We start from the raw sequence: 576,716 nt of genomic DNA, 5'->3' as shown, positions 1-576,716 counted from the left end.
CTCTATCTCTTTTGGGATATACGGGAGGAGTTGGGGCCTCCCTGCCCGGAGGTCTACGGACGGCCCGGCCGACCCCGACAGAATTTCCCCCCGACAATACATTCAGGAATACCCATCCCAACTAGTTGTAGTTGCCCAATGCACAATCACACACCATTACATACATCATTATCATCTTACTCAGACACTCATGCACACAGCACACATACATTAAGAACACCCCAACCCATACCTTCTGTATTTTTTTCAACAGACCCTAAATAATGCCTACCAAAAATCAAGTCCGTAGAAAGCAACAGAGAAGGAGAGCTGTTAGGCGGAAACCTGTGCAGTTCCCTCTGGGACCACTGCAAAAGATTTAGTACTACAGGCGTTTGGCAGTAAACCCACTTGGTAGCAGTCTGCACCACACAGATTCACTGTTGGTAGCTGTGGCTGAGCAGTCAGACTTCTCTCAAGAAGAGTTAAGCAGTATGTGGAGTATACAAGATAGGGCAATTCTTCACAGTAAGACAAGCAAACACGCAACAAGGCTCAATGTAAAGATATTAAGGTATTTATTTATAACGAAACATCTATCAAAAACACTATAGCAATATCACGGCAAACAAATCAAACACAATTACTCTACGAAGAAGAAACGATCAATCCCCCTAACAATATTTCGACAAGTCTAGGTTCTACCGGCACCACTTATTTGCAGACAGAGGTGTATGCCTCAACCTAGATGGCAATCTGATATTAGTTAGGACGGGAGAGGAAAATAAGCAGGTTATGAAATCAACACAGTTCAATACTTCACGGGAAAAATGCAAGGCAAGAAGGCAAGAACCACAATAGATCATAAAGTTCAGAGGCCAGGCCCACTCGTAGAGAGGCAAGGCGATATGTCCCAAAAGTCTCTAGTGGAAATGCGTTCGAGTCCTTGTAGCAAATTGTTATCGGCAGATTGAACCAGTTCAGAAAAATAGGTGAGAAAGCTTGGAGGCTACCCAACGGAAAGGAGAGGATTAAGACACCTCACTCGAACCGATCGAAAGGGAAGCCAGGCGGACACGGTACCTTGTTGTGGAGGGCAGCTCCGGCGGGGGCAGTTGTTCCTGGTGGTGGATGCACGTCGGGTCTTTGCCAAGAGTAGAGATGATCTTGTCGTCGAAAAAAAGTGAAGTCCGGTGCACCACCAGGGAAGAGACCAGCCGCAGAGTGCTCCAGCACAAGGCACCACCTTTTGGTCGCGGTACAGGGGTAGTGGCTATCCGGTTGCCGAGGTGCTCTGCACGGGCAATTCGACCACTGCGTCCTGAGGCGAATAAAAAGCAAAGGGGACTGGTTGTTCCCACCAGCCAGGGGAAGAGACTCTCTGGCAGGGAGATCTCCTCTGTCGTCGGGAAGTGGTGAGTCGGTTCCGCAGGGCTCCACCGGAGGTGTCGTCGTGCAAGTCGGCTCAGCGTTACACTCGTCAGATTCTTAGGTCCTGTGGCGACTTCTGAAGATCCAGTCCGAAAAGCCCTGCTTTTATGCAGAAAACCCCCATTCATTCAGCCTAGCTGTCAATCAACACATGCTAAGTGGTGAGCGGGGAGGCTCACCACTTGGGCCAATCACTCCAGAGTGCGACCGGAGTTGGCAAGGCAACTCGGTCCACGGTGCCTAAACCCCCTCTCACACCCCTGTGGTAACCCAGACAGAATGGCACCACTTTGGAGGGTCTCTGTACAGAGCCTGCCAAAAGTGGAACAAAGGGCTCGACCTTTGGTTTAGGAGTCACAGAGACAAACACAGACGCCATTTTACAAACCGAGTTCTGGCAGAAAATACTCTCCGATAAACTTATTTAAGATAAGTAGATCGGTGGTACGTTAGAGATTAACGAGAAAAAGTATCAATCTCCAACAATGGGACGAATCCCATAGGGTTATGTTCGGGGTCGAACATAACAAGTAGTTTCCACTGCCACCAGCCAAAACTCGACGAGGGGGGACGGGACAGTGCCCCCTCGAGTAACAGATCCAGGAGTAGTCGAATTACCCCTACTAGTATGTCCACAATAAGATGGTTTGTACTAGTTCTGTTAGTAAATGTAGGTCTAGCAAAGCCAATGGTGACTTTACATGCCCGGGGAGACAGTAGTCAGTCCCCGGGTATGGAGTCTATGGTGGGGGTCCACTAGGGCGCCCCAGTGCTACGGCACATAGGGTGCAGTGTAACACACATAGAAAAACATATGAGACCCTATGGAGTAAAAGACCCCATAGCCCATAGAACACATTGACATTCCAAGGAATTACACACATACATGTCCAAGAGTGGGGGAAAAAGAGTCTCACTCTTGGCAGGATGGAAAAAAACAAACGCCCGAAATCCAGCAAAGCTGCTGGGGGACTCACTAGGTTAGGAAATTCAGCCTAAACAGAGAATTCTCACTAACAATAGCAAATTAAAATAGAAGTGTCCAAAACAAGCATCCATCTCTAGCAGAATTTGTAAAAAAAAGTTAAAACAAAACAGCTAATACAGTCATTTAGTGAAACAAAACAAGCTTCAACTACAGAAACTTTGCCTCCTCTATCAAAATGTAAAACAAACCTCAAAACAATGAACAGAAAATCACCTACCACTACAGATAAAACTGCTCCTATAAATCTTGATATAGTGCAAACTAAGCATACCAAAAAATGTATTTTAGCAAAAATGTTCCATCACAGAGTCCTTCAAAATCTTATAAAAACAGGAGAGAAATCAAGCTCAACCCTTAAAACCTATCATAGGAAATTAATCTTAGAAGCGTTGATAGACAGTGTAATCCTTCTCAAAAGAAAGGTATTTGTTTTAGTGTTAAACAAAATGAAACCACTAACAAAACTAATGACTAAATTACAAAAAAGACTTCTCAATAAACAAAATGTCAACAGAAACAACTTCTTAAGTATCTGTGGAGGTGAATGGAGTCATACTACAAGCACAGAACCATACTTTAATGAAGAAGCATAAAAACAAAAGCAAACAAATACAATTGTCATAAATAGCAGTGGATGAGGTTATGAAAAAGTTAATAATCCCATAATGGAACAAGAAACACTGCTTACAAAAATATCCCCAGAAAACTCAGAATTACCTCTCCAATCAACTGAATCTGAGGAATTGGCGTAAAGACTTGAAAGATTCTTTGGGAATGTTAAACATTGACATGCATGGCCTTTTGTACACTAGACGTTCTATCAATATGTGAAAGGCAAAGACAAAATCAAAATTAAACTACTGCAAAATATGGATACCTGTCCAGTGTGCAAGTACACAGGACTACAAGGAAATTCATTGGCCTGCATTTCAGGAAATACTTGCAAAACCACCTTCCATTATATCAAAATGATATCAACACTTCATTCAACTATAGGAAATCTAGTCTATAAACGGTACTATGTTAAAAGTCCTGCTTTAGTACTAGCCAATTTAAATAACATTCTTCTACATTGTACAGCAAAAGACCTACTTGAAGAAATCGACTATATCCAGAAAGAATATTTTGGAAGTGAAATCCACTTACAGAATAAAGTAGCTTTAAAGCAAATTGGCAACAATTCTATGCATGGCAACGTTCTACTACACACATACAAAAATGAAATACTGAAATGTAAAAGTACATCTGCTGAAATACAAAACCATGTGTGTGTATGTTGCCGTAGAACTTTTTATAAAAGTAACACAAAAACTGTAGACCCAACATACAAAATAGAAGACAATCAAGATTCTAAATAGTTGAAGTTAGCTCTCTACCTTATAGCAGAAAACAAATACAAAATAACTGACCCCTTAATACTTTGCAGTTACTGCACTACAAAACTTGACAACAACCAAACTCCTTCACATGCTATCACAAATAATTTGAAATTATTTCCACTACCAAAACCCTTACAACAACTGAATTTATATGAGAGCATCATAATTCAAACAGTGCACCCATTTCAAGCAATAATACGCCTTCAACCAAAAACAGTTCAATTACCTCACTCTGAATTAGTGAAAGGTATTCGGGGAAAAGTAGTGTATTTACCATTATATCTAAAAGAAAATGTGCACACTCTGGGAGTGCAACGTCTCTGGGAGAGCAATCTTTAATTATCTTAGTAAATGGTGTACCTACAAAAGACAAAATAATCTGGCAACAACTGGTAGATTTACATAAAGTTAGACAAGCCTTGCAATATCTAAAAGACAATAATGAATACTACAAAGAAATTATTATTGAAGAAAACTTGAAGGATACCACTGAAATAATTCAAGAGACACGAAGCTGGTCAATTTGAGCTCCTAGATCCTGCTACAATATCCAATACTTTAGACTATTATACAATTCACCCATTTCACTCTAATGACACCATAGAAGATGCACTAGAAACGTACCAAATGGGTCAAACAAAAGGATTGCCAATTAGCATATGGGAAAAAAGTATAGAAGCACATGCTTTTCCTCTACTTTTTCCTACTGCCAAATGAGGAAGGTACGATGGTAGACCTATTCAAATAACAGCATCAGAATACCGCTCATTACGGATGTATTCTGAAGATCCATCTGGGAATACATATTCCACCTACTCTTTGAAAGTGAACTAGCAACTTTATGTTACGGAGTTGCACACACATTCAAATCAGGATCCCACTTTCAAAATATGTCAGCTACACAATTATTACAAAAAGTGCAACAAAAAGATGAGGTTTTACAATCAAATATTACAAATCTATTACCAAATATGCGTGGTACTAAAGAGAACTGGTTTCAACGTCATGGAGATGTACGTTGTATGATAAGAAACCTTGGCCCACCCACTTGGTCTGTTACATTAAGTTGTGCAGAATATTCATGGAAAGATTTGCATGATTTCCCACAAATATCAAACAAAAACAAATCAAACAGATATACTAACACCTGGAGAACTTTGTTCTCTAGATCCTGTTAATGTTTCAAGATATTTTCACCATCGCTTCATTGCTATGCTACGCTTTATTTGTAATAAAACTGCTCCTCCCCTCGGAGAAGTGAAACACTTCTTTTGGAGAAAAGAATACCAAGCCAGAAGAGAACCACATCTCCACATGCTTTTATGGATTAAAGATGCTCCTAAATTTGGTCAAGACAGTGCCGCCACCATTTTACAGTTTACTGAAAAATATGTCACTTGTGAAATTCCATCAGAAGAAAGAAATAGTGATCTTCATGCACATATTTTACAATTTCAAAGACAAAAATGTGGCAAATATTGTCGTCGCAAATACAAAAACAAAGGGAAATACTACACCAGATGCCGCTTTGGTTTCCCTAGACCGGTTACAAAAACAGGTCAAGTGAACAACTTCATGTCTTCAGTTAGACATAGTGTTAAAGGTAAGTCACCTAAAAATCCATATTGCATAAAAAGAACAGAAGAAGAAAAATATATCAATGATTACAATGCAATCATTGCCCACTTATGGAATGCAAACATAGATGTGCAGTACATTGCAGACAATTTCACTGCAGTTGCACGATATGTTACAGCATACTTAACCAAAGCAGAAAAAACAGAGCTCCAAGACATCTGGAATGACCTGTCATCAGACAAAACACAGTCTCAGAAATTATACAGCTTGGGCATAAAAATGCTCTTCCATAGAGAATGTGGCTCCTATGAAGCAGCAGATCGTTTAACTGGTACTGCTTTGTATGTAAAATCTGAAAATATAGTATGGCTAAGTCTTGGTCCTGCTAAATCTAGAAAAAAGAGTTCTAAAATCATGTGAAGATATAGAAATAATAGCCAAACATGATCCCAACAGCCAAGACAGTTTAAAAAACAATTTATTGGACACATACTACCAAAACAGTAAAAGAAGTACCACTTTGGAAACCATGTGTCTATACCACATAGCCCAAAACTTCACATACAAAAATAATATAAAACCCGATGAAAAAAAAGGTAAATACAGAGTGACAAATTGTGAAGGCAGCTTAGTAAAACTCACCAAACCAAATTTAATTAATCATATCAAATTGTCATTAAAGACTCCTCAACATAAAGAACTATATTACATGTCCCTGCTACAACTCTTTAAACCATGGAGAAAAGAAGAAGAAAGCCAAGAACCACTGGCAGAGACAATAATAACAAATGAGGCAGAATTAGCTATGACAAAAGTAGAAAACACCATGTGTCAGTATGAAGATAAAGAAGACTTAACTATGTTACAATCAAAACTAAACAATGAGCAACATAGCATTTTTGAAGAAGTAAGAAAAGAAATTGCACATGGTGTACAACATGAAAACAAAAAATCCACCTGCCAAAATTACAAACCTATACTACTGTACATCAGTGGTGAAGCTGGTTCTGGCAAAACATTCTTAATCAAAATCATCAGTAAATTCCTTCAACAATTGACAAACAACAAACTGTCAGCTGTTGTCACTGCCCCCACAGGTTTAGCTGCCTACAACATAGGCGGTGTCACTTTACACCGATTACTACTCCTGCCAGTAGAACACCAAAACAAATGAGACTATTACAAACTTTCTACAGAAGCTGCAATGGAACTACGCAGAGTATTAAAACAAATGAAAATGCTACTAACAGATGAAGTGAGCATGGTCTCCAACCTAATGCTGGCCTTGATTCTCCTCAGATTACAAGAAGTACTCAAAACAAACTACGAAGAGCTCTTTGGAGGAAAACACATTATTGTTTTCGGAGATCTTCTTCAATTGACACCAGTGAAAGGTGAGCCTATTTTTAAAACCTTAGGACACAAACTCTGCCGTAAAAATGTTGGCAGCATTGGAAATGTCAACCTTTGGCAACATTTCCAATACAGAGAATTAACAGAAAACATGCAGCAATCTGCAGATCTCACTTATGCCAACATCTTTAAAAGTATTAGAGTTGGTATACTTTCTAAAGAAGCAGAAGCAATATTGAAAACCCGGCCATTCATGCACTTTATGGCGATAATGCATGTGCTATGGATGTTATGGAACAATTAGCCCACAAAAATGTCAGTTGTATGGCCTTAATGCCAACTCTTGCAAGCTGTTTCAAATTCAATGAAACAAGTTAAAAAAAGAAATGCAACCAATAATTGAAATTAGCACCACGGACAAACTATACATACATGGTATGACACTACCCATTTGTAAACAAGCCACGACGAGACTAAATAGTTTAGAAAATTAATTCTCCAACACAGCTGGATTGGAAAAAATATTAAAATGATCCTTAAATTGCAGAGTAATGTTTAAACGTAACCTTGACGTGAATCAAGGACTAGTTAATGGAGCACTGGGTACAGTTGTTGGCTTTCAAACATACCCACGTGACAACAACATTCAGTTTGTCAATATTCTCTTCAACAAACTTTCAGAAGTGAAAAGGATAGGACGCTCAACAGCTCGATTCCTTCTCTTCAAAGACATGTATGTACGCAGAGAACAATTTTCTCTAACTCTTGACTACGCAGTCACCATTCATAAATCACAAGTTCTTACCCTAGACAAAGCATTGATAGACATTGGTAACAGTCTTTAAAGAAGGCATGAGCTATGTAGCACTATCACGCTTATGTACACTTGACGGTCTATTTCTAATCAACTTTGATGCAAGTAAAGTAAACGCTGATATTCCTTGCATTTCAGAATACAATAGACTTCGTTCACTATACACCCCTATATAAAAACATATCCTATTCCTCAAAAAGTAAAATGTTCTAAAAGAAAACTAATTCAAACAGAAATGCAACAGATGTCACTGCAAATCCTCCAAAGAGATTAAAAGAAACTAATACACCATCAAGTACCACAATCAAAAAAGAACCTATTAGGGAAAGTAAACCAGGTACTACTTCAAAGAAGGAAGACAAACTCCAAAAAAACACTCAGATACAGAACTACCTGGTCCATTTAAACTTTCAAATGTAATTGGTGCAAGTTGCTACGCAAATGTAGCAATGAATATTCTATTTCAATTACCACCAATAGTTGACAACATTTACTTACACAGTACAGACCAATTGTGTTTGCAAATGTTAGTGTGACAACACGTAAAGTGTTTATGGAATAAGACAACAATTGGACTACTGTGCTGGAATGGTGAAATTCACTATAAACTCACAGGAAGATCCACAAGAATTTCTAATGTACTTACTACAAGTACTGGAAAACAAAAACATACCTATAAATTAAATCTTCGAGATTTCACACATGTGGAAACATACATGCACTCTGTGCAACAATATGACACAAGAACAAATCCCCAATGAGCGCTTTGTGTATGTATCAATACCTAATTGTGAATCCGTTCCATTTCAGCAACTTCTACAAAATGCAAACCTTGGTAGATTATGTACTACCTGCAATTCGGATAAACACTCCACCTTACTAATACAAACACATAGTAGATACGTAATACTAATGCTTCTACGTTACAATGCATATGGTACCAAAAACAACTGCAAGCTGACTGGATTCACACATGGTCAAGTATCAATTGGTAAAAAAACCTTCACAACAATAGGTATAATCTACCACACAGGAGCCAACCAATACTGCATATATAAAAAAGAAAATGTGGATGGTTCGAATGTAATGATATTACCATTACTCTAAAGCAGAGATTACCTGCAAATCTTACAAACACTTATTTAATGTTCTTAAAACCAAAAATTATTAACTAAACTGTACTTAAACATTTACTAAACTTCTATTAAAAAACTATAAACTGTTACAACATGCCAACAGCTACATAACTGCCCCAAGATTCTACAACAACTAAACAGATAAATGAATACCACTAAATTATATCAAACAATAAACAGTTAGAATATGCCAACTAGTATCTAACTACCCCAAGATTTTCAATAACCAAACAGATAAATCAATACCACTACATTATAACAAACAATAGACTGTTCGAATATGTCAACAGGTATCTAACTGCTCCAAAAATCTGCAACAAGCCAATATATAGAGCATTAGCCAGAAACAACAAGTGAACACTGAAAACAAACAAATGGACTGTAGCATAACAAAAAAAGTTTTTTTTTTAATCCAACATGGCTTTTTTTTCTGCCACAGACCCAATGATTTTAGAAACAAATAAAGAAACTGAGCAAATTGCACAGTACACTGGTTTGTAATATACTAAATTGGAGGGTAAAAAACAAAATGTTGATTATTCAATGTTATAAGTCATTACAAAATACCTATACTAACATTATCTTTTCTTTTATCACAGAAATAAACAAGAAATACATGTACTCCAGTTACTAAACCAAACAGTAAGTATATTATATTAAGTACAACCATCACACCAAATCACACCCTTAGTGGTATATAACTTCGTTACTTATAAATTTGTTCTTCAATCCCAAAGTTATAAGCCACTATGGGTATGATATGCTGCGGTGGTTGTGGCCAGGGCATAGAGTCTTGGGAGCATGGCCATATGGACATATGGCCATGCTCCCAAGACTCTATGTCCTGGCCACAACCACCGCAGCATATCACACCCATAGAGTCAAACATTTTAACTATGCAATATTGGCACTTTTAATGTCCGCGAACATGAGTGTTCTTAGAACAGTTTCAACTTGCCTACGAACAGTATGGACAGGCATAGCGTCCTCAGGACACCTCCATTTTGTTTATTTACGAACATCCCAGGACACATCATGTGTTCTAAGAACACTTTCATCTTGCCAGCGAACAATACGGACAGCGTCCTCGGGACACCCCCATTTCGTACATTGACGAACATTTCAGGACACTGCATGTGTTATTAGAACAGTTTCAACTTGCCTGCAAACAAACACACCCATTTAGTTTATTTTCGAACATTTCAGGACACTGCGAGTGTTCTTAGAACAGTTTCAACTTGCTTGCGAACAATACGTGCAGGCGTAGTGTCCTCAGAACACCCCCATTTCACTTATTTACAAACATCCCAGGAAACTTCATGTGTTCTTAGAACAATTTGAACTTGCTTGCGAACATGTGTTCTTAGAACAATTTGAACTTGCTTGCGAACAGTACGGACAGGCATACCGTCCTTAGGACACCCCCATTGTGTTTACTGAGGAACATCCCAGGACACATGATGTGTTCTTAGAGCAAATTCAACTTGCCTGCAAACAAAACGGACAGGCTTACTGTCCTCAGAACACACCCATTTCGTTTATTTTCGAACATTTCAGGACACTGCGAGTGTTCCTAGAACACTTTCAGCTTGCGTGCAAACAATACGCACAGGCGTAGTGTCTTCAGAACACCCCCATTTCGTCTATTTACAAACATCCCAGGACACCTCATGTGTTCTCAGAACAATTTGAACTTGCTTGCGAACAATACGTACAGGTGTAGTGTCCTCAGAACACCCCCATTTCGTTTATTTTGAACTTTCAGAACATCCGTGTTGTCAGCGGACAAAGCAAACACAACAGGGGGGTCTACCACCTGAATAAATACAACATTTAACCCATCTCTTACTCCCCCACCCTCCCCAAACACTTTTACACACCAAAACACTCTACTAAATAGTATTTTTTCGACCAAGTTTCACCGTGCTGTCCGCGAATCCAAGATGGCGGGCGTTCCCAAAAATCTGACACGCTTCACGCTCTTCACCATCCAATCAGCGAACACGTTGCATGTCCGTGCACATGACGCAAGCCGGTTGGACAATCAGGACACTGTCCGCGGAGCGAACAGGGAAATGTGTCCACGGACCGAACATAGATATCACTAATTTTTTGTGACCTACGTTTTGGTCATTTAAAAAAAAAACTACTGGACGGATTTTCACCAAATTTGCAAAAGCACGCTTTCGGGACCAAGCCACTGCCTGCTCCTGGTCCAAATTTGGTGAAAATCCATCCAGCGGTTTGGGCTGCAGGCGTGAGCAAAGTTTTTTCCCCATTCAGTCTATAGGAAAAAAAGAAGTTTTGGGACCCCCCGTATAACTTTGCCCCCCCTGGACCAAACCTCACCAAACTTTGCAAAAAAATTCAGAGTGACCCATATACTTTTTTGCAAAGTTTGGTGAGGATTCGTCCAGGTGGAGCGAAGTTATAAGCCACCCATAAAGGGCTCTTCCTATGGAAACAGAAACTTAACCATAACTACACAGCCACTATTGTGGCTGTGTAATTAATATATATATATATATATATATATATATATATATATATATATATATATACATACATATACACACAGTGATTTGTGCAGTTACTTTTTCTACGAGTAGCACTCCCAGTCAGCCAAATTCGTCATGCAGCCAAGCATTGATATATAAGTCTGGTTGCTGGAAACAATCCTTGTAGGCATACCAAGTCAGTTTTTATTTGAGAACCTAAGTCTTCTGTATCCCAAATATTTGTCACCAGTGTGTATCAAAATTATATCTGTTATTGTGCCACTGTCATTAAACAGAACATTATACAGCACAATCATATCTATTGTCTTTCCATTTTGCACCGCAATAGTCATGCCATTCCAAATTCACATTTCCAAATGGTAGGAGATTGAGCACTGCGGTTATCAACACGCTATTTCACAAAATATTATGAAAAAATCCAAATATATTATGACTAAGATATTTCACACACATACATAGATGGGAAACAAACAACCTCTTTTACAACACTCAATTGGTGTTCCATTAATACAAATGTATAATTGCACACACACACACAAAAAATACATTTACAAGCACATGCATGATGGGAAATGCGTACATAACAATATACATATGCACATACACAACAAACTAAAATAAATTTGCTTTAAATGCATACAGTACATTATCTAAAAACACTTTATGTACACACATAGCAAACATACAATATTCAGAATTTGGTATGAAAACATTGTGCACATGAATACTCTAATAACGCTACACCAATACTTACACACACGACTGAAATCATGCTACACCACTATTCAAACATGCATGTGAAATGAAAAACATATTTATATTGCAGAGGAATAATTATTTACCTACAAAACATTTCAAAGTTAATATATATTTATGTATAAACAACTACAAATATTTCATGCACACCACATTTGCTTGTACACTTACCTGGTGTACCATTTTAATAAACCTGTAACGCCAACTTCTTTAAAAAAACAAAGTACTATCAGCCACATTTTCATTTGCAGACACACATGCTAACACTTCCTAACAATGCATGCATAATGTAAACTACTTCTATGTTGCTATATTAATCACCATATAGAAACACTCAGCTGAACATCTTTAACAAAAAACTCACGCCGTCACAGAGCCTTTCCAACTACCCTAATAAAAATGTTGAACACTTCAATTGAAGACAGTGACAGTGACTAATGGGGAGGCAAAGTAAGTACCCTTTACAAACCTTTCTCAATTGTTCAGAAATATAACCACTAGTACTATAAATAATGTTAAACATGTAGAAATTCTAATTTCACTCTTAGACACTTCTACGTAACCAGGTTAGTAAAATGGTTATTATAAAATCTACATTTACCAATCAATGCAACAATTACTTTCCTATTTAATAATGCTGCATCGCGATAAACATGAACTAAAAATAAAACTGTATGCTGTAGCGTACTATTTAGCTGTTCAATGAGTTCATACGCTTTATAGCTTCAACTGTTATATATGCTTAATAACCAAATATTAGGGGCACTATGGGCCTCATTACGAGGAAGGTGGTAGGGGGTTAACGGGGCCGGTAGAGCTGCCAGCCCCGTTAACCCCTACTGCCTCATTACAAGGTCCGCTCGTAGACCGGTTAAGGATGTCTGGTCTTACCAGACGTCCTTAGCGGGTCCCACGAGTGGTCCAGCATGCTAACAATGGGGCTGTCATTAATGGGCCCATTGCTAGCATGCCCCCCATTCCCATTGAGCCCTATGGGGGCTCAAATGGGAATGGGGATGGACTGGGTCCGGATTCCCTGAATGGGGAAGTACCGGGCCCTCCAAGGTCGGAATGGCCCGGTATTTCCCCATTCAGGGATCCCGGTACCCTGAATGGGGATGGCCATGCCGCAAAAAGCGTAATGAGCCCCTATATTTATAGCAAGTGTCTTGGCAATTCAGTTACTTCATTTATAATACTTTACAGCACTAAATATTAACTGAAAATATGAAATTATTCAGCGGCATACTATATAATTTACATGCTTCAGACACCCATAGCTTCTACGGTGTCTATACTAAATAGCTATCCATTAGGCATATTTATCCTTTAGCAAGTGTCTTACAAATTCCAATGTACGTTTGGTCCCACCTAGTGTATGTACAACATTCCAAATGGTCAATTATGTACATCTACATGAAGTGGGTTCAAAAACTTTCTATGCTTTACAGACAAATTGGTCAAATAGAATGCAAGCAATAATGTACTGTTTACGGGATCAGGCATTTTGTATGCTTTATACGCTTCACAGCTTTAACAGGTTTGTACACTGAACAGTACACACATATTGTTAACTTACAATAAACAAATCATGTACCCAACATTACACATAATATACAGCTCAATAAAATTTACACTTCACATCATTAGCATGTTCTTAGATTCATTATATTACTTTAAAATGCATCCTCATTGGGCACTTCAGCTTAATGTAATATTTGTAGCACTTTGTACATTTCATACACTTTACACTTCCAACAGGTGTGCATACTAAATGGTACGTATAAAATCATCAGCATAAATTGACAAAACATTGTACCCACATTAAAAATAATGTACAGATTGAAAAACTGTACGCATAACCTAATACACACAGTAATTGCAACATTATCATGTCATTTATCACTTGTTAATTTAAACATTTAACATTACATTTTTACACTAATAAATACATGTATTTAATTATTACTGCATTTTCATTAACATACACATGTTTTACTATTACAACATGTTTCATTTTGTATAGGTGAAACATTAACTTTAATATCAACCAAATATTGAGAAAAAATCAACAACATAAACATCATCATACATCTTGTAAGTGTAATTTATTGTAAAACCAAATATTTACAACTGAAATCTCAAAATCAACAAATATAAAATCAAATGGTCTTTTGTCCTATACAATTATTACAACACATTTATAATAATACAATACAAGTAACATATCATTCTCCTTTATATATTAAGAATGCCCCTTTGTTATCTAAACATGTGTAATTGCAACAAAGGTCTAACAAAATTGGGGTTTCCCACAAAAAACAAAAACACAATTGCCTTTAAAAAACATCCATAAAAGAGGATTCTGGTGGTAAAGCTGACAAAACACCACTTAACTCAATTACCATTACTGCCGCTAGGTCCCATGGAGTTACCACAGGATTATAAGTGGTGGTGCGTACACATGTTTGGAGTCCATAGCACTCCATGGGGATTGTTGGTGGATATACCACTGGCAGAATGAACACATGGTAAATCTGCCAAAAACTTTGATTTGCGGTGTGGGGAAAGTGGCGGTAATGGAAAAACCACCACTTTTTTCCAGCACCGCTAAACTTGTAATGAGACCCGGGGTTCCAAAATTGTCCTTTAGTATTTAATTCAGCTGAAAGCAAAAGCATGAAAAAATCTGTAAAAAACATAAGGAAAAGACCACAAACATTCCCTCAGAAAGGAACACCAAAGCAAACACAACATTAGCGAACAGGAAGTTGAAACAAAATGTCTTCACAATACACCAATGGCATTACAACTGTACCTACTATTGGTAATGTTACAGGAGAAATAGTAGAAGATTGTTGAGGGTCAGATGAACATGTAATTTATAGCTATGGCCCCTGCACCTGTCCAATACCACAAAGGTGAAAAGCGTTATTCACTGAGGCACCATACCATCCAAATCCATATGATAAACACAATGTGAGCTAAAGATGGCGAGAATGGCCAGACAGATGATAGAAAGATACTTATGTATCCAATAGATATAAAGCACATGCACTCAACACAAAGAAAATGCACTAGATCAGATATGCATTTATACAAGAAGAATACTAAAATTGCAACTATAAAGACATGAAGAGCATTACAAAAGAAATATATAAACTGAATACAACACTAATGACATGCGAATATAGCTCACTAACATAGAATTTCAAGAGTAACGGGCAGCCATCTTTTCCGAAATGAAAGTCACAGTAAGCCTTTTAAATACATAAATGCCTCAAGACTTTCAGAGAGCACAGAATGCTGAAAATACAGAAATAACAAATGTGTGCAGGGTTCAGACAGTAGCTCAGAGTCTAAGCCAAGGTTTTGAGGAATTTAAGGAGGGTCTGCACTTCCAGAAAAGGCAAATTACTCCCAAATGAATTAAAGTCTAGAAAAGTAAAATTGACTGTTATGAGCTAGGTGCAGGATAATTATAAGTTAGAAGACTTTATGAAGAATGAGCTCAAGAGTGCCTCCAGAGGTAAAAGAAACTGTAACACTCACACCAATTTTAGCTAAAATAGTCATAAATGCAGGGTGAAAGAAATCCAAACGCGTTCCTTTGACAAGTGAACCACAAGAACATTGTCTATTTATTAGTACAGACACTGATAAGACACCTGCAATCCAAGACTGCTAATTTCTGACACTTAATTCAACGCTTCCTCCAAGCAGACTATCACTGAAATTCTCTTTACGGTCCCCCTTCCTGAACTTTGGACTCCCAATATGGTCTCTATCCTTTCCCCTTTTTCCATCTCACCCATTGATGGAGGAACCAGGTGGGAAGTTCTCTTGGCACACTTCCTATCTTCTAGATGCATCATTAATGTCTACCAAAATGGCACTATCATTGCCCAGGGCTCTCAGCCCAACCTTCTTCTTGACAGGTGTCTTCCATCTCTCATTAAATTCCTCCCCTCTCCTGCCACTCTACCAACTGCCACCCCTCTGGCCTCATTGCCCCCACTGACAGGTGTACCCTGCTCCTTTAAAGGTGGAAACCGGATTCACTTAGCTACTCTTAACTCTCGCTCAGCTGTCAAACATTGTTCTGATATCTGTCTCCTCCTTGAAAACATTGACCTCAACGTCCCTGTTTTAGCTGTGACCTGGTTCAATGCCAGCTCTGTCACTGCTTTTGACACTCTCCTTCCTGAGGACTACAATATCCTCTCCAAGCCCAGGTCTAACCGGTCTGGAGGCAAAGTGGCTCTTGTCTACCCTGAAAGGCTCCCTGCTTCCATCATACCCACTCAATCCTACTCCTCCTTTGAATCTCGTCTGCAAGCTTTGTTTGTCTCCTAGCCTCTCTCTCACTCTCACTAAAATCTAAAGACCTCCTGGCCCTATCTCCCCCTTCCTCTCTGAATGGGCTGACCTTAGCTTCTCCTCCTTGTAGATGTCAATATCCACCTGGGTCTCTTGATGTGGCACTCTACCTTTTCACAACCTCTGTGACTCTCTCTCACTCATCATCCTTCCCTCTGGCCCAACCCATTAAGCTGGACACACCCTGGATGTGCTCATCTCAGCTGATGTCACTATCTCTAAACCTCTCACTACTCCTCTCTCCTGGTCTGACCATTCTGTCCTCTCCTCCCACCTGGAGCTTCAGAGCCCCCCCACACTAAGCCTCTTCCCACATTGCTGGTCTCCTTCTCTGTAATTTGACCTATAAAGTGAGTGTCGGTAGCTGGTTTTGCCAACTCCTTTGCACCCCCACTCCCACATTTCATTCTCACACTGACTTTGCTCTTGCTAACCTTTCCATCTCCAACACACTGGACATTCTTGCCCCTGTCATGAGGATTTGCATGAAGCAGACTTCCAAGTGCAATAGTTGGTACGATTCCAACTTAGCCTAGTTGAAACGCAAGTACAAAGTTGTGTAACGGAGGTGGCTGGATTCCAGCGTATCTTCCGACAAACTGGCCTGTTGCCTGCTCCAAAAGCAATACTGGCTCTATATCCACTGCAAGAAATGGGACCATATCCAAACCCTTATCTCTGGAGCCACAAATAATACGGCTGAACTTTTCAAAATCTGCAAGGAACTTGCCAATCCTACTGCAGTCTCCACCTCTCCTATTCCTTCTCAGGCCCTCTGCATCATGTTTGCCACCGATTTCACAACCAAGACTCAGTACATCCTGTCCTCTCTCCCCTCTACACTCCTCCTTCCCCTGCCTGCATGCAGGCATCCCCGTCCCCCCTCTCCTTTCCCCCTATTCTACTCCTTCTCACCCATAGCACTGGCCGAGATCACCAAGACAGTCTGCTCTATTAAATCTCCTCAAAACAGGTGCTTCTCTAGAACTATCAAGGACAACATTGCCTCTCTTGCACTCTCTTTGGCTGAGTTCTGTAACCACTCCTTTTCCATTGGCTACTTCCCTTCACCCCTCACGCACTCCCTTGAGCACAAACTCCCAAAAAAGCCATCTGCAGACCCTTCCTGACCAAGTAACTACTGCCCTATCTCCACTACTGTCTTTGTGGGAAAACCTCTGGAGAAGTTGTTATCTACTAACTAATTCATTGCACTGAATCTGGTGGCTGCCTTCATGACCATGAGTCTAGCTTCATAGCAGCCAGAGGCATAGAAACTGCTCTCCTGAACAACCGTGATGACCTGCTTGCAAATCTTGACTCCAACTCTCCCTCTGCCCTTATTCTCCTTGATGTTTGCTCTGCCTTTGAAACTGTCAATCACTCCATCCTCATAAATAAGCCCTGTGATTCCCTTGGTATAAGGTACCGGGCACTGGATTGGTTAGCTACCTTCCTCTTCAATTGACTATCACAAGACCAACTGGGCCCCTTTCTCTTCTCTGCCGCACTCTCAACCTGTGGTGTCCCTCAGGGCCCTATCCTCTCGCTGTCATCTTCACCTTCTCTCCTACTTTGCAGTGTTATGCTGATGACCCTCAGCTTTCCATCAAGCTCTCCTCCACTTCCCCCTCTCTCCCCTCTCTCATCCCTGAATGTCTGACTGCTTTTCAGCCATGGTGTGCTGCTAATGATAGTTGCCTTAACACCAGTAAGACTGAGATCCTTCTCATCTTTAGAGCTCTTGTTCTCTTAAGGCCAAGTTATTTTAATAGCCTCTTCCTTAATCTGCCGGCTTCCTACTCCACCCTCTTCAAGTAATACAGAATAGGACTGCAAGACTTATCCTTGGCCTCAATCCCCGGGGCAGCATCTCTCCAGCCCTAAAATCCCTCCACTGGATCCCTGTGTTTGCAAGTATCAAATTCAAGACTATCTGCATCATCCACAAGGCTGGGGGCTGGGAGCTCGCTACATTCAACTCTTTCTCCTGAAATACCTCCCTACTAGAGTCGTCCGGTCCTCTAGGTCCAACTCTCAGCATATCAGATGTTTCTCCAAGCAGAGAGTGGAAGGTAGATCTCTCTCTTTGGCAGGAGCATCCCTCCCTCCCTCCCTCTAGAATGGCATCCCTGCCCCTCTCTATCTTGAGCTGGATCTCCTTAAGTTTCGGGAAGCTCCTCAATATCTTCCTTTTCTCCTCTGTCTCTCTCCCTCTCCCCTGCTATTCTCCTCCTGCCACCACAACTGGATGCCTGTGTTCCTTATGAGTCTCACTGAGGTCAGGCCATCCCTCGTCCAGTCTCCTCTCTGTACACCGCCATCAGCACTTACTCTTGGAATCCCTTCCCTGATTGTCTTCCAGGCTGACCCTCTCCCTCTTCACACCATCACCCTACCCCTTGCTTTCCCCTAGCACTAGCACACTTGGGCACCTTATAGAACTTACCCAGCCTCCCTCTGGGCCCCTCCTTTCAGCACATCTCCCTTCCCCCTGCTCCCAACCCATCACCCTACCTTCCTCCTCCCCCTGCACTTTTTGATTCTTGATACTGCACTTGGATGATCCGAATGTCACAAGGCCTAGTAGGACCATTAATATTTATTTCTCCTATGCCCCCCCTTTCCATTTGTATTGTGGCACCTGGAATCACTTTCAGCTGTATAGGCACCATAGAAATACTCAATAAATACATAAGAATGACTCCTAATGCATATTCCCAGACATGAGGCACCTTGAAAGATTAACTACAAAGCTAATCACTCTGGCTCATGGCCTAGGAGACGAAGGATGGTATTTTTCTTGACATGAAACAAGCGGCCCATGTACCTCACTTCTCCTACTCCCATTTAGCTCATGTTTTGATGGCCTGTCAGTTGCCCAAGGTTGGTCAGTGCAATGCCAACCAATCAAAACTCTTGATGGTACGCCACCTAGTAGGTATCGTGCCAACCAATAGTCAATCATATAAATGATGTATCTTTGTTATTATCAATTTCGAAGTGGTCTCAGGAGGAGCTTTCAGTTAAGAGCTACCCAATTACAGGTTTAATACTTATATACTGCATCTATAGTTACTATTCTTGTCCTATCCCCTCACCCCATAGATTTTGTATTACAATGTCATCATAATGATGCAAGATTTGATGCTTGTAAGCTGTCCCTGCGTTATTTTGTATGTGAATAAAGCTGTGTTTTGCCTTTCACTTTGTCGGCTTCCATTGTCGAGTGTGGGATTTCCCAGCCTCACATCCTATGGCCGGACTACTGCTAGTACTGGTGAGATGAAGGGTTGCCGCGGCCTAGCGTAGGGGGACACCCCCAACAAGCAAAGATGGCTACACGACGGAGCATACTGCCACAACGTTGAGGGGAGCCTCATTAAAACTTTGCCCCTGCATGCCGGCCACCTGAAATTTGGGGACCCTACATTAATTATCTGCTATCATCGTCAGACTGAACGTCACCAAACCGCTACTTTGCAAACTCCTGCAGTGTCACGTTGCTGTTCCACATCAACCGCATATGAACTATGCAGTGCTTGCATGCCAGACCAAGAATTCAAAATGCTCTTGGGGTGGGGGGAGGAGCTGTGGTGCAGGGAGAACGGGACAACTGAGTGCAGTTTTCTTTCCTTTTTCTTGGTTTTTTGTAATGTGAAAGTTTGTTTGAAAGACCAAAAAAAAGGTTTTTAAAAATATAGATAGTATATGTCATTGTAAGGCTTGTAAACCATGTAGCCCGGCCAGTCTCCTCGATGTGGGTTGCAGGTCCCTAGTGCAGTCAAACATTGTCACTGTGGGGCAACATTTGAGTTGTTCTCCTATTATTGCAGAGGCTGTGTTCAGCACCTCACCCCAGAATCGCCCGACTGGCGGACCCTCCCAGGCCAGGTGGAGAAAGTCTGCAGGTGCTGTGCCGCATCTCTTGTAGGTTGCCGATATGGTTGGGCAGTGCCGATGGAGTCTGGCAGGCGTATGGTATGCCTGGTGGAGAAAATTGAAGTGAATAAGTGTATTTCATGAGTTTAGAGACACCTTGTGTGTCTGCCACATTATGTATGCCCAGTCTTCTTAATTTATTGTGTCTGCAAGTGTCTTTTCACATCTCAGTTTGGGGGTCGCTGGCTGGTTTGTGGTAGTCAATAGGTCTTTGCATATTCTTGAAATCAGTCTACCCTCTCCTTGTGCCTGGATCACTCTGTGTAGAAGCTGCCATGTGGGTGTTTGGGTGGGAAACAAGGGGAACAGAGACCTGAGAGAGTGCCAGAGTCTGAAGTAAACAGGTATGTCTAGGGGGGAGTCCGTGCCTCATTCCCTGGCCTGTTGGAGTGTCATGAAGTGTCCCTCCATGAACCAGTCGTTTAGGGTGACAATCTTTAGTTTGTCTGCTAACCGGAGATACACTTTCTCGGTTGTCAGTGGCATTCCCGGATTGAATTTCACTGGAAGGCGGGGAGAAAATCTGACAGTCATGTTTTTGTGTGCAATCTTTCTCCAGATTTCATAGGTGGTCAACACCACGTTTAGGGTCTTTGGCGGTACCTGGAGTTCCCCAATGATGTTTGCGCGTCAAAGATTGGGAGGCACCAGGGCCCATTCGATCTGGACATGTGGAAGGACGAATTGGGTGGTGTACCAGTGACTCAGGAATTGAGCCTGGCTGCCCAATAGTAGCGCTCAAATTCGGGAAGTGCAAGGCCGCCTTTCACAATAGGTTGGATAAGAGTTGGTTAGGCAACTCTCATTGGTTTGCATACCCAGATTAATTCAAGAATCAGGCTATGCAGATGTTGGAAAAATCCTTGTGACAGTAGCAGTGGTATATTTACAAATAAATATAGGAGTTAGGGCAATGTGAACATTTTGACAATTGAGGTTCAATCCCATAATGTGAGGTGGAGGCATTTCCACCTTCATATTTTCTCACTGAGCATCGCCATTATCTTTCCATACTTATCACAGAATAGTTTGTCGTAGTTCCTGGACATCATAATTCCTAGGTACCTGACTCCTGATATTTCCCATTTAAAGTTGAAGTCATCGTCAAATTCTACCCTACTCGGGGTAAGTAGGGCGCTGAACTTAAGGACTTCTCTCATTACTGGGTTTAGAATGGTGACCGGATCACTGTCCAGGAGGGCCACGTCATCGGCGTAGAGGGATAGAATCAATTTGTGGGGCCTGATGGTGAGGCCTTCATCCATGAGTTTGGATATAAGATTAGCTGCCAGGAGCTCCATCGTGAGTGTGAACAATAGGGCTGATAAGGGGCAGCCATGCCTGGTTCCTCTGTTTAATTAAATGGGTTCAGGTTTCGTGGTCCCCAGTGTGATGCTAGTTAAGGGGTGTTTGTAAAGGAGCGAGGTTAAGTTGAGGAAGTACCTCCAGAGGCACAGTTTTTGTAGTATTACAAAGAGATACGGCCATTTGATGGAGTCAAATGCCTTCTCCAGATCGAGAAGGACAGCAATTACATGTGCTGCAGGGTCTAGTGCCTTAATAATGCCAAAGAGTCAGTGGATGCCGAATGTTGTGTTACCTCCTGGTATGAAGCCAGCTTGGTCAGCCAGCTCCAGCCCAGGCATTAGGGAGAGTAGCCGGTTAGTCAAGATCTTGGCAAGGATCTAGTTATCTACGTTGATCAATGAGATCGGCCTATATGAGGCGCATTCTTCTGGGCGTTTCCCAGGTTTGTGGAGAAGGATATGGTTGGCTTCCTGGGGGGCAGTAGCGTGGGGGGCAGGCACCAGTTTGTCGGGGCCTCTTCGTATACTGCTAATAGGATTGGTGAAAGGGTAGAGCCTAATGCCTGTCATGCCACCTGGGCCCAGCGATTTAGACCCCAACAATTCTTTTATGGCAGCCAAGATTTCTTCTGTTGTGATTGGTTTGTTTAGGGGCTCTCTCAGGTCTCCTGCCACCCAATAAAGCTCTGTATCATCCAGGTATCCCTGGAGCTTCTCAGGGTTATTCGAGGTTTTGGAGCTATATAGGTCTTGATAGAATTCACAGAATGTTTCTGCTATTTCTCGACTCTGTGTGGACTAGTTTCCCACTTGGGTCGCGGACACAATCGACCTGTGGCAGTCACCTGTCTGGTACTAGCAGTTTTGCTAAGAGGGCGCCAGGCTTCTGGCCCTCGCCGTATTGTCACACCGGATGGCCTTGCGCCAGGAAACAGCACTCATTATCTGCGTTGTTTCTAAATTCGTCCATTTCCTTTATTATTAGGACTAGTTTGTTGGGGTCTCCTAGGGTCATGTAGTTTTGCTCTAGTTCTTTCAAGTGGGTCTCATTTTTCATAAGTTCTATCCTTACGGTCTTAAGTATTCCATTCTCTTTGGGCATACAAATACCTCTGGTGTAGCATTTTAGGGTTTCCCACAGGATCCTGTGTGAGGGGGCCGATTCTTGGTTAGCGGTAAGGAAAGATTTCTTGGGCGAACACAAGGTCTTGAAGTGCCCCAGATTTGAATCGCCATGTGGGGCATTTTGTGCGGTTGTCTGTCGGGATGCATTCTAGGGTAACTGGGGAGTGGTCTGAGAGAGTCCGGGGGAGAATCTGGCACTCGCCCCATTGCAGATTTCCTGTCCTGGACACTAGCAGTTAGTGCAGACATGCGCTAGTCCCATGGACCCGGGATTGAAACATATATTCCTGGGATTCTTTGTGAGTGAGTCTCCATAGGTCTATCAAATCGTAGGTCTCACAGATTTTGTGAACTTGGAGGCTTTCTTTGGTGGCTGTAGTAGTGTATGTGTGTGATTTGTCCCATGCGGGGACAGTGCGGGATTTGTCCCAGTGTGGTGTTCAGGTCACCAGCCAAGATGATAGCGACACTATCCACCCCTGTGAGATGTTGCATCACCCAATCGAATGAGTTAGTGTCGTCGATGTTTGGGCCATATGTGTTTATAAGGACCAGTTGGTGTCTTCTAGTATCCCATGTACAAGCATTGCTCTGCCTTTGGTATCTCCTGATACGGATATCAACCTGAATTTTGTATTCTTGCTAATCAGAATAGCTACTCCTCTGGCATAAGAAGAGAAGGAGGAGTAGTATTTGTGACATCCCCACAGGGGGGGGCCCAACAGCTCTCATAGGACAGAAGAAGGTGAGTTTCTTGTATAAGAGCAAATTCTATGTTGTGCAGTTTAAGGTAATGAGATATCTTTCGTGTTTTATTTGGGTTGTTCCCGTCCATAATATTCCATGTTGCTAACTTGAATGGTCAATGATCGCAACTTGTTTAAATAAATTATTTTGGGACGACTCAGATATTGTTTAGTTTAGTTTAGTTTAGTCTATTTATAATGCGCACCAGACCCAGTGGCATCAGGGCACAACAGATAAGGATATGTTCAGCTTGGTTACAAGGTACAATGTACATGGGTACATGCAATACAAGACCAGATATACAATCGCACAACAATATATACAGTGTAGATTACATGATCATGAGAGAATGCAGTGAAATTACATGGATGCATGATCTGCAGGACGAAGTGAACAATAGCACAACAGTATATACAGTGTAAGTTACATGGTTAGGTAGCATAGAGTTAGTATGATCACAGGGCATAGGAAGGTGGCCCGGTGGACTGGCGCACACATAGTTAACGAATCCGTAGACAGGAGGTAAGCCTAGTTGCAGAACGTCACGAGGGTGTTTAGTCAAGGTGATTATATTTGTCATTTTCTTTTAGCCAGTTGGTCAGATTCTGTCTAAATTTAGTGAAGGGCTGGGGAACTCTAATGCCAGGAGGCAGGGAGTTCCATAGTTGTGCAGCCTTGCCTGGGAAACTGTATCCTCCAATAGTAGAGAGTCTGAATCTTGGTACTTGAAGGCAGTTAGAGTTGGCTGTTCTCGTGGGTCTGGACAATGTTTTTTACAGATTCTGTCCATAAGGTAAGGCGGTGCATTATTATTGAGGCACTTGTTTGTAAGGGGTGTGCATGCCTTTTCCGTGTGTTAAGGTACCATGGGTGGGTGGACAATGGTGACCGGGATCACGTTGGGCGCAGTCTCTGGAACTGTTGAACCTTTCCCTCCCTTGCAGGCAAACCCCAACTCGTCCGTTTCATGTACCCAGCTTGAAACCAAAAACTGTGGAACAGTGCTGTGCTTGGGGTGCTAGAGTCCAGCCAAGCTTGCTGGCTCCTTTGGAAGAATATATTTAGACACGACTGTGGGTGATGATGTCGAGTTATAGTTTAGATAACAGGAAGTAAGAGTGGGCCGATGTTCTTCACCGTTAGGTGATGTTCATTGTGCTTATGGTATAGGGTATATTTTGTGAAGCGTTGGTTCCCCACATACCTTGGAGTCTCAGATCAGATCTCTTCTTCCTCTGTCGACCTCGTCTGGCCTCGGATTGTTGCGAGTGGGTCAACAGCCGATGTCATCTAGGTAGCTGCAGACCGTCTGCAGGAAATTGAAGAATTGTGTTTTGCCTCCATGTTGTACGCATAGTTTGGTGGGAAATAGCATGGAATATTGAATTTGGTTATCTCTGATGCGTCTCTTTACTCAGGTGAAGGTCCTGCACGATGATTGAACTGCTTGCGAGAAATCGGGGAATATTTGTATCTTGTCACAGTCGTAGTAAACCTCTCCTTTTTCCCTTGTGAATTAGAGGATCGTGTCCTGGTCCTTGTAGTTAAGTAACTTTGTGATAATAGGGTGTGGGGGGGGGCACCCGAAACAGGGCGGACTGCAGGTATATGGTGTGCTCTTTCTATCACAAAGAAATGGGATAGAGCGGCTTCCCCAAAGAGCTCTCTGCACACTGTCTCGATGAACACCTCCATTTTCCGTGGGGATTGTGTTTCTCTTATCGCCAACAGTCTTACATTATTGCAGCGGTTCTTTCCCCCCCAAGTCTTCATTTTTTGCTATCACAGCTTTCATTTGGGTTTCCAGCGTGTTCACCTGGTGGTAAGGTCTGTGCTTCCAACTTCCAGGTCTGACACTCTCTGCTCTGCAGTGTCAAGTCTGCCCTCATGCTTGTCCAGCCGATGCTGTAGCTGGTCGACCTTGGATGACAGGGCATCTAGCTTTGAGTCAAGGATGCCAATCCCAGTTTTGAGGTCCAGAAGGATTTCGCGCATGTCGGGTCCTGGGTTTTGAATCGCACCTTAAATTGGATCCATCCTCGGCTCTGGGGGTGCTGGTGGTGTCTTTGACCTGGGGGTTTTTGCCGTGGGGCCGGATATGAAGTTAAGTTTCCTCTGTGATTTGTCTGCTCTCCCCATGTGTGGTGACCGCCACCCTTAGCCTGGTAGGAGTATGGTACTGGGGGTTGCATGCTGTTCTTGTGGGGAGCTGTGAGAAGTTTGGCGACAGTGACGACTAGTGTGTATGGTTGGCAGTTGAGGCTTGATAAGGTTGGAGAGAATCAACTGTACGGGGGTTCTGTTCGGTGGGATCGTTCTCCTGTCTTGGCGTGGTCATGTGGGCACATGGCCCTGGGCGGTCAGAGCAGCCAATAGAGATGGACTGACATGGGCTACTCGGCTGCGGGGGGTGTTTGAGAGCTACCATGCGTTGGCTGAGGTTGAACTTGATTAACTAGGCTTATCAAAGCCTGTGGACATCCAGTGTGGCGGGTCTGGATATTACACTGTCCTTTCTTTGAGACGGTTCGTAAGGAGTGATCCACGTTTGTGATACTTTGGAACGTGGGTTTCTGAGTGTTTGGATAAAGTTGGGTTCTCCCTCTCCTCGCCTTGCGCCTCTATCAGAGGACTGAATTAATTGGCCCGAAGATGTTCAGCCCAGGCGGTGGCAGCTGCTGCTCAATGCGTGGTCCAGGCAGTGGAGTGCTCATGCCCTATGGGCCCACCTGCTGTGGTAAACCGGATCTCGTGTTGTTGGTTCGCTGTTGCCAGATGGGGTGCGTGGCAGGCCGCTGACTGATTTGTGCTCCTTGTCCTTCCCCCCATAGCGGTACATTGTTGCCTGGTCCCCTTGTCAGGGAGCCAGGAGAGTACATGTGCTGCGCTCCTCCTGCTGTTGAAATCTCAAGTCATGCATGTGGAGATCCAGTGAGGGGAAGTAGGCGCCAGTTGTCCCGGACCTTGGGTCTCCTTGTGTGTCACACTGCGGCTGTATCATGCCACCCCCGCTCAGAATTGTTCAGCGTCGGAGGGAGGCAGCTCCAATTGCTGCCAAGAGTCCAGGGTTCTATGAGCAACCAGGGCTGTCTTTGGCACGGTGGTCGCCCCAGTCCCACTGTCATTGCTTGTTTTGGACACCGGGCGAGGTCTACTTGTCATTTCCTTCTCTGGTGCTGGTGGGCTGCTAGCATCTTCCCAAGGGCTCTGGGTCGGGAGGCCGTTAGGTGGTGGTGCAGAGTTCCCGGCACTTATCGCTGTTCTGGTCATGGTTATTGTCATGCCCCGAGTTGTTGGGTAGCCCTGAAGCTTCAGCCGTGTGGGCTCAGGCACCTGTCTTCTTCCACTGTGTGTAAGTTGTTGGTGATGGTAATTTTCTGGGGGCAGAGAAGGTTGAAGTCACCGGACTAGTGGCAGTTCTCCGCGGCCAAGGCTGGAGTCTAGTATCTACCGTCCTGGCCGGCTCCTCTCCAGTAGGTGGTACGCTTCTTGAGGTGAACAGTCAAGGCCACTGGTGATCGCGGCAGTGCCTCTCCTGCGCCCGCCCCCTTCTCGCCTGGATGTAGAGGGGGGATTGTTCCCCTGCTGAGGCGCCGGCCTCCTGGTGTGCTGGGTAATATTGATTGGGCCAGGGTTCAGAGCGGATAGCTCGTGTTCCGCACCAGTGTTGTTACTGGATCGTGCGCTTTGGAGACCCGGTGGCAGGGTGATGTTTGGCACCGCCGGACGGCCTATGCTCGTTGCAGCAGCAGGCACTTGAGGGGTTCCACTGCTTGATTCACGTATTTTGGGGGTTGAGGCTTCAATGCGCACCCACCGGAGGAGTCACGCGTTGTTACCGTGAAGAATGTGAGGGTCCAATATCGTTTTAGCCCCGGCAGACTCTATGGAATGCAGGATTCCAGGAGCTTGGCGAGGATCTCATGGGGGAGCAGCCATCTTGGTTGGCTCTCTAGCACCCTCCGACAATAACGTATACCATGTTCACCACAAGGGAAACAAACAATTTTACTGCATCAGATGAAATCACTTTTCCAGATGATTTTTGCGAGATGGTGCCTGCCGTCCAAGCTGTAAACCAGGTTCATCAGGAAGGGAAACAAAAAATGTTGTTTCTAAACAAGCCTTACAATGAACATGTACTTTAATAATATTGAACTTTAGTGCCATAGTTGTTGTCACCATCTCCATCATGTCACCCATCATGCTGCTCAGGAATCTCCATGTTGTTCTCACGTAATAATAACCCAGGCAACACAAGGTATATCAGTTAGTGTTTACATAACTGTAAACATAAAACAATACTACAAACACAAATACACTTTATACCAATTTAAAAATAACTCCATTAATATAGAAAATACATACAAAACATTGTATGACCAACATCACACATGCCTATAAAACATGGGATCATTAAAATGTATTGTTCTTAATAAATCACACAAACAAAGGTAAATATTCCATTAGCTTTGCTTCACCTTAACTTTGTACATATCACTGTGTAACATCTGTAATTATGTTAATTATCTTGTAAATATCTTTGTCTTTTTGTTCATTTCATGTATGTTCCTGATTAATATGTATGATATGTATGCAGCAATGTAACCAAGTAATGCGCCCAGTTACCTACGTGTTTGGTGCGCTATATAAATAATCAACAAATACATTTACAAAGTTCATACTAATTAAAATAATAAAAAACAAGCAATATTTAAAATGCGTACATTAAAAAATGCAAAATATAAAATGCATATTTAACCTAAAATCAATAGATGCACAATTTAAGTACTACAGAATGTATTTAAATAAATAACCCTACCATAACAATTTAACATAATACTAATATTAAAACATTTGCAACATATAAAAAATAAATTCTCAAAAATAACAAATCTAAAAGTAATTAGATATTTTGCATAGATTTACAAAATCTTAATCCATCCAATACAAAAATGAATAAAAAAAATAAAAGTTCCAAATATATATTATTTTAATATTAATAACATTTAAGTCTACTTTTACATACTTTATAACATTCTGGTGATTTTCATAATGATACACAGAATAATTTTAAGTACATAAAAGTGTTTATATCTTTACTTGGATAACATTGTTTCTTTTTCAAAAAGCTATTATACATAAATGAAATCTAATTCGAATTTTTCTAATTGAAAATTGAATTGATTTTTTAATTTGACTCTTTTTCAAAGGTTCTTCTTGACATTGGAGTTAAGGGACGTCTGTAAGGGGCTGTAAGCACAAAGTGGAGACATCACAAAAATTAATTTACATTTTCACGAATATTAATAATAATATTTGTACACACCTACATAAAAACACAATTACAGCAAACATGGATATAGTTCCATTAAATAAATAATAACGTATAACATATTTATAATAACACAATCATTTACAAAATGTAATCTTTCTTTCAAACCTTTTATAAACAATTACAGAACTGGATTGTAACAAAAGTGTGAGAATTATGCAAATAATTTTTTTTACAAATGTGTTTAGGTCAAACCAACAAAGATCATTAATAATAATAAGGTTAAGATAGCAACATAAACATGTATCATCAATACATTTATAAAAATATTATATTAAAATCAAGTATCATAGTAACCTTACATTTGTAATATTTTGCTTGGGTTGTAAAAAAATGTACAGCCAAGATGATGCAATTTGTTTTATGAATTTTTGTTTGTGTTTGATAAGAATGTGAAACAATTTTTTGTGATTTATGTGTTTAATGTTTATTACATTTGGACTGCGTTTGTCTACAATATATGCCAGTATAAAACATATTCATGCTGGCTGTGCCACTATATTTCTATGCTGTCTGCACCAATACATGGAGGTTTCCCAAATTAAAACATAATCATGTTTGTGCTGCGCATAATAATGTTTCTGACCCCAGGTATCAGTGTTTAATCGGGTCCACTGTCATTATGTTGGGCATTATGGCAGGAATGATAATATAAGAAAAACGTTTCTGCAAACAAATGTCAGTATCCTCATGTAAGAACATACTCCTATTTGCTTTGGACATTAAAGATGCCATACCACAATATGAAAACCTTTTCAATCTGGCTACATCAAAATGCCAATCTAGCCACGTAATAACACATCATTCTTGCTTTAAAATAGATACCTAGTAAAAAACGTTGTCCAAAAGAAATAGCTAGACTGGTGGCACTAAAGTGCCAGTCTAACAACATAATTACACCTAACAAGTTTGTTTTATTATAGATGCCCAGTAAACAATGCCATGCTAAGGAAATAGCTAGAAAGGGTACACCAAAATGTAAGTCTAGCCACATAATAACACTTAACACGCTTGCTTTATCCAATATTTCTAGTAAAAAATGTCATGCCGCAGAATGAAATGGCTACAATGGTTCACCAGAATTCCAGTCTAGCCACAAAACAACACTTATTATTCTTACGTTCATATTTGCGCAGCAAGAAATGATGCACCCTCCCCCCAATATCCACCCCCATAGCTCCCCCACCAGAATCAATGCCCCAGCCAAATGAACTGAATCAGAAGCACACATGTTCACCAACATTCATACAAAGTTCACGTACTCCTTCACATGTGCACCTATACTCCATGCACTTGATCATTCACACGCACACTCATCATCATACTTTCACTCAGTACACAAACAGAAATTCACACATACACATAGATACACATTAAAGTTGGTCGTACCTTCTGCCCCAGTCCTCATCCTCCAAGCGCAGTGCCTCACTGAAAGTGATCTGGCTCCTTCAGCACAAGCAGGTCCAGCATCTGGAGCACTTCTGATGTAGCACCCCAATCTGTTTGGATGGGTGGGAGGTGCAGTAACACCCCTTGCACATTCAAACATGCAGTTCCCAGCGGCATCCTAAATGGGCCGTGCAAGGCTGGGGGAGCAAAAAGCCCCAGCCTTGCATGGTCCATTGGACATGCATGCTGGGGAACTGAAACTGTCGAAGGGAAACTAGGTTGTGGCATGGGTGTATATTTTTGTGAGTTCAGCTGTGGTGTAGGATGAGCCAGTAGGGCTGAGGAGTGTCTTATTGGGAGTTGAAAGATTAGGGAGTGTGTTGGTGGGAATTGGGCTAGAGAGGGTTGCTGAGGGTGTTTGTATATAGGGAAATACCTACCTAATACCTAGCTAATACCCACATTTTATGTTTTCATTCCTGTGATCATATTTTATTTACATTTGCAATATTTCGGTTTCACGTATGAAATATGACATGTGTCAGATATTATAGTTCTTACCTCCAGAACAAAGTGGCCCTCTTGGCAGATAATGAGACCATCAGGTAAACAATTATAGATCTAGCTCAAAGAATGTACAACCATGAACATAGTATAAATGGGCCTCATCATGAGTGTGCCGGTCCGTAACGTCACCCACCCACGTAGTTTCACGGAAGCACCGGCACCATTATTAACAGTGTTGGTGCTTCCGTGTTCCCCACTCCCATGGGAATTACAAAATTACTGGCGCCTTACTTCCCGGCCACTGGACTCGGAATAGCCTGTTGGCACCGGGAAGTCAGGCACCGGTAATTCATTATGGGTCTGGCGGCAACCTGCTGGTTTTACCAGCATGGTTACCGCCAGACTTGTAATGAGGCCCAATGACATTGCCCTTCCTATGTTATTAGCCAAAACTCACACTTGACAAAAGTCAATGAGCACTGACATGAATATTGTGACTCCATAACTTCTTTATTAACCTAAATGTCCGATGCAATCAATATGAAATCATTGATCACAATGATTCCCTCCACTGATAAAACATCATAACCTCATACTATTTTCAGTAACTTTGCACGCAGACAGATCAAACACTCTGTCCAACTCTTCAGCATATATCATACATTTATCAAACAATGCTCCTACAAAGAGATCAACAGAGAGACTAGTGTTAATACGGGAAATTATCCTTTGGTACTAGCTTTGACTAATTTCCATTTGTGGTTGAATCAACCTCAAGCTAGAGGATAAAGAAGCCCTTATTCAGAAATCTGCCCTCTGGATACCCTTAATATTCCATGTTGTTGTATCAAGCCACAAAATATTCTAATTTCAAAATGTGTTTTATTGGTAAGGCACTTTAAAAATCAGTGCAATGGTGAAGTTGTAATTTTGTCATTTAGATCATCCATATAACACATATAAGACAGGTAAAGACCTGCAGAATTATGCCAAAATCGACCTTGATACAAGTTTGGCCTTGGAAAATTCTATGTTAGATATCTTTCCAACCAGGTATCTGTAAACATGTGTCAAGATTGTGAGCATGCGAGAGGACAGACATCAAGGAACTACAAGGGGATAATGAATCATGCCATACCTACAGCTTTTACCCAGGTAGACAATACTAGACCTGTGAAATCCATAGGTTTTCAAAGTGAAAATATGACTAAGTCAATTATTTGATCTTGCCACAGGGTTACGAAGATGGATCCCTGACCAATAGGTATGACATTTTAATCACTGTGGAAGATAGCAATAGACAAACTTAAATTGATCTCTGCAAATCAGGACTCTTCATCCTTTAGAAATCAGTTAGATATATTGGTAGTCAATGGCAACAGAAAGACCTGTAAAATATTGTTCTCAAATATTTTGGGCTTAGGTGTTAAGTTTGGGCATGCAGATGTTAAGGATTATCTCGGCTCACAGAATGCGATTTTCCTGCAAGAGACCTGGTTACATCTTCATATAGTGATAGAAGGGTTTATCCCTAGTAGTTTGACGGAGAGAAAGAACAAGCATTGTTTATCACTAGCAGTATGACGGAAAAAACGAACAAGCATGGCAGGAACTCAGTCTGATGAAACACCTGGGTTTCAGCCCAGTTATTGTGCTCCTTTGAACCAGACTGGGAGTGTTCTAATAATCTAATAATTCGGCTCATCACACCTTGGAACCTGAGGTTTCTGCTGATAAACCGTTAAAAGGCCCCTTCAAGATTTGGTATGCATAGTTTAGCTTGATTGGAGCAGATTTTAGTTAAGCCATTTGCATTTTACAACCTAATGATGTGCTTATTTTAGAGGAGGACTTTAATCTTACATTGGGAGATAATCCACCCACTGGCCTTTTTGGCTCAATGAGGACAATCTCTTAGGCTTCATCACATATGTATGCAAGATCATCACATCGACTAAGCAGTACTCAGATTCCAAAATTTTGTTTATGAGTGGAGCTTAAGATCAATTCATATGAGAGTGTCTCCTGATATCTATGGCAGTGTGACCTTCAGGAGCTATAGATTATCCTCAACAATTGATTATTTTATAATCAGAGTGGTTGATTGGTCTTTGCTTGTATCCTTTGAGGTGAACGTTGCATGTGATAATGGTCATAGTATGTTCTTACTACCTTTAGGTTTGAATATGAATTGTCCCAAGACAAGTCCTAGGACGGTTGGATTGATAGGGAATGATGTGGTCACTAACAACAACAGAACATTAAAAAGGCATGCAATTATTTCATAGAACATTACTGAATGAAATCAGGATATGGTTACAAGATAGAGGGGATCACTTGACAATCATCATGAACTTTAAGGAATTACTTAAGATTGCTGATCAGAAATTACAAGTACCTTCTGGGAAAGCAAAACTGAAAAGACTTCAAAATACTCCAGGTTGGTTCTCAAGTAGGTGGAAGTAAAACAGGATAATGTAAAGATCTTAAAATCACACCCAGCGGATCAGAGACATCAGACTGGGGTGATTAGGTTATAAAGATGCTTGTGAGATGCTAAAAGATATGGGTACTTAATATATGGTCTCAAATTGAAGAGGCCATGTTATTAAAAGGCACACACAAATTCTGGCAATGAATTGCTAGAGGACATGAAAATTCCACCCAAATGAGGAGGCTCCCTGTCTTAGAACATTAAAATGGGATATATAACGATGGATAGGAATTGGCTTCTTGTGCACATGGTAATGTCCTTGACCGCTCCCCATGATACTTTATTTGAGGAATTCTCATAACTGGAAGTAAGAGAGACAATCATGGCCCAGGCTTTGCTAATGAGTGCAGGCCCAGAAGCAATCCTGTAAAACATATTCAAAGCTACAATTGACTTATGAGTCCCTTTTCTTACTATAGTATTTAACATTATTTGGGCCACATTTTGCATTCCTCAAAGCTGAGAGACAGGGTCTCATTGTAAGAAAGGCATTATACAAATCCTAAGTCTTATAGCGCTATCTCTTTACTCGATGTGACAAGCAAGATATTTGGCAGACTAGTATTTTCTAGACTTCTTTTATCTTGGCTAAATCTCACAGTGGGTTTCGTGACAGCATAGGCACAAATGAGCAGGTTTTTAATTGATATATGCTTGTTACAAAACAGCATTATGTATACAAAGCTCCACTACATCTGACCTTCAAGGGCCTCTCCTTTGCCTTTGATCTAGTCAATAGCTAGAAAATATGGGAGGTCCTTGAAAGACTTGCTATTCCTTCTCCCTTGATTACCATAATTCGACTACTTCAAAATCAAACTTAGGCCAATGTGCTCTGCAGTCAGTGAGGTGAACAATACAGGTAACTTCAGAATAACAAGAGGGGTTACACCAAGGTTTTGTCATTGCCCTGTTATTATCAAATGTGTACACCAATGTTTCAAATTTGGCATTAGAGGCAATCTCTGTTGCTATACCAATTGTCAGCAGACCCCTCAAACTAGTGCTACCTATGCAGACAATGCAGTCCTCATTGCTAGAACACAGAGATCACTAAAAGTCCAGATTTATAAATACAGCAACTTCATTCACACTAGAAACCTAGTGGTAAATCCTTTGAAATCAAATGCTGTGAATCCAAAGGTTCTTGTCATACATCGAAAATCCATGTGTACCTGCTCAAACTATCAAACTAATTTAAAAGTAGAATGTGTGCCTAATTTCACCAATTTGGGGATAGATTTTTGCATAACTGGTGAGGGAAAGGGCATACTGATAAAAGCCATGGATGGTATAGGGGTGCGCCTCTATTATTAGTGTGTTGAATATACAGGTTATCAGTCAATCACTACAGTTAAAGCAAATTATCATGTGAAACCTAAAACAATTACTCTTTATGCTTCTGGGCTTTGAGGATATTCATAGTTTTCAACAAAAGGAAGATGGCATTTTGATGTGTGATCTTTTGTTACCCAAGTCGGCCCCACTATTTGCAACTTAGGAAATCATACTCAAGTGATGATATTGTGCTTAGGACAATTTGCATGTGTATATCTGCTTAGCTAAATCTAAAAGCAGAGTTGACCCATAACATTTTGATAGACTTCTTGCCGAAAGGCAATGCAAAATGTATTGCTTGGTTTGGTTTTATTTTTAAGAACTTAATGAGCATTAACGTGGAAGCTCTCTTCAAGAAACCAAATATCACTACAAAGAGAAATCTAGATCTCATTTCTTCTGCTCTAAAATATAAATGACTTCTAAAAGAGAACATCTTAAACAAATTAAATCAAGTCAAAGATTCCATGCCCTAATCACACCATTTGATAGGTCTATATCTTACCTAGGCTACATTTCCAGTATTAAGTATAGATTCTCACTTACCCATACACCAACATTTGGCTGCCCGGGAGAGGTAAAAAAATACTTCTCCAAATTGTCTGCTTGAACACAAAAGATTTATTTTTTAAAATGTTTAGGTCAGCTCTTAATTACACTACATTCCAGGAATGATTTAGCAGGTTGTATCACAGTCTCAAAAATAAAATCCAAATTGAACATCGGATTCCCATGCCAATGTCCATGAAGGTCCCAAATGTGCCACCACTCTGCATCATCGTTTTTCCAATTCCACTCATCAATTCTCGTCCCCCTCATGCCGAACCTTAGACAAGAAAATATACTGAAGAGCGCACCTGCTGCCATGCCAACAGCACATCCCATCATAAACCCGAACTTCACTCTGTCAAAACAGCTCGGCTGTGACTGACCATACGGTCCTACGGCCACTGGCATCTTAATAGCCGGTGTTCCAAAGCAGGCTGGCTGCCCACTCCAAAGGTGTTAAATGTAGCTACTGGTTCCTATTAGAAGAAAGGCCTTCACTAGGCGTCATCATCATGTGAGTTAGACGTTAAGCTGACGCAACGTACGACCTACAAAAACAAAAAGGTTTTGCCCTATATTCCTTTTGACTTTCACGCGGCAACTATTACTATTAGGACTCTATGGAAATGGGAACTTACAAATTGCCAGCGCATGACTTCCCATACCGCCAAGGTCCCTGGTGTTAGCAGGAAGTCAGACTCCGGTAATTATTTACCGTCCGGTGGCAACCCACCGGTATCACTGTTGGGGTTACCATCAGACCCTTAATGAGGCCCAATTTGATTCCCAATGCAAGATTCAGAAGGCATTTTTTTTCTACTATACACAATATTAAATGCCATCTCCAGTCCCACTGCATGGTAACAGATCATCTGGTGTTACATACTGTTAGCTCAAGGCTGTATTATGTATGACCCAGAGAGGCCTGGTTGCCATGGCAAAGGCAGTTGGAGGTTTGAGTAGTAGTGCAAGAAGGACACCGTAGTATCTTCTGGAAGGAAAGTAGTGGTAGTAGTAGTGAGAGGAGAGTTTCAGTAGTATCGAGAAGAGAGTAGTAGTTGCAGTGAGAGGAGAGTAGTGGTAGTAGTGAGAAGAGAGTGGCAATCATAGCAAGAAACTACCCTGTTCTTGGATAATAGTGAGAGGAGAAATGTTGTAGTAGGAGGAGAATAGTAGCGGTAGTGTGGGGTGGAGTTAGCAGTTGTGGAAAAGGAGTAGAAGACTGACAAGCAAGGAAGGAAAAGAGTCAACATCGAAGGGCAGAGGCAGGAAGGCACAGTGAAACATCAGAAGGAAAGAAGGTTGGTGAGGAGACATGCGAGAGGAGGAATATGTAAAAGGGCAAGATGAAAGTGGCTGTGTGTGGAATGAGAAAATTCTTACAGAGCAATTGCAAGGCAAAATCCCATTCCCCATTAGAACACTAACCCATGTCGAGAGTGGGGAAAGTTAGAAAGTCCTTCAGGGTTGAGAGAGCATGCACCTAGGGGAATCACCTGGTGATTAAGAGTAAGAACACAGAGAGCAGGTGTTACCATGCTATAGCATTAACCCAAGGCTATGGATGCTTGGGCTAGGGCAGGAATCCAAGGGGAGCTGAAAGATATAGAGATGGCTTTACCGCCATTCTCCAAACCCCCTTTACCAGCAGCATCCTGGATCAACAAAATGTCTGTCGCTTAGCTTGGTTATCTCTCAAAGTCCATATTTGTGCATTCAATATAATAGACACCCCTGAATCATCTCAAGGGGTGTTTGTTGTGTACACCATCGCATGTGGTGTCAAAAGTGGGATACATCTAGCTCCCAAAGCCACAACAGGACATGGAAACCTGAGAGAAGATGATGGACATCAGGGTGTATCACTATGGGGATCCACCACCAAAAACTCAAATCACCGGACTGGTCTTCCACATGCTGTCAGAGCAAGCATAAATACCCTCACAAAGGTTCCCTTGAGAGAGCTCCTATTAGGTATGGAGAGCATTGGATCCCAGCCAACTAGAAGGTGAAAGTGGAGATGGATCTCTGGCTGGAGGGGCCGAGACTTCAAGACTAGAGAATTCCCATGGGACCAACTGGGATTCCAGTTTTTCAGGCAGAGGGCATTCCAGAAAAAAACAGAGCCAGAACACAGGCCCTTTTTCTGTCACCCAAGATCTTTTCTTAGGAGTGGCAGGGAGACTCCTCTCAGGAAGATATAGACCGCTGCAAGTCATGTTATTACAACAATGGCCCAAAGTCGATGATCTGGAGAGGAGCGAGTACCAGATTATGGAGATGTTGTACATAGTTGATAAAAATAGGGGCCCCGTTAGGAGATGCAGGCATAATCACTGGACATAAGCCATTATATCTTGCACCCCAGGCAAAAAAGCAAGCTCAGAGAAAGAAGGAAAGATACTGAAAAGTGTGCTCTCATTGCCAACAGCGTTATGCCTAAAGTGGCCTCTTGGAAGACATATTCAGGATATTGGTGAGGGCCCATGTGAAGATTGTCCGAGTCCTGCTAGATTCTGGCAGCACTTACAACTGCATTCATCCAGAATGTTTACCACCGACTAACCACTGAAAGGGAAGCCCTATGGTGACCTGCTGCATCCATGGAGGCAGTGTGTCCTACCTGCCAGCAAGAGTCCCTATCCAATTCAATGAAAATGTATGGGCCCCCAAGTCTTGTTAAGGCTAAGCCCCTGGAAGGAGTTGGCATTGGGACAAGAACTCCCAGGGTTTAACTGATGGGTTGAATATGTATGTCAGCAGAAACCAGATGGCAGGAAACTAATATCTGGCAAGATCCAGGTGAATCTAGCAAAACAAAGCATGTGGGGCCCAGGGACATATTTTGTATCACTGTCTGAGAATGTCTCTATAGTCAATTCTGCAAACCAACTGGGAACCTAGAAACCTAGGCAAAATAATAAATCTATCTCACATTTGGGGAAAGCTAGCCAGCCTACAAGGAGAGGGAGCCATGGAGGACTTTAGTTCTCGGACCTTGTCAAGAGGGGAAGATGGACCCATTCCCCATTCTTATGTGCCGGGATACAAGGGGGCAGTAACAATTTGTCTCCAGCCTCACCTTTCCAGGGGAGAAGTCTCCTGAATTGTTTTTGTATGGCTGAGAGTCTTGAGCAGCCATGGAGGGTTGCAATAGTGAAAGTAGCAGTGGCAGTATTAGTGAGAGGAGAGTAGCTATACTAGTAGTGAGAAGAAAGTGTCAGTAGTAGTGAGAAGGTAGTAGTATCAGTGAGAGGAGAGGAGGAGTGAAGGAAGAATGACAGTAATACTAAAGAGAGAGCAGTAGTAGCAATGAGAAGAGAGTAACGGTCGTAGTGAGAGGAGGGTGCAGTAATAATGAGAAAGATGTAGTAGTAGGAGTAGGAGAAGGGCAGTAGCAGTAGTGGGAGGAGAATAGTAGCAGACACAAGGGGAGGAGAAGTTGTGGAAAAGGGGTAGACAAGTGAGAGGCATAGTAGTAGTAGAGGGGATGTAGGCGTTTCAGTAGAGAGTGGGAGGAGGAAAAGAATTAACATCAAAGGTTGGAGGCTGGAAAGCAGAGGGAAAAATAGGAGGTAGAGAAGGTTGGTGAGGAGGATATAGGGGAGAAGATGTAGGTAGCTTGGAAGATTAAGGTGAAAGTGGACATGTGAAAGAAAAAAATCAGACAGCATGCTTGCAAGGCACGATCCTGTTCCCCTTTGGAACACTAAACCATGCGGAGAGAGTAGACAAAGTTAGAATTCCCTGAAGGAGTGAGTGAGCATGCCATTACATGAAGCATCTGGAGACTAAGAGTACAAACTATCAGTAGTTAAAGTTCTATAGCATTAACCCGGGGCTATGGATGTCTGGGCTAAGGTGGGAGTCCCAAGGAAGATAAGAGGGATGGCTTTAGAGCCACTGCCAAAAACCCAGGAATATCCAAGATCACACATATTGTCTGTATTTTATCAACAGTCATATTCTTGTGTTACTTATAATAAACACCCCCGAACCAACCCAAGGAAGCTGAGTGTTGTAGGATATATGTTGGGATTATGTCTAGTATGTCATGGTATTTTTGTGGTATTTTGCTGTAATTTGCTATGGTGATATTTTTATAGTGGTGAGACTAATTTCAGAATCCTGCCTAATAATTATTTCATCATGGTCACTAACAAACAAATAAATACTGGACTTAATACACTCTGAATAAATGGCTCATATTCTCCTGTGAGGCATTATTTAGATCATCACTTGTAAGCCCTTCTGGCTGTACTTCAACAAATGTAAAGCATGCAAATGAAATACAAAGCATTCATTCAGCCTCTCTAAGCAAATCAATTTACTGCGGCTAACTTTGCTTTGAGATATTTCTTACCACACATTTATCACTCGATGCATGACAAATCAAAGCGACTGAATGTAGAAGAAATACAATTTGACTACATTACCTTTTTAAACTGGGTCTTTATGATAAACTAGAATTATGCAAGTTGTAAAGAGTGACACGTTATAATTCACAATGTGAGCGAAATCTTTCTTGCAATACTTTTTGATGCTCTATCTGTGATAATGTCCCAAGCTCTGCCAAATCAACCATGGCGTCGCACAAAACTTTGCAGGAAAAAATACACAGAATAACAGTAAGACTTTGAGAAACATAAACACAGTTTTAAATGCACATTTAAATTTGAATCTCTAATGCAGCACCTACAAATGAACTGAATTATCTAATCTGTGCTACATAGCATCATACACTTCACAAGCACCTCAATTAACAGATAATTACCGAGGTTAAGCTGGCGATATTCCCTGACTCAGCTTGGCAGTGTTCCAGGGTCATTCACAGCTAAGGTTGCTTGAGATTTCAGAGCCCTTCTAAAGATTTGCCATCTTAGGAGAGAGACAGCTTCAGCCTTAGTCGGCCTGCAAGCACTGAACTCAGTATGCTCCTTCGTCAGTCATTGCAAGAAAAAGGAATGACTCACTTACTCTGCCTCAAACCCTTTTCCTCAAACCCCTAGTCTGTCAAGAACACCTCCCTTTGACCAGATCCTCCTACTAAAACATCATGCAATTTCCTCTCTGTGTTTCTCGTTGTGCTAACTGCATTGCTGAATAGAACTTGCTGCATTTTTCTCACGCTTCTTTATCCAATACAATGTACATTTTTCAGCTTACAACACAGACCCAGCCTGCACATTTAAATTCCCATTTTCAGAGCATCATGTATTTTGCTCAATCTGCATCCAGCTTATTTCATGCACTAGTTTGCACTAAATGTTATTATGGGAATCTGTGACATGTTATACGGGGTTGCGTTAATTGGTATTTTAGATTCATGTTAGTGTTATTTTTTAGTGCAACTCAGCCCATTAAAATAGCATCATGGTGCAAAGTAATAATTTTCTATGATGTGTTCTGTGCATTGGCATCTCCTGAGACTCATAACCTTGAGTCCGGCAATGAGTCTCACATCCTTGGCCCTAGTTAAAGTTCAAACCCTTGCTAAAATGTGAATGACGAAATGCAGCATCTAGATGATGACATGCTGAGTCTAGATTCTTCCTAGAGTGTTTTCTATGAACTCCGTCACACAACGTAGGGGCAGTTTATTCTGTTACACATTCTTCCCTTTGAAAGAGAGAGTGCATTCTGATACAGAGCCCACCCTACAAGGAAGAAAACCTTCTCTAACATAGAGCCTTTTCTCTGCAAAGCAGAGAACTATTTCAGCTACAGTTGCTAATTCTGGAACAGAGTTTCCCCATGAAAGGAGAACACATTATTTTCTTATGCACGGTTTTACCCTTTGTGGTGTATAGCTGTTTATATTGAAGTGTATCACAATCAATTTGCATGGTCTATTCTAATATACAGGCTCCACCCATTCAATGGTAAATGTATATTCTCTGACACATAGTATCTCCCTTTCAAAATTACGATTGTGTACTTGAATAGACCCAGAAAGGGGATATATTTAAGAATAACCCTCAGATAGGGGACATAACTAAAATATTGACAGGCTATTCAGTGTACAGCATAGCTAGTCCTTTAACGGGGTCTAGATCAGTGAGCACTTACTGACCGACACTATAAATGGCGTGTGAATTCAAGGCAAGAAAATATTTCCAAAATAGGTATTTCATTGAGGATACCTTCTTTTGGGGAGATTGTTTCAGAACAAAATCTCTGGGACACTTGGTTACTTGCTAGGGTTCATGTTGTGACACTGGCACATCTGGTGTGATCTTGTTATAGCCACCATAGAACGCTGCTGCTTGTGAGTCTCGAGGTGGACAGCACTGGTGCAGAATACAATGTTGTATTTGAGCTACATATGTGTCTGTGCTTCAATGTGCATGTATCTGCCAGTGCCTTGCTTTACGTGTTTTTCCCTTTCTTCTACCTTTCCTCATTATGTCTGCTAAAATGTTTGAATACACTATATTAAACTATAAAATGTATATTGTCAGCAATGTTTGCTGTATCAGTGGATTTTCTTCAGTTATTGAAGCAGTTATTGAAGCAGGAGTGAAGTTTGAGTGTCCTGTGTTGCTGTGCATAGCAAAGACTTTCTGCCTGTGACTTTAATGGGAGTATTGCTTTCCTGGAGCGGCATTTCTGGATTGATTATTTTGGGCTTTTGAATTTGCCGCTCAGCGCTCTGCAAGCTCTGCAAGCTGCCTGCTTGAGCACAGGGACTGGGGCTCAAAACTGGCCAACATGTGCATCAGCACGTTCGCGTCGTGAAGCAGTAGTAAAGTTTGAGTTTCCTGTGTCTTGTGTCGCCTGAGACTGGTTTGCCACCATATCAGGTGGGAATATTTCCAAACCTGATTTTAAATTATCTTGAAAATGAGAGGCAGCGCCGCACGAAAATGTACGTTTCTAAGCGCTGAAACTTGTCCTGTGTTCAGCCTCCAACTAAAACAACCAGATTCACGAGTTCAGAAACCGATACACCAAACAAACCTTGCGTGTCTCAGCCGACCATCATGGGCTATTTTGAATCCAAAACACCAACTATTGAGAGCGAACAACTCTCGGCTTCATTATCTAAAATGGCTGAACAAATGCTCTTCCCTTCCATTGACGCTGCTGGGCGGAGAGAAGGATCTCCCTTTACAAGACAACTACGAAAACGTAATTGACATGGATTAATCAATATGATTCTCAAAACCAATTTTGAGTGCCGCTACCCACCTGTTATACCATGTGGTCCAAAATGAAAACTCTTCGACAATTTAACCAAATTGGGATTACGAGGAGATACTTATCCCACCTGCTCTGAATATGGAGAATATTGATCCAAACATAAAGAGGAAAGCAAAACAGCTAGAATTGTTAAATCAAGAAAGAAGCCTAAAAATCAGCACTCATACACAAGATTTCGATGAGCACCCATTAAATCAACCCCAACCCTCGTTATGCCTAAAAAACAGGATTGATTGTAAAATAAGACACCATTGACTAACACTTCATTATGTGGTACCACGTGGCAAGTCCAACTGAATGGGCCAATGGATCAATGGCTTTGTCCGGCATCTTCTTCTGTAACAGATTCTCATCCTCACAGTGCGTATGTGAAAATCAAAATGTTGACTTTACATGTCACTGTCCTGATGCTATTAGCCATCTTCATTCAGTACAGCTAAGCCAAAACCGACTAGACACTGCAAGCACAACCACACAACTCGTGAGTGTGTCGGAGATGGAAAAAATGCCAATGGAGTCGATAAAATCTTTCTGACATCTAGTGACATACACTACTTGGGTAAATGGATCATTTTGGAAGAGCGCGATCCAACCAGTTATATCCCTTTCTTAAAATGATCAATTTACTATCTATGTTTAAACAACTACCATATCTGAGTCCGATTGACACTACGGATATTGCCCGTATCGAACTGCCTATCATTGGCAGTCAAAAAAAATATGGACACTTATAGAATTGTCTTCACCACTGATGGTAGCTCTGGTAAAAACTCACGCTGCATCCTTAGTTCAACAGGGCCTATTGCTCACCATTTGCTGCAAAAATAAGAAGTACATCCCTTTTCAATCAGACCAGAAAAACAAAAAGAATAATAATATTCATGAGGACAAGCAAAAATAAGAGAGAGACACTCTACGTGCGCTAAAAGCCAATAATGTATGTATTTATTTATTTATTTCATTTGTAGAGCATGCTCAAACCCTCAGGCATCAGGGCGCTGTAGAGCCAGTAACAAGAGCCTAGAGGCGCGGACACATAAGGTTACAGAGGGCCTGAAGGCGAGGCAGAACGCATTCATAATGACCAACTTCTGTCTTATGACCAAGAAATTGAATACTGGTCTCCAGAGCGAATCACCTACGTATCTAATTGACTATATTGCATGCAAAAAAAAAACTTACATTGGCTTTCGAGGAACATGAGTCCCATTGCTCATTCCACATAGACCCTAGAGGTCTAAAGACCATTGAATCAAGTGATATATTTGTTTTGCAGGAAACCTTTTGCACTAAACCCTTCAAAATCGATTGTTATCAAATAGTGTACTCCTTTGCTAGTCCGTCTAACAGAGGACATGGCAGTGGGGGTCTTGCAATAGGTTAAAAAACAATCTTAACCTTGACAAGCTTTCCTAAAATTGTGCAATCACTGTACGTCCTGGCAGTTATACTGAAACTATCACAGACTTATACTATCTTGATAGTTAATGTGTACTACCTTCTTGCACACAGGTGTTGCCTGTTTTGCTTGATTCTTCTACCCTGCACCCCCTCAACCTCCTCCAGCCTATTTTTGCAGGAGTCTGTCCTGATAGATTCTGGTTTCACCATCACCGTCTTGTGGCCAATGTTGGATTTGACTTTTATGGTCTTCATTCATTCACAGTGCGTCACTCTTTATCAACTCTCATGCTGGACTTCCTTTGTATCTTGTACTCATGGTGGTCCTGAATCATGCTGTTCCGATCTTCATCTTGTGTCCTGGCTTGTGACATTATGTGTTACTACTGACTTCTGCAATTGTATTCGCTTTCCACTCTTGCGTCTCCACTCTTTTTGACTGCTTACTCTCTGTTCTCTCCTCCTTCCCCTTCTCTCTTTTCCTATCTCCTCCCCTTACTTTCTTCTATGCACTTACTCTATCAGAATTGACCCTCGACCTAATATGATAGCAACCTCATCTGTTTCCTCCACCCTCCCATTACTGTTTTTTCCTCCCCACGCCCCCTCCCCCTGAAATGTCATCAGGCCTAGTATCATAGCCGCTTGTTTTGTTCCTCCCCTCCCTTTCTGCAGCCCTCTCCCTCACCTTTTGTTTTTCTCCAGCTCTACCAGAAATGTTGTTAGGCCTAGGACGGTAGTCGGCTGTCTGTTTCCATTTCCTTCCCACTCTCTCCCTCCCTTCCTTATCTATGTCTTAGCTCTTGCACTATCTTAAATGTCGTCAGGCCGAGTACGATAGTTTATTTCACATCTTTACTGTTCATGGCCTGTAAGAATGTAATTGTATTTTCCCTTGTTCCCTCCCTCCCTTGCCTTGAAGCGCTTTGAAGCACATTGTGCATAGGCGCGATATAAATAAACTATCATATCTTTCATACTATCCCCCTGCAGCACACACATTAAAGCCATGCAGGCTATGATAAATTATATCATCATGCAATGGTATGAGCTCTCCTCCACTGGCTATACAGTTCTGGCAGGTGAATGTAATGAAAAAACCTACATTCAATGAAGTCATCTCTAGTAGACTCTGACCGTCATTGGGGTCAGTTCGTCAGCTCCCACAATTTGCTATGTTTGCCATTTTCTTCATTGAAAGAAGAAATTTCAGCTATACATGGACAAATGGGGCTGCACGCTGCCACATTGACTATGTAATCACAGACCCTGTTGTCAAAGCTAAATGTGGTCCAGTTGAATTTAACAATCTGAGCGATCAATCTGCGTTGACTTTGTCAGTAGACATTGGCGAGGCATGTCAGAATCTGGAGCGGCAACTTAATGTCGCAACCAATTCTCAGGGCAATCACTTATATTGGACAGAGACAAACAAAGATCCTTAACGACCTATAATGTCAAGATCAAAAACGGACAGAGTCGGCTTTATCACTGTTCGATTGGGATCTTGAATCGAGGATTAGGAATAAAATTAAAACTGGCTCAGTGAATTGTCAAAAAATACATTCAGCCACCTCAATGCCAAAAATAATGGACCATTTGACCCAGCCATTGCTGAATAAAAGCAGCTCTATCCTAGATCATGTGCTTCAATTAAAGCCAGTGATTTGTTAAGTAACAGTAAAAAAGAAGTGGGCATTATACATCTTACCACACAATGTAAAAATTGGCTGGAACAACATAAGCATTCTCTTACTAATGCTAATTGGTTATATTTGTTTTGCTAGCTAGGATCGCATGACACCTGTAAGGGCTGGTCACACTTTAATGATCATATGAAAGCCAAATCCCCCACAGAATTAAACCCTATATCTGAAGCTACATTTTTAGTTATATTGAAGAACTTTATGTTGATCACACTGTCCAGAAGAGAGACTAGAACTTAAAAACCCTATTTCTCGAGTTTGGGAATGGATGAGGACTTACAGGTTTGTATGATCACAAAACTAAAAGGCTCTCGGGCACCTGGCCCAGATGGTATACCAAACACTGTATTTAAGGCCCACCTGGAGTTATGGGCAAAAATATTACTTACTTTATATCAACATATAGAACTTAGTGGAGCTATTCCAGACAGTTGGCGTAAATCTGTACTAGTACCCATCTTTAAAAAAAAAGCCAACAGACTGGATCCTGCCAACTTTCATCTTCTGGCTATGATGGACTCTATTCTGAAGGGACAATTGTACTGTTGCTACGCCGATTTCAGTAAGGTTTTCAATCTTATTTTTCGACCCCTGCATTTGGGGAAAGCTCAAGGCTTGGGGGATGGACCCAATATTACTCTATTATATCCAACACCTGTACACGGCCACCTCAATCACAGTCCGATTAAATTCTGTGGGAGTCAACAGTAATTACAATAGTAAGGCTGCGCGCTGGGGCGCATATTGCACAATTTATATACAGCTGAGTTGTGGTCAGAACTTCGACTGGCACACAACGTTCCCCCAAGAATCAACAGGGAAAATATACCATTGCTTTCATGTGGAAATGATGTAATATTATTTGACCAGACTCCCATCAGTCTCCTGCACACAATGGATACTCTTGTCGCCTATGCTACAAAGAACTTCATGATTATAAATGCTTTAAAACAAATAGCCTGTCCTTAGACTAACATACTACAGATTGTTTACCTGGAAGCTAAACGATAGACACCTGGAAAGGGTCAAAGAGTATGTCTACTTAGGTTTTCCGATCAGATCAAACCCTTCTTTATACTATTATGGGGACAAAGTTATCACCAAGAATTGGAAAAAACGATGCATTATATAGTACACAGCGGGGGTAATAACCTGGTGGGTTTATTGGAATTATATCACACCAGTATTGTACCCAGCCTTTTTATGGACTTCCTGCACTCACATGTCAGTATATATCATGGCTCGATCGTATCGAGGGCAAACTTTTGAGCCTGCCAGTAGTCCCCATCTTCTACCTGTCGAGCAGGAGCTCCAGGTCATGTCCCTGCTGGAGCAGTGGACCTACGAACCACACCTGATGCCCAGCCTTGCTGTCCAAAAATTATGGTAAGCGCTGATGCCCTCCGCTTTACCAGGCAGAAATCATATGCAAAGCCCCCATTCTCCAGCTGATGAGCACGCTTTGTTCCCGATCGCTGAAAAACGAAAATAAAAGCGTTTATTTTCTGAAAAGGCTTCTTAAAGCCCACTGCCGCCATCAAGGTACACGAGGTACCCAACTTTCCAAGATGGCTGATTGCAGTTCGTATCCATCACCTTCTACCTAATCAAGGCCCCTGATGCGAGCTGATTGGTCGCCGGGCCCATAATCAACCTCATTGGCCACCGGCAGGCGAAGCCGGCCCACTCCCTCCAAGGCCCACAGGAGGCAAGGCTAGCTCCCGTTTTCAGCCTGTTTTGCCATGGTTGCCATCTGCCAGCCCCCTGGTCCCTGCACCCGCCCTCTATCAAGGTAACACCACCTCCTTATGCAAGGCCTACTTGATACTTTAATTTGACCACTGTTTGTATTTAAGTGCAAGCAGCCTCGTTAACTTAAAAGATTAACACAGTGAAGCTAATTGCCTCTGCATCTCTGTCTACAAATGAGCCTTCTGTCATTGCACACTCCGTGCTCCTACACTATCCCGTCGACACCTGATTCAAGAAAACTGTGACGACAACAGCTATAAGCACGCTGTTTCTAGTCCCACAAACCTGTCACTAGTTGCTGTATCATGTTTGATTATATACTTACTGCACCTTTCGATTACCACATGTGAGCAGACAACCCTCTTGTCTGGCTACAAAGTAATATTTGCTGATATTGCATTACTCTATATCTAACATGCTCATTAGGCCATGCTGCACCCTCGTTGCTACACGTATGATCTGCTACTTTTCTCTACTGGTGTAACGTGTACCGTGTCACTTGGAATGCTCCTCTGACACCCTGTCATCTGCGTACCTCTTAGCCACCATACCTGTGCCTGCATATTATTCTCCACGTGCATGAACACACCACCTGTGTAATACACTATTACCTGTGCTAAGATAACTATATCATTGCTGACCACAATTTGCCTACACAAGTATGCCATCAATTTGCCTTTAATCTAATCCCATGATTTATGTTGATGTGGCCTTGCCAGTCTCTGTTGGAGGCCGTGCAACACAATGTGTAGTTTTACAGAAAGGGCCGAACACAGGTGCAACGCCTTTTTGACAAACTTCCCCATCCCAAATCTAGATGTCACTAATGCATTCTAGTCACTTTGTCTGATGTCAAATCTAGGTGTCACCCACTGCCATTAGCCATATTGTTTTACCCAATTTAGGTGTTGCCAGTGTATTCTAGTCTTTCTGTCTGATCTCAAATTTAGGTGTCACCTACTGCCTTTAGCCTTACTGCTTTATCTAAATTAGGTGCTACCAGTGCATTCTAGTCATCTTGTCTGACGTCAAATTTGGTGTTACTCAAATCTAGGTGTCTCTAATGCATTCATGCCACACTGTCTGATGCCAATCTAGGTGTTACCTATCGCCTCTAGCCATACCGCCTTATCTCAAATCGGGATACTACTAGTGCATCTTAGCTACACTATCCCATCCAAAGCGAAGTGCCTCTCAATGCTTCAAAGCTAATTCACTTAGCCCTATCTAGATGTCACCTCAATGGAACTTAGCCCATCAGTGCTATCTCAACCGGGTGTCACATTAACGTTTACCGGCCTAACCAGTGTCAACTAAGTCAACTCCTGATCACCTAACATTCCCGCTCCACCACTGAGCATGTGTATATCAACTACCTACTTGCTTGCTTGCACCTTGATCCTCATCAACACTGCATCACGACCTAGTATGGCTCATCAGCCACCGAACGTGCAATACTCATCCACTTCTAACACCAAGTCCTCATACCTAGATATAAATGACCCACAACCATTGCAACGTACCAGTCTCCCTCGCTCTACTACTGATAGGAACCTAGGACTCTGAGCTAGACTAGCCAAAATTAACAAGCCCTTAGCCCGCTCATTACCTAACCTACAGAATTCCAAAATTTTACCTAGGTCCTCCACTAAAAAAAAATCGAACTCGCCCAAAATTTCCAACCTTAAACCCTCATTCAGCTCCCCTATCCAGGCTATCCCTGAGTCCACACAGGACAAGTGCCACATTACCTTCACTAAAAACTTAACCAACCCAAAAATAAAAGGAGCTCTGATCAATGCGAGATCGGTAGTAGTGCACGCCACAGAAATTGCCGATCTAATCCTCAATGAAGACCTTGACATCCTTGCCATTACTGAGACCTGGCTGCATGCAGCAGCAGGCCCCATGCTCATTTTGGCAGTCTCAGATAATTATTCTATCTTGAGACAAGATCGTCCCAATTCCAGAGGAGGAGGTGTTGCCATTATCCACAAATGCAGTCTTACCATGTGACTAGCAACACCTACCATCGTCCCATCTTGCAAAACACTCTCAGTCAAAATCCCACTGACCACCTCCCAAACTCTCAACATCCACCTGATCTACCGCCCGCCAGGCCCCATTGGTACTTTCGATGAGGATATTAATACCATCCTCTCCAGTAACCTCACCAGCTCTACCCAAGTACTCACCCTGGGTGACTTCAACTTGGGCTACAATGATCCTGAAGACCATTCCGCCAGCACCATAGTCAATACTCTCTCAGAACTAGGGTTCACGCAAAAAAGCATGGCACCTACACACGACAAGGGTAGAACACTCGACTGGGTGACTGATTACAACTGTCTAGCGAATATCACAAACACCTCACCCCTAGCCTGGACCGACCACCATCTGGTTTCATTCCTGCTCTCTACTGACAGACCCCCGCCCCCACCTACTATCAGGGCCCTGCCCAACCTCACAAGAAATAAGAAAAATATGACAGCTGAAAGACTCACCCCAAACTTACTCCCTACACTCAATTCACTCCCAGACAACCTAGACCCTGAGACCTTGGTTGAAGAATACAATAAGATCATGGACACCTCGCTGGACCTAATTGCCCCCCTCAAATTGAGACCCAGCAAACCGAATACGCATCTAAACAAATGGTACACCCCATTCCTTAAAAATGTAAGGAAGCAAAAAAGGAATTGCAAGGCCACGTGGAAAGAATCCCCCTCTGCCGTGAATAAACTCAAACTCTCCAAACTAGACACACTCTACAAAAAAGAAATCTACCTGGCTAAACGAACCTCCTTTGACTCTCGCTTATCCCAAGCGAAATCAAACATGAAGGAACTTTTCTCCATCCTTAAAGAAGTTGAAACCCCCATAGTACCTCCTGACACCTGTACTAAAGACAAAAACTGGTGTACAGAAATTCAAAGCGCCTTAGCCAACAAAATCGCAACCCTCCAAAGAAAAATAGCCCACAAAAAAGTGTCCCTCACCGACACTCTTCCCTCCAAAACACCAGACACGTCCACACTCACAGATCTCCCTCGCTTTAACTTCTCTAAAGTCACTATCCTCGAAGTAGAAAAAAATCATCTTGTCTCTGAAACCCTCCAATTTTCAGGTAGACCTGTGCCCATCACAGCTCATTAAAGATGCCACCCGTGACCTCTTCCCCCCTCATCACAAAACTGATTAATGCCACGTTCGCCTCTGGCTCCATCCCCACCAATCTGAAACAATCCTGCGTACTTCCACTACTAAAAAAAACCACACTCGACCCAGCCACACTCACAAACTACAGACCCATAACAACTGTGCCCTTCCTACTAAAAATACTGGACAAGGTCGCCTATGTACAAATACAGAAGCATTTGGAAGAACACCAGCTACTGGACTCTAGACAATCAGAGTTACGCCCTCTACATGGAACAGAAACCGCCCTCATTGACCTGAAAGCTCAGATCGACTTGCTTAGAGACAATGGACAAGCTGCCCTACTCCTCCTCCTTGATCTGTCTGCAGCCTTCGACCTGGTCGATCACTCTGTCCTATGCGCACACCTCCATACATCAGCTCACTTCTCGGCCGAGGCTATCACTTGGATTACCTCTTTTCTTAACGGTAGAACTATGAGGGTCTTCTCACCTACTATGGTGGCATACCCCATACCCATCACCTGTGGCGTCCCACAAGGCTCTTGTGTCTCCCCTACTTTATACAACATATTTACCAAGCCCCTCTTCGATGATTTGGATCATCTCGGTATCACCTACACTAACTATGCAGATGATACCCAGATCCTCCTTCCGCTTTCTGGAGATTATGAAAAGGATTTGGCCTTGCTAAATAGGGTGTACATCATCATCCAGACATGGATGGCCCTACATGGACTATGCCTGAATGATGATAAAACTGAACTCATCATTTTAGGCACCTCATCCAGCCTTAAGAAACTTGGCCCCACCTACAACTCCTTCATGATCGATGGCATCAGCATTAAGGTTGGACAAGAGGTCAAAACTCTGGGCTTTTACCTGGACTCTAACTTCTCCTTCAAAAGACAGGTGAGCTCCCCAGCCTCCTCCACAGCATATACGTGTAAATTAATCCACACAGCAAAACCATGTCTGTCTGATACTAGCTGCCTCACCCTTGCCAGAGCCCTTATTCTGTCCCGCCTAGACTACTGTAACGCCCTCTATCTGGGATCATCCAAAGCCACCACTAGCAAACTACAAACTCTTCAGAATAATGCCCTCAGAGCGGCTCTGGACATCTCCAGAAGAGAACACATCTCAGGATTTAGCGAACAGAACAACTGGCTATCCATCAACGACAGAATTCTCTTAAAAACTGCATTGCTTACCCACAAATCCCTTAATAAGGCTGCCCCTACCTCCCTGATAAATAGATTCCACAGACACCCTTCCCTGAGACCCACCAGAACTGCCTACAAAGACTGCCTTACAGTCCCCAACTTCGAACGAGCCCCCATAGGGGGCAATAGCTTCCCAGTGAAAGCAGCCAAACTGTGGAACTCCTTACCGCCAAATCTCAGAGCGGACTTACCCTATCAGAACTTCCGATCGAAGATAGTTTCCTGGCTAAAAGCGTAGGCCGTCAAAGCCACTCAACTGACCCGCACAGACTGTAACCACGTGCGCCCATTTGTCTATATGTATATATTATCTATGTATCTCATTGTTGATATGTATATAATTTTGGTGTACTTTTCCTGCCTTTCTGTATATTCTATGACTCGATCGATCTGGTAAACGCAGATAACACTTTTATACGCTAAGCTCTTGTGCACTAGAACAAAGTTCAAATGCCCTATAGCACAAAAATGTCGATATTGGTGAAAGAAATGACTTCATAATCAATTTGAAAAAGACGGCTCTAACACACCTCACTGAACTGGGCTTGGACATAACTTTTGCTTTGCCCAATTTTGAGACAATAATAAAACATAAAATTATGAGATGGGATAGGTGTAATAAATTAGATATGGTAGGTAGTAAAAAAAGATAATGAATATGCCCATCAGAGCTTTTTGCCATATACGCCACCTAGTTATTTATCTAAACCATGTGAAATTGGTTTTATTTATTTATTTTTATTTATTTATTTTTTATTTATACACCAATACACAGGTGAAGTGCTTCAAGACGGGAAGGGTTGAAGGCATTACAGTAATCATTCTTAGGCCTTGAATATTCTGAATGATCTGACAGAAAAACTAGCATACTAGGGCTGACAACATTTCTCCTAGTGCAAGTGCAGGAAGTGTTACAGTTGCGACTAAGCTAGGGACTGAAAAACGGTGGGGTGCGAGAGCGTCAGGGACAAAAAAGACAAACAAACTGTTCCTAGTACATTTAGGTCATGCATACGTACAGATGGAAGTGCGGGGAGGAGGTTTGGGGGGTAACAAAATGAATCGGTCCAGGAAGGCCCTGTGTTAAGTGCAGAGAGGTTGCCCCTCTCATGGAGCGTAAAGTTGAAAGTGCAGTATTGCTTTATATTATACTTATGTTATATTATACTTACGTGTATTCACGACAAAACCAAGGGTTGTCCCATGTGAAGTATAAATGAATTAGAACCATTCACCTGGTCCGAGCCCATATAACCACACGGGTTATGAGTGTTACATGTAGTTGTGTGTATTACGACACTCCTTCAAAGATAACATGAAAGATGATTGAAATTTAAATGAAACTTTATATCAAAAAGGTGGTGCATATAGTAAAATCAAACATGTAGAAACATATATAATCAATAACATGATTTACACATTCAAAAATTGAATAAGGATTCCTTCAAAAAATAAAGAACAATACATGAAGGAAAAAAAAAACCATAAAACAAATCTGAGCATTAACAGAAAGTAGTTGTTTGTCACTTTGGTGCTCTATTTAAACCAAAACGAAGAAAAAGGGTTACATTGGAAATCAATTACAATAGTGGTAACAGTGTTCTTGCTAAGAATTCAACAGTTAAGCAAGTATCAAGTATTGTTTTAGAATTATAGTAAGATCCCAAAATCGAAATTATTGTGTATTGGGATTGGGTCTGCCAACGCATCAGGGGGAACAGACAAACGGGTTGAAGGAGCTTCAGGAAGAAGTATCCTTGCCCATCGGTGGATGGTGCCACACAGAGAGAGCGGTCCTAACTTGCAAAATATTCTGTGGAGGACCTCATTCCCCTCTGAAATAACAATGCGTTTCGGCGGAACAAAGTCAGTAGAGAAATACTCTTCACAGATGAGGAAAGTACTCCGCCTTCATCAGGGCAGTAGATAGCAGGACCCTGTGTTTATGAAAGGGGAGAAAAGATTAGATAGAGAGAAAAAGAGAGTAAACAATCAAAGAGATAAAAAGGTGGATTCAACAAGGAGTGAGGAATAATCTATACACTAGAATATGCATGCAAGCAAAGTGCAATAGTCTAGGTGCAGAACACTGAACACGGTCATGTCTGCAATATGTCTCCTGGCCAAGTCAAAATATCCTTAAAGATAGGGAGTCCTCTGGTGCAATGCCGATGGGTCCCCACTGGAAAGTGAAAGATAATAGCATGGGGTCCCCTTTGGGAGAGCAGCGCATGGGTCCCTGTACAGACCCACGGGTCCAAAAACCACAATCAAGTTGAGAGAGGCAGGACAGGCGTGGTAGGCAGGAAATCACTTACTTCTAACAAGTGATATAAAATTGGAGCCGTAAAGGAGTAGGCAGTTTGCAAATGTATCTGAAGTGTTCACTCGTTCCCATGTGTGGGAGTGAGAAAGAGAGCTCGGAAAACTCATGTGGTACAGTTGTCATCATCATCAGACATGCAGGCTGTGTGGAACCTGAAAGAGATGTGACCGTGTATATGTATGGAATTACGGAAAAGCCCCGTGAGGTGGTAGGCTACCACAGGTGAGGGAACAGAATATCAGGGAAATTACCTGAAATGTGTCCTCTCGTGGGTGGACTTGGAGAGGAAGAGCAGGAATCCGTCTGAACAGATAAAGTGACTTCTGTGTCCCAGTAATGTAATATATGGGCTGTGGGAACATCAAGTTGTACGTCCCCACACAGGCGCCCCGGTGAGTGATACTGAAAGGGAAGCCGGCAGAAAAACCAAGGAAAAAGTGAATGACGAGCAGAAATACGTGCACGTATGTAAAACAAATGGTTGATGTGTATGGCTGTACACAGTGTCTGTAGCGTTGGTAACAAGAGCTGCGTAATGTTACCTGTGAGTGCGGAGAATGAAGCTCTGTTCCCAGTGGCTCCGAGTCTGAGCGAGGGGAAGTGGTGTGTCCGCTGTGTTCGTCCCTCGTTGAAAGCTGTGTTGCGAATGCAGGCTGAAGCCTCAGTGAAAGAAAAGCAAGAGGACCGGTTGTTATGGCAACCGTGTTGCGTGTTCAGCTGCAGCACGTAGGGTGGTGCCTGCAGTGTACGAGGTACCCAATGGGATACCTCCAAGTAAAGGAGTGACAGGTGGGTGTGTGTCCCAACCAGCAAATAGTAACAAAGTGAGAAGGGAAGTGAAGGACACGTAGCAATGTCGGTCCTAGATAGTTTCTGACAACCCGTGGAACGGGTGATCGATCGCCTGCCCGAGCGCCTGCTGCTCGCAGTGCAGTTGAGGAAAGCTCTCAACCCGCAGGGAGAGGTCCGGTGTGCCGGAGGAACCAACAGAAACGTCCCATGTAAGAGGGTCATTGGTTCCTAAAAGGTTGAGGTGAAAAAACACTGCGCACCAATAGTCGGTGTATGTGTGTGGCTTCCCTCTAGTAAGTACTTGTCACCTGGTGTTTAACTAGAGGTGGTGAGTGTCGTGGTGTGTAGTAATGTCGTCCATAGTTAAAGGTGTGTGTGGCTGGACGAGTCCAAATGTAAGTGGATATAATAGAGTGTATGAACCCAGAGCTGCGGATAATGTCTGGACAAATACACTGGGCTGCAAGTGTAAAGTGTTGTGCAAGCCTGAGAGGCAGAGGAATGGTAGGCTCCGTTACGACCCTAAGTGAGTCATAGAATAATGTGTGTTGCAGGCCAAAAGTAGAAAGCGGGGTGGGACATGAGTCTGAGTCAGGAAAAACAAGGGACCCTAGTGTGTGAACAAAGAAAGTCCCTGGTCTGGGAGATGCATTATGGTGCAGAGCTCGGGTGGTTCAAAACGTGTACAGATGCATCATTGGAAATTATTTTAAGATGGAGATTGTTCATTAAGTCCGTAGACCCATCTTTTTTCCAACTCCAGGAGTCTATTTTGTATATTCTGACCAGTCTGGATCCCATCAAGGACCCACCAAAAAATATCATCCGGTTATGATGATTGGCCAGAAAATGTGAAACCAATGGGGAGGTAATGTTCTTGCACCGGATCCTGGAGCAGTGCTCTGAGATACGGGTACCTACGCTACGCATGGTTTGTCCCACATAACGAAAGCCACAAGGGCATTCGATACAGTATATGACTTGGCTGCTCTTACAGTTAGATAAGTTATTTAAGACCCACTGTCTGGTGCCGATGTTGAATGTTTGTATTTTCTTGGTGAATTTACACACCGAGCAAGACCTGCAAGGTTAACGGCCAGTGACTTTGCGTAAGTTCCAAAGGCCTGTGCATGGCGGGGCTCTGGTAAATGAAGAGTGAACCAAGTGTTCCCTGATGTTCCTCGCTCTTTTAAAGGCGAATCTGGGTATGAGTTCATCAATCAGTTGTAATCTGACTATAGGCCAGTATTTTTTGATTACTTTTTCAAGATCAAAGGTATTCAGACCATGTGTGACCACACACGTGAGTCTTTCACCTTTGTGTGTGTCCGATTCTGATCTTGGTGTCTCCGTTTGTGAATCTGGCCCTCTTTGTGACTGTATTAACCAATCTTTTGGGATATCCACGTGAACGTAATCGTGTCCCAAGTGCTTTGGCGTTCTCATAAAAGTCATCAAGGTGGGTGCAGTTCCTTCTGATCCTCAAAAGTTGGCCATAAGGAAGGTTTTGTTTTATGTGTTGTGGATTGTCACTCTGAAAATGCAGAAGAGTGTTGCGATCTGTAGATTTCCTAAAAAGGTTGCAAGCAAGTTTATTGTCTAAACATGAGATCTCTAGGTCCAAGAAATGTATCCGTGCTGTACTGTACTCCATTGTGAATTGAATATTGTTGTTGCAAGCATTAAGCCATGTCAGAAACTGTTGAAGGGATGTGGCGTCCCCTGCCCAGATAAAGATAATGTCATCAATATAACAATGCCAATGGGATATATTAGCCTCCCACTGGTTAGTCTGATTGTAGACGTTTTGATCCTCAAATGAGGACATGAATAGGATGGCTAGACTGGGTGCAAACGTTGCACCCATTGCTCTGCCTTTGATTTGAAGATAAAACTGGTTATCAAAGGTGAAGAAATTCTTGTTCAGGGTAAAAGTCAGTAATTCAATGATGAACTCTGGCGGGACTCGGTATGATCCCGGTTGGGCATATTCACAAATTAGGTGTTCATATATACAGTCTATAGCTGTATCCTGTGGTATGGAGGTGTATAATGTCTTGATGTCCATAGTCACAAGAAGTTGTTGTGAGCAGTTGAATGGCAGATTTTCAAAAACCTGGATGGTATGCATCGTATCCCTAAGGTATGGTTTTGTTACTCAGGGGTTTAAGAAAGTAATCAATAAATTGACCCAGTGGTTCCAAGATGGAGCCGCATCCTGAGACGATAGGTCTCCCCGGTGGGTCTTGTAGATTTTTATGAATTTTGGGGAGAGCATATAGACATGGTGTACGATTGGATGATGTGATCAGGAAGTTGGCTTCTTTGTCAGGTATCCAGTCCCTGTCACGGGCATAGGTGACTATTTCAGAGATTCACACCTATTTCCTATCATGGAATACATTGGAGCATAGCAGAAAATTCCACTGCACAAACGATTGTGTTGCCTCTGCCATAGGGAGGTTAAACTTGCCTCCATATACTTACCTCCTGCCCTGTCTTACAACCTCAATACCAGAAATGCTACTGCTGCTTTATTAACAAGATCAATTTTTGTCCACTTTATTTGTGGCCGAATCTTTGGTTATAGTGGTAGCAGCCTACTGCATTTGGAAGGAAGCCCTGAAGGAACTTATATTATTTAATTGGGTCCCTCCATGTGTTTTGAGGAATATCTGGTATTTTTTTTAAACATATAGTGATTTAAATGAGAGTTTTTCTTTTTTACATGATTGTATAATTTTCAATCTATAATATTTCTTCTTATTTTATAAAATTGAAATGTAATGATTAGTGTGATTGATATTGTATTATTGATGGTTTTATATGTGCTTAAGGTTTGTATTAACTAAACTCAAAACTAAACTAAACTAAACTAAAACATATAGGCCCATAACAACTGTCCCCTTCTTACTTAAAATCATCGATAAAGTGGCATACATCCAAATCCAGCAATACTTAGGAGGCTAATAATCTCCTAGGGCTTAGACAATTGGTTTTCAGGCCTCTCCAAAGAACTGAAACTGCATTGATCGATCTGAAAATGCAAATAGATCAATTGAAAGACAATAGACAATGTGCACTACTCCTCTCTTAGACCTCTCAGCCACTTTTGATTTGGTGGACGATAACATACTCTGCGAACACCTATCATCAGCGGCAAACCTCTCACAAGAGGCTGCAGACTGAATTAAATCCTTTCTAAGCAATGGATCGATGAGTTTTCTCGCCTTCTGCCGCTTTGGGCCCAGTCCCCATTACATGCGGAGCGCCACAAGGGTCCTGTGTCCCTCAAACTATGTACAATGTATTTACTAAGCCTCTATTTGACAAATTGGATCACTTGGGTGTCATCTACACTAACTACACAGATGACACCAAGATACTCATACATCTATCGGGGAACTACGACCTGGACCTTGCCCTACTAAATAAAATCTACCTCATCATCCAGGCATGGATGACAGCCCATAGCCTCTGCCTGAATGATGAGAAGACTGCAATTCTAATAATAGGTGCCCCCCACTAACATGAACAAACTAGACGCCCAGTATTCGCCCTTTAACATAGACGGTAAGTAACATCATTAAAACTGTCAAGGAAACTAAAACTCTAGGCTTCTACCTAGATTCCACTTTGAAAACAAGTTAATTTTACTGCCTTGGCTACTGCCCACACATGCAAGTGTGTACATGCATGCCTGTAAACCATACCTTTCTACTAATAGCTGCATCACACTAGCGAGAGCATTTATCTTGTCAAAACTTGATTACTATAACCCACTTTCTGCAGGAGCAAATAAACAAGTACTGAACAAACTCCAAACTCTACAAAATAATGCTCTTAGAACAGCCTTGAGCATCCCAAGGAGAGATCATATCTCTGAAACTAGAATGAATCACAAATGGCTTTCCATCAAGGAGAGGATCTACTACAAATCAGTCGCCATTATGCATAAATGCCTCAAGAATGCTGCACCCCAGTACTTGAGAGAAAAAATCACCAAGAAAGCTTCATCTAGACTGACGAGGTCTTTCAACTCTTTTGCATCTCAGTTCCACAGTTCAACCTGAAAAGAGCTGGTGGCAATAGCTTCCCTGTTCAAGCAGCTTAAACCTAGAATGCTCTCCCCCCTCATCTGCGCACCGAACCATATCTTCCAAAGCTTTAGGTCCAACACTATCCATGAACGCCACTACTTTCCCCGAGCGTTTAGAGTACCCAGAATGTATCCACTTCTTCTCCTGAAAAAGCACTTGTCGCTTGCCCTCTGTAAATCCTTTACTGTATCTGCTGTATCTGCCCCACTGCCATTGTCGTATTGCTTCTGCTGACCTGCCTTTGCGTTTGTATGTATTCATCTTTTGCATTCAGTTTTGTTTTACCTCTACTATGTTGTATGCATCTACTTTGATTATAAGCTGTCTTGTAATGCGCCCAGATACCCTAGGGTGGGGTGCACTTTATAAATCCATAAAACAAACGCACAATAAATTTAATAAAGAATTATGCATTATTACCTTATTGTATGTTCTATATTCTGAGGGGGGGGGAAGAATTTCTTTGTAACACAATAATTCTGATATTAATATGTTGCTTATGCCCCTTTCCCTAGTTGATTAGCTAGAAAGGAGTTCACTGATTTGGATAGAAAGAGCATTTCCTTTACACACGGTTGTCCAACTCCAGGCCTCGAGGGGCAGAATCCTGATGGGTTTTCACAATATCTCTGATTAATATTTATGAGAAACAATTGCGCGGAATCATTGTATGCAAATTTATCTCAGGAATATTAATGTGGGGTATCCTGAAAATCCAACATGCATCTGGCACTCGAGGCATGGCGCTGGACAACGTTACAAGGTAATAAGCCTATTTAGCCAAATTCACATTTCAAATGTAGTTGTTGGCACTGCAAGACACCGGCATTAAATATGTATATCCTGGCAAAATGCCTAATTTATAAACATTCTTGGAATGCACGTCTTGGTTTCAGCCACTGGCCCAATTCTAGTTTTCTGAGCACTCGCTCTGCATCAGAATGCTTTATCGTATCCAACTCATTATTTGAAGATTTGCATTTTGAAAGATGCCCTCCAGTTTCAAATGGACAAAACATGTAAAGCAATCTCACTGTAGCACATGCATTTACAGACTGAAAGGGGCACCACACATATAAAACCCCTGGGGGGTTCATATTGCATTTATTGGAAAGTGTCTTATTTTATTTTAATGACAGAAATCAACATTTCTTTTATCATCTTTAAATTAGTTTGGCAAGTCGAGTGTGCAGAATCGTTTTACCGTGTAATATAATGTCTTAAACGAGTTCTAGTTACTACAATTAAAAAGGTGAAGCCTGCAATCTTTACGTTACAGGTGAGGGGTCTGATTTACAAAGCGCTGTTCAATGGGCTTGAAATGCGCTTTGTAAATCAGGCCAGCTGTATGAAATGAAGTAGTTCTCGAATATAAAGTCTATTCATTACACTACAATTGAAACCAGAACTCACACTACACCACCAGTTTTAACTATTGAATTGATTTAAGCTATGTAATGCTAAGGTAGTTCCACCTCCAAATCATCCCTCAAGTCAGTTAAGTGCGAGCAGCACAGGCCGGTCTTTAAATTGCCAGAAGATCCTACATCACTAGTTCTACATTACCACAAGTTCCACTGGCAATAATTATAAAACTTAAACCCAGGTTCAGTCAGGAAACAGATTGGATCATTCCGAAGAGCGGAAAATGCAGATCAGTATTCTAAACTTCCTAACACAAAACACAGTACAGCATTACCACTTCACAAGCACTGCAGCTGTTTCCATTAAAGAGGGGAAACTGAAGCGACCTTGCATGGCTGCCAACAAAAGTAACTGGATGCATGGTTTTCCATTCATTCGAACGCACATCACATGTTCAGTTGGATCATTCTCACAATCAAGGTTGATCAGACATTTTCTAGAAAAGGAAAGGCTTCCCATGGTTCGACTTTATTCAATACTTTATAACCCTTCGTGACATTGCCGTTTTTTTCTCGAAACGTGAGAGCTTCTGAATGCATGTGAAATGGTGAAGAGAAGAATTCAATTAATTCAAGATTAAGAAATCTGGGCCTAAATTTGATATTGTTTATAAAGCGATTGGATGGATTTTGCGGTCTGAGCCTCATAAACTGTGTTCAACAGATGATCCAATTCGATCCAGATGAATTTCTATCGATCCCAAAATACTGAATTCTTCAGTGGAAGTGCTATAGTGTCATGGTGCTGGAAACATTTTGAACACATTAAGGGATTACGTGCGGCTCACGTGCTTCCTCTTTCTCGTTTGAGGTCGACATTGTTATGTACAGCCAGGATGTTAATGCTTTTTAAGTATAAAACAGTAATCCAGATAAAAACAGGACATTCCAAACAAGGAAACAAGCATCAGAGCAAAGTTTTAGATCTGTTGTCCATGAGATGTTATCTATCTTTTCATTTATGCTTTTTATATCTAGTTTCATCCACTGCCAAACGGCCGCTTCAATGTGTTGTGACAGAAGTCGCCTGCTTGTCAACCATCTGGGGAAGAACTCAGTGACTACTCGTGTGTGTCTCAATTACAAACAAGAACGCAATACCCGAGCAGTTAATGTGCTCAGGGAACCGCACATTGTGACAGAACAATGGGTTTACCTGTTGCTCTGTCACTCTGTATGTGGCTCTGCTCTGCTAAGACATGGCACGCTGTCATTCGGGGTAAGTTACATGAGGAGTGCATTGGAGTCTCGGGAGGATAGCTCAGGGGCAACGTGCTTGCCTTGGAAACAAGACACACAGAGCAACACAGGTTCGATCCCCGGGTCCACTAAATAACTTATCATTTCATATCATATTGCATGGAAGGGCCTGAAAACGTTAGCACTCACTAGCTTTTGGGTTGCCTGCATGAAATGTTCAACATTTTAAAACAGAGTTTAAAAGTGTATAGTAAACCCAGGCGAAATCAGCTTCACTCTTTCTTTTACTCTCTGCTTTGTAAAAATGTAAATGCTGCTTACAAATTATGCTTTGCAGACAACATTTGCAATTAATTCATTTGGAATCAGACTGCTTTTATTAAGGGCTAAATGAAGTTGGATGCCATTTGTTTTGTGACTGCGTGATGAAGTCATAAAGCGAAGTGTACTTTGTAGACAGATGAGAAGAGTACAGTGGAAAGGGTCATTCTTTTGTTCCCCCATGACCTGCTCTCAAAGAGAATGAAAATGGGGTGGAGTTCTAGTCCAAGGCATAAAAGCATTATGCCTTGTTTTGCTGTTTGGTTTATCAAACCACCCTTTACAAAATGACCCCACAATGCAGGTCCACCTAACTCTCCTTTGAAGCAAGGCTACATGGCTCATGTTAAGCATTTGTGGAGCCTTTGTTTGCCCCTTTCGAAGTGCATTGTGTACCTGCTCATTTATATATACAGATGAAGTGGCCTTTGACTCAATGTGTGTGATGCCTTGTTAGGAGATTTGTAGAGAACTCCCTCTGTGAATGTGGGCACCTTAAGCAGTTGACAATGTTCAGTGTTACATATGTATATGGGAAGGTGAAATAGATCTTTCAGAGTGCAGTGCATTGCAGAGCCATGGTTTGTTTCCGACACCCTTGACTATGCATTGTAACTGTCATATCTTTAATTAACAGATAGAGAAATGGGGGTTGGGAATGTGTGTTTTGTCTGCAGGCCATACCTAGGGGCAGGTAAAATGTCCACCTGCGTAGCTAAAAGTGCAGAATTCAAACTGGAATCCGGTTCCGCCCATTCTGAAAAATCAGCATTACGATTCCTACAGCAGTGCAAGTTTGCCCAGTTTTGTGTGGTTTTGCTTGGAGCATGGCGTTTCCTTTCCATGTTGGTTTTGTGTATCAAGATAGGAATTTTCGCACATGCCTTCTTTGCAATCTGTGCTAGTTTCGTGCAGTAGCGCGAGGAACATTGTGCAGGTTTTTCTGAAAATGTGCTAATTTCACGCAGTGCCACGGGAAACGTTGAACAGGGTTTCGATTTCCTGCTAAATTCTCTAAGTGATACTTTGTGCGGGTCCTTTGCAATCCATGCTACTTTTGTGCAGTTTGTGTAGTTCTTTTTTGATCTGTGGTAATTTTGTGTAGCTATAGGAGAAACATTGCATGGTTTTCAACCATCCCTGCTAGCTTCCGCCATTCAGCATAATCAGCATTATGATTCCTCTGCCACTGTAATTTCTGTACGGTTTTGCTTGAAACATGGTGGTTCCTTTCCCTGTTGGTTTTTTGTAGCAAGACGAGAAACTTTGCACAGGTCTTTTGTTCGATCTGTGCTAGTTTTGTGCAGTGGCACGGAAAACTTTCCACTGGGGTTTCGATTCCTGCTAAGTTTTCTCAGTGACACAAGAAACTTGGTGCTGGTCCTTTTTTCGATCCATGATAGTTCAAATAGAAACTTTGCATAGTTTTCCACGATCCCTCCTAGTTTCGCACTGCAGCTTGAGAAACTTCAGTCAGGTTTTGCGATTCAAGCTAGGTTCATGCAGCAGCACGAGAAAATTGGATAGTTTTTGTTTTGATTCACACTAGGTTGGTTCAGCAGTACGAGAAACGCCAAACTACTGTTTTTGATTTGTGCTATGTTCACGCAGTAGCACAAGGACATTTGTGCCGCTCTTTTCGATTCATACTAGGTTCGCTCAGTGGCATGAGAAAATTCATGCAGCTCTTTTCGGTTTGCGCAGCAGCTTTTTCAATACACGGGGGTGGACGAACCACAGATTGCATTAAAGCTGAAGGAAATTGGACATATTTTGTTTCTGTGACTAGCAGAACAGAATCTAACAATTTCTCCCAGCTCTAGTCCAGAGGTCACTGATTTTTCATGAATGGTTAATGATATTTATTGAGAGCACACCTAATTTTGGGAAGCAACAGAGAGCTTTAGAACACAGTCAGGGAAGCATCTTGAAAGAATCTTGTATTCTATCCAAGACATGATCAAGAAGTCACTTGCATGCTTTCCGGCATCGGTGATATGATTCCATTTTACCAGATACTGTCAAATTCTGCAAGCCATGTCCTGAATTCGTTTTCATGTGTGAGTTAGTGACATGTTTGTACAAGGCATAAGGATATACTGAGATCAAGTCAGAGTTCTGCTAAAAGCAGATATGGTATCTTTTAATACATGATTTTAGTGGTTTTAGTGAAATCACTGCATTTAGGTCCTCCCCCCAATCACAGTGTCCAATTATACAGATTTATTTCCAATTTTCCACTTCCAGCTCCTCTCTTTTCATGTGTGCAGCTTTCTCTAAATTTACCACAATCTTTTGGCAATGCCCTCTCAATGTAATTCACACTATGAAAACCTCAGGGGTGGTCACTTTGAACGGTGCAAGTGCAATTAACACTATGGTAAAACGTGTGCTGACTCCTGATACAAACAAAATATTTCAATACATGTTTACCCTGGTGCAAAATACACAAAGTATATTTTTTTGTAAGAGGGCAACTAGTGTTCCTTGCACTTGAAGTTTTCTATGATATGGCCCCAAAGTATAGATATTAACATGTTCTGCCTAACACACTAAAACCCTGACCTCACATTGGCTAAACCAATTACACGCCGTTGCAATGTGTCCTCACCTGGTATGAAACAAGCAAACCTAAATCAGCATTGTTTGCATCTTTACTAAAGAACTCTAATGTTGATCTTTCTATCCCACCCAACTATTGACGTATAACTAACCTCTTCTTTGATGCAACAATCATTGAACTGTTTCAAACAACTACACGTATTTAGTGAAACAAATAATGTGTTGTGTGACGAGCAATCAGTCTCCCACCCGATGAGAAGCACAGCATCTACCATAACTGACACAAGAAGGCATTATGAAAAAAAACTTGAATGACAACGAATAGTCAGCGGTATTCCTCTTTGACGTTTCCGCATTGTTTGCCATGGCGGAACACACTATCCTACTGTCTGCCAGCAATACTGCATGGGAATGGAAGAAACAGTGTCTCACAATCTTTTTGATGATGCACACAGACAAAGCAAGTCACAGCCCAGACCCATAGTGTTCACATGGGATCATCCTTATATATGTATCTATTTATTTTATTGTCATTATTTTCAACAAAACTTTTACAATGCTAAGATCAAAACAAACAACATGTCTTTAGTATCATATAACAGAGGAACAATCATATCAGAATAGCACAAACATACACATATAACAAAAACTTACATTCTCCATTTAACTTCAAATTTCAGTTCAGCATTACCAAAATATGTCTGATCAATACATCGAATCATCGACATAGTGACCTTTTCAAAAGTGGCAAAATATTATTTTTTTTATTCTAACTTCTAAAAATCCTAAAGCATGAGAAATAAAACTATGACAACGGTCCTAAAATAGTTGGCCATCGGCCATTTCCCATTCCCCAGCTCCATTTTCTCTTTCTTCAACTATTGGACATTCTCCTTCAGATACGTTGATACCTTCTGTCAAACCCTATAAAGTGCTATGTGCATTGTATTAGAGTCCGTATTAGTACAGTAGGCCCAAAATTCCAATAATTATATAGATTCATAGTTGTATGTCATTTTCACTAAGGTTGTCATACACACATAGCCTAACCTCAGACATCCAGTTAGAAGGTGCTTTATAGTTTCTGTACCTGACCACATCTTGCAAATTCTACAAAAACGATCTTTAGGGGGCAACTTCCATTGCATCCCATCGGTCGCCCGAACTGGTAACGGATTCTTACAGAGTTACAGAGTAAAGGTCGGAACTTACACACATCTGGATCTGGGCACTTCAGTAGGTAAGTTTGAGGGACAATGTACCTGTGTACCACCTGCGCTATCTGAGGATAATTATGTAATGTTGCCAGGTGGGCATAGTTCTCACTTCAATCCCATATTAAAACCCTTTTTCTGAGTGCCCTCTTTAATATGGCATACTAGTTACATTGCTTGAAATCGGGAGGCCAATTTATTATGTCCCATAACTCTCTCATCAGCGTGATGTATGGGTCACCCTCTTTGCATGAAGCTGCCTGATTGAAATCAACACCTATCATCCCTAAAAGGGGGCATTTCGGGGATGCTGTAGCTTTTATAAAGAATCCACCTCTCCGTTTCAGCAGCTGCGCCTTCAGGGAGAGCAAACCCAGCTCAAAGCGGATGTAATCTAATCTATCGGGGTACTGCTAAGTAATCCCAAAACCGTACACTGAAAAAACCCTCGATAATATTGAGCCATTTCACGTCTTTATAGCCAAGTGCCTCCAAACCGTACAACGCTGGCAGACAAAACCACTGTTGATACAAAACTAGTATGCACCCAAAAGAAAATCCTGAATATTGATTTGCAAACTTCTGCACTAAAAATGTAACCTGTTTAGCCTTCCTTATTTTGTCTTCTTTGTAATCTTGTATCCCAGCCCATTGGACATCTGCAGCTCCATGTACCTGCAGGTATCCGTATAATCAATTGTGCCCCAGGAAATGTTTAACATTGTCCTGTTTATATTTTTGGAGTATACCAGAATACTTATAGTTTTTGACAGAGGTATAGTTAGTCTGTGTTCCTCTCCATTAAAACCCAGTTCCTCTAACTTTTCTTTCATCCCAGTGTATATTTGGTCAAACAAAACCAAGTCATCGGCATAGAGCATCGATGATACTTCTGTCTGGGCAAGCCGAGGCGGACACATAGACTTCATGGCCAGACGTGCCGGCAAGTATGCAACATACAAGTTAAACAACAGAGGTGCAAGTATGCACCCTTGCTTTATACATGTGTTTGTTTTATTGGATTTGAGAGTGTCCCCCCGTCATTCAGACGGATCCTAGCAGTTACGTCTGAATGCATTGCAATAACTATCAGCACCAGGCAATTTGGGCAGCCCATCTTCCTTAGCTTTGACCACAGGATATTCCGATCCATCTGGTCTAAAGCTGCCCTAAAAACGACATAGGTGATATATAGTGATGACCCTTGTCGGTACCTTGCACGTGCGATAAACATATCCAATACTTTTATATTGTGCATGATGTAAGACACTGGGTGAAACCCTGTTTGGAAAGGACAAAGGATGTTATTTTTGGTTTACCCAAGCTTGTAAGTGATCCAAAACACAAGAGGCAAAAACCTTTCCCGTGGTGTCCAAAAGTGACAGTAGTCGCTAATTCTCAGGAGACAGCTGTTTTATACACCGGCATGAATATTGATTGTCTTCATGTTAGCGGCATCTGACCTGTGTCACTTACTTTACTAAACAAGATTACAAGCACTCTAGACCACAGCATTGGGTCCTCTTCCAGTACTGCAGAGGCCACCCCATTTGGCTCGGGCACCCTGGAGTTCTTCAGCTTCATAATCAGAGATCTCACACTCTCTATGCTAAATTCCAAAGGCCATGATTATATGCCCTCAGTTATAGAGGGCTTCTCACCACTTTGCTCGAACATTCTGGACTCAATGTGTGTCACCCAAGACTCCTCTGTGACTGGGTTTAACACCCTCAGGGCTGATTCACCCCTTGCCAGCTTTAACACATAGATCTAGAGTTACCGCTGCTCACAGCATTAAGCATACTTTGACATTTTACATTAATGTCCTACCTATTTCTTCTTTTTCCCCAGTTTTGATATTTATTTTGTATTCTGTTTGCCTCAATTAGTTTTATAGCCACTGACCGTTTTTATCAATACACCTCAGTTCTCTGTGCAGTTTCCACTTTGCCTTTCAGATAACATGGTTATAGTTATGGACAGTCTTTTTATCCTCAGTTACCAGAAAACTGCTCTTGGCAAATCCTGTGCCAATCGGGATAACCATAACTCCAGTTCATCAGCCATTAAAAATTGCATATCATCTATCACATCATCCGCCTTGATGCGCAATTCCCTGCATGCCCTGCGTATGTTAACCGCCGACCACCGAATATGGTTTCCCGCCTGGTTGAAAATCAACATACCAAGACCAATTTTGCCCTTGAACATCCCAGGGATAAATAGTTATAGTTTTAGCTTTATCAAAGAATGGTCACTGAAAACTGTATCTTACACATTTAGATCTTTTACCATCTCCAACAAAGGAAGATTTCCACACAGGTAATTGAGAATGGCTTGCTTTGTCCTAGATTTCCAGGGCAGTGTGCCGGGGTGTCACTCAAAGTTCTCACATTTAGTATTGTCATATCCCACTCTTCTAGAAACTTAGTCCATTGTCTACCCCTGTTGTTCACCTTTTTACTTCAAAAGTGATTTTTACAGAGATAGCTTTGTAGCTTCCCTTAGTGGTTGACTCCCCACATAGAGTATTCAACCCCCCCATCAATACCTTATAATTTCCATTTTTACTAGCTCATGTTGTCAAATAGTGTTCACTGATGGTTAAAAATAGCATCTGTGCAGCGCCCATCTGTGGGATCATGAACGTTTATTAACTAGTGGTGGGCTTTAGCCAATACAGTGACATTTATATCTACTACAAGCACACTTTCACACCTGATAGTGGACAGCCAATCACAATCCAAGTTCCTATGGAATGTGTACTTAGATGTTCCGCTTAAGCCAATCCCGACTTGTAGGTTTTTCATTACTTGCCACCTAGTATAACGTCATCTCTGGCGTATTTTTGACATATCAACTATGTATTGTGAAAAAATGCTGAGAGAACCTGAGCATACGTCCGTTGATGTTCGTTGCAAACGCCCCGTTTTAGATAATTGATAATAAAACAGTACTTTGCCATCTTCCTGAGTTGGTTTGGTTATTTGGACTCAGTTATTCCATGTGATCCCATCCACTGCATGCACGTTCCTGAAGGACCCTAAGCTAACAAACATGTTTCATGCAGCATGAACACAGAGCATTCAGATAACATATTTTGAGAGGGACCCTCAGTTATAAAGTGAGAATGGCCTCGAGTATTCCAAGAGGCCAGTATGAATTCTCACCTTTGCTTACTTTGAATGCTTGGCAATAAACTCTGGAGCCAGTGCAATCCCTTAGCATTTTCAAAGTCCTCAGACATTTCAGGGTCCAGAGTTTGCCCGCTAACCGTGCTCCCTCCATTATTACATTTTTTACAGTGGACAAAATCAACTGGTGCAGTCAAAACAGTGACCACAGGCCTAGCCAAATCGTAACCCATGTAGCTCGGGGGGCGTGGCCTGATCCCATGGCGGTCTGGTCTAGCCGAAGCTGCTGCCGTGATTCTTTCTCTGATCCTCGACCTGGCGGTGCATGAAAAAACGAATGTCAAAAAAATTAAATAAGAACATCCTAAGCGATTCCCTACCCTCGGAGCGCAGAGACTGCAAAGATCAGAACGTTCTCATGCTGAAAACTCCCTCCAAACAGGCTCTCAGTGTGCACAAAGATGGTGGGCGCGGCCGTGATCTCGGAGTGAAGAGGAGGAGGGGCAGATGCCAGTGAGAGGGGGAGAGGAGCCAGCAGAGAAGCGAAGACGACTGCTGGCTGGAAGCTTATTGCTGGCCGGCGAACCCTCAGATCCCGGGATCCTGACTGTCACAAACTGAGAAGAGCAGACGCTGGCACAGACAACCAGCTGGATGAGGCCCCTGGAAGCGCAGCTGCGTGGGACCTGAGCGGTGCTGAGACGGGTCGCGTGGGCGCAGCAGACTACCACACACAGAGGCCCCCATGGAGATGACGGAGCACAAAGGTAACAAGGCATACGGAGCGAACATTGGAAGCCGTGGACAGCACACCCGGAGAAAGCTGAGGCGCACACCTGAACACAACAGCAGCACCAAAGCCCAAAATAATATTCCCCCTGCTGACGCTGACATGGGCTACAGACACGACATGGCAGACCCTTACCACCAAGAGCACTAAGAACATACGCAGGGTGGAGCAGACAAAGGACCGAACGGAACAGAGCCCAACAACGTCTGAAGAGAGGTGCCAGAACCAAAAACTGTGGAGACTAAGGTGAGCCAGCACCTGCACCCCCTACAAAAACAGTAAGGTACACACTAAACACAAAGCGGGGGTGGATGGGACATGAACAACGGTGGTATAGGGTTGCAGCAGCAAACGGCCACACAAGTCTGGGCTAACCAACAGAACTGGCACGCGGCGTAACCCAACAGAAATTCTGCAGACTACACTGCAGAGATAAAGTGCCACTATAGTCTGCTTTAACAATAGTGGGCAACTCGTACAACCAACAAGACTTACGCAGCCCACATAATCACTAACAGTGAAGAAGTGGTGTTGCCTGCTTAGTGACCCCATGGGTCCCTATATATATATTGAGCCAACTGACCAACTAACGGTACTCGGGGGAGGAATCAAATGCAGATAGGGCAGGACTGCCTACCTTGACTATGTGACAAAACAACATAAGGGCCTAAAGAAAGCTTATTCTGCCCACATAACTCGAGGAACTCGAACACCACACTGCAACAAAGAACTCCCCTAGCAACAGGGGGTCCCAAGTGAATTACTGTGCCCAGCATTCAACATCAGCTTACAGGACAGAGCATGGTGATCTAAGGGACTTCAAACCCTGGGTGTGACCCTTGATCAAACTGCGGCACTTGCTGGGAACACAAAAGCAGACATCTAAACAGAACTGGGGGTTCTATTGAAGGAAAGCAGACTCCAGATGCTACTAGGATAGACACAGAAGAGCAATACAACAGTGAGCGAGCAGAGGAACCCAGATCCTAACCAAACACCGCCTGAGAAGGCAGGAAATAAAATGTCCTCAATGAAAGAAAGAAATAAGACCTCCATCATGGCCTCTTTTGCTGTGGCTAAGGCAGAGGATCAACCACCAGGAAACAACGGATCCAGACCGACACAGGAAGCCCCGAGCAGTGATGGCAAAGATAAACAGCTGCGAGACGCAAAAGCAGCACTGCGCACGTTCATAGACACAAAAATAGGAGAAGTCAAGGAGGACATGCAGCTTATGTGGCAGGACATGCGCAACCTGACAGAGCAAGTGACGGCCACTGGAACGGAGCAGAGAGAATCAGCAGAAACACTGAAAAACCAACAGACCAGGGTGCAAGAACTGGAAAGAAGAAACATGATCCTGGAATCGAGAGCGGAGGATGCAGAGCGGCGCACTAGACGCAACAACATGCGCTTACTAAGAATCCCGGAGGGAATGGAAGGGCCCAACCCCAAGAACTTCGTAGAGACACTATTACAACAAGAAATAGGTGCTGGCCGACTCTCCCGGGGCTTTATGGTTGAAAGAGCCCACAGTTCACTACAGAAGAAACCTCCGCTGGGATCACATCCTCGCGCAATAAAAGCTAGGATCCTCAATTTCCAAGACAGAGAAACTATACTGAAATACTCGAGAGAAGGAGGGGGAGATAAAAAGAGATAAGGCTAAGATCGCCATCTATCCGGACTACACACCAGCAGTGCAAAGAGCGAGGAGCTCTTTTGTTCCAATAAAAGCTAAATTGAGGCAACTGAATCTAGTTTACATGTTGATGTACCTGTGGAGACTCAAGGTACTGTACAAAGGCCAGGCGGTGTTTCTGGAGACTCCAGCGGCGGCCACCATGTTGCTGGAGGATAACAACTTGGACACGGGAGAGGAAAATGTGCCATAGCTCATATACCACCACTTGGGAGCAGCAGACTGAAGGACGAGGCGTATTGCAGGAATAAAATGGAAAAGCAGTCTGGCGTTGTAAGCGATAAACTACACGGTCGAAAGGTAGAACTCCTTTTTTATACGGACAGGGGCACGGCTGGGCAATTTGACTTGGGCTGTTAGAAGCACCCCACAAAGGGACTGGTGCTGGCTGCTGCAGTTTTACACGAGCCAGCATGAGAACACTCGTGCTTGATGCCCCGGATGGGACAAGACAGCAGGGGGCACTGCAACGTTGACACAGAAGCTGGGCGCAACGGTTTGGTTTTGGTTTACTGTTTGTATTGTTCCATCTTCAAACTGAAACCGAGCAGAAGCCGCCCCCCTAGCGTTAAATGCCATGATGGCCCATTTAGACCTGGCGGGTGTTTGGAGAGAGCAACACCCCACAGACAGAGCTTATCCATACTTCTCCTCCCCACACAACCTCTACACAAGAATTGATTACATCTTTGTAGACAGGGCACACTCGGCGCAAGTGGATTCAATACAGTACTTGGGCATGTACATTTCGGATCACTCACCCCTACTCATGCACTGGGCAATGATAGGTCCCAGACCCCCCCATCCCACTGTGGCGATTACCTACAGAAGCACTCACTGACCATGTCATCAGAGAAGAGCTTCAGGATAAACTCAAGGGCAGTGTAGACCACTGAAGCACAATATTGGAAACCCTGAAGGTGGTAATTCGGGGTAAGATTATAGCGGGAGCAGGAGACATCAGGAAAATGCTGAAGGGGGAACTGGAGAAGCGGGAGGAGGACATAAAAAGGATGGAAACTAACAATACCGGGACCAGGGCAGAGGAGATGAAACTGACTGAGGCTAGAGGGGAATGCCTGGAAGCATGGGGAGGCTGTCTAAGTTTGATTACATAACGTGCACCTCCAGGGCACATAAAGAAGGGGACAAACCAGGAAGGCTCCTAGCATAGCTGTGCAAGAGAGAGCACCCAAGGCACTTAACCACTACACTTACAGATGGGGACGGGACATTGCAGAGGACACAACTATCGATTAATGAAACTTTCATGATTTACTATTCTAAGCTATACGCCCATGATACCCCAGTACCGCTGCAAGAAATTCACGATACACTAGAAGAGATAGAAATCCCCAAACTGGGCAGAGAACACTGGGAGGCATTACACGAGACAATTACTCTGGACGATGTGACAGAAGCCATCAGATCAATGGCCACCTACAAGACCCCGGGAAGTGATGGACTCGCCGCGGAAGTTCTATAAAGCATATGAGTCCACCCTGACCCCGCTGCTCCATGAAGTGTACAAGGAAGCGTATGAGGTGGGGAACGTGCCGAAAAGCATGAGGGAAACATCGATAGTCCCAAATAAATCCGTGGATGACTGCGACTCATACCGCCCACTGGCAATGCTAAACTACGATGTGAAAATACTGACCACCATATTGGCCAAACGGCTGTCTAGAGTAGGAGGGAGCCTGGTGCACGAGGACCAGAGCGGGTTTGTCCCAGGCTGAAATACAACGACCAACCTATGTAGGCTGCAACATGTATTGGCGTAAACGAAAGCGGAAAAAGAAAACCTAGCGGTGCTATCACTTGATACTGGGAATGGTTGATTGAGGTACTGAGGGAATTTGGGTTCGGGGAAGGTTTTGTGAAGTGGATAAAAGTGCTGTACAACAACCCAACAGTGCGAGTGAAAACGGGTAGAACTGCATCATCGGTTTGGGCCATAAAGAGGGGTACCAGACAGGGCTGCCCACTATCGCCCTGAAAGGTGCCCCTAAGGGACCCTGACGTCTATGGAAACAAGGCGAGTCACCACACACGATAGATACGCCAGACACGAGTTTGTATTCCCAAAGCTAGGGTTTATTGCAAAGCAAAAGTCTCAGTTGGCCAACTCGGTCTCACGCCCCGCGGCGTGTATCTCTAGACCTCGAGGGACGCAAGAGAGTGAATTATGTACATCAGTTACATATATACAAAATGCATATCAAACAATCAGCTATGTCATGTTTAACACCCCCCCTTTATTGGTTTTCTTTGAACTTGGTGTGATGATGGACATCTCCGACTACTATGGCACCTTCAAACATCTATTCTAGTAACAATTTGCAATTTATGAGTGCGAAGGCATCTTTCAGTTGTTGAATAGAACACAGCACTTCTGTTCTTGGAAGCGAGCTACATACGGGGGGGAAGAGTTGCATTCCGGACCTTGCTATCTATTAGGTGCTATTCGTGTCCTGGGAGCCGACACGGTCTAGCGGGCTCAGCAAAGGGGGGCCGTAAGAAAAGCATAATTCAAGCCTTTAGCCGTATTATTCTAACATATTCTACCATATAACGAGACTGGCTGGCAGCTGCGAAATGATTAAATGCCCTGCAGCTCTGCTTCAAGGCTACATTCGGGAGGGAGCCGGGCATTCTTCCTGGCACTGCCTACGTTTGTGTTTCAACGAACTCTTGTTATCCTCTCGGCCCTGCGGCCTTGTCCTTTTCACATGAAGACAACAATGTTTTACAGTCGAGCAGTGTAAGCGGAAAATATACTGCGAAGCAATAGGAACAGAAAGCAATGAGCAATGGTTAGAAAACAAAATGGCGATTCTTGTTACATCAAAATGGCCGTTCATTGGCAAACTTGAAAGCCTATATTCTGTCATATTGTGCATGAGACGGCTGGCCCACGGCCACCAAAATGCGTTTGCGGTCACAAAGTAGAGGTATCCATATTTCTAGACTGAAAGCCCATGCTCTACAGCCTGGGGCTGGAACCAATTGCAATATACTTTAGGAAACAGTTCTGTGATGCAGGGATATGGGTAGGCAGGAGATATTACATAATCTCGCTATACCCAGATGATGTTTTATTATACTTAAGAGACCCACAAATTAATGCCCCAACGGTGTTAGAGGTACTATATAATTATGCACAGTACTATGGGATTCGTAAATCCTGCATATTCCCACTAGAAGGACTAAGAGAAGTGGATGTGAGAGACTTGCCGGAGGTGGGCGTTCAGTGGCAACTGGAAATGTTCAAGTACCTGGGGGTCAAAATTAGGCACAAGCCAGAGCTCACTCACGAAAGCAACACGGTGGCCGTGATAAAGGGCCTACACAACTCCATGAAGTTCTGGTCTTAACTACCATGGTCAATGAAGGGTAGGGCATCGATCACTAAAATGATCATCCTACCGAGGTTCTTGTACTACTTCCAAAATGTCTACTACTACATTAAGTCAGCTTTCTTTAGAACACTAGAGACCCTGATCCGAGAGTTCCTATTTCTGCTACTGTATCCAATGTCCCTTTCCCACCGGACACTGCAGTCACTGTATCACATTTGTCAGACTTGTTGGATTTGAAGTACGCTGTTATCTGGCCTGCATCTGAATGCGGCTGCTGGGGGATTTCAACTGGGGTAATTACCTCCTGCTCATATGCCCCATCTGATTGATTCTCTGCCCGGCCACCACTCAGAGTGGCCCTTCGATATCCATTTGTAATTCCATATGGCTTCTGATTGAGTAGATTACATTTTTGTGCTCTGCGCATAGCTTTTCCTGCCATATTTATATCAGCAAGGTTCCTTTAAGGTCAAATCAGTGCCATTATATATAACAAGGCAGATCTTGCCTTACCTTAAAGTGTAGACGTGAATTCGGTGAAAAAGAAAAGCACTCCCCTCTTGCCACCCACTGCCATGTGTCCAAAGCACTCTTACCAATGCGTGCACGCCAATGCATGTGCACCAGTGGTTTTAAGGGATTTGCGGGGTGGGAGGCGGGATCATCTTCACCAACCAATAAAATGAATGGATGGTGTGAGTTCAGCCAATCATGATGCTTGGAGCCTCTGTTCAAGACTTCAACATTGAAGAACAAGTATATATAATGATACAATCACACTGCACATTTGTACAGAATCCTTTTTTAATGCTGTTCGCACAAGGTAAGTTCAATTTGAACCAGCCGACGCATGTTTCAAGCTCTGTTCTTCTTCTAGGGCTGTGATATTGTGTACCATAATGCATCATTCAAATTAACAAAGAAAAACCAGCACAACAAACCAAGGTTGCATCAGGGAAAATGCCAACAAATTGTCATATCAAAGTATTATGTCCCAAAACAGTTGACAAAGTAAAGGATACATTAGGCATAATCCATTTTGTGTCCGTGCCGGTAACTGTCACAAAAAGTCTGTCATATCCAATATACCGAAAGGCGAATATATACATGAAAGAAGAAATTGCAGTGAAATTAATGATTTCTTGTCAGAGTTTAGCAGTCAAAGATACTTATCCAGTGGCTACCATAAAGGACTACTATAAGGCTAAGAAACAATTAAGCAGTATGGAAAGAGTCAATTTGTTGACACCAAAAGTTAGACTACCAACCAACCAATCAAACAAATTGAGGTTGATAACAAGATATAATGCGGACAGTCACACATTTTACACAGTGCTTAAAGGATAGTTCCGGGACTTTTTTTTTATTGTCCCTACGGTTCGGCCATGTGTTTTTAAGCATAACTCGGTAGATCGTAGAAAACTTTCCTATGGACCTTACCCGACTTTTCGTCCATTAACGCACTCGAAATCAGCCGCCATTTTCTGATAATCCTATCATTTCCCCCCATCGCCCTGGCTCACCTGCTTTTGCGGCACTAAATCAAATCCCCCGCCCCTGAAACAAACTTTATCAAAACATTCATATTCCCCGCCTCTATCCGTGACGTGACTGAGCTGCGTAGGCAAACGCGCCCAGGCGTCTTCTACGCGACTCCACACAGAACCCGGAAATCAACACAGATGAGCTCACACAACACAGCGCGCCACAATTGGGAATATGAAACTGTACTTTTAAATTTAACCGCAAGATTGTAAATTTGGTAAAGTACATTTATTTGACATCAAATGTTTTGAGAATATTCAGCGATTTGCATTTTTATTTGCTCACGTTCCAAAAAGTTCGTTTTGATGGCACGCGATGTTCCTTTGCTGTACACAGGGTCTTAGATCATCTCACAATACAGCGCCACAATTCTGAATATGAAACTGTGGTTTAAAAGCAAACGGCAAGATTGTACATTTGGCAAAGTACATTTATTGGACATCAAATGTTTAGAGAATATTCAGCGATTTGCATTTTTCTTTGCTCTCGATCCAAAATAGTTCGTCTTGAGGCAAGCGATGTTCGTGTGCAGTACACAGGGTGTTGGTTTACGATAAAATAAGCTCTTCGGTCGCACTGATAATCGCATGGCTGTTCCAACAACGAGGCACTAGGCCACCACAACGGTCTGTATGTTGCATCTAGCCGTTAGTACCGCGTAAGGGCATACTTGTACTTGGCGATCGTCCCATAAAATGGTCAGGGTGGTAACGTTGTTCACGCGGAGAAGCAACTGGTGGTTGAAAAACCCATCCGCCGGTGTCTGGTACTCGTGACACATGCAATAATGAAGGATGTACCTGTTTGAAAAACATAAAAATGAAATTAGTCTCACCATCAGATCTTTATTAAAATTATTCATTTTATATATTCGGTCGGGAAATTATTTCATAGCTAGGACAGTGCAATTGGGTATTATACGTCAAGGGGGGGCTGTAGGATACTGAGACAGTCCCCCACTGCAGGGGTTGACAGGGAGGCAGTGCAGGTGGAGAGTGGAAGGGCCCAGGACCGAGGTCGCAGACAGTGGACCAGTTGTAGCAGGGGAGAGGGAGAGAGAAAGCAGAAGCAAAGAGGAAGGTTTTGAGGTGCTTCCGTAAAAGGAGATGGTTCTCCTCAAGATAGTGCGCGGTACAAAACAATATGCCACAAAGAACGAACAAGTTTAAATTGCGGTATAAACTCATCTAAAGAGTTACTTACATTATATTTGCATTTTCCATTGTTTCTGTGCGTAGGGCAGCCCCGAAATACCACTCCTTCTATGCCGACGTTATTTCTTCTAATGAACGAACATTAAATGGCTATCGTTTCTGAAATTTTATTCATTATCGTTTCTTACGTTATTGCACCACACCCCCAAAAAGAAGTCTTTCGGGATGGTCCCGGCCTGTCAAGGTCAAATAACAATAGAACCTTATACTGAGTCGTGGGCCTTTCCGGCACCCGAGCAAAAAATCAAAGCAGCTGACCTTCACTTTGAACGAGCACACATTCCTAGTTAGCTACATTCAGTGTAAGGCCATCTGACAGGACTTGAAATTTACACTCCATCTTTGCATTTTGTATGCGTGCTTTGCAGCACCAGAGAACCATAAATACAGAGACATTCTATATTTTTTGAAAAATGATTTATGTACTGATGTACACTGAGCAATCACTTTTATTTACACAATACATAGCTACACATATTCAATGGGCCTGCGACATGAGGAGACTCGAGAGCAAAGTCACAGGTGACACCCGGGTGGTTCGCACTACTGCACGGTGAAGGGAGGTGCAAGGGTGGAGAAACACATTGCATGTACACTGAGCAATCACTTTTATTTACACATTACATAGAAACACATATTCAATGGGCCTGCGACATGAGGAGACTCGAGAGAACAGACAATCAAATTACAATCATTTAAACCGTGATGTGTATTTCTCAATGAGCTCTTCTTTAGGTGGACATGGAACAGAGGCAATGTTGGGTGGCAATGCAGTTGTCCCCTGCACAGGTTCATTCACAACTCCATGTATGTGCCTATCTAGGACATCAACAATAAGTCTCTCAATAAACTCATATTGCATATCCTCAAACACTGGTTTGATCACCCATTGTTTACTTCTTTTAGTGAAGGCCTTATTGTAGCGAAGCGTCCCTAAAGTTCCGGTCGTCCTACTTTGTTGACGGCCAACATTATGGTTATGTGCCAAGACCGCTAGAAGAGTCCGATTTATCATGCCCTCCATGCCAAAATGCAATCGTTTTGGCCGGTACTTTAGGCACATATTGTGGAACACCTCCAAATCTCCTGTGTGGCAGAATTCCGTGAGTCCCCTCAAATCTCTTGTTATAGTTTTATCAAATACAATCTTTTCAATGGCTTTGTGAGTGGGTGATGAAGGAATCAACCACTTCTTCTTCCGTGCCTCCTCTGTGGACAAATGGCCATGTTCACAATTGTGGAAATGTTGGTTTGTGTTCCAACGGTGAACGTTGGTACAGTGTAGCATTACTGACCGCCATTTTTCCAGTAGAATTTCCAACGACCCTCCACATGTTTTTGAGCTCCACCAAAGATGGTTGCTGATTGACTTGGACCACTGTGAAATACCTTGCATATCTTTTTTTTTACCTGCAGCCGACATTTTTTTATTGATTGTTTTTGCAAGATGCCAAACGTCAAATTGGTGATTTATATTTTTGTACTCTTCTCTCATTGTCTTGGCAATTGAAACGTGTCTGTCCGTGGCTATCAGGTCGATCACCATTCCCCGCGATTGTAGTTCTTGCAATGATGCTACAAAGCCAACTTTCTCCATGGCAACTGAGGATGTACTTTGTGACACCTGCACGACCACCGAACTCACAATTTTCTTACTTTCCATGTCCTGAAAGTGGTAGGTGCAGTACTTGGCTGAAAATCCTGGGCTGTCGCACTGTCCATCACCGGCTAGCCTGAACCGTTTGCCCGTGAATGTACTATCAACAGACATTTTTTCCATTCTCCAAGCTTCGCTAATGGCTGGAAATAGATAATCGGTTTGGTATTTGTAGAACTGAGTTTTCGCAATGAAATGGATTCCCACAAACTGAAAGAAAGACTCTAACTTTTTAAAACTTGAACCACTAAAAAGTGCAGCCGCTGCACAAAGTAGATTGCCTGCTGGCAGTTGCCCCAGCATGGGTTGTGCAGACCATGAGAAAGGATGATATTTTGTACAGGTGGCATGTATTTTAAGGTTAGTGCCTCGAATTGCATGAGTCACATTAATCAATGGCTCCCCACATACTTCCCCACCAACCGAATGCCCACATTTCATCCGAATAATAATATCAATCAAACAACTATCGAATACAATGAATTTGGCCTCTTTCCTTATACTGTCACTCTGCATCCCAGCTGGTTCGGCCTGTAACTTTGAGGACATGTCACTCACATGAAAGGTAGAATCTCTGCTATCGTCTTCCGCTATGTTCAGTGATATTGATGGTGTTTCATTGTCGTCCACTTCATTCTCTTCCATTGCAACATCTGTTCCTCCTCCGGCGATGGGTGAATAAAACAATTTCTTCAACTTTCTCGCGGTCTTAGTTTTTGCGGGTGTGGATTCTGTGAATTGATCTCCGACTGCATCCGAACTACCAGGAGGACATTCACTATCAATGGCTGGTGGTGGTATAGCTCCGTTGTCAATCACTTCATATTCTTCCCATTGGCACGATGCATCTCCAGTCTCAAGTCCCTGCCAAAAGGTTTGACAAGCAACATCTCTCGTTCGCTTCACTGTCTGTGTAGATCTAGTTCGTACACCCACTCGCAACTAGAGGACAGATTGGAAAAGGGATGTTCAGTTTAAACACAATTTATAGTATTGAACTATTAACAGTGAAAAACAACATAATATAGTGACCAGGACACTAACCTTCTTTTGCTTTCTTTTCTTTGAAACTTTCTTGCCTCGAACTTCAACATCAGGACGCTGTTGCTCCGACTCGTGTGTGCATGTCTCCACTTCCTCTTGCGCTGCAACGACTATATTTTCATGATAAGCACATCCATCACGCACTGACGCTCCATCGACTCCCTGAAACATAGAACTTTCATTAGTATGTATAATAATATCGAAAACACAAAATGTACTTGGGGACCAATACCCACGTACATCTCAATAGCAAAACACGAATGAACGCTTTGTGTAGAACATTCAAACGACAATTATTCACGCATTGTTTATCTAGTTAGATGGAACTGTCAAGATCCATACCTCGGGCTCCTCATAGACTTCCATTGATGATATTATTGAAGATGATGCTTCAGTAACTCCCTGAAACACAGTAATTGCATTAGTATGGTTTTCTATTTTGTTAAAAAGAACATAAACTTTGTGCAGGCGTCAACGGTTAATCTAAATAGACCTGTACAAATGATCAGTTGTCTAAAATAAATAATGGATATGTAAATATGATTCAATTTGCTCGATCGTTGGAAGTGTCACCACCCAGAGATCTGCATCAACTACTAGGGGTGATGTTCTTGTAGAAGAAGCTCCGTCATCTCCCTGAAACATAGTACTTGCGTTAATAAAGAAGGAAGTATAGCGGATGTAATCACGTCATATGATTTCGCTTGATCGAACTGTCAGTATCCATACCTCGAAATGCATAAGAACATCAAGGGACGATGTAACTGCGGTGCACACTTCTGCAAGCTGTTGCGCCGACCCGTAACTGCATGCTCCCCCTTCTTCTTGGACTAATGCTCCATCGACTCCCTGAAACATAGGACTTTCGTTAGTAATGAACACAATATTGAAAAAAGAAGAGACATAGGAGGGCGACGACAGAAGGACATATCAATGACTAAAAACGAAAGAAACATTGTGTGTAACAATCACGCTACAAGAATGCAAGATCTGATGATCTCCATCGATGGAACTGTCCGGAAACGTACCTCGAGCATCTGAGTGACATCAACGGTAGTCGTCAATACGTTGGACTCCTCGGCATCTCCCTGAAAGACAGTACTTGCATTATTTTGGATAACAATAATTATAACTGAAAACAAAGACTAGAGGACGAGTACAGTCAGTGGCAGAATAGCCAAGTAAGATTACCCGATAGGCGCTTGAAGTGGCTGATGACTGCAATAACGACACGGATGGAGAATCTTCCGCCTTCATATTGAGTGGATACATAAATGGGGAAATTATTGTTAGCTAATGCTACACACTACCGCAAGGCCGAGAGATAAATACGTAAACTTGACTCACCAGTGGAGGGATGTGGACGAATAGAGTGGGAATAGCGGTTGAGAGCAATTTTCGCCTCGCTCGCGGTGTGTTCTTCTTTATTAGCAATGATGTGGAGTACATGTCAGAGGTAAAGTGCCTGCTGCAGATGCGGTATCGATCACCCCTCTTGTCCGCAAAGACTTCTAGGACTCTACTTTCAAGCTCAGACGGTGGATATCCGCAATATCAGACCCATTCTCGTATCTGATCTATTGTCTTAGGGAAAACATGCATTATAGTACCTTTAGATTTATTATGGGTCTTCGAAGGGCAACCGCCAATGGAACAGGCAGGCATTGTGGAAAGTTCTGAAAAGTAAAGATCAACAATTCTCTATGAATACCAATGTGTTAAAAAATTAAATGACACATAAAAGGTTCAATGCAAGGTTCGTTTTGGTTCTTGTAACTAAACTCAGAACATGTGACTAGTTCCTTGCATGTACTGTCTTGAACGAAAAGAAATTGGACGCAAAATGATTATGGTACATGGCCTTACCTTGACGAACAAACAGTTAGATGCAGGGATCAGAGCAGTTTCTTGTCATAGAACAGGGAGCAGTTCACAGGTTGCAAACTGACGAGTTTCCTCGAAGTGGTCACGGAAGTTCGCAGAGACGAAGAGCAGATAACCAGCACCTTCACGGGTTGACTAGCAAAGCGCAAAGAAGTTCTCATTAGAAATATGAAGTGGGTTATAAAGAATTTGAAACAGGGGTGTGTTTGTGAATGAATGACGTGTATATGTCGTGGCATTATGCGGTTTGCAGGGGGCCGTCCAGCGTGAGGGGGGATGCTTGGCAGGAGACACGGGGTCTGGAGGTAGACATGGGAACAACAACCCATGCTCTATAGACCACTTTGAAGTGTACATGGTCTTTGGCACCTCTTGGCCTTTATCGCTCCCTGACAGCTCCACTTGGCAGCGCAAGTACCCCGGTGCGAACTGCCTTTGATAGGGCGGGTGTGGATTGGGGCGGTGGTCGTGCAGACAAGACACAGGAAGACTCGTGAATGGAGACACACTTATGTGGATTGCAGGGGGCCGTCCAGCGTGAGGGGGGATGCTTGGCAGGAGACACGGGGTCTGGAGGTAGACATGGGAACAACAACCCATGCTCTATAGACCACTTTGAAGTGTACATGGTCTTTGGCACCTCTTGTCCTTTATCGCTCCCTGACAGCTCCACTTGCCAGCGCAAGTACCCCGGTGCGAACTGCCTTTGATAGGGCGGGGGGTGGATTGGGGCGGTGGTCGTGCAGACAAGATACAGGAAGACTCGTGAATGGAGACACACTTATGTGGATTGCAGGGGGCCATCCAGCGTGAGGGGGGATGCTTGGCAGGAGACACGGGGTCTGGAGGTAGACATGGGAACAACAACCCATGCTCTATAGACCACTTTGAAGTGTACATGGTCTTTGGCACCTCTTGGCCTTTATCGCTCCCTGACAGCTCCACTTGCCAGCGCAAGTACCCCGGTGCGAACTGCCTTTGATAGGGCGGGGGGTGGATTGGGGCGGTGGTCGTGCAGACAAGACTCGTTTGCCGCAGGGCCTCACCAAGGAGAGGCCATCTAACTGCATGTAAGAGGCAGGCTGCAGGATCTAGTACATGGAAGGCAGGGGGGTGAGTTTATAAATACCTCACCCTCCCAGGAGAATATATGGGTGAAGTTCACCCTGGAGACCCTGGATGCCTAGGCAGTTAGTCAGCAGCAGGCTGGCCTGTGGTGGCAAGGCGGCACGGGCCAGAGGGGGTCATCTCTGTACCCGGTGCCCAAAAGGATGATTTATTATGATCAACCATATTGATTATTTACCTATAACCATGTTTTGTATCATTAAAATCCAACGGCCTTTTATTGCCAACGCTTGAACAAAGTGGTGTGGTAAGTATTTTTGGGGGAGGAGGCAAGGCCGGGAGGCTTGATGCCAACCCGCAAAATAACATATGTATGTCTGCTGCATATGGGTTCAACGGTTATGTGGATTGAAGGTGGGAGGCCAGCGTGAGGGAGGATGCTGGCCGGAGACATGTGGTGTGACAAGACAAGGCACAGGAAGACTATTCAATGGAGACACACTAGATTCATTTAAAAAATCAAAACAACCATTGTTAAAATATATGTTGGGTTTTATTTTAGATCTTTATTTCAATTGAACATAAATAATAAACATTACACATTGTAAAGTTCCGGTTGCAGCACATCCAGGGAAAATCCGCGGTATTGTCCACTGTCGCTGGGGAAATGTTGTCTAATGGCAAGTACCGCACAGGCAGGTATTACTCTCCGAACGCGGTGTCCGAGCCTCCCGTGAAGCCACCAAGTGAAGCAACGATAGGCCACCAGCCTGTACCACCTGTGAAAATGAAAGATGCAAACTGTATTAAAATGACAAAACTTTCTTATCACTGTCGATTCAGGTAAAAAATGTCATTCTGCTTTGAAAAAAATTCTATCTAGAAAATGCACAATATGGAACCAATTTACATGCGTTCGAATGATATGTAGATGTAATTTTATATGTGGGAGACGACCATGACATAGTAGTGGCATCACTGACATCACAACCAGAGTATACTTACTCGTTACTCGGATTACGCGGACGAACAGTGCCGCGAAGTTCGTGCATAAGCACCATCATCATCCTCAACACGGTCCGTGAGAGGCAGGCTTCCCTGAACTCTGGCAGCTCGGTGATGCATTGCGGACTTGGCTCGCCTTCCGAAATGTAGGCCAAGCACCCGGAATTTTCACGGCAGCAGCAGTTCTCCTCCTCAGTTGGCATTAGCTCGCACCGATTGCACGTGCACCAGGTGGAGACGCCGTCCATGCGACATGGTCCAGGCTCTTCATCCGTTGACTGGTCCTCCCAACTGCCGTCAGAATCCCCATCGTTTTCGCGTGCTTGCCTTTCCAGTAGTTCCTCCTCGGTGTACTCGGGCTCGTACATATACGGCATTATCGTAGCCATTGTGTGGTAAAGAAAGTAAAATAATTTACAGAGATGGTACAGGTGTTCACAAGGCCTAGAAGCGGCGAAGGTAGCTGACCAGAGCACAGAAACGAGTCACAGAATACTCAAAGTAACACACAGAGAGTAATGGAATCGAAAATCTGCTGCTGTGTGTTGTGAAACGGTGTGTTTATACTTATTGAGGAAAGAGGCGTCCTGCCATTTCCATGGCGACACTTCATTAGCTGAGGCGCAGCGATTGTTGACACGAAACGTGCTTTGGCGTTGGGAAATGGGCGGTACGCGTCTGCTGATGTCAGGCTCAGGGGCGGGGGATTTGATTTAGTGCCGCAAAAGCAGGTGAGCCAGGCCGATGGGGGGAAATGATAGGATTATGAGAAAATGGCGGCTGATTTCGAGTGCGTTAATGGACGAAAAGTCGGGTAAGGTCCATAGGAAAGTTTTCTACGATCTACCGAGTTATGCTTAAAAACACATGGCCGAACCGTAGGGACAATAAAAAAAAAGTCCCGGAACTATCCTTTAAGAGACACTGCCACCTGTTACAATTAGACAAAGACTTGCTTAACCATATTGATCCAACACCTAGCATTACATATAGCAAAGCACAAACACTTAGGAACATACTTTGCCCCTCCTTTTTGTGTAATGCCAAGACTAATAAAAATTGGCTACACCGATTGTAAAATAAATGGTTTTACAAATGTGGTCGTTGTTCAATGTGCCTGCACGCCTTAGAAACCAAAATTTTGGATTTTGGAATGACGGGCAAATTCCATATGGAATCATTTATTAATTGTAATTTGAAATATGTTGTGTACTGTATCATTTGTGTATGTGGAGCCTTCTATTTAGGGAGCCCCATTAGGCCCCTTAAGATCAGAATCAGAGAACACCTTTCTATGATCCATTGGCCACTTATTGGCAAAATTCAGACCAAATGGATTATAAAAAAGTGATATGATTTGTAGGCCTGGACAAGGTGACATTACCATAGAGAGGGGGACATCTACAACTGCAATTAGGACAGCTTGAAGCACGGTTAATGTGTCAATACAGAACAGTGTACAATGGCTTAAATACCGACCATTAACTGTCTGTCTTCTTATAAAGGAGGCATAGGATAAGGTAGCAAGTATGATTAAATTAGATGTTCATGTCGGATCACTTAAGTGCAAGGCGACTTCAATGTACTACTAAAACACGGGTTCTTTAGTTCAGTTTATGAATAATACAATGGTCCATGAAATTAGAATATAGTGGAATATCTTGTAAATGTTTGGTTTTATAAAATGTTGGTTAATGTAAACATTGATGATTGCGCGATTCTGGATGAGCAATTTGTTTGCATTGTTCTAGTGTCTGTTTAAGCGATTGTGGTACTGATGTAATTATAACAAATCAATTCAGATCGTTTGAGTCATGTGTGCATCGACGCAGGTTTGCAGCAATATATGGCTAGTGAATTGTGTCACATCAACATTAATGCATTTGAGATGACATCAACATAAATATTGAAGAGCTACCAGGGACTGGCACATTCCCAACACACTTATGTGTGAACATTGCATGAATAGTTGCAGTTCCTATGAGTATAATTGTTTAAGAGTTATCAGGGACTGGTGTTTTTCCAACCATTTATATAAGTGTATGTTGCATTATTTGTTACAGTTTACATGAGCTATCAAGCCAAATATCCGGGACTCAAAAATAATTGGAGCGCAGCCATAAGATGGCAGGATGCATAATGTTGGGCAACAAATGTATACTACCAGTTCCTACAGGCATATATGATATTGTAAAATAGGCAAATTCAATCACATCCACCACATACTTGCAATGCCGTAATTTAGCACCCAGCCCAACCAAGAATGCGGATAGGCAGGGACACAACTAGCTGTCCCATGAATGTGCGAGAGACCGCAAGCCCTACATTGCCTTGGTAACGGCACAAGCCGCTTACTAGCTGAGATTTCAGCACCGAAAGGCCTACGCTTGGGTAGGGAGAAGGTGAACAATTGTGAAAGGAAAATGTTATACAGTATATGTATTTTAATATATTCCTGCTTGCTTAGGATGCTTGTTCGTTTTTGCCAATCAGGCAAGTGATTGTAACTATATCGAATTTTAGCACCTTATCATGACACGCTTAGTGGCAACATAACAGCAAGCCCAACCAAGATGGTGGACATGCTGTTACACTAATCAGTATTTCCCAATAACGTGCAAGAGGCCGTATGGCTTATATTGCCTAGGTAACAGCAGAAGTGACTTACGAGCCCAGATATCATTGCCAAAAGGCTGTCACTCAGGTATGATCCGTCCTGAAGTGGATTAGGTTTGGTGGGGTATAGAGATAAGATAGTGCACTAGGTACAGGAACTAGAAAATAGGGGAGTAGGGAATTGGAGCCACAATACTTACAAGGTTGTCTATTTGTTCAATTTTTCCCTTTCCTTTCACCGATGGGAAACAAACGATGACGGGACCTTTTTGAACTAAACGGCGGTTATCGTACATTTGGATAATAGATAACTGCAATGCTGCAAATGCGAGGCTAGAGAGGTAATGTTGTATAATTTTCTACAATGTCCCCTCAAAGCCAATAGGTAGGAGGATTGGATACAGTTAACAGTCTTCAGATGAAATGTTAGGCTTGGACGGATTTCTGGATCTGGTGTTTGCTCCTGTGAACAAGCCACATGAGTGTCGCGAAATGCGTTAGTTAGCCTCCTTGCCACTGGGAAGCCGTTTTTTACTGCAATATTTCTTAAATAAAACTTTAATTTTTAATGCAAATTTTTGCTGTGCAGTCGTTTGCTGTTTCCCCACGATTGAATTTTTGAGCAAGCAACTACTGCTGGACACTTTTGGATTTCGTTATTTGATGGGAGTGCAGCTTTCAAAGAAACAAGACTCTGCAGTCTTTGTTTGCTTATATATATATATATATATATATATATATATATATATATATATATATATATATATATATATTTATATATATATTTTTTTTCTGCACACAGGAGAGGAGGGAATGTACCTCATTTTCAACCACTTAGGTGAGTGACCTTACATAATTCAGGCTAAGCATGCCATTATATATATATTGTTTCGTTATGTTGGGGCATTATGTTACACGGTTTGCATTATTCATGACAAGGGTTTCAGTTACAAAGGAAAACTTAGTAATTAACATCTCAACATATCAATTGAATCCATTGGAACTGAAGACATTACAAAAGGGTTTGTCCTTTGTCCCCACATACATCAGTAGTCTCTTAAAAGAAAACATAGATTTTTTCAGACTAACCAGATACTTGGAGATCCCACCTAAGAGTTTGTTCTTACCTCAAGTACAGAATCACATATTAAAAGTGTTGCAGAAATAAACTTTAAGAGTCTTCAAGGCTATATTGTTTAAAAGAAAGAACAACAGGGGTAACTTTTCGAAACATGAAAAAAGTACTGGCCAAATTATGGCAAAATGGGGACATAATACTGAAGCCAGCAGATAAGGGCGTAGCCCTGGTTATAATGGATCGAATCAAGTACAAAGCTGAAGTAGAATGTCAATTACGAGATCGAGACACTTACTTAGAAGTACTGTCTGACCCCACAGAAAGAGTGAGAGCACTCATCAACTCATTTTTGGATGAAGCAGAAGCACATGAGTGGATTTCTGAAAAAACTAAATCTTTTTTGAGCAAACATCACCCGGTGATGCCAGTTCTGTATATATTACCCAAAGTCCACAAGAGTTTATCTGATCCCCCTGGAAGGTCAATAATAGCAGCAACTGACAGTCTCCTCAAACCACATGCACAATATATAGACAAAGCAATTCAACCACTTATACACAGAACAGCGACATATCTTAAAGATACCACAGATTTTCTATTGAAGATTAAAGATCTTGATTTTGAGGAAACAACTGACATCATGTTCATCATGGATGTCTGTAGCTTATATACAAACATCACACACGAATCAGGCTTAGAAGCAATGGAGTGGCTGTTACTATCTTCTCAGGACTGTAGTGCTAATAACCTATGCATATTGAGTTTACTGAAAATTGTTCTGAATAACAACTTTTTTCGATTTGAAGACAGATATTTTATACAAATATCAGGCATGTCCATGGGTGCCATCATGGCACCTGGATATTCTAACACCTACATGGCATATTTGGAACAAACATTTGTATGGAACCAAGTGGAATATCAGGATCATCTGAGATGTTTCTTTCGATATATTGACAATTTTATTGGGATATGGAGAGGGTCCCATCAAAGTTTTTCGGAATTTTCTACATATATGAATCAACTGGTACCAAGAATCAAATTAACAACTCAGGTCAATAGGAGCTGCATCCAGTTACTGGACGTGGAGGTGTACATCAAAACAAATCATCTGCACACAACGATATACAACAAACCTACCGACAGAAATAGTATCCTTGTGGCATCCAGCTTTCATTCAAGGTCCACTATACAAAATTTCCCTTACAGCCAACTTCAACATTATAGAAGAATCATTTCGGAACCACTTGAATTTGAGAATCAATCAAAAAACCTCCAAGAGAAATTTGTGAACAGAGGTTATTTACAAGATCAGCTATCCACAGCATTGTCAAAAGCTTCAACAATTCCAAGAGCACAAACTGTGGAGCCGGCTACAGCAGGAGACTCAGAAACTTTGGTATATGTGACCACCTATTCTGAACAGAATCACAAAATCAAGAAACTCATCAAAAGAAACTGGCAAATGCTTAAAATGGATCCTTTATTGGCTCAACTATTTGCATCAGAACCAAAGTTTGCTTATAGGAAAATCAAACGCATTAAAGATTTCCTAGTAAAAGCAGATTATCAACAACATTCATCTCAACAAAACTTGTTCAAAGGGACATTACCATGCAATAATTGTCAACATTGTCACAATGTAATTAGAGGCCCCAGTATTAACCATACATATGCAGGTAAAAGAATATTACTTAAAAATACAAGCAACTGCATCTCAAGTAATGTGATTTATGGAATTAGATGTCCGTGTGGCATATTCTATGTGGGTCTTACATCAAGGAAAGTGAAATTAAGGTGGACTGAGCATACCTCCAACATTCGAGTCAGCTCGGTTCATTCACCAGTGGCACAACACTCCAAAACATTTCAACATACTATAGCACAAATGAAGTTAGTAATCCTTGGACAAGTGAAATGTCCAAAAAGAGAAGGAGATATAAAATTGTTACTGAGACAGAAAGAAATAGAATGGATTGAAAGATTGGTTGCCTTAGAGCCTAAAGGGATCAATAATGATTTTGACCTATCTTGTTATATTTAATTTCCAGGTACATCTTTCTACATTATGGGAAAAGCATTTGCTGAAACTATGTCTTTTGTATTGACTTTGGTGATCCATATCCTAGATGTAATCAGAAAAGGTATCTCTTTAGTTTGGGGCAACATGTTAAATGAATGTTCTTTAGTTACTTAGTGAATTTATTTATTGATCTGTTAATTTACACACCTATAGGTGAACACATGCACTATAGGGTACACCTCACAGAACTCATGGAAATGGCAATTAACAGTGCTGAGTGATATTTATTTACACAAATCATGACCTCTGTATTAATACATGAATGGTGACCCTGGCCATCGCGCTTACCAAATTAAACAGGAGCAGCATCCAAGTAACATGATCACCTGACTGATGTCGGGTAAGCACATAATTGCGTAGCTCTATGATTAAATCATTAGGTGAAATTATCATATTATACTAGGATATTTGATTTCCCGAACATATTTGCTTCAAATTAGCTTGTCTTTATTTGCAGGCGAGTACGAACAAACCCATACGTACATTCGGCGTCGAGCCATGCGATCACTTGATCGTATCCCGATCACGTGAAACAATGCGGAAGTACATTTAACCGAGATGCGGGATGGGAGGCTGTATCTGCAGCCGTGTTCCCGTTCCCGCAACGCGGTGATTTGAAATCACAGAAAGGTTAGTAAAGACTTTGGGAAAGCAAACGCTTAGGGGATACTTTACTGGATTAACCAGTGTGAGTATTTTTGCTCATGGAATCTTTCTTTAATTTAGCCACATGTATGTCTTTCCAGATCTGCTATACAGCATAAGCAGTTCTTGTGACTATCCTTCACGATTGCAATTAAATGGACTATATAATCCTCTAAATCAAGTATGTGACATGAATTTTTACTTAAAACCTTGATTTGACTCACTTTTTACCACCTATACCTGAATATATAGATTAACACATAGACAACATCTGTTATTACTTTCAGACAAAGGAGTCATCTAGTCATAACATTTCTCCGGTTGAGATTTAAAGGAGATGAATCAATTCTGTCCAATGAGGTTAGTCAAAGGAGATCATTACCATGATATGTGCACAGGTGTTCAGTTTAAGGAATATATCATTTAGTTATTTCTGTCTTTTTGTCTTTTTTGACAGTAATGGAATACCAGTAATATCAACACCTGAAGAAGGGGTCAGCGAACCCGGAAACGCGTAGTGTGATGTACTGATACAATTTATAAATACAATTAGGAGATTGTCTTGTAGACCAATGTTTGTCTGAATAGAACACTTTCTCTGTATAAACCTATCAACACTGTGAGCATTTTAATCAGTGAATGAAGCAATTTGATGAGTTTTTCTTTTCATGTTTAAATGCTGAAAGTTCAAGTATAATAACAGCCCTGTTGGCAAAATTATTTTTGTATCCAATTTCATTGAGAATAATTTAAAAAAAAATACATTGAAACTCTAATTGAAGTTCATTGACTTATTTTTGAAGATGCTAACCCCTCAATTTGAGTGGCCAGGGTTTTACCTCAGTGTTGTCTGAGGTTATAGGATAATTAAGGGTTTCAGTTAACCCATACGAACAAAGTCCCCAATGTGTTTTTGTTGTAGATCGGATCCTTTACACAAGGGACCATAAGGTACACAATTAATTGCAAACGTGTGCTTTGATGTGACACACTACATGTCATAGGATTGCAATTAGGAATGTTGACTGAGATATATGTTTTTTTGTTTTCTTCTTTGTATACCACTTCATAGGATTTTTGTTTTCTTTGATGGACATGAAATGGATTATGCCTAATGTATCCTTTACTTTGACAAGTGTTTTGGGACATAATACCTTGATATGACAATGTGTTGGCATTTTCCCTGATGCAACCTTGGTTTGTTGTGCTGGTTTTTCTTTGTTAATTTGAATGATGCATTATGTTACACAATATCACAGCCCTCGAAGAAGAGCAGAGCTGGAAACAGTTTTCAGCTGGTTCAAACTGAACTTACCTTGTGCAAACAGTATTAAAACAGGATTCTGTACAAATGTGCAGTGTGATTGTATCATTATATATAGTTCACATTCTAATAATAATCACTCTAGACCATGCATGTCAGCCTCCTTAAAAAAGAGCTTAGATAACTGCAAGCCATCCAAAACAGAGTGGCATGCATGGTGGTAGGCCTAGCAAAAAGTTAACTCATGATCATCATCACATGGACCATGAGATCACCTGAAGCCCCTGAATTTAGTTGTATCCCCATGCCAAATTGTCAAACATAACACAGAGACAAACAGGATATCATAAATGGTATTATCAATGAAATCACTGATGACATCACATATGCTGGCATTTTGTTTTTGTTTAGCGACAGTAGACTTTTTAAGTACAGGATTTGACCCGGATATATTTCATTGAAAAAATGCTGCAAATACTCTAAAGGCTCTATATATGTAGACCTTAACCTTGCGCAATGTTGTTAACTTTTTTTAGTGTTTGGCCTGAGCTGATAGTGTGCATACATGGAACAATAAGCAGGCCACAGACACATAGTACAATTGCTCTACTTTATATACATGATGACAGACTCTAATCTTAGTTTTATTCTCTGCTGATAGTATTTCTTTCCCTGTATAGCGTTTGCCTGGGAGTGCATCAGTTTTGTATGCACTGATGCTCTAAATATAATCTGTAAATCCACACCTGTCTAGTATTTCTTTTATACTTATCCTTGACTCCACGTTTAACATTAGTCAAGGTTCTGATAGGCTTGGATTTATGATTCAAGTGTCTAACTATACAAGATTAGGAATATTCTACTGCTATAGTCCATGCTGCAGGATTTGCGTATGTTTATGTATTTTAAGATTTCTCGATTAACAGCAGAACTTCAGTAGAACATTTCTCTTTCAATAAGTAAATGTTTTGATACATGGAGCAGTTCATCAAAGGCCTAATTATCACCATTCATATATCGCTACCAATGCCCTAAGGAGAACCCCATCTAAGAACTTTTCAATCAGAATTGTTACATAGTAGTGATGTTATATGTGATGCCATTTGTGGTATCATATTTGATATCCTGGTTGTTAGTCTGAGCAGTGCATGATGGAGGCATATGGTATGGTTGTGTAGCTTACCATAACTGTCAAATTTGTTTTGTTTTTATATTTTGGCTTGCAACAATAAAGTTCCTTTAATAAAGTGTTTTCACTACATTTCATAGGTTTTTATTAGAACAATCTAACCATAACTGCCTAAAACAAAGATTTTCGCTGAATTTCACAGGTTTTTATTAAAGAACCTTAACCATAATGCCCCTTTAACATAGGGGTTCCCCTGAGTGTCATAGTTCATTATTGGATCAACTCAATCACAACGTTTATTTAACAAAGTTTTTTCACTGAGTTTCATAGGTTTTTATTATGAAAACGTATTTTACCCTCAATTTCACAACTTCGCTTGACTACTAATATTTTTAATAGGTACTTTGCATTTAACAATCTTACTCTACACCTTAGAATATGTGAAATGTCAGCGAACAGTCGCACACATTTCAGGACATCTCTCAGGGCAGATGACATCAATAGAATTCAAATATACATGGGGATACAGTATGGCATTTTTTATAAGAAATAATATTTCACTGAAACAAAAGTAATACAAAATACACAAAGTTTATACATGAAATTATTTCTTTTTAAAATGACATGCATGTTTAGGATTGTGTCATAAATTGAATTAAACTGTACACCATTTTGAAACACTTCACTTCAGCAGCTGACATGTTTTGTAAGACAACCTTTTTCTAAGTGGACAAAACTACCCAAGACATTTTCAGTAAGTATGACTTTCTTAAATAAGTCAACAGTCATTTTCCATTTGATTTATAATTATGCATTTAACTTTTCTAAATATATGAATATTGTATATAACGATCATTTAAAGTGTCTATCACTTTCTGTTTTCAAATCACTTCTTGAAAACACCTCAATGCTTTTATTTGTAATAATGCACTACATATTTCTTTGAAATAAATATTCCAAAGCAAATTGCTATGATTGTTTTTTCAAATAATAATATGCATTATTCCAAATCTACACATAAATGTTTTATAAAATAATACTATTTGCAAACACAGATACACAAGAATATATATCATCATAAAGTCATACTTTTTGCATCAATGTATACCTTACACTCTTAGATATGGCATGTGCACTTGAAAGGCTTGAATTAAACTTTCCTAAACAGGACTTCAGGAAAAAAAAGACTCTAGAAATGGTACATAATGTTTTATTTTATTATGTAATTATACACCCTTCCAATTTATAAATAAGTAATATATTTTAATGTACTATATATATTTCATAATTCACAATTTAGAACACAAAACAACAACAGAATTATGAAGACAATATTGAAAATAATCAAGAAAATATCCAGACAAAAGGTTGTTTTTTATTTTTAAAGGTATCAAAAATGTCTTTATTGAGATACATTATTTTCAAAAATGAATTGATCATTAATTAATACACACACATTAAATTACATTTACATTGCAGGGGAGCATAATACACCAGATAATAAAAACCTAACACAACCAACATTCACCAACAGTCAAACCATCATTTACAACTCAAATCAATCAACCTCATTCACTCACAGTAAAACTTGTTTTGACTAAAACTTTTAGTGCAATCCATATGTGGTAGCATTTCATAAATTGGCCCCACATGGTCTTGAATATTTCATTTTATCCACATCAAATGTGTATCAGCACAACCATTAACCAGAAATGTGCTCTACTCCACGGAGTGGGTACGTTCAACAAAAAATGATAAATCTCATCCCCGGATGTACTTCTCTAGCGGTTTCGACGTTTTGGAAAATAATTGGAATAACGTCTTCATCAGGAGAACCACTTGATACAGTATTACCACTATAAAAAACACAAAAATACAACATTTATATATGCAGGAATCTACTGCCTATACTTGCTCCCTTCAGCTACCAACATGCAATTGTTTATACCATTAGTTATATTTAAAAACCATTAGGGAGACCGTGTTGTGACAAATCCCAAGGTGTCCCTGTTGTTCCAGAGTGTCTAAAAAGGAGGGTTTGTGGGACCCTAAACCAAGCCAGACCACTGTGTCTCAAGTGGGATTATACCACCACCATGTGAAGAACCAAAAACACCAGGGACCCAACACAGTAGTCGAAGGGCCAGACTAACCTGACTCCCAATGTCATATGCTCTAAATGATCAGACCCATTAAATCTGACTCAAGGAAATTCCACAGAGTTTCAAAAAATCTGAAATGACATGTTAAACAACAGAAATTGAAAAGCTACCTAAGAACATTGAAATGAACCAAGTACACTTGCGTGTCGGTGACCCGCCACTCACCTCGAGAAACAAAACTAGATTTATTCCAGTGGTCGCACAACTATTGCCGACGTTGATGTTGCCTCAGCACGCGTTAATTGGAATGCATTTGGGTCTATCCAGGAGAAAGCACAAGACAAAAGAGAGGGGTCGGAGGTTGGTGAGTTGAATGTCCTGGAGTCATGCTGTTGTTTAATAATAGGATCCTATATGCATTTGTAAATATTAAATTATACTTATAAGTACTAATGCTCGCATTCAAGTGGGTTAAATTGGGCAAATGTAATTGTTGTGTCCCTTGTACTAAAAAAGTTTTTCACAGTTTGGAAAACAAATTGTCCATTTGTCCATGACCTCAATTGTACTGCTTTTTGGATGCGTTCATCCATATTTGCAATGAAAACCACCTTTCACATTGACGTAAATAACAAAACGTCATTGCGGGCACACACGTTGCAACGGAGAGCGAGTGCTACTAAGGTAACTCGAATAAACTTAATAGGCTCACACTATTTGTATCATGCAGATTCGTGTACTTACAACTGCAGCCTGCTGGAAGTAGCCGTACATGCTGCCAGAAATTACAAAACATGAATGCGAGCACACACGTTACAGCGGAGGGCGAGTGCTGCTAAGGTGACTCGAATAAACCTAATAAGCTCACACTATTTGTATCGCACAGATGAGTGTACTTACCACTACAGCCTGCTGGTGATAGCCGTACATGCAGCCAGGCGCATGTTCTGATCAGAATCAGTCATCAGCAGAAAACGGAACCGAGGACTCGTCAAGAAATTTCCTGAGGCGTTACGTGGGAGTCCAAATTACATTTAAACATTAAATGTGTGACGTGAAAGGAGGCTCCCTCAGTGGTCATGTGATTACTGGGGAAGCCCGTCACGTAGTTCAGAGCCAAACAAATCTTAAAGGGGCCATGTGGATGTAACAGCACATGTGGCTTTTCCAATTTGACTACGTTTGTGAGAACAGGCTCCAATTAGAAGCTCAGAGCGAGTTCACAAGACGTAGTACATGATAATGTTAAGAAAGAACACTATTGATATTAAAGAAACAATGTGCTAAACCGCAATTACTGTATAATGTTAAATTACATGCAGGAAAGTTTTTTGATGATTATAATGTTTTTAAAGGGGGCACTATTAATATTAAAGTGACAAAGTGCTGAACCACAATTACTGTATGTTATCAAGGCGCAAGCAAGAAAGTTTTGGTAAGTGTTAGATATAATTACTGAACCAATGGATGTCATAGTAGACTTAAACAAAATTGTTGCTATAATGCGTTACAAAGGCCAGACAATTATTATTCTTGTGATGTGTACACAAACAGATGTTATGTAGGCTTAAACAAAATTGTTGTTATAATGCGTTCCTCTCATGATGTATACACAAACAGATATGTAGAAAAAAAAAATACCATGGGGAAGCATATTATGTGTGGCATGGCAAGGAAGGGATGGTATCAACGTGAATTGAACTCCCTCATGATGTGTACACAACCAGATAATATATGTTGAAAAAAATACCATGGGGAAGTGGCATAGCAAGGAAGGGATGGTATCAACGTGAATTGAACTCCAAAGGTTCCAACGTGTTAAGTCCTTTATCTAATGTTTTAAGGTTAAAAATCCACAGTTGTTCTTTGTATGACAACTTGTTCTTAATCTGAATAAGTCCACTGGTGGCAATTTTCTCAACACAGAACCACCTTAGGTCTTCTACATTATGGCCAGTCTCCACAAAATGAAGTACCATAGGGGCATTAAGGTTGCGGGTTCGAATTTTTGAACGGTGTTCGTTAATACGAACATGCAACTCTCTTGAGGTTTTTCCTATGTAGAATTTATTACACGGGCATTAAACCGCATATATCACGTTTTTGCTTTTACAAGTGGTAAATGTCCTTAAGTCCCATGTTTTTCCTTCTCCCACAAATGTGGTCATTTTTCTTGAATATTTACAAGCTGTACACGAAGTACAAGGATAGTGTCCTACCACTGGGTTCAAATTAATGTCCCTAATAAGGTGACATTTGTGTGGAAGTCGGTTAGCCCGGGTTAATTTTTGTCTCAAATCTTTTCCTTTTTTAAAGGCAAAAAGTGGTTTTGGCAATTTCATACCCGTCGAATTAAGAATTCTCCAATTTTTCAGGATAATACCTTTGATCGCCTGACTATGCTGGCAAAAAGTAGAAACACATACCAGTTGTTGTTGGTCTGGGGTCCTAGTTTTGGGACTTAGAAGTGCTTCATGATTCGTATATCGTACCCGCTTTCTGGATTGTCTAACCAAGTTCTTGGGGCATCCTCTCTTTCAATAAGCCTAGTTTCAATGACCTCTGCATGTTTATTAAAGTTAGCCAAATTTGAACAATTACGTCAGAGCCGTACGAACATTCCATGTGGAAGATTCTGTAATAGACTTTTAGGATGTTGACTAGAAAATTGCAATGTGGTGTTTCTTTCCGTCAGTTTCCTAAATAGCTCCAGTTGTATATGGCCCGATTCATTGTAAATGGAGAGATCTAAGAACGAGATTCTCGTGGTGGAAAATTTGAAAGTAAAGTGTAAGTCATCATCCATTTGATTAAGCCAATTCACAAATTGTAGAAGTGTATCCGCATTGCCTTCCCAAATTAATAAGATGATATCAATATATCTTCGATATAGCTTAATCTGTTGAAAAAATGGATTACTATCATGTAGCACTTTCTTTTCTTCGAATAAGGCCATGAAAATAATAGTTGGGGGCAAATGTACAGCCCATTGCAGTTCCCTTGCTCTGCAGAAAAAAGGTTTGTTTAAATTTAAAGAAACTATTTGCCAAGACCAAATCAGCAGCCTGATACAAAAATTGAGTTGGCACATTATGTGATAAGGGACGCCTATCCAGCATAATTCGTAGGCTGTTGAACACTTTATCCTGTGAGATGTTAGTGTAAAGTGCTTCTATGTCAAGGGTGACAAGAATTTGTTTGGTAGAATTAAATATCAACCCTTCCAACAAATTGATGACATCCCTAGAATCCAATAGGAATGTTGGTGTTGCCATTGCCAAAGGCTTAATGAAAAAATCAATATATTTTGACAGGGGCTCTAAAATTGAGCCACACCCGGATACAATGGGGTGTCCAGGTGGTTGGTTGATGTTTTTATGGATTTTAGGAATTATGTAGAACAAAGGAATACGCTCATCAGAGTGATTAATGAATTCAAACTCTTTTGTGGAAGGATAACCTTCCCATTGAGCTCTTTCACTGGGAGCCAGTATTTTTCCTTTTATTGCCAATGTGGGGTCTCCACTGATTTTCAGGTAATGACCTGGAATAGCCAACAGTCTTTGTACTTCTTGATCATATAGACTGGCATCCCAAACTACCTTTGATGGCCGCTTTAATTACTATAGATGGATCATTGGACAAAGTATCTATGGCCCGAAATTCGGCCAAACTAAGATTTGGCCCGCCCTTATTTCTTGCAAATTGAATAGATTTTTCAAGTTCTTTAAGAACAATTTGTTATTCCACCAGAATATTTCCTATGGGATTTTCCCATTGATTTTAAACACACCACTTTTTGGTGCAATGTTAAAGATACCGGTGGTTTATTTATTTAATATAAAATCACCGGTTGGGTCTTTTCACCAGAACTCTTTTCTAAAATGGCGTTTGTGTCCGTCTCTGTAACTCCAACCAAGGTCGGGCCCTTTGTTCCACTTTTTGGCGGGCTTCTCCACAGAAGCCCTCCAACTGGTGCCACTCTGTCTGGGTTCCACAGGATGTGTGGGTGGGGGAATTGGCACCCTGGACTGTGTTGCCTTAGCAACACAAGTCGCACTCTGTTCTGATTGGCCCAGTGGTGAGCCGCCTGTCTCACCACTTAGCATGTATGAGTGGCAGCTAGGCTGTTGAATGGGGGTTTTCTGCATAAAAGCAGGGCTGTTGGGACTGGAACTTCAGAAGTCGCCACAGGACCTAAGAAATCCGAAGAGGGGAGAAGCTGAGCCATCTGCAACGACACCACCGGTGGAGCCCTGCTTCAATGACCTCACCACTTTCCCGACGACAAGAGAAGATCTTCTGCTGAAAGAGTCTTCTTCCTCTGAGCTGGTGGGATCAACCAGTTTGCCATTTCGCCTTCCAGGGCGTCTCTTGGTCGAATCACTCGTGCCAAGCACCCCGGCGGCCGGATAGCCAAGCTTCACCACTGTGACCGCGAATAACAGGAACGCACCTTTTAACCGACAAACTCTGCGGCTGGTCTCTTCCCTGGGCAGTGCAACGACTCCAAGTTTCCTCCTCGATGAGATCTTCTCTTCCCCTGGTCAAAACCACGAACTGCACCCACTGCCAGGAACAACTGCCACCACTGGAGATTCCTCAACTTTAAAGGTACTTTGTTCCACCTTTACCTTCTGAATCAACCCAACCTCTTTTGAACATTTTTACAAAGACTTGAATGCATTTCTAAACTGTGTGATCTTGGGCACATTTCACCATGCTCCATTTAAAGTGGGCCTGGCCTATGAACTTTGGCTCTACAGTAGACTCTGCCTTCACTAACTTGTTTTGGTCTTATAAAAGTGTTGGGAATTGTTTTATTTTCATGACCTGCCTTTTTCTCGCCCTTTTACTTAATTATTGGAGTGCCATCTAAGTTACGTGCTCGCACCTGTTTTTACAAATAGTGGTGTTTTGACTTAGACGTGTCTAATAATTCTTAAGGGCGGTGTGTATACTTTTCTGATTGTGTTTGAACTTGCTTTGATTTATAGTGCCAGTGTATTTCATTAAGTGTGTGTTAAATAAATAATTATATACTTTTGATACCAAGCTTTGGTCAGTGGTTGCTTGCTCTACTGTGTTTTTGGCCCTATTTTGTATCCTCTGTATACTGCCCTAAGCTTCTTGAGAGAAGTCTGACTGCTCAGCCACAGCTACCAGGTAAATCTGGGTGGTACAGACTGCTACCAATTGGGTTTACTGCTTACTCATGTGGTCTTAATCTTCTTGCAGTGGTCCCCAAGGGAACTGCACAGGATTCTGCCTAACAACTAGTATAAAGTAATCACACAGGATTCAGAGTAAATTGAGGTATGGTAGGTAGTCCTGCAAACGTGAATACGTGTTGACAATGTCTCTAGCATTCTTCATTGCGCCGTTGGGATGATCCTTGGTGTATATGAGGGTAGGCACAACATGACCCAAGGCACAGCTTTCAGCCCGGTTCTGTGGTAACTCTTTGTATGCATTATTTCCATAGATCAAATGCAGGCCTGGTATGACAATCGGCTAGGCTTAGTCAGGAATGTCCAGTAAGAGCTATGCCTGGTCTTGTGGCAAGGACGAGCTCCTATTATGTGAAAAAATGTTTTACAATGTAACTGTCTCTGAGTGAGGACTCTGCTAGAGATATATGTCATATCAGAGGGTGAGGCAGAATTATGTATGATATTGTATATGACTAACCTGCCTCCCAGGCACACGGTGTCAGACATTCTGTCTGTCCACTGAGCCAAACAATTTGTCACTCCCTTTGCCCACAGAAAATATATGTCCCTTTCATCCCAATATAGTATTGCCTCACAGCCTGCTGTATTGCCCATGCTGGGAGCTCCTACCAGATCCTGTCCTCCTTTCCCTCCTTCTTTTGTTTCCCTCTGGATACAAAGTGGGAACGTAACTATGTTTCCCGTCCTCAGCACTTCCTTATCAGTTGTAATTATGGGTTGGCTAGTAGCGTAGCAACCAGAGGCTCTAATGAAGCTGGGATCACGGTCGGTGTACAATCATCACTGTGATGAGTGGGTAGGTGGGCACATACTCCGCAATCACTGACATTCCATTCTCGAGCAGTCAGGTGGCAAGTCTTGATGAAGGTATTCTCTCTATATCTTCGGTCAGCCAGTGTTATCAAGCAAAAGATGAACACCTTCCCTAGTACTGCCTTTCAGAGTTTTGGGCTCATGGGGACCAGGAAGAATAACAGCAGGATAACAGAATTCATGATTCTTTCAGGTACCAGACAAACAGTCTGGCTTCAAAATGGTCCATGCTAGGCGCAAGTTTGTCTTCCCACAATGTCACCATTCCATTTGCACTTTGGTACTGCAAAACTTATGGCGTTTCTTTTAACTGCCATGCTGCTTCAGGCTATTGACGTCAGCTCAAAGATCTAATGTTTTCTCCCTGCCAGCTTACAGTCGCAAGCATTCATTTCCCAAATTAATGCACTGTGTTTGGCCCCCAATGGGCAGCTGATGGAACTATTTATAAAGCCCTCAGTATTGCAATGTTAACTTATCAAGAATGACTTCCCTACATGTTTCTTAGGGTTGGGATACCTTCAGTCTCTGCCAACGCATCAAAAGAGAGAGTAGGCAATAAACACATGCAGTGGCTTAGCTGCCCTCACTCATCGACATAGTGCTGATTTACTAATGGTGTGTATTTTATTATGTGTTCACTGATTAACCTTCTACCAACCCCTTCCTTATCAAAACATGTACAGGAAAACAAATATGAAGTACTTTATCTAGATGCCCCACACTTAATACACATGCACAAATACTCATGAGTTGATGCTCAATAAAGAACAGTAAATGAATGCTCTCACACTCTCCTGCAAAATGTATGTCTTTGTATTAAGAGGAATAAGTAGTAGAAAAGCATTGCCACTATTATTGCAGTTACACATAACACACTCATAAAATGAAAAGGATTATAAAGGAAAACACTGCTATAATTTTCCAATCCATATCTCTACTCGAAATTTGTTAACTATCTCAAAAACATAAAAGTTCCTTAAAAGTATCATCAATTTTCACTATACGTTCTTTCAATACCTCTCCTATTTCCCAATGTGAAATTAAAAAAATTGCTTAAACTAACTCTCATACTCACTACAGTCTTCCGCAATAGTACAGAGAAGAGAACTGAAAGCTGGATGCCTGGAGCCTGGGTCTGGAGGACGGGCTTGTCTGTACAATCCAAAAAAAAAAAAAAAAAAAAGCAATCCAATGGTAGAAAAATACCTACAAATAATCATGGTCTCCTAATGGCTGTAACAAAGCTTAAAAGATATTTGGTGTCAATTGAATAAGACCATGCTGCAAACGTAAGCCTAATCAGTTCCATGGGTATTGAGCCGACTTCTATGGGTTAGTGTGCTTCCCCATACAGCTCAATTAAAAAGATTAGTTATCTCAGAAAGCAAAAAGAAAAGGCCCCTGGAGCCATAAAATTCAATTTCAATGATTCAGAAATCTAGCAGACAAAAGAAGCAGCATCAGCCCCTACTTTCTCCACAGACCAGAATGGGGAGGGTATTTTCAGACTGTGTCAGATCCTCCAGCTTTGCCTCCAGCCTGACAGCTTTTCCCTAGGATCTCTTGAACAGCCCTTGAGCTTCCCTCCCAGAACTTGGCTTTTTAAATCTCCTGGCTCATTGATCATATTAACTGGCAATATGGTGAACAAAGGTGTGTTCCACATGCGCCAAGGATGGCATAAAAAAAAAAACAAGGCCGAGACGCCCAGCACGTGGGGGTCTCGGCCTTGGGGGCACCCAGCCTGGACCAACACGGACAGGCCACGAACACGTGGCAATACTCAATCCCAATGAGTAGACACAGACACGAGTTGCCACTTCCTGGGGCCCTGCTGCACTGGCTATTGCGTGCCAGCAGAGCCCCTTTTATTAGAGGAGCGTCATGACGTGGTCATGACGCTACCTCGCACAGAACACTAGCCCGCACACACAACATCAACGTTGAGCCACCCATAACAAATCAGGTCTGAATCCAAAACAATGTTCCTGCTAATCTGAACCAACAACACAGATGCAGCAACCACCCTAAATTATGGTGAAAGGGTGGCTGCAACAGGATCTAAGGCGGGGTTGTAATAGGCAAGTGGTCTTAACTTTTTCCCAGGTTCTTGCAGCAACACACCTGTGGCAAACCCGCTCCTTTCACTGCAATAGAGGATGAAGGGGAGGTGTTATGCAGGCAGATCGAGGGGTAGAGCAGAACAGAGGGCCTGCTGAACATTCTGAAAGGCCTGTTGATGTCTTGGAATCCAGGTTATTAACTAACGTGTGTCCCCCAGCAGTGCCTCTTGCAAGGGCTCAACTAAATGTGCTTAATATATCACCCATATTTGGCAGTACCCGCTGGTTCCAAGGAATGCTCTTAGTTCTTTTTTGTGTGGATGGGGGTGGCAGGCCTGCAATGGCTTTTACTCGTTCAGGATAAGCACATTTTGCCCTGCTTTAAGAGTATGCCCCAGGTATTTCACTTCTTCCTTGCAAAACTGTACCTTGTCTTTAGAGACCCTGTGGCAGTTGTATGCCAATCCAGTCAATAGGTGCACAGTGTCAACAATGCAGAGCCTTCTGAAGGGGAGCTCAGCACACTTACAAATCATCCATGTACTGGTCTAGGAATGACGACCAAGGAAGGGCAATGTCAAACAACATCTTGGTGTAGGATTTGAGAAAAGACGGTAGGGGCCTGTATGGGCCCAGGAGTCATTCTTGAACAGTTACATTTTAAGCCTTTGAAGGAAAAGGAAAACAGGCACCAAGAGTCTGAATGCAGGGGAATGCCATACGCTAATGATGGAATAATGGTTGGTATCTGCTGGGATAGAGGAAAGAAGACCAGCTGCTTTGGTGTGACCGGAGACATTCACTCTATAATGATGTTGTTGGGGTAGAGGTCTTTAACTAAATATTTGCCAGAGCTCTGCTTCTTGTCTGCTAAAGTCGGGGTGCTAATGAGCACATCTGCTCCATTGGCTTCCTCTTCCTCGTGCTCCTCCCCTGGTGGAGTGCCATTTGCAGGGTATCTGCCACCTCTAGGGTCTAGACTTGTAGGGGCATGAATTTCTCCCCAATTCCTTCCTTCAGCTTGCTATGTTTCCTAGAATAATGCTGGGTTTGCACAAGTATCCGTTCAAAACCTGAGCTCTCCCATCCCATGAATTTTGTCTTGATATCAGCAGCATCTTTGGAATTGAGGCCTTCCACAAACTGGGTTACTTTATCGGGGCAGGTGTTAGTAATGGGATCTGGGAGCCTTGGATACTGTTTAAAGGAATCCTTCACCCGTTCCGGGAACTCTTCCACTTCTTCAGAGTTATTTATGTGAAAGACTGTTATGTGGTCCCAGTCCACTACGGGTGGCTACAGCGTATATACTTCCTTTACTGTTGCCTCTAGTTGGTTAGATAACATGGGATTGGTTGGAGCCTATTCCTCGTAGGTCCCCAAGATCCTCATCTTCCCTACACTGAGCATTCTGCATTACAGTGGCTAACTGGTCAGAGGAGAGAAGCCTCCCGAGAAGCTGTTGCATGTATGGCATTGAAGCAGTCTACATAGCTATAATGTTCCTTAAGTGGGAGGTAAATTCTATGGGTTGCAGACGGATATTAGGGAACTGAGATTTAAGAGTTAGAATGTCCTGTGGGGTACATGGCTGGTAGACAGTGGCCTGTGTATACTTTTTGGGTGAGGTTACTTCCCACATCAGGGCTATCAGATTGGCAGGGGTGCTGCCAAACTGTGTCTCTTCTTCGTCATCATCTGGTTCTCCACTTCGACCGTCTCACATACATATGCTTCAAGTTCTCCTGGTTTCAACCCCTCACTTGTGGGTTCATGTAATTTTTATGAAATGTAAGTCTTGGCCCTTCTCATTTCCTCCATCCTATTGAAATAAGACTGTAAAATGGGACTACCAGGACTGAACCACTGGGTTTAAGTGCTGATACGTTTAAGGGTAGTGCTCCTGTAAGAGGGTCTGTCAGGTGGTCTGCTAACCTGCGCGAGGACAACTTTTGTTGATTGCCTATTTAATGCTCAATTGCTCCTCCCTAGTCAAGGCAGTGGGACAATATGCATGGTTTTAAGCTGGGCATATTCTGCTTGAAGAGGGGTCACTGGCTGGTGGAGTAGTTGGTGTTTGAGACTCCAGGTGTAAGCAAGGGCATTGCAGGAGGACGGCGCTGGTGTAGCCTGTGCTCTGTGGCAGTGTAGGTAATGCAGGAGTCTGTAGAGGTGGTGGCGGTGGAGGATAGGTGTCAGGAACTGTCTGGGTAGTGAGAGCTGGTACAAGTGGGGGCAAAGGTGGTGCTGGATGAAGCTGGGATGGAACTGGGGGCATATAAAGAGGTGGAGCTGTGCTGAGGTAGACTCGATTATTCTATCAAGGTACTGTGGGTGCTGGGACAAGAGCATTTAATGTGCCACACATGTTGACCTCCTGTTGCCGCTTAACTTTCCATTTCTCTTCATTGTTCTGCTGTAATTTCCTCTCTAACTGCATTTGTTTAAGTGTTGCTTCTGCCTGACAGTTCCCTCCCGGGGCCATTCAGAGCATTCTTTTCATTCTTTGAGAGTAGCTTTGCCGCCTGGCTGGTGGGCAAGCAGGACTCAGGCCACATGTAATGGCCCTCCGTGACTCCATCAAAGCTTCCTGTACCTGACCAGACTCTTGTATCTGCATTTACGGTGGCATTGTGCCATTTATTCAAGCATTCACTTCATCCCCATAAAGGGAAGCCATTTTAGCTGCAGGCAACCCTTCAGCAAATTCAATACATCCTATTAAATGTGACTCGGCTTTGCTCATTGTTATAATTTGTCTTCTGCCAGGCTGCTTAGGATATATATTAGTAAGCACAAAAAGGGGAAACGGGGACAAACGTGCTGGAGGAAAAGAGCAGGCTTGGAGATTAGTCACAGGGAGCCATGCGGCAGGAGCCACGGCCCATGGCACTCAGGATTTCGTTTCAGTGACAGCCCTTCGGAAGGCAGAAACATGCAGGCTTGTGAAAGCAACCTTCTCTTTTCAAACCTCTTCAGTATTTAGATAATAACACCAAGAATTCACACATTCGTTTTTTCTTCCCCGACACTAAACCGTACACCGGCGCCCTGACAATTTGACAGAGTACCCCGAGTTCACTTCTCTTGATGCCGTGCCAGCGGCTTAAACAATTTAATTTCTCCTGGCACTAGCATAAACAGTAAAACAGAGCGCCGTCTGTCTGGCTGACCAGAGAAAACTGGACCCTGAAACAATCAGGGAGACCAGATACAAACCGATACCGGGTACACACTCCAGAATAGATTAAAATAAAAAGACAGATTAACTAGAATAAAGTGACCGTAGAACCAGAAGTCTGTGAAATATTTCATGTAACTATCTTAACAAATGATACTAAATGACATCTCACACGGGCTTTTTAAGTGACAGTAGCAGAGAGGGGTTTTCAAATGACGTCCTAACAGTGCACCATTGTCCTGTCTGTTCAACCGTCCCAAAGGCAGGCAAATTCCTTAGCAGCCACCTACCTCGAGGCCCAGCAACGAACCAGGACCCCGGGTGATGTGCAAAGTATCTTGAGCAACGCTGTGACTTGTGACTTCCCCCTCGAAGCAGAGCCCTCCAACCAGGGTGCTTTCTAGCCAACTTGGTGCCCAGGGCAAAACCGTAAAATGCGCCTCCCTGATTGGCACACATCACTCCCAAACTAACCTTGTGTATCAGGCAACAAAACTCTCCTCAATATCAATAAATTGTTGTTAAACAAATGAAGATGGTTTCATTACATTGTGATTCAAGTACTTCACAGAAGAAATCTAATGTGAAAACACAGCTGTCGATGCCCAAGTAATTGGCTCTTCTGTCACTTGATCTGCCTCAATGCAGTTTCAAATTGCCCGTATTGGCACACTGTGGTGTGACCAGCATGCAGCGGTCTGAGGGCCCACTGACCACTGGCTCTGTGTTGCAGGCGTTCTGTTCTAACCACCTCACTTGTTTTTCAAAAAGAGTAACACTAGACTAACCACATGAATTATTTTTTTGATAGAAGGTTATTATTCCAAGGTGGAAAGTCTGGCACACTTCGACTGTACACTGTCAAAATACCTCTATCAGACAAAGAAATGGGACAAATCGCTGCTGTGAGTGTTCCTGACTGCTTTGCAGTAAATCACAGAGCATTTTGGAAATATAACAATGATCAGAGATCTCTATATTTGATAAACAAGATTGTGAAAAAAGGGATCCATGTGTGAATCAGTAAATAGATAACAGACACATGGTTTCATGCTCACATCATTGTACACAACACTCACCCTAACATAAAAATGTTTGTAACCATTCACCAAACATACTCAGTCGGACATCTTACGTTTTTAGATGTGAGGATAGAATGTCTGCAACATCAGCCACTCAAATGGGTGTTAAGGACTCTTTTGCTTCTTGGTTCTGGAGAATTTTTGATGAGGAGGGGCTGGGTCTCAGCCTGAGCATGCCCAGTCCCCAATACAGAAACATCTTTAGGGAATTATATCTATAGGCCGGAATGGATACCCTACAAGACACATCCAATAAAGAGGGGAACATATACAGAAAGCATGGTATACTTTCTATAGGCCCATGCTTTATCTAACAGAGCTGGCATTAGCATCTGATATTAGTGCTGGCATGCAGATAGTGAAAATCAATGTGTGGCAGTGTAGAAAGTGGATGTGGCCTAGTGAATGTACAATTTGAGGTTACTTACTTTGATTGCTTTATGTGTTTAAGAGTGGGAACAGTATGGCACACTTGTAAGAGCTACATAAACAAACAATTCCAGTGATGTGGTAGATTTGCGGAGTCCTTTAATGAGTATTGCTGCAGCATGAAGAACACATTTCATGCATGCCAGGTTAGTCGCTGGAAGGCCATCCAAAAGGGCATTGCCACCGTTCAGGTGGGAGAGGACGAGTTCTTGTACAGCGGATCTGAAGTTGTTTTCTGGGATGAAGGCTTGATTTTCAACAGGAGAGAAAGCTGGCACTACGCCGTTTGTATCTTCCTTGCTATGTGCTGTTTGAACGTGAGTTGTATGTCGATGTTGAACCACAGAGGCTCAGCACATTTTCTAGCTGGGGTGTGAATCCCTTGAGATTCAGAGCAGATAGCCAGGTCTGGTTGTCAGGGTGTTTGGTATAGTTGGTCGGCAGTAGGAATTCAGTCTTGGAGGGGTTGAGTTGCAGGCAAGCACTGGGCATCCAGGATAGACATCCAGGACTGGATCAATGTAAGGCAGGCCTTGACCTGTGGACGTCTTTGATGTAGGCTATGCTGAGGTAGATCTGCGTATCATCTGCGTATTGGTAAATGTGGATGTTGTGTGGAGTGAGGAGAGCTCAGAGCGGTTCCACGTAATGATTGAAGATCACAGGGGACAGTATGGATTCTTGTGGGTGATGGGTAGAGTTGGTGATCTGGAAGAATCAATTTGTACAAACTGCTGGCTATTCGTGAGGTAGTATTTGAACCAGTTGAGGATGATCTTGCTGATCTCCAAGCGGCGAAGTGGATTGTCTGTGAGTATCTGGTTGTCTACTGTGGCAAATGCTGCTTTGAAGTCAAGGAGAACTAGGAGGCAAGGGTGGGCACAATTGAGGATTTTAAGGGCATCGTCAATCACCGAGATGGAAGCCATTTCTGGGCTGCATCTGGTTTCTGAAGCAGATTGGTAGGACAGAAGGAGGTTATTGGCTTCAGTGTGTTGGAGGAGTTGCATGACTTCTGCTTTCTCAAGGGCCTTACCTAGGAAGGGAAGATGCGTGAAGGGGCAGTATTTTCTGAACTCGTCAGGGTCCAGTGTTGGTTTCTTATGAAGCAGGAGGATTTGTCCAGTCTTGAAGGTCGAGGGGAAGGTCACCCGAGTTAGGGAGCTGTTAACGATTGTCAGTGTGGGGTGCATTTAAAGGCCCCAAACAGAAGTCCCTTTAACATGAAAAGTGAGATTTTAAACACTGAAACAAAAAACGGCCTGGATTTTGTTTTTGTTTTTCAAGTAAAGTTAAAGAGCCATGTGGAAAGGGGCCTAACTATCATTACAATGAACAAACAGCATTTCAATTTACAAAAGAAAGAGGAATCAAAGATTCCTGTCACATGGAAATCAGGATTTTTAAACATTGAAAACCAAAATGACCTGTACATATGTATGCAAAGAATAACTGTTTGGAAAAAATAAAATTGAAAAAAACTATCACTACTCACAGAATGTCAGGAAAACAGAACATTATGTGTGGGTTATGTTTCACCTACAAAGCTCCAATGACATTTGAAGAGCCACTTTGTCTGCATGGAAAATGTCAGCCCAAGGCAGACCCTGTTATTGGCTGTTGGCAAAACTTCACAAAGGAAAACTCCCACTTCCAGCCTGGATGTCATATTTCCCATCTAATGACCACCCACAATAAAAAAAGTACTGCTAAAGGCATCAACATTCAATGTTCTCCACGCCTGCTGGCTATGAAAGAAGGGACTTCAAGGAGAAAATCACCCTTGGCTGGAGCACAACTAATGTGTGTGAAAATGGGGGACTCACTTTAAAGAGCAAACAACCAACTTCAGAGAGACTCATAAAAAAAACTCTGATCACAGGCTGACCCAGTGAAAACAAATGGTCGGAAGGCAGAAACTGCCATTTGTCCCACATGTTCATTCACAATTAAATTAAAAGGACTATTATCATTTAGGCCTTTTTTTCTCAGAAACCATAATGTGGATTGAGTTCGTTGTTTGTACAATCCTTTAAGTAATTTCCAGGCAATTTTGGGGATATAAAATGCCTGTGACACTGGGAACTGTAATGGGAAGTTAAACTAGGTTTCTGGCTGATCTGAACATTTTCCAAATATGAGAGTTGGTGAGAGGGTGGAAAATGAAATTAGGGATATGCTTAATAACTTACATCTTCATAAATGTTGTGCTTTTTATGGAAACGGCAGAAATGTGCCACACGGCAATGCTACATCCTACGGATATGGTGGTCGTCTTATCTAATTCTCCGTGATTAGCTTAATCAGAAAATATATTTAGTATGGCAGTTGCTAGTAAAATTATGAAGTTGTGATACATAACTAGATTTTGCCAAAATGTTGAAAGGAGAACAAAGGGGTGATTACAAATGTGAATTTCCATATGCTGCTCCAGACCCCTAAACCAATACTGACTTGGAAGCTGGGTTGGAAGGAGGGAGAGGGCTAACTGTCCAATCCTAGTGGCAGGGATTATTGCAGGGTACTTCCAAGATTGTGAAAATGGTGATGTCATTGCTGTATATAAGGGGGACCACACTGGGACGGGACACACAAAAGCCTGCGAGACAGAAAAAGGAGAAAGACAGGAGGACAGAGAGACAGACCATCAGGAAGGCTGCTGTAACATACCATCCAACAGTAAGGGGACACCAGAGGAGATTGCTGAGAGTGGATCTGTCCATTTCTAAGAAAACCTCAAAGCTGACTGGGCCCTGTGGTAAAGAGCGGGAAGACATCTTTGCGAGTGGAGTTACTAGACCCCTGCCCTATCTTTGCAGAGTGTCCTGAGATGCTGCAGGCTTTTCTGAACCTTAAACAGAGGCTTGTTATGTACGTAAAACCAAAAGGTGGAGGTGTGTCTGCTTGCTTTGAATTCTTTCCCTTTATAGTGGGGGGGGGAATACTGTGTAGATCCTTAGAATATATAACCAGAAATATTAATTTAATGAATTCCCCATTTGGCAGAACACTACAGGGTGAATTTTGTTAAAATTAGAAATGGACAAAGCTCACTTCCCAATGTGCGCTGAAAACTGTAGCTTATAATTTTATTGGCTAATCCTTGTTGTCCAGCTGACCGTGACTTCTTTAAGGAAGAGGGGCGTCTTTTTTCTTAAATCTGCCCATCCTTTTTATCCAGCTTCAGCAACTCAAGCCTTTCAGTAAGGTGGGGGTCTAAATTCCAAAATTCCCCAAACCATCCAAATTTTTCTGTCTGGCTTCCCAACCTAGACTAAATCAAGAGGAAGGTCTGAAAAACAAAGCAATATATCACCCTGTGTTTGTTTTAAGTCAAAAGTTTAGGCAACATTATACTACTGATCAGTGTGATTACTTTGTAAAGTAAAATCTGCAGCAGGTGTACAATTATGATTGCATTCTTTTTAACTCACTTTTGTGATTTACTTATGCTGGGAGAAGTGGATTGTCTTGGGCCACGGATAAAGTGGTGTCTTCAATATTTTCATGCTAATTTCTATTACTGTTAATTTCAATAAATATTAATATATTTACCGTATACCGGCCTGGTTCTTGGCTCATTGTTAGCTCAGGGGAGCGGGATCTAAGGGGCATGATGTGTGTCTGGGATAGGGCTAAGAAAGAATATGTTCAAAAGTTTGTTGAATAACCACTTGAGTGGCTAGGGAAGGAACTCCCCGTGTTGAGGGTGGCTTCTCAATAAACCGGTACATCGGGTAAGGGATCAGTGCTTCTGTTGGAAGGGTCTTGAGTAGAGAGGCAGGCAGGATGTCGTACGCAGGTGATGTAGCCTTGCAGGATGCTAAGGTGGCAGTGGGGTCTTCCATAGTTAGTGTCTTGAAAGTTGTCCAGGTAGATGTGGTTTTGCAAGATGGGATGTGTAGTGTGCTGTCAGTTGTGGTGTTGGTCTCTATGTGTTGGCGGATCATGTTGATCTTGTTTACGAAGAAAGAGTTGATCAGGGTGGAGTGCGCTACAAGTGTGTCAGGTAGAGGGTTGATGCAGTGCTTGATGTCTTTGAAGAGGGCTCTTCTTTAATTGTTGGCCTTGACCATGGTGATTTGGTAGTAGTTGGCCTTGGTAGTGTTGATGAATCACCTGTGTCTAACATGGAGTTCCGTGAGCAGGGTGAGGTTGGATGCACTGCAGGATTTATGCTAATTCTTTTCTTGTTTCCTGATGGTTCATTTGTTGAGGGCGAGTCCTTGAGTGTACCAAGGTGCTGAAGGTTTAGGCTTCAGCATGTCCTGTTTCACTGGGGTATGAGGGTAGTATTCAGTTCTTGGAGAAGCGAGTTGTAATCCTGGTTCATCAGTGGTACATCAGCTATGGTTTGGTGAGGTCTACTGTGAGAGACTCCACTGGAAACTTCTTGAAGAATTTGAAGGGTTGATTACTTGGTTTGCAATGGCCTTGCTTGAGAGGTGTGGCATGACTGATTTCAAACAGGATTGCCAGATGGTCTGATGAGTTGAGCAGACTAGGAGAGCTGTGATGGAGTGTGGGCAGTGTGTTGATGATGAGGTTGAGGATAAAACTGTTCCTGTTAGTTGGTTCTTTCATGTGCTGTGCGAGGTTCAGTGTGTCAAGTAGACAGTGGATAACTTTCTTAATTGACTTGGTTGCTGGGTTGCTAAGGATGTTGAAGTTGCTGAGGAAGAGGTTGTTGGCATGCTTTCGAAACATAGTGGTAACCAAGTCTGCGAAGTCTTCGATGAAGGAGGTTTGGGCTTGAGTGGTCTGTACATGAGAGGAAAAGTGACTGTGTCTGTTGGGGAGAGCAGGAAGTGTCAGGATAGGTTTTTGAAAGAGCCAGTGGTGGCGACGTCCAGTTGGGAGCATTACCATGATGTCTTGTGAAAGTTGGCAATGCCATCCCCGATCTTTGGATGTTCTCGTAGAATTTTGTGGCAGTTGGGGGTGAGGACATCTAGGATGTGGGTGGAAGGGTGGAGGTGGATGTCATTCAGGTCTCAGTAATGAAGATGGCATCAAAGTCATGTTCGTTGATGAGGTTGGTGATGTCAGTTGCATGGTTGATTGATGAGAGGATGCATGCAAGCATCATTTTTCATGAAATGTTGGATGATGAATGTGTTCCACAAACCCCTTTCGCCCATAATCAGAGTTGGGGATAATCGCGAGTTCTGTGTTTTGATGGTTTACAGCAGGCAGACAGCTTGATAACGTGCCTTCAGTTTTGTCACCTGACTTCTTCAGGGGTCTATTATGCAACCAGCAGAGTGTTTGGTAATATCATTCACCCACATGTTCCCAATGCCAGCAACCAATTTCCTCTCTCTGTATTTAATATAATGGTAGGAACACCCATCCACATAAACTGTGGGTATCCCCCTGAGACAAGTGTTTATAGCATATACTTTGTGCAGAGATGACCTGTACATATGTATGCAAAGAATAACTGTTTGGAAAAAATAAAATTGAAAAAAACTATCACTACTCACAGAATGTCAGGAAAATAGAACATTATGTGTGGGTTATGTTTCACCTACAAAGCTCCAATGACATTTGAAGAGCCACTTTGTCTGCATGGAAAATGTCAGCCCAAGGCAGACCCTGTTATTGGCTGTTGGCAAAACTTCACAAAGGAAAACTCCCACTTCCAGCCTGGATGTCATATTTCCCATCTAATGACCACCCACAATAAAAAAAGTACTGCTAAAGGCATCAACGTTCAATGTTCTCCACGCCTGCTGGCTATGAAAGAAGGGACTTCAAGGAGAAAATCACCCTTGGCTGGAGCACAACTAATGTGTGTGAAAATGGGGGACTCACTTTAAAGAGCAAACAACCAACTTCAGAGAGACTCATAAAAAAAACTCTGATCACAGGCTGACCCAGTGAAAACAAATGGTCGGAAGGCAGAAACTGCCATTTGTCCCACATGTTCATTCACAATTAAATTAAAAGGACTATTATCATTTAGGCCTTTTTTTCTCAGAAACCATAATGTGGATTGAGTTCGTTGTTTGTACAATCCTTTAAGTAATTTCCAGGCAATTTTGGGGATATAAAATGCCTGTGACACTGGGAACTGTAATGGGAAGTTAAACTAGGTTTCTGGCTGATCTGAACATTTTCCAAATATGAGAGTTGGTGAGAGGGTGGAAAATGAAATTAGGGATATGCTTAATAACTTACATCTTCATAAATGTTGTGCTTTTTATGGAAACGGCAGAAATGTGCCACACGGCAATGCTACATCCTACGGATATGGTGGTCGTCTTATCTAATTCTCCGTGATTAGCTTAATCAGAAAATATATTTAGTATGGCAGTTGCTAGTAAAATTATGAAGTTGTGATACATAACTAGATTTTGCCAAAATGTTGAAAGGAGAACAAAGGGGTGATTACAAATGTGAATTTCCATATGCTGCTCCAGACCCCTAAACCAATACTGACTTGGAAGCTGGGTTGGAAGGAGGGAGAGGGCTAACTGTCCAATCCTAGTGGCAGGGATTATTGCAGGGTACTTCCAAGATTGTGAAAATGGTGATGTCATTGCTGTATATAAGGGGGACCACACTGGGACGGGACACACAAAAGCCTGCGAGACAGAAAAAGGAGAAAGACAGGAGGACAGAGAGACAGACCATCAGGAAGGCTGCTGTAACATACCATCCAACAGTAAGGGGACACCAGAGGAGATTGCTGAGAGTGGATCTGTCCATTTCTAAGAAAACCTCAAAGCTGACTGGGCCCTGTGGTAAAGAGCGGGAAGACATCTTTGCGAGTGGAGTTACTAGACCCCTGCCCTATCTTTGCAGAGTGTCCTGAGATGCTGCAGGCTTTTCTGAACCTTAAACAGAGGCTTGTTATGTACGTAAAACCAAAAGGTGGAGGTGTGTCTGCTTGCTTTGAATTCTTTCCCTTTATAGTGGGGGGGGAATACTGTGTAGATCCTTAGAATATATAACCAGAAATATTAATTTAATGAATTCCCCATTTGGCAGAACACTACAGGGTGAATTTTGTTAAAATTAGAAATGGACAAAGCTCACTTCCCAATGTGCGCTGAAAACTGTAGCTTATAATTTTATTGGCTAATCCTTGTTGTCCAGCTGACCGTGACTTCTTTAAGGAAGAGGGGCGTCTTTTTTCTTAAATCTGCCCATCCTTTTTATCCAGCTTCAGCAACTCAAGCCTTTCAGTAAGGTGGGGGTCTAAATTCCAAAATTCCCCAAACCATCCAAATTTTTCTGTCTGGCTTCCCAACCTAGACTAAATCAAGAGGAAGGTCTGAAAAACAAAGCAATATATCACCCTGTGTTTGTTTTAAGTCAAAAGTTTAGGCAACATTATACTACTGATCAGTGTGATTACTTTGTAAAGTAAAATCTGCAGCAGGTGTACAATTATGATTGTATTCTTTTTAACTCACTTTTGTGATTTACTTATGCTGGGAGAAGTGGATTGTCTTGGGCCACGGATAAAGTGGTGTCTTCAATATTTTCATGCTAATTTCTATTACTGTTAATTTCAATAAATATTAATATATTTACCGTATACCGGCCTGGTTCTTGGCTCATTGTTAGCTCAGGGGAGCGGGATCTAAGGGGCATGATGTGTGTCTGGGATAGGGCTAAGAAAGAATCTGTTCAAAAGTTTGTTGAATAACCACTTGAGTGGCTAGGGAAGGAACTCCCCGTGTTGAGGGTGGCTTCTCAATAAACCGGTACATCGGGTAAGGGATCAGTGCTTCTGTTGGAAGGGTCTTGAGTAGAGAGGCAGGCAGGATGTCGTACGCAGGTGATGTAGCCTTGCAGGATGCTAAGGTGGCAGTGGGGTCTTCCATAGTTAGTGTCTTGAAAGTTGTCCAGGTAGATGTGGTTTTGCAAGATGGGATGTGTAGTGTGCTGTCAGTTGTGGTGTTGGTCTCTATGTGTTGGCAGATCATGTTGATCTTGTTTACGAAGAAAGAGTTGATCAGGGTGGAGTGCGCTACAAGTGTGTCAGGTAGAGGGTTGATGCAGTGCTTGATGTCTTTGAAGAGGGCTCTTCTTTAATTGTTGGCCTTGACCATGGTGATTTGGTAGTAGTTGGCCTTGGTAGTGTTGATGAATCACCTGTGTCTAACATGGAGTTCCGTGAGCAGGGTGAGGTTGGATGCACTGCAGGATTTATGCTAATTCTTTTCTTGTTTCCTGATGGTTCATTTGTTGAGGGCGAGTCCTTGAGTGTACCAAGGTGCTGAAGGTTTAGGCTTCAGCATGTCCTGTTTCACTGGGGTATGAGGGTAGTATTCAGTTCTTGGAGAAGCGAGTTGTAATCCTGGTTCATCAGTGGTACATCAGCTATGGTTTGGTGAGGTCTACTGTGAGAGACTCCACTGGAAACTTCTTGAAGAATTTGAAGGGTTGATTACTTGGTTTGCAATGGCCTTGCTTGAGAGGTGTGGCATGACTGATTTCAAACAGGATTGCCAGATGGTCTGATGAGTTGAGCAGACTAGGAGAGCTGTGATGGAGTGTGGGCAGTGTGTTGATGATGAGGTTGAGGATAAAACTGTTCCTGTTAGTTGGTTCTTTCATGTGCTGTGCGAGGTTCAGTGTGTCAAGTAGACAGTGGATAACTTTCTTAATTGACTTGGTTGCTGGGTTGCTAAGGATGTTGAAGTTGCTGAGGAAGAGGTTGTTGGCATGCTTTCGAAACATAGTGGTAACCAAGTCTGCGAAGTCTTCGATGAAGGAGGTTTGGGCTTGAGTGGTCTGTACATGAGAGGAAAAGTGACTGTGTCTGTTGGGGAGAGCAGGAAGTGTCAGGATAGGTTTTTGAAAGAGCCAGTGGTGGCGACGTCCAGTTGGGAGCATTACCATGATGTCTTGTGAAAGTTGGCAATGCCATCCCCGATCTTTGGATGTTCTCGTAGAATTTTGTGGCAGTTGGGGGTGAGGACATCTAGGATGTGGGTGGAAGGGTGGAGGTGGATGTCATTCAGGTCTCAGTAATGAAGATGGCATCAAAGTCATGTTCGTTGATGAGGTTGGTGATGTCAGTTGCATGGTTGATTGATGAGAGGATGCATGCAAGCATCATTTTTCATGAAATGTTGGATGATGAATGTGTTCCACAAACCCCTTTCGCCCATAATCAGAGTTGGGGATAATCGCGAGTTCTGTGTTTTGATGGTTTACAGCAGGCAGACAGCTTGATAACGTGCCTTCAGTTTTGTCACCTGACTTCTTCAGGGGTCTATTATGCAACCAGCAGAGTGTTTGGTAATATCATTCACCCACATGTTCCCAATGCCAGCAACCAATTTCCTCTCTCTGTATTTAATATAATGGTAGGAACACCCATCCACATAAACTGTGGGTATCCCCCTGAGACAAGTGTTTATAGCATATACTTTGTGCAGAGATGCCAGGCATGCCTCCATATTGTTATGAGTTATTACACTTTTGTCCTCAAGACAGTGTTCTTCAACACAAACATGTAGTTCTGCCAACGTTTGAGCTATTGGGCTCTTCTTATTTTGCCCAAACATGACCTCCACAGGAAAGCTCTGCATTGACAGAATCCAAGAAGTACATTAGAGACATTCCCAGCCCATAAATCGTTTTTCTGCCATGCTCTGTCTCACAAAAAAGCATTTTGGTATTCTTTCAAAAGTATCACCTCATCGCGGGACACATGACATGAGGCCATATGAAAATAATGTATTGGATACAGGTATACATCCATACAGAACTCTATTTAACAAGTTTAGACATTTGAAACTTCCAATGACCTGCACAATGCAAATATATTTCACCTAATATTCAGGCAGGCTGGGATGCATTTAGGGGTATTTTCAAAAACACACCTTCCTTCCGTTTCCTATGTGGACATTAACAATTTGTGTAAGGGGCAGAGCGGGAAACCAAGGCATAAAAGCCAAGTGTAAAGCTTTTATCCCTTGGCTTGCCTCTCTGGAACATTTTCTTTCCCTTTGACGGCTGAGAAGGGGCATGAAGAAGAATTAACTTTTCTGCAGTTATTCCCTCCTCCGTCTCCCAAATGCACCTCGTTTTATGCCTGCATGAGATTTTCCTGCAGGAGTAAAAGTAATCCATTCTCTTGGAATCACCCTGCTTTTTAGTACCTGTTAAAAGCAGGCAAAATGCAAAGTAATTTGCAGGTGGAATTTCCATTTTTACAAAATGGAATCTAAAACAAAAGACTAAAGGCTTTTTTTGTCCGTTTTTACTCTTTACTTTTGCACTCTGTTATGAAAAAGTTGAAAATTGCATGCTGGGCACTCATCACTATGTAGGTGCTAATGTTGATGGTCACCTGCATGCCATTTGCACATTTTACAAAGCTACACTCTCATTATGATTTTAAACATCAATTGCTGAAAGTTCTTCTATGCCAGGTCAGAAGTGCCCACCAAATGCTGTTCGCCTTTTCGGTACAGTGGGCGACCCTGGATAAAATGGTGATCGTTTTTCAATGCCCACACCATTGCCAGAAGTGCTTTCTGCAATTGTTAATTTTTTCAACTACAGTGGATCATGTTTATCTTGCATAAGCGATTACTTTTTTGACTTTGTCATCCTTTTGGTATAAGTAACACTGCCGTCAAACAAGTATCAGAGAGTCTCTAAGAAAATCACATTATTCTTGATAGGGTAAGCCAAACACAGAGCTTGCAACATGCTTCTTTTAAATTGCTTTACTGCCTCAGATTGTGCTTTATTTCACTCCCACTTCGCCCTGGCATGCAATAAATGTACCAAAGGAAGAGAGATCTTTGCATAATTCTCAATGAATTGTTGGCTGTAATTAGTTAGTCCAAGGAGGCTTTGTAACTCACAAAGAGTTGTGGGGTTCTATAAATTGAGTAAAACGCTAAGTTTATTTTCTGGGAATTGAGACCCCCAGCTGTGATTTCATGTCCCAGAAAGTTAACTCTGGTTTTACATCATTGTACTTTCTGGAAAGATAGTTTTGCATCAGATTTTTGCAACTGGGCAAGAGCATATATGATTTCTGCCAGACCAAGTGTCTGCCTTCGCGCAATCAGGTATGGCCTTGTGAAGGAAAATGTTGAACTCATATTCTGAATTAATGTATCCGAAAGGACGTATGGGTCCAAGTATATTGTTGCTGCCTGAAGGTAAAGGCAAACTTATACTGGTCTTTCCTATTCACGGGTACTTTCCAATAACTGTTTGTCAAGGACGGAGTATACCTTTGATCTGAGTCAGTCCTTGGTCAATATAGGGAAGAGGCCACCTTGACATGTGGACCCATTTATTCAACTCCCTCAATTCATTCCTCATTATGAATTTGCTGGTAACCCACTGGTGCTACCAGTGGGTTACCGGCAAACTCACCTTACCGTTACCAGTGCCCAATATCCCAATGTTCCTGGGATATTATGGGTGCCGGCAATGGAGGTAAGTTCTCATTCCATGGAGTCTTATGGGACTCCATGGAATCAGCTTGCCCCCATCACCAGCACCGGTAGTAGCATTGCAGGTAAAAGGGACATTTCTTTGCCAGTAGTGGCCTGAACTGCAGGCAGGTCTGGTCCGCTGGTAGTTCATTGCCCCTACTGGCAAACTTTGAGTGTGCCGGTCTGGGAAAATGGCAGATCCGGTACTACCGGCTGTTTTACCAGCATTTTTACCAGACCGGCTGTATTGCTCTTTCCCAAAAAGTGCACGGAACAACCATAAATCACCAATACAATAATAGAGCAAATACTTCAACCCATAAACAGACAGACACAATAACTCACAGCCACACACTCTTTAGAAGATAATCGACTTTTTACGGCTATTTATTCAAAGATTACAAGTACATAGAAATAACTCCTAAAAATAATAAGGACATAGATCACAGAAAAAGCAAAGAAGTCAAAAAGAAATACATCACCGTGAGCGTAACAGAATTCCTCATCTCGTCCAGAAGTGGCTGGAAGACCACGGGAACAGCCAGGCCGAGAGTACCACAGCTCACAGGAAGGCCAGACGTAAACGTCCTTCTCTGACTGAAGTCTCACCTGACCCCCTCCGGGCTTCCGCATATATACACACTCCACAAAGGGGAGTTATTTCTCGAACATTCTGGAAATTGCATTTGCGCAGTTGAGGAACAGCCGTCGGTTGCCAGCTGGATCAATCGAGAGCTCCCCCCAAGAAGCGCAGTGCCTCCCTTCTCTAAAAACACGCTCCACAGAGAACAGTAGCAAACCATAACAATGTTAACTTTCCCAGCAGAAATGGCCTTGACCGCATACCAAGTTTGGAAAAGCATGTTTGTCTCAGCACTGTGAATCTAACACTCAGCAAAATGTATGCAGCGTTTCACTGCGGTATGAAGTAAATATCCAACATGGCTCCGAGCGCTCCCAGAATGCATTGCGCACCCGCGCCATTTTGGATCAAGCATAAAGCAAGCATAACACCGGCACACTCAAAATGAGGGCCATAGCCTCCATTATCAATTTTAATTTAGGAACCCCAGTACTGGGTTGTTAAAGGTACTGTGGATAGGATGAATAACGCATCAGGGTTCAGGATTTCTGATAATATCTGTGATTAACTCCATTGACATGAGAGGCAACCGGTATAGTCTTACAAACAGAGGAGCCATTTCAGGATCCATAGGTACTGTTGCTGAATGAATAGTTGTACGCCCTGTGTACCATCAAGGCAATTTGTCCCTTCTAACGAAGGGGGAGCCTGCCCTGGTAAGGCTATGGAAGTGAGCCTGCTTAGAAATACACTTCTTAGAGGTAGAGACAAATGGGACCTCACCGGGAGAGACTACCTCTTTGGTGACAAGGACTCCCATTTCTGTGATGAACTCCCTCAGACTAAACACACTATGGCCTATATGGGATGTATTACAACACAAGAAGACATGTACTATCATGACTTGGATGAAGAAACTACGAATGGATATCATTATCCTGTTGAAAAGGGTCATATCCCTTGAAATCATGACATCCGAGATACTGGGGTGAGTATGTAAAAAGACATATATCCAGGAGAATAGAGAGAGATTTGCAGATGTAAGCTCGGGGAGTCACTGTGACAGCTGACAAGGGCGAGAACCAGGAAGCCCATGAGTTTCAAACTCGCTTGCAGTGGCATCACAGGAACGCCAGAGAAAGCGGCACAGCAGAAGTCTAACAGGAGGTGGTGGCGAGGCCACAGGAATGAATCCGTGGTGGACAGGCAGTGCCAAGAACGCCAATGATACCACCGGCAACCGAAGATCTCATGGCACCCAGGCGTACAAGGATAGAGAATGAAGAGCCGAACGCCAGAGAGAATATGGTGTTGGCGCTGCATGAAGAGAAAATGAGTCCCAGAGTGAGAAACATCCCAAAAATATCCTCCTTTAGGAACGAAGATAACCGGAAGACCAGAAGATATGGGACAATTCAGGCAATCATTATTCCGCACAGTCGTCATAGTAGAGCATAGTACAGCAGAAGTTTCAAATAAAACAGAAAATGGAGATAAACCAACTGATGGTTACTCTAGAGTGAAACAAACATTGTGGAAATCATAGAAGTGTCCCCCTGAAGAATTTCCAGAATAATTGTTTTTATTATATACGAGAGAGGAATGAAACAAGTTGGGTGATAGTTGAAATATGAAAGAATGATGAATGAGATTTAAGAAGAGATGCTACAGTTAAATTAACTTTAGAAACAAATTAGATGTAGTAAAACCTTGTTTTTATTAAAGAGCGGAGTATATTCATACAATGTATTGAAACAATTGTTATTCATTGAAACAGCTGCTAATACTTGAATGGTACTGCATGAATATGTATTAATTGAATTAAAAAATGCTTTGATAATTTAAACAGATCAGTCTGGAAACAGTCATTCAGTCCATGTGTAGGTTGAAGGTGAATGAGTTATAATTAAAGCCATTAGTTATATTCCCATACAAAAGGACACATGATCACCAGAACATTATAAAGTATTGATTATCTCTAATAATCCAGCATTTGGTCGACAGTTTTATCGCCAATTAGAATTTTTAACATGCAACTACTAAGTAGTACATGTTTTGAATATTGGATTTCCAGAGCAACTTCCCATTTATTTGTCAAATTAAAGCAGGGAATTACCAGATCTTTTTGTAGTCGCCGAAAACGTTCTTTGCTTATGAATATTTTCCCATTGTTTAGACAGGCTCTGACAAGCACAGGATTATTCCCTTGATTCATCTGAATGGGGAAGAATGTGTGTACACACTTTCTCTGGATCTCAACCACATTATGAGTATTTCTTTCTCGACTTCTTTCAGGATCACTTAGGCTTTCTTTGGGGTCCTCCTGAGTGTTGAACTTCAAGGTATCCTCTGCTGACGTGGAAGACCACTTGTTGTTGGGACATAGATTCATTTTCATGAGTTGAGATGATGTCTCACCACTACTCTTTTCTTGTACTGAGATAATGGTGATTTGGGGAACCTGATTAATCTAAAAATGAAATTCTATTTGGTTCGGGTGGCGTTCAATCATGAGACAAGTGCCATTCAAGCTGACATAATTGGTACTCCTCTTCAGCTTTATTTGATTATTTGTTTGGGTCCAGAGAACCTGGTTCATGTAATGAATCAGAGGGGACAGCCGCCAGAGAAAATCATTTCCCAGTAAACAGTGTATGGCCTCTGGAGCCACCATGATCACTGTATGTTTCAGATGGTGTCACACAATTTTGATATCCAGATCCGCAATCCCCTTGACAGATTATTAATTATTATTTCTGCCAATGTTTTGCAATTCTCCTCGAAGAGGTTTGAGATGGATTTTATGATTCTCCCCCCTTCCTAGGTTGATTTGTTTAAAAGTTTGTTTTGAAATCAAGATCGCCTGCGACACTGTTCCTTCCAGAGCTGATAAATCACACTGACTTTGTATCTGAACAGGAGAATAGAATCTACCTTATTCATGCTCTAGTTGACTAAGAAAATTAGTTATCAGACAGTTTGGCATGAATTCTCTTGATGTAATTTATTTCTAGAGTGTGACCTTTGGTTATCACCATACAAACATTTCCTTCTTTGAGATCAAGTTCACATGAGTTGGTTTGGGAATCCATCAGAATAAACACATAATTGAAGATAAGATATGGAGCTGGTGTATCACCCTTTTTTACAGACTTTTTGTTATCTTCTCATTTCAGAATACTACTGTTTGTGCACTTTCTTGGTTAATAATTTCTATTTTATCTGATTAGATTTCGGATTCAAGCTTCTCTGTCTCTGGTTTTATATCATTAGATTCTGGGTCTTCAATTTTAACCCACTTTTATTTAGGAAGTGTCACACCATTCCTGAAAGAGAAATGATATGATATGATATGGCATTTGTAATGCTCCTGTACACAAGTGTTTCAAGGCGCGACGAGGCGGGGGGGAACAAGGGGAGACAGACAACTATCCTACTAGGCCAGGTGTCATTCAGATCGCGCAAGTGCAAGGGTAGAGGGGAAGGGAAAAGTGCAGGGGGGTAAGCTAGAGGGAAAAGTGCAGTACAGGGTTATAGCATACAGGATAAATTACAAAGGCCAGCTGGTGGCAAGTGCGAGGTAAGTGCAGACAAGTGCTGGGAAGGGGGGCTGTAGGGATACAGACATAGTCCAGCAGTGCAGGGGTTGCCAGGGAGGCAGTGCAGGGGAGAGTGGCTCGGCCAAGGACCGAGAACGGTGAGTGGCCCAGTTGCAGATTCAGTGCAGTTTCAGTAATTTTAGCAGGGGAAAGGGGGAGAGAAGGCGGAGGCAAAGAGGAAGGTTTTGAGGTGCTTCCGGAACCGGAGATGGTTCTCCTCAAGTTTCAGGGAGGCAGGAAGGCTGTTCCAGAGGGAGCCCCCTGCAGCGGAGAGAGATCTGCCCCCAACTCGTTGTTTGGAGAAGCGGCTGACCCTGAGGGAGTTGGAGGCGGATGAGCGAAGAGCATGAGAAGGAAGATATTTAGGAAGAGAGAGTTGAAGGTATTTTGGCCCAAGGCCCCAGACGGCCTTGTGGACAATACAAAGGGTTTTGAACTTGATCCTCGCAGTCACTGGGAGCCAGTGTAGTGATTTCAGTCCTGGAGAGATAAGGTACCTGGGCTTGAGGCCAAGGACAAGTCTCTCAGTCCTGTTCTGGATGAGTTGCAAAGGGCGGAGAGTAGAGGCGGGCAGATTTAGGTAGAGGCTGTTACAGTAGTCCAGCTTCGAGTGAACAAGGGCTCTAGAGACAGTGAGCTTCTGGGGGAAAGAGAGGAGTTGGTAGTGTGACTTCTTAGAGACGTCGGATATGTGAGGAGAGCAGGAGAGTGTGGAGTCGAAGATGCCCCGAGGTTTTTTGCCTTGCAGGTAGGAGCAGGAAGAGGGCCAAGAGAGGCCGGTCAGAGAGCTGCAGGAAAGGAGGGAGTGGGTGTGCCGATGAGTAGAATCTCAGTCTTACTGGCATTAAGGCAGAGGTGGTTGGCGGCACACCATTCCTGTATAGCAGAAAGAAAGTCAGAGATGAGGGAAGGAGAAGAGGAGGCCGAGGGTAGCCTGAAAATGAACTGGGTATCATCCGCATAGCACTGAAAGTTGGGGCAGAGAGCAGCGATGCGGTGGGTGAGAAGTGCCAGATACTGGTTGAACAGCCAGGAGAGAGGTTAGAACCCTGGGGGACACCACAGGTAGAGAAAAAGATGTCAGAGAGGAAAGACCCCAGTTGGACCTGGGAGGGTCGATTTGAGAGGAAAGAGGTCAGCCAAGCCAGAGCCTGACCAGTGATACCCCGGTTATCACGGAGACGGTTGAGCAGGATGGTATGGTTGACAGTATCAAAGGCAGAAGAGAGATCAAGCAAAATGAGAGCACATGGAATGTTAGAGTCAAGGTTCGAGAGCAGGTCCTCACGGATGTTCAGGAGAGCAGTTTCCGTGCTTCTGGCAGCTCTGAAGCCAGACTGATGGTCATGAAGGCTACCAACAGATTCAGCATGGAGATTAAGCTGGGAGATGGCCAGTTTCTCCAGGAGCTTGCCCAGGAAGGGAGTGATAGAGATTGGGCGATAGTTAGCTGGGCAGGAAGGGTCGGAAGAGGGTTTCTTAAGAAGGGGGTGCACAAGGGAGTGCTTGAGAGGGGATGGGAAGACTCCAGAGGCGAAGGAGTGATTGCAGAAGTCAGCAAGGGCAGGAGCCAAGGAGTCGATGTGGTCCTTGATAGTTTTGGAGGAACAGGGGTGGACCTGTTTTGACGAGACTTTCATAGATCGGACTTGTCTCGAAACCTCGTCAGCAGAAAAAAGGGGAAAGGCAGAGAAGGAGAGAGGAGAGGTGGCTGCAGAAGGGCCAGAGGAAGGGCAGGGAACAGAGGGGGGGAGGTGATAGGAGGAGAGTGAGGACAGGATGTCTTGAGTTTTTTAAATGAAGTGAGAGGCCAGTGCCGTGCAGAGGGCCTGGGAGGGGACAGGAGAGGTAGAGACTGCAGCAGGGTTGGCCAGCTCCTTGCAGATTTTAAAGAGTTCGGCCGAATTGTTAGATGCCGCAGTGATGTGGGCTTGGATAAGGGCTCTCTTCTTGGTGAGATCGGAGAGCCGGTATTGCCTTTGGAGCAGGCGACAGGCCAGTTTGTTAGAGGATGAACATGAAGCACGCCATTTCCTCTCTGCCACCCTGCACTTGCGTTTAAGGGTGACGAGATCCAAGTCATACCAAGAGTTACATTTGGCTTTGGGCTTCAGGCGGATTCTCATGACAGGGGCAAGGATATCAAGAGTATCAGATATAGCAGAGTAGAGGGTGGAGAGGGGTGTGTCAGGGTGGGAGTCAGCCGAGGGGACGAGAAGGTGGCAGCAAAAGCCTCAACTGACACACGCTTCATGGGTCGGATGACCGAGAAGGAAGATGGCAGTGATGAGGGTGGCTTTGCCTGTGGGGTAGGGAGGGTGAGGTGGGAGGAGAGGAGAAAGTGATCACTCTAGGAGAGAGGAGTGAAGAGAGGGACAGAGAGGGGAAGGTCAGAAGAGATCAGGGCATCTAGAGGGTGCCCTGCAGAATGAGTCGGCACAGACGGGAGAATAGAGAGTGAGAGAGAGTCTCAGAGGTCGCGAAAGAGTCCAGAGGGGGGACAAGAGGCATCCAGGTAGATGTTGAAGTCTCCAAGAAAGAGGAGTTGAGTGGTTGAGGACAGGAGTGAGGAGGAGAGGTCCGCCCACTCGGAGAGGAAGGAGGAAATTTGACCAGGTGGCCGAATGATAGTAGCCACGGTAAGGGAACTGCTAGGAGAGAGAGAGAGTCGGCAGACAAGACATTCAAAAGAGGAGTAGGTCTGCGTGGGAGTAACAGTGGCAGAAATCCACTCAGGGAAGATAAGGGCCACACCCCCCCAGGACGGTTGGGCCTGGGCACGGAGAGGATCTTGTAGCCGTCAAGTAGGAGTGTATCAAAGCTGGTGACAGAGCTGGCCTTCAACCATGTCTCAGTGAGACTGGGTACATAAAAGTCCAGTTCCTCAAGAAGGCGGCAGATATCAGAGGAATGTTTGACGGCAGAGCGAGAGTTAAGAGTGGCAATGTGGAGAAGGTTGCCATCTTTGAAGGACTTCCGGGGAGGGGTACAGATCAGAGGTACGCCCTGCGGAGGTGAAGAAGGAGCACGGGAGGGGCCAGGGAGGGAGGGTAGAGGCAAGGTAGCCGAGGACAGAGGAGGGGGGAAAGCAGGAGAGGAAAGGAAGTTGATGAGGCGCGGGAAGCGTCTATCAAAGAGGTGAAGGTTGGCCTGAGGGCCTTGAACCAAGACGGTCCCATTAGCGTAGACATTAATGATGGCCTTAGAGGAGTGGAAGGAGGCCAAGAGGACATTCCAACGGGTGCCACCATTAATGGGAGAAGAGGAGAAAGGAGAGAGCACAGAGACCATATGAAGGGTCCATAGGTCAGGTGAAGGCACGAAAAAGAGGATGCCAGTGAGAGTTTCCTTAGAGGAGGCAATGGTGTAGGTATCAGCGATAGGGAGGCCTGGGTTGGAGACCAGGATGTCCTTTTTGAACTTTTTCCTACCAGATTTAGTGAGGAGAGCAGGATAGTCAATGGAGAAGCAGTTAGAAAAGATAGGTGAGATAGAGAGCACCATGGGATAGGAGGGTGTGGGGGGGGGACAGGACAAGCACAAGCAGACAGGAAGAGAGCGGCAAGCCCTAGTTTACCACAGATTCAGAACACAGTGAACACAGTAATGCATATCAGGTACCAAGTGGAGAGGCCACCTAAGTTTGAAAATCCTGCGGGGGGAGAAAATCCCTAGCTTACCACAATTTGCAGGGCACATTGAAGTGAGGGCGCCATGCGAATGAAGTGAACAGGTGTAGGTGCGGCGGGCCGAGAGAGCAGGTTGAGCTAACAAGGTGGACCGGCGCTAAGCGTACCCTGCGGACAACTGCAGACACAGTGGGAGCCGCAGCCGTAGGAGCCGCCCTTTGCCTGAGGGGCCCTTAGCCGTGGGGGCTGCCGGGCAGAGGGTCTCCCCCCACAACTAGGGGGAGGGGGAGGGAGAAACACAACCATGCGCTCGGAGCGCTAAACAAAAAAACAAAAACACACAAATCCTCACTTGAGGCCCAGATGGACCGGCAGGATTTCTATCCTGCAACTGGGCTGCCCGGCAAGCTGCTCTCAACCCCAAAGGTTCCGCGCAAAGAGGCGAGCAGGGAGAGCAGCCGTCGGGTAGTCCAGAGGGACACCCGATGGAGCAATCAGAGGGGGGGGGTGGGCAGGGAGGCGGGCTGGAGGAGGGTACCAGGAAGAGGCTGCAAGGGGAGGGGGGAGGGAGAAACACAACCACACGCTCGGAGCACTAAACAAAAAACAAAAAACACACAAATCCTCACTTGAGGCCCAGATGGACCGGCAGGATTTCTTTCCTGCAACTGGGCTGCCCGGCGAGCTGCTCTCAACCCCAAAGGTTCCGCGCAAAAGAAGACTTTCTTTTGTGTTTTTTCTGTGTTCTCTCTCAAAGGTGACTATTGTATGTTTCTCTTCTTGGAATTTCACTATTTTTCTCTGTTGTTTTGGGGTTAGTTCCCAGTCTAAAGTCTATCTCTGCAAAATTTCTTAGATATCTTTATTTATTTTAGGTTTTTTTATGGGTCATAAAGGAGGCTTCAGGTTTGGTATATCCTTGTATGCATATACACTCCTCCAAATACCCTTTCTATACTTCCACCGGGGCATTGTTATTTGGATAGTTTGCCTGTTGTCTTTGGCCCCCTGGTACACCTCACAGAGATGTTGGAGCATTTTGAGGAACATTCTTTGAAACTATCAGTAGTGTCATCATTATTAAAAAAGTCTAATCTTGACCTATCGCCCAATTGCAGGTTTACCATGGTCGGGAAAAGTTCTGGAAAAGGTAGTCACAAGCCGGCTCCAGAACTTCTGTGAAGACCATGACCTTCTCCACCCATTGCAGTCTGGCTTTTGCCCCAAGCATGGGACTGAGTCTGCACTGATGGTGGTATGGGATGAGATGTTGTAGGCCAGGGATGCAGGCAAGCTTTCCCTGCTTGTAATGATCAACCTATCCACCGCGTTTGACACAGTGGACCACAGTAGCCTGTTGGGTCATATAAAGAACTTGGTAAATGCAGCTTCCTGTGCTTTGGATTGGTTTACTTAGTTCCTTATGGGGCATAAACAGTGTGTCCAGGTGGGAGGTTTTCTGTCTGATATTCTACACCGGTGTTGCAGTGTACCTCAGGGATCTGCACTCGCCCCTTTTCTATTCAATATTTACCTTCGGTTATTAATTAACATTCTGGAGAAATACCATCTCAGATTCCATACCTACGCTGGCAAAACATAATTATACATCAGACTGGACGATGTTGAGGATGCCCTTGCTACAGTGGCCAAGTGCATGGAGGAAGTAGGGTCCTGGATGGTGCAAAATTGGTTGCAAATTAATCCTAACAAGACTGAGATTATTTTACTAGGACCAAAACAACTACTTGAAGGAAAGAGCAGTCCTCCATCACCCCGGTTTTTGGGATCTAACCTTAAATACGCTACCAAGGTTAGGAATCTTGGTTGTGTATGGCAGAGTGACATGGTCTGTAGTGGCCAGGTTTTAGCGACAGTACAGTCAGTTTTCTATAATAATTGTCTTCTCCGCCAGGCACTACCATATATACCAGACATGGATCGTGCCTTTGTGGTTGGAGCTCTGGTGAACTCTAAATTAGACTACTGTAATGGACTTTTGGCCAGAGCTCCGGCCAAGCAGATTCACTGCCTACAAAAGGTGCAAAATGCTGGTGTGCTATTGGTGTTTGGGGTATCAAAAAAAAGAAAAACAATCCCAGTCCTGCGTCACTCTTTACTCTGGTTAGCAGTGGAGTACCGCATTAAATTTAAGATTGGGTGTTTAGTATTTAAATGTTTAAATGGATTGGCACCAATTTACTTAGCAAATAAACTAAATAGGTAACACCCTACTCAGGCTTTAAGATCAGAAGATCAATACCAGCTTACTGTTCTAAGGTCGAACTGTGTAACAAGAGGTGACATAGTTTTTCAGTCAACAGATTATGGAACAGCCTGCCTTTGAAACCAAGAAGGGTAACCTCATTACCAACCTTTAGAGCAGGCCTAAAGACCTACTTTAGGTCTTACTCTCTCTCTGCCTCTCTATTGGTAAATTTTGCTGCTGGTTATAAGTATCCAATTAATTCTCTAGTGTGTACTAGTTAAATGTTCCACATGCACCATGATTTGATTCAGTTCGTTGTGCATGCAATATAAATTCTTCCAAATTCAAATTCAAACACTTACAGACTAAAGGTTATGTTTTGCCCTCAAAATATGACCAAAGTTCTCTATTAATTGCTTGACCTGTCACTTAAGTTGAAAGATCTTTTCTCCTCCTTCAAAAATGTATGGAGGTATTTGCTCATACATGTCTCGCTCCCTAGAAAAGCAGCTGTCCCTCATGGCAAGGTAACTCAGAATTGTTCAAAATTACTACTCTAACCTTAATTTCTGTGTCTCCACTCTCCTTGTTTCTGGGCTCTATTGTCCACAAATCTAGCAGGAGGAACAAAGTTTTTTTGTAAATGTTGCTTTGGAGGCAGTGTTGGATTTATTTCCTGTGACAAATTCTGATTAGGATTTCCCAGGAGAACTGTTCCTTGATTTGGATTGCCCCACTGGTACAGAGACATGTATCTGTAACCGAATATGGGCCTAGAATCTATGTACCTTGGACTTATATATGTACTTGTACCAAAAGTGTCTGCATTTTGGAACACGGGATGAACATTGAGAGGGCCTCCTCTGTTCATCATTCTGTTTGGTGGTAGGAGGAGCATATTTTTACCCCCCTGACCGCATATCCAAAGGAGGAGTTCTATTCACCTCCACCACTTTGGCTGTGCTAGGTGTTGTAGACGGTTTGGGAGTTTTGGGATTGTTTTTATTTTCTGTATGCTTCTGTACCTCATAAATCCTTGTAGCTTGAGAAATCACCCATTTGAGACTTCACAAATCATTGAAGTCCCTTATTAATAAGTTAACCATGTATTTTGGAAGAGCGTGAAAAAATGTGGTAAATAACTCCTTACTGTTGGTATTTACACATCAAGAACTCCGAGCGCTTCAACTCTTCGTCAAATTCTCCACATGCCATGTTGTATGCAACTTTGCAGGTTTAGAGGTTTCTGTGTGTAGAATGGTGGTTTAAAATGGACACCTTATAAGTAGAACATTTATGGTGGTTTTGGTCTTCCAGCCTGCAAAGAAGCTAGGAAACTCAGGCAAGAATGTCCATTTTGCATACTCCATGTTATTGAAATCATACCTTATTACAAATGTGGAAATCATTTGTTCAGATAATTCCAGATGGTCCCACACAGAATATTGTTATTTTTGTGATAAGGGGGTCATAAAACATGTGATGGCTTTTATTTGATGTATGGGGTCTTTGATTGAACTCTTTTGGGATCTGCCCTTCTTGCGTCTTTTTTGAGTCCACTCACCCTCAGAGTCAGAGCTATTGCTGGAACCCCATTCCCTGTTGTCATTTGGTACCTCCTGTTAAGGATTTCAAAGGCACGTCACACTCCAGACCAGGACTTTTTCTACTGGCCAGGGATGCAGCGCACAATGAAAACACTTATTTTATTTATCACAAATTCAGTTTGAGGAGGCACCCAACCCGTCTCACACCCACCTTTACAAACACCCCGGGTCTCAATGGACCATGAACCAGGCAAGTATGTAATACAATATTTATTTATTTTTAAATTCCAATGAAAATCACAGACATTTAATACAGGGCAGCAATCACCAGTGTGGTGATAATTACACTGTAAATTGATAGAATACACTTAGTTTAACCCTTTAACATCAGATATACAATGCACAATTGAATAAAGGCAAGATTACTTTTTGGGAGGTGTTGTCTGACAGCACCACAGTTAGTATTTCCCCCTGCAACACTCCCTCAAACCCCTGTTAACCGAACTGTGTGTGTGTAGCAAGGAGTAGCAAGGAGTCAGGTATACTAGGCAACAAACAGAATGCAAATCCCACCTTCCAGCTCTGAAAGGGAGGCAAAAATCGGATTGAAAACCTTTGAAATTGAGCAAAATAGCACTCAGAATGACTAAATACTTGTTTTACATGCACGGTTGAATGAATAAGGCAAACATGAATATAACAGTATCACATATGTCAGAAAAACTAGCAAACTATAAGGCAATGTACTAGCAATTGGCACACAGTTCAGAAAATCGATTTGGAAGGAAAAACAATGCAGCCAAATCACACGTGGAGAAATTGCATTTGCTTAGTTTCACAGGTTAAAAATAGCAAAACGGCTTGGAAAATGGGTTAAACAGACAAAATCGGAAATCAGATTTGATGCTAAGGTACAAAGACACCTCACAGGTAGGATATGAAAGTGAAAGGGTTACTGTATAAAATGACAGGATGGGATTTTTAAAGGGGAAGCAGTTGCACAGGGAAAATCGGCTTCAAAATAAAGGAAAAGGACCAGTTCTACTAAAACTATATTTTCATGACTAGATTATCAAGAAGAGAGATGCTGCCCGTGAAAAGGTTTAAGCTGCAGTTTTAACCCCCTCACGCCGTGTGTCTCTTTATGTGGGAATTAATTAATGCATTCAAAATAGTACTGAGGACATATACCATGGACTAAAAGGATTGGAAAGAATGTCGCTAGCACATGGACAATAAAGGACAGGATAAAAAGAGAATTCTGACAGTTTTAAGGATTTTGCTAGGGCAGTTATAGGATCTGTATAGGATTGGACCCAGTACAAGGTAACAAAGCAAGTGATGCAGTTTGTGGTTACTAGGGAAGGGAAATACTCACAACAAGCACTTGAATGGGGTAGCTTGGACAGCGGACCGGGTTTCTGGACAGCGAGGCAGGATCTGGTCACTGCACACAGTGACGGGCTCTTCTAGAAGGGGACAGCTGGGCATAGTCTGGTCAATGGATAGCGAGGTGCATCAGCTGGGCTCTCCTTGAATTATAGCAGAGGTCTTCAAACTGTGTTTTTTTATTTAGATTGGAGGAAATGGGAAGGGGCAGCTCACATGGTCAGACTGAACCATAAAACGGTCTTAGGCACCAATGAAAAAATGGCCAGCAGTTGCAAATGGATATTCAGTCCTTTAGTCACAGACTGTTTGAATAGTACCCAAGGGGTTGTTTTTTGGTGAATTGTAAACAAGTTGTGATATTTAAAGAATATTTATTCAGCAGCAATGGTTAAAAATACTAGCTGCATAGTTAAGTAACTCCTCAAACTGGCCCACATTGGCCAAATAAGTGGCCCATTTTGACTGGCCTACACTAGCATTTTCCATTTTTGGTATGGTCATCGCCCTATTGCCCTGTAGGCCAGTCCAAGCCTGCCGGCTCATCCATAATGGGTGAGGGGATGTCCACCCACTGGCCACCTCACCCATTATGGAGGAGCCAGCCCAGTGAAACACTGAGCACTCCCTCAGCTGCTTTTTCCAGCTGAGGGAGTGCTCCTGGGCTGGCTGAACTGTCAAAGGGAAACAAGGTTTGCCTTGGACAGTTCATTTCCCCAGCTGCACATGATCACTGAGCCATGCAACACTGGGGGTGTTTTGGTTCGCCAGCCTTGCATAGCTCATTGGAAATGCTGGCTGGGGCACTGCATGTATGTATGTGCGAAGGGGTGCTCCTGCACCGCCTCGCACATACGGGCAGAGCAACCTGGAGCAGGGCATTTTAGCAACCACACACAGGCCCCTGGAGAAGGTACGATTATGGCGATTTATTTTTTATTTAAATGTGTATGGATGTGTGTATGCTTGTGTTATGGGACCGTGGTGGGAGCAGGATGGGCAGCAGCACTGGGATAGTGGTGGGAGTAGGGTGGGGAGAGCCCTGGGTCTGTACTGGTAGTATGGTGCAGCAACAGCGCGCAAAAGTTCATAGCGATTTCTACATACTGTCCATCTGGCACTTTTGGGGGGGCCCACCCTGGCCAGACTTTGCTCAGGGGGTGCCCAGGCCAAAAAAGTTCGAAGACCACTAAATTATGGGGATTTTTGAGGGTTTTTTCTGGATCAGCGGTTCAGGCTGGATAAGATCAGCTACCTCTGTTCTGGCTTCTGGAATTTGGAATCTTGCAGGGTGAATAAGGAATGTCTGGATCTCTGGATGCACTGGAGCTGGAAAAGTCAGAAGAGAGTCTAGAGCTCCCTCTGCCTTCCCTTTATATAAGGAGCATGACATCAGGGGATTTTCTTTTACAATGTGGGCTGAACTATGCTAGACCTACATCTAAATCGGATAGGTCAGCCTATGGAAGTTGCCTCCTCCGTGTAAGCAGATTGGACTGAAGGAGGTGACTCAGATTTATGGTGGGTGTTTTTTACAATGTGCTTTTTTCTACCAAAGTTACTTTTGCCAAAATCAGTTATGGAACAAAACATTAACAAACTCATCATCAGGAAACTTACACGGGCAGACTACATATTTTACAAGACACCGGCTGATCCAAATCCCAAGACAGTGCGATGCGGTTGTATGGGAGGAAAGGTTGTTTAGGCCAACTCCCCTCCATTTTCTCCCCGCATGCACACTATGCTTGTCCCACGACTGCCCATGCGACTGTGGCCAGAGCCTCAGGACGACACATACGAGTGCAACATCCAGAAGAGGACGGATTACTGACCCCATTTGTACTGAATCCCGACTCCATTTTGTATATGCCAAAGCAGGCCTCACGGCAAAGCCAGCCTACAGGGCTGCAGCTCTCCCCTGGCACTGCGCACAGTTAGTCAGCTACTCCCCCCACCTCCTCCCCTCTGGTGTCCCTGCAGCAGCCCTGTTCTCACAGGAGATTGGGCGCGAACAGTTACAAAGTGAACACAATCTCTCGCCTTCCTCCTTCCATCACTGACCTGTGAATGACCGGGCAAGAGCTTGGGCCTGGAAAAAACAATTAATCTCCACAAATATGTCTCATCACTTGCAGACTCTACCCTTAATATATATACTGTGCATAACCCCCCTAACCTCACACCCCTTTAGATGTAGCAGATGCATATCCACGACTGTGTGCCACCCTGGTTTAACCGACAATGCTAACCCCTTCTGTAGAGCTATAAATCCCCTCCTGTGTTTTGAGTATAAGGGGGCTGTCTCTATGAAATGTAACAGAACGATCAATAATTAACATATCTGAATCAATGGCAATGAATAGGATATCATGATGCACATGTCTGTGTCCTATAATGTTGGTTACATATCATTCACTACCAAAGATCCTTGCAAATGTATGAGATGCTAGGTGACTTGTTTGTTATGATACAAAATGTATAGTCTGCATGCTCACTGGTTTCTCAATAGTATGTATACTTGTAAATGTATTCAAATGGTATAAGGTTCTCATGCATACAATATAAATGGTGAAGCCACAATGCTAATGTAAATAGAGCCATTCTGTAGCACGGTGACCATGGTAGATGCGAAGACATAGCCCACAACATAATCAGAACCTGCTTATTACTTGTTGTAAATGAAGTGACAGCAAACATGTTTTAACCCTATTCCAATGGTTTACGTATAATCCCACTAATCGAACTGGGCTAAACTCCACGAGCCACAGGGCCTTCTCTCTCCTCTCCAGCAGTGCCGTGCACAACGCGCACTCAGCCCCCACCATTCTCCCCCTCATGATGGTACTATGGCCAAAGACCCATGTCTCACTGATGCCTTAATGCAACAAATGTAGCCTCTCACCCTTCCGCTGAGCCCGCACAGAGTGTTTGCCCCCTGACACACGATGACCCCCATACCTGTCCCCCCCTTTCAGGTGAATCAGATAAATGTATGTATAGATAAGTGTGAAATATATGATTCCCCCCACCCCCAACTGTCAGGATGCCAATGAAGTTTTTAATGAGTGTCTTTTTATTGCATATTTTGAAGTGGTGTCTAGATTAGATAGTTGGTATTAATCATCCCATCCGGTGCCCCATAACCTTCACCTCACACTGACCAGCCCCGCTAAAGCACGTGATGTCCGCCTTCCCGCTATAGCAACTACCCAATCATCTGGAGGTAGCGCCTCCACAACTATACTGGATTTTGGACTTTACAAATGAGAATGCAATTAATGTAACATATGTAGTGATGTAATTTATGATGCTGTAACCCTTTTTAAATTATTGTTAGAGTGATGTTGGGCAGAGCGCTCACAGTTTGCAGAGTTCTCTGCTTGCCCTATTTTGGTTTTAGATAAACTTTAATTTTACTTTCACCCACACTTGGTCTCTGTCTTATTCCCTCCTGTGGTGAGTCTATTATTGACTCTCATTGGGGAGTTTTGCATTTTGTGGGGCTCTCACTTTCATTTGGTGATCCCTGGGCATGATTTCATCCTTCCGTTCCTTCTGGCATGAGACGTCCCTGGCCACAGCGGAGCCCAGGGCGTGCCCCCTCAAAGAGCTGCCCACCTACAGCAACCGATACACCTAGACGTGCGCACGCAGTTGGCCGAGAGGGTACAGGTCCTGGCTTTGCAAAAACCCACTGTACTGCTCACTGCGTGCAGCCATTGAGTGCGGAGCAGCGCCTTGACAGACCGGGTCCGGAGGGTCTCGGATCAAGACGGACACGTGAGTATCAAGTGCGAGCAACATTGAAAGGAACTAGGGGAGGAATGGAAAAGTAGTGTAAGGAGACAGATAAAGTGAAGGGAGAAATGTTCATATAATAGAGGGAGATTTAGTGGGCTTAATCTATTCTTTTTCTTTCTGCATATGGCCATTAAGACAGTTAAAAAGATTACAAGGTGAAAAGGTATACGGGAACCTAGCTCTACAAGGGGGTGGAAGACTCGAAATAGTATTTAGAAACGCTTCATCTTTTTCTTTTTCTTTGGTAAGGGGGTAGTGCGTAAGGGATCAAGATAGGGAACAGGCTGGCATATCAAGGGAACATATTGTAAGGGTAAAAGGGGACAGGAAGGGAGGATTTATGTTAACTGTTAATGGTGAAATGTTTAACGGTTATTGTTGTGTAATTGTCTTGTTATGTCTGTTGTGTATAATGTACATGGAAAAGCAATGACAAAAAGTAGTATTGCATAATCGTTTTTACACACTCTGTCATAGTAGGTGTGACAGACTGTAGAGTACAAAATACAGTGTCACGGAGGTGACATACGAAGAAGTGAAGTATTGAAGTATTTCGAATTGCATTATTGTTATACTGACTCACAAGGTTGGGAAGGCATTGTTAAAACAGGATGGGTACGGAGACACCATTGTCACATATTTGCCAATGTTTGCCAGGATATGCAGTCAGGATCACAAAGTACCATGTCCAGTGGATTACAGAGTTGAAAGGGGAAGGTTTACCCGAGGTATGGCCCAAAGGAGGGTTGTTTGATAAGAATGTCCTAGACATGGTAGCAACCTGTTTGTTTGTGAAATACAAAGGTAAACAACTCCAGAACAGACGAGAAACATTAGACTTGTGGAGGGTCTTCGAGCAAGTGCCTCCAAGCAAGGCAAAGGAACAGGGCACATCTCCCCTGGCAGCAAATAGTAATGAAAGGGAGGGGGACGAGAAGGAGGGTAAGATAGAGGTTGCATGATTATATACCCTCCTGCCAAAGTCAGTAGCAGCAGAAGGGTATAGTGACCCAGTGTATATGTCAAAACCCACATCACCCTCTGCACCCCTGCCAACAGCCCCAGCACCACCCCCATATGAAGGTTGAGGAGCAAGTGGACAGGTAAGTACCCCTGCTCTAGATATTGAAAAGTTCACCCAAGATTTGGACTCACGATTAACAATGGCCCGGACAGAATGTTCATGATTAAGGGATATATGTGAACAAGGGGGCTCCCCTGCCACCAGAATAGAACAAACAAAAATGTCCCAACCACTAATAGAAATAGATCAAGCGGTCAGCAATGTGGGCGCGGAAGGAGGGGACATGGTATCAGACAGGGAGGAACAATATTGATGCGACATAGAAGAGCAAAAAGAAGAAGAGAGAAGGTTGGGATGTGCGACAGGTGGAGGGTCAGTGGAAATAGAACACTCTCCCCTGGGGAGGGTGATGGAAGAAGAGTGGAATGGAAGGTTGAGGAATAGGATGGGACGAATGGTGGTGTTGGGGAAAAAAAGAGTGAAGGTGAGAATGGGGAAATCAAGAAACAAATGAAACAAATGCAACTACCACTGACACACAGAGGGGCAGGAAGACTCAATAATATACCCTGGGCCCAAATGGATAAAGCTAGCTTACTAAAAATGTTACCCCCGCTCTCAGGAGGTGCAAGTAAGTGGATATATGCATTTGAGAAAAATACTGCTGGGGTTCCGCTGGCAATAGGTGATGTTAAAAGCCTATTAGTATCTGCAGTAGGTGATCAAGCTAACAGGGTGTGGGCAAAGGCAGGGTTCCCCAGAATAACACTAGACTGCGATCGCCATGATGGTGCATCTTTTAACACAGTAAGAGCAAGAGTATGGGACGCACTACGGGAAACTTTCCCAGATACACCGGATTTACAGTCTGTGATGCAATGCACAATGGCGGAGGAGGATGATGCAATGGCTTACATTCTTCGAGTGCAGGAGATGTGCAGGGCAGAGACGGGCACGGCTTGGGATCAATCAACCTCCCTGTTCTATTTCATAATCAAAAGAGAGCTCCCGAGAGAAGTTCAGAAGGCTCTTGATAAAATAGCTGGGATAGAAGCCAAGGGCTGGCCAGAAATACAGAGCTTGATAGTACACCATTGCAAAAGAATCAAAGAAGGAGAAAGGGAGATAGCCCAAAAGAGACCTGCAGGCGAGGCAAAATTAATTCAGATGGAAATAGTGAAGGCCACCACAGCGGTAGCCACCCTTCCAGCAGAAAGCGAATGAGAGGAGGAAGAAGGGCGGATAGCCATACAAGCAAGGATGGCTGCAAATTGGGCAGGGAATGGACAGAAACAGTGGAATGGTGAGGAACAATATGGAGGGCCACAATGGCAAGCAAGGAGCACCTGTGAGGAAGAGCCGAGTACATGGGGTCCAGAGGGGGGGGGGGTTTGGGTATGGAGGGTATAGAGGACAAGGTGCATGCTGGAACTGTGGGAGATGGGGACATTTTCCGAAGCCGCCCCATTAACTCCTATCAGAATGAAAAAACAGTATAGCCACCCCCACCAAGGAAGCCCACATGGGTTGCCAATGGGTAGCGGTAGGAGAGAAGAGCAACCCGATCTCAGGTACATAGACGAACCCAGAGAGCCTCCACAAAATGCACAACACCACCCACAGTCCCGAGAACACATGGCCCCGGTTCACGGAAATCCCTTCATTACGACAGCAAATGGTGCCCCTGCACCGAACAGCAGTGGTGTCAGGTAATGTCTTTGACAATGGGGAGTACACAAGATATTCTGAATAGGACAGCCCACAGAGAGCACTTGCATGTCCAGTTCTATCAATGACCCTCAATGCAGCTGAGAACCACTGGTGGGGGCTGAGATAGGGAACAAACAGTTCATTTTTATGGTGGACTTGGGGGCAGACAAATCATGCCTACGAGAAGGCAGGTTTCCGCTGCCTAATCATAAAATGGAGACGCAGGGATTTTCTGGGTCGGTGGTCGAGGTTCCATACACAGAAGAATTGGAGGTAACAGTGGGGGGAAAAAAAGTATTTGCCCATAAATTTACTGGGGAGGGATCTCCTTAGCAAGCTCAATATGACTATTTCATTCACAGAGAGAGGGATAGCATGCTCAACTCCTGGGATATGTGCAATGCGAGAAATGCTAGTAATACACACACAAGCCACATCACAGCAGGTGCGTTGAATACCTGTAGATTCTGACATGTTCATCCAAGGGTTAAAGGCCTTGGCGCGAGTTGTGCCCGAGTTAAAATGCCAAGAATGGAGAGTGCCATCAAAATTTGTGTTTCATACCATAGCACGCCCTGAAATAGTGCCAGGGTCGGTGGAGTCCCTAGACTTACATCGGGTACAGGTATCATCACAAAGGATAGCAGTGAATGGACTAAACATACATGGATGTGAATGGCAAACAGTGTTGTGCATAAATGCTAAAACAGCCTTGCGAGATTTATCTGATGAGGAGCTTTTCACTTTCTCAGACAGTGATGGGGAAATAATAATGGAGATAGCAATTCCCTGAGACATAATGATTCTGAACAGAAAAGTGCCACTTCCATTTATGGCCATAGTGAGCGCACCACCACCATTTTTCAATGAAGACATGCAACATGTATCAGCAGACTTGTGGACAACTGGCCCACATGAGGTAGGATTGTTGCGTGAGGTAACACCTGTAAAAATAAAACTCAAGACAAGGGCATTATTTCCCCAGGTAAAACAATACACCCTGTAATGATAGGCAGAAGAAGGAATAAAAGAAACAATACACGCCTTACTACAGCAAGGGATCATAGTGCCTTCAAATTCTTCTTGTAATACTTGTATCTATCCCATCAAAAAGCCAAAGGGAGGGGCTTGGAGGATGATACAGGATCTACGTCCCCTCAATGATGCCATACAAAAAGAGTTCCCACTTGTTTCGAACCCTGCATCGATCCTGTGCAGCATACCCAAAGACGTGTCATGTTTTCCACTGGTGGATTTGAAGAATGCATTTTTCTCAGTACCACTGGATCCCGAGTCACAGTATTTGACAGCCTTTATCCTGGGGGGGAAGAGATATGAACACTGCAGATTGCCCCAGGGATACTGTGAGAGCCCAAGTATATTTCACAGAATTTTACATGAAGATCTTCGAAATATTGACAGAAAGAGCATGATCATTCAGTACGTAGATAACCTCTTGATTTGTGGAAAGAATGAGGATGAATGCAGACAGGATTCCATAACACTATTGATGTTACTAGCACGTAAGGGCTACAAGGTGGACAGGGAGAAGTTGCAGTATTGCTTGACAGAAGTATTGTATTTGGGCCAGCTGATATAAAAAGATGGCAAAAGAATAATACCCGACAGAGCAGCTGCAATGCGAGCTGTAAGTGAGCCCAAAACAGTGAAAGAGATGCAGACATTTCTCGGCATGTGCAATTATAGCCATGCCTTGATATCAGAATATGCAGGATACACAAAACCTCTTCTACAAGCCCTAAAGGAAGCACAAAGGGAAAGCGTAGCAGTACAATGGACACAAGAAATGCACACTCCCTTCAACACATTGAAAGAACTGATATCGACAGCACCCGTCCTAGCCACACCAGATTATGAGCACAAATTTTATTTATTTTTGCATTGTGATGGGGCACTCATGAAAGCAGTACTGACACAAAAAACATCATTGGGCCACAAGCCTCTAGCGGACTACAGTGGTACATTAGACGCAGCAATGCAGGGACACTTCGCTTGCGAATAAGCTCTCACAACCGCAGCGTTCACCATTGAAAAAAGTGCAACAATTGTGATGTGATGCTCCGTACCTCTACGTGGAGCATTCACTGTTTGCCATACTTGAAAGGTCAAAAAGTACATTAACAACGCAGAGAGCCACACCCTATGAAATAATACTATCAAGTGCAAATATACACATAGTGCAGTGTAAAACAGTGAACCCAGCCAAATTTCTCACAGAAGCATACACAGTGGAAGATATGCAAATTCCCGATTGTGCCACATACAGGTGGGAAGATGATAGCACACCCACAGCAAATGAAGATGCACTGAGTGAAGGAGAAGTATATTTTGTAGATGGATCAGCATCAATAAATTGCGAAACAGGAGAAAAACACGTAGGGGCGGCAGTGGTATGATTGGAGGAAGGAGAGTATAAAGTGATTGTCCAAAAAAGATTGCCAGTCCATTTTTCAGCACAAGCAGCCAAACCAGTGGCACTAATTGAAGCGCTGCACACAGCTAATATACACTGACTCCATATACATGACCACAACAGTGCATGGTGGATTGGCCCGATGTGGAAGAAGAAGATTTAGAAGAGCAGATGGGTCCCCTGTGCAGCATGCAGAGCTGCTTGCAGAATTAATAGAGGCATTAAAGGAGCCAACTGTTGTAGCACTCGTAAAATGCATGGTCCACACAAACAAGAATGACATTACGAGGAACGTTGCCTAAGCCAGTTGCACCCTTTTGAAAACTACATATAGACTACGCAGACATGGGAGAAAGTTGTAATGGATCACGGTACTTGATAGTGGTAGTGTGCCCATTTTCAAGGTGGGTGGAGGCGGGCCCCTGCACCCACCCAGACATGAAGTGTGCAGCCAAATTCCTAGTGAGGGAGGTCTTTTCCCACTGGGGGACATGTGATGTTATACGTTGCGACAATGCAACGCATTTCGGCAATGACCTGTTCAAAGCAGTGACAACAATGCTGTGCATTACTCACAATTTATGCATGATTTATCACCCGCAATCAAATGGCGTTGTTGAGAAAATAAACAGACTCCTTAAAAGTAGGCTGTCAAAGCTATGTCACAAATTAAAGAAAAATCGGGTATATTGTTTACCATTGGCCCTATTCTAATTGAGAAACCAACCCAGTAAGGACCACCACTTGTCCCCCGACGAGATAGTGACAGATAGACAAATGCACACAGCACACTCCCCATTACGAAGACAATCAGACGCACACACAGAAGTGCAACACTGTTTGGGGAAAGAGTTCCACAAATATTTGAAACAACTTACAAAAGCAGCACGTATGATTGCAAAACAGCTAGCACTGCCCTTCACACAAGAAACAGCTAGTGACACGGTAACGCCAGCCACAGATAGCCCAAGCTGCCAGCTGCCAGCCCATCCCATGGGAGATGGTGTATGTGAGAAGCTTCGTACGTTGGTGGAATGCACCCTGATTCCACGGTCCCTATGAAGTAGTGTATTGCATGCCTACTAGTGAAAGTGAAGGGCCTGAGATATTGCATCCATTTGTCTGACGTACGCAAAACATATGACAGTGTAGGGCAAAAAGAAGAAGAAAACAGGTCAGAAGGAAAACTCAAATGTAAAAAGAGAAACAGACATAATTGATAAGAGATCTGAAACAAACCAAGGGAGGAAAATTATAAAACGGTGTGTAAATAATGTATTTTAAATGATAAATGTGAAGAAAGGAGAAGAAATATGTATCCAAATAGTAGTTGTATTACAATAATAGTGTTGGTAGGGAGTCTCTCTCTCTCTCTCTCTCTCTCCCTCTTTCATATTAGTTGTCTAGATTTAATAATAATGTTTATGAATAGACAAAAATATTAATTGGGACAAAATGTGTGTAAAATATAAAGAGCTCTGAGTAACTGTTAAAAGTAATAAAATGAATGTATGCTTAACACGCTTTTATATCTCATTCTGTAGGAGTAACCATGGCAACGGAGGGGGCCCCCAATGTGAACAACAGTAGACCAGATAGTAATAGGAATACAGAATTTAATTTAAAACAGTATTCTTATGAGTGTGGCTTGTTTTTCTGTGCAGTTCTTTTCTTTTCAATGTTGTTTGGCCTAGTGGTGTATTGAGCCATAGCATTCATATCTATCAATATAAATGAGGGGTGGGAGAGGGACAAATCTGGTTAAACAGGGCACCCATCTCATATGGGACGGGTTTAAATTGATCTGGGCACACAGGACCCAGAGAAATGGCATTTATGATGACAATCACACAACCAGCACTCCTGTGCCAGTAAATCCCACTGCCCGTTATAATGAATCTGAGTTCAGTATCTATGACATGAATGACCCAGACCCTTTAGATTTATCTTGGTTGCATGAGGGCCCCTATCCAACTGTATTTTCTTCACCAGTCACGAGTGCACAACATACATCAGACCCAAACCATGTGAAAAACTGTGATGAAAGTATTGTCGAGAAATATATTGCACTATATAATGAATGGGAAAAGGCGGGGGCAGATGGGATATTTCCAATACAACATAGGAAGGAAAGAAGAACACGGGGTGTCCGGGAGGGAATAGAAGGGGGAAAAGGGAGGCGGGGCGCAAGAGATATGATGAATACCATGGGCTGGGACTAGATACAATAGAAGACCCACAACATCGACATCAGTCTAACAAATGGTACGCAGACATGAGCACCACCACAAAACAGACAACCATTGAGAGCTGCTATGTGTACTCTGTGATACCCCATGCCTCGGGTACTCCTAAAGTATTGTTACCACAAGAGTCACCTGTTGCAGAGGCACATTGTCTCCTTCATTTTGCACTATGCAGAATAGAAAATACTTTTCAAGCACACACGGTTTCATTTGAAATGCTGCAGAATGAGAAGACATGCTATGCGAAACCCCAAGGAGTAATATGCCTGAAAGAACTTTTTTAGTAATCAAACAAACATTATATTCGGACAATAAGTGGCAAAACAAGCAAATAACAAGCAAAGCAAAGGCACTATGAGGAGTATCAGATGAAAAATTACAATGGATCCAGAGAACATGTGCCTCGATATGGACCCAACACATTGCAAAGCTCACGTGGGTCACGGCCCTTGAAAGGCCATTCAAACTGCAGAAGGAGATATCCTATGAGACGTGCTTCCATGGAGAGGGACAAGTAATTATGGGCACAAACAAGAACTGTAGCAAAACACTTATCATCCCAGACATGAAAAAAGGGACGGCTGCATTAATGGACACTTACTGGGTTTGCGGAAAACCAGTGTACCTGTGCCCCCCACAATCATGGAGGGGCACGTGCTCTCTGGTAACGCTGCATTCCGCTCTGATGGCGATACCCAAAAGCCATATCCAAGGGGAGAATGGGCCATCGACACTCAAGGATCCATATCCCCTACTAGCAACTGAAGACACCCCCGTATGTGCCCTGTCTGAGGGGAACTGCAAAGCACAGTCTCGAGAAAAAAAAAAAGTTTGTCAAACTATATAACCAAGGCATCCTCCGAACTTTTGGCACAGATTCTAGATCGGTTGTGACTGTTCAACTCCATTAAGAGGTTCTTTGCTTCCCTTGTTCCAAGTATGCAGGCACAGCCAATGCAAAATGGCTCCAAATAACACACTGGGAGCTGATCCAATTGGCCAGTGACACAGAAGACGGGTTCAATGTAATTAAGGTGGAGCTAAGGGCCCTGTGGTTGATGACGATGCAGAACAGGTATGTTCTAGACCTCTTGACAGCTATGGATGGAGGTGTTTGCCGAAAAATACAGAGCGCATGTTGCACTTTCGTACCATCTTCAGATGCGGACTATGGAACTCTTTCACATGTCATAGCAGCCGAGCACAACCTTGGCAAGCATATTAAGGAAGTAGGAGGGGTGCAGCCCAGCACTTGGTTCGACGACATGTTTTTGGGGATACCGTCCGGGCTCGGAATGACTGTCAAATTGTTAATACCCACCATAATTTTTCTGATTTTGATTTTTTGTGTGTGCCAATTAGGCCTTAGGTGCTGCGCAAATGCTGTACCTGACAGTGCAATGATGATGGTGACAATGGGCAGTGCAAAAGGAATGGTACAGGTGATACACGAGGTACAAGTACAAACAGGAGATGACTCAGAGCCAAAATATAGACTGTCGGCCATATACAACACAGGGTACATTGTGGACAGTTTATATCACACAACAATAAAAGAGCCCTGTGTATTAGCATGGTACGATGAAGTATAGGTCAACCTGGAAGTGGATGGGGGTTGTATTTACATGACCTGCACCCCAGATGAATATGCTAGGGCCAGGGAAAGCCTGGGGGAAGTGTGCAGAGCATGGATGCCAGGAAAGGGAACAGCCGCATGGGATGAGGCAGTGGCAGAGGAAGAAGAATATAAAAGATTGGGTGAACTGTAATATTCGTTACTTAAGTAACAAAAGGGGGAATGTATGGGAGGAAAGGTGGTTTATGCCCCCTCCCCTCCATTTTCTCCCCGCATGCACACAATGCTCGTACTACGACTTCCCATGCGCCTGTGGCCAGAGGTGCCGGACAGCCTCGGGACGCAAATGTATGAGATGCTAGGCGACTTGTTTGCTATGATGCCAAATGTATCGTCCGCATGCTCACTATTTTCTCAATACTATGTATACTCGCAAATGTATTCAATGGTATAAGATTCTCATGCATACAATATAAATGGTGAGGCCATGAGGCTAATGTAAATAGAGCCATTCTGTAGCACGTTGACCATGGTAAATGTGAAGACATAGCCCACAATATAATCAGAACCTGCTTATTACTTGTTGTAAATAAAGTGACAGCAAACATGTTTTAACCCTAGTCCAATGGTTTACGTATAATCCCACTAATCCAACTGGGCCAAACTCGACGAGCCACAGGGCCATCTCTCCACTCTCCAGCAGCGCTGCACACAACGGGCACTCAGCCCCCACCATTCTCCCCCTCATGATGGTACTAAGGCCAAAGGCCCATGTCTCACTGATGCCTTAATGCAACAAATGTAGCCTCTCACCATTCCACTGGGCCCGCACAGAGTGTTCACCCCCTTCCCCCTGACACACGAAGACCCCCATACCTTTCCCCCTTTCAGGTGAATCAGATAAATATATGCATAGATAAGTATGAAATATATGATTCCCCCCACTGTCCGGATGTCAATGATGTTTTTTATGAGTGTCTTTTTATTGCATACTTTGAAGTGGTGTCTAGATTAGATAGTACTAATCACCCCATCCGGGGTTCCATAACCTTCACCTCACACTGACCAGCTCGGCTGAAGCACGGGATGTCTGCCTTCCCGCCAAGCAACTATCCAATCATCTGGAGGCCGCGCCTACAGAACTATACTGGATTTTGGACTTTACCAATGAGTATGTAATAAATATAACATATCTAGTGATGTCATTTATGATGCGGTAACCCTTTTTAAAATACTGTAGGAGTGAGTTTGCAGAGTTCTCTGCTTGCCCTATTTTGATTTTGGATAATCTTTACTTTTACTATTACTTTCACCCGCACTTGGTCTTGGTGTCATTCTCTCCTGGGGTATGTCCATTATTGACTCTCATTGAGGAGTTTTAAACAGTCATAATTTCACATTAATATGTCTTTGATTACTGAAATAAATGACATAAACTGAATAGTCTCTGAAATCAACTGGGCTGGCTTTGTTTTCCAAATATGGGCATTCCTTTCCAGGCCACAGCCAAATGTCAGGCTCTGGTCAGTTTAACCCAGTGCTGCCATGGATTCGCCTTTGAAGTCCTTCAGTTCGAGTTGAGGGGAGGTATCACCAGGAATTCACACCTATGTGTCCTGGCAGTCCATTGTCTCATGCTAGAGCAGTGCCACTTTGTCTGGTGAGGGTGCTAGATTCTCCCACTTGTTCCATTCATAGTTTCCAGGAGGCTGGTCCACTTGGGGAAGGTGATTCTGTGCCCAGTGGGGGCAGGGCCTTCTGAAGCCAGGGCCTGCCAAACCTGTTCTGCTGGACTCAAAGTACTTTTATTTATTTATTTTTCTTTCTTTAACCAAAAAGCAAGTCTTTTGGGAATAAATATCTTAAATATATATATTTTAAAGCAAACCCCCATCACATTTCTATAAAGCACAAAACCTTAGTTTAACATTTGCCTTTTTAAACAGCATTTTCAAATTTGGCAAAAGCACAATTTTACACGTGTGTTAATATTCCTTGGATGTCACTTCACAAATGCGGTTTTCCTAGCATCTGTATTCTGAGCATTTCCATGGCCCTGGTCAATTTCTAATACACAGAAGTCTGCTCAAAGCAAGGGTCCTTTGAAACTGACATAAGCCAAGAGAGAGAGGGCTTCTTATGAAGGGTTTGCTTGTGTTATTTTGTTGCAAAAAGTAAAGTATTTGCCGTACAGCCTGGAGTGAAGTTATCTGCTCTTCCACAGATTTTGCCTGACACAACATGCCATTCAGTGAGGAATGCCCCCATTTGCTGGTGTACATCCTGAATATCGATGAACATGGATGTGTCTTACTGGAACCAAACTGTGTAATGTTGAAAAGATGGAAAGGGCATCAGTGTGGAGTTATTTCAAATGCATAACATTTTCTTTTTCAATGGGAAATTTTGAGCTGGCAGCATAGCAGTGCTGCCTTTGAATTATTTTCTTTGGTGCACATGAAGAAACCACTGGCAGCCATTCTTGAAGTGATCCATGTTCCATCTCGCCCCATATGTGCTTGCCAAACACAGCGCAGCCATTATTTTTGTAACTGAAAAATGCAGTTTTAGTGAAAGGGACTATTGCTCAGCAGAGCCAGCACAGCCATTCTGCTGGAATGCAGTTTGGTGATGTAGAGGAGTTCTACTGGGCTGGTAAATGTACCCCACACTCCCTACTATTCTGATTTTATGAATGCCTTCTAGATTCTCGGGACACAGGCTCAACCCTTTCTTTTTGTTTTCCTCTGGGACTTCCCAAGGTTATTTTCCCAGGATCCCTTTTTAGTGATTGCATAATAGTGGGCTTCTTCCCCTTAGGGTTGGGAATAAACCACTGTTGCTTACCCTGGATGGCCTAGAAGAATCCTCCCAGTCTCCCTAATGGTAAGATACATTTAATATGCCCTTCCTAGCATGATGATTGTGCCTTTCTATCTCAGCCAAGTGGACTAAACTATTTCTTTGCAGAAACATTTTCTGCAGTTCTAGGTCTCTCAATCCTTCTTGATATTTTTCCTCATGTTCAGATATGTTTTCCCTGTGCCCCCATGACATGCTTAATGTGGCACCTGCTTGTCTTCCATGTCTGATATGGAATGGTCTCCTTCCTGGACAGACAAATATGCAAGTGGGGATGTTAGCACCTCACAATTTATTCTGTAGACGGGACACTCATATTATGTCCCTCAAAAGCATGTGGAAAGTTTCAGATAGGTTGATTGAGGCCTTTGGTGGAAGGGACTAAGCACCCTGTCTAAAGGACCTGCTTCTTGTGGTTGTCTGCCAGGTACTGGTAATGCCATTTGATGGTCCCTTGCTACCTAGCTAAGTTTTAATTTTCTATTTCAGTAATCACTGTCTGTTTATAGTGGACTAATTGTTCTCTCTAATATGACATAATGGCTTGATTAGCTTGCAGCGTTAACTTGCAGTTCCTGATGTAAAAATGTCTTCTTGCACCGACAAGTTTGAATTCTGCAAGAAAATTCATGATTTTTCTCTAACCTGAACAAAATGTCTTTTTTAAACAACACTTTTTGTTGGATTGCCTAGTTCAGGTCAGTCTCTGTTTCAATTGATCAAGTAACAAATGTGCATCATTTACTTTGGTTAGTTCTTGGAAGGAGTCCAAGCTCAAGTCCTTCTGTTACTCACCTGATTTGCTTTCTGAATCAGCTATTATATCTCATTAAAGTATCACACTTGTGAGAGCTGATCTATCATTTTATGACACTTAAATTAAAATGACTATTTTCACATTAGTTTTCAGTTAAACTTCTTTGAAAATGTGTTTGTATTTTTTGTTTAAATTCTGCAATGTGTAGTTCCAGTGTCAAGATGTTGTCTAATAGGGCATTATTAACGACAAACTAGTCATTATGCCTTCCTTGCAGCTTATTTTGGGCATCCATACACTCAGTCTAGGTGGCCTGGAGCTTGTTTCATTTGGTTGTGCAGCTCATCACAATATATTTTGATTTCACCTTGCTTTTGATCAATAACATTTTGTTGTTACAATGTAGAAACCTGGCCTTTTTCAGTGTTTATTGCAAACTCAAAATGTCTTCCAGTTTGTCATTACACAACTGCTTGGTGCTCAGCAGCTCTTCAAAGTGTTTCTGGGCCACATCTTGGCACTGCTTGATCTGTGCATCCCTGTCTGCAAAACTTCCCTCTACCAATTGGAGGTAAAATTATAGGTCTGCAGAGAGACGCGTCAGTTTAAAATGTTCTTCTTTGACTGTTGAAATCTTATGTAGTCTCTATAGAGGATGGTTTAATGTGCCCTTTTTGTGAGCCCATAGAGGTCATTCTGTCCATAATTTCTGTCTTTTATATGTCAATATTTGTGGTTGTCCAATTCCCTTTCAAATAGAATTTTGAAAGAGCATGAACTTGAACCACCGACATTGATGTGGCAGACATCTCTTTAAAATGTACCAATCTATCTCCACATTCTTCGCTAATCAGAAAAATTAACACTTTTCTTCCTCCTATTTTACCACGGTCACTCAATCACTCAAAATCCTAATTCTTTCTTGCATAACTTTAGACTTCCGTGGACACATTAGCTTCTCCCTATGAGGGTGTGGTAACAACACCATGTAATTCAATGCAACATAAACCTTCCACACAAATGTGTGGGCTTGAGTTTAAAGGTTTCCGTTGCAATTACACTAGTAATCCCAGAAATCATACCTACGTGGTACCTCCAGTTTTGTAGGATGTTTTAATCGGTCGACATCCAGTTCAGGGGAATTTTTATCCCATCCCAAATCAGGAGTGCACAATTTTCATGTATTCAATAAAGTGCTTTTAATGCACCTGGAACCGCCCAATTTAACAATATGTATTCCCTACAGTATCCCTCCACTTTTGGGACAACTAACACACAGGGTTGCACAGAAGTCCTATTATTAATGAAATTGAAGTAATTGAATGCATTTAAATATAAAAAAATTATACATCTGTGAACTTGCAATATCAATGGTGAATGATCAATACACTAGTTACCTCCGTTTTTAATGCTACATTTGCTTCAATATATTTTTGCAAACACACATCAATATGTGATTTTGGATGTCAAAGTTCTCTATACTTCGATTGAACACATATTGACTGTCACAGCTCTTGATACAGAGATTTCAGTATCCTTCTACTCATATCTTGAGATGACAAAATCATTTTTGAAATTCTCCCTGGCAAATAACGTTTTCCTCTTTGATGGCATATACTACTGCCAAACGAAGGATATTGTCATGGGTGTGAAATACGCGCCCCTGTTGCTAACCTGTTCGTGTATCACTTTGAACAGGTCTTCGCTTTCACCAACTGGGACTTCAATTGCCACATACACAAATGGTATTGTTATATTGATTACGTGTTACTGGTTTGGTCTGGTACATTAAAATCAGCTGCATTCCTTCAAGGAATACCTGAATACTAATTCTTTTGGCATACAACTGACAGGGACGCAAATCTAACACACCATTGATTTCCTGGACATACGAATCACTGCAGAGATCAAAGGCATACACACTGCCACTTTCAGAATACCACCTGAAGTTAATTCAGTACTTTTTGTTACCATCTGTCACAGGAAGTCGGCCATCAAAAACATATCTAAAGGAGAGTTCATCTGCACCAAAAGGAACTGCAGCAATTGGAGCCAATACCAAGCAGAATGTGCTTGAAGGCAGATTCATCAACAGAGGCTTTAAGGCAACAACGATAGAGAATGCTATCCAATCAGCCTCATTGATGGATAGGATAGCGCTGCTTACTCTAAAAGCTAGGAGTAAACCTGGGGATGAACAAATAAGATACGTAACTCAATACAGTCAGCATAGCTAAAAGATACAGCGCATCCTCAACAAGCACTGGCCCTGCTCTCAATAGATGAAGATATCCAGAACTGGGTTACAGCTAAGCCCAAAATGTGCTTCATGAGAGCACCAACTTTGAGAACACTTCTGAGCCCTTCTTACATGGCGCCCCTCCAACAGAGCAGCCAGAATTGCCTCACTACTGCCCACGCTGCAGATTTTTTCAAATGTGGAACATGTTACATGTGCCCACATATGCGGAATGTGAAAACTGTGACTTTTAATGACACGCTCCAGATTGGCCTGCAGAAATAAATTTGTTGTTTATGTCATCATTTTTATTTGTATTTGCAAACTCATGTACATTGGAAGCACAATAAGAGAACCCAAGATTAGAATACAAAAACACCTCAGCCTTCTCAACTCCCAGGACAGCAGATACCCACTGGCTGCACACTGGCAAGAGAAACATCAGCTTGATAACAAAAGTGACACAGGCTTCATTGGCCTTGAGAAAGTGTAATGTGACACCAGAGGTGGAGAACACAGGCTGAGACTACGACAACAAGAAGCTAAACTACTATGCAAATACAGAAGGGTCACCAAAGGTCTTAACATGGAACATGAGCTCAATGTGTTTTATGATTCAGTTACCTCCCTCTCTTGAGACACAAGCACCAGTGCCTCTCTAACCCTGGACCCCCCTCCTCCTAGCTGAGTGCCACAGCACCCAGCAAATGTCAGGGTTATTCACCCCATTTCTCCCCAAGCACTGCCCAACCAACATCAGTCCCTGCCACGCTCCCAACAGTGCACACACATTCACATGGCAGGTCTTTAATGCACTGCCATGCGCATCAGTGCTGACTTAGTCACCACAGTCACCATGCACAATTTTTGCCCGTACTTACTACGAAGATAAGCAGCACACTCTTTACCAGCGCAACACCACCTTACTCCTAACCCAACCAGGGCCCACGGGCACATGTCTCTCATTGAGAGCCCCCCAGTCTAAAAGAACCAACCCTGTGCTGAGACCCAAGCAACTATTAGGCTAAACCCAGCTACAGCCCACTGAGATGTTTCTCTCAAATCGAGTACACTTATCTCATCTACAAACCCACTACTGAACACTAACTGCGCTTCAGCCTACTTATCCACTTGGCACACCATTCTTAGGTTTGTGTGTCCCGTTCTTTCTGTAAGTGATATTCAATCAACACTACAGCTAAGTCAATGCCTAGTCTGGGATGCTGAGGAAAACCCTTATTGATGTATTTTTATGTCCAGTTCAGTTCTCTGGATGACAACCCTTGTATAACACCCCCCCTCTTAGAATCCCCCTGACCCCACTGAGCCAAGAAGTAGGTTTGTTTTGCAAATTAAAAGGTTTATTTGAAAATTTAAACTATATATATATATATATATATATATCACACTTCTATAAATAAATTGATAATGGATATTACACTTGTGAATATGACCGTGATCAACAATGGATAATGTTACAGGGGTACACTGATTTGGTTACTTAGGAGTAGTGTAGAGGATGAGGTAGCTGAAAATGCTTGATGGTTTCAAGGAAATGCAAGGTGGAATAAAATGCAGTACAGAAATAACTTATGATTTTAGCAAAAGGTAATATGATCACTTTTTCTTTTGACAATTCACTCCCCCCCCTATGCAATACAAGAAGTGGAAGGAGAGCACACAGTCTTCAAAAATCCCAACAAATCACACTTTATAATGCAAGACACAGTTCCAGTTCCCCCAGCAAGCTTAGAGAAAACAGGGATGAGTTTTAAACACAGGCAAATTACTTTAATGTGGTTTTCAAGGAAGTGAAAAGGTGCTAAAATTGCTTTAAATTCCCTCTAGAGGTTCAGGGTGAGGGAGAGATACTTTATATTAGTTCAGGCTCACTTTAGCAATGCCCTATGCGTAACTACCAGGTTGCAAACGGATTTTAACAAAGGAAAGAATGGAGCTGCTATATTGACAAGTGGAGAAATTGAGCCAAATCGCAAATCACAGTAAATTTCGTGAGTGCGTAAATCGCGATTGCGGAAAAAGTATAGGGAAGTCGGTTCTAGGTTCGTTGGAAAGCCTAGAATCAAAGCTTTAAAATGAAAGTTAAACCACGTTCCTAGGACAAACGGTTCCAGAGATACAGAGGATTAAAGGTAGATTTTCGGATTTAAAGTAAAACTCAAAATGACGGGTGACAGCTTGCAGCTTCAGAATTGACAGGTGATAGTTGTGCAGCTTTACAAATGACAGATGACACGATTTCTAGGAGGCTGTTCTAATTAGAATAAAAAAATTGGGTTAGATTATTTTAACTAAGAGTTTGGTTCTGCACAGTTCTGCTAGGTACTCACAATATAAATTTGAAATAGGCCTCGTCACGGATCTGGTCAACACGTCCGGCGGCGGTTCTCTCTGCTCGGCGGGTCAATCAGGCACCAGTTCTGCTCACAGCGATCCGGATCTCTGGTTCTGCTCACAGCGGTCGGGGTCTGGTCTACGGTTCCGGCAAAAGTTCTTGGCAGGGAATTCAAACAGCTCGCCCGGCTGTTGAATAATTTGCAAATGATTTTAAGGATGCTGAGGCCTGCTGAGAGAGTTCTCAGTTTGTGGGTTTAGGCCCTTGCTTTAGGTTCTGAAGTAAATTTCTGGTCTCTGAAGATTGATGGATGTGATGTCTGGAGTCTCCCGGCAGAGCGTCCCGCAGAAAATGGAATTGAATCTCTACCTGTCCCAGCAGTCTCTTTTTATGTGTTTTAAAAAGTGGGTGGAGCGGCAAGCATCACTAAGCCTGTCCCTCTCTTGATTTGATAGGTCAATAGATTCTTTGGTCCCTGATTTGGGAAGGGAAAGTGTGTCAGAGTGATGTCATTTTTATGACCTGCAGAAATGACACTCCCCTGGTCAATGTGCACACAAATCTATTCCTGATCCAAATGCATATTTCTCAGGTACACAGTTATTTGACATCACATACACACATCATATATTACTAAAGATAGTCCTAGTCCCGACTCTGGCGTTTCTAGGAGCTTGCATTCAAAAATGGCAACTTATTTTCGATTTTAGTGGGTTTTGCAATATGGGATTTTCATCAAAAATTATACAAAGGTACATTTCCCTTCCACATATATCCCAGTAACTTTCCATGTCTCTAGCTTAAGTACATTGTCTACAATATTCATAATTAGCAGGGTTTTGCCCCAGAACATGGTACAAATTGGAGTTTGGACTCAAATCGTGAGGGCATTTTCCATACTAAGACTCTCAAAGTTGTACATTCCTGTCATTTGGTTACAATAAGTTATGACAGTTTCTATAAAATATATATTTGTTGCAATTCAACTCCCCAAAGTGTTTGGGTCCGCCTCCAGAGGTCTGGGTGGGTCAGTGATCACATGTCTCTCCTTGCTGGCAGAGGGCTGGTGACAGGAAACACTCAAAATTATCATACCCAGTTCAACAGAAAGAGCCTTTTGTGTGGGCTCCAGCAGGCTGCCTGGAAGTCTCTCATCAAACAATCAACAGAGTCATGTGATATCCTGCCTCCTGGTGTGGGAATCTCTGAGGTGTTAAGGTTTCCCAGCCTCTTGGCCTCTGGGAACAGCAGGTGGCTAAGATTTTCAATTAACCAACATGCTTTGAAGTCCCTGTTGACTCAGGTCCTTTTGTCAGCCAGTTCTCCTGTCAGAGTTTAGACCGCTAGCGCCACCTTGGGGAATTTGTCGGTACTGCATCCATTTTTGAGTTGTCTTGAATTTGACAGGAGATTTTTGCTATTGTTCTGATAGGCATCCTGACATTAGAGTGATTATGTGGAACCCCCCCACAAGAAGGTTCAAGATTTAGAGTGGTCTTGTGCCAACTGCTCAGTTCTCCTGGATTCTGGCGTGAATGTGGGCGGCGATAGCTCATCCCCACATCCACCCAGTCTATTGATTTAGTTTGTCCTGGGATAGAATAATGGGCGGCGACAGCTCATCCCCACATCTACCCAGTCTATTGATTCAACATGGGTCAAAACCCTTCACAAACCCCCCCGCCCGACTACGCTTTGATTCAAGTCGAGGGGAAGTCGGGTGCAAAGGAGGTTTTGAGCCCTTGCGCTGGTATGTCCACATTATCTTCTTCCAATTCTGTAGATGGCACAGTTCAGCATCTTTTCCTCCACCCAGTTGGATCGATTGGTTCTGCTCGCCGGTCCTGATGGGAATATTGGGCAGTACCCCGGGCCCCTTGGGTCTCTGCTCCCGGTCCCCGGTCGTCCTCCTTGGTGAGTCTCCATGGTTTCCTCTCTCCTAGGATGATAAAGCAAAAGCGGCAATACACATTCCTAGACATTTTTCCACCACTATTAATGGTGTGGCGAACGTGTACATTTTATACATCCGAATGCATTTTGCAGTCTGATTTTAAAAACAATATATAACAGGGAACATTTGCATTACGTTACTATATTTTTGATATGTGGAATATTTGAGAGTTTGAACTGACTTACTCTGGAGCGGCCCCTCCTGAAGACTCCTCCAGTTGCTGCAGCGTGTGCCTGGGATGGCAACACTTTAGCTGATTTATATGTACCCACTTGTCTTCCCCCTCTGCCAAACTGCCTTTGGGGATGCAGATCTTATAGGCAACAGGGGAGATCTTGTCAATAATTTCAAACGGTCCCTTCCATCTAGGCAAGAATTTTCGCTGTTTGGCCTGGTTTCTTTTGGAAATTGTATAGATAGACCCGATCACCCACCTTATATTCCTTTCTGGTAGTTTTCAAATCATAGTGGGTCTTCATGCTCCCGGCTGAGATTCCGCTGAGCATAGGCAAAAGCATGTTGAAGGTGTTTCCTTAAATTCTCCACATACTCATGAGTTGTAGAGGCATTTATCAGTGTCTGCTCTTGGGTCCTGTAGAGCAAATGCCGGGGAAGCACCATCTTGCGCCCCGTCATCAACTAAAATGGTGACATTTTGGTTGCAGATGAAGGGGTAGATCTGATGGCCATTAAGACCAGAGGTAGTCGGATATCCCAACTTGGCACAGAATCTGCCACAAACTTTTTTAAGATGCTCACAATGGTTCGGTTGTATCTCTCCACTGCTCCAGAAGAAGCTGGCCTGTAAGCAATATGTAGCTTCCTTTTGACCCCCAGTATCTCCCACATCTTTGTCATTACTTCACTGGTGAAGTGGCTACCCCTGTCTGACTCAATCCTTTGAGGTAGACCAAAATGGGAAAAGATGTGGTTAATCATGAGGGCAGCTGCAGTTTCTGCCTTGCAATTTGGGGCTGGGAGACATTCCACCCACTTGGTAAACAAGCATGTAACGGTCAACATGTACTTGTTTCCTCTAGATGAGCGGATTACAGGGCCTACAAAGTCGATTTGCAAATTTGACCATGGCAGTGTCATCCCCCTCTTTTGGAGAGGCGCACGGTGTGTGAGGGATGATGGCTGAAATTGTGCACACACAAGATACCCCTTCAAGTATTGGTCGAGGTCCTGCCCCATGTGTGGCCAGTATGCAACCTCTCTTAAGATTTCCAGTGTTGTGTGAAACCCCCTATGACCGGCGGTGGCCGCATCATGGGCGTGACTTAACATCAGGCTTCGGAATGAGGTAGGGACCACCCACTGATCATGGCCAGCTTGGGATTTCCTTACCAACAAACCGTCTTGGATTCGGAACATTTTTGGACATGTCATCAACACTCTTAGGTCCCCTTTCCCAATGTAATCGTTATCCGTCAGGGGAAAGTTCTCAGGGTCCTCAATGTGTTAGTAAAACTTACCAATTATTGGATCCCCCTTCTGAGCTGTAATCAAATCAGCATCAGGGGTCTCCTTAATCCATTGTGCATTTGAAAGATCATTGTGAGCATTTGTCTGGGACCTAGTGATAGCAGTGACCTGGATTTCCCCCAACAGGGACTCTATTTCTATTAGATCCACTTGGATGGCCCCGGTTTTGGCCAGCTGATCAGCTAAGTCATTTCCAGTTTTGTCTGGTCCCTCTACTTTGGAATGACCCTTGATCTTTTTCCAGTAGATGGTCATCCCATTCGAGGTGACCAGATCATAAATGTTTTGGATTAACTTCCCATGTTTCAAGGGTTTGTTATTAGCACATAACATGCCTCTGGTTTTCCAATTAACCAGGTGCTCCACGAACAAGTTCCGTACATAATCAGAGTCTGTGATTATGACCAGTTTGTGGAGTTGATGTTGGACAGCAGTGAGGATGGCCTGATGCACAGCCATCAATTCTGCCACCTGACTACTTCGGGGACCAATTTTGTATCCAGCGGAGGGTTCTGGGGACTCATTCACCCATGCATTCCCTACGCCGGCCACCAGTTCTTTCTCCCCGTGGTTGTCAACATGGTAAGAGCATCCATCCACATAGGCAGTGGGCATTCCCTCACACTTGTCCTCTTCAAAGACTTTGTGTGGGGAATTGAGGTATGCCTCCATGTTGTCCTCAATTTTTAGACTTTCGTCCTCGAGACAGTTTTCTCTGGCACAATCATGCAAGTCAGCCCGACCTTGCGCGAGGGGACTCTTCTTGTTTTGACCATATCTGACCTCTACAGGAAAGCCTTGCATTGACAGAATCCAGGAAGTAATTTGGGAATTCCTCACATTTCCGGCCCGGCTTCTGTCACTTTGGAGATACTGCTGATGCTGGTGTGGAGTCTCCACTATGATGTGTTCCCCCTGGATAAACGGGTGGTAATTCTTCAATGCCCACACCGTTGCCAGGAGTGCCTTCTCACAATCGTTGAATTTTTCCTCCACAGAGGATAAAGTTTTGCTCGCATAGGAGATTACTTTATTGACCTTGTCATGCTTTTGGTATAATACTGCCGTCAAGCACGTATTAGAAAACCCTGTCTCCAGGAAAAACTCCTTGTTTCTGACAGGGTAAGCTAGGCAAGGCGCTTGTGAGAGGCTTCTTTTGAGTTGTCTTACTGCCTCGGCTTGTTCTGGACCCCATTCCCACTTGACCCCCCCCTTCAAGAGATGAATCAGGGGTCTAGTGATCTCTGCATAGCCTTCAATGAACTTTCTGCTGTAATTAGTCAGTCCAAGGAGGCTCCTTAGTTCCCGCAGAGTCGTGGGGTCTTTCAGTTTCTGAAATGCTTCCACTTTCTTTTCTTGGGGACAGAGACCCTGAGGAGTAATCTCATGCCCCAAGAAATTAACACGGGTTCTACACCACTGTGCTTTCTGAAAGGAAAGTTTTGCTCCGGCGGCCCTCAACTGTGTCAGAACATAACGGATCTCCGCTATGTGTTCCTCCACAGATGAACTTTTGATGAGGACATATTCTACATAAGCCAGGTTACCCCTCGGACCCAGGTCGGGCATGGCCTTGTGTAGAAAAATGTTGAATTCATTGCCGGAGTTGAGGTATCCGAAGGGAGTCCGGGTCCATGTGTACTGCTGGCCCCCAAAGGTAAAAGCCAGTTTGTATTGGTCTTCCCTACTGACAGGCACGGTCCAGTTTCCATTGGTCAGGTCTATTGCTGTGAATACCTGTGACCCCTGAATCTGGCCAGCCCTTAGTCAATGTAGGGCAGAGGCCATCGGGAAGTATGGAGCCATTTGTTGAGCTCCCTAAGGTCGGCGCAGAGTCTCCACTGGCCGTTTGGCTTCAATATTCCCAGCACCGGATTATTGAAAGTGCTGTGGACTGGATGGATTATTCCCCGGGACTCAAGGTTCCTAATTATTTCAGTAAGGGACTCCATGGATGCGAGAGGCAAGCGATATTGCTTCACAAACACTGGAGTCATGCCAGGGTCCGTGGGAATTGTTGTTGTGTGGATGTCGGTGCGACCACAGTCATATGAGTCTACCGCAAAGAGATCTTGGAAATCCAAGAAAACTTGTTTCAACTTTTGCTTCTGTTCCAGAGTCACGCAGGCACCAGCTAGGTTGACCCTCTCTTCCACCATCTGCCTGAAGCCTGGAAAGACTTCTGGTTTGGCTATCTCAGCTGCCTCCTCCAGCTGGGTGGAGAAGTCCCTGGTCAGAGTGCTGATTTGGACTGGAGGCTTCAGGTGGGAAAGGCAGCCCTCATGGACCTGGAAAGTCACCTCATCCCTCCTGAAGTCACAAGTCACATCTTCCTTACCAAAGGGCAAGAAGTGTACACCAGGAAGTTCCCCCCATGCCGGGTGAAAATCCTGTCTGGTGTTGTATTGTCCTCACTGTCACTGTCAAAACAGTCCTTGGGGATCGGTCCTAACAGTTCATTTCCTAAATCACTGGAGAAATGTCGGTCATCAACCGCCATTCCAATAATGGTGCCTGCGGCTAGAGTAATGGTCTTTATGTCGCTGTTATCCACCTCTATTGGAATGGTGTCATGTTCTATGTTGACTAATGGTGTTGGGTTTACCCCTAACCCTTGCTGTTGGAGAGAAGCATTTAGATGAATATAAGCATCAGGGTTTTTCAATTTTTGTCCTCTTTTAACTTTCACTTCCAGGGAGAATTGTCGAGTCCTTTCTGGGATGGTGACTTCCTCTTTAATCTGAATTTCAACTGCATAAGGTAGCAATTGAGCTGTCCTAAATGCTTTTTCTGGATCATCAAAGCCCATGGGATTATCCGCTAATCGGGACCAAGCTTTGAAGTTTATTAGGACCAAACTAATGGCAAAGCGATTGAGAATGTCACTGCCTAAGTAAAAGGCGGCAGTGACGTCTCGCACGACCCAACAATTATGGAGTATGCTCTTGTTGCCAATGGAGATTTTGAGCATACACCTGCTTGGCAGGAGATGTTTTGAATTGGGTGCTTCCAGGTCCATTTCCCATTTCTCTATCAGTTTGGATGTGGGAATGGCTGGATCTTTTGGGAGTTGGCGAAACATGGCTTCGCTGATGAAGCTCTTACCGTTGTTCACACACATTCGGGCGAGAACAGAGTCCTTCCCATCATTTAACTGAACAGGGATGAACAACTGCTCTCCAATTTGCTGAATATCAGCCAGGCTCTGAGCTGATTTCACCTCTGTCTGGACTATAGGAGTGGGAGTGTCTTATTGTGGATTGGTAAAGAATTTCAGAGTGTTTCCTTCCAGTGTGGAATACCACCTTAAACTGGAAGGAAGGTTGATTTTCAGAAATAGAGAGGACCCCCCATCACCAGTCTGTTGTCCTACTGCTATTACTGTCACGTCTGGAATCTGGTTGTTCTGGAAGTGAAATTCTACTTGGTCAGATTTTTGTTCAACCATGTGGCAGGTGCCATTTAAACTAACATGGTTGACACTCTGTTTTAATTTTATTGGTCGGCTAGTCTGGGTCCACAGGACCTTGTTTACACAATCTATTAGGGGTGACAACCTTCTCAAGAGGTCGTTCCCTAGTAAACAAGGGGTGCCCTCTGGAGTCACTACTATGACCGGGTGTTTCACCTTCTGTCGCCCAATTTTAATGTCCAACTCTGCAGTCCCCTCAACAGGAATTTCCTTCCCGTCAAAGTTCTGCAGTTGTCCAGGAAGAGAGGTGAGAGGAATACGGTAATTCTCCCCCCTTCCTGTATTTAGTTCATCAAAGGCCCTTTTGGACAGAAGGGTAGCTTGTGATCGAGGGTCCACCAGTGCCGAAATTGTACCCTGCCCCTGTACTTGTACCGGGGCATAATATCTTCCCTCCTTCTCCTCAAGGGGGCACAGATAATGCACATTTTTGGACAACTGGTGGGCTAACTTTCTGGTTTTGGACATTGCAAGAGAAGAGATTTGGGCAGAATTCTGTGGAGAGCCTTGGGAATCTAAAAGAAAAAGTTGGCAACTGGAGATCAGAGTCATTGTGGGTTCCCCTGGTTCCGGTTCTGGCCCACCCCCCCTTTTTGGAGGCAGTCTCCAGGATGGGTTTGAACCAGGGAATTTCGGTATTGTGGGTTCTGGGATGAGATGATGGGCGGCGGTAGCTCAGTCTCCATATCTCCCCAGTCTGAATTGGAATCCCTTGGGACCCATTTTTCTTTGGGAGGAGTTCTCCCATCTCTAAAGGAGAAGATCCTTTTCCCAGGATCTTCTGAGGATCCCTCTCCCTCAAATTGGAAGACCTGTACCTCCTCCATAAAGTGGGTCTGTTTGGGTCCTTTGTTTCTCCTACCCCCCTCTGCTCCTTCGGTGGCAGACTTTCAGGGGCAGGAGATTTTGTTTCCGGTTCCTGGTTTTCCAGGGGCTGTTTACAAATTGGGAAGGAAGCTTCCTCCAAGGCTTTACACCCCCCTTTCCCTTGTGCCTCCTCCCTGGGAACCGGTGGGTTATCGGGGTGCTGCCCCCGTCATTGTTCTGGAGCACCAGGTCCAGAGTTTGGGGCATTCTGCGGTGGCATGCTCATCTGAGGGTTCTGTTGAGCCCTCAGTATGTGACCCAGATCTCGTGCCATATTTTGGACCTGGCGCTCAAGTTGTGAAACCTGTTCAGGCTGATACGGGGCTCTATTTTCTCCCCTGGGCTGATCCCGGGAAGGGTAGCTATCCTTTCTCTGGTAATACCCCGGATTGGGAAGATTTGGGTACCCCTCCACCCTTGGCCTCCCCTCTCCCAGATTAGGTTGTCTGGGCTCAGGGAATTGGGGAAAGAAGGATGGATGATTTTGGGGCTGGAAATTGGGCGGATACCTGGGGAAAAAGTTCTGCCCGGGATTTGGAGAATTTCTGCCCTCCTGTGGGTAGTTGGGTGGGAAGTTCCTTGGGTTAGGTGCTTGGCTGGATCCCCCCCTTGGGCTGGAGGAGTCCACACATAACCCAGGATTGGTCAGTTTCCCTTGTAGCGGGGACTTACATAGTCAGGGGAGCGGGGGACCCCATTTGTGGGACTAATTCCTCGACTCCCTGTCTGTGACTGGCCCTAAGTCCTTCTGTGCTGTGAATTATTTGGTGCAGGCAGGTTTTTAGGCCCCCCCCCCCATCTCCAAATCTAAAACGGGGGCAACCTTTACCTCTGCCACCTTGGCAGCAGCAGGGGTGCTGTTGGTTTTGGGGTTTTTCGGCGCATCATTTTTATTTTCGATGGGCTTCTGCACCTCATAGATCCGGGTAGCCTGTTCAATGACTCAGTCTAAAGATCTTTTCTCATGAAAATCTCTCACGAGCTGGGTCATTATGTATTTGGGTAAGGCATGGAAAAACGTATTGATAAATTCTCTGCTATCCGTGCACACCCTTCTGGTGGTCTGCTCAAAAGCACGCTTTAATTCTTGCACAAACTCTTGTGGGGCCTGATCCTCCCCACATTGCAAATTGTAGGCTGCCTTGCGAGCCTCTTGAGGATTTCTGTGCACAGAAAAATGTTTCAAGATGGCCGCCCTGTATGTGGACCACCTTGAATGGTTTTGATCCTCCAGCCCCGCAAAGAAACTGGAGTATTCTGGTGAGAAGGTCCATTTGACGTACTGGATGCAGCTACTGCTGTCCTTCAAATGGAAAGTCTCCATCATTTGCTCATAGAGCTCCAAGTGTTCCCAAACAGAATACATGGCGTTCTTATGATAAGGCGTGATGACACTCCTTATTGCCTTTATTTGTTTCAATGGGTCCTTAAGCAAGGCCCTTTTTGCCTTATTGGGCTTTTTGGTTCGGGTCACTCTGGTCCATTCATCCTCTGACTCCGAAGCACTGCTCCCAGAGGTGCCCGTCTGATCTTCCAGGTTTTCCCGGATTCTGCGAGCCTGTGAATGGCTGGCAGAATGTGGGGACCTGGTCTCCTGTGTCCTGTAACGCTCAGAGTAGTCTTCAGATCCCTCCTTGCTGCCAGGATTTGATGGGTATCCCCCCCACTGATCTAACTGGGCAGAGGTTTTCAGGATGCCCTTAATGGGCCTACTCTCCTTGGGGTTCCCCACTAAATTGCACTGTGCTTGGGTGGCCATACCCGGATGACCGCCCCTCATTTCCTGGGTGGTACTGGCCTATGAGCCCCATACTTTGGCTGGATAGCAATCTGCCATTCCTGTGGCCTTGTGCTCATGCGCCCCAGGGGACATGGGGGTGGCAGAGTCCAGGGACTGGGAGAGATGAAGGCCTCTGGGACCAGGGCTCCTGAGGTTGTGCTCAGGCGTTTCCCTTTCCCAGCGAACCTTGTCTCTATCAACCCCTGCTCTCTGTTGCAATGCAAGAGCCTGCGCTTTCAGTCCCTCAGTTAAGGCCTTACTAGACTCTATCAGTCTCTCCTGCATGGCTATCTGTTGCTGGAGCCTATCATTGTGCTGACAGAGAGTCTCATTTTCTCTCTGTGCCTCCTGATTGGTCCTGGAGTACTGGGCCAGTCTCTGCTGCAGGAGGGTTACCTCTTCAGTCCCATCCCTACTGGCCCGCTCCTTTCCTGCCAGTGCCTCCTCCACCCTCCTGGTGTGATCTAGCAAGCCCTGATGCTCTTTTTGGAGGTCACCCAGCCCCTGGAGGGCCAAGTGATTTTCTTCAATTTTTCTTTTTAAATGGCAGATTTCCTGGCCTAAGGTATCCCTTTCCTGACCAAGAGCCTGCATTTGTGACGCCAGGTCGTCCCTCTGCCTTTGAAAGGCACCAGCTTTCTGGCGTTCTTCATCAAACTCTGCCTGGGTATTCAGGTCTTTCAAAATCAATTTATTGCTTTCCTCTTTCTCTCTGTCTAGTTGGATTTGCAGGGTGGCTACCTGGTCTGTGCATGCCCTGTTGAAATTGATCTGTTGCTCCAGCTTTTTCTGGCTCTGCAGTAAGGAGTCCAAACTGTCTTGGTGCTCCTTCTGCAAAGCCAGAATTCTTTTATTTTAATGATATACTGCCTACTATCATTTTCTGACTCCTGGCTCCTCTGCAGCCTCTGCTCAGAAGAGGCCAGGTCAGATTGGGCCTTTTCTAACGCCATCTGTTGCCTATTTGCCAGATCTTGGCCTTCAGCACATTTGTCCTGTATGGCTCCCATATATAGATACAAATATGCCGCTATCCTGGCAATCTTATTGTGTTCATCTTTGGCCTTAGAAGCCATATATAATTCACTCAGGGCCACATGTAATGGACCCTGATCTCGCCATATATCTGACCCTGTTTCAGTGACCTGTTGCGCGATTGCCTGCAACCAGACCGTTTGGTCCTGATGAGTCCACTCACCTCTCACAAATAGCTTATGTAAGAAGTGCTCTCTGGCTATTTTCATATCTACCAAGGTCGTCATTCTGGAATTTGAGTTCCTTCCTGACTTACAGAAGTTTGTATTTTATTTTGCAAAACAGACCGTTTCCTTAGAGCGTTCCTTTGAGGGATGCTTTCACAGCGTAAAACAGCATGGTGATCTAACCGGATATGTGTATCTGGACAGTTGGCACACTGTATTAATCTGCACAAGTGGTAAATCTAACCCAGAATATCCCGGCTCCGAACCCCCACTTTTGTAAGCGATATTCAATCAACACTACAGCTAAGTCAATGCCTAGTCTGGGATGCTGAGGAAAACCCTTATTGATGTATTTTTATGTCCAGTTCAGTTCTCTGGATGACAACCCTTGTATAAAACCCCCCTCTTAGAATCCCCCTGACCCCACTGAGCCAAGAAGTAGGTTTGTTTTGCAAATTAAAAGGTTTATTTGAAAATTTAAACAATATATATATATATATATATATATCACACTTCTATAAATAAATTGATAATGGATATTACACTTGTGAATATGACCGTGATCAACAATGGATAATGTTACAGGGGTACACTGATTTGGTTACTTAGGAGTAGTGTAGAGGATGAGGTAGCTGAAAATGCTTGATGGTTTCAAGGAAATGCAAGGTGGAATAAAATGCAGTACAGAAATAACTTGTTATGATTTTAACAAAAGGTAATATGATCACTTTTTCTTTTGACAATTCACTCCCCCCCTATGCAATACAAGAAATGGAAGGAGAGCACACAGTCTTCAAGAATCCCAACAAATCACACTTTATAATGCAAGACACAGTTCCAGTTCCCCCAGCAAGCTTAGAGAAAACAGGGATGAGTTTTAAACACAGGCGAATTACTTTAATGTGGTTTTCAAGGAAGTGAAAAAGTGCTAAAATTGCTTTTAATTCCCTCTAGAGGTTCAGGGTGAGGGAGAGATACTTTATATCAGTTCAGGCTCACTTTAGCAATGCCCTATGCGTAACTACCAGCTTGCAAACGGATTTTAACAAAGGAAAGAATGGAGCTGCTATTTTGACAAGTGGAGAAATTGAGCCAAATCGAAAATCGCGGTAAATTTCGTGAGTGTGTAAATCGCGATTGCGGAAAAAGTATAGGGAAGTCGGTTCTAGGTTCGTTGTAAAGCCTAGAATCACAGCTCTAAAATGAAAGTCAAACCACGTTCCTAGGACAAACGGTTCCGGAGATACAGACGATTTAATAAAGGTAGATTTTCGGATTTAAAGTAAAACTCAAAATGACAGGTGACAGCTTGCAGCTTCAGAATTGACAGGTGACAGTTGTGCAGCTTTACAAATGACAGATGACACGATTTCTAGGAGGCTGTTCTAATTAGGCTAAAATAGTTTGGATTAGATTATTTTAACTAAGAGATTGGTTCTGCACAGTTCTGCTAGGTACTCACAATATAAATTTGAAATAGGCCTTGTCATGGATCTGGTCAACACGTCCGGTGGCGGTTCTCTCTGCTTGGCGGGTCAATCAGGCACCGGTTCTGCTCACAGCGATCCGGATATCTGGTTCTGCTCACAGCGGTCGGGGTCTGGTCTGCGGTTCCGGCAAAAGTTCTTGGCAGGGAATTCAAACAGCTCGCCCGGCTGTTGAATAGTTTGCAAATGATTTTAAGGATGCTGAGGCCTGCTGAGAAGAGTTCTCAGTTTGTGGGTTTAGGCCCTTGCTTTAAGTTCTGAAGTAAATTTCTGGTCTCTGAAGATTGATGGATGTGAAGTCTGGAGTCTCCCAGAAGAGCGTCCCACAGAAAATGGAATTGAATCTGTACCTGTCCCAGCAGTCTCTTTTCATGTGTTTTAAAAAGTGGGTGGAGAGGCTAGCATCACTACGCCTGCCCCTCTCTTGATTTGATAGGTCAATAGATTCTTTGGTCCCTGATTTGGGAAGGGGTAGTGTGTCAGAGTGATGTCATTTTTATGACCTGCAGAAATGACACTCCCCTGGTCAATGTGCACACAAATCTATTCCTGATCCAAATACATATTTCCCAGGTACACAGTTGTTTGACATCACATACACACATCATATTTTACTAAAGATAGTCCCTGTCCCGACTCTGGCAACTTATTTTCGATTTTAGTGGGTTTTGCAATATGGGATTTTCATGAAAAATTATGCAAAGGTGCATTTCCCTCATATATCCCAGTAACTTTGCATGTCTCTAGCTTAAGTACATTGTCTACAATATTCATAATTAGCGGGGTTTTGCCCCAGAACATGGTACAAATTGGAGTTTGGACTCAAATTGTGAGGGCATTTTCCATACTAAGACTCTCAAAGTTGTACATTCCTGTCATTTGGTTACAATAAGTTATGACAGTTTCTATAAAATATATATTTGTTGCAATTCAACTCCCCAAAGTGTTTGGGTCCGCCTCCAGACGTCTGGGTGGGTCAGTGATCACATGTCTCTCCTTGCTGGCAGAGGGCTGTTGACAGGAAACACTCAAAATTAACATACCCCATTCAACAGAAAGAGCCTTTTGTGTGGGCTCCAGCAGGCTGCCTGCAAGTCTCTCCTCAATCAATTAACAGGGTCATGTGATATCCTGCCTCCTGATGTGGGAATCTCTGAGGTGTTAAGGTTTCCCAGCCTCTTGGCCTCTGGGAACAGCAGGTGGCTAAGATTTTCAATTAACCAACATGCTTTGAAGTCCCTGTTGACTCAGGTCCCTTTGTCAGCCAGTTCTCCTGTCAGAGTTTAGACCGCTAGTGCCACCTTGGGGAATTTGTCGTTACTGCATCCATTTTTGAGTTGTCTTGAATTTGACAGGAGATTTTTGCTATTGTTCTGATAGGCATCCTGACATTAGAGTGGTTATGTGGAACCCCCCCACAAGAAGGTTCAATCTTTAGAGTGGTCTTGTGCCAACTGCGCAGTTCTCCTGGATTCTGGCGTGAATGTGGGCGGCGATAGCTCATCCCCACATCCACCCAGTCTATTGATTTAGTTTGTCCTGGGATAGAATAATGGGCGGCGACAGCTCATCCCCACATCTACCCAGTCTATTGATTCAACATGGGTCAAAACCCTTCACATTTCCAACCCATCTGGCAGTCACTACTCTGAACGTCATGGGGCTTTCCAACATGCAGCAGCAACTCACAATGTGCGCTATTTACCTGATGTCACGGTCAGTCACCACTATTGGTAGAGGCACTGCTCACAGCCAATCGCACACCACCGGATGGACATCCAATCAATGGAGCCACACGCCCACTAGCCGCCAGCAGCCTATCATGTTGCTTCAGTCATTTATTTATACAGGAAGCCAAGATGGCTGCCGGGATCGAAAGATCACTGCGACCTCCCATCTCGTTCCAGTGACCACCTTGGCCAAACAGGCAAGCACCATGTATTATGGCCAGGAGCCCTCCACCCCATCTCCTATGCCCACACTGCCTTGCGCTCTCGGACCCGGGCTCCCTTACATTGATTCCATTCCAACTTGACCTACACTCCCTCATGCAGCGACATCTGCCCAAATCACTCTTCATCTTGCACCTTCCCAACAAGGGCACCCTGACACCCAGTCTGTTCCAATGTGTTATCACACCCCCTCCCACTAGCAACACCTTGCCCATCCCCTGCACTGCCTGCCCCTCACCTTGCTATCAGTCCAGTGACAATCTTTCTCCCCCCACCGTCACTCCGGATCACTGAGACCAGACATCACCCACCATGTGCAGGAGGGCTCCTCCCCCGGACTTAGTCTCTGGGACACCATATTGTTTCTTAATGCCTTGATATACTCCCCCCACTCAGCTCACTGGCCACTCGCACTTCTCTCTGCATGTGCATGGCTCGGATAGGGCAACCTTTTAGCATCTGACTCAGGCCCTATTCAGGTCAGCAGCATCACTTTCACCGCCCAATGGCATGGTCAAACGCCAAGCACATTGTGCCCGGTTCCTCTCTCCTCACTTTTCTCCACTCTGACATACACCACCTGTTCAGGAGATACAGGATCCTGTCCCCTAGCACTGCATTGTGTCTCACCACTTCCCAAGCCTACGCTCATCTATATATTTATCCCGACAGGTTATACAGCCAAGCCCTGACTTATGTGCTCACTATCATCGCCAAATAATACATGCTAAGATGTCCTTCCTACACATGCTCTCAGTACCATGCACTCCAGCACACTATGCTCCTACTTCTGCTTCCAATTCTCCAACCTCGTTCTATTTGTCTCTTCTTTCTGCCCCTGCCCCCTATTGGTTACATTACCATTTTGTTTTGGGGATTTCTTCGGTATGCATGATTGGCATGTTATCATCCCTTCACTCACATATAACTGTGTCATGATTGTTTTGAACATGCTTTGATATTTGATTTACATATACAAATGTACCTACCTGTTATAAACATGAATTCATGTGGTCACAATCACTGACAACTATGGCAACCATCATACATGACACTACTTTTGAACACTAATTGTATGCCCTCTCACAACTGTCACCTACTGGCTTAATTCACTTGTTTCACTCACATGGGGCAATTCTGCTCCACACAACACCACAATATTGCAGGATGATCACAGTCTTGAAAACGATTCCTCTTGAGTTGAAACAAGTGTCGGCACAAGTGACTTATAAAAGCACCTACAAATTAACCTACAAACAAGACTCTGCTCTTACTTCAGATTTGAGCCTAGATAGAGCAACGTGTCAGCGCATGGTTTGAGTTCAGTTCCCCTTCCCTAATCAATTATTTTGCAATTAAGACATCAGGGCCACGTCTTTACTGGAACTCACCTGCAGCAGCTCTATCCAACAACATGTACAAGCGCAGTGATCTACAGTTTCCAGAGCCCCTAACTTCCCATTTCCACACATCAATATATCTACCATTTTTTTGCCCATGTGCATACATGCACCATGGAGTGTAACATGTACAAGGGACCAGGAAAAGGCTTTTGTTTGTTTAAATAAAAAAAAAAATCAGAACATCCCTTTCTATCTGTCGGGATTTGAGTCAGTGGTAGGTGTGTGACAGGATGAACAGTCAGGAGACCTGAGTAAGGTTGAGGTCTCACCTGTGCCTTATTGTTTGAGGTGGTGATGGGAACTCTTGTGGCAGCGTTTCCTTTGACTGAAGTGGGAGTCATGAAGATAGGGGAAGCTTTCTCTAGACGCCACCCTCCCTGATGAACGTGACACCAGACAGGGGTACACCATGAGCCAGCTGCCAATTAGGAAAAAAACCTAGTAGAGGGGGAAAAACCTAATCCAGGTAAGTATGGAAGCACTGGTGTTTAGTACCAGAGTTGAACAACAGGCAAACAATTAGACATCCAAATGACAGATTGCAGGAACCGAAGTAAATCCAAGACTAACTGGAAAGAGGAAGGCAAGGGAAGGCAATGTAGAGAGGGCCGGGGGCAGGAGTTTGAGGGACAAACAGCCAGGCCAGGCGGAGGCAGGAAAATGAAGAGAACAACATAAAGAGCGCTGAGCTAGGGCAGCTTAGTGTTCAGACGCGCCGAGCCATCTCTGCAGCGATCTGATATCGGCTTTGGAAAATACACCGCTTTCTGGTGCTCACAGTGCAGTGCCATGTTGGTCCTGAAATGTCATCTAGATTTGTGGCAAATGGCCGTGCCATCTTGGAGAACTGAGGCAATGCGACAACAGGAAAGCCTCCACCTAGACCACACATACCATATCCTAGACTGTGTGTTCATGACACTATCTAAATCTCTCTAATTCTGCTTTATTTAAATAAATACCTCCCCTTAATCAATTGATATGTCACTTTCATAAAGCATTTTTGAAAACTCAATTGAAATACCGGCTACTTAACATTCTTGCTTGTAAAAAGGAAAATGTATGGTCAATGTGTAGGTTTCTATTTCAATAATGTGAAACAAAAGTACATTTCTCTTTTTTAATGGACAGCTTCAAGCAGAAAAATGTGTAGCAAATATTCTCCCTTTGTGGGTCTGTGCTTGCTGGGCCGAGAGACCCAAGCTACTCCTCACTGATGAGGTCCAACAAGGCCAAAACATGTCTGGTTATGCTTATGGTGTCGTGCAGAAGGGATGTTACCTAGCAGTTCGGGCTGCACTGCCCCTTTTGGGGTGGGACCAAGCCTGATTTGCATATGGTCTTTCCCCTTTCTGTAGTGGCTTGGCAGGAGAAGAATGATGGTCTGGAGGGTTGCCCAGAGAAATGACAGAGGTTAAGATTAATTGCAAACCTTCCAGCCATCACCTCTTGTGACTTGCTACAGACTCTACTGGCAGACACCCCGATCACTCTGGTAGGACGGCCAGATTCAGTGAGCAAGGCCAGGCTGCCATGAGCAAACAGGGTCCCTCCCCACGCTCTCCTTCCCGGCCATGCCCCTGTCTCCTTTGCTTCCAACGATTGGAGGTGATGTAGTGCTGCCAGTAAGCACAGTCTGGGCATGGGAGGTTTTTGCAGGCTTCTGGGGGGCACGGTGGCACTTTGGTTAAAACAGCCAGCAGTTAAGGGCACCTGTGGAATAAAACAGCATCCCCTCTTTCTTGGGCATCCCACCACTGCACCACCACCTGGATCTACTCGCAATTTCTGGACCCTGTGGAGCCCATGACACCTAAGGGTGGGATCGCCTATCAGTATAGGCGGTCAAGTGGCACAGCGAGTAGAGCGCTCACATCTGTGCAGAGCTTGCTAACGCAGGTTCGAATCCTGGCAGGGCCAAACTCAGCCTTTCATCCTTCCGAGGTCGATAAATGAGCACCACACACCTTGGGTAATAATAAGCAGCGCTCAGATACCTGAGGGTTCATAGCGCTATATAAATGCAAAATTATTATTATTAGTATGTTTCAATACAAGATGGTAGTGGTGACGGCACTGGCAAAAAGCTGAACCATGCAACTTTTGGGACTCATTCTTAGATAATGCTTTATCAGAAGAAAAGGTCAACGATTTAGAAAGCTGGGACACACGTCGATATAAGAAATTTGAGAGGTTTAAGAATATAATCAACTAACATCAACCTCCAATGTATCCCCACCGCCCTCCTGACAACAATATGGAAGATTGTTTGCATTATAGGCCACTCATTTGGATGGCAGGAAGTTAAGTAGAGCTCCGCAACCAGGAAATAAAGTTTAGGTTTCACAGTTTGGTGTTCAATGGTTTGGGAAGTCAGTATTGCGATGAGGACATTCGCTCTTAGAACAGCAAACTCCCCAAAGCTCTGGTGTTGTCTAGGGGAGGGAGTTCAATCTGCTTGCTTCAATGGAGAGGGGAGGTTGTTCACAGAAATATCACAATCATTTTGGAGATAACAGTTGAGCAGGACCTCACTATTATGGCCAAACATTAGTCTAATGACAATGAGCTTTTATCACACAAGAATTCAATGAAGAAGATCAATTGCAATGACAAAATGTGACAGGTAGCAAGGTTTGCAACGGTATTCCGCTGTCTGATCACTTTGAATGCGCAATATAGTATGCTGTAGGTGGGGTGCACTTGCACAAGATTGGGGTGGATTTGTTTTTGCTAAATTTTGAAGATGCCCACAGGGATAAAGCCTTTGTCATCCAGGCCTGTTTTTGGGGGGAATTCTAGGACTTTTAAGTTTTGTGTTTTCAGTTTTAAATTTAGCAGTACAAATCCCAGAATTCCTAGAAGAAGAAAAAAAAGCTAGCCTGGGCAGCTTTTTTGTTGCTGCATAGAATGGGGAAACATCCAAGCTCTGTGTGTACTTTGACTTTCCAAGTGATTCTATGTTAGAGAGACACCACTTTTATGGTCCGGTACATTCTTTTTACAATGTATTTATGCTAGGCGTTTCATTTCTTCTACTGATGTTCAGTAAGACTATTACAACCAAAAACCATAACGTTCTTAATGGAAGACCCGATTGACAGTCGTTGACTAACCTTTTCAAGTTTCACGTGGCCATGTGCGAGACAGCTAGCCAATCCTGGTCTTGCTTGGAATTCTGGGACTGGTAGTTTTCCTAAATTTCAAATGTCAAAGAAAGAATACAAGTTCCCTAATCTAAAGGGGAAAAACAGGACTAGATGACCTTCTACCACATGGCCAGGGGAAACTTGAGATCTCTCAACTCATGTTCGTGTGGTTTCTTTCATGGGATTCTTATTTATTTATTTGCATTTATAAGGCGCCCCTGGGCTGCCAGTGCGCTTTATAAACGCAAATGAATGCAACAAGTATGTGTCTGTTTATAGGGGATTTCATTACGGCAGAATTTTTCGTCTCCCATATCTGTCTTTAGACATTGGAGTGTGTTGTAAACTACTAACGGTTTAGATGTTTCCTTCTGGACGTCCAAGGTTGTACGTTGCGTGCAGTGAAATGTTTCTAACAGAAGAGAGTGTCTATTGATAAGGCTGTGTGTTCTTAAAAAGGCAAGAATGTTAATTGTTGCATTGAACTCAATGGCCGCATCCGAATGCATTTTGTGGTACTTACGTTCAGATTTAGACACATCGGGGTGTATTTCAAACGCTTACACAAATGGGACTTTTATGAAAAGTAATGTACGGGAGCTGCAGTGTAGTATATGCCAGTGATTTCTATCCAATCAGAACTGTTGTGTATAAAAGGGATTGTCCTGTTAATGTGTAAACCTGTTTAGACAACTACTTAGCTGATTCATAACAAAGGAGTATATAGAGTACTGGCTACATTGAAGTGTTCCCTTCGTGACCGTCACCAAGGAAACCGCGTGGCTGCATTAAAAGGGGGTACAAAGAACAGAGTGGAGGTTAGCCCAAGCCTTTGCAAGTGAATGCCCCGTGGTTTGCATTTTCAGGGCGGGCTTTCACTCGCCTCCTCCCCGACATACCCCAGGCTCCGCTGGGTGTGGAGAGCGAAATGCGAGGCCTATTAGTAATTGCAGCTATTTAAGCTGCCCTGCGTGTAATTCAAGCCTCTTTTTGTATCAGGCCTTTATCTGGTCTAGCTGGAGAGTCCCCCTATTCACAGTCAAACTCGAAAGCCACAGTGATTATTATTTGTGTTCTTTTCTTTCACTCAAACCTGGCAATCATTACCTACTTCCTGCCTCCAGGGAATTGTCCTCAGCCCGCTAGCAATGGTTTCGAAAAAAACACGCGTCTTCGCAAAGAAAGCCCACGCGTGATCCCAACAAAAGCTCCCCGAAGCTATGAATAGAGTCAACAAAGCAGCCTCTGGTCCCGGCGGCGAGCATTGCACGAGAGCAGGTATCATGGAGTCAGTGGAATATCAGTGAAGCATTATGGGCACTAAACATCCAGCAGTAAACGTGAGGTAACAATCACCAGATTACTCTGCGTTGTGTATTAGTTTCCATTTCGTGCAAGCCTGGATCCTACAAGCTGCTGCATAAACATTACTGTGAAAGAGTTATGCAACCCCTAACTCGCCGCTGCACACTCATGGTCTCCACATCCAGTGCTGGGTATAATGATTACACGAAGAAAGGAGTTCCTGTGAGAAAACCGCTCCAGAGCAGTCAGAGGAGGATTACGTTTCAGGGTTTGATTCATTTCAGTGTGTGTTACAATGTGCCCGGCTGAAAATCAGAATCTAGTCAATCTAAGCCTCAGATTCAGAATGCAGGGATGAGGAAACCACGGGGCGGAAGGAGGGAGGGGGAAGGGGACTCGCCGATTGCCCCTTCCTAAGTGATTCATTCTAATAACCTGTCTCTAGATTCACATGTGAATAGGTTAAGAAAAATCTCGAATCTCATTTCACCTGTTCAGAATCTATCGCACAGCGACCTGCTTGCCGATTGAATGCAACTACAAAAACACTTTAAAAAAACACACCTATTGTCAAAATAACTTCACAACAAGACTTGGAATTGAAGTTGGTGAAATGAATTTCAAAACTGTAAAGTCAATATGAAAATGGACATCGTCATACGAGAAAATGAGGGTGTCATGAGTCTTATTTTGGGAAACGGCACATACTTTTTTAAATGCACGCATATACAGTTTTGCTGGTTCTCTGGTGTCCACTTGAAGAAACTCTTTGTGATAACAAAACGCAATACTTCTTGCATGATCCAAATGTATTCTACCAGGCATTGGCTTTCTTTAAGTGTTTATTCATGATTGTGCCAAGATTCCATTGGACTTTATCTAAATATTCCTAAACTCGTTTGGGATTGATTTAGAAATGTATCGCCATTACATATTAAAGCCGTCCTTTTGCACGTATATGGAGTATGCTGTTTAGAGCGAGAAGTGCTGAACCCTGGCTAAGCATGCAGCTCGTTAGTCTCCTCAAGGAGCATCATCTGTATGAATTGCCCCCCCCCTTTAATGTATGGGGTTATTGTGTTTTATAAGGTGGGCAAAGGGAGATACAATGGAAACTCTTAAAACAACACAATTTTTAAAAAGTATGTTTGCAAATGTACGTCAACCTGCATTGAAGGCAGATTAATGACACGTGTAAACTTTTTGTTTCCTAAAAATTGTTTTACTTCTGAAAGAGACCGAAAAAGGTCTGATAATGCAGACGATCTTTTCATATTGCAAATGGCCATGCATGGACATGGGCATGTTAATATCCTCGCCTTGCTGTAAGGGCAGATCACCGGCAGCAAATTGGGGCTCTCTCTGAGTCCTTAGCTATCTGCACCAAGTTCTCCCATTCAGAGTATTGAACTGGGGTTTAAGGGAGGGATGGTTTTGGGTACATGTAACCTGTAGCAAACTCCTCTGTGCTTAACTATGTGTCAAGCAAACACATGAAACCTAGGTAACCAACCGGGAAACGGTCTCAAACATGGGATTTGTGCATATCCTGGTATGTTTGTAAATGTATGAATTTTGAATACGTTAGAGTGGTTAACGCCCTGATGAAGGAGTTTTACTCCGAAATGCATTGGCATTAAATTAACTACGCAAGAAATTAGTCTGCTTCTTATCTCCGAACCTAGCAGTCTGCAAACTGCGATCTGTTAAATTACTATGCTTGAATTTCCTCTGACAGAAAATAACTTCGAATATTGAGAGAACCTCTTGAATAATACTTTGATTAAGATTTCATAGATTATAATCAAGTTACCAGAAAGCTCTAAGTGAGATTCACAGAGAGCGCCAGACTTAGCTGGATAAGCTTATCCAGCTTTTTTCTTGTATCGAGCATGTTAATTAATATCCTAGCCTTGCTGTAAGGGCAGATCACCGGCAGCCAATTGGGGTCCTTAGCTATCTGCACCAAGTTCCCCCATTCAGAGTGTTGAACTGGGGTTTAAGGGAGGGATGGTTTTGGGTACATGGAACCTGTAGCAAACTCCTCTGTGCTTAACTGTGTGTCAGACAAATACATGAAACCTAGGTAACCAACCGGGCTATGTTTTAAACATGAAAAACCCTGAGATTTCTGCAGTTTGCGGTGCAAGCTTAACACTACCCACTACTGTTAAAAGCTCTACATGTGTGTGAGTATATTTAGGAAAAGTCTATGTAAATAGGTTTCATCTTATTCACTGTAGCCATAGGATGACATATAACAAATATATAAATACACACACAGAGGAGTGTGTGTGTCAGTGTCTATCTCTCTCTCTCTCTCATATATATATTATAGTGCAGTGGCCGCCGCACTATATTTAAGGTGAGTATCAAATTCCATAAGAAACCAGAACATTAAATTGCTAGTAACTTTTGACTTGCATGACGGATTTGGCATATATTTTGCAAACAAAAAGTTTGCCAGGCCCAATTATCGCCTTTGCCCTCACCCACCAGATTGGAAAGGTTGGGAAAAATTCATTAACCAAGGAAAAAGTTATTAAGAAAGCAAAATAATGATGTTTTTGGCATGCCCCCATTAATTTTCCCATAGAGAACAAGGACATATTTCTGTGCAGCGCACTGTAAAACCACTGTACGAATTGGACCAGGTATGAAACAACTTGGGCGTGACGCATTGACTCGCTTTCCAGGTGTGGTCCGGGGTTATTCCGCCCAGTAATTGTTAAAATATTTGACTGAGAAGTACACCCTTCTCCTCAAGTTATAGCTACATTGTTCACATGGTGTTTTGCTACAGAGATGCTGAGAGGCATTTCAGAAAAGAAAAAGCAGCCATTAGCCCCCAAAATTCTATTGCTAATAACTTTGACTTGCTGGAAGGATTTGGATGAAATGTTCAAAACGCCACGGTTTCACAGTTTTCATCCCATTTATTTTCCCATAGAAAAAAGGTTCAGTTTTTGAATAGCCATACTGTGAAAATCGCTTGACAGGTTTGGACCAAATAAGAAATAATTTGGGTATAATGCGTTGACATAATCTCCTCGCTAATTTGGGATAAATCCAGCCAGTAGTTTTTAAAACATTGGACAGAGAAAGTGGTTCCCCTTGCTCCTTAAAACCTTTAAATCGGTCTTAGTGCTTTCTAGTAGAGAGGCTGAGAGAGGTTAATAACTTTGACTTGATGGATGGATTTGGATGACGTTTTCTAAACCAAAGGATTGTCAAGGACCCCCGCCCTAACTGGAAATTTTGGGAACAATTTGTGAAAAAATAAAAAGTTATTAAGAAAACAAAAAAACACAGTTTTCAGCCATCTGCCATTTTCTTCCCATAGAGAAAAAGGGCAGTTTTTGAACAGCTTTAGTGTGAAAAGCATTTGGCAGATTTGGACAAAATAAGAAACAATTTGGGGGTGCCCTCATTTAATGAAACCTTTAAGTCTTTGTGCTTTGCCCCAGAGAGGTTGAGCGACTTTTCAGAAATGAAGTCATCTTTTTTATTTTGCTCAATGCGAGTGATTCCTGCTAATTTTCCAGGAGAACCTGCAAAAGTACTCAAAACGCTACGTGGAGGAGGGAAAAGGATGCTTTCAAACTTGGAACATGACCTTATAGTGTTTAATAACATTATCAACATCAGAAAGAGACTCAAAACTCTTCTTTTTATGTACTTAATCCTATGGGAACACTGATAGTTTTGAACCACAGTGCTTTGATGGCACTATATAAATAGCAATCACATCAGGCTAGAGGTAGGGAGTAGGAAAGAAGACATCATGTGAAGTTGGGGAGCCAGTTGCGAGTAGAATATGTTTGGTATGTCAGGGGAAGACAGCAGGAATCTCACAAGATTATAGTGGCAATGTGGCAAGACATGGTCAGAAAATAAATGTGCTTCAAATGAAGCGATGAGTGATACAGAGTAATGCAAGAGGTTTAGGGAGGTAAACAACAATTGGGTGGAGTAAGAGGACTTGGAAACAAGAAGGGGGACACATTTTGAGTGCCTATGAGGACGTAGAATACTTTTTAATTCTGAGCAATTTTTCCTGTTATTGCGGGAATTGGTGAACTGCTACTCTACCACAGGAATTTCTGTTATTGAAATAATTACTGTGAAATTATCACAGTAATACAGAGTTAGATAAAAAAAAGGTTTTAACATCTACAGATCCTACATCTTCTGGGAAGGCCGCAATGGGTGTTTGGTAGCAAATTATTGGTTTGATATGGCCAGTGGGCCCAAAAGAAATATATTGATGTAACACACACACACACGTCAAAGGCCATAGCTAGTGAGACATCAAGAAAATATGCAACATGTTCGGCCGTAGCCACTGGCCATGGTTGAAGAAAACGAGTGGTAGACCATGTGCATTGGTCACAACTGAAGGCCATGGCTAGTGGTCCCTGAGGAAACTAAGGTATACCTGTGAAATTCATTGAAAAACCATTTGGTAGGAGAGCGAGTTAAGGTGATAAGATTTAATGCAACAAAACCCCTGAAATTGAGCATTTGGATTTCAATCAACTCCACCTATGAGAACAAAAATGAGTCGATTGAACCAAACAGTGATGGGGTAATTGTCATGACCACTGTGAAGGGGCACAAGTTGTGCCACAAGCAGGTTCCAACCAGAACCCTGAGGGCCTTAAAACAACTGCAAAAGGGCTCCTGGGGCCAGTCCTGGCGCCTTTGGCCCAAGGCTCATATGTAGGAAGGAAGGGCTGTTCAAACTAGGTTCTATTTATTTACATGGGCCTATAAATCCAACGTGGAAGCACCCACACAGTCTAGTTCTAAGAACCAAGCCATGCGGTCTAGTATTTTGGGTGTGGCAGGCCTGGAACTACCTTCCCTGGTACTACTTTACCTGGGCTATATAAACCACACCCTGACTGCAGAACACGCTTCGTGTTATTCTGCAACCCACAGCGTGAAGCTCACTGTGTCCAGCTCCTGGTCTTGAGCATCTTCCTGTAATCCTGCAAGAACAAGATTATTCTGTTTTATCTGAGAAAACACCATCCAGCACTCAGCATCTCAACTGGGCTGCGATCTGTGGAAACCGAGAGAAGAAGGAACATCACTGACCTGTGAGTACTACCTTAAGGACTTCCAACAAACCGCTACCACAGCTGCTGTTCGAACATTGCGACCTGCAATAACGAGAAAGGAAAAAACAATATTAGAACACGCACTTCCAAAACCTCGAATTCCATCAGTCTTAACTGAATTCCATCGCGCTACGCCACACTTCCATCCGGAGCACCACAGCAACATCTGCAAAGGAAAAGAGACATATTCAGGTTCGCTTTCAATATTAAACAACCGCACAGTGCTGTACTTACCTTAACAGATTCCAGGGGCCTGTTTTTCATCGCACTCTCATCCACTAGCAGCACCACAGCGGCCTGTGAGGAGAAGTAGAAGAAAACACAGCTTAGCTTTAAAAGACAATGAAGGCATTGTGCTTCGCGCTTTCTCTTACCTAGAAAACGGGCCTCTCCATCCGGCACGCCAGCATCAAGACCTTCAGACCTGAAAAGAAGGAGATAAAGACATTAACGAATTCATACCATAAACAGAACAAAGACTTACAATTAACAAACCTACCTGCCTACCAGCAGATTCGGGGTCACAGCAGGCCTGGGCCCAAGGGAGGCGTACTGCACCAGTGAAGCAACTCGGGCAGCTCGCCAACAAATATCAAGCGCCCCTGCACAAGAAATGCAGGGCGGATAGCTCACCCTACAAATAACTAAGGTGAGAAAAGAACCCAGTGGGAAGGGAATCGGTCAGAGGGAGGTGGGAGATTCACCCATTAGAGACAGTTATCACAAATCCTCCCTTCTGTAATTGCAGATTCATTATTCAGCACTAGGCAACTACGCATCCAGGGTTCCAGATGTCAGAGCCTTCCAGACGCCCCCAGGGATATCAGGTGAGCGTTACAGTAATTGCCCAGAGAGGGCCAGGGAGGAAAATGACAATTAAGGGAAGTTGGAGGACCATGGAAAGAGGAGCGGGGCACTTGGTAGTGCCTGTGGGGACAGGGAAGAGTTTGGGATTGTTATGGGAAATACCGGGGGAAATCCCACAGGCATGGGGAGATCAATGCTGCTATATGTGTAGTTTGTTGCTATTATCAGGGGAATTCTGCGGGAATGGGGAGAGTGGAAAAAAAAGTAATTTTACACATGTAGTGATCTCATCTAGGCAGGGGTTAATGGATCTCTGGGTCCAGGGGTATGACTTATGGTCCCCAAAGAAACCTATTAGTGCAACATGTACAGAGGCCATGACCAAAGGCTAGTGGGTCCCAATGGAACCTGTTGGTGCAACATGTACCATATCCACACCCGAATGCTGTGGCCACTCTCTATGCCTGCAGCCACTGTCTATGGCCAAAGGCCATAGCTAGTGGGCCCCAAAGATACGTATCGGTGTAACATGTGCAGTGGCCATGGCTATTGAGCCCTAACAAACCTATTTCTGCAACATGTGCAGTGGCGACGGCCAAAGGCCAATGCTAGTTGGCCCCAAAGAAACCTATTGGTGCAACCTGTACAATGGCCACAGCCAAAGGCAATAGCTAGTTGACGCAGAGGAAACTAGTATAACAAAACCCTTGAAAGTCAGTGAAAAGACATTAGTTAAGTTGATCAAATTTAATATGACAAAACCCCTGAAACTGAGCAATTGCTTTTTCGAGCAGGTGCACCTTAACTATGCGCCCCCTGTTGCACAGCACTTGACCACCATGATGACATCACAGATGACATCACTGGTGACTTTACTAATTACATCATACAGGGCATCACTGAAGTCGTCACTGATTGGATTCCATGTCTGTTTGCCGACAAGCATTTTTTCTAAGTAATTTGTTTAGCTGAAATTACTTTAAAAAACCCATTGATTATTTTTAAAACTGTGGGCCTCCCTCAAGCCACCACCTTTCCCTATGCTATTTACCATCCCCCAAGACCCCCCTTTAATCTCCTTAACCCTCCACCACCTATATACTTCAGTGAGGTTTATTTTTTAAAGTAATTTCAGCTTTGGAAATTACTTCGAAAAAATGTTTGTCAGCAAATTGCTTCACTAGTTACATCATGCATGACATCATTGGCATCGCAGGTTTGATTAATTACATTTAGAAATATGACAACACTGTTTTTAAAATAACATATAAGTACATATTTCATACTTGCGGAGTGAACACGCCAGACTCATGATAGGGCCAGCCCTTAAATGTGGCTGTAATACTGTTACCGCCACATTTAAGGCTACTGCCCAACTCCTGAACAGGCCCTATGTAAATAGTTATGTACTTCAGAAGGTAATCTATTATATTGGAATACAAATTCAGAATTTATTTGAAAAAGAAATGACCAAAACAAATAATAATACAATTTCTATGTCCATAATTCCTTATTTACTTTCTAATCTTCTTTGCTTTTCTAGAAATGTAATTATGTAGTATAAGAATTATGTAGTAATTAAGAATTGTTTTCCTTTGCATATTAACAAAACATCAAAGTCTTAGATTATATATTATGATAATGCACACAGTCACATACTTTCTTTTGAATGTGATTATTTCTAATAAAACTTGTCATTTAGTAAAGCATGTGTTCATGTAATGTTATTACAAAAATGAAAATTGTTAATTTAAATGTGAAAATGTATTTTCATAACACTTTCAATTGAATATGTTTTTTTACTACTACATACACTTATTATATTATGTTTGAAATAACTGACATATATTTACCAGAATCAGGTACTTTCGCTGCAATTAAATATTTTACATCTTTACTAATACATGACATTCAAACCATTTGTATAATGTTACATATGTTTATTTAAAACCTTATAAGATGTTCAGTACTACAAATGAATGCTCCACATGTACTATCATAATTCTGTATCAGTGCATTGTTCCATGTCATGCTGTTGTTATTAAGGGTAACCAAATAAAATATGTTTCAAAAGTGGTCAACAAAAATATTCTTACTTATTTAATCAGTAATGTCACATTTGATGTAATTATTGATCTCATCAGTGATGTCATGAACAATGTAATTAGTGATGTCATTGCTAATGTCATCATTGTGGTCATACACTGTGCAACAGGGGACGCATAGTTAAGGTGGATTTGCTCAAAATACGATTGATGAATTTCAAGGGTGTTGTCGTGTTTAATCTGACCACAGTAACACTCTAATAACCAAGGTTTTTTTCAATGAATTTAAAGGTTTTGTTGCAAATATATATTTATTAAAAAAACTTTGTTAAAGGGACGTTATGGTTCCAAGTAAAACCGAAAACCCCTGAAATTCGCCAGTTATGGTAAGCTAAGCAACCATATCTCGCGCCACCACCGTGCACTGCTAAGACTAACACCCAGGACATCAAAGATGACATCACAAATGTCATTGATGACATCACTGATGACATCAAATGTCTGGCTCCCTCTTTTTTCCTTTACTGACATATCTAGGCCACATGGTTTTCTTCAGTAACAGTCAGGAACTAAAAATTGTAAACATACTAAATTTGTAGACTTATCCTTCAAGTAGGTTCTTACAGTAATTCCCTTAGAGTCCAGTCACATTATATGAAACATATACATAGGGGAAGACACAAGCTTGAAAGACAGCAATCCTTCTGTGCATGAAGATAATCAATAGCCTTATCAGCACTTTCTGATAGTTCTGTTGTTTTTTTATGGCTGTACTTTCCCTGTATATGCTCATATTTGTATACATTGTACTCACACTACTTTCCTTAGGGTTCAGTCACATCATGTGATACATATACACAGGGTAAATAGCAGCTTTGAAACAGAGCAATAATTTATTTGCATGAAAATAATCAGTTAGGTTATGAATTGTTTCTGCTACTACTTCTGCTTTTTTGCTTACTTCACTTTCTTGTCTCTTTGTGTTTTGTCTGTAGTAATGCAATTATATAATACATGGGTTTTATTAGCTACTTATTACATATTTCACAGTACACAAAACTCTAATAAGAAAACATTTATCATTTAATTATTCAACATATCAACATTATGAATATTATACCTTCATCATGTATGCTGCACACAATGCTATGTTTCTGCATGAGTAGCTTACCATACTAGATAGAACCTCATAATAGAATGCTATTTATATCAATGCATTATTTAATGCACTAATTAGCTTATGATATTTATTGCAATGATCCTTGACACTTTTTTCTCAACATTATATTAAGAATCCCTTGTTCAGAAATTTCATGAAAAGTAAAAACTCATGTGATGTCATCAGTGATGTCATCAATGACATTTGTGATGTCATCTTTGATGTCCTGGGTGTTAGTCTTAGCAGTGCACAGTGGTGGTGTGAGTCATGGTTGCTTAGCTTACCATAACTGGCGAATTTCAGGGGTTTTTCGGTTTTACTTGGAACCATAACGTCCCTTTAACAAAGTTTTTTTTACTGAATTTCATAGGTTTTTAGTTGTGCAACTTAACCATAACCTCGCTTTAACAAACATTTTTCATTAGCACACAGACAATATACAAAGATGGAGTGTAAAAAGCAACTTCTCAGGGATGGCTTTACACAGAATGTTGCAAAGCAAGAATTTATGCTCGTTCACAGTGAAGGTCAGCTGCTTCCATTTTTTGCTCACGGGCAGGTGTGGCCCACGACTTGCACTACAAGGTTCTATTGTTTTTTGACCTTGACAGACAGGGATCGTGCCAAAAGACTTATTTTGAAGTAGGGGTGCAGTACGTAAGAGACGATAAGGATGAAATTTCTGAAACAAAACCGCTTTTATATATTATATCACTATGAGAAAGATCATTGGCACAGACGGAGTCGTATTTAGGGACTGCATTACGCGTAGACAATGGAAAATGCCAATATAATGTAAGTAATCCTTTAGATTATTTTATACCGGAATATAATAACAATAGCGTGGCGTTAAAGCCCGGTTAAGTTGTACTTGCTCGTTCAATGTGGCATATTGTTTTGTACCACGCACTATCACCGCCAAAGTGGTCCCCTGGCGCTCAGACGGCTCTGAAAAAGGCAGAGGAGAGAGGGTGGGTTAGTGGGAATAAAGTAACATACTCTGTTGCACTATCCTCGCTAGCAAATAGTTTCACGCCCTAATAAATAAAATGAAGATTTTTAATGAAGATCGGCTGGTGAGACTAATTTATGTTTTTAAAACGGGTACATCCTTCACTACTTTCAATGCCACGATTTTCAGACCCCGGCCGACGGATTTTTTATCTGCCAGGTGCAGCTCCTAGTAAACAACTTCATGACCCTCAGCATTTTATGGGACAATCGCCAAGGACCAATATGCCCTTACGCGGTATTAGCGGCGAGAAGCAACATACCAACCGTTATGGTGGTCTAATGCCTCGTTGTTGGTACAGCCTTCCGATTATCAGTGCGACCACAGTCCTTCTTTTATCACAAACCAACACCCTGTGTTGCGCAAAGGAACAGCGCGTGACTCAAGATGAACTTTTGCGGATCGACAGCAAAGACAAATGCAAATCGCAGAATATTCTCTAAACATTTGATGTCAAATAAATGTACTTTACGAAATGTACAATCTTGCTGTTTGCTTTTAGCTCACAGTTTCATATTCCGAATTGTGGCGCGCTGTGTTGTGAGATGATGTGTGTTGTTTTCCGGGTTCTGTGTAATGTCGCGTAGGACTGGAGACGACTGGGCGCTTTTGGCTACGCACCATGTAAGGTCACGGAGAGAGACGGGGAATATGAATGCTTTGATAATGTCAGGCTTAGGGACGGGAGATATGATTTAGTGTCGTAAAAGCAGGTCAACCAGGTCGATGGGGCAAGTGATAGGATTATCACATAATGTCGGCGCACAACAGCCTGATTTATCGTTTGTTTAGTGGACAAAAAGTCGGGTAAGGCCCATAGGAAATTGTAATGTCAGCGGACATAAGGAGGGTTCCTAGAAAACTTTCAACCTGACAACGAACAATACAAACAGCGTTCTCAGAACACCCCCATTTTGTTTAATTGCAAACATTTCAGGACACCGCGAGTGTTCTTAGAACACATTCAACTTGCCAGAGTACAATACGGACAGTGTCCTCAGGACACCCCCATTTTGTTTATGTATGAACATTTAAGGACACCGCGAGTGTTCTTAGCTCAATTTTAGCTTGCTTGTGAACAAAACAGACACATGCTCCGTCCTCAGAACACCCCACCATTTAGTTTAAATAGAAAATTTCAGAACAGCCGTGTTGTCCGCAGACAAATCGAACACAACAAAAGCGTCTAGCACATAAAAAAAACAGAACATTGAACCTATCTCATCCTCCCCCTACCCTCCCCAAACACTCTTACACACCAACACACTCCACTAAATACAATTTTTAATCCAAGTCTCACTGCGCTGTCCGCGGTCGTCGGCGAATGCAAGATGGCGGGTGCCACAAAAAATCTGACGTGCTTCACGCACCATGCCATCCAATCAGCGAACACGTCGCATTTCCGCGGACATAACACAAGCCGCTTGGCCAATCGGGGCGCTGTTCGCGGAGCGAACAGGGAAGTCCGTCCGCGGAGCGAACAGAGATATCACTAATTCTTTTGCCTTACATTTTGGTCATTTAAAAAAAAACTACTGGACGGATTTACACCAAATTTGCAAAAGCACGCTTTCGGGACCAAGCCCCCACTCCTGCCACAAATTTGGTGTAAATCCGTCCAGCGGTTTGGGCTGTAGGCGTGCACAAAGTTTTTTCCCATTATGTCTATGGGAAAAAACAAAAGTTTTGGGACCCACCCTATAACTCTGCCCCCCCTGGACCAAACCTCTCCAAACTTTGCAAAAGAATTCGGAATGGGCCATATACTTTTTTTTGCAAAGTTTGGTGAGGATTCGTCCAGAGGGAGCGAAGTTATAAGCCACCCAAAAAATGCTCTTCCTATGGAAACACCAACTTAACCATAACTACATGGACGCTATTGCGTCCATGTAATATATATATATATATATATATATATATATATTATATATATATATATATGAAAAAATACAATTACTATGCTTGTAGTATCATAGGAAATGGAACTTACAAACAGTAGACAGAAACACAGCATGGCCATTACTCGCATGCCAACCTTGGACATGCTTTCCACCCCTAGCATGGGGCTTCATCAGGCATGTTATTACAAAATTTAAAACATTAATCGATTGTATACTTTTTTAACCACCACGTTTGTCACATTTGTCACATTCATGCTCAATCAGATTACTGTAGCCTTTAGTGGATGACACGTGTTGCGGCAAAAACTTACTTGCCTTTCTAAAATCGACTTGCTTGCAAGCTGAGGACACATCCGCCTGAGGTGGGATTGAGCCCATGACTTACCACTAACCTACATTATGCTTCTATTCACGCAAGTGAGCAAGGCCTGGATTTGAGAAAGGCAATTCAATTTTTGCCGAAACACGTGTCATCCACTAAAGGCTACAGTAATTTGCAAATAAAGCAATTCCAAATATTCCTCAAGATTTCTCTTTTGTGTTGAGAATCATTGGTTCTGTGCATGACTGATATGATACTATTTATGGGGCGCACTAAATGTGTAAGCTCACCCTACCATTGAAATTTTGAACAACGGAGTTGGGGGCCTCTATGTCTCCGTAGACGCTTACATTGGTGCGACCAAATTTAATACGTGGCTCCTATAATCAAGATCTCTCAAGTTCTTAGCAACACACACACAACAAGGTTGCAAGGTATTACCACGGAAGGTGTCAACTAAAAAGTTCCTCACCATTAGTCATTACACCTTTTTGTGGTTTCATACACATATATCATTGGCATCAACATTTTATCTATTAGTTGAGCCTTTGTTGCAAACAGGTCTGTGAATTCTCCAAATGTTCTAATTTCCCTTACCTTTTGAGACCCCCAGCAACTTTGCTGGATTTCTATGATTTTATTTTTTACCTGGCAAGAGTGTGAGCCTTTTTTTCCCACTCTTCCATGTGTTTTGTGTGTTTTACTTTTGTGTTCTTCGGTTATGGAGTTTTTAAACGACTCCAGTGGCATCCCCTTTTTCTGTGGGTCACACAGCACCTTCAGTGCAGTGACACAGGGGTGTCTTTTCAGAATCCCCAAAGGTTTAACTGCCTTCCCTGAGAATGACCACTGTCTGTCAGGGCATGTAAAGTTAAATTCACTTTGCTAGTCTCTTTAAATTTACTGACCAAGCACACCCTATCTTACTATAGAGTGCTGGAGGGATTGCTTAGCTTCCCCTGAGTCAAAACACTCATCTAACAGTAAAATGTTACCTTTTCCTATTTTAAATGGCTGGTGGCAGTGGTTTAGATCAACTACTGTGATGTTTTGCAACCGCTAACAGTGGTAGCTCAAAATCAGGGGTAGCCATGTTTTTCAATATGGCGCCCCAGACCTAGCTGTAAAAACAGACTCTGGTCATCTTTTTTTGCCATTTCTTTTAGGAAAAGTCCTTCTTGTATTTGTCTCTGTGTGCCAAGCCAGGTTTGGTCCCTTTGTTCGTGCACTTTGGTGGGCTTCTGTGCTGAAGCCCTCCTCTGGTGCCAGAGTTTCTGCGGTGGACAGGATGTGAAGGAGGTGCCCGAAACTCCCTGTGCTCAGACTCCAAGGTGACCTGAATGCACTCTGGTGTGATTGGCCGGCTGGCTCTCCGGCACGGACAGCCATCCTGCTGGGTGAGTGACAGCCAGGCTGAATGAATGGGGGAAAACTGTTTAAAAGCTGGTCTCTGGGACTTGGAAAGCATAGTCGACCACTGGAACGAAAGAACCGAAGACGAGCTGAAGGAAGAGGACTGCTGCAACCCCTGGACAACCGGTGAAGCCCAGCTGCAAGATCGAATTGCCTGAAACTCAGACGACACAGAAGCCCTTCAATGTTTTAGTTTGGTGGAAACAACCAACTCGCAAGCCACCTGGACACCATCCTATTCTGGTCAGATTTTCTTCAGAGTTCTGAGGCAAGGCAACCAGGGGGACTTTAAGGCACTCACACCTTAAACTGACGTCTTGCTACAGCTTTTGGCCTCTTCCCTGGGCAGTGCAGGAACCTCCCGATGTCCCCCTTCTCATCCCCATGGCTGAAGTTCAGGAACAGCGAGATATGCTCGAACTGCCGGGAACAACAGCCTCAGCTACAGCTTTCTTCATTTAAAAGGTACTATGCAAACGCGGTCTGGAAATCTTTCCGGCCACCGAGAAAGTGTGTGAAACTTTCCTCAACTACGAAGGCTTGTCCTTCACTAAACATTTGTCAAACTTTTCGCCTAGCCAAATTCTTTACAAATCCATGGCAAAGACTTAACCGTTACTTACCAGAACTGTGCTATCCTATACAAAAGACTCTGAACCATTGACTTTGGCCCAAGCCTATTGAGAAGAATTGCTGGTTGTATTTAACTTGAACCCTTTGCCCTAACTATGATTGTATTTGGCCTGTCTATTCTTATAACCTTGTCTTTTCCTTCCTTTTAAGTATCTGAAGTGCCATTTTTGCTCACACTTCATTTTTGAGCTAAACTTGTTTAGTTACTTACCGGTTGGATGTTTGTGGTGTATTAGTGTGTGATATTGAGCTACTTGTGCTAGTCTAATGTTTTATAAATGATTGAGTAAATAAATGTATATTCTTTTACTGAGAAACCATGAGTAAGTGTTTACTTGAATCACTGTATTGGTTGGTCCTTTGTGTAACGTGTTTTACTGCTCACTTAAACTCTTGTGATAAGCCTGGCTGCTCAGCCATTGCTACCACTTTACTGTGAAGCACAGGCTTGTACCAAAGGTGAAATTGTGCTTACACATGTAGTCCTAATTACCTGTAGTGTTCTCAAAGGGTACTGCAGGTGATTCTGCCTAACACTCTGCATTCCCCTTTCCAGACCAGGCATCATTAAAACACCCGGATAGCACGTGCACACCATCGCACAAGACAGCCCTTCTACCCTTTTACCTTTTACGTTTGCAACACTCCCTCATTGTCTGCTTTTGAACAGTAACACATTCATCCAGCAATCACTTCCAAAAACTCTACATATAACCCTATCAACATATTACTCTTCCACGCACCAACTGCCACTTAAAAATGTTCTGCACATATTTTACATCTGCATTTTCTTTACTTATACAAACAAATTGTACACAACACTGCTATAAATGCACATATACATTGCTGGAAATAGTGTGGTCCCAGGCCCTAGAAAGCCTTGTGGATGATGCAGCTTCTGAGGGAATGTAAGGAAATGTAAGGAAACATAGAATTCCTGTAAATAGGCGAAGCTCAAAATGGCCCTTCTTCAAAGGTCCAACATGAGAGGTGTCAAATAAAGAGAGGGTAAAAGATAACTCCAAAGTTTTTGACCTCACAGGGTGTTGAGGGTAGAGTGCCTAAGGACAGCAGCCAGATCGTAGGAAGGAAACAGGGCACAGGTGTCACAATAAAAACATAACAATTGTTGAGTGAACCTCCCATTGCCCATTTTCCATCGGTGCAATGGTTGGGAGGCTACCAAAGGCTAAGGGTGGCAAAGTTGGCCGTCCTCCAAGGGCTGGACATTGTCGGGCACGTGGGCGTGGAGACCAGGGAGGACGGGGAGTCTAAGGTGGCCAGGTTGGCTACAGGGGTGGAAGAGGCAGGGGTGCCCCTCTGGGACAGGATGCACAGCCATGTGCTGGTGCAGACATGCCACCACCCCCTGTGTTTCCTGGTGATGCAGCTGTTGCATCTCAACCTAGCGCCCATATCACCCAACAGCAATCTACTTCTGCTGTCACAGGCCCACCGGTGGTGGTAGCTGCAGGTGCAGCTGTGGACACCTCCATCCGGGCTTTGGGTCCGGCAGCGCATGTTTTGCTGTGCGAGGAGGACTACCAGGTCAATTTCCATCTTGTCCGGAAGGTGGGCTCATGTGCGTCCACTGTCGTTGTGACTGTGGCACACATATCTGGGGCAGTACTGACATCTGCTGCCCCAAGCTGCCGGGTGGTGGTAACTGCATGTACAGATGCAGCCAACAGTGCCCCGGCAGTGACTCAGACCCGAGCAAGACCTTCTGTCCTCATACCAACACCCACTGCATTGGTCCAGTCCACCAGCACCACTGCCCCCGCAGAACAGGGCCACATTGCCCCCTCAGGGTCAGTACCATCATCCAAAAGGAGGAAGCGTGCTCCTGCACGTCAAGGAAGAAGCCTTTCTGCAAACAGGAACTGGACTTCCTTGTGGGCTACGTGTCGGTACACCAACGCGATATGCTTGTGGTCCCACAGTGCAATACAACACATCACCAGCGTTGGGTCCACTGGAAGCATGTTGCGGATGGTGTGACATCCAGGGGATTCCAGGTGCGCACAGCTCAGGACTGCTACAAGCACTGGAATGACCTCAAATGCACTGCTAAGCAAAATCGTGCCTCCAATAACTTCATGTCTCTGGTGACTGGTGGTGGGCCACCATCAGAGGAGGATGAACTCACTTACCATGAGGAGATCGCTTCAGAGTTCATCCCGGAGGAACAAATCCGTGGAGTGGGAGAGAGGATGGACTACGATGCATCATCTGGTGAGTATTGATGCATGCAACTCAATGACAAGTGTGTTTGGCATGTGTGACCCGACCAGCTGCAAGTTGCCTCTTACCTATCCTCATTCTCCCTCTCCACCTGTGTTGTTCACCAGCGGTCTGAACTTTCGGCCTGAAATCACAAAGAGAACCTGGCCAGTTCTGGTGCTATGCTGATGACAACCAACTCATTTGCTGGCTGCCCTTGGTCACCTCTTGTCCCTCCCTTATTTCAGATAGCCTCATTGCCATTTGCATTTGGTGTACCACCAACAGTCTTTGTCTCATTGTCAACAAGACTGACATCCTCCTCATTGATGCACCTTTTCCATCCTTTGAAATCAATCTCTGGCCAGCCCCACTTGGCCCCCCTCCTGCCTCCTCCTGCAAGGCCATGAACCTCTGGGTTACCTTTGACTCACACATCCCTTTTACACACACATTTGTGATGTATCTTGGAATGGATTAACTCATTGCTCCACCAACTCAAGGGTACTGTGCCCTCCCTAACATTAACCTACATGCTCACAGTCTGGCAAGCTCTGGTTCATTCAAGATTGGGGTACTGTGACAATCTCATTCAATAATTGACCGGCCTCCACCCTCCACCACTAATCCGGTACAGGACTGCAAGACTTGTCCTTGGCAACAAGCCCTGGGATCCCAACATTGCAGCTATGTGACCCCTTCACTGGCTACTAGTGGATACAAGGATGTTAATTCAGACCCTCTGCATTATGCACAAGGTTTCTTTGGGTCAGGGTAGGAGAAACCTTACCCAATCCATCTACCAATTCATCCCCACTTGAGTCCTTTCATCCTCTACCCCACACTCCCTCAAGCTCAGTTGTGAAATATAATTAATGAGGTAGGAGAAGATCTGTGTGTACAGCTGGGAGCTCACTTTTGAAGTGCCAACTGGCCTCGTTGAATCTTGAGGGGAGATATATCTGCCTCTGGTAGCACTTCAACACCTTCCTTCTTGCTCCTGCATTAGCCCCTCATCTACCCAGCTGAACAGTTTCCTCTGTTGGCATTGTACCCCTGCACACACTCTGTCCATCGGATCAGGTACCTGCTCACCCTGCCTCCCTGCTGGACTGCCTACAGGCCTCCCATATCAATGGGTCCAGTGCTTGTCCCCATACAGTCTAGCACTGTTTGTCTGCACTCATCAGATTTGCCCTGTCCAAATCATCTTGCACTTGCTGGCTGCACTACCACTATCTGAATGGACATTCTATCATTGCACTTCATTTGCCTTCTTTGGTCTGTTCTGTTTGGCATGTTCCCCTTCTCCCCCTTCCTGGGTCTTCAACCCTTTATCCCTTCTCCATGCACTAGCGTGTTCTGTATGTCACTGTGCACAGTTTGATAGTTGTTTAGATTTAATTTTCTCCCTTGTTCCCCTCCCTTTGCTTGTTTACGCTCTGATCCATTTGTGTACGTGTGCAATCATGATGGTGCTGTGTGATGTTGACCTGACATGTATGTCACCATGTACCTCCCAGCACAGTTTTCAAATGCACTAGCGTAGATGCACTGTGCATAGTTGATTGTTGTAAAGTGCTACACATGAACATGCATGTTACATGTATCATGGTGTGTTCGGTTACATTTCTAGGTCTGTCTCTCTGTGTGGTAACACATGCTTGGGCTAGGTGCCGAATCTTTGTTACCATCTCTCATATTTGGATTGCATGTATGCCCTCTAGAAGTTGTGAGCGATGCTGGTGATGTGCAACATGCAATACATGTGTTGCATTCACATTTTGCACACATCCTTTACTGCTTTCGGAATGGCCCTCCTTTGCAATGCTACTGGATGCATGTTGTGGTTTGTTTTGCCTGTGACATGGCTGTTTCATTATTTGTCTGTCAATGTTGTGAACTTTATGTGTGTGCTATTTGGTACTGACATGCGTATTCTAGTTTTTCTATTCATGTTGCAGGTTATGACACACTGGCGGTGGAGGATGAAGTTGTCATACCAGACACGGTGGTCAGTTCACATGACCAACAAATGCACCAGTGGTGGTCATGGGGTGGCAGCCCACGAGAACCCACAGGTGCTCCAGGCCATTGTGTCAAGAGCTGACTCTGAGTCAGGCTCTGATGTATCCTCTGACCACTATGTTGAGCCCGATCAGCATCATGACGTGTCATTGCCGGTAGGTGATCCTGTGTTGAATGGTCTTCTGTCTGCGACACCTGCAGTTGGGGGCCAGGAAGGGTTGAAATGTCCACCTGTGGTGGTTAGGGGTGCACGGTCACACTCGACACCAGTTGGCCATGTTCCTGGGGCATCAGGTCGACAGAGGGATGCAGTTCATCCCAGGTGGCTCCAAACCGTCAAGGACCATGTCTCCTTGGGCCCAGCAGGTGTGGTGTCCGGCAACGCGGTGGCCGTGTGGCACCGGGGTCAACTGAGTGGGAGCGTTCCATGATTGCCATAGAACACAGCAACAGGGGGAGCAGTTGAGATGATTGCTCAAGGTATGGAAAGTGTGGCCCATTCCATCCTCCCTTCTGTTAGGCAAATGGTGCTCCATCAGCGGGCTACGCAGTCCACATTCCGCTCACTCAGGCTGGGCATGACGGCATATGACATGGCGCACCGGGCTGAAATGGCAGCGCTGCGTGAAGCACTTGATGCTCAAGCAGAGGCACACCATGAGGCCCTGAGGGTGGAACAACAAGCCCTCCGATCTACTCTAGCTGACCTCATGATGGATCAGAGAAGGAAAGACAGGTTTGCACAGCTTGAAAGAACCATCTCAGCTGAACTCCGTGCAAGCCGGGAGACACTCTGTTTGTCATGTGAGGCCATGCAAGCTGAACTCCGTCTCACACGTCAGTCCCTGCAGGAGGAAGCACGTCTGACACGTGAGGTGAAGCAAGCTGGCCTCGGTCTCATTGCCCACCAGGACCTGGCTTACCAGACCCGCATACTTGCTGCCGTTGAGGGGCAAGGTGTGGGTAGGCGTGGTGAATCAACTGCACCACCTCCACCTTCTGAATCAGATCCAGAGGGCGATGATGACAACCTATCTCCCATATAGGTCGGGCCGTACAGGCGATGAGCCCAGTGAAGATTTTTTTTTACCTCGACATCTATGCATGTGGGTGTAGAGGCACACCCTGTACCTCCCCCCCTCCTCAGTGCCCCCCACCCCACTGGTCATACATGGGCATATTTGATATATTTATTTCTACAATTTTTTTCTTCAGCTTTTTTTAATCTGAATATATTTGTGATTTTTGATCAAAATTGTATGGTTTCTGGTAAGTATGTTATCTTATCATTTTGATTATTCATTTGAATTACTGTTTCGGTTATTTTTTTATTATTTTTGAATTATTTGACTTACTATAATTTATGTTATGTTTTTTCATGTTTTCTTTTTTGTTCATTTTGCTTTTCTTTAGTTTGTTATTCTTTTCATTTTATTTCTTTCAATACATTATTTGAATGTATTTGTGTTTACTTTCAAAATCTATTTTATTGTGCGTACATGTGACAGTGTGGTGCTTTGTGGCATCGGAAGGCATCCACTGTATCTTCTTGCTGGGCCCATTTAGGCTTGTCTTGTGTATGTGTTTTGCTTGGGTCCTGACACATATGCTACTCCTGCTTCCCTTTTCCATGGGCTCGCAAGGATGGCTCGGTGTAAGAGCATATCACACATGGGCATTGGGCTTCCATCATATCTCTGGCCAGCCTGCAGTTCTACTTGTGTGTACACCACTAGTGAGTATTCCAGATGGGTTCTCCTATGCATGCCTGCAGTTTGTTGAGTATTAAGCTGACTGTACATTTCATCATGTTGCTTGAGATGTTTGTTATATATTGAATGTGTATGTTGATGCACTTCCTGCTGTAGCTGGTACCATGCACCCTTTGTCTGCATACTACACACTGATGGTGGGAGGGGTCCATGTGCTGAGAATGTTGAATTGGGACAGTATTCCCACAGTGATTTTGATATGCCACAAGAAGGCTGCACGCTGAGTTACCCCTGTCACCACGCATTTCCACAACCGCCCATTCCTTGCTACCACCACTTTGGCCATTTCCCAGCCCTGGCTGGTGTTTGGATGTGACATCTGGGTTATGATTACATTGTTTGTCATTTTAATTATCAGCTTGTGTCCTGGACATGATCCCCCCCTCCCACTGTTTGCACTTGGCCCTTGTGACAATCCGGCCAATCAGGATGGTTGAGCCTGGCACCACTATCAAAAGGCCACTAAGGTGCCCCTGTCTAGACCTGTCCACATGCCTTCGCAGTCACTTTAAGACCGCCCTGTCTCCCCTGCCCCTGTCAGTGTCCCTCTGCCCCCCCCTTCATCATCACATCCCCTACTCTCCTTCCCAGCAGGTTTACCTCTGCCCTCTATGAGTGCTTTCCTTCACCATCTCCCCCATTGGTCATTTGAGCTTGGCCCCCTCTTCCCTTCTCTCCTCCCTCTCCCTCTCCACCCCCCTTTGGCCTCCTCCTTGTACTCTGGCTGTCATTTTTTAACCATTAGCCCAATTGCCATTGACCATGGTGATACATAGGCTTTTGTTCTTTGCAGACATTTGCCCTTCTTCCTCATCCTTCCACGCCCCACCTTCACCATTTTCAGTATTATTTTGACAGTTTATTTGATCATTAGTCCCTCCACCACTGATTACAGGTCATCTCTTCCCCCTTTCCCTTCTTTCTTTCTTCTCTGCCTCCCAGCACTATGTTGAATTTTTGTACCCAACTTCCAGGGCCCGGCTCAGGGCAGACATTCTGAATATGAAACTGTCATGGGTAGACCCAGGGATTTTTGCATATACAGAGGTGATGATCCCCTTGGCATCGCATACCACCTGTACATTGATGGAATGCCAGTGCTTGAGGTTTCAATAGATGTTCTCAGTGGCCCTAGGTGGACGTAGGGCCACATGGGTGCAATCTATGGCACTGAGCACTTTGGGGAAGTGTGCCACCCTGTAAAAGTCCAGGACCACGGCCTGCCTTTCTGCAGGTGTTCTGGGCATGTATATGTGCCTGCGGACTGAGGGGCGCACAGTCATGATTGCCAACACCTTGTGTAGGCAGCGTGACTGTGTGGCCTGTGAGACCCCCCCCCCCCCCACCATGGCAGTTGTCTGCTGAAATGACCCAGTGGCCAAAAAATGCAGTACATTGAGCACCTTCTCCAAGGGGCTCAATGCTTGGGAGCACAGGGTGGGTGATGTGAGTTCATCCTCCCACTCCCTGACCAGCTCTAGGATATGAGGTGGAAACCTATACCTACCATAGACCTGGTCGTCTGGCATCCCAAAAAGGCTTGTCCTGGGCAAAAAAATGCGGTGCCTGCCTATTCTCCTCCTCCTGCGGTGTCCCACGATCACTGCTGCGAGGAGCGGCACATTCATCATAGCTGTATATGCTTGTTTGTTGTTTGTGCGCACTTTTATACTGCGTGAGGGCGCTTCCGCCTGCTTTCGTGTGGCGGACGTAATTGTGCGTGTGTTTTGATGTGCGCAGGTTTTTCCCTATTTGATTCCATGAATACATGTAGGTTGCGTGCGTGTGGGCGTTCTGTGTAGTTCCCAGCGGTACTTCCCCTGTTACCCCCTTATTTTCACGCATTGTTCCCCATTCCACGTTTTCCGCCCCTTGCTCTGCCCCTTTTTGATGTGTGCGCTGATATTGTGCGCTTTCGCTGTGCGTGTCGCGCACGGCGTTCGGGATGTGGAAATGACACGTGCGCGGGTGTGTGCCAACCGCGGTTTTGGTGCACATCCCGGAATTTATACGCGCAGGTCCTTTCATGAATCCCTTGGCACTTCCCTCCTGGCCTTCCATGAGCACTTCCCAGCTGTACTGCCCCTTCTACTTATGCACTTCTCTCACAGCATAATGCATATGTGCATTTATGGGAGCCCTATGTACAATTTACTTATATAAGTAAGGGTAATGCAAATGCAAAAGATGTATAGAATATTGTTAAGTGGCAGTTATTTTGTGGAAGTTTAATATGTTGATAGGGTAATGTGAAGAGTTTTTGGAAGTGATTCGTGGATGGATGTGTGACTGTTCGAAAGCAGGCAATGAGGGAGTGTTACAAATATAAAAGTAAAAAAAGGGTAGAAGGGCTGTCCTGTGTAATGGTGTGCATGTGTCTTTTAATGATGCATAGCCTGGAAAGCAGACTGCGGACACCGCAATAGTTATAAAGGTGTATGGATAATGGTCTTTAGGATTATGGTCCTTATTGTATGCTAGAGAAAACTATTTGGGACAGAAAACTGTTTCTGTCCTTTTATGTTTTTCTCTAGTACACAATTATCCATTTTTGCCATCAGCATAATATAAAATGCTAATGGAAATGTTGGAGAATCGTATTGAGTCTAACTACTTTACTGAGAAAAGTAAAATAGATGAAGAAGATTATTTGTTTCAGTTCTATTTTCTAACGGTGGTTCCAAAAGGAACGCTTCTTTGGTGTTTTTTGATTTTGTATTTTTTCTTTTGCAGGAGCGGCCAGGAAGTTAGATGGGGGAGGGCAATGAGGGAAGGGGCACCAGTGAAAGATATGGGGTGGATGTGGATGTGGATGTGTGTGACATAAACCTACGGTAAGGTACAGTGTTTCTCTTGCTCCTTGATTGCTGATTCCAGGCTCGAAAGCACTTTGAAACTGCACCCCCCTGCAGAGTGGTGTGTTGCAGTATATACATAATACTGTTGTCTTGGATGGAAAGATCTGCATCAACAGCCTCTTTTACGGCTTGCAAGGTAGATCGTACAATCTTCTGCCCCACAGGAGTAGCCTGTTTGGTGGCAATATCGGTTGAGGAAGATGAGATAGAGGAAGACAGCCTACTGTTTCCTGAAACAGGAACAGCCTTACTCAGAGCATTCTGGTGGTTGGATTCGGAGTGGCATCGCATGGAGGTGGTCCCGTAAGAGTACTTTCCTGGTATCTGTACTCAGTGCATTTAACAGTTGTAACCTTAGCCTTCAGTACACCCCCAATACTGGTAAATAACTGTCACACCCATGATTCTCTCTGAGTGGTAGAGGTAGGCATTTCCTCTATCTTATCTTCCTGGTCCTCTTGATTGTTTTCTGCATCATTGCGCTTTTTCCATTGTGGAGGCTGTGAGAGAACGGAACTCAACGACCGGTGGGGGGTGTCTGTACTCCCACTCCCTATATGGTGGAGGAGAGGCACAGGAGACCCCAGCCAAGATTCTCTATTCGGTAGCAATGGTCGAGCAATCAAGGCCTAGCTTCTCAGGAGGTGATGCAGGCTGGTTCTTAAGTACAGTGTATCCCCAAGCCCCCACAAAGGAATATCCACACTCTGTATTGGTTAGAACACAGTCTTTATATAATCAATAGTTAAGGTTATGTACATTCATCATGATAACTCACTTTGTACTCTGGCAAAATCTACAATGACAAATATTTACAATCCTAAAGTGGTACCACCCTAGATCTCATTGAAGTGCATGAACAATACTGTACAATGTCACACAGACCCATAGAGTGAAACCAGCAATAGAGAGAGGGGAGAAAATAAGATGGTTGAGCAATAGGCAGAATACTGACCCCTACCACTAGGCACAGTTCTGTGTAGAGATCCCCCCACCTGGGCAACCTGTAAAGAAAGATATAGCACCAGCCCAGTCCATATATTGCTCTGCAAGTCTTATTTTCCCCTATAATGTTTTTACCCCCCCAATGTACCTGGTGGAGTCGACTAACGTCGAGGGACTCGCTGTTTGGCGACGGGGAATCGACGGCCCTTCTTGAATGCCTTCCCTTTCAAGCGGGAGGCACGGGGCGTCGAACTTCCGTCGACAAACGAAGTGGAATGATGTCGAAGAGGCGGCAGCTTCGTCCGAGCGGTGCTCGTCGGCGTCGGGGCGTCGGCGTCCTGCAAGGCGGAGGTGTGCGGGGCACCTCGATGACAATAGTTCTGGACCGCAAAGATTGTAGAGACGAGAGCCCAGCAAGGGCGTCGAGTCGTCCGGGTCTTTGAGGTCGTCGGGTGGCGGGAAACCCACCGGCAGGTTTCTCCTCGGCGCGTTGGTCGTCCTCGACTTTCTCCGGCAGGATAAGCGGTCGACGATGCGGTCGAGAGAGTCCTTCAATTGAGCGTTCTTAGGCAATGGAGCGGACGGCTCCGGTCGTCGGCGGCACGGCGTCAAGTGGTTCCCCCGGCTGGGCAACACAACTTCGACGGGCCTCCAGCGGTTCCACAAACCTGCGAACCCTGGTCGACGGCAATGGACTTCGACGGCGTCGATGTCCGGGTGCTTCACTTCGATCTCCTCGGCGGTCCCGTCTCGGGTCGACAGCCTTTCGAGGACCTGTCTTCCAGGGCGCTTCGGCGAAGATGGAGCGGTGCCCGATGGTCCCTCGGAGCACGGGAAGAGGGCGCCTTACCAGGTCCTCTCTTGGGTCAGTCCTCGACGAATTTCGACAGCCTTCGGATCGGTCGAAGCAAATGCCACAGCAAGTCTTCTTCTTCCAGCTGGACGTCGAGGATCAGCAGTTCCAGTTACTCTTGAGTGGAGACTCAGCTTCTGGACACTTCTGAACTTCTGAACCCAATGGTTGCTTCTCAACCAATGGTTCCTTCGGAACTGAACCATTTCCAGTGGTGAGAGGTCCCCAGATATACTATCCTCTCTCTCATCCACACTGCTGGCACACACACAGCAGCCAATCACACTGCAGGGCATTCATGCAGTCAGTCAGCCAATCAGGCACACGGTGCATTCAGGCCACACTCCTCCCTTCCAGACACTCACAACAAGGAATGTGGATTGGAACAAGTACCCAGCCATTCAACACTACACACTGCATTCAGGCCAGTTTCGGGCAGGGCTGTCTCAGTCTTTGTCTCATATGCCAGAAACCAGACAACCACAACAAGGAGTGTATATTGGTCACACACTCCATTCACCCAGGTCCCACCCACAGGAGGTACCCATAACATACAGTCACTGGGAAGGCTCCAGTCAGTCTAGCTGGGCCTTCACAACAATACCATATATGGAACTTCCACCCAACAGCCAGTCAGGGGGAAGGGACAGAGTCAGGGCTTCCCAGGACTTTGGGAAAAACAAGACAACAGGCCATAGAAAGCAAGAGGCCACAGGGGCCATCTTGTTTCTATCAGGAATCAACTGATCCCAGTGGCAGGGCCTGGGTATCCCAAAATGGAGGATACCCAGAGCACCTGTCAAATTCAGCATGGAGCTGCCACCAGCCCATACCCTGCTCTGTGGGCCACCCACAGGTGCCCAAAAACATACACTAGGGGCACAGGGTTGTACCCCTACCCATGGGTGCCATAAGGGTATCCCATGGGTCTGTTCACCAACCCAAAAGAGAGCTGCACTGCCAGGAGTCCCACATGGACTCCAGGGCAGAAAACATAACAGAACACACGGTAAAAACAGAAAAAGGACAAGGATTCAGAGGCCCTGTCCCTCAGATGCATTTCCAGCATCACAGAGGCCCTCCAGGTTGTGGTGGTGGTGGCGGCTCCTGCGGAGTAGGGATGGCCATGGAGGATGCCATTTTTTAAGTTAAATAGCAGTTGTGCTAGTATTGTTCTAAACATGTGCTCGCTCATGGATAGGAAATGGAAAGTCAGTAAGAATAGGTCTAGGAGATGTGCAAGGGTACATTTTCAACTTGAAACCTCCTAGATCAGCTGCTGAAAATGCAGTTTCAAACTGTTCCATGAAGCATCCACTAGTTTGCGAAGTGCATACCCATTCACAGACATGTCATCATGCCGTGCACGCGTGGTCACATGACAGTGCCCGTAAAGTCCACAATGACTTCAGACCTCTGCGAACATCGGCAAACAGGAAACACTGCTAAAAAGTTGCAGTAAGTTCATAGAAGTGTTAAAATGTTGCTAGGAGGTGGGAAATGGCACTGTTATTTGAAACTTTCTAAATTCACTGAAAATGCTGATATTTTGGGGGTAAGTATGATATTAGTAAATTGTAGCACATTAGGGTGCACTGGTAAAATCCTATGAAATTCATTGAAAAAACTTTGTGAAAGGGACTTTATGGTTAAGTTGCACTAAAAAATCTATGAACTTTAGAAAAAAACTTTGTTAAAGGGGTGTTATGGGTGCAAGAAAAATGGAAAACCCCCAGAAATTCACCAGTTAAGGTAAACTAACCATAACTTGCACCACCACCGTACACTGCTAAAACTAACACCCTAGACATCAAAGATGACAGCCCAAATGTAATTGATGCAAAAACCAAAAAAAAGGTTCCTTTAGGACCCACCTTTCAAAGTTAAAATATAGAACAAAAAAGAAATCATAGCCCCTTTTGAAGCCTGCATAGTATGCGGACAGAGCAGTAGTCCTCTGACATCTGGAACATTCTAGGCAAGGAGTGGGGGAATAGAAATCATTTTAAATGTTTTTCGTGCAAAATTGGTGGCTCTTAAAAGAATATTTTTTTTCATCTTTTTGATTTTTTATATATTTTTGGTATTTTTTGTTTCATGTACTGAAGTAACACAATTTCTACAGAACATTATTTTTTATTATACCTTTCGCAGAAACTGCTTCTATATTTTGTGTGCCTATTTTGAAATTGTGTAGAACACAACTTTTAAAGAATACTTCACGTCGTACGTTGTGTTCACAGAAACTGCTTCAATGCATTTTGAATGTTTTCCAGACATATCAAATTGTCCATATCAGTTAGATGGAGTGCATCTCTTTGAAAAATGTTGACACTATAAAATTTAATATTTTCATTATGAAAAAATGTCATGCCAACATCTCACAAAAAAGAACCTATCACTTTATTCACATTACCCTTTGCTTTTTCCATTTGCAGACAAAATAAATTTGAATTCATCCACATTTGTTTCTGAGCAACCCAAGAAAAAATTGTTTTTGAATTTGGAAACCTTTCCATCAACTTTCCAATTGTATCATTCATTGCAAACTGCAATGAAAGGTCAGTAACGAAAACTATTCTCTCCACAATGAATAACAATATTATTGTCTGGATATTTAAAGTGGACTGTGTTGTTACAAAATGAGAGGAAATCCGCCCACTTAATTCCTTGCACCCCATGCCATGAATGACACTTCAAATTCATGGAATCCAAGATGTCAGCCAATCCGCGATGGGCACAATTGACCTTCAGCCAATGGATACAAGAGTCCCCCAAAGTCCATACACTCTGCCTCCTCAAAGACTTTGTCATAGCCATCTTCTGTGCTCTCACCAAACAAAACTCCTACCCTCTCGTCCTGTACACCATGAAAGTAAAAAAAAATCATGTGTCCATTTATTGCAGCGCTTTGTGTAACTTTTTTCTAGCAGAAAGAAATAGCAGATACAAAACATTTTGTAGAACAAATTTAAGTGGCACTAGGCATATGCAAGTTTAATATGCTGGCAGTACATGCATACCTGCCAACATGACCTAATTTGCTAATTTTTCCCTTTCCATTCTGTGACTTGTGATACCATTTCTCCCATTAAAAAAACTCAGACTACAACTCCCTCAATGCAAACTAAAAAACAGGACTGGGATGGAATATTCGAAAGTGTGACATTTATATCAAATGAAAACTATAAAATGTTGTGTGTTTAAAAATGTTTCTTTTAAGGAGCATTTTCATCAAAGTAAAAAAATGCATATGTGCTTTTATAGCAGCACTGCGTGTAACATTTTCCTAAAACAAAGAAAAAGCAGATGCACAACATTTCTACAACATTTTTAAGTGGCAGTTGGTATGAAGTATATGTTGGCAGTACATGCATATTTGCTAATATAACCAATTCCAATCTGCAGGTGCTTACCCAGTGCTGTTTATTTTTCCCTGTAATCTGGAATGTAGTCCATGTTTTATATTGACAAAAGTGGAACTACAAGACCCAGAATGTAAACAAAAAAACTCAGACTACAAAGCACCTACAGATTGGAATGCATTATGTTGGTAAGTATGCATCTACTGTCAACATATTAAAATTGCACACAGCAAGTGCTACACATTTTTTCCATCTGCTTTTATTTTCTTTTACAAAAAGGTTGCACACAGAACTCCTATAAATGCGCATATGCATTTCTTAACTTTCATGCACATACTCCTAAAAAGAAGTATGTTTAAATGGTCAGCATTTTCCATTTGTATGCATTTTTTCCTCACACGCATGTTTTCCCTATTCCGTCCAAGGGCCAAAACACAACTACTTGCACTCCAATTCTTCTAAGAACACAGTTAATACACTTTAGTACACCATCCACAACACAACTTCATTAACTCTTTTTTTCCCCAGGGAGCACTGGGAAAACCTGTGGAGGAATATCCCTAAGCTAAAACTGTGTCAGAAGTGGCTGATTGAGAAACTCTACCCTCTGCTTCTTCTCAGTGTGGATTGACACATTGTGCTTGCAAAGTCGTAGATTCATTCCTCTAGTCTGGAGACAAATGGCTTGGCTTGGTTCTGTTTGGTGAGCGTGGATGTGAGCAGCTGCCCTGCTGCCTGGTGCTGTGTGAGGGTTGGCCTGTCGGATTGTCGGCTTATCGACTTGTGACCGGACTGGATTGCACTGCCTTTACCATTATTAGTGGTAAGAGATTGTTAGGTGGAGCATGCAAGGGGGTAATTCTGAGTGCCCGTGCCACGCATATCGTGTTTGTGCGTGTAGCGTAACGGGAAGACATAATCATTTCCCCTCCGAACGCTCTCCCACAGTGTCACTGTAGAGAAAGCTGTGCAGTGAGACTGCGATCAAGGCAGCGAAAAGCAGAAGCCTGCTTGATCCAACGGTGATTGCAGTACTGAGGGATCTGCACGTTTACTATTGCTAGAGTCACAAGAATACAAAAGAAAAAGTGGGCCGGAATATTCTCACGTTTACCTGGGGGAAACATACCTGAGAGAGCACAGCTGGGAGACTGTGGGATTAAATCCTTTGATCCTGATTGCATTGGATAAGCAGTGATCATTTGCTCTGACCCCTTAAAGTAACATGGATTGACTAGTCTGGCATGTTTGACTGAATTTTACCCTGTCTGCATATTGTAAAAACGGACTGTATTAAAGTATTTTACGGGAGGACATCTCTGGAAAGTTAAGATGCCAACTCACAAAAAGAGCTAACTACAATCTTTGGAAACAAAAAGGTAAAGAGATTATGAAACCAGTTTACGGTGTTGTGAACAAATTCAGAATGAAAAAACAAGCCCCGTTATGCAAAGGTGCTATACCTGCTTGTTTCCTGACAAATGCACAGCTGGAGAAGAACTCCACTGTACTGGAGGAAATCAAACCTACTAATCACAATGCCAGGAATCCCCAAGACATGACAAACGAAGGAGACATAGATGATAATTATCTCTGAGAATGATGTCCGTCAATGCAAAGGTTGATGATCCTAGCACCAGCTAAATCCCTGGAGAATAATGCCCAAGGTCTTCAAATTGAAGAGTGTCCTTCATCTTCAGCGCCATCGGAAAGGCTATCAGCATTACCCAACTTAGCTGTGCATTTGGAAGCATCTGAAACGGAGACAAATGCAGACTCTTTCTTGTGCCTTACTGCATTGGCAAAATTACAATCCTCAATTTGCATTGAAAATATTATTAAAACTATGCGAACAAATACTGGAGAACACCTTAAATACTGCCCCAATGAGTGCCATAAATTAAAACTCCAAAGAGGAGGCTGAGCGTAATTTATCTGAAGCTATACGGGTGCTTGCTGAGCCACCTGTGAACCCTGAGCCTGATTTGAATGCCACAACTAATTCAATGATATATTTTTCACGAAAACAACAGCGACTGGTGAAAAGGGCGGCTATGAGAAAAATGCCTTGTACTGGTGCCTCACCACTCCCTGATACTGCCCTACTTGCTAAACATACAAAAAAAGCCAAGAAGAAAGCAGCACGAGCAAGGAAATGTAACCCTAATGGAGCGGGTAATTTGACTAGCTGACTCATTTCTGAGAAAGACAATGAATCTTCTAATGGAAAGGAAGAAATACCAGATCCCGGGTCGCTTCAACCAGGCGAGGAACCGGATAAGATTTCTTCTACCCCAAATAACAATTTAAGAAAAATTCTCCCAACAAGAGAAACACCAATGCCAATCTCAATAGACAAAGTGAAGTCTACTGGTCAGACTGGTAATCAAATTTGTATAATTAAGAATTTATAATAAAATAGTTATCACGATTGGCTCAAAAGATCTGAATTCATGATTAGACTACACACAATTCCTCAGTTGCGAGTTCTGAGGTCGAATATTTTGAGTTCCTCGAGTCCCTCAGTGGATTGAATTTGAATGTGTCAGCTATTAATCGTAAGTTCTTGGTGGCAGCCCAAATGATACATAATTATAGGGAGAGTCTATTGGAAGCCGATGTAGAAATCAACGTAGAACCTGAAAAAGAATACCCAAAATGGCCCAAGAAAGTGAGAAATGAGACCAAGTACAATCTCAGTGTACCCCCATTGCCAACAGGGGAAAAGGTTCAGCTGGCTGACATTCAGAAAATCTTAAAGTGGCTGGCTGAGTCTCTGCGAGTGCAAGTGCAAAAACAGTGAGATTGCTCTTTTTTCCTGGAATTGTAGAGGTTTTAGCCATTGTTGTCTCCCGAAGGTTCTATATTCCATATTATTAATCATACTTGTATATGCCTCTAAGAAACCTGGCTAATCTTCTCGATAATACTGCATGGATACACAATATATATCGGTCCCTAGCAAAAAAGGGACCACTAGGAAGACCTTATGGGGGGCTGATTGTCAGAGTTTTACATACTGTTACATCATGTCCTAAACATACAAATTCGGATGAATGTATTATTACTGTTGAGTTGGAAAGTCAATATAGAGGTACTGTAGATAAAATACTATTTCTTAGCCTATATAGTCCACCACGGGGCCAAGCAGAGAGAAAACATTCAGGAAGCACTTCATGACCTCCTGATTAAATGGACGTTGATCCCGGGGAATAAAGCTATTATAATTGTTTCACTCGATTGATGATCCAGAGGGGCTATATTGGGTAAACTTTTTTGAAAAATCGTAGCTCTCAGAGTACTCTCGATTACATTTTTGTTAGTCCCGAAAATAGCAGCTCGGGTTAAGGATATGGAAGTCAGTATTAATGGGTGGAGTGATCACGGTTCACTCATTCTAAAATTTGCCTCCGATGAAGTTCATCATAATGTTAAACCCATGGGAAACCTGAGGGTAAATCATGCTGCGACAAGCATTTGCTGGTCAGAAAGAAACATCAATAAAGTGGCTCAAGCTTTGCCCATAGAGTCTACTCCCAGTTATAGCTTATTCATGGCCATGTCTATTAATGATATTGAGAAGTGGATCTCTTCTTTCGCGAGTACCCACACCACTTCTATGGTAGGGATGGCAGCAAATGAGGCAACTAAAAGTAAACCCTATGATAGATAATAAGAGGTGCAAAAAGGTTACTGAGATCCGTAAAGCAAGAAAAAAACCTGTACCATGCTCAGGTCTTATTACTATACTTGTAAGACACTTAAGAATAAGTTTAGATCTTGGATCAAACAAAGGAGGTACATGAAGAAGTTAAAGCAATGGCAGGAAATGGTTCAAGTATTGTGTGCCAAAAACACCTGAAATATCTGGGCACTACTAGGGGAAGCCAGGGGTAATAGAAGAACCCCCCTGATTAACCCTATTGGAGCCCACATATGGGAGAGAATTTTGATGAGCTGGAATAAACCTTCTTGTGAGGAGGGTAAGTGATAGCGAACAATGCTCCACCCGGTCCACGCTTTAAAGTGACTGTCGACTTGCTGCTCTCCAAGATTAAAAATGTTAAATCTTTCAGAGCGCCGGGTCCTAACGGTCTCGCCAATATTGTACTTAAGATTAAGCCGGAATTTTGGGCAGGGATATTAAAGACTGTATTCAAAAAAGTATTGGCTGAAGGGAGAATACCTAGATCTTGGCAGATGGCTACATTAATTCCAGTGTACAAGAAGGGCTACAAAATGGAGCCGTGTAATTATAGGCTCCTATTCATGCTAGATTGCATAGTTAAACTTTTTGCAACATTTCTACTGCATGAACTTCAGGAGTGGGTCAACAAAATAGGGTTGCTTAATCGATTCCAAAGTGTATTCAGACAAGGGTGCCCAACAACACAGCATCTTGTAATCATGGATACCCTATGTTTGAATGCTAGGAAAAGTGGCAACCCTCCATTGTATGCCCTCTATGTGGACTTTAGGGCAGCCTTTGACCTGGTCCACAGAGAAATACTGTGGTTAATACTAGAGTCATTAGGCTGCCCTAATGGACTATTGCACGTCCTGAGGATGTTACATCAAAACACCACATTGTCCCTTAAACTTGATTCCCTGGGGAACATGACCAACCAGATAGTGCAGAACGGAGGAGTCAAACAGGGCTGTGTCACGGCCGCGTTGTTATGATATTTTTGTGTACAATCTTTCAGTGGCTATTTCAGCAGTACATAATTGCCCCCCTATTATTGGTACTGCACATTGCCCAGTATAGTATTAGCATACACAGATGACTTAGTCATCCTGGATCATACTTTTAGTGGCTTTACAGATCTGCTGAGGCACTATGGTCATATGCGGAAACCAACAGTTTAATAATTAACGATGAGAAAATTCAATTGATGGCGTATACTGGAAAAAAGATCACTTGCACAAGATTAATGGTACGAGAATCAGAAATGTATTACACTCCCCAATACAAATATCTAGGCATTGAGATTGACAACGGGGGAGACTCTACTACCTGTAAACATGCACAAATAACTAGGGCTGCCCAAATTACATCACTAGTCCACCGGTTCACTATTCCTCACGGTGGATATACTATTTGGGCTGCCCGTCAGCTTTCTCAACAGGTTCTTGCCCCGATGATAATCTATGGCCTTGAATCACTTCAGTTGATCGATCTGAAATGGCTGCAGGTAGAAGAAGGCACATTTTGGAAGAAGATACAAGGCCTCCCTGCATGTATACCCATGGCCATTATTAGGCTAGAACTGGGGTTTTTCTCATTAAGATCTCTAGTGCTAAAGAGGCGAGCAGAGTTGTACCTGGAAATGTATAATGAACCGGATAATCAGCTATTGGCATCTATGTACCAAGAAATATCGAAGGAGTCCACGAATTCTCACCTCAAGAAGAGCATGGAAAGCTACATCAGAGAGACCGGGGGGTGGCGGGATCCCGTTGCAATGAAGTTTGCATTGTCTAAACGTGTTGACCTGTGGGATTGGCTTGAAAATTACGCTCATCTTAGTACCTTTCTTAGTACCTTTTAAAGAACTATCAATTTGTTAATTATATACTCTATACATTCAAGAGCTGGCAGCCATATTTAAATCTGTGCCCCTCAATCAGATTAAGAAGATGAATATTGCTAACCATAATTAATAATTTACCTGTTCTGGCAATCACTGGAATAGAAAATCGGCTACCTCTGTCAGAACGCTACTGCCGGCTGTGTAAAAATAAAGAAATACTAGAGACAGGTAAACAGGAAAACATGTACTAACTGAATGCCCAAATATGTCAAAGACTTACAAAATACTTTACGGCAGATTCATACATGATGAGGATTCTATAACTGAAACACCTTTCTGGCTATGTTGTATTAATACAACTAACATTAAGATCTTGATAGCAGTATATAATGTTTGGCTGATTCTAGACAGCCTATTGGGGATATACATGTGAACACAGCGAGCTATAAATTCTTATAATATGTAGAATTATGCTGATTCTGGCTGAGAACTCAATATGCTTGGGAACACCTTCACTTTTCACATTTCACATTTCAGGTCACCAGGTCACCCTCAGGAGGTCCTCATGAAAAAATGTTTTAAGAATGTAATTTGTTTATTTCATTGCTAATACATTAGGATGATTTTTATTTTTCATATATGTTATTCTTATAATATTGTGAATGTTTAGTTATTTTTATATAGTATATCGTAATGAATTATGATGTATTTGAGAAATATGTGTAAAGTTTATTTATAAACTATATCACATGAAATAAATAGAAATGTAACTGTTTTTCCCAAGAACTCCTCCTACCTTCATAAATAACAACATGCCTTACTAAAAAATACTTCACCATTACCACATATATGCACTAACTTTCTTTTACAATTACAGGAAAGAAGAAGATTGCAAAACCACCTACCAGAAAAATAATACCCTTCACATCCTACAAAGTAAGTACATCAATGTACCATGTATATTTCTGTAATTGTAACATACCTCCACTATATATTAGCCCAGAGTATTCTTTCCCAATCAACATTTATTTTACTCTAACTCATTATATTGCATAATTCACATTCTTTCTATTCCCATCTGAACACCACCATTACAACACCGACGGTGATGTCCCTACGTATGCAATCACACAACCACTCCCATCTTCACTAATCCAAGCCCATCACACCTCTACAGACTCATACTCTTCCAACCTTAGCAACCACACCTAGTTTGCCACTTCACAAACAACACTCTATTCATCTCAAAGATAACACCCACACACACATGCACCATACATGCATATTCATTCCACAACTTTCAAACCAAAACTTTCTTTTTTCCCCCAACTGACATAACAAAATGCCTACTAAAAAGCAACTCTGTTGAAAAGAATTAAGAAATAGAGCAGATTAGAATAAAAGCAAGCTTTATAGTCATTCACCTCCAAAACAATTTATAGAAAACATTAAAACGAAAGAGATACTTATCGCGCTCAACAAAACTAAACCAGCCACGACTAAAAAATGTAAGGCCCCTGTTCCAGAAACTAAAGTTAAAAAATGTTTACAAAGAAAAGCAGACCGACTAATGAACCTAACACTATATCTAACAATGTTAATGTACTCACTATAAAGCAATCCAAACAATTAATGTTACAAAACATTTTCCACCATGGAGTTCTTCACAAACTCTTAACAAAAGCAGAAAAGTCACTATCTACACTTAAAAATTATTGCAGGAGACTAATCCTTAAAGCTCTAATTGACAGTGCATTTCTACTAAAGAGAACATTGTTTATATTAATTTTAAATGGAATGAAAGAACTAACTAAATTAATAAATGACAAAAAGTACTTCTAAACATGCACAATGTCAACATAGATACCTTTTCAAACTTGAAGGTGAATGGATTCACACAAGCAGCACTGACCATATTTCAATGAAGAGGCTTATAAACAGGAGAAAAATACAATGCCAAAGACTGTGATGGCCGAGGGTATGAAATGGTAGGAGACGCCATTATGGCAAAAGAACCCTTATAGGACGAACATCCACAACAAACCTTCAACCAAATGTTCCTTTCGTCCAAATAAACCATCCAGTGTACAAGTGAACATGCAGCTCAATGTTAAATGTATGCCAACAATCCTTTAAAGGTATATGACAATTCCTCAATCACTTTGTGAAACTAACAGACAAAAGCAAAATGAAACTTTATAAACCATGGACTCTTGTCCACTGCGCAGCCACATTGGACTTCAAGGACATTCATTAACCTGCATTTTACCCATCAAAATGTTAGCAACATACATAATATTGTACATAGACCATACTATGCAAAAAGTCCTACTCTAGAACTGTAAAATTTAAATAACATTCTCCTACATGGAACAGCCAAAGAACTTCAAAAAATAGAGCACATCCAAAGTAAATACTTTGCAACTGAAGTTGACTTAGTAGATTCCGTAACTTCAGAAAACATTACCGAAAACCGCACAAACACCAACCTACTAGCAAACGCATACAAAAAAGAAATAGCTGAGTTTCAAAACACATCTGCTGAAATACCAGACCAAGTATTTGTCTGTTGTCGCAGAACTGTTTAATAAAGCAACACAAAAATAGTAGATATGGCCTACAAAATAGAAGACAATGAGGAATCCCAATGTTTCCAGTTAGCTTTATATCTAACAGCAGAAAATAAATACAAAACAACTGACCCCTCAATAGTTTGCACATACTGCAAAATAAAGCTTGACACTAACCAAATGATGTTACGTTCTATCACTAATAACTTCCAAATACTCTCCAACAACATAACTTATGTGAAAGCATTATAATCCAAACAGTACACCCATTTCAAGCTATAATATGCCTTCAACCGAAAACAGGCAAATTGCTTCTTACTAAAGGACATCCATGGCAATGTGGTATACTTGTCATTAGATCTTAAGGAAAATGCAGAAACTCTAGGAGTACAACGACCAAGAGATCAATCTTTGATTGTACTAGTTAATAGTGTACCAACAAAAGACAAAAATAATTGGCAACAACTAGTCAACTTAAACAAAGTTAGACAAGCCCTACAATATCTAAAAGAAAACAATGAATACTAAAAAGATATTGTTGAGAAGGGGGCAGACTCGCCCCACCCCCCTAAGTGCTTTACAGTAAGGCAAGATGCTTTCAAAGTACTATGATGGGCCAGCAGGTAGGGGGGACGGTGAAAGGACCACCCCAATATAAAGGACCCCATGTCAATATAATAAAATATAATCGACCAACATAGTGTTGCGCAGGGTGTGAGAAACATTTCTATTTTTGCATAGATGCTAGTCATTGAAGTTAAGAGAGCAGGCCTACACGGAAAATGCATCATTGCATGCATTAGGCCCAAATTGCGAGACGAGGGACATCCCCAGCCATGTCTGGGCTCCCATGAGGACAGCTGCTATCCCCAACCACCACAATGCCTATTCATTGTTCTAACAGTGTGGCAAAGACGTGTTTTTTTTTTTTTTGTTTTTTTTTACTCAATGGGAATGTGCTCTAAAAGGCTCCAATCAGAGACCGGCACCTGTGTTGGGAAGGGGGATGCACGTCCCACCCCTAAGCACTTCAGTGTGAGCCAAGATGTTTTCAAAGCACTAGGATGGGACAGGGGGCAGGGAGGATGGTGAAAGGACCACCTACCAATACAAAGGGCCTCACTTCAATATAATCAACCCACATGGTGTAGTGTAGGGTGCAAACAACATTGCTATTTTTGCATAGATATTAGTAATCATAGGTAGAAAGTACGGCCTACACTGCGAATGCACCAAGCATGCACTAGGCCTACATTGTGAGTCAAGGGAAATCCCCAGCCATGCCTGAGTTCCCATGAGGACAGCCCACATACCCAATTGACACACCGCTTATTCATTGTTCTACAGTGTTTCAAAGATGTATTTTTTACTCAAGAGGAATGTGCCCTACAGGGCCGTGAACACAGAACCGCACCTGGTGTGGCATCTTATCACGCACTGGTGAAAGCATAACTCGGCCAACCCCAGGCGACCACTAGTTATAGCCCATATAACTGACTAAACCTTAAGATCCCTGAATTCCATGGCAAAAGGTGCCCTATGACCACCAACCGAAAAGTAACAAGTTCTGAAATGCTCAGATAGGACAGACAAGGCACATAATTTAGCGACAATCATATGATTTGGATTGCAAGGTGCTGGGAGGGATACATTATAGTTCAAAACGAGGGAGGCAAACTTGCAGCCAGATGACATGGAAAGGAGTGAGTGAAATGTGTGTGTGTGAAGCTAAGAGTGCCCCAGAACCTCCTTTGTGCCAGTCTTGAGGCCTGCCAGGTGCACAGTATAGTGATAAAATAGATTTATGTTCAGAGTGTAGTTAATTTGTTCTTTCACCTTGGACATGAGAAGAAGATGATCACTGCAGCACCCACGTGATGAAAGACGGATGGATGGACTGGGCTGGGACCAATGACCTGGCATCTCCTATGGAGCAGGTGGATCATGTACAGGTGCACACCAACCAGCCATGCAGGTTTTTACTGTATGTATTGAGTCATGGTTTCCTTTATAATATTCTGTTTGTACTACTTTTCGGCAGAACGTTCTTAGCAGCAGAGTTCTTTGATGTTGCTCTCATCTGCGTGTGAGATTAAAACGTGTTATTCTTAGAAGAGCGACTTGGGCCTTTCTGCCCCAGCGGGTTGTATTCTCTGGTGTGTGCATTCAGGGACTTGCCTTCAATTGGTGACATCAACATGATCCCACCACCCCCATATTTGCGGAAGCTTCCAGGCCGCTTCTCCAGAAGGAGGTGCACCCACCTACAGCGACCAGTGATGAAAAAACACATGTTCCGAGTGTTTTAGCAGGAGCCATTTTAAGAGAAGTCCTCTTTGCTCTTTGAAGAGGGGCAGGGCTGGCTAGTGTTGGAACTCTGTGACCGAGGAGCTTGGATGAGCATGCACATGTGAGTAGACTTGTGTAAGCAATAACAAGTAGGGGACCGATGCACGGGCAAGTGTTAGAGGCGCATACATGTGGAGAGTGAGGTAGCTGATGTAACATGGGTATGGTTTGTGCAATTTCATATTGGTGTTTGTGCTGGTAAGGTATTATAAGGTAAGGCAAAGGTGAGTTAAAGGTAAGTCAGGGAGATCCTCCTCAGAAGGGGGAGGAAGGTGGTACCACAGTAAAATATATTATTCAAAGGATGAATACGGAAATAAAAGAAATGGTCTCATATAAGGAGTAGGCCTGGAACAAGTAGTGGTTGTTATTTTAGTTTATTATTTAGTGTATTGTATTTGTATTCTAATGGATAAAGAGCAGGTCCTATGAGGGGAGGTAATTGTGTGTGGCGCGGCGCGGTGTGGTGTGCCATTGGATGGTTTTGTGCAGTGATGTATGTGCGCCAGGAAGGGGAACAGAGAGGGTGGGGGTTGATATATTTTTTTTTGTGTCACAAGCAAGCGGCAGCATGCGTGCCACATTAGCAGTACTTTGCAGGGTCAGAAAGAGATAGACATCCCTAGCATGGGGGGAGGAACACCAATAGAGTATATGTAAAGGCCCTGCCACTGCATCGTAACAGGGTGGAGAAGTACCATCAGCAGTGGATCGCGGTGACAGGAGTAGGAGGGATGCCCTGTTTGTGGCCAGAGCAGGGCTCACACAATAAGAGCATCTTGGAACACATGTCCACATTTCTAGCAGCTAAGTATAAGCGGAAGCAGCTACGTAAGTGAAAATGAAATCTTAAATCTTTGGCGCATGTTTCAAGAGGCAGAAGATCAAGGGGACAGAGTGGGGGTATAGATACAAAAAGATAGAAGGTGCCTGAGAGGAGAAAGAGAAGGTGGGACACCAGCAGAACGCAGGTGATTTTATCCACTGGCAGGGTGTCCCGCAGATGGGTACACAAATCCAATCTATGTACCCACTGCGGCAGGGACCCCTTCAGCACCAGTAACAACACAGGCTACTGCTTCCCCACCTCCATACATACACCTGCCTGAAGTATTGGCATCCACAGGGTTCCGGTCAAGGGAGTTTGAAGATAGGTTGGCAGGATTACTAACAGAAGGATACAGACATCCCCAAGAGCAATGAGGGATGTAGAGTTGTTGAGAGAAGGGTCGGTAGAATGGAGTTCAGGGGAGGTACTGCTCAGAATGGATACTGAAGGAATAAGACATGTATGTGTTGAGAAAGAGGTTAGATAGGAACAATGTATTAATGTGTGGCCCAACCTTCACCGCAAGGATGAGCCCAGCAGACCCATGTGGGTCCAGAGCGATGGGAATAAACTCACCAATTACTGCCTGGCATCCCCTATGGAGTAGGCCCATGCGTAGGGTGCCTCCAATCCGTGGCACCCATTTGTACTGTATGTTGTGATGCGTTTGGGTTTTTTCAGCCCCTGTTTGTGACTGAATATGACAGAGCACTCTCAAGCAGCAGAGTCCTTTGCTGATATTTGTATTCTGTACAATTAAACCTTGTTATCCTTGCAATGCTATCTCCTGGTCTATTTCCCTAGCAGGTTGTCTTTGTTCTGGAGTGTGCATAAAAAGGGACTTGCTTTCATTTGGTAACCTTTGCAACATGATTCCATCACCCCTGTGCTTGCAGAGGTATCCAGGCGGCCTCTCCGGAAGGGTTCTGCCCACCTACGGTAACCAGCCCCAAAACTCATATGCTGAGTGGCCCTTGGGAGTGCCGCCTTTGCAGAATTCCCACCTGATTGTTAAAGCGGGGTAGGGCTCCAAGGAGGCCTGTTGTGGATTCCCTGCGAATAGAGGCGTTTGAAAGTACATGAACACATGAGTATAGTCTGCAAGGAATAACAATGTTTGGAGGGGGATGTGGAGCAGTGTGAAACGGGTGAACATGCAGTGAATGAAAGTGGAAGCAGAGTTTGACTTGGTGACTGTGGAAGTTTTAGAGCAATTTCTATTCATTATATTTTTTTAAAAATGTATTAAGGATAAGGAAAAAGGAATACGGGAGCCACTCTGAGTGAGGTGAGATGATGGTGCACTTTGCACTGTCCCGACCAGTGCAAGGCAGAATTACAAGGAGAAAATTGGGAGCTCGGTATAATTAGAGAACTCTGGAAAAGTAGTAGTTGTTGTTTTAGCTTGTTATTTTAGTTTATTTTTTGTGTGTATTTTTTATATGGAGGAGGCCCAGGAGGGGCGTGTATGGTGTGTGTTTGTGTGTGTGTGTAAGCACATCAGGGGAGTGTGTAGGAGGTGAATGAAGATGCTCTAATGGGGAAAAAGATGAAGTGATGTTTTTGTTATGAACATTTTTGACAGTATTGACTGATAGTACAGTCCTGATTATAGTACACATGTTTTAAAATGATATTGGACGAATTGTGTTTTTAGGATAAGTTGGGGGACAAGTGAACAAGCACATTTCCGAGACACAATACTGACTGGACACAGCCATGGGGACGAACACACCCCTAACCATATATGTAAAGTCCTGCCCCAGTACTGTGATAAAATCAAGAATTACCACAACCAATCGGGGACTGAGACCAAAGGAGAAGGAATGCTCCACTCCTGGCCAGAGTGGGGGTCATTTGGCAGGTGCACCTTTGACCATATGTCCATGTACTTAACTGAAAAGACCATTACAGAATAGAAGAGAAATATTGGAACAGAATCCCCTGAGGGGAATGGGGCAACACCTGACAACAGTAAGAAAATGAGTACAAAGGGGAATGGGAAGAGTGGGGAGACGAAGAAGGGGTTTTATACACTCACCAAACGGCCAGCAGAAGGATACACTAATCCGATCTGTGTCTTGGGGTACGATGGTGTCTGGTCCAAGCACAGCCCCTTCCAAGCTGTATATTTTACCCCCTGAAGTGTCCACCCATACAGGGGTAAGTGCGAGAGACCTGGAGGTGGCATTGACCACCACCTGTACAGAATTTGCCAGATTGAGGGAAGCTTGTGAAACAACATGGGTGGTAGAGGATCTGATGTAGCCCCCAGGAACACCCCCATGGCCGCCCAGGGATGAATGGAAGTTGGGTGACTTCCTTTTCAGGATTGACAGGGCACCCAGAAGAGTTGTTCATGTAGAGCGGGAGGGAGAAACCGACAGCCTGGGAAATGAGAATGTGTGGTCCCGACGAGGAGATGAGTATTGGAGCAACTTTGATGAAACAGAAGAAGATACAGAAGGAGGGGCCAAGCAGGCACCCACGAGTACACAGAGAGTGGAAAGCCTATGGGACCGAAGGTTAAGGGAAATGTTTGGTAGGATGGAATTGGCAAAGAAGAAGGGAAGTGTTTTCAAGGGTGGGAAATGAAGGGCAAAATTACAAATGCCCTTAATTCACAAGGGCACAGGGCGACCCTATTATGTCCTGTGGGTGCAAATGGATAAAAACAATCTTCTCAAAGTCCTCCCACAACTTACTGTGAGAGCGGGAAATGGATTTACACATTTGAGAAAAACACTGTAGGGGAGCCCCTAGCCATAGGGGACATTAAGAGTGTGCTAGTAGGAGATCAGGCAGAGACAGTGTGGATTAAGGCAGAGTACCCTGGAGTAACACCAAGTAACAATGCCCATGATGGGGCATCATTTAATAAGATCAGAGCACGAGTATGGGATGCAGTGCAGCAGACGTTCCCGGACACACCTGATTTCCAATCGATAAAAATGCAATGCACATTAGGGGACGAGGAAGACACTGCACAATGTATCCTCAGGATTCAAGAGATGTGGAGAGCAAAAACGGGCAGTGCCTGTGATCAATCTACGTCCTTGTTTTACATAGTTGTAAAAAGAGGACTGGCTAAGGAGGTGCAGAAGGCACTTGATAAGATAGCTGTGGTGGACGCAAAGGGATGGCTCAAGATTCAAAGCATCATAGTGCACCATTGTAGGAGGATCAAAGAACGCAAGAAGGAAATTATTCAGAGGAGGCAGGCGGAAGAAGAGAAACTAGTTCAAAATAAACTAGTGATGGTAGCAGCGGTGTCAGCAGTGCTGCCCCCATAACAGATGGGAGAGGAAGGGTGTGTCTCTGCTGCAACACAAGTGAGGATGGCAGCGGTATGGGCAGACAATGGACAAGGACAATGGGAAGGAAACAAACACTTATCAGGGCCCCAGTGGCAAGGTGGGTCACAACAAGGACGAAGTGGGTCCCAAGGACAAAGAGGAGGGGGATTTGGTAGACAAGGACCAAGGTGTGGTGGGCCAGGCCAGTGCTGGTAATTTGGGAGGTGAGGGCACTTTTCAAGGAAGTGCTGCAGCAGGCATGGAGGGAATTATAATTAAAATCAACAACCCTAAGGGTACCCCCACCCAGGTAGCCCACAAGGGCTTATTCAGGGGACATCACTTATCCTGTATGAAATACATCAGGTATATACACAGTTGCCTACACAAACAACCGGTCCATGCTGCTCACCGCATCAGAAAAAGACTATGCAACCACACCAGCCCCACCCCAACCAAAAAGCCATGGAAAACAGACACCCATTTGCTACTGTGCCTAATGGAGTAGCAGCTCCTTACCAAGGAGCAACAGTGGTGGGACAGAACCCCTTCTCTTTACCAGGGACAGAACCCTAATATGACTAGGATAGCCGACAGAGAACATGCATGTCTAGTACTGTCAATGACCTTACATCCAGAAAAGGAGCCACTGCTGGGGGCAGAGATAGGAAATAAGCAATTCATCTTTAATGTGGACTCTGGAGCACAGAAGTCATGCATTAGTGAAGGAAACATGCCGCCATCAGGAAAGAATCTCAACACGCACTGATTCTCTGAGGCAGTTTTAACAGTTACAAGGGATTTAGACGTCAAGGTGAGAGGGAAGGTTGTATGAGCAGCCCTCCTCTACTCCGAGAGTTCCACTGTCAACTTGCTGGGTAGGAATCGGCTTTGCAAACTGAACATGACAATATCCTTCACAGACAGGGGGATTGTCTACGCCACCCCTTGCATGTGCTCTCTCTGAGCTATGCTGGTAATACATGCTGTGGCCAGTGAGATGGTAGTGCAGGGCATCCCAGTTAGCCCAGAAATGTATGATAATGATATCAAAGTACTCGCCCGAGCTGCCCCCCAGATCACTAAGAAAGAATGAAGAGTACCTTCAGATTTCATTTTCCGACATGTGGCCCTTCCCAAAGTAGTTGCTGGCACAATCCTGTCATACGATCTGGAAGGCTTGCTTGTGTCTGCTAAAAGGATTGTAGTGCTCTGAACTGACCCACATACGTGCCAATGGTGAACCTTATTGTGTATTGACCCCAATGTACCTCTACGAGAAATGACAGATAAGGATCTTTTTGAAGATGGCAATAATGATGGAGAAATAATACTCGAAATTTGTATATCTTGTGACATAATGGTACAACACAGGAAAGTACAAAGCCCCCTCTTGGCTGTTGTCAGTAGACCACCCCCATTCAGTGAAAGTGATTTGCAATATGTCTCTACACATTTGTGGACAACAAATCTGCACAATGAGGCATGTTGAAGGGGCTAACACATGTAAAGATAACACTGAAACCAGGAACAGTACTCCCACGGGTCAAACAATACCCCCTGTCCAGAGAAGCCAAAGAAAGGATTCAGGAAATGCTGCAGGCCCTGTTACAGCAAAGGATTATAGTGCCCTCCACATCACCATGTGATACGGCTATATATCCAATTAAAAAAGCAACAGGGGCAGTTGTAGGATGATTCAGAATTTAAGACCCCTTAATGACATTGTACAGAAAGAGTTTCCACTAAGTTCCTAACCAAGCATGATATGATATGATACAGCATTTATAACGCGCCTATACACAAGTGTTTCAAGGCGTGATGCGGCAAGAGAGGGGGAACAGATGGAAGACCAAGACAACAATCCTACTAGGCCATGTGTCATTCAGATTGCGCAAGTGCAGGGGAAGGGGGAAATTGTGGGGTGGGATGTGGGAGGGCACAGTGCAGTACATGGAATATATAGAATAAATAAAACAATTAGAGAAGTACGGCCAGTTGGTGCCAAGTGCAAGGGTAAGTGCAGACGTCAGGTGTCAAGTGCTGGTGGGGGACTACAGGGATACAGAAACAGTCCACAAGACGTGGCAAAAGGGGGAGGGGGAACAGAGGGAAGACCAAGACAACAATCCTACTAGGCCAGGTTTCATTCAGATCGTGCAAGTGCAGGGGAAGGGGGAAAGTGCGGGGTGAGAGGTGGGAGGGGACAGTGCAGTACATGGAATAAATAAAACAATTAGAAAAGTACGGCCAGTTGGTGGCAAGTGCAAGGGTAAGTGCAGACGTCAGGTGTCAAGTGCTGGTGGGGAACTGCAGGGATACAGAAACAGTCCCCAAGTGCGGGGGTTGCCAGGGAGGCAGTGCAGGTGTGCAACTGGCAGCGGAAGGGATCTGGGTCTGAGATCAGAGGGCAGCCAGTTAACCAGTGCAGTTTCAGCCAGGAGTTCATCAGGGGAGAGAAAGCAGAAGCAAAGAGAAAGGTTTTGAGGTGCTTCTGGAACTGGAGATGGAAGTTTCAGGGAGGCAGGGAGGCTGTTCCTAGGGAGGCCCCAGCTGAGGAAAGAGATCTACCACCAACTTGTTGCTTGGAGAAGCGACTGACCCTGAGGGAGTTGGAGGCAGATGAGTGAAGAGAGCAAGGGGGAAGATATTTAGGAAGTGAGAGTTGAAGGTATTGAGGCCTAAGGCCCCAGAAGGCCTTGTAGACAATGCAGAGGGTGTTGAACTTAATCCTGGCAACCACTGGGAGCCAGTGCTGAGATTTAATTCCTGGAGAGGTACAATCCCTGAGCTTGAGGCCAAGGACAAGTCTCGCAGTCCTGTTCTGGATGAGTTGCAGAAGGCAGAGAGTAGAAACAGGCAGATTTAGAAAAGAGGCTGTTGCAATAGTCCATCCTAGAAAGAACCAGAGCTCTGGAGACAGTGAGCTTCTGGGGAAAGGAGAAGAAATGAAGAATACCTCTGAGGTATGGTAGGGTGACTTTTAGCGACGTCAGAGATGTGAGGAGAGAAGGTTACATGTTCCATCTCACAGCAGCAACACATTGCAGCAGACCTTCGGGAAGATTGGTTCATTCCAAATTTAATAGAGCACCTGGCAAAGATGGTGGTACAATGTGCAACATGTCAAGTGATCAGCTCAGGAATAACACTAAGATCCCTGAGAGGAACATTGCCCAGCCCTCTGGGTCCCTTCTGTGAGCTGCACATTGACTATGCAGACCTGGGAGAAAGGTAAAATGGAACATGATACCTAATTGCAGTGATGTGTCGGTTTTCCCAGTGGGTTGAGGCTGGCATGTGCCCATCCAAACAGCAAGTGCACTGCTAAATTTCTTGTCAGAGAAGTGTGATGTCCTATAGTCACACAATGGGACACATTTTTTCAATGAACTCTTCAAGGCGGTGACTACTCTGTTGGGGATTAAACATTGTATGTGTTCTATTTACCACCCACAAGCAAACGGAGTGGTGGTGGAGAGAATCAATGGCTTCCTTTAAAAGCATACTTTCCAAACTGTGTCTTCTAAAGAAATGTACCCTGCAAGAGTGTGAGACAATATCAGGCTCTGCGCTGCACCCATTCATCTACACTAAAATGCCAGTAGACCTCTAACACCAACCCAGCCAGGCCAAAGCTAGCCCCACACCACTGACTCGACCCCCACACCTTTGCATTTCCCGATAAGCAAGCAAGCCCCAGGTCCCAACACTAATCAAGTGTCCACAGAAGATCTAAGAATGCACAGCTGTATTTCTTTCAAGAATGAAAACATATCCCTTGTAACACGAGGTAAAAGGAAGGATAAATTACAGATCAAAATCCTTGTGCAGAACTTGAGTGCGGGAACTGCGGTATCAATGAAGCCCTGAATGTGTGGGTCAGCATGACTGTATTTTATCCTCCCTTCCACCTGGCACCAATTCCTGTGCTGCCCAGATGCCTGCCACAATGAGGTAATGTTCAGGTTCAGCATGTTTAGTTTAGATAGGAACAATGTATTAATGTGTGGCATGACCTTCAACATGAGTATGAGCCCAGCTGACCCATGTGGATCCAGAATGATGTGAATGAACTAACCAATTACTGCCTGGCATCCCCTACGGAGTAGGCCCATGTGCAGGGTGCCTCCAATCAGTGGCACCCATTTGTACTGTATATTGTGATGTGCATGGGTCTTTAAAGCCCCTGTTTGTGACTGAATAGCCCAGAGCGCTCTGGAGCAGCAGAGTCCTTTGCTGATATTTGTATTGTGTACAATTAAGCATTGTTATCCTTTCAACGCTATCTTCTTGCTTATTTCCCTAGAGGGCTGTCTTTATTCTGGAGTGTGTGTATAAAGGGACTTGCCCTTAGTATCCCAGCAGACAGTGTCAACAAGAAGGACCAACGCGAGGAAGAGGGGGGTCCCGAGGAGCAAGAGTGTAGAATTTGGACCCAGAGGGGGTGGGTTTGGACCATCACCATTTTTAAATTGTTTAAGGTGGGGGCATAATGCAAGGGAATGCAGGAGCAGGTCTGCAATGGGGTGTAATTACGGATCACAGCCACAGGGCCAAAATCCTCAAGGACCCCGATGACTTGGGTATCTGAAACAGTGTTAAGGATATCAGAACCAAGGGTATCCACAGGGGCAACACCAAAAATATAATCAGCAGCCTCAAGCAGCTGACATGCAAGTGCGGCATCCACCACAGAAGCAGCAGCAGGGTGGTGCTGCCCCAGTGAGCAGGGTACCGAGTGAGGCTCCTGCTCCCTTTGGAGGAGCATCAGTGATGTGGGGTAACCCCTTCTCGTTCCCTGAAACTAACACATATCCTGATTAGGACAGCCAAAGAGTGCCCCTACATGTCTAATCTTGTCGATGACCATCCACTCTGAAGAGGAACCTTTGGTGGGGGCGGAGATAGGAAGCAAACAGTTCATATTTATGGTGGACTCAGGTGCAACTAAATCATGTACCATGGAGGGAATTGTTCTCTTATCAGGAAAATAACCTGGCACACAGGGATTCTCTGGGCCTATTTCCAAGGTTCCATACACTGAGGAGCTGGACATAAAGGTGGGAGGGAAGGTAGTACGGGTTCCCTTACTATATTCTCAAAGTTCAACTGTTAATCTACTGGGCAGGGACCTGCTCAGTAAATTAAACATGGACATATAATTTACAGATCGTAGTATAGTTTGCTCCACACCTGGGATGTGCGCTATAATAGCTATGTGGATAATACACACAATGACAAGGGAGGTGGTGGTCTGCAGGACTCCCGTGCATCCTGATGTTAATTTATGGTATTGCTGTGCTCATGCAGGTTGTGCCTCAGATTACTAAACAGTGTTGGCGAGTGCCCACATATTTCATCTTTTGTCCAGCTGTGTCACCTGAGGTGGTGGCATGAACAATATTGTTGCTACATTTATAGTGATTGCCAGTCTCTGACACAAGGGTTTTCATGTTAGGAATTGACAGGGATTGGTGTGAGTGGTGCACAGTGCTCTATATAGACCCAACAGTACAGGCAAGGGAAGTGACGGATGGTGAGTTGTTTGAGAACAATGACAAAGATGGGGTTGATAATATTAGAGATTTGTATCCCCTGTGACATAATGAGACAGTACCGAAGGGTGCAGTCCCCCCTGATGGCAGTGCTTACTCTATTTCTTGATGAAGACTTACAACACGTGCCTTCACAGTTGTGGACTAGAAATCTGCATGGTGTAGGACTACTGAAAGATGTGTCTCCTATGCATATAACACAAAAGCCAGGTGCGGTGCTGCCCATGGTAAAACAATATCCGTTATCAAGGGAGGCAGAGGAGGGTATTAGAAAGACAATACAGGCTCTGCTGGACATGGGGATCATTGTGCCATCGTCTCCATGTAACACAGTGATATACTCTGTCAAGATATCAACAGGGGGTAATTATAGAATGAGCCAGGACTTACATGCCCTCAATGATGTGGTACAGAAAGAATTTCCAGTCATCCCGAATCCTGTGACAATTTTATGCAGCATACCCAAAGAAGCCACATGCTTCACTGTAGTGGACTTGAAAAATGCATCATTCTCAATTCCAACCCATCAGGAGTCGAGGTACCTCATAGCATTTCCACAGGGCCAGATTTGGTTCGAGCATGCTAGGTTACCTCGGGGGTACTGCGAGAGCCTGAGCATATTTAACAGAATACTATATTGAGCTCTTACAATTGCTGGCCTATAAACGGTACAACGATGACAAGGCTAAGTCACAATACTGCCAAGAGGAGGTTCTCTATCTGGGACAGTACAGATCAGCAAATGGTAAAAGGATACTTCCAGATAGGGCAGCATCAGTTTATGCCACACCCAGACCCGCATCAGTAAAGGAAATGCAGAGGTTTCTGGACCTGTGCAACTACTGTAGGGCATGGATCTTTGATTCCACGGCATACACAAGACCACTTCTGCTGGCCCTTAGTGAAGCACAAAAAATCAAGTATCATAAGTTACAGTGGAATGCGGATTTGATCAAACAGTTTAACTAAAGAAAGTCATTAGTTCAGTGCCAAACTAACCACCCCAGACTGTAATCAGGAATTTTACTCGTTCTCACATTCAGATGGCCAGCTCATGACCGCATGTGTTGACACAGAAAAGCACAAAGGGCTATAAGCTATTGGCCTATAACAGTGGCACGCTGGATTCAGTGATATAGGGGCAGTTTGTTTGTGAAGAACCTTAGCGGCTGCTGCATTTCCAATAGAAAAAAAGTTCCACTATTGTGATGGGGTGCTCTGTCATATTGTATGTGGACCATTTTCTATTTGCCATTCTAGAAAGGTCAAAGTCCACTCTGACTACAAAGAGATCTTCAGCATACACAATTATTATTTCAAAGCCCCACATTCATGTGGTTAGATTTAAAACAGTTAATCTGGCTACCTTTTTAACAGTTATGCCCACTGCCGAAAGATCTGAGAATGCACTACTGTGCCACAAACGAGGGAGAGGAGGATGATATCCCCAAAGCATTGGATTGCATATTGACGGAGGGTGAGGTACTCTTTGTTTATGTATCATCCATAATTGACCAGGCAAAGACATACAGGCGAAGTGGTGGTTCGACTTGAGGAAGGGAGTACGAGACAGTAGTCTTTAAAAGATTGCCCATGCACTATTCTGCAAAGGCGGCAGAACTCGTAGTGCTTATCGAAGCATTGAGACCTTCCAAAAGGGTGCCATGTCACAATATATTCAGACTCGGCGTACTTCACATCTGTGCATGCCAGCCTATCCTCTGTCATGGCCAGAGGCCCCAGAACACAAAAACCACATCATCTAGTGATGGGGGCAATGGGTCACTTGACTCACTTATGTCCCTTTGGGACCCATAAACACAGGGGCCCTGGCTGGACACAGTCCTGGTGCCTTTGGCACCAGGCTCGTATAGAGATGTGAGCAGGAACACTTCATTTCAGTGCAGGAATGCTTTTACTTTATTTCAGTGCAGGAGTGCTTTTAGAACTTTTCAGCAGCTGAACGCATTTATTCCAGAGAAAATCCTCATGTGATGAGTCATCGAGCGTGGCTCCCTAGGCCTGGTCTTCATGTGCTGACTCATCGGGTGTGGCAGGGTGTGGCAGGCAGGCTGAACCTGATGGGCGTGACTTGAGGAGCTCGGCTATTTAAGCTGCTCCATCTTTAAGGCCGGTGCTTCGCGTTACTGTGCACTTGCATGCAACGTGACGCTCACCACCACTTGGACCAGTTCACTTACCTTTGAAACCAGGTGTTTTCCTGCATACTCACCTCCAGGTAACCGGTGCTTCATCGCTTCATCTGCAGACTCATCTCCTGACATCCAGTGATCTTGATCCCGAAGCCGCAGCAAAGCACTTTGCATCCACAAACTCAGACCCTGTGAAGAAGAAGAAAGACAAGGTTAGAACATCTGTCCTAGGGCCGCACCGCATTTCAACCCCGCGTGCCCCCTAGTTAACAACTTACCAGCTACTGTACCACTGCAGCTATGTTCCTCATTCCCTCTGGCTGCTGCCTCTAGCTCTGCAGCGTCTACCGGGCCGGCAACATCACCTGCAAGAGAAGAAAGCAAAAGAGCAAACATCAAAAGTGGAACGGACAGCAATACAAGAAAACAAACTTTACAATACAACAAAAACAGACAAGGAAAGACAAAGACAAACAGGAAAAATTACCTGAGGTATAGTGGCTTAGTCGCAGCAGGACTGGACTACCACGTGCAAGGGACCAGTGAAGGAACTGGGTCCAGATCGTAGAAGCACCCCTGCCAGAAGCAGCAGGACGGAGTGCTCGCCAAAACTAATCAAACAAGCATTTACCACAGCACCAATTCTACGGCATCCTCGACCAGAACTACCATGCGTGGTCTAAACTGATGCTTCCAACATAGCAATGGGAACAGTCCTGTCACAACGAGGCCCCGAATCAGGTCAGTTGCATCCCGTGGCATTCTGGTCTTGCAAGTTTTCAGCCCCTGAATTGAATCATGCAATCACTGATAAAGAACTGCTAGCAATTAAGGCAGCGTTCAAAGCCTGGAGACATTATCTTCTTGGAGCTAGACATACAGTCACTGTTGTCACGGATCATCACAATCTACAATATCTGAAGACCGCTAAAGTGCAATCATCATGCCAACTCCGCTGGGCTCTCTTCTTTGCGGGATACAACTTCATCATCACCTATAGACCCGGAGTACCTAATTGAAAAGCGGAGGCCCCTCTCGCATGAGTGAGCTAGAAGAGGCATTCACTATACGAGACCCCGGGCCATCATCCCTGAAGTACGAATCCAAGGCATGATTGCCGCAACCACCACTCTAGACAACTTAAAATCTGACCTGCAACACTTTATGAGTCCACCAGCACAACAGGAATGGCTCAGGAAGGGACACCGGTATACAATTTGTAGACAACCTACCATACTACCAAGGACAATTTTACATCCTGGATAAGAAATTACAGAATCAAATCATCGCAAACTATCATTCATTAGTAGAAGGGCATCCGGGAATAGCCAAAACCCAAGCTAAAATAAAGACAAATTACTGGTGGCCAACTTGGTGAAAGGAAATTGTCAAGTTCATCGCAACCTGTGGCACCTGTGCACAACACAAGTCCCAAAAAGGAAGTCCTGCAGGTCTGATACGTCCTTTAGAACTACACCCAGCTCCTTGGCATACGCTATCAATGGATTTTATTACAGACCTTCCCTCCTGTAACGGATACAATACCATCTTAGTTGTCGTAGATCTGTTTTCCAAAATGGCCCACTTTATTCCCCTGAAAGGGCTCCCCACTGCTTCTACTCTGGCTACTGTGTTTTTGGAACGGATCGTCCGGCTACACGGGTTCCCATCATTATTGATATCAGACCGAGGAACTCCGTTCGTCTCTGCATTCTGGAAAAGGTTTTGTAAAATTGCCAAAATCGACCTCCGGTTATCTATAAGCCATCACCTCCAAACTGATGGCCAGACCGAACGGACTAACCAGACCATACATAAGATGTATGCTGCAACAAACCAAGGATACCTTGAAGGACATACTTGGGTCAGCAGAATACACATATAACAACTCCATTCACACCAGTACGGGATAAAGCCCATTCTACATTGTGTACGGTCGACATTCACAGACATCTGTTTTTGACCCACTCGAATCATTAGAAATGCCTGCTGTAACGACCTTACACAAAACCATCACCCGGGTTTTTAAGGAAGCAGCAAAGGATCTTGCCAGAGATAAAGAGAAACAGAAGAAGTTTGCTGATCGACAACGAAGGGAAGCCACCAACTCCCAAGTCGGAGACAAGGTTTGGTTAGCATCCAAAAACATCCCCCTGAAAGGACCATGGGTGCTCCGTCCCAGATATCTGGGACCCTACACTATCAAGGCTATGATCAACCCTGTGGCCATGAAATTAGAATTACCGTCCCACATGCGGATCCACCCAGTGTTTCATGTCTCCCTCCTAAAACCATTGAGACTAGGTACGTGGATCGATATTCCACCGGATCCTGAAATAGTTGAAGGAGAACAAGAATACGAATTTAAAAGGATCCTAGACTCTAAGATGGTCCGGTACAAGTTATACTACCTGATGGACTGGAAAGATTATGGACCCCAAGATCGGACCTGGAAACCCAATGAGCATGTCCACATTGCACGATTAATCAGACAGTTCCACCGCAATAACCCAACTAAACCAGGGCCAGGGGGGAAACCACCCATGAAAGGGGCCTTGAGGGGGAGTGCTGTCATGGCCACAGCCCCCAGAACACAAAGACCACACCATCTAGTGATGGGGCAATGGGTCACTTGACTCACTTATGTCCCTTTGGGACCCATAAACACAGGGGCCCTGGTTGGACTCACCAGGCTCATATAGAGATGTGAGCAGAAACACTTTATTTCAGTGCAGGAGTGATTTTATTTTACAAGAACTTTCCAGGAGCTGAAAGCCTTTATTCCAGAGAACATCCTTGTGGCAGGGTGTGGCAGGCAGGCTGAACCTGGTGGGTGAGGCTTCAGAAGCTCAGCCAAATAACCTGCTCCATCCTTAAGGCCGGTGCTTCGCGTTACTGTGCACTCGTGTGCAACGTGACGCTCACCGCCGATTGGACCAGGTTACTTAGCTTTTGAAACCAGGCGTTCTCCTGCATACTCACCTCCAGGAAACCGGTGCTTCAATACTCATCTCCTGACATCCAGTGATCTTGATCCCGGCGCCGCAGCACCGCACTCTGCATCCACGAACTCGGACCCTGTGAAGAAGAAGAAAGACAAGGTTAGAACATCCATTCTAGGGCTGCGCCGCATTTGAACCCTGTGTGCCCCCTAGTTAGCAACTTACCAGCTACTGTACTGCTGCAGCTTCATTCCTCATTCCCTCCGGCTACTGCCTCAAGCTCCGCAGCTTCTGCCAGGCCGTCAACATCACCTGCAAGGGACTTAGGCAAAAGAGCAAACATCAAAATTGGAACGGACAACAAACTTTACAATACAACAAAAACGGACAAGGAAAAACAAAGGAAAACAGGAACACTTACCTGAAGTATAGTGGCTTAGTTGCAGCAGGACTGGACTACCACGTTAAAGGGACCAGTGAAGGAACTCGGTCCACATCATACAAGTGCCCATGCCAGAAGCAGCAGGACGGAGTGCTCGTCAAAACTAATCAACAGGTGAGCGTTCAAGGAACTGCGCATCCCACGGGTACCATGGTTTGGGAGAAGGGTTTCTGGAAGGGGATTGGGTGCACAAGCTGGCATACTCATGCCCCCTATTCTCCACGCAGGAGCAGTCCTGAGCAGCATCACCTATAACCACCAATCACCACATAAGTGCAGAGGGCAAAGTCGGGCCCGAGCGACCTCACCCCTGGGAGGGCTGCAACCGTGCCCAACGCCTCCACAGAGACCGGGTGAGCGTAACACCCACTGGAAGAGGAGTTTTTTTTTTTTTACAGCAGATGAATCTAGAGTGCAGCATGCAGTGCTGCTAGAAATACTAATAGAAGCATTATCCCAGTCATCTGTTGTGGCGGTTGTCAAGTGCTTCGCCCACATCAATGGGACAGAGGAAATATCAATGGTGAACGCAGCCGCTGATGTGGCAGCCAAAATGGCAGCATATCTGCCAAACAAAACACCTACTGAGTATGTTGTGACAGCCCCACCAGCAAGTGAACATCCAGCACCTTACACAGGGTTGCCCATCCCACAGATAATTGAGTTACAAGGAAGGGCACCTGAAAGGGAGAATGCGTTGTGGTTACAGAGAGGTTGCAAGCATTTCCTGACATATCTGTTATGGAGACAAGAGAGATCTGGGAAGACACTAAAACCCCGGGAGCAGTTACATTACCAACCCACAGTTCAAAGCATCTTTAACAGCAGATATACAGGAGGTTTCAGTACAGGGAGGACACTATAGACGTTATGGGGCACCTTGCCCCACCCTAGTGGTCGGTTCTGTGAAATACACATAGATCACGCTGAGATGGTGCTGTGTCATGGTCTTACAGGGTGCATTCCTCTGTGGGATAGCAAGTAATTGCAACAGTTAAGGAACAAAGGGATGTCTCTATGGTAATTAGCAGCACGGGTCATCTGCCCTCTCCGTGTGGGCCTGTTTAGGGTTCTCCGCTAGGCCTATACTTTACCATGCAGCCATGCAGGACTGACTGTGTCTACCATAACTATAAAATGGCATCTCTTTATATGTGTGCACTAAGACTATGCATCTATAATTCCAGCAATATTGTGTTCGTACTGGGTTTCTTAGCACATCCCCCTGCCCCTAGTACATTGAACGTCTATTTATGGTGTACGCTCACTTTAAAGCACTTAGGGTTGGGAAAGGCTCATTTCCTTCCCAACAGTAAATAGAGAAGTTATGTGAACAACACAACCAAATGTTGTCCTAGTCCTTGCTATATAATGAGGTGTGTGAATAGCCATGCCTATTATATGTACCTTGCCGCTTTTGCAGGCACTTTGTTGTTAGGGTACCCGCTCAGGTATTTGGCTTCTTCTGTCTGTTTTTGGGACTGTGATACAAAAGGTTGGCAGCAGCTACCGTTTATGCTCCAACTATCTGCCACAGGAGGCACACAGGTTGTGCCTCCAGAATCTTCTAGGCAGGCCGGGAGGTGAATCTACCCAGATATAGAACACTCACTGATCATTTTAAGGAGGTACCTTTACCAAGGGCTGCCCATCCTATGGTTCACATTTGCGCAATACCTGCCCACCCCCCCCCATTCCTTCAGGGGTGATGCTGAGCCGGTTCCTGATTTCCCCCTTGTGGTGTTATATAGGGCAGCCCACCTGGCCTGCTGTTTCAGAATATAGCCATGGCAGCCTAACTTCCCATGAATTCCCCACAGTGCATCCCAATCTGTATGAATGGCGTTGGTGGTGGCGTTGGTACTATCACACCACTGTGTTTCTACCACTATTGTGATTTGACTGTTATAAGTAAATGTCTGGGGCTATCATTAATCCTGTGACATTACATATATGAGTGCTGTGAATTAGCTAGGGTCATGATACCTGTATGATAGTGTGTGTGTTCCAGACCGCGGTGAGCACTGTCAGGTGTTTGGAGGTGCATGATACCACGAACGGAGTCTGCATCGCCTGGGGAGTCTGTTCATATACCTGGGATTTTTAAGGTTTTAAGGATAATGCGGTAAATAGCCAGGTTTTGAGAGCTTTTTAAAGGAGAGGTAGTTTTTGGTGCAGCAGATGTGCAGCGGTAGAGTGTTCCAGATGGTCAGCGCTAGGCTAGAGAAAGCTGAGCTGCCAACTCTGGTGGAGCGGTATGGTGGAATAGCCAGGAGGAGAGCTGAGCCCAATTTGAGATTTCTGGGGGCTGGTAGTGGATGATTATGTTCTGAAGGAACTTGGGTCCCGTATTATGGAGGGCTCTGTGTGTGATGCACATGGCTTTGAAGAATGCTCTTAGGCTAACTGGGACTGATTCATTAAATACTGATAAGATCAAAGCTTATGAGGAAACGTTGAAGGTAGATTTTGAAAATGTAGCCACAATGCAGAAAAAAACATAGCTACAGGAAGACCGATATTTATCAGCTTAATGATGTTCATATTGCTGCTAAGAAGAAGCAATTGAAGATGCACATTAAAGAGATTAAAATATTCCACTTGTTTTCCATTGAAATAAAAAAAATGCAACATCACGAGTAAAGACTAGATATAAGAAATGGACCAGAATTCATAAAGGATAGACTGCGACCGCGCAATGGTAGATCATGTTCAATGCCTTACGTTCTTCTGATTCAAAGAAATCCCGGTTCATTGTTAAAAGTCACACTTTACTGGAACTGGTCAAAGTGAATTTAACCCTATTTCAGAGGCTAATTGGATTGCACATGCACAAGGTTTATACAAAGGACATATACTTAATTCTGTCTCGCCTATGGAGTATGGGAGTATAACTGAGCGAAGTAGAATTAGTATTACAGATGAGGACATTGAATGCGTTTATAAATAAACTCAAATCCTCTAGGGCCTCCGGGCCTCATGGCCTTGCAAATATTATAATTAGGAAAAATCAGAAAAATGGGGATATAATTTTACAAAAGATGTTTGCGTACTTCTTGGACATTATTAACCAGCTGGAGAAAATCTATATTAATTCTAGTCTTTAAAACACGTTCCCGCAAACTACCTGCTTTTTGCCATCCTGGACTCTATCTCTGAGATATTTTGTGCTTTTTTGTTGGACTGCGTGAATAAATGGATTGACGATTTTAAAATACTTTGCAGCCAAAAAACTGGATTTAAAAAAGGTATCAGCACACTTCCCAATTTATGGGTTTTAACTCATTTTATGCAAGATACTTTTTTCTGACTAAGGGTGCCGTTTTATACATATGTGTTGTAGATTACATTGGCACATTTCATACTGTAAATCATGATGTGCTTTGGCAGAAATTTAATAATTTCATCCACTGGTTTTATATTTTATTAAATTATTATATTCTGATACTTTAATGAATACTTAGCAAAGTGATTAATACAAATCATGGTTTAAAGTAAGGCTGTACGTTATACCCTACTCTTTTTAATGTATGTCTTGCGATTAGAAGGACGATCTATGCAAATAGACCACGGCCAACTGCTGACTGCATGGTTGACTTACGCAGATGATAATACCCTTTTAAATAGAAACAGCCATTGGGTTACAGTGTGGCCTAAATGTATTATATCAACACGCCTCTCTGAACAATCTTACTATTAATCATAAGAAACCTAAAATAATCGTAGTCAGAGCTGGCAAAAGCAAGCATGCACATTTTGATTGGAAAATGATTAATGAACTGATTGAAGTGGTCAAAAAATATACATATTTGGGAGTTCCTATATTTGACTCACTTGCTACTCATCTATTAGCTAACGATGTAATGTTAAAGGTCTGTAGGAAATATAATGCTCTTAATTTGTTTATCTCTGTGGTGGCTATTCATTGGAGGGCCTGTTAAAAATGTATAGATGAAATAGTGTGTTAAACAAAAGGGCACCTGGTTGATGCCTTGCTCTCCCCAGGCGGGTAATAGCATATATGAGAGAAAATGAGCAAGGTCATGGGGTACCTGACTGATAAACGAGAAAAGAACCCACTCCTATCGGGTATCACTCACTCTTGACACAGAAGATTCTTCTGTGTCAAGAGTGAGTGATACCCCGATAGGAGTACCCCATGACCTTGCTCATTTTCTCTCATATATAGATCAAATAGTGTGCCAGGTTCTCTATACAGCATGGAAATATTCACTAATCAGGAGACTTTATGGCTTACAAAGCTAGGGGCGAAGCTGTGGTGCTCTAACCTGGGTTTATCCAATTCTACCCCGGTTGCAGTGATCTGCAGTAAATTGGGTGTAAGTTCGCTTTTCAGTTTGAAGAAAATAGCTAGTTGAAATATTTTTCTAAAAATACTTTCAGGGCAGGACAATGGTTCATCTATTCACTCCAATTTCTCAGCCAAGATGAACTTTGAGTCTCCTCATAAGGCATCAAAGGCTTGGGTACTGGAGGGAAACTGCGTTTTTGTGGATATTGAGAGGGTAATTCATGGAATTAATGTGCGCTGAAAACGGGGGCGCAAGCGTGAAAATCGCAGCGCACGCACGCATGCAAAACCCACGCAAACCCCCGTTTCCCGATTCATGTAAGGCACTGCCCGTGGCTTACCTGGGACTTGCGCCGAATCTGTGTGTGGCGCATACATCATTGCGACATCCCGAAGGGCGCGAGACGCCCAGTGAAGGCGCACACTGCACAGCGCACACACCTAAAAAGGGGGCTGATCACGTGGAATGGGGAACAACACGCACAGATGTGTGCTTTACAGGGGAAGTACTGCTGAAAAATCCTTGCAATGCCCACATGCGCGCTAACAACACGTATTCATGGAACCGAACAGGGGAGACCGCGTGCCCCAAAAGACACGGTAAGCCGGAAACAAGTACGCCAGGTGAAAGCTGGCGTAAGCGCCCCCGCGCAACTTAAAAGTGCGCGCAAACAACAAACAAGCTCATATCGCTACGATGAATGTACCATTCCTCGCAGCAGTGGTCGTGGGACATCGCAGGAGGATGAGGATATCCAGGCCCTGCATTTTTTTTTACCCAGGACCAGATTTTTGGGATACCTGATGACCAGGTCTATGGCATGTACAGGTTCCACCCCATATCATCCTAGAACTGGTTGCTGAGTGGGAGGATGACCTCACATCACCCACCCTGTGCTCCCAAGCACTGAGCCCCTTGGAAAAGGTGCTCAATGTACTGCATTTTTTGGCCACTGCGTCATTGCAGCGGACAACTGCCTTAGTTGGGGGTATCTCGCAGCCCACGCAGTCACGCTGCCTACACCAGGTGCACGCCTCTCAGTCCGCAGGTACATATACATGCTCAGAACACCCTCAGAAAGGCAGGCCGCGGTCCAGGTCTTTTACGGGGTGGCACACTTCCCCAAGTGCTTGGTGCCATTGATTGCAGCCATGTGGCTCTACGTCCACCTAGGGCCACATTCAGAATGACACCCCTAAACCGGGACCTGGAAGCTGGGAGGCATGGCTACACATGGCTCATTGGTGAGTAGAAAGGCCTGTGCACATGCATGCATGTCACACACAGAGAAATGGAGAAACCCAACTAATCACAACCATTATCACCTCCCCAGGGGACAGTGCCTACACTCTGAGCACCTACATGATGATGCCAATACGGAAACCCACCACACCACCCGAGGTAAGATACAACGCAGCCCATATTGCAGCCCGGGGCATAGCGGAGCGCACATTCGGAGTGCTTAAGTCACGTTTCCACTCCCTTGACCGCTCTGGTGGCCAGCTACTATATGCGCCCCCAATAGTGTGCAGGATCATTTTGGCAGCATGTGTCCTGCACAACGTTGTAACGTGGCGGGGCGTACGTGGACATGGTGCCCCCACATCCACAACCACATGCAGGGCTGCTGCAAATGGGAGCGGAAAGGGCATGTGGTGAGGCAGCCCATACCCAGCCTGTGGCTACGCTTTTCACCTAAAATCCCCCCACTGCGGAGAGCAGGCAGGCCTGCCACATACCAGGTAAAAATTGATGATAAGAAAGGGACAGTCAACTGTCACAACCTTACCACCCTGAGAATGTGTCCCTGGAAGTGCTACATTGTGTGCATCCCTAGCTACTTAAAGAAACCCAATGCCATGTGACCAAAAGGCACACAGTCATGCTGCATAATCCACTACCCCCTTGCAAAACAGCACCCCCAAATACTGGTATGTCACCTAACCCCTTTCAAAGCCCATGAAACATGCCCAACACACCATGCCATGGATTGCAATGTGAAAATTAATGCACAACACATGACACAACTGTCACAAAGTGCACAGTCACAAATGGAAACAGGCCACAGACAATTCCCTCTCACATATCAAAATGAAACTTTACACATGAGCATATATTGACCAGCACAGCATGACAAAACATGAATACAGCACCCAACAGTGGCAACGTCAGCCAGTGACCAATCACAATAACCCAAGTGTCACAACCTGACAAAGCCACCACATCAACCCCTCCCATCTTTAGTGTGTTGCTGGTAGGTAAATGTGGCAGGGTACTGCATACAGCATGAAATACATCTACAATGGAGACAGGCAAGGTGTAACACATGAAGAAGCAACCTGTAAATATGCACAATGAGCAATATTAAAAGCAATATACATATCAACCATGCAGTGGAAAAACTCTTATGAACCCCCCCAGACTGGCCGCACAACTTATGGAAGCGCAATGCCTCTGTGTAAGTTACTGTCACACGGTGCCCTCCTTGCAAGCCCATGGAAAAGGGAAGCAGGAGTGGCATATGTGTCTGGACCCCAAGCCTCAAACACAAGGCGAGCCTGTAGGGCCCACCTGGAACACATAGTGGATGCCTTCGAATGCCACACAAAGCAACACACTGTTACATGAATGCACAATACACAGAAAAAGTGAAAAAATAAAAATAAAAAATGCCCATGGTTGCCCACGGGGTGTACCCAGGAGGGAGGAGGTGCAGGGTGCACCTCAACACCCACATACATGGATGTTGCGGAAAAAAACAAACCCTCCATGGGCTCATGGCCTGCATGGCTAGCCGATAGTGGGAGAACTGCTGTCACTGTCATCACCCTCTGGTGCAATATGAGAAGGTGTGCGTGGTACAGGAGGCTGACCACGCACAGCCCTAGCATGCTCCTCCATGGCAGCAAGCATGCAGGTCTGACATTTTTGGATCTGCAGTTTGATGATCTGGAGGTCCCCATGCAGCACCTCACGTGTAGCATGGAGTTCCCCCCTGCAAGACCTCACGTAATGCACAGATCTCCTCATGGGTTGCCTGGAGCTCAGCCGAGATGTTGCGGGTTTGCTGCTTCATCTGCTGATCTGCTGGTCTACTCCGGGCCATCTCAAGTGCACTCAGAGTAGCTCTGAGGGAGCTGTTATCTTCCCTCAGGGCATCCCTGTGGGCCAGTGCCTCTGCAGATATGGCTGTGCGCATAGCCCCCAGTTCAGCCCATCTGTCCCTGTTGGCGCCCAACATGTCCTGCCTGTCTGAGCGGCACATGGACCGTGTTGCCTGCTGCTGGAGCCCCACCTGGCCACCCTTTCCATGGCCTGAGCCATCATCTCACATGATGCCCCCTGTATCTGTGCAATTGCATAAATGGAATTCTCGCACACAGTATTACCCTGTGGCACACAGCCACCGTGTTGCCAGACACCATACCTGTCGGGCCCAAGGAGACATGCACCTTGCTGTGCTGGCGCTGCCTGTGGCTGCAGGACTGCATTCCTCCTTTGATCTGTTGCCCCAGGAACAGGAGCATATAGTGTGGAACGTGACCCTGCATCCGTAACCGCCACAGGCGGACATTCCAACACTGAATGAGCCATTGAGGGGTCTACCCTCAGTGGATGTGTGTTGGACAGAACCACATCCCTGCCAGAAACATTCACCTGCGAGGGGGCATATGTGTTAATATCCAATGCTGCACCTGAGCCATAGTGATATTCAGAGGTGTACTCGGAGATGCCCATGGACAGGATGTTCTGTAGGACCAAAGGATTCTCGTGTGACACCACGCCTCGTCCTCCACTGGTGCCTGGTTGGTGCTCTGAGTACTCCTGCCCTGTACCATCTCCTCCTCCTCCACTGCTTCCAATCATCTGCACAAAATAAAAAAGAAGTCATGAACACACACGTGAACAGCGTAGCCCACACACATAGGCATTACAATGTTGACATCCAATACATTAATCAACCATGTCACACATGACATAAACTCAGTCATGCACGCAGTTCCAATGAAGTCGAAGGGGACCCTGAAAGCAGACACTCATTAGTCTAAAATGGAAAAGGAAGTCATGTGCTGCATGGTGCATAGCACCTGCATCACACAGAAGTCTTTGACTGGCATGGACCATCCATAAACAAGACAGATGCCAGCACAAAGATGGCACGTAGCATAGCCATGGCAGAAATGACAAGCAGACCCAGATGTGAGTGAATCACTACTGTCCCCCATCCACGTAAAATGCATTTTATCAAATAGCACATGAAAAAGAGTGTGACAAAACACACATGTAACACGCTGCAACAACGCCAGTGTGTTCAAATACAGTGATGGGAGGCACATCAATAGATCAATGGTAGGTCACTTTGACATGACACAAGTCAATAGGCATATTATAGGTTGAAACAGAGCTCTGAAGTGAGCCGGTGCAGTGCAGTACATGTGTAGTTCCTCAACAGTCAATAAAAAGACAAAAACCGTAATAACAATGTCGTGTCATGATGGCAGTGCAACAGCAAGTGCAGTCATCATGTGCAAAGTGTTTGCAGTGGGTAGTAGGGATACAGTGAACCCCAAACCCAAAGGCGGGGGATGGCTTGGAGGCAGTGCATGGGTCACACATGGCAGTCATGACTACATAGCCTGACCTGGCACTCAATCAGAACTCATCACCAAGCAACATACACATGGTCTGGATACACACGCATGGACACTCACCGGACATTATCTCAAGATCCAGGCCTTGGATCTGATCCTCTGCAATGAACCCTCGAGTGATTGCCTCATGTTCTGTGAGTTCATCATCCTCTGGTGGTGTCCCCTTGCCAGTCACCAGAGTAGAGGCGTAATTAGAAGCCAGGTTGCTTTTAGCTCGGCGCTTGAGGTCATTCCAACGCTTCGAGCAATCATCAGCTGTGTGCTTCACAAATCCCAAGGAACTAATGTGGTCCGTGATGCACTGCCAGTGGGCCCTATGCTGAGCAGGTGTAGTTTTCACCCTGCCATCACCAGCATTTCGCTGCCATGTTCCGACACGTAGCCCACAAGTGCGTCCAGTTCCACATTAATGAAGCTCCGCTTCCTTGATGTGCCAGAGGGCCGAGCCAGTCTGGGGTCCCAGCCTGTTCCAAAAGAGCATGCTTCTTCCTCTTGAGAGGTGGTGTGGACCTTGAGCGGCTTACGCCGCTCTGGTCTGTAGGGGCTGAAGCGCAGGTGGACTGGCCACAGGAAGCAGGCAATGGCATGATGACCAAAGGTCTCACTGCAGGCGTTGGCGGCTGGGTGCTGTTGCCAGGACCAAGCGCCCCACTGCCTCGGTGTGAGGGGCTGGGACCAACACTGTCCCGGAGTAGAAGATTACATTGCTTTCATTTTGTGACACAGAAGTCAGCCTGTGAGTCATCCCATGCCTGTTCTGTGACCAATCTGGGCCGGGCTAGCAGGGCCTGAGCTGGGGTGGTGTCAGCTGCATCTCCCTGACCAACTGTGGGGGGGGGGGCATAGCTGAATTGTCCTGGACACACTGCCCTCGTGGACCAGCCTGCCCACATCGGCCACCGCTGCCACCTTGGCCACCCTAGTCATAATGGCCACGTCCCCTACCGCGGACACCTCTGGGAGATCGCCCAACTTTGCCTCCCTTACTACTTGATGGCCACTCAACCATGGCACTGATTTACTTGTGCGAATGGGAGGTGCAGAAAACAATAGTCCTGGGCAATTGGGATGAAGGGGGCAGGGTACTAGATGGAATAGGTACCCCTGTGCTCCTACAAGGCTGTCTGTGACCCCTCTGTAAAAATGACAGGTCACACAACGCTCAAGCACCCCAAAAACAAAAACAAATATGCATGCGACCCCTCGGTAGCCCATGTACATGGAATTAACATCCCACAGTATGCTATGGCATCCAGAAACACAAAAAAAGCGTAGGCATGGAACACGCAGGCTACTATGACCTCGTGAATGGGTTATGCAACACATAGGGGCAACCACAGTGGAAATAATATGTGTGCGACTCACCGTCTGCCTGGAAAAAGTAAGAAAAAAACATGCGCATGTGCACATTGGCAACTCCCCTGCCAAAATAAGAAGTAAGCACTGGCGCAGTAAACAAGAAGTACACACTGCAACCGTTGTGAAGTAATCACGTGTGAACTGACAAGAAGAAGAATTACACACTCGCTCTCCCCAATAAGCACATACAGCAAAATTGCATCCTATGCAGACCTTTAACCCATGCCGAAAGCAACGCCTACGTACATCACGTCACTTACGAGCTTAAGCGCTAAGGGCCTTTCCTCAAATTCCACGCTCACATGCTGTTTTTTCAGGTGTGGACTCACTCTGCATCAAGCTGGCCACGCAACAACACACGGAAGACCACGCTCCTTCCCAGAAGGCCATTTATCTACCCCCCAGAGCTGCAAGCGCCTTCCTAGGAGCCATATGCTGCTGGCAGCCTGTCTGCTGCCAACGTGCCCTGCTGTTTGGTGCCTGCACAGAAGCCATTGCCAGGGATACTGTTCCTGAGACCACCTCCGCTGACCCAGAAGACTCCCGACTGGTGTACCATCGCTCCACAGCCCAGCCCCAGGACCAAGTTGCCCACCCACACCTGCCACAGGGGTTGCCATGTCGGACCAAAGACCATCCGGGGCCAGTGGCAACCCCCCCGGCAGACAGGCAGAGGGTTGTCAGCTTCACTGCAAATGAAGTTGCAATCCTGGTGGAGCAAGTCCTGGGGCATTATGATGCCTTCTTCTCAACAACATTGCGCCTTGACAAGGAAGGACAGAGGAGGATCTGGTTGGACATCATGGATGCCATCAACGCAGAGGGGGTGGCATCCTGTGACTGTGACTGTGACGCGTCCTGAAGCGCTGGGAGGACTTCAGGTCGAGGACCCACAGCAAGGCCTGGCGCCTCATTGCAGCTTGTGGATGTCATCAACATCCAGATGCGGGTCCTGGAGCGCACATGCCCAGTGCTTAACCACCAGGTTCTCGAGCTGCAGACCCGTCTGAAGTCGAGTGGTAAGTGTCCATGTGTTCTTGCCAAGCATACTGCATGTTGAGGTGTGGCAGGATTGTGCACCTTGGCCTCATGTCTAGCATGCCCCATGTATGTATGTCTGTGTGCAGGGCCATGACAGCGCTGCATGTGAGTCTACTCAAGCCTGTTCCAAATCAATGGTGTCTGTTGCAATGCATGATGTGCACCAGCATGTGACGTTGCATACATGTTTGGGGTGTGAGACATGGATGCTGATTTCACCATCATGGTCATGCATGGTGTGCACGTGCGTGTGTCTGAGTAGTGTGTGTGTGTGACTGGAAAACGGCTTTTCGCGCATGACACATGACCATCACGATGCGTGAATTGACTGATGCGGCCTAGTTGCTATGAATCCACTGTGACGGGAGATAGACATGGCCAGATGCATGACTGTCCGGTGATGTGTGTGCATGTGATCAGTCCCCCATCGGATGTTCCAACAGTGCCTTGGACATGGATGTAAATGTCTATTGCACGTGCCATGCTTGATTGTGTATGTTTGTTGCTTGCACTGACCCGTGTGTTGTGGAGAGTGATGATGAAAGTGATGTATGACAGTGCCACTCATGTGCAATTGCTTTGTGTCTAGCAGACTATTGTTCAGTGCCCTGATGCTTGTGTTCAATCTCTCCCTATCTACAGCAGCGACTGAGGAAGAGGGCAGAGGCAGCGCTGTGGAGCAGAGCAGTGGGGATGCCTCCACCAGGCGGAGATGCATGGCCTGGTCACCCTCCCAGGACATGTCATCTTCCAGGAGCGAGTGGACTGGTGCCGCGTCCATGGCTGGAGCTGCCGAGGGGATACCCAAGAGGTCGAGGTTGGAAGTGGGCTCCTCGGGAGCAGTGGCAGTGGTAGGGACAGGTGAGCCCCCACAGGGCTGTCCAGAGCAGAAGACGGTGTGGAGGCATCCATGTCGGTGGTGGGTGAGGAGGAGGCCGCATTAGACCCACACATGGGGCCTGTTGGGGATCATTCCACTTGGGCAAGTGGTGCAGTCCAGGGGCTGGGGCAGAAGGCAACACAGGTCGCCGTGGAGTGGCCTGTGCCTAATCCTGTCCCTGATACTGAGACTGCACCACCATGCACTGGCAGGGATTCCCCGTCCCAGGCCCGTCTGCAGGTAGGGAGGAGTTCCACCTCAACTGACACTGCTCTACCTGCGGACGTGGTGATCCGTGACAGGGTTGAGCCCATCCTAGTCAGTATCGCATTGCACACATGCGCAATCTGTGATGTGCGTGGTTCCTGGCAGGACCATGCACATCATCACAAACAGGTGTGGGCCAACATGAACCGGCTAGGAGGGTTCATTGTCGGGGGTTACCTCCATGTGCTGTGCGCTCTTGGAACCCTCTCTTCCTCTTTACACACTATGCGCCAGTTGTACTCCATGCCGTCTTCTGGCCCACATGCCACCAGTGACCGTTGTGGACCTGCCCAAGCCACCACGGCCAGGCTGGTGGAGATCCCATCCCTGCCACAGTCAGGAGTCGGAGGTCCAGCAGAGGTGATCACTCAAGCAACTGGACCCCTGGCAATGGAGGTTGTGCAGGCACCATCAAGCAGGGCACGTGCACAATGGCCCCGGGTGTTCCCTTTTTCCCGGAGGAAGTCATGGTGGCACAGGCAGATGGCATCAAGGCGGCAGTAGGCTCGACGTGGAAGGCATCAGGACTCGGCCCGACTACATCACAGGGACAGGCATCGGTCGAAGGGCAAAGGGCAGGAGGACCCTCGACTAAGTGTGTCTTCTGTGTGGCGGCGGTTGGTGCAGAGTGGCGGCGGGCAGAGAAGGCACGGCTCATTATGGTCAGGGCGGTGAGTCTTGAAGTGGGCAGAGTTCCTCGAGGAGACTTGCAGGGTGTTGGCAGAAAGCATGGCGGCGTCCCTGCAAGCCCTCAAGGATAGAGCACAGTTCCACCTCCGGGCCATAGACTTGGAGTTCATTGATGCCCTGGCCAAGACTCTTGCGAAGAACGGTGAGCTGTAGGACTAGCCCGCCGCCATTCTAAATAGTTATTTAGGGTTAGGTTTCGTTCCATGGTTATTGCTCCACTTTGTGTATATAGTTGTGTTTTTGTAGGGTTTTTGGTAAGTTACATTTTGTTTTGGGATCATGGACCCTCAAAATTTCATTGTAAATAGTTCTGGTACTGTGCATTGTTTTCTTGTATTTGTTTACACCCATGAAGTAATGATTTTTCTTTTATTTGTCCTTTGGATTTTGATTTCTGAACTCTGGACATGGACCACTTTGAGGATTTTTTTTTTGGATCATATATTTTTGGGGAATTTGCATTTCAATTCAGTTCACATTCATTTATTTTCATTGTCATGGTTGCTTTTCGTTTGGTAGAGTTCTATTTTTTTAATACATTTTCATCTGTTCAGATATTTGTGTTGCCTGCTCTCATTTGTTTGGTGCATGTGTCAGTCGTCATTGCCTCAGTCATGTGTCGCTGCTGTGTGGCCATGTGGGGCATGTCTTTGGGTGCATGCATGTGTGCTTCTGTTAATGAAATGCCATGGGGCCTGTACTGGGAAGTGGGGACAATGGATGGATGTGGGGGGACAGCATGGGGTGGCATTTGGGTGGATATTTGCTACATGCATGTATGTTGTGACAATGAGTTGGTTGGAAGGACATGAGTCGGGCCTGCTTGCAGGTGCTGTCAGTTGTCGGGGCCTGCTGGCAGGTGCCCATCACTGGTGGGGGGACATGAGTCGAGGCCTGCTTGCAGGTGCCCGTCACTGGTGGGGTTCATGAGTCGGGACCTGCTGGCAGGTGCTCATCACTGGTGGGGGTCACGAGTTGGGACATGCTTGCAGGTGCCCATCACTGGTGGGAGGACATGAGTCAGGCCTGTCACAGGTTGGGGCCCGTTTGCAGGTGGCCGTCACTGGTGTTAGGGAGAATTCTCCAAATGTGCTATTTTCCTTTACCTTTCGAGACCCCCAGCAACTTTGCTTGATTTCTAGGATTACAATTTTTACCTGGGAGGAGTGTGAGCCTTTTTTTCCCACTCTTCCATGTATTTTGTGTGTGTTTTACTTTTGTGTTCTTTGGTTATGGAGTTTTAAATGGTGTTCAGTCATTAATTCGAAAACAAAAGGATCGAATGCAATACATTCGAGTCAAAAGGACCAAAACAAAAAAAAGGCTGAATGCCTTTTGTAATGTATTTTTTTGTGGGGTTTTGCTAGAGGTAAAAATAATGGTTTTTGGCCAAAAAAACAGATGTTTGGGGGGAACCCCTCCCCCCAAAAAATGTGGTCTTTTTTTCGGTCCTTTTGACACAAATGTATTGCATTCGATCCTTTTTGTTTTCGAATCTTTAACCTACAACCGTTTTAAACAACTCCAGTGGCATCCTCTGTTTCTGTGTGTTACACAGCACCTTCAGTGCAGTGGCACAGGGGTGGCTTTTCAGACTCCCCAAAGGGTTAACTACCTTCTCCGAGAATGACTACTGTCTCTCAGGACATGTGAAGTTAAATTGACTTTACTAATCTCTTTAAATTTACTGACCCAGCACACCCTATCTTACTATAGAGTGCTGGAGGGGTTGCTTTGCTTCCAAACACTCATGTAAAAGTAAAATGTTATCTTTTCCTATTTTAAATGGCTGGTGGCAGTGGTTTAGATCAACTACCGTAATTTTTCGCGACCGCTAACAACGGTAGCTCAAAATCAGGGATAACCATGTTTTTCAATATGGGGCTCCAGACCTATCTGTAAAAACAGACTCCGGTCATCTTTCTTAGCCATTTCTTTTAGGAAAAGTCCTTATTGTGTTTGTCTCTGCGCGCCAAACCAGGTTTGGTCACTTTGTTTGCGTCCTTTGGCGGGTTTCTTTACTGAAACCCTCCTCTGGTGCCAGAGTGTCTGAGGTGGACATGATGGGAGGGAGGTGCCCGAAACTCCCTGTACTTAGTCTCCTAGGAGACCTGAAAGCACACTAGTGTGATTGGGTAGCTGGCTGTCCGGCAAGGACAGCCACCCTGCTAGGTGAGTGACAGCCAGGCTGAATGAATGTGGGATAATTGTTTAAAAGCAGGTCTCTGGGACTTGGAAAGCAAAGTCAACCACTGGAACGAAAGAACCGAAGAGAAGAGGAGAGGAAGGAAGAGGACTGCTGCAACTCCTGGATGACCGGTGAAGCCCTGCTGCAGGTCCAAATTGCCTGAAACGACAGAGAAGCCCTTCAAGGTTAACTTTTCCCTTGAGTTTGGTGGGAACAACCAACTCACAAGCCACCTGGACACCATCCTATTCTGGTCAAATTTTCTTCAGAGTGCTGTTGAAAACCGGATAGCCAGAGGGAAGGAAACCAGGTGGACTTTAAGGCACTCACACCTTAAACCGATGTCTTGCTACAGCTTTTGGCCTCTTCCCTGGGCAGTGCAGGAACCTCCCAATGTTGTCCTTCTTGTCCCCATGACTGAATCTCAGGAACAGCGAGAACTGCTCGAACTGCCAGGAACAACTGCCTCAGCTACAGCTTTCTTCATTTAAAAGGTACTGTGCAAACGCGGTCCAGAAATCTTTTCGGCCATATAGATGGTGTGTGAAACTTTCCTAAACTACAAAGCCTTGACCTTCCCTAAACATTCGTCAAAATTTTCGCCTAGCCAAACCCTTTAAAAATCTGTGGCAAAGACTTAACTGTTACACACCAGAACGGTGCTATCCTATACAAAAGACTCTGAACCATCGACTTTGGCCCAGGCCTATTGAGAAGAATTGGGGGTTGTATTTAACTTGAACCCTTTGCCCTGCCTATGATTGTATTTGGGCTGTCTATTCTTATAACCTTGTCTTTTCCTTCCTTTTCTAAGTATCTAAAGTGCCATTTTGCTCACACTTCATTTTTGAGCTAAACTTGTTTAGTTACTTACCGGTTGGATTTTTGTGATGTATCTTTGTGTGATATTGAGCTGCTTGTGCTAGTGTAATGTTTTATAAATGATAGAGTAAATAAATGTATATTATTTTACTGAGAAACCTTGAGTAAGTGTTTACTTGAATCACTGCATTGGTTGGTCCTTTGTTTAACTTGTTCTACTGCTCACTTAAACTCTTGAGATAAGTCTGGCTGCTCAGCCATCGCTACCACTTTACTGTGTAGTACAGGCTTGTACCAAAGGTGTAATATTGCTTACACTTGTAGTCCTAATTACCTGTAGTGTTCCCAAAGGGTACTGTAGGTGATTCTGCCTAACAACTGGTGGGGGTCATGAACGGGGCCTGCTTGCAGGTGCCTGTCACTGGTGGGAGTCATAAGTCGGGGCCTGCTGGCAGGTGCCCATCACTGGTGGGGGACATGAATCAGGGCCTGCTGGAAGGTGCCCATCACTGGTGGGGGTTATGAGTCGGGGCTTGCAGGTGCATGGTGCCATGTGGACTGTCTGTGGGGCATGGTATGGGGTGATGGGCTTCCTGCAGGGCATGGACAGGTGTGTAGCGGGGGTCCCCTGTGATGTGGGCTGCCTGTGGGGCATGGCCAGGGGTGATGGGCTGCCTGCAGTGCATGCACAGGGGTGTAGGGGGGCAACTGTGGTGTGGGATGCCTGCGGGCCATTGACAGGGGTGTAGGGGGTCTCCTGTGGTGTGGGCTGCCTGTGGGGCATGGTCAAGGGTGATGGGCTGCCTGCAGGGTATGGACAGGTGTGTAGGGGGTCTCCTGTGGTGTAGGCTGTTTGTGGGGCATGGTCAGGGGTGATGAGCTTCCTGCAGGGCATGGATAGGATGTAGGGGGCGTCCCCTGTGGTGTGGGCTGCCTGCGGGGCATGGTCAGGGCTGATGGGCTGGCTGCAGGGTATGGACAGGTGTGTAGGGGGGTCCCCTGTGGTGTAGGCTGCTTGTGGGGCATGGTCAGGGGTGATGGGTGGTCCCCTGTGGTGTGGGCTGCCTGCGGGGCATGGTGATGGGTGTAGGGGGCCCCCTGTGGTGTGGGCTGCCTGTGGGACATGGTCACGGGTGTAGGGGGTCCCCTGTGGTGTGGGCTGCCTGCGGGGCATGGTCATGGGTGGTCCCCTGTGGTGCGGGCTTTCTTGGGGGTGTAACTGGCGCCGCTGGATGTTCGCATGAAATGCATGAATATGCGGTGCGCCTAAATCCTTTTTTGCGCTGCGCCAGGCGCACGCGTGGCGCACACTCCATCTCTGCGCTAGGTGCATGTGGAGTTTATTGTTGCTTATCCACTAAACATGGGCTTAGCATTAAGAGAAATTAAACAGAAAGCCCTTGTCTGGGATAGGTACAATATTATCTTAAAATCATCTATGAAGTCTTCTTTTCTTAATTATGTAAAACAATGCTTTCAAATCAATGCCCCATTTAACTGTATCAAAAAAATCACTGATGCTAAGGTTAAAAAATTAATTCTCCAACTTTGCTTAGCCCAGCTACTAAATTTGGCTTGCACGGGTGCTTGGTCCTGTATCCCTCACCATGGAAGTTTAGGTCTTATTTGCAAAATCGAGTTCGAAAGGCCTCGGCATCTATTCACCAACTGGGCTTTTTGAATATAACATATGTGTCTAGCGATCAGGTCGTGACTTACATATATACTGGTGAAAATGAATTTTAGCACGCTTTATATTTGGCAAAAATTGCTTTAAATGATTATTAGTCTGAGAAAGTAATTTATTTATTTTTAAGATTGAGATTTATTATGATTCATGACGAGCGCAGCATTTTACTTTATCAGAATGCTAATTGTATTTTATTTCAATGTGTGTTTTTAGACTTATGGTCTTATTATAAAGTGCGTAAACTATGAATTGCAAATATGTATATATTTTTACTATGGCTGAATTATGTGTTAATGTCATTTAACTATTAACACTATAATAAAAAAGAGAATAAAGGAACACGTAAACATTAATGAAGCGCATAAAAGAGAGTGAAAGAGTATTTCTTTCTAAGAAGGAACAGAAAGAAGACACAAGACTTTCAAGTTTGTGAGTGTATGCGATACACATATGAAAGCAGCCCTGCCAGGATAATATAACATCTGAAAAAGTAGACTATCAATTTTGGAGAGGTGTGCAGATTCCACCTGAGAAAAGCCCTGGAAGGGATGTATACCAGTCAGTTGCAAGTGAGGGCATTTAAGAAAGCCCTAGCAGGAACATATGCCAGGCTGTATCAAATGAGTGCATCTGAGAAAGACCTGGCAGGAGAGTATACCAGGCAGTTGCAAGTTTGTGCATCCAAGAAAGCCCTGGCATTAGCAAGTGTGTGTATAAGAGGAAGCCCTGGTAGGGTATGTAAACCAGGGAAAGACAAGATGAACATTATATAGGGAGGACATGCATTAAAGAGGTCCTGAGAAAAGCATATCAGAACTAGCAATAAGACTGTACTGATTACAAGAAGAGGAGTGAAAACCTGGCAGGAGAGTATGCCTGCTATCCTAACAAGACAAAGACAGACAGTCTGGTTGTTTTGTAAACTCATTGCGTTTTTAAAACCTGGTAGGAGAGTAAGCCAAAGACAAAGAGCCACACTGTTTTGTACACTCATGTTATTGCTCAATAGAAAACCCAAGGAACTGACATTTTTGCGTAAGCAACCAAGGGAAGAGAAATCCAGAGGAAGGGAATTACCCTCTGGAATAAGGAACTCTATCCTGTTAAAACCTTTGTGTTGGAGTTACACATTTTCCTTTTTCTACATTTGTGAACCACTTAATGCCAAAGACAGTACCCTTTTTACTTTAGGATTTAGTTTGTTAGAATGTGAGGGCCGGAATAGTACTCCGGACATGGGGCAGTTTTGCTTTGGACATCCTTACCTTGGCAGCCCCTTAGTTTTGGTTTTGGACAGGGAAACCCATTTTAGAGCAGGGACAGAGAGGCATTTCCCCTCCCCTTCTCGTTTAATTAAAGTCTCTGTGTCCGTGTCTCACTCCTTATTTCTCACAGTTCCCAGAGAGATAACTGTGATTTGGGATGGGATGAGCAGAGGTGATTCCAATACATGTATCTACAAGGGCTAGCCACTGTGTCTGGTATAAAGAAGAGGGTCATTGTATTGTTCAAGCCGAATTGACCTAGCCATTCACACTTTGATCAGGGTCTGACAGATGGGTGCCCATCATGTGATGGTCAGGAATATTTTTACTTGTTACCAAAACAATGTACCTGGTAGTTATTCAACTCCTAACTATCACAATGATGATGTAGTATGTCACATGTTTAGATGAATGTGCTTTAGATAATCTGTGACAAGTAGGGTAATGGACTAAAGGGGATCGTTAGAATCGTGTTTAGGTTTTTGCCAATGGAGAGAGCGGGATCCTGTTGTAATTGTTATGCATAGTTCTATTAATCTGTGGTTTTCTGCAATAAAATCTTCTCTCCTCTTTGGGTGGAGTGAGTTCCGTGTTAGGTCAGTTCTACGGGACTGTTGATTACTTTTTTCATGTAATAAAACGTTTTCCTTGCAAATGGGGCATTGATTATTTGGCCTACTTTGAATTGTTTTTATCGTTCGGCTTTTGGGTCATTCACCTATAGAGCAATGGAATTGGACTCAGAGTAGGGCAATTACCCTACTGGTCACACATTATCTAAAGCACATTCATCTAACAGTGTTACATGCATGTACTGAAATAATATGTTTTTTGCACTAGGGACATTTTTGCTCTAGTGCTAATTGCACTTGCACCAAAGTAAACTTTCTGTAATACAGCCCCGGCGTGTTACATAGATGTCTCATACCAATAGCATCCTTCAGAACAGGATTTCATTTGCTACAAACTCGCAGTTCTTAAAGATCACCTACAAGCAAGGTTTCCCTGTGGTTGCAACACAGCTGTATTTTTGTTTCTGTTAAATGAGTCTGCTGCTCTTGAGCTAGGTTCACGCTGTAAGCTCTCCTACACTCTCCAAAGTGTGCCCTTTGTGTCCTAGCTGTAATGGTTGGTTTAAAGAAGATTCCCCACCAGCCAGTGATAATGATGTAATCCTTGGCCCGATTTGCGGTTCCTTCTTTTTAGCAGCAGACTGCAGAAGTGAGTCGCGCACTACGTGCTATACCGGGGGAGACAGTGCATTGCATTGTATGTGCACTTCCCAGTAACTCCCCAGTCAAGCACTGGCGTTTCAAAATGACGTTATATGTGTATTAATATTAATAGTGGTTGTAGTAGTACCAGTAGTGTTGACAGTGTTTGGCCCAGTGTTGGAGCGTCGGCAATGAGACAGTGTTTTGTTTGTATTTCTATACTTAATAGCTTTAAGATATTATTTATTGCTGTCCAAATTCCACAGAACGCTGAATATGCCAAATTATATATATTTTTTTAAATGCCTTTACTTAATTGCTTTAAGACATTAGTTTGTGCTGCCCAAATCCCACAGAACGATGGATGCCAAACTAGAAAAAAACAAATACATCTCTGTATGACCAGCAGGTGGATCTCTGGATTTGCCGGAGCGTAAACAAAACAGCAGTCATTCTTCTTTCATTCTTGCAGGTTTTCTGCAACCATATGTTTCAGGCTAGTTACACGAGCGTTCATTCCTAACACATCGAAAGGATGCATAATGGTCCCTTTTACCTGGCTAAGTGTTGGATGATGATAACAGGCCCATTATTTAAAAAAACACTCCTATTCTCTGCACTTCAGATGCAGGATCCCAGTAAGAGCTTTCCTTTTAGAGAGGTGTGAAATCATAACAAGCCTCGGTGCAGGCAGGCGTTAGCAGCCTGTCATGTCACAGCTCTGTGCTCCCCAGTGAATTAAATGCAGTTGTGAGATGCCTCGAAAATGTTGCCAGAGAAACGGACCTTTGACATCAAGCTGCATGCATTCATCTTTTCTTAATTTTAGTTGTGTTCGTACTTTAAAGCTATGCGGTGATTTATAGAAGCGATTTCCAGTCCAGCGTTTGTGTCTTTTAGATATTGGATAGAGGTGTAGTTTATTGTACGACTAATATCATAGAGCATTTTATTTTAACTTAGTTGAAATTGTGACTATTTTTGTCTCTCGGCTTTTAAGGAAACGATATTCTCGCACAGGTCTCTGCATGTGGTGCAAATTTGCAATTATGGATCGTCGCAGAAGTTTGGAGCAGTAAGGATTTCTCCAGGAGATGGAGATGGTGTATATAGTTGGGGAATACTTGTTTTTGCTCAATGTGATGCCTTTGTAAATTGGTAAATCTAGTGAAGACATTGGCCTTCTTTCTGAGTTTAGTGAACACTGAAAAAACAGTCAAACATGATATGGAATTATCAAAACAGCCGTTTTAGAACATTGGTGAAATAATGGCTACACGAAGGTTGAAGGTTCCACACGGATCAGTGTCTCCCTCCTTCTTATCACCGTCTTTATGTTCCTCTTGCCAAGGAGCTAGTGGAGAAGGCATGCAGTATCACCAATGACATGCTCATCTGACACAATCTTCACGATAATTACAACAATGTTCAGTAGGTAAGTGGTTATCTGATGGTACTTCCACATTCACCTTGGAAGCACTTTCTTCTTAGATGGAAGTCATGCTTTAGGGTTTCTCCAACCTTCAAACCCTTTCCTTTTCTCTGGCCTCCTAATTTGAGTGTTTTCCCCCAAAGCAGCAGAGTCAAAGGGAGCACCCACTTATGTTTTTTGTTTTATTGCGTTTACCTATCATCCAGAGATAAACAGTTCATTGCCTCCTATACGCTCATCAAGATTTGCCATTGATTGGCGTATGATCAGTGGACGCTTCTTGTGCAAGCCGTTATTCTATATTGCATACACCCTTTGCAAGCCGTTATTCTATATTGCATACACCCTTTGCAAGCCGTTATTCTATATTGCATACACCCTTTGCAAGCCGTTATTCTATATTGCATACACCCTTGCATGTCTACCTACACATTTAAAAATCTTAAACTGTCCAAATTCAGTCAAATGAAGCCTCTGGAAGTTTGCTCATTCTTCACCTGTCAGGGGAAGACTTACTTGGCTTTCTATTTGCCATCAGGTTTCAGGCCGGAAGAAACGAAACCAGAGAAACACATGAAAGCTAACAATTATATGGTCTTATTATTCGGTCAAAGCGGATAGTGTTTTATTTCCAATGAGCTGTGAATGTACATGAACCATGGACAGAGAAAAATCGCAGTCGTAAGTGGGACGTCACATGGTGACTGCAACCATGTTTGGGGAGGGTGAGAAGTGGGGAATTTGAATGATTGGTTGACATGCAATGCACATGAGAGCACACAAGGCCATGTGGGTGTGCATAGGCCCCTGTCCGAGGTGCAGACACATTCCATTATTCTACATTCTGTACTGCATAAGTCATTTTTATCCAAAGTAAAAACGCAACTCTCTCAGTTGGCATGCAGACTATGCTGTTGTAATGCACGCATGTTTTTAACCGTTGCAGTGCACATTTTCTGATCATTTCCATTGCAGCAAGGGACAATAATGATCTCACAAGTAATAATAATGGACCAGGCTAAGGCTTATTTGGGAAACACCTCTCTAGGTAATGCAGCCTTTGTTTATACCTGCATTTTGCTGACATCAATTATCATGGCACAAAAATGCATTGCATGCTTTTGAAAAAGGCCTATCCTACTATGTGTCAGGAGTGGTGCGATAAAAGGGCCGGCCTAATCAGAAGCAGCAGCCTGGGCGAATTGGGGAAGTTGCACCACATTTTTTTTGTTTACCTCCTTTCTCCCGCGCCTCGCAGGGGTTTAATCGCTGGAATAAGACGCCCTATTACAATGTAAACCCACCTTGCTCCCACGTCGGAGCGAGGAGGTAATCATGTGAATAGGGTGCTGCTTAAATTCACCCCACCACTGCGGGCGCATTTAATAACAAAAGGGCACCTGCCGCGCCTTCTCCCACTACGCCAGCTTGGGGGAGCCCTTGAAAGACTCCCCCAAGCTGACGTGGCGTGGGAACTAATGGTGACCTGGGAGGGCATGTCGCCCTGGGAGGTCTCCCAGCCCGCCCTGCCCTAAGGCCATCCCTGCACGATTAGGGCTTGCACACGTGTGTAATTTAACATTTCTCGAGGCATTAGGCCACAGTGAAAGTGCTTCCAATTCCTGTAGCATTTAAGTGGCAGGTAATTGTTTTGCAATGTTGCGTCGGATAAACGCAAAAGAGGAAATTAAGGCAAAATCATGACAGCCAAAATAAATGTAAATTTTTGCAGACGATGCAGGGTCCCCACCGAAACACATAATTTCCATTAGAATACTGTACTTGTATATTTTAACATATCACTCTTTTTTTCTCAGATGCTATACCTAGATCATCGACACACAGCATCATTATTTGGACTTAAAATCTTCCACGATCCAACCTATGCACCTGTGTGAGGTGTGGGCTGTCATTTCACCAGCAGGTGTCACCTTGACATTCATAGAGCCCCTTTTGTCGGCACATGCATCATCTGTCGACTGATGGGAAGAAGGGTAGGTTCAAGGGCCACAGGCATGCTACAAAGCCAATGAGTTTGTGAACCTGTGGTAAAAACACTTGCCTATCACACGAGCAGACCCACGAGCTGTGGGTTTGATCCAACCACCAATGACTTACTATGGTCACACATATCAATACGTATTGATTACTTTAAGTGTTTAGCCAATGTATTTTAAAAGGCTATAACCACATCTCAAAATATGTTTTTCTATGAATGAATGTGATAGGTGTCTTATGCATGTACAAAGACTGCTTCTACAACTACATATTTGATGTTATGGCTCACTTATCTGATCCCATATTCTTGTTAACAAAGTTCCCCCACAGGCTTCCTCGTGCAGTATCTCATGTTTGGCTATTCTCTACATCTCTTCCCTCTATCAGACAAAAAGACAATTTCAGAAGCACGATCCTGTAACAGGTATTCTCATAGAAGCCCTCATGTCTGCACACACAATGCACAAGGGCTAATTGGTTTTAAGCATATTTACACTCTTGCACATAAATCCAGTATGGAGGAGAAGAGGTAAGACCACTTGGCTGGGAAGCAAGCACCCCCAGAACCAGTGGATTTTATGTTGGCCACTAATTTTGTTTTATATTTCGAAATGTGGTTGTTAATAATGTTATTACTATGATCACACATTTCAGGAGCGCCCATACACATGGTTCGATGTGCCAATCCTTAGCTTTCATTTCTTCAATAAATGCATTCTGGGATTTAGTCTGTCTTCACTTCAATTGATATTTAGTGGACTAAAGTCAAATCAAATTATGGATATAAAATCACGTGTCTTTGGCAGGGGGATACCACAGGAGCTCTGAGCTACAATATGAGAATGGTCGTTCGTAACTTAACTCCAGCTTACCATCTCATCTGAATTAAGTACCTACCCTACAGAAGGTATTTAACCATGGGGTTGTTATGACACTGGAAATGGCAAAGGATCATTCACGTAAGCAAAAGTGAAAGGTTATGACCCCTCTAAGATGACCAATGCTCAATATCTTCAAAAAATAGTAACCCACACTTGCAACAGGTATGGTCTTTGTAAAGTGTTAGCCATTGTTTTTTAAAAGACTAGTCCCTATTCCTAAATAGTTTTTTTTGCATTCTTGCAAAACCTTGAATTTTCAACAGTCTTTTGCAAATGATGACTGTATTTTTATATATTTGAATGTTGTTTTGAAAGACACAATGTTTAGTAGCTGTGTCAGTGACCCTTTCCGTTCCTTTAAAAGTTATTGGAATTAGCAACTATGTGTGTCCACACACTGCTGCTCTGTCTCCCCCCAGGGTAGTGTCCCAGCTCAGAGTTCAGCCATTAGGGCAGAGGTATTCAAACTGTGGCATGAGTCCCCCCGCCCCCCAGGGAGGCACACATCCCCAGCCTGGAATTGATTTTTCTTTTTAACAACTTTTCTTTTTAAGGGTGGAAAGAAAAGGCAGGGCAGGGTAGGGGGAACCCTGTGTAGGTGTGGCTCGTCCATAATGGGAAGGGGGCGTCAGCCCAGTGGCCCCCTCGCCCATTATGGAGGAGCCAAGGAGCCAGCCCATTGAAACACTGAGCCCTGCCTCAGTTGCTTTTCCCACCTACTACTGTGCTACTGGGATAGCTGAACTTTCAAAGGGAAACACTGTTCCTTTTGGCAGTTACGTTCCCCAGCTGCACATGCTCAATGATCCATGCAGGGCTTGGGGCACTTTACATTGCCAGCCTTGCATAGCTCATTGGAAATGCTGGGTGAGGAACTTCATGTCTGTATGTGCGAGGGGAGCTCCTGCACCTCCTTGCACATAAAGACAGAGCAGCCTGGAGCAGGGCATTTCAGCATTTCAGCATCCACTCTCAGGGCCCTGCATACAGGAACCAGGAAGCTCTTGCTTCCTGATTCTTGTTCATGATGCAGAGGCCGGAGTGCTGGGGGGAAATTTCAGGACAGGGCAGAAGGTACGTTTATGTTCATTTATTTTTATTTATTTATGTGTATGGATGTATACATGTGTTATGAGTGAGTGTATGATGAGTGCTCGTGTGAATGATAAGAGTGCTTGCTGTGTGTACGCTGTGTGAATGCATGTGAATGCGTGTGTGTATGTGTTTGTGTTGGTCCTTGGAGCTGATTTTGGTGAGTGGGGTGGGTTGTAGAACAAGACATTTTAAAACTACCTTTATTGCACAATCCCCCTACCCACCTCCCACAATTAGCTCTCCTTCTGAGGTGCTGTGGAGCCCAGGGGACACCTTGAAAACGGAAAGCCCTGAAAACGACCCTGTTCACCTAACAAACATATGCCTAGCCTTTCATGAATGTTCATGTATGATGCATTACGTGGTATGACACCACCTATATCTGATCACAGGTCACTGCCTCACTGTTAACCCAAGGCACAACCTGTACCCATTGTAACTAAGTTTGCCTTACAAGTAACAGTGCCACAATGCCCCCGGGCTGTCTGTGCGCTATATAAATGTAATAAATCAATAGATGGCATTGTTTTACTGGACATCTTTTATAGATGTCCAGTAAAAAATGCCATGCTTTCCCCTGGGCACCCCAGCGCCTTGCATACACACATAATCGCTTTGATTGTGTGCGTGTGTTAGGCGCTGTGAGGTCCAGGGGACAGGAATGATATCTTTTTACTGGACATCTGTCATAGATGCCCAGTAAAAAATACCACGCCTGCCGCCTGGGTCCCCAAGGCAATTGCAAACTTTTTTTATTTTTCTTTATTTTTTTACCCAATGTTTGTTTAAAGTATGCTCTAAAATGCAACATGGTGGCGGCATGGCATAATGGTGGGAGCAGGATGGGAAGAGCCCAGGGTCTGTGGTGGGGTGGTGAGAGCCCAGGTACTAGTTTAGGAGTGGGATGAGGCAACCGAGAGAACAGGTGGGCCACCCCAGGCACTATACTGGGAGTACAGTGTGGTGACGGCGCACAATAGTTCATAGCCATTTGGACTTACTTTCCATTTGGCATTTTTTGGGGGGACCCGGCCTGCCCACATTTTGCTCAGGGGGGGCAGGCCAAAATAGTTGGGAGACTGCTGCATTAGGGTGTGCAGGAAGATTCCATGAAGCAACAAGTTAGAGTGTAAAAACTGCACAAAGTAATTCAACTCGTGCTGTGCCTCTTTTTCTTTAAAAAAAAGTCTAAATTTTCAGATTGTTTAATAGCTGGGATTTAGATTTAGGCATGGCGTTATGAGTCTAGCAAACTGGAAAAGCCACATTTAGGTAATATTTCCAAAAATCAAAGATCAGTTCCCTCAGAAAACCAAATCTCTTTCATCGTCCAATCTGTGTCAATGATACAAACCACCATTGGATTTTAAAAGGTCAGTCCCACATTGAAAAATATTCTATGGTCTGACATAATCACATTCATGTGCACTTCCCTTTTTCTTTTTAATGGTGTTCGCCAGCTTAGAACATCACTTTGAAGCTCTGTGCCATGAGTTTGGCTCGGTATCAGATTTTTGTGAAACTATTTTTGATAATTTGGGTTGGGGTATGGAGACTATGTTGAATCATTTGTGCCAGGTGTTGCCCGGCTATAAGGCGAACATTTTCAAGTCTCAGAGAATGGTTGCGGGAGATTAAGGGGAAAATTATACATTATTGACCTATTGTTATATGGCATGTATAACGCACCTATACACAAGTGTTTGGGGGAACCTATGACATGGGATATTGCACCTGCATACCTTTTTAACTGCAAAGCACAAGGGCTCGAAGTTAAAGAAGTGGTTAAACATCTTGGAATTATGGAGGCTGTATGAAAAAGGCGGGAAGGGTCATAATGTTAAAATTGTGGGGGCGGGCTGAAAATAAAGGAGGATTTTGGAATTCTTTCTGTACTGCCCCCATATGGGTGCTATCATTTATCACCCGCAGAGGAGTAAACTGACCCAGAGTTTGTACCACCATTTTCCTCCACGGCTTCTCCAGTGGTTGCAAAACGGACACAGGTAACACCTCCATCAGTTACGATTTTAAGGAAGGTGAAAGGATAACTGCTTCAATCGTTATGACTACAGAGAGATTGAAAATGGAGAGCGGGAAGGGGATAACTCCCCCAACTGCTAGGTTAGCAGATAGATTAAGGGTGGAGGAATGAGAAAGAGTGGGGCTGGTAGTCTGAGAAGCAGAGGATGAATTGAAAATGAGAGGTAAAGAAGAGGTTAGGCCTCTTCCTGCTAGGACAGAGGATAGGCTGTGAAGCGTGGAAGATGGGCACGAGTGGGGGAAAAAAGGAAGCGCTAAGGCTAGAAGAGGTAGAGGTAGTGCTGCTATGGTGGCAAAGAGCTGAACAGCAGGAGGAAGTGAGAAAATGCGTAAGGGAGGTAGAAGGAAGGTGGAGACATGGGGTGATTCTTGTTAGATTGGACAACTCGGTTACCAGAATAGTAAAGGTGGATATGGAGAACAAGGAACACGGGTATAGGGGGGATAGGAGACAGCACCCTGTGGTAGCGCTGATTATGCTTCCATACCCGTAGAAGGGTCCAGGGATGTAGCAGTCATAAAATACAATGAAGAAGCAGAAGAATGGGATGTCAAGCAAGGAGAGCAGGGCGTAGTCACCCTGCCTCCTACCTCCTGCTCCAGTAGCAGCGATAGCAAGCACTCCATGGAGCCATAGGACATGCCAGGGTATTTGCATGGCTGTAGTAAGTGGTTGGGGAGAGATGGGGAAGCCCCAAAAAAAATGGGGTACCTCAGTTTCTGTAATACATCATGTTCCAGAGGGGTCTGGGAATGATGTATTAAGTCCCTTGGTCACACATGTACCAGAGTAACTTGATGAAGACACTCCCTTTTCTCACTGCAGGAGTGGATTTATGCTTTAGAGAAAACACACACTGTCGGTGTCATGTTGGCCATAGGGGACATGAGGAGCTAATTCATGGCGGAGTAGTCAAACAAGGTTTGGAAGAGATCAGGGTATCCAAGAGTTCAGATGGATACAAGTACCAATGATGGAGCAGCTTTTAATAATTTTAGGGCAACGGTATGGGGGCACTTGTGGATTTTATATCCCGATACGTCCGATATCGATTCAATTTTAGCTAAAACAATGACATTGGATGAGGATCCTGCTGTACACATCCAGTTAATTCAGGAGATGTGGAGGGAAGAAATGGTAGAAACATGGGACAAGAATGTGGTAAGGATTTACCACATGCAAAAAAAAGGACTTCCCAAAGAAGTCCAGCATGATTTAGATAAAGTGGTAGGGATGGAGGCCAAGAGTTGGATGGAAATTCAGGTAAACATTGTGCATTTTTCCAAGAGAAGAAAGGAAAAAGAGGGGAAAAATGTAGAGCAGGTACACAAAGCAGAGGCCAAGCTTGTTCAAAAGAAATTGACAACGATTTGTTTAGAAGGGGCAGTAATTACAAATTCTATGGGGGGACAGCAGAGGCAATTGGGACAACAGGGACACAGTGAACCGGGTAGGATGCAGGGTTGGATGGATGGGTATGTTCCCAGTCTAAGGCCAGTGAGAGGGTTTCCAAGGGGCAGGGAAGGATTTTCACAGGGAAGCATGTCATCTGGTGGGTTAGGAGGAATGGGTCCCCGGTTTAATGGGCTGATGGGAAACCGTTATGGACGATTCTATGGGATTCACTGTTGGTCATGTGGAAGGTTGGGATACGTGTCCCAGGATTGTCGTGAACGGCCACAGTGCCTTAACATGGGAGCTCAACAGATGCTTGCCCAGGCCTTGCCATATGCCCCAGGCTCTGTGCAATCACAGCAGGCAGGAGTTGAACATAACCCAGTGACTGGGGCTGTACAGACCTTCAGGATCCCACCGACCATGCCAGCACAAGCATCAGTGCAGACATGGGACAAGAAACAGTTGCACACTACACTGAAGCTAGTGTTTTTGGGGAAAATCCTTTTTCTCTCCCAGGTGCTAATATGTACCAGGAGTAGGACAGCCCACAGTGATCTCTGATGTGTCCGGTCCTGTCCATTACCACCAATCTGACAGAGGAACCCCAGATAGGTGTGCCAGTAGGTGACCAAACATTTTCATTCATGTTTGACACTGGAGCTACCAAGTCATGTATCAAGGAAGGTGAGTTCCTCTTGTCTGGCAAACTGATGGACATACAGGGATTCTCTGGGGCTATCCAGTTGGTTCGTTATACTCAAGATTTTCATATCAAGGTGGGCAATAAACATGTATCACACCCTTTTTGTATTGTATGGGCATCCCAGCAAATCTTCTGGGAAGGGACATCCTGAGCAAGTTGCAGATGTCGATTGCTTTCACGAAAGAGGGTATAGTATGCTCAACCACCGAGTTGTATCCGGTAAGTGAAGCAGCATGTTTTAGACCTATTGTAGCAACAGCGCGACTATGGGGGGTTCATGTGCATGCAGCATTGTTTCTTTATGGGGTAATGGTTTTGTTAAGTTGGCTATTGGGATCAGAAATCGGGCCTGGCTAGTACCATTTGAGTATTGCCTATTGTGCTGCAGGTAGTAATGCCAGGTGCCATTGTTACGATTCTCTTAGAGGTCATAGTGATCAAGAAGAATAGCATGGTTCTCTCAGGCTCAGATGAGGAAGACGGAGATTGGTGCACAGCTCTGTGCATTGATCCAACCTTATCGCTAAGGGAAGTTTCCGATGAGCAATTGTTCGAAGACACTGAAGACACAGGAGAGATGGTCTTTGAAATTGTGGTGCCTTATCAGATATCAATAGAGCAAAGGGAAGTATCACAGACCATGCTCATCGTTGAAAATACATCACCATTTTGTAAGGAGGATTTCGGAAAAGTGACAGACCATTTGTTGACCATCCTCATGATGTGGGGCTGCTAAAGAATGTCAGAGCGGTGAGGATAAAATTGAAACCCAGTGAGATGTTCCCATGGGTTAAGCGGTACCCCATATGTAAGGAAGCAGATGAAGGGATTTATGAGACCATTATGGAGTTCTTAAAGCAATGGATAATACAACCTTCTGTGTGCCTGTGCAATACGCTATCTACTGTGAGGAGTCAAAAATGTGAGGCCGACAATTTGGGTATGATTTCTCAAAATATGCCATTTTATTAAATCATACATTTTTTAAAACACCTCACTATCCCTACTCTGGCAAGTATTTTTCTGCCTATTAAAACTAAAGGAAAACACTCTAATACAGGATATCTATCGCTCACACTTAAACATCAAAAACATAAAGAAATATATGACAATTCATAGTAACATTAACAATGATACTCCCCAATCATCTTTGGTAACCTGAGTGAACTCCCCTTCCCCATGTTTCAAGGTAAATTCAGTTCCAATGTTAAACAAAAAGAAACAAGGAACCCTAGGTTTGTAATACAGTCTTAATTCAGTTCTTGGCTCCTTCAGCGTCAAAACAAAGTTTGGTTAACCAAAGTTCAATCAACAGAAAAGCTTCCCTTCTTGCTGCAATAAAGACTTTCCACTTCATCAAATAGCGTCAATGTTATTTCCAGTCAAGATGATTCGCCATGACTTCTAGTTGCCCAGGAAGCAATACAACAATTCTTTGTTAGGTTAAGGCAGACACAACCTCCTGTGATGTTAATGAAACAAAGCTGGCATCTTTGTCAGGATGACTTCATAGCACTTCTACTTTCCTCTTAGCAACTCCCACCTTCAAGAAACCTCTGCAGGATTTCACCAGGAGGGTCTACTCCTGTGCCTCATAGTATTCCACCTTCAATTGTGCTACTGAAGTATAAACTCTACTGACAATCAAATACACCAGCACAGCTTCAGTACTCTCTGACTTTAGGCAGTTTTCAGATATGACAAGAATCACTTTATGGTACTTCAACATGTTCAAGTAAGCAAGGCACTCTTCCTCTAAATATTCCCTTTTCAGAGGGGCAGCCTCTTTGCCAATCTTGTCTGTTTGCAAAATGACTTTTGGGCACACTTCTCTCTTCTTCCTATTGGCTTTGACAATGCAGGTTGTGTTAGCTTTAAAGAACAATTACAAGTAGCATGTTTCTCTTCCCTCTGAACTCTGCTAGCCAGGATAATTACCCAGAAGCTCTGTTGCCACTGTCTTAGCTTCAGGTAATGCTTGCACAATCTTGGCTTGGGCAAAATTCTGGTGTTCTATTTAGTTCATGGCAATGCTTACACCATTATTTGAATCAGAGAAAGGCTGGTTTCACTCTTAATTGGGAAAATACTTTCTTCGCTCTAGACTTGGGCAATGTTTGCTCTTTAAAACTTGTAATGCGATTGTTCAAACACTTATCTTCTATTGTTAGATTTGTTTTAATGCTTTAACATAGATTCATATGTCACTCCTCCTTCCTGAATCTTTATCAGGCACACACAACCATTCCTTTAGGTGTTTCACAAGATTAAAGTTCAACAATAAAGTTTCAATGTGTTTCTTTCTTATGTTAGCTACATTTCAAGTATTGCATTGTTAAACAATCAACGGTTGGCTTAGCATCGCTTTTGCTCATATACAAGTGCTTGTATTTCTGGATGGCATTGCCAGCAGCGCTCGCACACGGAATCAGAAGGCTTGCTACTTCTGGCTTCAATTTGGGACTAAACCCTTCCTCGCTGAAGACGTCTCTGGTCCGGAGATGAAATTAAAACGAGCTCCTCACGCTCCGGAGACCCACGGCACACAACACCTTCTGGCCATGGTCTCCGGCAAGCTTCCTGCTGTGCAATATCTGCAATTAGGTTCACATGGTGAAAAGAAGTCTTCCTTCACGCCTTCCACTGCGCAACCTCTGCACTTCAGAGTTTGGGGGAAAAGACCCTCATAGGACAAGCAGGAGAAATCTGCTGAATAAAAGTCCCGGTGTCCCTTTGCTTCTCCCACTTCTGACTAGATTGGCAACACTGTGCTTTCTTCTTCCTGCTTCTACTAGGACTGCATGCACTCCAGCCACATTTCCAACTCCTTCTAACGGCCTGCACCAGAGAGGGCCTTTTAAGCCTCTCAGTTTCCCTCAAGTGTGGGCTTTCAGACTTAATTGCCTGACTACTTCTGCAACATAACTCTTCAGCCTTCTTCCTCGTTCCATTACTTGTGGGATTATGGGACTTGTCTCCAATGGCAAAATTAGGCTTTATGACGTGTTTGTCAAAAAGCCATTAAAAGTGTGGAATTGGGGGGAAAGTTAAACAGGGGGGTTTCCTAGTCTCCCTGACATTTTCCCCCTCATGTGATCCATACGCAGAACACCACCATCAGTTTCGCAGATCAGGAAGTGTCTGCCGTTTCCTGGCCACATGAGAAGGGCCTCTCTGTAGGGGGTGAATCATTGCTGATGCATCACATTACCCTGTGAAGATGACGAATGGGGTCCAGTGGGATGATGGTCCTTGATTTGCGCTCCTCAATAATATTGTTGAGGTGGAATTTCCGGTGGTACCGAACTCTGCCCCTATTCTCTGTAACATCCTTACTGGTTTGACCCACTACACGGTAATTGATTTAAAAATGCATTTTTCCCTGTTGCCTTACACTCCAAATCTCAGTACCTCACAGCGTTTATATATCGTTGGCAGATATGCGATCATACAAGGTTTCCCCATGGGTTCTGCAAATCTCTGAGTGTTTTTAACAGGGTGGTTCAGATGGATTTGGGAATTTACATGTGTCCAGTACCATAATTCAGTACATGGATGATCAATTACTCTGTAGCACTTCAGAGGAGCAGTGTTGAAGAGACTCAATAACGCTCCTCACCCTGCTTGCGGAGAAGGGGTACAAAGTGGACAAAGCAAAATTACAGTGCTGTCAGACATAGGTAATATATTTGGGGCAAGTAATATCGCCTCGAGGAAGAAAGGTAATGCTGGAGAGAGCCACCACAGTTCAGAATATGCCACAGCCAGACACAGTGAAACAGAGGCACCAGTTTTGGGGGCTCTGTAACTATGGGTCTTCGATTACTCTAGTCATGTGTCATGGGCACTAGCCAAGGGCCACTATCTTTATCACTCAAAGGGTCCAAATGGTCCAAATAGAACCAGTCCTGACGCCTTTGGTGCCAGGTTCATGAGAAAGTGTGCTCTGCATACTTTGTGTCTAGGGCACGTGCATCCAGGCCAGGCGTGGCCATTAAGAAACATTGTAGGGCATGTGCAGAAGTCGGTGGGAGGGGTAAGGTGGAGCCACAAGGTGGGGCTAAGGGGAGTGGCTGGGACCAGGCTATTTGAGCCAGCCCCACCCGCATGCAAGTCTTTAGCGTTAGTCTGCTTTCTGCAGCATAAAGCTCACCGCCGCCTGAAGCACCCTTACCTGTTTCTATCTCATCTTCTCAGCACGCAACTCATCAGGTTCCTGAACTACTTCTTCAGCGCGCACCTACCTGACGCCAGCCACACCATCACTTGAAGCGCAGGTTACTTGAATCCAACACTTCATCTTCAGCGCACATCTTACCAGCCTCCAGCAATACCATTGCTCGATGCGCAGCTTACCTGTCTCTATAATACCATTGCCTGCAGCTCATCACATCTTAACTGATTCCCCTTGTCATCGAGTCGGAACACATCCTCACCTGTTCCGAGCATCTAGCTACGCAGGAGCCTTCTTCTTGCCCAGGATCCTCACGGATTCATCCATCCACCAATCGCCGCAGGTCTTCGGATCGTCGCTCCCCATCTGGTGCCTACAGGCCATCCCTCCAAGAGAAAAGGAGCACACAAGGTTAGATACTGTATAAATACTTTACACTTGGTCATGCAAAATATAACCCTTGCGTACAACCTTGAAACCTTACTTACCTTCTAGGTGTGGACTGCACAACCCCTCTCTGGCACCATTCGGACTTGCTTCCAACACTGCAACTCTGCGTGGCCATCTTCACACCTATTGGGGAGAGAAAAGACATTACAAGGGTTACGGACAATAATCATTGAAAAAAGACATTGCAAAAGGATACGGGCAATAATCATTGGCAAAAGACATTGCAAAAGGATACGGACAATAATCATTGTTACGAAAACTTACCTTCAAGGTGGTTCGGTCACAGCTGGTCTGGGCCGCCACGTACACAGATAAGTGAAGCAACTAGGTCCATCAACGGCGCCCCTGCTGATGAGAAGCAGGATGGAGAGCTCATTCTTACAAGAAAACAGGTGAGACTATATGGGTAAACACATGCTCACCTCATTCTGGAATGAATGGTTCGAGGGGAATCCCCATCCATTCGCAGCATTCTCACTATTTCTCGTCTTCTTTCAGGGGCAGTGCCAGCAACCAGAGCAGCCCACACCACAGCAGCTGGGGAAAGAGGCTGTTCCAAGAGGAGTCAAGTCCAGGGAGGGCTCCAACCGTGCCCCAACACCCCTGCAGAGACCAGGTCAGCATAACATCATGTGAGGCCCTTACTGCAGGGACTACAGGAAGCACAGAAGGTGAAAGTCCGATAGAGTGGTCTGAGGAAATGGGTACTTGCTTTCAGGAACTCAAGGCTGCGATAAGCAATGCTCCGTTCCTGGTGACCCCAAATTACAGGAAGCCATTTTTTTCTGTTTTCCCATTCATATAGGCAGGAGATGAAAGCGGTCCTGACCCAGCAAACATCGCTACGTCACAAACCTTTAACGTATTACAGTGAACTCCTAGACCCAGTGAGGCAGGGACAGTTCCCTTGTGAGCAAGCTCTAGTGGTAGCAGCTTTTGCAAGTCAAAAGTCTTTGTCCATTACTATGCATTGTTTAGGGACATTGTACGTGGAGCATGCAGTCTTTGCGATTCTAGCAAAGTGTAAATCCACTTAGACCACTCAAGAGTGTCAGGGTATGAGTTAATTTTGTCAAATGCATCAATTCATCCCTCACCATGTCACCAAATAAATCCTGCGACATTTGTCGCAGAGCCAGTGCAGCCTGAGGATATTGTTCATGATTGTGCCACGGATATGGCAGGAAGAGGAACAGAGGGTGAATGTGAAAGAGGATGCCCTGAAGGGGGGTGAGGGGGCTTTTGTTGATTGGTCTTCGATCACCAACCAGGAGACGGGTGAGAGGCATACGGCTGCAGCTGTCATGGGACTTGTGCATGGGGAGTGCCAGGTCGGACTGAAGAGATGGTTGCCTTTTCATGACTCTGCACAAGTAATGTAATTGGTGGCACTTATAGAGGTGCAAGAAATGTGTAAGGGGAAGGCAGTCACTGTTTGTATTGCCTCTGCATATGTCACCTCCACCGTCCATTCTGGGTTATCAAGATGGCAGAGAAGAGGGGTTAGGCATTCTAACAGGTCCCCTGTCCAGCATGCTGTGATTCTATCCCGGCTAAATGGAGCGTTAACCTTGCCAGCAGAGATAGGTCTGGTAGAGTGCATTGTCCATACTAACGGCACTAATTCAATACCTCTTGGAAATGACAAGGTGGGGAAGGAAGCAGCATATTTTCCTTTCACAGATGCCTGGAAAATGGAAACCGTGTCCCAACAGGTACAGTTACCAGCCCCATACACTGCAGTCCCGGTGTTCCAGATAATGGAAATACAAGGGAAAGCTCTAGAGAAGAACAGGAGCTCTTGAGAAAGAGAGGATGTGTTCTCTCACTCTCAGATTTGGTTTGGAGACAGGAGGTGATGGAGAAGGTAGTAATTCCTGTAGAGCTGCTTTCTTTTGCTCTAGAGCAACTACATTACCTGTCGCATACTTTTCAATGACAAATTGCAGCAGAGCTCCAGGAGGACAGGTTTATTCCTAACTTACAAGAACAGCTAAGTAGATTTGTAAGGAATTGTGTAGCAAGGAGTTTAATCCTAGTGAGGGGGGTCTTTCCCAGGCCCTCTGGTCAATTCGGGGAGCTCCACATCAATTTTGTGGACGTGCTAATGAGGTGCAGTAACTTCAGATAGCTAGTTGATGTGACTTGTCCATTCTCCCAGTGGCTTGAGGTTGGTCCTTCTGTACACTCTGATGCTAAATCGGCAGTGAGATTTCTGCTGAGAGAGGTATTTCCAAGATGGGGAAATTGCAAGGTCCTAAAATCCGACAACGTAATCCACCTCTTTAATGCCTTGTACGCAGAAATCACTTTGCTGCAAGGAATAATGCACTGGTTGTGCTTGGTGTATGGTACACATCCAAGTGAGTGAATTCAATCCAAAGTTAATTGGTACAAAAACTATAACACGCTATGATATAGTGATCGTGCAAAAGAGATATGATTTCAGGCCTAACATCAAATCAGCCAGATTGAACATAATATTAATACAAGAAGAAAAAGGTAATCTTATCAAGAACCTTAAAACTGGGTACAACAATTGAATTAAAAGCTATTATTATTGGAGCCCAAACGCCCAAAGTCAAGAAATTATGAGGGTCATAGGAGCCAGGGATGTACAGAGACATTCTGGTACATATATAATAAATCCAAGGGGCCTAATAAATCCTCTCAACTTAACTCGAATAGTGAAATTATATGGGGAAGGCATATTAACACAACACTTAATGCTGTAAAAGATGAGGTGACATGTCAACAAATGTCTGCAATGCATAAACTGAAGTTGAAAATAGAAATGGAAGATATACAGGACATGATTATTAAGCTTAAACCATCTAAAGCTCCAGGAGCACACGGTCTAGCTCATGGCATTTTAAACAGCAATCCTGATATCTGGGCTTACATCTTAACAGTCATGTTTAATCAAATAATTACATCAGGTACTGTTCCTGATTCCTGGTGCGTATCCCTAATAATACCATTGATTAAAAAAGCAGACGTGTCAGTCCCTGCTAATTATAGATTACTTGCCATGACAGATTCCATCAGTAAGGTGTTTCTGAATGTGCTATTATGTGAACTAACACGGTGGGCAAGAGAACATGGCACAATAAACAGCGTTCAATCAGGGTTTAGAAACGGCTCCTCAACTGTCCACAATTTGTTAGCACTAAACATGCTTAAAAACTATGTTGATCAAAAGTTGAATGCCCCAATATATTTGGTTTTTATTGACTTCGTAGCTATTCTCGACAGAGTTAATAGAAATGTATTATGGACAAAACTAATCAAATGGGGTATCAATCCCGGTCTTCTTAGATTGATGCAAGAACTTTATTCCAATACATCAATAATATTAAGATTGAACAACTCGGGTACTTTTTACTTAATATTGAGTACCTCATCTAGTTTAAAGCAGGGGTGCGTTCTGGCACCCTGCTTCTCAACCTACATCTAGTGGATCTTCCAGAAGACGTTGCTAAAATGTTCAATTTTTCTTCTGAACTCTGGGTGCCGTGGAGCCAATGGCCCATGGTCCCATAAGCCATCCATGGTTACATGCATGGTTTATGCAGATGATGTTGTTATTCTCCATCAAAGTAGCACAGGATAACAAAAAAACACGTACTGCTATTGAACGGTACTGTATTGATTAACTACCTAGAAATAAACACCCATAAGACCAAAACCATGGATCTTGGCAGGGGCAGGAGGGGGGATATGGTTTGGCGTTTGGGTAATCAAGAATTAGAAAGAGTGAATGAATTTAAATATTTCAGACTGATACTCAGCAATTCTAAAAACATAGATTAGTTAGCAAAGCTAGGGTACTTTCTGTGATGGGAACTGGTAAGAATTTTATTTACAAGATGGGTCGCTACAGAATGAAGGGCTTACTGTTTCTGCATTCATCCTTTATGTTTACAGGTATATTAGATGGACTGGGGACAGTTTTATGCCCTTGTTCTATCTGAAAAAACTCTTGAAGAAAGATTGTGGAGATTGACTTTAGGTCTCCCACAATGAAGCCCATGGGATTGGTTTGCCAATTATGATTGTGTTTGAAGTAAAATAATGCTGGTAGGTTACACAGCTTGTGTGATAAATGCCATGAAGTGGACGTAGAGTGGCAGTCCTGCAGTCTGCCCTGAATCTTTCTGATGCTGATTCCTGTGAGTCTTTCCTTGTGCTCTACACTGTGTGGGAGGACCCACATAAAGACTCCTACAGACCGCGGAGCGGACGCACATGTATGTAGATTGGCAGTCCTGCAGTCATGGATGGCAGGGCTGACAGGACTGCAACCAGCACTACCCCCCCACGAAGAAGACGGACGCCGCCTAAGGAGCTTGCTCCCTCGCGTAATCACTGAATGTATCATGTCAGAAGACACCTTGCAACCTAAGAGCAAGAAGGGAGTGTGGCCGACAACCAACTCCAGAGGAAAAACATTAGAACTATCCCTGGCGTGTGATATGAAACCTTCCACTTTTCCTACCTCTGACAGAGAAAGTTCTCCTATGTATGTAAACAAGGATCCCCTAGACCTGCCGGCGTCCTCCCGCACACCTGCTGCACATGCTGCCAAAGCCCTACCTGCCCGAGCCCGGCTGCTCCGGGCTACCCGTTCCCGCATTACTCACCGGAGGCCCCCAAATAGGATCCCTCGCATGATGAAACGAATCGGAGGGAGGGCTTCCTCTGGGTAGCCCCCAAGTGGGCCACCTAGCTTCACCTCCAGCTCGGAGCTCACCAAAACATATCCTTAATAATAAAAAACATCAAAGGAACCAAGACGCCCTCTCGGTGGGAGAGAACAAAACAAAATCTCTGCACCTCGTAAAGCGGACTTGTAAGAAAAAAGTGCACCAGGGTTGCCAAAATAACAAAGTACCATCCACAGACAAAGACCGAAAAGGCACGTCTGCAACAATAAAAAAGGGAAACAGGCCCCCAGAACTGCGTAACAGTCTTATCGACATTTTCCATATCAGACCTAACATTAGGAATACACGCTGTGACGAACTTCAGATGCAGAACATTTGGAGGCAGTCCAAGAATGTCTGCCACTCACAAAATTATGAAGGATTGAGTGTGACCCAGCATACAAAAAGGCTGCATTTTCCTCAGAAACCGTGTCTCCTAAACTGACAACCGAAAAAACCAAAAAGCACCTTGGGAGGGAAGATACCACCAGCCCCCCTCCTTCTATGCCAGCAAATGACATTGTCCCACCAGCCTCACCTGTGTCGCACCAGGCTTCCACACCCAAGTCAACAGTTACTAAGGACATACTATCCTTGAAGGTGCCCGGCCTGGGCCCCTCTATCTCTGTAGAGCCTTTCCAAACAATGGTGGATACGATTTTAGAAATGGGTGAGGAAGACAAGTCTGGTGGATCAACCTGCTCTTCCCATGGGGCGGAGGAACCAAGCAGATGGCTCGCACTCATCCAGAGAACCCACTTCGACTCTAGAAGTCAGCACTAAAGTGCTTCCCCCTATGGCAAAAACACACATGGCTAGAAGTTCCACCCTGGGGCAAGATAGCCTTCAAAGAAATCCACGTGACCAACTTCCACGGGACTTTCCAAACATGGTCTCAAACCGTAGAAACTCCTTGGATTCCCATAGAGCTTGTATCCCACATCGTCAGGCTCGTTCTCCATTTTGGACAGCATCTCCGATGAAAGGAAGACACTCTAACCACACGGAACCGGCACTTACGGAGACCCCCACAAAGGAAGTAGACATCCTTTCAATAATGTCGGCAGTGACGATCGATTTAGCTCCTTTTACCAAGCTATATGAAGCAGTCAGTGACACCCTAAAAGATCACATGCCAATACAAGCCATTATCCACAGAAAAACTAATTTTCCTTGAGGATTACATCATGGCAATCGAAGACAAAGGCAAAAAACCGTCCTTAATTCACGACCTTCCGTCCACGCCTGTACTACTGCCTCCGGAACAAGCAACACCAGTGGCGAATTCACAGGAGATAGGAACTCTAAAATCAATATTGATTGACTTAACAATCGACAATCAAAGAGCCCAAAGCAATTCAAAAGACACCAACACTCAGCAGCCTTCTTACCCAATGTCAACTAACCAAGAAACCCACACAAAGACCCCAAACGTAGTGTCATGCGCCGTCTTTCTAACTGGTGCCTGTGGCCCCGTGCAAGCTTACACTCTTCCTGATCCTTCCTGACTTCCGTTACGTTCAGGTCTTACGTGCATCCAACGGTCTAGTCTTTCTCCGTTTAGACGTACGTAGCACTATTTCAACCACACCCATTCTTGCACTCTTCGCGTTGCAACCGCTACGGTCAGCTGTTCCCGTGCTACCGCTGTTGCTCTTCATTTTACTTTTTTGCTTAGCCTTTGCGCTTGGCATATTTTTCTACTTTCTATCTCTTTGCCCTTGCCCTCGTCCTGCCTCCACTGTTCACTCTTCGGTCCATTCGGTGCCCTTATCCTTCTGTCCTCCTGGTTTCTCTCCTGGCTCCTCCCACTTCCCTTGCCTTGGTGCTACTTTCTGGCTTTCCCCGAGCTTCTTGCTTGCTCAATTCTGTATTTTGCTCAATACCTACCCTCCCCGCCTCTCCTCGGATTTTGGAGTGCTTTCCCTTCACATTGGGTTGTATTCATCTCGAGCCCAAATTCCACAAGGAGTCCTGCCATGTCCATCCATCCACAGGGTTTTTTTCTGCCACGTTTGGCTTTTTACCCGTTTTGGTCCCTCCCGGGAAAGAGGTCACAAGGTGTTGCTTTCTAACAGCCTTCATTGTGGCTTCCTCCCATGTGAGACCCAAGCTTCAAAAAAAAAGAAAAAGTATTACAGAGCACACCAATCCCTCAGCCCGCTGGAAGAAGACTCTGACAACTCAGGTGAGGAGGAGACAGAAGAGGAGGAGGGGAAATGGGACGTTTTAAGTATTCAGATCAAGGAGGTTGACAGTTTGCAATGCCCACACCCAACAATGGCCACTCTGGAGAAAATACAGGAGTTAGTAGCCACAGTCCAGAACCTCTCACTGGAAATGCAAAACATGAAAGCTGAGAATACCTACTGAAACAGATGGTAGCAGCTTGTGAACCACCCTCTACCGATCTTTCCCCCATGACATTGTCCTCGGGCAAATACGACGGGTCACCCAAGAAACTAATAGAATTCCTAGATGCCTGCAGGGTGTACTTTATGCTCAAAGCCTGCACCTATGCCTCGGATCACGCTAAAGTGGGGTTTCTTATCTCTAACATGTCTGGTAATGCCCTAGCTTGGGCCACCCCTTTGGTTACAAAAACAGATCCTGTACTCCAAGATTATGGCGCATTTGTGGATCTCCTAAAGCACACTTTTGAGAGACCCGAACTAACTATGGCAGCAGGAGAAGAGTTGCTAGATATCCGGCAAGGGCAGTCTGACGTGCTGACATACATCTCATTGTTTAAGAGATTAGCCATGGAGACCGGATGGTCTGAACAATCTCAATACATTTTGTTCCGTTGTGGGCTCCAAGAAGAACTAAAAGATGAGCTGGCACATTTTCCACAACCGGCTTCATTACCAGAATTGATGACTGCTGCACTCCAAATGGAGTTTAGGATGCAAGAGAGATGATACGAGAAACATAAGACACGTACCTCTTTCCCACAGACTCCTCCTCCCTCACCAACTATCAAGCGATTCGAAGAACCTATGCAGATTGGAGCTACTCAGCGTTCTCTAACTGCTGAAGAAAGGAAGAGAAGGAGAGAACAAGTATTATCCGCTTATTGTGGATCCGACAAACACTCAGTACGTACCTGCACTGAATTGCTCAACAAACCGTCGGAAAACACAAACTCTCGATCCTAGAAGGGACGGGCTATCGAGGGCCATCTAGTAGTCCCTATGTGTCAATGTCCATTGATTCTTTCGACGCTTCAGAGTATTCTCGCCTCATGGTACTGACAGTCAAAGTTACCGTGAATGGCAATCAAGTGGAGACCCTGGCATTGCTTGACTGCGGAGCCGCAGGGAATTTTGCTGACACACTCTGGGTGGACAAGGTTGGAGCTACGCGTGATGACCACAAGCATGGGCAAAAGGTAGAGGGCGTGGACGGAAAGCCCTTAAGCTCCGGGCCGATTCTTCAGATCACCGATCCGTTACCACTCACCATACACCAACATTCAGAGGTCATCACTTTTGATATCATCCATGCTGCACACTTTTCACTGATACTAGGAATCACCTGGTTGCGTCAACACAATCTTAGCGTAGACTGGAAGACCAACTGCTTGAATTTCGGCTCAACTATTGCCTTACAAACTGTTTTCAGGGATTACACTACCAAAATGTAAGAACCATTCCCAGTGCTCTTTTCCCAACTATTGGTATCCATTCTATTGCTCAGGTGTTAGAAGAATACAGTGCAGTGTCTGCTGAACATTCTCCTTTGGAATTACCTCCTCATAGACCAGAGGATTGTGGCATAGATCTGGTGCCAAACGCCTTAGTACCCTTTGGCAGAATGTTCGCATTGTCTAAAATGGAAAAAGAGGCGCTACAAAAATGCCTTGATGAGAATCTACACAACGGTGTCATTAGGCCTTCAAAATACTCTGCGGGTGCTCCTTTGTTTTTTATACCCACGCGAGATTCCACAGACCTTTGACCATGCATAGACTACAGAGGGCTCAACAAAGTAACCGAAAAGGACAGGTATTCTATGCCACTTATCCCTGACATCTTAGAAGCTGTCCAGTGTACCTCTGTGTTCACCAAGCTGGATTTAAGCAGTGCCTATCATCTCCTTATAATACGCTCCGGAGATGAATGGAAAACCGCATTCCGGACTCCCTTTGGTCTATATGAATATCACGTAATGCTGTTTGGACTTGTGAACGCACCTGCCATATTCCAGAGATTTATGGATCGAATATTTTTAGACCTTCTGTTTGTATCCGTTGTCATATTCCTTGACGACATTTTGGTTTATTCTCGGAATATACGAGAACACCTGGGGCATCTTACAGAAGTATTGAAATGCCTGAAAGCACATTGCCTTCTGGTAAAGAGAGAGAAGTGCATCTTTGGAGCTACTTCAGTACCTTATTTAGGCTTTATCCTTTCGCCTCAAGGCATTCAGATGGATCAAAGAAAGGTAGAAGCCATTCTTCAATGGCAAGCTCCCACTTCTGTTAAAGAGGTTCAAAGATTTCTGGGCATGGCGAACTTCTACAGGTGTTTTATATCTGGCTTTTCCGACATTGTCCTGCCAATTACAAACCTACTCAAGAAATCCTCTATGTCATTTACTTGGACCTCTCAGGCGGAAGACAGTTTTCAACGTTTGAAGAAAAAATTTTGTCGTGCTCCTATACTACGTCAGCCAGATCAAAGCAAACGATTCACATTGGAGACAGATGCCTCAGCAGCAGCCATAGGAGCTGTCCTACTACAGGAACATGATAATGAAGAACACCCCGTAGAATACTTATCGAAAACCCTCACTTCCAGCCAACAAAACTATTCTGTCATCGAAAGAGAGTTACTAGCCATGAAGAAGGCGTGTGAGGTAGGAGACACCTGTTGCAGGGGACTAGTCTTCCTTTCATCATCAGAACGGATCACAAAATTTTGCAAGTTCTACAGTCCATGATCTGTATCAATTCCCGTCAAGCCAGATGGGCACACTTTTTTTCCCAATATGATTTCCGCATCACGTACATCCCTGGAAGTCAGAACACCTTGGCCAATGCCCTCTCTAGGAAGACAGCTACCTCGAGTGTTGCTTGCAGTGCATCGGAGAGACTGTACACTAGGAACCGGATCACTGCAACCGTCTCCCCATTTTTGCAGCAAATCAGAGAGGCAGCTGCTATTCACCCGGAACCAAGAGGTTTAAGGAAGTCAGATGGCTTATTTTTCAGGAAGAGGCAATTATAGGTGCCATCCAATGCTCTCCAGAAGGTCGTCCTATCATGGTGTCACGACCTTAAGAAGGCCGGACATAGAGGACAAGGCAGCACCCTGCATTTGGTTCGATGGACATTCTACTGGCCGGGGTTTACCAAAGATGTTAAACAATACGTCAATACCTGTGATGTGTGCAATCGGAGTAAATACGGCACACAAAAACCTATAGGTTTACTGCAACAGGATACCATTCCTGACTGCCCATGGAGCCATATCACTACAGATTTCATCGTCGATCTACTATTATCCCAAGGGTGTTCCTGTATTATGGTTTCCATGGACTCCCTCACTAAGATGGCTCATTTTCCCCCCCTTCAGGGTTTACCCACTGCAGACGGTATGGCAGTGGTGTTCATCAAGGATGTCTTTAGGCTACCTGGTCTCCCAGACAAGACTGTCTCAGATTGTGGTAGCCAATACGTGTCCAAGTTCTGGTAATCTCTCTGTACAGCTCTGGGTATCGAACGTGCATTATCGTCTGGGTACCACCCCCAAACTAATGGGCAGACTGGACGAGAATTTGCCTATAATAACGCCAGCCATTCTGCAAGCAGGATGTCCCCCTTCTACTGCACTTATGGGTGTCATCCCCGGTCCATCATTCCTCTTTCATCCATGCCATCTTCCATTCCTAAGGTGGAAGAGGTGTTAACTTGTCTCAAAGACACCCAAGAAAAGGCTAAAGTCAACTTAATGGAAAGTCTCAGAACCTACAAGAGACAGGCTGATAGGCATCTGCAGGATGTTCCTGATTGGAAAGTGCGCTCAAAAGTATGGCTTTCTACTAAATATCTGCCACTGTGGTCTCATCCATCCAAACTCTCACCGCGGTTCATTGGGCCCTATCCTATCATTGGTAAGGTTAATCCTGTGGCGTTCCGCATGAGAGTACCTTCTGCTCCTAAACGAGTGCATCCTGTGTTTCATGCCTCGCTTTTAAGAAGTGCAGATCAGTCTCGGAATTCTCGACCCTTTTCTCTTCCAACCCATCCTCACAGAGAGCCTGAATACGAGGTTTCACAATTAGGAGATTCCTGTTACCACAAGGGTCGGTTGGAATACCTCGTTCATTGGAAAGGGTTTTCCCATGCTGAAGATTCATGGGAACCGCTTTCGCATATACATGCCCCTGTCCTTCTTAGAAAATTCCAAAGGGCACATCCAGGCAAGCCGGGGGGTTTGCATCTGGGAAGGGGGCATACTGTCATGTGCCGTCTTTCTAACTGGCGCCTGTGGCCCCGTGTAAGCTTACACTCTTCCTGATCCTTCCTGACGTCCGTTACCTTCAGGTCTTACGTGCATCCAACGGTCTAGTCTTTCTCTGTTTAGACGTACGTAGCACTATTTCAACCACACCCATTCTTGCACTCTTCGCGTTGCAACCGCTATGGTCAGCTGTTCCCGTACTACCGCTGTTGCGCTTCGCTTTAATTTTTTGCTTAGCCTTTGCGCTTGGCATATTTTTCTACTTTCTTTCTCTTTGCCCTTCCCCTCTTCCTGCATCCACCGTTCGCTCTTCGGTCCGTTCAGTGCCCTTATGCTTCTGTCCTCCTGGTCTCTCTCCTGGCTCCTCCCTCTTCCCTTGCCTTGGTGCTACTTTCTGGCTTTCCCTGAGCTTCTTGCTTGCTCAATTCTGCAATTTGCTCAATACCTACCTTCCTCGCCTCTCCTCAGATTTTGGACTGGATTCCCTTCACATTGGGTGGTATTCATCTCGAGCCCAAATTCCACGAGGAGTACTGCCATGTCCATCCATCCACGGGTTTTTTTCCGCCACGTTTGGCTTTTTCCCAGTTTTGGTCCCTCCCGGGAAAGAGGTCACAAGGTGGTGCTTTCTAACGGCCTTCATTGGGGCTTCCTCCCGTGTGAGACCCAAGCTTCAAACAAACAAGTAAAAGGATTACAGAGCACACCGATCCCTCAGCCCGCTGGAAGAAGAAGACTCTGACAACTCAGGTGAGGAGGAGACACAAGAGGAGGAGGGGAAAGGGGACGTTTCAAGTATTCAGATCAAGGAGGTTGACACGTAGTGCTTATTATGGAAATGTGAGTAGAGCCACTTTCACTGCCAACTGTCTCACGTGGTACTAAAGAAAAGCCTTGTATAAGTAACGTCAAGCTGAAAATAATCTCTGCATTAACGTTGGGGCCCAGCATCAAACACACCCTGGAACCCATTTTTCAACCTAAATGTACCCCTATGGGTCTCCATAAAGAAAACATGAATGTACTTGTCTGGTTTCTCACTGTGACCAAGAAAACCACCTCTAAAGAGGCCCACATAGTGGCGACACTTCCAAATAATAAATTCGAAAACCCCTCTTCATCACCGAGAACAATAGACGATTTTCTCGAGAATGAAGCTCTGATGAACATCAATTTACACCTAAACGACCAACTGCCTTCTGAATTGAGGACAGTGAAGGGTCCCACGTCGTCCTTGTCAACCATACCTGTCCTTCTAACTGTAGCCTAAACGAGGAGGCGGAGGGAGTAGAAGACGTTTTCTACACTCTGGAAGACAGATGTAAAAAATTATCACAGAAAATAAGCTGGAACTACTCCACCTCAAACTTCTCGCCTGTTGACTCAGATATACAGTTATCAAAGTTAAAGTCGAAGGCACAAGACGTCAGTTTAGGTGGAAGACCGCAACACCACGACACCGCAAGGAAAGCCAGCCACCGTAAAGTGAGCAACAAGAGCCTCCAAACTCATAGAGACTCATTAAAATATTCAAGTTCAGACAATAGCACCAGAAGGGTGCACTACACATCCTGAACAAACATTTACAATAAGGTGTCCACTAAGCGAGATGACACTAAATGGATTCTTAATCTGGAGCAAATTCCGGGAAATGATGATGAAGTAATTCTAAACCGAAGATCGGTGTTAACTTTATTCAACTATATTCCAAATTTGCGGCAGATTAAATCGGACGGCTTACTCATCGTAGACTCTAGCCAGAATCACCACAAATCCATAGCTCATATGTACATCGCTCATAAACAGTAAAGAAGCTGTTAAGAGATGAAACAAAGGAACTGTTAAAAATGGGCTACAATCTTATCGAATCCTCCGGAGCAAGATCGGATAGTCAAAAGAGCAAACCAAAACTAGCTAATTCCATCGACCTCGCCCCACATAGTTCTGACCGCTCTCAACATCAGCAACAGCTAAAGAGGGTAACTCAAGATTCGAACAGCGCACTGCAGTTTATCGTTCTAACAACTCCCCTTCAAAAGAAAAAGAAGGCCCGATGAAAAGCACCCAACATCATTGACCGAGGTACGAAGAGCTAACCCAACCCAGCAAACTTCGATAGCCAAGGTTAGTATCCCTAAAACAAACAAAAGTGACCATTTGAGAATCTGCTCAGCTACTACGAGAACCATCATGCAAAAAGTGCTTGAAAAACAGGCCACCGTTGGGATACCAGACAAAGCTTCCTCTACACAAGGCTTGTGGTCCTGGTTACCAAAAGTACTACCCAGCGAAAAAAAATAGCAATTCTCAGCATCTGAGCACAACCAACAAGACAAACCCCCTGCTAAAGAACAAAGAAACACCATAAAGCTATGCTCATGGAACACCAGAGGTCACTCCCACTTGACGGCACCTTGGGACATAAAAATGGGTTATTACAATCTATTGTATCTAGAAGAGACTTGTGTGACGCAAGTTCCAACCTTAGAGGGATACGAAATCATCTTGTCACTGGCAAAAAAGGGGCCACAGGTGCGCCCTTCATCAGGCTTACTGACGGCTTGTCGGCATTGAAGTGGGATCGCCATGGAAAAAAACGCTCATTAGCAATAAATCTCTGATTATGGTCAAGGCAAAGTGGGCAAACACAGACCACAATGGCGTAACAGACAACACGTCGACGATTGTCATCGCTAACACATACTGGAATCCGGCAGTGACCGACGACCGCCAATACTTAGAAATGATAGAATGAGTTATTGACGAGGCAATAGCAGTCCACCTGGCTCCATATTTCTTGATATGTGGAGACATCAACTCGATATGCCGAGCCCAAACAAACTTAATCGGAACACAAATGAAGGTATCGGCAGTGGTACACAGAGGGCTATCATGGGCGAACTTGATGAAGTCACGTAAGCTCCACAACTTGGACACAGCATTTCCAAACCAAAACCGCTTGACCACGTGGGAACGAGAAGACTCAAGAGCGACAATTGACTACATATTTGTTACGGGCCTGCTACTTCAAGTTATGATGTCCTTCGAGGCTATACGTACCAACGCAAGTGACCACAATCTCTTATCAACTTCCTGGCCTGTGACATCTGCACCTATCGAAAAGACCTTTTCCAGCTGGAATTAACAACCAAGACATGAGATTAAAAATGTCGGCCTACCAAATAAGAGACCTACGACTAAATACACAGCGCAGCCCTACACAGAATATTTAAAGCAGATTGACTATTTACCACTGCTTACGACCTACAAACATGTAGAATCGCACAAACAGCGTCACCCAGCGCTAAAAAAAACATGTGTATGATAAAATCTTGGTCGCCAAAAGACGTGAACTGAGGAAACTTAAACGAAAAGCAAAATCCTATGCCACGCCATCAGCAGTAACAGCAGCCATTGAAGCTACCATAGGGTACAAAGCGTGGATCAAAAACTATTGCTTAACCCTTTACCAGCAAGGCGCAGAAAACAGTCCTAGGGCAATAAGTGGCCACAACAGTAGAGAATTCTGTTTCTTGCTGAAATCGACATTGCCAGCTACAGTGTCGTCCATTTTAACCAGCATTGGAGAGTCAACTTGGGTAAAGTTCTTCAAGACCCTGTTTCAACATCCGGCCAACACTCGCACACAAATTTCTATTGTGGAGCTGTCAAACTGGGTGAGGTTAGATGACAAAGAAGAAATAAAAAAACTTGATCAAGAAACTAAAGAACACTAGAGCGCCGGGGCCGGACGGTGTCACAAACGTGGACTTAAAGACTTTCCCGACCGAATGGGCAGCGCTTCTTGGCAAAATATTCTACAGATGTGCATAATTGAAGTCTATCCTGCCATCGTGGAAATCAGCCATAGTAGTCCCCATTTTCAAAAAAGGAAATAAGAGCAAACTTGCGAATTATCAACCTCTCGCTTTGCTGGACTCAATCGGGAAGGTCTTCGGCTCCCTGCTTCAAAGAGACTTCAAAGAATGGCCTAAAAACGCTGTGTGTGATGAATATTTACAAACAAGCTTCAAGAAGAACTTGGGAACTTCAGTGTACATTCTTATGCCATGCGCTTTAAAGAGCAAGGTCCTGGAAGGCGGACCACAGATATTTAACGCCTTTATAGACCTAACCCAGGCCATTGATCGTGTGGATAGATCTCGTCTTTGGGCTAAACTCTCGGCCTGGAACTGTCCTCCAGCACTCCTAGAATCGATTATAGCCCTCTATACTGACACCAATATGAGAGTATGGCTAAGCCATCAAGGGCTACTCTCATCTGAGATACCAGCACCAAGAGGCGTGAAGCGAGGATGTCCGTTGGCGCCTGCACTCTTCTTGGCTTTCATAGGGGATATCAAAGACTCTGGAACATCAGTTCGTACCTTTCCGCCTAAAATGGGCAAACCATCGATTAACCGGCTGCTGTATGCGGATGACTTAATTCTCCTCGATCACACACCAATCGGTTTTCAGCACCAACTCAACAACCTTCATGAATACATTTCGAGTAACAACTTGGAGATAAATGAGAAAAAAACTAAATTTATGACATTGGCAGCAACCAACAAGAAAAATAAGATTTTTCTGGGTCTCAAAGGTTTGCCCATAGAAAAGGTGCGAGACTTCAAGTACTTTGGATTGACATTAGCCAGCTCAAAGCATGAGACAGCTATGCAAGACAACTTAAGAGACAAAACAAAAAAACTGGCGGCACAAGGGAAATCGATTGATAAGAAATTTGGCCGCTGTTCCATGATTCCGGTGTTGAACTTCTATAAAATGAAGGTGGTCCCAGTCTTGACATACGGAGCGGATGTAATGCCAAATATACCAACGACATTATGGCCGAAACTTGAGGCCCAGTTTTGAAGAACAGTACTCTCTCTTTACCGAACTCGTATTCCGTACTCTCTATCTGACAGGAACTCAGCTTGCTGTCCCTATTAGGCACGGTTAGGTTCAACACATTGATGCTTTTCAGGAAGTGCAGGATGTCAAAAACGCCTTCAATCTACAACTTGATACATCAAGAAAGCCTCGGCACTAGCTGTAAGATGCTCACACTTTGTAACAGGACGAATATAGATATGCTGCTCTCAATTGCAAGCGACGAAGAGGAGCTGTGCAATAACCATGTGAAAGTCCTGAAGAGAATGAAGGAACTGGACTGGATAAAGACAGCGGAAGCGGATGCCAACAACAAATTGACAACTCACCTTCCCAGCAACACAAAGGGTTTATGAGGTCGGCGGTAAGGAGAAACCGGTGCCGGAAAGAATGCCGGTGCCGTTAACCCCTTACCGCCGCATTATGAGATCTCATAGCAGGTCCCGCATGTGACCTTCTGCTGAGCGCCAGACTTAATCCATTTCCAACAAACAAAATCTTAGCCATCAGAGGTCTTTCTGCTACCAGCCTGTGTCAATTCTGTGAACCTTCTGGAGAGAAAGAGTCAATTCGGCACCAGCTCCTGTCTTGCCCTGGCACACGACGGATACGACTTCACTACTTACCTCTTATCCTCTCCAACATTTCACTGAGGGGTGAAGAGACTTGTTGGTCTAGAATGATTGCGGGCGACAGAGCCTCCTGGTTTGTTGCGACTTATACAATTCTCCAACACGTCTAAGTCGCAAATACACCGTGAGATGCCCTTAACGAGTCAGCACAAACGTGACAGCGGCATTCGGCTATAAATTAAATGATATGACTGATATTCTATTTTGTAAAAATCTTGTTGATTAACACAAATAAAACAAATTAAAATAAATGCCATGAAGCCACACAACTATATGTTGAAATTCCCATCTCCTAAACATAAGAGGATTTTTTGATGCTAAGAATGAATGTATTACTGACTATGTCCACTCTAGGGATATGGCTGAAACTTCCTATAGAAAATCTAACCAGTAGATTATGTTAAAGCATGGCTTTCCAAAGAAACTTTACACCACGTGTTAATAATCTGTCCTGCTATTTCCCCATTTACATGAAATTTTATTTGGGTAGATTTGTACTTGATCTGGAAGAAATTACCTCCAATGCATTTTGGAGAAGATGCTTAAAATATATTTGTGTCACTTTCTCTGGCATTGGTCAACCTATGGTTAACGTTGGAATGTGTATTAACAATTTAGGATTGAGCAGAACGTTTCTTATTGATTACGAAAAAATGGATGGACTTTTTCATCATGGAAACAAATGACTGCTATTTACAGTATTGAGATAAACGGAATGTTTAATTTTTAAATATTTGCATTTAAGAGTAGTTTTATATGTATGTAATATATTTGATGTAATGATTTTTACTGTAAAAATGTGTTTAGTGTGAAAAGTTGTTTTGATTTCAACTATAACATACTTTAACAAAAAAACACGAACAAAAGAAACTGCACTCAATGTCTATCCATCCATATGTGATTTCTTGGAGCCCTGGTTTATTCTCTGCATGTTGAATGTCACTGTATTCACAGAAGTGAGTTTAAAGTGTTGTACTTCTGCAGTGTGTTTTTAGTGCTGCAGTACCCTCTACTTTTTAATCCACTTGCTAATGCTTTGGCTGGTGGAAGTTGTCATCTTGCATCATCAATGTACATAGATGGTAAAAGTGTATTTTGTTTCTTTATGCATTCATGGAGAAATGTTGTTAAGTGTGTCCAAAGTGCATAATCCCTTTGTTGTTTGGAGGTACTGCTGTATTTGAAGAGTGTTACTGTTGTGCTAACTGTGAGCTACTTTGTTTTACTGAATTGGCAAAGGCAATTTCCGTGTCAGCAGCACTAGTAAAAATCGAGCCCATGATGACTGTACAATTGACAAACTAGTATTAAAAACCTGATTAAAATAAGGTGGTGTGTACTGACAAATAAAGTTAAGGTAGGTTAGACAGGGGTCATCTTACTCTTCTTGGGAACAGTAGTTCACCCAAGAAAATGTAGTTAAACATTAAGAGAAGTCCAAAAAAAAGTTGCTGTGTGTCACAATGCAAAAGAAGGTGCTGTGGAGTTTACTAGACTCCATTAAACAGTAGGGAACATAGAAAATCCTAGTCAGGAAAACACATGAGTGAGCAAAAGGTCCCACTCACTCTGGAGTAAAATAAAATGCCCTCCGTCCAGCAAAAGATCTGGGGGTCTCTAAGGGTAAAGCAAATTGGCACAGAAATGAAAATTCTCCCTAACACTCGTCTCCCCCAGACTAAGGGACATGAGGATTTAATCCACTCCTGAATGAATCTCTTCTTCCAGTTAATCACACATCCTGTAGAGAACATCAGCATTTTGGTGATTGCATCCTGACCTATGCTCAATGGTAAAATAAAACCCTTGGAGGCTGATAGACCATCAAGTAATTTACGATTTTCCCCCTGCATTTGCATTAACCATCTCAAGGGTTGGTGGTTCTTCAAAGACCACACAATGGCAAAACATTCACGCTCTATAGTTGCCCACCTTGTTTCACAGTCCTTATGTTTCCCACTGATTAAGCAAATAGGGTGTCCTCTGTCTTGCTCATCCAGTTGACCTAAGACTGCACCTATCCCTGTATTAGAAGCATCTGCTTGTAGTATAAAGGATTGGTTGTAATCAGGGGCTCTTAAGACTGGAGCTTTGGAGAGGGTGTGTTTCAGCCCTGCAAATGTCTTGGCACACTCCTCATTCCATCTGATCGTATTAGGAAATTTGGGAAAGGAGATGACATTCAGGGGAGAAGCTATGGTCCAATAGTTCTCAATGAAAATTCTGTAGTACCCAGTGAGACCTATAAAGGATCTCACTTGGGTTTGAGTAGTGGTGGTGGCCCAGTCCTGAACAGCTTGTACTTTGCTAGGAAAGGGCCTATTCTCACTACTTCCTACTGCATGTCCAGGTTAGACCCCCTTGCTCTGACCAATTTGACATTTACTTGCCTTTATGGTCAGATGGGCCTGTTCAAGAGCCTGCATACATATCCAAGGTGATGCAGATGGTCTTCCCTCGACCGGCTGAACACTGCTATGTCATCCAAGTATGCCATGTAGAAGTTTTCTAACCCACTCAGAACCTGGTTTGCCATCCTTTGGAATGTAGCAGGTGCATTCTTTAGTCCAAAAGGCATAACCCTAAACTGGTATAAGCCTCTTGGGTGGAGTTTTCCTCTTGGCATGGTCTGTCAGTTCTATTTGCCAATAGCCTGAGGTTAAGTCAAATGGGCTGAGGAACTTGGCAGATCCAGGTTTGTCCACCAGCTCATCTGTCCTTGGTAAAGGATGGGCAACAATCTTTGTGACTGCATTTAGAGCTCTATAGTCCACATAGAATCTCAATTCCTTCGTATCTGCTGTTGGCACTAGTACAACTGGACTAGCCGATGGACTTGTAGAGAGCTCTATAACCCTGAGGTTAAGCATCTTGTTAACCTCATCCTTTATATGAGTTCTGATACGATCATACATTCTGTAGCTCCTGCTTTTGACAGGTAGGCTGTCACCAGTGAGGATATCATGCTGGCCCCAAGCCTGGTGTGAGAGAAAACAGGGAGTTAAACTGACTTAACAGAAATTTGCACTCCTCCTGTTGCTGCAGAGTCAGATCTGAACAGAGTTCTCAATTGTCTCATCTGAAGGGTGTCCCCTGGGGAGATAAGGGAGAGGGAAACATAAACACCAAAACTACTTTTTACACTAAGCACACCTGTATGGCTGTGTTTAATAAACGTTATAGGAATAATTACTGATTATTATTGAATGATTATTTTTGAATTTTAAGGTGCAGGGGAGAAACCACAAACCTTGGCATACAGGTTGTGAATTTAAGAACAAAAGATAACTTCCCTATTAGGGAACTCCCATCCCATACACACTATCAAGAGGGCTTGTAGAAAAGCAAAACCTTTGTCAGTGGTAGTGTAGAAAACTACTACACCGCTTTATAACTTGTGTTTAATGATTAAAGACCATCAACAGTGATTAAATTTACTGACAAATGTAGAAACAACACATCAATAATTAAAATGACCAATAAGAAATTCAGTTAAATACAAAAATGTATTGTACAATAGGCCCAACGTGTTTCGAGTACAACTCTTCATCAGGGGCATGTAGATGCATAATCATTCTACAAAAAAGTTGAGAATTTCTAATAATTAATTTCTTCAATTATTTCTTCAATTATACCACATTTTTCAAAAAACATAATATGTATATAACCTTATACCATGATCATGTATCCTCTTAAAGTCCTTATCTGTTCTAAATTGTACATAGAAATAGTTATTGCATAAACATGTTGTTTAAACAGTTGCCACACCTCTCTGGAGTGAAATCAGATATACTCTAGTATAATCTAGACATGTTTCCCAAATTCAAATTGTATTGTACATGCTAACCTTAATTTTCTGTCAATAAGTTCATTCAGAGTTTGAATGGTAAGCACATTTCAACTGTGGTTTTGATCACTGGTGTCCTTCCTATTATGCGTCCAGTAATGGATCTGACCTACAATTGTGAAAATATCATCAGTGTTTACTACAACAAAGTTGATAGATTGTGACCAGGGTATTACCCAAATGTAACTCACCATCTATCACGGAGTCTAGCGAGTAAGGGTGGCTCAATGTCAAGTCCGTATTAAACAATAGGTGATAGGGAGCACTTGAAGTAGTGTCGTACTCTTTGCAACTCGATCTCCGAATTAGATCTGAAAAAATGATTTTAGTGGATGTTGAAATTTTGCACCTAATCAGAGATTGCTATACTTATAGAGGTTATTAATTAAGGTTAGCAACTGCATACAAAGATGTCAGATAAGTGAGAGAAGCACAAAAATGATGCATGGTTATTTTCAAAAGTAGGTCCTGATTATATTAACAAATTGGTGTGCTCTTTTTATGTAGACATCCCCTCATGGATGTTTGGTCTAGGTAAAAACACATAAAAGGAAATGCATTATTATTTATTAAAGGGCGGATAAGATATTTGAGAACCGAAAAACGGTCATGGCTTACCCAATGGCAGTAACATCTCAAGGCAAGTAAGCAAGAAATATTCCGGATGTTTTGAAAAGGATGTCGCCCAAATAAGTCCACGCATACCTATCAGTGAAAAGACAGGGCATTAAAGTATAAAGTTTGTGGATGAGTAATCAAAGTACATAGAAGCAAAGGTCAAAACTTACTTTGTGTGTAGAGATCGCTGGAGCACCAGGAACAGAACAGCCACAGATCGTCTCTCTCTGCTGTCTGTTGCTCCTCTGGAAATGGCAGCTTTTTATGCGATTACAGGCCATGACATCATTGCGTACAGCGTGAATGGCGTCACGTAAACATACCGTCTTTTTATAAAAAAAAAAGCCACTTGTAACTGGGCTATAAATAGTCTAGCACTGTCTAAAAATGGACAAAGTCCAGCCAGATCAATAATGTTTGTTGAATTTAGAACAAAAGTCTTTCTTCTTGCTATAAAAATGAAAGGAAGAAATATGTCCTACCAACATTCAGATCATATGATAACGTTTGCTGCCTTGTGGATGTAAAATAGATATCGCTCGGAGGTCTAAATATATACGACTTATATAAAAAGGTACTAGCTCTATTAGTTTTGTGTCGTGTTCCCTTGTTGAAAAAAGGGTGGCGGTAACGTCACAATAGCGTAAACTTGTTCTAATCCGGCTTTGAGGTCAGTAATAAGGTTGGTTGCCTTCTGGGTGTGCTGATGGTACCAGTGGGTTAAAAAATAAAGATTGCAGTGTGCCCAACAAGTCAAGGGTATTCTCAATGTAGAACAACAATGGTAGGTCTGCTCATGGTGTGGACTGAAACGTGCTAAACCAATGTTACAGTAGGCAAAAAATTGAGATGCCAATGTTTGAGTCCATTCGGGTAAAGCTGAAAATGTACCAAATAACACATCTTAATACAACATATAGACAAAAAAAACTTCACAAGGGTGATATTTTCGGTCTCTTGAGGAGTTCACAATCTTAAGCATATTCAAAGAAAGAGAGCCAAGTAATACTCCTCATTGATCCCTAATGGTGTCATTGCATCCAGTTTATGAATCCACATGAGTTCACGTTGTGCACGTTTTTTGGGAAGGTCACCCCCTCTGGGTAGTGGGTGTGCAACCTCGAGATTCACAAATCTCAGTTGAGATATGTTGTGGTTATTTTCTTTAAAATGCCTGTATACTGGTGATTTACTATTAGCTGTTCTAATATTAGATCTGTGTTCAAACCATCTCTCTTTTGCTTTGCGTTTAGTTTTGCCCATGCACTACTTGCCACATGGCCACCATATTGCGTAGATTACATTTTTAGAATCACAAATCGCAAAGTCTCTGAGTGCAATCTTTTTTCCATTATTTGGATGACGAATATGATCACCCTTGATGATGTTGGAGCAGTTTTGGCAATTAAGGCAGGCAAAAGTGCCTATCTTCTGCTTCATTCGATTAGTTTGTCCATGTTTTTTATGTTTTTCTGCTTTGATTAATTTGTCTCTCAGGGTTTGGCCTCTCTTATGGGCCAACATTGGTGGTTCCGGATATAGCCGGTTAAGGTTTGGATCCGATTTGATTAAGTCCCAGTTTCTATGGATAATGTGTTTGATTTGAAAGCTCTGACTTGAGTATTTGAGTGTATGGATAAGATTTCTGGTCTCCTTTTTTGGTTTGCCTGCCAGTAAGGTCTTTCTAACAAGTGGTTCTGCTTGTATAATTGTTTTATTGAGTATGTCCTCTGGGTATGCTCTCACTTCAAATCTTGTTTTTATGTCCTCATTATCCTGTTGTAAGTTAGCTGATTCCGAGGTGATCCTCTTGATGTCCAAAAAGTGAACTGATGGTTTACCAATTTCCATGGTGAAAGTAATCCTTTCATTGCATCCATTGAGATAGTCGAAAAATTCTAAGAGTTCATCCTCAGTACCTGCCCAAATACCGAAGATATCTTCAATTCATCTTTTCCAACATTTAATCTTACTCTTCCAAGGTTGTTTCTTCAAGACATAGGTGTATTAAAAAAAATACATAAATATGTTTGCATAGGAAGGGGCCACGGGAGAGCCCATAGAGGTCCCTGCTATCTGCAAGTAATATTGACCATTGAACCTAAAGTAGTTGTTACACAATATGATGTTTATAAGTTCAATAGCAAAGATTTTGTGTATGACCATGTTTTCATGTCGTAATAGAAACCATTCTAATGCCTCAATCCCCTCGTTGTGGGGAATCGAGGTGTAAAGACTGTTCACATCCATAGTGAAAAGAAGTAGATTGGAATCCTCAATCTCGAATGTGTCTGAGATTTGTAAAAATGATTAGTGTCCTTCAAGTAAGTAGAGGTCGCTTGTACTAGAGGTTGAAGTCCAGTATGCCAAAGGATGGAATTTGCTTTCTGTGCTGGCTACAATAGGTCTAAATGGTGGATTTTGTGTATTTTTGACAGCGCGTAAAACAATGGAGTGACTGGAATTTTTTTGATAAGAAATTCACTTGTTTTTTCAGAAATCCAATTTAAATCAAAAGCTTTCTCAATTTTTGTCTTGATAATTTCTTTGATATTAGTTAGTGGATCATTATCCAGGATTATGTAGGATCTGGGATCCGTAAGTAGCTGCATACAACCTTTGTTGTAGTGGTCAGTGTCCATAATCACCAACACTCTACTGGCATACAGAAACCTCAGCACTACCTCTTGTCATTCCAGTAACAAAATCAACCCATATGAGGGGCTCCTCTTTCTCGGTTCAAGCACCTACCATCTGTAACACCCTCCCATTAACCATCCGCTGCATAGAGAACTATCTTGCCTTCAGGATGGCCCTCAAAACCTGCCTCTTCCTACCAATACCCTCACACACTTGATCTGGATTTCACACCCAACCTGGGTGATTCCTATTGCCTTGAAAGTGTGCGCACAAGAAGAGTCCATTAGCTGGAACATAGCACTTCTTACCTTCACCTATATGATATGCTCTGCATGACTAAAATGAATGGTGCTTCTTCATGAGACCCTCATGCAGTGCATCCCACGGAATACAGGAGTGTCCCACCAGTGATTCAGCCCACACAGTTGCACACATTATTTGTGAGACCCACTATTTGACTACACCCACCCTAATCATACATCACCCTCTCCCTGAGCCTTCCATATCATCTCTCTTCATTTGAAAGGTTTGTGAGTCAAGTCTGAGACTCTTGTACCAATGTGGTATACTGCATGTCTTTCTAGCTTTAAGATTTTAAAAGAGAAGTCATAACAATTAACTTGTTCACAGAGCAGTGATCAGGATCAGACTGGGACAAGAAATAAGTCCAGGCAGCCCAACGAATTGGCCCGCAAATAAAGAAAGTGGCCAACAACAACAAGTGGCCCACATTCAAATTTTTCAGAGATTCCTGATTATGCGAAGCACACTATTGGGGAAGATGGTGGTAGGGAGGTGCTGTGCGCATTTGTTATTCCATTTAATGTTTTAAGTGAAAATCAGGACTTCAGTTTAACATATATCTAGTTGTTTGTAACAGATAAAAACATGACCACATCACAACTCTAGATTTTTTCTTTTACAGATGAAAAATAGCGCAAATCCATTTTCATTGAATCCTATAGATCGATAATTCTCTAGGGTTGGCTTTTCAGACAGCTTTCCCTCTGAGTCCTTCCACTTCTAAAGATTCAGCATGGGTAGCGAAAACTATTGACAATCCACATTAATGTTAGGGCGAGTGTTGTGAAAATGTAAATGTGCATTAAGCCCTGTGTGCATTAAGTACTTAGTCATTGCCAGCCTACAACCCTTTCATCCCAGAAATATTTGCCAAACATAAAAACCTGTAATCATTATTATGTTCCCAAAATGGGCCTTTATTGTGTGCAAAGCAAGCAGGAACCCTAATTGGTCCTGTATGTCCCTTTCGTCTTTCACGTAAGTGTATATTGGAAGAGTATATTACAAAAAAATTGATATGGTTATTCTATGTTTTGATAAAGTGCTTTGCTCAGTAAGACAAGTGTAACATTCCTATTATGACGAAAATATAAATTAGAAGTGATCATTACGAATGAACATTGAAAAATATGGAAGAGTAACTGGTTTAGAAAGTCAGTACAATAAAATAATTCCCCACTTTCTATACACACACACACACACACACAGCTAGTAGTAGTAAGAGAGGGAGACAGTGGAATAGAGAGAGAGACACACAGAGCCACAGAAGGAGATAGCGATCAACCGGGAAAGAGATAGTGAGAGAGACAGAGATTTAGGGAGATATGGAGTGAGAAAGGCAAATCATACTTGCTCTCCTGCTCACCGAAATGCCTGATTGACCTTTCTCCATCGAGCACTCGCTGGCCACCTGGCTTTTCCCTCAGCATCTCCCTCATTCCCAATATTCTCTCCACTAACCTTACCAAGCTGGAATGTGTGTTGAGCCATGCCTGGTCCTTAGTGGCCCACACAGCTGACTGTTTTGATCTGTTACAAGACCTCAGGCCAGACTGTGTGCTGGTTGCAGAGTCCTGGTTGTCTGACTCTTCTGGTCCTGGTCTCTATGCTCCTGGCTAGTTATAATATACTCCCCTCATTACATGTCTCTAACCACCCAGGTGGTGGTGTTGCACGCATATTTAACTCTAATTTATTGTCTACATCTATTCCTCTATCTTTTAATATCAAGATGGAGGCTCCCTTGGTTCATGTGGTTCGGTCTGCCTCAAGGGTTATTCATTTTCTGATTGACTACCGTTCCCCTTGCTCTGATCCTGCCTTCCTGGAGTCATTTGTTGATTTGGTGGCTAATCTTCAGGTGCAATATACTAATCTGGTCATGACTGGGGATTTCATTTATACATGCAATGATCCCTCTGACATTGCTGCCACTTCAAACCCTTTCTTGTCTCCTTTCTCCACTACCCCTGACCATTCAATCAACTCCACTGTTTCTGCTTCCAATCTTGCTTTTTATTTCACCTTTAAGGTCTCCTCTTTTCAATCTGCTATTGAATCTTCTATCATGCAATCAGCTCCTTCTACTTCTCTGGTCCCTCCCAGGGAGATGCTAGCAGAGTTCACCCCTATTACTAATGAGGAGACCTCTCTCCTCCTTGCTCGGGCTCACTCCCCCAATGGATTCTGTTCCATCCACACTCATTTCTTAAGTCTATCCTTTACTCGTCCCATATCTTACTATTCTTTTTAACTTGTGCCTATCCACTTCAATCTTTCCATCCTCATGTAAGCATGCTATCATCCCGATCCTAAAGAAACCTTCTGCTGATGTATCCTCTGCTTTCAATTGCCACCCCATGTTGCTCTTGACATATCTTTCTAAAATTCTTGAATGTATTGTTAACTCTCAGGTTTCCACTTTTGTCTCTCATAACTCAATTTTTCTTTGTTTCCAGTCTGGCTTTCGCCCTGGCTATTCTACTGAGACTGCTCTCCTCTCTGTTCTGGATTCCCGAAACTCTGCACATCACCCTAAACACTACTCTCTTCTCATTGTTCTGGATCTTTCTTCTGGATCTTTCTACAGCCTTGGACACTGTTGACCACATGCTTTCAATTGTCTACCCTTTCTTCTTTTGGTTTTTCTGGTTCTATTCTATCTTGGTTTGAATCATACCTGTCCCAGAGGACTTTCCCATTCTCTTGGGCCAGGGCTTCTTCCAAAACATTTCCACTTAACTATGGTATCTCTCAAAGCTCTGTCCTTGGTCCCTTCCTCTTTTCTCTCTATACCTCCTCACTCACCGTGTTATTTCTTCTTTTGGACTATCCCACCACTTCTACGCTGATAACAGTCAACTCTTTCTATCCTTCCCGCACTTCACTGATGATATTCACAATAAGCTCAGCACCTGTCTCCTTGCTGTTTATTCTTGGATGATGGACCACTTCTTGATACTCAATGCTGCTAAAACAGAGGTTATTTTCTTTCCTTCCACCACCATTCCACTTCCCCTTACCCCTCCATTCATATCATTTCCCCCAGCTCAGTTAACTACTTCTTCTACGACCCGTAATCTGTGTCTTTATTTAGATTCTGATCCCTCCTTTAGTCATCACATCTCTCTTTCTGCCCGTTCCTGTCGATTCCACTCAAATAACATTCAGAAAGCCCATCCTTTCATGACTTTCAAGGCCTATCAGATCCTGGTGTTGGCCTTAATCTTTTCCCGGCACTTCTTCTGTTCTTCCACCCTCTTTGGATGTCCTTTACCTCATCTAGTCCCTCTGAAATCTGTATTCAATGCCTGTATTTGTGTTCCATTTCTTCTTGCTCCCTGTGACTCTATTTAATCCTCTCTGATTGATCTGTGATTGCTTTCTTTCCATTACTGTTTAAAATTTAATTTTCTGTGCTTAGTTTTTAAATCCTTCCATGGTCTTGCACCCCCACATCTCTCCTCTCTTATCTCATTGTATACTGCTTCTCATTCACTCGGCTCTTCTTCACATTCCCTTCTTGTTGTTCCTCACCCTCCTTGTGCTCAGTCTCGTTTTTGCTCTGTTTCTCTTCTTGCGCCTTTACACTGGAATGCTCCCCCTCTCTTATTTTGTTCTATTTCTCCCTATTCTAATTTCCGGGTCTTTTTGAGATCTTATCTTTGCTCTACTGTTTAAAAAGGTTAATGTAAATACAGATCTCTGTTGTGTTTTTTATTTTTATCTCCATTTAAATGTACCGTTCTGTTCTCATGTACTGCGCTTTGCTGTAAAGAGCTATAAGAAAATTCAATAAATACAAAATAAATACTATTTTCATTGCTGCTATGGCTGACCTGCCACTTGTCCCATTAGTGTCCGAGCCAACACATGTCTTATGCAATTGCCATGACTTGTTTTTTTCTAAAATCACTGAGATTACAGTAGCACCTGTTCATAGGGTTGCTTGGGCCGATCATTTTGCCATTCATTTTACATGTAAATTCACTGATTGTTTACCTGTCTCTCGTAATCATAATATACTTAAACATAATTGGCAGTAAGAGGACCGCTCTTCTATTGCTTCTCATATTAAAGATGTATGTGTCAACTGTTCTGCTCTTGATCTTTCTTCCTAATCTCTGATATTTTCCAAGGCAGCTGATTTATTAACCCTGTTAAAAAGTATTAGAGGTCCCGGCTGCCCATCTGAGCCCTGGTTTATTGAAGATCTTAAAACTGCTGCGTCTTAAATGCAGGCAGCCCGAACGGAAGTGGCGCTCTTCCCATTCTCCCGGCGACAGTGTGGTTTTCTGTGCGATCACCATCAGCTATCATCGGGACATTAGCAAGGACAAGCGCACTTTCTTTACCAATCACATTGAGAATGCGATCAATCAACATAAAGAACTGTTTCATGTGTTCCGCTCTCTGTCTGCCAATGTGCCATCTCGAGACTCGACTTCTCAAGATATATGTGATTCTCTGGCGTATTTTTTTATCCACAAGATTGTGGATATTCGCAAAGATATTATTCAGTCTTAGCTAAGGACTAATGAGCCTGTGGTCTCCTTGCCTACCGTTGATTGTCTGTCCCCTTCTCTGCTTCTGGTTGCTTTGGCTCCCTCTTGGGAGACTTTCTCTTCTTTTTCCTCTATGGATATTCTCTCTGCCATGGACAGAATGAAATCTGCACCGCCAACTGATGCTATTTCTCTTAACATCATGAAAGACATTTTGCCATTGATTGTAACTAATATTGTTTCTGCTATTAATTTGTCTTGCTCTAGGGGTGCGATTCCCCCTGAACTTAAACATGCCTTGGTCATTCCCCTATTGAAAATGCCTTTGCTGGATCCTTTAATTCAAGCAAATTTTCGGCCAATGTTGCTCCTGCCTCTTCTCGTGAAGCTGCTTGAGTCCTTGGTGCTCCGTTGCTGTGCAGGGTCTGTGACGATACAGGTCTCCTTGATGCATTTCAATTGGGATTCCAACCCGGACAAGGCACGGAAACTGTCCTGTGCTGGACGACCTGGCATGTATTTCTGGTCAGGGTGGAGTGGCAGCACTGATTTGTGTAGACCTTTCAGCTGCTTTTGATACCATCAACCACTCCATCCTGCTCAGTTGGCTCTCAGCAGCAGGGATATCTGGGGTGACTCTGTCATTGTTTCGTTCTTTTCTCTATAATCTTTCTGGACCCCTTTCTTTTCCTCCTTTCTGTTCTGCACCTTCTTCTTTGGTATGCAGTGTTCCACAAGACTCTGCCCTTTCCCCTACCCTGTTTAATATTTACATCCAGCCTCTTGTTGCACTCATCCGCTCCCACGGCTTCTTCTGTTATTCTTATGTGGACGATACCCAGATCATATTCCATCTTGATCTGGTCCTCCCCTCCCATGCAGCTCAGTTAAGGGACTGTCTGGGTCCGTAGAGAGTTGGATGACCAACAATTGGCTCAAATTGAATGGGGATAATGTGGTTGGCCACTGGCTCCCCTTTTAGGGATCGCATCTCCCCGATTCTTGCTTGTTTTCACTGGCTCCCAGTGGCCAAGTGCGTACATTTTAAATCTTTGTGCTTGGTTCACAGGGCGTTTCATGCTCTGGGGCCTGAATATTTACAGCTCAAGTTCTTCCCTATGTGCCCATTTCGTCTCCCTCGTTTGAAGGACTCTTTTCTCATTTCTGTCCCCAGATTTCGTAATGCCCGAATTGGTGTCCAGGCTTTCTCAGTGGCGACTGCCAAATTATGGAATGCTCTGCACTCTGCTGTTGGTCATCTGCAGTTTCGCAGCTCTTACAAACCCTGTTTTTTTGCATAGTTTGTGTTAAGCTGCTAAACTGTGGCTTTCTGCTCTGTAAGTCTTTCTAGCGTCCTGCTACCTTCCAGAATACGCTGCACTGTACCCTCTTTTTTCTGTGTACAAAATGGATAACATACTGACAGAGAGAGCACTTACACTAGACTACGATGACACAGAGATAGAGACAGAGAGAGAAAGGTAGAGGGAGAGCCAGAGCACCCTAACAGAAAAGAGAGAAACGCACTAGGTGCACACATAATCTTGTACCCCTTGCACATCACAATGAGCGTGAGTGCAGCTATCCCCTAAGATAAATGTGGCCTAGCTGCACACAGAATTCCACATACCCTACTGACTGCACAGCACCACGTTCATTAGAATGCAGCTATCCCCCACAATAAATCCGGCCTAGGCAGTGGTGGAGGTGGGTGGGAGTGGTACTCCTCGACTTTCTTTAAATTAAGTTTTCTTGTTCCTATATATTTTATTTTAAAAATAAAGAATTCTGGAATAGTTTTGTTATGAAATAAAAGTGTAGGAAGCAGTTGAAACTTGCACTTCAGTGCAATGCACTGAACGTCCCTTTAAACAGCGGGTGCATTTGTTTTGGGGTTTGTATTGTGCAAGGGAGGGTGCGTGGTGATGGGATTTGTGGGGAGTGGGGCAGGCCAGCAGTGAACATAGTTCTACTACTTCTTTTCATGCACTTCAACAACAGGGCCTAGCTGCACACATAACTAGTGCACTATTAATTTCTCTGACAATGTACACTTACCTATGGTCGCGGAGGGCATTCAACCTACCGCACGTTGAGACCATACCGTTTCTGGAAGGTGCTATACAAATGTCTGTTAACATAACACTACATCAAAAGAGCAAAACAGTGACACTCTACTGACAGAGAGCACCTAACAGCATTACTCGCCCCCAGAGAGAAAACACACAGAGACAGGCAGACAGACAGACAGTTCGAGATAGAAAGAGAGTGTAGAGAGAGAGTGATAAGTCAGCGTATGATATACAGCACTGCTAGAATATAAAGGTTTGCGTTTAAGATGTTTTAAAACCAAGTGATGACACGCTGAGTACAATGGATCCAGCTACCCTAACACTTCTTCCAGTGGTGACATTAGATAACTTTCAGGAAGGGGTTCACTTAAATTGAACTTTGTGCTAAATAGCACCATCCTAAACCCAGTTTTAGGAACACATCACAAGGAGGCACTATCAGGGTATTACGTCAAAAAAGCGTTTTTTACCGATTACAAAAAAGATCAATTTAAAAGACTCCTCTGTGACGCACAGAGTGGTCTTTCTAAATCAAACTGTCAGCCCCTGCGACGCACACGGGTGCACACAGGGGCTGACAGGCACGGCGAGACAGAGGAGGAGCCGGTTGAGCGTCAGAGGAGTGTAAAAAAAATAAACTCTGACATGTGCTTTTCCCACATATTGAGGGCCACACAAAATCGACTAAAATAAATCGTCTTTTTGATGTACGGACTTCAAAATTCAGAAAAATGACATAGAACCGTATCAGTTGGCAAGGGAGTTAAGGGAAGTGGAAAACGTGACACAATAGAAAGAAAAGAATGAAAGTAGTGACGAAGACGAAATATTTTCAATGTTCTGTCCATGGAGTTTCACTGTCTCTCTTGGACATTTCAGGAAGCATTTATATAGGCGCTCTCTAGCTGTCCCACAGTCTGATGTAAATACATTCAAGCTTAGAACTGCCATCAATCAGAACAGACAGGAACTACCTTGATGCTCCCATAAGTAATATGACGTGGTGCTAGATCCTTTGGCACTTGCCAGAAGGATACACCCTGGTGAAGGGAATTGCTAATATCCAGTGGCTCTTAAGGATAGATTTTGCAACCTGAGATGAACTATTCCTTTTGAAATTAAAGGAGGTGTGGTAAGTGCTTTAGTTCTATCCGATGCATGGCACTTTGCTTCCAGAAAATGCTTGCAATCAGGATGTGACCAGCGCCCCTTACCCTCCAGCATTCAGAATAAGGGAACCAAGTATGAGGCCAGGAGAAAGAGTGCCCATCTCTATGGTACCCTTAAATTTGAGACAACGGAAGGCGTCTTTAGGCTGCAGAGCGCACCCATAGTGAAATGTGCATTTGGTGGGATTTTAAGAACTGCATGCTCTTTATCGACTTTGATTAACACTGCGGATGAAAGTAAGGCACTGTGATGTCGTGCTGTTTGTCATTCAAGCTCTGATACATACCAGGATCTCCAAATGTAACTCTGTGATCTGGCAACCTTAAATCAGCGACAGGGGGCGGGTAACTCCAAGCTGCAGACAGAGCTCACGAGTGACGTGTATGTATGGGATTGGTTTTCAGAACCATTCTCTTGAGTAACGTTGTACACAAAATAAACCACAGTGAAGGTGATGCCACGCTATTTGTCGAAGTACAACCATGCTTTATCAGAAACAGGAAGAGACTAAATGCTTACATTTGATGAAAGCGCTTGTCTGGAATAAAAGGTACACAGGTTTTATTCCAGTGCATGCTCCTTACACATAGCAAGATCTCCATCCGTAGCTGTATGGTTGCAATGCAAAGCTCGTTTTGCCATTGGCCAACTTGCAGCAGGTACTGGCACTCATACCTGTAGAAGAGAACTACACTGCTCCAACAGTCAGAGGACAAGGTTGATCCAGCTTTTGTTGGCATGCTGTAGATTGCCGAAGTTGCCAGCCTTTGCCCTGTGCAGCGAGTGTAGTGGTACACTAACATAATCATAGGGATACATTAATATACTTCTTATGCTTTGCCCTGCTGCTTTGCAATATTTATCCTCCATAGACAGTTCTGTAGCTTCATTTCCCCTTCTGATTGGATGGCACCTGTGAATTGCTGCTTGCAGATGCTGCGTGGCTGTGATGTTCCCGGCTGTTTGTGGGTGTCCCTAGACTCTGTCAGTCTCTGGGGCCAGAGACTTAACCCTCAGATACAAAGCACAGACTGGACGACATGAGTCTACAATCCCCATTTTAGGGAGGCCCGGCTGGTGCATTTCAATGAGCCGTGCTCTCACCTAATGCGAACACTTCAAAAGTGATTGCCTTCCTCACACCACGTGGCCCTAGCCAGAGATCTGGCATTGAAATGCAAGCTGCCCGCATTGCACTAAATTGCTTTTAGTGCCATGGGGAGCATGCATTATTTAATATAAGACTGGCCCACACTAGCGTAAAAAAAACAGCACATACGAGCATTAAAAGAACAGCCCACATCCGTGTCTAATCTCATTTGGGGATTGGCCGAATGCATGTTGGGTCAATCAGACCCTGGCAGTGATTCAGTGAAAAAGATTGTGATTTTGAAGATATTGTGATGCTGTCATCTGCAAGCGTCAGGATGGAGCCTCATTATATGTTTTCCTGTGCAGACGTTACTTGCCAGTAATTCCGTTTACCGGCACGTTTCTGCACTGGTGGCTGGAATTACCTCCAGCTAAGAGCTGGAGTTAATTCTGCCACCCCACCAACAAAAAAGTATGGTATTACCGGCACCAGTATCACCGGTGCCGGTAATACCGCAAAATCCCCCCATGGAGTCCTATGGAACTCCATCGATCCATGTAAGGGGGATTCTATGGGGTCTAACCTCTATCCCTGCCTGTTCAACCAATACCTGGCACTTCTTGCCCACTGCATTTCCACTCTCTGCCCCAACATTTAGTGCTATGCGGATGACACTCAACTCATTTTCAGGCTCCCTTCTGCCACCTCTTCTCCAACTCTCATCTCTGACTGTCCGCCATCCAGGAGTGGTATGCCGCCAATGATCTCTGTCTTAATGCCAGTCCGACTGAGATTCTACTCATCGGCACACCTGCTCCCTTTTTTCCTGTCACTCTCTGGCCGGCCTCTCCTGACCCTCTTCCTGCTCCCACCTGTGAGGCTAAAAACCTCAGGCTCATCTTAAATTCTTCAATTCCACACTTTCCTTCTCTCCTCACATCTCTGACTTCTCTAAGAAGTCACACTACCAGCTGCACCTCCTCAGAGGTATTCTTCCCTTCCTCTCCTTCCCCCAGAGGCTCAATATCTCCAAAGATCTGGTTCTATCTAGGCTGGACTACTGCAACAGCCTCTTTCTAAATCTGCCTGCCTCTACTCTCCGCCCTCTCCAACTCATCCAAAACAGGACTGCAAGACTTGTCCTTGGCCTCAAGACCAGGGATTGTATCTCTCCAGGACTGAAATCTCTGCACTGGCTCCCAATGGTGGCGTGGATTAAGTTCAGAACCCTCTGAATTGTCCACAGTGCCTTCTGTGGTCTGGGACCTCAATACCTTCAACTCTCTCTTCTCAAATGTCTTCCTTCTCGAGCTCTTGCTCATCCGCCTCCAACTCCCTCAGGGTTAGTCGCGTCTCCAAGCAGCGAGCTGGTGGTAGATCTCTTTCTTCTGCTAGGGCCTCCCTCTGGAACAGCCTCACTGAAACTTGAGGAGAACCACCTCTGGTTCAGGAAGCACCGAAAGACCTTGCTCTTTGCTTCTGCTTTCTCTCCTCCTCTCACCTGCTGATCAACTGGCTGAATCTAAACTGCACTGGTTACCTGGCTACCCTCTGATTTCAGGCCCAGGTCCCCTCCCCACCAGTTGCACTCCTGCACTGCCCCCCTGGCAATCCTTGCACTCAGGGACTGTGTCTGTATCCCTACAGCCTCTACTAGCACTTGACACCTGATGTTGGCACTTACCCTTGCACTTGCCACCAGCTGGCCATACTTTTATTTATTGTCTTTATTTATTTTACTCCGTTGCTCAGGGTGGAGTGGCAGCACTGATTTGTGTAGACCTTTCAGCTGCTTTTGATACCATCAACCACTCCATCCTGCTCAGTTGGCTCTCAGCAGCAGGGATATCTGGGGTGACTCTGTCATTGTTTCGTTCTTTTCTCTATAATCTTTCTGGACCCCTTTCTTTTCCTCCTTTCTGTTCTGCACCTTCTTCTTTGGTATGCAGTGTTCCACAAGACTCTGCCCTTTCCCCTACCCTGTTTAATATTTACATCCAGCCTCTTGTTGCACTCATCCGCTCCCACAGCTTCTTCTGTTATTCTTATGTGGACGATACCCAGATCATATTCCATCTTGATCTGGTCCTCCCCTCCCATGCAGCTCAGTTAAGGGACTGTCTGGGTCCGTAGAGAGTTGGATGACCAACAATTGGCTCAAATTGAATGGGGATAATGTGGTTGGCCACTGGCTCCCCTTTTAGGGATCGCATCTCCCCGATTCTTGCTTGTTTTCACTGGCTCCCAGTGGCCAAGTGCGTACATTTTAAATCTTTGTGCTTGGTTCACAGGGCGTTTCATGCTCTGGGGCCTGAATCCTATATACTGCACTGCCCCCTCCCCTTTCCCCCTGCACTTTTCCCCTTCCCTCTTACCCCTCCCCTGTACTTGCATGATCTCAATGGCACCTGGCCTAGTAAGACTGTTGTCTCATTTGTAAGGGGATTCAATTCAACACTACAACTAAGTCAATGCCTAGTCTGGGATACTGAATGGAAACCCTTATTGATATATCTTTATGTCCAGTTCATGAGTTCTGGATGACTACCCCTATATAACACCCCTCTCTTGTAATCCCCCTTACCCCACTGAGCCAAGAAGTAGTTCTGGTTTGCAAATTTAAAAGGTTTATTTGATAATTTAAACAATATATATATATATCACACTTTATAATAAATTAATAATTGAATATCACACTTAATCTGAGCAGTAATCAATAATGGATAGTCCGGCACTAGCACACTTCTTTATAATCAATGATGAGTGGTTATAGGATGGATAAGATAGCAACAATACTTTTATGGTTTCAAAGGGATGCAATGTGGAATGAAATGCAGTACAGAAAATAACTTGGATTTCAGCAAAAGACACTGTAATCACTTTCTTGGACAATTCACCCCCTCCTTAATGCAATGTAAGGAGATGAATAGAATGGGACTCAGTTCTTAGGAATGCAATCAAATAGAATTCAGTTCATTTCCCCCCCAGCAGCTTATACAACAGATAGGAGTTTTGAAACACAGACCCAAGTGCTTTGAATATGGTGACAATGCAGTGAGAAATATGCTGAAAATGCTTTTAATTCCCTTCAGGAGGTTCAGGGTGAGTGGTATCTAGTTAATATTAGTCCAGGCTCACTCTAGCAATGATTCAGGGATGGTTCTTAAGAGGCAAACGAAATTTAGTAGTTCAGGCAAAAGCAGCTATCTTTTTACAATTAAAGAAATCGGGCCAAATCGCAAATCGCGGCACAATTCGCAGGTGCGAGAATCGTGAATACAGAGAGGCTTGTTGAAAAGTTGAGATTCTAAGCTTTCAGAGGAAAGTTAAACCAAGTTGCTAGCACAAACGGTTCCAGAGATACGGACGATTAAATAAAGGTAGTTTTTCGGATTTGAAATTTTAAAAGTTCAAAGCGACAGGTTACAGCTTGCAGCTAGAAAATGACAGGTGACAGCTTTGCAAATGACAGGTGACAGTTAGGAGGCAGTTCTACTTAGATTAAAATAGTTTGGATTAGATTATTTTAACTAAGTGATTGGTTCTGCACCGTTCTGCTAGGTACTCACAATATATTTAGAAATAGGCCTCGCCACGGATCTGGTCAGGTTTTGGACTGGACTCCGGTTCTGGTCTCGGCATTTCACAGTGATCTGGGTCAGCTCTTTGGTTATGCGAACAGCGGTCTGGGTCAGCTCTGCTTTCTGGGTACTGCTCTGCTTTCTGGAGATTGATGGATTTGAAGTCTGGATCTCTGGATGTGAAGTCGTCGATCAGCATGCTCCGCAGCAAATGGAATTGAATGTCCTCTCTAGCTTCCAGTGGCTCTTTTTTTGTCTTTTGAAAGTGGGTGTGTGTGCAGCATCACTAGCCAGCCCCTCTCTCAACTGCCCATTGGTCAAGCTTTCCTTTCTCTCTTGATTGGGGAAAAGAAGTGGAGTGTCAGAGCAATGTCATTTAATGGCTTGCAGAAAGGACACTCCCCTGTCAAACTACACACAATCTATATTTGACCTAAAGACATATTTCATAGATACACAATGGTTTGAAATTACATGCACCCATCACATATCACATGAGGTATACCCTGTTAAAACTCTGCTCTTCCTGGGGGCTTGCATTCAGAAATGGCAACATTTTGTGCTTTTTAGTGGGTTTTGCAACATACTCCAGTAAACTCCCATGTCTCTAGCTTAAACACAGAGTCTGTAGTATACATAAATAGCAGGGTTTTGCCCCAGAACATCACACAAATTCCCAACGCGTCTTAAAACGTGCACAGAAAAATCACAAGAATTATGGTATCATTTAAATAATTTTGACAAGTCCGCACCCTGAGTTATACATCTTTCTTAAAATCATATTCTGGCCAACAGGGGTGTGTCTTCCCAGGTCACATGGTGGATAAACCAGTTTATCCAGTTTCTGCCAAGCTCAGAGACCCTGCCCCTCCCAGCTTCTGCCAAGAGGAAGCTATTTTACGGTCCCCCTAATAAACCATCTGCCTGGGCCCTGGAAGGCCCATTGTTCAAGAGGAAGCCATTTATGGCCTCCCCCCAATAAACCCTCTGCCTGGGCCCAGGACAGGCCTTTGTTCAACTCCCTGTAGCTGCTCCACCCCTAATCTAATCAGAGAGGTGACAACTCCTTTTGGCAAAGGGAAGAGTGGCTGAGCAGGTTTTAACTCCTGTGGGGGTAGATGTCAGGCAGAATTCAGTTCCTTAAGCCAGGCCCCAGCTAATGTCACTTCTAGTTACCCAGTTTTCTGCATTCAAATAAACTAACAATTTTTACACATGCAGCTAGAATGCTGATTCTAAGTTCAAAACTATGACATTTTAACAGTTACAAACTATGTGACACTCAAAAGTAGGTCACTCAGTTAATTTAAACATTTCGATTTTGGTGGTTTTAATCCAGTTTCAGTTAGGGTTCTGACATGCATAGCTCAGCCAGTCTTGTTATAAACCTTCAAGTCACTTAGAATATAACTTTACATTGTATCCACCTCTCAGTAAGTCTTTCTTTGGCCTGCTTTGGGTTCATTTATTCAGTTTTACACAAATGTCTGGTGTTGTTTTAAAACGCCGGCTTTCTGATAGTGGTGAGTACTGGTAATGCAACCATTTTTGGGATTTAAGAAAATGAAATCCCCACAGTTCTAGGTTGCTTTTGGCAATCAGCATTGCCATTCCCTATGGTTTCAGGCTACTGTGTGGGTAGCCCATGGTGGTTTTAGCCAGTGCCCTTCTGTGCCCATAACATTGGCAAAAATGGGTGGCAGCCTATTCTTCATGCATTTCCCTGTGCATTTTCTGGGAAGCTCTGGCCATCATGATGTTTTCAATGCCAGTAATGCACAGTTTTTTTTTTTGGTAGGGCTCGGATGCATGGGTAAAAACATCCCACAAGCCCCCCTCTTGCGATGGCCATTCTGTTTCACTGATGGAACTCGCAAGATCTGGGATGTTCTCATCTTCTTCCAATAGATGGCACAGTTCAGCATCTTTTTCTCCATCCGGTCGGATCGATCGGTTCTCCTCGCCGGTCCTGATGGAAGGGTTGGGCGGTACCCCGGGCCCCTTGCGTCTCTGCTCCCGGTCTCCGGATCGTCCTCCCTGGCCAGTCTCAAGGTTTTCTTTCTCCTAGGACGACAAAGGAAGAGCGGCAATACCTATTCATAGACATTTTTCCCCCACCATTGATATAGTGGGGTGGCATATAAATTTATAGCCAAAACATATGAACATGCACATTTCTTTTTGCATTCAAAAACCAAAACACCCACATTGAGAAACTCAGAATTTGATAGGCGATATGTAGGATATTTTAAGTTAGAACTGAATTAATCTGAGACAGTACCCTCTAGGATTCCAGAGGATTCCTCCAGTTGTTGCAGAGTGTGCCTGGGATGGCAACACTTCAACTGGTTAATGTGGACCCACGTGTCTTCCCCCTCTGCCAAACCGCCTTTGGGGATGTGGATCTTGTAGGCCACAGGGGAGATCTTGTCTATAATCTCAAAAGGTCCCTTCCATATAGGCAAAAATGTTCGCTGTTTGGCCTGGTTCCTTTGGAAATTGTATAAATAGACCCGGTCCCCCACCTGATATTCCTTCCTGGAAGTTTTCAGGTCATAGTGGGTCTTCATACTCTCGGCTGATCTTTCTTGATTCCGCTGAGCATAGGCAAAAGCATGTTGAAGGTGTTTCCTTAAATTCTCCACATACTCATGAGTTGTGGAGGCATTTATTAGTGTCTGCTCTTGGGTCCTGTAGAGCAAATGCTGAGGAAGCACCATCTTGCGTCCAGTCATCAACTCAAATGGTGACATTTTGGTTGCAGATGAAGGGGTAGATCTGATGGCCATTAGGACCAGAGGTAATCGGATATCCCAACTTGGCCCAGAATCTGCCACAAACTTTTTTAAGATGCTCACAATTGTCCGGTTGTAGCGTTCTACTGCTCCAGAAGAAGCTGGCCTGTAAGCAATGTGTAGCTTTCTCTTGACCCCCCGTATCTCCCACATCTTTGTCATCACTTCACTGGTGAAGTGGCTACCCCTGTCTGACTCAATCCTTTGAGGTAGACCAAAACGGGAAAAGATGTGGTTAATCATCAGGGCAGCTGCGGTTTCTGCCTTGCAGTTTGGGGCTGGGTGACATTCCACCCACTTGGTAAACAAGCATGTAACGGTCAACATGTACTTGTTTCCTCTAGACGAGCGGATTACAGGGCCTACAAAGTCGATTTGCAAATCTGACCATGGCAGTGTAATCCCCCTCTTTTGGAGGGGTGCACGGTGCGTGAAGGATGATAGCTGAAATTGTGCACACACAAGACACCCCTTCAAGTATTGGTCAAGGTCCTGCCCCATGTGTGGCCAGTATGCAACCTCTCTTAAGATTTCCAGTGTTGTGTGAAACCCCCTATGACCGGCGGTGGCCGCATCATGGGCGTGACTTAACATCAGCCTTCGGAATGAGGTAGGAACCACCCACTGATCGTGGCCAGCTTTGGATTTCCTTACCAGCAAACCGTCTTGGATTCGGAACATTTTTGGACATTTCATCAACACTCTTAGGTCCTCTTTCCCAATGTAATCGGTATCCGTCAGGGGAAAGTTCTCAGGGTCCTCAAGGTGCTGGTAAAATTTACCAATTATTGGATCCCCCTTCTGAGTGGTAATCAAATCAGCATCAGGGGTCTCCTTACTCCATTGTGCAATTGAAAGGTCATTGTGAGCATTTGTCTGGGACCTAGTGATAGCAGTGACCTGGATTTCCCCCAACAGGGACTCAATCTCAATTAGATCCCCTTGGATGGCCCCGGTTTTGGACAGCTGATCAGCTAAGTCATTTCCAGTTTTGTCTGGTCCCTCTATTTTGGAATGACCCTTGATCTTCTTCCAATAGATGGTCATCCCCTTCGAGGTGACCAGATCATCAATGTTTTGGATCAACTTCCCATGTTTCAAGGGTTTGTTGTTAGCACATAACATGCCTCTGGTTTTCCAATTAACCAGGTGCTCCACGAACCTGTTCCGTACATAATCCGAATCTGTGATTATGACCAGTTCGTGGAGTTGATGCTGAACAGCAGTGAGGATGGCCTGATGCACAGCCATCAATTCTGCCACCTGACTACTTCGGGGACCAATTTTGTATCCAGCGGAGGGTTCTGGGGACTCATTCACCCATGCATTCCCTACGCCGGCCACCAGTTCTTTCTCCCCGTTGTTGTCAACATGGTAAGAGCATCCATCCACATAGACAGTGGGCATTCCCTCACACTTGTCCTCTTCAAAGACTTTGTGTGGGGAATTAAGGTATGCCTCCGTGTTGTCCTTGATTTTTAGACTTTCGTTCTCGAGACAGTTTTCTCTGGCACAATCATGCAAGTGAGCCAGACCTTGCGCGAGGGGACTCTTCTTGTTTTGGCCATATCTGACCTCCACAGGAAAGCCTTGCATTGACAGAATCCAGGAAGTAATTCGGGAATTACTCACATTTCCGGCCCGGATTCTGTCACTTTGGAGATATTGCAGAGGCTGGTGTGGGGTCTCCACTATGATGTGTTCCCCCTGGATAAACGAGCGGTAATTCTTCAATGCCCACACCGTTGCCAGGAGTGCCTTCTCACAATCGTTGAATTTTTTCTCCACAGAGGATAAAGTTTTGCTCGCATAGGAGATTACTTTATTGACCTTGTCATGCTTTTGGTATAATTCTGCCGTCAAGCACGTATTAGAGAACCCTGTCTCCAGGAAGAACTCCTTGTTTCTGACAGGGTAAGCTAGGCAAGGCGCTTGTGAGAGGCTTCTTTTGAGTTGTCTTACTGCCTCGGATTGTTCTGGACCCCATTCCCACTTGACCCCACCCCTTCAGGAGATGAATCAGGGGTCTGGTGATCTCTGCGTAGCCCTCAATGAACTTTCTGCTGTAATTAGTCAGTCCAAGGAGGCTCCTTAGTTCCCGCAGAGTTGTGGGGTCTTTCAGTTTCAGGAGTGCTTCCACCTTCTTTTCCTGGGGACAGAGACCCTGAGGAGTAATCTCATGCTCCAAGAAATTAACACGGGTTCTACACCACTGTGCTTTCTGAAAGGAAGGTTTTGCTCCGGCGGCCCTCAACTGCGTCAGAACATAACGGATCTCCGCTATGTGTTCCTCCACAGATGAACCTTTGATGAGGACATCATCTACATAAGCCAGGTTACCCCTGGCACCCAGGTCGGGCATGGCCTTGTGTAGGAAAATGTTGCATTCATTGCCAGAGTTGAGGTATCCGAAGGTAGTCCGGGTCCATGTGTACTGCTGGCCCCCAAAGGTAAAAGCCAGCTTGTATTGGTCCTCCCTACTGACAGGCACAGTCCAGTATCCATTGGTCAGGTCTATTGCAGTGAATACCTGTGACCCCTGGATCTGGGCCAGCCCTTGGTCAATGTAGGGCAGAGGCCATCGGGAAGTATGGACCCGTTTGTTGAGCTCCCTAAGGTCAGTACAGAGTCTCCACTGGCCGTTTGGCTTCAATATTCCCAGCACCGGATTATTGAAGGTGCTGTGGACTGGACCTCAAGGTTCTTAATTATTTCAGTAAGGGACTCCATTGATGCGAGAGGCAAGCGATATTGCTTCACAAACACAGGAGTCATGCCAGGGTCCGTTGGATTGTTGTTGTGTGGATGTCAGTGCGTCCACAGTCATATGAGTCTACCGCAAAGAGATCTTGGAAATCCAAGAAAACTTGTTTCAACTTTTGCTTTTGTTCCAGAGTCACACAGGCATCAGCTAGGTTGACTATCTCTTCCACCATCTGCCTGAAGCCTGGAAAGACTTCTGGTTTGGCTATCTCAGCGGCCTCCTCCAGCTGGGTGGAAAAGTCCCTGGTCAGAGTGCTGATTTGGACTGGAGGCCTCAGGTGGGAAAGGCAACCCTCATGGACCTGGAAAATCACCTCATCCCTCCTGAAGTCACAAGTCACATCTTCCTTACCATAGGGGCAGGAAGTGTACACCAGGAAGTTCCCCCCATGCCGGGTAAAAATCCTGTCTGGTGTTGTATTGTCATCACTGTCACTGTCAAAACAGTCCTTGGGGATTGGTCCTAACAGTTCATTTCCTAAATCGATGGAAAAATGTCGGTCATTAACCACCATTCCAATAATGGTGCCTGCGGCTAGAGTAATACTCTTTAAGTCGCTGTTATCCAGCTCTATTAGAATGGTGTCATGTTCTATGTTGACTAATGGAGTTGGGTTTACCCCCAACCCTTGCTGTTGGAGAGAAGCGTTTAGATGTATGTAAGCATCAGGGTTTTTCAAATGTTGTCCTCTTTTAACTTTCACTTCCAGGGAGAATTGTCGGGTCCTTTCTGGGATGGTGACTTCCTCTTTGATCTGAATTTCAACTGCAGAAGGTAGCAATTGAGCTGACCTAAATGCTTTTTCTGGATCATCAAAGCCCATGGGATTGTCCGCTAATCGGGACCAAGCTTTGAAGTTTATTAGGTCGAAACTAATGGCAAAGCGATTGAGAATGTCACTGCCTAAGTAAAAGGCGGCAGTGACATCTCGCACGACCCAACAATTCTGGACTATGCTCTTGTTGCCAATGGAGATTTTGAGCATACACCTGCTTGGCAGGAGATGTTTGGAATTAGGTGCTTCCAGGTCCATTTCCCATTTGTCAATCAGTTTGAATGTGGGAATGGCTGGATCTTTTGGGAGTTGGCAGAACATGGCTTCGCTGATGACGCTCTTACCGTTGTTCACACACACTCGAGTGAGAACAGAGTCCTTCCCATCATTTAACTGAACAGGGATGAACAACTGCTCTCCAATTTGCTGAATATCAGCCAGGCTCTGAGCTGATTTCACATCTTTCTGGACTATAGGAGTGGGAGTTTCTGATTGTGGATTAGTAAAGAATTTCAGGGTGTTTCCTTCCAGTGCGGAATACCACCTTAAACTGGAAGGAAGGTTGATTTTCAGAAATAGAGAAGACCCCCCCATCACCAGTCTGTTGTCCTACTACTATTACTGTCACGTCTGGAATCTGGTTGTTCTGGAAGTGAAATTCTACTTGGTCAGATTTTTGTTCAACCATGTGGCAGGTGCCGTTTAAACTAACATGGTTGACACTCTGTTTTAATTTTATTGGTCGGCTAGTCTGGGTCCAGAGTACCTTGTTTACACAATCTATTAGAGGTGACAACCTTCTCAGAAGGTCCTTCCCTAGTAAACAAGGGGTGCCCTCTGGAGTCACTACTATGACCGGGTGTTTCAACTTGTGTCGCCCAATTTTAATGTCCAAGTCTGCAGTCCCCTCAATGGGAATTTCCTTCCCGTCAAAGTTCTGCAGTTGTCCAGGAAGAGAGGTGAGAGGAATACAGTAATTCTCCCTCCTTCCTGCATTTAGTTCATCAAAGGCCCTTTTGGACAGAAGGGTAGCTTGGGATCCAGTGTCCACCAGTGCCAAAATTGTACCCTGCCCCTGTACTTGTACCGGGGCATAATATCTTCCCTCCTTCTCCTCAAGGGGGCACAGATAATGAACATTTTTGGACAACTGGTGGGCTAACTTTCTGGTTTTGGACATTGCTAGCGAAGAGATTTGGGCAGAATTCTGTGGAGAACCTTGGGAATCTGAAAGAAAAAGTTGGCAACTGGAGATCAGAGCCATTGTGGGTTCCCCTGGTTCCGGTTCCGGGCCGCCCCTCCCTTTTTGGAGGCAGTCACCAGGATGGGTTTGAACCAGGGGATTTTGGTATTGTGGGTTCTGGGATGAGATGATGGGTGGCGGTAGCTCAGTCTCCATATCTCCCCAGTCTGAATTGACATCCCTTGGGACCCATTTTTCTTTGGGAGGAGTTCCCCCATCTCTGAAGGAGAAGATCCTTTTCCCAGGATCTTCTGAGGATCCCTCTCCCTCAAATTGGAAGACCTGAACCTCCTCCACAAAGTGGGTCTGTTTGGGTCCTTTGTTTCTCCTACCCCCCCTCTGCTCCTTGGGAGGCGGGCTTTCAGGGGCAGGAGATTTTGTTTCTGGTTCCTGGTTTTCCAGGGGCTGTTTACAAGTTGGGAAGGAAGCTTCCTCCAAGGCTTTACACCCCCCTTCCCCTTGTCCCTCCTCCCTGGGAACCTGTGTGTTATCGGGGTGCTGCCCTCGTCATTGTTCTGGAGCACCAGGTCCAGAGTTTGGGGCATTCTGCGGTGGCATGCTCATCTGAGGGTTCTGTTTAGCCCTCATTATGTGACCCAGATCCCGTGCCATATTTTGGACCTGGCGCTCTAACTGGGAAACCCGCTCAGGCTGATACGGGGCTCTATTTTCTCCCCTGGGCTGATCCCGGGAAGGGTAGCTATCCCTTCTCTGGTAGTACCCCTGGTTGGGAAGATTTTGGTACCCCTCCACCCTTGGCCTCCCCTCTCCCGGATTAGGTTGTCTGAGCTCAGGGAATTGGGGAAAGAAGGATGGATGATTTTGGGGCTGGAAATTGGGTGGATACCTGGGAAAAAGCTCTGCCCAGGATTTGGAGAATTTCTGCCCTCCTGGGGGAAGTTGGGAGGGAAGTTCCCTGGGTTAGGTGCTTGGCCGGATCCCCCCCTTGGGCTGGAGGAGTCCACACATAGCCCAGGATTGGTCGGTTTCCCTTATAGCGGGGACTTACATAGTCAGGAGAGCGGGGGACCCCATTTTTGGGACTACCTCCTCGACTCCCTGTCTGTGACTGGCCCGAGGGCCTTCTGGGCTGTGAATTATTAGGTGCAGGTAGGTTTTTAGGGCCCCCCATCTCCAAATCCAAAACGGGGGTGACCTTTACCTCTGCCACCTTTGCAGCAGCAGGGGTGCTGTTGGTTTTGGGATTTTTCTGGGTATTGCTTTTATTTTCTATGGGCTTCTGCACCTCATAGATCCGGGTAGCCTGTTCAATGACCCAGTCTAAAGATCTTTTCTCATGAAAATCTCTCACGAGCTGGGTCATTATATATTTGGGCAAGGCATGGAAAAATGTATTGACAAATTCTCTGCTGTCTGTGCGCACCCTTCTGGTGGTCTGTGCAAAAGCACGCTTTAATTCTTGCATAAACTCTTGTGGGGCCTGATCCTCCCCACACTGCAAACTGTAGGCTGCCTTGCAAGCCTCTTGTGGATTTCTGTGAACAGAAAAATGTTTTAATATGGCCGCCCTATAGGTGGACCACCTTGAATGATTTTGGTCCTCCAGCCCCGCAAAGAAACTGGAGTACTCTGGGGAGAATGTCCACTTTACATATTGGATACAGCTTTGGCTGTCCTTCAAATGAAAAGTCTCCATCATTTGCTCATAGAGCTCCAAGTGTTCCCAAACAGAGTACTTGGCGTTCTTATAATAAGGCGTGATGACACTCCTGATTGCCTTAATCTGTTTCAATGGGTCTTTAAGCAAGGCCCTTTTTGCCTTATTGGCCTTTTTGGTTTGGGTAACCCTGGTCCATTCATCCTCTGACACAGAGGCACTGCTCCCAGATGTTCCTCTCTGATCTTCCAGGTTTTCCCGGATTCTGCGAGCCTGGGAATGGCTGGCAGAATGTGGGGACCTGGTCTCCTGTGTCCACGCCGTTCAGAGGAGTCTTCAGATTCCTCCTTGCTGCCAGGATTTGATGGGTACCCCCCCACTGACCTAACTGGGCAGAAGTTTTCAGGATGCCCTTAATGGGCCTATTCTCCTGGGGTTCCCCACTAAATTGCACTGTGCTTGGGTGCCCATACCCGGATGCCCGCCCATCCATTCCTGGGAGGTACTGGCCTATGAGCCCCATGCTTCTGGCTGGATAGTAATCTGCCATCCCTGTGGCCCGGTGCTCATGTGCGCCAGGGGACATGGGGGTGGCAGAGTCCAGGGACTGAGAGAGATAAAGGCCTCTGGTACTAGGGCTCCTGAGGTTATGCTCAGGAGTCTCCCTCTCCCAGCGAACCTGGTCTCTATCCGCCCCTGCTCCCTGTTGCAATGCAAGAGCCTGCGCTTTCAGTTCCTCAGTTAAGGCCTTACTCGACTCTATCAGTCTCTCCTGCATCGCTACCTGTTGCTGCAGCCTATCAGTGTGCTGACAGAGAGCCTCATTTTCTCTCTGTGCCTCCTGATTGGTCCTGGAGTACTAGGCCAGTCTTTGCTGCAGGAGGGTTACCTCCTGAGTCCCTTCCCTACTGGCCTGCTCCTTTCTTGCCAGAGCCTCCTCCACCCTCCTGGTGTGCTCTAGCAAGTCCTGGTGTTCTTTTTGTAGGTCACCTAGTCCCTGGTGGGCCAGGTGATTTTCTTCCATTTTTCTTTTTAAGTGGCAGACTTCCTGGCCTAACGTGTCCCTTTCCTGACTAAGAGTCTCCATCTGTGCCGTCAGGTCGTCCCTTTGCCTTTGGAAGGCACCAGCTTTCTGGCGCTCCTGATCAAACTCTGCCTGGGTATCCAGGTCTTTCAGGATCAGTTTATTGCTCTCCTCTTTCTCTCTGTCTAGTTGGATTTGCAGGGTGGCTACCTGCTCTGTGCATGCCCTGTTGAAATTGATCTGTTGCTCCAGCTTTTTCTGGCTCTGCAGTAGGGAGTCCAAACTGTCTTGGCGTTCCTTCTGCAAGGCCAGAATTCTGGTATCCTGGTCAGCCTTTTCCTGTTGCAGTATATCCATGTCCTCTTTTATTTTAATGATATACTGCCTACTATAATTTTCTGACTCCTGGCTCCTCTGCAGCCTCTGCTCAGAAGAGTCCAGATTAGATTGGGCCTTCTGTAATGCCAGCAGTTGCCTACTCGCCAGATCTTGGCCTTCAGCACATTTGTCCTGCATGGCTCCCATATGTAAGTATAAATATGCCGCTACCCTGGCAATCTTGTTGTGCTCATCCTTGGCCTTAGGGGACATATATAGTTCACTTAGGGCCACATGTAAGGGACCCTGGTCTCTCCATGTATCTGACCCTGTTTCAGTGATCTGGGGTGCGATTGCCTGCAACCAGACCGTCTGGTCGTGATGAGCCCACTCGCCTCTCACAAATAGCTTATGTAAGAATTGCTCTCTGGCTATTTTCATATCTACCAAGGTCGTCATTCTGGAATTTGAGTTCCTTCCTGACTTACAGAAGTTTATATTTTATTTTTGCAAAACAGACCTTTTCCTTAGAGCGTTCCTTTGAGGAGTGCTTTACAGCGTAACACAGCGTGGTGATCCGACCGGATATGTGTATCTGGTCAGCTGGCACACTGTATTAATCTGCACAAGTGATAGATCTAACCCAAAGGTCCGGCTCGAGCCCCCAATTTGTAAGGGGATTCAATTCAACACTACAGCTAAGCCAATGCCTAGTCTGGGATACTGAATGGAAACCCTTATTGATATATATTTATGTCCAGTTCATGAGTTCTAGATGACTACCCCTATATAACACCCCTCTCTTGGAATCCCCCTGACCCCACTGAGCCAAGAAGTAGTTCTGTTTTGCAAGTTTAAAAGGTTTATTTGATAATTTAAACAATATATATATATATATCACACTTTATAATAAATTAATAATTGAATATCACACTTAATCTGAGCAGTAATCAATAATGGATAGTCCGGCACTAGCACACTTCTTTATAATCAATGATGAGTGGTTATAGGATGGATAAGATAGCAACAATACTTTATGGTTTCAAATGGATGCAATGTGGAATGAAATGCAGTACAGAAAATAACGATAGGATTTCAGCAAAAGACAATGTAATCACTTTCTTGGACAATTCACCCCCCCTTAATGCAATGTAAGGAGATGAATAGAATGGGACTCAGTTCTTAGGAATGCAATCAAATAGAATTCAGTTCAATTCCCCCCCCGCAGCTTATACAACAGATAGGAGTTTTGAAACACAGACCCAAGTGCTTTGAATATGGTGACAATGCAGTGAGAAATATGCTGAAAATGCTTTTAATTCCCTTCAGGAGGTTCAGGGTGCGTGGTATCTAGTTAATATTAGTCCAGGCACACTCTAGCAATGATTCAGGGATGGTTCTTAAGAGGCAAACGAAATTTAGTAGTTCAGGCAAAAGCAGCTATCTTTTTACAATTAAAGAAATTGGGCCAAATCGCAAACCGGGGGAAAATTCGCGGGTGCGAGAATCGTGATTACGGAGAAAGTATAAGGAGTAGACAGGTGACAGTTAGGAGGCAGTTCTACTTAGATTAAAATAGTTTGGATTAGATTATTTTAACTAAGTGATTGGTTCTGCACCGTTCTGCTAGGTACTCACAATATATTTAGAAATAGGCCTCGCCACGGATCTGGTCAGGTTTTGGACTGGACTCCGGTTCTGGTCTCGGCATTTCACAGTGATCTGGGTCAGCTCTTTGGTTATGCGAACAGCGGTCTGGGTCAGCTCTGCTTTCTGGGTACTGCTCTGCTTTCTGGAGATTGATGGATTTGAAGTCTGGATCTCTGGATGTGAAGTCGTCGATCAGCATGCTCCGCAGCAAATGGAATTGAATGTCCTCTCTAGCTTCCAGTGGCTCGTTTTATGTCTTTTGAAAGTGGGTGTGTGTGCAGCATCACTAGCCAGCCCCTCTCTCAACTGCCCATTGGTCAAGCTTTCCTTTCTCTCTTGATTGGGGAAAAGAAGTGGAGTGTCAGAGCAATGTCATTTAATGGCTTGCAGAAAGGACACTCCCCTGTCAAATTACACACAATCTATATTTGACCTAAAGACATATTTCATAGATACACAATGGTTTGAAATTACATGCACCCATCACATATCACATGAGGTATACCCTGTTCAAACTCTGATCTTTCTGGGGGCTTGCATTCAGAAATGGCAACATTTTGTGCTTTTTAGTGGGTTTTGCAACATCATATTTTTCTCCAAATGTATACACATGTACACAGCCTGTCCATACATACTCCAGTAAACTCCCATGTCTCTAGCGTAAACACAGAGTCTGTAGTATACATAAATAGCCGGGTTTTGCCCCAGAACAACACACAAATTCCCAACGCGTCTTAAAACGTGCACAGAAAAATCACAAGAATTATGGTATCATTTAAACAATTTTGACAAGTCCGCACCCTGAGTTATTCATCTTTCTTAAAATCATATTCTGGCCAACAGGGGTGTGTCTTCCCAGGTCACATGGTGGAGAAACCAGTTTATTCAGTTTCTGCCAAGCTCAGAGACCCTGCCCCTCCCAGCTCCTGCCAAGAGGAAGCTATTTTACGGTCCCCCTAATAAACCATCTGCCTTGGCCCTGGAAGGCCCATTGTTCAAGAGGAAGCCATTTATGGCCTCCCCCCAATAAACCCTCTGCCTGGGCCCAGGACAGGCCTTTGTTCAACTCCCTGTAGCTGCTCCACCCCTAATCTAATCAGAGAGGTGACAACTCCTTTTGGCAAGGGGAAGAGTGGCTGAGCAGGTTTTAACTCCTGTGGGGATAGATGTCAGGCAGAATTCATTTCCTTAAGCCAGGCCCCAGCTAATGTCACTTCTAGTTACCCAGTTTTCTGCATTCAAATAAACTAACAATTTTTACACATGCAGCTAGAATGCTGATTCTAAGTTCAAAACTATGACATTTTAACAGTTACAAACTATGTGACACTCAAAAGTAGGTCACTCAGTTAATTTAACCATTTCGATTTTGGTGGTTTTAATCCAGTTTCAGTTAGGCTGCTGACATGCATAGCTCAGCCAGTCTTGTTATAAACCTTCAAGTCACTTCAGAATATAACTTTACATTGTATCCACCTCTCAGTAAGTCTTTCTTTGGCCTGCTTTGGGTTCATTTATTCAGTTTTACACAAATGTCTGGTGTTGTTTTAAAACGCCAGCTTTCTGATAGTGGTGAGTACTGGTAATGCAACCATTTTTGGGATTTAAGAAAATGAATTCCCCACAGTTCTAGGTTGCTTTTGGCAATCAGCATTGCCATTCCCTATGGTTTCAGGCTACTGTGTGGGTAGCCCATGGTGGTTTTAGGCAGTGCCCTTCTGTGCCCATAACATCGGCAAAAATGGGTGGCAGCCTATTCTTCATGCATTTCCCTGTGCATTTTCTGGGAACTCTGGCCATCATGATGTTTTCAATGCCAGTAATGCACAGTTTTTTTTTTTTGGTAGGGCTCGTATGCATGGGTAAAAACATCCCACACTGTCTTCCCTCTGTTTCCCCTCCCTTGCCTCATCGTACCTAGAAACAATTGTGTATAGGCGCGTTATAAGTGCCATATCATATCACATCATTAACATCCCTTACCAGCACTTGTAATCTGCTGCTAAATCCTGCAGACCAAGTTCTGGTAACAGTAATACTGTTTGGTTGTATCCTGAAGGATTTACCAGCGGGATACTACCAAACTTGTAATGAATTTTAAAATATGAATGGCAAAAATATCAAGTGCTTTGATTGACTGTGTGGGCATGCTTGTGGTCTCGTGCAGAAGGGATGTGACCAAGGAGTTCGGGCTGCACTGACCCATTTTGGGTGGGACCAAGTCTGATCTGCATATGGTCTGTCCCCTTTTGTAATGCCTTGGTAGGCAAAGAACGATGGTCTGGAAGGTTGCCCAGAGTAATGCCAGAGGTTAAGATTAATTCCAAACCTTTCCGCCATCACCTCTTTTGTTTTGCTGTAGTCGCCCCAAGTGGGACGGTTGGGGTGTGCCCAGACGTGGGTCCCATTCCTGCTGGGCCTAGAGACCCAAACTACACTGCACTGTGGAAGCCCAATGAGGCCAAAACATGTTTGGGGGTGCTTGTAATCTCATGCAGAAGGGATGTGGCCAAGCAGTTCAGGCTGAACTGCACCTTTTGATCTGATGCCAAGCCTGATTTGCATATGGTCTTTCCCCTTTTGTAATGGCTTGGCAGGCAAAGAATGAGGCCAGAGGTTAAGATTAATTCTAAGCCTCCAGCCAGCACCTCTTTTGTTTTACTATGATCGTCTTTGCCACCTGGGACAAACCAAAATTCAATTTAGATGTCGGGGTGTCCTGTTTCATTGATGCAATACCTGAATGTCCCTAAAGACATTCAAGTGAAGCTGGATCTCGATTTTAGTGTTCCATAGTAGGATAAAGACCCTGCACTCTCACAGTTCTTCTGCTCAATTGCATATGAATCCCAAACTGTGAATACTTATAGCAAAACATGCATAACGTTGTTATTACATATCAATTCTCTATCGCCAGCAAGTGACATTTTAAATTTAAAAGTTTAAATAAAGAATCTTGCAAATGTTTGTTATGTTGCAGTTCATTAGCATCATAATTATTTAGTGCAGTAAATCAGGGTCCTTGCAACACCAGCTGTGTTTACTGATGCTGGCCCACATTCTGAGAAGTATATATCTGATCTGGCTATGTCTGCCCCCTGGTCTCCTTGTGTCACACAAATTATTTAACACTAACCTCCAGCCCCGGTCTGACGTCATCTGCACCATCCATCACACATCCAGGCTCCTCTTGTCATCTGGCTACAAAAAATGGAAGTCGTCGGAGAGTTCCCATTTCTAATGGCCTGGTGGCCATCTTGATTCTAGGTGTTTTGGTGGGGAAATGATGTACCCAGCCCATGCCAATCTTTTTGCCCACAAAAAAGGACAGTGTTTACCCTGGACATTAGGCTAGGAGCTAACAGGATAATGATGCATCCTGAAGTTTGTACCAACCAGAAAAAGGCTTTAACCCCTCATTGAAACCCCTGATGCGATCTAGAATGTCAACAAGGGCTAGCAGGCCATTACCAACAGATACAACCCTCGGGACGTGCCATTACTGTCTCATTCATGAAACATGTTCTCTAAATATGTGGTCATAAATTTGTTTCATTTATGACTACGTTAAGCTGTGAAGATGGTCCTGATTAGTTTGATGAATACCATAAAGTAAATGATTTACCTTAATTTTAAAGATGGTGCATAAATAAATGCAAACAATAAACAATAATGTATCATATCTCTGGCCTCTCTTTTATTTATCTGGAAATTTGAATTCTATGTGAGCAAGGAGTTCCTTAACCTCCTATAGTGACTGAGTGGCATAATTGAAGTCAATAGCTGAGTGCTAGGCTCAGTGGCCACACATAGTGCCTTGAAATATACATTCCATTTGTTAGCGCAAGGGAATTCTGGAGCAGCCAATCTGGTTGCACCAAATGCAAGCTGGATTTTACTGATAATGGCCCAAGTTATAAGCAAGTTGACACCTACGGTGGGTGGCTTCTTTGGCTTGACCCACTGTCCTTATTCCCTGCTTTTTTGGGCCTACTTGAGTGCCCATTCCCTCAATAAACACGTGCCCATGTTGCCTCTCCACTCAGCCTTCTAAGTTATCCACGCTGCATCCATGCTTCTAAGGATGGTTGGGAAATACACTAGGGACACCTCTATAAGCTCTTGTTTCTATTTGCTCAGCGGCCATCTTGTTTGTAGCTTTGGCTTGTGGAAAAACCCTGCAAGCGGTTTATGCCAATCCATTTTCGGACATTTTGCGAGTGTGTTAATGGCGATAATAGTAGAATCCGAGGGCTTCACTGACCATTATCAACCCCAAGACGTCAATGACCAACTCAGTTGTCCAGCCATTGCAGCAGACTGCTCATTATTGCCTCAATGGTGTTAGAAGAAGTAAATAACAACCGTCTGTTAGTATTTGACATTTTGGGCACCGTAAAACATTTTAGATGGCAATAATTCAAGCCGTACAACAGTGCAGCTAGATGTAACTGCTCTTATTATGCACAACCTGTGTGCATATATATTTTCTGGGAGCCCTGGTTTACTATTTTAGTTAAATACAAATAGCATACAAATTGCAGCATGAAAAGTCGCATGCCAGGTCTGACTGATCACGTGTGAAATGGTCCACTTGGCGACAATGCAAATTTAAGTATGTGGCAGTAAGCTCCAACCCCATGAACTCAACCATAACAATACTAGCAACAAACAAAAAACAAGTCAGACAAATGTTGACAATTAATAACACACTCAGCAATTTCAACATGCTTCCCCATCTACAACTGCAAAGATATTTCAACAAAATTTTGCCAGCACAAAATAAGATCAGACACTCAAAGGTGAACTGTAATATGGTACAAATTTACAGCGTCCATGAAATTACTGTTAAGTATTCATTTTGTGCCATCAAAACATTAATATGATCCTAAGTGTAGACGGTGGGCTTGGAGAATTGGTGTAATTGACACATGTTTCCATTACTGCTGGTTTTCGTCTGGTTGAGTGTGGTCTTCATTTCTTTTGTGTTTCATTGGACACATGTAGATGAGTGGTGGATAGACATGTTTGTGCTGCCCTAAGCACTGAGATGAGTTCTCTAAATTAACCCAATGTACATAGCTGGCAGGTGCTAATGTTATAATAACCCTTGCATTTGTATACATTTCAGCCACAAACACTTTGTTTTCTGAGACCTACAGTTTAGTTTTTCCATTATTGGTACTTACCTGCGAGCCCAGCACTCTAAGTGACACTGGTGAACCATTTGACAAATATACATTGTTTAGGATATCTGTTCCGCATTAATCAAACGGACTGGACCTACTTGTGTATTTGTTACATCTCGAAATGAACAAATCACAAATATTACCGTTTCCTTAAAAATTCAACATAGACGCTGTGACATAGAAGAACACGTTTGCAAATTGTTTCTGAATAGATTTATGAAGCATTTTAGCCCTGCTGGGATTAACATTCACTTTTGCTGTAAAAGCAGATTAGATTCGATGTCATTGTGAAAATCACAAACACAAGCACACATTGCAACAGGCTCAGTGAAGTGGGACTGCCATTTTTTTCTTTGCCGGATGGAGATTAGGGCTGTACTAATTATATGCGCTTGGCTGTGAATACTTCTGTCGGCTTCATTGTTCCTCAGCTGTTTAATGCCACCGTGCACTTTGCTTCTGGGTCAATTCCAAGAAATGGAAAGGTTGTTCTCTTAGACAACAAGCGCGCGCGCACAATTATGCCTTAGCTGTCGGCTGTGCACCACGTGAAGCATTCTTTAGCCCAGACCTGACTCCAAAGACATAACTGCTCTGCACCTGCTAACTGTTTAATACATTGGCCTCCTTCTTTTATGTTACTGAACTAGAAACATGTGGGAGTAGTTCATTTCAGGGAGGAAAGAGGAAATGTAAATTGATCCAGACACATGATTCTAAGCAGATGTTGTACTTCTGAAGCTACCATCTTAAATCATCAGTGTAAACGTTTGATACATTACTTTTTCTTTGATTGAACAGACTTCGGTGTTAAAGAAACATTCTAGTTGGCTTCACTCCACAATGAAATAAAGATTTTGCTAAAGCTGTCATTATTTATTTGGACTGTCAGTTTTCCCGGTGCCATTGGAATGTTCAACTCTCCCTTGGAAAGGCATGCGAGAATCGCTGGTGTAAGCCAAGTTCTTGAACATTTCAATCTTCCACTTGTCCTTGGCCTGCTTCCTTGCCAAACTCAATTACTCCATCCTCTTTGAGGTACAGAAGCGACAAGGTTAGGTAATACACGGCAAGCTCCACGCCTCGCCATGTGCAGCTCCTGCTGCAATTCTCCTTCAGTTATTAGAGGAGCAGCTGTGTGTGCCAGGAGGCAAAAGCATCCTCTCACCTGCCGCCACCAAAGCAGCAGCTACCTCACACTGAGACAAAGGCTGATATGATTGAAAATGAGATTGAACATTTTTTCACCTTTAGGCAAGATCGTTGTTGTGTTCCTCCCTGCCCGTGCGGAGGGAGGGCTGGTTAGGGCCTGCGTGGGGGGCCCTATAGAGGAGCTAACAAAGGACATGACACGCTTGCTCTGGCTCGTGCCCGGAACTGCCTGCCTTCCGGCAGGGCGGACCCTTTATTAAACGTGCGCCTCACATCACTGCGCATGCGTGAAATGAGGCGTATGTAACATTCCTCCTTTTTCCCAACCAAACGCAACGACACACGAATACATAACCACATCAAACAACATCACTAACTTTCTTGTGCAAATCTAGTACGGCACAGTTGCGCACTCTCCACCTTGTCATTTTACCATAGGGCCTCATTACGACCCCGGCGCTAAACCATGGTGCTATTAGCACCATGGTCCATGCCGGGGTCCGCCATGGTGAATGGCGGAATTACCGCCCCATTCCAAGGTTGGCGGGGCGGTAATTCCCCATTCACCATGGCCCCTTCCCCATTCCCATTTTTGTCCCATAGAGCTCAATGGGAATGGGGAAGGCGCTAATTACGGCACCGTAAATTAAAAGCAGGTGTTAAAGTGCAACCCGCAAAGGGACCTCGTAATAAGGCGTAAAGGGTTTAACGGCGCCAACACCTTTTACGGCGCCGTTAACCCCTTAACGCCTGGGTTGTAATGAGGCCCATAGTCTCTTAGTCTCTCCGGAACCTTCGGGGCTGCCCTTAGGTCATACCGGCTGGGCCTTTGCCGGGGAGATGTCTCAAGGCCAGGTCTCCTCTCTGGCTCACCTTCATCTTCTGGATACGCCGCCTCAGATTCTTCTGGTTGCTTCTGGGGCTCGCTTCTCCCTCGCCCTGGTGCCTCGAAACATCTGATGGAAGCTCTGCCTCAGCCTGGGACTGCCTGTCTCCATCAGTCCACATTTGCTGGTGCATCCTCTTGAACCACAAAGCATTCCTGGCAATTGTCTGTTGCCCTTGTGCCGCTGTCACCATCTTTCCTTCCGTTTGGGTCACTGTCCAGGGTGTGCAGTCATACCGTGTTTCAAGCTTGGACTTTGTGGGGTATCGCTATATGTTATTGCCGACCTTGTATCTCGACCTTCTTGCATGCCTCCTGACGCTCATGTGTTTGTTTGCTGCCACTCTTCTTCGTTGAGTGCGGTTGCTGTCGAAGATGTCTACCCCTCTGCTCGAGTTTACCAATGTCCCATACATGAGGTCCACCGGGGGTAAGATGGTGGATATGTGGGGCGTCACCCGGTAATTCCGTAGGAATCTGTATAGATCCACTCTCCAGGGTCTGTTTTGAGCCCTGGATATGTGTAGCACTTTGTTGAGTGTCCGCGTGAATCTCTCCACATCGCCATTCGCCTATGGCCACTGGGGCGTGATGTGGTGATGTTTGATGTGCAAATCGTCCAGGTATTTCCTGAGCTCTGTCCCTTTGAATGGTGGTCTATTGTTGCTCCTGATGCATCTTGGCAGGCCATGTATTGCAAACATCTTCTCGAGTGCAGGTATGACAGTCTCTGCTGCTGTCGAGGATATGATCTCCACTTCTGGGTATCGTGAGTGGTCGTCAATGGCCACCAGCAGGTATGTTCCTTCCTGTACTGTGCAGAAGTCCACGCTAATGGCATCCCACCTCAATGACCCATGCTCCTTCGACTGTATAGGTTCAGGGTTTGGAGGTACTCCTGTTATTTGGCAATGGTGGCAGGATGTAATAACTTGCTCTACCTTGTCAATGTGAGGAAACCACACCAGTGTCATATTCTGGCCTTTGTCCTGACCATTCCCTGGTGTCCTTTGTGTGCCAGTGCCACAATCCTGTCCTGTAGGCTGCTGGGGATCACAATGCGGGTTCCCCTCAGGATCAACCCTTTGCTGGTGACGGACAATTCCTATTGCACTGGGAACATGCCAGTAAAGAAGCCTCTGGCCAATGGCGTGCGGTTGTGTACATGGCAGAGGAAGGATTTCCAATCACCCGATATGATAGTGTTGTTGACTATGTCGCAGCAAGTGTCAGTGTGCATGGCCTCCATTATGTCTTCGATACCAACCGCCTTGGGCTTCATGGTGTGAATGATTTGGCATATGTGCTCCTCCGTTTCCTCTGCTACACTCACTTCGCCCAAGGTCACAGCCCTCGGGTCCCTGGATAGGAAATCTGCTGGATTTTACATGCCCACTTGGTAGGCCAACTCAAACTCCTACTGCTGAAGTTGGAGCAGCCACTTCCGAAATCTGTCCGGAGAGTGTGCCGATGACCCTGTGAAGATCGGGGTGTGTGGCTTGTGATCTGTGTAGGCCCTGAATTCTTATCCATAGAGGTAGATGTAGAAATGGCGGCAGCCCCAGAGCACCGCTATGGCCTCCTTCTCGATGTGTGAGTAACGCTGTTCAGTGGGCGTGAGGGCTTGGGAGGCATTTGCAATGGGCTTTGTTTTGCCTGTCTGCGATTGATGAACGAGGATTGCCATGAGGCTGACGGGGCTAGCATCGATATATTGCTCAGTCGTCATTGTTGGGTCATAATATGCCATTGTTGTTCCGATGACAGAGACATCCTGATTCGCTCGAACGCCTCCTGGCATTCAGAGCTCCAGTTCCATTTGGTGTTAGACCTGGTGAGCTCCCTGAGTTGCTCGGACATTGTTGCCAGGTTGGGGATGAACCTACTGCAATACGTTGCCATCCCCAAGAAACTGCGCACCTCCGTGGGTGTTGTTGGAGGGGAGGCCGCCTTTATGTCCGCCACCTTTTGTGGGTCGGCTGACACTCCCTCACTGTTGAAGACATACCCGAAGAATATTATCTCCTCTTTCAGGAACTTGCATGTGTCCCTGCGGTCTCCAGCCTGCTGATCTTCTCGAAGCGACGCATGTGTTCCTGCCTGTCACTGGTGTGGATAAGGATGTCGTCACTGACATTCAGCACCCCTGGAATTCCCAGGATTACTTCCTGGATGGCCTGCTGGAACACCTCCGCTGCTGAGGAGATGCTGAGTCTCTTGTACCGGCGTAGGCCCAGGTGCATGGAGAAGGTTGTGATGTACCTTGAGTCGCGGTGTAGTTTCAACTGGTGGTATCCAGCATTCAGGTCGATTTTTGAGAAACTTTTGACCCTGTGAAGTCCGTTATGATCTCATCTAGTGTGGGAGTGATGTGACGCTCCCTTTTGATTGCTGCATTTGATAGGAGCATATCAATACAAATCCTTACTTTCCCCGGTTGTTTCGGTTTCTTCATTACCACCATAGGCGAGACCCAGGGCGTTGGTCCTGTGACTTGTTCAATAATGCCAGCCTTTTTCAGTTTGCGTAACTCATTTTCGACCAGGTCTCTCATATGAAATGGGGTTCTCCGTTGGCGTACCACCTGGGGCTGTACCGTCTGGTCGATGTGAAGCTTTATGAGTTTGCATTTCAAACATCCAATGCTGTTGAGGATGCCGGGATACTTCTCTAGGAGGTCAGAGATGTCTGTTGAGTCTGTGACGTTGCAGATGAACCAGATCAGTCCTAGGTCTTCGGCTGCATCCCCACTAATTAGCAGGCATGCAATTCCTGCATTGACAACATATATCTTTGATTTGAGAACTCTTGTCACCCCTGCTTAGTATCATTCTCAAGCGTCCTTCCACTGGTAGTGGCGTCTTGCTTCCGTAGACGAACAGGAGTGCTTCAGTTGACCTGAGATCAGGTCGAGGATGCAGTGTCCAGAACATTGTTGATGGCATAACATTTACTGATGCCCGTTGTCTATCGTTGTGAGTGTCTCCTGGCCCTGTATGGACAAAAGGCATTTGTGTCTTCTCTGTCTTTTCCTCGGCTCTGTGCTTCCGTGCTCAAGGGCTGAGATCAAATGGACCTTTCTTCTTCTTCTCCTCGTTCCTCCAGTCCCCACGTATGTCGCTGGGTCGCCATTGTCTTCTCCGGATTCATCTGTCGATGAGTTTTCGGGCCTCTATGCGACGCATATACGTTTGCTTCTTTTTCTTGGAGAAGGTTTTGGCTTTTTGCGGTTGTGGTTCTGGGCATTGATGCTGCCCGGAGGATCTGCAGACATGTGCGTAGTGGTCCTTCTGGCCACATGCCCCACACGTGGTACCCTGCGCTGGGCAGTTTCTTCTTCCATGACGTGAACCATCCACACTTAGTAGGCCCCGGATCCTCAGTTGCCACTGTGGTGGACTGTTTGCTTCATTGTAGTCTTCCCTTGGTGCTTGGTGGTTGGCGATCTGTGCTATCACTGCCGTTGTTGGCACCAGTTGGAGCTTCTGTAGCATGGTGCCCATGTATTACGCCCTCGTGTGCGACAGCTCTCTTTGGCGTACATATTCAAGGATCCTGGATAGGGCAATGCCCTTTTCGCCCAACACTATTCTGCGTCGTCTCTCCAAGTGCATACATTGATGATCTGGTGCCTTATTTCCTTTTCAATGTTGTCAAATTCAGACAAGAGTGCTGGTTTCCTAAGCCTTGTGTGGTAAGCTTCCAGTGTTTCATCTTCCATTGTACTGTGGTTCAGAAAATGATGGTTTCGTAGTCCGGATTCAACTGTGGCATGAAATTTGCTGTAAGGGCGTCTTTGGCCAGTTGGCATATGTCCACACCATCGTCAATGACCAGCGTATTGAAAATGTGTAGGACTTCGTCACCCATTTTAAGCAGATGGTGTTACCTCATTGTTAATGAGGGACGTTAGGCATATGTAAAATTCGTCTCAAATCAAACTTTCTGACCCTAGTCTGTTAATGAAAGGCTGCTTTATTCAGAGAAGGTCTGCATTACAATTTCTCATCATTAAATTTAATTTCAAATCTCTCCAATATTTTTGCTCATCATATTTTCTCCCTTTTTCTTTCTTTTACCTTCCCGTTTCGTTGCACCTCTTTCTTGATTTTTCCCATCTGGTTTTATCCACAAGTCTGGTATCTCATTCATTCTCCTCTCTTTCTGCACTTCACACTTTTTCTCCATCGTTCTTTTGATCATACTTGCTCGCTCTAGGACCAAGTAATGTTGCTATTTTCCCTTTGGTTCAGCCACCCCCTCGATTCTCTTTTCGTACATTTCTAAAACTTTACTTTGTTAACCTTTTCTTTTATCTATTCTTTGCTCTGACATTTTGACTTAGCAACCAACCATGTCCTTGTCCCATCCCCTCAACCACTTAAAAATGATCCAACAGCAATTTGTTTGTAATGGCCCCAACAATGGACCTTAATGCACCCTTCATCTCAAATCTATCTCTCCCCTTCCTTTTTATCTCAGGGTGGGTGGGCCATTGCTACTCTTCCTCCTCCACTCGTCACAACAAAAATACCTTTATCGTCTCCTTTCTGTGACAACGGTCTCCTCCTACTCAATCGCTGTGGGACGGCACTGCATGTCATTATTTTTTCCCTCCCACAATGTCCACCTGGGAGGAGTATTTCTTCCCTGCCCAAGGAGCAATCTTTGTGTGAGATCTTCTCAAATCAAACTCTCTGAGCGATCACAGTCTGTTGATGCGAAGCATCTTTATTCAAGGCAGGCCCACTTTACAATATAACATCACCAAACTTAATTTCAAACCTCTTCAATTGTTGTTCCTTGTGAATTTCTTCTCCACGTTTTGTTCTTTTGCATCCCCTTTTTTTGCACTTTCTTGTTTTGTTCCCTGGTGGTTGTATCTCCCAGTCTTATCACACCTTCTCCTTTCTTTCTGTTCTCCCCTCTTTCTATGCTTCTTTCTCTTGATCATACCTGCCACTCTTGGACCAGGAACTGTTATTCTTTACTCTTTGTTTTACCAAGCCCCCTGATTCTATTTTTATAACCTTTTAAAATGTTATCTTTCTTCAATTTTGTTTGTTCTCTTTTCTGTGTTCCGGCCCACATTGGGACCCTGTCCAATGGTGTCCGGCTGCCCACCTTCACATCACAGCCCTACCCCTTTTTATAAAACTATCTACCACATCGAGTTCATTAGATACATTCCTGTTCTCAAAAATGACAAACGTACTCCATCCTGTCTAGAGTACACTGGTTTCTCAAATTGTATTACCTCATGCACCATCACTACAATAGCCAGGGACCTTCAAAATCCTGACACATTTTCCTTCCTAGCTTTGTCAATTTCCGACGGCTCCTTTGGGCCCCTCCATACTCTTCTCAGAAGCAACTGTGTCTACACCACTTTGGTGTCCGTCCACAGCCTCATTATAATATTCATCTATTTTTGTCATCAGCTTTATTTTTTCCAGCCCAGTCCACTGCACCAAGAAATTTCCCCCTAAATGGGTGATTTATTTTAGATTTTAAAAAACTAAATAATGCATTGAGTTTGTCAGCATACAACCATGTGAAAAGAATATTATACAGATTCAAAAATAAATAAAACCTTGAACATGACCATCCTAATACATAACGAATAAACAAACAACGTCAAACTCCCCGTTTCCCAATTAAGCTAACATGGGTAGCAACTGACACACCTTGTTCATTACATTTGCTACTGAATGATCCTTCTGAAATGTTTTTATGTCCATCTACCACAAGAGCTGAAGAGTGCCTCTCAGGGGCACAATTGATATTAGGATGCCAGATGAGGTGACATCAGGGAAAATTCAGGTTAACTAGGTCACAGAAAATGAACAACAAATAAGCATGGCCTCATGCCAGAAGTGTAGTATGGAACTGTTGCTGTACGATTGCCCAAATATAGCTCATCCATTGATACAGACTTATTTCCTGAGACATTCAATTTAAACCAAATCATTAAGCAACCTGACACAACACTTAAGTAATCATTAAAAGCAAGTGAAGAAAGGGGCGGGATCTAGCAATCTCATAAGAAATCTTTATAACATACTTCTTAAAAAAACATTAAAATCTTTACATTTTGTGCAATGCATCACGTTAATGCCCCAAGCAACTGTTTTAAATGTGGAAACTTCATTGATAATAGACCGTGGATGTACATAGTGAGGAAAGCACGTGCATAACCATAACTTTCACAGTAGATTGATGTTATAAAAAAATTAATCTGAGTCTCGGTATAACATGGGATGTATTCAGGAATACCCATTTACTAAACTGCCAGGGGTAGAAGGATTGACGACATGCAACTGATGACATCTCAAGGAGTGCTATCACATGAAATGTTCACCATAATTACGTAACATGAAGTGGTACAGAATGTACTTTGATGCTCATGAAACAATGTGACATGAATGTAAATGAAATTAGGATAAGACCTACATTAATACAATAAACATGTGACTGAAGCTAAACAAATCATTTTCTAGTTAACAACCACATATTAATCAAGTGGATGTCTTAATGTGCCAGAGTACAGCCATACTTGGCTAGAAGCACAACTCTCAGAGGTATCGTTGGGCTGATCACTGCCTTTGTACATCAGTACAGACACCACATGGCCAGCTGCTGCCACATTATACGATTGATAGTCTCATAGTCCATGCACAGTCATATGATAAATTGATTCCTCATACACTGGCACTGTGACCTGGAGGTCAATAGCCTTGCTGACATTCACCAACCGAAACACTGCCTCGTCATAAATCAAGTCTGGATGTCAAGTGATTACTTGAAACTGAACCTCCCCAAAACCCCACCAAAACCGATTTAATTCTCCTCCGAGGTACCACCAAACCCACCTGAGTTCATAACTGGTTCATAACTGGCTGACAGAGATGGATCTTGATGTATCTTGATGGCTTATCCCCCAACTCATCATTGTGCAATGTTCCTTGGCTACACCATGGATTGTGAGCTCTGCTTCAAAGCACACATTGACAAGAAAATACAAACAGCATGGTCCCGGCTCTCAGAAATGCATCGTCCAGTTCCTGGTGCACTTTCACCTGGATGGTGGAAATCTCCTTATAGCAGGTCAGATGAATTTCAACCACATCTCCCCCACTCTCCTAGAATTAATTTGGCTACCGCTCCAACATTGCATCACTTTCAAGACAGCCAATGTCTCAGATAGCAATGGCAACGTCTTAGGTTCTCTGCGAGTCACTGATGACAACACCAGGTCACTCCCCATGGAAGGGAACCCTCTTCCCATATACCTCTTGCTATATATAAACACTGTGAGAAGTGTTCCCTTCTCTGGGAAAGAGGCGACTTATGCACTGTGCCTCTTTTGCAGGGAATCCAGGTACCTCGGATCAGATTCTTGAGTGAGGAGAAATAACAGAGAGGACAATAGATTAGATACTATCCATAACTCTCTATACGGTTCACTTCCCTATTTCCCAACTGGTCATACCTGTTTTCTCCTGACCCAGGCTCAAACCACTGAGGCTCCTGGACTGTTCTTGTTGTACTCACAGGACAGAAATGTAGGACAGCAGTAAGGGTAACTACTGTAATAGTTCCAAGTGAAACTCAAGTAAAGAAAGGCTGATGGACATTACAAACAAACTGTCCCAAAATCATAAAATGAACAAATTATCTCATAAAGTAGGATCTACTGTGGGATCCTCCACAAGTATGGATTGCGAGACACGAGGCTCCACGTCTTCTGTGATTTTAAAGCAGTGCTTCCTTATTTTCTGATGAGATGTAAGGTGTTTCCTGCACCATGGCCCATGAGGAAAGGACTTCTTGCAGCATGTTTCATCGTGCCAGGGTGCCTGCCATCTTACGATTAGTGGCCTGGCATGGAGGATGCCATTTTGGGATTGGCCCACATGAACAGGCTTTGAAGACAGCTGCTAAACAGCGGCATGTCCATCGAGGTTGCCTTGACTGAAAAGGTCACCCTCTCAGAAGGACAACATAACAGGAGTCAGAATGTTGGCAAATAGTAATCCAAGAATTGCAAGAAGAAGACTAGAAAACAAGCTTTCTCCTGATAAGTGCATACACTTTGGAACAACCGTCCTGCTTACGGAGTGATTCAGGAAAGAACTGGAATCCCTGCTCTTCGAGGAACACTTCAATTCCAAATGAGGACCATTGATTGACTAGTGGATCCCCCCATTATCTACCACTTCATCTACTGAACAGCACTCTGTTGCTTTCTAGCTTGGTTTGTGCTATATGAATTGCATACATCCAAAAGGTGGAGGTTAACATTTGGGAAGGTTCCTTGAAGTTCTTCCCTTCACCACATGATAACAAACATATGTAAGGACCACCAAAGAGGGTGAAAAGAGGTCTTCTTTGGTTTCCCCCTTTTCACCCCTTTTGTGATCAAATATAGAGAAGGGTCAATAATGACGATTACCAGCATTCTTAAAGAAAATTGTGAATGAGTGGTATGATCTGCTACTGTAGATGATGCTCTAGCATCATAAAGATAGAAAAAAACAACTATTGTTTTATCATGTGTTGCTGCCAGATAAGGATGTAAATGGTAGAATACATGTTTATGTTGTATCCATGCATATGAATGAATTACTACTGCCTGTGGTATTTCAGTAAATCCACATCCATTACAGCTGTAAATAAGGTAATTGGACAGTGCAGCTCAGAGTACTACTTACTTGTAACTTATAACTGATGACAGGAATTGTGCCAAAACTAGTTTGTTCCTCATTACAGCAAAAGCTGTAATGTGGAACAAAATTTGAATTGTACTATCTAGAAGCAATACTAGTGCATGAATGTGGGACATCAACCACTTTCTTACATACATAAATTATTCAAGAAAATTAGAAATGGCGTTCGATGTTCTAATTATGAACCTTCATAAGACAATGGTGATGTGGAGCACTATATTGATTAATTTAAATTGCAATGTAGAGCAACCTTGGTTTATATACTCTCCCATTAATATAATCAGGAAATTGTATTCAGACATGAGAATAGTACTCGTCTGATTTCACAATTGATTTTTGTACAAAAAGTTTGTTTTGCATTTAAACCATAGTATTACAGTCCTTAGAATAACATGGTGTCAGTGGGGGTGGGTTGCTTTTAACTTTAGCAAGTAGCAATGCAATCACTGCCATGTTGCATGTATTCAGAGCACCTGGGTTAATGGGGACACAATCTGGACTTGGAGATGAAATATTTCCTTGCAATGTAGACTGCTGATCATGAGCAAACACTTCAGACAAATCCTGTGCTGCATGTGTAGAAAATAAACAATTTGGGACTGGGAAATATTGGCACTTTTTACACTGTATCCATGTGATCTTTGTCAAGGAGTATATTGCAGGATCTTGGCGAATGTGGTGGCAAGTGGTGTCACCCGGTACCTGGACATTGTGCTGCTGCTGTTTATTTAAGCCTGCCTGGAAGTGGTGCTTGCTACCTGCTGGGAGATTAGCCATAAAACCACCACATACCGCGAAGGCGGCCGTGAAAGTGGTGGCAAGTGGTGTTACCCAGTACATGGCCGCCTTGCTGCTGTGGATTCTTTAAGCCTGCCTGGAGGTGGTGCTTGCTACATGCTACCTGCTGGGCGATTACGCATAAGACCACCACATACCACGAAAGTGGTGGCAAGTGGTTTTACCTGGTGTTTGCCGGTGAGGGACGGTGCCTTCACCCCTTGATTTTGAAAAAGCTGGGTGTTGAGGAGCTGCACAACGATGAAAAAATTGGTTGGAGACCATAAGGAAGTTTTGGGAGACTCAACAGGGTCTGCAACTAGACTGCAGGTGAGGCAACGTGGAAGGTCGTTTTTGCCAAAGAAAAACCTGTGTTCGCCCATACAAACTGCCATGCCAACACTAAAACAACTGCGCCTTCCATTTTGTGCACGTGAAACAGTGGACTCTGAGGCAGCCCTAAATTCACCTAACATGAATACCGGGCTGGGACTAGAGCTAAGGCAAAATAAAATATTGGATATACCCTCCCTTGAAAACGCCAGTTTGCAAGTAATCTCTCGTGATGGAGGGGCGGGGGCGCCTCTGCAAATGGCTATGGGTCTGTTGACTCACTCGCCAAGGGACGATATTGGACAAGTGTATGGGTGCAGGGCTGAAGTTGTCGTGGAGAACCTGCAATCCCCTCCGCAAGGAGCTAGTAAATCATTGACAACCCCCCTGTCCGATTCCGTAATGGGGTGTGAATTCACAAAGAACTTCCAAATCAGAGGCAGTCAACTCAGACTCAACGGCCCATGCAAACTTACCGGTAGGGTATGACATGGGGGGTGTTGGCGGACAAGGGGAGATCCGGAGAGGGTTGCTCCTTTGGGCTCCTCTCCGATCGGCCTCTGGAGGATTCTGCTCGAGAGCCGGTGATTCGGCTTGCAACGCTGGAGGAGAGGGGGTCAGGCTGTCAAATTGCACCCCCCTCCACTTCCTCCCCCTCGCCCTTGGAAAGCACAGTGTTGTTGTCGAGCGAGAGGCATAGAATGAAGGGGTGTGGCTTTGGAGCTCCGGAGATACAGCCTCTGAGTAAGCCCATTGCGAGAGCTGTATCTAAGGAGTGCAATTAAGATGGAACTATTGAATGGTCACGGAAGAGGGGTTTAGACTGTCAGGAATGTAATCCACATGAGAAACTGTGTAAACCTCCAACTCCTGTTAGGAAGGCTAATGAGGATTACAGGAAATTACACAGCAACCATTTGCCCTTTACCTGAGAGGACATTAACGACTGGGATGTCTTTGATGAACCCCCCTCACGGCTGAGAGTCGGGTGTTGCAGGTGGAAGCAAACTCTCATATTGGGGTAGCGCAAATGACTGAAGATCTTGCCAGCCAGGAAGTGGCTGTAAGTAGCAACATGGAAGAAGATGAAGTGGGCAAAAGGGGGCCCACTGAGGAAAGCAACAATCCCCAGAATAAAGCTGTAATTTTACTCCCGGGCATGCTGTACGAGCCGGCAAAAAAAGACCTGAGCAATTCACTGCTAGCGGATAAACTCATGAAAGACAATGGCATTCAGAGGTAGAATTGCCCTAGAGAAACGGCAGAGTCTATCCTTTATCAAAGACAAAATTGCAGCCCTTGATAGGGATTATAGGTTTATGCCGGATCTTGGGGGTGTGAGAACTAACTCTAGCCCCGTCCATACTCCACTAAATACAGCAATGGCAGCCTTAACAATACCAGTTGCTCCGTTTTTTCAAATGATATGAAAACATAAATGAGTCTTTACAGGAGCTACTAGTGGTCAATCTAAAATCCAAAGAGCAATTGTGTGATCTTGGCTGATTTAAGGAAACAGTAGAACGGAGATTAGACAAGGAAGCGAGCAAGATGTGAGTCCAAAGACAAAACGCTGCTTATGGAGGCGGTAATAGAAGACTGTAAGTGGATGAGGATCTTTTATAAATCTGAAAAAGAGCACGCCATCAAAGATAAAAGTGTCGGGCTAACCACTGGTGATAGCAGTGTACATTGAGGAAATCATTGGCTCAGGAGGAATCTAGGAAGGGCAAAAAACCAAAGAATCAAGCCAGAAATTGAAAGGAAAATTGGTATCAGGTAATAGAATCACAGCAAAAATGTCACTGGTAAAAAGAATGTGGCAAAAATGCTGTGGTTTGACCCGGTAAAGGTGTACCCCATTATACTGTTTAAGGGGAGCAGGGGTTGTGGGTGTGTCCCCCGCTCCCCTTAAATGTTATAATGGGTCTGGGGGTTGCGGGGGTGTCCTCCGCATCCTTTACATGATTGTGGCGTCAAAACCACAGCATTTTTGCCACAATATTTTGTATACACTGCCATTTTTGCTGTGATTTTAAGACATGGAACCAGAAAAATTGATCTAGGTCCTTCCTAAGGAATATAAGGACCCCTCCAAGAATGGATGAACCACAGGTTGCCAAAAAGCCTAGAAGAGAATCGTCATTAGAGAAAAACTCCCAAGACACGTCTGCCCCTGAGTCTCCCAGTATGTTGAATATCAGCTCAGCAGGAGATGACTCAATGGTCTCTGAGTCTTGCTTGAGCGACTTCATTGAGGTGTTGTAAAAAAATAACGAGGAAGAAGCTTGGGAGAGTTTCAGTCTTTCGGATTGGCAGGAAATAGATAACCAGGCATGCAAATTGCCAGAGAAAGTAAATAGCAATTCTTGTTCACTTGGTTGCAGGAAGAGGCGCCTGAACAAGGAAAAAAAGAAGGAAAGGATGTCAAAGGAGACAGAGGAAAGTTGCTCTGGTAATGAGGATACAAAAAGGAACGTGGATTTTAGAACATTAGAAGATAAAAGGAAAGGATGCGATGACGCATCGAGAACAAAATTACCGATCAGGACTTAATAAAACATGAGGTGGCATTCTCCTACGCGCGTTCACAGGCATTTGCAGCGGGTGTAACCAAATCTTCCCCCTCTGAGTCTAATTTGCCCCCTAGGAAACCTGCACCCAAACCAGCTCGTAAAAGCTTCCTGAGCATGCGGATGGATACCGTACCTACACAGTTAGAACCTCCCATCGAAGACTCCCCTTCCTCCCCCTCTGATAATTCCATATTAGCCCCGGTGGTACTTGCTGCCCTTGAAAACGGGTAAGGTTATCAGTGGGGCCCTCGACACCGGTCACCTTTCCGGGGGGCAAAAGAGCTGATGTTCACATTCACTGTAAAGATGCTTTACATATGGACGACTTAAACATCTCTACAACACCTCTATCCAATGTTCCCGAGTCCACCAATTTTCCTGCATCCAGTTCGTGGCCATCGTCTCCTACCCGGCCATCTTCCCCTATCCGGTTTACACCCGGTATTAATAAACTGGCGACAGATCCTTTGAATTCACCCCCTAAAAAAGATTTGAATCACCCACTGGGGTTTGATATTCTGGAACCCACAGGGGATATGCAATCTCTTGAGGCATCCTATCCAGTTCTAACAAGAATACTTAATTTATTGGATCGTGGACATGAGTACACGCACTACGAATTAAGAGATTGCAAAACAGCATTGACAGACATCTTACTAAAAATCAACAAATTAGAAGGCTTTATATTTGCAGAGAGCCTTAGACAGGGATCAGACGGCCAGAAGCCGTCTGAAAGGGAAATCTCTTTAAAAAGCTCTGTGACTAGTCAAACAGATGAATCAGATTTCCCAGTGAATGAATTTAACATTACAAAGGCGCCCACACTTACTTATGCATTCCCTCAATCGTTTGCACAAACTCTGATTGCCCCGAGACCTGATACAACATGCCAAATTCTTACGCATGCGCAATTATGCAGGGAAGTTGCAGCACACGCTCAAAAGTTGGAACAGCAGCTATTCTTTCTCCAACCTAGCCAGGAGGTGGAAAAAGTGGGGCTTTCCTTAACCTCCATGGAAGGGAGTCAGATCCTCTATCCAGATAGCCCATCAGCACTAACTAAACTCTTTGAGCCTGTCCCGGAGCTTGAAAATATTCCAGTTGCTCCTCAGAACAGCCAATCTGCTGATGACGAAATTCTTCCGCATCTTGCAGAGCGGTCCTTTATCTCTAGGAAGGAAAAAAGATTATTCCTCCGTGCCTTGAAAAGAAAATCAGATAGAAAAAAGGCGTTCAAAGCTTCCCAAGAGGATTCGATCCCCCATGCAAAAGTAAATGAAAAAAATAAAATAAAAATTGGGAGTAATAGTGCAGCCAAGTCCCTGTCTAAATCTGCAGTACTGAAATTACCTGCAAATAACTTGGACCCCGATGAATTAATCTCCATCAAAAATTCAAAGAAACGGCCCCTGCAGAAGATCCCATCGCCTATGGAGGAGTTAGGACCTTCCTCATCCCAGACGCAACTACCCAACTTCTTTAAACATATAGATAATAAAATCACTCAAACAGGTAGAGTAGATGAGACTCCTTCATGCATTACTCAGATGGAGATGGGTATGGAGACCGCTGCGGTCACGGTCGTAGGAACCAAAGAACGCCGGCAGTCCTTACACTCCGGCTATGTTCGGGAGGCTGTTAAGAAGTCCCCACCTGTGCAGGGCACAAAGGGAGGAAGTGAGAAGCAAAACCTGCACGATTCATCTCCAGGTCGGCCTGGTGACGACTCAGAAGTATTGGGGGATGTACCGAAACAGTCCACCACCATCATAGGATGGGAGATTATATCATTTAAGAATGGCATAAAGCGTCTTAATCGTTCAGCTTTGATGCAAGCCTTCAATCGCATCCCTGGCCTGCGCACGTTGCACACGAATGATATTGAATGGATAACATTGCCTCCTATTCAAAACCATCGTATGGTGTGCAAGGTGCAATCAGCTATTATCACCAACCTCCTCCTGCAATATACGGAGGAGTTACGTTCTATTGGACTAATGCCGTATCCATTCGATTCAATCGATGATGCTATCTCCTTTAATGAAACGCCTTTGGCGCCTCCCCCTGCGCAACTGCCAAATTCGGCCCCTGGTGATTCTCAGAGTGGGGTGAATGCAGAGGTAATTGCACAACTAGTAAGCTTATCTAATACAAGTAAGGACTGGTCATGGTTAGCCGCTTTACAAAATACTCGAAACCCAGCTATGAATAATACTCCTCATTAACAAGCCTGCTCCCCTATCTATCTTGTCTTGGAATTCATGTGGGTTTACCAATCTAAAGGCATGGTTTAGTAACCCTCATCTAGAAATGAAGTGTGATATGTTATGCCAGGAAACTATGTGTGCCCACAAACTCCTGCTCCCCGGCTACACTGTTTTCCAAACAAAGGCGAAACGTAGCATATGCGGTCAGCCCTATGGGGGTCTGGCGATATGCATAAACACCAATCTAAATGCATTGGTGCTAGACGTTTTTAAGGCAATTGCAATGATGGCCGTACTAGTTATCCTTAAAGGTTCTCGGCCGTCTCCTCTTCTTTTGATATCCCTATATCACAATCCAGCAATGCTCAATCAAACAGGTGCATTCCAGGAGCTCGACACGCTATTTGACGAAATTCTCACTCTTCATCCCACATGTGACATTGTATTAGGAGGTGATTTCAACGCCTCTTGCATGAAAACTAGATTTAACCTTGCAGATTGTGAGGGCATTCGTCAAACATTGCAGAGAGGCAAATTGTGGCAAGAGTATTTAGAATCTTGGGAACTTGACATCCTCCCGTTTTGCTCTAGTGATCGGTGCCATACTTGGAGAAGAGGGGATAGATCAACTTGCATAGATTACTTTGCCATATCGCGAGGGTTGCAGTCGCACTCTAAGGACATCGCAATATATGATCCTGGGTATAGTGACCATTATATGATCCACTTGAATCTCCTATTCGACGTTGTGCACTTATCCATGGATCAGCAACAACGGTTTCTGGAAGGGGATCGGCCTGGACTATCAATTCGATGGGCCACTAAACTCTGTGACAGGGTAAATGATATGATCTCTGCACGTCTGAATTCCTATCGCAAGTCTGGTGTCCATCGTAACTCGCCTAATCGAGAGATTGACGCTATAACTAGAATAACAACTGAAGTATTACAATGCTTGCAGGGGTATAGTTTGCACTCCGACTCGAGATCTATCCTGCAAAAGTCTAACTTCCTTCTGGAAGCTAAAAGATCTAAAAGGGTGGCCCTGCGACATATTCTTAAAACCGCACCCACATGGGGGGATTATTTGACAGGGAAAAAAAGTGTATTAAATAGATATCGGAATAGATGCAGAGATCATAAGCATTTTACTCACAATCAGGACAACCAGAAAATGTTTAGCACACTTTGCCATAGGGATAGACGAACCACTTGGGCTTTGCTCAGGGCGGGAACATCGGTACTCACCTCAGACCAGTCCTCATCGATTTCTGCACAGGACTGGATGACCTACTTTGAAGAAAAATTCACCCTCCCTCCAGCCTTTGTAGAAATCGAATATAAATGGACCTGTTTATCCCCTGCCTCTTTTCCACGCTGGGATACTTGTACTATTGCAGCAACGATAACCTCTCTAAAATATTCTAAAGCAGCAGGCCCAGATGGGATCCCATCGTGTGTTCTGAAGCGGCAGCCTGAAATGTGGGCTAGGATTCTTAAGAAACTCATTGATAATATGCTGACAACTGCTGATACCCCCCCTTCATGGCTCATTTCCATCATTGTACCAATATACAAAAAAGGAGTAAGGTCGCAGCCATGTAATTTTCGCCCGATAGCGCTAATTGACACTGCTGCTAAAGTGTTTGCGTCTTTGCTCTTGGGTGAACTACAAGCGGTTATTGGAGAGCTTAAGATCTTGTCCAAGTACCAGATTGGCTTCCGCGCAAGGATGGGAACTCCGTTAAATGCTACAATTATGGCGCATCTCCTAGTCAAGCATAAAAATAGAGTCTCTGGTCCACTATATATGGCTTCTATAGATCTCACCTCCGCCTTTGATTCTGTCATCCGCTCACTTTTGTGGAAAAAAATGGCTGCCATGAACATACCTGAGTATATTATACAACTGATATCTAAGCTCCACACGAACACTACCTACTTGGTAAGGGTGAACAACGAAGGTGCAACTACACATCCAATAAACATCGGCCTGGGTGTTAAGCAAGGATGTAACTTGGCAGCCACGCTTTTCAATCTCTATTTATGTGGCATCAATGACATTTGGAACAACCTGATTTCTTATCCAGCAAGGCTTGGACATCTTAAAATACAATGGCTAGCCTTACGGACGATATTGTATTATTTGATTGTACGCCCAAAGGTATGCAAACTAAATTAGATCTATTTGCATCTTACTGCTCTACCCACAGCTTAAAATGTAACTTGGAAAAATCTAATATAGTAGTATTCAGGAATCGCAAGAGGAAGAACATCACACACAATTGGACGATTGAAAATTTTCCTATAAACACGGTCCCTGAAATTCGATATCTTGGATATACCGTAACTGATTCCCACTCTTTAGCAATGTGGAAAGAGGTACTACATAAGAAAACGGCTTCCCTCGCCACACAAATGCGGATAGTATATCTAAAGTTTTGTAAATTTTCATTGCTGCCATTATTGCAATTTTACATCTTAAAAGTGAAGTCTGTTATTCTTTTTGCCTTAGACATGTGCCTAGTGAATATCAATAAATATCTTGATCAATTACAAGGCTGTATGTGGAAGGGAGCCTTGAGGTTAGCCAAATCTACACCAAATATCATAATAAGGCAGGAACTTGGTATCACTGCTCTATCTGCACGCCGTAACTGGCGATTGTTGGCTAACTTCGCCAGAATGTTATATCCACCTGAGAATTGTTTGTATGAAGATCTGGGTCTCTTAATGGTTGCGTCTGAACGATCTTCTGTCACAATTTACTACGCACAAATGGTTCACTTATTGGATGAAATTGCACTTGTACCAGCAGACTTAGAATTTAGACCGGCTTATGTGAAACATCATATTATAGAGAATGATTGGTGTAAAACGGTATCTGGAATGGAGGCCTTAAATGGCTTTAAGGAAGCAGCGCGCTTTTCCTCCTCTAGACGTCCGCACAAACCCTATATAATTCAGTTTCCCTGTAATAAAGCTAGGGAAACGTATTTCCGTTTTAAATTGAATCAATACCTTACCTTGGAACAAATTAGTGGCTGGAGCTCATATTGGAAGGTTGAAGCGGAGTCAGGATGTAGGCTCTGTAATGATGGTTCTATTAAAGAAACCCTTAAACACCTAGTCATATTCTGTCCATATTTTGAGTCAACACGTGCATTAACAATTGCAACTAATTGTGTACTAACTGAGGAATCCAGGGAATGGCTTTGGTTAGCCTGTATGTGGGGAACTAGAACGAGCTTTATATTAGCCCTGTGTAGACTTTTAATGACCATAAATAATGAACCTGAGAAGAGGTTTCAAATGAACAAGGGGCAGGCTAGTTGCTGATGTTAGGAACACCGCATTTCTATCATTTTTATTTGTAAAGCATATTGATCTCTTGTTATATTCTTGCATGACACTTGTTAGCGGTTTGGCTTTCTTCATACTTAAAGCTTTTTTAGAAGTTAGAAGTGCATTTTAATATCTGGAACCTTCAGGGTAATTAAGATATCTATCCTTAAGTATTGTAATAAAGCCTGTGTACCAGTGTTCTCTTACCACTTGGACTTTCGTAACATTATATAAATAAGAAGATGCTTAAGCTGCGTGCACACGCTGGATAGGAAACGAATTACCTTGATTGTTACCTATATGTATATAAATTGTTACTGGAATGCAAATGCAACTGCACACATGAAAGGTACATTTTTTCAGATGGAAACTGCTTAATAGAGATAAACAAAACAAAAAAAACAAAAAAAAGAAATGTTTTAACTGTTTATTAAGAAGAAAATATGTAACATATTTTATAAAAGTTGTAAAAGTTTGTTGATCGAACTAATAAAACAACGGTTTGAAATAAAAAAAAATAAAAAAAAGAGTTGCTGCTAGAGATGAAGGCTAAAATCACCTCACTGGGGTATGAATTGACTGAAGTTACAGGCTACGACAAGAACCCCGGAGAAATTCCAGTGCATGCGAAGGAGAGTGATCAGTTAAAGTCATCTAATAGAGATCAATCTAGGAGGATCCTGGTCATGAAGCAAAGTGTTGGCAAGAATCAATTCCAAGGTGTATCAGACAAAATACATGGAAAGGGAGAAAAGTCAGGAACCCCTGGGAAAAACTAAGAGAACAAAACCAAATCCAAGTTGAAAGTCCTGGCCCCTCCTAAAGTAGCCCTACCATCAAGGGCAGAAGGGAAATAGCTTAGCTACACTATTGACAACAATAGAAAACAGTTAAAAATAACAAACGCCACACAGCAAAGTGTTCAAAATGAATATGATTGATCATGGATGGCCAAAGTTTTAGCTACAAAGAAGAAGCAATAGATCAAAAAGGATACTACTGTAAAAAATGTACATATTGCCTCATGGAACACCCAAGGATTCAAGCACTTATTCACAGGGAAAGACCAATTCTTAGGGCAATATGAAATTATCTGCTTGCAAGAGTCATGGGTAAGGGAAAAACCGATCTGCGAAGACTACGATGTTTATGTAAACCCTGCAAGGAAATGTGAAATGGGGAGGCCTTCTGCTGGTTTACTTGCCATGGTAAAAATAAGCAGTGATCTTCAAGTATTGGAACATCATATCCCAAACCCGTTTGTCCAAATCCTATGGATTAGGAAATGCTCAGGGAAAAAAGAGAATAAGATATTCCTAATTAACACTTACCTGAGTGAAAATAAGTGCCCCACCAACAAGTATATAAGAGATATCATGGAAGAAATTGACAAGCCCATGGTAGAAGAAGTTTGTGGTGACCTTAATATTAACCTGCTAAGCAGAGATGGAAAACCAAAGAAAGTTACACATCTGGAAGAACAGGAGTGGCGCTGCAAAACGGAAATGGAAATCCGCTCCATGAACATGCTAAATGGATCGATCATTGGGGATCTCCAAAGTGCGGCCACCTGGTTTTGTGGTGCTGATAGTGCCGCCTTGACTGCTGCTTTGCTGCAGGAAATACCATACAATTTATTAAATCATTCACAGTGAAAAAACAAGCAGCAAATGGTCTGGCCAGGGGTAAGAGGCGAGAGGTCTAAAATAACTCCAACTGAAGTAACATGGGGATGCAATAAGCTGAGAATAAAACAGGGGACGCTCCCAAAACTGGCTGGGCATTTTGACCTCTTTGTGGCTAGCAATCCAAGGAGGTCAAATATGGTTGGTTACTGAAGGAATTTGAAATCAAACATGACGCAACTAAAACCACAATGGTTAACAGGAAACACGTTTACAATATAGATTTAGTGGAAAAAAGGAAAGCACACAGAGCCCAATTACTTTGACTATTAAAGACTGACTGTCCTGAGAAGAAGGAGGTAATTAGAAGGTGCAAGCAGACTTACACAAATTGGTTAAAGTGTACCAAAGCTAAAAGAGCACAATATGATGCAGAGAGAATGCTCACAGCTGTACGTGTATGTAACCCACGATACCTATGGGATATCATTAACAAAGGAGACAATTTTCAAGCTCCAGTAGCAATTAACCAGGTGTCGGAGGGGCGCTGGTTTAATCACTACATGTCCATCTTTGGAAAAAAGGAATCCACAAGAAAAGAACAACAGTGCATTGGCATGGTTAATTGAGTTTGACCGGGCTGAAATACTAAGGATGATAAATCAATTGAGTTCCTCGAGGGCAGCGGGGCCCGATGGCATCTCAAATCAGATGCTCATAGAAAACAAAGAAAGCTGGGCTGACTTCATATACCAGATATTCAGCCAAGTAAAGAGAACAGAAATGGTGCCATCTTCTTGGAAGGATGCAATCATTGTTCAATTTTTAAAAAAGGGGATCGTAGTAATCCTCAGAATTATAGGCCAATAGAGCTTCTAGATTCTATTGGCAAAATCTTTTTATCAATCGTTCTGCGCAATCTTAAAAATTGGGCAATGAAGGCAGACATCCTAGATAAACGCCAAACAGCCTTCATAAGCGGAGTATGCACTTCCTTGAATTTGTTCATTCTAAATCTTATGAAGCAACGAGCGCTAGAGTCCAAGGGTAAGGTTTACCTTGGAACAAGCGTTCGACTGCATAAGTCGGGAACTCTTATGGTCCAAGTTAAAGCAATGGAAAATGCCCAGAAGACCTTTTAGAGGCAATTCAAGATTTGTATACGAACACAACAATACATATTCAGCTATCCAGGTTACCGGTATAACGAAGAAGATCTATACCTTTCGAGGGATTAAACAAGGTTGTGCCCTAGCCCCATTTCTCTTTGCACTTTATTTGGCTGATCTAAAGGACTCCCAATTACAAGTAAGAGCTTTTCCACTTAAGATTGAAGATGGTGAAATCCTGTGGATCCTATATGCAGATGATTTGGTTTTTATCGACTTGACCGCAATAGGACTCCAGAGGCGATAAGAAGCTTTTAAAATCTACTTCGATAGAAACAAGATGAGGATCAACATAGAGAAATCAAAGGTGTTGATAATGAAATCTGCATGTGGCAAGGAGAAACATTTTAAAACCTTTAAGTGGAGTATTGAAAATCAACCGCTTGAAATAGTAGTCAGTAATTTATCTTGGGATACAAATTAACAAAAATGTCAATGAGTTGGGCCACTACTAGTTGATCAAGGAAAAACTGTTGAAATTACCCAATAAGGGGAGAGCATTACACCGTTGTTTTGGGACTTTCTCCTTAATTCCTACTGTAACCTTCTACAAGCAGAAGGTATCAGCAGTTATAACATATGAAGTAAAAGACCTTGTTAATCTTTCTTGGAAAACCTGGGAGCTATGTGAAGCCTTCTTTTGAAGGAAAACTAGGAGGTTACCAAATTCAGTATCAGCAGCCACAATAAGACACAAATTACGAATGCAATCATTAAAATCAATAGTAATGTGGAAAACAATCTCCCTCTTTCGAAAGTGTGTACTAGATTCACTGCCAGCACCTTTCGAGATATTAATGGGTATGGAGACAACAAAGAACAAACATTTTTTGAGATGGAAAGTCCGCTGTAAAAAATACTTAGATCATTTTAATATCAAGATGGAAACTTTAAAAGAAAATCCGAATAAGGTTAGAAAAGATCCTCTAGGAGAAGGACTGGTAAGAAACCATTGAAATCAAAAGCAAAAGCAAACTATGCATTAATATTATATGGGAACCTAAAAAACTCAATGAATTATCATTATATCTGAGAAAGTTTCCTTCAACTCATTACAGAGACTTGTTGTTACAATGTAGGCTTAACATCTTAGCCACAAGAGAAATTATGTTAATACGGAAGCAAATTACAGTAAAGGAAGCAATTTGTCATATCTGTAAAGGGGTTGATTCCATTGAAACAATAAGACAGGTGATGCTTAACTGTCTCTCGTTAAGTGAACAAAGGCGATGGGGGCTTACTCCCTTGAGCATGACCCCAATCTAGAAGATCAATTGTGGGAGAGGTTTTTAACTGCGGACTGACTTGGTCAAACAATTGACGCCTTGAAATTTGTAGAGGTATTGTTGACTGAGCAAGTTGACCGGAAAGACTGGTGAAGTGGAGACTGGAATTTGGAGAGATTGCTACTTAAAGGGCAAGAGAGTAATATGAACTAAAAAAAATTTCTATCCTTGATTCCTTTAGGTTGATGGTTATCTGTTATATGTTAAAGGTTGAAAGATAATTAACCAATAACACATACAATAAAACAAAAAAATTGTAAAATTTTGAGTTGGATGAGGGGGAATGAAAACCAATAGACACTGGAGTTTGAAGGATTTACTAAGTACAGGGTTGCAATCATGGTGAAACAGTATATTGTAAGAATTTGTTTTCCATGATGATGAAAGAGAAGGATTCAATGAAGTACACCATTGCCATTTTGGGTGAGCACTATATTCTGAACTCTTGTCTTCCAGTCACATGGAATAAAGCAATCAGCATAGCAGTGAGTGCTGGAGGTTTGTAAGAATGTGCACATCTCTAGGACACTTTCACAATATGCAGGAGCTTGCAACGCTGCACAATAATGTGTCTCTGTTTCTTTGCTATAACATGTGAAACAAACTCACTATTATACTTTTTGTATTTATATGTGGCCCTTGGCTAAGGCAATGTCAGACCTAGTGCTCAACCAGGAACACTCATTTTGCCACTGGTGGTATCAGATACACCAGGCTTTACACTCTATGCATCACAAAAATAATCAGATCACATAATAGCCAACCATATGCAGCTTCTGTGATTCTGTAATTCACTTTATACATTTTCTGCAGACCATAACAAAAGCACACAAAGAGCAATATCGCAATGCATATTCATTGGATACATGTAAAACATTGGGAAAAATCATATTCCAGCTTAGCAGGGAATATTGTTTTCACAACTTGTTAAAGCAGCGCGTTTATATTTGCAGTTATTTTAGCATCAATTCCCTTGGCTTCTTCCACACCAGGAAAAAAACTCTCCTCTGTGCCTAGCATAGCAGGCCTCCCCCTTAGCAAACTTGGCAGAGCATACACATTTTTATATACAACCTTGAGATATAACTGTTACTTTTTAAGTGCCGCAAACTCCCATTTCAAATAAGTGACTATCTCTGTATAGGAAAACACATTTCTTCTCCAGTGAATGAAGTAGAAGTGGCTTTCCCCTTTTTGGCCCTCATCTGCCATTTCACTAATTAGGGTAAGGTTATGTCTAATAAGGTATTTCTCTATATTTGGCACTTATGTTTACCAAGCAATTGCTGTTGCTTTGTCTGCACGGCAGGATGCAGGCTGTCTCTCCCTTCCAACAGCTTGTCAGAGTCCAGCAAGGACCTTGCCCATCTCCCTCCTTCTGAACTGATGGCTGCAGTCTCCCAGCACAGCTCAGCTCAGCTCAGCACACGGTCGGCCAGCATACCAAACTCCTTTAATCTTCTACTTCTCGTGTCTTTGTTCTTCTTCCATCCGACCTCACTCTGGACCCCCTTTCCTTTCTTGCTTCTGTGTCTTATACCCTCACTTCTATTCCATCCCCTTACATATATCTTCATAATGAAAGCATATGATTTCACCACATGAGGATTTTGCCTCATAACACAACTGGTGCTGCCTCGCTGACTACATCCTTAACTTCTTTTGTCCATGTCCCCCGTTCCACCAGCTGTGGCTGGGGTACTGGCATACTTCATAGTTCTTGTTTGTCTTCCATTCCTCCTTCTGTTGCTATTCCATCCTATTCTTCCATTGAATATACTTATAAAATCTTTACTTCACCTCTTGCTATTTCATTCATTATTGTCTATCATCCTCCTTGCCTGGTTGGCTCCTTCTGTGATGACATTTATCATCTCTTGTCCCACATCTTACCTAACCCCACTCCTCTTGTTCTACTAGGCGACTTCAAACTACACTTATTTTCTTCTTATTCCATTATTCCTGTTCATTCTGTTCTTGAGTCTCACTTTCTTTCACCTCTTGATACTCCCCCTTCACATATATATGGTTCTTCTCTCAGTTTAATTTTCCTCTCAACCTTTACTACTTCCCTAGTACTAGCTTTACCTGTTTACCTGTCAGATCAGTATCTACTCTCAGTGTCGGTACTGTCTTCAATCTCTCAAAACTCCCCTGATCTCTCTCTTCCAAAAAACAATTTTCAGTGTGATCTACGAAGCAGTAATCCTACACTTTTTAACACCACCTATATTTATGTTCTTCCTCCTCCTTCACTCTTTTCCGCTCTCAAAGCTAATGAGGTGGCATCTGCTATTTCCTCATCTCTTTCTTCCTGTCTTGACCAACTCTATCTTTTGCTTTCCATCCCACTCGGAAACCATCTCAACCTTGGCTATCCCCTCATCTTTGCTCAAAGCAGAGTTTTCTTCGCCAACTTGAAAGGCGTTGGCTTAAATCTAAATTCACATCTAATCATTCTTCCTACTTCTCCTAGCACGCCCTTTATGACAACTGTTTACTTTCCGCAAAGCGTGGTTACTTCTCTGATCTCTGACACTCAATCTACCCATCCCAGGCGTCTCTTTCAAACTCTTGCACAACTTCTTTCTCTCCCCACCCCTTACTTTTCTCTTAACTCCACCTTGTCTGCTTATGACTTTGCTCATTTCTTTTCTTCAAAAGTTCTCTCTCTTCATCAAGATATTGAAGCTTCTCTTCCCTTAGGCACATCACCTCCTACTGCATCTACGCATTCTACTTCCATTTCTCACTTTGTTCCCGTTTCCAATACTGATGTTCTTCTTCTGCTTGCCAAAACTCACCTTACTGCTTCGCCCACTGATCCAATTCCTTCCACTCTTATTCCTAAGGTCTATCCTCTCCTTGTACCCTAACTTGTCTCTTTTTTAAACATCTGTCTTTCTACGCCTTTTTTTCTTGCATCCTGTAAACAAGCATCTATTATTCCTGTCATAAAAAACCTACAGCTAATCCCTTGATTGTCTCCAACTTCTGCCCTATTCTCCTCTATCCTATCTTTCTAAACTCTTAGAACTGCTTGTTTATTCCAAGATCGTTTGTCACTGATCTTTCTCTTCTTCCTCAATTTCAGTCCGGTTTTCGTCCCCTCCACTCTACTGAAACTGCCTTTATCTCTGTGCTAAATTCCCTTCTTTCAGCTCGTTACTCTAAACATTCCTCTTTTCTTATCCTTCTTGACTTATCCGCTGCATTCAACACTGTGGATCACTCTCTGCTCCTGGCTTCACTTTCTTCATTTGGTCTCAAAGGTTCTGTTCTATCTTGGTTTAATTCTTATTTGACTAACTGAATAGTATCTGTCTCTTGGGCGGGCAAAACCTCTACATCTTTCTCAGTTGACCACGGGTACCTCAAGGGTCAGTCCTAGGCCCCTTTCTCTTCTTGTTATAGACATCACAGCTTTCTGCTATCATCTCCTCCTTTGGTCTATCACATAATTTCTATGCGGCTGACACTCAACTATTTCTATCCCTTTCTTCTTTTTCACCAGATATTCACCACACTCTCACAAATTGTCTCATCGCCATCAAATCTTGGATGTCTTCTCATTTTCTCACCCTTAATGCAGGGAAGGCGGAGGTCCTGTTCTTCCCTGCAAACACTCTTCCTCCTCATCTTCCACCCCCATTTATATCCTTCGCACCCTCTAAGCTCCCAATCTCAACCACAGCTCGTAATCTTGGTCTCCACTTTGACTCAAATCTTTCTTTTTCTCATCATATTTCTCTTACCTCTCGTTCCTGTCATTTCCATCTTCATAACATCTGCAAAGCTCGTCCTTTTCTCACCTTCCAAGCATCTAAACTTTTAATTTCCTCACTGATATTTTCTTGGCCCTTCTATTGTTCTACTACTCTGTTTGGCCTTCCAAGTTCCCGCCTTGCCCCTTTAAGATTAGTCTTTAACTCCTCCATTTGACTACTGTGTCTTCTTCCCTATTGTGATTTATTTCCTCTTCTCTTGCTACACTTCGCTTGCCTACTTTCCACTCTAAAATCAAATTTCACATTCTTTGTCTCGTTTTCAAATCCATCTATGGTCTTGCACCTAACTACTATGCTGTGTTCTTATCTTTCTATCCTCCATCTCTTTCTCTCTGGTCTTCCTCCCTCTTTTTACTTGTGGTTCCTCATCCCCCATATGCCCAGTATCGTTTCTGATCCTTTGAGCTTCTTGCTCTTCTCGACTGGAACACTCTCCCACTTTCTCTTCAGTCTATTACCGTCTATACTCTTTTTCGTGCATCTCTAAAAAAGTACCTACTTCAACATCCCTGATTGATTATTAGCTGGATTTGATTGACTATTCAACTTTATCTTACAGTGTCCAGTTTTAAATGTTCAGCACTTTGGCTTCAGGCACTCTATAAAACACAAATAAAATACAAAATACACCCATTTTTCTGCCTCCCACTGTGAGGTCATCCATCAATCAAACACCTCTCTTGTAGCCAATGCCTAGTCATTTTACAAACTCCTTCGGCTTCTTCACCATGACCTCTGTACAGCCCTCTTTCTCCAGGCCCCTGATGAATGTGCAACACGTTAATCCTTTCTTTCCTCTCTGCATCCTGTTTAAACAAAGAGTTTTTACAAAATGCATTCTGCTGTCTGCCACCAACACTGCAGTTCAGCTTCAGCTTTCGAATTATCTGCAGGTATTTCTAATCTCACATTACTGTGTGAATGGTGCCTTTTCACCAATGGCCTGCAGTGTGGACTATGGATAATCAACCGCCATTCTAATTACTAATAGGTTTGTTTCTTATGGTTAGTTGTTAATTGCTAATAATTAGTCAGGTTAATTGTTCAACCCTACACTACACTGTGCACTGCTACACCCCAAATGAGCCCCTTCTTTGGTTTGGGATGGTTCTCATCAGCACCTCACATTAGCCCCAAATCACGCAAAAGCTGCACACTCTTCCTTATTGAGTTCAGTGGCTCTGTTGAAATTAGTGCACAGTTGAAATGTGTGCACCTATTATCCCTACAGATTGTTGTGATTCATAACAGTACAAACTGGTAATCTTGGGCAAAACATACACCCACAGCTCTTACATTGCAATGGTGGAAGGGGACGATTGAAGCAATCATCATTGGAAAGTGGATGTATTATTACACAACAGTCTTGTGCTGCTGGGTAGATAAAAAAATCAGATAGGTTATGGTCTATTATATCAAATATTCCCATTACCGAATGGAGAACTTTCAATAATGTACTTGTGATACCATCAGCCAACCCTAGTTGGTATTTATTAACAGGCCCACAGTACAATTTATTGAAAAACAGAGCTTATTTGTATTATTAGTATAAAAAAAATACATTCTTAAATACATACTAATTTGCATTGTTTTTAATTTTACATTTTTTGCTAAAAACAACAATGGACTTTACTCATTCAAAAAGATGCATCATTACTCTCATTCAGACAATGGCATTTTACAACATTGATCAATATCCATTCACCCACAACACTGTACAGGAGCCTTTATTCTTGTGTTTGGATTCCACCAAATATTTATCCCCATTTTACAGAAACAGATTACTGTCACTTAATCTGACCCTGTTCTCTTATCAATGTGTAATTTAAAATGGCCTACAGTGTTTTCTGCGAGCAGTGCAATTTAGTTGGGGAAAGGGTCATGTCAATAGCAATTAATTATGTTGGTGTTAGGCCTCAAGTACTCATTTGTAGAGGTGGGTGAAAATCCTGCCAGCAAAATTCACCAACAATTCACCAGCACTTCTTTTCTTTTTGTTTCAGTTGGAAATTCTGTTTTTCCCCAACATTTTGTTTTTTGTGTGGTCTGAAAATCACACAGAAGTGATATTTCATTGAAAAACGAAATTTCAAGCAGCGAAACACCCCTTTTCCACCTGAAATGTCATTTTTAAAACAATATTTTGCAAAAAATGAAATTTCGGGTGGGGAAAACGCCCTAAATTGCCAATTCTAACGCAAGGGCAAAATTGTCAGATTGTCGAAATTCACCAGTAATCCCCAATTTTCCTGCAGTACAGAATTGCCAATTTTCGCTCCACTACTAATTTCTAACCCACATTCGGTAATGTGTTCACAATGTTTTATGAAATATTACATATTTCCACAGGAAAATTACATTTTTATTAAAATGAAATAAAAATGGTAAAGTTAAAAATGGAAAAATAGATGTGACACATCTAAATGACAAATTGTTCTACATTTAAAATTCAGGTCCAAGGCAACTGGCTCAGAGTGCTTGGCCCCCAAAGAAGGCCCTCGACAAAACAGACATTTGTACCTCTGGGATAATGGTTTCGATTAAATGTTCAAAAGCTGCTGGAGGGTTTGTGGCAAGATTTGAATCACTTTTGTTTGACCAGTTTGTGACATTCCTGGGTTGTGTATTGTACTGAAAATGTCCTTCTATACAATTTGGTTTATATAGCACTATTTCTGAAAGATTACTAAATTGTGATCAGATGTTTATTCTCACAACACTGTTCATGAACTCAACTCTTTTAGCTCAAAGGTTGTATGTAATCTGTCCTGTGTTTAAACATACACGATTTACAGGAAGGAAACAGCAATGTCCAATACAAACAACAGGGATTCATGGGTATGCAAATCAGAGAAATGAAAACACAAAGAATGCTGCAGCGCAAACATGGAGCTCAGCAATATGGCAGATCTTATGCAGTGGAATCATTCTTGACAATGGAAAATCAGAAATAAACATTGAAAAAAAAGAAATCAGTCTGGGTTTGTAAATGTGGGGGGTAAACCATTTCATCCTGTGTGGGTTCAATATCAGAGCTCACTGTGCCTATTACACCACTCTGCCCTCATCCACCTAGCTAGGAAGACTGGAATCCATCTTGAGAACTCTGCATTGCTCGCAGAGGGACCTTTGATCCCATCAAGAGGGTAGAATTTCATTTTAAAGCCATTTCTCTCACATCTTGCATTTCCAGAGGATGTTGACAGCTCTGTGGGTTACAACATTAAAACATATCCCTGCATCCTCTCAGGAAATGTTTGGAGCCATCTTGAGTGCTCCAATTGAAACCCAGAGGATCATGTGACATTCTGTCTCTCTTGTTCTTGAATCACCCATTGCACCACTGCCCAGGTGTCTGTGGCTAAGGGCCTAAAAGTAGCAATGTGCTACTCCCTGGGTGGGCCTGTTAGGGTTAGAAAGGGACTAGGTCCAAAGCCCCTGCTCATGCCAGGACTTCGCTGTGCCCACCCTCCCCTCTCTCTTGCTTCCACACATAGGGTTCCTTTGACCCAGTGAATCTCCATTTATCATTGATATACTGGTATCTCAAGTAACCAATAGATATGCCTGTTTTGGGACTGCTGTCTTATTTGTCACATATTACTATTCAACTCCTCCCTCCTATTACTCTCACTGTGTTGGCTCTATATCAACCCCCCCAGTCCTCTCAATTCCTTCCCTTACCTGAACCATCTCCTTGGGTCACTTTGCGACAACATCCCCATTCTCCTGCAACATGACTTAAAACCTTATTAAACCCCCCTGCACCACCTGCCTTGAACTCAACTTCCTCCTATCTGACCACTTCCTCTGCTTCCTCAACGACAGGCCTTCCCACTCTCATGGGAACTCATTTGACATTGTCTTACCATCTAGGAATGTCTCCTTCTCTGACCTTTACAGTGGCCCCTTGCCCTCTGATCACTCCATTGTTCACTTTAATGTCCCTTAACCCTCTACTCCTATTCTCCCCTTTTTAGGGACAAAGATCAAATTCAAGCATCACTCCCCTTCCCCTTAGCTTGTTGATGTGAGGATCTTGCTTCCATCTCTCTCCCCTATTTGTAAAAGCAAAAAGAGAATATCGAGGCTCAGTACCCCAAAAGGAAATACACCAGCACTGGTCTTACAAAGATACACAGATCTTTTTTCTACAATTTAACAGTTTTCAAAGGACAAAGTAACAGATAGGTATCAGGCCCTCAGTACAACACAGCGAATACCAGCCCTGTTCGGTGTATGAAGTGAGTGGGACTGTACATCAGAATGTTCGCTCTTTTATACAGTTTCTCTACATGATGTCCAGCCCATCTACAAGTTAACCATTTCTCGGGCTAGGGGTTCATGCCGAGTTCGTTCCTAATTTATGCATCTATACATTTATGGATTATCCTTAATACATACTCCAAATAGGTTACAATAGCAACAGTGTGTCTTTGGGTTCGACATTAAGCCTTCGTACATATTTCATACAATGTAGTCAAACAAGTGCTCACATTCAGTATTTAAACTACATTGTACTTAATATATGTTCATGGATTAGTATTGTTGGCACAGGTAATCATCTATCCATAGGTCAACGAAGGACAAGGTCTCATCACATGACCCTAACATTTGGCCTACGGGCAGTTTAAGCATTAACTCGTGTGTGGAGGTCAAAACGGCCATGTTACAAACAGAAGAACACTGTCCACCATTTTAGAACACAGGGTGACATTTGGAGTGAGAATCAAAATGGTGGATGAACCTAAAATGGTGGCTAAATCGATCTAAGGTCAGAACATTGAAGCACGGATTTCTTCGCAGAGAGACTTGGCTTAGGCCAATATATACAATAAAGGAGGCACAATATTATTTCCCGTTTGACATATTAATGCCTCTTCCATTGATTATGCTTTTCTAACTTTCGCTATGCACTTAGAACTCCCTTTGACCAGCACTATCCTACATGTGCGTTCACACCTTCCTGACCCCGAACCTCAGCCCTGGATCACCACTGAAAACCAGATCATCAAAACAAACATGCGCTGTAACCTAAAACCCTCCACTCCCATCCTTCTGCTAGTTTACAAAAATCTCCTTGCCACCCTCTACTATTGTCTGGTTTCTGACAAATCCTCCTACTTCACAAATCTATTCTCCCTCCTTTTAAAAAACCTCCCAAAATGTAATGTACCGCACAAGCTCTACACAAACATCCCAAGCAAATATCCATTGCCTGCTCATGTTATGCAAATTACTTTGCTCACTACTTTCCTCTATAATCTCTAAAATACATGATCATCTCATAGAACTCCCCTCTGTCTGCCATTTCTACCCCTACCCATTCTACTGTCACCTACTTCTCCCCTACCTCTCCTACTGAATTTACGGCCATCCTTTGCAGCATCAAACCCACCTTACACTTCCCTCGGCCTGTAAGCTCCTAAAACAGTGAAAGACTTAATCACCTACCCTAATCTCTCTGAGCTCTTTAGCCTCTCTCTCTCTCTTCACTCAACACTTCCCTGCCTTCTTCGAATCTGCAACTGAACTACCCTTTTTGCAGAAACCCTCTCCTGACCTGAACTTTCTGGCAAGCTATCAACCACTTTACCTCCAGCCTCATTATTTAAAGGTCCTTCAATGGGTGCTCTTCAACTGCATCACTAAGTACATTGCAGATAATGGCCTCAGAGACAGGCATCAGTCTGGCTTCCATAGGAAACACGCCACCAACACTGCACTCTTTTATATCTCCAAACAATTTCCCTAAAGCTACCCACTCCACACAATCTTCTTTAGGATTCCCTTTGGACCGCTGTGCCACTTCCAACCCTGTCAACCACTCCCGTCTCCTCCTCACTCTCCAGGGGCACTTGGGGCGGCAGACCTGCTCTTGGCTGGATGGTTTCCTACCTGGAAGGTTGCACCTTCAAAATTCTTCTTGAACTTGCAGACCTCTGATACCTCCCCTTTCATTTTCAGTGTCGCCCAAGGATCAGCCCTTGAACCTTTGCTCTTCACCCTCTATATATCTGTCCTAGAAAGACTTATCTCATCCTTTGGTTTTCACTGTCACCTCTTTGCTGACAACACTCAAATTTTTCTTCCTTTTCAACCTTTGCCCATCCATCTTGTAACATACTACAAACAGCCTCACTGCAATGTGTCACTAGATGGCTCTATGCTGTCTCATGCTGAATGCTTACAAAATATGGAAGTCATCTTTCGCCTTGCTTCCCACACAATTCCTTCCCACCCCACTCCTATGACCTTCCTTCCTGAACTTCTTGTCACCTTGCCCATGGCTCACAATGTTGGGGTCATCTTCGATTGTAACCTCTAGCACAAACAATGCATCACTACCACTGTCTGTGTCCTCTGCTTCTCAGCATTTGGAAAATGCATCAATTTCTTACTTAACACTCTATAAAAACAATTCTGTCCTCAGCATACTTGACTACTGTGTGGCCTACTTCTAGCCTTCCCCTCTACTCCTTCCTGTCTCTAGGCAAAGTCCATCATAGGTAGACGTGTACTGAATAAAGTAGTGGAACTGTGGTCTCGGCTCTGAAGAGGGTAAGCGGAAGCATAATGCAACATGTGACAAGGTGTTGTAGCCGGGACATTGCTATAGTCTAAGTGACTAGTAACTAAGGGTCCTATTACAACTTTACACATGCCCCGAGACATGAATGGATCAAATTCTCTATATAGAATGGTGAATATGGTCGTAAAATGTCAACGAATGGTAAACAGAAAAACATAAAAGTAGTGGAACACCACTCTCGACCATCCCCACTCACTTCGATCACTGCTGATCATCCACCTATTTTATTTATCAACAACGTGCTGGTTGACTCTATGAAAAACTTCTCCCTTTTAAAGTTACTTCTTCTAGTCTAGAAAGCTGTCAATGGTCTTGTTCTTCAGTACATGTCTCGCCATATCTCTGTCTACTCAAAAACTCATTCCCTCCATTCGTCCTCTGCACTCAATGTCACTCTCCCTCCCTAGAATCTACTCTTTCTCTCTACTCCCCCCACTTCATTAGAACCCACTGCACATACCATCACAGTCAAATCGAGCCTAACTGTGGACGTCTTCAAAGCTAGGCTTAAACTACATTTACTTGCCAAAGAGGGCAGTACTCCCACCCCCTCCAACATTCTACCTATGTTATCCAACCACTCCCTCCAGTGTCACATACACATTAATTTTGTAGCACAAGTCCTCTCCCTCTCCTCCCGCCCAGTTAATGGTACCTTTTTAAGTCATGTTTCTTATTTTATTGTTTTTTTTTATTCTGTCACTGTATCAAAATGACTACTGTTGTGCAGGAATACATCGATTAGTAGTGGTTTGTAAACTCCTACACAGGCTCATACTACTACTAAACCCGCAGCAATTTCAATCGTAAAGGTGAAACAGGCACAACGTGGATGGTACACCTCCATAACCTCTTTAAAGGTATGTGACAAGGCCAGTTCACTGGCCTTGTCAAGAGGAGATGGGAACCCCTCTCAACCAGGGTTTGGAGGCCAACAAGTGAGAAATCCCAATCTAGTCCTACCTCTGAGGTTGAAGGTGGCAGATGAACGAACCCCAATTCATGTCCACCCCATATCTTTATGAAGACACCTATTATCTCCAGCCTTTTCTCATTCTCCAGATACTTGACAGTGTCTTTTTCTTTAATTTCAGAGCTCTGTATCAGTGTCGGAAGTAGAAGTAAACCTGCAATCAGAAAAGAGATCAGACATGCTGGCCGACCACCGCGGACTAAACATAACGGAAGCAGAATTGCCCCAAACAAAGCACAGCAGAAATGCCAGTGTGCTACAATGAAGAGAGTGAAGCGCTGGTGTCCCTAAATGCAGCCCAATGAACCTCATGAAGCTGGCGAACAGCACAGGCAAGCATGCACAATGATCCATTGGCCTCCTGGAGCACCAGGGAGGGTAAGGGGAGAATAACCCACCCTTCCTTAATAAACTAACCAGGAGACCCCACGGAGCAGGGATCTGAAACACTGGCATTCCTGGGCACTGTCTCTGGTATGCGGCAAGCCCGTGTGTGAAAAGGGGGCAGGGCTTAACCCACTTCTTATGCTTTCCCACATAGCACACACACCCCTGTGTGGGGAAGGTAGAGTTGGCTAGCTAAGTAAAAGGATCCAATCTTGGCCAAGAAAGGAGGCTAAAAGCTGGGAACAGAAATCAGGAAGTGGGTGTTTTGGGTGAAGTTGAGGTGGAGGTGGAGGATGCCAAAGAGATTAGCTGGAGGAAGGAAATAACAGCGGATTTTGGAGACAGATTGCAGAGCCGGTGATGTACATAGGAAGTTATACTACAATGTTACTCGGGGTGTTCGTGTGTCAAGTGTTTAGATAAGGTAGTGTAAGGAGTGATTCTGAAGTGAATGAATATTGGGTGAAAGGAGGGGGACTGTGTGGAGTAGTGTGGAGGAAGAAGTAGTAATCTGGAGTAGGGAGTAGTAATGTGAAGGTAGGAGAGGTAACATTATGAGTGATGGTAGGAGCTAAGTAAAGTAGGGGAATAGTAAGAGTAGAAAGGGACAGATAAGAGTGAGCATTGTAGAATGGGACCTGAATCAACCAATGCATTTGCAGGCCTCTTTCTTAATAACAAACAGATAGTGAAGGGAGAGTTAGGAAGTCTCGGGGGAAGTCTTGAGAGATAAGGCTATTTGGTTATCACTTGCAGCTGATGGCACCACTAGAGAATAGGGGTCAACCTTCAGTAGATGCTTCACTAGACGCTGACCCAGGATGCGCGACACATTGATGTTTCTACACCATATGAGAGAGAGAGAGAGAGGGATGGCAATAAAAAGCCTTGAACTTCCCCTGAGCCAGGGAATGATTGTTCAGCCAACTTTTAGAGTTGATATGGGATGAGAGCAGGATTTACTGTTCAAGAGGGGTGTGAACCAGCACTGAAGCATTCACAACAACAATAGTACTATGATATCAAATTAAAATAAAAAGTCCAATCAATGTTTTTTTTAAATAATATGAGATTTTAATTAAACTAAACAGACAGACAAACTAATACTACTAACAATGTTAACAGCCCATCCCTGTAATGGGATAGTTAAAATATGCAGACATTTTTTTTTAAAAGGGAACAGAGGTTTGCAGACAAGTTTCATTTCAAGAAAGGATATGCATTTATAAGGTAACTAGTGGGGTCCTAAATGTAACTATGACCCTTATACCCGGGCCAGAAGGACAGAACCACTATAGATACCTTAATTTCTTCTTTCTGGGACGCGACTGAATTGAGCCGGACTTCTGATAGCTTTCTAGATCATCTAATTGGTTTGAGGTTGTGCAGTTGCTGCAAAGAAATTCAACAGCGTGGTGCAATTCAATAAAGCACAATAGTACTTGGGGTAAGCAGGTGAAGTTTGGGTCGGAGTATCTCTCAAGTACTGCAAGCTACTCAAATTTGCAGAGAGAGCCACAGGCAACTTTCTTTATGCCTGGGGTGCTGTGAGGCCCTGGGCAGAGTCTCTGAGGAAAGGTGAGTATTTCTTCTGCCCCTTCCAGCCAATAAGGTTGCCAGGGACACTTGCAGGATTTGCCACTTCTGCAGTCAGAGTCTTGGGCACCAGTGCTTAGGTAGGAGGCAGACCTTTTCCAACAACAGGTCACATCGAATTTTTCTCTGAAGTGGTTGAGGGTTTGGGTTCGACCCCCTCCCGGAAAATGTTACCTTCAATCCAACAGCTGAGGACTAGGTCAGATTTTACCCCAATAAAGTTCCTGTGAAATCATTCTTCTTGTGAATCCAAAGATGATTCATCTATTGGGGTTGGGGTAATCCACTTACTCATTTTACCCCAGCATATTATTTCAAGTGTTCTGTAAGGATACTATCTCAGCTATTGTAACAAATGTTTTTCTTTCTAATTTTAGTTCCTAGAGTATCTTGTCTGCAGGAAGTGGGGATTAGGCACAGGAAGTGTGTCTATGGCCTAGGAATGTCCAAGACGAGGAGACCGCTCTCCTAGTTGTAACTAGTTTCTTGGGATACTCTAAACCTGCCCCTCTTGCCGGCATTTCATTGGTAAGACTCCAGACCTTACTAGCCTGTTGTGATTCCCTCTTTGTACTGACAGTGTCTCCTTTGAAACACTGGATCCATCCTTTCAACCCCTGGCATATGTCCTGTCCTCTTGGGAAGGTATTAAGACTTTCCAGCATAGAACAACAGGTGTTTCTAGAGCTGGACCAAACAGTTTGTTGTGGGTGAAACTCGGCTCCAGATAGTGATACACAAAAACTGTGAAAGTTGTATGAGTCACTAGAAGCCAGTTTGACATTAAAATGGCATGCAATGGGTTTTTGCCAATTATACTTTTACCACACACCCTGGGTGATGAATTGAAATATGGTTGTTTACCCTCAAAGGGGTCTAGTTTTTATTCCAAAAGAGGGCAACAAGAAATTTAGACTAACTTTGGTTCAGAGTTTGGGTCCAGCAAGAAATCCTTTGGTGCCCACCTTCCTGATATGGTAAGGAATTAACCTTCCTGTCTGTAGATTGGCATTTGCAGCAGTTTTGCCAACCAAAAATAAGTTTACGCTTTTTTGTGAACAAACAGCTGCAGCGTTTTCTAAAATTGTAGCCACAGTGCTGCTAAAGTACTGCAGACATGTCAATCACTGATGCACAACAGAATTATATTGGACAGTCTTATATACGGATGTTGCTAATTTAGATTGTGCACCCAGTGGCCGGCAAGACTCTCTGGGAACAAGCACAGCAACAACAGTTTTTAAAAAACAAAGCACCATCTGAAATTGACGCTGTTAAGCAGAACTGACTTTCATGGCAAAATCTGTTTAATAAAGCTCCTAATATGAGCATATATATCATTTTATATATGGCAGTTGGAATTCCACCACAGTACCACAACGTCAGAACCTGGCTCACCACCTATTCTCATCTTTGTGCATGCAGTCTTCTCAGGAATGCCTCTACCATCCGCAAATGTGTTTTTGCAAGTAATTGCGAGTAATTTCTGGTCAAAATCGTCATTCTTTTCTTCAAATAAACACAAATAAATAAATAGCTGGTAAAAGGGGATAAGATGAGGCTGAGTAAATGTACACGATATAGAATAACCAGATCGAGCAATGGTCTTCAAACGGGGGCCCAAAGGATGTCGGGGGTGGGGGGGCAGAAGGGTCAGACTCTTTAAAATGGGATTAAAATGACGGTTTTAATATTATTTATTTATTTTATTTATTGTGCATTTGTAAGTTGCTTATGTATCAAGTAAATTGTGTTCCAAAGCACCCAAAGGGCAACAGGAAGGGAGCATGCAAATGAAGACAAGTTAGAGGCGGAAGTACTAGGCCTTGTGAGCATTCAGAACATGCAAGTGCAGAGAGAAAGAAGGGAGGTGGGAGTGGGGGTAAGTGCAAGGTGTATCGAAGAGGGAAGTGCTAGGTAGAAAGCAGATATTAAGTGACTTGGTGAGACTGGTAAACTGTCAATAAATAAGTAAGTGCAGGCCTGTGGTGTCAAAGGCCAGAGGGTGCCAAGGCAAGGTCTGGGAGTGGGTGGAGGCTGAAAACAATTCGGTGTGGGAGGGCAGGACGCAGGAGGACACATATGGGGCCCTGGTCACCAATCTCAGCAACTGTGGTGTTTAGCAGAGGAGGGAGGAAGGGAAGGAGGAGGTAATTGGTGGGTCTAGAGGAGCTTCTGGAAATTGGGGCGATCCAGCTCGAGGCGAAGAGGCAGGAGGATGCTCTTCCATAGGACGGAACCTGCTGAGGAAAGAGATCGGCCACCAGCTCGCTGTTTAGCGAACTGCTTGACACACAGAGAGTTGGTGCTGAAGAACTGTAAATATCTGGAGGGAGAGTATTTAGTGAGAGCCAGTTGTAAATAGTGTGGTCCCCAGCCTCAGGCAGCCTTATCAGTGATGTAGAGGGATTTGAATTTGATCCTTGCAGCAACCGGGAGCCAGTGGAGAGATTTTAGTGCTGGAGAGGTGTGGTCCATGGGCTTGAGGCCAAGGATACACCTCGCAGCCCTATTCTAGATTAGCTGGAGGGGTCGAAGCGAAGAAGAGGGTAGATTAAGGAAGTGGCTATTGCAGCAGTCAAGCCTATATAGAACCAGAGCTCTAGAGAGATTGAGCTTCTAGGGGAAAGTGAGGAAATGAAGAATTACTTTGAGGAGGTGGAATTGAAAGTGGACCTTCTTGGCAAGATCCTGAATGTGAGGGAGGAAAGAGAGAGGAGTCGAAGATGACTCCAAGGTTTCTGGCTTCTGATGAATGAGAAGGTGAAGAGTCCATAGAAGATGGCCAGAGTGAGGGAAAGAAAGAGGGAGCAGGAGTCCCAATGTGAAGGATCTCAGTCTTGCTGGCATTGAGGCAGAAATCATTGGAAGTGCACCAGGACTGGATGACAGATAAGCAGTCAGGAATGATGGAGGCAGTAAGGAAAGAGGAACAGAGGGAAGTTTTAAGAAAGGTTGTGTGTAATCTGTATAACACTGGAAGTTCAGGGAGAAGGTGGAAATGAGTTGAACAACTGGAGCAAGATAGGTGTTAAGGAGCCAGGGAAAAAGGTTGGAGTGCTGGGGGACACCGCAGTTGAAGATTGAGGTGGGGAGGAAAAAGAGCCCAGAATAACCTGGGACTGGTGGTTATTGCGGTAGGAGGTCAGTCAGTCGAGTGCACGCTCTGAGATACGATAGGGTATCATGCAGCCTTTTATGAGGGTGGAGTGGTTGACCATATCAAATGCAGAGGAGAGATCAAGTAGAATGAGAACAACTGAAGAGGTGGAGTCAAGAGATGCGAGCAGTTCCTCACGGGTGTTCAGAAGAACAGTTTCCATGCCTCTGGATGCTTGGAATCCAGATTGATGGTCATGTAGGCAACCAAAAAGTTCAGTGTTCTGGGTCAGTTGGGAAAACCCCCACAAAAGGAGTAAGGTGAGTGCTTTCAATAGAAAATAAAAGCAGTAGTAAATCTGCTTATATTTTAAATGGTACAACGTTAATTCATCAACAGTTGTTTTTTCAATCGTTTTTTGACGATTCTTTTCGTTGAACAAACCCATCAAAAAATATATGCGGGGTGTGTAAGGGTTTATAAGTGGTGGGGGTAGGGAATAGAGTAACACTAATATGGGAATGGTGTTTGGGTAGTTTCAAGAAACTAAAACAGCAATAAAACCTTTGAAAAAACAACAGTCTATGAAAGAACAGAAAACAATTTTTTAAAAGCCTGGACCAATATCCCACCCCCCAGACTTCCTAGTTGGGGGGGGCGCAGAAACAATAACTTTACTCAAGGCGAGTATGAAAAGTTTGAATTCCACTGAGATAGAGTGATGGGGACAGGTTATGAATGCATAGCGAGAAATACAGTAGGAACCACTCTGAGTCACTGAAATGTTGTCCAATATGTTGCTAACCCAAACATTTTAGCAACATTCTACTATAGTATTGATTTGCATAAGCAGCTTTTTTTATCAATTAGATGGTCAGAAATCCTACTGTTCATAAATATTGATCTAGGATGTACTCAGGGATATTTTATGTAAGCAGCAATTCTGATCAATCTTGTGTTTGTATTTGCAAAGATCATGCATTTCTTCCCAAAGTGTTGCACTTGTGCATTCCTAAACCAGAAATAGATGCCAATCATAATACTATAGAAACCTGCAGCTGTTTGTGCAAAATCCACGCATGGATACTATAATATGAATTGTCATAGCAGTTCTACACTTACATGTGGTGCTGATGCTCCACTCAAGGAGCCCAATGATGCAGGACAGCCAAGGCTCCTTCCTAACAATGGCTCTCTGTAGGCTCTTAATTCATGTATTTTTTATGAAGTCGTGAGGGACATGGAAGGTCTCCCTTTGCTTTAAGACCTACAGCAGGACAGAACAGGACCAGTGAACATCATCAAACACAAGCATCAGCCAAAGGATAGGGCGGCCGTTGATAGAGCACCACACCTTAGGGTGAGTGATTGGGTGGATGAAACTTGTATTATCCTTCTGAAATCAACTTTAGGACACCATCTTATCCTCCTTGGTTGGTAGTTGCACAGAAGAATTGCTATAAGAATCATCGTGTTGCCACGCAATGTCGTTAAGATTGGAACCAGTGTGTGAAATCTTATCAATCAAAACATTCCTTTAATACAATAATCATTCATTCAACAAGGCCACCCTTTTAATTAGGAGCAAATATTGGCAATAAGATACTCTTTTTTTATTTTGATATTGTTTTATTATTTAAAGTACTAATGATAATACATGTTTCTAAAAATGAACATAGGTTAACCATAATGACACATGAAGAAGTTAAATAATACTTAAAACATTCATTAGACGATATGAATTATTGTACATAGTTCTTGGAACATAGGTTATGGAGGCAATAAAAAATTAAACATGGATTGTTCTAACAAGTCTGCATAAACAATAAGATACTCTTAAACGCTACATTATGGATGAATACACTTCAGCTCACAAACCTTTTTAATAGAAAGTTGTGGACTAAGTGAATCAAAAACAATGTTTTTAATGGGATACGGGAAATTGGATTATCGGAAAAAGTTGTAAAACTGGGGGTCTTGGGGGACTAAAGGGAGTGGCCGGGAGGCTGAAAGATCACGGATGAGTATAAGTGTTTGTTTATGTGTTTGCAGTTTGAAAACAACACTTAAAACAACTCAGCCATGAACAATCTGGAAACTGGAAATTCATAAGGAGCAATGTATGGATTATACCATTTGAAGATAATTTCTGTTTTAATTGTTAACACAATTATTGGGATTGCAGTGCATTTATAATGGATATGAGTAGGAACACTAATTGCAACTAAAGATAACTCTCAAAGATGCCATGAATTATTATTTATTTTTTGAAAAATAAAATGAAGGTCAGGACACGGTTGCCAATAAATGTAAACAAAAAACAAATAAAAATTCAAAGCATTGGGTGTATCATCAGAAATTCGTTCGAGAAGTTGCACATGAGTTCCAAATGCTGGCAAGGGTTCATGGGAGCTGTGGTGCAAAACATCTGGAGAGTCAAATAGATAGGAAACCATTGAAAGTCGCGCACATGCCTCCATTTCGCTACGCGTTTATCTGAGGACTGTCTCGTGAAAAAATAAACGATTGTGCCGTTTTTTTTCTTTGAAATAGCAGCTCATTGCAGTAATATTTTGCAGTGGAATAAGAAGGCAAACGTTAGCATCATGTGGGTCAAGATGGCTCGGTGAGTGTAAATAACATATATCATAACTTTGTATTAGAAATGGGGGTTAGTATCAAATAATGAGTAAAGGGGAGGCGAGCACATTAGACTGTATCCTACATTCTCTGCCACTGAGGAAAGACATTGTCTACTGCCAATGTTCACTTTTATGACCTGCCTAAATTGGCCTTCCACCCCTGAAATGGCTGCACGCGGCCCACTGTTACTATGGCAGTTTGTAAAGCGCACGCATTGAAGGAGCTCAGTAAAACCGAATCGCCATTATTAACATAACGATGACGAGCACGCCATTCTTCAGCGCCGACAATGGGAACCATGACATTTCAACTGCAGGTTACAAAGGCTCATCAAGGCATCTCTCACCTCCGCCCCATGCCCCCAATCTGATAATGGCCAGCAGCAACCTTAAACTGTGATGCTAATCGTGCTGTTGCATGCATTGCTGAGAGGGGACGCTTAGTCCTGGAGCCAGAAGGAACCACTGCTGTAACCGATAGAACGAGTTCGTTTCGCGTTTGACAGCAGGATTTGGGTTTCCCTCGTTTAAAAAATGAGCACAATATGAAACCCTATCTTGCTAGATGCGTATGCTAACGCCTTGTTTGTTTTTTCGGCTTGATACCATATATCTATTTTACTATTCTGCTTGCTATCTTGTTGCAAGTGGAATGTTTTTGGTCCTTGGTTTGAATGAGGCTACGTTATGGCCATTAGAGAGCAGCAACATTCGGTGAATTGACATTTAACATCTGTATTTAGAAGAAACCGTGCTGCCCCGGAACAGGAACTATATTGGCGGATCCATGCAGGGGTCAAAGTGTAAATAAAGTACCAGTGATACATCTTAAGTCGTCACAACCCGTTGCTGGGAGAGCGGCTCAAATGGTAAGGTCATGTTTCCCAAATATATTTTTTGAAAAGGACGGACGAGCAGGGCTCATCACATGTTTGTTAAATGTAAAAGAAAACTCGGCCAGAAACGCACACCTCTTTCTTCTGAAAATGCTGTTCCTGGTAATCACACTAAACTGGACTCAGTGGATAATGCGCCTATTGCAGCAATATGTGGACAATCTGCTGCTTACAGGTTCAAAAGGATTGATCAGCTGGATAATGTGCTTGCTGCAGAGCAGTGCTTGTGATCTTCAAGTCACAGATGCCATTTCCAGATCCACAGGTAGGTGGGATTTTTTAAGTGCTCACAGTTCAACTTTGCATGTTATCCCATGCAGTGGCGTAACACAAGATCTGGGGGCCCCCCTGCGAGCCATGCTGAGGGCCCCCCAACTTGGCAACAAATCAAGAGTCACGCCACACTCTGGGCCGGCCTAGATTACCACGCTTGTGCAATACGCACAAACGTGTTGCTGAAGGGTTATGCCACACACTGCACTAGGAGAAAGGTATTAATATGTGTTTTAATGCAATATACAACACACTTTCTGAGAAAAATTGGCTAAAAAGCCACAATGTTTGCTATTGTTGTGTAGGGTAACACCAATCCAATACATGTAAGTCACCAACAATGCACATGAACATTAATGCTTTTCTATTAAAAATGCCATGCCACAATGAAAACATGTCCAACTGGCTGACCAGTGTAGACACATAATGGCATAACACTAAAGCATACCAGGCCGCATTAAGACATACCTAGACTGGTTGCACCAAAATGCCAGTCGAAGCAATGAGACTCATCAAGAAGAGAGCACACATTCATGCCTGCGTCTCTGCAGCCTCTAACAACACAGCCAAACTCTTTAAAATCTGCAAGGAACTGGCCAATCCTGTTGCGGTTTCTACCTCTCCTGTTCCCTCAACAGGCCCTCTGTACTTTGGCCTCTCGCTTCTCCGCTAAAACTGAAGACATCCTGTCCACTATTTCATCTACCTCTCCCTCTTCCTCTCTCGGCCCCTCTCTTGACCCCCTTTGGCCATCTCTCCCTCTCCTCCTCCTTTCTCCTCATTCTCTTTCTCTCTAACACCTGACAAGGTTTCTAGACAAGTCCCATCTATGGAAGTGTCATTGAAAAAGGTGCTCGCCTGCTCCTCCAGAACCATCAAGGACCACATTGACACCCTTGATCCAGCCTTGACCGATTTCTGTAATCATTCTTTTGCCACTGGAATTTTCCCCTCTCCCAAACTCTTGGAAAAGCTGGCCTACTGCTAGCTTACTCTCCACACTAAATCTGTTGGTTGTCTCCATGACCATCAGTCTGGCTTAAGAGCGGCCAGAGGCACGGAAACTGCTCTCCTAAACACCTCTGAAGATCTGATCTCTAACCTTGATTCCAGCATTCCTTCTGTCCTCATCCTCCTGGAACTTTCCTCTGCTTTCAACACGGTCAACCACGCCATCCTAATCAATTGACTCTGTGAGAACTTGGGCATCCTGGATCAGGCCCTGGAGCGGCTGAGCTCCTTCCTCTTGAACCGCCTCTCCCAGGTCCAACTTGGTCCCTTTCACTCCGCCACCTCTCTCTACATGTGGCGTTCTCCAGGTCTCTATCCTCTCACCTTGGCTTTTCAACCTCCACTTGGCCCGTTTGGTTCACCTGATCCCTACCTTCTCCTCTAACTTACATTGTTATGCGGATGACACCCAGTTTTCCTTCAGGCTCCCCTCAGCCTACTCTCCTCTCTCGCTCATTCCTGGTGTCATCTTCAACTCCACTCTCTCTTTCTCCCCTCACATCCCAGACGTCGCCAAGAAGCCCAACTACCAGCTGCACCTCCTCAAAGAGCCTTTTCCCATTCTTACTTTCCCCCAGAAGCTCACTGTCTACAGAGCTCTGGTTCTCTCTTGGCTGGACTACTGCAACAGCCACTTTCTCAATCTGCCTTCCTCTACTCTCTGCCCTTTGCAACTAATCCAGGACAGGACTGAAAGTCTTATCCTTGGCCTCAAGCCCAGGGACCGTATCTCTCCAGCCATGAAATCTCTCCACTGGCTCTCGGTGGCTGCAAGGATCAAGTTCAAAACCCTTTGCATTGTCCACAAGGCTTTCTGGGGCTGGGATCTGCACTAAATCCAATGCTCTCTTCCAAAATACCTTCCTTCTCGAGTCTGAAGGGTTAGATGCTTCTCCAGGCAGAGAGTGGGGGGGTAGATCCTTCTCGCCTGCAGGTGCCTCCCTCTGGAATGGCCTCCCTGCCCCTCCCAAACTTAACCGGACCACCTGATGTTCCGGAAGCAGCTCAAAATGTTCCTCTTCTCCTCTGCTTTCTCTCTCTCTCCCTCCCCTGCTGACTTACCTGACGTACTTGTCCGCTGTACCAACTGGTTGCTTGGCTACCCTGAGTCTCAATGAGTCCAAGCTCCTTCTTGATCAGTCACCCTTGCACTGCCTACAGGCCTACCATGCAGTTAGGGGCTGTAACTGTAACCCTTCTGTCCCTTGTTCTCCTTGCACTACCAAGAGCTGTGCTGCCCTGGCTGCACTTACTCAGAGCATTGCTGCACTGTTTCCCCTCCCCTCTCCCTTGCACTTCATCCCTCCCTTTCCCCTTGCACTTCTCGGTCTCGCACTTGGACGATCTGATTCACACAAGGCTTAGTAAGATCATTTGTCTTGTCCTCCCTCTGTTTTCCTCCCCTTGTCTTGTGCCTAAACACACTTGTGTACAGGTGTGTTATATATGACTTATCATATCATATCATATAATTTTATCACAGATGCCCAGAAAAATATACAGTGCTGCACCAAGAAACGGCTAGAGTGGCAGAACCCAAATGCCAGTCTAGCCAGGTAATTGCACTTAGCAGGACTGCTTTATAGGAAAGGTCTAGGAATGACTAGACTGGTTGCACCAAAATACCTCCCTAGCTACGAATACCACATATCATGCATGCTTAGCATGGACATGGACGACCATTATGATTTATTGCACAACCCCCCCCCGCACATCCGTTCCCCCTCCCATTCCATACCCGAACCTCCAAAATCAGCTAATTCCCCCAGAATTACCTCCACGTCCATCTTCCTTGTCCCAGTGCTTGTGTATGAGGCTCCTTGCCTCACTGGTGAGTACTGGGATGAGGAAGAGTGGGACTAGGAGTAATGCAGATTACATGTAGCTAAGTCAGGCATTACTTTCATGTACCTGTACTTGTGTATGAGGCATAGGGCCTCATACACTAGTACTGCCTCATACACAAGTACTGAAATGAGGATGAATAGGGCTAGGTGTAATGAAGATTACCAATAAGTAATCAAGGCATTAAACACAAGTAGTGGTGCAACACCATTGAGCTGACTGGGCTTCAGCACTCCCCCCCACCACTGAAATTGTGGGCTATGTTGACTTGACCTGGCTGACCTACAGAGTAGTTGCCAGACAGAAAAGGACACAGATGTTAAACGGCACCTCGGTTTCGCTGTTAACAAGGGCCCGGCCCAGCAATTACTAATGTACAGCAATTCACTGTTAGTACCTGCATTCAAATGCCCAATTATTTAAGCAATTGAAATTGTGATGTGGGTTTAGTAGTTGCATGCCAGGGGAGTGATTGGAAGGATAGAGAGGGAACAGGAGACCAGTCATTCTCACAGCAGTCCATAAGTGGGTGCTTTCAGACTTAAAGGAGAGAGTAAACTGCTTGTAACATTGAAGCAGCACTAGCATAGTCTCATTAAAATGCATAAAGAAGTTAGATGCCCCGACACAAATAAGTTCGCTCCTCCCCACCACACTTAAAGTTAGCACCTCTCCCAACATTTGAAGGGTTAGCCCCCCTGAAATGTAGGGTTTGTTGTGCCCCTGAACACAAGCACACACACCATTCACCATATATACACACGCACACCCAGCCAACCATATATTTAAGAGTAGACTCTTTCACCATACAGGCACACCCATGCAGCCACCCATACATTTAGAGTGCATCCTTTCACCATACAGGCGCACCCAGGCAGCCACCCGTACATTTAAGTGTGCATCCTTTCACCGTACACGCACAAACGCATACCCAGCCACCCATAATACTTCAAAAATAAATTGTTTCTTTTTGTAGTCACTCTGACTTCATAAAGACATGCTTGAGTTGTGCTTAACTGTAATTTAAATTTTCTTTTTAGTTAGATAAGTAATATATGTATTATGAGATTGTTTTTTAGGCTAGGTTTTAGTTTTAGTTTTAGTTTTGTTTGTATTCTATCCTTAGTTCTTTTTTTACTATGTTTATAAAATGTATCATTATGTGTAAAGTTTAAATATAAACTGTAACACATTATTAATAAATTAAATTAAATAAAGAGATTATTTCTGTTAAGGAAACTGAACCATAGCAGAAATAATTTCTTCCCGCACCCCATGACATGGAGGCCTCCATGGAGGCCTGGGGTCTTCATGTCATGGGTTGGGGGTAGCCCCCGGACTTCAAAAAGAAAGTTTCTTTTTGTATTCACTCTGCCTTCATAAAGAAATGATTTCTGTTACAGAAATCATTTCTTTATAAATACAGAGTGAATTCAAAAAGAAAATGTTAAAAAAAAGAAATGTAAAAAAAAACAACTTTTTTTTTACTCTAAGTGGGGCCCCTCCCAGAACATGTGTTCACAGGGCCCATCGTACCGCAGAGGCTGCGGGGGCCCCTGTTACGCCATTGATCCCATGCCATGTGTGACTAAGTCCTGCAGTTTTTGCTTTGCGTTGTTATACCAGTGGCATTTTCTTTATAAATGCAAGACTACAAACCTCAGAATGCCATTAGTTTGGGCATGAGCCACTGAAAGGTTTCTGATAATGTAATTTGGCTCTTTGTAATGCATGGGGAAATTGGTGCTGTTTCATACATCGGAATGCTAGAATACGCACCGAGGAAACTCCAAGAAATATAGAACGGGTCTGTCTGCCAGACTTCCAGAACTCTCACAAAGGGACGACATCACAAGGATGCTAAATTGGCTCCCAATAAAAAAAAACACCTCCAACAATGTGCATAACACACAGAGCAATTCACGGCCAAGGAGCGGAACTCACACAAAAGAAAGTCATCATATACCAGCCGACTAGAACACTTAGATTCAGCGAAAAAACCCACGTAGAACAAAAACCATACATGAGGAAAAAAACGTGTTCGATCAGCATTCTCTTGCTTAGCCATAAATCTTCGGAACTCTCTCCCCAGCGAAAAACGAAATATGAAGGACCATCTAAAATTCAAAAAGCTTCTAAAAAAAACATTGAATGGGATGCAGACGACTGAACAACATCAACAATACAACATGAGCACACAACTGAAAAGGAGTCGGGAGTAGGCCAGACTGCAGCGGAGGGCAGAGGAGCAGAGAGGCTTTGGAATGGTAAGGGTTGTTTTGAGACCTGACAGAGAGCCAAAGATGGAAACAGGTGAGGGGGGGTGCTTGACTTTACCTGACCACTGAGAGAGGGGCTAAGGTGGAAACAGGGGAGGGAGAAACTGCCCAATTTAATGAAGCCACCAAGGGCATGAAACACACCACACTTAAAAGAATGGGGCTACTAGATGCTGAACCCAGGCAACCCACAGGCTGATCACAGTGCGGAGGGAATACACCTGCGCTGGTGGAAACTTTGGCGGTAATTTCCATACTCAAGAACTATTTGAAAGGGATAGGTATAGCACTTACTCAATACAGCAGGGGTAGGTAATGTACTAAAAATTCCCTCTTCTGCATACACCTCTCAAACTCTGAACTAAATACGACCTTACCTCGACAGCACCACAAACCGCACATACTTTACAAAACCACAACAATGATACAAACCACACACAACCTTGCCCAACGCCACATGGCGTCCACCAACCGAAAATCACACCAATGCTCAGTGAAGGGTGTAAACTGAATATGAAGCTTCCAACAGCTCTCTTGCTCTTTTCCTGCTCAATCCTTCTAATCCACCTGGCCCACACCCCTTTGCATTACAAATCCGCAAGAGCACCAAGAGACCACACAGGTGGCAACAGACCACTATATAAGAAAATTTAATGTAACATAACATGACATGCATTCATTCCTCATTGAATCACATGTTGAGCTAATTGATATGGGAAATGGGATATGGGAAATAGCCTCTTGAAAATAATCTTCCATCTCCGAACTGAAGAAATGCATTTTGGGCTTCTACTGTTTTTCCTCATATGTTTATGCGTTTTGCTCCTTATGACCTAGGGGGAAAAGGGGAGGAGCATGTTATGGGTAGTGCCTGGCACCTTTCAATTTATGGTTTCTTTTGTTCCCATATCTGGCCAATGTTTGTGTTTTTCTTCATTTTGCACTGGAACCCCAATGTGTGAGCACCTCTCTTTGCCATTAATCAAAATCGATATGATCCTGCCATCAGCACCTGACATTTGTCTTACCAAGGAACACAAGATTAATTCCTACAACTCAAGTTTAATGCTCTCCCTGCCTCTGCATACTGTGATTTGACCGTCTCCAACATGGCATCCTTGTACTCCATTGTGCTTCTATGGTTAGCCCCATGCAGATCATTGTCACCACTCTGACCATTCTTGTTGCTGGATAGCTACTCACAGAGGCCCACCCAAATCACTTGGACATCTGGCTTTGTGTGGCAGCTGCCTTGCTGTTATGTTGCGTTCATTGTCCACTGTGTCCTGAGCATCTCTGTGCTGGTGGCATCACAAATCTATTTTACCCCGGGTACATGAATGCCCAACCATGGTGACATCGTGATTGTGTATATCACTGCTAATACTGGGTCCAGCCAGGCCCCAATTTCTCATCTAAATGACCAGAAACTGAGGTCTGTGATTGTCCAGGTGTGGTACCCCTTCCTTTGTGCCCCATTCCTAGAAAGAATGTGGGCACCAGGCAACAGTGCTGGTCTCAAGCTGGAGGAAAAAGAGAGGGAGAGCACCTCTTCCTCACTCTCTTTTTACCCCATACCACACTGCCTAAGACCTCCAACTCCAGTGCTGGCTGAACACGAGAGTGGCATCATCACGCTGCTCAACGAACGAATGTGCCACTTCCCCAAGGCACTCACTCCTTATCCCACCGCCATCCCTCCCAAAGGGCTGCCCTGGCGTGATGCCAGGGTTTGCTATTAGTCACAGTCATAAATGTGCTACAACCAGGCTCCATGGTATTTCCTCTCCTGATGTTGTGTTTTTTGGGTCATATTGCTCATTTTTTGTTCCTCCAACATGAAAACTGCAACACTCACGGCTATGTATGACAGCCAATTCACACAGCATTGTGTTTCTAGTGAACACATGTTTTTGGTTACAGCCCTGTACTCTCCTCATGACTCTCTTTGTCCTTCCTCAGGTATTGGAAACTGGCAACCACCACTTATTTTTTACTTGACCTGACTTGCTGTTGCACCTCCTGCTACCTTAACCTTGGTGTTGTTTCTCAAGAGTTACTTTGCAGTTGTTTCCCTTCAATTTTTTATCAATATACCAGGGACCAAGGTCTGCCATCCGTCATTTCCGTGCACTGTTTACATTATTGGTTACTGAAAGCACATATTGAATATTGGCCACCAAAACGATATTGTTTGCATTAGAAGTTACTAGTGGCATATTTTCTGAATCTTGGTCATTGTGAAGCCAATGATTCACACATTTCCAATTGTATCTCTGATTGAATTTTACTGACTTTTGGAATACAATCCATAACCAGTGGTTCCATCACATTGGTCTCTTCAAAACTCCTAGCCCTTTCTTGCTATCAGTACCATTCACTTGACTACCAACCCAAGCATTCTTAATGCTCTCACATATCCTCATAATCATCTTGTCTACCCTCTTTACGCCAACTCCCTGGGGACTACAGCTACCCCAGCATGACTACCCTGACTGACCTCAATTACTTAATTCTGTGAGCCAATCATTATCCCTCTCACCTTCCCAAAGTGACATTCTACTTAGTATTATCCACACAAACACAACATGATATATCCCTGTGGGGTGCATTTAAGGCCCTGAAACAGGAATCCCTTCACCTAAAAATCACATTTAAACAGTGCCATGAAAAACGGATGTGCTGTGCTGTCCCTGGCACATGGGTGGCAAGCATTTGAACACTTCACCAAGAACAGCTCTGTGTTTCCTTTTCTTTCTTCTGAATAATAAGAAGTTATGCCCTGCATTCTGAATGGCTCTGTGTTTGTTTTTCTTCATATGAAGAATTAGAAGTTATGCCCTGCATTCAGAAGGACTCTGCATTTGTTTTTCTTCATTTGAATAACAAAAAGTATGCACTACATCCAAAATGGCCTTGTCTTACTGTTAATTCACATGAGGGGCAAGGATGTCATCTTGCAACCTGGCATGGCTTTTGTTTTCCCTTTCATGTGAACCGCAGCCCTCAAAACACTGCAAATGGAACGGCTTGGTTTTTCCATTTTATTCCATATAAAAACAAATCAACGCTGTGCAGTACCCCTACGTGTCATTGCACCAGCAGCAAATGAAAACCCACTCAAAAGGACAAATCAAAAGGATCCCATGACCTACAAACCGCATTTCAAATGTTAGATGAAAAAACGTTAGATAGAAAAAAAAGCTTGCACATATGTTCTAAATAAAGAAAAACGACTTTTAAAAACCATTTGAAACCATTGTGAAAGGGAACTTTGCTCACACAGAAAATGTAAGTGAAATATGCTGTGGGTGGGGTGTTGTATAAAGCCATGTACATTATGTTCTCCCCCACAAGCCTTTCATCACCTTGAGGCTCAGAATACCAGAAAAAACAGTTTGTGGGCTCAGGCACAGAACTCAATTGACAGCCTTGCCTCCCACTGGAAAACGCAACAATACGTGAACCATTCTGCAATGACACGTGATGTGGCTGAGGGCATGAGGATTCTCTGCTCTGCCAGACTAGAATGCAGTACTAGCAGAGAGTACAAAGAAAGCAAGTGTGGCTATTGCTTGACCAAGAAGTGCAAGTTCCTCCAGCACCCACCCGCAAGGACAAACTGGCAAACTTCAAAGGGCATAATAAAAGTATTTTGTTGCAAGCTGAGCCAGAGGGAGACATTTGGCTGAGGGGGTTGAAGCACCGCCCTCCCACATGTGACAGAAATTCAAAATTGACATTGAAAGATTGATTTCTTTTAGGCATTTCTTTGTTGTATGATATTTTTCCATGTGATTTCCAGGGGGTTCTGAAAAGACTAAGTGCATGTTCCTAGGACTCTGTGGTCTGAAATGGCAAGTAAAGACGAGTTTCTGGCTGATTTGAAAATGGTAAAAATATGACAGTTGGTGGAAAGATGTAGATGGACATTATGAACATATTTAATCATTTGCAGAGTTATCACTGTTATGCATTTCATAAAAAAGAGAAAAAGGTGCCAAGGGACCATGCTACGTCGCACAGAGTTGGGGATTGGCTTGCCTAATTCCCTATGACCCCCTGAAACCGCCTACCTATTTATTATGACAGTGTCTAGTATAAGTTTGAAGTTATGATACATAACTCAGTTTTGCCAAAAAGCGGGCCAAGAGAACAAAGAACTGTAATAAATGTCAAACAGACAGATGGTGCTCTCCCCCCTTGAACAATAAGGCAGAGAGAGGAATGGGAAACTGTCCTATCCAGGGGTAGGAGTAATACTAGAGTACTCCCCTATATTGCACAATGAACTATGTCACTTGGGCTATATAAGGGGGGACTGTATTAGACAGAAGACACACACAAGAATCCGGGGAGACAGGTGAAAGAGGATGCAGGCAGCTGATCCCATCCAAGAGCATGCAGAAACCAGACCCCTTGCCTAGCTGTCCAGAGTGTCCTGAGATCTAACTGGCTATCCAGAATCCCATCCAAGAGAATCCACTGACCAGACCCCTTGCCTAGCTGTCCAGAGGGTCCTGAGATCCAGCTGACTTTTCATTTGTAAGTAGCAAATAAACCCAGTCCCAAATTGCATAAACCTCTCCTTTTTGCAACATAATCCCATTGAAATTCCCATTGAAAGTCCCAAATTGCCAGTATAATTCTTTCACCTTCCCTTAGTAGAATCTGTATTTGCCTGTGTATGTCAGCGTATTTCTTTGATAAATCTGTCAGTTGTCTGTATAAGTTCTTAGTATCATTTTGAAATAACCAATTCATTCCCCATTGAAATTCACGTTTAATATTGTTGCCATTCGAAATCAACAATTTTGTCAAATGTTTTTAATAACTATAGTCATTAAAGTATAGCCTCAACAGAATTAGTCTCTGTGTAACTGAAAATCGAATTTGCCCGTGGATTGTGTTCATTACCCCACAAACTCCTAACTTGCCTCTGTCCTGTAAAATTCCTAAACCGTAGTTCCATTGAGAGCAATCCCTTTTTGCCTAGAAACCTATCTGTTACGTGCCACTTTCCTTGTCCATAAAAAGCGATTTCCAATTTTGAAAGCTAAGCCCTTTTCCTTAGCTACCTGCCATTGCCAATCCTGTGTAAAATGAATTTCTATTTGCCGTTTGTATTTCTCTTTTGCATTTGTTTTCTTCCCCAAAATCGATACATTGTTTCCACGTTAGCCTGGTGTGCTGATTAGTAGTCTCTAAGCTTCCCTATCTTCTCAAGAGTAGCAACACAAAATTTCCTTTCTAGCTGTCCCATAGCAGTTGTGAGTAACTGTGCGAGTAATAATCCAAATCCGATTCTTCTGTTTTGCTCTAAAAATGGGTTTTCATTTTCTTTTCTGAATTACCATCTTGGGGTCATGGGCTTTATTAGAAAATCTGACTTTTCTCCCTCTATCCTTACTCCCTGACACTGCTTTCCATTCAAAGGAATTAAGTTAGCTGATGTTTGGGGGGGAGTGCTTAACCTTGGTGCTATCACTTGTTTTAAAACTGGGTTTCCTGTTTTGCCATTAAAGATCTATGTGAACTGTGTTAAGATCTCTGAACCAATTGTTCTGTAGGAAGATGTGTTGCCACCTATCAGTGGCTGTTGTATTTAGAATATTTTTTCTCTTTTCGTTAAATCATAAATTAATAAATATCTTATTGATACACACCGGCCTGGTTCCTAGTCCATTGTGACACGGGGTGGTTTTGAAGGTTGGGTGCGAGACTGGTTGGGGGCCTACTCAAATAAAAGAACCCGTGGTTTATTAAAGATAAAAAGCATTTTTATTGTGTGCCAGATTCATTGTCAGGGGAAGGAGTCCCTGGCGGGAGTGTGCTGTGTTATAAAACCGTAACATCCCACTCACCTGCGTTTTGTATCATCACCTCATTGCACCCCTGCCTCCTGTCACCCATTGGTCTGACAATGGACTTCCAGAAGAACCATTCTCTATGCACTAATACTTCTTTGCGACTGACCCTTTTGATTACCGCTCCATCTCTGAGCTCTCGCTAATGGCCATCACACTTTCCCTCATATTCAGCTCTTCTATCCTCTACTTCTTAGACCTCACCAATGATACTGCTCCCTCTAACTACTCCTTTCTTCACTTTATTATCTGTATCCCATTCCACCCTCTGTCTGACATCCCCTCCCTATCACTAGATGAAATGTTGCTCCTGGGTCCAAGAGGACCTACCTCAAACATTTCACATCCAACCTCCAAAACCATATCAGTGACAATTTCGGTATATGGACAGGCATTGAAAATGAATTGAAAGAGTTCTTCAAATATCTAAACTCAATTGATCAGAGAATCCAATTTACTCATGAGTACTCAAAGAAAAATATATATTTCCTGGATGTGAACATTGAATCAACAGGAGATAAATACAAAACCAACATCTTTTGTAAATAAACTGATTGCAATAACTTGCTCCATAGACTAGGCTTTCACCAGCCCGGCTTGATAAAAGATCTGTCCTATAGTCAAAAGCTAAGGGTGAAAAGAATTGTTAGTGATCCTGAAGACTACACTAAAGAACTCAGAGAGATGGGTAAGAATTAAATTAAAGAGAAGAAAGAACCACCACTTGTTTTAATATCTAGGTATTCAATTCAAAGTAATAGGATAAATAACATTATCAAGAAGAACCGGAGACACTTACTTGTGACCAACAAGTGGAGCACTTGTTGAGAGAGCTCCCCACTTTTGCATACCGAAGGAGTACACATTTCAGGGACTGTTTGGTACAGAGAAGAACAACCACACAAAAGGTTCCAAAAGCGCAGAAAGGGACATTCCCATGCCTACAATGTAGCAAGCGTGGATACATACAGAAAGGAGCTTCAGTGAATCACCCACATACTGGAGAAGAAATAAATATCAGAGACTATGCGACCTCTGATACAAAAAGTATCATGTATGCAATTAAATGCCCATGTGGGCTTTCCCATGCAGGATAATCTAAGAGGAAAGCGAAGTTACGCTGGAATAAACATAGATCCTGCATAAGGAACAAAAACATACATTCCGCCATGGCCAGACACTGGCTGGATAAGCGACATAACTTGGCGCAGATGCGCTTTCTAATTCTGTGAGCAGTCACTAGGAATGAGCCGCATGAGAATATCCAGAAAAGACTTGACAGAAGAGAATCATTTTGGATAGAATGTCTGGGGACCTTGACAACAAAAGGGTTAAACGAAGAGGTGAACTTTGCATGCTATCTGTAAATGCACTTGAATGTATGTATATATTAATTTGTTTTGGAACTACATGTACGTGGTTGGGACTGAGCTGTAAGGATTTTTGAACTACAAGTAGGGGTGAACGAGAGATACCATTTAAATTATAACCATCTTGATGTGCTAAATTTGGAAATTGGACCCGCTATCTGTGAATTGTGCATGCTGCCTGTACATTTATTATAATGTACACAATTGGGATTTCCTTTTTGGAATTATATGGCGTAATTTATTTACTGGGTTATGACTGAGTTACACTGATTGTTGGATTGTAAGTAGGGTTGAATAAGAGATGCCATTATAATTATTACCATCTTGGGGTGCTAGACCAAAATGAAATCTATTATTGTCCTATTTGCTAAGAACAATATGTTAGATTCAGGAGAAGCAATGTAGGGGATGTTGGGAATAGTCTAATGCTGACTGAACTGTAGGAAGGATGTAAAGAATTGGGTTTACAAACACATGTTTAAAACATGCATAATAATACATGATACCTTAACTGTATTTAAATGTGTTATGATGATAAAGATATCCTAACTCATTTGCACATTTCTTACCTAGGAAGCATTACTACACTCCTTAATTAGATTTTAACAAAAGTTACACGTAACCGAGGTTGCTTGACCACAATGACGTGACCGCATGGTGAATACTTACACACAACAGCATACGACACTTGAACTCTATTTAAAGAGATCAAGCGACTCAGGGTGATTATAAACAAGTGCATTGCAACTAGGTACCCCACATGCACTCGTTTTTTCTGGATGATTTGACTACACAAGCGCCATTAAAACGCTCCTTAATTTAGTACCAACAAACATCACATGTAGCCATAGTTACGGTGACGCTACCGCTTCCCGTTCCTCCGTTTCCATGGGGGCACAGGATGCGAGGCACCGACAAGCACATTGACGCATCGTGATGCCACGTGGGTCCGCCATGAGAACCAAAATAACATGATGGCACGGAGCGCGCGCTTGCATTTGGCTTCGTTTTGCAGCAACGCTGAAGAAGGAAGGTAAGTGAGTTCACAGTAGATTATAACGCTTAGTTATACGGGTCCATTACCATCTGACAACATACAACATATTTACTTTTACAGCCTTCAACACACATTTGAAAGCAGTGATCTAAAGTTCCTAAGGTTAAAAAAAAAAAAAGAAAACTCTATTTGTATCACCATGAGTTTCTAGAACACACATGGACTGACTATAGTCATATATATCTTTTTTCATACCTGTTTGTGAATTCACAGTGACAAGTCTCAGACAATAAGGTACAAACAAATGTAATCTCGTATAAGTGTAACACTCACATGCATAATTATCACATTTTTTGTTTTTTTCCACGTTTGACATGGTATGTACTTTAAATTGTTTGCTTATTGGAATGTTCTATTTATCATTGTAACATATGGCTTGATTGAAGCACTGAAGATGGAAAATTACTCTGAAATGCATCAGCTTTTGAGCCATATTTAGACCAAGGAACTGCTTTCCTATCAACACAAACCAATTTGAATATAAAATGTATGCTGAATTAAATTAGTTTTTTTTACCAAAATCATGAAATTATACAAATGACTTACTTTTTTTTTGGAGTGAATGCAAATAAGCATGAATGAACACATTGATTCAAAATGAGACATTAAGAAATTCAGGGAAATACAAGCATATAGCTCGACCTTTGAGAGCATTAGACATTTTGTATTTGTATCCTTTTGTATTATGTGCATCCTGGTGTCAAGGGATCATCCATAAAGTCTGATAGCTCCTTGATAATTTTGTTAGCATCATAGCTACATTTTCAGAATGTCCAGCAACTTGTTCTGGTGCCCACCTCTATCTCCATTTACACCTTTTCCATATCCTGTTCTAATCCAACATGTAATGCTTATTTCAAACACTACTTCATCATCTGACGGGTTGTCTTTAAACATATCTTCATCAGTGACGTCAGTCAATCTGAACCGTTCTTCAATAACAATCATTGTCCTCCATGGCCTGCCCTCATCATCGAATCCCTCGAGCATGGCCAATTCTCCTCGTACTATGGCTCCTTGTAATTCTGAGGGGGAATATCTGTCCCCCTTCCTCATTCATGGGTATCTGTGGCCTGAATATAAACTCACCCGGTATTCTCATTACCCCTGCCCACTAATCCAGGTAGCCATGTTAACAAAATGCTCACTCCATAATGAAAAACCTCGGGCTCATGTGGCTTCCCTCGCAAAGCTATTTGTCCTATGAATGGCATAATAAAATCACTCACATTTAAATAATGTATTCCTGGTGTGGAACACACTATGTAAAAGAAATTGTCATATTCAACTTCGTCATCAAATCCCGACCCAGTATATTAACTGATGCTTGTTTCAAGTACAATAATGGAACAGACAACATTCTCCTATTGAAATGTTTCAATAAAAGGAACTCTACTTGTAGCTCCTGTGAAACCTTGAGCATTCATGGCATTACCTGATAACAAAAATGTTCCCTCTCGTATACATAAGCGAGTCGCTCCAGTATCGACTAAAAAAGAAAAGGATTTGCCTCCTATCGTAACATCAACCCTGAGTTCCTCATTAGGATTAGGTGTTACTGACAATACTGAACACATCAAGTCCCTCAGTGAGCTGTACTATTGTTGGTATATACATATTCCTGTACCTGTAAAAGGATTTCCGCTCTCGACAGTGACACCCCCTATCCTAGGAGTCAACAATTGCCCTGTGTTTGCACGCTGCTGTTTTTGATGGGTGCATGCTGCGATTGTCTGTGTGGTGGGTTCAATGGTGCTTGCTGTGATTGCATAGCCTGTTGTGTACGCGGTGCTTGTGTCTGATATATTGTCTGATCCTGGGCAGATCCATCCCTCATTTGCGGGCAATGTGCTGGAGGGTAAGCTGTTCCCCTGGCCCCACTTGAGAATTGCCCACTCTGTACATACCCTTGGATCTTACATGTTTGTGCTATATGCCCTGTCATTCCACATGCCAACATACAGGAGAGAATCTCCCAATGTGTCCATCCTGCATACCTTGAATATTGCATTGATTATTCTGAAAATATCCTTGGCTATTCTGAAAACTTCCTTGTCCTCGGAAACCTCCTCTCCCTCTCTGCATAAATCCATTTCCACCTTGCTCTGGCTGCCATTGGTTATTCACCTGAGTCATGTCTGCAGTCTGTTGCGATCCCATCCCATCTCCCTTCTCCACTAGTTAACATCGCCCCTTCAATAGCATATTTTGTTTTTACTGCACTAATTTGGCTTCTTCTACCTTCCTAGTATCCTCCTTCTTCTTGGTTTTCTTTTGTAACAATTGATAATGATGTGCAATGGTCAGCTGAATCACTGGCCATGACTTTGCTTCCGTACCCACCAATTTCTTTAGCTGCTTCTGTACCTGTTCCGGCAACCCTTGACATATAATGTGATAAAATACCACTATAGATTTTCTCCACGGTTCTCGCATTTCCAAAAACCACTGCTCTTGGAAATTGTTAATGTAAGCAAGCGGCTCTTCCCCTTCCTACATCTTTTGTGCCATTATAGCTCCCATATCTGACGTATCGGGATACTGCACTCTAAGCGCTTACCAAACCGCTGCTCTATAGTTATTAAATGGCGCACCATTGTGTGCTGTATTCTGCGTGGTAACTCCTGCGTATCCTGCTCTGGACCAAATGTTGTGAGCTCTTTCCCCAAGATCGACTGCAAGGATGCCTTTAATGTCTTCTATAGCTAACGTGTTACCTCCTGTCATTTTCTCTAGTTCATAAATTCATTTTCCGGCACCCAATGTTAAACTGGGCAACTTGCATCTTAACTTGTCCTTATCCATCTGGACCATGGAATATACAGTGGTCTGACCCATCTTTTCTCTAGTAAGGGAAACTGTGAAATCCCAAAATCACAATCGGCTTCCATAATTTGACTATCCATATTAGGAACAATGGTTCCCAATCAGTTCCTTCCTGACAATGACCTTAATCTGCTTACATATGGTAGCGATTCGCCCTGCACACTCTGAGATCGGCCCTTCAGTCGACCTGGCCATGCCGCTGGATCTGGCGTCTTTGGTTTAGGTAGGTCTAGGTCTGACCATCTAAACTCTTTGTCTGTTAATAAACATTCTCCGAACCCACATGCACCAATCCCTTCTACCTCACATAAGGCTTCCCTTTCTTCATCTGACATCTCCTGTCCCCAACTCATGTGACTACCCTCTTTCTCATCCCTATTCAGAGTCAGACTGTCCAAATACAGAGCTCATTGTTCAGAGCTAAACAGACTTCCTTCCTTCTCTCGTGATTGGGAAATCTCAAATTGATAATTTTTCCCTTTCCCTTGACTCTTCAAATCATTTTTCTTCATTTCAGGATATGCTTTCGCAATTCTGTCTCCAATAGTTTCCTCTTCAAAATCCTCCTCTAGATTTACCCTAAAAGGCCCTGCCATTGGCTCCTGTAATGGGAAGAATTCTTCGATGTCCTCCCATGCTACTACTGGATTCGGGTTCCTTAACTCTTTCTCAATGCGATCAATGTCACATGCTCTCTGCCTCCTTTTTCGTTCCATTTCTTCATCAAATGCTCTCTGATTCTTTCCTTCTTCCCTAATTTTCTTCCTCCTGTCTCTTCATCTCTCTTCTCTCATTTGCCTTAGGTATTTCATATTTCTTTTGCCTTTTTATTCTTTTCTCTTAACTTCTCTACTTCTTCTCTCTTCTTGTCTATTCTATCCCATTCTTTGATTGTACGCTGCCATTTATCATATTTCCTTTGCTCTTCTGCCCTTCCTTCCTTAGCTGTTCTTGATACAGCTGTTCCTGTCTTTTCGTTTAATCTCACCCTCTTTCAATTGTTTCTATCTTTCCCTGTCTTTTTTATCTTGCTCGTCCTGATCTTCCTTTTGCTGTACTTCCCCAATGCTCGTCCCATCGAGTTTGAGCAATATCTGACCTCCCATCCACTTATTTTGTATGAGCGCTATCTCTGTCTTTTTCACCTTTCCATCTCTTTACTTCCATTTCTATGTCCAGGGTCTTTACTGGTCGTTGACTTCTCTCCTTGTCCTGTGGGACTGTAGAGACCACGTCTTTCTCTGGAGCTTTCTCCGAACCTTCACCAAGCAGGTGATTCATATGTTGGGTTACTATACCCCACTGCAGCTTAAAGCTCTCTGAGTGGATACACTCCATCATCTTTTGAATTATCATCGTTTACTTCAAGCATGGTGAGGGGAGCAGAACGCTCATCACCCCCTCTGTACGCTGACTCAATATCCAGTCTTCAGGAGGCGGGTCTTCCCGTTCCTCCTGATACATCTTCCAAAGCTCTAAACTAGCTAGCCTTTTCTCCAGTTTTTTTCCTGTGCACGCTGCAAGCAAATGTGTGGTCATATGCTGTACAACCGCTTTTGACAGCGAACCCTACTTGTGGCCACGGCATGAACACTTTAGTTGCTGTTCCCATAACCCATTCTGCGCTATACTGTTTAATTTTGGCTGCTTGTTTAGGTAACTGCTGGGACATATGTGCAAGCAGAGTAATATCCTCCATTGTGACAAGACTCACTCACCTATCGATACTTACCCTGCTTCACACAAATAACACTTTACACAACCAATCACTTCCAACATGAGCGTGCACCAATCGTCGCAGCTCAAAACCTCCATACCTCATTTCACTTTATCTTCTTGACTCATCAATACTCTAAATAACAGAAAATGAACAATTTCTTCTTTTTAAACATCAAATATTCTCTTGTGGCTCTTCAACACTTCACTTTTCTTCCAACGTACATACATATAACATAAAAACATACAAACATACTTTGCCAGCCTACATGTATCTTGTAGCTGATGCTCGTTGCGGCTCTTATCGCCCCTAATTTTTACCCCTGATGGGGGATGTAAAATATCTTCCTTAACAGACCTGTCTGTTTGTCTACTATAGATCTGTTTCTAGATTTTAAGATATTTTCTTCTGACGTTCCTGAATGGAGGCCTCTCTGCTAACCTATGGAACGTTCATCATCCACATATCTCTTATTCAATTCCTCTTATCAATATTCACAATTTTCAACCAACCCTCCGTTGCCTTTTCCACTTGTTAGTGTTCCACATGCATACAGTTTGCCACGTTCCCCAATCTACTCACCAATTGTCTTTCAACTTCCGAGTCTCGGGAATGCCTCCTCCTCAATCAGTCAATTCAGCCTTCCATCCGTTCAGCTTCCTGTAGAAGTCAGGAGGGCTATCCGCTGGGAAAGGCGAGGGACCTGTCCTACCTAACCTTGCAAGAGTTTGTACTTTAATGTAACCGCTATCTACAGGGAGCTTCATGTTCTTTCTGCTAAATGGCAGAGGACATTACTTAGATCAATGGGTCTTAAACCATCACCTCTGCTACCAAGTGAACTCTTATTCCCAAGAGCCCTTTAAGATGAGGTAGCAATACTAAGAGGTGGATGGGGATGCAGAAGTTACTCAAACATCAATATTCAAAACGACTCAGGAAGTTGCCAAAGTTTGTTTCTGTTTTAATATCAGTTATCTAAAATGGGGAGTACAACAGGCATCATCCAACGCCGCACAGCTCGATCTCAAAGCATTTAACAAAGAACAGTTCTTTTATAACAAAAATATGTCACTGCTGACGTCATATTATGTGGCAAACTACAAAATTATGGGCACCCGTGGTTGGCTCTCCATGAACATCTAAGTATACGTTCTATATAGCCACTGGGTATGATTGGTTACTTAAGTCAGGTGGGCATCAGAACCCACCCCCAATAAATGGTCACTATTGTTGTCACTAAATACACAACGATTCATTAGGTCTTTATACTAATGGGCTCTTCATTATATGGCCCACTATGATTGGTTTGGCACCCTTGTACCCTTCTGGAATATTCCTCTTGCTGGCAGCACGCAGGCTGCCATCCCAGGTGCATGGAAGCTCAGCGTGATCATGCCTCCCCTCCAATTAACCCACTCTCTGTCAACAATCCTTAAGTTTGTCAGCCAATTAGCTTTTGCACTTGGTCTTGTAGCTGTGGACTTCGTCTAGGAAATAAAGGGAGGATAGCTTCACTGTGTCTTTTAGTTTCTGTACAGCCTGACCCAAGCTATTCTGATTTCACCCATGTGACTTGAAGACCACTCTTTTTGAGCCTTTTGCAGTATTGAATCCCTTTAAATGATGACCTGTAGAAACTTTTACTGTTTTTTTGATACTACTTCAAATAAGAGCGTGTTCCTTTCTCGCATTCGTTGTAGCTTTTGTGACAGGCATCAGTCACACTGTGGTCTTTTCCCTTGGTTCTGAGCCACCCCCATCGTCTCTGAAACTTGCCATGCCATCAGTAATTTATAACTGCGACATTCATTTGAGAGTCTTTTTCTTGTTCATGAATTTTCAGGCCTGCTAAAGTGTGTGTGGAACATCAAGGTTATATACAATCCAATGTATATACATTGGTGAATCACCGCAGTCTACTTTACTATGTAGCCAGCCTTGAGAATACTTTTCCCTACTTGCGTTTCCAGCAACAGTACACGTGTAAACTGATTTACATATTCCTCAGTATTTTTCATCTGTACCGTCTATTCTTTAAGTCTTTAGGTCTTTAGAGAATACTTGTTATGTTTCTTCTCTCAATCTAGCTTTCAGATACGTCAGCTCCCTTTCATGTGATGTCATCTGCCACTTCATCCAAAAGAGTGTTATGTCTCCATCCATTTAAATAGGGTTTCCTTAATGGATAGCTTGTCTCGAAGGTTCTCTGCAGTATTGGTACACTGACTGGAACTGCACATGTCGTCATCTCTGGTTCCCAACATATAGGCAACACAGGGGTTGAGCTTGGAGCGAGGATGTCTGACTACACCTCTACACCACCATGGAGGGTTCTGCACAACCTCCTGTCCCTGGGCCATCTGCTGCAGCAGTGACTACCTTTGTGGATGCCCCCACCCAGACTGAGGCCCTTCTTAAGACCGAGCTGGCCATCCGAGATGTGTTGCAGCCCCTGCTGGCTGGTCTTGTGGGGTGGACTGTGTCTATTTGTGATGATGTTTCAGCTTCTCACGAGGAGCTGGTTTCAGCATCTGGAGCAGATGAGCTGCTTCATGGGCCAGCTGGCAACTGCACTGCTCTTGGGTGATCTCTGTGCACTGGCACATGCAATTGCCCCCTCCTCCACTTAATTCTCTGTGCCCAAGTGGAACTCCGTAGAGCGTTCCATGCCACATACCCACCAACACCACCCAGTCTGGTTGTGCCTATGTCCCTGCCTGAGATGGAAGTCACAGGAACACCACAAGAGGTGGTCACTGTGCCTGCAGAGGCACTTACACAGGGACAGGCAATGGTGGGACAGCTGGAACTTCAGGACAGTGAAGGTGCTTTGCCCCCTGACAAGTGTCATCCAATCATAGAGGGTATGTACACAACTTAAACTGTGCCAGGCAGCAGCAGATGAGGAGTGTGGGTAGGCAGTTAATGCAGGGCCATTCCACCTAGAGGAGACAAAGTAAGCAACAAATGGAGAACATCTAGCAGGGGGAATGGAGGCGGCTAAGGGAGATGGTGTGCGTTCAAGCACAATATGAGAAGCAGCGATAGTGGAGAGACAGTGGGCTAGGAAGGCAACCATTGCTAGGACCAGTGCAGAGGTGGCAGAGAGGCTGACGAGGAGAGAGGGCAGCCATCCTGGAGGATGTTTGCGGAGGAGATGACGTGTTGGATGGTTGAGGGCCTGCAAGCCCCTCAGGTAAGAACAGAGACTAGCCTAAAGGCAGAGGATGAGGAGAGTGACTTGGCCCTGATGGAAGCATTGCAAGAAATGTTTAGAGGAGTAGCTCACTACCAGTGTATATAGTTCTCTATTGTTAGGTTTCATTTTGAACTTTTATTTTAAATTCATCCCTGGACACATTTACCCTTACCCGTATATTATATAAAAAAAAGTTTATGAATCTTGATACCACACTTCTTGCAGTTTGTTTGACCATGTGCAAAATCACTTTCTCCATGTTATCCAAATGCATTTCTTCTATTACTGTCACATGGGTTGGGACCTCACTGTGGATGTGCGGGCTATGCTCCTCATTTGTGCCCTTGATATTCAGTAGCTGTATCCCTCCCAAAGCATGGCCACCCACGTGCACACATCTGCAATCACCCACTACCTGCTCCCATATCGTGCTGCACATCTACCACTCAAATGCTGCATATTCACTATTAATCTGTCTACCTGTACACATAATCTGTCTCCTTGACTCGCACATTCTGTGACAGCCTTCAAATCACCCAACCACAAGCCTGTTCTACTTGTATCACTGCAGAGACTTTGCAACCCCCACCTGCCTGCCTGCCTACCTACCTACCTACCTACCTTCCTTCCTTCCTTTCTACAGGCTACAATGCACACACACACATTCCAAATGACTCACAACAATCTCCAATATCTTGGACTTGGGTCCTACAGGGCATTCACCTAGAGCGCTTTGAGGTCATTGCAATGGCAAATTATTATTATGTGAAAAGTGCATGGAGTGGTCAAAGTGGAGCTGGTGCTAAATTATGCTGTGCTGTCGATGTGCAACTGAGTGTGAGGTACCAGTGAGGACTGTAAGTAGCTACATACATAGATTCAACAGCACTGATCCCAGTTGTTCATGTTGGATGAGGAAATGTGGCAGGTATAGTTCATGTTGGAGGCAGGCCAGAGGAGTTGAGGTCAGTTGTTGTTCAACATTGGACTGGTAGGGGTGCAAACTAGCAGGGGCAACCTGGTGTAGTAGGCAGAGGTGAGTGGGGTTGGTGGGAGGAGGGTGGACTAGGAGGGTGTTGGCTGGGGTAGTGGGCCACAGTGAGTGGGGTGGTGAGAGGTGTGAGGAGTTGAGGTGGTACCCTGGGGTAGTGGGCAGAGGGCAGTGAGGGTAGAATGGAGGTGGGAAGACTTGGGTGTACTGCCAGGGGTAGTGGATTGAGATGAGTGGGGTGGTGGGAGGTGGGAGGACTTTAGAGGGCAGCCTTGGGTAGTGGGAGGAGGTGTGTGAGGGTAGAGTGGAGGTGGGAGGACTTGGGTGGGCTGCCTGGGGTAGTCGATCGAGGTGAGTGGGGTGGTGGGAGCTGTGAGGTCTTGGCGGGGCAGCCTGGTGTAGTGGGCGGAGGTGATTGGGGGTGGTAGGAGGTGTGAGGACTTGATTGGGCAGCCTAGGGTAGTGGGTGGATGTGAGTGGGGGTATTGGGAGGAAGGCAGACTAGCAGGGGGCTGCCTGGGATAGTGGTCCAAGATGAGTGAGGGTGGTGGGAGGACTTGAGGGGACAGCTTGAGGTAGTAGGCCGATGTGAGTGGGGGTGGTGGGTGGTGTGAGGACAGCCTTGGGTTGTGGGCCGTGGTAAGTGGGGTTGGTGGCAGGAGGGCGGACTAGCAGGGGGCACCCTGGGGTAGTGGGTGGAGGTGAATGGGAGTGGTGGGAGGAGGGCAGGCCAGCAGGGGGCAGCTTGGGGTAGTGGGAAGAGGTGAGTGGGAGTAGTGGGAGGAGGGTGGACTAGCAGGGTGCTGTCTGGGGTAGTGGGCCAAGGTGAGTGGGGGTGTTGGGAGGAGGGCAGACTAGCAGGAGGCTGCCTTGGGTAGTGGCCCGAGGTGAGTGGGGTTGTGGAAGGAGGGCGCACTAGCAGGGGGAGCCTGCGGCAGTGAGCGGAGGTGAGTGGGGTAGTGGGAAGAGGGTAGGCTAACAGGGAGTTCAGGGGGTAGTGATCTGAAGTGAGTGGGGATCGTGGGAGGTTTGAGGACTTGAGGGGTCAGACTGGGGTAGAGGACGTAGGTTAGTGGAGGTGGCAGGAGGTGTGAGGACTTGAGGGGGAAGCCTGGGGTAGTGGCCCAAGGTGAGTGGGGATTGTGGGAAGAGGGCGCACTAGCAGGGGTTTGTCTGTGGTGTTGAACTGAGGTGAGTGGGGTTGGTGGGAAATGTGAGGACTTGTATGAGGCAGCATGGGGTAGTGGGCCAAGGTGAGTGGGGGTGGTGGGAGGAAGGCAGACTAGAACGAGCTGCCAGGGGTAGTGGGCCAAGGTGAGTGGGGTGGTGTGAGGAGGGCAGACTATCAGGGGGCAGCCATGGGTAGTGGGTGGAGGTGAGTGGTGGTGGTGGTGGGTGGTGTGATGGCTTGAGGAGCACTTGTGTATAGGCACGTTACAAATGCCATATCATATCATATCATAATATGACTTAGGGGTGTGGACCCACAGATTAGGTGCTTTGAATTTACAGGTGATGGTCCGCAATTCCGAGAGGGGGCTGGCTTGCTTTGCATGGGTATTGTTTACCATTTTTCCAGGGTTCTGGCTTGTGTTACGTGGGACAGTTCTCATTTTCAATGGGGTGCTGGATAGCGTTGCAGGGACTGTTTGCAGTGTTGCCCGGGTGCTGGCTTGCGTTGTTGTTGACGGTTTGCAGTTTCATCGGGGTGCTGGCTTGCTTTGTGGGGGATGGTTTGCAGTTTTACCAGGGTGCTAGCTTGCATTGCCGTGGGCAGTGCGCAGTTTTGCTGGGGTGCTGGCTTCGTTGCGGGGGACGGTCCGCAGTTTCGTGTTTCTTTATAAATATTTCTACTCACTCGACATATGATCTAGAACATTAGTTTCCAACTAAAACCCATGCTTTAATAACAATAGTGCGTTCAATAGAAAACAGTTAAACTCTGACCACTTACATTGTCTGCCTCAAAAATGAATGGAGACACATGCTGATAACATGACTTTGCCAGGATCAGACAATGTATCAAGTGGAAGTTGGGATGCAGACTTTCATATCTGCATTAGCTGCCACAACTGCATGTATATATATGTGGCAGAATGCACCTGTCAAAAAGAAATGCACCTGTCAAAAAATAAATGGTCCAATGACAACTTAGAGTTGAACAAATCACCCCAAACCTGACTAAACACACATCTTGTTGGAAGTGTTTCTCTCTGCTGACTGTTGTATGGCCATTCTGCAATGTACAAGTGAAACCAGGGGCTGCAGATCCATACTAGAAAGTCCTTACCACGTGGAGCCCTATGCAAGTAATGAGAGCACTGAGAGACTCTGTAGAAAGAACCTGATGCTAAAAACAAACAAAAATAAAGCCCATTAATAACTGTGATATTCCTATCTCAGACCAGAGCAGGAAGCATTAACTGGGCATCTGTTTAAAGTGACTTGGCATGTTTAATTGCACATTTACTGATTGTGTGCACATTGTGCATTGCACAAAGATATGTGCATCTGTTAAACAATGTCAACAATAAGATGACTATTGCACAGGATCGTTTCCATAATGTGTAAGCCTGACCGATGGAAATCCATTCGCGGGGTGTTTTGTTAAGTTCTCAAGTTGTTCCAGGACAGATGTGTAATAATAAACCAGTCCTGGCTGTGAGGATCACATTAGATTGCATTCCAGTACAGGAATGCCAAATGTAAGGCGATACAAATGCCAGGATTTATAGAACTTGATTTGAGAGCTCTATTTAGGCATACTTTTAAGAAACAGTGGATTGTGTTTTACTACATTAATACCTTTTGCAAACATATCAGTGTTGATATTCAGCAGTAACTTGCCTGTCATTAGCTGGTGTGCGCCAGTAGAAATAACATGCAAGGGCTCAAATTCTGTCAGCGCTGACAATCATTATCTTCACACAGTTTGTAAAATAAAAACCATTTTATTGAGTGACATTACCATTTATTATTTGGTATGCTGTGAGGTTACCGGTACTCGCAATGATGTAGTGAACTGTACTCTTTTGCCTGTGATAATTCTTTCAAATAATTGTGAATGTCTGAGTGAGTGTCTTTAATTTTTAAAGTGCTTTGGATATTTTTGTGTTTGCTAGACATACAAAAAGGTGTGCTCCCTTTGTAGCACTTGCAATATTTCATCACATTACACGAGGCATGCCCTTGTCAAACAATGACTACGAGCAGATGCCCATGCCAGACAGTTTTGTTTTTTTTGTATCTTGAAAATACACCAGTAAAACTGAAAGGAGATTTATTTGGCGGCTCCCATCACTTTATTTTCTTGTACAATAAAAGTAGGAATTCGGATGAATGTGCATTTTTACTAGTGAAAATATATAATAGACAAGAACATATCTAGCTTTGGCATGGTTTGTGTAAATTAGTATGCAAAAGGAAACACTGAGAACAAATCTATACATCTCCTTAGGTGCAGGAGCCACTGCCCTGTGGCCATCTGCACAATCTCTAGGCGGACCCTTTCACAAAATCCTAACAACATCACTGCTGTCGACGACTGTAAACATGTAAATAGTCTGTTCTAATTTAGAAGTAGCGATTCATTAATACGCCTTGCAGTCTTGCACGTGGTGCAAACTGAATCTCCCATGTAGAATAAAATTCGAGCAAAATGCGCTAGACACCAGGCAAAATTCACAATCTCAATAAACCATGTTGCTCATCAAACTCAAGCAGTAAGTACTTCCTTAACCAAGGCGATGCAGTTGCATACATCCATTTCTGTCATTGAATAGCACAAGAGTACACATTCTAGAACACATTATTATCATTACTATGCTACATACCCACAGAGAAATACATTCAGAATCCATGTGACTGAAGATAAGACAAGCAACATGCATGTAAATGTCTGCGCACACATTCTCATCCAGTTTGAGAGACATGTGCTGTGATAAATTTCCATCTGCCAGAGGGAATCTCTCAGATTTTGGGAATTTTTAGGAGCTCTGGTAAATGGATTTTTACATGGGGGTCAAATCTGTGGTAGTCAAGTTGTCAATTGTGCATATTCCCCATACATTTTCAGTACATTTTCCATTATTCACTGTGACTCTCCTGATTCAGCCACTGGACAATTCCACAGCCTCTGTGACTATCTTTCGCTCACGATTCTTCCCTCCAGTCTGATGCACTCAGCCGGTCATACCCAGGATGCTCTAATCTCAGCAGACATCCCCATCTCCAACTATCAAGGACAGCATTGCCTCCCTTGATGCAACATCCTCATGCAAATGACTACTTTGTTAGAGCATGTATCTGATAGGTCCTTTTAGCCAGAGGAAAAAAAATCACTTTACTTTGATTGGACGGCTTATCTGATGCCCACCAAGGCCATATTAGCATAGTTGGCATCTGTAGGTGATTTTGTTTTATTGTGGCAAATTCGGGATTTGGCAGTATTTTCTTACCGTAAAAATATTAGTGGTAATTTGGCAGTAAACTATTCTTACATTTAGAGTGGGTTTGGTATCAAACTATTTTAGTGCCCATACCTAGTTAGCTTGTATTGGTGATAATTTTAGTGGTATCTTGATTTGTGGTATTTTATTCCTGTGGTATAGTGGTATGCATGGTTTCTTTTTCATACTATAAACCCATAATAAAACAAACCTTTCCTTTCTATTAGAATTAGAATACCTTCTAGTTTTCTGGAGAGAGCCCCAGAATTATACACTTTAGTGGAACCCAATGATTTTATTCATAGCACCACCTACAGGTTGTGGCTGGTATTACTGTCTTATGTACATCCAGTAATCTATGTGCCATTTGGCATTACTGGCTTCTGTACATCCGGTAATCTATTTATCAGATCAGACACCTTCCCATCAGCATGCAAGGAAGGAAACATTCATCACACCGCACAAAAACCTCTGCTTTATAGCTGTTTATTACTAGCTTTCTCTTGTTTGCTATTTTACTTGCAGTGGTAAATTGGACAATGCACCACTGCACTGATATGAGTCTCCCCTTTATACATCACTTATGTAAATAATTCACAGATGCATGAATGGCACAAAAAATCTCATTTGTTTTTATAAATACTTCTTGTATTGTATCTTATTTACAAGTCACCAAATCTTACTATGGGTTAATTGCAGCATCATCTGCAATACAAGAGAACAAAACAGAACAAGCAGATATTTTTTTAAACATGGATTAATGTTCCCACATTCTGAAAATAATGAAAAATAAACATGCAATGATGTCCTAACTTCCCTACGCTGCAATAAATCTTAGTCCCACATACGGCATTTTATCTGGTCCTCACTTAGCACTTATCTTACCAAGGTCGGCCTTTCTTTGAAGTCCCCCCCGCACAACCTCATTTTGTTCGCAGATGCAGACCCAGTGTCAGCGTGAAACTCTTCCGTAATCTTGTGTGGGGAGCGCCAGCTGATTATGTCCCACAGCTAGCGCTCTACCCCCTGGAACCTCCATCAGTCTCCTCAGCCCAGCATGAACTAACTGCTCATTTCTTGTTACTAAGAAAACTCACATCCATCCCCTTATTGACGTGGCTTGTCTGCCTACAATTTCCACCAATCATAGTAAAAAAAAAATGTGCTCTGTTCCAGCCCTCATTTCAGAACAATGAAAAAATAAATGACTAATATTAAAATAGCAAACATGTGATTCTCCACCACACGTATTTTCAGTCCCATAGATCAATACTGTGCCTCATCAGGAATTCTGTAGAAGTAAGTTCAATTCACTACTTTTCCTTTAATGATGTTTACCATCTTTATGACTGCACCTCTGAGATGTCCTGATCGTCAATTTCTCATCATCTGGTTCATCCGGTGAAACTCTTTCATCCTGGCGCTCTTGGGTGCTTTTCCATAGAAATCATCTCTTTAGGCCTCCCTTTCGCTTTATCTTCACCTCCATACTTCGGTCCCGAGGCTTTACTTGAGCTTCATTCCGTGGACACCATGACTCCATCATCTCTCGTGTCCTCCGGTCCTGCGATCTCCGACCCCAATCAATAATATTTCATTCTCTAAATGAAATAGAAAAGAGACAGATTAAGCATATAGCACAATACCAATTTTAGCCTTTCTACCACTTCGCCAAAAATAAAATTGTGGCTCAAAATATGATTTGAATACCTGCAACCAAGCACATGTTAAAGAGAAAACAACAACATACATATGACATCATTATACATCAAAACTATTTTTATGTAAAATATTTCTGCATTGTACTATTGTAAATCAAACTAATTCAGCACCTTCTATCAAATTTTATTACTGCACCTTTCTCAAATGTGGTATTTTCATCTTTATTTATCTCCACAATACACATTACATCTATTTTTATTTTTATGGGGTGAGACACCATGAAGACAGCCACTGTGTCTTTCTCTCCATATATTCAGGGCACTTAAGCTGTCTCTACTGGCTCAAGTCTCCTGACTTCATGATTGGCGTGACACGGATTAATTTGGATAACATGAACAAATAGTTCTTTTACCATTTCGCCCTTTGTCTTTAATATTTTGTAAACTGCTCAGGACACCTTATCCACTATTTGAAATGGCCCTTGCCAGCCCGCAAGAAATTTAGAATTTTTATGTTTACCTTTTCCAAAATGAAATTTATATACCTGATCCCCTACATTATACCCTTTCACAGACACAGCTCTTTCCAAATTTCGCTGCACAAATACAAATGCATGTTGTAAATGCTTCCTCAGTTCTGCCACATATTTGTGAACTGTAGATGCACTCACAAGTGTATGCTCATGTGTCCTGTATAATAAATGTTGTGGCAGTACCATCTTCCTTCCTGTTAACACCTCATGAGGACTGCTACCTGTCGCTTTGGCAGGATTCGATCTGATTGCCATCAATGCCAGAAGAAATTGTAAATCCCAACTTGAACCTACCTCCGCTACAAACTTCTTTAATATCTCCACAACAGACCTGTTGCAACGTCAATATATCCAGAAGAGGCGGGCCGGTACGCAATATGCAGTTTCCTTTTCACCCCCAATATCTACCACACCTTACTCACTAAGGTGCTTGTGAAATGACTTCCTCTGTCTAACTCTGTTCTTTGTGGTAATCCAAATCTTGAAAATATATGATTTACCAGTAACGCAGCTGCTGTTTGTGCACTACAGTCTGGTGCAGGGATACACTCTACCCATTTCAACATCAAACAAACCACGGTCAAAAGACAACGGTTTCCCCTACTCGACCTTTTTACAGGCCCTACATAGTCAATTTGCAAATCTGACCATGGAAGGGTCAAGCCTCTTTTCATCAGTGGAACTCTATGCATTGGTGAAGCGGGTTTAAATTGGGCACATACCAGGCACCCCCTAGTATATAATTCCACATGTTGGGACATATGTGGCCAGTAAGCATAATCTTTCAGTATCTCTAAAGTCTTTTGTGAACCTCTGTGTCCTGCAGTTATTGCATCATGTGCATGGTGTAACATTAGCCCTATGAATGAAAGGGGTACCACCCGCTGTATCTGTCATGCTATAGATTCCCTGATCATAAGTTCATACTGTAGCCTAATCTGTTTTTTATTCTTTAATAAAACCCTAAACTCCTCTTTTCCTGTACAATAATATTCAGTTAAAGGATTTTGTTTGGGGTCCATCAAATGATTATAATAGATCCCCAATATTGGATCATCTTTTTGTGCCTTAATCAGCTCTTGATCTGGTGTATCATAACTTCATTGCACTATTGGTTGTTCTACCTCTTTTGGAGCCATAGAGCGTGTAACTGTATCTATTTGTATTTCACCAATTAAGTGTTCAATGGGCAAAAACTCTCCCATAACAGCCCCAATCTTGGCTACGTGATCTGCTTTATCATTTCCCTTCTTATCTTCTCCTGGAGTTTTCAAATGTCCACAAATTTTCCTCCAGTATACTGTTAAATCATTTTCTGACACTAATTTGTCTATAGCCTGTATCATTTTCCCATGCTTGAGAGGCTTTTTATTATATGTAAGCATGCCTCTTGCTTTCCAGCCAGGCAAATATTCTACAAAGCTATTTCGTGCATAATCAGAATCAGTCATCAGCACAATTTCACTGAATTTATTATCAACTGCAGTAGTAATTGCTTTATAAATGGCTGCCAACTCTGCTACCTGGCTACTCCTACCCTCAATTCTTACCCCTATACTAGACTAGGAATGTCCTCACATTTCAACCAGACATTTACTATCCCTGATACCAACTGTTTATTGCTGTCATTCGCAATGTGAAAGGCACATTCGTCAACATATACAGTTGGTAAATTCTTATTAATTCTTATTAATTCATAATTCTTATGAATTCTTATCTCATCAAAAGCTTTGTGTGGTGATTGTTCAAACTCCTGCAAACTAGATTCCACCTCTACTTCATCTGATACACATTCAGCTGCACAGACATGTAAATCTGCTAATCCTCGAGCAAGTGGGCTCTTTTTATTCTGGCCATACCTCACTTCTACAGGAAAGCCTTGCAATGCCAATGTCCATGAAGTAATTCTGGACTGTGCTAGATTGCCTGACCTAATACTTTTACTCTGTAAAAACTGCAATGGTTGATGATTTGTCTCAATGATTACCTTTTCACCTTGAACAATGGGGTGAAAATGTTGCAATGCCCACACAGTGGTCAGAAGAGCCTTTTCACATTCACTGAATTTAATCTCAACCTGGGAAAATGCCTTACTTGCATAAGCAATGGTTTTGTGGTTCAAATCATGTTTTGAGATACCACTGCTGACTTACAATATTCAGTGAAACCTATTTCTATAAAGAACTCTTTGTTTTGTTATGGGATACACTAAGCATGGTGCCTTTTTTGGGACATTCCTTCCATTTAGCAACTTCCTCAGATAGCTCCTTTTCCCATTTCCTGGGCGTATTCAGCCTCAATAATTTAGTCAATGGTTGAATAATTTCAGCATAATTATCAATACATTTCCTGTTATATCCCGTCATTCCTGATAAACTTTTTAAACCTTTCACATTTCTAGGATCTTTCAATTTCTGTATGGCCTCCACCTTTTTCTTTTGTGGATTTAGCCCATGTTCAGTTACCTCATGGCCTAGGAAATTCACCTTTTTCTTTCACCATTGGGCTTTCTTTAAAGATACTTTGGCACCCGCCTTTTGCAATTGGTCCAGTACATGTCTAATTTCATCAAAATAGCTTTTCAAGTGTTCATTTTCTATCAGGACATCATCCACATAAACTATAGTTCCTCTTTCCGCTGCATCTGGCATCGCCTTTCTCAAAAATATGCCAAATTCGCTCCCACTATTGACATACCCGAATGGTGTTCTAGCCCATGCGTGCGTTTTATCAAATGAAAATAAATTGTGAATGTCCTCGGTCAGTGGCACACACCAATATCCAGATGTAGGATCTAATGTGGTAAATATCTTTGACCCGTGTTCCTGAGCAAGGCCTTGATCAATGAATGGCAGTGGCCATCTAGACATTGGCACTCTTTTATTTAACTCGCTCAAGTCTGCACACAGGCACCATTAACCATTTGGCTTTAACACACCCAAAATAGGAGTGTTGGAGGTACTATGAATGGGTCTGATAATTCCCCTAGACTCCAAGTTCTTAATTATCTCTGCCAATGACTCTAAGCAAGCCAGTGGCAATCAGTATTGGCACACAAATACTGGATTTCTACCACAACTCTCTGGCAATGTGGCAACATGTAAATTAGTTAAGCCGCAATCATATGCATCTTTGGCAAATGCTTCTTTAAATTCCATAAATATTTTTCTCAACTTATTCTTATCCTCTTCGCTATCACATGCATCTGCTAACATAATCTGCTCCACCATTTTTGAAAATTCTGGGCAATCCTCCAGTGGAGGAACCTCTGTGCTTTCTTCTAACTGTGTGGCTGTATCTCTTTGCAAAGCTGCCACTTTTAAATATTTTGGCATATCCGCTTCCACTTCAATGTGCTGATTTTCTGTTTCATTTTCATTTAAGTCAAACACTATACAATTCTCTTGGTGACAGCACACTGTCTCACTGGAATCATACCGGTACATAGATTGAATTTTAAAGATCCCTTTGGGTTCAGAATCCAGATATTCTGGCAACACACCTTGTGCAGCTACATATCTCTCAGGGATATTTCCAATCACCATGTTATTGAAATCTGCAGTATAATGTGATTTTTGTATGGCCATTCTTAATAAAGAATTCCCTTCTAAATGAATATCCTCACATCCTTTATTATTCACCATAATTTTGAAAGACCCTTCCCCAACATCTACCTATGGAGTATATTCATAATCCAGGCCTTGCTGTTTCATGGATTCATTCAAGCACACAAATGCATCAGAATCCTTCATTTGCTGTCCATTCTTGCACTTTAGTGTTATAGCAACCTGCTTGGTGAATGCAGGAATAGTAATATCCGTCTTCACCTGTAATTCAGTTGCATATGGGACCAATTGTGCACAATGATAAGCCTTTCTCTTGTCTTCAAATTCGGGCGCACACCCACCTAGTCGGGACAACATTTTTTGGTTAAGAAAATCCAATACCATGCACATTCTGTGCATGATTTCATTGCCCAGATAAAAATCATTTTGTGTTCCACTCACTATCCACACATTGTGGTAGATGGCTTTTTGTCCAATGTTAATCTTCAGCATGCACCTTCCTGCAATTCGATTTTCAAAATCTGGATTGTCCAAACAAAAGACATATTGGTTTTAATTCTAAATTTTGGGATCTCCTCCCTTCCCATTATTCTCTGCAGTAGTTTCTCATTAATAAAACTCCTTTCCTGTTCAAGCGCCAAAGTGGCTTTTATCATTTTAGAATGGTCATTATTTATACCAATGTAAATCCGTGGCGGCTCATCTTCCATGTGTATTTCAGCAAGGGTGGTGATGTGTTTTTCTGTGTCTGCTTTAGGAATAGTGTTCTGTTTGCATTTCTTCTCTTTTAAATAGAGCTGCAATGTGTGTTCATCTATTTCAGTTTGCCATTTCTTCCTAGGATCCAAATAAATCTGCACAGATTGTTTTTCGTTTTAACTTTGCATTTTATCCTGTCACATCAAAATGACAGTGTCACTAGGCACACAGCTATTCTGTAGGTACACCTCCACTGCATCATTCGATTTGGCAATAGTATGGGACTTTATTTTCTTATGTCCTAATGGTTTTTTGGTTAAAGACCACAGTACCCCATTTACCCCATCTATGAGAAGAGACAATCTTTTCAGGAAATCTGTCCCCATCAAAAATGGGATTTCACAAATAGATGTAATCAATACTTCCTGTTTCATTCTGTGTTTTCCTATCTTTATGTCAACCTCGGTAACACCCACGATAGGCACCTCCTCACCGTTAAAGTTCTGTACTGGGCCTTCACTCTGCCTCACTGTGATCTGATTCTGTGGAGATCTCCCTTCATCAATATTTTTTATCAATTCTTTGGACATAATTGTGGCCTGTGCACCTTCGTCAATCATTGCAAATGTATTGCATTTCTCTTCCACAGTAATGGGAGCATAATATCTGTTTTCAACTTCCTCTAACACACACACAAAATGCAAATTCTTACTGATTTCAGGATTCACTTTTCTCAGACCCTTCTCACTTTTGGCTAAGCACATTGGTAAATGAAGGGACATTTTTTCCTCCTTTCTGTCCATTCCGTTTGAGAAACCTTGCTCATCTCCCCATATTCAGGGCTCCTTAGGAGTGTGACCGCTGTTGGCCCTTCCATCCGGGGATCATCAGAGTTCATACTACAATCCTCCAACTGACTATGCGTATAAACAACACCTGATAATTTGTCATTTTCCAATTCTGGGCACTTGTGGGTATTTGGCATGATACCAGTCTTTTTAACTTAGTCAATAATCTGTGGCTCAAAGAACTCTTCAGGTTACTGATCTGTACCCTCGTTTTGAGTACTTATTTTTTCCTGCCTGTATTTTATTAGCGTCATGATTGTCTAGGGAGAGCGCCCTAACATTCACATCTACTCCCTCATCAATTATTTTACCCGTGCAGGAGTTGTCTTTCGTAAATCTGTCTCTTTGTTCTTTTGGAATTTCATGTTTTTCTCGTTTTCCTTTTTCATTTGTGTAAATTTCCAATGTTTGATTTAACTCCAGGTTAAACCAAACCTCTTTTTTAGATGTATTTGCAGTTTCTGCCTCATGTTTATTTGCAGGTATTTTCGTTTTAAAATCATTAAACAACTCAGAGTCATTATGCAAAACCAGATCAGGGCAATCTGTCTTTTTATCATTGCAAGTATCATGAATATTTAGTCACTACTATCAAGAAAACTCTCACCGACATCCTCTTTGTCGTTCCTTCGCCTGACATATGGACCCCTCATATGGTCTCTGTGCTCTCTCCTTTCTCCTCTTCTCCCATTAATGGTGGCACCCATTGGGGCGCCCTCCTGGCACCCTTCCACTCTTATAAGGTCATCATTAATGTCTACTGTAACGGTACCGTCTTGGTCCAAGGCCTTTAGGCTAACCTTCACCTCTTTGATAGACGCTTCCCGTGCCTCATCAAATTCCTTTCTTCTCCTGCTATGTCCACCCCCCCTTCTTTGGCTACCTCGCCTCCCCCTTCTGCCTCCTCCGGGGCTACCTTACCTTCTCCCTCCCTCTCTGCCCCCTCTCGGGCTCCCTCTACACCTCCGAAGGGCGTACCTCTGATCTGAACCCCTCCCCGGAAGTCCCACAAGGATGGAAACCTTCTCCATATTGCCACTCTTAACTCCCGCTCTGCTGTCAAACACTCCTGACATATCCCACCTTCTGGAAGAACTTGACCTTGATGTCCTCGGTCTCACCGAGACATGGTTCACGGCCAGCTCTGTCACTAGCTTTGACATGCTCCTACCCAATGGCTACAAGATCCTCTCAGCGCCCAGGTCCAACCGCTCTGGAGGGGGTGTAGCTCTGATCTTCCCAGAATGAATTCCTGCCTCTGTCATTCACACGCAGGCCTACTGCTCTTTCGAATGCCTCCTCTGCAGGCTCTCTCTCTCTCCTAGCCATTCCCTTACTGTGGCTACTATGTATCAGCCACCTGGTCAGATCTCCTCCTTCCTCTCTGAGTAGTCGGACGTCTCCTCCTCACTCCTGGCCTCGACTACTCAACTCCTCCTTCTTGGAGACTTTAACATCCACCTGGATGCCTCCTGTGCTCCCTCCAGACTCTTCCGTGACCTCTGCGACTCTCTCTCACTCACTATCCTCCCCTCTGGGCTGACTCACTCTACAGGGCACAGTCTGGATGTTCTTATCTCCTCTGACCTTTCCCTCTCTGTCCCTCTCACCACTCCGCTCTCCTGGAGTGATCACTTTCTCCTATCCTCTAACCTCACCCTCCCTACCCTTCAGTCCAAGCCACCTCCATCCCTGCCACCCACCTTCTCGGTCATCCGACCCATGAAGTGCGTGTCAGTTGAGGCTTTTGCCACCAACTTCTCACCCCCCCACCCCCTTTGGCTGACTCTCACCCTGACACAGCCCTCTCCATGCTCCACTCTTCTATATCTGATACTCTCGATATCCTTGCCCCTGTCATGAGAATCCGTATGAAGCCCAAAGCCAAGTGTAACTCCTGGTATGACTCTGATCTTGTCATCCTAAAACGCAGGTGCAGGGTGGCTGAGAGGAAATGGCGTGCTTCATGTTCATCCTCTGACAAACTGCCCTGCTGCCTGCTCCAAAGGCAATACCGGCTCTCCGTACTCACCAAGAAGAGAGCCCTTATCCAAGCCTGCATCTCTGCGGCATCTAACAACTTGGCTGAACTCTTTAAAATCTGTAATAACTTGACAATCCTGCCACAGTCTCTACCTCTCCTGTTCCTTCCCAGGCCCTCTGCATGGCACTGGCTTCTCACTTCATCTCTAAAACTCAGGACATCCTGTCCTCACTCTCCTCCTATCGCCTCCCTCCTCCCATTCCCTGCTCGTCCTCTGGCCCTCCTGCAGCAATATCTGGCTCCTCCTCTGGTCCTACTGTAGCCATCCCCCTCCATCTTTCTCTGCCTTTCCCTTTTCCTTTTTCTCTGCATACAAGGTTTCTAGACAAGTCCGATCTATAAAAGTCTTGTCGAAACAGGTTCACCCCTGTTCCTCCAAAACTATCAAGGACCATATTGACTCCCTGGCTCCTACCCTGGCTCAGTTCTACAATCACTCCTTTGCCACTGGAGTCTTCCCATCCCCCCTGAAGCACTCCCTTATGCACCCTCTTCTTAAGAAACACTCTGCCGACCCCTCCTGCGCGGCTAACTATCACCCAATCTCCATCACTCCCTTCCTGGACAAGCTCCTGGAGAAACTGGCCATCTCCCAGCTTAATCTCCACACCGAATCTGTTGGTTGTCTTCATGACCATCAGGCTGGCTTCAGAGCTGCCAGAAGCACAGAAACTGCTCTCCTGAACCCCCGTGAAGACCTGCTCTCCAACCTCGAATCCAACACCCCATGCGTCCTCATCCTCCTTGATCTCTCCTCAGCCTTTGACATTGTCAACCATGCCATCCTGCTCAACCGTCTCCATGATAACCTGGGTATCACTGGTCAGGCTCTGGCGTGGTTGACCTCTTTCCTCTCCGACTGACCCTCCAAGGTCCAACTCGGGTCCTTCCTCTCCAATATCTTTTTCTCTACCTATGGTGTCCCCCAGGGATCTAACCTCTCTCCCTGGCTCTTCAACCAATATCTGGCACTCCTTGCCCACCGCATCGCCGCTCTCTGCCCCAACTTTCAGTGCTATGCGGATGATACTCAGCTCATTTTCAGGCTACCCTCGGCCTCCTCTTCTCCTTCCCTCATCTCTGACTGTTTGTCTGCTATTCAAGAGTGGTGTGCTGCTAATGACCTCTGCCTTAATGCCAGTAACACTGAGATTTTACTCATTGGCACTCCCACTCCCTCCTTCCCTGCAGCTCTCTAGCCAGCCTTTCTTGGCCCTCTTCCTGCTCCCACCTGCAAAGCTAAAAAACTTGGGGTCATCTTCGACTCCACACTCTCCTTCTCCCATCACATCTCTGATGTCACTAAGAAGTCACACTACCAGCTGCGCCTCCTCAGTGGTATTCTTCCCTTCCTCTCCTTCCCCCAGAAGTTCACAGTCTCCAGAGCCCTGGTTCTCTCTAGGCTGGACTATTGCAACAGCCTCTATCTAAATCTGCCCGCTCTACCCTCCGCCCTCTGCAATTTATCCAGAACAGGACTGCAAGACTTGTCCTTGGCCTCAAGCCCAGGGATCGTATATCTCCAGGACTGAAATCTCTGCACTGGCTCCCAGTGGCTGCAAAGATTAAGTTCAAAACCCTTTGCATTGTCCACAAGGCCTTCTGGGGCCTGAGGCCTCAATACCTTCAACTCTCTCTTCCCAAATATCTTCCTTCTCGAGATCTTCGCTCATCCGCCTCCAACTCCCTCAGGGTCCATCGCTTCACCAAGCAACGAGTTGGTGGTAGAGCTCTCTCCTCTGCAGGGGCCTCCCTCTGGAACAGCCTTCCTGCCTCCCTGAAACTTGAGGAGAACCATCTCCAGTTCCAGAAGCACCTCAAAACCTTCCTCTTTGCTTCTGCTTTTTCTCCCCCTCTCCCCTGCTAAATTTCTGGCTGAAACTGCACTGGCTACCTGGCCGCCCTTTGTGACCTTGGGCCCAGGCCCCGCCATTTGCACACCTGCACTGCCTCCACGGCAACCCTCGCAGTTGGGAACTGTATTCTGTATCCCTACAGTCCCCCACCAGCACTTATGTCTGCTCTTACCTTGCACTTGCCACCATCCGGCCATTATTCATCCTAATATTCTACTATCCCATGTGCTGCACTTTCCCCTCTCCCATGTACTGCACTTCCCCCCTCCCTTCCCCCTCACACTTTTCCCCTTACCCTTCATCCTGCACTTGCGCGATCTGAATGACACCTGGCCTAGTAAGATCGATATCTGTCTTCCCTTTGTTCCCCCTCCCTTGCCTCGCTGTGCCTCGAAACACTTGCGTATAGGCGAGTTATAAATATCATATCATATCATATCAGAACCCACCCGGTCACTACTATGGCCTTCTGCCCCCTCCTTTGACTGTTTTTGAACCGTACAGAGTTTTCCTATTTGTTCAGCCAACATTTTCACTTGGGCCTCGAGACACTGGAATCTCTCCATCTCTCTAGAATCTTCTCTCTGCGGCCTATGTCGATATTGGTTGTTTTCCCCTTGGTTGAATCTACTCAGGAGAGTGACTTCTTTTGTTTTATTTTCTGAACTCTTGATTCATGTGGGGCGGGGATCAGGGTGCACCTATCCTTTGGTTGCAGTTCCCCGGTGGTGGTGATTGATTGTATTGACGTGGGACATAATTCATACTCTGCCTCATGTCCTGTCTCTAATTTTGTGAGTATTGTCCCCTATGCTGATTCTCATTTTCAGTAAATCGATCCACATACTGGGGTCTGTCCTGATTACCATATATCATGGTGTTGGGGTCAAATCTGCTCTGTGTGCCCAATGTCTCGTAGGGACCATTACTTCTTTGATCCTGGCTTTGTCTCTGATTATTGTTCATACCTGTCATATCAGGCCGATATCCTGCCTGGGGCCTGTCTCCTAAGTACCTAGGGCTAATGTAGCTCTCCCTATTACTAAGATCATGTGACTGAAACATCGGTGCAGAAAGCAGCAACCTCTGTTGATTACCCCTCTGTTCGGGTTTCACATTATTTTTGCCTGGACTTTGAGCGGACTCAAGTGACATTTTAGCTCACCTGATCTCCATTACTGTTGCCGAGGATTCTTTAGATTTTGGTCTAGTATCTTTCATTTTATCACTCTCTCTACCCTGACAGTATATCACTTCATATAGCTTTGTACTTTGGTGTACAATCCACTCAAGGGACTTGTCACAATCAAATTTGCGGACTAACTGTGATATAATGTCTTTCTGCAATCCATAGAACTAGGCAATTCTAAATTCATTGGAATTGGGACCAAAAGATACATCAAAGCAAGAAAAAGCTCTTTTAAGTCTTGCAAAAACTGGGGAGGGGACGTATTTGGCACAGCCGTAATCGTGTATGCAACTTTCTTTGCCTCCTGTAATGACTGGAATGGAGAAAAATGACGTCTAATCTCTTTTTCAAACTCTGCCCATGTCAAGTTCTGCTGCTGTTCATTTAATCCTCTAATGATACTGGCTGTGGGAGCGTCCAGAGTTAAGTGAAAATATTTTCTGTATTGTTCCTTAGGTATCTGGAGGGCTTTAAATATATTGTGCACCACTTCTAAGTGGTCCTCTATACAGCACTCCCCTCCTTTTTGAATGGTTTGATCAGGGCCTTGATTGATTTCATTATTTTGGTAGGACTACTTGTTGCTATGCTTGGGATTGCACTACTTTGTGATTCAACCCTTGTTTCCAGTGTATGGGATTGGTGGCGGCACCCAATGGGTGTATCAAACCCCACAAGGGTGCTACAACCAAGTTCAGAAACCGGCAAAGCCACGGGGGCACATCTCTCCGTGTAGAAATAGAATTAACCTCAATTCCATTGAATGTGGTGCCCCGTTGTTTGTCCTGGGACCTGGAATTGCATATTTGCTGTTCCAAATCCTTGCACTTTTTAAGGAGCTGATCTGCCTCCTTACGCAAGTAATTGTTTTCATCACCAATCTTATTAATCACATTTTGCATATCGCTCATTTGCATTTGACATTCATTAAATTCTTTGTCTCTCTTGTCTCTTTCTTGAAACATTTTAACTATCTTTGTTCGGCATTTTGAAGATCACGTTCTTTCTTGAAATTTTCTTTTTCTAAAATTTGCATTTCCAAAATTACCTCATCTTTATCTTGTCTAATATGATCTACCAATACTTTCAAATGTTTTAATTCTTGCTCACTATCCTCAAACTCAAACTATCCTCAAACGGTTTCTTTCTTTGGGACAATTGAGTGCCGAGATCTCTACACTTTGACTGCATGTCCTTTTGACATACCTCCAGTTCTGCTCTTAACTTTTCCTCCTGTTCACTAGCTCCATCTAATTCAATTTTTAATCTGCTAATCAGCTTGGCATAATTTTCTTGCATTCGCAGAGACCTATTCAAAATGAACCATAACCATATCAAGCAATCTTTTTCTGCATGTTTATCAGCAGCATTTAATAATCTCAGAAGACAGACCTGAATTATGCAACCTTCTGCAAAAATGTTGTCCAATGGTTCTTTCTGCACTTCCCCATAGATACTGTCATGCCACTCTGTGGCGTTATTTGAGGACCATGTCCCATGTGCATATAATTTTGCCTCCAGATATTGTACCAACTCTGGGAATGCGGCCTCCATTTTAGACATTCTGAGATTCACTTCCAGTGTCACACAGCTGTCATAAAATGGGTTCCCTTTAATGCATGTATGGTAGTGTAGAATACACTTGCCATGCCCAGTAGATTCTCTACAGTCACGTTCCCGGCCAACGTGCCATTATTTGTAGGAGATTTTGTTTCATTGGGGTAAATTCGGGATTTGGCGGTATTTTCTTACCGTAAAAATATTAGTGGTAATTTTATTGGTAAACTAGTCTTACATTTAGAGTGGATTTGGTATCACACTATTTTTGTGCCCATACCTAGTTAGCTGTATTGGTGGTAATTTTAGTGGTATCTTGTTTTGCAGTATTTTATTCCTGTGGTATAGTGATATGCATTGTTTCTTTTTTATACTATAACCCCATCATAAAAACAAATCTTTCCTTTCTATTAGAATACCTTCAAGTTTTCTGTAGAGAGCCCCAGATTTATACACTTTAGTGGAACCCAATGATTTTATTCATAGCGTCACCTACAGTTTGTGGCTGGTATTACTGGCTTATGTACATCCAGTAATCTTTGTGCCATTAGGCATTACTGGCTTCTGTACATCCAGTAACATGTGTATCAGTTCAGTTCAGGCACCTTCCATCAGCATGCAAGGAAGGAAACATTCATCACACTGCACACAAACCTCTGCTTTATAGTTGTTTATTACTAGCTTTCTCTTGTTTGCTATTTTACTTGCAGTTATAAATTGGCAAATGCACTACTGCACTGATATGAGTCTCCCCTTTATACATCACTTATGCAAATAATTCACAGATGCATGAATGACACAAAAATCCTATTTGTTTTTATAAATACTTCTTGTATTGTATCTTATTTACAAGTCACCAAATCTTACCATTGGTTAATTGCAGCATCATCTGCAATACAAGAGAACAAAACAGAACAAGCAGATATTTTTTTAAACTAGGATTAATGTTACCACATTCTGAACATAATGAAAAATAAACATGAAATGATTTCCTAACTTCCCTACACTGCAATAAATCTTAATCACACATACAGCATTTTATCTGGTCCTCACTTAGCACTTATCTTACCAAGGTCGGCCTTTCTTTGAAGTCCCCCCCGCAAAACCTTGTTGTGTTCGCAGATGCAGACCCAGTATCAGCGTGAAACTCTTCCGTAATCTTGTGTGAGGAGCGCCAGCTGATTATGTCCCACAGCTTGCGCTCTACCCCCTGCAACCTCCGTCTGTCTCCTCAGCCCAGCATGAACTAACAGCTCTCCTCATTTCTTGTTACAAAGAAAACTCTTATCCATCCCCTTATTGACGTGGCTTGTCTGCCTACAATTTCCACCAATCATGGTAAAAGAAATTTGCTCTGTACAAGCCCTCATTTTCAGAACAATGAAAGCTTTAGGCTCAGATTTACTGTTTCACTTTGCTTCCTGCAGCTTGCATTTATTCTGTTCTCCATAAGCTAAAGAAAACGCCAGTGTGCATTTAAAAATGAATCTGAGCAGTACCACCAAAACATGGATTTCACCTCATTTTGCATATGAGACTGCATTTTATAATGTTAAAGAAGTTAGAATTAGTATTTTAGTAATGTTAATAATGTTAGTCTGTTATGTATTATAATGTAATCTCCAAACATGAAGCATCCCAAAAAAAAAAAAGTGCACTTCATTATTTGGACCTGCCAGCACACTAAGCTTTTCTATGCGTGCTCTGAATATCTGCATGTTTCAAATTGGGCCTGACTGTGTTGTAAATCCTGGACTTTGCATACTCCCAATAATGTTATATATTATACTGCCAATGCTATATTACATACTGGCAAAATGCTTTTATATTTTGGCAAAATGCTATACATGTCCTTACACATCCACTATTTTCTCCTGACGCACAAAACTGATAAAATTATTTTTTAGACTTGGCTAGACATATTTTCTCAACTCCTGCCAAAAACAAATTCAACATATCACTGCCAATTATTTAGCTACTTTTTGAGGTCCTGCCAAGTCAGTTAGTACTTTATACCATGGAGAAATAAATAACCTCTATTATATGATGTCAAATAATGCAGATGGCCTCTCGAATTGGTCTACATAAAGAACAGTACGCCCTCCTCATTAATAACATAGATAAATGTATTCAAGTTTCCCTTGCCTTGTCTAACTTCATCGTCATTCTTGTCTGCTTTTCCTGCCAAGTTCCAAGTTTAACTTCCTATACTTAATTATCTCACTGCAAGATACTGCCAAAGACCATTTCATGTGTCGGCCTCTGTTGCTTATCAGCATGAGTCAGAGTTTTCACATCTGGCCTTAACACTAGACACCATTTTCTGCTTGAGGTATCCATTTTGAAATATATATCAGTCTGCCACTGGATTAATACTTTAGGGAGCCATGATTTATTTATTTAAGCAGTTCTCACTTTGTATCCCATATTCATAATGTATCTTTGTATACTCATGATATGTGTGTGATATTTAAAGCAACCTTCACTTCCTGGGTCACATTAACCCAAATATACGCAGTGCCATGGGCACCTTTTACCTTGCACTATAATCTTGATTTCTGTAATAATGGAACCATTTGATCCGCCTATCATGTTATCTGTACTCAGTTGAGGGGAGAGGAGTTGCCACCCCTATACACTCTTTTGCCACAGAAACCTCCCTGCTACACCTCAAGAACTCCCTTGTGCATCCTCTCTGCAAAAAGCCCTCTGGCGACCCCTCCTGCTGGCTAACTACCACCCTATCTTCATTACCCCCTTCCTGGGAAAACCCCTGGAGAAGCTAGTCATCTCCCAATTGATCAAACTCACTGAATCTGTTGGTTGTCTCCACAACCACCAGTCTGACTTGAGAGCAGCCAGAGGCACAGAAACTGCTATACTGAACACCCATGAAAACTTGCTCTCAAATCTCTATTCCAATTCTCAATCTGTTCTTATCCTTCTGGATCTCTCCTCTGCCTTCGACACAGTCAATCATGCCACGCTGAATCTGCTCCGTGACACCCTTGTCATCACAGGCCTGGCACTCGACTGGTTGACCTCATTCCTCTCTAACAAACCTTTCCAGGTTCAACTGGGCCCTTTTCTCTCCCCTATCAATCACACTCTCCACCTGTGGGGTCCCTCAAGGCTCTTTCCTCTTGCTATGGCTCTTCAACATCTACATTGCCCCTCTGGCCCACCTGATATCCTCCTTCTCTCCTCACGTTCAGTGTTATGCAGATGACACACAGCTCTCCTTCAAGCTTCCCTCCACTGCTTCTTCTTCCTCCTCTCTCATCCCTGACTGTCTGATTGATATTGAGGCATGGTGTGCTGCCAATGATCTCTGCCTTAATGCCAGTAAGGCTGAGATCCTTCTCATTGGGTCCCCTGCTCCCTCCTTCCTTCCTACGCTCTTGCTGCCCTCTATGGCTCCTCTCCCATCACCCTCTTGTGAGGCAAAAAACCTTGGTATCATCTTTGACTCCTCTCTCTCTCCTCACATCATGGACCCGTCCTCACCTTCCCCAGAAGCTCTATGGGCCTCATTATGAGTTTGGTTGTGTGCTGGTGGTACCAGCAGGTTGCTGCCAACCCGATAACGCTGTTTCCACCACCTGATATCCCGGTGCTACCTTTCTTCTTTTCCTCACCCCCTCCCATGCTAACACCCCCGTCTGCCACAGTGACTGGCTGCCTGGTTCCTCCTGAGTTGTTCAGGGCACCAGGCCCCCCTTCACCCATTCACCCATTCCTCACCCTTCATTGCACTTAGCATGTGGCCCCTTGTACCATGCAATCCATTACACTTGCTCACCTGTCCTCCACCTTAGCAATCGCCTAGTGCCTTTTCACTTGCACTCTTGATTCTTTGGCCATGCTCTTCCCTTCCTACTCTAGCACTTCGCATTCATGCAGACCAGCATTCCCCCGGACCCCTTGCACTTCTTTTTGTTGCACTTGCACGATCCAAATGTCACAAGGCCTAGTAGGACCATTATCTTTCTCCCTTTTCCCACCACCCGTTTTTTATTTGTGGTGCCTTGAAACACCATTTGTTGTATAGGCGCCTTACAAATATCCAATATATAAATAAAAATATGAGAGAGTGGGCTGACTAAATATCTAACCATGATTAAAATAAATAACATATGCATTTATAAATGAGGGTTGAATTTGAAACCTTAGTATTTTCTGTTCCCTGTATGCAATTTGATGTCCACAATCTTGCAGTTTCAAAACTGAGCCAACTACAACGATACCCTAAGGTTATACTCCATGTGCAGACTTGCACCTGTGTTGGAATCAATACACTAGAAGTTGCGCCCCTGATTTGTATTGTATGGTGACATGCTTGTTGTGAAAAGTGAATTTAGCGCAAGAAACACATTTGATCACACACATTTCTTATAAATCAATTGACTGAAGGCATACCTGGTTAAGACATGCATGCCTATGACATTTGTAGCTGGTTCATAGATGCAATTAACATTTAGCTTTCAGAATTTTGATTAGAAACATATAAGAATTGTCTGGTTGTTTTGTAAATGTCCAAGCAGTTTTGCTCTAATGAAACACCTTTGTTGTGTAAAACAGATGTTTAAATTGGGCCCTTACCATTAATTTGAATGGGGGAAGAATATTAGGTCTCCTTTTATTTGTGTAGTAAATAGAATACTTCATGTATCTCCTGAGTAATCCATTGCTTGATACAGATTCTACCTGGATGACCTCTGTGGAGAGAACTTCAGTTCATTTCTGTCCGAACTGGAGGACCTCTCATTAGTTGGTGGAAGGCCCTTCACTATCATATTTTCCTTCACAGATATGATGAAATGAATATCCATCCGGTATGGATGTTTTTCGATCTGGTAATGAGTGCTGTGAAAACTACTGTAATTATTCAGCCCTTAAACCTGGACAAATCTCCCCAAACCCCACTTCCTACAAATCCCTCTGTGCTTATTCATTGCATTTGGTGAATCTGATGGTGCCCAGTGAAGACCTCAACATCAGAATATTTTGTATTAGTTCAAACAAGATCAAGAAGTCCGTCCGTGGATGTGAGCATTGTGTGAGTATTAGGCCTGGAGCGTCAGAGTGATGTTGGATTTGGGTATTCTTGCATTGATTTGGGCAAGTGTGTAGGCAGAAAATCATTTTGAGAACATAGCATTAACATTTCTTTAATGCACAGAGCGAGCTCAAAGAGATCCCTGGTGTATGTGTTTTGGGTGAGGAGGGCAGTTCATTGGTTAAAATCCTCATAGGGACTTGCATGGCCATGGGTGGTCAATGGATGAGTAAAAGCCAAACAATATCCCCAGGCTGTACATTTCATCTCTCTAATATCTCCTTGCTAAAACTAAAAACAATCCTGTTAATGCAGAAATACCAGGCACGCATTCCCAGCTGCCTTACCTTTAATCGCATGGGTTCTTTGTTCAAAGCTAATTCCCGGGTAGCAGAGGTCTATATCAAGGGTCAAACCCACCCAAAGGAAGAAAGGGCAAATATTCCCCTCCCAAATCAGTAGTGATGCACTATCTTCTTTAGAACAAAGCATGCACCGGCTCCTGTCACAGCCACCATGACCCTTTCCAGGCATAATGCAAGCTATTCTTCAATCCCTGACCTAAGCAAACAACGGAAAATTGTACAAGAGTGTCCCTCTTCCAGACTTCCACGCTCAATCAAAATCTTCGGAAAAACCAAAGCCAACTGTGGAACCAAAATCAAGTCACTGCCACAATGGGAGCATGGTATCTGGGTGGCAAGAAGGGAGAATTAGGTCTGATATTTGAAGCCTTGTCTCCACAATGGTAGGCCACCATCTCACTGCCCAGAAATTACCTGTATCAGGAAACTGTCATTCCTGGCAGTAGCCAAAACAGAAATGGACCTCTCTGGTGCATGGCAATTTTGTTTTTAGGTCTGAAACAAAATATAAACCCATCACCCCTTCGCAATAAGCATGAAGCAAGCATGCGTCTATGCAAAATCCCAGAAAATAAGTTTACTGCATATAATTAAAACACAGATTCAAAAGTAAAAAATTTACATGTTTGTGAAGTAGTCAATATTCATTAAAATAAAATGTAGACTTTAGTGTGTGGACTAAAATAAAAACCTTATCAACAAAACATATAGAATATGTAAGTTACCCTATATGCAAAATTGGGTAAATCTATATTTTGGAATGTGTTGTACCATAGTGCAATGTTTTTTGCTTTTTTCATTTAATAACTTTGACTTTAATTCATTGTTTTAGATGATTTGGATATGTTTTGTTGGGTTAAAATAAATTAATTAGAATTGTTTTACTGGTGCAGAGGGAGTGTCAATGACGTTATCATAATTTGTATTTGGGTGTCTTTGGTTGATTAGCTTGCCACTTTGACCAGGGGTGTTGTAAATAGAATAAAGACAGTCTGAATTGGAACTCTTTTTTGAAGTTACAAAGTTATAACTAGCTTTGGTTGTAGGCGAGCCAGGTCCTTCAGGGTGTATACTGTGAAGACTACAGAAAAGAAATGTAATTACAAAGAGGTATGCAAAATTACTATGTACATTTAAACTTACAGACAGTTGTTATATGAATACATAATTAAAATGCATCAGAACCAGACTTGGGTCAGTGGAGGGTTCAGGTGAGAGGACTTTAAGAGGGTTAGTGGATGCCCCTTTTCTGGCATGAGTGGCATTTGTGCCTTGTCTTACTTATTTCCACTATTTGAATTTCTTTGATGTCAGGGGTAGTTAATTTAGTAGTGTGAGGCAGTTAGAGAGAATGGGCCTGATTACGAGTTGGGTGATATCCCAGTGGTATATCTGCCAGAATACCGTCCAAATGAATTACTGTTACCGTCACTTGGTCCAGTGGAATTTCTGCCATTTGCAAGTGGTGGTGGTGATGTTATTCCCCATTTAATTTGAGCCCGTTTTGCTCAATGGGGCTTTTGTTCAGCGTACTCTGCTGCGGTAATCCCGCAGATTGTGCTGATTTTTTTAATTTTATTTTTTTAAATTTTATTTATTATTGTTTTTGGCTATGAGTTGGATAATTTACCTCCAGGATTTTCCAGAGTTACCGCCAATTTTACCATTTACTGCCAAACTCGTAATGAGGCCGAATGGGTGGAAGCGGGTGGGTTTGCTGGGGGTTTGGGAGACAGGAATGTTTCTGCCGGTTTGTGACCTAGGTGCTCGTGAAAGGGAGATGAGGGAGATGGAATCAGCCAGATAGTGAAGGGCTAGAATATGAGTAGAGTTTAATATAAAGAGTTGTAACTTAACGAGAATTGTATGCAAAATAACCTGCCATGGTGATTATGCCCTAAAAGAAGAGAAGATCTAGGTATGATGTAGGGGTGAATGTGGTAAAGTTAAGTATTTTTTCGAGGATAGGACAGAAGTAGATCAGAGCAGGGCTTGAGTGGTATTCAAAGTTACCAAGGACCAGTTTGGACTTCAAAGATTTGCCACAGTCGTAAACACCAATCTGTTAAGGATTTCAATCAGGCAATACACCCTGCTCTCCGCCTAGTATGCAGTGCGCAAATTAAATGCTTATTTTATTGTGTACATAGGTTCAATATTCTGAGTGATATACCACTCATACCACACCCCGTCTCAAAATACCCCCAGGTGATAATGGACGAGGAATCAGGCAGGTTGGTAAAGGTAATTTTTATTTATTTAAAATTCAAATCAAACATATGTTTTAATATATGGGGCAGAAATCACCAATGTGGTGACAATACAAATAAAAAAGTAGGTAATGCAGTTGAATTCACTTTTTAGCAACACAGAATATAAAACATAGAGAAAAGAATAGTTTTGGGTTGTTGGAAAGATAGCATTTAAGTTAAGATTTCCCCCTGCAATTTTCTCAACTCACAAATAAGCAATTGTACACAGATGTAAGTAAGCAGCAGGTATTCAGGAGTAAAGATCAGTCACAGAATTTAGAAATAACCTTCCCACCCCAAACAAGAGAGAAAAACAGTTTGGAAATCTTACGCTTTTAAAATGACATTTGAAAATGCTGTGTGAAACAATGAAAAGTGTGCATAAGTCCTTAAATCAAGATAAATCTCTATGGGAGCAACACTGAAAAGATGCTAACAAACATAAGCTGTGGTATAGCGAAAGTAAACACTTTGAATCTTAATGGAAGTTTAGAAATATTTGAAATTTAAAATCACATGTGTAAAACTTTGAAGAATTGCGAATTCCCACCTAAACTTCACTAAACAGTTTTTAGGAATATGGGTGCAAAGTACACTGATTTTGGATGTAGCCACAGGTCTTATGTTTAAGTCAGAGTTGAAATGAAGTCTCTGGCAATTAAATTGAGGAAGTTATACAAGGTTGAATGAGAGGTGTTTTTAGGAAAATAGAGCACAGAAAAAACAGAAAATAGGTTTTAAAATGACAGGTTAATTTTACTTAAACTAGATTTAATGGCTAAGAAAAAGAGAATGCCACCCGTGAATCTCCACAGTTACACGGCCACTTGTAACCCTTCACGTGGCAGATACCCCATTTTCCTTATGGGAATTACTTTATTTAATCAAAATCGCTAATGTCTTATGGTCTAGTAAAACGAAAATGAGGAGAACAATCGGCGCTAACACTCGGAATCACAGACAGGGTTGCAAGAATGAATCGGACAGTATTACAGGTTCTTAAGTTAAAGACAGGATGGTTTAAATTGGGATAGAACAAGGTAAGGCAAGATATGCTATGGTTTACTATGATTCCTATTTATACTTACAGTGCATTTTATTTTAAGATTTTGGACCGTCAAGGGTTCTGGTCATCCCACGAGTCGGGTCTAACAACGGACATCAGGGCACATTTGGTGGAATTGGATCAGCGGTGTGGTTCTGGTCACCTGGACTGGCACCTCGGACTGAACTGGACTGGATTGAGTTGGCCCTTCTGGTTGCTGGACACTGTAGATCAGTGGGATGGCGAGTTTTGAGCAGGCAAGCATTAAGTGGTAGCAAGCCAAATTGGATCAAAAATGCTTCCTTTAAGTTTTAGGATTGCTTCAGAATTTGGGCCTAGCTGAAAAAGGAGTTCAGCAATGCAGAGGCCTTGGCTTTGTAAAGAAATATGGAATCAGGAACAAGATGAAAAATTCAGGAACAGGGCGCCACGCAGACATCAGGATGAAGTCAGGAATCAGCGTATTTGTGTGTTGTGAGGTTCCCTTATTTACATTGTCAAATGACATCGCTAAGGTTTATGGTAGGGGCAGACTTACAACCCACACCCATTATGCTGTGATTGGTCAAAGGCACAGTTTCCGCTTGCTTTTTTCTGATTGGATGACAGAAAGGGATGTCATGGTTTATGAGATGATTTGGAAACCTCCTATAATTATTGGGACCAGAATATAACTTTCCCACACATACATATCTATGTAATTATGCCCTCTAAGAAAATCAGATGCCCAAACTGCATATTTTGTGGGTCACATTCTAATCTAACTCCCAAGGCAGCTGGACCAGGTTCAGTCTTTCTTTTGAATTTTGGCAATTTTAACTATGAAAGGTTTTGCCTAAGATTTCCCAATTCTGTATATATATGCACAATTACACCCAGAACAAGTGTACACAACGTTAGGTTTGCTACATTCATAGTTTCTGCGCAATTGGTCATTCTTTGTAACTTCTGTTCCTTACGCAGTAAGAAATTCTACCAAGTTTTCAAATGACTAGCATAAATTCAGATTTACATGTATGCCATTTTTCATATCTTTTCTCATTCTGGCCGCCAAGTTAAATGTCTTGAAGGTCAGTGGTAAAATAAGCATTTTAAACCCAAAAGTCACATGTCATTTTTTTTCTTTCTTCCCAAGTGTGAGCAACTGTCAAATCCTTTGAAGTTGAATGGCGGTCTCTCCCTGGAGAGTGTAACTTCCTGCCCCTCACCTGGAAGGGTGAGTGTCCAAGCCTGCCATTGTCTTCGCCTGGGGCAAAGGCAAATGTCTAATGAAGTTCCTTTGTTATGAGTATGCAAGGCCTCCGAGCAGCAATTAGCCTTTCCTGCCAGCAGTGGAGGTGTCAATCTTTCTCAGGCTAAGAACTGTCAGTGGGTTTAGCTCTAAGTTTCTTCTTTTTAAATCTTTCATTTAAACATATAAAATGAAACAGTTTGTAGGAGGATTTTTAACATTAGCAATCCTTTGACATTCTTAAAAAATTAAACCTTTACACAAGAATATACTTTGCAACAGGTGATTTTTTTCCCCTTCATTCCTGAAAAAGCACATTAAATTTATGTCTTTAAATCCGATTTTCATCTGCAGCAAATACACATTTTAGTCAGCATTAGTTCTTCCCTTGAGTGCTGGAGTTGTTTGCAGCATGACTAAATGTATCAAGCCTTTGTTTTTAGTTTTTCTCTGGACACCTGTTTCCTGATGCTTGTTGCAATGAAAATAGTCGCGTTTGCCGTGAAAATTACACCTACAGTCCCTGGTTGATTTCTCAAGGATACATTTGTCAGTAGCTGTCACTCAAATGAGGCCCGGTTCCTCTGAGCCACACTGGATGATCCTGGGCATTGCAAGGCCCTTTTAATCTCAATGATTAAGTAGAACTAAATGGATCTAGCACCAAAACAGCAGTTTTTGAGGTTGAAAAGTTAACATTTTAAAAGGCATTTTCGGTTTTCAGCACAATGATGCTGTTTCATTCACTTTTGCTCCATGTTGAATGTTGCAGAGCCCACTGACATGCTCCCCCCGACTATGTGTGGCAGGGTGTGCAGCCATTTTCTGGTTATTAGAAAACGCAGTTTTGAAGATTTTGGCATGCACAGAAGTCAGCACATCCATTTTGAGATGTTTCTTTCACCATTTCAGTACAGTGATGCAGGGAGGCACATTGGAATGGGTCAAAATATCCCAGAGAAGCCCCCCCCCCCGACTTCGGCTTGACTTCCAGTTGTGGGGAAGTTGGGCAAGTGGGATTGTTCTTTCTTTTCATGAAAAGCACTGGTTTGTTCAGGTGTAAGTTCTTCTTCCATCAGCGAATGATGCGACACGCTCTCCTCGCCGGTTCTGGTTGGAATAGGAATGATACGCCGGTCTTATCTCAGGCTTCTTTTTGGGTGTGGAGTGATTTCTTTGGGTTTTTCCTTCCAGGTCCTCCGTGGTTGTTAGGTATTCTCAGTGCAAACTAGAAAATAGAACGCAACCCAGTTATGATAATTTTCCCCACTACTGTCCTCCCATTGGGAGTTCATCAGTGGGATATTCGCATGCATTCAGTGACAATTTGAAATATTCCTAGGTTTCAGAATTCTCTTCCAATGTGTTTTATTTGGACTCCTCTATTTGCCGCAAAGTATGTCTGGGATGGCAACTCTTTAGCTGATTGATATGGACCCACTTTTCTTCTTCTGTCAAGTCGCCTTTCGGGATGCAGATTCTGTAGGCAACTGGTGAGATTTTTTCCACAATTTCAAAAGGTCCCCGCCATCTTGGCAAAAATGTGCGCTCTTTGGCTTGGTTCCTTTCAAAATTGTATAAATAGACCCTGTCTCCTACTTGATATACTTTTTTAGTTGGTGTTAAGGTCATAGTGGGTCTCCATGCTGTCTGCAGATCTTTCTAGATTCTGCTGAGCATACGCAAAAGCATGTTGAAGGTGTTTTTTCAGATTCTTAACATACTCTTGAGTTGTGGAGGCATTTATCAATGTCTGCTCTTGGGTTCTATAGAGCAGATGCTGGGGTAGCACCATCCTTTGTCCAGTCATCAGCTCAAATGGAGACATTTTAGTTGCTAAGCAAGGGGTAGATCTGATGGCCATCAGGACAAGGGGTAATCAAATATTCCAACTTGGCCCAGAGTCTGCCACAAACTTTTTTAGTATGCTCACAATGGTTTTATTGTACCTTCCAACTGCACCACTAGAGGACTGTGGTATGCAATGTGTAGTTTCTTTTTTACCCCAAGTATCTCCCACATCTAGTGAAGTGACTACCTCGATCTGACTCAATCCTTTGGGGTAGTCCAAAACTCGAGTAGATGTGAATGATTATCAGGGCAGCTGCTGTTTCTGCCTTGCAATTTGGGGCCAGGAGACATTCCATACATTTAGTAAACAAGCATGTTACGGTTAACATGTACTTGTTCCCCCTAAAGGAGCGAATCATGGGCCCGATGAAATCTACTTGTAAATCTGTCCAAGGCAGTGTCATCCCCCTCTTTTTGAGGGGAGCATGGTGTGTGAGTGATGTTGGCTGACATTGTGCACACACAAGACACCCCTTCAAGTATTGGTCGAGGTCCTGCCCCAGGTGTGGCCAGTTTGCAACCTCTCGCAAGATTTCTAATGTGGTGTGAAACCCCCGATGACTGGCTGTGGCCGCATCATGGCCGTGACTTAGCATCAGGCTTCGGAATGAGGTAGGTACCACCCACTGGTCACAGCCAGATATGGATCTCCTCACCAGCAAACCGTCTTGAATTCAGAACATTTTTGGACATTTCATCAACACTCTGAGGTCCTCTTTCCCAATGCAATCAGTATCCGTCAGTGGAAAGTTCTCAGGGTCCTCAATATGTTGATAAATCTTACCAATGATTGGATCCCCTTTTCGAGCCGTGATTAAATCAGTATCTCGTGTCTCCTTACTCCACTGGGCAGTTGAGAGTTCATTGTGAGCATTTGTCTGGGACCTAGTGATAGCAGTGACCTGGATTTCGCCCAACAGGGTTCTCGATCTCAAGGAAATCCCATTGGATGGCTCTGATTTTGGCCAACTGATGAGCTAAGACATTTCCAGTTTTGTCTGGACCCTCTATTCTGGAATGGCCTTTGATCTTTTTCCAGTAGATGGTCATCCCACTAGAGGTGACCAGATCATCAATAAGTTTTCCATGCTTGAGTGGTTTGTTATTAGCACATAGCATGCCTCTGTTTTTCCAATTTACCAGGTGCTCCACGAACCCGTTCCGGACATAATCTGAATCAGTGATTATGACCAGTTTGTGGAGTTGGTGTTGGACAGCAGTGAGGATGGCTTGATGAACTGCCATTAGCTCTGCCACCTGACTACTACGGGGACTGATTTTGTACCCAGTGCAGGGTTCCAGGGCATCATTCTCCCAGGCATTCCCAACGTCGGCCACTAGTTCCTTTTCCCCATTGTTATCAACATGGAATGAGCACCCATCCACCTAGATAGTGGGCATTCCCTTACACTTGTCTTCTTCATAGACTTTGTGCAGGGAGTTCAGGTACACCGCCCTGTTGTCCTGGATTTTAAGACTTTTTGTCCTCAAGATGCTTTTCTCTGGCACAATCATGCAAGTCAGCCAGACCTTGCGTGAGGGGACTCTTTTTGTTTTGGCCCTATCTGACCTTCACAGGAAAGCCTTGCATTGACAGAATCCAGGAAGTAATTCTGTAATTACTCACATTTCCGGCCCGGATTCTGTCACTTTGAAAATATTGCAGAGGCTGGTGTGGAGTCTCCACTATGATGTGTTCCCCCTGGATGAACGGGCGGTAATTTTTCAATGCCCAAACCATTGCCAGGAGTGACTTCTCACAATCATTGAATATTTCATCCACAGAGAATAAAGTCTTACTTGTATAGGAGATTACTTTATTGACCTTGTCATGCTTTTGGTATAATACTGCGGTCAAGCATGTATTTGAGAACCCTGTCTCCAAGAAGAACTCCTTGATTTTGACAGGTTAAGCTAGGCAAGGCGCTTGTGGGAGGCTTCTTTTAAGTTGCTTTACTGCCTCAGCTTGTTCTGGACCCCACTTCCCCTTGACCCCCCTTCAACAGATGGATCAGGGGTCTTGTGATCTCTGCGTAATCCTCAATGAACTTTCTACTGTAATTAGTGAGTCCAAGGAGGCTCCTTAGCTCACGCAGAGTTGTGGGGTCTTTCAGTTTCAGGAGTGCTTCCACTTTCTTTTCCTGGGGACAGAGACCCTCAGGAGTTATCTCATGTTCCAAGAAATTGACATGAGTCCTGCACCACTGTGCCTTTTATAAAGATTGTTTTGCTCGGCAACCCTCAACTGTGTCAGAACATAACGGATTTACGCTATGTGTTCCTCCACAGATGAGCTTTTGATCAGAATATCATCTACATAGGCCAGGTTACCCCTTTGACCCAAGTCAGGCGTGGCCTTGTGTAAGAAGATATTAAATTCATTGCCAGAGTTGATGTATTTGAAGGGAGTCATGGTCCATGTGTACTGCTGCCCCCCGAAGGTAAAGGCCAGCTTGTATTGGTCCTACCTACTGACAGGTACGGTCCAGTACCCATTGGTCAGGTCAATGGCAGTGTATACCTTTGACACCTGGATCTGGGCCAGCCCCTGGTCAAAGTAGGGGAGGGGCCATCGGGATGTGTGGACCCTTTTGTTTAGCTCCCTTAGTTTAGCACAGAATCTCCACTGTCGGTTTTAAAATCCCCAGCACCGGATTATTAAAGGTGCTGTGGACTGGACAAATTATCCCACAGGACTCAAGATTTTTAATGATTTCTGTGAGGGACTCCATGGATGCGAGAGGAAAGCAATATTGCTTCACAAACGCTGGAGTCATGCCAGGGTCCGTGGGAATTGGTGTTGTATGGATTATGGTGCGACCACAGTCATATGAGTCCACCACAAAGAGATCCTGAAAATCTAAGAAAACTTGTTTCAGCTTTTGCTTTTGCTCCAGAGTCGTACAGGCATCAGCTAGGTTGACTCTCTTCAACCATCTGCCTGATGCCCGGTCTGGTTTGGCTATCTCAGCAGCCTCCTCCAGCTGGGTGGAGAGGTCCCTAGTTAAAGAGTTCACCTGTGCAGAGGGTTCAAGGCAGGGAAGGCAGTCCTTGTGGACCTGGAAGATCACCTCCTCGCTCCTGAAGTCAAAAGTCACCTCTTCTTCACCATTAGGGCAGGAAGAGTACACCAGTAAATTCCCCCAATGCGGGTGAAGATTCTCTCTGGTGTTGTGTCATTGTCACTATCACTGTCAAAACAGTAATTGGGGATTGGAACTATCAGTTCATTACATTAATCTATGGAAAAATGTTGGTCATCAACCGCCATTCTAATATTGGTGGCTGTGCCCAGACTGATACTCCTACGGTCGCTGTTATCCACCAATGTTGGAATGGTGCTGTGTTCTATATTCACTAATGGTGTTGGGTTTAACCCCAACCCTTGCTGTTGGAGATGGGTGTTGAGGTGAGCATATGCATCACGATTTTGCAGTTTCTATCCTCTTTTAATTTTTACTTTAAGTGGGACTAGTCATGTCCGTCCTGGGATGGTGACTTCCTCTCCAATTTGAACTTCAACTGCATACGGCAGCAATTGGGCTGACCGAAATGCTTTTTCTGAATCATCAAAGTCCATGGGATTACCCACTAATTGGGACCAGGCTTTGTAGCTTATCAGGTCCAAATTAATGGCAAAGCGATTGAGAATGTCAATGCCTAAATAAAATGCAGCAGGCACATCTCGCACAAATCAACAATTATGTACTATGCTTTTGTTGCCTATAGACATTTTGAGCATACACCTGCTAAGCAGGAGCTGTTTGCAATTGGGAGTTTAAAGGTCCATTTCCCTTTTGTCTATCAATTTAAATGTGGGAATGGCTGGATCTTTTGGGAGTTTTTGGACCATGGCTTCGCTGATGAAGCTCTTACCGTTGTTCACGCACAGTCGGGCGAGAACAGATTCCTTCCACTAATTTAACTGAATAGGGATGTATAACTGTTCTCTAATCTTCTGAATGTCAGCTAAGCTTTGAGCTGGTTTCTCATCATTTTGGACTACGGAAGTGGGATTTTCTGATTGTGAATTAGTATAGAATTTCAGAAGGTTGATTTTCAGAAATGGAGAGGAATTCCCATCACCCATTTGTTGTCATACAGAAATGACTGTCCCTTCAGGGATTTGGTTGTTTTGAAAATGGAACTCAATATGTTCTTGTTTTTGTTCAACCATGTGGCATGTGCCATTTAAACTAACACGTTTGACACTATGTTTGAATTTTATTGGCCGGTTAATCTGGGTCCAGAGTACCTTATTCACAGAGTCTATTAGGGGAGACAACCTACAGAGGATGGCATTCCCTAATAGACAGGGGGGTTCCCTCTGGCGCCATGACTATGACGGGATGCTTCATATTGTGTCGCCCAATTTTAATTTCCAGTTCTGCAGACCCCTCGACAGGAATTTCCTTCCCGTCAAAGTTGTGGAGTTGTTCAGGAAGAGGGGTGAGAGGGATCTGGTATCTCGCCCCTCTTCCTGAATTTAGCTGCTCAAAGGCTCTCTTTGACAGAAGAGTGGCTTGGGATCCATTGTCCACCAGTGCCGAAAATGTACATTACCCTTGTACTTGTACCGGGGCATATAATCTTCCCTCCTTCTCCTCAAGGGGGCAAAGATAATGTGTATTTTGGGCCAGTTGGTGGGTTCGTTTCTTGATTCTTGATTCCGACACAGGGTAGTTTGGGAATAATTCTGTGTGGGAGCTTGGGGATCTGTAAGAAAAATATGGCAGTTAGATATTGGGGGAGTTTGGGGCTCCCTTGCTTCTGATTCTGGGCCGCCCCGCCCCAACTTTTTTTGAGGCAGTCACCAGAATAGGTTTGGGCAAGGTGGTTTTCTGGATTATCTTTCTGGGATTCAATGATGGGCGATCCTAACTCAGTCCCCACATGCAGCCAGTCTTCATTAGGATCTCTTGGGACCCATTTTTCCCCCATCCCTGAAGGAGAAGATGTTTTCCCAAAGGTCCTCTGAGGACCCCTCTCCTTCAAATTGGATTACACTAACCTCTTCCATAAAATGGGACTTATTAGGTCCTTTATTTCTCCCACCCGCCCTCTGTTCCTTGGGTTGCAGACTTTCGGGGGCAGCAGATTTTGGTTCCGGTTCCTGGGTTTCCAGGGGCTTTTCACAAGTGGGGAAGGAAGCTTCCTCTAAGGCTTTACACCCCCCTTCCCCGTGCTTCCTCCTTTGGAGCCGGTTAATTGTTGGGGTTCTCTCCCTGTCATTGTTCTGGAGTACCAGACCCTTGGTTTGTGGATTTCTGAGCCGCCATGTTCATCTGAGGGTTCTGCTGAGCCCTCAAAATGCAACCCAGATCCTGGGACAAGTTCTGGACCTGGCACTCCAGTTGGGACACCCGCTCTGGCTGGTACGGGGGTCTCTGGTCCATCCTAGGTAGATCACGGAAGGATAACTGTCCCTTCTCCCATAGTACCCTGGGTTTGGATAGTTTGGTAACCCTCCACCCTTGGCCACCCGTCTTCCGGATTAGGCTGTCTGTGCTCAGGAAAGTGGGGAAAGAAAGGAGGGTTGTTTTGTAGATTGGAGTTTTAAGGGGACCGGGGAAAGAAACTCAACCCTGTATTTGGGGGATTACTGCCCTCCTGGGGAAAGTTAGGGGGGAAGTTTCCTGGGTTGGTACCAACCTGGTAGGATCGCCCCCTTGGGCTGGGGGAGTCCACACATACCACAGGATGGGTTTGTTACCCTTGTATCAGGGGCTAATGTAATTAGGGGACTTAGGGGTCCCATTTGCTGGATTACCTCCGCGACTACCTGTCTGGGATTGGCCCGAGGGCCTTCTGGTTCTTTGGCTGGAAAGATTTTGTACCGGTATATTTTAGACCCCCCATCTCCAGAAAATGGGGCAACCTTCACCTCCGCCACCTTCGCAGCAGCAGGAGTGTTGGCTGGTTTAGGGTTTTTATTGGTGTTCTTGTTATCTACAGGTTTCTGTACCTCATAAACATAGGTCGCCTGTTCTATGACCCAGTCCAGTGATCTCTTCTCGTGAAAATCCCTCACCAGCTGAGTCATTAAGTATTTGGGCAGTGCATGGAAGAAGGTGTTGATGAACTCCCTACTATCTGTGCGCACCCTCCTGGTGGTCTGTGCAAAGGCACATTTGAGTTCCTGCACACAATCTTGTGGGGCCTGGTCTTCCCCACACAGCAGATTGTAGGCAACCTTGCGGGCCTCTTGGGGGTTTCTATGGACACAGAAGTGTTTTAAGATGGCCGCCCTGTAGGTGGACCATCTTGTGTGGTTCTGATCCTCCACTCCTGCAACGAAGCTGGAGTACTCAGGGGAGAATGTCCACTTAACATACAAATGTGTCCATCATCTTTTCATATAATGACGGTGTTCCCAGACCGAATACTTTGCATTTTTATAATAGGGATCTATAACACTCCTAATGGCCATGATCTGCTTCAGGGGATCTTTTTGCATAGCTCTCTTGATTTTGTTTGCCTGTTTGATCTTAGTCACCTGAGTCCACTTTTCCTCTGACCCAGAGGCACTGCTACTGTAGGTGGCTTCTTGATCCTCTAGGCCCTCCCTGATTCTCCGAGCTTGAGAAGGGCTTGCAGAATGTGGAGGCCCAGCTTCTCTATTCCTGTGGTGCTCAGAAGTCTTCTGACTCTCTCCGGCTCCCAGTATTGGCGAAGTACCCCCCCACTGCCCTACCTGTGAAGAGGATTTGAGGATACTCTTTTTGGGTTTTATTTCCTGGAGTTCCCCACCAAATTTAACAAACTGATCTCATGGAAGGCAGTAGTTTTGTGGATCCAGTTCCCTGACTCTCCCCTCATAGGAGTCTTCCTGATCAGAGATGTTAGCCCTAACATTTGGGGATCTGTACAGAGACGCCCGTCAATCAATTTCTGGGAGGCGCTGATCTGTCAGTACCATCTTGCCAATTCTGTTCAAGTCTACCATCCCCATGGCCCTTGGTTCATATGAGCCAGTGGACATGAAGCTGGCAGAGTCCATGGTTCTGAAGGGGTTAGAGTCCCTGCGTACAGGGGCCCTGATGTTAGGATCAGGGGTTGCTCTGTCCCTCTCTATCCTTTCTCTTTCAGCCCTATTCCTTGGTGATATGCAAGGCCTTACTGGTCTCAATGATTCGCTCTTGCATTGCTATCTGTTGGTGGAGCACATCATTCTTTTCACAGAGAGCCTCATTGTCTCTCTATGCTTCCTGTCTGGTCTGCGAATACTGGGCCAATTTCTGCTGCAGGAGACTCACCTCCTGAGTTTTAGCATCATTGGTCTCGGTGTTCTTTTCCAGAGCATCCTCCACCCGTCTGGTGTGCTCTAGTAGCTTCTCATATTCTGTTGTTAATTCATTGAGCTCCTGGTGGGCCAGCTTTCTTCCTGCTAGCTTGGTTTTTAATTGGCTTACTTCCTGGCCTAAGGCATTGCTCTCCTGATTTAGGGTGCCTCTCAGTTCAGCCAGGTTGTCCCTTTTGTTTTTTGAATGCATTGGATTTCTGGCGCTCCTCATCAAATTCTGTTTGAGAGTCTAGGTTTCTATATGGATTTGTAGGGTAACTATCTGTTCTGCGCAAGCTCTATTATAATTTAATTGTTGCACCAGCTTTTGTTGACTCTGTTGCAGAGAGTCAACCCTTTCCTGACACTCCTCTTTTAGTGCCTGTAATTGGGTGTCTTGCTCTGCATTCTCTTTCTGTAGGAGAGACAGATCCTCTTAATTTTGTGACATACTGTCTAGATTCTGTCTCTCATTCTTGGCTCTTCAGTAGCCTTTGTTCTACAGATTCTTGATCATTCTGGATTTCTCTAGTGTTACCACTTGATTATTTGTCAGAACTATGTTTTCAGCATGCTTTTCCTGCATTACTCCTATGTGGAGGTATAGGTAGGCCGCTATTCTGGCAATTTTACTCTGCTCCTCTTTCACTTTTGGGGCCATGTACAGTTCACTAAGAGCTTGGTATAATGGGCCCTTGTCCTGCCATGTTTCCAGGTCCATGGCAGTGACCTGTTCTTTGATTTCCTGCAGCCAGACATGTTCATTCTGTTCTGGCCACTCACCCATGAGAAAAGGTTTGTGCAGGTGGTGCTCCCTAGCCACATTGATTTCTACTGGGATCGCCATTTTGGAAATATCAATTTCTTTATGAATTATTTTAGGGTTGATTTACTTTTACTTTTACAAACAGGCCTGGTTTTGGAGTATTTATTTATACCAATCAAATAAGGTGTCTGTGACCTGCAGGTTAGTCTGGTGTGCTAGACTGCCACAGGTGGTAACTCGAACTCAAAATCACAGCACAAGCCCCCAAATCTGTTAAGGATTTCAATCGGGCAATACACCTTGTCTCATCCTAGTATGCAGTGCGCAAAATAAATACTTATTTTATTGTGTCTATATGTTCAATATTCTGAGGTCACAATGGACCAGGAATCAGGCTTGTTGGTTAACGTAATAATTATGTATTTATTTAAAATTCAAATCAAACATGTTCTCAAATATGGGGCAACAATCACCAGTGTGGTGACAATACAAATAAAAAAGTAGGTGATGCAGTTGAATTCACTTTTTAGCAACACAGAATATAAAACACAGAAAAAAAAATAGTTTTGGCTTGTTGGAAAGATAGCATTTAAGTTAAGATTTCCCCCTGCAAATTTCCCAACTCACAAATAAGCATTTCTACACAGAAGTAAGTAAGCAGCAGGTATTCAAGAGTAACGATCAGTCACAGAATTTAGAGATAACCTTCCTTCCCCCAAACAAGAGAGAACAACGGTTTGGAAATCTTACACTTTTAAAATGACATTCGAAAATGTCTGTGTGAAACAATGAAAAGTGTGTAAAAGTCCTTAAATCAAGATAAATCTCTATGGGAGCAACACTGAAAAGATGCTAACAAACATAAGCTATAGTATAGCGAAAGTAAACAGTTTGAATCTTAATGGAAGTTTGGAAATACTTGAAATTGAAAATCACATGTGTAAATCTTTGCAGAATTGCGAATTCCCATCTAAACTTCACTCAACGATTTTTAAGAAAAACGAGTGACGAGTGAAAGAGTATGCAAGGTTGAATGAGAGGTGTTTTTAGGAAAATAGAGCACAGAAAAACAGAAAATCATTTTTAAAATGACAGGTTTATTTTACTTAAACTAGATTTAATGGCTAAGAAAAGAGAATGCCACCCATGAATCTCCACAGTTAGATGGCCGCTTGCAACCCTTCATGTGGCAGATACCCTGTTTTCTTTATGTGAATTACTTTATTTAATCAAAATCATTAATGGCTTATGGTCTAGTAAAACAGAAATGAGGAGAACAATCAGTGCTAACACTCAGAATCACAGACAGGGTTGCAAGAATGATTCAGACATTATTGCAGGTTCTTAAATTAAAGACAGATGGTTTCGGTTGGGATAGGACAATGTAAGGCAAGATATGCTATGGTTTACTATGAATCTTATTTATACTTACAGTTCACTTTATTTTAAGATTGTGGACCGTCAAGGGTTCTGGTCCTCCCACCGGTCAGGTCTAACAACGGACAGCAGGGCATATGTAGCGAAATTGGATCAGTGAGGCGGTTCTGCTCACCTGGACTGGCACATAAGACTGAAATGGGCTGGATTGGATTGGCCCTTTTGGTTTCTGGACACTGTAGATCAGTGGGATGGCGAGTTTTGAGCAGGCAAGCATTTGGTGGTAGCAAGCCAAACTGGATCAAAAATGGTTCCCTTAAGTTTTGGGATTGCTTCAGAATTTAGGCCTAGCTGAAAAAGGAGTTCAGCAATGCAGAGGCCTTGACTTTGTAAAGAAATCTGGAATCAGGAACAAGATGAAGAATCAGGAACAGGGTGCCACGCAGAAATCAGGATGAAGTCAGGAATCAGTGTGTTTGTGTGTTGTGAGGTTCCCTTATTTATCATGCCAAATGACATCACGAGGGTTTATGGTAGGGGCAGACTTACAAACCACACCCACAATGCTGTGATTGGTCAAAGACACCGTTTCCGCCTTGCTTTTTTCTGATTGGATGACAGAAACGGATGCCATCGTTTATTAGATGTAATTATGCCCTCTAAGAAAAGCAGATACCTCAACTACATATTTTGTGGGTAACATTCTAATCCAACTCCCAAGTCGGTGGGACCTGGTTCAGTCTTTCAGTTGAATTTTGGCAATTTTAACTATGAAAGGTTTGGCCTAATATTTCCTACTTCTGTACATATATGGGCAATTACCTCTAGAACAAGTGTACACAATGTTAGGTTTTGCAACATTAATAGTTTCTGTGCAATTGGTCATTCTTTGTAAATTCTACCAAGTTTTCAAATGACTAGCATAATTTCAGATTTACATGTATCCATTTTTACTATCTTTTCTCATTCTGGCCACCAAGTTAAATGTCTTGAAGTTCAGTGGTAAAATAAGCATTTTAAACCCAAAAGTCACACATCAGTTTTTTTTCTTTCTTCCCAAGTGTGAGCAGCTGTGAAATCCTTTGAAGTTGAATGGGGGCCTCTCCGTGGAGAGTGGAGCTTCCTGCCCCTCGTCTGGAAGGGTGAGTGTCCAAGCCTGCCATTGTCTTCGCCTGGGGCAAATTCGAATGTCTAATGAAGTTCCGTTATTATGAGTATGCAAGGCCTCCCAGCAGCAATTAGCCTTTCCTGCCAGCAGTGGAGGTGTCAATATTTCTGAGGCTAAGAACTGTCAGTGGGTTTAGCTCTAAGTTTCACCTTTTAAAATATTTAATTTATTCATAGGAGGATTTTTAACATTAGCAATCCTTTGATATTCTTAAAGAATTAAACCTTTACACAAGAATATACTTTGCAAAAGGCGATTTTTCTTTTCTCTTCATTCCTGAAAAAGCACATTAAACTTATGTCTTTATATCCGATTTTCATCTGCAGCAAATACACATTTTAGTCAGCATTAGTTGTTCCCTTGAGTGCTGGAGTTGTTTGCAGCATGACTAAATGTATCAAGCCTTGGTTTAGAGTTTTTCTCCGGACAGCTATTTCCTGATACTTGTTGCAAAGAAAATAGTCGCGTTTGCTGTGAAAATGAAGCACACAGTCCCTGGTTGATTTTTCACGGATATATTTGTCAGTAGCTGTCACTTAAATGGGGCCCAGTTCCTCTGAGCCACACTGGATGATCCTCAATGATTCAGTAGAAATGAATGGGTTTAGCACCAAAACAGCACTTTTTGAGGTTGAAAAGCTAACATTGTAAAAGGCATTTTCAGTTTTCAGCACAATGATGCTGTTTCATTCATTTTTGCTCCATGTTGAATGTTGCAGACATGCTCCTGCAGTGAGAACTCTGTTTTTACCCCCCCCTGACTGTGTGTGGCAGGGTGTGCAGCCATTTTCTGGTTATTACAAAATGCAGTTTTGAATATTTTGGCGTGCACAGGAGTCAGTGCATCCATGTTGGGCTGTTTCTTTCACCATTTCAGTACATTGATGCAGGGATGCACCTTGGAATGGATCAACATATCCCACAAATAGTATGCATAACACTTAAAGTACATTTTCATTTTCTTCATTTTTTATTTCCTACCTCATGAGACTCTCTGTTAACCTGGTGTATGTCCACTTTCGTGTACAATATCATCACTTGTAATCATCTAAAGTGAGTAACACTATTCACCAATAAACCAAATACATTTCATTAGTTCATACATAAGTTGAGTACACAGAGAAAGAGTACTTCAAGGTTGTGTGACTTGGGTATAGAGTGAGGATGCCAACTGAAAAGGAGATAGGTGATGGGAATATGGGATTGGTTCAGGAAGCTGGCAGGATATAGGGCCTCATTACACGGTAGGTGGTAAGGGTTAACGGTCACCGGTAATGGTACCAGTGACCGTTAACCCTTTCCGCCTTACTACGAGGTCCCTTAGTGGGTTGGAGAATTTAACGCCTGCTTTTTGCAGGTGTTAAAAACCAACCCGCTAAGGGACCTTGGTGCTAATTACGGCGCCGCTAATTTGCAGTACCGTAATGAGCACCTTCCCCATTCCCATTATGCCCTATGGGGCAAAAATGGGAATGGGGAAGGGCAATGGGGGAAGGGGGAATTACTGCCCCACCAACCTTGGAATAGGGCGGTAATTCCCCTTTCCACCAAGGCGGTGCCGGTATTTTACCGGCATGGACCAAGGTGCTATTAGCACCTTGGTCCACCGCCTACCGTGTAATGAGGCCCTATGACTTTGACCTTGGAGAGGTTTAACATCAGGCAACATACTGCCATAGATTGGGGCAGTCAGTTGATGATACACTTAGAGATGTCAGGAGTGAAGGGAGAGAAGGAGAAAATGATCTGTGGGTGTCATCGGCAAAGAGGTGGCAAGAGAGATATGTTTACCCAGGGAGGGGGTGTATACAGTGAAAAGAGTGGGCCTAGGTATGATCCTTGTGGGATGCTGACTGGAAGGCAGATGGCAGAGGAGGTGATGACGTTTCAGGAGATGGAGAATGATCCATATTGGAGAAAAGAATGTACCCTCCTTAGTGTGGTATCCTTATAGCCAAGTAAGGATAGAGTTAGGAAGAGACATGTGCATTCCATACTTTAAAATCTGGCAGAGAGATCAAGTAGAAGGACAGTGGTGAAGTAGTCAGAGTGGTGAAATTTGGTGAGAAATGTTTTGTTAAATTATGTTATGTATGTATGTTATGCTACTGGGATTGATGCTGTGTCCACTCTCATTTGCATGGTCTCCATTCACTCTTGTACATCTGAAACAAATGGGGTGAATTAGGTAAGTGTGAGTAGAGAGAAACTTCAAGATAGCTTTGGTGTTGAGTGGATGTATAAAGACCAGAAGTACAAAGAACTCTGCATGTGGCTGTGTTTCTAAATGGTCGTGGTCCATTTCATTTCTTGAATTTATAAAGTGCTTTTTGCCAAAATCACTATTACAAAATATTAGAAAAACTGTACAATTTACATGATAATGCAAAAAAAACAACTATAAAGAGCAGGATGGGGGGGGAGAAAAAGAAAGTCACTACGCTGTGTGAATGGAGAGAAGATGAGCTTCCAGGTTAGTGTACTCTGAGACCCCCGGCCGGCCCATAGAGCCGAGGCTTGCTCAGGAGTACTTTAAGACGAGATAGCTGCACCCTTGAGATGGATGGGGGTGCAGATTCATTACTCCAGCACCAATCAATAAGGACAACTCAATGGTTTGGCAAAGGGAGTCATGGATATCAGCAGTGATGTGATTGTCCTTCTCACTTCAAACTCCAATGAACTTCATATAAGTTGTAACATTTATCGTCATCACTGATGTGTAATACTCAAAAGTTAACATGCAATTCTATTGGTTAGGAAAAGGTAATTTTACTATAGGTACTATATGTGTATATGGTAATGGATTTAGGGGATTGGGTAAACTCTGTCAGGTGGGCATCTAAGCCTACTACTACTGTAGACATCACTAAAAGTACAAAGTCTCATTGGTTCTACTAACTATAGGACCCTAGATTATTTGTTCAATTGTGATTGGGTTGGCACCAACCGCATGCATACTTTTACACTTCGCTTAGTAGCACACAGAATGGTCGGCCACGTGTGGGGTGGCCCTTAGTTACCCGCCTTCCTCCCATTATGGTTACAATGAATCATCACTTTAGTGTCCATGTGTCAATTAGTTCACTGTGGTTGGCCTCGAGACTGCATCTTCTCTCTGGAAATGTTCTGATATCTCCTCCTGGTCTTGTGCCAAGCGTAGGTGTGAACCATTGCTTCTTCTTGCTCGGCTGGTCACGTGATTCGCACACCGTGAATTTGTCTCTTTTCTCTCAATTTCGGTATTTGATCCTGATTTAGCCCGCCACCTGCCTACATCTTCTTATCTTGACCTTTTAGAGGCAGGATATTCTGTTCTCAGTTTCAATTAGATGTAGCTACTGTTCGCTTCTTTTATTCGTATGACCTTGGCTTTCTTGGCACGAGTCGCCTCTGCCAGGTTTCAATTCAGCCATCTCTTCTCATTTTGCTAAATATGAATCTTTTCTCATTGGCCTTTAGTAACGTGGGTTGATTCTATTTCTTGTGCCAAGTAGAAATACATTTAGAATACTGTGCTTTATTTTGAGGTAGATTATGTATAATGGCGCAAGCCGCACTGTTTTCTTAGCTTTCTTGCGGTTCCAAGCATATTTAAAGGTGTAAACTGGTTGAATGCCTTCATATTGCTTACAGCTTAAACTTCTTTGCATTTCGACATCGTCCTTTCACTTTAGGTTCACAATATTATTTCTTCTATCTGTGAGTCAGTCCGGGTTCTTGTGATGTCACAATTCATCTTCCATTAAGACCTTTTTGGTTTCTTCCAGGACTGTACTTAGGCAATCTTCATTTCGTCTCATTTGTTGGTAGGGCTTCCACAATGGATACCTTACTGTCCATGGTTTTCCTGGTATTGGTACTTCAATAGGTGCTGTTCTTCTGATAGGCAGTGGGCAGAGCCCTACTGTGGCTCTCTACTGGTTTATTTGCTCATCATACATCACATATCTCGGTGTGAATGTTGCTGGAATTTCAAAATGGACGATTGGAGTGCAGGCTTTATTTGGGACCTCCTCTACACTACCCCCTCTGGGCGATTCATCAACCACTTTCACTTCCGTTTTTGGATTAATCTTACTTGGTTCTTATGTATTCATCTTCACTCCATCTCCTGGGTTCATTCCTTCTTCATCTTCTGGATCTGTACATGATGGTTTGAAGAAGTGTCTCTTTGAAGTCCATGGGCCTCATTACGAGGTGGGCGCAAAGGGATACCGGGCACAGTTAAGGACACTGGTGCCGGTAATCCCTTTGCGCCCTATTCCGAGGTCCCTTAGCGGGTCCCTTCCTTAATGCCTGGTTTTACCAGGCGTTATGGACGGGACCCGTTAAGGGACTTCAGAGCCAATAACGGTACCGCAAATTGCGGTACCGTTATTAGCTCCCTCCCCATTCCCATTGAGCCCTATGGGGGCTCAAATGGGAATGGGGATTGCCTTTTTCAATGGGAACTTACCGGTCCCGCAAAGGTCGGACTAGACTGGTAAGTCCCCATTGAACAAGATCGGAGTCGAAACCAGTTTTGGAGGCAGCCATGGCGAAAATAGCGCCATGGTTTCCTCCAAACTCGGAATGAGGCCCCATATATTTATTACTCCTTTCAGGCTTGCTGTGGTCCTTACATGTTTGTCTTTATTCCATGTCATTAGTTGACATTGTCCATTTGGGCTACAGTAAACCCATCTTCCCACATAGTTTTGATGCTTCCTGGGGTAGAGAAATTTATTTCCCTCTGGTGCGTGAATCCTAGCCTTCACAAAGTCTCTTATTTCCTCATCAATCAGGTCTTTGTTCATCCCTATGGCTTTTTTTTGCAGTTTTCTGGCATTGGGAAATTATTATCCCAATGACACAGAAGCCTAGTAATATCATTACTAGCAGGGCTCCCAGGAACTTGAATGCATCTGCCATCCATTGTGGAGCCCATGAGAATAGTGATCCAAACCAGCTGTCATCATCCACTTCATCAGTTTCATCAATCATCTGGTTCTGAAGTTTTGTCAGCATACCTATGTCTTCTGTTAAAGTTCCATTTTCCTCATTGTGTGAAGGTATAAATGTGAAACATGATTCTCGATTTTTGCACAAACTCGTCCATCCATAGCTGTTATCATGTCAAGCACATATCTGTTCTGGAGAGTCATCAGTCGGATTGCTCTTAACTCTTCTTTGATTGCATTGAATCCTTTTATGGTGGTGTTGATGGTCTGCAGTCACTCAGATCTGGTTATCTGCAACCATTCAGTATTTGTTCCAACCTGAATTCTTGGCATGAAAATAGTTGTGAACACTGATGAGGTGAGGCTGAACAGCCTATATTCATATGGGATTGCATGAAAGGCTTCTTCAGATTTGGCAGAGAAGTAATTCTCTCTCTTCATCCGAGTTAGCAGTTCCACAGTTCTCCTTTTCCTCAGGTGAGCATCTGCTTTCGGGAAACTGTCAATGTTCAAGTCACTTTTCGGGATCACTAATGCTGGAACGTGGACGTTCACTATTGTACATATACTTCCCCAGTCTTTCGGCAGTCTGATGTAGGCTCTGGTTCCACATGCCCAATAATGATCCATAATTACTGCAGTTCTGTGCACCATTCCTGGAGCATCAAAAACTCATCCACAGTTCTGCTTCTCCCCCATTTTTGTTGTGCCATTATTCCTGGAGCAGAATTTTGGGTTTTCTAGTGGCACTATCTGCAGGGGTCCTCCTCTGTCTACGAACCATGTCAGCTGTTTTGCAAGCTTTGGCCATAATGGCTTATATCCATTCTGTACGATATTGATGGTGCCTTGGTAACGACCAGTGACCATCCAGACTCTACATATTATTATTCCTTTCTCCCATCTGTCTGGTGAAAGCAGTGTTCCCCAAATCAGTTTTTCCTTGGACATTTAGCTTCGGGTTCACTTCCCATCTGATTCCTGCTCCTTTAACTCAAGGCTTCTTGTACCGGATTACATGGTTCCTAGTATGAGTTATGTTTCTTGTCTTTATGTCTTGAACATAATCATTTTCATCAGGATAGGTTGTTTCAGTTGCCCATTTCAGTGAGGCATCACTACCCATAAACTGGCCTCTGGTCTTGCACATGGCTACGTGCAAAAGACATCAATTTCTACAGCTACGAAGATCTTGGACTTCCGCATGCTGTATGGTAGGAGTGCACAAACAAATCATTCCCCTTCTGAATTTCGTCTTCAACTTCTTTCATGTGCTGGTACCAAATGTTGTTTCCTAAATGTGCTGTGCTGTCCAGGAAATCATTTAGTTTGTTGTCATCTCCGTGCATACTCCTCTTGATTCTTAAGGTTTTCATGTAGTTTGCTATTACTACATCCCTGAATGCATTTGTATGGCTCGTTCTTGCTGAAGGATCCTCAGGTATCCCGGTCCATGGTGCAGGACTCCCCATTTGTGCCATTTGAGTTGAGGAAAGTCTGGCAGCTCTTTCTATTACTTCTTGCCTTTTCTGGCCCTGGCTAATGATGGCCAGATGGATTCTGCTATCAGCTTTGCTCGTGAGATTTTCTTTGAGTTTGCCTTCGTCTCCATCTGTGTCATCTCAGGGGAGTTTATCACTGTTATTTCGGTTGGTTTCTTCTCCAACTCCTCTTGTCTCTTCAGGGGTTCAACTTCTTTCATTTGTCTTTTCACTTTGCTTGTAGTGGGATTTCTCATAATAGGCCGTCTTTTCTTCTCCCATGCCTTGGATTGTGGTTCTGCAGTCATTGACACAAGGCCTGGTGTGTGTGCATTTCGTGTTTGCATGTGTGTTGTTGTCTGTAATCTTGTCACATTCATGCTTTGCAGACCCTGTCTCCGGCTTTCTTTTTTGTTTGTTACTACAAGTGTGTGTGTGTGTGTGTGTGTGTGTGTATTGCTTGCCAAGAGTGCACGGACAGTTATTTATCACCAGTACATTTGCAGAGCAGAGCAAATACTTTGAACGCAGGTAGACGGAACAATAACTCACACCCACACACGCAGTTAGAGGATAATGAGCACTTATATGGCTATTTACCCATAGTTAAACATACATAAAGCAATAAGTGATAACACAGTAATGAATCACAGAAAAGATAGTGAATTAGAAAGAATACATCACCATGGGCCTAACTGAATCCCTCATCTTGCCAGAAGAGGCTGGAAGACCCCGGTAACAGCCAGGCCAAGAGCACAAAAGCCCACAGGTATGTCGGAACAAGGCGTCCCCCCTCCGACTGAAGTCTTTGTGCTTTTTCCCCTTGACCTTTCCAGAGCTCCGCATATATGCACTCCTCAAAAGGGGTGGCAATTTCTCGAACCTTCTGGCATTAGCGCTTGCGCATTGTTGAGTGACCGTTGGCTGCCGGCCAGGCCAACCGACCCTAACCCCAAGGAACAAAGTGCTTCCCTCTCTTAAAGCACCACGGATAACAATTCCATAACTCATCTTGAGACCTTGGCGCAAGCATAGCAAGCCATAACAAACCTTTTTTATCTGGTACCAGCCGGGAACCTGTGGATCCTAGCTTTCCCAGTGCACTGTCCTTGGCTGAGGCATGCATGCCAGGCTCAGCAACGAATAACGTTGAAACATGTTTTTTTCAGCAAGCTTCCACTGAGGCAAGGAATAAATATTCATTATGGCTCTGAGTGCCCCCAGAATGCACTGCGCACCAGCGCCATGTTTTAGCTCAAGCATCACAGTGTGTCATTGCTAATCACATCCATTTCAAGTTCATTCATTCCACCATCAGATCTTCTAAGGACGGGAATGATTATGTAAGTTCTGTGTGCCTTTGTAGGCTTCATGCGTTCATCATTAGGTGGGTGCACTGGAATTAGAACGCTTTGTGCACCAATGTAAAATGCAGTTCTGATAGTTAATGACAGTAAAACAATTATGAATATAATACTCAAATACATTATGCCCCTGTATGTCAGGTGGCAGCATTTACTTCCAGTGGAATAGGGACCTCGTCCCTCCTGCGGGAGGACGAGGTTGCTGCTCTGCATTCCCATCTCAATCATTCGCCAAAATGTTAATTCTTACGATACTACTTTAAACAATATTGTCTTTTCGGATTCTTTTTGGTGAGTTTCAGGTGTAACACAATTATCCCCCCTCTTGTGACTACTGAATTGTCTATTATCTCAGGATACAGTTTCTTTACTAAAATATGGGAAGTGTCAAAATTAAGTGATAATCCAGCAAGTCTCTTTACTGTGCATGTTCAAAGTATGTCAGCTCCCAGTCCGTGCCCCTGATCTGCTTTAGTCCTGGAGACATGTTGTCTTTGTCAATGGACAATAAGAGGGGAAATCTCTGGCAATGCTCCCTCAATCTGTCGCTCAGTGGAAAAGCTTTTAGAATCTCCTCAGATAGTTCTGCTGATGGTTAGAAAATTCCATTTGTAGTACTATTCCATGCAAGAGCATGCCCATTTGTGCAATATTGGCTGGGTCTCTGATGATTGTGAGGACGTCAACATCGATCGGTCTCCCCACTAGCTCTGGAAAACCAGTGACTAAACGAAAGAGAACACTGTGTGCCAATCTACTATCTTCTGGTGACAGGGACATCTGTACCGTTTTGCTGGCGTTCAGCACTGTATGCTTTCACTTCAATGTAGACAATGTTGCACTGTCCGTTTGCGTGGAGTGCAACTAAGATCACAATTTTATTTAGGAGTTGGCTTAGATGTTCTGTATTTGCTGGGTCTCGGAGAAACATGAGTGTGTCTGTCGTTCTTCCAACAAGATTGGGACAGTCTTCGATTATTCGAAAGAATAATGTATTGACAAGCTCATTTACTTCCGTTTCTGCTTGAGACATTTGGCTTCTCCTTGCTGTACTCAGGAAGTAGGAGAAATTGTTCGGCAATTACAGTAAGCAATCTTCTTATTGCCTTTTCGTTTTCGGGATCTTGAAGGAAGTCAGTGACACTGGTGATTCTCCCCACCACTGACTGGTATGATTTTAGCACTAGCTCGAAGTATGTCACCACATCCTTGGTGATGCTGCCACTGCGGGACACCATAAGTGATTCCTAATATGGTCTCAGTGTGAAAAGCGTCTGGATACTGTATTTTCTTTTAATTTATGTGTCCTCAATCAAAATTTGGCATGTCCTTTCCTTGTCACAGTTGTATTGTGCCTCTATTTAAAGTTCAAATTCAACAGACTATGTTGTAGCTTATATGTGCAATTCTCTTCTTCACAGTGCAACTAAGATGCACAGAGTGTCCTTCATTTATGTCCTTATCCCCTTTTTTGCTCAGAGGAAGTGTCTAATTTTAAGCCACATTTTGCAAAAAGTTCCTTGTCTTTGTCTAGCTGGTCATGCGTCCTTTTTCTTCGTCATGGATCTCATCTGCACATGCTGTGGTTCTTCCCCATCGCTCATAGTCTCCTCGCATTGGGGTGCAGGCAGAGTGTTCTTCATTTATGTCCATATCCCCTATTTTGCTCAGAGGAAGTGTCTAATTTTAAGCCACAATTTGCAAAACGTTCTTTGTCTTTGTCTAGCTGGTCATGCGTCCTTTTTCTTCGTCATGGATCTCGTCTGCACATGCTGTGGTTCTTCCCCATCACTCATGGTCTCCTCGCATTGGGGTGCAGGCAGGGGGCCTTCTCCGATGTAGGGTTTGATATCGCCCAGAAAAATCCAAGCTCTCCTGCCTTGTAGTTTCACTGTGGAAGGAGCGCAGTCCTCCACTGTAAAGGGAACGTTAAATCTTGGCTCGTCCCACCTTTTCCTATTATGGTTCCTTACAAGAACGGTATCTCCAGGGAAAACAGATGATACACAAAGTCTTTGAGTTGTGTCTGCAGTAGTATCTCCTTCTGTGTTCCATGCTGCCCTGCACCCTTTTTGTCATTGCTGCAGCTGGTCTGAAATTACAGTAAGGCAAGATGTCATGCAATTCAAGTAATTTTGCATTTCAGACTCTAAGATCTCTCCTGTGGACTGGGCATCACATCCAGCTCTCTCGTGTGGCGTAACGGTCAGAACCGGGTTGCTTCCTGAGTGCATACAGTGCCAAAGGAAGGCAGTGCAACCATCCCTTTCTTAGACTAAGCTTCAACTTGGCTATCCTTTTCTTTAATAAGCCGTTGAGCTTCTAACAGTTCCCGTTACCTTGCAGATGATACGCAGACGAGAACTTGTGCTTTATACAACATAGCAAGCTAATCTGTTCAAATGTCTAATTTACAAAGTGAAGACCATTATCTGATCTCATGACTTAAAACACGGGGGGGGGTGTGAAGTCATGAGACCTTGGGAACACTTCTCTTGCAAAAAATGTGGCCGCACAGGTAGAGTCTGGGCATGTACATGGACCTGCCTCTATCCATCTAGAGCATGGGTGCACAACATACGGCCCGCCGGACAAAACACTGGCCCTCATTGGCTCAGCATACACACGCACCACGTCGCTCCTACGAGCCACGTAATGCGTGTCTGCTGCACCAATGGAGGGCCAGCACTACAGCTGGCGTGGTCCATAAGGCTTGTTGCCGGAAGGCATTTCAGCCTTGGACCACGCCAGCCGTAGTACGATTCCAGCGTTCCATCTTACCTGCCTTCCTGCACGTCTCCGGTAAGTGCTCTGTTTGTGTTTGTCTGTCGGGTTTGTTTTGCTTTATGTTTGTGTGTGTATGTTGAGATGTGGGGGTGGGTGGGGTGTCGGATGTGTATGAATGTTTGTATTTGAATGTATTTTGTGTGTGTATATTGAGATGCGGGGGTGGGGGGTGTCGGATGTGTATGAATGTTTGTATTTGAATGTATGTTGAGATGCGGGGGTGGGGGGATGTGTCGTATGTGTATGAATATTTGTATTTTAATGTATTTTGTGTGTATGTTGAGATGCGGGGGTTGGGGGGTGTGTCAGATATGTATGAATATTTGTATTTTGTGTGTATGTTGAGATGCGGGGTGGGGGGTGTCGGATGTGTATGAATATTTGTATTTGAATGTATTTTGTGTGTATGTTGAGATGCGGGGGTGGAGGGGGTGTGTCGGATGTGTATGAATGTTTGTATTTGAATGTATTTTGTGTGTATGTTGAGATGCGGGGGTGGGGGGGGTGTCGGATGTATATGAATGTTTGTATTTGAATTTATTTTGTGTGTATGTTGAGATGCGGGGGTGGGGGGGTGTCGGATGTGTATGAATGTTTGTATTTGAATGTATTTTGTGTGTATGTTGAGATGCGGGGGTGGGGGGTGTGTCGGATGCGTATGAATATTTGGATTTGAATGTTTTTTGTGTGATGCGTTGGGTGGTGGGAGTTCCGGTCTGTATCGGTGCATGTTTGTGTGTGTGCTGAGTTGGGGGGTGGGGGGTTCGGGTCTGTATGGGTGCATGCTTGAGAGTGTGTGCTGAATTGGGGGGTTTGGAGTTGGGGGGGTTCGGGTCTGTATGGGTGCATGTTTGTTTGTGTTTTGAGTTGGGGGGTGGGGGGTTCGGGTCTGTATGGGTGCATGCTTGAGAGCGTGTGTGCTGAGTTGGGGGGTGGGGGGTTTGGAGTTGGAGGGGTGGGGGGTTCGGGTCTGTATGGGTGCATGTTTGTGTGTGTGCTGAGTTGGGGGGTGGGGGGTTCGGGTCTGTATGGGTGCATGCTTGAGAGTGTGTGCTGAGTTGGGGAGTTTGGAGTTCGGGGGTTCGGGTCTTTATGGGTGCATGTTTGTGTGTGTGCTGAGTTGGGGGGTGGGGGTTTGGGTCTGTATGGGTGCTTGTTTGAGAGTGTACTGATTTGGGTGGGTGGAGGTTTTGGGTCTGTATGGGTGCATGTTTGTGTGTGTGCTGAGTTGGGGGGTGGGGGGTTTGGGTCTGTATGGGTTCATGCTTGAGAGTGTGTGTGCTGAGTTGGGGGGTGGGTGGTTTGGAGTTGGGGGGGTAGGGGGTTCGGGTCTTTATGGGTGCATGTTTGTGCTAGGTTGGGGGGTGGGGGTTTTTGTCTGTATGGGTGCTTGTTTGTGTGTGTGCTGAGTTGGAGGGTGGGGGGTTCGGGTCTGTATGGGTGCATGCTTGAGAGTGTGTGTGCTGAGTTGGGGGGTTTGGAGTTGGGGGGGTGGGGGGTTCGGGTCTTTATGGGTGCTGGTTTGTGTGTGCTGATTTGGGGGGTGGGGGTTTGGTTGGGGGTGAGGGGGCCATGGGGTGGGGGGTTTGGTTGGGGGTGAGGAGGCCATGGGGCATAGTGTTTGGTTGGGGGTGAGGGGGCCATGGGGTGGGGGGTTTGGTTGGGGGTGAGGGGGCCATGGGGCATAGTGTTTGGTTAGGGGTGAGGGACATGGGGCATTGTGTTTGGTTGGGTGTAAGGGGGCCATGGGGCATAGTGTTTTGTTGGGGGTGAGGGGGACATGGGGCATAGTGTTTGGTTGGGGGTGAGGGGGACATGGGGCATAGTGTTTGGTTGCGGGTGAGGGGGACATGGGGCATGGTGTTTGGTTGGGGGTGAGTGACATGGGGCATAGTGTTTGCTTGGAGGTGAGGGGGCCATGGGGCATAGTGTTTGGTTGGGGGTGAGGGGGCCATAGGGCATTGTGTTTGGTTTGGGTGTAAGGGGGCCATGGAGCATAGTGTTTGGTTGGGGGTGAGGGACATGGGGCATTGTGTTTGGTTGGGGGTGAGGGACATGGGGCATAGTGGTTGGTTGGGGGTGAGGGGTACATGGGGCATAGTGTTTGGTTGGGGGTGAGGGCGACATGGGGCATAGTGTTTGGTTCGGGGTGAGTGACATGGGGCATAGTGTTTGGTTGGGGGTGAGGGGGCCATGGGGCATAGTGTTTGGTTGGGGGTGAGTGACATGGGGCATAGTGTTTGGTTGTGGTGAGGGGGCCCTGGGGCATTGTGTTTGGTTGGGGGTACGGGGGCCCTGGGGCATAGTGTTTGGTTGGGGGTGAGGGGGCCATGGGGCATAGTGTTGCACTCCAAGAGTGAACCCAATAATAAAGCTAAAACAGGCACAGTTAGGAGATGTTCATCTTTGGCTTTTTGAGAAAACCTGACTCCTCTTGGGCAACCCAAATAGCAAACTGTAGCAGTTCAAAATAACGGCATGTCCAATCTAGGGTCAATAAAATATATATAAGTTAATTAAACAGGCGAGATACAATAACTAAATAGAAATAAATTATAACAATGGAAAATGTGTACTACAAAATGTAAGTTTGAAATGCAAATAAAAATCGTTACCCATCAAAAACATTCTTTTTCCATGTGTTTAGTACAACTTGGGGGTTTAAAAAGCCTCCTGCCACGCCCCGCCTACCGCCCCGCCCACATTTACTTTTCAGCCCACTATAGCCCTCATGTAAGGTACTTTCGGCCCTCTGTCAAAATCAGTTGTGCACCCCTGATCTAGAGAATGGACACACCACAACAATTAAGTATCTCTACCTGTTACATACTTGAATCATGTCGACGTAATGCAAGTGCTGAAAAGGCCCATTTGGGCCTGGGGATGACTCCTCTCCTTACTTTTAATGTGTGCCCAGCTGTGAATTGTTGGCAGATTATACAGTTCACTATAAAAAATGCAACATGCTCGGTTAAATTCTGTATGAACCAGTCTTCTGCAAGCGTTGCTGCAAGATTTTCTTTTGTCATATGTGCTGGGTAAGGTAGCTGCTCCATCGCTAATTTTAACAGGCCTATAGGCATCACTGGTTTACCAGTGCTGTCTTGTCACCACAAACTGTCAGAGGGGTTCAAAGAACACCCTAACTGTTTGCAAAGATTCTTCTCTTCCTGTGGTGCCTCCCATTGGAGTTCCATCAACTATGTTTGCCTTAGATTGTCATAGTTTTCAGGTGTAGTTCATGCAACCAACATTCTCTAATTGGTACGGGTGACTTCTACTTCCATGATCGTCTCACTTTTGGATGCCATCTGTTTGGCTTCCGTGTCTGCTGCCTGATTCCGGCGTGAGATCAAATCTGTCCCTTTTGTGTGAGTGGTGCATTTCACGACCGCTATGCCCACTGGGTGCTGTAGTGCCTTGATAAGTCTGTCCAATAAGGCTGCGTGCTGCACTGGTGTGCCGTCTGCTCGAAGGTAGCCCCTCCTTGTCCAGCGCGCTAAGCCTGCGTGCACTGTTGACGTCACATAGGCGGTGTCACTGTACACCATTACTTCCTGGTCTGCGTGATTCTCAATGGCAAGTATCAACGCCAATAGTTCTGCAGCCTGCGCTGAATAGTGAGATGGTATTCATGCACAAAGGAGTACTTGAAATTCTCCATTAGCGGTGTGTTTCATTACCGCGACGCCTGTATATCTCTGCCCATCATTTTGATCGATTCTTGAAGATCTGTCAATAAAGACATTTTTTCCTTCTGCCAAAGCATTTTCTTTCACTCTGGGGATCTCATCATAGAATTCTTCATAGTTTGCACAGTCATGGATCGGTTCTCCTTCAGTGACTGGCTCTGCTGTAAACATAGCTGGGTTCACTATCTCACATCGGACTACTTTAATCGATGGATTCAATATGATCTCTTCATAAGCAGAAGCTCTCTGAGATGTCAATGTACCCTTAGGCCTCTCTAGGATAGCAAATAGTGAGTGCTCGACGTACAATGTCATTGAGCATCCCATTACAATGGTTGTAGCCTTCTCTATGGCTAACGCTGCGGCAGCTAAACTTTGTTCGCACGGGAAATGGCCTTTCATCACCGGGTCCATTTCCCACTGTAATATGCCAGGAGCTTGTACCCCAATGTGGCTCTCTGTGTGAGCACTGCCGTCATAACGCTGCCATTTGTGTGTGAAAACAGGTATTATTCCTCTGCATAACTGGGAATCCCTAAAACTGGTGCTGTGCAAACAGCTTTTTTAAGTTCTGCAAATCCTTCCTCCATGATCTCAGACCATTCAATCCTTTCTTTCGTCACTTGGGCCTTCTTTAGGGCCTGAAGTAAAGGCTTAGTGTATGAGCTATAGTCGAAGACCCATGCTCTGACATAGTTTCACAGGCCTAAAAAGCTCTGCATCTGTTTTATCGTGTGTGGCTTAGCCATGTTCAGTATGGCTTCAGCCTATGTACGTTGTTTCTATAAAGGAGATAAGATTAGACAAATAATTTTACTAGACCCTTCAATCCAAAGAGAAAATCCCTGATTGTCCGGCGAACAAAGTCTGTAAAAAATAGACTGTAAGCTATAAAGTATCAAAAATAAGATACATATTTAATTGGAACAATTTGAGTTCAAAAATAAAAACTTAAACAGACCCAAAACAAACATAAGAATACAGTGGAGCCAATAGAATAATACCTAGACTTGTCGTCTAAAAACTCAAAACATGATTACACAAACACAAAAGACATATAATTAAAAAAATAAACATTCTGAATGTGTTGTCAAAACAATTCCCAACATGTGTCTGTTCTTCCAAAGCCTCAAATGCGCGAACATTCTTCAGGGGAAAACCTTCTGTAATATATGTTACAGACTGCTTCAACACTGCGAGTAATGGGTCGGTTTTCACATCACCAGAATAGGATGTACCTAAAATCCAATAATGGGGAGAATCTTAAGGATAGGGCCAAAAATTACTGCAAATGTACCCATACTATGTTACAAGTTACTATAGCATGGGAGACCAAAGGTAAGACAAAATCAATATCATCTACCTCACTACTAGTTCTCTAAATGAACTGCTTAATTACCTGTGTACTTTCTTAAGGGGTATGCTGGCAGTTGAAGCTATAACACAAAACACCAATCACTAGGTGCATCTATTATTTCAATCGGTGCATCAATTCCGCCCCAATATTCGGTCAAATGGGTACTGTAGAGACAAAAAACCAAATCACCTGCTTTAATACAAGTGAGGGCTGACCAACATCTGAACTATAAAGATATATACACGGCCAATGACTTGATCCCATATGTTACCTTAAGTCAGAATATCGAGATGACGATGGAGCAATATCGGAAGCAAAACATGGCATCCCAAACTGCACAGTATTCAATGCTTTGTGTCTTAGTCACCTAAAATGCAAATGGTAACAAAGAACCTTAAGTACTTATTGCCCGCTGGAGAGGGCAACCAAATCCCCTAATAAAGGTAGTAACACCTGTATATAGTGCCTCCAACGTTGTGTTCTGATATGTAGCATCACATGTCACCTCAGTCATGCAACCACCTGAGTTAGAAAGGTGAATATGTCAGCCTATGTATAGCACTTCTCTTTGACAATATTGTAGCTTTTCCTTGTCAAGCTTATATCCTTTCTCAGCCAGTATAGTCAATAGCTGAACAGAATTGTTTATGCATTGCTCCTCTGTTATGCTGCAAATTAAGATGTCATCCACATATTGCAGGACAACGCTTTCTAATGCAATATTGCTGAGGTCCATCTGCGGGACTCTGTTAAAAATAGAAGGAGACTCACAGTACCCTTGGGGTAGCCTCGTGCTTTTCAGACGCATCTGTCTGAATGTGAATGACGTCAGATCAAGGTGCAATGGGATTGAGAAAAGTGCATTTTCCAAGTCAATCACCGTGAAATATTTTGCCTCAACATGTATATTACATAGAATTGTAGCCGGGTTCGGGACTAATGGGACTCGGCTTCAACAATATCCTTTATCGGCCTTAAATCTTGAATTAGCCTCCAAGACCCTCCTTTGCTTTGCTTCACAGGGTAAACTGACATATTACATGATGACTCTGATGTCACTAAGATGCCCTGTTCTATCATAGTTGCAATTGTCTTAAAAATTCCTTCACCTGCCTCTCTGGACATTGGACATTGTCGGATTCTTGGTAGAATTGCTCCCGGTTTCAGTTTCATTTTTATTTCTCCAACCCCTTTCAATAGGCCTACGTCATAGGCTCCTGTGGTCCACAATGAGACAGGCACCTGGGCCATGTCGTCATCAAAATATTCAGGATGGTTTCATGCCAGCATCATTCTCTGAGGCACTTCTCTTTTGATCATTCTCGCCCAAAAGGTGAGACTCACTTCCACCATTGTCTCTCCCCTATCTGCTTGCTCTTCAAACAGATCGGCATCAGTGACGTCAGTCAATCGATATCCTTATTCAATGGCGATTACTGCACACCGTTGTTGGCCTTAGTCGTCATAACCATCTATCAAGGCCATTCTTCCTCGTACTGCAGCTGTGTGTATCATCAAGGGAAATACTTGTCCCTTCTCCTCATGCATCGGTATTCTTGGTCTAAATATAAACTCATCTGGGGTTCTCATGATTTTGTCTGCAAGACCTGACAGTCCTGCCATTAGCAGGTGCATTCCGTACGCAAATATTTCTGGCTCTAATGGTATCGCCCTCATGGCTGTGTGTCCTGTGTGTGCTCTAATCATTTTGTATACGTTTGAATAGTGCATTCCTGGAGTTGAACATACTATGCCCTCCTCCATGAAAGAGATTGTCATCTTTAACTTTGTCATTAAATCTCAACCCAAAATGTTTACTGTGGTCTGTCGTGAATATAATAAAAGCACATTCATTTCACATTCTCCTATAGAGACTGGAAGTGCATTTGTGAAGGGAACACGACTTGTAGCTCCTGTGAAACTCTGAGTATTTATGGTCTCGCCAGACAAGGAAAACTTGCCTTCACGTATACACAAGTGTGTTGCACCTGTGTCAAGTAAGAAGAATATTCTTTATCCCCTATAACGACATCACCCTAGGTTCCCGGTGAGGGTCTGGTGTCACTGATAGGATAGAACACATCAGGGTTCCCAGTGAGCTGTCCTAATCCATATATAGCTTGGGCCCACTGTGTGCTGATGGATTTCCCCCATTGGCAGAGTTATTTCCCATTCCAGGGTTCATGGTTTTCCCTGAGCTCATTGTTTGTGACAATTGCAGTGGTGACTGTAGGGACTGCCCTTGTGGAAAACTGACTGTATTCTGACGTTGCAACCTGTGCCCATTTGACATATTTTGATTATCATGTTGTATATTTTGAAAACCTCCTTGATTGTTTTGGAAACCTACCTGATTGCTCTGCCATCCTCTTCCTCTAAATCCTCTTCCCCTGGGGTAAAACCCTGTATTGCTCTGATTATTTGATTGTGGATTATTGACTTGCTGCATGCTTGATTCAGTTGTGCTAGTTATCATGGCTCCCTCAAGAGCGTATTTTGACAATTTCTTCTGCACCAATTTTGCTTCCTCACCCTTTCATGTAGCTTCCTTTTTGCGATTCTTCTCTTGCAGTAGCCTGCAATAGTGTGCGATGGTCAGCTGTATTTCTGACCAATGTTTAGCCTCGATTCCTACCAATTTCTTGAGTTGTTTCTGTACTGGCTCTGGCAGCCCTTGGCACAATATATGGTAGGACACAGGTATAGATTTCCCCCAAGATTCATGAGTCTCGAGTACTTACGCTTCTTGAATGTTCTGTATGTAAATTAACAGATCTTCAGACTTCTTCATTTTACGTGTCATTATAACTCCCATATCAGAAGTGTCTGGGTAAAGCACCCGTAACGCCTTCCATACTGTGGCTCTGCAATTGTTAAATGGAGCTCTGTCATGCGTGGTATTGATTGTGGACACCCCCCTCTGACCGTCAGATACTTCTTCGTGTCGGTCTAACTGTGTGGCTGACTCCCATGCCCTCGTTGCGGACTCGCTAGTGTCTGACCATCGTATCCCTTTCTCCCTTGGGAGTCGTCTTTCGCTCCTCCTCTATTCCTCCTTTTCCTCATGCTCCCCTCTTTTTGAGTCAGACATTGTCTGTGCCCAACTTGTGCCACTTCTTGTGTCGTTTTTATTCCTACTTATTTCTAGTCTATCCAGGGATAGTTCTCTATTGTCACTACTTCGGGAAACATTCTCAGTGTTGTAAAGTTGAGTGCTCTCTAGGCTCTTGTCTTCCCCCTCTCCTTGGGGTATTTGTTTTAGCCCCATTTCGTCATATATCCTATTGATCATTTCTCTGATGCTTCTGGTGTCGAGGTCATCTTCAATATTTGCCCTAGACATGCTTGGTACTGAATCGTATTCTGGAAAGAATTCTTCGATGTCTTCCCAATATACCACTGGATCAGGTTTTTTAACCTCTCTTCCCAGATATTCAAGATTGTGTGCTCTCTGTCTTTGTTTTCGTTCTACATCATCGTCAAATTCTTTGCGCTTCCTCGCCTCTTCTCTGACCCTGTCTTCTTCCTTTTTTTTTCATTTCTATGTTCATCTGCCCTTTGGATTTCCTTACGCCTCTTTCTCTTTATTCTCTTCTCTCGTATTCTTTGCTCTTCTTCTGACCTTTGCTTCTGCTGTCTATCTTGATCATTGGCTGCTCTCTGTTTGCGATTAAGCTGTCTTTCTTGCTCTTTGCGATATAGCTGTTCTTGCCTTTGTCTATCTTTCTTTCTTATTCTTTCATCTCTTACTTCTTTCTCTTTCTCTTTTCTATGTACATCATCTAGCCTCTCTCTTTGCTTTGTATCATCAATGCTTTTGCCATCAAATTTCAATAGAATTTGCCCTCCGAGCCATTCGTTTTTTGCGAATGCTATCTCATCAGTTCTATCTTCATTTCCTTTCCATCTTTTGCCTTCTCTCTCCTTATCGAGAGATGCACTTGTCTGTGTCTGGTCCCTTCTTACATCATCATGTCTCTCCCTGTCCCTTGGGACTGTGGAGGTGATATACTTATCCTTTTCTTTTCTTCGATTTTTGTCACTACTTTGCGTAGGTGACTCATATCCCGGGTTGCTATACCGTGTAGATGCTTTAAGTTCTCTCAGCGGTTATAACCCCTCATCTTTATTTTCTTCAATCTTGGTTTCGGCTGGGGCGGGTGGCGCGGTAGGCGTCTCAGCCCCCCTCTGAACATACATTAAGTATCCAATCTATTGGCGTTCCCTCTTCCTTTCCTTGTTCATACATTTTCCAAAGCTCTAGAACAGCTAGGCGTTTGTCTAACTTTTTGCCTGTGTATGTGGCATGTAAGTATGTCGTCATGTGTTGCAAAACAGCTTTAGATAACGACCCACCCTGTGGCCGTGGCATACACATTTTGTGGGCGGTCCCCTTAGCCCACTCTGTACTGTATTTTTTCAGCTTAGGTGCATGCTTTGGCAATTGTTTGCATAGGTATGACAGTGGAGTTATGTCTTCCATGCTTAAATCTGTTCCCTTTCTTCTCTTTATAACACTTGTCAAAGCTTCACGTGACTTTACACAATTACCACAATATGAGTGAGCACCAATCACGCAAGCTTCAAACCAGATTGACTTCCAAAATGTTATATCTTCTATTTTACTCAAAATCCATCAATTCTTATGCTATAATATCTGACGTCACAACAAACAACATGTAAGACAGACGTTTAAAATGTACCTCGACATGGAGTTTAAACGTATCTCTTTTGTGGCGTCTTTAATCGCCATGGTAGCCTCTTCGTTTCCCTTTTATTTGGGACCCTAGATATACGTTTCTTCTAGCTGCTGTATTAAAGCATAGGAATAAGGCAAATCCTCTCTCTTCTCAGTGTCCTGCCCGGAATCCTCTCTCTTTTCTCTCAGGTGTCCTCCTTGGTATCCTTTCGAGTAACTTCTCAGTTACTCTTGAGTCATTATTGCCTTCCCCTTAGATATATGCATTCTTCTCTACTTCTAGCTATATTTTGTTTTTCTCCGCCTCTCTCTATTACCTTTCCCCTTTACTTGTTCTAAAGCATGTCTTTTTCACTCACCATTTCCATGGTTCCTCTCTGGACCCTCAGGATCACTGCCTTCATTACCGCCTTCTTTGGCTTTTCTCCCGTTCAGCTGCCTGTGGGAATGGGAAGGGGTTACGTGGGGAAACACAGGTCCCTTCAGACTTATTTGTTGCACTACCACTGTCTATGGGGAGCTTCACGGTCTACTCAGCCGAATGGCAAAGGACTTGTGATATTGCTGAAGACCTAGAGTTACTTTATGTCGACGGTCAATAGGTGTCTTATTCTAGTCGATAATCGATAACCATCAATCTCTGCTACCAAGTGTACTCTGAGACCGCTGGCTGGCCCATAGAGCCGAGGCTTGCTCAGAAGTACTTTAAAACGAGATAGCTGCACCCTTGAGATGGATGGGGGTGGAGATTCATTACTCCAATGCCAATCAATAAGGACAACTCAATGGTTTGGCAAAGGGAGTCCGTTTAATGACAAGTACAGAAAAAGGGGAGTCATGGATATCAGCAGTGATGCAATCGTCCTTCTCGCTTCAAACTCCAATGAACTTCATATAAGTTGCAACTTTTATACTCAAAAATATTAATCACTGACGTGTAACACTCAAAAGTTAACATGCAATTCTATTGGTTAGGAAAAGGTAACTTTACTATAGGTACTACATCTGTATATGGTAACAGAGTGAGGGGATTGGGTAAACTCAGTCAGGTGGGCATCTAAGCCCTTCCTTCAAAAATGACTACTGTAGATATCACTAAAGGTACGGCGTCTCATTGGTTCTACTAACTATAGGACCCTAGAATATTTGGTCCATTGTGATAGGGTTGGCACCAACCCCATGCATACTTTTCCATTTCGCTTAGCAGCACGCAGAATGGACAGCCAGGTGTGGGGTGCCCCTTAGTTACCTGGCCTTCCTCTGATTATGGTTACAATCAATCATCACTTTAGTGTCCATGTGTCAATTAGTTCACTGTGGTTGGCCTCGAGACTGCATCTTCTCTGGAAATTTTCTGATATCTCCTCCTGGTCTTGTGCCAATCGTAGGTGTGAACCCTCGCTTCTTCTTGCTCGGCTGGTCACGTGATTGCCACACCGTGAATTTGTCTCTTTTCTCTCCATTTGTATATTTGATTCTTATTTAGCCCGCCACCAGCCTACGTCTTCTTATCTCGACCTTTTAGAGGCAGGGTATTCTGTTCTCAGTTTCAATTAGATGTAGCTACTGTTCGCTTCTTTTATTCGTATGTTCTCGTTTGGCCTTTAGTAACCTGGGTTGATTCTGCTTCTTGTGCAAAGTAGAAATACACTTATAATACTGTGCTTTATTTTCAGGTAGAATATGTATAATCAGGCTTGCCGCGCTATTCTTCTACTAAGCTTAGCAAGCCGCACTGTTTTCTTAGCTTTCTTGTGGTTCAATCATATTTGCAGGTATAAACTGGTCAAATGCATTCATCATGCTTACAGCTTAAACTTCTTTGCATTTCGACATCGTCCTTTCACTTTAGGTTCACAATATCCGTTTTCATGGCGGTTTGTCTCTTTTGTGTCATTCTCTGGTCATCATTTCTTCTATCTGTGAGTCAGTCCGGGTTCTTGTAACGTCACCATTCGTTTCCATTAAGACCTTTTTGGTTTCTTCCGGGACTGTACTTAGACAAACTTCATTTCGTCTCATTTGTTGGTAGGGTTTCCTCAATGGATACCTTACTGTCCATGGTTTTCTTGGCATTGGTACTTCAATGGGTGCTTTTCTTCTGATAGGCACTGGGCAAAGCCCTACTGTGGCTCTCTGCTGGTTTATTTGCTCATCATATGTCACATAGCTCGGTGTGAACGTTCCTGGAAATTCAAAATGGACGATTTGAGTGCAGGCTTTATTTGGGACCTCTTCTACATTACATTGAAAAATACATAGAGATGAAGAAGAGCGGCTAGAGAGAGAATTCCAACTAGGAGAGAGTTCCAGTGTTTAGGGGTTGAGGGGGCAAAAGATCAGAAATGGGAAGAAGCACAGGGGGTTTGGGGACAGTGAGAAGAAGCAGATTCTATCATCCCAGAGTCTGAGAGGGAGAATGGAATGATAAGGAGGAGCCAAGCTGTGAGTACATTTTAAAACAATAGAAAGAAAATGGTAGAGAAAATGTCCAGAGCACAGAGGGCTTTTGTTTCTTCAGCAAAGCCTTTTGTGTCTGTGGAGATAGAATGCACTGCTCAGGGTGCAGCATGTACGTGGTTGTAGAGGTGTAGTGTTGTATTGTGTGGAGTCTGATGTGAGGGTTACCTAAGATTGAAATGTGTGGGTCGCATAGTCAGTCCGTTGATGGTGGTTGAGAGTTATAGGCGTGGATGTTAGTGTGGGAGTTTAGAAGATGAGTCCATCTTTTATGTTGGTGTCAAGGTCTCAATTAAAGTGCTCTTCTGGATTGGGACATCATGTTTCAGGAGGTCTGGTTGTGTGCCAAGTGTTGTGACAAGTACTAGATGAGACTGGCAACAAAGAAATGAGTGGAAAGGGAGAGACACACCTGGATCGGTTTGTGTAATGTAGACAGTGCTCTGGATTGATTGACATAGGGCCTCATTACACGGTATGCGGTAACCATGGTGCTATTAGCGCCATGGTTGCCGCCGGTATTTTACCGTGTCCGCCTTGGTGGATGGTGGAATTAACGCCCTACTCCAAGGTGAGCGGGGGCGGTAATTCCCCATTCACCAAGGCACTTCCCCATTCCCATTTTTGCCCCCATAGGGCTCAATTGGAATGGGGAAGGAGCTTATTACGGTACCGCAAATTGTGGTACCGTAATTAGCACCAAGGTCCCTTTGCGGGCCTGTTCCTTAACGGCTGCTAAAACCAGCCGTTGCGGTCGGGTCCGGCAAAGGGATCTCATAGTAAGGCGGTAAGGGTTTACCGGTACCAGTGCCCTTACCGGTACCCGTAAACCCTTACCGCATTCCATGTAATGCGGCCCATAGTGTTTGTGGGTGTGTTCAGGTTGGGTGACTCTGTGTGTTCTGAGGTTTAACTCTTGATGTTGTGAGTTCCCAGTTCAGTGTGTTTCTAACCATTCATATGGATATATGTATGTCATTGGGCAGGAATCCTCAAACTCTGATTTATTTTGCATTTGGTTGGAAAAAACCAAGAGATTCTCCCTTCATTGCTTGACAGCATGCATACCAAAGGCCAGATTAGAGAAACTTTGCATCGGTGCAAGTATAAAGTTGCTCTTTATTAGCACTAGGGCAAAGTTTGCCCTATGTCTAAAAACAATGGGACATAAGTGATACCACTTGAGAAAGCGGCGATTTTACTTTTATATACATTCCGGATCTGCACTCGGCATTGCGAGCCGCTCCTCGACTCTTGCCGACTCCACTGCTGCCCAACGCTTCCTGGAGGAGGCGGGGCCCGCACGACACGTGCCCTGATCACGTGATTCCGGCCCGATACAAAAGACACAGGCTGCCACCCTTGCGGCGCTAAGCCCGGCTGGGGCAAAGGCCGACTACTGTTACGTGACTGTTGCGTGCTGAAAGTACGGACTACTCTGGAGTATCGTGTACGCATACTGGACACTCAGGTGAGAAAACATAATAGTGCCCATTTTCCCTATAGAACCTGATTGTCACCATAAACCCTTAGTGCAGCTTAAGGGCACTCACAGCACCATGGGTAAATCAAAGCCTGCTAAACCACGGTACGATTTACGCAAAGGGAAGGCGGGGAAAATGGATAACCCAGCACCTGAAAGCCCTAAGAAAGATAAACAAACTGGAACAGATGGTACAGCGGCTAAAGGCACAATTCCGGCTTTCTTTCTCAAAGACAATTCGAAAGCACAATCCTCCATTGATAACCTGATAGCTGACGATCACCATCCATCTCTCCTGCCCCCCAAAAACAATAATGAGGCTCTTGATTTAACAAATTATAATGATATTGATAATAATTCACTTCTTGATCTCTGTTTGTCTATCCAAAAATCAATGGCCTCTTTTAATCAGCCTTATACTTCTCAGAAGCCTACCCCAATAGTGGTAGAAGCTCAAATTCTGAATGAGGCTCACAATGACCAACGGAGTCTTTCACCCTCAAGTAGCCCTAAACAAACAGGTAATTCTACCTCAAATCTGTCTGGAATACACCCTATTCATCCCACTCCCACCGTACCTATAGTATCAACTACAGGACGTTTATCGGCTTCTCCAGACCTCTATATTGACATGGAAGATCCGGAACACTCTGATAGAGACTTGAGCAATACTGTTGAAAGCTTAAATAATGCAGCAATTGCAGAACTTCAAGCATCTATGGCCTCCGTTCAGTTTGCCTTAAAAATTTTGCTGAAGCTATGTGGGAGAATTCATAGTAATTCTTTAGCTCAACTAGGAAACATCAACTGTATTGAAAGTACGGATCAAATACCGCTAAAAGCGCCAATATCTAAGGGGGGTCGGGAGTTCACGATTCAGCAAGAAGAGGCACACCTGGGGGAACTTCAGGAGATAGCAACTGAAGTACCTCTAACCAAAAAACAACGTCGACAACTAAGACGAGAGGCAGCAAAAAACGAAGCAGTCGAGATAGCCTCCCCCCTGCCAGCCACTATTGCTCCCGCTGCTCGATCCAAAAAAGCAAAAAAAAGGGGGCGAAAAACTAAGAAGCGTATGAATAAAGGAGCAGGAACCTTAACAAGCTGGATTATCCCAGATATACCTCAGGAAGCTACCAGTACGATTCTGGAAGAGCCACACCATGATATGACTGATAACTCAACTGATGATTCCTCTAATTGCTCCTCCTTATCTGGGAACGCAAGAAACGAGGAAGACGAACATCATGATCCCATAGAGACAACAGATAATGATGACTTTAACGCCAGTAAAATCTGTGTTATTAAAAATCTAAACCAGGAGAAAAGGGATAAGTGGCTCACAAGATCCGAACTTTTGATAAAACTACATCTGATCCCCCAATTGCGTGTTATACGCTCGGAAGATTTTTCCTTTGTGGAACCACTTACCGTACGAAATCCTAATGTCACAGCCCTCCATTGCTGTGTTATGGCATCAGCCAAATTAATCCGCTCTCACAAAAAAAGCCTTATGCGAATTGGGATAGAGGTGGATGCCTGTAAAGAGAAGGAGGACCCTTGTCTCCCAAGTGGCGATCCTGCTCCACCTAAGGCTAATGGCTGCAAACCCGCCCAACCTTTGGGGAAGAAAGTTCAGATGGTGGATATTCAAAACACGTTGAAATGGCTGGCCGATTCATTACCAATGGTACTACAACAATCATGAGATTATTCCCTACTGAGCTGGAACACCCATGGCCATCAACATCTTCTCACTGACAAGGGGTCTTTATCACTCATCAATGGCTACCCCATTATATTGCTGCAAGAAACTTGGCTATTACAGCCCACGGCCATGGACGGATACACAACTCATCATACCCTGGCCAAGAAAGGACAAAGGGGGCGCCCCTATGGGGGTTTAGCCATTGGTGTGTCAAACAAAATCAAAAGTAAAAGGATTTCAGTAGAGAGCAATTATATTTGTGCTGTAGTCTTGTCCCTCAGAATAAGAGAGGTCTGGGAAGAAACATTATTAATAAATATCTACAACCCCCCGGGGGCTACACATAGAGAGCATATACAAGATGTTCTAAATGACCTTCTCAGTAATTGGAGGTTATTAAATGATAAATATCTTGTTATTGCTGCAGGGGACTTAAATTGCCGGATAAACCATGGAGGGGGCACTACTAACAACCAGAACCTAGCCAGCAAAAGCTATTGGAAACAGACACACACCGATAACGAGGGAGAATGTTGGAGTAGTTTCTTCGAATGCTGGGATCTTGAAGTAATCAATGGCAGGACAAAGAATGATAGACCCGCAAAATTCACTTGGAAAAATGGAAGGAATGGAAGTACCCTCGACTATATCTTCACGAGTGCGGAAATTGCAAACATCATCGATGATATGGTTGTGAGGGAATGTATCTGGAGCGACCATGACCCTTTGACACTTAACTTAAGATCCCATATACCAACTGAGAGAATGGCAAATCTCGGTGAGCTGGTAGCCAACCACTCTTCAAATCGTATATCCTGGTCAGCACAAAATGTGATGAAGGCATCTATAGCATCGGGAGATTGGGGACTTGAACAATTTAAATTATTCTCACAGATGTCGCCCGAACAAATTGAAGGATGGATCAGCAATTTCTCTGGCTTGCATGGTTCCTATAAAATACGGATGATGGCAGGAAAATTGCCGCAAGAGCTAATCTATGATCGTGCCATCAGAGATCAGAAGCGCAAGCTTAGAAGGGAAATCCGGGCTACAAGAAAGGACCTGTACGCTTTTAATGATAAAGCAGCTACAATAAGAAAGTTGAAAGCTGCTTACCAAAAATGGCTAAAAATACATAAAAGACACAGGAAATTGGAGAGATGGCAATCTACAGTTAAAACTCTATGTAGTAAGAACTCACGCAAAATATGGTCCATTTTAGGAGATGTAAAAGGCAAGAAGATCACCAACATGGTGAACCCCATATGTAGTGACAAATGGATATCTCATCTCGAAAAACGAAATGTAGGGATTAGTAATAAGCTCTGCTCTCCCACCTCTCCTAATCCTCCCACCCCTCCTTTTAGTGTTACCATTAAAGACCTACAATACAGAATCAAGGAATTAAATTCCTCACGAGCTCCAGGCCCTAATGGTCTATCGAATGTAGTGATGAGAAACAACTCAATGTTCTGGGCCAATCTGCTAAAAATTCTGTTTGACAAAATCATGTCTGATGGACGCATACCAACATCTTGGCAAGAGGCCATCATCATACCTGTCTTCAAAAAGGGCAGCAGGAATGACCCTGAGAATTACCGATTACTATCTATGCTTGACTGTACCGGGAAGATGTTTGCCGCTCTCATTCTTAATGAACTACAAAAATGGACTGAGGAGGCAGGCATCTTGGATCAATTTCAATGTGGTTTTAGGGCTGGCCACTCCACATCACATAATCTTTTTATCATGAATACCCTAAGCAATAAGGCATTAACACGCACTAATCCTCCACTATATGCACTTTATGTAGATTTTAGGGCCGCCTTTGACTCAGTTAATCGATCCCTCTTATGGGAAAAATTAAAGAATTTTGGCTGCCCCGCATCTTTATTATATTACCTTGAGCTGTTACATACCAATAACACCGTACAAGTCAGACTGGATAATCAGGGGACAGTGACTAAACCTATCTCTCTGAAGCGAGGGGTAAAACAGGGATGTGTGACGGCCCCCATTTTATATAATCTATTTGTATCTGATGTGCCTAACTGCTTCTTGGGGATAAACAACTGCCCCCCTAAGATAGGTTCTCATCATTGTCCCATACTGGCTTATGCAGATGACCTGGTGATATTAGATCACACTTTCAGTGGAATACTCAGGTCAACCAATCAGCTATGGAAATATGCAGAATGCAACGAACTCACTATCAACCACAGCAAAACCAAATTAATGCTGTATACAGCAGGAAAGGTTGCTAGGCCTCGTATGATGGTGGGCCCAATCGAAATTGAATACACACCTTCATACAAATATCTAGGGGTAGAGTTCGACCACAAAGGAAACTACCATATGTGTATCCAGGAACGCAGATTAAAGGCTGCGCAACTTTCAGCATTAATTCATAGATTTACACATGAACAATGTGGTTTCTCTATTTGGGCAGCCCGCCAGCTCTATCTGCAATGCCTGGTCCCTATGGTCATATATGGTTTAGAGTCTCTGATCACCATGGACCTCGGTTGGCTACAGCTTGTGGAGGGGAAGTTCTGGAGAAAAGTTCTCGGTCTCCCCCAATGCATTCCCATGGCTATGATTAGGCTAGAGTTGGGCATCCTCTCTCTTAAGGCTATGGTTTTGAGGAAAAGGTTGGAATTCTACATTAGGTTCAACAACAGACCTACAACCAACCTCCTCAGGACCATTAAAGAGGATACTTCTGCGGGTAGACAGATAAAATTTGAAACCCAGATTAATACTCTGATTGAAGAAATCAGTTGGTCCCCGGAGTGGGGTAGGGAAAATGAACACCTGATTGTTAGCATGCGAAACCGCCTAAATCTATGGGACTGGCAGAGTAATTTCACACATCTGGGACGTCTGAAAAGCTATGGCTTCATCATATTTATACTTTATACTTACATGAAGCCTCAGCTTTATTTAAATCTATGCCCGTCGGACCAACTGAGGCGCTTTATATTACTTTTACGCTTCAATTATTTACCAGTTCTGTCGGCTCGTGGGGCATCAATGGGCCTGACTACCGCAGCTAGGTACTGCAGAATATGTGAGTCTACATCTATGCCGGAGACGGCATGCCACGTACTAACAAAATGTAGTAGGCTAAAAACGAGACATAGGAAATATTTGAAGGAATTTGTCCACGATAATGATCAAATCACACATCCAGATTTCTGGAACCAATGTACCAATTCCCTAAATCCTAAACTGCACTTAGCACTTTTCCAGGTGTGGCGCGAGGCCACTATATATCTAAAAGCAAGTACAAGGGTGGCCATCCATATGCATAAGGGGGTCTACCTCTAGCAAATAGTTTTACAATATTTATCTAAAACCTTATAACGGATCTGATCTGTTCAAATGTTTCTTCTTTGCTTTGAACGAACGATTGATTTGTGATGAATTTTACACTGTCTATAATGATTTTTTTTTTACTGTATATCTGAATTTATTCTTATAATGTAAATGTTTAATGTAATTTATGTGTAAAGTTTTTTACATTCTGTATAAAACTGTATCACATTAATAAATAATTAATAATTGGAAAACAATTGCACCATGGCAAGTGCAGATTTGCATGGTTTAAATGCCACCGATGTAAATAAAAGGTGGCATTTACAATGCATTTTTGCAACCGGCAACGCAAGCCCTAGTGCTAATACCATTCCGTATTAGAGATGGCCAGGACCGGGATTCGAAACTGTGTTGTTGTTCTGCGTTGTCATGTTTCCAAGACAAATGTGTTGCCCCTGAGCTAGCCTCCCAGCGCAGAATATATGGGTAATTAGCAGAAGAGTGGAGTAGATGAGGTTAGAGTGAGTAGTGTGAGTGTGACAGGAATTGCCTCAATGTCATTTAAGAGGAGTTCAAAAGACTTGGAAGAGAAGAATAAGGAGAACGTGTTGGATGGGCAGGAGCATTATGATCCCATGTGTGGGCAGAAGTTTGGCAAGGCCGGCTTTAAGGTGGGGCTAGGGCCTGTCGGGGCATGAGGTTGGTGCTTTACATGAAGGGTGGGTAGAAAAGCACAGTGTGAACATGGGTTGAATTGCTATAGCCTTAAAGTCCTGAACAGGGCCAACTTAGTGATCCTATTAGCCTATGCTGTCCTTGGCTGTGGACGCCTGAGATGGAGGATCCGTGGGAGTGCTGCGTGTAGGGTAATGAGAGAGGGTCACACGCAGAGCTGCCTAACCTCCAGGATTGGTTGGCAGACATCTGATTGTTTTGCATATCTATGTGTGACAGTGAGAGTCTTCTGAGATTTCAGGGGTGCAGTCTGAGTCTGTATTACTTAGCATTCTGGTAGTTGTAGGCTTCCAATTAAGATGGGGGTCGAAGAAAGCTACAATTATATATTTATTTTGCTTACAAATATTTTTGAATAGGGGTTTATATATTTGTTGAGTTGGTGTGTTATGATTTGTGTACTTTTCAAGTAGTTACTTTAAAAGAGAGTATTCTTGAAATTTCTACCAACTACAACTGACATACCGTCAAGTCTCTAATTTGATGGCATGTCTCACATCCTGGCTTCACCACTTTACTGAAGTGCGTGACCCCGGGCAAATCAATGTATTCTTCTGTTTTTTTTTTCTATGGGTGTTCAAATGTGAACTGAATACACTTTTTTATAGGACGATATAATAGGATAAGCAGAACAAATCTGTGTGTGCGTGCACACACACACACACTCTCTCGCTCTCTTACACACACCCACTCTCTTACTTACTTAAGGGTGGCATCTGTACTGGGGAAGAATACATTTTTATAACTGCACCAGATATGGATTTCCAGTGTCACAAACCGCAAGACAGAAATCTGCATTCACATCAGTGAAATAGAACTTGCCGTTTTTACATTACGGTTTACTTTAAATCTGAAATGAGCATGGCAGTCATATCTTTGCTTACAAAATCTCATTTGCGAGATTCGAAACGACCCCAGTCCGGTAGGAATGGGCAGGCACGTTTTTCTTTGGGCTGGAAACTCAGGAGGCAGTAGGAATATTAAACGGGATGTTTTGAAATGCAAATGCTCTGCAGCCTGCCGACTTTGTGATAAAGTACCCAGCAATCAGCTAATCCCTGCGTGTGTGCAGTTCATTATCCGCGGGCTTTGACAACACTAACAACCTATTCAGGACTTAGTGTTGGCAACAGGGCGCATTTAATTGGTCGTGTTGACCAATGGCTGCAGCTGAGTGTCGTTTAATTACTGACTTCTGTGGGGCTCTTGAATGTACACATCGTAGTTATTGTCATTCAGCAGGCAGGCTGTTGCCATTTAAAACTGTTTCCATATTAAGTAGCCTTGCTTACATACTACAACATGCAATAAACCCCAGCAGGATTTTTTGGCCAGACAGATATTAGGAAATGACTCAAAGAATTTGCGGAACAGTTGCTCCTCTACAGAGATGCACACACACACACACACACACACACACACAATATATATATATATATATATATATATATATATATATATATATATATATATATATATATATATATATATATATATATATATATATATATATATATATATATATACTTGCCAAGGCACACGTATTTTAATGAGCCCAAATGGAGGCATGGGATGCAAAATGCCTCCAGTCTCCAATCGTACCTGATGGCTTTCACATGGTGATGCTATAAATAACAGCAATGACGTATCTGCAAGGGAATGGCCCTGACAGTCTACTTATGTAAATACCCATTTAAGGGCGTAATTCATGGAAGCGTTTTATAATGGCATCCCCCCATTGGAAAACATTCTGTGAATAAGGGTCGAAGTGTACATGTTGTTTTATATGTTAGGTGGAATCGCACACCTTTGCCATTTACACGGCCTTTCGCCGCCGCCTTTCTAGCGTCATCACTATTTTGCCTCTCACCATCATTTAGCCCGTGCCTGTTTGCTCGCAATTTTGAGTACTATTCGAGTATCACACTATGTGATCATGTGTAAATGCCAGTATTAGAAACCAGGTTAAACGGGAAGAAATGTAGCTACTCGAATACATTTGTTCCGTATGATACAATATGTCAGCAAGGGAACTCTGTGAGCATGCTTTTGGACTCTGGTTGCTGGAGCAGTACCAAGTCTTCATTAAATGCTCAAATCTCTCATGTGTGGTAATTCTACACTAACCACCATTATGCCGCCATCGCAAGCGATGGATGTAAGAAGACACACGAGTCCCAAAGATCTGCAAGCTGCAACGTGGAGGACTGAACTGTAGCAGAATGTTCCTTCGTGGTTCGTGGTATGTTGCGATGCGCCAGGTCCATTGACATCATCACATGTCCACAAATACCACCCCAGTGTATACGCTCTAACCCTGACAGGGCTTCATGGCCCCAACATGGACAGCTAATACAGATCTGCCAAAACAGGCTGGCAGTGTCATGGTAGGGTTACCATGTTCAAATGTGCGGCCTTTTATGTTTTCTGACATGTTTCTAGTTTTTTGAAAACTCTGCCACATGTATTTTTAACAATCACTATGAACAGAGAATTGACAATGTATACCGGCGCTTGCTTCTGTATTACATGTGGGGAAAACAAGCATTATTGCACATTTGGCACCTGTAATTCGTATATTCTTTTTTAAATTTCATTGTTTTTACGTTGTGTATTTACCTGTAAAACATCTCATCCTTTAATCAGATATTTTGTTTATTAATGTCATACATGTTTGTGAATTGCACCCATCACACACCATTATTGTAACTTGCAAGAGATCTAACCGATTCGTTTAATGACTAGTATTACTTTCAGTTTGAACAGGCAGGTGCCGCTGCAGCCATGACAGGTGTAACGCAGTATGCCTTCCCCGGACCAAATGTTTTTCTTGAAAAGCACTACCTCTCTTTTGTGTAGCACTTAGTGCTGGATTCCTCTACCTTCTAAATTCTGTAATGTTAGGTGTTATTATCCTGCAAAATTAATAGCTATTCAATTAGCCTGGAAGAGAAGAAGGGTTGAGTCAGCTCAAACAAGGCTGATTATAGACATTCGAGGCAAGCGCTTAACTCTCAGAGCTATTTTACCAGCCAATCATACTCTGTGTATCTTTTAAAGTTAGAGCCTCGCTTCGCTAAATTGGTAGACAACAATGTGTTATGATGAGTTGTATAGGGCACATTTGACTGACTGCCTGCAGTAAATAATCAGACCCTCTGGCTCGAATGTACACCCAAAAATGGTGCTGTTTCTATAGATAGAAATGTCTAAAGATCTCATGAAATAAGCACATCCATGTTAGCACTTACATGCTGTCGATCGGGTGAGAGAGGACAAAGAAAGAGTAAAAGCCAGGCAGATCCGATAGTACACCTGCATGAAAATCTCATGACGGGATACAACAAAGTGCACTCACGAGATTTAGGAGGTGAGCACTGCGGAGATCTTATAAGGCGGTTGCCCAGAGTTGTGCCTGTCATGATGAATGATTACAAATCTTTCAGCCATCTCCTTTTGGTTTTGCGTATTTCACCACGAGTGGGATGGGTATGCCCAGACGTTTGGCCAGAGCCTGCTGGGTCAGAGACCCAAGCTACACCTCACTGATGATGCCCAATGAGGTTGAAACATGCCTGTGGTTGCTTGTGACTCATGTGTAAGGAATGTGGCCTAATAGTTTGGGCAAGGCCGCTTCTTTTTGGGGTGGGACCAAGCCTGATTTGTGTATGGCCTCATAAGGTTTATTGGCATGTTGTCTCCTTCTTGTATGTTTTATTCCTCAGTCTCGTCATGCTGTGCCTTATTGTGTCCCATTTGTCTATTTAGACCAGGTAGGAGAGACACATGGGGCCTCACTGCGTAGGTCAGCGGTAACTTGCCAATGACCTTGTAATACCGTTTCTGCCACCTGATATCCTGGTGCCACTGGGATATTGCCGAGGATGTCAGGAGGCGGGAACTTTAAGTCCCCATTTCCGTGGACTCCACAGGATTGGGGACACAGAAGCAACGGCACTGCTGCTAATGGTGCTGGTGCTTCCATGAAAACCATACCTGCAGGGGCCGGTGCTCCTGGCATGTCAGACATGCCGGAAGCACTGGCCCATGCAGGCATTTTCATAGTCTGGCAGGCCGGAAAGGGTGCCGGAACAATGCTACCAGCATTCTTATTTCCAGACCGCCAGACTTGTAATGAGGCCCATAGTGTCTTGTAGGTGATGCAGGCAATATTAGAAGAAACACTGTTGTGTACTTGTAGCCAATGAAATCCTTTGGGATGGAGTTACATGTGTTAGGTGGGAGTGGCTATGGAGTACGGAATGGATTTCAGCGGGACCGATGCAGGGGTTGAATGCGAAAGGCTGGACAGTGCAGATGGGCAGTGCCTCTACTTTGGCCCACAGAGATCGGTATCCTGATAAAGTAGAATTGTGTGTGTTTGTATATGTTTGGCATTAAACAACTGTTTTATTCAGTAAATATGCAGTTTCTGGCACCAGGACCACATTTTCCACAGTACTCAGCTAATTGATATGCACTTCATACAAATTCTGGTTTACTAATATGTTAAACTGTATGTAAAAATGTATAAACAATATGTTTTAAAAGGTTCTTGGATGCTGCACTGCATGACTGTCTCTAGGGCAACCGATTGAAGTTGAAGCTTCTGAAATGTATTTATATGCATATTGCATACATTTTGTTGTTGAGAATTCTCTTGACATAGAATGTGACAACAATGATGATTTACATGATATTAGGAATCTGCAATCGGCTGATCTGGCTGATATCAGGAAGTGTTGATATGTAGATGGAACTAAATGGGAAGGGGAATACTTTGAGAAGGGTATTGATAGGTATCCCATTCCTTGAGTAGAAAAGCAAAAATGGTTAAGGATATTGTTTCATTCTATAAGAAAACAGCATATATAAACGCCCTACAAAACGGTTGTTTTGCTCTTGCTCTGTATGTATATACATTATATTTTTTTTGGGATGCAGCAATGCATTTGTGCCCTCTCCCCAAGTCTCATGAACCCCCAGTCAAAAATGTATTTTAGCCCGAAGGCACTAGCCTTCTAATGGGTGGGCTTCCAAGAATTTAATTGGTGAAGGCCACTTGTTGTAGAGCAGTAGTCGGCAATATGAGTATTGCCCGATGTTTTGGTCTGTGACTCCCATGATCCCTCACTACTGACTATGCTGGCTACTGATAGCAACTGTGCCCTAAACATCTGAAGAGCCAAAGGTTGCAGAACCCTGTTGCACAATATTTTGATGCATGCAATTTGATCATATCAAGCATTGGAAATGCACCCTTTCCTTATCAAATATTTTCAGACTTCACTGTTGCTGTATGTGATTTTCACATGTTGGAAAAAAAAGAGTAGCATTTCACTTTTGTCATAGGAAAGTGTTTACACGAAATCATTACTTTGAAATTGTGTATCTATTTGTATCCATTAATTCTGGGATGAGTTGAGTATTTTTTGCTTTTAACTTGGGAATTGTAGATGCATGGGTGGCAGATGCCTTTACTGGATGTTAATTGCGTGGTTTCATTGGATGTAATTACATTTTATTGAATTACACGACAATGTTTGTTTAGTGTACATCTGGTGCTCATTAATGAATGGGTGTAAAAACTCGAATTTTTCACAGAAAAATAATTATGTGTTATGTCTGATATTTCTGTAGCACAAAGCAGCTTAGGGCATCTCTCACTGCACTCCCTTTAAAGATGCCTGATGTCTGGAGAAAATACCTTGTGGCACAGATCTAGGTTTGAATTTGAAAAATAAAGAGATTGAAACATGTATAAACCTAGGGACCTGGGCAAATATTGCTGTGGTGAAGTTTGGGAAAATCTCCTAGAACATCTGACTGGCCCCCAACCCAGGGGGAGCTAAGAGGGAAAAGAGGTTGCACGTGAGAGGTGTCGGAAGTGCAATGAACTCTTATGGGCATGAGCGTTATGTCAGATAAATCATTTTAGAGGAGAATGCATAGAAATGATTGTCCTGTGGGCCACCAGATCCTCCACAAACCTGTGTATATTTATTCCAGTTATGGGCCTCAATTTAAGTAGGCCGGTACACGGTAAACGTGGCGGTAATAATGTCTACTGGCACTTTTACCCGACCTGCCAACTACAACTCTTCCGGTAGATATGGAGCATTTACCTATAGCTAATAGCTGGAGGTAATGCTGATCCTTCCCAGCAAAAAACTGCCGGTATTGCTGGCACAGTAATACCGTTGCCGGTAATATTGGAAAAATCCCCCCATGGAGTCCTATGAGACTCCATGGAATGGGGATTTACTGTTTAAACCGGCATTTGTAATCTACCGTTAATACTGGCAGACAAGCGCTGGGAAAGGTATTAGCATGTGCCGCTATCCCGCCAGAATTAACGGCAGGATACCGGCACCCCTGTAATGAGGCTCATAAAGTTTTCAGTTTTTACCACCCTCACAACTGCCTCCATGCAAGCTAGTTGTCCATTCACAACGAGTACCTCCACACACATCTTTCACCTGTCTTCAAATCTAGCCATGGCCTTGCTCCCACCAAACATGCATCCTATTCCTACCACTACTAGTCTTCTCGAACCCTTCCTTCGGGCGCCCTCATCAATCTGTCTGTCTTTCACCCACCCTGTGCACCCTCCTGCTTCCACTCCTCCACTCTTCTAGCTCCCCATCACTGGACCTCCATCCCCCTGACATTGAGTACACCACTGTTGCATGCAGGTAACAAGAGGTCTCTGAAGTCCAGGAACATTTTAAGATTAGTCCTTTTAATGGGAATTATGGAGAGAAAACCTCATGCAGGAGTAATCATGTAAAGTGACTCAATGGTGCTCACCACCCAAGTAACTGAATTCCAATGGTCCTGAGTGGAACGTTCACTGGGACACATTCTCTTACTGACTTCACTCAGGTGCAAACCTTATAGACCCTCAGCACATGCAGGACACGAGATGGAACCATGTCGAACACATCTCCCTTCGTTAAATTGCAATGTACACAGCCAACCATCAGACAGCAAACCCCTGTGGCCAGAGTACACCTCAAATGCAGAAACAAGTTGGACAAGTGCAGAAACCCAGTTGTTGATCTGTGAAAACTGCAACCATCCCCTTTTAATGGAACAATCTGAGGAAATATTACAACCTTCTCAGATCCTTGATAATGACTACTCAAGATTTGAAACACAACCTCAGCAGTTGCAGTTTAACTCGACAATATGTGGAAACTGCATTCATTCCATTTGCTGGATTAATGGAAATTGCAGCCTTTCCAGTTTCCGGATTGTAAACTGCAACCCTCCCATTTGCTGGAGCGTCATTACGAACATGTGTAGACACGCATAGCATAACATCATGCCGGAACTTTGACAGCACCGCCCTTGTGGACGGAATCGTAATAACTCACATGCGCATCATCCCCGCAGCTCACCACTGTGCACGTCCATGGAGCGACCGGTCAGCATATAGCCAAGCCCACACATCTAACTGTGGAGTCAAAACAGCAGTTAACATGGTGGTTGCCCATGACTGCCTTATACCACAAGGCATCTGTGGAGAGAAACTCTTACTGTTAAAAACATAAATACGCACTTAAGCATTTCATGAACATTACATTTCAAATGGGTACCCTAGAGCCTTGTGTTAATGTGTTACCAACATGTTTATTTTATTTATTTGCATTTTTGAAGTGCTCACACAGCCCAGGGGCATCGAGGCACTATTCCAGGAATATGTCTTAGTTGCGTATTTAGTAGATCTCAGTCATACTATATCAGCAGCAGCAAATTATAACATTTCTGTCAAACCCCTGTACAGTAGACAACAGCCAAGGGTACAGGATATTTCATCAACCCGTGCTCTTGGTAGCCCTCCATAATGCCCACACACAATTGTGAATCTTGGGAGACCTAAACCTCTCTTGTATCGATGCGATCAGCACACATTTTATCATCTTGTTGTATTGCTCCACAGCATTCTGTTTTTAGGACACGCCATATGAAGTGGACTGCTTGCACCTGCTGCAACATTCTGGCTTGATAGCCTGCGTCAGAAATTGCAATCCAATAATAACTTACTAATTCCTGCAACAGCGTTAGAAAATCAGAAGCAAATCCTCGAATGCCCTGTCCAGGGAATCATTCTCTTTACAATGGCTACCGCCAATCACTTCACTATAGCCTGTCATTTTGAGGTTCTTCATGAAGATCACTATTGGCAGCCGCTGACTCATGCTCATGCAGATCAGTTGGTGCTTGCACTGCCGAATCACAATTCAGAATCTAAGCACTTGTTTCAGACCTCGTCGCTGCCATCCGCATTTGCCTTTCCAGTATGACTCGCTTCTGGCATACCATGACAGTGTGAGGGAATGCTGTGCTTGCTGCATAGGCCTCCAAACGGAATCCTTGAATGATTGTTTTGATCTGGCTGTGCCAGAACTCTGTCTCCATCCCGGGCTCTTTAGCAGCAGCATGTGTCGCAGCACAGTGCTATGGTGCTTCCTCCAACTTTGCTGTAAATCCTGGCCTACAATCTCTATTCACTGAGCCTACCTTACACCTGTAGGACTCCCTGGACGGTAGGTCTTCACTGGGGTGTGGTGGGTCCCACGCTTGACGGCTGCCCCGTCACAGCTTTCCCTGGTCACACATTGATCCTTCTGATGATTTTGAGAAGACCAGTTTGTTGTCAAATATTGAATACAAGTAAAGAAGAAGAGGTATCAGGAGTCACTGTATGTTCTCAGGTAAGTCCTCTTATTAGTTGGTGAACATATGCACAGGGACCCACCAGTTCCTGCTACCCAGGTAACTGATTTCAAATGATTCTGGGTGGAACCATCAGTGGTAGACATTGGGCCTCATTACGAGTTGGGCGCAAAGGGATACCGGGCACCGGTAAGGACACCGGTCCCGGTAATCCCTTTGCGCCCTATTCCGAGTTCCCTTAGCGGGTCCCTTCCTTAACGCCTGGTTTTACTTTAGAGCTAATAACGGTACCGCAATTTGCGGTACCGTTATTAGCGCCTTCCCATGGGGGCTCAAATGGGAATGGGGAATGGCTTTTTCAATGGGGACTTACCGGTCCCGCAATGGTCAAAATAGACCGGTAAGTCCCCATTGAACGAGGGCGGATTCGGTACCGGTATTGGAGGTAGTCATGGCCCCAATAGCGCCATGATTACCTCCATACTCGGAATGAGTACCATTCCCTTCATGGCAGCACTCAGACACTAACCTCACAGTCACTCGAGACACACAGGACAGTTCAGTGAGGAAGCCACATGTAACAAACACCAACATCCTATCATTCCAGTCAGCACTTGAACTCTACGTCGTCAAGCTTGAAGGACCACCCACTATCTCACTAATTATAGCTCACAAGATACATCCCCTACCTTCCACTGCTCCACATGCTGCCGCACAACCCTCTTCTCTCCCCTCAGTGCCAGAATAGATGTCCTACTCTGTATTTGTCCCCACTCTATATAATGGTTCATCCCCTATCACCTCTGGGTAATTTGCCAGCTATGCAATGCGTGTTAATTCAATTGTGCGGCACCTGACTTGGGGAATGCCAAGCCTATGTTTGATACTGTTAATGTCAGGAAAGGACAATCTTAATTTCGAGCAATGAATTGAGAAAAAGTGTGTCTTACTTTTGGCTTGCAAGACAAACAGACAGCATTGTAGCATTTACCCATTCCCAATGAACTAACCACCTCCACCCTCCAAACACCCTCCTTAAAACAGTTACAGAGTGTTTCCAAAATTAGAAAAAGGTCTTTAACGGGCCTTCTGGCACACTATTCCCACCTTCTTTAGAACAATTAGGGTAATTGTCTAGAGGGATTAGTCCGCCCTCTGTCCAGGCCCAGAGGATGTCACACGGTGGATTATTTCAGGGTGAAACATTGCAGCGCTGCATACTTCCAGTCCCATTCTCCTCAGGAGAGGGGTGTAGGGCCTACACCCCATGACGATATCAGATGCCCATGAACAGTCCTTTGTTGGGGCAGGTTCAGACCATTGTGAGCAACTCATTCAGGGTCTGTGGCCTTGGCCAAATGTCCATTCTCAGCACGTTTGAGTGCACATGTAGATTCCAGATTATAGAAAGCAGCATTACCTGGAGCCAATAAATCTCATATTACACTGCGATTTAAGGAACTTTAATAACCACTGAGAATGGGGTTGCGGGGGTGACATCATGAACAGAACACATTTTTTTTCTATGAACTGTCAGGAAAACCCCAATCCCACTCCCTCATTTCAGCACCATTCCCGACCCAGATTAAATTTGTAGATCTATATATTTCATTTTCAACTCAACCTGGGGAGCTGCATACGTCCACAGACCCACTTGTGTGCTTCTTGTGAACATATCATAGCAATTATATGGACCATTTCCCCTTTTCTGTTTTTACAGGAGTGGAGGTTTTTGTTGGCTAGGGCCATTAATTAACGTTTGGCCTTTACTATTCCTCTAGGGTACCATTTGAGCATTAGTACATTTAATTATCATACCATATGTAGCTGTCGAAAGCTCAGTCAGTTCTTGTTGTAGAGCGTCACTCCCTTTTGAACAAAAGAAGAAAACATGTCAGGTTTTGAAGAGAATAGAGCGGACCTAGAGGGCGCTTTATTAAATATCATGGTCATCCTTGTATTATTATTATTTTAATTTTTTTTATGTTGTATTTATTGACAGCAGTAGAGTAGACCTGCCATGGCGATACAAGTTTGTTCAGAGACTTCATTGCTAATATCACATACAATATCAGTAGGAGTACACAGATTTGCCATACAGCGAGCTACCTAGAATTACTTTTTGTGCTTATTACACACCACCTCTAATACCATCAAACATTTCTGATGGTCAGTAATCTGTTTTACCACTTCATAACCTTTTGAGTCACCTAATATCATGAGGGACCTGTCCAAAAAGATTCTTTTTTTTCTATGGCTCACCAACACACATTGAACTGTCTAGCTCCTGTCTGCAAGACAAAATAAATGTCCGTAATAGTAAAATAACCCAACTTCGCACACTTGTTTTCTCACCATGGAACAATAACCTAGTGGTCAATGATATCACGGCTGCCTTACCTGCCCTTTCCATAACGTGTTAAGGCATCCCAGTTGGGGTAGCTGAGGGGGCACAGTTTCCAAAACAATTCCTAACCACAAGTCAGGGGTTATCCCTGGGGCAGACAGGAGGCATCTGGCCAAACTGCCAGGTTGTCTCACTTCCCACACTTCCCTGTGTGTGGCCCAGTTCCAGTTGCATCCAGGCAACGGGCCTGGCACGATTCTGCTGGTAGGTGTTCTGATGCCTTCAAAAGGCCTATTGTTGTGACGGTGCATTCTCTGAGTCCACATGTCTACCCGCTGCACTGCCTGAAGTCTCTCCAGGGCCTTGGGTATTCCAGATTTATTTCCCAGGATATCTGGCCAGCTGTTTTGCTGTAAATCATCATAGATACTCATTAGCTTTGAATTCAAGCAGTCTTGCACCTCATTACAGGCAATGTCACATGACCGCATTCGCTGTGATGTTATCAGTCGATTAATCAGTTGGATTAGGGCATCTCTTGTGAGCTTGCTGAGAGTAGCAATTGTAGTATTTGTATTGGTGAGCTCGTTCCCTAGTTAAGTCCTGCAGCTCATTCTATGAAGCTTAAATGGCCAAAAAAACGTTGCCCTTTGGACACACGTAACCGCAAGTGCTGTATTGGCCCCCTTACGAATTCAGTGAGCTAGTTCCCTTTTCCGTCTTCGTCTGTGCAATACTTCTTTATATTTCTGAAGGTGGAGGCCAACCCGTCTTTGCAGTTGGGAAACATAGTGGTAAATTGAAATGCAGACAAGGGGATGTTAAATATTAAAACAACTAATGTGGCATTCAAAATAGCATACCGAAATCCATACTTATCTATCTTGTTAACTGTATCATACCATAGAGATTGACTATGCATCTGTGAATTTCTCAGGAATTTAGATACCTCAAAGATTGGAGACACTAGGTATTTTATCAAGGTAGACAAAAGTATTGGCATAAAGCATACATTGTGACGCACTCTTGTCACTTCAGTACTGTTTCTGAGATTCAGGGTGGTCAGTAAATAGCAGTAAGTGGACTTGTATAGCGCATATCTGCCTTTATTTATTTATTTATTTATCTATTTCTTTATAGAGCGCCAAAGCCCACAAGCATCAGGACAATTACAAAAATACAAAGGACTAGGAAAGACAGGACAAACATAATATCTAACGCATGGATCATTTCCGAGGCGTGGCAGCTCATCGAACAAGGAACACAACAGGGAGGAAATTGTTCAAATGGGAAGATTTTTAAATGCTTCCGAAACACCAGATATCGTGATTCCAAACGTAAATCCACAGGTAGCCTGTTCCAAGCTTAAGCTGCAAGGAGGAGAAGAGATTGTCCGAGTCTCTGGCTCTTTTACATCTTGGGATAGTCAAATATCCACAGGTATTTGAGAAGAGTGGTCTTGGTGGCCTAGTTGCACCTGTCTCTATATGAGAAAAGAGGGGGGGTGGAGTTCATTAGTGGGAAAGTCAGTGGTAAAGGCAGATGCAAAACCTGTGGTGTTGATGAATGCAGGTCAGCAGTACCAGTTCCTGAGTGCCAATCTACTTTCTATGGGTTTGGCAGAGGAAACCTGGGAGTAGGTTATCCATAGTTAAGACCCCAAGATATGATAGACTGCGGTACTGTGGGTCTGCTTAGCCACTGATATGGGAGAGTGTGACAGGACTAATGAGGAGAGCTTAGCTGTGGCTTGGTTAGGGTTGATGTGCTAACAGCTAGTCAGTGGTGTCCTTCTGTGGGGGGTTTGATTGTGTGGTGTAAGGTTGCATGATATCCTAAATGCTAGTTTGTTAGCAGGGGGAGGTCTGGAATAGGCTTTGCAAGGCAAAACAACCTGAATCCCTGCACTCTGACCCCTGGCCATTCCCAGACAGGTCCCATTTCTCCAGCTTCCAATGCCAACTCTCTGTCTCTCTCTTTCTCTCTCTCTCTCTCTCTCTCTCTCTCTCTCTCTCTCTCTCTCTCTCTCTCTCTTTTTCTATGTGTCTCTATCCTCTATCACTCTCTCTCTCTCTCTCTCTCTCTCTCTCTCTCTCTCTCTCAAATCAGACATCACCATACCCTGCTTAGGCTTTAGGAGGCAAGAACCTAAACTTCAGTGAAAGGTCAGCCTTAAATTTGAGGACTGCAGTCACCCATTTCACCTCCCTTAATATGTTGGTGAGAACGCTGTGGTATGTCTTAAACCTTACTCTAACATGTTTAGATGCTGTGGTCAGTGGACTGCTGGGACATTTGCCCCTCACGGGCAGGGCCATTGATGCAGGGCAAGGTTTATGTCATGTGATCGTCAGGGGATTGGTCTAAACAGGGGCCAGACTCCCTGCTCATTTCACCCTCAGATCTACCCTGCCATCTCATAAACCCTAAACTCTACTCACACAGTCAAACTCCATAGAAATATTCTAGTCCTTTCCTAACATTACACTCTTGTCCTCTAGGCTGCACCCACCCTTTCCAACCAAATGGTCCAATCCCCACCACTCAGGAGCTACATCAGTGGTCCTGCTGCCATTACCTCTATGAAATCTTTCTCTAACCATCTGCGTCATGTTCCTGAGGTACATGTACCTATATATAATCTACATGACTTCCTTTCTTCCTTGTCTAGGGTGCAAAATGGAATGGCGTGAATGGGTTCAATTGGAAATATGGTATGGTTCACTACATCTTTGAGGACCTGGGTGGGTTTGGTAACAGAGTTTTCATTCTCCAATAGCACATTTGCTGTAGGAGTTAATGTCAATGACTGTGACTCAGCAGGCAAAGCTCAGAGACAGTCATCATCTGACAACTAATTGTACACAGATAGGGAACAACACCCACGGACACATAGCAGGTTTCGCCAGGAAACCCAATCATGCCTCAATCCCACATTTCTAGACTCCATTCATATCACAGGTTCCTCCCTGTCAGTGCACTACAAATTCCTTTTTGTACCACAGCGAGGCCTGGGCATCCGAGGTAGTCACTATGTTAAAAAGATGTTGGCTCTGCTTTCATTCCATGTAAGTACACGAGGCACTACAAACTAGGAGAGAGATTAAGACAGAAAAAGAATATACAGCAGACATTTCCATCTATTATATTTACATGTGGTGCAACCCACTTACAAAGGGTCACTTAGACCCATGTCGGGTTACCCTGCAGTTTAACAGCTTAATTGCATACTAATAGAACCTGTAAAGGCCCCTTCCACTGTGGCAACAAAACAGACTACCTCTGATGTATCTTCAATAGAACATGGTCTCCTGGTTGCCACAAATGTTTTGGGCACAAGTTATTTTTTAGGCAAAGCATCCTTAACCTGTTTGTGAACAAAACTGAAAGTAGAGATTTAACATGCCCCAAAAATCTCTTGTCGGTTAAGTGCAGCTTTAACAGTTGTAGATAAAGGCAATCTCATAGGTTGACCATATAATATCACAGTTTTCCTGCTAGGCGTGCTTCACTTGATGAACAACACAAGGATAAGGGCGTTGTGAGTTTAAGCCCAGATAACTGACACGTTTGGTTAAATTATACTTAATGACTCCATTACTTCTCTCTACTGCACCTGCCGATTGGCAATGATGTGGGCAATGTAAATTGTGTTGCACGTTCAAACAGTACAGAACGGTTTCACCATTCTATTCACAAAATGGTAGCACTCATCAATGTTGATGCTAACAGGCACTCCAAACCTTTGTAAACAATCTCTGACAAGTATTTAAAATACAGTCACTGATATGGATATGCCTCAACCCACAACAAGGTACTGCCAATTATTAAATGAGGAAGTTGAAAAAAGTCTTTCCGAAGACCTACAAAGGGGCCATAGGGGGGAGGGTGTGCTTCCTGACTGTCAGGTACAGTATTCCTCACATTATTCTAGAGGCAGATGGTGCATCGTGTAAAGTACTCTTGAGCCATTTTAGAGATTTCAGGGACAAACAATGACTTATTCAGTGACATCACCATCCCTTCCCTTCCCACATTGGCTCATCCATGATGCATCATAACATGGTGGGATAGCAATATCTTTGGTACCATTAATCGACCCTGGTCATCTCACCACAGAGAATCATTGTGTGATCGACAACCCTTCCTTATCCAATTGTCTTTCTCACTGTAGGGGATATTTTCGAGCATTAAAAACGGATATTCCTGGCTCTTGAAAAGAGAGGGGACTGGGATAGTCTTGACAGGGATAATGATTCTATGTTCTAAGTCAGGGACCAAAGCTAATTTAGTGGTTTGCTTTGCAAACATATTGCTGCACCTAATCTCACCGTCTAGGGACTTTTGCACAGCACATTTGATAATGGCAATTTTGCATGTTTCAGAATGGTGTTTAAGAGGGCCTTTACATATTGATCATTTTTGAAAGGAGATCCTCTCTGTTTCCAGAGTTGACCAAAGTTCTGTGCTACCGCAAAGGCATATCGAGTATTGGTATAAATCTTAGCAGAATACTCAGCAGCTAGACTACATGTTCTTGTGAGTGCCACCATTTCTGCAACTTGTGCAGAAGCAACCTGGGCTGATCTTGGACTTTCCACCAGATCCACAGGCTCACACACTGCATACCCTGCAAGTACTTTCCCATTCTGATATAACTTGGTAACAAGGCCCATCAATTAAGTAAATCAGGTCTACCTCAGGGAGGAGTACATAAATTGAGTCTATACAGAGTTTCAATAAGCAACTGGTGATTGCTACACAATCTTGGGGTTCGGTGTCATGTGATCCTCCATCCTGAGAAGTGGGGAGCAAAGACACCAGGTTATCTACTGAGCACCTTCTCAAAGTGACATTGAAAGAGTTCAAAAGGAGAATTGTGTATTTACTAGCTCATGACACGGACATGTGTTGGGTTTTGGTTTTTATTAATACAGAAATTACTGATTGTGGTACTGAGACCTCCAAGCCAGATTCCAATCAATATCCACACACTGTTCCTCTGCTAATGCAGCTGCTGCAACTGATCTTATGCAAGGTGGCATGCCTGTGACAACAGGATCTAGTTCTTCAAGATAGTAAGCCACTGAATTATGGTCAATGCCATGTTTCTGGGCAATGACAGGTAGGGAAACACAATTTCACTCATGACAGAACAGGGTGAACCCTTTCTTATGATTGGGAAATCCTAGTGCAGGTACACAAGCCAGACTATTCTTTATCTTAATGAAGGCCTCTTCAGAATCTGGACACCACGGTACAGGTTGTATGGTGTTCACTTAGTGTACTGTTGTCTGGATTTACTAATCTCTGTATATCCTAAAATCCATTGCTGGCAATACCCAATCATCCCTAAGAATGCTCAAATTCGTATGACTGTCTGAGGTTTCAAGATCGTGTGCACAGCTTCCTTTTAGGAGGGAGTGATTAAGCAGAGAACTTCTATTATTATTATTATTATTATTATTATTATTATTATTATTATTATTATTATTATTATTATTATCATCATTATTGTTAGTAATGTCCTGTCCCATGTAATGGACTCTTTGTGTACATAGCTACAATTTTGTCTTAGATACCCTGTGCCATTTATCAGCAAGAGTAGTTAACAGGACTTGTGTGACCCTTTTGCATGCCTCATATGATGGTGACACTATTAATAAATAGTCCACGTATTCGACTAAAACTAATTTTATTTAAAATGTTATGTCATCTAAATCTTTCTTTAGCTGCTAGGAGAAAAGTTTAGGTGATTGTGTATACTCCTTGGGTAAAAAGGTCCAGATGTACTGAATTCTTCTATACAAAAATGGAAATGGGTACCGGCTGTCTTTATCTATGGGGACAGCAAAACATTATGAGTACATGTCTACTATTGTGAAATGGGTTGCCTCGGGAGGGATGCAAGACAGAATTGTGGCTGGGTTTGACACATGTTGGAATGAGGAGACTATTACAGAATTCACAGCTCTTAGACAAATTGTTAAGTGTTCTTTACAGGCTTTTTAAAAGGCAGAATCGAAATGTTTTGTGGGCTGATGGTTGTGACAATTAAACCTGGAGTCAGGATTGATTTGATATTGAGAGTGATACCTTTCTTAGCTTAGGGCGTTATCGATTCTGAGAAATGTGTGAAAGTTCATTAAAAGTGTCTACGTTTGATGCTTACAGGTTTAGCAGTCTGGATGAACCCCCCCCCCCATTATCGAGGGTCTACCACAAAGAGATGGGCATAGAATTGATTAGTGCTTTTAAGTCATCTGAGTATTCTCCCTCATTTGGCCATTCGTTCTCTGGGTCAGTCTGAGTATCACACGGAATGCTTCAGCTTTAGTGTGGGGATTCTTAGGAACACCCATTGCAGTGTACAATAGATTGTGCACCTGAGTTTGCATAATAAATATATGCCTAACTGATTAACTGGTGCTGAAGCGCTCAACAAGGTGGCATGTGTGTCGGTGATAGGTCCTCATGTGATCGTAAGGAGTTTGGTATCTGAGTGACTGCGGTATTGGATATGCCCACAGCTTTTACAGTTTCTGTGGTTATGTTTACATTGGGTACTGTGTCCATACACAGAGCTGACTTAATGGCCCCTGTGTCAACGAAGCAAGGTACAGAGATTCCCTCCACATTACATTGCACATAAAGTCAATCCTAATCTATTAGGATTATAGGATCCATTTGGACCTCACCTTTTTGCTCAACTCAGACACCTGCATGATTTCTTTTTTGGGAAAGGAGCTGGAGCTCTCTGATTGCATCTGGAAAAATGGTCAGATTATCCGCAGGGGGGCCCTGAACACTACCATGTCCCTGCTGCCCTGAAAATACAGTCTCTGAGGTCTATATAGTCCCTCATTCTTTAAAAACCCTATCTGCTTTGAGTAACTACAAACTAGCAGATTTACTGGCGATCATCTCGTCCTCTGCACTCCCTGCAGTGCACATTCTCTCTGCTGATCCTGCTCGCCCCATTGTCCCTGCTGGCCTTGCCGGCCCCAGGGTCTAGTCTGATCTTGGTGCCCTAGATAGCCCCCTTATTTTCCCACTTGTCCCATTTGTTTTGGGGAACACCTCCCCTTTCCTTATTTTGTGCTCTGCCCCCCTTTGGGCAGTGTTCTATGTATTTCCTATCTTTCCCTGTACCTGCCCATGAAGTTTTGCTGCTGAATGCTCATTAGTTTATTCTAAAAGCTCTCCTTCTTTTACTCTTGACTTGCTACACAGTTGCTCAAAACCTCCAGCAGCTCTGCCAGGGGTTTGATGCACACATATCTTAACTGTGCTTATACCTTAGGTAGCAGTTGAACTACAAACGAGTTTGATATCTCCTCCTTAGTGTTTTCATCTGACTTAGTGATACCTGAATGCTGGGCAAATATTACTTATAACTGTATATATACTCTGCAGGCAATTCTTCCTTGTTTTGCTTTCACTTAACTATCTTGGCCAAATCAGTATTCCAGGGGCACATTTCAGGGATGGCTATAATTATTCTCTCCTGGGCATGGATAAGGTTATCCCAGGTCAACTCTGAGTGCCTGCACACCCCCGCCGCACCTGTCACTGATCTGCTCTTACCATGGCATGCACAGTAGTAACACATTGATGATTTTCTTATGGACAAAACAAATTATATGGAATTTACTCTGGTCTATTAACATTGTACATGCTATACACACATGGTCAAATCACCCTATTTCTCTGAGTGGGCAGACCTCTCCTCCTCCCTCCTGGCCTATACCACTCAACTCCTCCTCCTTGGTGACCTCAATATACATTTAGACTCTCCTTGCTCCTCTTCTGTGACCTCTGCGACTCCCTCTCCCTGTCCATCCTCCCCTCTGGCCCGACTCACTCTGCAGGGCACACACTCGATGTCTTGATCTCCTCAGACCTCCTCTCTCCATCCCTCTGACCACTCCTCTCTCCTGGAGCGATCACTCCCTCCTCTCCTCTCATCTCTGCCTCTCTTCCCCCCAAGCCAAGCCTACCCCAACAATGCCACCTACCTTCTCGGGCATCCGGCCCATGAAGCGTGTGTTGGTTGAGGCTTTTGCCGCCACTTTCTCTCCTCCCCTCCACCTTTTGGCTGTCTCACATCCTGACACAGCCCTGTCTCTGCTCTACTCTTCAACTTCTGATACACTTGATGCTCTTGCCCCTGTCATGAGGCTCCGTTTGAAGCCCAAAGCCAAGTGCAATTCCTGGTATGACTCTGGCCTAGCTACACTTAAACGTAAGTGTAGGGCAGCTGAGAGGGAATGGAGGACTTCCTGTTCATCCTCTGACAAACTGGCCTGTCGCCTGCTACAAAGGCAATACCGACTCTCTGTCCTCACCAAAGAGAGAGTCCACATTCAAGCTTGTGTCTCTGCGGCATCTAACAACTCGGCTGAACACTTTAAAATCTGCAAGGAGTTGGCCAGCCCTGCTGCAGTCTCTACCCCTCCTGCTGCCTCCCAGGCTCTTTGCAATGCCCTTGCCTCTCACTTCATTTCAAAAACCCAGGACATCCTGTCCACCCTCTCCACCCACACCCCTCATCTCCCCTCTCCATCTGTGCTTGCTGACCTTCCTTTAGCCACCCCCACCATCCTTCTCGTCCTTTCATCTTTTCTCCCCTGAAATGGTCGCTAGACAAGTCCGATCTATGAAAGCCTCATCAAAACAGGTTCATCCCTGTTCCTCTGAAACCATCAAGGACCACATTGACACCCTCGCTCTGGCCCTTGCTGATTTTTGCAACCACTCCGTTGCCACGGGATCCTTCCCCTCCCCTCTAAAGCACTCCTTTGTGCATCTTCTTCTCAAGAAATCCACAGGGGATCCTTCTTGTCCGGCTAACTATCACTCAATTTCCATTACTCCCTTCCTGGGCAAACTCCTGGAAAATGTGGCCATCTCTCAGCTTAACCTTCATTCCAATTCTGTTGGCTGTCTCCATGACCAACAGTCTGGCTTCAGAGCTGCCAGAAGCACAAAACTGCTCTTGTGAACATCCGTGAAGATCTGCTCTCCAACCTTGACTCTAACATTCCCTCTGTCCTCATCCTCCTCGATCCTGCCTTGGACACGGTCAACCATACCAACCGTCTCTGAAAATCTGGATATCACTGATTAGGCTTTGGCCTGGCTGACCTCTTTCCTCTCAGATCAACCCTCCTAGGTCCAACTTGGGTCCTTCCTTTCATCTGTCTTTCTCTCTGCCTGTGGTGTTCCCCAGGGGTCTAACCTCTCGCCCTGGGTTTTCAACCAATGCCTGGCAACTCTCGCCCACTGCATTGCCACTTTCTGCTCCAATTTCCACTGCTAAGCTAATGACATTCAACTCATTTTCAGGCTGCCCTCTGCCACCTCCTCGCCCTCTCTCACCCTTTCCTTCTCCGCCCACATCTCTGAGGTCTCTAAAAAGTCAAATGTCCTACTGCACCTCCTCAGAGGTACGCTGCCTTTCCTCTCCTCCCCCCAGAAGCCTATGGTATCCCAAGTTCTGGTTCTCTCTAGCTTGGACTATTGTAACAGCCTCTTTCTAAATCTACCTGCCTCTACTCTCCGCCCTCTGCAACTAATCCAGAACAGGACTGAAAGACTTTTCCTTGGCCTCAAGCCCTGGGATCATATCTCTCCAGCTCTGAAATCTCTCCATTGGCTCCCAGTGGATGCAAGGATTAAATTAAAAATCCTCTGCATTGTCCACAAGGCTTTCTGGGGCCTGGGTCCAAAATACCTTCAGCTATCCCTCTGCAAATACCTCCCCTCTCGAGCTCTTCGCTCCTCTACCTTCAAATCCCTCAGGGTCCACGGTCAGTCGTTTTTCAAAGAAACGAGCTGGGGGTAGATCTCTGTCTTCGGCTGGGGCCTCCCTCTGGAACAGCCTCCCTGCCACTCTAAAAATTGAGGAGAACCATCTCCGGTTCCGGAAGCACCTCAAGACCTTCCTCTTTTCTTCTGCCTTCACCCAGCCTCTCCCCTGCTGATCTGTTCTCTCTTGACACCGTGCACCTGGCCACCCTCTGTCCTCCGGGCCCTATTACCTGCTCACCCTGCCACCCTCCCGCACTGCCTCCGGCCACCCCTTGCACTGGGGTCTATATCTGTACCCACACAGCCCCCCCTTTTTCTTCCTGCACTTATCAGACCTACCCTGTCTGCTGCCTTAAACCTAGCACTCGCAAATTGCTGGCTGCACTACCACGGTTTGTTGCTTTTATTATTTATTTATTGTTATTTATCTGTTTCTCCTCTGCTTCTCACTTTCCACTTCTCCCCCTTCCATGCACTTTTCGCCTCCCCCTCTCCCATGCACTTGCACTTTCTCAATGTCACTGGGCCTAGTAAGATCGCTGTTTTGTTCTCCCCTGTTCCCCTACTTTGCTTTGTCCTGCTCTGAAACACTTGTGTACGAGCGCGATAGAAATAAAATATCAATATCAATATCAGTAGATTTGAATCACTATTTGACATTTTTGCATATTTGTTTTAATACCTTGTCATGCTTCAATAATTTCAAGCCTTGTAAAAGATTAAAACGAAATAACATAATCTATCTCACATATACCCCACATATACCCACAAGCAGTTTGTATTTAGATAAGGCTGGATACTTTGAAATGTAGGAAATGCCTAATACAGTCTATCATGAGATGTGTGTTCTCCCAGTAAGTATACGTTGCCCCTGAATTAGATTGGAGAGCTTTACGTTGAATTTCTTTGAATGAAAATTAAATTTGTAAAAAAATAGGTTGTCGCTGTCTTAGTGCACTTTAAAAAGGAAACTCACACAATTTTAAGTTTTAAAATCTTTATTGAACTAACTTAGAATATTTCGCTGTGAGGGAAAATGCATTTTCAGAGACCATCTTCACCTGATATTATCAGGCATAAGTGAGGGTTGAGATGCATTCTGAGGTCATCTAATTGACGAGTTATAAATCTAAAACAATGATCCATTAGCTTGCAGACAAAGCAGGTACAAACAGTAAAGTGTTTAAAGAGAAGCTTTCCTTTACCAAATTAAAGCAATGTAATCTTTTGTGCATTGCAGCACATGGAGAAAGTACATTTTAAAAATGGAAGCGAGTGAATATTGGAAAGAAATGTCTCAGAATTAAGGGTTTAAAAATGCAGTGGAAGCAGGTTATATAGTGTATTCATTTTACAGGTAAAGGTGCATTGCTGTAAAACTCTGCACTAAAAATGTAATGTGTACTAATCCTGACTGCATGTTCTGAAGGCCTAGTGTTGTCTGACTTCCCTGGTTGCAACACCTAATAATAGTTCACAAAAATAACAATTGGCAAAATACGACAAACAAGATAGTCATTCCATTCAGAGTGATCATGGTGCTCATGAGATTAAGCATTATTTCATATGTGGGTTGCCCCACACCACGGTGATACCCCTCCGACCAAGTGGGGATATACTATTTATTTAATCAAAAGAAGGGACATATACATATTTCTTTAACACAACATGTTACCCTCAGTAATCATGAGATTAATACACACACCATTTCTTTTAATGGGCAATGTCCAAACAAACACTGGAACGGCCACGACAATGGTGCCTTAATATGCCATCCTGTAAATAGCAGAGTTTGAGGAAGACTTCCTACAACAACAATCCGAAAAAAACAACTAACATACTTGTTATACATCAACAACATTGTTATGATTTGAACACAAGGTGAAGATTCGCTCAAATAATTCCATGAAGAAATCATTGGCTTTCATCACTACCTTTAATTCACTATGGGCTATTCGAAGACAAGCATAGATTTTCTTGATAACGGTGTATTTGTGGAAAGGAATGTCCAGCTGGAAACATCTGTATACAAGGAGCCAGGGACAGGAACAAGTACATACATAGGACAGGTTTTCATGCAAGTCACAACAATATATTTGTCATTAACAGTCATGCATTCAGGTACCAGCACATGCGTTTCACCAGGAGGGCAAGGCGCAAGCAACTAGCTGCATCTGACACATCGTTTCGTCAAGAGGGGCCCAGAGACCCCAGAGACCGACAGATTGACAGAGCGTTTATTAGTACATTGACAACTCAGAGTCGGAACCTACTTCAATACAAAAAAAAAACAGAACTACAGGAGTTGCTGACTTTTTTCCTTGCATTCGTCATTGCAAAGAACTCCACGAAATACTCTTACATTTCAACCACTGGGTCATTTTTAGCAGACATATTATTTGATTTCCCACATTATTAACATTGACCGCCCCCCACAAAAGATGTCTTAGATGGCTGTCTTTGAGATTTATTAAGGATAAGGAGCAGGTAGTGAAAGCGGTATGCTACCTAGTCAAGGTCCCTCTGAACTTGAAATTGAACAAAAAAGATGTATAGAGATGAAAATATGGTATAAAATAGACTTAAGTAATCCATTGAAAAAGTATATTTTTCAGTTATATCTCCCGCATTATGCACTACCAGTCGCTAAGATCTTAGCAACTCTGCCCATGCAATACTTAGTTCATTAGGTTCAATTGTATTCATTTTATTAGATGTTATTTTCGGCAAATAGATCAAATCATCAACAGAATCAAGTTCCTTAATTATTTTTTGGAACATTTTTTTCTGGTTATTGGAGATGTATTTCCGATTACGAACAAGAGACCATTAAGTGTCTCTTTCAAACTACCATAAAAAACATCCAAAATCGGAAGATTGCTTAACTAAACTTCCTGTAAACTATAACATCATGATTGGATACGTAATCTAATATCTTTCGATTTAATTAAAAAGTTGTTCTAACCATGTGAGTTCCAGCAAAATAATTTAAAATGGTTATCAAAATCTGTATTTTAAATATATGTGGTAGCCATTTCCAGTCATTATCCGAATTTGGGACTGCGATTCAAAGGTATTGAATCACACTATCCTGTCTACCTAACTATTACAGTTACATTTAATAGTAAAATGATATAACTTTGCAGTTTGCAGCATCCTTTTCAACTTCACATTCAATGCCGATAAACAATCTCTCTTTAAAACAAATCTAGTTTGTAAAGGGAGATTATTTTGCTTTTGTAAAAAATATCATATCCCAACGCTCATAGAGAGTCAGGGTCAGCAAGAATCAGCTTAATTTTGACCTACGATTTAATTAGCAAATTGCCCTGGGTAAATATCCCATTGTTATGAAATTCTAACCGGTCAATGTTATGTATGGTGACCACTCGTAGTGAGGGAATCTGGTACATGATTTGCCGCACGTTTTGTCTAATCAAGGAAGAGTTTACATCCTTGATAATTGATTGAAAACTCAAGATCAGAGGATCGAAACAATCAGATTATTTTCCTTCCCCAAATCTTGTCATCTTTAATATATAATTATGAGAAAAGGATGTAAGTATAACACATATCTTAACAACTTATTTTATAAAGTGGTCACTTTGGCCAGGGTGTGGGGTAATGAAGAGGGGTATGCGTAGACCATCCATAATTAAAGAAATAAAAACAGGTAAAATTCTCATCGCATAAATACAGAAATGACCACTTTTATAAAGAAGTTCGTAAAAACACATAAAACCGGTGTAGGTTTTTGAATAGGTATCCGTTCCTTAAAAAGTGACTCGAGATAATCACTGAAGTCAGTATCCACATGTTCCTCCAATGGGCAAGGAACCTCCTTCTCCTCTTTATTACTCAGTTCAGAAATGTTAGGTTTATCCTTAGGACCCTTCTTGTCCTTAAGAGTTGGAACAATACTCGACTGTTTTGATTACTTCAACTTCTCAAATTCACCATCTTGGAATTTTGAGGTCTTTGTGGCATTTTAAAATGTCTTTTATTGTTTGCTCTAATAGTAGCATTGTTTGCTCTTTGCCATCAATCCTTTTTTATTTAGGAACCTTTAAAGATGTGATGGCTTATAAATCAATTTGCAAGTCTGTGTTCATGATCAAAAATGTATTGGAAGCTTAACTAAAAATGTCATCTCTATGGTTCCTTTTATTATGGTGTGTCTATTTTTTGTTTCCACTTATCTCGTTCTAGACCAATAAATCATTAAAGCTAAAGGGTCTTCTTGCACAACTGCACTGACATCCCCTATTGTTTGTTGCAATTTATTTAAAATATAAATATTAGAGTGGACATCACAAATTACATGCTTTGCCATTACACCAAGATTTCCATTACCCTTTCAAGTAGTTGACTTTCAAAGAGTCACTATTAATAATCACAACTTAGTGACTCTCTTGAAGGTGACAAGAGGGGCCCATCAAAGATTTCTTGAGATCAAAGCAAATGGTCAGGACTCACCTGGAACAGCAGCAATGGTGGCAATGGCCTTTGTCGGATCTGCATATTAAGTTTTTTAAATTTCCCCTTCCAAGATGTCAATGATGCTGTGCACCTTTTCAGGCCTCCTATTTCCCATTCCAGTTCATGGAGAGGAAGAGCCAGCATGCCAAAATGAATGCACATACGGGGAAGGAAGATGCTGATACCTTGTGCCTTATTGCGTACGTTTTTCTTGGTGTTGTACATTCTTTGCATTTCTTCATTTGTTTGTTATGGTTCTTTCCCCATTCTTTGTGACTGCTTTCTCCCTCCTCTTCCTCTCACCTGGCACTGCGCCACCCTGGTGTCTCATCTCACCTGGGTCCAGTATGCACCCTCCAGCTTTTGCCTTTCTAGGACCTGTCTGCAGCTCATGGTTTTTTCCATTTGTACTCTGACTCCTAGACCGGGCCACGTTGAATCTGGTACATTCCTGGTTGGTCACCTCGGTGATTACTACTATTCACAACACATCACCTTGCAGGTTTTCCTCCCTGCTGAGGACTAGCTCCTCTCTTCGGGGAGTGTTTTCCGGTGGGCACAGTGGCTTCCTCAGGGTGGAGAACAAATTTCACAAACCAACCCTTAACACAAATAGATGTAAGTTCTTCTATAAGTGCTGTACTAATTCATACTTCCGCCAGATGACAATTGTATAACTTCAATAACAACTATAATGCAACTTGCAGAGCCAGAAGAAATAAGGACGTGCTGATGTAAATAACTAAGAAGGGGATCTCGCTCTTTCAGTTGGGCTGTCTAATAAAGTAGAGTTGGCAATAATTAAATGAGAATCATGTATATCATTTAATGTTTTTAATTATGTTGAATCAAGTGCTAGAAGAGGTTCTAAAAAGGCTACACTAACACAATGTTACTGTGCCTCTTTCTGAAGACTCACACGTCTGTACAATATCAGCCATTTGTTGTATTACATTTATTTAGCAGTATTAGACTTATTCTTTTATTTTATGTTTGATAGAGTAGCCAATAGATAAAGTGAAATCTATGATCCATTGACTTTGTGACAATTTTATTCCTAATAATCTTTCACTCGTTTGATGCAGCGATCTGGAATGTTCCAAATATCTTATTTGGTCTAGATCCCTCAAAACTGAAAGGTTTTGGGCATATTTGTCCATTAGTTTAAAAGTTATAAAATGTGAAATAAAGCAGTGTTTTTGAACTTGTACATTAGGTTTTCCACAAGGAAAATGTGATTTTATTATACACGCAAACAGCCTAAATAGCTGGATGAATTTGCTACAATTTTGTTTCAGGAGCAGCACAAACTTTGTGCATATGTTGTTGGTTTGGTGAGAAACCACACATGAATTTTTTCTTTGTCTATCTGCTGAATAGCTGTGTAGCCTGATACCAAAGACTTTCATATATCTCCCATGGTGCATTGCTGAAACTGTGGCTTTTTTAGAGTTTGTCTGATGGGCTAGGGAATACTCTTTTTCCATTCATTTTTGTTTATTTTTCAAAAAAGGCATAGTTTCATGAGAACACAATTACAACTATATAAGAATGGACATTGGGGCACTTTTCTGTCTGCCCGGTTGGATGTGGGGTGAGATAAAGAGGAGCATTTTGGCAAATATAGAGTTTGTGGGCAGCTTGAGAAAGTATATTTTTAATTGTGTTTCTTCTTCTCGCAAGTATCAATGCCATATATGTGAGATTATTGTGCACGAGCTGTGTGCCATTATCAACAGCGACTCATTGCTAGAGGTATCATCTTGATAACTGCAAAATTATAACATTCCTGTGAGAAAATGTTGAGGGAAAATCTTACGAAATTTCATCATCAAAACATGTAGATAGGTTGGACACAAAAACCCTTTTCAAAATGTCTGCAAAAACATTGAAAAAATCCAAACATTCTCATCTCTAATTATCGTAGGGTGGCCACCAGTCACGTCTATATGTAATGGACAGTAGGAAACAGACCTGTATTGTGGAAATATTTCACGGTGACCAGTTTATGAACATATGCAAACAAAGGGGGGTCTGGGAATCTCTCTACCAGCACGAACACAGCCCAATGACCTGTTCTTGGGTGAATAACCCCTGGGAGAGACTCTACCAAGTCTTTAGCTCACTGTCCTTTTCAAAGAGAAGAAATTTCCCCGCATATCAGCCTTTGTCCTGCCCAGGGGCAGTCCAACGCCGAAATGCTAGGCAATTCTCCTCTGCACAAGAGTACCATCAGTAACCCCATACACGTGTTTCAGCCTTGTTGGGCATCATCAGTGAGGTGAAACTGTTGCCTCTCTAGGAACAGTGAGCAAGGGGTCCACGTCTGGATTGCCCTGTTAACTTAGGGTGAAACCCAAAGTTAATGTATGCAAACAAAGGGGGGTCTGGGAATCTCTCTACCAGCACGAACACAGCCCAATGACCTGTTCTTGGGTGAATAACCCCTGGGAGAGACTCTACCAAGTCTTTAGCTCACTGTCCTTTTCACAGAGAAGAAATTTCCCCGCATATCAGCCTTTGTCCTGCCCAGGGGCAGTCCAGCGCCGAAATGCTAGGCAATTCTCCTCTGAACAAGAGTACCATCAGTAACCCCATACACGTGTTTCAGCCTTGTTGGGCATCATCAGTGAGGTGAAACTGTTGCCTCTCTAGGAACAGTGAGCAAGGGGTCCACGTCTGGATTGCCCTGTTAACTTAGGGTGAAACCCAATGTTAATGTATGCAAACAAAGGGGGGTCTGGGAATCTCTCTACCAGCACGAACACAGCCCAATGACCTGTTCTTGGGTTAATAACCCCTGGGAGAGACTCTACCAAGTCTTTAGCTCACTGTCCTTTTCACAGAGAAGAAATTTCCCTGCATATCAGCCTTTGTCCTGCCCAGGGGCAGTCCAGCGCCGAAATGCTAGGCAATTCTCCTCTGAACAAGAGTACCATCAGTAACCCCATACACGTGTTTCAGCCTTGTTGGGCATCAAGGGTTCCACGTCTGGATTGCCCTGTTAACTTAGGGTGAAACCCAAAGTTAATGTATGCAAACAAAGGGGGGTCTGGGAATCTCTCTACCAGCACGAACACAGCCCAATGACCTGTTCTTGGGTGAATAACCCCTAGGAGAGACTATACCAAGTCTTTAGCTCACTGTCCTTTTCACAGAGAAGAAATTTCCCCGCATATCAGCCTTTGTCCTGCCCAGGGGCAGTCCAGCACCGAAATGCTAGGCAATTCTCCTCTGAACAAGAGTACCATCAGTAACCCCATACACGTGTTTCAGCCTTGTTGGGCATCATCAGTGAGGTGAAACTGGTGCCTCTCTAAGAACAGTGAGCAAGGGGTCCACGTCTGGATCGCCCTGTTAACTTAGGGTGAAACCCAAAGTTAATTAATGCAAAACAAAGGGGGGTCTGGGAATCTCTCTACCAGCACGAACACAGCCCAATGACATGTTCTTGGGTGAATAATCCCTGGGAGAGACTCGACCAAGTCTTTAGCTCACTGTCCCTTTCACAGAGAAGAAATTTCCCTGCATATCAGCCTTTGTCCTGCCCAGGGGCAGTCCAGCGCCGAAATGCTAGGCAATTCTCTTCTGAACAAGAGTACCATCAGGAACAGTGAGCAAGGGGTCCACGTCTGGATCGCCCTGTTAACTGAGAGAATGATAATCTCATGCACTTATTCATTCAATAACTGTTTATTTTGGAAACAATTCCATAAAACCAATACAGTTACAAGAATGAAATATGTACATTTTGTACATTTAGAAGTAATTAAGAAATTATAACAGATCTAGACTTTACAATACAGAGCACATTTTCAATAATAATAATAATAATAATAATAATAATAATTTGGCATTTATATAGCGCTACGAATTATTACCCACGGTGTGTGGTGCTCATTTATCGACCTCGGAAGGATGAAACGCTGAGTTTTGCGCTGCCGGGATTCAAACCTGCGTTCGCAGGCTCTGCACTGATGTCAAAGCGAGCGCTCTACTCGCTCTTGACTATTACATTTCATACAAAAAACACAGACTAACATGAGATCAATATGGCCACAATTAAAATTAATAAATAGCTGCAAAAAGGGAATTATCTGGCGTATACTGTTTCTTATTTGTGTACATATTTCCATGTATGTTTATAGTGTCAAGGCAATTGATTTATTTGGCAAATAACACAGGTGTCTTTCTGCTTCATTCCAATCTTTAAATGTATCTGCCTTAAATGGGAATCAAATACTTCTTACGTGTGGATTTATTAAAAGTACAGAAAAATAGAAAATGTGATTGATCTTCCTTCTCGATCATATTACAGGGAGACAGACTTGAGCTGTTGCACTGAAATATTCTTATTTCTCCAGTCTTTTACTGATGAGAATGGGGAAAATCTATTAGCCTTGAGATTAAACAACAACATACTTTGCATTTGTGGGTTTTAAACTAATTATCATAGTTGTCAGATAAAGGATATAACTCCATGTCCAGATATTGATTGGTTCATTTCTAAGTCATTTCTCAAACTAGTGTGTATGAAACTTTCCACTCTAAGTAGCTGACAGTCAGTGATTTCAAAGAGTTCCTTGTTATGGATGGGTCATGCGATATCTGTGGACAGCCCAACTATGTTAGTTTTTAAAAATACATTTCAGAAACGGCCAACAAAACCCACATTAGAAGCTGCCAAATCCTGCATACTCCTGTGGGTAAAATGGAATGTACCTTTCTTCCAATGCCTTATTCACAGTTAATAGGTCTTACTTTAATACATTGTAACAGCAATACAACATAGGTTAGCCTACAGAGGTAGCAGAAAAGTATGAGTGCTCTTTGAAACCTAAAAAACACCATGTACAAACATGTTTTCTTATTTTTGCATGACCAATGCATTCACATGGCCCAAAACATCTACTCTATATATTATGCTTTTAACAGCTTTCACACAATAAAGGGATACATTTGGGTCCATGTTGAGGCCACCTAATTCATTGCTGTATTTTACTGTTGCACCATTAACCTGGGCCATTTTGATCACAGTGTTTTCCATTTGGGATCCAAAATGCATGTTACTTGAAAACATAATCCCCAAATAGGGGAATTGCTTAGCCCAGTTTAATTTACTGCTAGCAGCAAAAATAGAGCTTTGTAATATGAGGTCCTATACACAATAAAATCGATTTTCTGTGTTTAACCATAAGTCATGTTCAGACATAACATCCTCCACACCTTCCGTACTCCCATCCACTGCAGTATGAAACTCCCTCATGAGCTACTACAAAATACACAACATCAGGAACGCTCTACCCTCAGCTCTCCCACTCACCCCCACTCACCCCCATTCCCAAACATTCCAACACATGGGAGACCTTCCACCCCATCAACACTGACACCCTCATCTCCCTCGCGGGCAAAACAAAATCTGTACACTTACTGGATGATGCATGCCCATCTCAAGCTGCATCCAATTGCATCTCCACCCTAGCTCCCCACTGGCTCAATATCATCAACTCCTGTCTCGCATATGGTACCATATACCATGGTACCATTGTACCCACAACTGGGCAAATTTCACCCCTTCTAAAAAAACATTTATTGACCCCACACTTTCTGAAAAATACTGCCCGATTACTATACTGCCATACCTCGCCAGAATCATGGAATGCTTTGTCACTAACCAATTTAACGACAGATACGCATAAACAACCTACTGGACCCCTTCCAATCTGGCTTTCCACCATGATACAGCACTGAGCCTGCTGCTCTTCACATCCTTGATGACCTCCACATCATCCCAGACAAAGGACACACAGCACTACTAGTACTCCACAACCTCTCTGCAACCTTCAACACCATCAACTACTCCACTTTATTAGACATCCAACACACAAGATGAAACTCTCTGGCGCTGTACTTGACTGGTTCACCTCCTTTCTCACTGACAGGACATACTTTGTCTCAATGTCAATTATAGATCAGACCTCACTCTTGTAAAGTATGAGGACCTGCAAGACTCCTCTCTATCTCCACTCCTCTTCATCCTATATGTTGAATCCCTTGGACATACTTTTAGGAAACACAGCATCAATTTCCATCAATATGCAGATAACACACAACTCTGCTTCCAGATGTCATCCCTTTCACAACTCCGCACCCTCAAAACCTGTCTTTCCACCATCATCAACTGGATGGCAACCCACGTCCTCAAACTCCACCCTTCCAAAACAGAATACCTCCTCATCTGCCCCCTTCAATGTACAAACCTGAACTCACCCCCTGCATTCAAGAACTTGCCACAGTAACCGCACATGTCCCTCCCCACACTCAAATCCCTTGGCTTCACCATCGAACCGCACCTTTCCTCCAAACACCACATGGTCACTGTAACAAAAACATGCAATCTACAACTATTGGATCTATGTGATCACTGTGCCGCCCATAACTGCGATGGTCGAAATGCAGATGCCAGTTACGGCACAGCGCAGTGATCATATAGATCACTGTGTCCGCTTCCCTGGCCTGCTTTTCCCTTCCGACCCCCCACCCCCAACTTAACTTTCACAGCGGCACACTTCTGTGTGTGCCGCCTGCACCCTGCTATCCCTGCGGCATCATCTCCTCCAAAATGGTAAGCAGGGGACACCCCCACAACCCCCAACTCCTGTTACGGCCCCCAAGCAGAGCGGGGACACCCCCGAAACCCCTCTCTGCTTGGGCACAGTAAATGTCACCCTCATTTTGTGCACCCCCCTATTCCTCCTAGGCAAAATCAGACATACTCTTCCTCCTGATCACTTCCATGCTGCAGTTCAAGCACTGGTTCTCTCTAAGCTCGACTATGGAAATGCTCTCCTCACTGGACTCCTCAGCAGCACCCTTGCCCTCCCCCTGCAAGCCATACAAACCACAGCAGCCAGACTCATCCTCCACATACCCGAATATTCCCACTTCACCCATACTCTTGATCAGCTCCACTGGCTCCCCATACCCCCAAATAATTGCCTTAAAAGGACTCTGCATTGTATTGTAAGGCATCCATCTAAAAACTCCATCTGAACTTCATGACAAACTCAAAGCCAGGACCCACACAAACACCAAGCAAGCCAGCCAGCACCTTCTAGAAACTTGCTCTGCAAACTCAAAAACATGCATTTACCCACTGGGCACCCAGGGCATGGAACATCCTACCTCTTCACAAACCCACTGCATCCTCCATCATCACTTTCAGAAATAGTCTCAAAACATGCCTGTTTCCCCACGTATAACATTGCCCTCCTCCACTGCTATCACCTGTCACCCTAATCTTCCCACCCTTTCCTCAATATATTTTTTTCAACTCCCACCTTTTCAAACTTTGAACCATCTAAGATGCTCTGAGACCCTCTGGGTAAGGCCAATGCTAAACAAAAATTCAAATAAAATTACACTATGCATCCATTTACTAGAGCCTGAAAGAGCAATCAGGACACAACAGTCTACAAAAGTTAATAAGGTAATGTTTTTCATTGGGACCTCAATTGAAGGTGGAAATTCATCTGTTAAATCATTGGGCCTCATTCCGAGTACGGCGCTAACCAATGGCGCTATTAACGCCTTGGTTGACGCCGTACCCGGACCGGCAGCGCCTTGGTGGATGGCGGAATTACCGCCCCATTCCAAGGTTGGCGGGGCGGTAATTCCCCATTCACCAAGGCTCTTCCCCATTCCCAAATGAGCCCCCATAGGGCTCAATGGGAATGGGAAAGATGCAAATAACGGTGACCGTTCATTACGGTCACCGTTATTGGCTTGGAGGCCCCTTTGCGCCCTCGACTTTAACACCTGCTCAAAGCAGGCGTTAAGGGCGAGGGCGCAAAGGGAACTCGGAGTATGGCGGTAAGGGATTACCGCCACCGGTCTCGTTACCGGTGGCCGCTATCCCTTACCGCCATACTCGGAATGAGGCCCATTCACTTGAGCATTCCTAAAGCTTGCTGCTTATCAATCAAGAAGCACAAATAATATAGGGACTAACGTTCAGTAAACTACTTACATAATTTTTGTCGATTTACACAACCAAATGATCAAATGCTGAGCTCAGGTCCATAAAGCCTTGGAAAATGGGATCTTACAACTGATTTTATTCATTTAGTTATTTACAATATACTTAGAGCCAAATAATGACTTTGTACACACCATCAATTAATCCTAAAATTATTGAATCAACAAATAATTACATCAGATAAATCATATCAAATTTCCATAATCACATTATAGAATTGCACCAGAAAATATATACAATTAAAAAGATCCCATAAAACCTATGGCTCATAAACAATTCTTGTTACAATAAGCTTTGCGGTATCGCTCTCGTAAATAGTCCAAACTTGTACATTTAAGCAACAGATGTTCAATGGATTCCACACAGTCCTCCCCACACAATCTGCAAAGCCGCTCCTTCCGAAATGTTGACAACTTGGCACCCTCTATTTCCAATGAGAAAACAATGTTAAATTTAATTTTAAGATATTGTACCAGTATGTAACTAGTGAAGTAAGCATCTCTATATTTAGGCACTTTATCTCGTCTCGACATATATTGAATGAAACTACCACTATTTACATTTGTCGCCAATTTTACAATAACAATTTCTCTATAATAGGGCCTCATCAGACTTTTAACTGATCTCTTAAAAACTTTACAGGTAGCCTGTAAGGAACTAGACTCCACTCGTGACTTATAAACATTGAGAACAGCAGCTAGTTCTTTCACTCTCTTGCCTCTCTGTAAAGTATTGAAATCATTTTACTGTGATCGTGTTACTGCCCAACTCCATGAGTTACACAACACATTACCCTTTTGTAAACTACCACAGTTGGTATCCCCATTAGGTCAAATTCCAGATGAGTGATTCTGAATTAGGAAGTCTTAACAATAATTTCAAGACTTTCTCTTCCACAGTCTTTATTGCCTTATACTATTTGTTGGGCCATCCTTCTGCACCATATCATACTTGCCATACTATTTCATCTATATAATAACAAGATTGTCTTGAGAGACTAACTTCTCTGTTTTCCAATACATTTACTAACTTCTCTGTTTTCCAATACATTTACTGATGGTTTGAGTTTGCTGCATAGTCTTGTCTTGTATGTTTTCCCAACGTTTGGCCCAATTCAGTTTAACGTCAATTAGCACCCCCAAATATTTATAGAAAGTTACCTGCTCTATTGGTTTTTTATTTACTTTCCAAGTAAACTGTGAGACTTGCTGTGTCGTGAAGAGTATTAGGGCCTCTGTCCCCAAGTTCCCCACAGAGAGATACAAGAACACTTTCTGTGCAAGCCTTGAAGCTACAGGTGTTGGTGTTGTTTCACAGGAACCAGGCACCACCGAAGACCCCAAGGCTGTTGGAAGGAAGCCAAGTATTAGCACAAACAGGCACAGTAACTGAACTCGCAAGCAAAATCAAATACCAAAAAGTGCTTACCTATACCCAATAAGGAGGGGCCTGGGATCGGGAGTTGTGGTGCAAGGGGCGCGCATCAGTCCCTGAAGCCTGGCACCAGATGGTAGTACCGGCTGCAAACACCTGGATGATTCGTGGAAGATTCGTGGCACTTGGTAAGACGTGGAGCACTTGAAAGCGACTGTAACAGTTCAGGGCAAAAACGAAGGCAGGTCCAAAAGCAGTCAAGGGTCGATTTCAGGTAACCGGGATAAAGTTGACAAACCAGGGAGTAGTTCAGAGGCAGTCCAGAATTCGTTATACAAAGGTCAGAAATCCAAGTATCCGTGCAGACCAAAATGACAGTACCAAGGAATGAGAGATAGCAATCCGTAGTCCATGAGCCAAGGTCAAGTAACCGTGAATCTTGAATCGAGACGCTGAACAGTGTTGCGTGAGAAACAGCTGTGAAGCAACGAGTGATTCGAATTGACCGGCTTTTATGCACGGCTCCCGATCAGGTGAGCGGAGGACAAAGCACGTGATTGGGAAAGCGTACCGTAACCAGGAAGTGAATGCAATCGGCTGCTCCTGCCCGTTCGCAACCTCCAGGGAAGTTGCCAATGCAAACGAGGAACCCAATGAGGGCAACCGCCGCACCTGCCTCGAAAAACAAGGACCGTTCATGCCTCCCTCGCACCACAGGTAACCTAAAACCATGAACTGGGTGTACCTTGGTAAGCCTAGCGGTGCTACGTGTCGGGAAGTCCCCGGGAGTGGGAGTGCTGGTATCACTACCCCTATTGCCCTGAGTATTAATCATGATGGGGTGCATGTTGGTACCCTTTCCGCGCATGACATAAACCTCTGTAATGCTTTCCTAGGTGGTGCAAACACCATTGTTTCAATGTTTCTACTGACACTTTTCGAGGGCATACTGACCCAAAGCATTTGGCTGGATTTGCAGTCTTTTAGGAGTGTAATTAAGGAGCAGAAGGTCAGCAGCATACCCCAGACAACTTACTAGTAGCCCTCCATATTTAACTGGGCATGCTGCAGGCGTATCTACCACCTCATTCACATCAGCCAAATAAAGAGTAAATAAAGTTGGGCCAATATACAACCCTGCTTCAAACCTCTCTTAGTGGATATCCATTCAGTAACTGGACCCCGCCCATCCACATGTATTCTAACCCTGGTGTCCGAATATAATTGTAAGATCATTGACAACAGGCCGGCAGGAATATGCTACAACACCAATTTCTGCCACAAATGATTTCTAATACTGGTGTCGAACAAAGCACTGAAGTCAATGAATGTCCAATAAACCGGCAATTTCTGCTTATACAGGCAAATTCCACTAACCAGAGTAATGAGGTTATGAACCGCACGTGTCTGCTTCTGAAGCCCCATTTGATTGAAGGGCAAGATGTTATTACCCTCAATCCACAGTCTTAGTTCATCTAATCTGACTCGTGCAAACAGTTTGGCCGGAATATCTAACATTACAAGCAGGCGATAGTTTCCTTGGTTCTTCCAGCAACCTTTTCTTATAGACTTGCAAGATGTTACTATCTTTCCAAGATGTGGGTACAACCCCAGATTTACCAATGCAATCAAAAAATAGATGCGATGCAGCTTCCCACATCCACGGGTTCTGTTTGATTAGGGTGTTGCTGGTCCCATCTGGGCCTGCCATGCAAGAAAATTTAAAGTTCACTTTTAGTTGTATTAAATCCCCAGCACCAATCTTACAGCTCCAGTTCTCTGCCTGATCAAAAAGAAAAAACCTCATCGCCATAGTCGGCACCCAAATTGGTCTCAATGAACTTCTTCCAGTTGTCCTCAGCCACACTATTAATAGGCAGAGCCCTTTTAATCGATCCATTCATTATCTCCCATGTTCTTCAGGTGTCATTCTGACTATCACAAGAATCCAACTGTTTCCATTTATCATTTGCTTGCTCATTACAACATTTCCTTAGCCGTCTTTGATACTCCTTTTTCACCCTTTTAGTATCCTTGGTTATCCACAGATTACCTTGATAGTCATGAGAGGCTTTACGAATACTATGCATGGCATGTCCAAATTTACTTTTAGCCTCTTGCACTTGACGATCATGACTGCCATTCCTTCTCAACTCATCATTACATTGCTCCTCACGCCACTTATAATTTCTCTTTCCCAAAACTCCATTGCTCATTAACTCTATTGTGAGTTCAAAGTTCCTAATCAAAGCTAACGCATCTCACAGACCTCTACACGACCAACTCATAGTAAAGTGCATCAACGCTTTCTCAGCCATAGGATAAGCCTTTTCCAAACTGGTTGGATTCCAAAGTATTTGGTTGTTTACATTGGTGACATATATATCTCCACTCAACATTCAACAATGCACATAGATGCAGATGGTCACTCTCCTCTCTACCTAGTACTGCCATATCTTTTACTAGGGCCAGGGCAGCAGTGTTAACAAACATATAATAATGATAATGATGTGTTATTTATATAGCGCCTTAATCCAAAGTGCTTTACAGAGCACACATTTACATACAATATCACCCAAACGAAATTGGTACTCATTTATCGACCTCAGAAGGATGAAAGGCTGAGTTGGCCTTGCCGGGATTCGAACCAGCGACTTGCAGATTATGCTTAGATGACAGCAACGAGCGCTCAACCCGCTGAGCTATCTTACCAGCTTAATTAATGCATTCTTAGCAATAAGGCTTAAGCGTTATGCTCATCCCCAATACAATGGCCATTTAAGATTATTAATGTATTCAAATAACAGATTTTATATGCATCTAGTAAGAGTCTCAGATTTCGTCTTTGTCCTGTTGTCGGCACCCCTTATCCAAATCCATATTATTCATAAAAAATATCATTAAACTTTGCCCAGGCTAGTATTTCATTATGTATTAGCCTGCCAAACCAAATGGCAGTGGAGTCAATAAAAGATATGGGTAGTGTGAAGGCATCATGAAGCAAGACACAGACAACAGACTTAAAGTTTAAAGTAACATACTTTATTAAACCGAATGTCAGGGCCTAACTTGCCCTATGCTAAAGTGGGATTTCCCTACCTGAACGAATCTAAGGAAAGTCTGAGTCCAAGAGTTCAGCTTAAAAGTCTGTCTGTGTCCAAAACCTATATTGGCTTTCATAGCTGAATTTAACTAATGTTTAGGGATATGAAAATCAAAAGGAAATTGTGTTCAACTCACAATTCTGAGATTCTTCCAGCACACAGCTTTATTTCAGCTCCCCTTCCCCAAGTATAAGAAAGTTCCACAAAAAAGTTGTAAGATTACCTTTCTCCAGTTCAAAGTGATACCGTTCAAAACAACTCTCTGGGTTCCTTTCCCCAAGTTCGAAGCAGTATCACAGATGGGCCTCGGGTTCCCTTCCCCAATTGTAAAACAGTGTCACAGTCTTGGGGGTTCCCTTCCCGAAGTTCAAAGCAACTCAGTTTCACAGGAAAACAAAGTACACTTCCAAGTCCAGTGAATACTCCTTTTGGGATTCTTTTTTTTCACAGTGTCTTTATCTTTTCTAATTTTAGAGTTCCTTGGTCTAGGCGCAGTTGTCAGACCACATGGTCCACCTGTCACAGGCTGCGCATCCTAGAATCTTAAGTTAGTTCACTATGTCTTTGGTTTTTACAATTCTGGGTTCTCTGGTCTAGGCGTAGTTGTCAGACCACGAGGGTCCACCCATCACAGGTCACGCAACCAGGACCTTAGATTCAGATTTGCCATTCTTTGCTTTCATCAGGTTAGCCTTTTGTTTTTTTCACAATATGTCCCTTCCCCTCTGCTAGTCACATGATTAGCTCTTGGCTTTGACAATGCAGGTTTCTCAGTATACTGGGGGAAGGTTGCTTTTGACACCAGACATTTAAATAATGCATTCACTCTTTCTTCTGTAATTTGTTTAGGAAGGTTTTCCAGCCTCTCTTTAATTTACCCAACAGCTTTCTTGACTTCTGGTGGGTAAAACATTAACAGGGTAATTTATGGAATAATTGTGCGCCGAAATTCACGGCGCAAGCTGGCGCAAGCGTGAAAAAGATAGCGCACGCACACGCAAGCGATTCATGGAAGGCCCTGTGCATATTTTTTCCGGCATGTGCGCCAAATCCACGCGTGGCGCACACGTCACTGCCGAAGAACACTCAGGGAAACAGTTAAGTTTTACTTCGTAGTTTGGCCTGAAGTGTTATTTTTGGGTATGTTTTAACACACAAGAACACTTCGTGAGGTCAACTTTTTCAGCATGGGAACTGTTCATTATTCAGGTACCATTTAATGCGTGGCCTCAGAATATCTTTTCTTCTGGAGTAGCCCTCATAACATATGCGGGCTGCTATCCTTTAGGAGTGGGGTGCACGGATCCTCTGCCCATTTGAGAGAAGGGCCAGAAGTTAGTATCTCGGTGGAGTTTGGGGCCACATTTCAGAGAGGAACTATTTCATAGGTCATGGGACCTTTTTTCTTTTATTGACCTTCGTAAGAAGTGTGTGGTCCCCAAGTCATGGATCACTCTTGTTTTTGATAAATAAAAAGGGATTTCATAGAAACCCGTCCGTTGTTATGTTCTCCCTTCGGGTGGTCTTTTTTTGGTTGGGTCTGGCTTCTTTCAGGGTTGTTGTCCAGTATTGCTTTTTTGGTATATTTTACTTTATGCTTTACCACTTAGATTAGTTTCTGGTATGGGAGTGCATAACACAATCGTTTTGGGGGGAATACCTCCTCCACAACAGAATTTTGTTTGGTCTTTTTTAAGAGGGGTATCCCGATTGTTTTTTGGGATATCCTTGATTAAAAAGAGGTCGACCGGTTTCGATGATTGTTATTCATCATCTCCTCCAGGACTGTGATTTTGGCCTGTCTTGGTAAGATCAGGAGTTGGATGGGGTCTGGAAAGCCGTCATCCCATCTACCTTCCGTGCAGCTCTGCTGGTCAGATGCTGTTAGCCGTGTTGCTATTGTTGGCGGTTGGAAGGTTGCATCTGTGGTATCCTGTTCTGCCACTTACGAGGTGTAGTGTAAGAAGTGTCAAGTGACCGACCAGCAGGATTGGATGTGACGTGAACTAGAGGGGCGAGAAGCCAGAGAAGGATGGGCTGAACAGGATACCACAGATGCAACCTTCCAGCCGCCCACAATAGCAACACGACTAACAGCATCTGACAAGCAGAGCTGCACGGAAGGTAGATGGTATGTGCCTAACCCTCTCAGCACCCACATGATGACATGATGATGCCAATACGGATCCCCCCTAAACCCCTGCAGGTAAGATACAACCCAGCCCATATTGCAACCAGGGCCATAGTGGAACGCACATTCAAAGTGCTCAAGTCACGCCTACGCTCCCTTGACCGCTCTGGCGTCCAGCTACTATATGCACTCCAGCAGTGTGCAGGATCATTGTGGCAGCATGTGCCCTGCACAACGTTGCAACACGGCAGATCGTACCGTTGGACATGGTGGTTCTCCCCACATCCCCATCCACATGCACAGGCGCTGCTCATGGGAGGGGAAAGGGTACGTGGCAAGGCAGCCGGGCCCAGCTTGTGGCCACATTTTACACCTAAACTCCCACCCCTGCGGAGTGCACACAGGCCTAGCACATACCAGGTGACAATCGATGATGACAAAGAGACAGTCAACTGTCACAACCTTAACAACCTGAGAATGTTTCCATGGAAGTGCTACATTGTGTGCATCCCAAGCTACTTAAACATAACCAAAAGGAACACATGTAAGGTGAATATCCCACCACCCACCTGCAAAACAGCCCATGTAAATCACTGCTATGTCACCCAAACCCTCCCAACACCTATTACCCCTGTCCTCCATGCAATGCAATGGCATGCAACAGCTGAACAGCCAACCAAATGCACACACATGACACAATCGTCATTAAGTGCAACGTGAGAAATGTAAACAGGCATGACACATTCACACCTGACATGGGACCTGATGAACTCACTTGGCAAAAATCTACCACACATACAAAGGGGGTCATTATGAGTATGGCGGTACGATTATGAGTATGGCGGTATGCCATAGACAGTGCGGATACATCACTGGCACCGTCCATACCGTACGGCCATATTACAAGCAACCCTGGCGGTGGCGGGCTGTGTGGTGGTTGCCACAGCTGCACCTGCAGTTATCACTACCGGTGGGCCCGTGTCAGCACATGTTACTTACTGTCGGGTTGCAAGGGTGCCAGGGACTGATGCAACAGCAGCATCCCCTGGAGCCGCAGGGGGTGGTGGCATGGCTGCCCAAGCATGTGGCTGGACATCCTGCCCCTGTGGTGCACCCCTGCCTCTTCCTCTTCACGCTCTACGGGTACCCTGGCCACCCTGGACTACACCTACTCCCTGGTCACCCCGGCCACGTGCCCGCCCACTCCCAACACTGGCAGGACACCCAGCTGAGCCCCCCATGACCTTTGGTGGCCTTCCAACCATGGCACGGATGTACTACTGACAATGGGAGGCGCACTGAACAATTGTCCTGGTCAATTGGGGTGAGGGGTACGTGATGGTAGATGCACCCCTGTGCTCCTGCAAGGCTGCCGGTGGACCCTGGGGATAAATGGCGTTAACGCAATGCTCGGGCACCCCAAAAATACAAGAAAAAGGTATATGCAACCCCTGTAGCCTACGTGCATGTAAAGAAAACTCACGCAGTACGCTGTGGCACCCAGTAACACAAAAAAGCGTACGCGATTAACACGTGGGCTACTATGATGTCATTAAATGGGGTACACGACAAACAGGGGCACCCGCAGTGGGGAAAATAGCGTGCAAAAGTGTGCATGACTCACTGTCTGCATGGAAAATAAATATGCGTTGCCACTATAACGGCTGTGAAGTAATTGCGTGTGAACCCCAAAGTAGTAAAAACATGCGCATCAGTCTCCACTGAAAGCATATACAGCACGTTGCAGACCCGCGCAGACCATTTACACGTGCAGAAGGAAATGCCTGCGCGCGTTACATCACTTACGCGCTTACGCGCTAAGGCCCTTTCCTCAAATTACATTCACTCTGCATCAAGCTGGCCACACAACAACACACCAAAGACCACACTCCTGCCCAGAAGGCCATTTTCTTGCCCCCCAGAACCCCGGGGAGCCTCCTACAAGCCATCTGCTGCTGCTTGCCTGCCTGCTTGCCTGCCTGCTGCCAACAGTGCCCTGCCATTTGGTGTCTGCACACCAGCCATCTGCAGGGGGCCAGTTGCTGTGACCACCCCTGCTGGAACCATCGCTCCACAGCGCAGCCCCAGGACCCAGTTGCCCACCCACACCTGCCTTGGGGGTTGCCATGTCCGACACAACACCATCCGGCACCAGTGGCAACCCCCCAGCAGGGAGGCAGAGGGCTGCCAGCTAAAGTGCTAATGAATTTGGCATCCTTGTGGAGCAATTTCTGGAGCACTATGATGCCCTCTTCACACCATTGCGCGCTGACAAGGAAGGCCGGAAGAGGATCTGGAAGGACATAGTGGGTGCCATCAACACGGGTGGGGTGGCAGCCCGTGACATCAAACACGTCCAGAAGCGCTGGGAGGACTACAAGTCGGGGACCCTCAAGAAGGCCCGGTGCCTCTTGGACGCAGCGGATGCAGTGAAGTGCCGGGTCCACCTTACCACCGAGCAGATGAGGGTCCTGGAGCACATTCTCCCAGTGCTTCATCATCAGATCCTCAGGATGCAGGCCTGTCTGGAGTCGAGCGGTAAGTCCCCATGCATTCCCGTTTTAAACAGTGCATGTTGCAGTGTGCTGGTAGTCAGCTACTTGGCTGTATGTGTGACATGGGTCATGTATGGATTTGTGTGTGCAGGGAAATGATGGTGCTGCATGTGAGTCCACTAAGGTGTGAGCCAATAGGATGGTGTATGTGTTACAATGCATCATGTGGAACAGCATGCTGAATGCACACATGTATGCATGCCTGTGTCTGTACTTGGACATATTTGGGGTGTGAGAGATGGGTGCTGCTGTCATGGACATGCATGGTATTCATGTATGTGTGTCTGAGTAGTGTGTGAGTGACTGGTCAATGCCATGGATGCATGACACATGTCCGTGACGATGTGTTGATTCACTGATACAGCCTAGTCATCCTTGTATTCACTGTGTCTGGGGGTATGCGGGGCCAGATGCATGACCCTCCGGTGATGGGTGTACATGTGATCAGCATGTCCCATGATACATGTGAGTTTCAGCCCACCATTGGATATTTCTATGGTGCCTTAGACATGGATGCAAATGTCTGTTGCATGTGCCATGCCTGTTCCTGCATGCATGTTGCCTGCACTGACCCATGTGTTGTGTAGGGACATGATGGAAGTGACGTTTGACAGTGCCACCCATGTGCTATTGGTTTCTGTCTAGGGGACTATTGTACAGTACCCTGATTCTTGTGTTCAATGTCTCCCTTTACACAGCGGCGAGTGAAGAAGAGGGCGGAGACGGCGCTGTGAAAGTAAGCAGCAGGGATGCCTCCACCGGCTGGCGACGCAAGGCCCAGTCACCCTCCCAGGGAAATTCCATCATCCGGGAGCGAGGGGACGGGTGCCGCGTACACCACTATGGCTGCAGCGGAAGGGGCAGGTGAGCCCCCACAGAGGCTGACGACAGCGGAAGGGGGTGCGGAGCCATCCAGATTTGTGGTGTGTACGGAGGAGGAGGAGGGTGCTTCAGAGCCGCACATGGGGCCTGGTGGGGTGGTACCACTGGTGCAAGTGGTGCAGTCCAGGGGCAGGAGGCAGCATAGGTCACCCTGGAGGGGCCTGTGCATGTCACTGTCCCTGAAACTGTGACTGCATCACCATGCACCAGCAGGGATGCCCCGTTCCAGGCCTGTCTGCAGGTAGGGGGGCAGTCCAAGTCATCTGGCACTCCTCTACCTGCGGACGTGGGGACCCGTGACAGGATTGAGTCTGTCCTGATTGGTGTCGCGTTGCACACACATGACATTCGTGATGACGTGCTTGGTTCCTGGGTGAACCACGCATGCCATCACGAAGAGTTGTGTGGCAACATGGCCCAGTTGGGAGGGATCATGGCCAGGGGTTTCCTCCATGTGTCGGCCTCTATGCACACTATATGCCAGTCATCCTCTGTGCCGTCTTCCAGCCCAGATGGCGCCAGGACCCCCTGTGGACCTGCCCCAACCAAGGCAGCCAGCCTGGTGGAGATCCCATCCCTGCTACAGTCGGGAGTCGGAGGTCCAGCAGGGGTGGCAACCCACCCAACTGGACCCCAGCAGATGTAGGATGTGCTGGCATCATCGGGCAGGGCACGTGCATGACGGTGCCGGGGGATTCCATCAGCCCGGAAGCTGTTGTGGTGGCAGTTGCGTCGGAGGCAGCAGCACACTCAGTGTGGGAGGCATCATGGCTCGGGCCATCAACATCCCAGGGGCAGGAGGACCGCAGACTGGGAGTGTCTTCCGTGTGGCAGCGGTTGGGCCAGCAAATAGATGCAGAGCGGCGGTGGCCGCAGAGGGCATGGCTTAGGATGGTCAGGGCAGAGAACTCCATGCATGGACATGCATGGTATTCATGTATGTGTGTCTGAGTAGTGTGTGAGTGACTGGTCAATGCCATGGATGCATGACACATGTCCGTGATGATGTGTTGATTCACTGATACAGCCTAGTCATCCTTGTATTCACTGTGTCTGGGGGTATGCGGGGCCAGATGCATGACCCTCCGGTGATGGGTGTACATGTGATCAGCATGTCCCATGATACATGTGAGTTTCAGCCCACCATTGGATATTTCTATGGTGCCTTAGACATGGATGCAAATATCTGTTGCATGTGCCATGCCTGTTCCTGCATGCATGTTGCCTGCACTGACCCATGTGTTGTGTAGGGACATGGTGGAAGTGACGTTTGACAGTGCCACCCAACTGGACCCCAGCAGATGGAGGATGTGCTGGCATCATCGGGCAGGGCACGTGCATGACGGTGCTGGGGGATTCCATCAGCCCGGAAGCTGTTGTGGTGGCAGAGGCAGTTGCGTCGGAGGCAGCAGCACGCTCAGCGTGGGAGGCATCATGGCTCGGGCCATCAACATCCCAGGGGCAGGCATCGGCCTAGGGGCAGGAGGACCACGGACTGGGAGTGTCTTCCGTGTGACAGCGGTTGGGCCAGCAAATAGATGCAGGGAGGCGGTGGCCGCAGAGGGCACGGCTTAGGATGGTCAGGGCAGAGAACTCCCTGCACCAGGCTTTGAGGTGGGCGTAGGGCTTCAAGAAAACTTGCAGGGAGTTGAGGGATTCCATGGCTGCATCCCGTGAGAACTCAAGGCCAGGGAACAGGCCCGCCTCCAGAACATCGATGTGGAGTTCGATGATGCCCTGGCCCGGAACATAGCTAAATGGGCCGTTGGACTGGCCTGCCCCCTTTGTAAATAGTTATCTAGTTGTAGGTTTCCTTTCTTATTGATTTGTCTTTGGGGCGCATGTACTATGCCCCACTTTTTTGTAAATAGTTATTTATTAGGTAGGTTTTTGGTTAGGTTTCCTTTGGATTGTTGGGCTCATGGACCCTTTAATATTCATTTGTATATAGTTATGGACCTGGATTTAATTTATTTTTTGACCCATGGAGGAATGCTTTGCTTTTTTTGGAGTGACGCTTTGGGCCATTATACTTTGGATTTTATTGTTTTTAGCCTTCATTTTTTTTGCTTAGTTACAGACTTCCGGACTTGGATTTATTTGTTGTTTTCCTGTGTGCTTTTGTTTTATTCATTCAGTTTGGTATTTAATACATTTTTATTTTCTACTTTATTTGGGGTGGGGGATATGAGTCAGGGCTCCCAAGTGCCTGGTGCCATGTGGCCTGCCTGCGGGTCATGATCCGGGGTGATGGGCTGTCTGCTTTGCATGACCAGGGTGGATGGGCTGCCTGTGGGACATGCCCAGGGTGGATGGGCTGCCTGCAGGATATGCCCAGGGGTGATGGGCTGCCTGCGGTCATGGTCTGGGGTGATGGGCTGCCTGTGGGGCATGCCCAGGGGTGATGGGCTGCTTGCGGGTCATGGTCTGGGTGGATGGGCTGCCTGCGGGTCATGGTCTGAGGTGATGGGCTGCCTGCGGGGCATGCCCAGGGGTGATGGGCTGCCTGCGGGTCATGGTCCGGAGTGATGGGCTGCCTGTGTGGTATGCCCAGGGTGGATGGGCTGCCTGCAGGTCATGGTCAGGATGTATGATCTGCCTGCGGGTCATGGCCATAGTGGATGGGCTGACTGCGGGACATGGGGAGGGTGGATGGGCTGCCTGCGCGTATTCCGGGGGTGTGCGTGGAGTTTTACACGAGAATGAGACAGTCTTCTGAGGGTTTTTCGGGATGGATTTCACAAGCTCCGCTCCCTGCTGCATTGACCATACAGGAAGGAGCTTCTGCTCCCGCGCCAGACACAAGACCCAATTCACACACCTGTGGTTTAATATTCATTTGTATATAGTTATGGACCTGGATTTAATTTATTTTTTGACCCATGGAGGAATGCTTTGCTTTTTTTTGGAACTTTTTTTTTTTTTCATGGAGTGACGCTTTGGGGCCATTATACTTTGGATTTTATTGTTTTTAGCCTTCATTTTTTTTGCTTAGTTACAGACATCCGGACTTGGATTTATTTGTTGTTTTCTTGTGTGCTTTTGTTTTATTCATTCAGTGTGGTATTTAATATATTTTTATTTTCTACTTTATTTGGGGTGGGGGACATGAGTCAGGGCTCCCAAGTGCCTGGTGCCATGTGGCCTGTCTGCGGGTCATGGTCTGGGGTGATGGGCTGTCTGCTTTGCATGACCAGGGTGGATGGGCTGCCTGTGGGACATGCCCAGGGTGGATGGGCTGCCTGCGGGGTATGCCCAGGGGTGATGGGCTGCCTGCGGTCATGGTCTGGGGTGATGGGCTGCCTGTGGGGCATGCCCAGGGGTGATGGGCTGCCTGCGGGTCATGGTCTGGGTGGATGGGCTGCCTGTGGGTCATGGTCTGAGGTGATGGGCTGCCTGCGGGGCATGCCCAGGGGTGATGGGCTGCCTGCGGGTCATGGTCCGGGGTGATGGGCTGCCTGCGTGGCATGCTCAGGGTGGATGGGCTGCCTGCGGGTCATGGTCAGGGTGGATGATCTGCCTGCGGGTCATGGCCATGGTGGATGGGCTGACTGCGGGACATGGGGAGGGTGGATGGGCTGCCTGCGCGTATTCCGGGGGTGCGTGCTGAGTTTTACACGAGAATGAGACAGTCTTCTGAGGGTTTTTCGGGATGGATTTCACAAGCTCCGCTCCCTGCTGCATTGACCATACAGGAAGGAGCTTCTGCTCCCGCACCAGACACAAGACCCAATTCACACACCTGCGGTTTCAGGGTCTTGGTGCATTCTGCTTCACAGATCGTATTCCCGCAGCTTCCATCAGTGGTTCACTTTCTCCCTTTTTTATGGGTCTTTTCGCAGCTACTCTAAGTCAGGACTTACACTTCGGCCTCCGCTTCGATCTCCAATCGGACTTCCACTCCAACTCTTGGGTTGACTCTGTCTCTGACTCAGAGGAGGGCTCTACATAGTTTTTAATCACTTTCAGGTGTTGTTCATTAAACCTAATTGTCTAACCCTCTGGAAAGTGTTTAACTGGACATGCTTGGTTCCCATACCTCTTTACAGGCAACCTCTTTGTCTCAGTACCAGAGTGGTAAACTAGGTTACTAGTGTTTGCTACTCTTGATTGAGTCTTCCCCGTCTCAGTACTGTTGGGCAGGAATTGTGAGAACATAAGGGGTGGTGTCTTGTAATAGCACATAAAGGCTGGGGGTAGGACAAGGGGTACACCATTCCTCACCTAAGGGCATCCCACTCCCAGTCCTCACAGATTCTCCACCCACTTGATCTTCCCTTGCTTGTCCACCCCCAGGGTTGGGATCCAAGAGCGATGAACTTTCCCTGGCCACCTGCGCAGAGGATCCATGGCGGATAAGAGAAACTGATCATGGTCACTTCCTTTTGTCAATATGAAAATGAGGACTATAGTACCAATCTCTTGTCCACACAAATAAATAATGTATAGTTGAAGCATTTCTGCTATTGTTTATAATGTGTACTGTCCTGGAATATCTGAATGAAATCTTCCATCAACTACCCTAAAACCAAGCTCACTTAAAAAGGTTAGGAAACTTTTTCCTGATCTTCCTGATTTATTTGCAACTGAGTTTTTCATCATTGATTTAGGAATTGTATAGGCATCATCTTTGTCCTTATTCATCTGCCAGCCTCACGAGCAATCTCCCATTTTTAGGTTGTTTTCTTCCCAAAGCAGATATATAGAAATGCTAATCTGCTTTGTCCAATAAAAAAGGACTAAGGGACTGATTCACAGAAGCGTTTTATAATGGCAAACCCCCATTGGAAACCACTGTGAATAAGGGCCTTAGTGTATTCATCAAAACCATCATGTAGGGACCCAATGTATTACTGTGGTATGGAGTATGACAATTGAAAACACAAAATTCTCTACCCTTATTCAATCTTATAAGAGCAACCCAGAGTGTATCATTTACGCGCTCTCATTGACTGTACTTAAATAACCCACCCTTGTTCCTCCGTCCAATCCTTGTTTTTTTGCTGAGGAATGGTACACATCAAAACCATCTAAAGAAGTGGACTTCAAGGCCCACGTCTCCTGAAACATTATTACATCAAACTCGTACATGTAAGAGACAAAATCAGTGTCATAAAAACGACCCTGTAATGTTTAATGAAACGACATACAACAACTCTTTAGGTCTAGATTGTACAACTAAGCCTCCTTTGGTGAGTAGAACTGAACATGGTTATTTTGCCTCACAGTACAGGTTGAAAGAAGATAACCATTTGATCAGTGCCATCTATAATCCCTTTGGATTCATGTCCATAATGTTAGCTGTAGTTAATTTGACAGTTGAACTTTGTGAAGCCTTAGGGCTCATTTCTTTGGAAAAGTGTTGAGATAGGACCGACGCCGTAAGGAGTTTAACAAAAGGCTTTATTTAAGTTAAACTATGCACAGGTAGCAGACGCAACTTCTACTTAAGGTACTCAAGGCAAACAGTCTTCCAGTTCAAAGCATGCAGTACGTACACATTCCGAGAGACCCCTAGGGTGCAGGAATTCGCAGAATGTGTATGCATGAATGGAACACAGCATAATAAACACTCCAAAGGTCTGTAACACATATAAACAAAATGATATGACATTTAAACCTAACACATCTCCCTCCCTTAATGTGGAAGAATTTTAGCTAAACTATTCAAGGTAATAGTCTTTAAAACAATCAGGCAGTCTCTTTGTTCTTTTGCAGTTGTCTCCAGCATTGGATTCATCCTCCACTTGCTCACTAATGTTTGTAGGTGATTGATATGTAACTCCTTCACCTCCTGGTTCCTCTTGACCCTCATCATTGACATTGTCTCTCATTATATTTTCTCTGTTCACATTTGGTGCACATTTGACTAATTTAGACTTCGACCAACACTCACACCCTTCAAGAATGACCACGCTACTTCTAATAGTTTCAACTCTCTTGGGACCTAGGAATTTGCTTTCTGTACACTTCGCACCAAAACGTGGGTTTTTGATTAACACATAATCTCCCACCGACAACATCATCTCTTTTACATTGAAATTAGAGTTGAATCTCTGTTTGTACTCAATCTGCGCATCATGAATCAAATTCATTACTGTCTGTCTATCTACAGTCACACATCCTGATGCCTCTAGCCATCCAGGACATAACCTTGTAGCTGGCTGCCTACCTTTCAATGAGACAAAAGGTGACGCCTTGGTTACTGAATGTGGAGTAATACGATAATTCCACACCAATTCTTTCAACACTTCTGACCATTCAAGACCTGAGTTGAAAGCTAGCTGAATACCTCCTTTAATGAATCTATTAGCCCCCTCCACCAAACCATTTGCTCTAGGATGGTATAGGGCAGTTCTCAAATGCGTGATACCATAACTGACCAGGAATTCATTCATTCTCTGAGAACAGAACTGCACCCCATTGTCTGTTATGAACTCTGTGCGAAAGCCCTCACTGTAGAACACCTCTTCAAAGAATGAGACCATTTCATTCGTATTGGCCTCTCTTAGAGCCTTCCACTCAACCCACTTGGTTTGATAGTCTACAAGTACTACCATAAACCTAAAGCCATCGCCCAAACCTTGTATCGGGCCAATTATATCCACAGCTAATTCTTTCCATGGTTCACATGGAACTTGAACAAGGTTAAGCGCCACTTCTTTCACTACTTTTCCTTTATCCGCTTTTTCACATTCATGACAACCCCTCACCTTTTTTTCCACCATGCTGTCCATGCCTGGCCACCAATACGATTGTCTTAATAATCTTTTGGTACCGTATATTCCCAGATGACCTTGATGAGACAGTTCTACGAAGCGGACCCTAATACCTGAGGGAGGGATAATCTGGATAATCTTGGACCCTCTCTTGCATTTGATTCCATCTTCAGACAGATTTAGCTCTTGTTTCACCTCATACATATGATCGAAATTCCTATCTAGGGCATCCCTGCTGGGCCACCCATTAATTGTCCACTCTTTCACCCTGGTGATGGATGTGTCACATGCATCTGCTTCTAGCCATTCATGGTTCCCCACGGCAACTGCTGACATGTCTGAAATAGATATATCTTCTTCCATGACTATTTCTGATGTGCCCTCAGTGTGTTTCACTGGCATTCTAGACAGGCAATCAGCCACCACATTTTCTTTACCTGGAATGTGAACAATCTTAAAATTGTATCCTTGCAATCCCACAATCCATCTAGCAATCCTGGGAGAGCCTTTCGCCCAATCACAGCTACTTGAAAGTTGAACCAGCAGTTTATGGTCAGACTTCACTAAAAATTCTTGCCCCCACAAACAATGTACAATGGCCCAGTACACCGCTAATGCTTCTCTTTCTATTACTGAATAATTACATTCAGCCCCCCTCAGAGGCCTGGAAGCATAAGCAATCATCTGAAATTATTTCCCCGAGTCCACGTGGTACAATGAGGCTCCTAACCCAATCAAACTAGCATCGACCGTGAGCACAGTTTTCCTACTGCTTACAAAACCACCAAGAGATGATCCTCCTGATATCCCTTCCTTTATAGCAGCAAATGCTTCCTGACACTCAGGAGCCCATTTGAAACTCACTCCTTTTTTCAATAAGTTCCTTAGGGGTGCTGAGATAGTGGCACATTTTTCCACAAATTTATGATAGAACTCTGCCATACCCATAAATGATCTGAGTTGATCTTTATAGGTAGGTGGAGGTACTTCACATATATTCTTCACAAGATTGGTTTTAGGCGATATACCATGACCTGACACTGTGTGTCCCAGGTACTCAAACTCCCTGAGACCAATGCAACATTTTTCTCTTTTTACCGTCAGCCCTGAAGATTTCAACCTTTGAAGAACATTCCTCAATGCCACATCATGTTCACCCTCTGAATTAGCAAAGACCAAACTGTTGTCTTGAAACACAGTAACATTCTTCAGACCTTTAAGTACTTCCTCCATGACTCGTTGAAACACGGAAGCAGCTGATGCTAGTCCGAAAGGCATGCAGAAATACTTGAACGTGCCCTCCGGAGTGACAAAAGCAGTTACATGTTGACATTTGTCTGATAGCAGCACCTGGTGATATGCTACAGAGAGATCTATTACCGAGAACCAACTAGGTTCGCGAAGTGTAGCCAGAGTCTCAGAAATTATGGGTAGAGGGTGCCTTTCAACGAAAATGTTCTTGTTAAGCTCCCTGAGGTCGACGCATAGTCTCATACTACCATTGTGTTTCGTTACTAGGACCACAGGGGAGAGCCATTCCGTTCCATTGATGCGCCCAATCACACCTTTCTGAATCAAACTCTGAAGTTCCTCACAGAGTTGTTGCCGAAGTTTAAATGGAACAGGCCTCACTTTATGCACCACCGGCTGTGCATTAGGCTTGAGCCTTATGTTGTGCTCAAAGTCATTCAACCTTCTTAGGCTGGACGTGAAAACCTCAGGAAACTCTTTGGACCACCTGTCCTCAATGTCTGCAATAGTTACAGGTTCTGATGCACTTGCTTGTATACGGACACCTAATACCCTTTGCTCTTCCCAACCCAGTAATGACGCTCCTTTCTTTACAACCAGAATTTTTGCCGAACATTCTCTCCCTTTGTAAGATACTGTGCCATGAAACTCGCCAGTGAGAGCAATGTCTGAATCTCCATAACCACAGGGTTGTACTTCAGCGGGAAGAAGAAGATCAGGAGTCTTGCCTAGAATATTCTTGAAGATATCTTCTGAAATGATGGTCCAAGGCGAACACAAATCCACCTTCATCTTGATGTGGCACCAATCAATCATGAAATGGTCAACTGGTCCCTTGGCATCACCTGATACAGCATCAATCTGGAACACCTGCCTAGCATTTCTCTCCTGGACAGGCAGCTCATCTGGCATTCTTATCAGGGGCTTTGTGGAAGATTGGTATTCTATGTCTCTTTGTTCAAGACAATTTACCGAAGCATCTTAACACATATTCGCAAAATGACCCTTGCGCTTGCACTTGTAGCATTCTGCAACTCTTGCGGCACAGGAAGGAAAATTTGATGAATGCCTGCTACTTCCACATCTAGAGCACCTCTGATTCCACCACTCCTTCCTGGTATTCCCTTTCCTCTTTGGCATGACTGCACATACCCCTTGTGCCACGCTGTGTGACGATTGCTTGTCAATTTTCATTGCCCTCATGTATTGAGAGGTTTGCTCAATGCAGCGTGTCAACTCCACTGCCTGCTCTAACGAGACATCCTTGGCAAGCAACCTTTCTTGTACCCTGGGACTGTTGGTGCAGCCTACTAGTTGGTCCCTTATGAGGGAGTCTGTGAGGTCACCAAAGTCACACGTGTGGCTCAATGTCCTTAATGAAGCCACATAAAATTCCACATTTTCTGCACTGTCCTGTGCCCGTTGAAAGAACTTGTGTCTTCCAAATGTCACATTCTTCCTGGGTTCAAAGTGATCTCCCATCTTTTTCAAAGCAGTTACATACACATCAGCGTCTCCAAATCCGTCCTCCACCACACGTGTGAGGCCATTGAATACAATGCGCCCTTCCGGACCCAAATTGTGTAAAAGAAGTTCCTTCTTCCTGGCAGAGCTATACCTATTGCCCCCAATAGCAACAATGTCATTTTTGAACATCTTGACCCATCTGTCCCATCTAACTTCGCCTCCTAGGTTCGGAGAGGAATGGTGCAGGCAGAGGAATTGCCGCTGCCATAATGTCAAAGTCAGGGGTGAGCTCTTGGTCCTGCAGTGTAATCCTGAACAATGGCAGAATAGGATGAGCTGGAAGGCCTGACAAAATCCAAGAGCTTGATGTGATGAGCACAGTCAATTATGACATCACTTTGGGCATCATCCATGGAAAATCTAGTGTGATGATTCCAATAAGAAAACAGTCAATTATGACATCACAATGGACATCGGGGCAGGGTATGGCCTGCCTAAGGGCACTGAACAGGGTGCTCAGCAAAAGACCATTTGTTGCATCACAGTAACTAAATGGAATGTCAAAACTCTGTCCTGGACGAGAAGGCTGTGCCAGTTGCTGGGCAACCACTTGCAGTCTTTGAAATTGTTTCAGGTGGAAACTTCCCTTCGAGGCCTTGAGATTTCCTTAGCATTTCCCAAAATATATAAAACCTCTTGTGTGGTTCTCATACGAGAAAACACACACACATCCGTCATGAACATGAGTATGGAGTCTTTTCCAATGCTGATGTGGGCTCCACCCCCTATTTTTGGGCACCCCTCTCTGACCTGGAATGTGGGGCAGCGCCTGCTGCCTGATGCACCGGCTCAAAATGGTGAGAGTGCGCCGCTCTGAATTCCCATGCAGGGAGGAGCGCCGCTCGTAGGACACAGCGGGGTGCTGCAGTCTTCATTAGTGAAGTGCTGCTGGCTTTATCCTTCTTTTTCTTTCCTTCTCAGCTGCGGACGGGGAAAAGCTGAGTGTAAGCAGGGCTCGTCCTCGTCGCCAGTGTTGAGATAGGACCGACGCCGTAAGGAGTTTAACAAAAGGTTTTATTTAAGTTAAACTATGCACAGGCAGCAGAGGCATCTTCAGTTTAAGGTACTCAAGGCAAACTGTCTGCCAGTTCAAAGCATGCAGTACATACACATTCCGAGAGAATCCTAGGGTGCAGGAATTCTCGGAATGTGTATGCATGAATGGAACACAGCATAATAAACACTCCAAAGGTCTGCAACACATATAAACAAAATGATATGACATTTAAACCTAACAAAAAGCTTCCTTTTCTTAAACACTGTGCATTTTTTGGAAGATACCAGTCTGCTTCGGAGTGACAATGTTTTGCTCTGTTGTCAAGAAAGAAATTCTATTCCATACTCTTATAAGTTATCACATTTTCCCAGAATAGTTTACGTATCCTTGAGTTGGCAATGGTAACTCCGACACTGCGTCCCCCAGAGTACATGCAGTTAGAGAGAATACATATGAATGGGAGCATTTTCCTTCATGCACCCACAACACTGAGATAATTATAACACAGTCCATATAGTGCTCTTCAGCATCTAAGTGTTCTTATTCTTGTGAAAGCAATGCTTAAATGTATAGATTACATGTTGTTTCTGTCAGCTCTCAAGTGGATCTTGGAGCATGGGTTTCAATTTACAAACTGATGGCTCCTCTTTTCTTTAGATGGTTCAGACCTGAAACAGTGTAAAGTCCTTCTTTCATAACCAGTGCTGACTAACTGTTCTGTGCCCATTAGCCCATTAGCACCTGCTGTTGAGTCTGACTGAACCTGAGTATGAGTATGTAACTGTGTAGGGGGACCTGTATTTTGTTCTCCTTATTATTATTCTGTGATGTGAGTTGATCTTTTTTTTAGTGTGATATCCCTAGTGCTAGGCACAGCCCCAAATGGATATTATTTGGAGTTTGCTATGTGTACCAGGTCTAGATGTACCATCCCGTTGGATCAGATCGTTTATTATTTCAAGACTTTTTTCCAACAAAATCTGGTCTTCAATTCTTTTTTCTCTCAGATAACTATCAGGGTGGGTGAGTTCCTTACAGTGCTACTTCCAGTCTCAATAGTTGCAAATGCACCCCCCTTTGGAACTCACAGTTAATTAGCTCCAGTGAGGTAACTTTGTGTCGAGTGTGAGTACCCTTGCCTGCGCCATCAAACCACCCTGCCTTGAGCCATGTTTGCAATGGTGGCTCTTTCTCTGCTTTATCTCTAACATCACTATCAGCTCATGCACTTAATTGCAAGTGAGATTTTGGGCAGGCATGATTTACAAAACTGTTTTAACCTGGGAAAGTCCAATTGAAACATGTTTGTGAATTATGCCCTTTGTGTCTTGTTCCTCTTCCTGTGGTAAATAGTAAAATAAAACGCTGTGCTTCTAAACTTTTTTCCCCACACACTTATGAGACAACATTTCGTGTAACAGGTTTGGTATATTTTTAAAGCGTCTCATGATGTATTTTGAATGTAATTGGTGGATTGTGCGGTTGTCATACACAATCTTTCTGTGATCGGGTGTAAGTTGTCATTCACATAATTTGCAAGATGCTCGTGATCTGTACACCTAAGTAGCGGAAGTGTTGTGTTTCAATTCGGCATGGGCAGTTCATCGGGATAGTATATCCTGCGTTGGTGACTGGGAACAAAATAGATTTGGACCAATTCACCCTCAGGCCACTGAAGGACCCATATTATTCAAGCAGATCTGTAACCACTGGGCAGGAGTGCATCGGTTCTCCCAGATATATCAGGAAATAATCGGCATAGAGGGAGACTCATGGGGGAGCTATAAAGAAGTTGGACCCATTCCATGAAGGATTCTCCAAAACCCGTTTGACGCATGATTTCCCAGAGGGCCTCCCAGAAAACTGAATCAAAGGCCTTCTCAAAATCAATTGCCAAAAGCGCCAGGTGTTCCCTGAGGGATGGGGCCTTTTCTAGTGCTAGCTGGAGTCTGCAAAGGTTCATGCATGTGGACCTCTGGGGCATGAACCCACACTGGTCCGGATGGATCAGTATGGTAATCACTTGTAATCTTTTTAGCTAGTACGTTCGCACATTTATTTTTTACACTATTGATTATGGAAATCGGTCTGTATGAGCTGTACTTTTCTGGGGGTTTGCCAGGTTTTGGTATAACGATTATATTAGCTTTCTGGAGATCAGGGGGTAGGGTTCCCTATTCTTTGGGGTATAGGAATACTTTCAGTAGGTGTGGAACTATTTCATTTCCCCTCAATTTCTACCATACGTTTATTGGGTACGCCATTGAGTCCCCGTGTTTTCCCCGAGTGCAGTTGTGTATCTGGTTGGGGAATTGTATTCCTGTTAAGTATCGTGTTGTCTATGGGCCCTTCCGGGCAATGATATAAATCAGCGTAATAGGCTGCAAAGCCTTCTGCAATATCGTGGTTAGTTTCCAGCAGCTCTGAAGTATCTATTTCAATCTCTCGCACTTGTCGATGGCCCTCAACTCTCTGTTCTAACCATGCTAGGATCTTGCCTGCTTTCTCTCCTGTCTCGTACATTCTTGTATGCATCATCATGTGTGCCTGTTTGGCGTCATCTAGGGCTATATTACAGAGATGTTCCTTGGTCAGCAACAGGGATCGGTGTAAGTCAGGCGAGCCGGTGGCGATGTGCCCCAGTTCCTTCTGCAGGACAACCTGCTCAACCTCTAACAGTGCCTGTTGTTGGGTTTTCCTGTGGGCTAATGTCCAGGAGATAACCTCGCCCCGGAGTACCGGCTTGAAGTGGGAAAATGGAAAAACAGGCTCCCATCTTCCCCCTCTCGTGCCTGGCCTAAAGGTTCACGGCCCAAGCACCCGCCACGAGAAGAGTTTGCCCATCTACCGGACGACCAGATACCCTGGTACAGGAACATAAGGATGTGTCCATCTGCCTGCCCAGCAGCCCGCCCTGCCCATGCCGATGCCTGCGGTATGGATCAACTGGACTAAAACTATACTTCGTTAGAGATGCCATGACGACCTAGCCAACGGATAAGCACACCTGTGCCAACATACACACTGGACACTCCCGCACCAATCTACATGAAGAATATACTCAGTGCTATGACGTAGGTGACAGACATACTCACGGACGTGCATCTTTATTATTTTCCACATAGGCTCTCAAAATGCAGAAACGCAAGACGCATCATGACCTCATCTAAAGAGCTTGCTTACGCTTCCTCTAAACCTAGATGCCATAATGAGAATTATAACGAAGACACGATACTGGTCATAAGACAGTATGAGACTATAACCTGAAGCGCCTGTGCACCAAACGGTTCCACCTATACACCAGACCTAAGTAGGCCGCAAGCAAGAGCTCCCGTGGACTTTAACAGAACAAGAGTCAGGTTGCTGATCCTGCAGAATGAGCTTGGCGAAAGCAGACAGCCAAGGTCGTAATGTTGCAAACCCACATTCCAAAAGCAGACCATCAAGGGCACGATGTTGCAATCTCGCACGCCGTGCACCAACATCAAAGTTGCACCTGCAATTAAATCAGGCACACAGTGGAAAAACAATATTAATTGTGCAGAATTCTGCCTCAAACACGGTCCCACCTCACGTGACCAAGCCGAACCTGACGAGATGCCAAGCCCAGGAGGAAAGAGGCGTCTGGATCCCTCGTTACGAGACACGCAGATACACTTGAAAGGATCAATAGACATCTGCGACGGTGGGAGTATTCAGCCATCCAGCTCATGAATAAGTCTTCACATTGTCTGCATGTACCCATAGTGAAACATTGTTGCAAATTGCAGGTACACCGAGAGCTGGGAACAGCGATGGTCCCAGGCTGGGAAGCTCACGGGCGCACCAATCAGAACATGGGGCTCTTATCACTGACGACAGTAACATTAACCAATCATTAGGAGTCTTCATGTAACAATTCTCATGTATCTAATTGTAGGGACAACCCAGATATATCACCTGACTAACCCTCGTCCACTCAAATTATTCTCTATACGTTTGCTATACTAACCCTACCACTCGAGCAACCAATTAAGAGTGGCGATAGGTTTTTTGTTAACTTTCTAGAGTGACGCAAGTAGCGCGTCATACTACAGTAAAAAGGGCCTGCGAGCCCCACGATCTTGTGTGTGTCAGGTCAGACGCGTATGATCCTTGACCCATCCCTGCCGTTTGTGTTTAATAAACAGCAGAGTCACCTTGCTTCTTGTGTGTGTCTCATACTCTATCTCTTTTGGGATATACGGGAGGAGTTGGGGCCTCCCTGCCCGGAGGTCTGCGGACGGCCCGGCCGACCCCGGCAGAATTTCCCCCCGACAAGTTGGAGGCACTGCTGAGATCTGTTTAAGATCGGCATTTTTATTTTTTACTTTTTCCAGGCACTCCAGGTGCAAGGAGGCCCGGCGGCGCGGCCCCCTCTGCCGTCGCCCCCTTTCTGAGGACTACAGGGCCGTCGCGGAACTGCGAGAAGACCGGACAGCGCAATCCGGATATTGGCCCTCGGGAGCCGGTTGAGAAGTATCCCGCCCGCGGTTGGTGAGTGTCCAGACGTGGTCCAGACGAGGGGAGGTGGCGAGCCGCTCGGAGGGGTGCACTCAGTCGAGCGGCCCCGCATCAAGAGAACTTGGTGAGCATGCCACGCACAACAAACAATGTGAAATTGTGAGGGAGGGGGGAGGAATTAAATACGGGAGGAGGGAGGTGTTGCACAGGTAAACGGCGAAGGTTTTGACAGTTTAGTGTTAGAAATAGAATGAATGATAGCTGAACGAGCGCGAGAGCAGGTGGCCACGTAACGCGAGAGAAGGGTGCGGAGCACGAAAACATCACGTGCGGCCGCTCGTAGACACTGATTGGCCCAGGCCGCGAATACGTGTAAGGGTGTGTGTGTGTATGTGTGGTTTCCTACGATTTGGCATTTATTTATCAATGAGTAGATGAGGATCCCTATTGTTCGAGCAAGACACTCGATAAGTAGATGACGTTTCCCTGTAGGCGGTAGCTAGTTAGTTGCCTAATACGGAAGATAATCGGCTGGTTAAGCTCTCCTGTCGAGGGGCGTATCACACGCGAGGCGACGCAGTGTGCGCAGTCCGATTATATTGATTGATTTGATTACCTTGTTCCAGGAGTGACAGGAAGACAGCTGTGGGGTTAACGGGGGTAGATTGCAGGTGTATTTTGGATTTAAAGAGTATATGAAGAACTTACCAGTAGCTCTACGTGATCGGTGACGTCACCAATAGGGTTTTCATAGGATATCGCAAACACGAGGTATCCTCGTTTTGAGAGTGTTGAGGAAGAGAACTGCGGTAAGGGAGTGGAAACGGAGATAAACGGTAAACGAGTGGATAGAGGAAATGCGAAACGGGCAACGTGGCTGCCCACGGAGAACGCCGGCCACGGCAAGTGTAGAAGGGGGAGGAGCACGTGAAAACAGGACGACTGTATAAGAACGTAATAAGGGGTACGCGGCCGCAGGGGGCTACGTACGCCTCGGCCGCAGGGGGCCGTAAGGGTGTTGTATAAAGGAAGAAAGGCAGAGGCAAATATACAAATGTAACATACTATATTTTTATAATTTTACTTAAGTGGACTATCGTAAGTCCCCAAACTTACGGGGCCAGGTAACGATATAAGGCTGTAAATTATAAACTACTAGTGGGATAAACTGGTACCAGATTAAGGGAGGGTAGCGAGTGGAGCGCTACTATGTCATACGGAACAGGATCGGGTGGGTGGGGGAACACCCTCACAACGCCACTACAATACATATGCACAACACTGCCACCCCATAGGGAGAAACTGATTAAGTATAGCATAGAATGGACACAGGGGACGGATAACAAAATGCTAACACCGTGGCCGCCTAACGGTAGCTTCGATCCATATGCCCAACATTCACTATTAAATCATCTGCACAATACATATAAAGGGAAGAAGTTGGCAAACCACGTGGAGGTGTTTAACTTATGGAGGATGTTCCAGGGGTCCCGACCAGGACCAAATGGAATATTCACTATGGGGGAAATACCAGAAGAAACAGAGATTAAGGAGGAAGGAGAGGATGGGAAACAGGGGTATGAGGATCCAAAGACCACGGGAAACAGAGGTGAGGGAGGAGAAAAGAATAATAAAGCAGATGAAATAAAAAAGGAACCGAGCAATGATATACACCTAGTAACGGGAGTAAAAACAGAGGGAAGGGGGTTGTACCCTTTAAGAGAATTGGGAGAAATAGAAAGAGGACAGTTAAAGGCGGCTGAGGGATACTCGAACCCGGCATACAGCCCTCCACCATATGTGGCTCATAGGAAAATGCCAGCAGGGGAGGGGAGGACTGGAGAAGACCAGACTGTGGAAATAGGAAATGATGAATGGGTAGCTGCACAGATATTATTAAAATTATGAGGTTCATTAACAGGAGAAGAGAAGGAGGTAGTAAAGAAAACAGACGAGGATAATGCCAGGGAGAGTGAATTGAGGGGGCAAGAGCTGTTAAGACAAAAAGAAGAGATTTTGGAGGAACGATTAGCAAAATTAAGGGATGAACAGAATGAATTAATCAAGCAGCTTGAGAGGGAGGAGAGAGAGAGAGCGAGGAAAAGGAAAGAAGGTAAGAACGAATTGGAAAAAATAAGGGAACGAACTGAGGAGCAAAGGAGAGAAGCTGACAGGGTAAAAGCAGCAGCAGAAAGGGTATCAAGGGTAATACTGCGGGAAAAGAAAAGGGAAGAAGAAAAAGAAAAAGAAATGGCAATATGGAGGAGGAGGTTACTATCAGAATCAACTAAGAAATACGAAGAGGGAGGGTGATGGAGAGTATAGTAGAAAAAGAAAGGGCGGAATGGGAAAGAAAAAAAGAGGATGAAAGAATATTAGAACAGATGAGAAGTGAAGTGATGGAGGAATTGAAAAGGAAGAGGGAGGAAAATAATAAGGAGATGGAGGAAAGGTATGAAGGAGAAAGAGGGGATAGGGGAAGGGAGAGTGGAATATGGGGGGATGTATATAATGACACAGAAGTAGCAACAACATCAGCACAAAGGGGAGCAGTTGATAAAGGAGAAAGAAGAGAACTGGACCTAATAGATCTACAAACAGTAACGATCAAGGGGAAAAAGACCGAGTGGGGGTTGCCGTTTATGAATAGCTTTTGTAGTGAGGAAGAGAGAGTGGAAAGTGAAGGGAGAAACAGTGAAAGGGAAAGCTTAGATAAACTATACATCACCGGGACCAACATAGACTCACCATGGATCAGTAGGAGAAAGGATGAGATGGAGAGAAGTGAGGAGGGAAAGAAAGGAATAGAGAAAAGACAGGCATATGAGGAAGCAACATCCCCATCCCCATCATCCCCATCACGCCCTCCCCTATCGCACCCTACATGCTCAACCACCTCACGTTTGTTACGCAAAATAAAACTAGCACCCTTCACCGACGAACGGACACCCTATACATGGCGGCTTAGAGACCTCCCTAGTCGCAGGCAGGAAAAAGGTATACACATGCCCACATTAAATACAGAGAAAGATGGAAGAAGGGGAAAAGATGGAGAAGGAGGTATGAGCTGGGGAAATACAAATGAAAGTGAAAATGTGGAAGAAAGGGAAGAGGAGGAAGGGTGTGAGGACTCAATATTGTGGAACACAAAGGGTGAAACAAGACATAATTTAATGCCACTTTTAGAGAGAGGTGGGGTTAGGCCACAGTATGTTCCTTGGAAGCATACCGATAAAGAAAATATAAAATGTAGGCTCCCATCATTAAGTGGAGGTACGGGTAAATGGATATATGAAATGGAAAAACACACCGCAGGACAGAAGCTAGCAGTAGGAGATGTAAAGGGCCTTTTAATATCAATATTAGGGGATAGAGCGGATGACATATGGAAAAGAGCGGGATTTCATGGGGTAACAATAACAAATACCTCGCACGATGGGGCACCTTTCGCAAATTGCAGACATGCACTATGGCAGGCATTGAGGGTACAGTACCCAGACACATCAGATATAGGAGCAATTACATCCCGCAAGATGCATGAGAACGAAGATCCTGTTGATTATATCCAGGAAATCCAAGAGAAGTGGCGCATGGAAACTAGAGAACAATGGGATAAAACACCAGCAATATTTTACCATATACTGGTACAAGGTCTCCCAGAAGGAGTTCAGAAACAACTAAAGAAAATAGTGGGAATGGAAGCAAAACCATGGCCCGAAATACAACTGACTATAGTGCATCATTGTAGGACATGGCAAGGGAAAATGAAACAAAAGGAAGAGGACAGGAAAACGGAAGAGGCTAAATTAGTACAGAAAAAGCTTACTAAATTCACAATGGAAGGGGCACTAATAACTACACCTACAACAATGACCCAAAGCCCCACACAAGTAGTGGCTGCACAAGATTCCTCCCAAACACCACCTTCACAGACTACAACACAGCAGGTGCCGCAACTCCAACCATAAACGCCAAACATGGAAGGAGGATACCCAATGGAAGGAGCTGGATATTACAATTATAACAGGGGGAGAGGAGGAATTATGAGAGGGAGAGGGTACGGGTATGGTACCCAACCGCAGGTGGGAGGATTTAGAAACTCCTACCGCACAGGGCAACCAGTATACCAGGACAACACAGGGAGCTTTCCATGGCAGAATAGGGAACCACCGGTGTGTTGGAGCTGTGGACTATTGGGGCACATGTCACGCACGTGTAGAGTTAGACCAGGAACACCATCATGGAGTGATCAGGGACAACCACGGCCCGCACCGGTACAGCAGGGCATACCACAACAGCAAATGTTGCCACAAGGAAATGAACAACAACAACCATTAACACAACAACAGCCCCAAACACTGCCACAACAACAGGTACCGATGACACAACAACCACAAATACCACAAACGCAACTGGGTAGGGTGACGGTTTTGGGACACAACCCTTATACCGGGAATGGCCAGTCGTTGTACCCCCAATAGGACAGCCCACAGACGGCCTTGGTGTGTCCCATCCTGTCAGTAACACCTAATAGTGCGGAGGAACCACGCATAGAGGTAACGATAGGTGACAAAAAATTATCATTCCTTGTTGACACCGGGGCGACCCAGTCCTGCATAAGGGAAGGTAAATTTAAGATGTCAGGCAAGACCATGAACACCCAAGGATTCTCTGGGGCTAGAGGGTTGGTTCCCTTTACTGATAACATTCCCTTATCTATTGGAGATTACGATCTGTCAGTTCCACTTTTATATTATAGTGCCTCACCAGTAAATATACTGGGTTGAATATGACGATCTCCTTTACTGAAGACGGCATAATTTGCTCTACTCCAGGGATTAACATGCTCACAGCACGACAAATTATGCAGGCATACTGTGGGCAGACAGCGATTAGGGCGGAGCCAGTAGATGGTGAATTGTTCCAGTATGGAACGGACATGGCAATTGCATGGATGCCAGGCATAGGAAGGAAAATAAGGAGAAGGCCAGCAGCCTATCTGTTCAGACCAGAAACACCTGTTAATGAGCCAGAAGGGAAGGTGGTTTCAATGGATATTGAGAGCATTATTGCAACAACTGATTATATTGCTGTACATGCCCAAGACAGAGAAGGAAGAGCATGGAGGGCAGTGATAGCGTTAGCAGAAGGATGTAGGCTCACCCAGGTGTCAGATGAGGAGCTGTTTTCAGATGAAAAGGAGGAAGGTGAAATGGTGTTTATGATGAGTGTGGAAATATGGCTAAGAGTGGCCTACAAACAAGTAGCACAGAAAATTGCAATGGCACTTGAGGCACCCGCATGCACCCCGGTCCCTTTCTTTAAGGACGATATGTCAAAGGTACCCAAATCATTGTGGACTACCGGCCCCTATGACGTGGGCTGCATAAAAAGTATAGGGGTAGTAAAAATAAAATTGAAAAAAGGTGCAATACTCCCCAGAGTAAAACAGTACCCACTATCAAAAGAGGCAGATGAGGGCATATATGAAACCATTACGGCCCTTATAAATAATGGTATACTGGTCCCCTCAGAATCACCATGTAATACGGCTGTGTACCCAGTGCGCAAGGCTAAAGGGGGGTCTTGGCGCTTTATACACGATCTCAGGCCCTTGAATAACATAGTAGAAGTGGAATATCCCGTAGCTGCTAACCCGGCCACAATATTGTGTGGCATTCCAGCAGAAGCATCACGATTTACAGTGATCGACCTTAAAAATGCTTTTTTCTCAATACCATTACACCCAGACTCACAAGATCTGACGAGCTTCATTTACAGAAACGCTAAGTGGAAGCAGACCAGATTACCACAAGGGTATTGTGAATCACCTTCAATTTTCAACAGAGTGATACAGATGGATTTGGGTAACATTGAAGTGGAAAGCACGGTGTTGCAGTATGTAGATGACATAATAATTTGCAGCAAAAACGAAATAACATGCAGAGAGGACTCCTTAAAAATGTTGACAATATTGGCTGACAAAGGTTACAAGGTAGACATGGAAAAGATACAGTATTGTCAAGAACAGGTACTTTACATTGGCCAGCTTATATCGCAACATGGAAGAAAGATCGCACCACAAAGAGCACAAGCTATTTCGACCACTCCAATGCCACAAACTGTAAGGGAGCTGCAGCAGTTCCTGGAGCTCTGCAACTACTGTAGAGCTTGGGTATTTGATTACAGTTCATACATAGGACCCCTGCTTGAGGCGTTACGGGAAGCTAATAAAGGGGAGAAAAAACTGGGGTGGACGATGGAAATGAAAGAAGCTTTTGACGAATTAAAAGATGCGATATCAACTGCTCCGGTACTGGCATCCCCAGACTATGAGCGGAAATTTTTTATATTTTCACATTGCGACTCAGCAGTAATGAAAGCAGTGTTGGCTCAAAAAACAAGCATGGGCTACAAACCCGTAGCATTTTACAGTAGCCACTTAGATCCTGTAATGTTAGGCCACTTCCCCTGCGAACAAGGTCTCGCCGCAGCTGCTTTCGCGGTGGAAAAAGCATCAGCAATCACCATGGGGTGCCCGACTACACTATTTATGGAACATGCACTTTTTGCGATATTAAATAAACCTAAATCCACCCTAACCACGCAAAGAGCATCAGGTTATGAGATCATTCTATCCAGAGCCAAACTATCAATTGTCAGATGTAGCACGGTTAACCCTGCAAGGTTCCTAGCAGAAGTAATTGAGGTGGGAGACTATGCCCATGACTGTACACAAACAATTGAAATGTACTCATGTACTAGAAAAGTTGAGGAAAACGCACTAGAGGGGGGTGAGCACTTATTTATTGATGGGTCATCAACTATCGATCAGAGGGATGGTGTGAGGAGGACTGGGGCAGCAGTGGTGAGGATGATGGAGGTACCGGTGTATGTGGCAGTGAAATGTGTACAATTACCACAGCATTACTCTGCTCAAGCAGCTGAACTGGTCGCACTGATCTTGGCGTTGAAGGAAAGCTTTGACAAACGAGTGACCATATATTCCGACAGCGCATATGTTACATCAACTGTCCACTCAGGGTTGTCAAAATGGAGAAGAAGAGGGTTTAGGAGAGCTGATGGCACTCCAGTGCAACACGCCCTCTTATTGGCTGAACTAATTGAAGTAATCAATGACCCCCAAGAATTAGCTTTAGTAAAATGCACCGCACACACCAATGGTGAGGACCATGTCTCAAAGGGTAACGCAGCAGCAGACGCACATGCGAAGTATGCTGCATACTTTGGTGAGATATGGAACCCCCCAGAGTCACAGAGAGGGAGAGGGAGGGGAATAGCTAAGGAGATGCTGATAAGAGAGGGGTACACCCATCTCCCAGCCACACAGATTATGGAGTTACAAGTGGCTGCACCAATGGCCGAAAAAGAAATATGGGTAAAAAGAGGGTGTACAATGTCACCAACCGACGCACTATGGCGCCAGAGTGGCACTGGAAAGGTTGTAATACCATTGGCACTTTTGAACACCGCCCTGAACCAACTACATCATCCAGCCCACACAGGCAAGGAAGTTATTGCAGCACGAATTAGGGAAGACTGGTTCTGCCCCGAGTTAAATTCGCATGTGTCGAATTTTATCAGTAATTGTCTCACATGTCAACAGTTTACGGCTGGCCACACTCTAAAGGTGATAAGAGGTACTATACCCCGGCCAGAGGGACCTTTCCGGCATCTCCATATTGACTATGTTGATATGATCAATATATGTCAAGGAAATAGGTATATGATTGTAGTAGTATGCCCATTCTCTAGGTGGATTGAGGCAGGGCCCTGTTCACACCCAGATGCATTTAGAGCAGCCAAGTTCCTAGTGAGGGAGGTCTTCCCCAGGTGGGGAGTGTGCGAGGTGTTAAGGTCAGACAACGGCCCACACTTCGCAAACGAAATGTTTCAGCACATTACATCACTGCTGAACATTCAACATAAATTTGCATGTGCATACCACCCACAGGCCAACGGTGTATGCGAACGCCTGAATGGCCTATTAAAGGAGGCAATTGCAAAGATACAGCAAACAACAAAAAGGAATTGGTTATATTGTCTTCCATTAGCCTTATTTGAGCTAAGGAATAGGCCAGGGTCCGACCACCACCTCACTCCCCATGAGGTGGTTACCGGACGTCAAATGCGCCTTCCCCTAACGCCAACGTCAAGAGCATTTACTGACCACGTAAGTACTGCAAGTGTTCTGGGTGATGAAATGTACCAATATGTGTCTTCTTTGATTACTAGTGTAGTGTTTGTGTCTCAACAGCTCGAGCGCACACGGGGCGGGTCTAATAGAAGCCAACAAGAAAACGCGGATAAAGAACTGGAAAAGGAAGGACTGTGTAAGGTTGCTAAAGGTGACCACGTACTACTTCGCAACTTCAATAGGAAATGGAATGACCCACACTTTACGGGTCCCCATCTGGTTGAGGAGGTATCAACAAGAGCAGTAAAGTTACAGGACAAGCGTGCCTGGAACCACCTACACGACGTAAAGATCTACAGACAACAGACCCGCCCCAGCGCCATCGACAGGTCCATTGAGAGAACAGCAACAACATCGACAACGGAAGAAGAAAGTTCTACCACAGCCAGCGGCCCAAGTATTCCCATACCATGTCACTCCCCAGACTCCCCAGAGACAATAACTGAAGAAGAAAGGGGTGATCCCCATACAGCCCACCCCATGATCACACGCTCAAGAGTAAAAGCCATGCCCACCAGTTGAACCCAAACCCCCCCCTGCCCACCATCCACTGACCCCTGTCCCCATTACAGTAGTAACTGAACTAAAGAACATTGTCTTGCACAATTACACATGTAAACACGTGAATGCTCTCTTTTCTTTTCTCTCGCACATGCAGGAACCGCGTATTATTGTATTGCTAAGAAAAGTAGATAACTAACAAATTCACTGCCCAGGAGTAGATGGTACCCTCAGACGATAATTACCCAGAAGAATTGTCACACCAATTTGTATATGAAATAAAAAGGCCAACGTACCTGAAAAGGAAAAGGGTACGTGTCTACTACACAGCGTTCCTTTTGGCCATAGAATATTCGATGCCCCACCTCCACCCATACTTGCCTGCCCTAAGGGATAGATCGCTTAGAGTAGCGTGGGAACAGCTCTTCGCCTGGGCACTGAATGACTACTTGATAGGGAGAGCTTAAATAACAACAACTAACATTTAATAACCAGCATATTGAGAATTTTCAGGCGGGCAACTATAACGTCGCAAGAATACGCTGCCGGACTGCAGCAAGGTAAGAGCAAAAATGCCGGTGAAATTAGCGTATGTAATAAAAGTAATAGGGATTTTGGTAATCACCGGGTTCGTAGCTGCCTCTGTATGGCAGTACAGCTGTGCTATCAATATTGTTGCTGTACCCAAACCTAACACACCCCCATCCCCAGCTGCAACAGGTGTTACGTCAGGTGATATTAGTAAAATTGCGCACAAGCAAAATAGAGTCCAACGCAGCACATACTCAGATAATAAAGGTATTGAGATTATATACAACATTCAGCACATGTCTCGAACAACATATGGTATCAACACATGACCCGCATTGGTAAGCAGACAACAGAAGACAGCTGCTACGTTTGCTCCTTAATACCATATGCCATGAGCGCTTCTCGAACATTTGTTGCCACAGAAATAGACGAAAAAACAGCACGATGCATAATATACTTGGCACTGTTCCAAACGAAAGGAAGATTTCAAGGGACAGTGGTGCATATGACGTGGAAAACACGAGACTCATACCCATATGAAAACAACTTCCTCAAGACTTATTTGAGTTACCACAAGAGCAGTTTACATGCTGAAGCATTCAGATACATAACAAGTGGTCCTGCAAAAGGAGAAACACAGAAAGTAACACTGCAGTATTTATCATGTGATTGGTACGCCACTGAAGTTCCTGGTAAACTAGGATGCTGGGAGAGGCCACTGGTGACGATTACGGGGAAAGTATACCTGGACAACAAATGGGAGATAGGAGTGGTTGGCAGCAACATGGTAACAAAAGAAACTATTTCAACTATCGATGCACACAATCACAGATGTTGGACGTCTTGGATCAAATACGTGCCTATGCTCACATGGATAGAAACGGATGAAGACCCGATAACAATACTGCCGCTGACTGCGCCCAAAGTATGCTATCAACATAAAGGAGAGGTGGACGTAGGATATAACACCAATTGTGGAAGCGTGATGGAGTTACCTGAGGGGGGAGCAGGAACAGCAGTGATAATGGACCATTACTGGGCCTGTGGAGAAAAGGCATATCACACACTGCCCCCTCTGTGTAATGGTGTATGTACGATGGTGCATGTCAATGTACCATCACTTGTGGTACCCCAGAAACATGCAAATGTGGCGAACTTTCCCAAGATGGATGAAGGGGACAAGAGAAATAAGAGATCTGCACCACCTCAGGAGGAGCCAGGGAACAGGACCAGCAGTAATGATACTGTCCTAAATAGACGGAAAAGACAAGGAGAACCTCTGACAGGAAATTACCTATGGGGAAGGTCGGAAACGGCACTGACTTCAATCCCGCCAGAACACAGACTATTCAGCAGAGCAGCAATGTTCTTCTCCTCAATAATCCATCTGGGACTACAGGCTTACGCGAACGCAAAATGGCTCCAGATAACTAGATGGGAACTTATGATGACCATCAATTCTACAGTAAACGGATTCAACGCGATAAAAGAGGAGCTGCGAGCAATAAGGATGGTAGCACTGCAGAACAGATATGTATTAGACCTCCTCACTGCCATGGAAGGAGGAGTTTGCGCAAAGATAGGACAATCATGCTGCACATTCATCCCTGCCAACGATGCTGACAACGGTACACTGACAGAAGCAGTTTCACAATTGGCCCAGTTACACTCCAAAATGGTGGATGAAAGTAAAGGTATGAAAAAGGATGAGAGCTGGTTTTCGCTATTATGGTCATGGATGCCATCTTGGCTGTCAGACGGACTGAAAATTATAGTTGGTTGTATTATTTTGGCTGGAGCTACACTGATCTTAATAAGATTTTGGAAAGCCCGGAAAACACGCACCACTGACGAGTTGCTCGAAATGGTTGGTATGCACCCACTGATGCCAGCAGACGACGGCCAACACACAGGCATAATAATACAAGAGAGAGAGAAATTGCACAACCAGATCATCACCAACCCCCTGGACCCACCATCGGTGAAGGTCGAGAACCCAAGAAACCCCAGGAGTTACATAGGGAAATGGGTATACTGTACTCCTGGAGGAACCTGTGAATATATGTATTGGTCATTTGAAGATCATGTTAACCATTATGGACATTTAGGAGGAATAACTAAAGTGTGGAGAGTAAGAGGAGATAACGAAAAGGATATGTTTGTGGTCGACAAGTCGACCAGAGGGGGGACTGAAGTGGGAAAATGGAAAAACAGGCTCCCATCTTCCCCCTCTCGTGCCTGGCCTAAAGGTTCACGGCCCAATCACCCACCACAAGAAGAGTTTGCCCATCTACCGGACGACCAGATACCCTGGTACAGGAACATAAGGATGTGTCCATCTGCCTGCCCAGCAGCCCGCCCTGCCCATGCCGATGCCTGCGGTATGGATCAACTGGACTAAAACTATACTTCGTTAGAGATGCCATGACGACCTAGCCAACGGATAAGCACACCTGTGCCAACATACACACTGGACACTCCCGCACCAATCTACATGAAGAATATACTCAGTGCTATGACGTAGGCGACAGACATACTCACGGACGTGCATCTTTATTATTTTCCACATAGGCTCTCAAAATGCAGAAACGCAAGACGCATCATGACCTCATCTAAAGAGCTTGCTTACGCTTCCTCTAAACCTAGATGCCATAATGAGAATTATAACGAAGACACGATACTGGTCATAAGACAGTATGAGACTATAACCTGAAGCGCCTGTGCACCAAACGGTTCCACCTATACACCAGACCTAAGTAGGCCGCAAGCAAGAGCTCCCGTGGACTTTAACAGAACAAGAGTCAGGTTGCTGATCCTGCAGAATGAGCTTGGCGAAAGCAAACAGCCAAGGTCGTAATGTTGCAAACCCACATTCCAAAAGCAGACCATCAAGGGCACGATGTTGCAATCTCGCACGCCGTGCACCAACATCAAAGTTGCACCTGCAATTAAATCAGGCACACAGTGGAAAAACAATATTAATTGTGCAGAATTCTGCCTCAAACACGGTCCCACCTCACATGACCAAGCCGAACCTGACGAGATGCCAAGCCCAGGAGGAAAGAGGCGTCTGGATCCCTCGTTACGAGACACAGGCAGATACACTTGAAAGGATCAATAGACATCTGCGATGGTGGGAGTATTCAGCCATCCAGCTCATGAATAAGTCTTCACATTGTCTGCATGTACCCATAGTGAAACATTGTTGCAAATTGCAGGTACACCGAGAGCTGGGAACAGCGATGGTCCCAGGCTGGGAAGCTCACGGGCGCACCAATCAGAACATGGGGCTCTTATCACTGACGACAGTAACATTAACCAATCATTAGGAGTCTTCATGTAACAATTCTCATGTATCTAATTGTAGGGACAACCCAGATTTATCACCTGACTAACCCTCGTCCACTTATATTATTCTCTATACGTATGCTATACTAACCCTACCACTCGAGCAACCAATTAAGAGTGGCGATAGGTTTTTTGTTAACTTTCTAGAGTGACGCAAGTAGCGCGTCATACTACAGTAAAAAGGGCCTGCGAGCCCCACGATCTTGTGTGTGTCAGGTCAGACGCGTATGATCCTTGACCCATCCCTGCCGTTTGCGTTTAATAAACAGCAGAGTCACCTTGCTTCTTGTGTGTGTCTCATACTCTATCTCTTTTGGGATATATGGGAGGAGTTGGGGCCTCCCTGCCCGGAGGTCTGCGGACGGCCCGGCCGACCCCGGCAGAATTTCCCCCCGACAGGCTTGTATGCCTCCCACAGTGTTAATGGGTTGTCTACTGACCCTGGGTTCAGCTAGAAACATGTAGTCATAGCCTCTTGGATGCGTTCAACGAGCTCTGGGAAGCCAAGAAAGTAGTTATTTAGACACCATTTGTCTATTGGTTGTCAGCACCATCAGCATGGGGGAGTGGTACGATATGCCACGTGTGAGTAGGGTCACACTCATTGCTCTATGTGCCTCTGCTCCAGGGAGGAAAAAATACTCCTCTCTCGATAGCGAGGCATGGACCCCAGAGTGATATGAATACGATTGTTCCCCTGGGTACAAGTCCCGCCATATATCCTGCATCCAAAGTGCAGAAGTGAAGGTGGCAAGTTTCATGTTGATTCTGGGATTTCTACCCCGCAGGTGTGACTGGTCCAGTCCCACATCTATAACCTCATTAAAGCCTCTTCCTATTACCAAAATATCAGTCTCGTAATCAGTGATCATGGGTGTGATGTCTCGCACCATATCTGCCATCATCGTAGGTGGAGAATAGACCGCTAGGATAGCAATGGTTTCATTCCATAATTTCCCTTGCATATAGACAACTCTGCCTCCCGTGTCTTGTACGACCTTGGACAGCTGTAGTGGGAGTTATTTGTGTATCAGTATCAGGACCCCCCTCAAATCCAGGGAGAAACCAGTGTGTAGTGCCATACGATAGTTTGTACGTTGGAACAGAGTACATGCAGGGCCTTCTAGGTGTGTCTCTGTAAGCAATACTATATCTGGTATGTGTCTATTTAGTAATTGTCTGACCAGGCGTCGTTTTATCCCACTACCTAGGCCATTTACATTTCATGTCAGAAATTTCATGGTTTTGTCTCTGTTCCTAACCATAATCATAGTGGGTGTGCAGTGTAATGACATGGTCGATTTCGTATCTAATGAGTAATTTGTGGGTGGGTTGTGAGTTAGTGGGATTTGCACTCATGGAATATTTGTGGTTTGGTTGGTGGACCTGCGAACAAAAATATAACATACAACTTCTCTTACCCCCCATCCTATACTCCATCCCAACCTGAAGCATCTGTCACCCAAACTCAACAATATACGAACTGTAAAACACTCACACTACTTTACACCACTCCTAAGAGTACACTCCAAACTAACAGTGCTGGAGCGTTTTCCTCAAGGGGGGGGCCTCTGTTGGCTGCTCATTCCTACATCTGTATGTGATCAGCATAAGTAGCCACTGTGCGCCCTGTAGAGGCATTCACTCCTTCCCAGGGTATGTGCCTGGGTACGTTCAATGTCGATGAACCAGGTGCTAGTGTACTCCCTCTGATAGTGGTGGCTCATGTTCCTTTGTTTGTGGTTGCAAAGCTGGAGGGTTCAATTCCGGTAGAGCCTGGGGATTACTGTTTCTGTTGCTCCGGGCCGATGTCCAGTCCCCATCAATGTGCTGTTCCACCCACCTCCATGCGTGCTTGGGGTCCGTGAAGTGCACTGAAGTCCCATTGTGGTATATTTTGAGCTGGGCCAGATACAGCAGGCCATATTTCACATTCAGGGTTTTTAACTGCTTTTTTAGTTGGTCGAAGGATTGCCTGGCCCTCTGAACCTCCCTGGTGTAGCCTGTAAAGAAAGCTATTCTGGAGCCATTGTAGGTTATTGTACCTTTGGTTCAAGCCATTTGAAGTAGTGCATCACGATCTCTGTAATTTAGAAATGTCACTATCACCGTGCACGGTGGTGCACCAGGCACTGGTCGTCCAGCTGGCATACGGTGAGCTTGTTCGATTGAAAAGAATTTTTAGAACGTTTTAGGCTCAAATATGTCCGCCAGCCATTGCTCCAGGAACAGTTCCATGCTGGGCCCCTCTGTGTTCTCTGGTAGGCCTAGAATCTGAACATTATTACATCTCTACCTTCCCTCTGCATCGTCAACTCTCTCCTCCATTGTCTTCAGACGGGTCAAGACCCTGGACAGTTGTTGTTCAATGCTACGGAGCCCATCTTCCACTCCAGATATTCGCTGAGGAGCGAGACATCTGTGCTAATGCCATCCGTCTTCTGTTCCATGGAGGCTCGCGAATGTGCCATTGCTGACATAACGTCCTTCAGGGTTATGGTATTTTCCGCCTCTGCCATAGTGTCCAGTGAGCTCTGGTCCACCGAGGTGTTAATGGTAGATGTTGTAAATTGATCAATTTTGCATTAGCTTGTCACCTTTTTGGATTTGCCCTTGCCCATGGTGAGCTCAGTTATGGCAGGTTGCACTTTGGCGTTGTGCTTGACTGTGCACTGCACAAAGCCATGATCCTGATGGATATATCAGGACTAGGCAGTTGTCAGCACCTGAGGCTTCCTCTTTCAGGTTATTACAACGTCTGGCGGGCATGTGGTTCCCTCAACAAAGGTGCTAGATTTTCTCCAGTACAACTAGAGCAAGGTGCCTGGCGTGCTGCCCCTCTGTTTGGGCCTAGGAGAGGTCTGCTGCCTGCCTGCTGTGTGCTCTCCACCACTGATAATGGCGCCGGTATGAATAGGTCTATGCAGCAGTGTTTGCGTGTGCCGGGAGGTGGAGGGGCAAGCTCCTGTACATCTTTTCTCAGGGGCGCAGCTAGTATGGCTATTGCGCTGTATTCCAGCTCCAGTTGAGTCGAGGTCTTACTTCTATTACTATGGTCCCCTTTTTGCGACTGTATCAGTGATTTGGAACCTGGACGTATGGTGGGCTGACTGGGTGTTTCAGGCCACCGTGCCGATTTCCCTATAATACTCTATCCCAGTTTCAGTGTTGTTCACTCTTTTCACACACGTGTTGCGTGCTTTTGCTGTGTATCTACTCCCCTCCAACACTGCAGCGCACCTTCCACTATAAGTTCGGTCTATCTTCCGCCGCTGCTCCGCGCCACCGTAGCACCTTACACGGGTCTCTATCCTTCTGCAAGGGACTCAGCCACTACTTCTGTCTGTGCCCGGGGTCCCCAATAACCCAACTGTAGTGGCAGCAGGATGTTAATGGAATGAGGGCTCCAGGGGAGTGTTTTAGGACTCACCAACTTATTGCGGTTCCCGTAAGGTTATATTGCTGTATCACCAGGTGTTCTGCCCTTCACCTGCTTCCTTTGTTCTGGCCACGTCATGATATGTTGGGCCCCAGTAGCTGCAGGGTGGAGCAGGGCGATTCAGCACTGGTCGGTGCGCAGTTGTTCCTGTATGGCAGGGGTCCAGCAATCCACATTTTGTTTTTTTTCCAGCAGGTCTGATGACAGTGCCGTTTCTCAGAGGTCGGCTCAGGTGCGTAGCGGGGGGGGGGTTCAAGTTGCAGTCCCTCATTGCTGCGACTTCGCCCGGCTCCCCACAGCCTATTTGGCTGCCCACAGTGGGCCGTCTATCTTCCAGGGGGGGATCAGTCTGGTGCGCTTTCTTCCCTCGTCTCAGCGGGCTGCAGTGGAAACCCTACCTTTTTAATGGGTGTCCCTGTGGGAGGGGGTGCAGGGCAGGACTGGGCAACTGCAGCTCTGTTGGTCCATGAGAGTTGTTGCGGACAGGCCATGGCTACAGCTGCGCACGCAGCCTCAAAGGATGATTCTGCCCCTAGCTGGTGCTTCTTTCCTCCAAAGAACCCAAGAAATTCACCAGTTATGGTAAGCTATTCAGCCATTACTCTCGTCACCACCATGCACTGCTAACACTAACACCCAGGACATCACACATGATATCACAAATGATTGGGAGGGAGGACTAGTGTCTTCTGTGTCCTGGTTACTGTATTGCATCCTGGAGTATGTTTTCACTGGCCACCATTTGGATTCCTGCCTGTCTACTAAACAGCATTCTATAGCGGAGCATGGCGGAGTGAGGACAAGTGTGTTCCATGTCCTAGTTACTGTAGGGTTTCCCAGAGTCTGTTTTCACTGGCCACCATTTGGGTGCCTGCCTTCCTGCCTACCTACTAAACACCATTCTATAGCAGTGCGCTCCAGAGTGAGGACAAGTGTGTTCCGTGGGAACGTGAACGTGGACTTGGATTGGGGGCTGGCTTCTGTGCTTACACTGTGCACTGTGAACGTGCCCCCTACCCTGGCTGAAAAGCATATTGTCAAACTAAAGGGCTGTGCACCCCCAGAGGATAACTGACCCTGATATCGACAGAGGGAGAGTCAGAGGATCTGCTCCACACTCTGGTCAGTAAAAATCTTAAACCATCCCCTTGGTGACTTTGGGGCCTTTCATGAGGAGCTTGTTGGAGTTTTCTGGAGTTTCCTTTCCGTTTTTCTGTGGGGCAAACGTGGCCGTGACCATGGCTGTGGGAATTCGTACGACCAATTTTGCAACACATGCATTGTGGCGAAGGGGGGGAGTCAGACTCAGGCAGCCCCTTAAGCCAGTCCGGCATACCTTATCCCTTGCATATACGTAGTTGTTCCAGCTTAGACATTGTGATGGCTTGGCCTTGTATTGAACTGACCTGAAATAAAAAATCGACTAAGAACTCGATGGGCATTCACTGACAGGTCTAGACAACGTTCCTTTAGTTTTTGTACAGTGATTACGATTTAGGGCATGTGTTCATTGTGATACTGTGAAGCTATATCAAGCCAAGTTAAGGTACACACTGATTTGAGTGACTCTGGTGACTTTTAAGGGTGATTGTAATGGTGAGTGTAATGATTTTTAACCAGCCATTAGTGTTTACATAATCAATTTTAAGCGTTGCAGAATGTGATTGAATTTTATAGAGCTTGACATTTGAAATGTGTAATTCTGATTGCGTTTTTGTAATGATCTAATTACACTGCACTTCACTTTATTGATGTTTACATAGGGCTCTTTTTTAACTTAGCTAATGCTATACATGTTGTTTATATAACGTTAAACCAATAATACACAAGCAAGAGAGAATCCAAAAGTGGTATAAATCACAACAGTATAATGGGAAAAAGAAAAGCAAACTCATGCTTGGGTGAAACTAAAAAAAGTAAAAAAGACCAAAAAGAGACCAACCGAATAAAAGGGACCACAGCTACAGTCTCAATCGGTATTGGACAATTCCCTAAACGATATATCCGAATTAGAAAAAAAAAATGTGTATATGGAAAGAGAATTAAGGGAAACCAGGTTGCGTCTGCCCCATTGACAAGAGGCAGCCCTGAATAATGCAGCCTCATCGGTAGAATTAACGGGTAAAAGAAACTACTGATTGTGATGTAGAAACACAGGATTATATTGCAGGTGCAATGGGAACCATGGATGTATGGGATAGTGTTCCTGTATCAATGTCAGCGAGTGTACAAATTGTTGAAACAAACCATATAGAAATGTTAGCACAGTTGAAACAGCAGGAAAGTGCGAAGGTCCCTTTAAACCAGAAAAATATTGAAAGCCTGGCCAGAGAAGGTGAAACTTTACTGCAATCAGTAAAGGGTTTAGCTTCGAACGTGGAAAACATTGTGATAAGAGCCTAATGGAATCCCATGATTCAAGTGTTGTATATGTTCAAGAGATTAGCTTGATAGCTGTAGGCGCTCTAAAAGAACAATTCAAGGAGTGTGTCAGTAAAATAATAAAAGACTCTATGCAGCCGATATGGGAATTTTTTAAAAAAAGTTTAAAGCTACACTATTCACTTTTCTAAATGTGATGAATGATATGGCCAGACAAACAAAGAATGAGGTCTGTGGTCTGAAAATGTGCCTGGGGGATATAAAAAGGCTATGAGTAGTGGTGGAAACGAGGGGCTGAAGGATAATTTTGTCCAAAGTAAGGTTATTGATAAAATACACACAAATGAACAGCAGGTAATAATTCAATTGCTGTGGACAATTGAAATCCAAGCTGGTAAAATTGAATCAATACCTTTATCAAATTCTGGGAGAGAATTGCATAATTATTGGGAAAATGCTAATACAGCAGAAAGGTCTCAAGGTAAGCGGCTCAAAGCCTATAGGGATGGAAAAGTGACTAAATCTTCCACCAGTAGCGGCACCACTGGTGGGAATAATAGTAGGGGTTGGGCACTTATCTAATGAATCATGTGAAACCACAATAGGATTGATGAATAAAGCTGCCCAATGGATAAATACATGTGTACATGGGCCACAAATGTATCCTGGATCTATATTAATGGCCAGAAGGGTCGGGTAGGTTGGAGGCACAAATACATCTATTGAGGTGAGTGTATTATTGTTTCTTTTGACTCCCCGCAAGTGGCATCATATGTACGAGGCTCACATTTAACCTATGCCTTAGGAAATTCCTTCGATAGGATGGTCCCCCTGGCCTTGGCTTTCCGACCTGGGAGGGTTTGTTCATACTTGAATGGGAAGATACTGGCTAGAGCCCATGAGAAGCAATCCATAAAGAGGAGAAATGCTAAAGAGCAAGTAGTGCAAGTTGTATCCAATTCATTTGACCCTTTATCGACCATTGAAGAATTGGATTGACCACAAATAAATTCCCTTGTAATGGTCGAACATGACACTCAGGTTGTGTTTTGCCAAAATCTCAGGAGGGAGAGCCAATAGCACTGGGCCCGGTACTATTAGCGCACCCTTCACTAAAATCTACTATAGGACGGCAGCCAGGGTGTGCGAGTATGATTGAATGTGTAGAAACAATATCAATAATGTCATGGAATATAGCGCGTTCCAAACGGAAATTAATTGACAATGTTCTAGATTGACAATGTTAAAAATGAGAAACTGAATGGGTCTGCGATTATTTTCCAACAAGAGGCATGGGAAGAAGAGGAGATGGTCTTTGATGGGTATGGGTATCAGGTAAAGGCAAAAAAGTGGCAAGAGGGAGGTACTATTGAGGTCTGGCGATCTTAGTTAATCTTATTTAAGGGTTCACTTGATTGTGAGATCGTTGAAGTAAAAGTGAAAAGGGAACCTCTTATCTCAAATTGATCCCATTGGAGGGTGTCCCAGTGTATTTTATTCATATTTACAATAGCCTCCTAGAGAAAGGTGGTTTGGGACCTATTGAAGCCCTGAAAGAGGTGATTGACAGTTTACAACAACAAACAAGAGATAAAGATGTAATGATTGTGTGTGGAGATGATTTCAACGTGAAACTGGGTAATCGGCCGATTGAAGGTCTCTTCAACCAGGATAAGAATGGGGTATTAGGTGTCCCCCCACCGCAGATGATGGATAAGAGGATGTTTGGTGCTGGGATTCAATTTTGGCATTGGTTATGGAAGGAGGACATATATCGACCAATGGTAGATGTGTGGGTGATATCCCTGGTGCAATCACCTTCAGTAGTACGAGAGGAAGTTAAACTATAGACTATTTTCTAGTCTCTATCAATATATGGGGACTCATAAAGTATTTCCGAGTAAGGCAACAGCTATATGGTGATCATTATCCTCTTGATCTAACTATAAAATAGATGTACACTAATTTAAGAGGTAAACAATTTGGTCATATCATAGAAATTGCCTGTGAAGGTAATACTACTGAAAGGCTGATATGGAACAATTCAACAAAAGCCATGTTGGGGAAAAATATTGTGAAGAACAATATGGCTCCCATTGAGGTACTGTTGAACCCGAATACTAATCATGTGGTAATAGTACAAACCTTCATGCACCTGATGGGAAATATCCAAGATATATTCATGGGTAGTTGTTCACCTAAAGTGAAAAAGGGACCCAAGGTGGGATGGTTTGATAAAGAGTGCAGATTGGCCAAAGCAAATTTTACTAAGCCTACTTAAAAATCTAGAATCCCCTAAAAGGGAGATTGTCCAGGCAAGGGCCAAATATAAAGAACAGATTAGAAAACGCAAGATAGAGTTGGACAAGCAAGCATCGGATAGGTTAGCGATAGAGAGTAAAACAACGATTCACAAAATCTTTGGACATAAGTTTATGGACGCCCTGTATATAGTGAGCAATAAGTAGGGTTGGAGTGTGGTATTCAATACCACATATGGGTAGACCACTTTAGTAAAGTTTACCAAGCGAAAGGAGGGGAGGCTAATGTGGTGCATGAAAATGTGAGGCATATGGGAAATGCACTTATCACTTGCAGAGGTGATAAAAGCCACCCAAAATGCAAAAGGACGCTTGCCCCTGGCAGTGGCGGAATACCGGTCAATTTTTATCAAGATAATAGTGAAATGTGGGGTCCAATTTTGACAATACTGTTTAATCCGATATTGAGTACCACCTCTGTACCAAGGGAATGGCGAAGAGCAATCATTGTTACAATCTATAAAAAAGGTTGTAGAAAAAGCCCACAATCATATCAGCATATATCCCTCTTAAATACCAGCTCATAAATGTTTGGGAAGTGCCTACTCTCCAAATTGGAAGAGTGGGTTACAACCCACTACATTCTATCCCCAGTCCAATTGGGCTTTAGACCCAAACTAGGGACAATTGAACAGTGTTTAAATGTGTACATAATAATTGCATATTCCCTGAGCATTAAAGAAGAACCAATCTATCTAGCATTTATAGACCTGAGAACTGCTTTCGATAAAGTTAATCGGAACAAATTGTGGCACAATTGCCCAGCTATCTTCTTGGACATCTTGAAGGTCCTGCATAGGGATAAAGAGGCCTGCATTCGTTCTGGTAGTGAGGGACATTACACAACCTGGTTTTCAATTGAGTCAGGGGTCAGACAGGTGTGTGTCTTGGCACCCCTGCTCTTCACCCTGTATATCAACAAGCTTTTGGAGATTTTACTGCATATGATTTCATATGATAGTTTATCTATAAAACGCCTATACACAATGTGATCCAAAGCGCTTCAAGGCAAGGGAGGGAACAAAGGAAAATACAATGACATTCTTACAGGCCATGAACAGAAAGGATGTGAAATTAACTATTGTACTCGGCCTGACCACATTTCAGATAGTGCAAGAGCTAAGACATAGATAAGGAAGGGAGGGGGAGAGTGGGAAGGATATGGAAACAGACAGGCGACTACCGTACTAGGCCTGACAACATTTCTGGTAGAGCCGGAGAAAACAAAAGGTTAGGGAGAGGGGTGCAAAAAGGGAAGGGAGAAACAAAACAAGCGACTATTGTACTAGGCCTGATGACATTTCAGATAGTGCTGGGGGGGACAAGTAAGTGGAGGGGGGAGGAAACAGATGAGGTGGCTATCATACTAGGTCCAGGGACAATTCTGATAGGGTAAGTGCATAGAAGAAAGTAAGGGGAGGATGGGAGGCAATAGGAAAATGGAGAAAGGGAGTGGAGGAGAGAACAGAGAGTAAGCAGTCAAAAAGAGTGGAGAAGCAAGATGGGAGAGTGAATACAATTGCAGAAGTCAGTAGTAACACATAATGTTGCAAGCCTAGATACAAGATGAAAATGGGAACAACATGATTCAGGGCCACCATGAGAAAGGGTGACACACCATGAATCAATGAAGTCCATAAAAGTAAAATCCAGCATTGGCCACAAGACAGTGATGGTGAAACCAGAATGTATCAGGACAAACTCCTGCAGAAGTAGGCTGGAGGGCGTCAGGGGGAGCATGGTAGAAGAACTAAGCAAAACAGGCAAAACCTGTGTGTGAGAAGGAGTGGCACAAGGGAACATCACGGGGGGACCAGAGTGGTGGGGATGGCCTGTGGGGACAGAGGGAGTAAGGACATGTAGGAGCATGCTTACCTGCTGTCTGGGCAGGGGTTCGAGCCACTGATCCTCCTGCTCTGAACAGGTCCAAACAGGAATTGCCCTTTTCTTTGTCTGCCCTTCGTTTTGGACGCCTGGCCGAGAGCCGCCCTTGATCTAAGAGTTAAGAGCAGGAAGGAAGAGGCAGGGCTAAGAAGGTGGGTGGTGCTTAAGCCAGGTGACTAAGATCCACTTGCACCTGCTCCCCATCTGCAAAGGAAAAGAGGCTGGAAGGCTCCTTAAGTAGTGAAAAAGAGCGGCAACAACGAAGGCACCAGTGGGGGTGTAATACTGATGTACCTATACAGGGAAATATGCTGATTACAGCTTTAATATGCCAATGATAGAGTGCTCATTGCACGGACCACAAGAGCATAGCAGATTTTGGTAAATACATTTTCTGCCTACATGAGAGACTTGGACCTGCATGTCAATGCGACCAAATCACCAGTAATAGTTTGTTTAGGGAATACAAGACTGATAAGGTTCCCAATAATTTGTTGAGATGGGTTGGTGATTCCAAGAGTGATGCTGGAGAGAATAACCTAGAATTTCGGTGCTGGACTGCCCCAGGACAAAGACTGATATGCTTTGGGTATTTCTCCTCTGTGAAAGATAGTGAGCTAAAGAATTGGGGCAAGGCCCTTGTAACCAGGACTGATGTCTCGCAGAGGGACTCCCAGGACCCTTCTTGTTTGTTTGCATTTTTTAAGTAACTTTGGGTCTTACCCTAAGTTACTGGAGGAATCCAGACTAGGAACCCTTGCTCACTATTCTTAGAGCGGCACACCTCCACCCTACTGATGAGGTCCAACAAGACCGAACCAAATGTATGGGGTTGCTGTTGGTACTCTTGTTCAGAGGAGAATTGCCTAGCACTTTAGTGCTGGATTGCACCAGGGCAGGACAAAGACTGATATGCTTTAAATATTTCTCCTCTGTGAAAGATAGTGAGCTAAAGAATCTGGGTAAGGCCCTTGTAACCAGGACTAATATCTGGCAGAGGGACTCTGTTAGGAGTTTTGTCATAGAGCTATTGCCTAACTTGAGTGGTATTTTAGTATCATGGTAAATTGCTGGTTTTTAGTATTGTGGTATATTGGTGATATTTTAGTATTGTGGTATATTGGCAGTATTTTAGTGTTGTGGTATAGTGGCAAGCATATTCATAGCACCGCCATATATGATGAGACAAACCTTCCCCCTTTTGTATTGGTATCTTGTTTTAGGGTTGACTGTAAGTATAAATTACGGGACCTTCCACATTTAGTAGGAACAAAATATTACCATATGTTGTGCTGAAGACTTATATTCTTCATCAGCCTACCGTATTTAATGGTTCTGTTCCGCTGCTAGCATGTACAGCACAGCTGAACACACTCACGCATGTATCACAGGTTTTCTAGCTTGCTTTTCTGGTTTTTCAACTTTTATTTTTTACTTTACCATTAGCGGTAAATATTTTACCACTGTGGTATATGCATTGAGGCACTTTCTTTTTACTCCCCTTATTTAAAAATAATCACCAGAGACACAATAAAACAATCAAACCAGCTCAGCTTCTGCCACTTTTATACATGTATTAAAATAACACTAGTTACAATAAACATCTTATTTCAGTTCACAATGACAACATTTGTTTGTTCTTACCAACGCCTCGAAACTGATGCGGTTATCTAAGAGAAGAACTATGAAGCACAGCATAATACAATACATGGAAAATGTTTCTTTCATTGTCTTTTTTAAGTCATCATTAAACTTGTGAGAGAAACACAGCAAACACTTTGGTAAACATAAACCTTTGTCCTGACTATCTGCTGGGAACCGCACATGCAATTGTCCGTGTTCCTCAATTTCCACAAATACTCACATTAAACTGTGAAGTCTCTGTGCTTTATCAGAAAAGTCATCTCTCTGACGGGCTTATCAGCACAAAAAGTGTTGCAGATTCTGCACTGCTTTCGCCACTCTCGATGGTCGGACCAGGGCCCCAGCTGCATCTAATGCCTGGACAGCTCGGCTCTTCCCTCTGCTCCTTCTCTCCATCTTCTCAGAAAGCCAGTAGCAAACAGCCCCATACCCTTTCTGCCACCTACAATTACACCTGAGCCTTGTCAGTCAAAACTGACTCCTGCCCTTTTTCTGATGTTTTCTGTCACCCCAGTAAGCTTCCAGAACCATAGCATTTCTCTGTCCAATCACCCAGCGAGAGCTAACATGTATCAACCTTGCTTCCTGCAAGAACAATAATCTTTCTGAATGGAAAAGACAGCCGATTCATTTTGAACACATGTTTACTTCCACAGAATGAAAAACATAATGTTCCATCTGGGCTCTTTGCATTTCATTGTTAAAAGGGAACACTAATTAATCACTGGGATATTATTTAATAGGGAATAGTTAGTTGATCGATCTGGGTTAGTTTAAAGCAAAACTACAGAGATGGTGAATTCATTTATAACATGAATCATTTTTACATGTGCTCAGTGCATTTAAATTTGCTGCTTTTGCCATCATTTTACTGACTCCATTGAAAGTCTACTTCACTGCTCCCCATTACTCAATGCATTATATTTAATTTGCTGCCTTCACTTTCACTAAATAATTTGCTGTCTCTATTTGCACTGCACTGACCCCACTGAAAATAATGTCATGTTTAAATAATTTGGTGTTCCCATCTGCACTCATTTCTACTTGCTGCCTCCATTGAAAATACGGCCATATACCATAGCATCTTACATATTCCCCTACTTTTCCACACGCTGTGATCACTTGCAACATCATAGCGGGAGAAACAGTAATCAATTTTGCTAAAATGCATGCGCCACAATAATAATGAATTTCTCTGGGAGAGTTTTTTTTTAAACCTCCTTTTCCATAAATCCACATAAAAAAGTTGAAAGCAATAATACAGTAATACAATAAAAAATATGTGTATCTGACATTTAAGTGGCCATATTTGAACATCCATATGTAAGGTAAAAGAAAAATTAATAAAATAAAATGTGTACATTAGTCCACATATGCATGTCCACATGTAGCAAAATAAAATAAAATGTGCACTCCTGACCGAATTGTTCATATTTAGATGTCAATATGTAAATGGAAAGAACAAGAAATAAAATAAAACATACGCTCCAAACTGAAATGCACGAAGAAATGCAAAGTCCATATTCCAAAATAAACATGATAGACTTTGAATCACATTTTCATCTCATATGTACGCATTCCATGGAATAAGAAATCTCTCCCACGGAATATAATATCAGTATGTATGTACAAAAAAGAAAAACATCCTTTGTCCACAGTCCAAGTCCATTTTGGTGGAACACAGCACAGTAACATGCTCTATAAGCAATAAATGAAAAATGAACAAAAGTGACGATGAACAAAACAAAATGTAGATTATGTATTTTCATTTCTTGGTACCCAGAATACACAGGATCATGCCTCCGGGGTGACCTGTCCATCAATCTCTGCATCCACATATCTCTCAGGGATATTTATAATCACTGTATTTTTGAAATCTGCAGTGTTATGTGATTTTTTTTTATTGCTTTAGGGTTGACTGTAATGCTGAATTATTTTCTAAATAAATATCCTGACATCCTTTATTATCTACCATGATTTTGATGGGCCCATCCCCAATCTCCACCAGTGTTGTACATTCAAACTCTATTCCTTGTTGTCTCATGGATTCATTTATGCACACAAATGCATAAGAATCCTTCACCTTGCGTCCCTTTCTGTGTTTTAATGTTATAGTAACTTGTTTGGTGAATGCAGGAATGGTAACATGCTTTTTCACCTGTAACTCAATTGCATATGACACCAACTGCACACAATGATAAGCCTGTCTCTTATCTTCAAACTCAGGTGCAGGTCCCCCTAGCAGGGACCACACTTTTTGATTAAGGAAATCCAACACCATACACATTATGTGCCTAATGAAATTTCCCAAATAAAAATCATTCTGTGTCCCACTCATTATCCACACATTGTTTTCAGGCCAATGGTAATTTTTAGTATGCATCTACCCACAATTCTATTCCCTGAGTCCGGCTTATCTAATCCAAAAATGTGTGGATTTTTAATTATGAATTTTGGGATCTCCTCCCTCTCAATTATTCACTGAAGTATTTTCTCATTAACAAAACTTCTTTCCTGTTCAAGTGCTAAAGTGGCTTTTATCATTCCAGAATAACCATTTACACCAATAGGAATCCATGGCTGGCCATCTCCCATGTGTATTTCAGAAAGTGTTGAAATGAGTTTCTCTGGGTTCATCTCTGAAATGTCAGGTGGCTTGCATTTTTCTTCTTTTAAGGAAAAGCGTAATGTTTTCTCATCTATTTCTGTTTGCCATTTTGTCTTGGGGTCCAAACAAATCTCTAGATTCTGTTTCTCTTCCTCACCTCGCATTTCACCCTGACACTTCAAGATGACAGTGACACTAGGCACACAGCCATTCTGAAGATACACCTCCACTGCATCATCTGATTTGGCCACAGTATAGCATTCTTTTATACTGTTGTTTTGTGACCTGACATTTTTAGGCCTCGATGGCTTTTTGGCTAGGGACCATAAAACCCTGTTTACCCCATCAATGAGGGGCGACAACCTCTTCAGGCAATCTGTTCCCATCAAAAATGGAATTTCACTGAGAGATGTGATCAACACTTTCTGTGTTTTCCTATCTTTATGTCAACCTCAGTGACACCTTCGATAGGTATCTCCTCACCATTGAAATTATGCACTGGGCCTTCATTTTGTGTTAATCTGATATGATTTTGTGGGGATCTCCCTTCATTGATACTTTTTACTAACTCTTTGGACATGATCGTGGCCTGTGAACCTGTGCCAATCATTGCAAATGCATTGCACTTCTCTTCCGTTGTGATAGGAGCAAATATCTGTCCTCAACTTCTTCCAGCGCACACACAACAAGTGGGAGTTTTTACTGATTCAGGACTCACTTTTCCCATGCCGTTGTCACTTTTTGCCAAACACAGGGGCAAGTGAAATGATACCTTACTCTCCTTATCGCAGATTTCATTTTGGGAATCTTTGTCTATTTTTCCATGTTCAGAAGCCATCTGGAGTGTAACCACTGTTAGCCCCTCTGATCGCGGAACATCACCGTTCACACCGCAGTTTCTTGACTAAACATCCTCACAAAAATCATGTGTTAGCTTGTCATATTCTTGCTCAGAACACCTATTTGCATTTTGGATGGTACCCGTTTTCTTGGCCTCTTGGAATATGTGTGGCTTAAAGTACTCTTCAGGTGACTGGCCTGTACCCTCCTTTTGAGCACTAATTTTTTCTGTCTGCATTTTATCAGTATTCTGACTATCACTGGTGGATGTTTAACAACTAATCCTACCTCCTTATCAGGTGTTTTATCATGGTAAATGATGCCCTTTTTGAATATGTCTATCTGCTCTTTTGAATTTTCTTGTCTATTTTCATTTTTAAAAGCAGTAAACCATTTATGGGGAGAGATCATAATGTTTTTAATGTAGTTTATATAATGTATTAAAAATCAATTTGATTAGTAGAGGTAGGGTTGCACTTTGTGATTGTCAAAATAGAGAAAACATACATTTATATTCATTACAGCATGACTTTGTAGCTATTAAAATCAGAAGTGTAGAGTCTATGATCTAACCATCTCTATATATGTTTTTCTATCATTCGTCATTGTTTATTTCACTGGTTCCACTTCTGTAGCACAAAAGCCTCTTGCAATACAGTCTCTAACTGTTGTAGTGGCTGAATTCCAAGCTAATTTCTAGCTGTCTTTACACTGGAAACAATGCAAGGGGATATAGGTAGGCCATGTTCTTGAACTCTCTGGTGATGATTTGTTATGTTATGTCAATCTTATAAAGTGCATGTACACCATAAAGCATCATGGTGCTAAGAGAGATACAAAGAGACAACAGTAGATAAAGGGAAGATCCCACTTATAAGGTGGCGTTGGAGGCGGTGGAATAGCTATCATATCCAGAGAGAGTTTATCTATGAGAATAGTAGCCCCACATGACCTTTAATCATGCGAATCCCTCTCTATCAAGCTACCACTAAAGAACTCCCAATCACTCACCATGCATGTAGTTTACAGACCCCTGGGCCTATTGGCTCTTTTGAAGAGGGCTTGCATAACTTAATTGCTAGTAATCTCAAACCCACCTCCCAAGTATTGTTGCTTGGTGATTTTAACTTAGGCCTGAATGATCCTTCGGACAAACAGGCCCTGCAAATAGTAAACTCCCTCAATGGATTAGGATTAACACAAAAGGTGAACGCTCCCAACCATACCAAGGGTAGAACCCTGGACTGGGTAGCCGACCACAACTGCATAGCTACTATTACCTCTATTTCTCCCTTATCTTGGACTGACCATTACCTCGTGTCCTTGACACTCTCCACTACCAGACAGAGGCTCATAGCTCCCCAAGTAGCACCACCCTGTCCAACCTGGTTAGAAAAGAATATAACAGTGGATAGTGTGATCCCTAATATTCTACCTACTGTAAATTCTCTGACAGACAGCCTGGACCCAAGCACCTTGGTTCAAGAGTATAACAAGATCATGCTCTCCACTTTGGACAAAGTCGCCCCTCTCAAACTGAGAGCTAGTAAAGCTAAACTACACATTAACAAGTGGTTCACTCCACAATTAAAGGACCTGCGACTACTAAAAACAAAATGTGAAACTGACTGGCGCCTTTGCCCCTCCCATGAGAATAAAAAGAAGCTAGCGTCCACTGCATCGCATTCTAAAAAAGAAATCTGCCAGGCAAAAGAAACTCCTACAATGAACGTATAGTTATTTCCAACTCTGGTATGAAAGAATTATTCACAATCCTAAAAGAACTAGAGTCCCCTATCTCTCCACCCGATATCTGCATTAAAGACAAGAACTGGTGTTCAGAGCTACAACAAGCTCTAACCAACAAAATCAATACTCTCCAAACTAAAATAAAAAATAAGAAAGACTCTCTGAACATATCTCAACCAACTCACTACCCTCTACCAAATGCAAATATCTCTGATCCAAATATCACATTCTGCTTCACTAAAACAGCGATCCTTGAAGTGGAAAAAACTATCCTTTGTCTCAAACCGTCCATTTGTAAAGGAGATATACGCCCAGCGCATATCATAAAAGAGGCTGTGAGAGACCTCTCCCCGTTCATCTCCAAACTGATTAATGCCTCCTTTGCCTCCGGCACCGTCCCAGCTAATCTCAAACAATCAAGGGTGCTCCCGCTTCTCAAGAAGCAAACCTTAGACCCACTTATTGCTACCAATTACCACCCTATCACAAAGGTACCTTTTTTACTCAAAATCTTGGATAAAATTGCATATTTGCCGATCCAAAAACACCTCGAACAGCACAAACTCATAGGGGTCCGACAATCAGGATTCCGACCATTACACGGGACGGAAACTGCACTGACAGATCTGAAGACTCAGATCGATAAGTTGAGAGATCAAAGGAAAAACAGCATTATTGCTGTTACTTGATCTCTCAGCTGCATTCGACCTGGTCGATCATAAGGTGCTCTGCAGGCACCTTGATACAGCAGCCCATTTCTCCATGGGCGCTGTTAAGTGGATAGAATCATTCTTGAGTGACAGAACTAGCACAGTATTCTCACCCTCTGCAGCTGCGGATCCCACCCCTATCATGTGCGGGGTCCCTCAGGGTTCCTGTGTGTCACCCACTCTCTACAACATATTCACCAAGCCACTGTTCGATGATCTGGACCTTCTGGGTGTCACCTACACTAACTACGCAGATGACACTCAGATTCTCCTCCCTCTTTCTGGGGATCATGGCAAGGACTTGGCGTTGGTGAATAGAATCTATCTCATCATTCAGGCATGGATGGCCACTCACAGCCTATGCCTGAATGATGACAAGGCAGAGTTGATAATCCTCGAATCCCCCTCCAACATTTCCAAACTAGGTCATGAATATGCCTCATTCATCATTGACGGCAATAACACCATTGTCTCCAAGGAGGTAAAAACACATGGTTTCTACCTTGACGCAATGATGTCCTTCAATAAACAACTAAGTTCCCTTGCTTCTACCACAGCCTACACAAGTAAGCTGATTAGAGCAGGTAGGCCCTTCCTTTCTAATGACAGTTGCCTTATACTGGCCAGAGCATTAATTCTATCAAGACTAGACTACTGCAATGCCCTCTACAGCAGTGCCAATAAAACCATTCTCCAAAAACTCCAAAGACTACAAAACAATGCCATTAGAGCTGCACTAGGCATCAACAAAAGTGTGCACATCTCTGCAATCAGACACCATCACAAATGGTTATCTACCCACAACAAAATAAAACTAAAAATCACCTCCCTGACACATAAAGCACTACACAATGTCGCACCGAGCTACCTAATTCACAGAATATCCAGAAGAACTTCCAGTAGACCATCTAGAACCGTCAATACTAATTGTTTGGTAGTACCCAGATTCAAATCTTCTAAGATTGGCAGCAATAGTTTCCCTGTGAAGGCCGCTAAACTTTGGAATTCCCTGCAACATCAGTTGAGAGCTGACCTTTCCTACTCTTTCTTCAGAAAGAACCTCATCACTTACCTCAATTTTGACTGAGAATTAGTCTCCTTTGAAACTTTGGTACATCAGTACGACCTGCTGATAAACTGTAAATGTTGTACTTCTGTACATACTAAAATGTAAATAACTCTGCTTCTCTGCGCAACTTGATTTGTATATTGTATTTTGTATTATCTCCTGTGTAATGTGACTATTCGTATACTGCCTGTACATTATGTAACCTTTGTAAGCTTTGCATATCCTTGCTGCGCCCTGCTACTTCCGGGTCTGGTTCACCTTATATATGCAATAAACAAACAAACAAACAATTACTGGAATAACTAGGTTTTCAGATGACGGTGGAAGGTCAGATGATCTGATATACTGCAAAGCTCCAAAGGAAGTCTATTCCATAAACTGGCAGCGGTGACAGAGAAAGCTCTGCCGCCCAACCTAGCTCGCAGAATTCTTGGCACTGCAACCCGGAAATCCCTGGAGGAATGGAGTGGGCCTGCTGGGACATAGAGAAATAATTTATGCTGCAGACAGTTAGGCCCTTGACCATTAAAAGCACGGTGGGCTAGGCACAATGCCTTGAATTCCACTCATTGAGCTACCAGGAGCCAAGAAGGCAGCGCCTTCCTGACGAAACATAGTCACAAAGGAAAGTCCAAGAACTGCTCGAAAAGCAGTGTTTTGCAGTATCTGCAGCCGATCCAACAGGTAAGCTGGTTGAGCAGTTAAAGGGCATTGCAATAGTCCAATGAATCAAAATCACAGAGGCCACCACCGCGGCCCGCAGCGCAGCCGGCAGAAATGTAAGTACCTTACGCATGACTCGGAGCTTAAAATAGCCTGCCCGGCAAACTGCACTGACCTACGCTTCCATCGAAAGGAAGGCCAGTATCTTGACACCCACATTCTTTGCCATAGGCACAAGTTAGGGAAAATTACCTAATAAAAGGGGGCCAATAATCAGGTGTCCAGGAGTGGATGGCTGAAGACAGTCCGACAATTAACACCTCTGTTTTTCCGCCATTCAGTTTAAGCCAATTTAGGCCCATCCAGTCCCCCACCACTTTTAGGCAAGCCCTAAGAATGGCCGCCCCGGACAGATTATCCAGACTCAGTGGAACTATGATCTGGATGTCAGCATACATATGGCAGCGCAGACCATAAGACTGGATGAGATGAGCGAGGGGCTGAACATATATATTAAAAAGGATGGGGGCGAAAGCGCAGACCCCTGAGGAACACCACATGACAAAGCCTGAGATGATATAAATTGGCCGCAGCAAAACAACTTGGGAGCGGTCAGCCAAAATGGACCTGAACCAATCTAACACGATTTGGGAGAGACCGACCATCGACAATCTATGAAGCAGCATAGTATGGTCTATGGTGTCGAAGGCGGCCGACAAATCCAACAATATCAGGACACCTCCCCCACCCTGTTAAGCCGGCTTCGCCAGATCATCCATAACCAATACCAAACCTGATTCAGTACCTCAGCCTGGCCTAAAACACAACACGAATTGAAAAAAGAAGAACTTCCCATATAAGAACACAGCATGGGAGTAACTATAGCCTCCATCAGCTTCGTAGGGTAGGGAAGTAGGGAAATGGGGCGATAATTGGACGTGAGCAAGGGATCAAGCTGGACTTTTAAAAGAAGTGCCATTACCATGGCCTGCTTAAGTGTAGCCGGAATCAAGCCTGCAGAGAAAGAGTCGTTAATAGCCATAGCATCTAGGGGTGAAATGTCTGGTATTGTTTGCTTTAAGATGTGAAAGGGGATAGGGTCCAAGGGCGACATGGATTTAAGCTTACCAGTGGATTTAATTGTAACATCTGGGTTAACCACCGGGAAAATGGACCAGGATGACAAACTAATCAATGCTGCAATTAAAGCAGGGGTGTCTACATCTAAATTTGGCACTGTTGTTGATATAGTTTGACAGATATGACCGACTTTATCAATAAAAAAGTCAAATTCGTCACACAAAAGCTGAGTAGAAGGGATAGTACTCCATGGAGAAGGTTCAGCTGATAAAGACCTAACAATTCTAAAAAGTTCTTTAGGTTGATTAAGAACATTGGTGAATTGGCCAGAGAAATAAACTCATTTGGCTTCTACAATATCCTGCTGGTAGATGCATGTGACCCAACAAAGCTTAATTCTGGCAGGGACAGAATAGCTAGTGCGCCATTTTCTCTCTGCTTGCCTGCACAGAAGGCAGAGCTCAGCCAAATGGGGGAAAAACCAGGGCTCAGATGGCTGTGCCCGGGTTTTTAAAGATTAAAGTGGGGCTACAGCATCAGCCATCGTATTAAAAGTGGTTTTCCTCTTCCCCAGCTGCACAAGCAAGAGTAGAGAGGACAGTTTCCTGTCATTGAATCGAATACAAAACATTGACAGATCATACCATTGAAAAAAATGCATTAAAAAAAAACATCAAATGCATTTTTTTTCAATGGTAAAGGTTTTAGTTTAGTAAAACTGTGTTTTAATGGGTTAAACCACGGGATTGGGGGGGAAGCTCCCCATACAAAAAATGCATTCGATGTTCCATTTAGGTGCATGCCGTTCCATGTCTGTGTGCATACATGAAATGTGATCTTACCTGGATTCTGCTGCAGCGTTGGCCATGGTGGTTGCTGGAACAGTGCAGTCATTCCATGGAATGGGGGGATTCCTCTCTGCCCCCAAACTGGGTGTGTGCAGGTGTCAATAGAGTGCAAACAGTGGTTTGGCAGCAAGTGGCATAGATTTGCAGAATGGAGAGCAATGGGCATCAGATGTCAGAGGTGGATTAGTGTTGACTGTGCTATTTTTATAGCTAGGTCTGTGGTTCATAGGGATGGTGAACCTCCTGTATGCTGTTGTTCCCAATCAGATGCACAGTGTTTTTCTACTTCCTCAATGATGTGTGGCAGTTTTCTGTGGGCCAGGATCATGAAGACATGGGTGGAGCCAAGGAATATGACAATACAGCTATGATGTGTATGTCTGCATAATAGATTAGCTGCATATTGGTTGTATGCAGCCTGCACCTGTTGATGTAGACCTGCTATTATGCCCTGGGTTTTACAAGGGCCATGTGTGTGCAGTCCAGGGCTCCAACCATGTTGGGAAAGTCTTCAATTTCATAAAACCAGGCCATGGTCTGGTTTACGACTGTAGGGTCTGTGGGGAAGGCAATGTGGTGGCACATCCATCTCATCATGGTGGATGTCACCTGTGAGAGCATGCGGATGAAGAATGACTGAGTAATGCCATGTGCCAGGGCCCCAGCATATTGGACAATGCATCTGGTGCAGAAACAGAACACCTTAAGGAGTTTCAACTCGGGATTGGGGTGTGGGGGATGTCTGTGTCCCTGTCAGGCTCTATGTAGCTTTCAGTTTCTGCCAGGAGCCTGAAACGGTGGGCATGTCCAGGTGGTAGGCAGTGAGGACCTGCTGGTCTGTGAGATCTTGGTGTGATCTCTTATGATAGTAGGACTATCTGGCTCTCCTGCCCCTCCTTCTGTCCTGGCACAGCTTCCTGATCACAGGGCAGATGTCCAGGCTGATGGACTGCCTGGGCTAGGGGTAGGGATCGAGGCTGACGGGCTGGGGACCAGGCTGATGGGCTGCCTCGGCTGGAGGTTGGAGTCTAAGCTGCTGCTGCAGGGATACCTGTGCCAAGAAAATCATTACCATAAGCTGCGTGCGTTGTTGCAACAATGGTAGATTTGATATGGTGCTATTTAACTGCTGTTTTCTGTGATTTTTGTATTCAGTCCCAACCCTCCAATCAATGGCTCCTCACATGTGTGGCTAGTTGAGAGGGTTGCATGGTGTGTTAGGATGATTGGCCCTTGCTGTGTGCATGGCTGATTTCACTTTACCAAATTGCACCTCCTCTGAGCAGGTGCATTTTGTGGGGTAAATGTTGGTGTAAAAACTAATGCAATGTTTCAGTAGCATGCCAATAAGCATACTTTATAAGCATATATTGAAAGCATAAAATCGTGGTGTAAAATCGGTTGTGTAAAATATGCACAGCTTCTATGCCTTATGCACAGGTATTACGCCTCTGTTTGCTAGTGTAAAGTCAGAGTCCACACACATACGGAACCAGTATGTGGTGGTGGGTAAATTCAAATCGTGAATTGTTTGGCCTTGAATTTATGCAAATGTTTTATGCTTGGGGAGTTGGAAGAAAGAGCTCTGGTGTGTCCTTGGTGAAGTGGAATGGCTTGATCACCATTGTATATAGCTCTGACCTTCAATTCCTCATTAGTTGGTATACTTGATACACCACCACTAGAAGCTTCAAATTTGAACAGGAGTTAAAACTTGGTATTCACCAAATTACAATGGGAGGCAGGGCTTTTTCGGTTGTGGTAACAACATTTTCCGCATTTTGCTACTGTAGGTTTCTAATTCATGTTTTGTAGACATGTTAACACATGGATGATTCCAGAGTAAACAAAACCCTTAATAACTTATTGAGAAATGGGCATATGTCAGTGCGGTCCTGAGAATTTTCATTTGAGAGCGGCTAGTATCTCCAATAAACTCAGTAACCCAATACCCTATAACTAAAGTGCCAAGTTGACACTTTAGTGGTATTCAAGCCCTCTTTAAACATAAAAACAACCATCCTCCAAGAAGCATCCTTCTATTATTAGTTTATTAATACAATAATGTTAATCCAAAGGAGGTGAAAGTACATTTTATTGGAAATAACTTGATTGAGGGGAGTAACCGGTGGGAATGTGCTAGTCTCCTCTAATTCAAACTAGTGGTTTGATGCAGCAGTTACAACAGGCAACCCCCCCCCCCCAGAGGTTACTGCTTAAACTTAAATAATCCTAAAAGTATGTTGATAATCTGCACAAGAGACCCTGAAATCAATCCTTAAACTTGATCTGCAAAAAGTCCATATTAATTTATCTAGTCAATCTGATCTGGTTCCAATTGAATAATATGTATTGCTAGGCCAAAAAATCAACAGCCGTACATACTTTTAGGATTACATTTTATTGGAGTTGAGCAAATGGACTGATGGCAAATATATGCATTAACCTTCAGGGCCACTTCCTCATATCCCAATACATCTATACTACCTAATACAGCAGTGGGATCTGACCACTTATCTTTGCCTGTATGCAAAATAAACTATGGGTAGCAGTGGACTCAGACATCCAACTTGTCAGATTGTGGGGCTATGGCATGCCACAGTTTTCAGCGTTTCAGCTATTAACCTTATCCCTTTTGAAAGATGTGAAAGAATACAGTATCAAAAAGGTATTCTGATAGAAATAGGGTATGTTTAAAAAAAATGTAAATGGTTGATTGTGAAGTTCCGAAAGCATTACAGTGGCATTCAGAGTACTCCCTAACTGGCAATGCCCTATGCCAGAGCTGCTCATCACGGGATGATGCGTCCCCCGTTTGCAAAAAAAGAGGTAAGAAAGAATGCGCTGAAGCTCTGCCACACTCTCTCCAAAATCCCTTTCTGGGTGAAGCTTTGTAAGTGTATCTTCTGCACACATCTTACAATAGCCAGGGAAAGACCATATGGTGCCTTCCCATCCTAGTACCCGTGACAGCAGTTGAATCACAGGTTCTCTAGGAAAAAGAGAATAAATCAGAGGAGGAGGATCATGATGTCAACTGGCTTATTCATATGGATTTAGAGAACTAAAAAAAACGCAGAGAACAAGAACCATATACTGACGGATTCAATATCCCTAGTAAGCTCAGAGAAGGACAAACAGTCAGAGAGACTTAAGAAAGACATTTTAAAAGACTCTCCAAACCCCATAATGCTGAGGAGGAGAAGCCCACAAAGAGGACAAATAGGGGCGGCAAAGACTTGGCAAAAGTCCCCTAGAGAAAATAAATACATGAATTATTCAAGAGATAGCCAAACAGTATCTCAACATTGTCTACTAAGGCTGGGGTGCGGAAGCATACCCATGAGAAGGAAGTCATTCTCCTGGTATTTTGTTATTTTTGTCTTAGTGGTAGGGACAGGGCAGCTTAACTTTGGACGGAGGACCACTAGTTTACTTTGGAATTCACAACAGATGACGAGCAGCCTAGTTAGTTTGGTTAGGGAGGGAAATCCATAAATTAGGGATAGTGAGGTCTGTTCCACTTATTTTTTAAAAAAGGCAAAACTGGTCTGTCTCCTTCTTCTGACCTAACACACAACCCAATCTCCCGAATTCACCACCAAAAACCAAGCAAACCACAAAAAACGAAAAGATACACTGCAACCTTGTCAACACCAGATCAATGTCAAAACACACAACAGAAATATACGAACTATTAAGCGACTGATGGACAGACATGCTATTCCTCACTGAAACCTGGCTAACTCAAAACGTCAAAGTAACAGCACACGACTACCTACCCAACAACTTCAAATTCAAACAAGACAACTGAGAGGGAAAAAGAGGTCTCGCCGTGGCATACAAGGATTAGCTAAATATAACAACAGCACCAACACTTACCATCCCAAACTGCGAATCACTGCTCCTGCACTTAGCTACAGATCACCAAACCCAACCTATTGTTCCTACTCATCTACAGGCCACCAACATACAACCGTACTTTCATGGACACATTTGTGGACACCATCACAAATATCACCATTAAACATGATCATCTGATCGGACTGGGAGATTTGAACATCTGGTTCAAAGAAAAAATCATCAACTCACCCAAACCTTTAAAAAATCAACTAGGAACAATGCATCTACTAACACTTTGAAAGGAGCAACACACACACACAGCAGGACACACCCTAGGTTCAATCTCCTGCTGAAAATAAATCCTGGTCACAACTGTCCAACCAATGCAAAACCTCTCGAGTGACCGCCTCACTGTACCCTTCATGATGCACCCACCAACATGGTTATAAGCTAACCTCCCAAAAAATCCTCCAATTCATTAACAAAATGGGAAATCCAATAGCAGTGTGGACCTATGCACCAGACTGGAAGCCACAAAACCATTAATCACCATTCTACACTCAACAGGCATAGAAGAAAGTACTGACACAATCCAAAAATGAATCACAAAAACATTAGATTACTTTGCACCAGAAAAGCCATTCACCCCTCACTAAAGAAAATAATGGCAAGATGATTCACATGCATCTCAGAACACTTAAAAAAAACAACAAACAGGAAACTGGAACAAGAATGGATGAACAGCTATGACTAACTGAAAGAAATTGCGTACCAAAGAGAGATACGACTATACAAAGCTGAACTACTCAAAGCCAAAAAGTAATTCTACAATGAACGGATCGCATACTTGAGCAACACCCAGAAAGAGATGTTCAACATCATCAACGAGCTAAGAAACCCAACAGCATGCAACAACACACCAACCCAGCACATGACCTTGCAGCCCACTTCAACAAAAAAAATCACAAACCTCCATCAAAGCCATTAAGAGCATGCCTAAAATCACCACCAACCCCCTTAACCAGCCAGCACTGGAACCATCTACTTCACTAAATCAACTACCACCAATCTCAACAGAAAAATACAACAGCCTGGTGCTCAAAAGCAAAAGACCCTCCTCTCCAGCAGAACCCTGTCCACCGGACGTACACAAGACTATCCTCACCCAGAAAACACCTGCAGAATATTTCATCAACCTCTTCAACCCCCGTTAGCAACAGGATCTATGCCACAAACCTTCAAATCGGCATACATCAAACCACTCCTTAAAGACCCATCGGGAAACACAGAAGACACAAGCAATTACAAAGCAATCTCAAACACCCTATGCCCTGGCAAAGCTACTAGAAAGCTATGTCTACAAACAAATCCTGGACATTTAGAAAACAATCAATTACTAGAACAGGCTTCAGACCCTTGAGAGGAATGTACACAGCATTACTATTGATATGGGATGATCTAAACACCAACAGAGACTCCAATATCAAATTGGCATTAACGCTACTTGATTTATCAGCAGCCTTCAACATACTCCACCACAAAACAATCATCAAAAGACTCAAAGATATAGCCGATATAGCCATCAGAAACACAGCTCTCCTCTGGCTACAATCCTTCATGAGAGAATGAACGGAAATGACTTGGATAAAACAAGTTGATTCAACACCTATCAAAACAAAATATAGTGTCCCACAGGGCTCATAACGCTTACCATTGCTTTTCAGCATCTACATGAACCCCATATTAATCTCATCGAAAAAACACAGGCTCACCTGCTACAAATACACAGGTGAAACTCAAATCATGTACAAAATCAACACCAGCGAAGAACAAAACCGAACCTTTACCAACTACCTCACAGAAATAAACCATTGGATTAGCACCAACAGCCTCAAACTCAGCATGGACAAAACAGACATCATGATCGCGCCCAATGACCCATCGAACCATCACCTAATTCCATGGCTTATAAACTGGGAAACCCACCTGATCCATCCAAAGTAGTCCACAATCTCTGGATATTAATGGATAACAAACTAACACTAGAACCACAAATCAATGCAGTAGTTAAGCAATGCTTCTTCCACTTACACACAAACAAGAGGATACTCCCCTGCTTCACCTTCCCACACAGAACACTCATCATCATTTCTCTCGTCATTTCAGGAAGAGACTGGGCCAACAGCATCTATATCGGAATGGCAGAGTCCTTTATGAAAATAATCCAACTAATACAGATTGAAGCAGTAAGACTGCTCCTCAGACTCCCTAAGTGATAACACATCACACCAGCATTGGGAACACTATATTGGCCAGCGGTCAAAAAACACATTTTCTTCAAAACACTCTGCATAAGACATAGATCTATTCACACCCAAAGAGCGGAATTCATACAGGGACAAATCTCCAAATACAAATCAAAACGAACATTAAGATCCAGCAACGACATTCACCTCAAACCAAAAAAACACACAAAGCATACATTCGGGGATCAGCATTCTCCTGCATAGCTGTGACACTTTAGAACTTGCTCTCAAGGGAAATACAAACAACAAAAGATCACCTAAAATTCTGAAAATTGTTAAGAAACTTGGCTCTTTAAACACTATAGAAGAAAATTCACCAGCGCAACAACATTAAAACAGCAGAAACCTGATCCCCAAAACATGGCTAACGAAAGCATCTGACCACAGAATGCCACAATATAATATGAACCTAACAGCTCAACCCAACCTGCAGAAAAGGATTCAGGCGACTGCTGACTAATCCTAGTAAAAACTCTCTATTACTCTGCATACCCACCCTCCAACACTGAACAAACCAGACAAATACTCCCGCCACAAAACACAACACTGGAAACTACAGACACTCTACAACTCCCAGCAGGACACTAAATCAAACGCACATAAACCACCCATGCTTAACCTTGCACCACCACACAACGTCGAGCAAACAAAAACAAACCAGCACAGAGTGATTGGATTTTCCAAACTGAAGCTACCAACAGCACATCAAAGCTCACTTGTGTTTTTCCCTCAATTCCACTAACTAGCCTCTCACATCCCCCTTCCTTTTCAGATACACCAGAGAGTCTGGAGGCCATGGAAATGGCAGTGGTGTGCAGTATAAATCACAATAACATAGCAACACAGTATCATTTTAAATACTTGATCCATTTCTGTCCACAATGAGAGTGTTATTTGCCTAAACACATATTCCGTGCATTCAGAGTTCTAAAGTTTTCTTGCCCTTTTCAATTGCTATTTTGCTTGGTTTTCAGAGTGCCTCCCATGTCCTTATGATATATTAGCATTGGGGAGTAAAGCCAGCCCAGAACTTTGGCTTTACTGCATTATAAAACCTGTTTTCTATGTGGCCACTGGTATCTCACCCCACTGGCAGCATTTTAATCTCCCACTCCGGCCCTTCACTGTCCTCCTGGTCGTCTCTCATACCACAAACTCCCCCCTCACCGCAAGCCTCTGTTACCTATCCCACTGAAACACCCACCTCCTCTGGCCCTCACTTTCCTCATATTATCTTCCTTCACTGTCTGACTTTCACCACTGTAGCCACCAGGGAAAGAGAAAAGAGACTCTATTGTTATGTCCAGGGTGGCCATCTTTGTAGATGTTTTCAGAGAATTAGAAACACTTAAAACACTTGAAGCAGAAGTCCCTTAAAAAAACGATTGGCGCTTTGACTCAAATACTTGCAGTGTCTAATAGGCATGTACACCTCAGATGGGATTTCTTAGGTGGTAATGTCCCATTGTCCATTATATGTCACACACTTCTCTCAGGCGTCCCACTTAGGACGCAGGCTGTTACCTCCTTGATTTATATTGCTACCAAGACATTGTCATTTGTAGACCTTGTGGATGACTCACATGTTCTCTGATAAAGATTTTGGGAGGCAAAAGGCGAAACACTGCTTTTCTGTCACTGTTCCCCACAGCCTGTAGTGCATCTCTTAAGGTTTGTTTAATCCAATCTCGCCATTCTCATTTTGTTTTGGCCCTTCCAGTTAACAGGGCTTCTGCAGCAGCAAGAACAAGTATTACTTCTCACATCACTCTGGCAATCCACAAGTCAAGACATCAACATGGCCGCCGACTTTTGTTGTGAATAAAAATATATCACCTTATTGTCCTTTCCCGACAAAGTCAAAAAGTTCATGCAGTGCCATATCTCAAATATCTCACATCACTATAGACTTGAAACAACTTTGTTAACTGTATAACTGTTTGCTCGAATAAACTGCCCTTCTATTTTACAGCATGCATGTATTGCTTTATTTAAATATAAATCTAGATTTGGTGTAATGCTGTACTATGACAAGAAACCCCTGTAAACAAGATGCTTTTCCAGCATTTGATTTCAAAGACATATGTTTGAAATTCTTCCCATCTAAAACTGTAGAATAATATTCGGGTGTTTTAGTTTAGCTTTCGGTTTATATGGTTTATATGATTCCGTGGGATCTCGGAAATACACGTATGTTTTTACCAGTGTGTTTGCACACGAAGAGCATTTGGTGCTGTGATAATGTGTTCTGTTTTTTTTTTTGCGAATTCTTATTACCGACTAACACGAATGACAGGCTGGCTGAGAAGGAGTCTGCATAGCAAGTGGAAAGCGCATCACTTGGGTGATTAATTGAAGCTGCGCCAAGGGTTGCAACATGATAATTCCTTGAAGAAAAGTGTATTAAAACCGAAGATTTCTACACATTTCGGTATTGCTAGTTTCGTTTGGCAACTCCAGGCTCAGTAATTGCAGTGTAACCAACGTGAAATTATCCTTGACTTAATTTTAAAATCCTCGGCCATCTAATATATAAATGTCCCATAAGAGAGCCCGCAGCAGTCAATCCTTCATTAGACACGGGGTGAGGAAGGGTCAGCAGACACTCCCGCAGTACTAAAAATACCGAACCACATCTGGTGTGGAATGATGTCTGGAATGGTAATGCGCGTGCATCCACTTACCCTTTCTGCCGAGGCAGCCTGCTGAAACATAAACCAGTGCATTCGGAACCCAAACCCTGGGCCATATTGTTTGTGTGTGCAGTGAGTTTATTAACGAACGGCCAGACCTGGAAAGGGCAAGATGCCCAGTTTCGAGGCAATCTGTCATATGTTGAACAAGCTGTTTGTAATAGTGCCCATGCCATGTTTATTGGGGAAGAAGCCACTCCCACGGGCGTGCAGAATGTGACATGGTTTTAATGGCGCTTATTGTGTCAGCAACACAGCAGTACGAGCCGGCTCTGCTGTGTTATCTAGGTAAATATATATTTTGATAATATATAGGCAGCAACTCTGAAGCACACACACATAACTCCTAATTAAAGAGAAAATAGTATCTTATATTCCCAGATACCTGTTTATGGCATAATTATCATTTTGAGAAAGGACCAATTCCTTTTTCAAGCCTTTTCTGAACAACTATGTAAAGAACTAGAGAATTAGAGTTTCTGACTGTGGGGTTTTGCGCGGGCCCCATAAACCGCTGAGGACAATTATCACGCAGGAGCCGGGCTTCATGCAACCTTCTTTATTCACGAGTCGACAGGAACTGACTCGAACTTTCCCAGCCCCCTCCCTAGCCCAACGTCACTTCCCCTTGTCAGGGGAACTAAGACCGCAACGGCGGTCTGCCCACACAACGATGTGGGCGGGCTACAGAGCCCTCAGGAACAACCTGACATCTCCCCCCTTTTTAGCAACCGAGGTTCTCTCTCCTCCTTACTCCATTTCTTCTATGAGTCTGTGTGGTTTGAAACGGCTTCTCTGGGGTCGACCACTTTGACCAGGCGTCTGCTCGGCCAGGCCCTGGGGTGACGAGACATCCTCACCATCGGAGGTCTCACTCTCCTCCACGTAATAGCTGTCCTGAATGTGGTCGTCCTCACTGTCTGCTTCTCTGTCCTGTACGTCCTCCATGTAATACCTCTTGGGTTTAAAGTACGACACATTTCGGGTGACGGAGGAGTGATCGGTTCTCTGGGCCGTGATCATCGTCCCTTTCTTGTGCGTGACCGTCAGCGGTTCCGGTGCAAACGTGGCGTCCTCCTTGCGTTGCTTGGGTTGCCACAACCACAATTGGTTTCCCAGTTCCACGTTCGACTCCTGTGACTTTCTTTTGTGATCAGCATTGTCCTTCATTTTGGCTTTAGCTGTGTCGTCCTTGTGTCTGGCCTCCTGTTCCAGGGGCGTGGCCTCTGCTGCATGTGTGTCTTCCGGCAACCGTGTCTGGACTGGTCTGCGGAACATCAAGTCGGCTGGGCATATGCCCGTCGTGCTATGAGGGGTGTGACGATAGTCCCTGAGGAACTGATAGAGTGCTTGTTCGAATGGTTTATGGAGGAGGGTCGCTATTTGCAGGGTTCTTTTGATGTTGGCCATGAACCTCTCGACGTTCCCATAGGCCTGCAGCCATCTCTGAGTTATCTTCTGATGGTGGAAGCCCATATACCTCGCAAAGTTCTCGAAGTCTGTGCTCATGAACGGTGTTCCGTTGTCGGATTTTATGATCCTGGGTATTCCATATGTGGACAACATGCGGTCCAGTACGGGGATGACACTGGAGACTGCAGTGATGTCTACGATTTGTGCGTCCGGGAATCTGGAGTGTTCATCTATTAGCACTAACACATAGGTGCCATTTCTGAGCGGTCCAAAGAAGTCCACCGCCAGTTCTTCCCATACATGTTTCGGTAGTGGCGACATGTGGAGTGGGTTCGGGTGCGGAGGCGGTGCTACCTGCGCACACGTCGTGCATTGTCCTATCATTTCCTCCACCATCGTGTCCAGCCTGGGGAACCACACTTTTTCCCTTAGCAGTCTCTTGGTGGCAACCACTCCTCGGTGGCTTTCATGTGCTACTTGAATTGTTCTGGCGCGCAGTGACTTTGGGAGGAGTACTTTGCACCCTTTTAATATTACGTGATCGTCGACAATGGAGAGTTCGTCCCGGACATGGTCTATTAGTTTGATATCTTCTTGGATCTCTTCCGAATCGTGCTGCGCCTGTTGACGCATGTGTGCCCTTCTGTCTTCCTGTACGCAGTGTCGTACAATTCGTAGAGCCGGGTCTTGTTCTGAGTGTGCTATGATGTCTGCCCACCCCACTGGTAATGGTTGCAAGTGGTGGACCACATAATTGAGATATTCATCGGCGATGGATGGTTGTGAGTTGGCAGGGCCAGTCGGGTGGCGCGACAGATAGTCCGCTGGGTTGTCTTCTTTTCCAGGCCGATGTTTGATGATGAACTTGTAGTCCTGCAATCGTAGACCCCATCGGGCTATTCTTGGCGGCATTCTTGACTTGTTTTCTCCGTAGATCGTAAGCAGTGCCTGGTGATCCGTAATGATGGTGAACTCCTTGCCATACACGAACAGGTGGAAGTACTCACATGCCCATACCACCGCTAGGCTCTCCTTTTCGGCCTGGGAGTAGGCTTGTTCTGTTGAGGTTAGGCTCCTGCTGGCGTATGCGACTATGTATACTTTTGCGGGTTCCTGTGGGTCAATTTGTGTTAATATGGCACCCAGACCGATGGGGCTGGCGTCCACGATTACCTCAGTGTGTCTTTTGGCGTCATAGTAGGCCATGTCCTCTGCCCTTGAAATGGCATCTCGTATCGCCTCAAACACTTTTTGGCAATCTGTGGACCATGTGTAGGGTTGATCTTTGCACGTTAAGAGGCGCAACGGGTTGCTGATGGTTGCGTAGTCCTTTAGGTATCTGGAGCAATAACTGGCCAGTCCCAGGAAGGAGCGAAGCTCCGCCGTGTTCGTCGGGGGCGCAGCTGAGTTGAGCGCCGCGACTTTCTCCGGGTCTGGTCTCATCCCTTTGTCGGAGAATATGTGGCCGAAAAACCTCAGTGAGCCTTTCCCGAACTCGCATTTGGCCTTATTGAGTGTTAGTCCGGCCTCTTGCAGTGCAGCGCACACTCTGTGGAGAGCTGTGTCGTGCTCTTCTTTGGTCTTTCCAAATACGAGGACGTCATCCGAGTAATTCAAGCAGTTGGGCACGTGTCTGATGACTCAGTGTATTTCCTCTTGGAAGATTTCGGCTGCGGAGGATATCCCGAAGTTGAGCCTTTTATACTGGAATAGACCCAGATGTGTGACGAACGTTGTGATGTATCTGGATTCGGGAGCGATCTCAATTTGATGATAACCTTTCGTGAGGTCCAGTTTAGAGAAAACTTGTGCTCCATGTAGGAGGTGTATCATGTCAGTGATCCTGGGCGCCTGATGCCTTTCCCTTTCAATGGCCACGTTGGCTCTCCTCATGTCGACACACAGGCGTATCGATCCGTCCGGTGACTTTTTGGGGACACCCATGGGGTGGGCCATGAGACTGGTTCAATGACGTTGAGCTTGATTAGCTTGTCTAGCTCCTCTTCGACCTGGTGTTGTATGTTTACCGGAATGCCCCTATAGTGCTGAGCGACAGGCGGTACCCTCGGGTTTATGTGCAGCTGTACCTTTCGATGTTTCAGTTTTCCTCGGCCTTTGAACAGATTGGGGAATGTCTGTTCAATGGCGTCTGGTCTGGCGAAGTATTTATGGGCCATGAGCTGATATAGTATGTGCACCAGACCCATCTCAACGGCTGTCTTAAAGCTGAGGATGCACCCGCTGTTGGCTTCCGTCTTCAGGATGTGTAGCGTGACCTTTGCCGCGTGCGATTTCTGCACGCACCATGCTGATATTGTCCCTTTGCAGGGTAGCGGGGTTGTAGCTCCATACGGGTATATGTCCACTGACGCCTTTCGGATCTTTGGGGGGGTTGGTGAGTGAGTTGTACGCCTGTTCACTTATTATGTTGACTGTCGCCCCTGTATCTATGAGGAATTCCAGAGGCGTGTTGTTGACTTGTAAGATGAGCGTCGGACTGTGTTGGGTGGCTGTGGCGTTGTTGAGTGCCCACACATACCCTTTTTTCCATTGATCGTCCTCTGACGATTGAGATTCGCTGCCTGAAGGGGATCTCATCTCAATGTACCGGACGAACCGTCTTCTTTGTGATCGCCTTGATCCGTCGGATGGCCTTCTGTCGTCTCTGGCGTAGGAGCTCCTTCGAGGTTTTTCTTCTCTCCGGGGTCCCGTCTGTTCTTCTTCTCCTCTGCCTCCTGGTGGGCTATGTCGCGAGCTTCTCCTCCTCTCCTGTTGTCTCAGTCTGCTGGGTCCTGGCGGATTCTTGCAGACAGCTCTGTAGTGGTCCATTCCGCCACAGGCGGCGCACTTTTGTCCTACTGCTGGGCAGTCACCCACGTGTGGATACTCGAACCCGCATCTGTAGCACGTGGCGTCTGTTCCTTTCCCTCCCGGTGAGGGCGCCGTATATAGTCTGTTAATCGTGTCTGCATTCGGTGTCGGGTGTTGAATGGTGACCTTGCCTAGGCTGTCAAGCTGCGACTCAACTGCGGCTTCCATCCTGGCCAGTGCGAGGATCTCCTCGAGGGACCTTTGTTTCTGGAGCAGCTGCTTCCTGAAGGGATGCAAGATGCAGCCGGCTATTACTTGGGATCATAGCGCCTCGTCATTTGAGTACTTATGGAATTCACAGTATTTTAACTTGATGCGTAGGCGCATCACAAAGTTATCGAGGGACTCTCCTTTTTCCTGTCTAGTAGTATGAAAGACATGGCGCTCGTAGTCAATGTTTGTATGGGGCGTAAAGTATTCTGATAGTTTCCCATGCAGTTCTCCATAGGTGACCGTGTCTACGTTCATCAGTTCGCCTGCGATGTCCCTGACAGTGGGGCCTACTGTCATGAATAAGGTGTTTTTAAGCATCGCGTCATCGGTTAAGCCGATTGCCCCCGTGTAGAATTTAAAATCCCTGAGCCATATGACCCATCTTGGTCCTAGGTTGGATGTGTCCCGGTAAGGGTACGTTTTGTGAGGCGGTACCTGATGTTGGTGCCTGTTGGGGTCCATCCGCCACGGCTCCCGACCCGTCAGATGAGGAAGCTATGGGGCTCGCTGGGGCCGACATGTCCGCTGTGGCTGTAGTGCTCTGGTGGATGCCAGGCGCGCCTTTGCCCTCCCTTGTGGTGCTGTGCTGTAACCTTCAGCACGTGTTGGTGGTGTACGGCCTCTTCGCAGGCTCTCGTGTGCCCTTTTCTGCTGTCCCCTGGGTTCCTGGCCCTTTGTGGGGTCTCCCGCCGCCTGCGGGTTGATGTGAGAGGGGGGGCGGGACCAGAGCCCGCACCTGCCAGCGGGTCCGCCGCGTTCGCCTCTTAGAGCGCGAACGCGTCCGCGTGGTGCTTATGAAGGGCCGCTTCCTTCCTCGGCACTTCGTGCCTGCGGCTGATCCTGCGGGTCCCCGTTCCCGTGAGGAGCGCCGATGTGTCACGCCGCTCGACCGCGGACCTCTAGTGGAATACGAGTGGGTACGATGTACCCCTCGTCGCCAGTTGTGGGGTTTTGCGCGGGCCCCATAAACCGCTGAGGACAATTATCACGCGGGAGCTGGGCTTCATGCAACCTTCTTTATTCACGAGTCGACAGGAACTGACTCAAACTTTCCCAGCCCCCTTCCTAGCCCAACGTCACTTCCCCTTGTCAGGGGAACTAAGACCACAACGATGTGGGCGGGCTACAGAGCCCTCAGGAACAACCTGACACTGACACAGCCATACCTTCAGTTTCAGGAACTGACGTGTGTTTTGATAGGCAGCATTTGATCAGCATCATCGTATTCTATTTCACTGCCACTCAGCACTGACTGCTATCCTTGATACTACTCGTTTGCCTGCTAGATAAAGTATTTTCAGGTATGGAAATGCGTGCACCGGAGTGACGCGAGGCTGTTCTCGAATAGCTCACAAGTACTGGACTCCAGTCCTTGTCCCTAAACACACACGGCTATGGTGTGGGGTGCATTGTAGTTAATGCTCAGGGGACATGGTGTTCATCTGCATTCCAATACTAAATTATAATTCTGCTCAGTTATTGTGGTACTATCGTTCTCCAATGCAGATCACTTAGGCCCAGGGAGTAGAACCACCATCGTATCACTCTTCTCCTGCACGAACATGCGGCTCTGTAAACCTCAACTATGGGTAAAATCTCTAGAAGTTGTTCCATGCAGGAAAAGAGGTAACCTGAGCCCAAAGTCGGGAAGAGTAGAGAAGAAGCCTGAACTGTTTTGCCTAAACACTGAAATAGACTGGCATCATCTCCTAAAGACAGAATCCTAAGCCCCCAGTATTTCTGGGGATGGAATTGCCTCTGTCTTGGTATGCAGAAAACTATTGCTGGATTATAAATGATTTCTGATCTTGTTAGAGACAACCATGTAAGCATGAGGATGCAATTGGCATGTCCTTTAGAATGTACACAAGCCATGTATTCTTTTCTTACACTTTTATTTGACATCCTTAAACCGAAAGCCAGGGCAGTAAAACCAAGCATTGACAAGGACGACTGCGTTGCATTTCTAAGAGGGTTTGCATAGGTATTTGTGAGGGGAGGAAGGTGGGTATGGGAGCACTATGGGAAGGATGTTGGAGGGAAAGTATAGTAAATAGATTTCATTAAGATCTCAAGTAATAAAGATCAAGGAGCGAAGGTCTTAAGGAGAGCCCACTGGCTCCCACCACCAAGGCTACATTTTACCAATTGCCTGGGTTGAAACTCTAGGACAAACACAAACATTCCATGCACTCACATAACATTCTCTAATGACATCACAGCAGGCAGAACACAACACATCTCCTTTCCTTTACGATTCTACGGGAACACGGGCACACACACAGGAAGGTTAAAGACAACACACCTTCCTTCCTACATCAGACCCCAAACAACTACACTTCACCACGTAACTCTCTTCACCATAGAACCACCTTCAACATAGACAGTGATACCCAACCAGGAATAGCTAACATTCTGCAGTAGACTGCAACACAAACCTAAAAACACACTACCACCAAAATAAATTACAATTCACCTTCCATCCACAACTGCCACTGACGGTCCTCTAGACTGCCACTCTAGAGGACCAGCAACCTGCCGCTTCTTGGGTATAAATGCATCCATTCTCACCAGCACTCTCACTCCACAGTCTGGATGACGCATAGCTTCTCCAGTGATAACAAAATAACTGTAATCTTCTTCTTTAAGAATGCTACACATTCCTATAACATTGCTGCCTACATTTCTTGTATGCAGGAGATACATGAGAATGCACCACAATAAACAATTTATGATAACAGATAACCTCCATGCTGCAGCTGCTTAACCCTGCAGTTCCTAAAAGATTTCACCACATCGGCTCCAGTGAATGACTGATCCGGAGTCCCAGCAGGTAAGCATACTGGGCTGCTCTCCGTAGCCTGCTACTAGCCTCCTTATCTCCAGCCTCCCATTCTGCCTCCATGTTTCTACAGAAGAGCCAGACTCCTTCATCTCCTATTACTTCCAGCCAGGGTGGCTTCTGCCTGAGCTGGTAACCTTGCATCACCTCGGACAGAGACTTCTGTGTTTCTCTCTTCTCTGTCGTTCAGGAGAGGGAAGAATCTTCAATCTCCAGCACGTCTTCCTTCTCCCTTCTCCCTCCAACACTTAGGATGCCATCCTGCTTCTCCGAGGGTGCAGTCACAGCACCACATCCCCAAGGGTTGTTCTCCCAGAGTGCAGTCATGGCACTTCTTCTCCCAAGATGCTGCTGCTAGACCTCTATCCCTTTCCATGTGCAGCCACAGTCTCTCTATCTCCTCCCTTTCTCAATCTCTTTGCCCTGGGTGGTGAGACACATCTCCTTGGGGGCAGTGGGTCTCCCTGTTCTCCTCTACCAAGACCTTCCAGGATTTTGCAGCATGAAATGGCAAATTTTGCAGCATGAAATGGCAAATTGTGCAGCACAAACCTTTATTTTTTGCCAGATTTTTGCAGGACATTTATTATTAACTGGAGGGTGTAAGATTGCCACATTGCAGGAAAGAGTCAGAGTGCAAGGCTACAAGAGAGCCAGGGTACCTTCCTGCCCCTACATGCAAGGCTAAAAACCTCGGGGTCATCTTCGACTCCACACTCTCCTTCTCTCCTCATATATCTGATGTCTCTAAGAAATCACACTACCAGCTGCACCTCCTCAGAGGTATTCTTCCCTTCCTCTCCTTCCCCCAGAAGCTCACTGTCTCCCGAGCCCTGGTTCTCTCAAGGCTGGACTACTGTAACAGCCTCTATCTTAATCTCCCTGCCTCCACTCTCCGCCCTCTGCAACTTATCCAGAACAGAACTGCGAGACTTGTCCTTGGCCTCAAGCCCAGGGACCGTATCTCTCCAGGACTGAAATCTCTTCACTGGCTCCCAGTGGCTGCGAGGATTAAGTTCAAAACCCTCTGCATTGTCCACAAGGCCTTCTGGGGCTTGGGGCCTAAATACCTTCAACTCTCTCTTCCTAAATATCTCCCTTCACGAGCCCTTCGCTCATCCATCTCTAACTCCCTCATGGTCAGCCGCTTCTCGAAGCAACGTGCTGGGGGTAGATCTCTCTCCGCAGCAGGGGCCTCCCTCTGGAACAGCCTGCCTGCCTCCCTGAAACTTGAGGAGAACCATCTCCGGTTCCGGAAGCACCTCAAAACCTTCCTCTTCGCTTCTGCCTTCTCTCTCCCTCTCCCCTGCTAAACCTGCTTAACTCCCCACTGAATTCTGCACTTAACCTGCATCTGGGCCACTCTCAGCGACCTCGGTCCAGGGCCCAGCCACTCTCCACTTGCACTGCCCCCCTGGCTCCTCCTGCACTGTGGGACTGTCACTGTATCCCTCCAGCCCCCTGCCCAGCACTTGCTCTGCACTTACCTCGCACTTGCCACCAGCTGGCCCTTTTTATTTATTATTTATCATTTATTATTTCATTACGCCACTTACCTTGTACTGCACTTTTCCCCCCACCTCCTCCCCCTGCACTTTCTCCTTTTTCCCCTTACGTCTGCACTTGCGCGATCTGAATGACACCTGGCCTAGTAGGATCGCTTGTCCGTCTTCCCCTTGTTTCCCTCCCTCCCTGCCTCGTCGCGCCTTGAAACACTTGTGTATAGGCGCGTTACAAATACCATATCATATCATATCATATCATGCATCTTCTGTATTAATTTAATAGGAGTCCCAGATGTCTCTGGCATGGCAGAACTTTGTTTTATTTGGCTACATTTTTGGTTTTATGTGCATGCCTATTTAATAGTATTAATTAAAATGATCATTATCAGTTGTAATGCTGAAAATATTGCCCTTCTATGTTCTCCAATCCCCCAAACACCCACACACCTCTCACCAACACACATCACACATATCACCACTCCCCATCACAACTTGCATTCCTGAATCTCTGTCATACAAATACTCACATGCTATGTCACAGCCAAGTCACAATTTGCACTCCCCAGCCCCTGCCACACTCCAAATCATACTCCCAACTCACACCTTACACTCTCAATTCCTCCCGTAATATACAGTCCTTCATTCTTTTGTGCTGCTTTTGCATCTTGCATCCTTTCTCCAATTCTATCGCACTCTTCCCTCATCCTTTCTCCCAATCTGCAGCTCACTGCCTCTTTCCCGCCAACCTCTGCCTTTCTGCTTTCTGGCCCACTGACCACATGCTCCCTCTACTTTCTGTACCTCCACTCGCTCTCAGAATTCTGGCCCACCGCATCACTGCTTCCTCTGCTCTCCTGTGCACTGCTTCCTCCTCTAACCCACTGCCCTCCCTCTGCTTTCTTCCCTATCACTCCACATCTCACCCATCACTCTCTCCCTCTCTCTCCTTTCCCTCTCATAGTATACCATTTCTTCATTTTTTAAAAATGTAGATTTTGACCCAGATCCTCAAAAAATAGGGCATTTAAAAATAGAGCCGAGGATATGCTATTTTTAGACAACCCATTTTTGGAAGTGAACAGGTCACCTTATTCTCAAAGGTGACCGGCGCATTTCCACTGGTTAGAGCTGTAGTGCAAATTCTGCATTGGCCAGCTGCCTTGAATAGGGTTCTGGGTTGTTTGACCGAAGTGTCATTATTTGTGGCAGAATTGACCATAGTTCATTTGAGATTAACAAGGAAGGTAAGATCAGTGCGCAGATCCCAAAGTTCCTATTGTGAAATCCATGGAACAAAGTGTAAATTGGGCTTCAAATCCAATTTATTGGTCATAAAACAGCCACAGCCGACATGTGTTTCGACCTATCTGGTCGTTCTCAAGGCGTGAGTCCAATGCAATAATGGTCAGAGTAGTGTGTTAAGCAACACAATTGCTACCCTCCAATGGGTATATGTCATAGGTAAAAGTACGGTTTATCTGATGCAGTTAGCTCCAAAGTTGTGCTAGGGTCAAATCCCCATCTACAAGTCAAGGTTCAGTGTATTAGCAATGGCGCCATTGCTAATACACTGAACCTTGACTTGGGCGCGCATATAAAATGTGCCCATTCAGGTGTCCCTTGTAGATTGGTCTGCTCTTTTTTTGGGCGCAAGTGTTGAGATGTGTTAGCGCATTTCATTTTTTGCATAAAAAAGTTTTGAGAACCTGACACTCTGAGTATTTTTTTAAAAACAATAGTTTTTGCAGATTTAATTTCTATTACAAAAAAAGCTGTTTTTGCACAAAACTGTAGTTTTCGCTGCATTTTGCACAAAACGGCCGTTTTTGCGGCATTTGGCGGGATTGCAAAATCGCTATAAACTGGAGGGTCTTAAAATACCCTGACACATGCTCCTGTATATTGCACACCCCTGCAGCAATCACATCTCCATTACTCCATCTTCACTAACAGATACCTATTTACACCGCCCACAGGGGGTCCACATCGAGACCAGCACATCGCCAGTGAAATAACGTAACTTCTCGAGGCAGCAGGTATGTCCTTAGTTCTTTATTCTGGTACATGGTAAACCAAATTTCGTCAAGATCTCAAGTAATAAGGGTCAAGGACCAAGGGTTTTAAGGAGGGCCCACTGCCTCCCACCACCAAGGCTACATTTCACCAACTGCCTGGGTTGGGAATTTATGACAAACACAAACATTCCACACACTCACATAACACTCTCTAATGATTTCACAGCATTCATACAGGCATCCATTCAGGAAGGGAGACAAGATATGACTGTGTCCCTGCTGTGAACTGGTTGAACCATACAATATCATGCCACAAGGTACACTTATGCCATCACATATGACATCACGTATTGCTGCATTTCAATGAGCCTGTATGGACACAAGCGAATACCTGGTGTGACGATTACATTTACAAACACTATCAATGTACAACCATGGGATTCTTCCATACCTGAGCCACATATTATTGAATACGTATTTTCCATCAAGGGATGCTCTTGCTACTCTATCCTTCAATCAAAAAACTTTGCAAAATAGACATACTTAAAGGTATACTGATGACTTTGCAGCAGTCTGGAAAACAATAATAACAAGAATGAATGAGAGGGAACAGTTTCTAAATGACTTTATTGTTTACATTAGAATAAACTAACATCCATTATTACTAAGAAAAAAGTCTACCTAACCATGTCAAAAGGTAACGGTTATGGAAGGGGGGCTGCAAATAAATACAGTTACATGTTTCGAGAACACTGGTTTATCAAGAGAAAAATAGTTTACTGAGCTGTCCAATGTTATTATTATTTATTAATTATTATTATTGTATTTATTGAGCGCAGACCTAGTTTTAAGAAACAACAGGGCACTTTACACACAACAATACAGATACACAATGGAGCGCTTTACAGGGGTATACAACAGTACAGATGCCTAACTGAGTGTAATCTTTCTAATGCAAGGCCCCTCAACCTGCAGTTTGCCAGATGTTTTGGACCATGACTCCCATGACCCCTAACAATTGACAATGCTGGCTAGGGATGATGGCAGTTGCAATCAAAAACATCTGGAAATGCAAAGGTTGTAAATCCTGTTCTAGAGTATATGTATATTTCAGATTTTCACGAGCATGAAACACTTTCAAAAGTTATTCGACCATTATGTGCAATGATGGCAAATTGCAAGGTAATAATGACAGGGTATATTGCATATGTTTTTTTATTCCCCATATTACTTGACATGGATCATGAGAATTTGTCATCATGACTGGTAGTTAGCAGTGGTGTCACGGAGAGATCATAGCTGGGGAGCAGGTGCAAGTGGATCATGGTCCTAAGCCCACCTGTTGCCTTCCTGGTTGATTCTCTTTTTCAACACTTAGCAAGCCCCGCCCACCTGGTGCCTTCCTGCTTGCCGCTCTTTTCCCTACTTAAGGATCCCTCCTGCATCTTTTCCTTTGCAGCTGGGGAGCAGGTGCAAGTGGATCGAGGTTACCTGGCCTAAGCACCACCCACCTTTTTAGCCCTGCCTCTTCCTTTGTGCTCTCAAATCTTAGATCAAGGACATCTCTCATCCAAAGCGAAGGGCAGACAAAGAAAAGGGCAATTCCTGTTTGGACCTGTTCGGACCAGGAGGACCAAGGGCCCAACCCCCTGCTCAGACAGCAGGCAAGCATACACCAACATGTGTTTACACCCTCTGTCCCCACAGGCCATCCCGACCCCCGTGGTCCCCTTGTGCCCCCCCTTCTTGCACACAGGTGTTGCCTGTTTTGCTTGATTCTTCTACCCTGCTTCCCCTACCCCGCCCCCCCAGCCTACTTCTGCAGGAATCTCCCCTGATACATTCTGATTTCACCATCACCGTCTTGGGGCCAATGCTGGATTGGACTTTTATGGACTTCATTGATTCACAGTGCGTCACCCTTTCTCAACTCTCATGCTGGACTTCCTTTGCATCTTGTAGGCATGGTGGCCCTGAATCATGCAGTTCCCATCTTCATCTTGTATCCTGGCTTGCAACATTATGTGTTACTACTGACTTCTGCAATTGTATTCGCTCCCCCCTCTTGCTTCTCCACTCTTTTTGACTGCTTACTCTCTGTTCGCTCCTCCTATCCCTTCTCCCTTTTCCTATCTCCTCCCCTCCTCCCCTTACTTTCTTCTAGGCACTTACTCTATAAGAATTGTCCCTGGACCTAGTATGATAGCAACCTCGTCTGTCTCCTCCCCCCTTCCCTTACTGCCCCCCCACCCCCTCCAGCACTATCTGAAATGTTGTCAGGCCTAGTACGATAGTTAATTTCACATTGTTACTGTTCATGTCCTGTAAGAATGGCATTGAATTTTTCCTTGTTCCCTCCCTTGCCTTGAAGCGCTTTGACACACGTTGTGTATAGGCGCTTTATAAATAAACGATCATATCATATCATATCATAGCTGATGCTATGAGTGATGTCATATGGGAGTCATATGTGTTCTCTAGTTTCCAGTGATGTTATTGATGATCTTATAAGTGAATTCATGTTTAATGGCATCGGTGTGCTTATGGGCTGCACAATTGGAGGTTCATATTTAAGGTGGTGTAGCTTCCAACACCTGCCAAATATCTGAGGTTTTGTTTCATTGAATTGGAACTGTAACATCACTTCAACTAAAGTGTCTTCATTGGGTGTTAAAGGTGTTGCTGCACCGAACCTGTTCACGTTAAGGGGATAATTCATAGATTTCAGCGCAGAGGCAGTGCACGCAAGCAGCGCAGAGAGGGAGTGTGCACCAGCATGCGCCAGCCGTGTGCGCTAAACAGCATTCTTGCGCACCACGTATTCATGGAATTACCAAGCTATTTTGAGCGCTGGCGCAGAGAACATCCCGCAGCGCCAGTTACGCCCCCAGGAACGCCCCTTGTGCAAGGAAAAGGCATTGAAATCCCCAATGCAGCGCAAAGGGCAACGCTAACCCTGCACCAGCCTACAGGGCCAGCACACTGTAATTGCGTGAAAATACTATGCGCACCCGGCTCACGGCACCCAAAAGCGTGAAAATGTATTGGTGCACCCCTCGGTATACGCGTACCCCACTCGCGCCTGGTGAATTGTGTAGAAAAAGAACCCCCCAGTGCCGTGTGCTGCCTGTGGGGCATGCCCAGGGTGGATGGGGTGCCTGCGTGTATTTTGGGGGTGCACAGGGAGTATCACATGCTATAGGCCTTGGGCGAGAGCGGGGTATGTGTATTTGGGGGATACATGGGAACTTTCACACGCGATGCTCCAGGCGAGAGAGCGGTACGTGTATTTGGGGAGTGCACGGGGAGTTTCACACGCGATACTCCAGGCGAGAGCGGGTTACGTGTATTTGGGGGGTACGTGGGAAGTTTCACACGCCATACTCCAGGCGAGAGCTGGGTATGTGTACTTGTGGGGTGCGCGGGGAGTTTCACACGCGATAGGCCTTGGGCGAGAGCGGGGTATGTGTATTTGGGGGATACGCAGGACTTTCACAAACGATACTCCAGGCGAGAGCGGGGTACGTGCATTTGGGGGGTATGCGGGAAGTTTCACACACGATACTCCAGGCGAGAGTGGGGTACGTGCATTTGGGGGGTACGTGGGTAATTTGACACGTGATACTCCAGACAAGAGTGGGGTATATGTATTTGGGGGGTGCGTGCGGAGTTTCACAAGCAATAGGCCTTGGGAGAGAGCGGGGTACGTGTATTTTGGGGGTGCGCAGGGAGTATCACACGCAATAGGCCATGTGCGAGTGGGGTACGTGTATTTGGGGTTTATGCGGGAGTTTCACATGCTATTTGGCATTGTGGGCCATCCAGGGTGTGTGGTTTCCCCCCACCCCATGCCCTGCAGGCAGCCCACACCACAGGGGACTACCCTACAATCCGCACCATGCCCTGCAGGCATCCAACATGGCACCATGCACTTGTGAGCACTCTTGTGAGCCCTGACTCATGTCCCCCCACCCCACCCACCCACAGTGAGGAGCACCTACCAGCAGGCCCCGACTCATGTCTCCCCACCCGTCCACCCACCCCCAGTGACGGGCATCTGCCAGCAGGCCTCAACTCATGTCCCCCCACCCATCCACCCACCCCCAGTGACGGGCAACTGCCAACAGGCCCTGACTCATGTCCCCCCACCCATCTACCCACCCCCAGTGATGGGCACCTGCCAGCAGGCTCCAACTCATGTCCCCTTGCACCCCAACCCACCCAGCACTGACCGGCACTGGCCAGCAGGCCCCGACTCATGTCCCCCTGCACCCCCACCCACCCAGCAGTGACGGGCACCTGCCAGCAGGCCCCGACTCATGTCCCCCTGCACCCCCACCCACCCAGCAGTGACGGGGACCTGCCATCAGGCCCAGACTCATGTCCCCCCAACACGTCATCACGATCCACACTCATGGCCCTTATGGCCACCCAAATCCCACCCCACGCCACCCCAGTCCAAACACCCAACCAAGTATTCCATCCACTCACATTGAAATCCCCATGTCATGATAGATCCCAAATGACAAGTATGCACATCAATACATGTCCATCAGACACACACAATGGGGGCAAGTGAATGAGAAAACCCTCATCGTGACATGCACAAAACCAATGAGAGAATACCACACAAATGAAGTAAGAAATCACAATGTATTAAATACAAAATCAACGGAATGAAAGAAAATCACACAAGAAAAAAAATAATGAACAAAAGGCTGGATGTCCAAAATTAATGAAAAATATATGAATGCTGATTCCAAATAAATCCAAATGAAAATGGCTCCAAAGGGTTCGTCCATCAAACCAAATCCAAAGGTAAAAAAATAGAAAACCATTGCTTCATGGGAAAAAAAAATCAATGAAGTCAAATCCAGTCCTGAACTATACACAATGTAAAAATCCAGGGTCCATGAGCACAACAATCCAAAGGAAACCTACAAAAAACCCTACCTAATAAATGACTGCATACAACAAGGTGGGGCATAGTCCATGCGCCCCAAATGAAAGAAAAATAGAAAGGAAACCTAACACTAATGAACTATGTACAATGGCGGCGGGCAAGTCCTACGGCTCACTTGTTGAGTTCCCAGGCCAGGGCATCATCGAACTCCTGTTCAACGTCTTGGAGGCAGGCCCGTTCCCTGGCCCCGAGGTCTTGCAGGGATAATTCCACGTCCTCAAACTCCCTGCAAATTTCCTCGAGGCACTCAGCCCGCATCAGCGCCCTGAGCATGGAGTTCTCCGCCCTAACCATAGTGAGCTGTGCCTCTTCCGCCCGCCGCCGCTCCGCATCTATTTGCTGGCCCAACCACTACCACACGGAAGACACTCCCAATCTAGGGTCCTCCTGCCCTCCGGCCGATGCCTGCCCCTCTGATGTTGTTGACCCCAAGCCATCATCACTCCCACCTTGAGTCTGCTACTGCCGTGCATGTGCCCTGCCTGTTGATGCCTGCACGTCCTCCGCCTGCTGGGGTCCAGTTGTTGGGGTGGCCACCCCTGCTGGACCTCCAACTCCCGACTGTGGCAGGGATGTGTCCTCCACCAGCCTGGCAGCTGGGTCAGAGGCAGCTCCACAGGGTGGCCAGGTGATACTTGGGCCGGAGGTGACACAGAGGATGACTGGCACATAGGGGGTTCAGTTGAGGAGGGGGTTGGCATAAGGCCCAGCACACGGAGGAACCCAGCATCAGTGATCCCTCCTAGCCAGTCGACGCGGTCTACGAGGCATCTGAAATAATGTGCAGCATCCTCACGAGAACTCTGCACGTTATCCCGGATGCCAAGTTGACGCAATGCCACCCAAGCCAGGACAGACACAACATGGTCCTGGATTGCCACGTCCGCAGGGAGAGGAAGGCCAGTTGTTGTTAGCAGATCCCCTCCCTGAAAACGGGTCTGGACAAACGCCTCCCTGCTGGTGCGGGATGATGCAGTCACAGGATCGGGGCCAGGATTACACACAGGCACCTCCACGGCCGCCTGTGCTGCCTCCTGTCCCTTCCCCTTGACTGCACCACTAGCATCAGTGGAATCACCCCTCCAGCCCCAGTGTGTGGCCCTTCCAGGGGCTCTTCCTCAACCAAACCCTCCACCAACCTGGATGACCTGGTGCCATCTTCCTCCATAGGCCCCTGTGGGGTCTCAGCTGCCCCTTCTGCTGCCGAGGAGTCCACCTACGACCTCTGCCTCTTGGACCTACCCTTGGCAGTGCGGCCGTGGACGTGGCACCAGACCCCTCACTCCCCGATGAGATGACAACCTGGGAGGGGAGCTGGGCCTTGCGTCCCCAGCTGGCGGTGGGTTCCCTGCCACTGTGCTCCACAGCACCGTCTCCGCCCTCTTCATCAGTTGACGCTGCAGACAGGGAGAGACAGAACACAGCCATCAGGGCATTGTACACTGGTCTGATACACACATGACAGTTGCACATGAGTGACAGTGTCAAACTTCACACATGTCATCACAATCCCCAAAACACCTATCATTGAACCCACACACATGCACAAATTAACAGGAATGTTGCAGCAGGCAGCACCATCCATACACATACAACAGCATGAGCATCCGAAGGTTAGCCTGATGTCACATGCAACACGGGGAGTACCAAACACATGCACACACACCACCAGATATACATGCATCTGTACATCTCCACCACCTGTCACAGTTAAATCATTGGCATCCATGTCACATCTGCCAATCAGCCTCCTACATGTCGATGTCACATGCATCCATGGTGTATCACAGTGGAACACATGTCAAATACACATACACGCACATGTACATTGTGCACATACATGAAGGTGGAACCAGCATCCATGTGTCACACCACAACCATGCCACAGTACATACACATAATTATACACCGACACATGCATTTGGGCACCATGCATTTGAACACATACACCATTGATGTGCCTCACACATGACTGGACTTGCATGTGGCAGGCTAATGTCCCTGTTCATACACATCCATACATGGCCCTTCCAAGACATATGTGCAACCTGCACACTCCTGCCACACCTCAACATGCACAGCGTCCAATCAGTAGGCATGGACACTTACCGCTCGACTCCCGACGGGTCTGCCTCTGAAGGATCTGGAGGTGGAGCGCTGGGTGTATGCATTCCAGGGCCCTCATCTGGCTGTTGGTAAGGTGGACCCGGCACCCCTCTGCATGCTTTGCCTACAAGAGGCGCCGGGCCTTGCTGAGGGTCCTGGACCTGATGTCCTCCCAGCGCTTACAGACGTATTGCATGTCGCGGGCTGCCACCCCCTCCACGTTGATGGCAGCCACGATGTCCTTGCAGATCCTCTTCCGTCCTTCATTGTGGACGCGTGAACTTCCAAAGAGGGCATCATAATGCCCCAGGACTTGCTCCACCAGGATGCCAACTTCATTGGCACTGAAGCTGGCAGCCCTCTGCCTCTCTGCTGGGGGGTTGCCACTGGTGCCAGATGGTGTTGTGTTGGACATGGCAACCCCAGAGGCAGGTGTGGGTGGGCAACTGGGTCCTGGGGCTGGGCTGTGGAGCGATGGAATGCCAGTCGGGAGTCTTCTGTTCCAGCAGGGGTGGTCACAGCAACTGGACCCCTGCAGAAGGCTGACCTGCAGGCACCAGACAGCAGGGCACATGGCCAGCAGGCAGGCAGGCAGCAGCAGATGGCAGGTGGGAGCATGCTCAGGGCTCTGGGGGGGCAGGAAAATGGCCTTCTGGGCAGGAGCGTGTTCGTCCGTGTGTTGTCGCATGGCCAGCTTAATACGGAGTGATTTGGCACGTGAAAAAACTGCACATCAGCGTGTAATTCGAGGAAAGGCCCTTAGCGCGTAAACGCGTCTGTGACATAACACGCGCGGGTGTTTCCCTCCACACGGGTGCATGTTGATTGTGCACGTGCAATAACAGCACGTCCGGGTGTCACTGCGTGTAATTGGAGGAAAGGCCCTTAGCGCGTACGCGCGTAAGTGATGTTGCACGTATGGGCTGGGTTAAAAGGTACGCGTAGGATACCATTTTCTTGTACGTGCTTTTTGTGAAGAGCGACCGGGTGATTCTTGTACTTTTTGTCGGTTCACACACGATTACTTCACAACGGTTCCAGTTCGTACTCCTTGTATACTCAGACAGCGTTCAATTCTTCTTTTGGCGGGGGTGTTGCCAATGCGCACACGTGCATCTTTTTCACATTCTTTTTCCAGGCAGACTGTGAGTCGCACACGTATTTTTCAACGGTGGTTGCCCCGTGTGTTGCGTACCCATTCAGAGGTCATTGTAGCCAGCGTGTACCACGCATACGCTTCTGTTTGTGTTTCTGGGTGCCACAGCGTAGTGGGGGTTCTTTATTCCACGCACGTGGGCTACCAGGGGTCGCATGCACATTACATTTTGTTTTCGGGGTGCCTGAGTGTTGCATCTTCCCCCAGGGGTCGCAGACAGCCTTGCTAGAGCACTAGGGTCTGTATTCCATCTAGTACCCTGCCCCTTTCGCCCCAAATGCCCAGGACAATTGTTTACTGCACCTCCCATTCGCACAAGAACATCAGTGCCATGGTTGGGAGGCGACAAAGCGGTAAGGGAGGCAAAGGTGGCCGATCTCCAAGAGGTGGACGCAGTAGGGGATGTGGCCAGGATGTGCAGGGTGGCCCAAGAGGCCAGTGTGTGGAGGACCAATAAGGGACACCTATCCCCCCCAATGGGTCGGGGAGATGCAGCTGACACCATCCCAGCACAGGCCTTGTTAACCCGGCCCATATTGTCAGCCGAACCGGCACAGGATAACTCCCAGGCTCACTTCCATGTCACCAAGTCAAAGCCACATGTGGCGGTGAAAGTTACTGTCACCAGGCCCCGTGGATCTGGGGCAGCAATGTCATCTGCTGCCCCAAGTAGCACTAGAGGAGGCTGGAGGGGCAGCTGCAGCTCAATCCACCCCAGCTTCGAGTCTCCCAGCCGGGACCATGTTGGTCCAAGTCCATCACACCATGGTTGGTCCTGCCAACATCACCCATCAGCCAATGCCTGCAGTGAGACCTTTGGTCATCGTGCCTTTGGCAACTTCCAGTGCCCAGTCCACTTGCACTTCAGCCCCTACCAACCAGAGCAGCGTAAGCCACTCAGGGTCCGCACCACCTCCCAAGAGGAAGAAGGGTGCTCTTGCGGTACAGGCTGGGTCCCCAGACACGGCTCCCCCCTCCAGCACATCAAGGAAGCGTAGTTTCAATGATGTGGAACTAGACGCACTTGTGGGCTACGTATCGTCCCATGGCCGCGCAATGCTGGTGACTGCAGGGTGCAAGACTACGACTGCTCAACGTAGGGCCCTCTGGCAGTGCATCGCAGACCAGATTAGTGCCCTTGGATTTGTCAGGCGCACAGCTGATGATTGCTCTAAGCACTGGAATTACCTCAAACGCAAAGCAAAGAACAAGCTGGCTTCCAATCATGCCTCTACTCTGGTCACTGGCAGTGGGTCTCCACCAGAGGAGAAAGTACTCACAGAACATGAGTCTATCACTGGAGGCTTCATCACAGAGGATCAGATCCAAGGCGTGGGAGACCTACCAGATCTTGAGGCAATGTCCAGTGAGTGGCCATGCATGTGTATGCAAACCATGTGTATGTTGCTTGGGTGATTTGTTCTGATTGAGTGCCAGGTGAGGCTGTGTAGTCATGACTGCTATGGGTTTTCAAGTATCCCTTCTGACCGCAGTTGACAATTTGCACCTGATTACTGCACTTGCCCTTCAACTGCCATCTTGCCACAACATTTTTCATACTGTTTTCCTGTTCATTCTGCCTGATTGATGAAATCATTTGCATGTTTACCTCACATTTTTGTGCCCTTCTGCCCCAAATGTAACATACTTCAGACATAGATTACACCCCACAATGGGCCACATGTTTCCTTATTATGGGAATGATTTCATCAATCAGGCTGATTGAGTAATGTGCACCTGCACATGGCCTGCACACAATCACTTTGGGGCCCTCTTTGAATGTTCAACATGACAATTGTCTTCTGTCATGTTGAAGTGACCAACCATTGATGTACCCATGTGCCTGCCATCACTGCATTAGTGAACACTGGCTTTGTTGCAGTGTGTGGCACATGCGTGTTTAGTCACACTATTTTGCATGTTCTGTTTCATGATGTCCATCTCACATGGATGGGTGACAGTCCTGATTTGCTACCATCTGGGTGTCCTTGTCAAATCTGCCATGGCTATGCTACGTGTCATCTGTGTGCTGGCATGTGTCATGTATGTGGATTGTCCATGCTACTCACAGGCTAATGTGTGATGCCAGTGCTATCCAGCATGCAGCACATGTGTTGCTTTTCCATTATGTAGTCCTCAGTGTCTGCTTTTTGCCTCCCCTTCAAACTCATTGCCAGTGCATGCATGACAGAGTTATTGTCATGTGTGACATCTGACATTTGTGTACTCGATGTCTACCTCGTCATGCCTATGTGTGTGGGCTATGGTGCTCATGCCTGTATTCATTAGTTTTCTTTTATGTTTTTGCAAGTGATGAGGCACTAGATGCTGTTGAGGAGGAGGAGATGGCGCAGAGGGAGGAGTACTCACAGCCACAACCAGGCACCAGTGGAGGACGTGGGGTGGTGGTGGGTGAAAACCCATTACTCCTACAGACCATACTGTCCACGGGTGTCTCTGGGTACACCTCCGGAGACCTCTATGAATCAGGTGCTGAATCTGACATTGAGACATTTGTCCCGTCTCAGGTGAGTGTTTCTGGCAGGGATGCTGTTCTGTCCAACCCACCTGCACTGGGGGTAGACACCTCTATGGGGCATTCAGTGTTGGAAAGTCTGCCTGTGGCGGTTATGGATGAAGGGTCACACTCCACAACATTTGCTCCTGTTCCTGGGCCAGTAGATCAAAAGAGGAATGCAGTCCTGCAGCCTCAAGAAGTGCCAGCACAGCAAGGTACACATCACCTTGCCCCAAGCAGGTGTGGTGCCTGCCAATGCGGTGGCCGTGCGCCACCAGGCAATACTGTGTGGGAGAACTCCATGTACACTATAGCAGCACAACAGGGGGCATCGTGTGAGATGACGGCTCAGGCCGTGTATGAAGTGGCCACTTCCATTCTCCCCCTGAAAGGCAGGTGGAGCTCCAGCAGCAGGCAACAGAGTCCATGTGCCACTCACACAGGGAGGACATGTTGGCGTCCAACAGGGACCGACGGGCTGGGCTGGAGACTCTGCGCACAGCCATATCTGCAGAGTCACAGGCCCACAGGGATGCCCTGAGGTTAGAACGCACGTCCCTCAGAGATACTCTGGGTGCACTTGAGGTGTCCCGGAGTACAAGGTCAGAACAGCAGCTGGAGCAGCTAACGCGCACACTCTGAACTGAGCTCCAGGCAACACGTGAGGAGATCCGGGCATCATGCGAGGCCTTGCAGGCAGAAATGTGTGCTACCTGTGAGGTGCTGCATGGGGATCTCCGTACCATCATCCTGCAGAACCAAACCTTTCAGACCCACATGCTTGCTGCCATGGAGGAGCATGCCAGGGCTTTGCGTGGTCTGCCTCCCATATCACACCCACCTTCTGATGTACCACCAGAGGGTGATGACAGCGACGGCAGTTCTCCCACTGTAGGGTAGCCGTGCAGGCCATGAGCTCATGGAGTTTTTTTTCTCAACATCCACGCATGTGGGTGTTGCAGTGCACCCTGAACCTCGTCCCTCCTGGGTGGCCTCCCCCTCCCCCGGTCGACACATGGCCATTTTTGCATTTTTTTTTATTTTATTATTTTGGGTTTTTTCACATTTCATTCTGATTTGCTAAATGAAGTTAGTATTTAATTCATTTGTTATCTTTATTTCTTCTTCTTT

The sequence above is a fragment of the Ambystoma mexicanum genome, chromosome 4p (genome assembly GCF_040938575.1).
Source record: "Ambystoma mexicanum isolate Mex_15411 chromosome 4p, UKY_AmexF1_1, whole genome shotgun sequence".
Lineage (NCBI taxonomy): Eukaryota > Metazoa > Chordata > Amphibia > Caudata > Ambystomatidae > Ambystoma > Ambystoma mexicanum.
Note: the sequence above shows the minus strand (reverse complement) of the source record.